Here is a 488,407-nt window from a genome sequence, read left to right on the forward strand (position 1 = left end):
CTTCGAAATTACAGAAACGTGTGTCATGGATTTCAACCTGCCGACCTTCATCTTAGCTTTTACTGGTAGGTATCTCATAAGTGAGAGTCCGCCTGGGTCAGTAAGTACTACCGCAATGTCTATTTCGGCCGTCAAGCAGCAGTGTGTAGTCATTGTTGTTTTCTGGTTTAAAGGACATTGTAGCCAGTGTAACTTCTGGCCATAATGAGACTTAACATCTCATGTCTCAGGATGGCGAGCGCAGTGGAATACAAAACAATACTTTGTAATTTAAGGTGTTGAATTTTGTTTCTACTGTTTATAGGCGCTCGTTTCGCTTACCATCAGGCAAACGGCAAGCTCGTCTCGTCATTCAATCAGAAAAAAAATAGCAACCTGTTTCATAATTAACAGGGCTATCATGCCCTATTTCCACGACATCTTCATTAAGTACAAGAGAATTCCTACCCATTAAATGGACGTCTTTAAAATGCATTAATTGATGAAAATTTCTCCGAAAACAAATGATTTGCCGAAGGCTTAGTCCCTTTCTAATCCAATTATTAGAAATAAACAATGCGGGAATGTTTCTCAGTGGTATTTCCCGTTATAACAAGTATATTCAGAGAGATTCTTCCGCTAAAGGAATTTAATAACCATTATCAAACCTGCTTAACTGACTGGAGTAGGTACAAGACGGAATATTTTAATAGAAAAATATTATTTATACTAGCTTGTGCTGACGACTCCGTGCGCTAGATAAAAGTAGGTTGTCTGTTGTTGTTGTTGTTATATTTTAAGGAATCTAATAAAACTATACAAGTCAAATAAAAATCTCATTTTTTTCTTTTCTATTCAGGCCAAATTATGATAATTCAATAAATATTTTAGCCGTTTATCACTTTGGATTTGATACCTAACTATACGACCCTCCCATAAAAGAGACCTACAAACTGTTAAACTTACTATTGATAATGTTAATGAATACTCGGCGTGTCCAAACTTCGAAACGTAACGTAACATGTTAATGTTCAAGTATTGTAAGCCAAGTTCAAATGACAATCTCTTTCACACGTTCCTGTGGATAACTCCGAAACTCATGTCTGAAAGTGTCAACGGAAAAGTTTGTAGATTTAGAGAGGTTGGCAACTTTAGGAGCACTCGACATGAGTACGTACAGTGTGCGACGAAAAATGTTGCGGCAAAAATTATACATTAAACAGATATTAATTATTACCACGCCTGGTTTGGCAGTAAATTTGTTTAAAACTGAAACTTCGAGAATATTTGGATAGGTATTTTATTAAAAACAAAATGTTACTCTTTTATAATGACTGGCTATTCGTGATTTTGATCACTTAATTATGTCCGTGTTTGTCATTTATGAACTAAGTACCTGTTACAAATTTTAACTGAATGTGGGCTAACATCTTCGCCATCACATCATATACGAAACCAGATCTCCCGTCGCTTTGTTTAATAATAATATAAAAAATCGCGATAAAATCTGTATAATAGTTTTATAATGATTTCTTATGTTTACGCGAATGTTAAAAATAGTTTTATATCAGAAAAAAGAAGCGGCGGTAGCCTAGTTGGTTGTGGAACAGATTGTCGAGACGAATGTCCGCAGGTTCAAAACCCAAGGGCACACACCCCTGACTTTTCTAAAATGATGTGTGTATCTTTGTGATTTATTATTACTTGCTTTAACGGTGAAGGAAAACATCGTGAGGAAACTTGCATACATGAGAGGTTCTCTATAGGAATTTCGAAGGTGTGTGAAGTTTACCAATCCTCACTAAGCGTGGCGGACTAAGATCTAATCCCTCTCAGTAATAGAGGAGGCCTGTGCCCAACAGTGGGACAGTATATAATACGGGGTTGATATCATATTATATTATTATATATGTCAGAAAAGTTTAAGTTATAAAACACAAACAACAGACACACCACAACCGAACACATCGGTCTTCACATTATATTCTCACCACGTTAACTGTACACTTCGGTAACTTTTGACACCTCGCCTTTAACGGTATTTACAAGAAGGCTCAAGCAGCCTATTCAAAGGATATTCTATTACCGAACTCTTGGAACTTTATTTTCCGCAAGAGGGAATGTAATCAACGAAATCTTCAGCAGTTCATTTTATATTTGAGCAAATTTACTTTGGCGGATATCATCGCGTCGTGTTATTTTATTGAATATCGTTTGTTGAGCTATCAATATTTTTATGAAACAACAGCTATACGTATGGCCCTATTGTCACTAGCGTAAGACTCAAAATGGTAACACAATAAGCAACAAAAATAATGTTTACCCATTTAATTATACTCCATCGGATGAAAAAGTATTGTGTTACTAATAGGGTAAAAACAATCGACATTGTCTGAATTTATAAATTGTTGGATTCCATCCAAATTTTATGATTGAAATTGGAAAGGATACGATTGCTTGCGAAAAATATACTTATTTTATATCATTCAAAGAAAAATCTGAAATGTTTGCTATGTATGACAAATAAATGCGAGTATAAACATCATTAACTCTATGTATGGATTTTTTTCTAAAGAATAGGCATGTAAAAAATGTAACGTTAGTTTCTAACAATCGTTTTAAAACAATCCGTATCCGAGCATAATATACTTAATGAAACACCGACCTCGCAAAATACAAAATTAGCATACCGAGGACTTTACTGCTTTGAATTCGCTGTCTTCAATGACCAATCGACTTCAGACCGCTGGAATAATACGATACAGAACCCAAGGGATACGATTGTCGTGACAGTATTCGATTTAGAGCTCTATCTAAGATATTAAATCTGGGAATAATGAACGACAGTATGATTAGGTATAGGGTCGAAATCCGATTGAACTGTAAATGTATAATTTATGAGTGGGTGAGTTCTCAATTGGTAGTAAATAATAAATATATACATTAAATCTATCTATTTCTTTAATAAAATATATCTTTCGTGAATCCGCCATTTTGTATTCAATTAAAGTTATCATTTGTATGATCGACTAGGGCTTTCACAGAGATAAAATTACGGAGTAAAAGCTAGTAAAAATATAAGTGTTGAATTCATATAAGTTTAATTTAAGGAACCATCTCTTGTTTACGAACAAGCGCTTTACTATAGGGTTACAACCGCTGTACATAATAAATAATTACTTAACACAACTTAACAAGCAGCGAAGAGTGTACTTACAGTTTCCTTACAACTCCAACTTGTACTTAGTTCGAAGATAAGTCCTAAACATTACAAACTAAGTTGCCCGCTCCCATTATTTTATATTTACTTAGGAACGGAAAATAGAACCGAACGCGGCCATTGTCTAACTTTACTCGCTTTTTATTTGCCAACATTCGAACAAGTTGTTCCCCAATTTATTGAGTTGTAGGTAGCGAATGTAATCTATCTATAACATATATATCAATGTGTTTATGTTTATTCCCTATGGAGTCCAAAACGGTTGGAATGATAATCAAATTCTTAGCTTATAATCTATAAAATATCCTAGCGGGTGATCCTGTGAAATTTAGTAGCGAACGGTTCAGCAACGTTTTTTTATCACTTTTGTGTCAACATCGACTTCAGCTATCTCTAACAGTGCAAAGTCCAGGCGGATCTCTAGTGCTTTATATTATAGAACTAGCAATTTATTTCTTTGCTTATATCCCACTTTAGAGTCAGTTTAACAAATATTTTTATGATGTAACTCTAATGACATAACTTTCACATGATTTGTAAGTAGCTATGCCCACAATGTCGTTTGCGTGGACTAAGATCTAACTCTGCCTGTTATACCCCTCTAGAAACATCTATCCGTAACATTTTTTTTTAATATTTGATGTGAAGACTCGGTTTTATTTATATATCATTATAAATCAAACATACTTCATATAAGGTCAAGGGGACCTATTCCGTCTATAGGGGCGATTTCGTCTTTTTATAATTATGGTAATTCTATATCTTGAAGGACAGCTTTGATAGTCGTATAGGTAAAAGAGTAAAAATATCACCTTTTTACCTATACGGTCAACAAAGCTGTCCTTCGAATAGAACGCCCGTAATTTCAAAAAGACTTTCATGCCCCCGTAGACGGAATAGGGCCCCCTAATCTTACTCAAAAATAATCACTTAAATATTACCTAATTACTGAAGCATTAAGGTTTTCATGCCTCTGTATCTTACAATGAATTTAAACCTGGTACCTAAGATGTCAAAAGAAGCATAAAAGTAGATAAATGTTGTAGATAAGCGCTAAAAGAGGTTGTTAGGGGTTCGTGTACCTACAAGAAAAACTAACCGCAAGATAAGCAAATAAGATTGGAAGAGTTTACGCATAATGTAATTTTTTCTTACATAAAATTGTACGGAAATAATATACGAATGCAATAAAAATTACGTTTTATAAAACTATTTTTAGAGTACTGACATATTACGTCCTTGTTATTCGAGATGTTTCTGTTTTCGCATTAGATTGAAAAACAGAAAAAATTGGAACGGCTATGCCATGATGTTGTTTATGTTCAGTTCTCATTTGAACCGATTGTTAAAGTGTAAATAAATACCTTTGTGGCTATAGCATATAGCATTGCGTAAATATATAACATTGTATATTTATTTCAATTTATCTTTAGTTACTACATTATTAACTTTAAAACAACTACGAAGAACATTTAAATACCCTAATAATACACTAATCAAGAATCGAATATTCACACTTAAACTCTAACAATAAATATTCGCTGAATAACTAAAAACGTAATTGGCTCTTTATAGGTACTAATAACCAAACCAATAACCTAACCTAAAACATGTCAAAACACATTTGATAGTAATTAACGTGGTGTTCAAGCAACGTGGCCAAACACATAGCTCCAAGCAACGTTTACTAGAACATTATTATCGTTTAGTATTTAGCTGACTCAGCCTCTCTGGCTTACAAACTTAGCTTAAGGCCCCTGTACATTTGAACAAACGGCGAAGATACGAGAAATGTTTTAAAATATGCAAAGCGCGCACAGGTGTTAGTAAAACATATTATATATTATCGTATGAACTCTGTGGCACTTAAATGTTTGGGGTTTGGGAAGCAAAGTTAGAATATCCATATGAAATATTTTAGCATTATAAAAATATCGTTGCTTTAAATATTTGCGATTTGATCAACTATCGGTTTTATAGTAGTATAGTGTTGTTGGCAACTAGTTGGCAAATCTATGCGACACCTAACTCGTTAAAGAAATAAGTAAACTTGGTTACAGTTGAATTGATATACAAAAAATGTGGTTAGTTTATATTACTATTCTTAAGAGAATACTATTTATTTGTAACAATTGACCTTTCAAAGAGTCAAAAAATAACTGCTTTAGTATTAAAATACTTCTCCACATTTCAATGTTAATAAAATGTAAATTGTCCGTCTTGCATATCTGTGTTCAAGCTCGTTCTAGAGACAGTGAAACCCCATAAAGTTTATCTGTGGCTGAAATCTGCAAGGGAGATAACAAAGCTTACTTGCGGAGGCACTCACTTAACTCGTAACAAAGCATTCATTTTTGTATGTGTACCTTTGTAGGACCCAGGATTCTGGACTCTTTAGATGAAATGTACAAGAGTTTTGCTTGACTATATAGCTAAAATATATTCATTATATTTACATTCTTTACTTACTGTGTCTTTACCGTGTTTACCTTTAATATTTTCTGTGGTGTTTAGTAGAAATATTATATTTTATTGTTTAGTAATAAAGCAGGTTTTTGTTTTGTTAGAACTCTGTAGTGCCGGTGGTCGTTGGTTATAATTTGTTCTTATGACGCGGGAGATATGTTTATATCATTTTAAACTAATAGTATATTAATTTTCTAATGTTATTTACAGACTAAATTGCCCTTATATCTTAATCGCTTCAATCAGAATTGCGTTTTGTAATTCACAGACCTGTTTCGACATTGAAAAAAACAGCTTATTTTCCAACTGGAATCAAAAGCAAATTCCTCAGCACAGAAATCCGTTTCTCGTAAACAAACTGAAGGACCCCGGGAGGGTAATCACGGACGGATGTACATAGTCCTTTAGAATGCGTAGTCTGGCTGGCGTATAGCCAGACCCTCCACGTCTAGTACCCTTACTACGGCGGAACTATGTGGCCGCCGTCATACAGTACCGACCTACCTAAATCTGGCCACTGCACAAAAACAACGAAATGTTTCTTTGTATGAAATACGAAAGAAATTGAAATGGATACGAGATTTTTTCGAAAATACCTACCCTTTAGTATGTTCAACACAACACGACTCGTAAGTCGATGTTTAATTTTGATGTTTCTGATTGATCGAGAGACCAATACGTCAGTCACGTGTTAATCTCTCAACCAATCCTAATAGAACGACACGGAGTCATGTCGCTTTTTAACTCTTTCCAAGCACATTGGTCTGATTGCGACATTGATTTCAGAAACAATGTTTAATATAAATGTTGTGATGTCAATTAAACAGGATTAAATAAAGATTTCTATTAATTCTTGCGGTAAACGGTTTCTTGTTTGGTTTATTAATCGAACAATATCATGCCCCTAAAACAAGCTGCAAAGAGTCCGTCTGAGTACACCTGCAACTTGTTTTTTATCACATAGTAAATTAGTCTGTACGAACTAATGTGTTCCGATTTAAAGGCCAAGGTACGCAGATTAGTTACTGGAAATTATCGGACGTTACAAATAAAAGCTTGGAACAACGCGTGCAGTAAAGTGCCAAACCTTTTTTTATCGATGGCTCGGTTCAGTGGCTTCACTGCATCTCATATTAAGTAAAGTTAGGCACAAAACAATCAACTGATAAAAGATAAATACATCCCCAAACAGAATGGGCTTATAATATAATGTTAACAATACAGTACACTATACTACAATGCTTTAATCACTATATTTTATAATTTTTCTTTAATTATGGGTAACTGAGTACATACTGTCAGTCGAACGATGTGTAAAATACCTGTACCAATAAAATTGAGATGATCTTCAAAATAACATTTTGTCATACCTATATTCTAACATAGAAAAGAAATATAGTCTACGGGGACATATCCGTTGTTTTGCAATTACGGACGTTCTAATTGAAGGACAGCTTTGAAAGCCGTATAGGTAAATAAGGATAATGTGACTCTTACCTTAACAGCTATTAAAGGTATCCTTCGATAAGAAAGCCTATAATTGCAAAAGACGGATTGGCCCTCGTAGACGCAATAGGGCCCCCTTGAATATAATCTTATTTAATAGTCAATAAGGCATATACAATGTAGCAGATTTTCAATACCAAAAAATGTTGATACAATGAAATCTCTCTGTATGAGACAATAGAGTACAACCTCGTGAGGATTCAGTAAGATATACTACCAACATATGAAGCCATCTTGGTAGAAATACAAAATCCTTACACTAAACCAAAGCAATTCTAGAAACAAGTGCACACTAATCTCAGTAATCCAGTACTTAATTGTACTCTAAGACCGAAAGCAAACAATAATTTTCGAGCTTAAATGTAAATAGTTCAATATAAGGGTGCATTCATTGCATTATTCATACTCGTTAATGGTGGAATTGCGTGGAATACTCAGGTAATATCCATGACTAATATCACTTGACACGTGTATCCTGCAAATGATTTATTGTACCACGGGTATGAGAGAAAATGTGAGAATGAAATCATCAAGTCAGGGTACATTGGACGTAGTTATTTATGAATGTAAGCATTTATTCCCGAATGTGTAGGCAGAGGTGTATCTGGAACACAGGTCTGTCGAGTTTATGTATGTGGTATGAATTGGGGCGAGCCTAAAGCAGTGACTATATACTCCTATACTGAAACTCTTACATAGATAGATTACCTGTTCTTACTGAATTCCAAACTCAAAAAAATATATACCACATCTGCCATTCAAAGCCAATATTACTTAACGAGTACTGAATAAATGAGATAACGTTTTTATATAGTTTTAATACTTTATATAAACCAGACTGCTGACTGCATCGATGACGCAGTTGTATTACGGTACGATATAGCGCTGAGGTCTCGGGTTCGATCCCCAGGTCGGAAAAAGTTATATTGGGTTTATCTACTCAGTCTCGCCCCCTATCACATCGTGACGAATCGGGACGAATCACGCACAGAAGAAAGTGATCGCACCAGTTGCGCCTATGCCTACCCCTCGGTGATAAAAGGCGTGTGTGTGAAGTTACATAACATCATACATAACATCACGCATTTTATCCCCGAAGGGATATGCAGAGGCGCAACTAGGGCACCCACTTTTCGCCAAGTATGTTCCGTCCCATGATATGATAGGGGGCGAGCCTATCGCCATATCGGGCACAAATTCCAGACTCCGGGCTGATACTGAGCAGAAAAACCCAAATATCACTTTGCCCGACCCGGGATTCGAACCCAGGACCTCAGAGCGCTATTGTACCGAACGTGCAATACAACTACGCCACCGAGGCAGTCCCCACCGAGGCAGTCCTAAGTTACAAACATTTAATAATAGTTTCGTAAATTGCAATAGCATTAACATAACAAAAACAAGATAAACAAAAACATGACCGAAAACAAACAACTGGTGCAGAAAATAAAAAGAAAGATAAAATTAAACTAAAACATCGTTAACTGATACAGATCTACCGAGTTAAAAAAGAATAAACTTTAATTCTTCGCCATATTTCCCTTTAATACCGCTAACAATCTGTTTTTATCGTATTTTCTGCATCGTGGGACGTTTTCATCACGTCGTAAGGAGCTTATCTTTAGCAACAGCATCGTGTAAAGGAAGCCAGGGATTCATACGGGATCACCAATTTCTTACTTGATTGGGTCGCTTGATGGCTTTCGGAACAAAGGACCCGATCAAAATGAAGCAACAAATGTGTTACGCGTATGTATTTATATGAAGGTGTTAAATTAAGAGTTATTGTTCATTGATTTTTTGCTTTTCTTCTTATTGTTCCTTAGATAATCTAAGAGGCTTCGGAATGTATGGCGTATCTATTACCGCATGCGACGTAAACTATACACTTGAACATCTACGTGGAAAATTGATAATACTGTTTAGATGATATTAATTACTTTTTACTAATGTTATCTTTGGGGGAGACCCATATTCAGCAGTTGACATCCTGATGATGATAAATGTTATCTAATGTTTACGCGAATTTTAGACATCGAATCTTCTTAGATATTGTTACTTTGACTTTTCAGACGCTAACAACACCTCAGTCCGCTCCGTGGCCAAGAAGACTGCAGTCTTTGAAACGTCAGGAGAAAATCATAATATATAAAAATCGCAATACAATCCGAAAAAATAGTTTCACTTCGACACTTCTTACTATTTTTATTTCCTTACAGTGGAGAAGGGTCCATACAACCCAATTCCTACCAGATTCTCTTTTAGATTTATTTAAATTTGTTTTGATTTTTGTTTTCTGTTAAATTGGCCACCATATGTTAAGGCATTTTTTTATTTCCGCAGATTACCTTTTGAAAAATTCCAACCTTCGCCACCGCTTCCTTAATTTTAAAGAGCTTGTGTAGTGTGTACACAAAGCGATTAAACCCAATACACACAACGCTACCGTAAATCTTAGTAAACATGGCCGATGGTAATGAAAGATGGCCTTTGTAGATAATTACTGTGATGTAGGGAGAGAGCTATCTCAGCAGACGGCAACTATCTAGAAGAGACATAACAGCAGTACAGTCCCGTAAGTGGAAATGGTTTATCTTAATTACTGATTTGGAACAATGTTTGTCTACGATTGATATATGAATGTATATTTTCACGGTTTTAATATAAAAAATAAAGATAATTATTTACCTACAATTTGGACAAATGAACATTGTTAATATTGTAGTCGGTTTAACAACTGAGTAAATGTTACTCGTTACAAAAATAAGCCGACCAAATACAAAGCCACACTCTATTCTATGCTCCTAAATAAATGGAAATAAAATTAGTCCTATCTACATAAGCTGTTTAATACGATGACTGTAAAATAAAATTTAATTGCAACTTATGAAACTGGGCCTTAAAATAAAAAGTAAATGCTTATCCATTTTGTTAAGTTCCGAAATAATCTAGAGACTATGTTTGAATTTTTATAACTCTCAATTCAAATATTAACGGTAAGTGGATAAAGCTAAAAACATAGCATAAAAATACACGAACGTACTCTAATGTTAGCTTCTCTAAACATTGGAGCAATTAAACTCATTTTGTAAACAAACCGTATCCGAGCTCTATTAACTCAAGTTACGAGATAACTCCAAACCGCGGGGTTAAACATCGACTGTTTAACATTCCGAAATATGTACATGCTGCCAATTTATATATTTCACAAGAGCAACTGAGCATTGGTGCAGCGACGCTCAAGCAAACAACACTAATTGGCCTCTGACTGCAGATCGGTTTGATATGGGAGTTTGCGAACTGGCAGGAGCAACTCGATGTTTGATTTCAATTTAAATCCACTCCGTGTTGACATTTGTATTTCGGCTGCGCTTCCCCTTTAAAAGCCGAGACGGATTGACGAATCGGCGACGTTCGCCCGAACTTTGCGCTCTAATTGCGGGTTTGGTAAAGAAAATAATTGGTACCTGTATTTAGTTGCAAGAGTTCAAAAGCTTTGAAAATAAATATGTTAGATAATCAGTAAGCAGCGTTCATATAGCTGCAATAGATACGTGCCATTATAATAAATGTGTACATGTTTATTCCGCATGCACTCTAAAACGGCTGCCTGGGCGACGTAGTTGCAATGCGTACGCGATACGAATACGACTATAACGATGAAGTCCTAGATTCGAATTTCGGGCCGGGCTAGAAATAATGGTGACTTGGTTTTTCATATTAAAAATTACTCAGTCACAGCTCGGAATCAGCAAATTGGCGGTGTGAGACCGCCTCTGAAAGCGCGAAATCCCTTTGGTCCTTCGCCTAATCTCTTTCCGGTCATGTTGGATTACCACATCACTGGACTAGGACAGTAAAGTAACAGAGGGCACCCGTGTAGCGTGCCCACACTTGTGCACTATAATATCTCCTGCGTACTTGGCTGATCCCCGCTGAGAACGGTCGCCGTGACCAATTGAGGATAGAGGATTGAGGGATTCCAATGAAATTGTTAGATAATCTTCAGATTAGGCCAGTAGGTGAGCTTATGAAGTTTGGTGATAGGATCACTAGAAAGCATCTGGCCATAGATAATGAGTACTATCCGTGCGAAACCGATACGGGTTGCTAATATTAGATAAAAAGACGTTAAAACGCAAACTTCTTTAACACAAACGGTGAAGATAACAACAAAAACAAAATATAAGCAATTTCTTAGCGATAAGAAAAATTGTTACAAAAGGCTTGCTGCAAAAAGAATAGAAAAAGAAAAATTATATTTAACACGCGCCCAACCGTTAGTCCCGCGACCTCCTTGAGCACCAAAAGAGTCAAGAGTCTCTTTGTGAAACCTCCTATGTATTTTTTTATTATTTCCCTTTGTCTCGAACCCTCTGGAGTACGGTGCCGTCTGCTAAAATACAATATTCGACCCGTAAAATAATTGCCGCAGTAATTTTTACCCTCATTAACATCATTTTAATATTGCGAGAGACGGGAAAAGAAGGAAAGTGGTTCTTCGTTAATTTTGTATAATTATGACACACTTGTTGTTTTTTCCTAGCGGGAATGAAGAATTAGATTGCTGGAAATGAGACAACTGCGCGGTTTCATAACGTACAAATTAACGAGTTAATATTGCTGCGTTGTTCCATGAAGTTAATTTGCCGACCGCAGATACACTTTCTGGCTTTGGTGTTTTGTTGAAGTTGTCATATATTATTATATATAAGTAGCTAAGGATATAGAGGTATGATGTCGCAGGCGCAAGAATTTTTGGTCATGATTATATTACCACTCTAAGATCTCGGGATCAAATCCCGGGTCGAGCTAAGTGATATAGGGTTTTCTCAATATTAGGCCGGTGTCTGAAATTTGTGCCTGATATGGTGATAGGCTTATCCCCTATCACTTCCTGGGACGGAACTCACAGGCGAATGTGGGTGATCTCGTTGCACTTTTGCGGGGTTAAAGGCGTTGTATGTATGTGTGTGTGAGTGTAATTTACAATGATCTTAGTCATATTTTATCTCCCTTAGTAAGGCAAACCACATAGCAACTGTCGTAAATTGAGGACTAACAAGATTTAACGATCTCTACAACTTTGTCAGTCTACCTTAATAATATATTGGGCATTCCAAACAACTCATAAAAGTCGCCCGGCAAGGTTCATCTTCAGAATTATATCAGTCTACCATATGTGTACACTGTACAGCAGCCAACGGCACGTGGAGCCTTGATTCGTCATTATGCTCCTCGTGCATGGTCAATCGGTTTGCAATTGACATCGGTCGCTATTTCATCTGATATCTTTACCAACAAATACATCAAAAAAGAGATAATTTGTATTCATACTTCACGATGATATTAAGATTTGGGTAGAAATAAATATTTTTTAAGAATTTTCCGTATTTTTTATCTCCGAAAAGGTTAAATATCTTCGTTGTATGAAACGAGCCTATATAAGTGTATAACGAAAACTTTAAAGATTTATACTGTAAACATTTTTCTAGCCAACCGCTGCTCACAACAGTTTTCTGCTTTGGTGAAACATTATTACGCAACAGCGCCACCGTGTGAATAATTATAGAACTTATTATCAGGAAACATGTGGAACGATGAAAGTCGTTTCATTTCTACCTAATAGATGGCGTTTTACAATACTCATGCTGACTAAGTAGAGAAGCTTACTAAATATTACACAGATGTCGTGCCGTAAATATTTGTTTTAATTTTAAAGCAGCAATAGCTTAAAACCCAAAACGATAAAACGTAAATGTTAATATTAACTAAATAAAGTATCCGTTAAATAGTTATTGAAAAAAAATGGAAGTCAAAATTATTCCAAACGTAACATACATATGTAAAAATAAAACAATGGAAAACTGGGAATAATGATGTCATTATTTCCACTTTTCTAACTTTTTATTTGAAATCGCCTGTTATCTTATTATAATTTCTTTCCATCCACAATACATTTAAAATTATCAAGACACAACCAACCTCAACTAAGTATCTTATTAACTCCACAAACACACAGAGCACGTGACGTCTAAATGCCACATGACAATGCACTAAGCAATTATCGAAGTACCCACAGATAGTGGAGTATCCCAGGTTTAATCGAGTTTTAGACCGCATTATGCTGTTGCGATGGCCCCCGGCATCACAATTGGATACTTGATGGAATTACCCACTGCTCTTTGCTAAATCAAGTGCTTTTGTAGGCTCAAAATGGCCGCTGCTTAGACGCTTAGCGCTAGAATTATTTGTAGATTTTGAGTTAATTGAGGGTATTAAGATTTGTTTTCGAATTATTGAGTTAATGGATCAAGAATGACATGGTAATTTAACGTTTCTATTGTATATTTTAAACCATAAATAGGTATTCTTAAACTAATGATTTTAAGTGAGACAATATGTCTTACAGGTGAACTGATCTGGACATTTAGATTTTCGTTGAAATATTTTTTTTAGATATTAGTAAAAAGATTTTAATTAGTCTATCAACAGAGCATTATAGATTTGGTGTATTGTGTTTTAATACTGAACATTTTAGCGATTATAATTATATATTCGTGATGTCTCATTGAAAATATTATCTAAGCAAAAAACGAATGATGTGTTTAAAATATATTTGAATTATTTTTTATTTATTTTTATTTTTCTCACACACAGTCATAACAGAACTATTCCAATGCGACAATGTGGGGTAACTATCATTAATTTAAAATAAAAAAAAAACAATTAAGTATAAAACAAAACAATCATAAACATATTAAAAACATTGAACAAAATAAAACATAAAATTATTAAATACTAATTATTAGGTGTAACAGAGAATAAATAACAAAATCTTTGCCAACACTTTACTATATTATATTTGCCAATACTTTACTATATTATAATATGAAAGGAAGTGCACATGGCGCGTCACTATATTATGACAAAAGAAACTGTTTTAACTAATGCGGCTGGAAATGCAAAATATAATTTATTAAATTAATTATTAACAATTATAGCACAATCACTATATCTAAATAATACAATATCTTTTTTCACGTCATCTAATTGGGCGTAGCTAGGACATTATGAGATTTTTATATATAAAAATTGTTGAAAAAGAAATATTTAAATAAAGCTTCAAGGGTTTGCTCAACTAAGTACGGTTAGTAGAAAAGTTTATTTGTTGATTCTAAAATTCTCTCCCAGTTTTTCGAATGTTTATTTATCTTAGCGACATGATTATCATGCATCATGGCGTAGCACACAAATAAAAAACAAAATATAGTTGGCGCTGTATGAGGTCGCGGTCAATGCTATTGCTATTACTATTTATTTTATATAAAAGAAGAAAATGACTGGCTGACTGATCAATCAAAGCAAATTGAGAACCGCTACGTCTATTTTATTTTATTAGCCTATAATATCCCAATGTTGGGAATAGGCCTCTCTTAAGATTCTTCCATGGGTAGCATCTTGCGTTATAATGAACGAATTTTAAATGAATCCAGTTATTCCCGCCTTCTTTTCATTGGTTTACTACGACGCGCACAAGCGCGCTACAGACCGCGCTACGAGCTACGGTAATAGAAGCATAGATTTTGCACAAAGCAACCATAAATCACATAAGCAAGAACTAAGAAGATATTATAGAAATTTTATCCTCTAAGGGATTGAAATAGGAGAAAACGCGAGTAGAATTGCGAGCAAAAACTAGATAATTATTAAACATTACATTTGAATTGACCAAAATAAATATATATATATATATATATATATATATATATATATATATATATATATATATATATATATATATATATATATATATATATAAATAAATATTTTCAACATGGATATAAATACAAACATAACTCTTAAACATTCCAATTGCCTTTGTAATTGTACGCAACACAGAGTACCCTCGAATAATAGTAACCTGAACCTAACATTCCACCATACAGTTTACTATTCTATGTAGTAATGAAGCAGTAAAGTAACAAATTCTAATAAAATACTTTTGAGCATTTCGAAATTGTAACAGTTCTAGAGATTAACGCGTTTAAAATAAGAACATAAATATCGTTATAATATCGGTATATATCTATGTAATACGTATATAAATGTGGGTACTCAAAGAGCATTCATAATACAGTGAGTGTATTATTGGATAATGGCAGAAAATTTATACTAATATAATATTGAAGAGTTTGTTTGAACATGCTAATCTCAGGAACTATTAAATAGATATTTTTTTTTTCACTAATAAAAAGCTGCTTAGTGCTTACTTATATGATACTTTTTAGCCCGGGAAAAACTATCTCGTGAGCCGCGTCGTAGGCAATAATTAAATAAAATTAATAAATGATTTCTTTCGCCACAATTGTTCCTGCCTTTATATTACTGGATACAAACTGTGGTACTATATTACATACAGATTAATGAATTGTATAAAGATATTACACAGTACCTAAGCAATACCGAGTAACCTCCAATCAGCGTCCTGTAAAAATATTCTCTACTCAACATTATATTTTCTCCAATAGTACTTTTGTAAGTGACTTCGTGTTGCAATTAATTCCACTGTACCAATCGCCTTTCTCTTTGACGACAAGCTTCAATCTTGATGAGGAGAGTGGCAAAAAGCAAAAAAGTACGAAACGACTCGCAAGGATTTATTCTGAGCGTCACATAATCTGCAAGATTTTATATCTGCGAGCGAATCTAAACCTTCTCTATAAAATACAGCGTAGAGTAGGAACTGGGATTTGCAAATCGTGAAGTATAATTTTTCAATTTGGTTTAATAAAGACTAATTCTTATAATTCCAGTATGAACCTAATTAAAATACATGCAAATGAAAATAGAAATAATTTTCTATTTCTATTTTCATTTGCATGTATTTTTATTTAATTATAACCTTAAAACTGAAGCTATTTTTACTCTCCATAGATTATAAAATACCAGTAAAAATATGCTTTAAATTTAAAATATTTAGATCCATAGACATTCGCAAAACTCCACAGAGTGAGATTAATATGAAACATCCTATCCTAAATCTAAAGAAAAACACTGTCCAAAATAGCGAGCGTCCTAAACAAACATGCCTATAAACAGCACAGCACTATAATAACCATGATTTTCGTCAATCACCATGGACAAAGAGTGGGGTGAATATTAAAGGGGCTGACGACACTTCAGCTTTTCATCAGGAGAGACACCGGTGCGACGTATTCAAACCATCCTTTTGAGATCCCGCGCAAGATTAGGCACTAGTTCTTATGGTGTTGCTAGTGATGTGTGTATGTCGATGATTATTGGGATATTAGGATACTATCAATGTATCGGTTAAAGTCTGAATCTCTGTTGTTGTCTTTAAGGTCTATAATATTATTTGTTTTAGATTTGAAATCTGGATATGGATTTAAGATTCGTCAATGTCATTTTTTTTTTTTTATTTAAAATATTTAACTCTTGTGCAGGGCTAACGGTCAGTATAAGGAATAACACAAAAAAAAATACAGCGGAATAAACACATTCCATAACATAGAAATTAATTTTAGTTCATCATCACAAATATTAGAAAATTCATATCGATTAAAGTTCTCTCCAACTTGGAGAAGTTCAAAAGATCTGGCAGTAGCCCGACGTATATATTTTTAAAACACTTTTAAAGTCCGAAAATAGTTTAATTTTTATTTGTTGGGAATAATCGTTGTATCGACACGATCGCAGCCCTAGCTCGTTATTGCACGTCATCACTAGTGGTGCCCGCACTCGACGCCGCGATGACTCGGCATTCTCAGTCCAAAAGCCTTTTACGATTCCACTTTTTCATTCTGGTGTGAATTCGACGCTTTGGTTTCACGTTCCCACGCATTTCAACCGTGACGTACGCTTTCTCATATTTGGAAGCGATTTTTAAAATTTCTGCAAAGTCGCTCTTTTGCCGTATTTTAAGTGAATCTACGAATGTCGATATTCAAATTCGAATGTGGAATTCGCAACATTTTTTAACTCACAGTAGAATAAAAGAATTTAGGTCTTATTTACCACGATTCCCATTAGATCTATCTCAAAAATGGACCAATCAGAACAAAGTTTTTTAACATACTTTAAATGAGTTATTTTGATTGGTTCATTCTCAGAATCAGAATAAAGACTGAGATTGGAATCCTTTATTGAAGACGGCTGTTAGACGAAACAAATATTGCTAGTAGTAATAGTTCTTTGCATATCTGTCACTCGTACACGACAACTTGGGCAACTATTATTTCGCCAATGCGAAATGCGCATGTTCAGACAGGAAACCTTAGCAATAATTGAGTACAATTATTGCTGGCATTTATTGATGCAACTAAATAAGACTAAATGCATGTCACGAGCTGAGACTTTTACCTCATAACCATCCGCATAGTATTGCGCATACGCTGATAAAATTTCACGTATATAACATTGTTGTTCTGTTATTCAATATTCATCAACCAATAAACATCAAACATTAAATCAGGTCAACTTCAAACAATAAATATTTCTGGGACAACTATTCTTGGAAACAAGTTTCATAAGAAATTCTATACTAGAAACTTTACGTCGTTGTTCAGCAAGGAAATTGGCTAATTTAGTATCATTTTGTAGTTCACTGAACATTGTTGAGTCGCAAAAGTTTTGCACTGACCAGACCAATTTGTTTGGTCTTATTAGAGGAAGAACTTCGTAGTAGCTTAAAAACGAAGTCTGATCTCAAGGCTCATCGATTTGAATACTTCGAAACAAGCCCGTGGTACTATTTTAAATTTCCTCTTATCATTAATTAGGAAAGTAACTTCACTGGTTTCTAAAATGTACAGTTAACATGATTGTGTCAAGTGGAAGACTGTATTACATTGTATACTCGATAAAACCATGCTTAAAACATTCATGTATTTAGAATAATAAAATAAGTTTGTATTTTTTTACATTATAATTTCTATAGTTTATGTATTAATGACTCATCTCATGCTGCCAGCACTAGAAATGATTCCCCTCCACGCTGATTCTCTATCGCAACACGTCTTTAGAAGGTGTGAAACAAAGCACTCCAGAATATGCTCCCGGCGTTGCGGATGGATGAGCGATAACACCTAGCCGTAAGGGTCGTCAGTCCACTTTTATAACCGATGATATATACTGTCATATTCCAATACCAGAATATATTGTAGACCTTCTAATCGAAATATAATGTACACACACACTCACGCACGCTTTTTATTCCCGAAGGGGGGGTAGGCAGAGGCCCATTTAGAGTACCCACTTTCTGCCGTGTGTAGGTATTCCGTCACATGCGGGGCGAGATTTCGCCATATCGGGAACAAATTCCAACCAACGAGCTGAAACTGAGTAGAAGAACCCAATATTACTTTGCTCGACCTGGGCATCGAACCCAATATCTAAGTACTGTAATCTTACCGAAATACAACTACACCACTGACGCAGTCCATAATTTAATGTAATAAAAATTAAAAATGAAACCACCAAAATTGCCGCTTAAATATTTACGAGGCACACGTTTAATTTACGTAATTTAACATCTTAACATCAAGGTTGTAATAAATACCTACATCAATCACGGTTGGGGCAAATGAAAAATGGCGAATCACATTAAACGAAACGCACAGCCGCTAGCCGGCACGCCGCTGTATACATAATTACAACATTTAAACTGCATCAATCATTTGTATCCCGTTATTTTAACTATAACTCATCAGATTAACGATAAAAAGCTTATTGGTTTGCCTTTAGCGCATTGCGCAAATGGCGTATTTAATTGGTTTTCAGAAGAATCGTGAGTCATCATATTTATCATAAAGTTGTGACCAATTTTTCGCGTAATACCGATTCTTGTTGAACCTTGAAGTGTTACGTAACTTATTAATAATTTTATGTTCATCAGAGTCTTTAGATTTAAGTTTGCTTTCATTCAGACGGTACGTCCTCGCGAATCTTTTTAAGTGCTTATAATGGCTTTCATATTTTTTACAATTATTCTAACACCCTTTTACTGACACCATGATAAATGTACATCTAGAGCAAAAATATTTTAGATTCGAAAAATATTTTAATCCCGTATGGCAATTGGCGCCCAACATGGTGTTAGATTCGTCTCTTATACCATGACGAAAACAAACTAGATTAATTACTGTAAAAGCATTATTAACTTCCTAGCACCCCTCACCGATGTTCTAGAAGTATATCACATTATAAACCCATTAAAACATAATCTGGTACCTAAAGACCAATAACCCATTAAGAAACCTGAAATACGAACGTACGTAACTCAAACAAACTCAAGTCTAACCCGTATTGATACACCCAAGTATTACACGCCTTACCTTAGGTCAATATTAGACGTGTTCAAACTATCCAGATTAAACGTACTATATTAAATGCAGTCGCCAATCGCTACTAAAATGTAGGTCGCCGCCATACAACTTGTAGGAGAGGTGCAAGCGTTCTCCCAAGGGGAAACGGCTAAAGGCTTTGAATTATGCGGTGCCACCTCAAAGGCATCCAGTCGCTCTGCTGCTCCACTAATATACCAATCGATTTCCCTTCGAGCATTTAGTAACGGCTAAATTGTTACATATGTAGCACTGACCTGCTACATGAAATTGATGAAATTTTGAATCACTTACAGTGTTATGATATTTATAGTGGTATTAGAATTGTAAAATCCTTATTAGGTTTAGTCCATTGGTGGAATTGTTATCAAAATAGAGTGATTCCCAATATAAGGGTTATTTAAATACGAAAAGTAATTATAATCCTTAATGTAATGTAATGTTATGTTTTAAAGAAGTTCTCACCTCACTCAATTTTGTTATTTATTTAATTTTATTTACTGTTAGTGCTCACCTAGCAAACAAATTATAGAAAACCTAATTGTGTTTTATATTTAAATTGTTTCTGGTATCCCAAGGTACAGGCCTAGCCTAGTTTGGGTACCCCTGGCAAATATGTTAACTTTTGTTTTTATAATAAGTTTGTAATTTGTAACCATTGAAATTGTAAACAAATTCTGTTATTTACAATAAAAAAATATTATTATTATTATTATAATGCGTATGAATTCTTTACAAATAAAGCGCCAAGTGTTCTTCGCAACGCTCTGACACAAGTATACGAGTTGGTTCCAAATACCAAAGTTCAAAGCACTGTATGCTCTAAAAAGGTACTAAAATATTAAAGTTTATAAAAACACATGCTTACAAAATGGCTTGGTTGCATTGTAAACGTTGGGACAAAAGATTGCAATATCTGACGTTAAACTTTAAGCTGATGCTAATAATGCTTTGTGTCTAGAAAAATATGGCGCGTAAAGTTCAAAGAATTCTGCAGAATGCATTAAAGTATCTGGAAAATGACAAGCAAACATACCGTCTAAGTTTTAGACCACTTATCCTTAAGAATTGAGAGAGAGGGGATATATCTTGCCTTACTCATATTATAATGCGAAAGTTTGTGAAACTGGATGTTTCTATGTTTGTTAGAAGTAAAAGCAGAAAGGAGATAACGGATTTTGATGAAATTTGGCACATTAGTAAACCATATCCTGGATAAACACAAGGTCACTTTTATCCCAGTAATTTGCTCCCATGGGATATAATGGAATTGTTTAATCTTATTTTTATAACAGAAAGCGCTGGTGTCTTACAGTGTTTAGGTACTTTTGTGGCCGGAAAGATTTTTACAAGGACAAAGCTGTGAGCAACACCTAGTTATTATACAAGACTAGATTTTGCTGGCGACTCCAGGAGGGTACAAGAGGAAAATGTGTTTCCAATCTTCCAGAGTACAAATCACACCATGTATGTTTTTGCGACAAATAGTCACCTACAAATTCCGAGAAATGGTCTATCTGAATACCAAATATCCAAATATAGTCATTAATTTCTGCACAAACATCTAAATATGTTCACAAACTCTCGTGTTGTGTGCACTAGCTTTAGGAATTTGAAGATCATTTAAGACTAACATATAATATGTAATCCCTTATATTTACGTGAATGTTAGACGTCAATAGAAAATATTGTTTTGATTTTATGGCGGTTTTTTCATATTATGATTTTCCCCCGACGTTTCGAAGACCTTAAAGCCTTCATGGTCATGGAGCGGACTAAAATTTTTCTCGTCCGAAAAGTCAAAGTTACAACATCTATCTAAATTTTACAATTGTATTATACATAAAAAACCGCGATAAAATCCGACAAATAGTTTTATTTCGATGTGTCTATATTTCAAGTTGTGAAGCAAATAAAAAAATATAACCATAGCAGTTATGTATTTGAAAGTACGAAGACACTTTCTTCGTTCGTTCTTCACGCTGCTGGCTTTAACATAAACCTATCTTTATTCATAATTTTTCCACAAAATTCACACCAAAAATGTCTCTCTTATAACGCCTAGTCTCAATCAAAATTGTATGTCATTCACTTTCTATATCACAAGACATCTTACAAATTAAACTTCTTACATACTTCTGAATATATCAAGGAGAAAGTTTTTGGGGATACAGTTTTGATTGGACATGGTAGACGGAATAGGGATTTCTAATAATTGTGGAGAAGGTAGTTTTGGAAGGATAAGATATTTGTATTTTTATACGGCAAGATAATATGTCCCCACTGCACCTGGTGGTAAGTGGAAGTGGGTGCAATAGACTGACGACTGACGAGAGATGATTACCCCGCGACAGTCATACAGAAAATCATATCGACAGAGGACAAGTAAATTGATCAACTTTTTTTTTTCAAAATAAATATATAATTATGTTATATAAGTATACGTACTTTACTAATTTTTCCCTCTTATATATCTCCCTATGAAAATCAGTCACATCGTCAACCAAGCCTCTACCTCCAAGGTAGATTAAAATATAAAATAACAACATAAATTGCACCCCCGGGACATTCCCATCGGCGCTGCGGCCCTCCGACAAACTGAAAGCATTTATATGAACTTTATAAAATCTCGGAAACCAATTAAAAAAGTTACAGGTATTAAAATAAAGCGCATTTTGATTATAAACATATATAAGTTGAATTTTGCTCTCGGTTTTAACTATGTTAAGACTTTTCCGGGGATAAAATATACAATTCTTCTTTCCTTCTAGCCCGAGCTGGCTTGTTTACTATATTTTTCATTTATTTTATTTTCAATACAAATTGTCTTTGTTAATATAAGCTAATTTAATTAAGTAATAATTATATATTCTCATGTACCTTGACTTATCATAAGTGCAACTATGTTCGCCTACGTGATGAATAAAGCATTTTATTTTATTTTATAATATCATGGACATAGATGTCTGTCCGTGTGCTATATTTCATCCGAATTTGTTGAGCATTTTCTGTGTTAACTTATAATAACCATATTCACGAACTTTGGCATTTATAAGCATATGTGACATTTCGTAGATAAAAGTTGTATAGTCAACTACATGAGTAATTTTTTTCTTAAACAAAATATGTTAAGTTCTATGACCAGTCTGTACACTTGTCCGAATTACTGGGCGGACAATAGAAAGACAAAAATAAAAATTACTAAACCATACGTAGAGATGTGGCCAAGCTCTTGGCGGGAGGTGAAACAAAAATAAGTTCAGTGTTAATATGTAACATATGAAAGAAAACATTTTTTTTTCGCCGTAGTAGAATCTTTTAGGAGCTCTTCGTTGAAAATCAATTCCCAATCTGGGAATAGCTATTATAATTAGATAGATACAAAAAGCATAGTACAACCTCAATTATCTTTATTAGAACTGAGCGTTCCAAATGGATAGATCAAAAGAAATCTAATGCAGATCCGAAAGGTAAGACGTTTCAACTTATTACCATATTCAGGCCAGGCGCGGAAATAATGTTAAAATCTTACTGTTCTTCAATTTCCACATTACCGTCGTAGGCAATGTTTCAAACTATGATAATAATAATAATTTTGATAAATTTGATCGTGTTGTACCTATATCTAATTATGTCAAATTCTACGAAAATAAAATCAATTAATTTTGTCACGTTCAATGCATCTATAACTGTGATGACAGCCATTTTTAACACTGCGATATTTCTATTGTATTTATTACATAAAATCTATTTTAAAATTATAATCTGTAATAGGTACAGTGTTCACTCGAGTTGAAACAATTAGTAAAATGATAGTAATAAACACCTATGGATTGAATAAATGTTGAGTCGTTTAGTTTGGCATAATTCTACTTAGTTATACTTCTAAAATGTATCCAAAGTTGTTCTTCAAATATGTTTTACAAGCAAATGCAAGAAATTAAAATAATGTTATCCGTTATAATACAAAGATAATACTTTTTACATTCGTATTCACGATAACCTCTAGACGTACAGAGGGTATGAAGCAACTGGCACTAAGATAATTTTACCTAACACGTTTAAAAGCAACAAACTTTTGCCTTAGTAAATCTTCTATACACAAAATGTTCCGTTGTCACATAAAATATACATTTGTACGTTGTACTTATTCAAGCGCAATGGTTGGATGCATGCTCTCCTGTCAGGCGATTTGTGAACAAAGGAGCCTGCCAGAATCTCGAGGTCTTTTCAAATATTTCTTAGCTGCGTGATACACACAAACTGCTAGTTTGTAGAACAAATTGTGACGGTATGTTGGAGTTGTTTGAAGTTTATTTTTTCAATTATCGTAATTACGTTGAAAATATAATGTACATTTACACTAAAGATAAATTTTCTTTTAAATACAATAAAAAAATTGTTATTGCCAGGGATTAATATTCTATAGCTGTACGTATCTCTTGCAATAGGCATGTCGATTGATGGCATCCATTACGCATATAGATAGCCATGTTATTTTAGATAGTTTTTTAGTTGCAAAAAAGATTTACTTTTATGACCGATTTATTACTAGCCATTAACCTTAAAAACAACGAATGAACACAATTCCTAACAAACAACCATTCAAATTTGGAATCAGAATTAAAAAAATATCACAGTCCAATTCTTTTTAATCTCAATTATTTTTATATATAGTTATTTAAACATCGAACATAAGCTTACAGCGAAGATACACAGAAATGCTTATATATAATGCAAGGCTTATAAACTATAGACATATAAGCGAGAAATACGTACATACTCTTTTGTTCAATATCCGTAAAGTCTGTGTGCATATAGTTTCTCTACCAGAGCACGCGGTGCCGACTTGCCGCCAATTTGTTAGCACCTCACAAAGCAACCTCCTTTAATATTGTTTTGCGGGCCGGCTCCCTCTCAAATTAAATACTACATAAAATTTGTGGCATTATGAAAAGCAAATTTATTAGACAATGTTCTCGGGTTTTCTTTTTCAGATTTTTCATACGAAATAAGAACAAAATCCTTCTATTTGGAGTTTAATTTATATGCAAAAGCAGCTACGTTATGAAGACGGTTATATTTTATCATAAACAATGATTTTGTATGCTGTTTATGATGGCTAGACAATGGCGAGACGAAACTAAATGGAAAATTTAATTTAGATTGAAATTATACGAATGTAATTACTGATAGTAGGATATATTGTATATCCACCCGGATAGCGAACACCGTACATAAGGTATTAAAACCTGCCATAGTGGCCCACGTAAGTGTGTCGCGTTTCGGAATCAACCTGTTTATATCCGGCTGGCCGGCATAATTGTGTCGACTGTCGTGTGGTAATCATCTCTCGTCGGACATTCAATTGGACCCCATTTACTTACCATCAGGTGCCCTAGAGTCACTTTGACGTGTACGAATAAAAAAATAATATTAATTAGAATAATTTTGCAAAGATTATTTTCCTCTATCAGCTAATACTTATCAATTGACTTTAGTCACTTCCTCGTCATTTAGCTAAAGGAAAAATCACGTCCATATTATCAGACTACATAAAAGCAGGGACGAAGCTATCGCCATCTTAGCCGTATCAGTACGGGGCCCTCTAACTTTAGGGGCCCCTCTTGGACCATACCTACATTAAACTAAGCGGGTACCCAAAAGTTCGCACTGCCCTCAAGGGTTCCCAATAAATTTTGATATAGAGCCCTTCTATAGCAAGCTATGCTACTGCGTAAATAGCATCACCGCCATTATTTACATTTATAAAAATATTATAGCCTAGCATGGCACTCGGCGATAAATATTAAGTTTTATAATACCTTGTCATTAATAGAAAACTGATTAAAATGTCGTTTAAGGACCACAAGAGTTTTTTTACAGTGCTTCTTGGCGACAAAGTTTGTTTTTTTTTTTATTCGGGCAAAGTTACCACACTGCATCTAATAGTAAGTGGAGTGGAGTCCAATAGAATGTCGACTGATGAGATATGGTCGCCCCGCGACAGTCGACACAATAATGCCGGCTGTTGGAACCTATGACTTTGCCGTGGTAACCGAACTGACTTCTTCCATACGAAATACCAACTACCCAGAAAAGTATAGCGTACCCAGATCTTGCAATATATTTTTTATTTTGCGTGCCGTTCCGCCCGCGTGATTACTCGAAATAAGAAGTAACTTATAGTATTCAAGTATAATGTAACTTCCTATTAGTGCAAAAAAATCAAACTCGATTTAATAGTTCCTGATATATGCGCATTTAAACAAAGTATCTCTTCAGCTTTATATCAGTATAAATTACCAATATTAATAGAAAATCTTTTAAACCTATGTAAATATTATGTCACTTCTTATTATGTTTTATCCTTTTTGTCTGTTTTAAGTTTCTACTTATATATCTAAATAATATTAGTAACAAATATTATTATTTTTGCCGCTGTACTAATATATAAATTTGCTTGCTGTGGTCTCCTATAATTGAAGAGGCACGTCACATTGTTAATTGTACAAATACTACGACATTGTATTTATTATATGCCGTGTATCCTTCGTTGGACGTCCTTAAATAAATAAATATGAAAGGAGTCGATTAAACACCATTAAATATTTCTTCGTGACTATTATAAACAGTTGTGTCACTCAACGTTCTGTAAGTGTCTTCGCGAGAGGTTATTAAGTCCTCCAAGTGAGGGTTCTACTATCCGAGAGGTCGAGAGACCGCCTTTTGTGCTCGCCCTTCGGTTCACTGAGCTAACGTTCATTTTCACAGCAATTATGCCATTATATAACATGCTTTATGTTAATTGTTTCTTAGTATGTAACAATAAGTGTTTCTGATCTTGCTAGTCTGTGTTTACATCACCAATCTTAGATTTCGTAAAATTATTTACTGATTTTATCGTGGTTTTTTATAGTATTTCTTTCTTCCGACGTTTCGAAGACTTTGCAGCCTTCATGGTCGCGGAGCGGACTCAGGTCATGCAGCTATATGTTTTATTCTAGTACAGCAAAATTACTTTACATATATTACGTGAAATAAATCCCAAGGAAAATTACTTGATAAATTATACTCCTTGGTGATCAACATAATTATGCCGGCCTATTTAAGTGCTTAGTTACATTCATTTAATGATATGTAAATTTATAGGTAAGTACATCTTTTATTTTACGTCGTAGATGAAAAAAACAATTAAATATAATTACTTAATAATTAAAACGAATTTTGCTTCAAAAGGGTCGGAAATCACGCTGTTATATATTACGGTCTGTAGTAGGAGATAAATAGATTAATATAAGAGCATAACGATCAATATTACATCTTATTTTGATTACAACCAACGAAAACATATTTTGAACCAGGCGACATTTGAAATTTTACTCTCGATAAAGTTATATCTATTATAATAATAAAATAGGGTAATAGAAAATTACTAAATAACTTTTATGATGCTTTTATATTTAGCAATTTATGTAATATTTTTATATTTAAATTCAATTTACTTGAAATAGGCATTAAAATAAAATCAACAAGTATTTGAAAAGTGAAGTATAAGATATCTAACAATACCAAATAGACTTGAAGATAACATCCAACGAAATCCAACATGTAAACAAATATATCCGTCTAAAAACAACCGCAGGTAATTGTGTGTGTCAGCAACATTTATTCGTAGGAAGACCCTAACATTTGTGTAGCTACACACGGCCAGACCGCACAACACTACCAAGTTAATTATACACACGACTATTGTCGCTTAGAAATAACCTAACCGCAACATTTGCGTACTATTCTAAATTTCGTTGGGCAATATCTGGCTCAATAACACTTGCGCCATTAACTCGCACGCGTTTGCCGATAGGTACCGTACTGGCTTTCTGGCGCATCCTTGCCTGTCAAGCTGCGCTCGAAAATCGACTTTTTCATGTGTAAATACAGTTCAAATCGAAACGAAATATTTTTTGGATAGTTACTAAACGTATACGAGAACGTAACATCTAATTCATATATTCAAATGTTTATAGACTTTACTACAACGGGGTAAGGTGTGTTTTACAACGTCATGGAATCTGCGGTATGTAACACCGATTTATCGTGTTTCATGTTAGTCTAAATTGTCGACAGTTAGGTTAACTGTTGCTCGCACAAGCCTTTCCATCCTTGCTATTGTGTACGTTGATATATTACCACGTAGATTAAGGCAAAAGCTTTGAGTTAAGTGTGTTATATTTTCACTGTGCCATAACCACATTCCACGATATGGATACGCTTGTCGTGCGCTAAATAACGGAAGAGTAAACATTTGCTTATTCATATATGCATTGTATTGAGCTATCAACACAAAGTTGACAACGTTAATAATTAATTTTTAATTACGTGAACGTAATTATTTAGCGTGTGCAACAAATGTGCACGGAACACGAATCGAAGATGAACAAACGCGCTAGCATAGTAACGGAGTAATTACTTTCTTTGTAACTCATTGCGGTCAAATTTTACCAACGAATTTGGCATTTACTAAGCCAAAAACTGAAAAGGTTTTAAAATTCTGACGATAAATTCTGTTAAGGAATGTTTTATGTAAATATGAAGACAAGTTCGTTATTTTTGTTATACGGATAAGTAATCTCACTGTACCTGATGGTAAGTGGAAAGGGGTAAAATAGAATATCGACTGATGTATGATGATTACCTCTCGACAGTCGACACAATTATACCGGCCTGTTGGAACCGGATACACGCAGGCTGATCTCGGAACGCAACACACTTACGTGGGCCACTATGGCGGGTTTTAACACCTTGTGTACGGCGGTCGCTATCCAGGCGGATGTAAAATATATTCTATCACCAGCAAATTCTTATTATAATTATATTAATATTTTATTATTCTTCTATTAATAAAGTCAGCACTGAGAAACAGACTTGTTATTACAGCTTTATTCCGTCCTTAGATAAAAAACGTCTATGATTAAAGGAGTTAATCTATATGGATCCTTTACCAAACTAAACATCGCACTATAGCCGATTTATAACTAGCTGTTTATCTTCCAAGGAGTAAACACCCAATAAAAACCCGTAAAGAAACCCATTCGATAGACAACATAATTCAAAAGTATCAATTCCGATAAGTTTATGATCCGATATCACATTTATTATCTCGCCCGTTGTGAACCAATAAAACGGCCTTGTTTTATGTTTTCAAGTTTACGATCCATATTTTATAATAACAAAAATAAATAAAATATGTCCAGGAAGAGCGAATTTATATTGGTATTAAAATGTCCGGTTTATGTATCTGTTGTCTGTGGGTATTGCAGCGTTCCTTTCGCGCTGCTTTTATGGTCTAAGTCAAATATTACGAACATTTTATACCGAGAAATAGAATAAGATCGGTCGATCTGTTCGGAGTAAAAATGTTTTATATGGGTTTAATTTGTATTTGTTATGCATATATTTGTATTTTTATAAGGTTGGTACTTGGTTACTCTCTTTGAAGCAGCGTTTTATATTTATAAAGTCCTGGCTGGTTAAAAATGAATGCAAATATTTAAAATGATTGTCAGGGAATGGAAAATTGTTTTTACATTATATTTGTTCAATATCATTGACGTATATTCTACCGTTCAATTTCTGCGATTGTTTCATTGTTACATACGTACGTAGAATATGTATATATGTATTTGTGTTTTTTATATTTAAGATATAGTTTTAGATATAAGAAAATATATTGTAACAATTTAGAAGTTACTTCATGAATGATTCATTAAACAAACAAAGTAAAAACTCTGAGCTTAGACCTTTATGTGTTTACTATTAATCAATATGAATCATTACGTGCGAAACACGAAAACTTTTACAAAAATAAATGAGCTAAACTATTTCAATATTAAGTTATATTGCAAATTTTATTCAATTAAAATTAATGAATCTTTGATGTTATTTATATACCTTGTTCTATTCATTACAATGTGCTTCATGCCTTCAACTGTCACAACTAAAGGTTCATTAGCGAAGTACTTAAAGTTGAGTTGTAAAAAATGGATTTATGGTTTGTTTTCTTTTAATATAATCCTTATCCCAAAGGCATAAAGACGCTGTTTATGTAATTTAACAGATATTAGTTTGTAGTATTGAAACCGGCTGCCTGTTATCATTCTTGATGTGTTCTATATAATCGCGGCGCATTCCCTTATTAACTAGCTTTAAACATTACCTAATAAGACTTCACATATGTAAGGGTTATTTTTTTCACATAATTTATATACAGTATATGTATTTGATAGACCTTATTACATATATTTTATAGTTGATATTTTTACGTAACATACTTAACTGAGAAACCAAGTGTATAATGCACGTGACATGCCATCAAACGGGTTAAGTTTAATTAAAGTACTCGTTGGCAACCCTTTGCCGGCCGAGCGAGCTTGTAACAAGCCTCAGACTATTCACACCCACTAGTGCTTACAACCTTTGCAGTTACTTTCAGGCTAATTTGAAATATTTACAGTATACTGGATTTTTGGTTATTAACAATGAGAATATAGCAAAGATATTACGCAAAGTTATCGTTTTAGATTTAAAAAATACATTACAAATCGTATTATATAAAATAAAAAAAAAAGTTTGTTAATAAGATATTTTATTAAATTTGGCAATTCAACAACATCTTACAGATCGTGAAAAGTTTTCACTCGCTTCAATTTCATAATTAGATAAAATAGTTTTTAGGGGCTTGCAATTTGTATTCAAAATCGTAATACATACACTTGAATATACAAAAAAACTAAAGCTCATATGTCCTCCTACACCAGGCTCCATCAGTATATAGCAATAACACTCATACCATAAATTGATGATAAAACATATCGAATGAAACCCCAACAATAGAAAACACTTACAACAATTTCCCCGAGTAACAATATTCCGCAACAAAATCACAAAGACACTCATTTATATAGTTTCAATAAAGCTTCTTTGTGTCGCGCTACAAAGGAAGGCTAGTATAGGATTCCGCAGGAAGTGATGGAGATTCTATCGAGAGTTAATTTGATCTTAAACTCTAGTGTAGTTGTAAAAATATTGATTAGATACCCATATTCGCTTTTTTCCCCGTAGTGGTAGGTAGTGGTGCCACTGGTGCACTCACTTTCCACGGGAATCGAACCCGAGACTTTAGTACATACATATTATTTTATCTTCTTAAGTCTTCACTTTTCATTCTTCGTAAGTATATACTTTCTTCAATAATTAAAATATTTTTTTATCTTAATTTTTCGTTCTTCCTACGTATTTTCTTCCTTGATTAGTTTAGTGTTTCTAATATTTATTTCTTGATGATATTTATTTTAATTCTTCATTATCTTCTTATTATTATTTTTTTACCTTCTTCCATCTTCATTTAAATATAATTTTTCTTCTTCAACATTTCAAATAATTAACAACACGTCGCGCGCTAGCACGAGGTTGCGCCGACGCGACTGACAGGGTCGCCATGTAATGGAAGGATGGATATATGTTGAGACGTTTTAATGGTTTCAGGTTCTTTATTAGACTGCTGTCATTATACTAATTTATTACAGTACGTTACATAGCTTATATACTAAGTACACACACACTACAAGTCGTACCGTGATCTATGTTGCGTCAGCTTCCCTTTCGGAAAATTTCATCCTTCGCCACTGATACCCATATACACTCTTGCATATAAGTAACAAAATGTTGCTCGTGGCTTCGCCCCCGTGAAAAGCCTTTTCCGCTGCAAAAGTCCCTGATCTCTATATCGATCCATAGCACCATCTGCACGACACCAGCGCCATTTATTTAAATAATCTAATAAAACAATCATAATTTCCCCACGGATGCAAATTACCAGTGCACCGGTTCATGCATTTGGTTGTAACAAACACATAATTTAAAAAAAAATCGAATTTCAAATCAGTAAGTAAAAAGTAAAATAAAATAATAACTGAAATAAGATTTACAATTTAATTTGTGATAATTAATTATCTGCAACATGAGTTACAATCGTAAACAGGATACGCTGTTAAAGGCGGTTAAAGTAAAATGTCTAATGAGATGGTCGCCATGCCTCTCTAAGAATCCAATACAACCGGATCTTTCAAGCTTTTTCAGAAAAAAACTATTAATCAATACGAATATACATACATTGTAGACTTGCACTACTACTTATTTAAGAGGAGGTTAAGAGCTTTGTGGCGATTGTCCATAGCGGGGTGATTGAAAGATTTTTAGGCAAGTTGTTAATAAAAAAATGTAAAAAAATCATTATCATTGCCCCGTTGCAGCCCACCGCTAGTCATAGACCTCTCTCGAGGTACGTCATAAAGCCCGGTCTACTGCTTAATATATCCAGTCGCTACCGGCCCTCTTGTGTCAGTTATCCCGCGAGACATCATCGTTAGACTACATCATTTTTAGGCAGAGGGCGTCCCATGCTTAAAAAATGATGTAATCTAAATTTAACTTTACCTCAATTCAACCATAGTAAAACTCAAGTGTTTACCTATTGTCAAAATCAATAGGTACTAATATTTTGAAAATATAATAATGATTCAGCTTATACTACTTTGATGTTTGATCTCAAAAATAATTTTGAAACAATTTTCTTTCTCTCTACATAGTATTCGTCTGCCTGACTTTATTTAAACAGCTATATTACTTTTCATTGGCATTATATCTGACATTATGCCGATTTATTGCGTTTTTGTCTCCACATTTTGTGATGTTGTACGTTTTCCATAGAAAGTTATCGGCTGATAATATTTATTAGCACTTAGCGCACAAAACCTCCTACTAAACAACTACAATATTAATTTTGCGTCTTGAAAATTTATTAAATAACAATTAAAGAACGTAGTAACTCAATATAGTTTCGCTTCGAAATAATCATACGAATGTATAAAATTATAAATTAGTATGATACCCATAAATAATCCCTATTCACTGGCAATAAAATTCATTTTAATTATGTTATATTAAATAAGGTATCTCTAAAAGTAAATTCATAAAGAGTACGCGTACAAACTAAAGCGCAGACTATTTACATTTCTGTTGAAAAACTCAGTGCAAAAAGCATTAATCTAACGGTTTAATATTGAAACTTTGAGCATTAACTCGAATAAAAAATGCTGCCAAAAACCGAGTTTTGAACGCAAATTAAGCCGTGAATATCACAGGAGCAACCACATTTCGATGGAAGCAGGAACGTAGTGAGGGTTAGTTAATTTAATTACGGAACATATTTTCAAATATTAAATAAATGTAATAAATATTCGTGTTTTTTTAATTTAAATATGTAAGGAATGGAGTTATGATCAATAACAGGCACTATTATTAAATTGTAAGATTGAAATTCCTATGCATAACAAGGGCTGGACTCACCGAGATTACTTTCCGGTCTTTAAAACAACCACTAAAGTTTACGTCGATCTCTTATTATTCCTGTATTTAAGCGCATTTGTATCAACGCCGTACTAAGTGCATATTGTTGCAAATCTTTTATTTAAAAAATAAAGTTATCGCGAAAAAAAAACACATTATACTTTATGATTTTTCAATTATCAAATACGAGTAGAAGGCATTCCTAAGATATACAACAAACAAATTAAAATTTGTGTAAATAAAATATAATGTATTTTAATTGTTAATTTAATATACATTATTATTTATTAAACGGCTTTAGAAAATCGTTCCTAAAACAAGCAGGCCTAAAAGCCATCACCGATAAACATTAACTCGCAAAAGTTGTCCCAAACCGCATTAACAGCACATATTTTCATCGGCTTATCGCTCGGATTGCCTTGGGGAGGCGGCGTTACCCTGTTTCGTACCTGTTCGCAATTTCCAACATCGGGACCGCATAATAAGCTGTTTACGTAAATCTCGTTTCCGATGAATGTATAATGTAATCAACGACTAATGACATAAATGTATGCAACCTTTGTGGGCTATACACAGTACAGTGAATGAATTTCAATCATCAAAGAATGGGAACGTGTTCTGTATTGCACGGCTTCGGAGTTCGGACTAACGTCTGGTGTAATGACCACGTAGCGGAGGTTTAGGCACGTAAAGTAAGGTCAGCAACGGAAATTGCTGAGCAAATTAAAAATTTCACATACGTTATGCACTTTTGGGTTTTTTTTTATCGAAATTAATCAAAAATAATTCTCTTTATTTTAAATAGGAATAAACAATTGAAACTAACATGTACGAGCGTTTTTAAGTTTTAAACATGATCTTTTTTGGTGACTGTACATTTTGAAACATACTAGTCTCGCTATTGTTTGGAGTGCTGAGCTAAACTGGATTTCAAATATGTTCGTGTGCTCAACAGAGCGAAAGAGTATTACGGTTCGTCTTCACGAACCACACATTCTGTCTCATTTGTAATACTGTTTTCATCTTAATTTGTGGTCAGTATTAACTAACGAAAACTTCCTTTTTTATTTTGATTCTATTTTTATTGAAAATAGCCTAATATAATTGAAAGCTTTATCCCAATCAACAAGCAGTGGCTGGACTGTGCCCCTGTTTTAGCGAAATCCATGGACAATGGTCACCACCTACCGGTGGCGAATCGTGAAATTTTCCGAAAGGGATCCCGACACAACATATGGGTAATAATTTGCATAAATGCGTTCTACGAATCGTACTGATAATAATTAAATTCTACAGAAATTATACATATAGGGAAGCCCGCAGGAATCCGGTTACCCTTCGCTCCTGCCAGTCACCATCAGGGAGGCTGTCTGCAGGTCATAATAAAAGACTAATCCCGTTGTCACACAATGCTCTGCAAGTAAGTATATAATTTTCATCATTTTGACGGGCGTCAATCATTCCTCAATGCCGATACGATTAGTCAACATTTACGTGCATGTCATTTAATCACATATCAGTTTTAAAAAAGGTTTTTTTTTAATCCCTCAGCATGATATTTTTATAACAATTATAAGCCATTATTCGACGACACGGTATCCAACGCATATATACAGTAGTGATGTAACGAATATTCGCATTCGCATTCGCATTCACGAATATTCGCATATTTTTGGATATTCGCATTCGCATTCGCATTCGCAAAATTTCTGCGAATGTTTTGCGAATGTCAATATCAGAAAAAAAAATATTTGAAGATAATAGTAGACTGCCTCGGTGGCATAGTTCTACTGCATGTGCGGTACGGCAGCGCTCTAATAATTAATTTCTTACAATCTTGCCTTAATTTTGCAGTATAGTTTAAATAACATAAAAGAGTTGTTGCAGGGCATATACTACAATTTTCTTTGAAAAATGGTAATATTAAATTGGGTTGAGATCTATATAGACTGCCTCGGTGGCGTAGTTGTACTGCATGCGCGGTACGGCAGCGCTCTGAGGTCCTGGGTTCGAATCCCGGATCGGGCAAAGTGATATTTGGATTTTTCTGCTCAGTATCAGCCCGGAGTGTGAAATTTGTGCCCGACATGGCGATAGGCTCGCCCCTGTCACACTATTAGACGGAACACACTTGGCGAAAAGTGTGTGCCCTGGTTGCGCCTCTGCATACCCCTTCCGTGATAATATTCGTAATACTGTGTGTGTAATAGTAGGTTAATAAAATCAAAATCTAAACTAAACAATATACTTCTACAATAAACTATAAATATAGTCTAAACAAACAAACAAAAAATTATAGACTCTCAAAGAAAAATACCTCTCTTTCTTAAAACATACCAATTAATTAACTATTTTTACCATGTTTTTAAGTTAGTAATTAAACTTGAGTAGAGGAATATTAAACTTTAAAAATAAACAAAATTATTTCGTTTACTTTAATAAAGCTTAAAAATGTGATTCCCCATAGAACTTGTAACACAATAGCAACTAAGAAATTAAAAGCAATTGAAAGAAACAAAAACAATATCTTCTATAATTTTTTTATCAGTCTTTACATAACTTTTTAATGTTTAGATAATTATCATCTTAGATAATAATAAAATTTAGATAATCATCATAGAAAATTGGCGCCAAATTTGAACAAAAACTAAACATTCGCATTCGCGAATGTCGGTAGCAGATATTCGCATTCGCATTCGCATTCGCGAATGTTCAAAAAATGACATTCGTTACATCACTAATATACAGTCACTATTATTCAGCAGTTGTCATAATTATGCCGGCCTGCCCAATATCGTATAACTCTGATCAATTTCAGTAATCTTGTTACCGTTCTCAATTTCAGTAACAACGTTTATAGAATTGAGTCAGCATAAAAAACAATTTAGTGCGATTCAATAGCACTGCGAACGTGTAGTCGATCTAAAATAAATGGGCTATTGTAGTGAGAGAATTAGGATATTTTATGATGAAAGGTTTATGGCCGAATATCAATAACTAGAGTTGCTCGCGACTCCGCTCGTGTAAAAATCTTATTGAGGGATGCAAAGTAGCTTATACCAATCAGAAATAACGTAGTTTCCTATTAGTGTAAGAAAATCGAGCTGTAGACAAAAAACTTTAACTTTATATTAGTTAAGATTAGGTATTGTATGTACGTGGTTTAACCGATGTCGGATAATATTGCGTCTGAATATTTATCATATCATGATCGTAATAAAAAAATATTCATGTTATATTGCCACCAATATCCTAACACGAAATACCTCGTAATAACATTTCCCAGTATATTTTCAATAAGTTATAATAAAATACCAAATTAATCGTTAATATTATAATAATACAATTAACATACCATATTTACGTTAGTAATTTAATTATTAATTTAATCGTAATAAGCATAAAGATAAACATTATTAAAACCCCAGTGGCTTCCCAATACTCATTGGGTAACGGTTAATTAAAATAAATCGCCCATTAAAGTCACCGGTAATCTATTGTCTTATCAAATATATAATGATTATTATGCAATTTGGGCTTATAGTAATATAGGCTGACGGTAATTAAGTACTGTAGAGCTAAATGCTGAACCAGGTGGTGGATATTAATGAGAATATACCATGTGGGTAGCAAATATCTTAAGTTAATATCTTATCATATTTCACGTCAGTAATAATTATTATATTAAACTAAGGATGTGGATTTATCAATATTAAAACTTACTAGTTTTGTTAAAGGTTTTATTGGGAAAATTCACTAAACAAAAGTAATCAAGTATAGGCTGTATTGAACTCGGGTAGTGAAGTTTTTAAGTGATTTTTTACTAATTCTCAAGATTACCGTGTATAAACTCATAAAACAAAATGCCTCTCGTTATATTAGTTTTTTTTATTGGTTTGAATGACGTAACGAGCTTGCCGTTCGACTGATGGTAAGCGATACGACCGCCCATAAACAGTAGAAACACCATCCAACACCTCGAATTACACAGTGCGCTCGCCATCCTGAGACATAAGATGTTAAGTCTTATAACGTCCAGTAGTTACTCTAGGTACAATGTCCTTCAAACTGGAACACAACAATGACTACACACTGCTGCATGACGGCAGAAATAGACATTGCCGTGGTGCCTACCCAGGCAGACTCTCACATATGGGTGACTTACCACCAGTAAAGATTTATACGATTAACAACAAATTAATCACAAAAAATATCCTAGATACCTTGCATACCTACCTGTAGCGTGTTAAACACAATTACTATTCCTAGCCTGTGTTAGGATTATTCCATACTTGTCCAAGACCCAATTTTGCAGAATCTAGCCGGCTATACGTCATGTTCATTTAGTTACTAGAGTCCGTCGACCTCTGTCTAAATTCATGTCGGACCCAAAGCCGGATTAATCTAAAGTCAAAATAGGAAGTGATTTTATCATTGAGAATACAGTGAGAAGAAGCTGTTTATAATTAAAATGAAATTGAGTTGAGCTTTAGGCGATTCGATATAATTAGGACACAATGTTCATTTTGCTTAAATTAAATTACTAATTTATATTAATAAACATAAAAAATAATGATATCAAGATTATAAAAGATTACACAAGAACATTTTGACTTTGCGTTACTAAATGATACAACATAATTATCTTCTTGAAAATAACACACTACAACAAGTTACTCAAACCGTAGATGTAAATGAAAAAAGGGAAGGTTTCCAACAAAATAAATATCAATAAAAAATTACTTTAGTTTTACACGCCCTAATACCACTACTACTACTCTAAAAGAATTCGTCACAGCGGCAACGTAATACTTTCAGCCAGATATACCTTAAACAGACGTTATATTCGCACTGAACTACAAAATAATAAAAACACAGAAAGTAGAACCGGGATTTTTTGTGAAAATCATAGTTATCTATGGATGATTTTTGGCACAATGTTATAAAAGATAAAGACGAGTGGTTATATTTATTAAGACAATTTCAAAATAACCCTGTATTTTATCTAAAAAGTTCTAGAACATTAAAAACAAGTAATGCCAGGTTTGATATAAAGCACTGATTACACTGAATACGCATTTATATCTTCTTCGTAGCGAACGAAATTTAATAAAATTATGCAAAAATATATCCCCATAGGTCGTTATCGTGGAGTTCAAAGGAAATTCTCGGTGCTAATAAATTCAAGAAGAGCTCTTACTGTACTAATACTGAAGTTCTGCGTGTTCCTCCAATAGAATAACAATTTTGAATGTTACTTGTATTTCTTCTGAACTGTACTTTGTGACGAGTTCGTAATTCTTAATAAACATTTGTTTCGCTGTAAGCGCGGTTTATCTGAGTTTATTCAGAGATTTTTTGTTATCCAAAAAGTAAGTTTTTTTTGTTAATTTAATACCCAATTTTATGCGGGTATGCCGATTACAGCATACATGAATCAAATGTACGACTGTACAAAGCATATACTTTTTATTAATAAGCATGTTAGAAATTGTATCATAATCATTGAAATAATTCAAAATAATGTTAACGAATTAAATTTTCGTCCGATGTAATATGTATCACACAAATAAAATATATGTACCTACAGTATCAAGATAACAATATATGTCAATGACAATATCAAGTTGGAAGTTCTAATTGTAATACATTACTTTCCGTCGAACACACATAGTACCTTAGAAAAATAAACAAATAAATAATAATACCAACTATTAATAAACAAGAATAATAGTAAAATTAATTACACATAGAAATCCATTTGTCGTGGCATCGTAGCTCACTCCGTAGAGTTTAACGGATCGTAGCAACAGTTGCATCCAGTGCGCGCTACGAAACACTCGCCTACGACGTAGTATCAAAACATTAAGTCACGCGTAATAATTTTGCATAAGATATTTTGAAATGTCAATTATTAATAATAAATCGTTAAATATAAATTTTCAATAACTTGAAAATAAAATAATGAATGTCTTTTAAAATTATGTTTTAAGTGTTTGAAGTGATTATGGGGCATATAATTCCAATTACTTTCTTTATACTGACATGCGTTAAAGGTAATAAATCATACATTATATTTTAATATTAATTATTTTACTTTCATAATTGACTAGATGGAGTAACATTTAAGTTTATTTCAATTCTTATTATTGAAACTTTAGGTACTTTTTAGTTGTATGCCTCAGTTTTTTCTACATTTATTCTATTTTAACTTTGATTATCATCATGTTTTGCTTTGAATTTTAAATTTTACTGCAACTACACCGAATATTTTACTTGTTAAGTACAGCGTGCGTACTTGTTTTTGCTGCATATATCAAGAAATCTAAATTGATATTGTAATCCAAATTGCTTAAGCGAGCGCCCCACGCACAGCTGACTTGGGGGCATTGTAAGCATGTTTTCATTTATATGATTAACAAACGTCTTTTTTACCACAACACCGAAACGTATTTACACTTATTATAGATTAATTTAATAAATTCCTTCCTACGTTCTAACGTTCACGTTCTTCTACGTGTTACTATGTACAGGTTGGTTGTTACTACTTATTGTAAATAATGAACCTAAACTTTACAAAGCTTCAAAAAATATAAGAGAGCGATATATATTTAGTTGTTCCGTAGAATCATTTTTTTTTTTTTACAAAGTGCAAAATTTTCTCATTGCAATTGATATTAGATTTAATATGGTCTAGATAGTGTCGTCTGACGCGAAATCCGTTCATGAGTTAACACAATTATGCCGGCCTATTTAAATATCTGTCCCATGTCATGCCGCCATAGAGGGCGAGTTTATATAGATAACATATTCAAATCCAGAGCAAGTGTAGTGTTTATTCCAATGGAAGAAACCCATACGTTTTTTTAGGATTGTATCTAAAATCTCACGGTTTTAAGCCATAAAAAGGCGTACCAAAATATACCAATAACATTAATACCTACTATTTATCACATCATTTACCATTCAGTTATAACTTTTTTAGCTTTCAGAGTTGAGAAAAATTCTTGCACATTTAAAGGTGTGTAACTACAGTATAATCCGTTTATTATGACTCTGCCTATATTGACCAACCTCTTATTATGACGTAATTACACTACGAAGTTTGGTTTTCATATAAGATTCTTTATAAAAAAGTCGTATATAATGACTTCCCTTACAGTGACATGTCGCTTATTGTGACCCCTTTTTAATAAATTATGTCCGGTTATAATGACCGACATGATTCTTTACGCCTTCAGTAATGTTCCTTGATTCCCGACGACGTTCGGCACGTGGCTCGTTTTTGTTTTCAATCTCAGTGAGTAATTGACATAGCGATGTCTTCTATACACAATAGTATTAGAGACTGTTTTTACAATAAAATAAAAAAACAAAAGCAGACAAAAATTACAGATTACTTACATTAAAAAATACAACTTTTATGTACATACATACATACATAGGTGTGTACTTATTACGTGCAATTTTTATTTTATAAGTTACTATGTTTCTTTATTAAAGTACTTAAATACATGCATACTATTTACATAAAAATGTATTTTTTTCACAAAACGCTTTGTATGACGTCCGCTTATTATGACGTGTTTGTCAATTCCTTTCGATGTCATTATAAACGGATTCGACTGTATAATGATTTGACGATATTAATTATTATTTTATCCTTAAATTATTGTACATTGTACAAGTATAACTACAATGCCCAATCATGAAACCACAATTTTTGATATGAAGTTTAGTATAGAAAAAAATAAGGATTAATTTTACATGTTATTGAATTCAGGCAAAATCCATCTGCGCAGAAAAGAACACAATTATAGAACCCATAGTTCACAGTTGTATTCCACCTTCACAAACCACAAAGTATAGAAATTAAAAGACATATTTTTTTTGTAATCCTATTATTTGCTCAATATCACTTTAATTCCTAATTGTATAAAAATTTTCCCAACCCTCAAACTGATCAATTATACCTATTGACCGGTTGTGAGCTAGATAATTTCTGCATAACACGGTCCAATTACCCCGTTATTCTTCAACCCCGTTTTATAACAATTCTTCACAGTAACAATCTGCTTACGGGTGGTTGGTATCGCCATCCCCGCTATGAAACAACGCGGCGACTCGGCCACCCTTACCTGTGACTATGACCTCGAAGGGGGGAAACTGTACTCAGTCAAATGGTATCGGGATAATGAAGAGTTCTACAGGTACATGCCTAGATTGCGGCCGCCGCAGCATTCGCATAAACTTGATGGGGTTAAAGTTGACGTGAGTTATGATTTTATATCTTATGTTTTTATTATTACAGTTTAAAGTATTTTGTAATGAGGTAAAGACTTGTGTATCTGTAATAAATGGATACGATATTAATTTTGATGAAATTGAAAGATTCGAAATATTTAAAGTAAATTTTAGATCGAATCGATTTTACCCAGTCGTAACATATTGCCTGTGGTCGAATCTTAATACTTAATAGTCGACTTCTATATTACCGAGAAGATGTTTAGAAACTTTAATGAGTTCATTTCCAGGGATAATAAAATAGCTCTTCACTATCTTCAGTATTAAATTTTGCAGTGCATTTACAAAAATACTTAATTTAAAATTTTAAGTAACGTTTAATTTTAGTACTTGATTATAGTTAGAGAAGTCAACGGCCCGTCGAGTGCATCTGAGAGAGCTGACCCTTAAGTCCCGAGGGTTTTACCGGTGCGAGGTTTCCGAAGAGGCTCCCTCTTTCCACTCCGCGCAAGCGGAGGACTTTATGGAAGTTTATTGTAAGTGCATAACGTAGAAATATTAATTTTGTGTAAACATTTTAAAAAAGGAATGTCACTTATCAACGTTTGCGTACAAAGGAACAACAATTAGTAAGGATATTAGAATAAAACACAGTTAAAATTGTTTTTTCATTACCTGCAAATTAATGTGTCCTTAGTTCTCATTCAAATAAAGTAAAATTGTTTTATAAATACAAAAAATATGTAGTAACTTAGTTATGATAAGGTAGTGTAGGTATCATTGCTAAATTTAATGCCAATTTAGTACCTATTCATCGAAATCATGCAGTATTTATTTATTCAGGTTCTCATTTGCAACAAACTTATTTGTATGTAGGTTGTTGGAAATTAATTTACGTCACAGACTTGGTTAACCGTGCGGTTTCTAACAATTATAACCGCTATTACAAAATGTCTATTATAAAAATCAAATGTATATAATAATCTATGTATATAATAGAACTCAAAAATAATTATTTAACGCCCGTGATTGTAAGACGTTAGTGAATCCAAAGCAATATTTCAACTACATACCAGTGGCGAAAGTTCCATATATTCCGATTCCTACCAGCCTTATATAGATTTTATGTAGAATATAATTCTCATTAGAACGATTTACAGACCGCATTCATACATATTAGTACCTATATGTTATGTAGAGTACCCTTTTAGAAAATTTGACCGTTCGGCATATTACACACACTTCAGTTAGAGAAATGTAATAACGGTGAAATGAAAAATTGGATTCCAATAACTTAAACAAACAAGTTCCAACTTCATTCTCTAGAGCTTGGAGCGACTTAGATTTGTTCTTAATCCCGCCGCAACTTTCATCTTAATATAGAATAATATAAGATCTTCGTACGAATAGTAAGAAGGAACGAACTGCGAAGTTAAAGTAAAAATTAAAATTAAAATATTTTTCGGATTTTATCGCGGTTTTAATTATTTTAGTTTTCTCCCGGCGTTTCGAAGACTTTGCAGCCTTCAATGGCATCTTTAATGTCTAACATTCGCGTAAACATAAGAAATCATTATGTAAAAAATTAAATTACTATTTCCTTTTAAATTCATTTTAATGCTATGTTACTTTAATGCAATGTAAATAGTTTTGTAAATCACATTACTCTAACTAAGAGAGGAAAATATATAAAGTACCTTATTACAGTTCCTATTTCATAAATCATCATGGGAAAACAACTATTCATAAACGGCATACGATTAAGACAGTTGTACAAAGTCAGCTAACGACAAACTTTGTTCATATAATAGAATTTAACAGTTACAGCTAATAGAAAACTAAACTAGTCCAGGAAACTAAGTCCCCCTTGATCCAATTATCAAAGCGCTAACTTCTACATGTGACATTCCAGATTTTCCACGTGAGAGCCCCCGGATCACCGGTCACGAGCGTTCTTACCGACTCAAAGAGCCACTCGATGTAAACTGTTCATCGGCTCGATCGTTCCCGGCTCCTGAGCTGCAGTGGCTTATCGACGGACAGAAAGTGAGTCACATTATCAAGTATTAATGCTTTCAAAAAAGGTTTAGTATTAGGTAAGAGAGCGATCCTAAAAAAGTAAGCCAAATTAATTCTAGAATATGCTTGGAGACCGGTAAACGAATATTTTCAATCCCGGTTCGGAGTTCGATCCCCCGACGTGACGACGCTAGGGTCAAAATACTAGGTACTTATAATATAATTAAAGAAAATAAAACCCATTTTATTTTTTGTGTCGAGGGGTTATTTAATTTCTAATTCCATATTTATTTCAAGCTTTTTAAATTACTGTTTTCTCCACTGTGCGCCTCGATCATATCTAACTAATACCTACTCATTGAGACAATTCTTATAAGCCTAAACGCACTATATCTGGTGTAGGTTGCTGAGGAGTTTGGTATCCTGTACACAACTTGCTCCTACAGGATCAGCCCAAGGTTGCACTGCCTTAAAAATACCACTAAAGTACACCTAATTTCAAATCAATCGGATTTGTGAAAGTAGTGAACTGATATAACGCCTAAATAATTCTTTCCAAAATAAGGCTAAAAACCATCACGTCACATCATCACATCTTTCAAACAAAAAAAACTGTATTGAAATCGATTCATTAATTTCGGAGCTACGATGCCACAGACAGAAATACAGAGTAGGTACACTTAAACCTTAGAAAAAGTACCTACTCTAGGTACTTACTCAAAGTCTTTAACATATAACATCACTATTTGGGCGTCAGGTATTAAAAATACAAGCTACAGTAGTGCATTCACATCCGAATGAGATATGGGTGTTCGGAAAGCCGATTTATTCGGAAATTCTATACTAATAAAAACAAACATTTATAATATGAATCTTGTTTATCAGAGTAATAAGTCGGAAATTAAATACAGATTACTTTAGAATAAAAAGCTGTTGTTTAGCCAATATTTTACGTGCAGAAGGCCTTAATTTTGATCTATCGAATAGAACCAGTTCGGTTTATCGGTCGTTCGTATAATCGACGCTCTTCTGTACTCTATAATATTCAGAATACAGGTAAAAAAAAATCATTAAAATTATTCGTAGCATAAATAAAACAAGACTGAAAAATTATTTACAGATGGTGTATATATATGTGCCAATATTTTTTTCAAAATCAACTCTTACTCCATTGAAATGTTACATTTTTTAGGCCTTACCTTGCGTTTTTTAGAGGACGCAATTTTATTTTTTTGAAGTGTAGGGGGGGTCAGTCTAAAGCTAAAACCAAGTTTGTGGGGTCGCCACCCTTGTCCCACGGACGCCAGCTGGAAAATAGGGGTTGAAATGGTTTTAACGATGTAACGAGTAAACTATTTATCTGACAAAAAATGTATAAACATTTTTTGTAGCAAATTAAATTCTCTACAACTTTGGTCTAGTAACTTTTGTCGTAGAACTATAAATAAAAAAGTTATAAGCGAAAATGTTAAGAAATTCAATGTTAAGCAATGTCCATTGCAACGTCATCAGAACGTGTATTTATAAGGTTCATAATACTTTTTTTTGTACTCTCATTAAGTACCCAAACCCTAAGTACCCAAATACCTAAGGGACCATTAGGGAACAAAAGAACATCTGCCTGCTATTATTATTATTATTTCTAACCTCTCTTATTGTAAGAATAGCTGATAATATTGTGTTGAAGTTGTCGTTCAACTTATATCTTTTAGTTGTGCTACATATTTCTGTACGTGCGAATGTATTTTATTCTGTTTTTAATTCTGCAGACGATTTCGAATGATTTTAGACACGATTTTAACTTTAGTGAAAACTACTTTTTTTTTATTAGCATTTTGACTTTTAAAAGACTTTTAAAAGTCAAAATGCTAATGAAAAACTTACTTAGGACAACTTCAACACAATATTATCAGCTATTCTTACAATAAGAGAGGTTAGAAATAATAATAATAATAGCAGGCAGATGTTCTTTGTTCCCTAATGGTCCCTTGGGTATTTGGGTATTAATGAGTACAAAAAAGTATTATGAACCTTATAAACACACGTTCTGATGACGTTGCAATGGACATTGCTTAACATTGAATTTCTTAACATTTTCGCTTATAACTTTTTATTTATAGTTTTACGACAAAAGTTACTAAACCAAAGTTGTAGAGAATTTAATTTGCAACAAAAATGTTTATACATTTTTGTCAGATAAATAGTTTAAGAGATACATCGTAAAACCATTTCAACCCCTATTTTCAAGATGGCGGCCGTGGGACAAGGGTGGCGACCCCACAAACTTGGTTTTAGCTTTAGACTGACCCCCCCTACACTTCAAAAAAATAAAATTGCGTCCTCTAAAAAACGCAACCCCAAATGTAACTTTTCAATGGACTATCTTGATTTAACTTGCTCTTATATCTAAATGTCAACTGACATCGCCGTTGCTGCTTTTTAAGTCAAATCCAAAAATATGAATGGTTCTAAAGTACCATATAATAATTATTAAGTGTATTATTAATCTTCTTTTTCTCAGGTTACAGATAGATCCTGGCTAGTAGCATATGGTTCTAAGCCTGCGCCTCAAGGACTTTTGGTAACAACTCTTGGTCTAAGAGCCCCAACGAAAAAACGGATGAAACTCAAATGTGTGGCAACTATAGACACTCATAGAAGAGAACGAACTGTCATCATAGGTAATAACATTATTAATTAATATCCGTAAGTGATAAGAGTACCTTAAAATTAAATCTATATACAAATTACACGCGTGACTATTTTGAAGGCGCCCTTAAAATAACAAACCGAATGCAAGAATGCGTTCATATTTTTTTGTTGTTTATCCATTTATATACTTACTTACATTCAAAGAAGTGGGGATATCCACGCGGGCAAAATGTTATACCTGCATAATAGATCTTATTAATTTTCTCACGGTAATAAAGTTTGACAGGCTATTCTTGCACTCGCAGCAAATATTACAATCAAGACGATGCTAATTCAACTAATAATTATATAGTTGGGTTATCATATTGTCGTTAGTTAACTTAACCATTCACTTTGGTACCAAGATATGCCATATCTGGGATCCTATGCTAATTTTGATTCCCTTATACGTGGATTTTTATTTCGGGATATCTTCCACGCAAACAGTACCACATAAGGTTAAATAAGTACACGTAGGTATTATCATTCAACTGTATCTGCAAAGCTACGGCAAACAACTCTTCATGCATTAAACGAAACATCATTTCATGTACTATCCATCTTTATCCTATAAATTTATAAACTGCAGTAATTCCACTGTAAACAAACACTAGTGACAAGTTTATTCCATATTCTGAGCAGTGGCGTTGATAGCAAACGAGAGCTCGAACTCGCACAAAGAAAAAATCATTACCCTCCTTCGGCATTTGGTTAAATCGGCCTTGAATAATCTGCCGACCAGAGCCTCGCGTCAGTTAAGACCGCTCCTGATTCCGAGGTGACGAGCTACCAGTGGCAAAGGGTCCATATAGCTATCTAATTATGACTAGAACGATTTGCAGACAGCATTTATACATATTAGTACCTGTATTATGTTGTGTCGGATTCCCTTTCTAAAAAATTTACCTTTCGCTACTGCGAGCTACAGGCCTGACAGGGAAATAGACTCATTATAATTTGTTCATCCAAGCAAATGCAACATGCCTGCCCTGTGAATTCTTATCCCGTTAATATTGTAGTAAAATACCTATTAATTGCAAATATATTTAATAAAGCCTGATTATATTTTGTTTTCAGAAACCAATTCGGGCGTTTTTCGGCACAAAGCTACGAATTTGCTGATTTATATCATAGTAATTACTGTTATACGTAAGGAAGTATTGTGATAGATATAAATATAAATAAATTTATTTCGTATATATATTCGTATTACTTTATTCCATAACAACGAATAAACAAACATTTAATGAAAATATGACATAGTGACAATATCGGAAACGTTGTACCTAATAGCTTAAACAATATTACAAAAGTGACAAAAATATATCATAATTTTCAATTAAAATATTTGAGATAAAATTATAGAACCTTAGAATCGGCTTATTTAGCTAACATTAAATATGATTTGATAAACGGAATAGTTACTGTTAAACTAAGTATAAAATTAAATGTCTAAACAAGTTCAATTTTAATATGTATAACAAAATTTCACAAATCTGCTGACACCGGAGAAAAAGAGAAGGGAATGTAATATGACATATCATTTCATTACTTATATTCATTTCTGGACCAACAATAGAATAATTTATGATGGTGCCAACGAAGAAATAAGTGTTTTAAAACCCTGTTAGATAAGAGCCCACAATCAAAATATTTTTACTATATTTTCTCATATACACCAACTCTAAATGAATCATTCATGTGTAGTGATACTGCTTTTCTAGATAATGACGTAAGCTCAAAAATTATATTGCATTCACAAGCAGAGTATTTGGAAGCGTTATGTTATTGGGCACACGACACACTCGACTAATTTATTTAATGGACAAAGATTGAAGACATCATTGTAACCACTATACTGGATACACATGGTATACCTAGAGATGTTATTATCTAACCTAATATGAAACTCTTATAAAAATAAAAAGTACATCACATTTGAAACATATTAGGCACTGTGCTATTAAAACAACACTTTAATACATTGTTTGCGAATTAAAATCAGATAAAATAGAATATTTCAACTTAATTGTTTCATTTATCCCTCTTGACCGAAATCGTCCATGAACTTCCTGAGTTTTATCATGTCATCGTCATTAACAGTAGGTTTAGATGTTGCGAGAGATCTCAACATATCGGACATTGTGACGGGCGGTTCTCCTAATTTGTCGCTCGGTACGTCCATCCAAGTCATCTCTACAGCTCCCGGATCACCAGGCGAACAAGGAGTTAGCAAGTCATTAACAATAAGGTTAGGATCTGTTGGACTAGGGCCAGTAACTTTCTTGAAATGTGTGGCCGACTGAACTTTACGAACGGGCTGCATCAAAGCATCGCGAACGACAATGCTTATATCAGCGCCGGAATACCCATCGGTTTTAGCAGCTAATACTTTTAGATCTTGTTCTGAAAGCTGGTGTCGCGTATTTCCCATGTGCAGTTTAAACATATCAAGACGCGCGTGCTCTTCTGGTAGTGCTATGTAAATACGCTTCTCAAAACGTCTCCTGATAGCTGCGTCAAGAACCCATGGAATATTTGTAGCACCCAGAACTAAAATGCCATCCATATCGTTACCGACACCTTGCATTTGAACCAGGAATTCAGTTTTGATCCTTCGAGCCGATTCAGATTCATTATCAGAACGTGATGAGCAAAGGGAATCAATTTCATCAATGAAAATAATACTTGGTTTATGTTGTCGTGCAAGATCAAATAAGTTTCTCACCAATTTCTCAGATTCACCAAGCCATTTGGACACAAGATCAGATGAGGACACAGAAAAGAATGTTGAATTATTAGCTTCTGTAGCCACAGCTTTAGCTAAGTATGACTTACCAGTACCAGGAGGCCCAAAAAGCAGGATCCCCTTCCAGGGTATCCTCTTACCAGTGAACAAATGTGGGAATTTTATTGGTAGAATGACAGCCTCCTTCAAAGCTTCTTTAGCAGCCTCCAAACCAGCCACATCACTCCATTTCACATGAGGTTTTTCCACAACAATAGCTCCTTCAAGTTTTCCCTGTAATTTCTTTTTCTCTGGATCGTCAGAATCACTGTCACTGTCACTCTTCTTATCTTCACTTTTGGAATTTGATTCACCATCCTTCACTGGTTTCTTCTTGCGATCTTTCTTAAGATATTCCTTCAGCTTCTCTGCCCTATCTAAGTACTGGAGACATTTAGCCCGAATACTCTCTTTAGCTCGTTCTCCTTGTGCCTCATATTTCACAGCATGAAGAAAGTACTCTACACCATGTTCATAAAGCCTTAATGCTTCTTCATAATTTTTATTCTTGTCCTCTTCAGTAGCTTTTGTGACAAGGTCTATGGCCTTCTGCAGGGTATTTGATGATGCCATTTCTCAACTTTAAATTGTCACCTGAAATTAAGGAACAAAAATTTTTTATGAATTTATGAAATCAAATATGATGATTTCTTATGTTTATCCAAATGTTAGACATATAAACCACAAACAAATCCGAAAAATAGTTCAATCAAATATAATTTTAAAATTTTTTGTATCATACTGCCAACTAAATAATCTGCTTTTAAAATTCAAAAATTATGTAGTTGTTTCAATAATTTTTAACCAAATAATTTAATGGATTCAGATAATGAGATAAGAAAAGTTTTAACAATATTTTGATTACTTCTCCTTGTAAAATTGTCCCATTAATCTAAATGAAGTGATTAATCAGTGTCTCAGTATCACTTATCGATTGTCACAATTTTATTTGCTAAACTGGGCCATATTTGAATAACTAGGAAAGCACTAATATGCAAAAAAGTATATATTATATTTGATGTAATTAATAAATCCTAGAAAACATGATTTTAAAAAAACAGCATTATCTGCTCCTATCAGGTTTAAGTTCCCAAAATATATTATAATATTAACATTAAGTGTTGATAAAATACATAGACAAAACATATTTGATTTTTATTATAAAAATATGCCGATGAATCATACTTTACAATATTATTATTACATAAGTAATTTTAAACACAATTGTGAACAAAATAACTAAAATTATCTCAACTGCAGACACATTTCTTATCTCTAAAGATGTTTTAATGTTATTATGTCACATAGTTGAGTTTTTTTTTTTCATAATTATCATTGAGGCAACAGTAATACTATCTCACATTTATATATATTGTATGTCAAAACAACTTACATAAATGCCTTTCACATATTAAGTAATGTTAATAATAAAAAAAATATTTATTGAAATATTTAATATAATATAATATATATTTAGGCAAATATGTAACTTGTGCAGCAAAGACCTGTCATACCCATCTTATTACACTTCTATGTAAATAAAATGTAGCCTCCATGATATGTTAATACTGCAGTGGCGGCCTTATCTGGCTCGAGTCTTCAAACAGAAGCAAGAAAAAAAAGTCCCTGATTCCAACAATTTCGTACATAAGAATCTTTGTATAATTACTAAGACTCCGCTTGAGCCCTCCAAACTGTTTATGGTTCATCACGCTTAAAGCCTTTGTAATTTATCTGCTAACATAATATATAAAATAACTCCAACAGATTTCTAAGAATATTAACATGTTTGACCTAGATAACAAACCATCCATGGTTTACTTTAACAATGATTGACTCTTAGCTACTAATTTCTATTGTAATATATACTGTTTGTACACAATATACCCTATATTTTAGTATTGATAAGGTATTTGTATGTTTCCTAATGGTAACCAACATACATAAGATATAGAACCATACATAAAGTTAATTGCAAAACAAAGTAAATTGCCTAAAAAGTATATTGCATTCTGGGATCCAATATTTATGTTGTAAACACAATAAACATTGCAATTATGGCAGCTGGAGGTGTCGGTCCCAACATCCCCCATCTGTAATCCATTGGGAGTTATTCAAGTCGGCATCATTTGCACTGGAGTTAATATGCAATGCTCATAAAAAACAATATTGTGTTTCACAATACATAAAGAGTTCTATATGAGATGTGCTATATACAAGACTGAATAAATTCATAATTTACAAAATCATAACAATATGAAATCAATTAAGTACCATTTTGTACAACAACAAAGTATGTACTGCCAAACATAACAAAATTTAGGTCATAAAATAAAAAGAAATATGACCCTACCCTGAGAATATATTTTTTTCTGCAACCGTAAACAATAAAAACAATCCTATATATGTCAATATTCACTGACAAAACTGGATTTGTTTTCAAGATTAACTGCTACTTAGAATGCATTAAGGAAAATGACTCATTTCATGGGAGGCGAAAAAAGGATTTTACAACACAGCAATTACGTTATATTTGTTCTTAATTGGATAGTTAATTGCGTGAAATTAGGTATGGTAGCAAAAGAGACACTAGTCACTATTTTATGTATTCACTTGTACACTATGACAAAATGAGACCCTATGAGATCATGAACGAAAAACCCACCGATAAAAGTCACTGTTTTGCACCAAATTAAACGTCCAAATACGCAAAACTCACCATGGAAATCAGGACTGATGCATAAATATGCAATATCTCCCCTATTCCTTGTGCTAATCACACGTATTTGTATAAAAATACTGAAATACCAATCTATGAACTTGTTTGTCGCGTTAAATGCATATATTTTAGAGCTGAGGGCTGCCAGTATTTTTTATTATAATTATACGGTAACGCCACAAAGATTGATCTCCTGCATGCAATCAACGTTAAATGGAACAAATAAAATTACTAAACGACTTTATTTCAATTTATGTAATTAGTTTACTATTTTAATATCAAATTACCAGATAATATAAAGATATATCCACTCTCTCATCTTTCAGTTTTTGTATCCAATTAAAAGATTTGGTAACCCTGACTTTCAACTGTCAATGTTTTCTTTTACCCGCAGAATAACAACTAAAGCCAAGACCGTAGTTTTTTTTTCATGAAGTACAATAGCTTTTTATAGTCTGTGTCTTGTACCTATGCCAATCGATTAAGAATTGTAAACAATCGACTAACTTAGGCAACCCACAGTGATATTCATATATCTGTGGCATAGACTTATATAGGACAACTGCTACTTGTCATCACTTGTCATTGTTCTGAGGTGCTGAGAAGGTTTTCATATGTTCTGAGTTTCATATTCACCTATTCACATTCATATAACTGCTTGTCATTGTTCTGAGCATATAACACATTTGTCCATTGCTTTTCAAACTTGACATTGGCAGAATTGTCATATAAAACGATACAGCCAAACAAAATAAATTGGATTGAATTTTGATTCTATTGTTTTTTGAAAAATAATGTTTTTCTTCTTCCTGGCCAAATTGGCTTTTAATACGAGTACATAATATTTAAAATTACAAAATTATTTTATGCGATGAAAATATGGTACCTTTAATAGAAAACTTTGTTTTGGGATATTTTTTTAATAATGAGTTGCACGTCGGGGTCGTACCTCAAAATTGTACTTAGCTTTTGCAAAATCCATACAAAAAAAAAGATATAATTTTGATTGTATTTTTTTATAAATATCTTAAAAGAATTCACTCAGTGAATTTTCTTATTTTTTAGGTTTCCAATATTTCAGAAGTAGCCTAAAATATATTTGAACTTTTTATATAAATACCTAACCAGTTTTAATTCCAGTAATTTAGGTAAAAAAGAAAGAAAATACTACCAATTTTTTCAAAACGTTTAATAATTTTCACTTTAAATGTAGGTGACTTTATAAAGTCTCTACCTATATAGATAAATAATTGAATGTACTTATAGTAAATTAGTTGTTATCACATTGTTTGAGTTTCTATTATTTATAGATTTCCAGTGACCCATTATATAAGAACATCCCCGCTCCTCTTCGTAGTTATTCCCTATTCCTTTCCCTTATGTTCGGCAGTGCACGTATGAATCTTAATTATAGATAGTAGTGGCCCAACTTAATTTAACTGGTGACACTACTTGCTACTTTGTCGGCCTTTGCTATAAAAAGTCTGAATTATTGTTCAAAGGATTTCAAATTTCATGCCATTATTATTTAATCTATCAATGATATTAGTTTCTCTAAATGCAGCACCAGGCATTACTACACCGCCTCTGAAAATAAAAATCATAAATGTAATTACTACTTAAGTAGTAGGTACATCCAATTAAGATAAATACAAAATTGCATAAATAGAACTTCATCCAATGACATCATTTATAGAATTCAGCCGTCTCACTAGTTCGTCAGTTATCCCTTGTGTTTTAAACTTTTTCAATGAATGAAATGGATTACCTATACTTTTTCATTTTATTTTAGATTTCGAGTTATATTTTTCTGAATTCTTGAGAATTTTCGATTTGAACAATTAAAGGTGTTTTTTTTTCAGTAGAAGACTTCTTCGATATTTTTTTGTTGCAACAAAATTATCCTTAGTTGTTCTTTTTTACTAATACTTTAAATTAAAAATCTAAACAGATAACTTCGTGGTTCTAAGGTCGGTCGAAAATTTCTCCACATTTTCAACTTACATATATACATTAAAAAACATAGTCCTTCATGGGGGCTACTTTGGCTAAAATCAACCCTTAGAGACACAGGACCGTAGCTAGACTTGAATTTAAGGTAGGGCAGCTGTTATTACAAGCAGGGCGGAAATAAAAATGTTACTACATCTGATCTGCTAAATCGATTTTTGGTTTTCTTGACTGGTGAACGTGAGTAAAAAAAATGTTAATACTTACATAATTGTTAAGGTAATATACAGATTGTACTTAACGAAATTCCCTTAAATCTCGAAAGAGGGTGTTTTCACCCATCAATACAAATAACTCTTAGTATGGGACTAACTTCCAAATCGTAAAATAACAAACCCGCTGCTCCATATATTTTCATTGAGTAGTACTTAATGTACAATTTAGTTTATTATTAAGGTAGGGCATTAGTATTTTAAGGTAGGGGATTGCCCCACAATGCACCCTCCCCCCTAGCTACGGCCCTGTAGAGACAGCCAGGTAGAAAATTCTTAAATTTTTCCATTAGATTTCAATTATTTTTTTAACGTCTCATCATTCCTAATAATATAAGGTTTATTAATTTATTAATTAACTAACCAAAAATGACTGCAAGAAAGATATGAGTTAAACATGTGGCATATTTTTCGTTCGATTCGTTCTCGCGGTTTAAGGGTTGTAGCTTCTCTACAGAATACAATAAACTTCTTAGCTACAAATAATTAATATGTTTTTCAAGGCGACAACATTTTTTACTTCAAATATTAAGTATGTACTTATCAAATTACTTTGGCATTTTCGGATATTCCTTAAGCAGTGTGATAGCAGACACACCAAGCGCTAATGCAGTTGTTTCATATCCCGGATCGATTCCTGAGACCTGTAATTTTTTTTTTATATTATAGATATAGGTACCTACTGTAGGTAATGCAGCAAATAATGACCTAGTTACATTTGATCTAGATTGTAGACTCTAGAGTCTATAGATACAAAAACTGCCTCAATTCTTATAACCAACCAATTTGTTTATCAAAATTATAGATGAATACATTTGATCCAATGCACTCTAAACATATAAGTGTTCTCTATTCTTGAAACGAGAGTACCTAATAGCAACAAATAACTTCCATTAATGTGGATGAAATTAAAGAGTAGGTAACGAAAATATTTCAATGAAAAATGATCTACGAACCTTCACAGATAAGGATTTATTTGGTGTGGCATCACTTTGGGTATTGTGATCCCATCCTTTCCCAGTTAAAGTAAAGCTATAATGTGTTCCTTTCCTATTTTTTTCTGATGGACCTTTATGAGAAAAAAATCCAAGGGAATAAAATTTCGGGTGTTTCCACAGCTGATTCCTAAAGCATTTGAATCTGCTCAGGTAGTAATATAAATACATTCCCATTATTACTAAAAAGTGAAATAACTTTGGTAAGAGGCAATAATTCTTGACATAAACATGCTTTCTCTGTTTTTTTTCGTGTAAATACTTTTGTGACATGTTAGTGACATCAGTATCCGGGCCTGGGTACGGGAACCAGAAATTTCCGTCTTTTCTGTGCAAGAATGACCTGTAAACAATAATTTGAATTTTTTTCTTCATTACGAAGGTCAACCTGGTGCAAAGATATCAGTGATTTGTTGGTTTGTGTTTTATAAAAAAATTGATACTTATAGCGTCTCAGTCATGGATTTCTAGTTTCTGCCATGTAAGTATATAATGTATAGTCCGCCAGAAAAGTAGCTCAAGAAATTCAAAACTTCAAAACGCTTATTAAAATTAACTTCAATCGAATATTATTCTTCTTTATAAAAAATAAAATAAGCCCTTTAAAGTTTATTTTAGTAAAGAAAAACGCTTGTTTATATTATGGACATAAAAATTGAAGATTTGAAAATTTTAATGTGTATAATTACTTTTGTGGCTGATAGTACACACCTACGTTTACTACTTATTTTGTTATTTTTCATGTCGTAAAATATATAAATAAAGATGTTATTTAAATATAAGTAACAGAAGCATTACAACCTGTTCCAAATTTGAATCCTCAGTCACACTCACCTTTTTAGTTCTGGCGGTTCGGATTCAATGATGTCACCCAAAGTTTCTTTCCTCAACTCAAGGGTTATCGGCATTTTGTGCAGAACATGGACAAGGGATTCCCAAGTACCGTAATGTACAAGGCAGTGGTCTCCTAGACCCCATTGACATTTTTTTGGCATGTCTAATCTGATATAACATTCCACTGTTTTTGGCAAACCTGAAATATAGAATCATTATGTTCGCTAGAATTATCTTCGTAAAATGTTATAAGATGAGAGAAAATTAAAAGAAATTGGGTATATCTACATACTTAAAAAAAATATAAGAATTTTGCCCTTGTTATTAGAAGTAGCAGTAGTCGGAAACCAGCATAGAAAATAGAAATTTCTTAATCTATTTAAAATTTTAAATACATAAGTACCTAAAGTACAGACAAATTAACTTGATCTCTTTGATTCCTCAATCTTTGTAACATCTGGGTTTCATACCTTCCTATGTTACACGTATTAAATTATATTTATTACTTATGTAGAAAAATGCACGTATTAAAAATATAATTATTACTTACTTAAATAGAAAATTAAATACCTGCAAAATGTTTTTCCAAATACATTAAGCCAATTTCAGCAGGAATAGACGCAAATCCACAGGACGGGACTATGAGTACATTGGCATCCTCTGCTAATTTGTTGTATTTGTGATATGTACTTAGCATTTGCTGAAATAAATCATTTATTTATGATACAGTCTGTAAATAAATGAAATCGTTTTTATTATATTCATTTAATCTAATAAATAAATGTATGCGGATTTCACGACGTGATATTTTAGAGCCGTGAAGTTTTTAGTTTAAAATAATAACGGTAAGTTGTTTTCGATTTGTATTTAAGTAGATCAAAGTAATCTATATAAATAAAAGTCAGATGCCACGTGTATGTAAGAGCATCACTTGAGTACGGCTCGAACGGCTAGAAAGGACCAAGACCTTTTTTGTTGTGTTTCTAATTATCAGGGCAAGGTCCATACCATAGAGTAATTTTGAAGAATCAACGAGTAAAGTTTGCAATTTGTACTCTCTAATCTCTGAAATCTCCTAACTGATTTTTCTATAAGCAACCGATTTTTTTTCTTGGCGAGAGTTTAGCAAGCTAGAATCATAGACAATTTTGGGCCCGATAGGTTGCACTGTTGTAGGGACGTAAAATATGAAAGGTAGTTTACATAAGATGTGGTTTGTGGCAGGCCAAAATCTGCCGGGTCCATTAGTTTCAGTTTCATTAAAGATTTCGGCAATTTAGTTACCTATATTACTGCGTACAATCTTATGAACAGACCTATCTATTAATTGAGTTTATTCAATAACAATAAGACAAACTTGTAAACAAAAATGAATTAGTATTAAACTGAGATATCAAATATATGGTAAATACATCATATTTGTACCCACATAAATAACTTCGATACCTACAAAACTATTCGGTGCACGCTCACAAAAAACCTGTTTGGATAATTAAGACCGTTCCTCCTTGACCGCTTCGAACTCAACCTCAACGTCGGTATGATATACTAGCTATATTACGTGTTTCCATTGTTCATGTTTTTGAATATCCGATGTTTTGTTAATACACATCAACTTCAATCGTTTTGTTTTTGCAGCGGCTATTTCTAATAAGTTAAATGACACATAAAATGTTGGGAGATAGATGGGTACTTCAGTTTAAAAGTCAGCGCACGTGTGTCCCTGACTCTGTCTCTTGGTCACAAAGGGGACGCTCGTGAAATTGTTTTATTGTATGTAGAACGATGAAGTATGCTTTGAATATCATTAACACAATGTATTAGTAGCAACAAACTTAATAAGTAAGTACTTATCTTATTATGCTAACTGACCAACTTATTTTGACGGCAAACATTTAATAATTGCATCCTTGATAATTATTGATAAGTTAAATAATGTTGGTAAGTACTTTGAGGATTTGCTTTATCGAGTCATGTATTGAAAGAAGGAAAGGAAGTCCTTGTTTATTTCGTTCAAGCTAAATTGAATTCTTTTTAGCCTTGAATCTTAATGAAAATTAGCTAGGTAACCTGGAGATGTTATAGTGCACAAGTATGTTTATTAAATTAAGGTAAAACACACGTGTATCAGGTAGGTACAGTCAACCTCAAATAAGTGTGTGTCATTTTAATTCCTAATCACAAATTTTATATAAAACGTTCTTAAGTTCTCTATGGGATACGCTTAGCTCTTAGCTCTAAATGCATGTACCTAAACCTAATTAGTAATACTTATACGATGACAAGATGTTCCATATTATTTAATTCCTTATTTGTAATTTATACAATAATTGGTGTTTATCCATATTCTTATAGATTTGAAGTTAGCTGTATCTAACTTCCCGCTAACAACTCATTGCCTGCACTAAAAAGTTAAATTATACTTACATGTAACTCAGCGGATATATCGACATAATGAGTTCCGGTTTCGATGCAACTGTTCAGAACAGAATCGCCCAAAATCTCGAATGGGCCTGTACAATTAACAATTATCTTGGTACTTTGTGTAGCATTCTTCAAATCTTGCTTATTTGTAATGTCGCACTCAAGTATAACGATTATAGATTCATCTGTTCCTAGAAATGAATAATATAAAGTCACCTATAAATATACCTGCCCGTGTTTTATTATAACATAGGATATGTTATCAAATACCAACTAACGCTAGGTGAATATCTAGTGCCAGTAAGGTTAACATTATTTATTATCAAAACAACCGCTTAACGGACAAACATCGGGAAAAAAGGAAGGTCATTTTATAACACCTCATTAAAATGTAAATTCTTTCAAACTTCCTTTAGAATTTGCCTGATGTTCCTTGATTTGAGTTACATATTCACTAGTTTTTTGCGTTTTTTATACGTGCATGTCAAAGTGACCACATTGTGATGGTAAGCGGAGATCCATTACAGTGTCCACTGACGAGAGATGATTACCCCTTGGCAGTCTTCACGATTATGCCGGCCTGTTGAAACCTGATATACACAGGCTGATCCCGGAACGCGACACACTTACACGGGCCCCTGTGGCGAGTTTTGACATCTTGTGTACGGTGTTCGCTATCCGGGCGGATATAATATACACTTATTCAACCAACAGCTACAATCACTTGCCTCAATTAACCTATTTTATGCATCGTACAAATTTGGAATTGCATTTGTAACACGGTGTCATTGACATAAATTGAAACCTATGCCGTTTTACTATTTTTGGGGCGTTAAATTATTTAAAGTTAACTTAGCGTGTCCATTAACTTTATTAACACAAATAAAAAACTACTTCAAAATCAACCACAACTTGACTTTATGTACGTATGTATATTAACTTCATATTTGGAGGTTAAATTTAAATTAGACTTAAATTGAACATTCTTGTATACCTAAATCGTCTCGTAAACATATGTACACCTACTTACTTTTTCATTCACATGATAACTCACGTTAATACACACGCAACGCGCAGGTATGCATTTAGCAGGAGTATGTTTGAATTAAGTATGATGTACTGGTTAGTTGACACGTAGGAGGAAACTAATGCAAACTAATATTTCAAACAAGTTGCATTGTTGGCGGCCTTACTTTGTGGCTTTGTGGACACGTACCTTAGTTTCCAATAGACAAACAAGGTCGTCGAACTTATACAGTTTTAAAAACGTGTGCTGAATTTAAACTACAATAACCCAAAATGCGCTTATAATATTTTTATAGTACTAAGTATTTATTTAATTTTTATAAAAATAATACAGTCGAATCGAGAACCTCCTACTTTTGTAAAGTCGGTTAAAAAGATCTTTCTCCTACCCTTATCCTCCAATACGGAATTGCCACAATACGTTTATTTAAGAATATCGCAAGAAATATTTGTTTTAATTTTTACGAACGTATCGTACTAAAACACATGCACATTTTTTTCTGATTTGAGTTTCGAACCTAGGACAATGCGATCGAGTACCCATGTAGGTAAGCTGTCACTAATCACTATGCCAAAGAGCTGGCATTTTTCAAAATAATTACGAACTCGCTGAAACTTTATACCATGTGACTTACCAATATCAATTACCTACCAAGTACCAACATAATATTATTATAATAAGCTGTGTAGTTATTATGCTTGAAATATAAATAAGCCGTATTATCCATTCTAACACACTAACTTTTAATGCTGATTAAATTATTTTGCGGGAATTCCAAATATGTATCTTGTTGAATAGGAATTGCCAGAAAATAGGTAGGTATTAGATAAATAATTAAGTAATAAGGATTAAATAACACAAAGTTATGGACTGTAATTTTTATCGTACTGTTAGATCATATAAAATAATTTCGTTGAATAGGTAAGTACTTAAGTAAGTTGTTTTTTCCGGAATATATACAAAACATAGGCGCACCTGTTCCACATATTTCACTTTTCAATATTTCCAACTTTTCCTTGGATCGTCCACAAATTCCCCATTTTATATCACTGTATTCAGGATCTTTCAGAACTCTTGCAAAAAAACTTGTCACAAACCTCCCAGTATAGCCAGTAGCGCCAAGAACTAAAATATCTATCTTGTCCATTTTGTTACAGTTGAAAAAATATGTTACACAGTAAATACTTTTAGATATATATATAAATATAAAGGAAACCACCTACGCAAGCGGCGGCAGAAAACATACTAAAGGTTACAACGCTAGAATAATATGACTTTGGTTATATAATATGATGTAGGTATAGGTAGTAACTTTGAATGTTGTTGCCTTGTTTAATACAGGTATAAAAGTAGACAATTACTTAGTAGTTTTTATATCTATGATTTAGTAGGTACATATTACGATAAATTAATTGTTAATCAAAGTTTAGTACTTGCTTATTTTCTTTCCGAAAATAAGTTATAATTTCTTAGTATAAAAGTTTTCGGTATTATATCAGCTAGGTTTATATTCTGGTGAAAAATAGATTGCAGCCGGTTCTCACGAGCGGAACTGAGTGTCGTAACATTTTTTTAACAAACTTCATCAGAAGGAGGTTATTCAATTCGATGCAATTATTTTATGTAGGTACTTTGTTCAACGATATTTTTTTGCTGCGTAGTCTAGTTCAAATGATTATTTTGTATGATTTTGTATTGGATTTCGTAAACGTTCAGAATTGTCCCATTTTAATTCCAAATGGTACTTATGCGACCTTGGACTTAGATGCAGAGAAAAAGTCCTGGAAATCAAATACTTACGATTTGTAAATCCCTTTGTGTTAGATTCAAGGTTCAAGATGCTAACATAATATTATGAATATTGTTCTTTGTACTTGAACTTTTAAGACGTGGAAGGGAATTCCTCAAAATAAAATAGATTGGGATGATTCTTTTTATGTCAGGTTTAGTACAAATAGATACAATAAGTACTTGGGTATGCAAAATATTCTCGTTTGACATTCAACTTCGAATATGCACCGGGTCACTCTCAAGATTAAAGGATAATAATTACTTACTTAACTATTTTTTTTATTGAGTTTAATTGGATTCGTTTTTTCAACTACAAAAACCCTACACTTTAAGGTGGTAGCTCAAGGTCCATTTTCATACATTTTGTTTCGGCTTTAATCTGGGTAACTAAACAAGTATTGGCAAGTAAAGAATTTAAATTCACGTCTAGTTAGTGATTAGTTCTCGCAGTTGAAAGAAAAATGTAAAAATAATTAATAATCATGGATATTTCTGCCTTTAAAATTTCGTCATATTAAATTTTAAAGGCCGAAATATCCATGATTATTAATTATTTTACGTTTTCTTCAACTGCGAGAACTAATCACTAACTAGACGTGAATTTAAATTCTTTACTTGCCAATACTTGTTTAGTTACCCAGATTAAAGCCGAAACAAAATGTATGAAAATGGACCTTGAGCTACCACCTTAAGTTACATATGTTTTGTTTGCTTATACTTAGTGCTTTTTGAGATCGGTTGATTTCTTATTAATTAAAAGGTTACGTCAGATTAATTAAAACACAACCAAAGAATATAATGTTGTCTCTAATTCGTGTTTTTATATTCATAAGTATTACTTATGCAGTATGCACATTAAATATTTTTATATTCCTCATGTATGTACGAGCGAGCAAACGGCCCATAGACTGAGACTTGAGAGTAAGTATTACCTGCCAATGATGGGGCTCAGAGTGAAATGTCTTGAGGTGGTCATAAAAGCTAATATTAATTATAGTAACATACAATACAAAAGAACTATAAGTAATATTTCGACCACGTATAGCAGTGACGAGTGAGACGAAGTGACTAACTCATATCTGACGGAAATCAGTCCGACGCCAATGTCTATTATAGTATAAGACGCACGCCCGCTTCCAGGCATTGCCGATCTGTAAAGATTTTCTCACGGATAAAACGGGTGTTTATACTCTCTTTGTTTGTAACAGTGTTGCCAGGGCCCTTGAGTCGTAAGTTACGTTTCGTTTCCTGAAAAGTTACATTTTTGCTGCAAAAGTTACATTATTGTTTTTTTTTTATTTACGCGTTTTTGGGCAAGCATTTTTGTAGCTGCGAAACCGCGGGGACTTGCCTAGTAGAAAATGTGCGCGCGCACACTCAAAGCAAAATCAAGTTTTAATATATGCAAGATACGTTTCATATTGTTATGGCGAGCCATCTCTGAGTGTGATATGGAGTGAAATACTTTTTAGACCCGCCAGTTTTAGGCGTGTTCAATTTGGATGCGTTGAATAGAAATGCGTTCATAAACTGTTTACAATAAAAATGTTGTATTACAAATCTCGTTGTTCTCAAAAGTTACGAAAATTGCCTTAAATATAAAAATTACTTACATGTTACGCGAGGGGGTCAGTAGTCAGTAAAGTAAAGTAACGAAAAATGTAAGAAATGTAACCTTCTGGCAACACTGGTTTGTAATAAATTGCCCGTTTATTCAAAGTACCTATTCACTATAGTGAATGGTAGCGTGAGTGTAAAGGCACGTCGTCGTCGCCCGCGTGCGTTGCTTTTATTTCCGGAGCGCTTTACGCACTGGACACTATATTAAATTATGTCGACAAGTTAGAAGACTACTTTACTATAGAAAATTATTTAGGCGAATCGCTCGAATAATGCTATACTCCCGTAACCTAACCATTCCACTCACCCCCCAAGTGACCGCAGCAAAAACGCGTTTTGGACGCGAAAAAAAAATGATATGCACATGAAATCCATTAGGTCACGTGCCGCCACTTAATCCTAACTGGTACAAGTCTCTAATAAAGGGGTGGCCAACCGGTCGATCGCGACAAGACCAGTCGATCGTGGCAAGGCAAAAATATAAATACGTAGAACAGACCGCGCAACATACCTAATCACTAACTGCTGCACGCATTGTCTTGTACAATTTTTTAATCAAAATAATAATAAATTATGTACTGTGAACTATGTTGTTACATTTAAGATTTCAAGATGTATGTAGCTTGGTAGATCGCACAGAGTATCATCAGTGAAAAGTACATCTTGGGTCTTACCAAGTTGGCCACCCCTGCTCTAACACAATTCTATCTACATAAGGTCTGTCACCTGTAAAATGGCTGCATAAAGTTGGTCTCTACAATGTATAGAGCACACTTGGGGTATTTAATATTATGTTTACTCTACCCAATGTGTACTTAACAGTTGACATTATACATAGAGCCAATAAAATAAAAATGTATTTTTTTGATAGGTAATATTTCATCTTGTATCGGAATTTGAAGTGCACTTACATATTCTATACATATTATAAAACAAAGTCCCCTTTTCTATTTGTATGTTATTGATTTTCTCAAAATCTACTTAAGGGATTTTCAGGAAATTTGGTATGGAGATAGTTTAAGATCCTGGAAAGGTTATAGGCTACTTTCTATCCAAAGAAAATATAGCAGGTCTTTTATCTTGGAAGACTTTAACATGCAGGCGTAACCACAAGGAAAAGCTAGTATTTAATAAAGGATATTAGTTCCTAGTAAACCACTTCAATTTCTGGGTTCTTGTAACATAAATAATTTATAAACCCATTATTATTTTTGATTTTGGATATGGCAATTTTTCAAAAACCTCAAATCTATTCAAAAGTAATTTTATTAATAAGCTATACTTATAATAGATTTATACCAAGCTTAGCTTCAACAGTAACAGTAAAAAAATTGAAAACATTATTACAGCTCACAATATTTCAACTGGATAAAGTCTCTTTGTACAATTTAAATTTCCCTACAAATTTTTTCACCTCCTCTTTAGGATAGGGTTTAATTGCTAAACATGTTGGAATATTCTCCGGTTGCTCAATCCACAGTTTGTGAGCTATTGACTTCTCTGTTAATTTATCAGCTACTTTCTTAAGTGATTCTTCATTTGGTACCTAAAAAAATTATCACATGAATCCATGTCATTCAATCATAATCACAAGTGCTGAATAAAGTTTGCTATATTGTGTTTATATTTTGAAATTTAATAGGCTAATAATTACTTGCAGAAATACTAAAATATGAAGGTACTGGCGTATTTTAACGTATTTGCAAATACATAAATAGAACTTATACTTTATATGCAATACCTATACTGCATAAAGAACCAGTCAATCATCTCAATCAATTAATTAATAATCCCAGTACAGTACAAATGTTCAACAACACCTAGCACTGGGGTCTAGTCAGACAAGAAATCACAAATTGAAGAGTATTACACTTATTTACCTCCAAAACAACTTTGTGCATATTGTCTAAATCATTTAGATATTGTATAGTATATTCATCGTCCTTATTTAAATGCAACACTGCAGATGATGCATGACATGCTTGAGCTACCAGGGCCCCTATAGACCATCCCATTTCTTTTAGAAGGTCACTTCGCAATAAAACATATTGTACCAGGGTATTAGACATTTTTCTTGATTTCTTTCTACTTTTCCCTACGTTGTGTTTGTACTATTATGTACTATATGATTGTACCGATTTTTATTTAAAGTGTAAATAAAGTTTTATTTCTCATTAGTATCAGTCAGACACGTTGAAATTATTAGGGAAAAAGAAATATTTTTTTTTGCAAAATGACATATTGACATTATGAAGTGGTCACAACTGTCATTGTCAAGATTCTAGAGAAGCGACTTGTGAGAACTAGTGAGTGAGAGTAGATTTCCAACAAAGTTATCAATTATAATTACAATTTTACAGTACTCGATAATGCTTACTGCTTTCGACTGACGCTCTTGTTATACGATACGCGAAACGCAACGTGAATAAAAGTTAGTTTAAACGCGATAATTAACGGTTATTGGTGCTTTAGAGTTTTAATTCAATAGGGTTTTGTAGAGAAAATTAGTTGTAAACATGATTTTCATAATTATGGTTATTAAATAATTACACTGCTAACATTATCTAATGATATATAAAACCCGTGTTTCGCGACTGCTAAATATCCACAGTACACCGGCTCACCCTCAGAACAATGACAAGCATAGAAGGATTCTAAATTACCCTCATATACTTATCCTATTTTTTCAAGTAGCCCAAAACCGTTGAAAAGAACGATACAAATATTATGTTGCTAAGGTCGGCTTGCGTACACTTTAAAATAATCAAATGGTTACCTTTGGTCCTCTTTATGATGCCGAATTAAAAAGCATATAAAATGTCAAATGTTCCAACTTGCCAATCTCAAAACAATGTCACAAACGCGTTCACACAATTTAGTTACGTTATACTTCAGCGCGTACTTTTCTAAAGTGGCTACATGTTGTGTAAATTATTGTTGTTAATTTTAATAAATACACAGTGCTGTTTAAGTAAAATATAGCCCTAGGAACAAGCAATGGCCTGCGTTATTGTGGGGTGTAAATCTCATTCTTCTCGTAAAGAAAATGAAACTGAAATCATCAGCTTCCATCGGTGAGTAAACAAAAAACCTAATATATTTGCTTAAACCCTGTACATAAGTGCAAAAGTGTTATTAATTATACTTTATTATGCTCTAGTCATATTATAATCTGCTGTTGGCCATTCGATCCAGTCATTATTAAGTATTTTTCATTTTTACCAATTTACGTAGTCGTTTTCAATAGTGTTGTGCTGCATATTCTTTCGATAACATAAATGTTGGTATATTGTAATTTACTATTTTGCATAAATTGCCTTTTACTTTCAATATATGGTGGTGTAGTGGTAAGAGCCAGTTGGAAACCGTGCGCGAAGGCTGGGGTCGAGGAAACTATCTGATTTTCATAGTGTGTTTAATACAATGTGTTCGTTGCAGATTCCCTACAGATGATGCTATGAGGCAAAAATGGATCGTTGCCATAGCTCGTCCCAATTGGCATTGGGAAAAACAGCACCGTGTTTGCTCTAAGCATATCGACAAAGTTTTATTAACATTGAAATAAGTTATCAAACATATGTGACATGAATGATACCGCTGTGTTTTAATTTTACTGTCCCATTTTAGTAGCTTCTGTCAAATCCCACCTCTTGAGTATCTTTTAATGCCTAAGAAAGTCAGAAAAGAACAGAAGGCGTACTGGCTTTCTCCTAGACGAAATTCCGGCCGATTTCTTGTTTGTTACTTACAGCGGTTTCCATTCCTTCCGAAATTTCTAACAGTTTCTTAATTTAATAATCTAAATGCTTAACCATTTTTGTGTTAGTAAATGACGTTTCGGAAGGCATGGAAACTGCTGTAAATAGCAAATGAAAATTGGACAAAATTTAGCTCGTAGAACGCCGGTAGTTCTATAGTTTATTGTAATTTAACAGCTTTTTACCGAGTGATTTTATATTTATATATTTTTTATACCCAGACTTTTTTTGGTACTTGAATACCAAATCAGGGTTTTGATATCTTTTTTTAGCCTTTAACTAAAATAGCAATTTGCAACGGTTTGTAGTTGACTGACCGAAAAGTGTTTATTTTAGCAGGTCTGTGAATTTACCATAACCGATAGACAAAGCATCTATCGATATCGATAAGATGTCAGAAGGGATCGCAACACAATTAAATTTCTTGCTGTCTAAGACACAGTACACTCAAATGTCATAGTGTTACTTCTATGCTTATCATTGTTCTGAGGGCTCACCACTACATAAAATGTCAAAACGACTAACAAATGACAGTTGACAGCCGACAAATGACAATTCCATAAATACAAACGAAAACAGCACGCTTAGCGCTTCGACTTCGTTATTTTTGCAATAAATTATTTTTACCTCTAGGTCTTTACTGTTACAAACATTTTTAAGTGATTGCACACCAAAGACTATGGCTTCGGGTCTCGAGAACTACGTAAACCAAACAGTGTCAGTGATAACTTCAGATGGAAGGAACTTCATCGGAACGTTGAAAGGTTTTGATCAAACTATAAACATAATCCTAGATGAATCGCACGAGAGAGTGTTCTCGTCTTCCAGTGGCGTGGCGCAAGTGGTCCTGGGGCTGCACATAATAAGAGGAGACAATATCGCGATAGTTGGACAAATAGACGAATCTATTGATAGTAGGTTAGACCTTGGAAACATAAAGGCTGAACCTCTAGGACCAATTGTGCATTAAGTAATTGTAAGGCCATGTAATAAATAAGTATTTTTATACAGTCTTTTATTTACTGGTTGCAGGATTATGTAACTGTGCCCAAAATCCATATAGCCATCCAGCTTGTTACCCAGGTAATTGTATGTATTTAGAAAATTTAAAGTTCTTACGAGTTGGTTAGTCTCTTATAGTCTGTCTAGGTACAAAGAACAATGTTAATTTATGCCAGGAAGCAGCAGTTTGCTTACAGATGTGTTCCAACTAGTCATATTTGTTCTGTATTAAGAGCTGGGAATTTTGAGGCTTAACATATAATATCTCAATGTAATAAGTGCAGTCTAGCATCTTGTATTGTTCTGTAATTTTGTTTTGGTGCTGTTGCTACTGCTTATTGGGGCTGCAAAATGCTTGCTTGCCTAATAAGTTGGTTGTAGTAAAAGAGGACTGATCAGCTATTAATCTAGTGAAATGGCACACTGCAGGGGATTTGAAATTTTCATTAAAGCTAAGAATCAAAGGATGGCCTAACCCACATTTATCATACAAGAATGTGTTAATGTAATTAACTCCCTAATTGTCAGACTTTTATAAAAAAATATTGAATTAAAGACTGACAAAGCATACTCTAAATCTGCTCAAAAAATATGTGGAGGGATTAGATATTTGTCATTTATAATTATAGACATAATATACCAAAATACTATAAATAAAACTAACATTGGGTTTTCGAAATGAACAATTTATGTCATTGTTATTTACAAACTACTTATATCAATATTTACAGATTCTTATTAATATTTACAAAGCCCTTAATGTGACAGTGAAACTTTATTTGAGGATACTTCATGTATCATTTATTTAATAACAATCTATTCAGAAGATTAAATAGATGTATAAATACAAAAATAAAAACATTTTATTTAATTGTACAATATATTGCATTTCCCAAGAAGGATTAACATCAGTTGGAAGACCAACTGCCACATTATACATAAAACAAATTTCACAAAACAGTTACTAAACTATTAATAGAATTAAGCTACAGAAGTGACAAGGTTAATTTTCTTAAATCAGTTCTATTTGTCATCCAGTATTAGAACCTAAACGGTGCCCAAGATATGAATGTCTCGCATCAGGAATACATATTTAGTAGCATTTTTAACTGACACAAATTCATAAATAATTAATTTATATCTTTACTTTACATTGTGATAAGAAAATGACTACAGCTCATTCTAAAGTATTGTATTCATGTTCTGATCTAAACATACATAGTCAATATTAGATGTAAAATCGTAAAAATCATAATGATTACAAATTACAATATTTATACTGACCTATGTTCTAGTGAGAGAAATTACCAGAGTGTTATTTAAAAACTGAATGTCAACATTTCTAAAATGTTTCAATAATGAGACCATAACAGAGAATGTCTTATTTAAAATGATTTATTTTGTCATATTATCACTGCCTTTAACTTCTTGGTAACTAAAACAGCCATGAAAACTATAATCTAAACATACAAATTGTATCACATTTAATAACTGCAACAGTTATTGGAAATATCAATTATAACCCATGTTTATCATTACTTCATGAATATTCATTGTTGTTTGATGTTTGTCCCACTAAAACAATTTCTTGATGTCTGAAAAAATTAAGAAGAAATATATTTAAAAAATCTCACAATCAAACCTGCCTTTGCTGTCTACTATTATGATTTATATGATTACTGAATAGGATTTAAATACAAAATAATATTTCATTATCATATCTGCAATATTCTACATGTCTGCTATAACATAAAAATAATGGAAAAATAAATTAATAAAAAAAAATGGAATAATTCAAAATGTAAACTTTACAAGATGAAATATTAATTAATTAAAAATAAAAAATTAATCACTACTACTACTTAATAAAAATAAAGAAACCAGTTATAATTTCTAATTCAACATTAATCTTCAGATTTAATTATTTTCACATCTATTCCATTTCTGAAACAGGCAAGTTAACATGTTACATGATTATTATTGATGTATGATTGACACGAAAAATAATATTGGTTTACCTTTGCATCTTCTCCTTATATTTCTGGGTATTATATTTTCGGAAAAATTGTTTTCCATATTCGAATGTTGCTATCATGATGGCACAAGCTGGTGCCACTTTAAATATTCGAGGTAGTAATCCAGTGAATAGACCTTTGAATCCATGATTCCTGTATATATTTCTTGCAATATCCTGCATGTTTGAGGCTCTTTGCTGAACTTTGCCATCTGGAAACAAAAAAAAAAAAAATTGAATTACTATTTTACAAAAAAAATATAATTATGATGCACATGAACATCATTATTACATTACATCTATAATAAAAATATAATATCAAATGTGTTCAAAAGGTAACCCTGTATACATAATAAGACCAACCAAAAAAACTATAATATAAGAGACCCTACTTAATTAATCAAACTGAATTATAAACACTGACCTGTATAAATTTCCTTCTCGCCTAATTCAATTTGTTGGTGAGTTTTTACCACATCAAATGGTAGTGTGACTAGTGCAGCAATCTAAAATAAAAAAAGCATTATAAAATGTTGATAAAAACCAATTCAACTTTTTAATTCTGTAGTTATTTTTAAAAATTAATGCTTTGTCAGAAAACAAAAAACAGAAATAATTCTAGTCTAGGATCATTGCACTACTCCCCAAGATATGTCGTGATCTGAAAATATTTTTTCACCTTCGAGAATATTATTCAAGTAAGATTGATAATATCTCAGCAGTTTTCCTACTTACACTTCCAGCAACTGCACCACAAAAGAAGTTAAACAAGAATGTGTTCTTTTCTGAGTCAGGCTTATTAAATACTCTTTTAGTTGTTTCAAATGTAGTCCAGTATATACCTGAAATCAATAAATTTTATTAAATTGGCATAATATATATAAATTCCCGCCATAGTGGACCACGTAAGTGTGTCGAGTTTCGGGAACAGCCTGTGTATGTACATTTTGAACAGAACGCACAATTCTGTTGACTGCCGAAGGGTATTACTTATTGTAAGTCAATATTCAATTTGGATCCCGATCTGCTTACCATCACGTGTGTTGAGACACTTTGCCATACTTATATAAAAATATTATAGAAATATATTAAATCAGATGTGAGGTCAAGTTATATATTATGTTTTACAAGGCTAATATCCGAAATCACCTAATTTATCTCAATTAAATTATTGGAATGTTTTCGGATGGTTCCCGCTTAAAAAATAAATAGATTTGAACCCAAGACATGGATCTGTTAAGAGATCTAAAAAAAGCTAAATAACCTACATAAAAAGTTGTCATGTGGAAGAGTTAGTGACATGACAATGTCTGCTAGGGCCACTAATACAATGTATATTTATTTACCTGAGAATGGCACATCCCTTAACAATGTAGATCCTAGTCCACGGAATAGCCCTCTGTATCCCTCATACTTTATGACTTGTCTCAATGCAAGGCTGATTTCTGCAATTTTTTTTAAAATGAAAAATACATTTTAATGGGTATAAAACAAATGTAATTATTTGTAAAAAAAAAAAGATTCTTATATGATCTTATAAATTTTTGTTCTTACCTGAATATGTCAACTTCTTTGATTGCATTTTGGTTCTAATTAATTCAAGAGGGCTAACTATTGTAACGGCAGTCATTCTAGCTGTTGCACCAGCTGTTAAAGGAATCCAGATTGGTTGTGTCACTGTAAAAATATTTGATTTTATATTTATGTAAATATAATGGTTGCAACTTGCAATCATAATCAAATTGTAAGTATAGTATAAAGTAGCAGATGGGTTAATAAAAGTATATTTTTTTTTATAAATAAATTGAAACTTCACAAAAAATATTAAGCATCCAACATAATTTGCATTTTCTATGCTTCCTATATATATTTCTGTTGATATCACAGAATTTGTTTGCAAAATGTACATTTATATATACAATGTGATAAAGTGAATTATATTAAATCTTATCTAAAAAATTATATATAAACATCCAAATAATGCATTTTTTACACACATCAAAAAAATTATAAACATGAGATGTTTGACAACAACATCTATGCTAGCAGTAAACCTTGAGTCCAAGGTCTTTTCAAACAATCAGTCATTTCTTATGATGTATTAATTCTCATGTGTTATAAACTATTAACTTATGTAACATAACAATATGCCTTCCAGACGACAATATCCAATAGTTTAGGGACATTTTAGTACCATTTAATTTATATATAAGTTCAATAAAATTAGATGAACAAGGATGCTATAGATATCCATATAAATAAAGGTAGACAAATGACAAAAAAAAAACTACTGATTATAAATAGATGTAGTATGGGCACATTTATGGTTTTTAAATAGAATGGTACTTGTGGAATAAATTTCACACATAGAATTTTACAAATCAATGGAGTTACATGCTTATATGTTAGTTTGTGGTGAGACTGCTATTGTATGTGGTTATGGATCAAGTCTATACATTATTATTAAAATATTTTTTACATTTAAACACCAAACAAAGAAAATTTCATATAAATCTTAGCAACAATCATAACAAAAGATAAAGATAAGATAAAGGCACATCTCCTCTACTCTAAGAAAATAACCGTTCATAAATCCAGCTAATACCTATATTCTACAGTTAATAATAATAGCATTATATAGTATAAAGCTAATATTCTTGTATAACTATAATGTTACTTCTGTAAAATCTACATTAAATTTAATGTAATTTGATACCTAAAGATAAGGAACATTTATAGTAGGGTCTGATAAATTCTAAACTTCATAAATAACATATATTGTTATATTTTTACTTGAGACAAATAATATTGTCATAATCCAAACCCTCATAGTAATATCATCTTACAATTGATAAGAGGACAAATGAACTGTAAACAGCGTCATCACAAATTAATAATTAGGAATATGTTAAGAAAAAATGAGCTAACTGCTGTCACCTCTCTGATTGGCGGTATGCTATTATCTCACACATTGTACAAGTTTTGTTTGACAGTAACTAAGTAAACAGGAAATTAATATGTATGCTGCTTGCTTGGTTGCAGTTGTAGCACAACCTCTTACAAGCCAAATCTCCAATTTAAAGATTTCACTTCTTTAAAAGTGACGATATTGTCTGTAGATTTAAAATTCCTAGTCGTGGATTTTTGAAAACAAAATACTTTAAATAGCCTTTTTTAAGTACAAATAGGGAAAATACTAGTAATCTTTGCACCATAGCCTTTAGAAAGTGACATTAAATTATTGAAACTAATTAACTGGCAAATTTACTCATAGTTAAGTAATATGAATTTGTTAACTATTACGACTTTATTATAGAGCATTGACCTCAGACCTGTTATTGTTAATTAACACTTGATTATGTTACAATACTCCTTGAACAAAATACATGAAAATAAAGCCAGTCTGCTTTGCACAATGTTTTGTAATATTATATATATTTGTATTGATTTGTTCAGGCTAGAACATTAGCAAAAAAATGCAGTAATGGTTCTATTTAAATTGTGAACAAATAGAACCCAAAACCCCCAAAATTTGTATGGATTTTGAGAGTAAATATGCAGTGCTATATTAAATGCTTGGATTTCTTAAATATGACATGGTTGACATACCTAATTGGTATTTTTACAAACATTAAATTGTATATAGGACATGATAGAATTGAAAGAATTGCACTTTCTAAACAATTAAACACAATATACAATGCACATGAAAAAAAAAATGCATTAATAACATCAAAAATCAGGTTTTCAGATGCAAAGACAGTTAAATTTAAATGGAATTTGATTGTGTATCAAACAGCCCTTTTTTGTATTACACTTGTTTTTAAGTCAATATGTAACATGATTATTTTAAAAAAGTATAATGCAAACCATACTCACTGTCCCCAGTTATTTTATTGTATGCAGTTTTCATTTTGTATCGCAGTTGTTCATAAGACACAAAATAGATTACTGTACAGGGCAAAGCTAAAACCAGCGTGGGGCTCAAACCAGACCATAATGCGGGAACTCCTTCCAACTTAGCTATTTTGTAGAAGGCATCCTGGAATTAAAACATTAGTGTATATTGTGTCATATTAAAATATGTGTAAGTTTATTGATATTCAGATTGAAATAACATCCACTTTCATAATATTGGTTAAGTTGATAATGTGCCTGCAAAATAAATTGAATTTTGTTGTCAAGTGATTAAAATAAAAGACAAAGTAAAATAATCATAATATACATATAGTAATTTTGCCAGATTGACCCAAATATTTTGCAACTAATTATGCAAATATTATACCATCAAAATGATAATAATGATAGTATGCTTATTGTATGAAAGTTTATCTGTGAATTTTTAAAATGACTTTTATTACTGTTAGCAACAAAGCAAGATAAGATCAAGTTTGTCAAAGATAAAGATTATTTCATCATTCAATAAAAAAAAAAAACATTTTCACATAACAAACGAAATAAGTCATTTGAAATCCATTCCTATCTGCCTCACTTTCTGTTAGCATAATCATTTCCTGTTCTAAGATTTTGTCATAATCATACTATAATAATAATTATTATAAGTGGAACTAGGTAATCATGATTAATGATGACCAACAGTTAATTAAACTTATTGTGGTAATCATTTGAGTTTCACTGTTATTCAACAGCTTTTATTCATTTCAAAACTCCACTTTATTATACCCAATGGTGTATTAAAAATATAGATGAAATTAAACATAATGTGGAAACCGGAAGACTCGAACAAGGTCACATTGTGCATATTAAATTTGTTTGTACAGTTTTTAATTGTTTATGAATGCATGATCACACTATAAAACAAAGATTGGACCGAAAAAAAATTATAATATTGTAACAAGTTTTTCAACTTACAAATGTGCCGTGAAAATGAACTCTCTTAGGTATCCATGCAGTTTCTCCGCACGGGCACAAATGTTCCATCAACCCATTGCAATATAAATAACATTTATTAGAGAGTAGCGCCTTTTGTTGAGCCTGAAGCCTTATTTTTACAACATCTAATGGCGTCACTGTAATAAAACGATAAATTAATAAGTAATTCGTTATACGATAATTATTATTTGCTAGAACTTACTGAATAGGGAGGTTATGAGGGCACCAGTGCATGCTGATGCCATTTGCTGGACCGGAGTAATTCTGAACTGTGGGTCATCTTCGCGTATCATGGCATCGATTTCTTAATCGTCAAATAAGAAATATAGAAAACAAATTCCTCCGAAGCGCACAGCTCTGCTAGATAATCGGCCGCACAATGTTTTTTATTTAATTTGACAGCTGTCAATTGTCATAATTTAGAAAAAAAAAAAAGAAATGCCAGTGTGGCGTGATAAAAAAAGTATTTTATACGATATTCTTGAAAAATAAAGATCATTGATAGATATTGTTTTTTTTAATTATGTACATATTAAAAGCATATAATATTATTATGTACCTAGCTTTGAGACCGAACAGGATTCTTTTTCTGCCAAGTCTAACGAAACAGTATAAAATAGTGTTGTACAAGTTGTAAAACTATTTTCTAAAATCCAAGATCAATAATATTATTCCTATTACAAAGCCCTGACGGGTAAAATACAGGGGAAACATGATATATAACATGATATATAACAGGGGATTCATGGTCAACATTGTTGGAATTTCTTATCGATTTTTACGTCATTCCTACTCACTAGTGAATAGTGATGTTTTGGTTGTCAACATCACATTACCTTTTTAGTTGTCAATATAATTCTGCGAATTACCCGTCCCTAAAACAGTCAGATCACTGCCACATGGAATGGAGGGCGTTACTAAAATTATTTAGAAAAATAGAATAAAAATTACAAATCGGACTCCACAATACCGTTGTGTTGATTAGTGATTTGTTAGCTGTATATGAAAAATATTTTTTGAAATGTTTTCCACCGTTCCCAGATCGTTGTTGTAAGTACATTTTCATTTATTTTCGGAGTTTACATAACGTGACAGCTGTTTTTATATCCCGATCTATAAACAAATTATAAGAGATGTAGTAAGCGACATTCCCAGCTGATTATTAGTGTCTGAGTTGCGATATTTTTTGCCAAAGACAGCCGCGTACACAGTAATTCGAGTAAGTGCCTTGCGAAGTATGAAAGCAAGCGTCGTTCAATACGCTCGTGTCTTCTCAAATTTTGAATGATTTTTCTCGCATCCGGAAGTATTTCGCACATCGTCATACCGGTTTCAAGGTTCCCAACGCATTGTGAGGTACCTGTCTCTCATAGTAATGGGTTTTCCGTCTCGTGAGTGAATTGCAAAAACCCGAGGATATTTTTAATTTATATTACTTTTGCTAATCAATAACACGCTTTCAGCCGTATAGGTTGACCTTACACAACACGACCGTCCTGAAATAGGCCAATGTAATTAATGAACTAGGCATCAAGGCCTAAAATGAAGTTAGTGGTGCAAAATACAAATTTTGCACAATTAACTTAATTTTTTTTCGTTTCAAATAACTTTCATTTAGTGATTTATTATCGAAATAAGCCTAAATGATAGTTGATGTAATAATGAAGAACAAATAAAGACACATCATCTGTGTTTTCTTAACCTCCATAAAACAAGCATATTTGCATAAAATACATTATAATATGATTTTCTCTGCATTGCTGTCATTGCAGATGAAAATTGTTGATAACATATCTTATCTTATCATAAGTGTTCTGTTGATGTGGTATATACATATATGTATGCATAATTTATGGGAAATTAAACAGTTTTTTAAACAATGTGGTTTTCACCAAAATGTTTATGTTATGTAATGACTCCTATTTTCAATTATACTGCTATCTCAAAAGTATCTAAATGTATCTAAAACATTTCCAGGTCATGAACTATTGACCTCATTTATATTTTACATAGAACTAAAGATTATGCAAATCTAGCAATAAGATAAAACACTAAAATATTTAGTTAACTAATTAGTTTTAGAATTTATAGTGTTTAAATTATAACAAACTGGGACTTCTTAAGTACTGAATGGGACACTTCAATAGTTATCAGGAATTAAGTATTGTGAATCATGAATAGTCACAATATTGTTCAAAAAAGGAATGCCTTCAAAATATATATTAGTCTGCCTATCCCTGCGGGATTATGTTATGAATGTGTGTGCCATTAATAAAACTTACTCAAATAACCTTAATTTTTTTTTCTACATAAATACTACTAGATAAGAACATGTCACTATTGAAATGTAGAATAAAATATTTACTATTTTAAAATATACTTACGCTACCTCCTCATTCAAGCTTAACTTCCATTTTATACAACTTCTAGTTAACCATGCCCTTTACAGCCAACCTAGATCTTGAATTGCAACTGGAAATTAACACTTAAAATGCATCACAGTGAAGATTTTGGCATATTTTGGAATTACATTGCCATACTGTTCTGATGTCTATTATTATTCTTAAATATATATTCAGGCAATAGTAGTGGAAACTTACATAAATATATTACACTTTGAAACAAGTAAAATCATTATAATTTATTCCTTGTATATCAGACAAGTAACCTTTTAAGAAATGCATGTAGTAATTGTACAATGATCTTGGTAGGAATGTACAGATTAGCATAGGAAATGAGGCTTGCTTTAACTGTTTGTTGTCTTCTGTAATATAGAGTTATCTATTTGTTTCTATGTTAGTAATCAACAAAATACTTATACCAATATATGAAAAAAATCAAGAATAGGAAATGAAATGATCCTTTAATAAAACTTGAAATATAAGTAGGTACATAAATGTGTCAAATATACTTACATTATAATAAATTTATATCTTTTAATTAACACTTGGCCTTGAAATTGGCAGACAATGAAAACAAAAATGGTAGAAATTCTAAAGTAGAATATTCATGTAATATAATTAAAACATTGCATTGTTAATGAAATTCCATAACACCTCTAGCATTAACATTGACATTCTCATATCTTGAAATGAATTTACGTTTGCCCACTATTTTTAGGCTGTCCTACTATAAAACAGAGTTGGCACAGTTGCACAAAATGTATGTGACTTGGTGAAATCACAAAATATTTTATGGTTTTAATGTTTGTTTGAATTGTATTTTTTTTTTGCTGAATACTTTTGTTTTAGTGGCAAAGTCAATGTGTGATTTCAGCTTTTCGCAAGTGATATCTTAGTCAAGTTGTCCTAGATAAGTCCCAGACTTCACGGTGAATAAATGCTTTTAAAGCATTTTTATTCTCTTGTCAAAGTTTCCCTTACCAAAAATTTTATTTAATATGTTTATATCATGAGTAAATATGTTTTTAGTCTTATCTTAAATGTAAATATTGGCCTGTAGTTAAGATTTTAAATGCTGAGCATACACAGAAATAGAAGTATTTACATAAAATAAGCCCATACAAAGTTATTTCTGTTCTCCCTGCAGTTAAAGATTTTCCTAGACTTGTCTCATTACCGCAAAAGAAGTAAGAACTGTCAACCTTGTGACACCAAAAACGTTCACCCATTATATAATTTTGTTTGTGTACAAGCCAACTCGATCGCTGAAATATTTGCGTGTGTTTGTACAAGATTTTTTGGGCTCGTTATCTACGTAAAACATTGTGATTTTTTTTGTCAAACACGCTAAATGCGTCTTGGTTGTACGTAATTGCTAACGGTTGGGCAACGCCCCTTGCAAGCCCAAATGCGTCAAAACGTTCGCGTTACGGTTAATTACATAATACGGTTGATCATAAAAGCGCACGTTCCGGAAAATGTTAATTCGTGATGCGATGAGTAAAATGTGACGCTGGAGCGACGCAAGGTTGACTCTAAACAGTAAACGCGATCTGCACACGACATTGAATATAGTACTCGAGTATTGATTTCCATTGTTGATATGTTAATATCTGTTATAGTTTTTATCGCTTTTACGCTATTCACCGATACTGATTGTTATGTCTTCATCAATCACATGTTTTTACGTCATTGTTATCAAATAGTAAATATGTTTAGGTGATTTTCTGTCTCTGTGTGCTTTGTTAATCTTAAAGTGTGAATCTTATATTATGATTTGCTAGCGCTGGGCGTGATCCACGTTTTCCGCATTGATGCTTATATGTGGGTGTACAGTGTACAGTTACAAGTAGCACCTTACGAGCTTAGATACCGTTTTGTAATATAATTGTATCGTTATGGATGCAATAGTATTACATTCAAGCTAGGTAATTATTTTTTATCGTAAGGATCTACAAACGAATGATGTTGCTTTTGTTAGAAAAGTGTTTACAATGTATCCAGATTTATATTGCATGCCTAAACTACTTTTACCGCTTAATAAAATATCGATTAAAACACGGAAAGGCACTAAAGATATTTATTTGCAATTTTTCTATTAGTCACTGTTAAGAGAGTTCTTACTTGCGACAACAAGATTTCGTAGATTTACTGTTCTTCAATATTTTTATGTCCTAGATTCTTCCCATGTCGTAGAATTACAGTTGAACAAACTATAAGAACATTTGTCTTTTACGAACGTCGGGCATGCCCTCTCGTCTTTAGTAATTGATTAGTTTAAACCTCTCTGACCTTCTCAACGTTGTTCGGTTTCATCCATTGGTTGAAATGCAATAAGAGACTCAGTGATTAATGGTTTGGAACAATTTGTCTTCTTGCCTAAATGGTATAATTAAACATGAGTTTACCAAATGGAACAATTCAAATAAAATAAAATAAATTAATGCTTTATTCATCATGTAGGCGAACTTAGTTGCACTTATGATAAGTCAAGGTACATGAGAATATTTAATTATTACTTAGATAAAGTCGCTTATAAAAACTAAAGACAATTTATATTGGACATAAACGAAAGTCTAAAAGTAAACAAAGAAGCCAGTTCGGGCTGGTAGGAAAGAAGAAATAAAATTATGTACATAATCGTAATAAAGATAAAGGGAGGAACGCGTCGCGATCCTCACCAGTGAAGATGACAAAAGTCCTAACCTAGCTTAACCTACCAGCCTTTCACTAGCTACCTAAGCGATGACTACCGGAAGAAGAAAGGCAGAAAGAAGCTCCGGACTTTTTTTGTCATCAATTGTCCACACTCCATTGAATCTTTTGTATATTTTTTTTTACAAATCTTTTGTATACAAAGTCTGATTCATTACATAAGTCTGATTAATTTATAAATAGGCTTGCCGTTCATGTTAATAGGACTATCATGTATCGTCAATACGCGATCTACGAATAGTTTTATTCGTATTTCCTCTATATTTTAACAAGTCATAGTCTCTTCGTGATACCTTTAAAAATCATTCAGCTTTTCCTTTTAAACTCTTTAGAGCGTTTGTTTTCCCGGCATTTTCCTCTTGAATTACTAAACCTCAGACACTACGTATCTGACGATTAGAATGAAGCTATTTCGTTTTATCATCATTCAAGTCATTTTTATACATTTTTGAAATTGAATTGCTTATGTGACTATTGTTGCCATAATAACATAATTTACGCAAAAGAGAAAATTTTATGATAAGTATCTAATTTTCTTTGGCTAGTTAGACCGCAAAGGCAATAATAATATGTAGCTTATAGATTGATATTTCCGACTTGGAAATCACCATTTGTAAACACACATCGTTACACTTTCTCAATGACGTGGTTGCGTGTTGTATAAGTTTTTAAAATCCAATATTTTCCTGTGATTCGGTTTTACCACGAAGCTGTAATAACAGCATAAAAATCGATTGCTGACTAACAAAAAAAAAAACGTAATTGAATACCATTGACCACTACAGTTACATTATTCGATTATAAAATTGCATTAACAATTTCGCAATTGAATCATTCCCTTTGTTCATGGTCAACGGAGCACTTTTTTTGTTTTTGGCGATATCGGTACAACACTAGGACGATCTTATCGATATTTAGCTGATCGGTTGTTTACACCGCTCTAGACGCTTTTGATCTTGTTACGAGGCTTGTAAAACAGCGTTTGGAGTGTTTCAAGAGCCACTCGAATCACTTCCCGGTGCAGTCTGCGAGAAATCTCGAGACTAATAGTCGTAACTCCCCAGTTATGTTTATGATAGTAATGATATGCATATTTTATTGGAAGGCGCGTGTGAAGAGATCACCATTCATTCAATTCACGATGAACAAGACGAGTCAATGCTCTAATAATAACCGGTGTAAATCATATCAGACATAATAACGGTTTTCATGCATGGAGAGATTGGGGTTTCTAAAAGTACTATAATAATAAATGTTATTTATATTTACTATATGCGTGTTGTGTACGTTTTATCTACTCTAAGTTACAAACAGTTAGACATCAAATAACTGATGACGATGGGAAATTTTGCGTAGAGGGAAAACTAAAAGAAACAAATTACGCGGTCACGGAACCGCAACATTTCGCTTCTCAACAAGTTACAAAGAGGTGTCCTTGTTACAGATGTTGCACAAACGCAATAGGCCCAAACAGGGCTCTGGCGTATGTACTCTCAAAATGCCCGGCGCTGGAACCCACCTCAGTACTCTGCCGGGAGTACCACGAGGTTACCGGGAATATTATTTGTCCAAACGTTGTCAGAGGTATCGATCATCTCAGGGATCCACGGCTCAACAAGGTAAGCTGCAAATTGAATTGTGTTCGGGGTTTTTACTATCGTCGTTTCCTTATTTTTTGCCTTGAAAAACTGATCTAGGAAAATGTAAGAACTTCCTCGGTTGCTTGAGACGCAATTTCAAAGACGAAGATTGTAAATCGTCGCTAAACTTAAATAAATCGATAGTAAATTAAGTGTGAATTATAGAACCGTCTTGGGCTGAAAACGCAGTTGGGTGATAATAAATAAATGAATGCATATTGACTCTTTCTATTGTATGCATGCTTTATGCAATGTGTAATGTAACCGTTAGCATTATATTCAATGGATACTGCTAAAATATATTATTAACTTTAATTTACAAGTTGTGGAAGGAATGTATGGAATATAACAGAAGACATTTTGTTTAAGGGTCTTGCATTTACTTTAGAAGAGCGCCAAGCTCTCGGTATACATGGTTTGTTGGCGGCCAAGTTCAAAACTCAAGAGGAGCAGTTGGACATCTGTAGGATATCAATCGATAGATATGAGGACAATCTGAACAAATATCTATACCTCGTCGAGTTACAGGTGACTAAACATGATAAAGGTACCGTTTGTTCAGTGAACATGTTTTTTTTAAGTTATGTTGGTTATGGAACCGGCTTCTAACTGTTACGTAACGGGGTGAACCGTGTACCTGTTTTAATAAGGTCGATTCCAGATTTCATAAAGTTGGCTGCTGTTTCGCCTTTAACATATTTCTTGATAGATTCTAAGGAATACATAAAAATAAGTTTAATAATGTTTCCTGTCAACGAGTGACCTTTAGATCTAAAAGATATTTAGCTACATTTTGGGAGTCACGTAATACAGTTCGTTTTGCCTAATTTTATTTGACAGCAGTAGGTTTACATTACATACTTTTTTATTAATTATAATAATCATTAGGAAATTATATTAATACGGTTCTTGTTGAAACGATAGAGTAAACAAAAAGGACAATACGATTTGCACTTCCGATAGCATGTGTAGGTGACGGTATAATAATACGGGCAATTTTACTAATAACTTCGAATGCATTACCATTATCCGTAATTTAAATGGTGCCTTAGCGGATATAAGTGATCATAATAATGAAAATGATGACAATGTTATATGGTGTGTGATTGAATGTTCATTTATATATGATAATAATGGATTAATGATTGCATGTTGGCGAAGTTTGTTTATTGTTTCTTGAAATTATTAAGTTTCAATTGTATAAGATATTAGACTCGTGTTTCACTTGCTGATCAGTTACACGCTATGATTGCTAAATTTATTCAAATTGATGTAAGGATAATAAAGGACCTATAAATGACTAGTTCTGTATTTATATAAGGAATATTCCGGTTTATTTCATAATATTGTGAAATCATTCAAATTATATATTCGTTAGAACGAGTTTATCTCATGAATATTTATTGACCAATTTTTTTGTTATTTGACCAAATGACAGAATTATTTACAGTGATGTTGAATTATTGTAGGACAGAAATGAGAAGCTGTTCTTCAGACTTTTAGCGGAGAATATTGAGAAGTATCTGCCCATTGTGTACACTCCCACCGTGGGATTGGCGTGTCAGAGGTTCGGTCTGATTTACAGACGACCTAGAGGTCTCTTCATCACCATCAACGATAAGGGTCACATATTCAACATTCTTAAAAATTGGTAAGTAATAAGATTAGTTTGAATGGTTTCTTATAACTTTTGTAATGTTAGTTATGTTGTTTTAGTCTATCTAAAAAGGTAATCGAAACATCGATCGACCACCAAACATTATCCCAAGGTTACTGCATTAATGAAGACACGCATTTAGATCGTGTATGCCCGAAAGAAAAACTATCCTCTACAAACGAAACACTAAACATCTTTTAAATCCACACGACGTGGAATAGCATACTGCCCTACAATTTTACGAATAGTAGTGTCACGCGATAGTTTCACGGTCGTGACAAACACATTTCCAACGTGTTCTTTACTAAATAGCATTATGGGATTATTGTGTAACGCCATTACTCAGGGAAGTGTATACTTGACTTATAAGTGATTCACGATTGTAGGCCGGAACCTGATGTTCGTGCTATCGTGTTCACCGATGGTGAGAGAATCCTCGGTCTGGGAGACCTTGGCGCGTACGGGATGGGTATTCCCGTGGGAAAACTGTCTTTGTACACCGCTTTGGCAGGCATCAAGCCCCACCAATGCCTTCCTATAACACTGGACGTCGGCACGGACAACCAGGTAATCTACTTGGCTATAATTTTCTCGAACGCGAATAATCACTACTTCTAAGACTCAAGATGTATCAAGATGAAGGCATTTCAGTACAATTGTAATTTAAAATTGTGGGTGTTACTGTTTGAGGACAGTGGAGGCCTATACCATCCGATTGACGTCAATGAATTATGTTTAAAAAATGCAATAAATAATTACAGTAATGTCACGGTCAATACTGGTCGCCTATACTTCCCACATTTCGCTTAGAAGACATTTTCGTTTTGTTGATTAGGTAATTGGATTGAAATGTATCAGCCGTCATTATCTTTGTGTTACGTGTTGGTAATGTCTGGCGGTATTTGGTTTGTATTGTTATAAACTGCATTCGACCTCCTTATAAATTCGTTTTAATCTTTTATATGTGCTGTTCTTAGTCGGATCATTGGTATTGCGTTTGGCGTTTGCTGTAGGACAAGTCCGGAGGTCTAGCATTTAAAATTAGTCCGTTTTTTGATTTCATGAATATCACTTTAAGGCTTATTTCACTTAATTACATTCACTTAATTAGTGTTCAGTATCGTAAAAGGCTCATTCTTGTTACATTGGGGGATAGAAATAAGGTAGTAGAACAGTGGGTTCTCTGATAGCGCATCTGACTAACCTTAAAAGGATATTTAGTTATATGTTATGAGGCATGGAATACGATATATTATGAGTCTTTGATTGGTAAAAGTAGATATTTGATCTATTTACTACAGTATTTTGATAAGTGACGATCAATTCAACTGTTTGCATTTCACGCTCAACAATAACCAGACCCCTAATCATTGCCAATTTTCTAACTTCTTCTTAAACATTGATTCTTTGTAGGATCTTCTTGAAGACCCGTTGTATATCGGCCTTCGCCAGAGGCGAGTCCGAGGCAAGGAATACGATGAGTTTATCGACGAATTCATGGAGGCGTGTGTGCAGCGATACGGCCAGAATACTTTACTTCAGGTGAGTGGCTTAATGCTGGGTAGATTTTTTTTTTAATATAAGGGAAAAAGAAGTAGCCTACATGTATATTTTATACAGTACTTAATCTAAGTTTACACGTTTATATAATACTATACGTTTATATATGTTACCTACAAAATTTTCCATAGGCTACATTACAAAATTAGAGGTATAGATAATTATTGTGACCAGCAGAGTTATGTGTTAAGTAATCTGTTCTATAGTAGTTAATTAAGACAAACCAACAGCATTCAGAATTTTAAGGAAAAGAGACCTTACCTTAGAGACCTTAGAGAGAGAGGATTTGATACGTATGTATGAAATTTCTAGTTGCTGATGAACGTCCTACTATCGTGGCCAAATCCCAGAGTATGACAAAAGAGGGGTATTGCGATTGATTAGGAGAATCCCTTATGGCTGGGTTGTGTTGAAATGAAATGAAAATATTGAATCCATAAAATGTTTAACGTTATTTAGAATCAGTAAATTGTTACTCTACCACTAGTTCGAAAAGCAGTTTCTACCAGTGAAGAGTGAGTGAGAAACTATAGTGATAAATTCTTTTAGAAAGCTGCGTCTTCGAAACGAGAAAATTATAATATATAAAAAATCGTGATAAATCCGAAGAATAGTTTAATTTCAACAATATAATGATTTAAATTTTTACCTGGTAATTTGCTGAGTAAGGTTACCTCTTCATTGTAATGAATAGGAGGTATTAAGTGCTTTGATAGACTACAAAGATGTATCTTTATACAAATATTATAGACGGATTTGTCAACAATATAATATTCTATAGTTGTATCATGTGGTTCGACAGAAATAAATATTTTACAATGCCTTTAAATCCTTTGATTAGAGGCAGACTGAATATTACTAAGGGTTACCAAGCATGCCTATTCTTATCAGATAAGATAAGAAAATTAACACTCATATTATAAATCAGGTAATTATCTTCAAAGGTGGCAAGCACGTGTGTTGTGTATTTTATAATGATAAGAAATATAAATTAAGACAACGGATTAAAATTAACACGTAATAAAGCATTCCAATCGATGTTTTAATAGTTTCGGATAATATTGATTAATATAGGGATAAATATTAAGGATTAAAAAGACTAATTCTAAGTAGATCAGTGGTTTTTGAGAAAATAGCCGACATACCTACATACGGGTCGATCACAGGACCTCTTTTTTTGCAATCGGTCAGAAAATGGGTTTAAAACATAGCACAGCTTATTTTCAATTATTGTAGTATAATTGAAAATAAGCTGAGTCGTATTCTATTAACGGTGAAGGAAAACATCGTGAGGAAACCTGCACATCTGAGAAGTTCTCTATAGGAATTTCGAAGGTGTGTGAAGTCTACCAATCCGCACTAGGCCAGCGTGGTGGACTAAGGCCTAATCCCTCTCAGTAGTAGAGGAGGCCCGTGCTCAGCAGTGGGCAAGTATATAATACAGGGCTGATATTATTATTATTATATATATTTATATAACAAACTCTCCTTTTCTCTCTGTCTGTATGTTATCGATTTTCTTAAAATCTTTTGAACGGATTTTTAGGAAATTCGGTGGACATAGTTTAAACCATGAGAAGGTTATAGGCTACTTTCTATTTCGGGAAAATATATAGCGGGACTTTTATCCCAGAAAACACGTGCACGCGGACGAAATCGCGAGCAAAAGCTAGTATTATAATCAAAATCGTAATATCGAGATTATTGAATTACGACCGTTTACAATAATCGATTCCAATGGCTTTTTTTATTCGAAAATGGATCGTCATAATTTTTTAGATGACTCATTTTGATTGTTTTTTTTTCTTGAGATATGATCGAAAATTTGAAATCGGTTATAAAAAAGACCGTTAATGATTTTTTCTTTATATATGTCCGAGTTAAGTAGAATATTATGCCTTGATATTTGATTTTTATTTCTTATACATTCTATTTTAGAAACGTATAAAATTCTGATATCAAAGTCACGTAGCAAAATAGTTTAGGATTAGTTTTACAATCGACTAACGCGTGATAACAAGTTTACTAATGCTTTTGATTATTAGATCGGACCATTTTATTTACGTATTCGTACCATATGTATATGTAATAAATAAAAAGATATCGCGTATTATCACATAATTGCTAATCTTGATAACGTTATGTGGGTAAAATAACCCCTAATTTTAGCACTGTTTGTGTTATGATTCTAAAACGTAAACTTGTGATGCATTTAGGCGATTTCTTATCGATATAATTTTTGTGTGATTTATATTTTTATTGTTTGATAACAGATAGGATTATCTGTTTTACCGCAGTCATTACTCTTTATTACATTTGCTTGATTTTATTCTAGGTTATGTTTTTTTTAGTTTTTAGAACGGCAAAGTTAGGTTTGTCAAGTTTGAAGTACTTACATACCTCGCTTACAAGTTTGTACGGAAAATTCGGCGCGCGAGTCCAACTTTTTTATCTGTTTGAAATTTAAAACTATTTTTAATATTTGTTTTTTAATAATTAATGCACGTGACAGTATTGTAGCTTTATTGATGTACTGTAATAGTTATTGCTAGGTAGTTATTTTTGATAAAACCTCATCTTACTGCACTTGTATAAATACACAATAATTATGATTCCTTAGTAACGCCAGTAGTGTTGCTTGAAATTGCCGGCATTTTAAAAGTATGACGTTATGTATTTTGTAAGTAACTAAAGTCTAATAATTATGTTTGTCGTGAAAGGAAAACATCGAGTATTAAATCATACATTGTGAAGTCATGAACGCGGGGAAATTATAATATACGTATTGGGAAAAACTTTGTATTGGGGAAAAATATGTGTATTCATACTGCGCTTATTAATGTTTTGTTTTGGAGTGAGTCTTGGAGTAGGTAGTCAATTAGGGTGCTTATGGACCACCCTTTTCAAAAAGCAGGTGTATACATTTAGTGAGGCCATTGAGGGCTTTTTGGTAATAAATCAAATGGCGAATCTTATATGTTGGTTAAAGTTATTATGCTATGTTAATTTTACTGTATGCTCAGTATATTTCATTGAAAACACATTACACCAAAACAAAGTTAAGCGGTTAAAACTCTGCTTTAAATTAATCTGTTCGGATTTTATTCTGTCGATATGTAAATGATGTAAAGATTTCGCATCATTTGAATATTAATTCTAAATAAAACTTTAAATTAGTAAGCAAGTTCTTATAGTGATATAGATTATTTTTCCAATACTATAACGTTTCCTACTATTGGTGTTTATGGTTTAGAACAGTGATCTAATAATTGACAATGACAATTGAAAATTAAAATGCTCTACTGCGCGTGTAGAAACACATATTTACATCTGTATACTTGTATCTAGTTTTTCATTGGTGTTTACGGGTGTTGATCTTTATATGGTTTATATTTTATATGGTTTTAAAGAGGCCGATATAATTGTGTCGACGGACGAAGGATAAACGTCACTCAATACTCTATCTGGGCCCCCACACCACGTATCGTCACTTGCAGTAGGGCCACTTCCATGTTAGTTTAAAAAAGCACGGGGTTTAAACATTGCCCTCTTCTAACTGCAATGCACTCTAATATCAATGGATTGCCCTCTTAACATTCTAAATACGATAAAAATTGCTCAACATTTCAAACATAACAAGCGTAAACACCAGGAGTGCATAAAGGCTATTCAACGTTTTCACATCGCCGCTGCATTTGACACAAAGGCCGCAAAGCCGCGGGCCACGTGCCGGCTGAAACAAATTGTCACGTTCACTCGCAGCCAACGCGGTATGGCGCACGTAACTTCATTAATTTGACGTGGATTCGTGAGATAATCTTTCAATATAGAGGTCTCATTTCAAACATGAGGATGTTTATCTCTTTGTGAAATAGTTTGTAAATTGAATTATGTCGCAATACGGTTAAGTTTAGGTGTAATGCTTTCGGTTAGATAAAAAAGGTTTAGGGGAGATTTGAGATATATAGGTTTATAGCATTTTTAATATACACTAACCTATTAGTCACAACATAATTTGTAACTAGACTTTTCGTTATACAAGTCGATTTACAAAATGAATTGCGCGTTAAATTCTGTGTCCAAATAAATACCAACGCATTGTTAACATAATTGCTCATTGTACGCATTTGTTTTTATACACATATTAGGGAAATAAACACATAATGTAAAATAACTACACCGGCTTTATTGAGCATCCTGCTTACTAATCATATAAAATTAGCCGATCAGTCAAAACCGTTGGACTGCGGCGTTCAGTACATTTCCACGTTGTTTGGCGGGCAGAAAAATATTTTTATACATGTTTACAAACGTGCGCAGGAGTTGTTGATATTTTGTTATTTAAAATACGGTAGAGCGACATGTTTCAGCATTTTTTGACAAAAGCATCTGTCAATTTTCTTAAATTCTCCATTCTGTATTAAAAATTTAATTGTGACAGAAATGCTCGTATCATGTGGTAGAAGGTCTATCTCTCTGACTTACCCAAAAATAACATCATATGAGTGATTTACAGCCGTTTCCACTAAACAAAGCCAATCTCACCTTGCGTGTCAATAAAAACTTTGTTCTGATTGGTAAATTTTTGAGAAAAACCGAAAACGGAGATTGGGTTCGTTTGTTGAAATAGCGGTTAATCAGAATATCTCTTATTCTTTGTTTAATGGCGACGAGCTATATTACGAAGTTATTCCGCGATTGTCACGTTGCGTTGGCTTTAGTTAGATAACTAATAATACTATTCAGATGAATATTCTCACAGTGTTTAAAACTGACCGACGCGACGTTTCACCCACGCTGCTTTCAATCCAAATTAGACGATCGATAATCAATATTATGAATTCTAAATAACTTTAATTCAAGTCTGATAGCGATACCTGTCAGGCAGCAGACGGAGTTATTTTCATTGGAATTATGACAAACATATCGCGCAATTCGCTTTCATTCATTCAGTAGTTTATCTTTGTGTGGGTTGATAACTGCCACCTGCACGCGAGTTTAAAAACCGTTAATTGTAGGCGACCTTTGTGGACAGTTTATTATAGCGTCTAATTTTGTATGTAATGGAAATAGAAAACAACGGATGATTTTTGTGTATTCCAACAAAAATGTGAATTTTTATATTCGGTTCTCACTGAAGTATTTATTAATAGCTGGTTGACAGTGGTGTAATGTGAAATTTTCCGAAAGGAAACCAGTCACAACATATAGGTATTAATTTGCATTTGAGTCCAAAATTATTGTATGATTCAAGCTAGAACTAAACTAAACGCACAAAAATGTTCATTAAAATCGAGTAGGTGATTTCGGAGATTAGCGAGTACGAAAAAGTATGTCCATACAAAAATATTGCCCAAATTATCAACTTTTCCCGCTTGCTCTAGTTGATTTTTCAAAATTATTCCTTGTCTTGGTAATAAGGAAGACAACAAAAAAGAAATCGGTCAAGTCGGTCGAGCTGTTTTTAAGTGATGCTCTTAAAAACATGCGGCAACATATTTTTATTTATATAGATAATATATTAAAAATAATAAGCCTCTATGATTGAAGTATTCTTAGAATCTACTTTTTCCTACGCATTATTCAATCGTAAACTGTGTTAGTTAAGTAATAGAAGATTCGGTTCTTTGTTGCCATTAATTTTGTGAACTGCACGTACAATTTGGTAATCATTTCTGTACGTAAGTGGATACGGCGAATCGACTAATGGCAAGATAAAGGTACCTATAGGATGGTACTCATCAGATACCAACAATGGAAGTGTTATTCAAGGTCCAGGGGAGAGATACGGTCACGGCCGGTATGCGTGCACAGGTTGAAAGCAATTTGCATTAAATTGCCCAGTGGGATGATTGCATTCGGATACATTTGGAAAACGGGATTTTTCGCTTTACAACTCTGTTTAGCGGCCGAAGGTCCACTAGCACCATTATGTTAAGGCAGTTAAGACGATTCACTCTAATGCTCTATTACAATATGGTGAAGTTTATCAGATTCTGAACTTCGTAAGTAAGTAGGTTGGGCTATGTCCGATCTTTTGTAATGGAACTGAGTTGCTCAAATTACCGTTATGAGCCTTTACGGTATAAGATCTCTCTTATAAGAGAAACCTAGTCTAGACATTTTATGCTTTTTTGTGTGGATGAGCAAAATCTACTTAGGTTAATATAAATGAAATTGTAACCACTGTAAATACTGAGCGTTAGAAGGTCGAATGTTAGGTTCACAATGGCAATTAAGTACCATAATATATTACTTTGTAATTCAATGTTCTGTATTATTCGAGTACTGTCGCAGCTGAATGATTAAGCACTGAATCATTAAACAATACTAATCTATTGTTCCATGTTTAATAATGCCACTACTAATAAACCGACAATTTTATTTACGAGTGAATATTACGTGTACATTATTGTGATTAGGAATGAACGGGAATTCCCGGGAACCGTTTCGACTTCATAACTCCAGCAAGGCTGCTTTTTAAAACGTTGCTATAGTATATTCAAGTTCACTCATTCATACTATGGAAACCTGGCTGCATACACTATAATATTTAAAGTTCTTTGTTTCCCCAAGAAACGCGTACACGCGTTCTTACAAATGCCGGTGATGTAATTTACATTGCGGACGTCATCACTAACGTACCTTCTTTAATCGCTTCCATGAGATTACTATACTGACTCATATACCACGAGTGCTAATCGTGGACAGAAAGCGGTGTAGTTTAAACAGCTGGTTAGGTAGCGAATGGCACTTTTCTTTTGTCTTACCTTACCTAGTGGGGGCCTTGACTAATGCAAGACTCCGGTCGGCAGATCTTTACGAGGCTTTTTTACCCGATTGCGAAGTTGGGGGGTAATGTTTCCGTTGTTTTGGCTTCTGTTGCTGTAATAAGTTAGTACCACATTAGTTTTTTTGTTCAATATGTACAATTTACAGACATCGGCCGGTTACAATTTCATTATATTTGGAGATGCTTTGTGTAAACTTGACAGTCGCCATCCAAACTAGTGTAGACAAAGCAAACAGTACCGTGAGATCGAAATGTCTGGGAAATTATTGATTAGTAGATAGTTTTCCGAAATTAATTAGTCTTGTTTTTATACTAGACACGTGCCTCGCTCTTTTAAAGAGAATGAGATTTAGGTATTTCTCGACCTTAATCATACTACTCTATCAATGCGGATTCATTGGTCATGATTACTTCTTTGTTATTTTATACATCGGAGATACTGTTGCCTTTAGTTATACCATCTTACCGCCAAAATCAATAACCGATCCTCATCGCTACCGCCAGATCAGAGAATGAACCAATCACAATAAGTTATCTGTAAACATAACAAACAAATTTGTCTGATTAGTCCATTTTCTCGATTGATACTATACCAATTCGCTGGCTCACTATAACACGGTCCTGCGTTAATGTATATTGCAAAAATGAGATTAATTTTAAAAGACTATTTTATATCTAATTCGTGGTTCCCCCTATATACATCTTTGGGGATTATTGAATTTTTCACTGTAAAACGCTTACAATCGTGTGATATATATAATTAAATTTGGCCATCAAATATAACGTAGAACCTTGTAATAGTGAGCCAGCAAATTATTGCAACAATTTATTGATATAAGCCGTTAATGATATACATCAAAGAACCACTGCCTCGGTGGCGTAGTTGTACTGCATGCGCGGTACGGCAGCGCTCTGAGATCCTAGGTTCGAATCCCGGGTCGGGCAAAGTGATATTTGGGTTTTTCTGCTCAGTATCAGCCCGGAGTCTGGAGTTTGAGCCCGATATGGCGATAGGCTCGCCCCCTATCACATCATGGGACGGAACACACTTGGCGAAAAGTGGGTGCCCTGGTTGCGCCTCTGCATACCCCTTCGGGGTTAAAATGCGTGATGTTGTGTGTGTGTGTGATCAAAGAACCATGTAAATCCCAGCCGGTTTTTGTATAGTCACTATTTGTTCAACCTAACGTCATGACTCATATCGATAACACGTTTCCTCGAATCATGAATTTCGTCTCAATAGAATTATCACATACATACAAATTGTCCATACAATGTGTTCTTATGTAACTGCTTATACCTTCATTGAATTCTCACGTGTCTCAGATTTGATGACGATAAAAAAATGATATTTTTACGTCAATAGATACTAGTTAATTAGTACATTTTTTTTTATAGCAATATCGTGTTTCATTCATTACATTGAGTTTATTGCATGTTTTTTTATTTAATTGGTAAGCATAAAGAAAGTAATTGACTATAAAATGCGGTTTACTATAAACTTAAAAATTATGGTTATAATTAGGGGTTACATAAATTATATGATTCCTACTTAGCTATCCTATTTGACAAGGTGTTTACCTCGGGGCTTTCGCTCTTCCATTGAGGCAGTGAAGCGGCCTGCGGAGACGGAGATCTCGGGTTTGATTCAAGGAGGCTATGCCTTCTTAGTTCTTTAAAAACTATAACATTCACTGCCGAAGATTTGACACGGAGAGTGGAATCGCTACATATTAAGAAACAACACAATAATTTCCTTATTAATTCCACTACAACTAATCGGTTTGATCATGATTTTTGCGGCAGGTAATGGGCGCCTGAGCGTAGGTGCAAACCAAACCAATTTTATATAGGGCATACTTGTTCCGTCGTATCTTTTCGACCTGATCGATAACCGTTCAACCCTAGGCCGAAGCAATTTGAACTCTATTTCCTGGCAGTAAGTAATAGGGTTGTCGATAAAACCTAGTTGCATTCATCTAATTCATTTCGTTACGACTGGTGGCATGGTTTGCGCAAGGCACTTTAAAATCTGCAAATTTTGCTATTGCAAAGGAAGATAGGTTGTCATAAATAGGGTCTAGACTCTACTTCATCCTGATACAAAATATGTCACTACTATCCATAGATCCTTATCATAATAAGGACATATAGAGAGACTATGGGTTAACTAAATAAATAGAAATACTCCACGATTTTGACAACATAGTTTCACCTCATACAGTTTTATTAACTTTGATATATTCCTATTTGTTTTGATTCGTCTTGGCGTGCCCTATATTTGCATTTCCATGATTTGACATTCGTTCTGGAAGGTCCCTATTGACTTCCATACATAATCGCCTTGTATTACTTGTCTTCTTATTCAACTCTACCATCCATCCTTTCCAAATTTCCAAAACATCTCTGGTCGTATTCAACTTATTTTGTGGCCTCCTTTGTGCATTAAGAGCAATGGAATTTGTTATATCAAAAAGCCATTATAACGTAACAGCTTTGAGAGTCCTTGACCTATAGTTAGATTGGGTTCTTGTTTAGTTATATTTTCCTTAACGACAACGGTGTTAGGTGCTATTCCAATTTATTGATTATTACCTATAACATTAAGATTGGATTTTGCACATTACGTTATGTTTAGATTTCTTTACTTTAAATCTCCGATGGAAAGAACGTAGGGTATTTTTGATCCTATATTAATAAAGTGGCGGTTATTGATTCAAGCGATTACCAGCCTTATTGTTATCGCCAATACCTACGAATTATCTATGATGTTATTTATTGACTATGCTGCACGGCGGTCACTGGCGGACTTCAACTTAAAATTTTATAAGTTTTAAACGTTAAAATATCTACCTAGTTATAGAAATACATTTAACGATTCAAACTGATATTCACAATAAAACCATCATCAAATATTGTCCACAGTAAAATATCAGGAATGCATCTTGCATCGCTAAGAGAATTATTTAAATCAAACGGTTTGCAAACGAAGACTGAGCAATCGTAAAAAAATGAAATCCTCCTCGGAAACCTAGATTTGTTGAAAAATGACCAATCGTAAATAAACGAATTACTCCTCCAAAATCTACATTTGGAGTCTGTTACAATGTACAAAACCTTTCCACAGTTCGAAGACTTCGCCCTGCCCAACGCGGGACGTCTCCTCAAGAAGTACCGTAACAAGTACTGTACGTTCAACGACGACATCCAGGGCACGGCCAGTGTGGCGGTGGCTGGACTGATGGCGGCTGTGAGAGTCACTAAGAGGAAGCTCAGCGAGAATATCTATCTGTTCTTGGGAGCTGGTTCTGTGAGTATAATATTTTAATCTGACATATCTTGTAAGAATCGTGGAAAGAAATATTTTATTTTTTTGTTTTTCTGTGGTACCACCTATTGTTACTGAAACAAATATAAGGTGAGGTTTAGATTAGCAAAAAAACTTGCAGAAGTCACGGCAGCTGACCGACATTTTTTAAGCTTACAGGACTTCCACCTGGTCGCATGTGTATAGAACTATTGAAATATTGCCGCTAGTGTAAAGGCATCTGGAATATGCACAATAAATTGCTTGAAGCATTTTCAAGTCTAAACTTCATTTAACAGTAGACATAGAAAATAGCGCCCATTTGTTGAACAAGAATGCTTTAGGGCTAGGGCACAATATACTTACGTATTAAAATTATGTCGGAAAAATATATCTGTTAAGGAATTCAACGAATTTGTAACGTATAAAAATTAAGATCCGAATTTTTTTTTGGTATATATTAATGTCCCATATAGGTACTCCATCCTACACCCCACAACTAGCATCACGGTCAAAATGATTGGGTATTATTAACTCACCGACCACAGCCAATTATGATCCAAAAATATTTTTTGGACATTTCCTAATGTCCCATATAGGAACTCCATCCTACACCACAGCACTTCAACCTACACCACACAACTAGCACCACGGACAAAATTATTAAATAGGCGTTACTAATGTCCCATGTAGGTACTCCATCCTACACCACAGCACCACAAATGTCAAAAAAATTCAATATTCATTAACTTCCCCCCCACAGGCAGCAAACGGCATCGCCAACCTTACAGTGTCAGCCATGGTGGCGGAGGGCCTGTCGGAGCGCCAGGCTCGCGAGCGAGTGTACATGTTCGACGTGGACGGGCTGCTGTCCACGCGGCGCGAGGGCGGCGTGCCGGAGCACGCCAAGGTGTTCGGCAAGGACATCGAACCGGAGAAGGATTTCGAAGCATGCGTCGCCAAGATCAAGCCGAGTTGTCTTATTGGTGAGTGGGGATAAAGGCAAATTAGAAAAAAAAATACATGTTTAGTATTTCACATATGATTGGACGTAGATATGCAAAAAGGATCCAACCCACAGTATGATCGAAAATGAGCTGAGTATGCAAAATTAGTTCTAGTCTATAAGATCTGTATTTTTCATTAGTAAAATCATCAATCATCTTAGTCAAAATATGTTAATTTGAACTTTTTATTATCGGAATATAAAAAGAATATCAATGAGCAAAAATACGATTTAAACTTTAATCTTCACTATTTCATTAATATACGTGTGTATTCAAATTTGTCATTTTGTGGGCTGGATCCTTTTTTGATCTACGTCCAATTTATAGTCCTACTGTTTGTGAAGCTAAGTCAGACTCCGGATTGTTACTGAGTAGGAACACCCAATATATACCTGACCTGAGGATCCAACCCAAGACTTTAGCACTGTAGTCGTTGATTTTGTATACGACTCTTTTTCCCTATTGAATGAGTAAGCGGCTTGCCTGATGTTAAGCGCCACGGTTTACCGAAACACAGCTATGCTTAAGCATTGTATATTGACTGTAGAAGTAGACAATCTCAAAAAACAAGCAGTAAAGTAAAAACATTGCGTAATTTCTACTATTGAAGTCCAAATGGAGTATTTAAAAACTTATGTCGCCAAATTCAATGTTGACGTAGGTAAGCATATACAAGACATAATTAGCATTCTGGAGTGGTAACGTTATGTATGTTAGCAGATATGTAATATGACTAGATGATATATTTCCATAAACACACTGAGAATCTTCTGGAATATGTGGTAAACCATTAAAATATATGAAATATATTTTGGTGCAGTTGTAATATAAAATAACCTCCTCGTTTTTTTGAAGTCGGTTAAAAATATGATTAACTTTCCTTTAGTCGAGTTTATGTAAACATGAACTTTATGTTTTATTTCTTTGCGGTTTATTTTACTACCATTTTATGAGGTGTATTGGTAAAATAAAACATCGATATTTATGTGCTACAAGAAGTTTATTTTAAACTTTTATTGAAAGTGTTTTCAGGTACTCACTTCAATATTAATGTCAGATAATAATTTAAGTCATATATCAATAAGTTAGTGTTATTTTCCAGAATTTGTAATTGACGTAGATGTGCTAAATCTCAATTGATTATAATTATTGGATTACAAAACGAATGAGTATAAATAGCATCATTCTAATTTGAACATAGTGACATCTTGCGGCATACACTTGTTCTACCATAATTCGCATTCCAGATACCTTTGAGTATAATGAGCTCTGGTACATTCCAGGGTGTTCGACTGTCGGTGGCGCGTTCACAACGAATGTACTGAAGCAAATGGCCAAGAATACAGAGAGGCCCGTCATCTTCGCGCTGTCCAACCCCACCAGCAAAGCTGAGTGTACTGCGCAGGACGCCTACGACCATACTGAGGTAAATTGAGGTTTATAGTATCTCGCTTTTACATTCTATTGCAATTCCTGCAAGACTACTGCACAACCGATAGACTTCCGAATCCATTATATCGAATGGCATTAAGGATATTAGGCAGTAATTAATTCATATAAAATATGCAACAGCGTTAGTCGCTTATTTTAATTATGACGTCCCGACAAAAGCGATGATTCTGCCTGTAGGTCTATTAGATACAATATTTTGTCTTTACTCTGACGTTAATTAGGGCGTCCCGGCAAAAGCGATGATTCTGCCTGTAGGTCTATTAGAGACAATATTTTGTCTTTACTCTGACGTTAATTAGGGCGTCCCGGCAAAAGCGATGATTCTGCCTGTAGGTCTATTAGAGACAATATTTTGTCTTTACTCTGACGTTAATTAGGGCGTCCCGGCAAAAGCGATGATTCTGCCTGTAGGTCTATTAGAGACAATATTTTGTCTTTACTCTGACGTTAATTAGGGCGTCCCGACAAAAGCGATGATTCTGCCTGTAGGTCTATTAGAGACAATATTTTGTTTTTACTCTGACGTTAATTAGGGCGTCCTGACAAAAGCGATGATTCTGCCTGTAGGTCTATTAGAGACAATATTTTGTCTTTACTCTGACGTTAATTATGACGTCCCGACAAAAGCGATGATTCTGCCTGTAGGTCTATTAGATACAATATTTTGTCTTTACTCTGACGTTAATTAGGGCGTCCCGGCAAAAGCGATGATTCTGCCTGTAGGTCTATTAGAGACAATATTTTGTCTTTACTCTGACGTTAATTAGGGCGTCCCGGCAAAAGCGATGATTCTGCCTGTAGGTCTATTAGAGACAATATTTTGTCTTTACTCTGACGTTAATTAGGGCGTCCCGGCAAAAGCGATGATTCTGCCTGTAGGTCTATTAGAGCCAATATTTTGTCTTTACTCTGACGTTAATTAGGGCGTCCCGACAAAAGCGATGATTCTGCCTGTAGGTCTATTAGAGACAATATTTTGTTTTTACTCTGACGTTAATTAGGGCGTCCTGACAAAAGCGATGATTCTGCCTGTAGGTCTATTAGAGACACTATTTTGTCTTTACTCTGACGTTAATTAGGGCGTCCCGGCAAAAGCGATGATTCTGCCTGTAGGTCTATTAGAGACAATATTTTGTCTTTACTCTGACGTTAATTAGGGCGTCCCGGCAAAAGCGATGATTCTGCCTGTAGGTCTATTAGAGACAATATTTTGTCTTTACTCTGACGTTAATTAGGGCGTCCCGGCAAAAGCGATGATTCTGCCTGTAGGTCTATTAGAGACAATATTTTGTCTTTACTCTGACGTTAATTAGGGCGTCCCGGCAAAAGCGATGATTCTGCCTGTAGGTCTATTAGAGACAATATTTTGTCTTTACTCTGACGTTAATTAGGGCGTCCCGGCAAAAGCGATGATTCTGCCTGTAGGTCTATTAGAGACAATATTTTGTCTTTACTCTGACGTTAATTAGGGCGTCCCGACAAAAGCGATGATTCTGCCTGTAGGTCTATTAGAGACAATATTTTGTTTTTACTCTGAGGTTAATTAGGGCGTCCCGACAAAAGCGATGATTCTGCGTGTAGGTCTATTAGAGACAATATTTTGTCTTTACTCCGACGTTAATTAGGGCGTCCCGGCAAAAGCGATGATTCTGCCTGTAGGTCTATTAGAGACAATATTTTGTCTTTACTCTGACGTTAATTAGGGCGTCCCGACAAAAGCGATGATTCTGCCTGTAGGTCTATTAGAGACAATATTTTGTCTTTACTCTGACGTTAATTAGGGCGTCCCGGCAAAAGCGATGATTCTGCCTGTAGGTCTATTAGAGACAATATTTTGTCTTTACTCTGACGTTAATTAGGGCGTCCCGACAAAAGCGATGATTCTGCCTGTAGGTCTATTAGAGACAATATTTTGTCTTTACTCTGACGTTAATTAGGGCGTCCCGGCAAAAGCGATGATTCTGCCTGTAGGTCTATTAGAGACAATATTTTGTCTTTACTCTGACGTTAATTAGGGCGTCCCGGCAAAAGCGATGATTCTGCCTGTAGGTCTATTAGAGACAATATTTTGTCTTTACTCTGACGTTAATTAGGGCGTCCCGGCAAAAGCGATGATTCTGCCTGTAGGTCTATTAGAGACAATATTTTGTCTTTACTCTGACGTTAATTAGGGCGTCCCGGCAAAAGCGATGATTCTGCCTGTAGGTCTATTAGAGACAATATTTTGTCTTTACTCTGACGTTAATTAGGGCGTCCCGGCAAAAGCGATGATTCTGCCTGTAGGTCTATTAGAGACACTATTTTGTCTTTACTCTGACGTTAATTAGGGCGTCCCGGCAAAAGCGATGATTCTGCCTGTAGGTCTATTAGAGACAATATTTTGTCTTTACTCTGACGTTAATTAGGGCGTCCCGGCAAAAGCGATTATTCTGCCTGTAGGTCTATTAGAGACAATATTTTGTCTTTACTCCGACGTTAATTATGGCGTCCCGACAAAAGTGATGACTCTGCCTGTAGGTCTATTAGAGACAATATTTTGTCTTTACTCCGACGTTAATTATGGCGTCCCGACAAAAGTGATGACTCTGCCTGTAGGTCTATTAGAGACACTATTTTGTCCTTACTCTGACGTTAAACGTCATTTAATATAACAAGAGAAAATACTTTATCGGCCGGGCAAGTTGTTTTTTTTATAGACATATAGCACGACGTGTGTCTTTTGCTTTCAAACTTGACATTGGCAGAATTGTAAAAACGATACAGCGAATCACAACAAATTAGAATTACATACAACGTTTTTAGCAGAACGGTTAGATTTAGGGAAGAGTTGGATATGTTTAGTTGTTTACATTTCTGTCGGCCAGTTTCATCGGATCGAACTGTTAATTTAAATTGGTATTGTTAGTTAATGTCGGCGACCATCACTTATTTTGGACCATTCAACTTCACATTAAAGTCATTGTCGTTGGATGATTTCGAGCAACGTTGAATTAAAACTTCCAAATAATATGTTACTGATTTTCTTTTTCGATGTAATTTATGCCCAGAATGTGTCGATAACTTTTTTTTTCTATTAAAAGTCTACGGTGGGAATATTTTCCTAGGCAACAGATCCTAATCTTACCACATAGCGATAAAATGCTGTAAAATTATCTTTATTATGATCATAAATCGCTATTTATGGTAATTACTTGCGATTGTAAGTCGGAATTACCGCTTGGCTAGTCGATATCGTTAAGTTTGTATCCGCTATCGTTATCGTTTGTATGTTTTTATTGTTACCATAATCCCAGATGCGATAAATGTGTATTTTTAATGTCAAAGAAAAAACTCAACACACACTTATAATTACTCGAAATATTATGAAACCGACAATTTACATTCAATGTACTTTTGGAACGTAGACTACGGCATTACTGGTGTGGGAGTACGGATAAAAAATAAGTAGGAAGATGAGGTTTAAAAATCTCAAATCTTGCAAAAGTGTATACATAAATACTAATATTTTTTAAATGCTTGATAATTAATTACCATGTAGCTGGATCGCCAAGTTTTTAACGGATACTGAAGCGTAGAAGGATGTGAAATTTATGAAATTAAGGAGTATAAACATTGGAGTAGCTTCGGACTTTCTCTAGGCGAAGCGGGTAGGAAGGGGTTGTTGTTAAGTGGCGTGATAAGCAAAAAAAATGGCGACGAATTCCACTGTATCAAGCGAGGACACTGTAAGCGTAAGAACTTTTCTAGGGAAGACAAAGACGTTTCTAGGATGGGTACCGACAACATTCACCCTCTAACATCGCTACGCCCATGAATATAAAGTACATAATAAAACTGCAAATCCGAAGCTAAACTATTCCATTTGTTAAACCAAAATTTAAAACTCACTACCAAATACTTATTGAACCAAATGTTTATTTTACAGGGTCGTTGCATCTTCGCTTCGGGTTCGCCGTTCCCCCCAGTGAACTTCAACGGCAAGGAGTTCCGTCCCGGCCAGGGGAACAACTCGTACATCTTCCCTGGCGTGGCGTTGGGCGTCATCGCCACTGCCACACATCATATATCCGAAAACATGTTCCTCACCGCTGCTAGGGTATGTATGCAAATTAATACTTTAGAAACCGGTTATAACGAAGCACCGGTTATTACGATTAATCTCTATTTTTAATAAACGACCCTAAACGCGATTTATATCAAAAAAAGTCTAATCAGAGCAATGATTTTCATGACATACCTACTTAAAAAATCCTTTTTCTTCATTGGTTATTTTTCTTAACCCGATAAAGATTGGCATAATTTATTTAAAACGGTTGCAAATGGCAATGGCAACTCTCTGGCAAACACTTGTATAAAGAAGAGGGTTGTTAATAAGGACTTTGCGATACAATAACTAGATTAGATGTTCCCTTCAATGTCGTTATAACAGGTTTTCATTACATGTGCAGTTTGATTATCAATCATCAAGATTATCATTATCATAATTACATTTATTTTTATTAAGTTTGGTTTGTGATAATTTAAAGCGACTACGATAGACGATTTGGTCCTTATTAAATACACATCGGTACAATAGCGCTCTGAGGTCCTGGGTTCGAATCCCGGGTCGGGCAAAGTGATATTTGGGTTTTTCTGCTCAGTATCAGCCCGGAGTCTGGAATTTGTGCCCGATATAGCGATAGGCTCGCCCCCTATCACATCATGGGACGGAACATACTTGGCGAAAAGTGGGTGCCCTAGTTGCGCCTCTGCATACCCCTTCGGGGATAAAATGCGTGATGTTATGTATGTATGTATGTATGTAAATACACATATTATGCATGACAATCAGTAGATTAAATTTAACTTTTCGTTGCATCATGAGTCTTCAAATTGTTTGTTGCTTTACCCCACTGGGATTAAAAGCCTTGGCTACAAAGATAGAAAGATAAATAAATAGTTACAAAGGATATCATTTTTTATGGTTACGCCAAATCACAAAAATAAAACACACACGCACACGCCTTTATCGACTAAGGAGCGGGCCAAGGTGCAACTGGACACCTACTTTTTACCAAATGTTTTCGTTCCATGATATTATCGGGGCAAGGCTTTCGCCATATCTGGCATATATTCCAAATTTCGGGCTGGTACTCAACAGAAATACCCAATATCAATTTGTCCGACCCAGAATTCAAACCTGCAAGCTCACCTACGAGCTTAGTCGTACCGCGCGCGTCCTACAACTACACCACCAAGGCAGCCATTACACACATCTATGTTTTATGTTAATGCCCAAAACAATACTTGTAAGATTTTTATCTTTTACAGACTCTAGCCAATTACGTGAGTGAGGACGATCTGTCGATCGGTCGTATTTATCCCTCGCTGGCCGAGGTGAAGGAGGTCTCCGTGGCTATCGCCATTGAAGTTGCCAAGACGGCTTACGACGAAGGTATGTCATTAAGGTTCAATATTGCGTTAAATAATCAATTATTGTCAAAGACATTAAACTATATAGTTAGTTATAGACCGGATATCATGCCCAATTTTTTCTCCTAAAGTTATTAATAATAATAATAATAATATCAGCCCTGTATTATACACTTGCCCACTGCTGAGCACGGGCCTCCTCTACTACTGAGAGGGATTAGGCCTTAGTCCACCACGCTGGCCTAGTGCGGATTGGTAGACTTCACACACCCTCGAAATTCCTATAGAGAACTTCTCAGATGTGCAGGTTTCCTCACGATGTTTTCCTTCACCTTAACCTAAAGTTATTACTATTTGGTAATAAGACGCTGTCTTATTTGAAATGTCGTTCATCGCCGTTTGACAAGATGTTACAGCGTCCATATATATTAATACAAAAATAATATATTTACAGAAAATATGTTAATATTCGCTTTAAAAACGTGCAAATCATGATATGGAAAGAATATGAAGTATTTTACATTGATATTTTGCTATTTCGCAGTAGATTGAGTTACCATCACATAAGCGCAAAATTTTTGTATGACTATCTTCCCAATGTCCGCTCTATATAAACTTAGAACTCTTTAATTATTATCCTTTTATGCTTTTATTTAAGCAATGTGAAATTAATGAAATATATTTTTGTGTCGCGTTTCGATATTATACTACGTACATTCGTTTTCAAACAGGCCGGCATAATTATGTCGACTGGCGAGAGTAGTCGTGTCTCGTCAGTCGATATTATATCTGGACCTCTGAACTTTGACGAAACTGAATAAAAAAGAAAATATAATACAATAGTAATACATATTCTGCTATCAGGTTTGGTCTCAATATATCCCACGCCGACGGACCTATCGCAACACATGAGGTCATATTTATACAATTTTTGCTACGAGTGCCAATTGCCAGACATGTTCCCCTGGCCAGAATGTTCGAAAGTCTCTTACAAGAATGCGAAGGGCCGACATTTTCCATGTCATATATAATGTGAAATGTATAGTGGTAACGAATAATCGATTTGTCATTTTGTTGATTTTAGATTGTAATTTAATCGATTCTTTGTAGGGTTATTATAAGTAATATTCTTTGACATCGTTTTTGTAATATTAGATATCAGTAATCAGTACACATTAGGTCTTGTAGTAAAATTATACTCTGCTTTGTACATTCATAGGTTTTGAATTTTGAAAGGTAGAATCGATATTCTATCTGTCGATACTCGATACTTAGTACACAATGCCAATATTAAAAGTGTTGTGTTTGCAATTAGTATCGATACGGTGAAGTTTCACCTGACATTCTCCTTTCGTTCTCGAAACTTCTACACGCCGTAGTATCATATCATCTTGAAAGCAAAACTTATTGTCGATACAGAGGGATAATAACCGATTTTTAAATTCGATATAATTGATATAGAATCGAATTGTACATTACAAGTATGGTATATTATTGAATATACTTAATGAAAAAAAATATGTTACATTTAGTTTTGAGATATTATTTGAGTGTAAGAGAATAATAGTACACTGATAGATATGTAATGTAGAGTAATAACATAGTAGTATAATTGTATTCTTAACGTCAGTATTTTCCTTAGAAGACTACCTAAAATATATATTTTTTAAGTTTCGTAATTAATTTGATCCTACAGCTAGAAACATATTCAGAAAACCGAATTAAAATATGGAATGATTTAATAACACTTTAATGCAGGAACTTTAATTTTATCAAGGTAACATTTTATGCTTATTTTGAAACTGTATTATACCTCTCACAAAAAATACGTGAGGAACTTACTGATTACTCATAATTACGATGTGAATAGTATTGGAATATGGGAAATGATCCAAATATAAAGCTATGTCGAAATGTAGTTGACATAACCCCAGTAGTTATCAAAGGACGCATTCGATAATTTATAGCTACCTATCTCAGATTACTACAAGGGGCTGTTCAAGTATTACTTAACGCAATTTTTGAAGATTTTTGACCCCCACCACCACATGTAACGCGCCGTAACGTTTTCCTGTACGCCCTCGCCCCCCCCCTCAAAAAGTTATGTAACTCTAAAATTACAATTTTTTTTTCGCAAAGTATCGGAAAATCGTTAAAATACCTTTGTTTTTTGTTTTTTATAAAAAATCCAATAACGCGTTGTACGAACCCCGCCTCCCGCGCCTGTAACGCATCGTAACGTTTTACAAGACCACCCCTCCAAATTGCGTTACGTAATACTTGAACGGCCCCTAAGAACTGTACCGAGTACCGAAATGCTTTTTTATGGTGTCGTTGAGAGTATGCGGTTTGAAAGTATTTTCGCATCTATGAGCACAGAGATCTCTGAAGACCCATCATTGAATTATAATTATAAGGCTCTATGTTAATTTGTTTCGAAAAATTTACTCGATAAAAGTCACCTAGGATTGCTATGCCATTTATGAATAACCTTATCGTATACAAGCGATTTTTTTGGTAACAATTAAAAAAGACAATAATTCATAATTCCTCCTTTATTTTTCTCTCGGGATAGTAGGATTTTTCAATTAAAACGACGTAGAATCATGGGATATATATTATTTTATTTGCACATAACATATAACATAGAACATCGTAATTTTGCCAGCGATATACTAAGATAACCGTAATAATAAGATACAAACGTCATCAATGATAATTACATCACCATGTATATCACATAAAGGTGTTGTTTTTTCCAGGTCTGGCCTCAGTGTACCCAGAGCCGAAAGACTTAACGAAACACGTACAAAACCAAATGTACAGCTATTATTACGAGAGTGCCATGCCCATAGTGTGGGACTGGAAACCGGAAGAGAAGTTCAACGTGAGACCCATACAGCCAGTGCCCAAGAACATCTAAACAGTATTAGATTTATTTGTATTAGTCAATGACGCAGGGACACGTTTCGTTTCTGTGTACTGTCAAGCATAAAAGTCATAAATCTACAATAGATATAAGTTAATTCAAAATGGAAGATTATATTGTACGCATTACGCGGAGTTGCGATAGCATTCGTTGTGTTGCAAGTTATTTTTATCAAAACATCAATGTATTATTGAAAGTATCTTTTCAGTTTCGTTTATAATTTAAAATGATTTATACATATTAAGACCATTTCAAGATCTAAAAAAAATGAGATTATATGAACTCTTAGTGTTAAAATAAGTTTTAATTTAGGAGTACTTTTGTGTTTTTAAGTATATTGTCAAATATCGACCATTGAGTGGTTAGTTTTAGTTTATATCGTGCTTCAAGCACACGGAATAAGATAAGGGAATTGAATCGGTGACGGCATGTTATGACTTAAAATAATTGACTTTTATGATTGACTGTACAATCATTTAATAATTTAAAGCGCCCGAACATTTTTTCTTATACCATGGTGCGGTTTTATTTTTCCATGGTCGACGCAATAAGTTCGGCGCAAAAAAAAAAATGTTTTTAATAAATCGGAGTGTTCAGTGGTTTCCATTTATTATTAAAGATAATCACACAAAGTATTTTATAACTTCTATATAACGTGTATGTATGTATGTTGTCTACGGATCTTAGTAATTTAATCGGAACGCTTCATTAATTCACATCAAGTAACTTATTCCAATCGTATAAATCATGTTAATAGTAAGTTACTTGACGTTAAGTCATTGTCATCATTCAAAATCGTAATGTGCGTGTAGCGAGTAGAAGAATATATCGATTTAAAAAAAAATCATATGTGTGAGAATAATAATTATGGTGGCCTTTTGTCATTGTTTTAGCTTGTCACTGATTGTTCGTAGATTTTTAAATGTATTTAAATGTGTCTACACCTCGATTTCAACACAAAATGCACTTAAAATTATGACGTAATGTCGATCGATTAAGAATCGTTGTTAAAAACTTTTTTAATTCATGAAAATATGATTTATTTTATTTCTTGAAGCGTTTGTATGTTGCAACGACTTCGAACGAAGACATTTACACGTATTTCTCAACATTAATTTATTCTTAGCAAATGTTTTAGCAAATTTTGGTATTGTATGTATATATTAAGATCCATGTACGTAGATATAAATTATCAGACTTGTCCCTCCTTAATACATGACCAAAAATTCGTATCAGCTACTAGAGTTTATCGATAAATAGACGTTGAACAATATTATTTTCAGACAGCCAGATGGCATTGGTTTTGCAACCACACAGCCAAGGATAAATATATTTATGTTTATTAATATTATTCTGTTTTGGTTACACAGTCTAGTCACCGCAGTATTGGTATTCTGCGAACACAATGCATTTTCAGTTTATTTATTAAGAGTTAAAACGCCACCTCGTGAATAATAAAGACATTTACAATAATTTTAAGATCATTCATTTGAGTGTAGTGCCACCATCATGTGAAAATATATTTGGGTATTATTTTATTGTACTTGAACTTCCATAGGCAACAATTTGTAACATAGACTAAAAACGTCTGCTCTGGCATAGAGAAAACGTATTTTTATTCGTATTAAAGTCTATTGTCCGGTGTACACACTATTTGTGTTAAATAAAAAATTCTCGCGTTAGATAATTAGATCGAATGTTATTGTATATTTGACTAAGATGTTTTTAGTATTATTTTCGAGTTCAGTATTTGATAGTGAGACAACGTTTTCGCTGAGCGAATAAAAACAGTTATGTACGTATTTCCGATTTATTTATGTGAACATAATGTATCCGATGATACTATGTGATTTATGTTGCTGTGAACATTGTTTGTTTCGACTAACATTAAATGTGTTTAAATTTGTTTTCCGTTTTCGACTAATATGTTGATTGGTAATTTTGTCGTCAATTAATACGTACTTTATTTTTATCAGGGTGTTTGATATAGGACAAATATTTTCTCCACATTACCCAATCATAAACGTAACACTGCGGAATATATGATATTGCATGTTGTATGACTAGTTAATTGAATTGTTGCGACAAAATAAATTATAGGTGTTACTAATTAAACATGTTCGAAAACATATTTTTGTTTTATTTACATTGTAATACTACCTATTTTATTATTTACACTTATTATTATTTATTATTATGTTGTATTTTTCCTGCGGGAAATCACGGCATGAAGGCCGGTCCTTTAGGAAGGCTTGCGTGGGGACATGGACCCAACACGTAGAGGCCCCTTTGAGATACATGACTCTAGTTGGGGTTTACACACCTTGCGAGTACTCTCTCTGTCTGTACTTATGGAAGAATTAATTATTGTTTTATTTATTACTTATTATTATTTACACAGTTTTTTTTTTATTTACACTTCATATACAATTAAATATTAATGTAAAGCTAAAACCAAGTTTGTGGGGTCGCCACCCTTGTCACACGGCCGCCATCTTGGAAATAGGGGTAGAAATGGTTTTTACGACGTATTTCTTAAACTATTTATCTGACAAAAAAAATGTATAAACATTTTTTGTTGCAAATTAAATTCTCTACAACTTTGGTCCAGTAACTTTTCGTTGTAGAACTATAAATAAAAAAGTTATAAGCGAAAATGTTAAGAAATTCAATGTTAAGCAATGTCCGTTGCAACGTCATCAGAATGTGTGTTTATAAGGTTCATAATACTTTTTTTTGTACTCTCATTACGTACAACACAAACCCGCGGTTGTCGGCTTGTACGCGAATTACTTGGATCCTGAATCGCTTTGGCACAGATGAAGCAATTGTTCACTTGCTTACTTAATGTTAGAAATATGTTTCTGTCGTCATTGTTTTGTGGTATGATTTATGCGCGCATATTAAAGAATAGAGAGAGATGCACCTGCGATTTATGTCTCGGAAAATTTGTGAAAATTTATCGATGTTTGAAATTGTTGGGTATAATATGTATGAACTGAAAGCTGGAGCCTTGTTAACGAATTTCGTTATAGTTTGGAACTCCTTAATGGATATAGTCCTCGAGTATGGGCTGTTTCATCCCGGCGAAATGAACTTGGGCCCTCCGAATAAGACTTTATTTCGGAAAGACAACAAAGGGTCTACTTCGAAAAACGAACGTCGAAACGTCGGTCCGAAACGAAGAAAGGACGAACTTATAATTTAACTCTATTACCAAATTACTTCGAATCGTCCTCCGTTCTGTAGCTTACTTTAGTGGTAGGATCAATTCACCGTATTTTTTTTTTTTTGGATTAAACAGTGGATTTTTATCTTTGCAGATAGTTTTAAAAAGTATAACTCTTAAGTTCTTACAAATTCCATGTCTGAAATATTGCGATGAACGGATCGGATCAATAACACTTCGTAGTAACAAAACGTGCCATCTGTCATCCGAAACTACGGATTTCGTTTTTCGAAGTAGGCCCTCAGGGTCGGAGCCGCGAGCAAATGTTAGTTCTAAATATTTTTAGAACATTATCATCATGTTCTTGGCTTGGCGGTTACTTGATTTGCTAGTGGGACCAGGATCAGGATTCAGTTTATAGGCCAGCTAAATATATTGCTGGGGATCGGAATATCTGCCAGAATTTAGAATTATTTCTTATGACTCAGAGTCTCGTGGACGCAGTACTGCCGACCTCTGGGGAAACACGCGTGAACTAACAAATGTAATAAATGAATTGCAATAAAGCAGACAATACGCTGTACTAGACATTTGTATGTAAAATAACGCATGTAGTAGTTGCTACAACAAGTCCTATACACGTTATGACGTCATTTTCATCAGTAAAACATTTATACTGAATTTAATACTTGATTTGATTACATATTTGCACTGAATTCAGTCAGAATTGTGGTTGGTTAACGTAATTTGATTAAATTTTCAATGGTAGTTGGAATTTTTTGTACATCCATTTTAAATTGTGGTTTTAGTTGGGATTTTACACGATAATCAAGTATTTTTTATTTAATACTTGGAGAATCAAATACATCGTCAACGTGCTGTGATTATGTTAAGAAGAACGAATATCACTGAGCATAGAGTTATATTTTTAAGTCAAATATTCTAGACTATTATTAAAATATTGATTGAAGCAAAAGTGTCATTTTGAAATGGTTTTAATTTTTACGGCATGTTATTTTAATATGTTTTCCATTGTACAAAAACGTTTATTGTGAGTATCAATTTCTTTTGTTTTTCAATTTTTTTTGTAAGAGTACCATTCCGGGTAGAGAACTGAAAATGTCTAATTCTGCCGCCAAGCAGCAGCGTGCAGTCACTGTTGTGTTCCGGTTTGAAGGCCATTGTAGCTAGTGTAACTACTGAATATAATAAGACTTAACATCTCATGTCTCACGATGGCGACCGCATTGGAATACCTAACAATACTATTTAATTCAAAGTGTTAGATGGTATTTCTGTTGTTTCTGGTTGGTCGTATCGCTTACCACCAGGCGAAAGGCAAAGCTCGTCTCGTCATTCAAAACAAAAAAAATCAACACATTTACACGAAGTCGTTTGCTTCATCATGCTGAACACCTTCACCAAAGTGAAGCAAAGACATATCTGAGAACGCTTTCATTATTTAATACTTTTAGAGCCAGTGATAGAGATACAATACAATAAATGATAAACAAATGTAAAAAGGACACAGACCTAACATTATTCTTAATAAAATATTTAACTACAAAATGAATTGGCTGCCTTAAGTAGGGTACAACTAGGCAATGGTTTTACCTCGGTACTGATACAGTTGGAAACTACACACACACATCACGCATTTATCCTCGAAGGGGTATGCAGAGACGCTACCAAGGTACCCACTTTTCGCCAAGTGTGTTCCGTCCCGTGATGTCATAGGGGGCGAGCCTATCGCTATATCGGGCACAAATTCCAGATTCCGGGCTGATACTGAGCAGAAAAACCCAAATATCTCGAACCCAGGACTTCAGAGCACTGGCGTACCGCGCATGCAGTACAACTATGTCGCCGAGGCAGTCTTTTTCCGGTATAGAAAGTAGTCTATAACCATCCCAGGGTCTTAAACTATATTTATATACAATTTCATAAAAATCCGTTCAGTAGATTTTGAGAAAAATCAATAGCATACAGACAGACAGAAAGGGGGACTTTGTTTTATAATATGTATAGATGATACTTCAATTTATCATATAAACATTCATAACGCAGTTATTTCTAGGCGTTGTACTAATCATGTTTCTCCACGTGCCATAATACATAAAATAAAGGCAGTTTTACAAAATCCTCTGGTGGTGCAATCCAGAAGTGCACACGAAGTTAGCGGTACAGTCATTATTCCGAATTCCGTCAGAGGCATAGACCATTTGAAGGACCCTAGGCTTAACAAGGTAAGAAGTACATTCTTTTGATATGTATATAATATATCTCCCCTAGTTTTTGTTTGCATCTGAATGACAAAATAGGAAAGCCGATCATCACAGACACTGACAGTAGCATCCTTAGGGGGTGGCGGAATAAACGCCCAGGGCCTTGTGCATCGGGGATCGGGTATAAGGCAAAGTTTTAATGCTAAGACCTTCGCTTTACTTGAGGCCGCTACCGGCAACATAACCCTTTCAATTACAAAATTAGCACGCCGATTTGGTTTACCTCTTGTCAACAAGCCGAGTAATACTACTGGCTACAAAACCCATAGTAATAGAACAATGCTAGGACGCTTGTTTGGATAAAGTCATTACGGTTACCTATTCAGATGGAATCTCAAGACAGACACTCAAGAGCGCTCTACCATCTAATAAAAGTACTATGACAACCAGCTTTACTTTTTGATTTTTTCAAGGGTCTAGCATTTTCGTTAGAGGAGCGACAGGCGCTTGGCATACACGGGCTATTGCCACCAAGATTTAAAACTCAAGTTGAACAATTGGACATTTGTAGAGTATCCTACGAGCGATATGAAAGTGATTTTAATAAATATATTTATCTAATAGAGCTGCAGGTAAAATGTATTTTGTTTAAATATCACAGGAATGGAGGTTTCGGATTTAATTCGTGGGTCGGGTTAATTGATACTGAGGTTATCAGTTCAATATCAGTCCGGGGTCTGGAATAGCTCTGTCAAGGTAGCAGTAGTAACTTAGCAGAATTAAACCAAATACATTTTAGAATTTGTTGCTAATTTGTTGCTAATTAGTTACCACTATTTCGATTTTGTTGCTCCAGCCGTTTAGAAAAAAAACCGGTCACTGCTATCATGATATCAAGCTAGCATGGACCATAACGAAACTTAAACTTATTTGATCAAACGTAATGCAGGAATTTGTTGCTAATTTGTTGCTAATTAGTTACCACTATTTCGATTTTTTGCTGCAGCCGTTTAGAAAAAACCGGTCACTGCTATCATGATATCAAGCTAGCATGGACCCTAACGAAACTTAAACTTATTTGATCAAACGTAATGCAGGAATTTGTTGCTAATTTGTTGCTAATTTGTTGCTAATTAGTTACCACTATTTCGATTTTTTGCTCCAGCCGTTTAGAAAAAAAACCGGTCACTGCTATCATGATATCAAGCTAGCATGGACCCTAACGAAACTTAAACTTATTTGATCAAACGTAATGCAGGAATTTGTTGCTAATTTGTTGCTAATTAGTTACCACTATTTCGATTTTTTTGCTCCAGCCGTTTAGAAAAAAAACCGGTCACTGCTATCATGATATCAAGCTAGCATGGACCATAACGAAACTTAAACTTATTTGATCAAACGTAATGCAGGAATTTGTTGCTAATTTGTTGCTAATTAGTTACCACTATTTCGATTTTTTTTGCTCCAGCCGTTTAGAAAAAAAAACCGGTCACTGCTATCATGATATCAAGCTAGCATGGACCCTAACGAAACTTAAACTTATTTGATCAAACGTAATGCAGGAATTTGTTGCTAATTTGTTGCTAATTAGTTACCACTATTTCGATTTTTTTTGCTCCAGCCGTTTAGAAAAAAAACCGGTCACTGCTATCATGATATCAAGCTAGCATGGACCCTAACGAAACTTAAACTTATTTGATCAAACGTAATGCAGGAATTTGTTGCTAATTTGTTGCTAATTAGTTACCACTATTTCGATTTTTTGCTCCAGCCGTTTAGAGAAAAAAAACCGGTCACTGCTATCATGATATCAAGCTAGCATGGACCATAACGAAACTTAAACTTATTTGATCAAACGTAATGCAGGAATTTGTTGCTAATTTGTTGCTAATTAGTTACCACTATTTCGATTTTTTTGCTCCAGCCGTTTAGAAAAAAATGCTATCACTGCCATCTTGATATCAAGGTAGCATGGATACTGGTGAAACTTTTACTTATGTGATCACGCGTGATGTAGGAATTTGTTGCTAATTAGTTACCACAATAAGGATTTTGTTGCTCGAGCTGTTTAGAAAATAAAAATAATTAAAAAAATTAAACTGCCTTCAAAACCACTCAAAACCAAAAAAAATATTTCACATAACAGGTATATACTGGATACGAATTTTGGAGTCGGCGCCTAATTAAAATTGCTAGTTAAACTAGATAGACCTAGACTATAAAAAAATATACTGTCTCGATGGCATAGTTGTGTTTCGCTTACAATACGACTATCGAGCTGTCCGTTATGAAAGTAGTAGTTTCCCGGGACCCTATGTTCTTCCCGGGGTCTCAAACTGTCTCCATACCAAATTTCATCTTAATACGTTGGGTAGTTTTTGAGTTCAACACATTCAGGCAGACAGATGCAGCGGGGGACTTTTGTTTTATAATATATTTTTTAGAACTTTTTAAGAGGAACAATCCCCACAATAAATCATTGTTGCATAACTTTAACCGTTTACGCAGCGCACGCAACGGAAGCTCTCAAAACTAATAATTTGTCCTCGTTTTTGCAAAATGTTTCATTACTGCTCCGCTCCTATTAGTCATAGCATGATGATATATAACTAAGAGCACTCCACGAACAAAGGGCTATCCAACGCAAAAAGAATTTTTCAGTTTGGACCGGTAGTTTCTGAGATCAGCCATTACTGCTCCGCACCTATTGGGTATAGCGTGATGATATATAGCCTATAGCACTCCACGAACAAAGGACTATCCAACGCAAAAATAATTTTTCAGTTTGGATCGGTAGTTCCTGAGATCAGCCATTACTGCTCCGCTCCTATTGGGTATAGCGTGATGATATATAGCCTATAACACTCCACGAACAAAGGGCTATCCAACGCAAAAAGAATTTTTCAGTTTGGACCGGTAGTTCCTGAGATTAGCGCGTTCAAACAAACAAATAAACAAACTCTTCAGCTTTATATAATAGTATAGATATATATGTATGTAAGAAGTAGATTTAAGCAAACCTAAAGCAAAAACACAACTGATATATTTCGATCACAGTACAGCTATCGCGCTGTGGTGTTACACCTCTGCCTACCCTCTAAAAAGCAGAAAAGGTGTGATGCTATATATAAATGAATGTATGTAAGAAGTAGAGTCAACTAAACCCAACACAAAAACACAACTTATAAGTTTCACACGCAGTACGACTATCGCGCTGAAATGTTACGCATCTGCCTACCACTGAAAAAGGGAATAAGGTGTTATGCTGTATGTATAAGTATGTAAGAAGTACATACTCAATGCAAAAACATAACTAAAAACGTCACAAGAAAGCAAACTTCGCGATTTCGTTTTCTTGGACGACATAATTAGTGTAGTTTTTTTAGTTTTAAAACCAAACTACTGAAGCGATTTTGAAAAAACTTTTATGAAACCAATCTGGAGGTATATTCTTTCGAATAAGAAAAGATTTTTCCAAATCGGTCCATAAATGAGCGAGTTCTGATGTAACAAACATTAAGAAAAAAAAAAACATTGACGTCGAATTGATAACCTCCTCCTTTAAATGAAGTCGGTTAAAAATGATCTCGCCTTAACAATATTTTATATGAAAATATTTTTGGTAGGATTTCACTTTTATATGTATGTAAGTTGCTCGTTATGTTTTTTGAAACCTAAAATAGAAAGAAGAAAGAAAGAAAGAAAAGAAACTTACGTATTTTTTTTATTTTTAATAAACTGTATGTGTACTTGTATAATTTTCAGTTCTATAGCATGAAATTAAGTTTGTGTGGGAAAACCCATACATACTTCCATCCCCTAATTTCGTAAATCGGGGTGTTTTTAGATATCAATGAAATCTAAAGAGCAGCTCTATAAGAGCTTTACCCATATCTTATTGACATCATATCCCGAGAATTTTGTTTATATGGTACCTATATTCCAAACCCAATTTATGAGGGTTCAAAAAAAAGACGTTCAAGAAAATTTTAGTAGGATCCCTGCGGTCCGCATGGCTCGTCTTAGCGAGACACTACCTTGCCCCCAAATAATGTTATAATTGTAATTTTCAATTTAAACCATTGGAATAATAAGGTGCGAGGAGGAGGAAAAAAACTTACTTCTTAAGGTATATAAAATCATAAATAACAATAGGCACATATAAAACAAAAATAAAATACTATATTTATCACGTAAACGAACAATGTTGCACTTATTACACGTTAAAATAATGATTGAGAATATTTATTATTATTCCTAAATAATAATTAAAATGACTTATATAATTATGGACATTTTAAATTAGGGATAAAATTTATAGTAAAAACAAGGTACAAACCGAAGTAACCAGCTCGAGCTGGCAAGTAGGGGGGAATAAAAGGATAACGCGTCGCGATCCTCACCGGTGAGGACATAAGCCCTAACCTAGCTAACCTACCAGCCTTTCACTACCTAAGTGATGATTACCCGAATAAGAAAGGCGGAAAGAAACTCCGGGCATGTTTTTTTGTCATCAGTTGTTGATTACATCTTTTGTATTTTATTTCCAAGTATTTCTAGTACATAGTCACAATAGTTATATAAGCTCATGCACGCACATCACCGTTAAAATGAGATAAGATGAAATCCAATCCATTAAACCTGGACCGGCATAAAATAAATTTCAAGATAGAAAATAAAAGAGAACACGCAAATTCATAATTTAATAACGGCGTACAGAGTGCATTCGCCTACACTTACAAGCATAATTTTCAGTCAAGAGAAATACTTAACTTACTTATTTACAGTATATACTTATTTGTGTATTTCTTTTCTTTTTATACATAAGTTACAGAAGATTATATTAGACGTAAGATAGATATTATATTTTATATTAATTTTGATGTTATAGTGACAAGCTACCAGAATATGATAATAATAATAAACAGATTCAGACACTACGTGCATTCTTCCACTCAAAAGCACAGCATTCAAATCTCCATCAAGCAACAGTCCGAGCAGATAACAAACACACACCACTCATTACCAATCCATCTATACAATTAAATCACACATCTCACATACAGAAACTGGATGCCTGGGCTCAAAAGTCTCTCCACGGACGGCATCTTCTCGACTTAACTAACCCTAACGTTGACAAAGTAGCGTCAACCGAGTGGTTAAAAAGAGGAGAGCTGTTTCCTGAAACGGAGGGGTTTATGATCGCCATCCAGGACCAGACCATAGATACAAAAAATTACCGAAAATATATAATTCGTGACCCTGCTGCACAAAACGATGCATGCCGACACTGTCATAGTAGTTCTGAGACAATACAGCATATTACTGGAGCTTGTAAATCTATTACACAGTCGGAGTATAAACACAGGCATGACCAGGTAGCATCAATTATCCATCAGTATTTAGCTTACAAATACAAATTAATTAAAGAAAAACTGCATATTACAAATACTCCCCTCAAACCATACTAGATTCAGATGATTACAGAATGTACTGGGACAGGACTATTATGACAGACAAAACAGTTCACTTTAACAGACCGGACATCACTTTTCATGATAAAAAGAACAGTTCAGTATACCTTATAGACATTGCCATACCAAACACCCATAATTTGCAAACTACATATACAGAAAAACTAGCCAAGTACACTGACTTGGCTATCGAACTTAAAACGCAGTGGCGAGTGGACACCGTCCGTACAATACCCATTATTATTTCATCTACAGGAGTTGTCCCCAAATCCATACACACTAGTCTCAAGACGTTACAAATTCATCCACTTACATACATCCTCATTCAGAAAGCTGTCATACTTAATACTTGCAGGCTCGTCCGGAAATTTTTATCAATAAACTCATAATAACATTAGTACTCTCATCCACCCGTCATTTCCGTTTTGGTCAAAAGCCCGCGGAATGATGTAATTTCGCCATTAAATGGTAGAAACTAGTTAAAATTTAAAATAATAATAATAATAATATCAGCCCTGTATTATATACTTGTCCACTGCTGAGCACGGGCCTCCTCTACTACTGAGAGGGATTAGGCCTTAGTCCACCACGCTGGCCTAGTGCGGATTGGTAGACTTCACACTCCTTCGAAATTCCTATAGAGAACTTCTCAGATGTGCAGGTTTCCTCACGATGTTTTCCTTCACCGTTAAAGCGAACGATAAATTCACAAAGAATACACACATGATTTTTTAGAAAAGTCAGAGGTGTGTGCCCTTGAATTTGAACCTGCGGACATTCGTCTCGGCAGACCGTTCCAGAATATGATATTAACTTAAAAATAAGGAACAAAATGTCAATATTAAAGTAGCAAAACATATTTTCTCGGCTTAACGTGAGCTTAGGCTTAGCAAATCAGCGCTTAATATAATTAATATATGTATGTACCTAAAATTAAGGGATTCGAGCTATTCTGACATACCCGTGTGAAGTTGGCAAGTGAGTTTTAAATATCATTTTTTTAATATTGCCATAGGATTGTACTACATTAGTAATAGATTGTACCGTATTTTATTTTGTTTGTACCTCATGGGGCCAAGAGATATGGTGTACTAAAACTTTGGTCAATCAACGCCTTGAGTGTACTAACATAAACTCGCGACATTTCCAAAAAAAACATCATTTTAATGATTTTATAGCTGAAATTGATGGGAGAATATGGCCAGAGATACAATCCCTCTCGAACATAGTACAATTCGAAATGAGGGAGTACAAACGACGGAAATGTACGAAATTCCTAGAAAATTATTATTTTTCAATAAAGTACGGCCATTTTCAAATGAATTATCATTGTGATGATTTTATAGCTGAATATGATGGAAGAATACGTCTCTCAGAGGTATAATCCTTTTTAACATAGAACAATCCGAAATGAGGGAGAACAAACGACGGAAAGAAATGCACGAAATTCGTAGAAAATTATTATTTTTTTCCAAGTACGGCCATTTTAGAAAAATCATCATTGTGATAATTTTATAACTGAATATGATGGACGAATACATTCCTCGGAGGTACAATCGTTCTCTAGCATAGAATAATCCGAAACGACGGAATACAAACGATGGAAATCCACGAAATTCTTAGAATATTATTATTTTTCAAAAAGGTACAGCCATTTTCAAATGAATAATCATTGTGATGATTTTATAGCTGAATGTGATGGCGGAATACGTCCCTCAGAGGCACAATCCCTCTCTAACAGAATACAATCCGAAATGAGGCAGTACAAACGACGGAAATCACGAAATTCGTAGAAAATTCACAATGATTATTCATTTGAAAATGGCTGTACCTTATTGAAAAATAATAATTTTCTAAGAATTTCGTGGATTTTCATCATTTGTACTCCCTCGTTTCGGAGTGTATTATGTTAGAGAGGGATTGTACCACTGAGGAACTTATTCCTCCATCATATTCAGCTATAAAATCATTAAAATGATGGTTAGTTTGAAAATGTCGCGAGTTTATGTTACTACACTTAAGGCGTTGATTGACAAAACATTCAGTAACAGCATATCTCTTGTCCCTATAAGGTACAAACCAAATAAAAAATGGAACAATCCGGTACTAACGTAGTAAAATCCTTTGGCAATATAAAAAAATGATATTTTAAAGTCACTTGCCAACTCATTCATTGCTCGGAATTCGGATAGTCACACGTGCTAGAAATTGCTCCGCTAGTATTTTTGAAAATTAATAGTTTCAAAGTGATTTGTGCAGTAAAAGTATTGTTCATCGATATATTTTCAATAAATGCAAGTTTCTATTGTGTTAGATTATCGAAATACGCCATTTTATGAAGATATAACACAATTTTTGCATCAAAAAATCAGAGGTTATCTTTTGTGCCAGTCATTTCGGTGTAGCTTCGTCGCTACCGTGCATAGCAACATCACGGTTACGCGCTTCACTTAACCGTGTGAATTGCGTGCACCTAAGCACGGCAAGCGCGTTGTGCGTCACTGCTAGCATTTGGGCAAACAATAAGACTTCAGACCGGCCATTCGTGTGCTCTAAATAATCTTTGTCTCTGAGAGGCCAGTGAAATAGAAAATAGTGAAGAAATAGATAATTATTGACAACATGAATTGCGCTGGATGCAAGAAGCCTACTAAAAACGGCGTTAGATGTACCTCAACTATTTGTGGAAAACTCTTCTGCCCGACATGTGCAAATATCTCTTCATTGAGTTCTGAGCGGAAAAAGCTATGGAAGTGTCGTGAGTGTTGTGATTCAGAAAAAAAAGATAGTTCTGAAACATCACCCCTTCTTTCTGGATCTGAAAATGTCAACAGCCGAAAGAAAATGGAAGCAAAAGGATTGGAATATGGCCAGCTCACCGAACAATTTCGTTTATTGACACATGAGCTTTCGTCTGTCAAATCAAAATTGGACGATTTGGTGGAGTCTCTCTCCTTTACAAATGAAAGAATGGAAGATGTGATGGCTAAGCTAGTAGTCGCCGATAAACGGATACAGTTTTTAGAGAAACGGGATGAGGAAGTACAGGCTTTACAAAATACAGTTTCGCAGCTTCGCAATGACCTGAGGGTACAAGAGCAATTAAATCTGAAGAATGAAATCGAAGTAATAGGTATCCCCGAAACCGTAAACGAAAGCTTACCTCACATTGTACTTGTAGCGGCTCAGAAACTGGGCGTAGAATTAGAGGACAAAGAAATAGATTGGGTTACGCGAATCGGACCACGCCGGCCACCTGTGCGCACCACTCTCCCAGAGGATAGTGCGAAAATGCCCCGCCCAATCGTGGTAAGACTTCTGCGTCGTTCTAAACGTGACCAATTTCTTACTGCGGCAAAGACCAGGAGAAATATTAATAGCCGTGACTTGGATGTGCCTGGTAATACCAGAAAAGTTTTCTTTAACGAAAGGTTAACCAAAGAAAATAGATTATTATTTCGTGACTCTAGATCTAAAGCCAAACAGCTCGGTTACGCTTTTTGTTGGTGCAGTGGAGGCGCTATTTACATCAGGCAACGGGAAGGGAAACCGGCTCTCCTCATACAATCTCACAGTGACCTCGAGCGTCTGCTACCTACTCCCTCCGCTTCTAGCAACACGTCGATCCCTACGCTCTAAGGCTATGTGTATGCATTTTCTAATACATTTATGTCATAGTATTATTCATAATGATCTCATTAATTTTAGCTTTACATTATTTTTTATTCATAGGTATTGTTATATCTACTATGTTTTGGTAAGAACCTTTATACATCGTGTTAAACCATTTAAATTAGATTCAGTGCCTTGGTGTAAACATCTTTTTATACTTATGAAACAACATTTCATTATTTTAGAAATTTATTCCACGACCTTAAATCTCTATTTGCATGCTTCTGTGCATTACTACAATATCATACCTACTAATCATGCTACTCAAACACTGACATTGTGTAGTTTAGATTATACGAATTGTAATCAGTTAATCTTAATCGTAGTTTATAAAGTTAGTTACATATATTTCAATATTAATCATAGCCATTACATGGCGTGGTCTTATAGGATTGATCATTTGTATGTTTTATAACCATAATTAATGCTTTTTATGAATGATAATATAGGAACTGAATTAGACTCATTAAAAATTAAGTGTCAGGTTATAGAAGACACGAGTAAATGTAAGGGTATGTTTACTCCCGAACATGATTTTAAAGTACTTTCGTTGAACATCAGAAGCATATATAAAAACTTTGACACCCTAATGATAGCTATAAAGCGCTTGGACACGCCAGTTGATATATTAATTTTGACAGAATGCTGGTTGAATGATTCACTTATTACTCCACAAATTCCGGGATACAATTCCTTTAGGACAGAAAAAGGTATCAATCAAAATAGTGGTGTTGTTGTATATTTGCGAGATATCTGGAACGGCACGGCCCTGGAACCAGCCATCAGTGAAGCTAACTGCCTGGCTATTCACATTCCTAAAGTAATTAATATTCTTGGTGTATATCGTCCACCATCTTTCCGGAATATAGACAAGTTTTTGCTCTCACTCGATATCTACATGAATAAGTTAAGCGAATTACCATTTCTGTTTGTTGGAGATATTAATGTGGACATATTAGACATATCGAGCAACCTGCAGAGCATAGAATACCAATGTTTCATGGCCGAGCACGGCCTTCTTCCGGCCATTACACAACCAACAAGGTACTCATCCTGCCTCGATCATATCTATGTCAAGAATATAAATCTTTGTCACCCACCTCTAGCCTCTGTGTGCCATTTCGATATCACGGACCATTACCCAGTCACCTTAGGAATTAGCTTAAACAAACGCAAGCCTCCCAGGCCTAATAGATTCGTGATAAAAAGAGATTTTGATGCCATTAAAAACGATCTTGCAGATACGGATTGGTCAATTGTTGAGGATTGCGAGGAAGTAAATTCGGCTAATAAAGTCTTTACGCAACTCTTTTTAGATATATTAAGCAAGCATACACGCCAAGTCAAAGTTAGCAGAACTAAGTATAATTTGAAGCCGTGGATTACTCCAGGACTGATGCGATGTATGCGCCATCGCGATGCGTTGCACTTACAAACTAGAAATGATCCAAAAAATGAACAGCTCCAAAAAATTTACGCGCGTTATCAAAATTTTTTCGTAGATCTTTTAAGAAAAGTCAAAAACGAATACCAAGATAAAAAACTAAAAGAAAACAATAACAATCCTAAGTTACTATGGAAAACAATCAAAAACATTTGTAATATCACCACAAATAAAAATGAGCCCAGTGAGTTATTGGAGTTAGGGGGCTGCTTAAATTCTCAACAATCAATAGATTACATTAATAAATACTTCTCTACAGTTGGACAAAAACTAGCAGATAATATTCTCACTACCACAAATAAATCTCAGGCGGACCTTGTGAAAGCAGTTACCATTACAAACTCCCCACCCAACTCATTGTTTATGACACCCACATATTACGATGAAGTTGGTAAACTTATAATGGAATTGCAAAATAAGAAAGCACCAGGAATGGACGGCATTAGTAACGCACTCCTAAAACATGTAAAGAACGAAATATTGAAGCCGCTAACTTATATTTTAAACCTAAGTTTGTCTAGTGGAACCTTTCCGAATGACTGGAAACTCGCGTCCGTTTATCCAATTCATAAAGATGGCTCTAAGGCCCTTGTAGAACATTACAGACCCATTTCACTTTTAGGAGCTTTTTCTAAATTGCTCGAAAAACTTGTAAACAAACGTGTCGTTGATTATATAGAAACACACAATCTCATATCCTCCAAGCAGTTTGGGTTCCGAAAGGGAAAGAGTACAGAAGATGCAGTCACCCTGTTAACCACCTCAGTTTCAGCACATCTTGATAATAAGCAGTCTTGCATTGGTATCTTCCTCGACCTGGCAAAAGCCTTTGACACTGTTTCCGTCCCTATACTATTAAAAAAAACTGGAATGTATGGGTATTCGTGGGGTCGCATTAGATTGGTTTAAGAGCTACTTATCAGAACGGAGACAGTGTGTAAAAATTGGTCATATAATTAGTAGCCCACAGTATATAAATTTCGGAGTTCCTCAGGGCAGCATTCTAGGGCCCACATTATTTCTTATTTATATCAACGATATTCATAACCTGAATATTCCAAATGCCGATATCCTGTGCTACGCCGATGACACTGCTGTAGTATTTCATGGTCCTTCCTGGGACTCGGTATGTTCATCGGCTGAGAGTGGTATAGCGGCGATATCTCAATGGTTGCAACGGAATCTTCTTACACTTAACACGATGAAGACGACCTATTTATGCTTTCATAAGAGCTCTGCCTCTGCCCCTAAATATAACCCAATCATTAAAATTCACGATGTAAAATGCAACTTTAATACAACTTGTTTATGTAATCCGTTAAATCGCAATAATTCCTATAAATACCTTGGGGTGCACATTGACGAAAAATTAACATTTAAAAAACATATAGAGGCTCTCTCAGCCCGCATACGCAAGGTAATAAATATTATGCGTAATTTACGTAATGTAGCAGGCATCAGCACTCTAAAGAGTGTATATTACGCGCTTTGCCAATCTCTAATTACTTACTGTATATCGTGTTGGGGAAGTGCTGCTAAAACACATATTATCCAAGTTGAGAGGGCACAACGGTCAGTCTTAAAAACAATGCTATGTAAGCCCTACAGATACCCCACCAGTAAAATCTATGAAGAAGCAGGGGTTTTGAGTGTCAGACAGCTTTTTATTTTAACCACCTCGATTCTGGTTCATAACTCAGTAAGACACTCCAGCCAATATGAGATATTAAGGAATCGTAGAGTTTACAGACTGACGACCCCATGCGTCAAAACTCGATTTGCACAAAGATTTGGCGATTTTGTAAAAAAGCATGTTTACAACCAAGCTGCTAAATATTGTGACCTTAAAAATAAATCGTTAAAAGAAGCGAAAAGTTCACTGCAGAAATGGCTTTCTTCATTAACTTACAGTGAAACTGAAGACCTATTAACTTTTGAATGCTAGGTGGCCTTATGTTAATAAAATAATGTTATATAATATAATACACATATTTAAAAATTAAAAAAAATGATACACGTGCAAAATTGTTATGTAGGGCACTCCGTTATTTTATTCTAAGCATGTTTATTTTTGTTTTTGTTTTAATATTTAATTTCCAATTTATTTTATTCCTTTTAATATATAAGTTATTTCGATTTTGTAGTGCTATCTGAACACAAATTGTATTCTCGTGGGACGATTTCTTCGATACAGGCTTGCCTAGTGAAGAAATCGAAGGAAATAGTTCACAGATACATTGTGATCAGCAAAAACATTATTATACTGTTTTAAGGTTAATCTCTTTTTATATGTTATGTTTTATGTGTTTTGCTGTAATAAACAATTTTTTCATTTTTTTCATTTTTCATTTTCAACTTCACACAGGTCACCCGTCAGCGGCCAAAAGTAGGTACTTGCGAGGGGCACGCGTCGCTCAATGAAATTACCTAGACCTATAACATTTAGATCGTTCATTGTCATTAAATTTGTTTGCGTCGTGAAGTACGTACTAACGAATAATTTGCTGGATTCATGTTTGGACGTTTAGTAAATAAGATTCTGTTTCGTCACAAATGAAAAGTTTTATTGCTTAGTGCACCCAAGTTTTATATACTCTTTGATCACATTTTGTAAATGTTTTGGAAAATTGTAATATTACTTCACACACAGCAACTAGCTAACAAAATATACTTTTTTTAAACTCCTACAACTGATAAGCATAGTAAATACTGTTTTAATGTAAAATAAAAAAAGTAATTAAAAGAAAGTTTACTTTAGTAAAAATAATAAAATACGTTTCCTTTTTCATTCTTCTTTTTTAAAAAACACAACTTCGCGTTCATAATTAATGAATTGACGAGTGGAATTAAATCAATCCAATCCACATTTTCTACAGTCCGAAATTTGCAACGCTCGTCGCTCGTAGTCAAAGGAAGCCGCACGCGGCGACGCGCCTTTGGGCCCATGGCCTGGTGCAGCGAGGCCATTGCACGCAAAAACAGCTGATCGGAGGCGCATGGGTAAATTTTATCTTTTCCACATACATTTCTGTAATTATGAAAATAGTTTACTTTAGAAAATTTTCGGCATAAACGGCCGTATCTTTTGATTGGGTTGGTTCAGAAGTTTGATTTTTCACAGCTCTAAGGGACAGTAGACCCGAGTATTTGATACAATTTTCAGCTTAATACCTCTACGCGTTCCTGAGAGAAAAGGTCTTGACAGACGGACGGACGCAAGAATCGGCGGACAACAAAGTGATCTTATAAGGGTTCCGTTTTTTCTAAAATGATTAATAATTCATATGATTTTAACATAATGTTTTGATGGACATTATTTATCACAATCAATAAAGAATAAAGTCCCAAGATTGTTTTCAAAATTTTGTCAACGTTAAAATTAAAAATTTAATTTTAATTAAAGTATGCTATAACGTTTCGTTTGGTTTAATTCTGCTAAGTTACTACTGCTATCTTGACAGAGCTATCTCTTTTTTTGGTTTCGCGGAGAAAGTGCTTATGACTACCGACCAGTCTTCGTGGGGGGCGACTGGGCGGTTATGTTGGGGTCACCGTGCCTTACGACTCGGCGTTGAGCAGCCCCGATTTGGTGATGACCTTCAGGCCCGCCAGGCCGAGTCGCTAACCTATATACGCATGGAAAACCAACTAAAACTCTGCGGTGGCCCCTTTCGGCGCATTAGGGGCGGCTACGGGCTTCCTCTGACGAAAGTGTCTAAGTCGTTGTTCGCAGCCACCCCTGCGCGATGCCGCCTGGTACGGCCCGTCTCTTATGGGGGGGGGGGGGAGGGGGCAGAAATCCCCGGACAAGCGAAGGGCGCTCTCAGCGTCAACGGCAGCATAAAGCCTACCTCCCAAGCTACCGTCCATCTCGGGGGTCACCGGACGGTCATCTTGCCGCCCGCCGACGACCCCCCGATGGCCCCTATCAGTCACCTTTTAAGACAGGCAGGGGATACCGTGGTAAAATTCTCCAAACGCCCCCAATTCACAGGGCGGATCGACGATCTCTGCACGAGGCTCTACGCCTGTATCGCAGAGACCAGTGAATAATTACTGGAAGGTGTTTCTGTGGCGACAGGTTCAGTTGTCATCACGATCATCGCTGTGATGCGGGTGCATGTCGACTGTCTCGCGTTCCGTAGTAAATTTGCGTGATAGACTGACGAATTATAATAATTCTTCTGATGATAAAAATAATTTTAACAAAAAATTAAACCGCCTTCAAAATCACTCAAATAGGCTATATATCATCACGCTATACCCAATAGGAGCGGAGCAGTAATGGCTGATCTCAGGAACTACCGATCCGAACTGAAAAATTCTTTTTGCGTTGGATAGTCCTTTGTTCGTGGAGTGTTATAGGCTATATATCATCACGCTATACCCAATAGGTGCGGAGCAGTAATGGCTGATCTCAGAAACTACCGGTCCAAACTGAAAAATTCTTTTTGCGTTGGATAGTCCTTATTCGTGGAGTGCTATAGGCTATATATCATCACGCTATACCTAATAGGAGTGGAGCAGTAAGGGCTAATCTCAGGAACTACCGGTCCAAACTGAAAAAATATTTTTGCGTTGGATAGCCCTTTGTCTGTGGAGTGCTATAGGCTATATATCATCACGCTATACCTAATAGGAGCGGAGCAGTAATGGCTAATCTCAGGAACTACCGGTCCAAACTGAAAAATTCTTTTTGCGTTGGATAGCCCTTTGTTCGTGGAGTGCTATTAGTTATATATCATCACGCTATGACCAATAGGAGCGGAGCAGTAATAAAAACATTTTGCAAAAACGAGGACAATTTATTAGTTTTGAGAGCTTCCGTTGCGTGCGCTGCGTAAACGGTTAAAGTTATGCAACAATGATTTATTGTGGGGATTGTTCCTCTTAAAAAGTTCTAAAAAATATATTATAAAACAAAGTCCCCCGCTGCATCTGTCTGCCTGAATGTGTTGAACTCAAAAACTACCCAACGTATTAAGATGAAATTTGGTATGGAGACAGTTTGAGACCGCGGGAAGAACATAGGGTCCCGGGAAACTACTACTTTCATAACGGACAGCTCGATAGTCGTATTGTAAGCGAAACACAACTATGCCATCGAGACAGTATATTTTTTTATAGTCTAGGTCTATCTAGTTTAACTAGCAATTTTAATTAGGCGCCGACTCCAAAATTCGTATCCAGTATATACCTGTTATGTGAAATATTTTTTGGTTTTGAGTGGTTTTTGAAGGCAGTTTAATTTTTTTAATTATTTTTATTTTCTAAACAGCTCGAGCAACAAAATCCTTATTGTGGTAACTAATTAGCAACAAATTCCTACATCACGCGTGATCACATAAGTAAAAGTTTCACCAGTATCCATGATATCTTGATATCAAGATGGCAGTGATAGCATTTTTTTCTAAACGGCTGGAGCAAAAAAATCGAAATAGTGGTAACTAATTAGCAACAAATTAGCAACAAATTCCTGCATTACGTTTGATCAAATAAGTTTAAGTTTCGTTATGGTCCATGCTAGCTTGATATCATGATAGCAGTGACCGGTTTTTTTTCTAAACGGCTGGAGCAAAAAAAATCGAAATAGTGGTAACTAATTAGCAACAAATTAGCAACAAATTCCTGCATTACGTTTGATCAAATAAGTTTAAGTTTCGTTAGGGTCCATGCTAGCTTGATATCATGATAGCAGTGACCGGTTTTTTTTCTAAACGGCTGGAGCAACAAAATCGAAATAGTGGTAACTAATTAGCAACAAATTAGCAACAAATTCCTGCATTACGTTTGATCAAATAAGTTTAAGTTTCGTTATGGTCCATGCTAGCTTGATATCATGATAGCAGTGACCGGTTTTTTTTTCTAAACGGCTGGAGCAAAAAATCGAAATAGTGGTAACTAATTAGCAACAAATTAGCAACAAATTCCTGCATTACGTTTGATCAAATAAGTTTAAGTTTCGTTAGGGTCCATGCTAGCTTGATATCATGATAGCAGTGACCGGTTTTTTTTCTAAACGGCTGGAGCAAAAAAATCGAAATAGTGGTAACTAATTAGCAACAAATTAGCAACAAATTAGCAACAAATTCCTGCATTACGTTTGATCAAATAAGTTTAAGTTTCGTTAGGGTCCATGCTAGCTTGATATCATGATAGCAGTGACCGGTTTTTTTTCTAAACGGCTGCAGCAAAAAAATCGAAATAGTGGTAACTAATTAGCAACAAATTAGCAACAAATTCCTGCATTACGTTTGATCAAATAAGTTTAAGTTTCGTTATGGTCCATGCTAGCTTGATATCATGATAGCAGTGATCGGTTTTTTTTCTAAACGGCTGGAGCAACAAAATCGAAATAGTGGTAACTAATTAGCAACAAATTAGCAACAAATTCCTGCATTACGTTTGATCAAATAAGTTTAAGTTTCGTTATGGTCCATGCTAGCTTGATATCATGATAGCAGTGACCGGTTTTTTTTCTAAACGGCTGGAGCAACAAAATCGAAATAGTGGTAACTAATTAGCAACAAATTAGCAACAAATTCTAAAATGTATTTGGTTTAATTCTGCTAAGTTACTACTGCTACCTTGACAGAGCTGTCTGGAATTGTGTCCAGCAGATAGGCTCGCCCCTTATTATATGAGATCTAACATGTTGCCGTTATAAAGAAAAAGATGTTTATAAAATTGCTTTTTAAATTGAGTTAAATAAATATTAGTAATTATTTAAAAAAAAGAATCTAACACCTTTTTTCTTCGTATAAAAATGTATGTATATCTATAATATGTATTAAAGCGGCATTATAGTAGGTAAAATTAGGTGTTTATGCCTCTGAGTACGCCTGAAAATGGAATAAGGCGTGACGCTACGTTGTTTTGTTTAAAAGGACAGAAACGAAAGACTGTTCTTCAGTCTATTGGATACGGACATTGAGAAATACATGCCCATAGTGTACACGCCGACTGTCGGCCTAGCGTGTCAGAGATTTGGTCTGATATTCAGAAGAGCTCGTGGGTTATTTATAACAATCCACGATTTGGGACATGTATACAGCATTATTAGGAATTGGTAAGTAATGATAAAGTAAGAAATAGTACCTATTAGATTTGAGTAGTTGCTTGGTGGTAATGAAGAACAAACCCTATCTACGCTCGTCAGTGACAATTTTTCAAGACGGAGACTCAGAAATGGGAAAAATTGGCATCTATATAAAACTGTTAACTTTTAAAATTATTTAAGAAGTTTTGTTACTTCTTTAATAAAAAATAAACAGATACTAATTCGCTTAAATAACTCATTTATATATTGACAGTTTTCCTACGATATTACAGTATAAATCACATCGAATCGTTTACCGCGCTAACAATGAAACATTTATGCCTAATTACGTTCCCTATTGTTGGAAGCGCATCGATTTTTTATTCTTAGCAGCAGTTTTGAACCTCCCTGACCCTTGCAGGCCGGTGAACGATGTTCGGGCGATAGTATTCACAGATGGCGAGAGGATATTGGGTCTTGGTGACTTGGGAGCGTATGGTATGGGCATACCAGTGGGAAAGTTGGCACTGTATACAGCACTCGGTGGAATAAGCCCTCATCAATGTCTGCCTATTGTGTTGGATGTGGGGACGGATAATCAAGTGAGTGTTAGATTAAAATATTCACAGAACGGTCCTGTTTGAAATTGAACTAATAATGAAGTATTTAGTTTTTTTAATTACTTTCTCTAAAGCATGTTTTGGATTAGCAAGAATACTTGCAGAATTTGACTAATACAAGCAATTTTTACCATGTAAACAACCACCCACGGCAAGTTGAGTTTTAAATTTTGAAGTTTGCAGTTGTGCGGCAAGACGGTTTCATATAACAATATTGCAATAGACCTATTGAAATATTGCTGCTAGTGTAAATGAATCTGGCAGTACTTACGTTATATATTGCTTGCTAAACATAATAAGCATCTGCATTACGATCAAATAATAAATATTTACGAGTAGTCTGATTGATGTTATAAAGAACCAAATTTAATATCTTGTTGTTATTCTCAGACCCTTTTAGAAGATCCTTTGTACATCGGTCTGCGGCACAAACGAATCCGTGGAAAGCCTTATGACGATCTAATGGACGAGTTTATGCGAGCTTGCGCCACGAGATATGGCCCGAATGTACTGCTGCAGGTAATGTGCTAATAATATATTTTTGAAAGAAAAAAAGAAAGAAGAAGTTTATTGTTGGTACAAAGATAAAAAATTAAAAACACAAAATCCTACATAACATAAACAATTATTGCACGAACAATGAGCCTCCCATTTAGCAATACCACCTATGTAATACTACAGCGCTGGTTTTCAATGAGATGCCCATGTGACGTATAGACATCAAATCGATAGATATACATTAGTAGTGACTTATTTTATGATGTGCTTGATCAAGTTTAGGAGATCGTATTATTTATGGTGCATTTGACAGTGTAGAATGTTTAAGACATATGAAGTTACAGAACTAATATCGTCACCGATCTTTGATATGAAATAAAGTATGCTTTGAACATTTTGAATATTAAGAATATTTTGTTTTATGGCACTGTCGAGAACCCTTATTGTGTACTTAATTTTTTTTTCTTTAAACTGTCTTGCTCATCTGAATCTTTTACCCATAAATAGCCCATTTTGCTTTTCTTAGAATCTACACAAGAGATTTTACATCTTTCTAAAGCACAGTGAAAGCAGGCATTTGAAGTCATTTCACTTTTTTTTCTCAGTTTGAAGATTTCGCATTGCCCAATGCTGGGCGGTTTTTAAAGAAGTATCAAAACAAATACTGCACATTCAATGATGATATCCAAGGCACCGCTGCTGTGGCGGTCGCCGGGCTGATGGCTGCGGGGAGAATCACTAAAAGAAAAATAAGCGATAACATCATCGTGTTTTTGGGAGCTGGCTCTGTGAGTATCTAGAGTTCGTAGGTGATAGAGCCAAAGAGCTCTAATGATAGGATTTGAAATAAAGGTTGAATGGGACAGTAGTTCGTTTTAGACTATTAAATACTAAATCCGTATAAACACAACCTTTATGTTTATATACTTTACTACAGAACATTCTTGTAATCATTTTTATGGTTTGTGGTAGTAGATTATGTGCTTAAAATTCATCAAATTAAAAAACTATTTTGGGCTGACACGACAAAGTCACTGCATCAAATGAAGTGGCGTTCATATAGAGTACCAATCATTTGACAAGAGATGACCACTCCTCGGCAGATGATATAATTATGACGGCCTGTTTGTAACTGGATATACACTTACTAATACAAGAACACTACCTATAAATACTTAAAAGTAGTGTTAAAAATGTCTCTGATATAGTCCACGCTTATGACAATCTTGTTTTGAAGGCCGCGAACGGGATAGCCTCTTTGATAGTTGACGCTATGGTGGTGGAAGGTTTAACGAAAGAACAGGCAAGGGCAAAAGTGTTCATGTTTGATGTAGATGGTTTGATTACAAGTAAAAGGCAGGGAGGCGTGCCACCACAAGCGAAGGATTTCGCCAAGAATATTGAACCAGAAAAGAGTTTTGAGAAATTTATTGGGCAAATCAAGGCCACTGCTATAATTGGTTAGTGAAATTAAATTATCAATTATAATTTAACGTGTACATTTTTGAAGTAAACAGTCGTCATAATTCGTTATTACATCAAATGTGTAGAGTATACTGTCAAATCTAATATTTCGACTCTGTTTATACGTCGCGTCGCAACGATTACAATAATTTATAATAGTTGTTTTTGCAAACTAGTGTCCTAAAATGATACATGTATTACCAAAAGTACAATCTTTCTTGTGAACTAAAATTTGACTAAGTTATAAATAAGAATAATATTTAATTGAAATCATTGAACAAAAACATAAGCTAGGTCTAGGCGTTGCCTGTTACGTAGGTGACCAGATAAGATTCAGGGTTACATAAAATAATATGAACTAAAATTAACTTTATTCCCAAGGTTGTTCTACAGTCGGTGGTGCGTTCAAACCGAATGTTTTAAAACAAATGGCCAAAAACGTGGAGCGGCCAATTATCTTTGCGTTATCTAACCCTACGAAAAATGCAGAATGCACTCCCCAAGAAGCTTACGACCACACAGAGGTAGGTTGTCCTTATCTTATTAATTCCGAAGAGGTTCGATAGAATGACTGCATAGTTAGAAAACGTAATTATGAGATTAGTGTCATCTAGTATTATATTAGAGTGCACTCAAGACTTCTCCTGCTTCATAGTCCTTATTTTCGGAATTAAATAATATAGACTTTTTATCGAAAAAAGTAGCTTCTACATTGGATCCTGGTAATATAAATGGTATGTATAGTAGGGCATAAAATAACAAAAATGTATTTTATTTCAAAAACAAAGAAAATAACAAAAAAACACTTCCAGGGTCGTTGCGTGTTTTGTTCCGGATCACCATTCCCCCCTGTCAAATACCAGGGTAAGGAGTACAAAACGGGACAGGGCAACAACTCTTACATTTTCCCTGGCATAGCTCTGGGCGTGTTGGTGACTGGGGCACATCATATGCCAGATTCTTTGTTTTTAGTAGCGGCCAAGGTATGTATGAAATATTCATTACAATAATAATAGATTGCCTCGGTGTCTTTGTTCGTACGTACGTAGTAGTCACGCAATAGCGTGCGGAGTATGACACCGCATTGAGGCCTCGGGTACGAATCCCGGGTCGGGAAAAGTGGTATTTGCGTTTTACTACCTGGTAGCAGCCCGGAATCTGGATTTTGTGTGCGATATGGCGATTTTTTCGCTCCCTATCACATGAGACGGAACACACTTGGCGAAAAGTGGGTGAACTGATTGCCTCTCATGATAACCCTTTAGGAATAAAGGTGTGATGTGTGATTGTTTTATAAAAATTATCGATGTTTTTATGTTGAAAATATTTCTTTTTTTTCTGTGTGTTCTTACATAGAGTTCATACATAGTGTTATAAAGTAATATTTCAATATCACAAAATATCAAGGTTATTTTAATCCTCAAAGTTTTCAATATTCTTTATCTAGCAGTCTTATAACGTAGTTTACATAAAATCCAGATAATTCATAAAAATAACAAGTCAGTTTGTTTTACGCCGAAAGTGCTATTGAAAACAGTATAATACGCAAGTAAATCACAACTGAAAAAAATCCAGCGGAATTGGAAATCTCGTCGCTGCATAAGTTTGAACTTCGTCCGGTGTTTTCTAAAAGAGGTGCGAGAGTTTCGGATGGTAGAGCAATTTGGCACGTATCAGGTGAACTTAGTTCGTCCCGTGGCTAAATCTTGAGTTACAAATTGTCTTCCTAATGAGTGTTCGTTTATACATTTGATTCGGGTTTATTAAGACTTTGTTTGATACCATAAGCATTGCCTTTGTCGATGATTTATATTTTGTATAGATGCCAGGGATGTGTCTGGAGGCCAGGTTGGACTATATTAATAAATGGTTTATACTTTAAACTTACTTTAATATTTTGAAATAAGATTTTAAGAAAATGTTTCTCTAATTTCTCTCTGTTAAAACCGTTTCCAGCATCGGGTCAGTATATACAGGACTGATGTTAGGTCACAGACGTAGGAAAAAAGGTTGGTCCCACCGGTCTATTGCTTAAAGTTTTTTTTTACAATGGCATGGAAACATGACTTCACTGCACATTATGTTAAGTGAAGATGAAAGAAAATGTCAAGGTGTAAGATCAAAGCAGAGGCTCTTGTATGCCGTGATGATCCGTAACATAATACCTGATGGCAAATTTACCAACTAGTAAAGCCTCGTAAATTTACTAAGGTTGATGAAATTTTTAGGCGCTGGCTGGTGCAGTGAGTGAGGAGGACTTGAAAATCGGTCGCATCTACCCGCCATTGAGTAATGTGAAGAACGTATCCATTACCATTGCTCTCGATATTGCTAAAATGGTGTATGAAAAAGGTATTTTATGGAGATTCAGATTTAGATCTTCGGTATTATGACCCACGAGCGAATGTTAGCTGCACTTGTATTGTGAATATTTTAACCTTTTTCACCGTAAATGTAACGAATTCGGCAGAAGGCACAAACCCCTAACTTGTCGAAGTTACTACATTCTTTAACAATAATGATCACTTGCTGTAATAGGGAAGCAAAACATCGAGAGCAAATAGGTATTAGGAAATAGGAATGTACGCATGATACTTAGGAAAGTAAATGAAATCTACCAAATCGAACCAAGCCAGCTTGATGGACTAAGGTCTTAACCCTTTCAGTATCAGTGGGAGCCTCTTCTCATCAGTAGGTTAGTATATATTATAATCTGACCCACAGATATAGCGACGGTGTATCCAAAGCCTAAAGACATGGAAGCCTACATCAGAAGTCAGCTGTACCAAATGAACTACAAACAATACTTGCCTACATTCTACAAATATCCAGAATTGCCCGCTATAAAAGTTAAATCTATTCAAGAAGCCTACAAAGGAATAATGTTAGTACATTTTCTAATGTTTAATTATGTTTATATATTAAAAAACCCTACATAAACTAATGCCGCCATACTGTTATTGTTAAAATTAAAGGCGGTTATAGAATAAAAATATTCGAAAACACTACATACTAGAATATCATATCACCGCATTCGCAAATTAGCACCGCATCGAGAGAATCTGTTGATGCTCATTATAAAAGGATGAATTCAATTGTGTGTGAATCGTTCATACGAACCAACTGTGAAATGTTCGGTATACGATTTAATTCGTCGTATTGTCACCAGACTGTCGTATTGTGTGTGTCGTATAGATTTTCTAATCACGTTAAGAAAATAGTGTCATCATTGTCCGACAGACGCCCATGCGGTTCCATAAATTTATGTTCTTGTCACGTCAACTTTATTATTTATGCAGCCTTATTGGTTGGTGAGCGTCATCAGGCTGTTGGCAATTTATTCACATTTTCTCGACGCGAATAGTCTATAATATTTTCGTGTGTTGTTAAAACATAATTGTACTTTTCAGGTCATTCCGTCCAGTCAAAAAGCCTGGTTCCGATCGATAAAATTTAAAGCAAAGATATAATTTATACTTGATCCAGAGACAATTAACGTGGCATTTACTGATGTTGTTATTTTCAGATTTGCTTTAAATTAACAATGTCTTGTGATTTGTTTTTAATTAATTTAATTTAAACTTATCGTATATGAGCTGTTTTAGATTAAAGCTAATAAAGTTATTTATTTTGGGGTATCTTTGTTTAAAGTTAATACTTTATTGATGGAATTTGGCAAGGATACTTACATATTATTATATTAGAATGTAAGAGACATAGACAAACAATTTTTGTTTATGTAGATGACAGTTTTCTTGCTTACGAAAGTTCATTAGGGAAACTCACAGGGCATTGTCTATTTATGTTTCCAAGCAGCGATGGGGCGTACTGTTATATTCCATTAATTTTACCCGATACGAGTATTACTACCACGCCGAGGTCTTGGGTTCGAATCCCAGGTGCATCCAAAATAATTGCTTTTGGGTGTTTCTTTCTTAAAAATGACTCTGTCGCAGCTCGGAGTCAGGAAGGTGGCTGTATGATATCCCCGTGCCTCGTAAAGTTGTTAGTCCTGCGCCTGATCTCTTTCCGGTCATATCGGATTGTTGTCTCACCAGACTACGAAAGTGAAGGAACAGAGAGTGCACCTGTGTGTTGCGCCGATTTTTGAAACATCAGATAAAAGTTATTCGTAAAATAATTAAATTTAAGGATAACTTTCATCTGACGATTGAAAATGAGCCCTAAGATGAGTAGTATTTAATCTAGAATAGCACTGACTAAAATTTACGGCATCAACACGTTTCCGCAAGGTTGGCACCATGAACGTCATACCGATAGACGTGTCTCAAAGTCGGTCGTCTAACTGGCACAATATCCGGGTGGTTATCATGTGACACGCCAGCTGGTCGGCGTCGATTACACTGGACCGTTGCCACCGAAAATGTATAGATACTGCACCAAATATACCGTATATTTATAGGGTATGATACTACCAACTGTTTGGAAGTTTTGTAATATTGATATTTGATGTTGGTAAATTATCCGAGCAATGATGTTTTGCGTGTCTAAAATTTGTATTTTTTCAGAACATAGGCGTATAATTTCCTATAACTGCAGCATTAAGTTTCTATCCAAACGCGTGTTGTTATTTAAGTATAATGTTAATAATGTCCATACATTCTTTTAAATTCGAAACTAACTCTGTTTGTTACGCTATTCACGGCTGAACCTCTGAAGCAATTTCGAAGTAATTTGGTATGGAGATAGTTTGAGACCCTGGGACCGACATAGGCTACTATTTATTCCGGGATAGTATATAGCGGAACTTTTATCCCAGAAAAAATTATCACATGGGCGGAGTCGCAAGCAAGTACTTTAAACACGCCATGATAGCGGCGGAATAGCATCTATTTTTTGATTGTTAATGAACTTCTTGCCGAACTTAGTAACGCCGCCGATTCGAGTTCAAAAAATACACCTGTTTACAAAAAAGTTGGTAGTATCTCCTCCACGATATGGTATATGATTTGACTATATCCACGGGTACAATGTTGCTATCTTCCAATTGTGTCATATTGTGCTTGTTACCAAACTGTTGCCGTGAAATTTCATCAGGACAATTTGGTACGTTCCGTTGAAAAGTTTTAGATTGGACTGGATTGAAAAATACAAACAATATTTGAATGGGACGTTTTTACGGACAAGCAAGTTTGAAGCGAATGTTGAGGTAAAATTAAAAGTTTATTTTTATTTTTTTATGTGGATAGTGTTTGGATCTGTTTGACTCTGGAGAATTGTACTTATTTTCGGTTAAACTGCATTTTAGCCTCTTTAAATGTGTTTCATTGTTGTTTATTATTATGTATTTCGAGAATTTGACAAGTATCGTTATTACTCAATGGATATTAGATACATCAATAAGGCCAATAACACAATACATCATCATAATATTTTTTCGGATATCTACTTTCACAATATTGTGTCAAAATGTTTTTTATTCAAACAATTATTTTAATAAAACAGACCTATGCGAGTATATCTTAAGATATAAACAGTTTAATTAATAATAAATGAAGCACAAGCACACTTCGTATTTGATGAGTTTAGCGTATTCCCTAGGCATTCCCTTTATTACACCCATTAGCGGGTTAATAGAAAACTTCACAGCGATAGTTAGACACCGCAAACGGCACTTGTTTTCTTCAAATTGAACGCCACTAAAACAATAAAGCATATGTTTAACGAGCCAAACTTAGTATAAACGTTGTTGTATCACATTCCTATAGCACTGGTGATAGGTCTCTCATATGTGAGAATCCGCCTGGGTAGGTACCACTGCAATGTCTATTTCTGCCGCCAAGCAGCAGTGTGTAGTCACTGTTGAGTTCCGGTTTGAAGGACATTGCAGGCAGTGTAACTACTGGACCTTGTGAGACTTAACATTTCAAGTCTCGGGATGGCGAGCGCAGTGGAATACCAATCATTATTTTGTAATTCAAGGTGTTGGATGGTGTTTATGGGCGTTACCACCAGGCGAACGGCAGGCACGTTTCCTCATTCAAAGCAATAAAATAAAAATACCTAACAATGGTTTGCGAATAAAAATTGAATTTTGAACTTTGTGCAGAAGAACGGTTATCGTACATCATATGCCGCCTGTCTACGTGCCCTAAAATGTTTATTTCAGCTACTGTCTGAATACAAACGTCGTTGGCGAATGTTGGAATAAGTCGGAATATTTCGCTTAGTGACGTGTCTCGCGTCGCATATTCCAGAAGTGACGAAGATTTGTAGACAGCTGGAGGTTTCTGTTGATGGTTTATGGCTGGATTCTAAATGTTTTTGTATCAAAATACGCTTATCTATAAAACCTTGTTTGTATAAACAAAAACTGTAGACGATTAATCGCTTCTCTGGTCTTAGAGTCGAGATCTGATACACTTTGATCTATCGTGTTCGATTCGATTCCTGGGCCAGACAATGAAAAAGATGTATCGGAATTATATCCCGTCATTTGTCTTAACACCTGGCACTTACGCGATACACTATGATGCTAGATTCGAGGTTTGGATCGGGTCGAATTCCCTGAGTTGTGTCCGAGGATCGACCTGTCGCATCATGGACAAATAAAACAAGGTCAGTGGAAGGCCTACACCACGCATTTAAACACTTTAAAATATAAGAGAACAAAATAAGAAAATCGCACGTAGTAGCGACACGACACGCCTACAGACAACTTCACTATCCCAAACAACGACAGTTATCAATACAAACATAAAATACAGGTGAAAAAAAAGAACGTAAGTTATTACTTAATACATAAAAATGATTTTCATTACCGGTTATTACATTATTAATAGAACAAAGAAATACGGATCGCTAGGGATGGACAATATTATTCTATGTACCGTACTGAATCGGAATCAGAACGCGTAGAAACAAGTAAGAGAGGACTAATACGATGTTTGTGCAGGAGTTCCCTCATTAAAGTCCTTACAGTGTCTTTGTCCCGAATGTAATTCATAATGAATACACGTCTGCCACGCGCACATTATTTTAAATTACTGAAACTACACGACGCGAATATAAGCGCTTGTAATACAAATGGGAAAAGCAAGTATTAGGTATGCAAAATATTCCCTAATAACTTAGACGAGGCCCGACACGAAACCGTTGAAATAATGTATAAATTTTACATAGCGGTAACAAATACTGTATTTGTATCAGGAATTTTGTAAACCGAAGTGGTTCGACGATGTTCATACTTATAATTCTGAAGCTAATGTATTGGTATACACTAAAACAGCCTACATTATTTTAAAAGTTTTCTGGAATACGTTTGAAAATTGTAGCACTTACTCCGTTAGAGTGGAACACAGATCACCTTTTCTCTGTAAGGTAATTTTTTTGTGTATTGGACCCCGCAGTCTACTGGGGAAACCTGAGAATAGGATACTTGAATTCTCCGCTTTAGCGACTACAGGAGCCCGAAGGAAAGTTGGGAGGGGATATCTGAAGGAAGGAAAGGTACCCCCTTAGGATGGGCAGAGGGTAGAAGGCCAGGAAATATAAGTCTCAATATCTGTGAAGTCAGGTGCTGGATTTGACCGATGGAAGTAGAAGAAGCTAAATCCCCTTTCATGCCAAAGCGCATACTCATTTTCTTGAAAATAACACTTTACAATAAGATACTTGGATCGTAGATGTAAAATAAAAAAGTGTAAGTTTCGAACAAAAAAAAATATCACTAAAAAGTAATTTTATTTTTACGCGCCGTAATGATACTACTAATATTCTATGATAATTTCTTTTTTAGCGGCAACACACAACAGAAATAAGCTTACGCCATATTCACCCTGAACTAAATGATCAACAGATCATATTTGTGTAATTGGGATTTTTGGTGAAAATCTTCGTTATCCATGGATAATCTTTGAAACAATGTTGTATATATAGCATGTAAAGAGGAGTATGTGATTAAATATAAGAAAAAAATATCAAAATGACTCAGCATAGGAATATTGTTATCCACTGAACCAGAGATTAAGTAAATTCTTGAACGAAATTAATGTAGTAATATAACATCGAAAATATTCTATCAATGTACGTTTCTAAGTAAAGAAACGTACATTCTTAAGATAAATGTTTTTTAGATTACTCTGATTTCTACTTATTCTATTTTCGTCCCGTGAAATTTCTGAAACGGATTTCACGTTTGATATTATTACTGAGCTTATTTATATTGTAAAACGCTCTTTTTACAGTAAACATTATATTAGCAAAATAATTACAGAATACAATTTTAGACATTCTTTTGACAACGTCCAGCCAGAGAGAATAATAATCGAATAGTCGCCGCGTGACATATCTTCTCTTCTGCCAGCCTGCCCGCGCAGCCGAATACTTCCGGAAACGCCCGATGTCATCGGCTAGGATAGCGGCGCGTAACATCGGCCATCCTGCAAAGTGAATACCAAAGGTATAATACCAAAGGTATTCACAAACATAAATTTGAGAAAGCAGAACTGAATCGGATACTTATATTTTAAACATTTTTACCAGTAAATCACTAACTATTTCTGATCGATTAACTCTTTAATAAACCAATCAAGTCTTGCGTATCCACAATATCTAACAACTTATCCATTTTGCAATTAACTTTCACGCTATATGTGTATATAATTTATTTTTCGTTAGTACCTAAACCCCGTTTCCTTACTTCATTCCCAGCAACCAAAGACCTTCATTCTATTTATCCAAGTTTACGTACAGTTAATGCTGAATACTAGTAGTAATCATAGAATGCTGAGAACCAAACTTAAGTTTAAAATAACACCCAGAACAATTAAACCTTTCAAAGCAAAACCTCCAATTAGTAAGACAGCAGCAAATGAAAAGGAATGAGAAGCACAACTAAAGAACTCCATAGAAGTCGCAAAGGAAGTTAACACACAAGATAATAAAACACACAATAAGGACTTATCAGCACACGATTCATACATATAAATAAGCATACGCAACATATACCAACTCAATCAAATCAATTAATCAAATGGTTTACGAGTAACACAGCATAAAGGCAAGAAGCGTTAGAAAAGTCATAACTGAAATTAATAAAATATTTAAAACTAACATGCGGAAGATTGCCATGCTTCCAGATTATAAACACAGAAAAATGCATTCAAACGACCAGAGTCATTAAGAAAAAAAAGACGGGAAAATACAGACAGCGAAAAGAGATTAGATCCCCAGCATAAAGGATAAAAAAGGCATAATAGAAACCACAATACGAGAGTCTCTATCAAAGCTACTTAATGCATCCAAGAATTATACACATGCAGAAATACTACAGAAACAACAGATCCGACCATTAAAGAACCGGTACCGGAGACAATCTCTGAAACATAAAAGTAGTCAAATAAAACTCCAGGTGCAGAGAACATCAACAATGAACTTCTCATCGAGAACAGGGACATTATTAACACCTACACTCACATAGTTATTGACTGAGGTCTTAAGAATAAATTAATTTCAAGTCAGTGGACAACAATTACTATTATACGACTACACAAGAAGATTGAAAAGAACATTTTTTTATTACTAGCTCTTCTAACCTAATCGATAACATAAGATGTACAGACTCCAAATTAAGAACGGATACATTAGCAACAGAACTGGGTGCACGACTTTCGAGAAGTGAACTCTACATGCAATAAAAGTAAATTAGGAAACAAGTTACATTGTGTTTGAATTAGTAATAACAAATTAGTTGAAGTCACAAATTAGGGACAGAATTTATTATTCCAAGTTTCTTAATCTGAGGTACTTTACCGCTAAAATACAAATTTCTTGAAGCATATTATTGTGGACTGATACATTCGCCACAAAGGCAAGTGATGACTATAATTGATTCGCCGTGTTGGCAAGTTGAAAGTCACTCTGTTATGGAGACGGTTGCCAGAACGAGAATCAGCAAAATTAAGTTTCATTAACAAAACAGAGTTATCAATGTCAACGTTAACCCATTTTTGTAAAATGAATAAAAATGATATCTGCCATCTCGCGTCTTTATTCAAGAAAACTGATTTTTAAATTGAGCAAGTCTAGATTCGTAGCTTTGTAAACTGTGGCAGTGGTTATTCACGTGTGAAAAATGATACAGAAACTGCTTCTGGGCTCTCATACCAATCTCTGAATATGTTCGATGAATGACGGACTCCAGAGAGCATAGCAACATTCAAGATCAAATTGGACGAAACAACTAAAAATACGACAGAGATCTCGGGATCTTCAAAACTTTCGTTTGTTATAACAGAAAACCAATTGAAAGCGCAGTCTACCCCGTAACTATGAGTCGAATAGTCAGTTAAGCCACGCGTGTCAAGACACTTCCTAAATGGGATATTATTTAAAATATAAGAAACACTAAGAAGACTATAAATCTTAACAGTTTGAATAAATAACTATAGGTCTACAACTTGATGTCAAATATCTATAAAGTCCTCGCTAAAGTGGTTCTATATCGCAGGCGTAACCAAGACACTGGACCAGATTCAACTAAGAGAACCAGCAGACTTAACCGTTACCCCAGTGTTTATAAAAACTGTCACTGGCGATCGAAGCCGATGTGGAGACATGTGATTTACAATTACACTACTCAAGTACAGCGTTAGCTACACGTGTATGTTCCGCTTATATAAACAACCAGCACAGAGAGAACATGGCCAACATGGAATAAAAACAACTACAGCAATTTTCATATGCATTACATAATGTTGGCAACTCATCGGAACCAGGATTTGTACATAATTTTCGGTAATGACAATTTTACATTCCGTAAATTGGGCTCCGTAAATAGTATCGATACTGAAGCACACATCCGTCGCTACTTCTACCGAATATGTTTCAACTTTTTTTAATTATTATAACACTACCTGTAATTTCTCGCCATATAATTACATATATACAAAATGACAATAACTGAACTCTAAACATACTTTTTTTTTAACTATTTGATTAAAACATCAGCTTCTAATGACCCACTAAAATCAGAAGACATCCATCTCTGAAGTATCATCATGACATGAATTCCTTGTGCATGTCTGCTCGATAAAACCACGGTTAAAATATTTCTACAACTCAACAGGTTAACAGAAAATAACTTATCATAAGCAGTATAATAGATGTCAGTCGTAAGGTTTTATCTGATATTTTACTTTTTTTTTTCATAATGTTATTACCAACAATAAACCACCACCACCACCATGGTACACTTCAAAATTGCAAGAATACTCAAAGACAAATACAAATGTTTTTGCAATCTCAGATTACCATTCCCACTGTTTATCAAAAAATTGAGCGAAGGTTTACCAAGCTGAGTGTTACAGCTAGTACGGCAACACAATCCAGTATACCATTTCAGAGTCACCATATTGCACCCTTATTCATTCGCAGAAATATTGCTCATATATTGATCCTTATTAATATACTTAGAGAGCATCAATTGTTCAGAGCCATTGCGTAAGTGCTATGTAAGAATACCAAACATTTCAATTAATAAGCCAGTGCTTTTCAATTTATCCAGAGTCCAAGTACAGACAGAATAGTTTTTTTTTTTTTTTATCATGCTCCAAACCAGATCAGTGAGGGTATCTGGAACAGAAGATATGTATGTTATATTATATTATTATATTACATTTCTAAACAACAACGTTTGCTCTGTCTTATTTTCTTTACTCTGTTTTCCTAAATTGCATTTATACATCAACACAGTTGACTGGATTTTGGAACCTCGTATACCACAAATCCCTCAATAGCTTAATCTCTTTATGTCAGACTGTAAGCTTTCCATGTAAGATTAATGAATTCACAGATATTATATATAGTTTATAATTAAATATAAACACTAAACCAGAAACAGAACTAGAAAAACAGAAGGAAATTAAATAAGGCAGAATTAATGAAGCAGATCAGTAAAATAAAGCAGTCAAATCAGACAGAGTATGTTCTGACGTAGTGTTACCAGGTGTCTCGATGTGCGCGGAATATCCCGGTTATCAGAGTTCTGGAGACGCGTCCCGATTTGCGACTGATTGGGACATTAAATGTCCCGAAAATCAATAAATTTATCAAAAAACATTATTATCAAAAAAATAAACAACACATCACATCATTAGCCCTGTAGGTATAGTTTTATTTTGTTCTGTTGTTTAGAGACGCGACTGTACCGTGATCTATGATTCGATGTTAAAACAGAAATTGCAATGAAAACCAACATTAGCATGACTTGCAGTATTTTTTTTTTTTTTTTTGTGTTTCGACCTTCAACCTGGATCCCGATTTGTTTTACCTGTTGCCCGATTTCAAACAAATAGGACCTAGTAACACTAATCAGAATGCTCATGGCTACAGACAGAATATGATCAGAAGGCTCATGGCCACAGACAGAATATGATCAGAATGCTCATGACTACAGACAGAATATGATCAGAATGCTCATGGTTACAGACAGAATATGACCAGAATGGTCATTGCTACAGACAGAATATGATCAAAATGGTCACGGCTGCAGATAGAATATTATCAAAAGGCTCACGGCCACAGACAGATCAGATTAAATAAAATAAACAGTTACGCACGTTCGCATTGTCAGCCTGAAGTGTTGCGCCACTAATTTGACTTCACATGACTCCAGTCATTCCTGTCTCCAATGATTTAGTTTCTAAGAAAACACCTTCTCCAGTGAGCCAAGCAGCAGGCATAACGAAGTTTTTGTTATGAATGTCGTTAATCGTACTAATGTGCAGACATCAATTCCATATGCATTCCCAACATATTTACTTCAACAGACGTAGACGTTGCCATGGTAACTAAAAATCTGAGAATCTGGTAATTTTAATTTTGGCATTCAATGATTCATCACAGATTTATTCCGATAGTTCTCTTCACATTCGAATTCAATGTAACTTCAAATTATCATTTGTATAATCCCACTTCTGAATGTAAAACGCTCTTTTTACAGTAAACATTATATTAGCAAAATAATTACAGAATACAATTTTAGACATTCTTTTGACAACGTCCAGCCAGAGAGAATAATAATCGAATAGTCGCCGCGTGACATATCTTCTCTTCTGCCAGCCTGCCCGCGCAGCCGAATACTTCCGGAAACGCCCGATGTCATCGGCTAGGATAGCGGCGCGTAACAATATGTTTACACAAATTGCCTCAAATTATTTTTTCATGACTTTATGTTATACTAATGGTACATTTTTGTCCTTAATTTGGTACTTAATACTGCGTGCCAAATAGTTCTTAATTATTTTAAACGTCTAAAGATATGGATCGATTGACTCGCCATTGTCTTCTAACTGCTTATTGTTTACACCTATGTAATCGAAGGAATATTAAGCAATATTACGAATTAAATTTACCACTAGATGGTAAAAACAGCTCTTCTCTATAAGCACCCGGCTGTGGAAGGGTTTGCCAGCATATGTGTTCCCTCCTCTAGGTCTTCGAGTCGCCCTGGCAAAGTTGCACGGTAGAATAAGCGTGATTACGGAGTGAAAGCAAACCAGGTTTTCAGTAGAGTAACAACTTATATATTTCTATTAGATTGCACGCCAGAACACCACCGTAACCAGACAGCACAGCGCGCAGTAATAACAGTACATTGTTAATCATTCTAAATACAATAATTCAAATAGTATTTTATGCTGCCACTTCACATAATATTATAAAAAGAGTTTGTGTTTGCCTATGCAATCTCAACAACTCCTTTTATTACTTGGGATTCTACAAGCAGAACGTGAAGAAGCTATTCGGGCCGGTATGACTGTACTGGCTGTATGGGGATGATTGTATCTTTTGCTGGTCGATATTTCCTTTAAGCATCACTTCGTTTAACATCAGGTGAAAGAAACCATTTTACGGGGCCCATAAAAAAAACAAAGGGGTACTGAACCCAACACATATCTAATCTGTGAATTTTCCGCTAGAAGAAAAACATCCAGGTCTAACAGGCCGGCATAATTGTGTCGACTGCCGAGGGGTAATCATCTCATCAGTCGACATTCTATTCGACTTCACTCCGCTTACCATCAGGCGCAGAAGGATCACTTTGCAGTGGTTCTATAAAAAAAAAAAAAATTGCCAAACTTATACAATAACTAAAATACTCCAAGTTTTTCGCAATAACAACATTGATTTTCTAAACATCCTTGAACTCGCAAACATCAGCTAAACCGTTTTCATCACGCTTGCGCGTTGAATCAGAAATTACAAGTACCTAGACATTAAAGTTTAAAATTAATGCTTTCTATTCTCCAGAGTGCTTCGTCAACACAATCTACTTACGGCCTTTTCGACCGCTTCACAAAATCACGACTAATGTTTTACATTCTGCGGCATATCAGTATTAAATAATGTGGAAACCTTCTCTTAATGCCTGGGTTTTGATCTGAATGGATATTTAATATTATCTAAAATGATAGCTGCAGAAAATCTTGGATAGATTTTGGTTTCCATTGTTTAAGCAAGAACGTGTTTGTCTTTTGCTTGGGAGGTAAAACTATAAAATCAGAGCCACTCACCCCGATATTCAAGTGTTGATACTTATGTACGACGTAGTAAAATAGATGTATTTATAAAAGGCCACTGGTATGGAGGCTTTTTTAAACCAAAAGGCCTCAGAAAAGCATTGGTTCTAAACATTCGTTATAGAGTTCGATTTTTTGTAATGTCGTCAACCTACAAACATTTTAAGGACTATAAATAGTTCTTTAATAAAATCTATGTGCTTAATTCAATTTCTACATACAACGTGTATAAACATTATTTACTATATGAAAAGTTATAATTTAAACAGACCAATTCTCAGTACGCTTAAGTTTCTCAAGTTTCAACTTAAATAACTTTGTGTAGAACAAATAAACAGTGAATCTAGATCTTCAATTTCTAACAGAAATAATATTGAAGATATTTTAAATCAGAGATATGGAAATAAGACTAATTAAGTCCTCGCAATAAAATCATAAAAAATACAATAAATGTATCCCCATGACGAAAATGTTGCAAATGAACACTATATACTTATTTAATTTATTTATTTCTCAATAAATGTTTTACATAACAGGGTTTTCGTCCTCTGGCAGCCAATCCAGGTTAACCTGTATTTAGGGTGACAGTGTTTCTCCACAAGTATAATATTGGCTTAATATATTAATGATACAATTTATACCAAATGGTGGATGTATTATTGTTTCTATTCTCTTGAAATCTTGTCAGCCATTAAAAATCTTAGAAACAGACCGCGTACTAGAACGTGGTTCAGTTTTTGCGAAGCATAGACCGTAAAGCGGAACGTTCGCTGCTAGAAAGATAGACGGTATGGCGTGCACTAAAACTGAACGCAACCCGGCTATATCTTAGTTTTTTACGGGACGTAAAGTACGTCGTGACTTCAAACGTAATTGTTGTCATCTTTGCAAAGTTAACGATGCAGGCTGCGTTTTTAAAAGGATCTGCTTATTATAGGATGGATTTGCTAGTTTTTTCATAGCATTATAGTGTTTTTTTGCGTTGATGGGTAAGATACATAAGATCTGATGGTCATTGTAGTGTGGGTTTTACGTCAAAGAAAAACCTTTCAATTATTATCGGTCGCCAGAATTATGCCGATCCCCGGAACATGTTTTGTCCCAATAAGTCATTATGGCAATTGGGATGTTTTTACTTTTTAGATATTATATGCATTATGCGCGTCCAGGCAGGTAAAGGTCCGAGACATGAGTCATGAGCACAGGTGTAGATGGTGGAAGCGATAAATGTGAACAGCCAATGTATTTCAGTCGATCGACACGCCAGACTCCAAAAGTAACTGCGCAACGGCTAAGCAACCATTCGCGGGAAACTACAACTTGTTAGACGTCAAACTGACTAATCACGAGTGTGCGCTATTTGTACAAAACACTTTCGACTCTGGTACCATCAGTAGTCACTAAGTACCATAATCCCAAATATTGAATAGCGTGCCTTATAAATATTTTCCTTATCAAAATTAGTGTATACGTTAATTTTCCTAAACCGACGAACGTTGTGCACTATCATTAAAGTTAGCTCTATATCAGATCGTAATAATCATTCTAGTTTTTAATGGAACATTTAAATTCCACCTCATTGTAGTAACTGCGGCGGAACGTGACCACTAAAATAATGATACAAAATAACCAAAACCCAAAGTTCACGACTGTGCACCGTAATTATTTCGCATTAATTTTCGCTCACACGCTATTCCAACGGCTGTAAAATTAACTCGTGTTTTGTAAACCATTCAACTTTGAGTCGTTACTTCTTCGTATTGCGCGGTAATGGGTAATAAGTACACAGATTGTTGATTTTGCGTTTTATGTGTATTTATTAGACTTTCAAATGTATTCTTTTCGTCAATCTAGTGGCCATACTTAAGTTGTTAAACTGGGTCCGGGTTTTGAAATTATAAATCAGAAGCTTTTGCCCACCACGAAAAGATTTTATAAAATCGGTTTAATACTTTTAGATATTAGCCCGTACAAACTTACAAACAAAAAACTTTTCCTCTATATAATATTAGTATAGGTAAACAAATAGCATTTTATTGTACTGTATCCATACACGTTTACAAGAGAGAAAATTAACACAGACAAGATTGAAAAACGATGATATTATTATTTCGGTGTATCCAGTATCAATTTGATGCACTTTTTATTGACTTCCCTCTTTCTCACCACAGCGCAATTTTTATGTCATAACGTTACCTTATTCCACGCGTTGTCACAGTTTATCAGTCGCGGAGAAAATCTCAATACACGTTCAGAATTCCAATATTTAAATGTCAAAAGTAATCGCTTGCATATTTGTACGAAAATTGGATTCCGTTAGCAATTTCGTTCGTGCCAATGCAGTGACGCGCGGAATACATGTTTTGTGTTGTTTTTTTGCGGTTTTTTTGACTCCAAATCGTGCAATAAAAGCAAGCCTGTTACATGCAATTATAGCGTGCAGTGTGAGTTTGTCGTACACTCGGGTTAGTGCGAGAAATGTGCAACTCCTAAATGGTTGTTACGCCGAGAGCTGCCAGAACATTGCAGGTAAGTACACCCGCAGGACACGAACGCAATTCACTGCGCATTACCACTACCATTTGTGTTTGTACCATAAGATCAGTTGATTAACGATTTATATATTTAATTTTTAAGTCTATGGCAATGGAAAGGAATGTGAAAATTTTCATGATATGGCTTTAGAGGAAAAAAATCGAGGATACAATATTTTTTTTTATTGTCGCTATACATGTACACATACATTCATGCTCACATAAACATAAGATACACACATACTCACACACACACGCGCGCCTGTTGTTCTCGAAGGGGTAGGCAGACGCGCAACTGATGCACGTACTTTTCGGCGTACATATGTTGTTTTATACTGTGACGGGGGCGAGTCTAGCGCCATATCTGGCACAAATTCCAGACTGCTACTGATAATAGTAGAAAAACCCAATATCACTTTGGCCCGTCCGGGGATAACCCAAGACCGAGACTGCAGTCGTACCGTAATACAACTACGCAACCAGTCTATAAATGTAATTTTGTTTTAAATTATTCAGGTCCGGAATAAATGTGACCTACATGGTCCAATACATGATAATTATTCTTGCACATATAAAGGTAACTCATAATAATGTAGTTTATTAATTTTCGCTTTGTGTATGTGTATAGCATTGTTTTCGACGTTTTAATTATGGAAACAAATATTTTGTTTAACATAGTGACATCCATATTGTCTAGATACTTAATAAAACTTTAATTAATTCACATTATTACAATATTATTTTATAATACAAAATGCAGGCGAGATTACCTTACAATATAGATTTAAGTCATAAACTGTCAACCGTAATTTAATAGCACGCTTTATAGTGTGTTATAAAGTTTGTATGTTACAGTGAAATACATTTCACTACTCTGCATGATAAAATGTATATTTAAAATACTCAGCTCGATTTTCAACATGTTTATTCCGATCTTAAACAAGCGGTAAGATATGAGGATAATAAAGTAGACTGACTGCCAAGCACTTGTGAGAGTAAATACAACGTGACAAGGTGATTCAGGTATAAACAACAGCCAATTTGGTTTAAAAATAGGTTTGGACGTCGAATATTTGTACAAAAATAGTTATGATGAAGTGGTTAATGAACGGTAAAAATTTCATGCAGTATTTTGGGGATTTTTTATTTTTTGCTCCTACTAGCTAACCACCCCAGGTCCGGTAGCGATAAAGCGTTCTTCTTCTCGAAATAGCAGGTCTCCCAACCCTAGATTAAAACCTACGTCAAAGTATGCAAATGTGCTATGACATGGACTGTCATTACTCTGATTTGAATGCCCGTAACAACTAAAATAAATGTGTTCTTGTCTTTTTTACTTCAATTTCGAACGATCTCAAGTAAATTCTTCACGTATTCATAATTGTTAATGTTAAAGACTCATCAATGGATGAAATTTGAAAAATTTACGGATATTCTCAGAAACAAATAAACTAGATTTTTGACAACTTTTTTTTTAAGTTGGATTCCAATATGGTAACATTTATGTTTCGAAAGCGTTCATTTTAAGTGTAATATTTGTGTAAGTAAAATAAAATTACAATATTGGAGGTTTTTAAAATTAGATGATTTTAATGGGCTAGCTTTTAAGAGTACAAATACATATATTAGAAATAATCTTGGTTAGATTTTTTGTCAAGTATAAAACCATTTTTGGACACGTCCTTTGTTTCTACTTGCGTTACGATTGAGCAAGATCTAGAAAAATATAACTTTCACGGGCCGATTGACATTATATTTTGCCTAATGTTTGCCATAAATCTAAAGCTCTTTTTATGTTACCAAATGAAACCATCCAATTATGGCACACTCGGTCATTTGTCACGAATAGTGAGGCGGGACATAAATTATTTTAATCATAATTATGTTAATACATTCGTGACTGTAACATATAAGAACGGTTTGTATGTTGCGATTAGAGTAAGAATAGGTTAATTTCAAACTTAACTAGAGGTTATCTAAATCTAGCATCGCAATGGTTTCATTTTGGTTTATTACGGTATGGATAAATCCAGCTCTATTGTTATAAATGCGAGACTTGGTGAAAGTATAAGTATACTCGTATTTGGATGTTTGTTAGAAGAAAACTCAGAAATAGATCAACGGATTTGGATGAAATTTGGCACACGAGTAAACCGTGTCCTGGACTAACACATAGGCTTTTATCCCGGTGATTTGCTCTCAATAATGTATATTTTATCTGATTTTTATATAGATGGCGCTGGCGTCAAAATATCGGAGTTATAAATAAATACCTACAGATGTTTAAGGACTTTTGTAGAGGAAAGCCATTTCACGCGGGTGAAGCTGCGGGCAACACTTAGTATGGTAATCAATTAAAGAACATGTAATAAGAGAGTTAAGAGTAAAAGTTAATTGTTCATTTTTTTCCTCCTGTTTATAGTGCAGAATGGGGATCGAAAAACAGGATTTAAATTAGAAGGAAGGCATGTCAACAGCTCGTTTCGTTGCGATGCTTTCCGGAGTCGAATAACCAACGGTATTTAAGGTCCGTTGGTGTGATTGTGACTGAAATTATGGATTTGTCAATGGTTGTGTTTAGACTGTACAAAAATTCTAAGGTGACTCTGATTAATCAAAATATATCGTGGGGGAATAAACAGGAGAAACAAGTACTTTAAAACTTAGCTGAACTTAATAAAATATATACCTTAATTTTAATCCGATCTAATTCATACATTTACGTCATAATAATTCCATTATTTTTCTTTTTTATAACAGTACCTAATCCAGACTGATGAGGGGATATTAAAACCTCTGTTGATATATAAAAGAATCCTTTTTGACAATATTTAGGGACACCCATTAGCCAATGTTAATATTGCCGTATTTATCACTTTGCCAGTGACACACGATTTGCGAAAGGTTTTTATGTTCCTGTTCTATCTGGTTTCGTATTTGTACACGTTTAAATGAACATTGTTGAATAAATTTTCCGCTGTATGAACATTTTATGTGGATTTTTAAGTGACGCAACATTTACTTTAAGAGGCTTAAATGTGAGCTTCATGTCACTTGGAGATGAGTTTGTGACGTTTTTGAATGGCATGATGAAATATATTTTTCCATTCAGTCTTATAAATGTATTTCTATCTTTAAGATAAAATAGGTGGTAAGATATGCAGTAGTAAAGAAATGTTTCACCGTGACCTGTCAGCAGGAACATTATTATAGTCGGTCTTAGAAGGTTGCTTAGGATTGCAAGTAAATATTTTACAGAATTTATTGAATGCATATTTTCATAATGAAAATATGCATTCAATAAATTCTGTAGTATAAATTCTGAAGTACAGTCCCATATTATTTCAAAGGTTCAAAAAATATAACCCATATATTGACGATAGACCAATAGAGTTAAAAAAACTTCATCGCTCGCTTATTCAAAAATGCAAATTATGAGTAAAATTTAAATTTGTTCATACGCAGTGTTTTGGTTGGAACTAGCGCGTTAGGACCCAGCGACCTGTTAATTCAACCTAATATTATATTAATTAGTGGGGTGCGTGACGGCGCAGTGAAATGAGAGTCGGCTGACCCAGTGTTAAATATAAACAGAGTAACATATTTTTATAAAAGAACAATGGTGGTGTATGAAATACAATAAGATTGTGTTTGTTTCGAACGATCACAATTTACAATTACGAACGAAAGTTTGAGGGTACGCATTTACTAAAAAACATCATCATTTTATTTATTTGTAACGTGTAATCTTAAAAACTATTCAACCATAATAAAAAATAAATCATTAATAGTTGTACTATGCTTAAATGCGCAATTGATAGACTTCGTTTTATTTTGAATTTATTTACTTTTCTCTTGAAAAGTACACGAGCAGAGTTGTGAGCAAAATTCACTTGTATAAAGGTATAAAATAGTTTTTTATAAGGCAAATGAAAAGTTTTGAGACAAAAATCGCGCGCAATAGCTGTTATTATGTTTGTTAGTGCGTCGAGTTAGTGCGTGTCGGACGGAGTATAAAATAAAAAATAGCGTTAAGGTACGGTTCCAAAGATGTCTGATGCGGCGCACTATAGCTGCGATTTACAGCGTCCACTGTGAGCGATACCTACTTGTTCCTATTCGTTTGTAATTAATTCTGTATAATTCTATTCATTCATTTTTTATTTTCACATACAACTATTTTACAGTTAATATTCGACACAATAGTGTATGTTTTACTTACTTTTACATAAGTGGCCGATTGAATTCCGTATATTCCGTAGCATGAAAATATATTATCAATCTGGTTGGACAAAGCATTGAGTACACGCAGCGTACATACACACTAAGCATTAACTTGCCTATTGCTCATTGGGGTACTTCACCCACAAAGAACCATACAGAATTAGGTTTGCCTTGTGTAATAATTACAACAACGCGTCCCTGTTGTTGCCATATTATAATAATATTATATCAGCCATGTATTATATACTGTTCCACTGTTGGGCACGGGCCTCCTCTACTACTGAGAGGGATTAGGCCTTAGTCCACCTCGCTGGCCTAGTGCGGATTGGTAGACTTCACACACCCTCGAAAATTCCTATAGAGAATTTCTCAGGTATGCAGGTTTCCTCATAATGTTTTCCTTCATCGTTAAAGCAAGCGATAATTCACAAAAATTACACAGATAATTTTGGAAAAGTTAGAGGTGTATGCCCTTGGGATTCAAACCTGCGGACTTGTTCCTACTCGTTCGTAATTTCTTATAATACGTCGAGCATTGCCATACCTATTGCAGATGTATTGCTCATTGGGGCACTTCGGGCGCTTCACCCGAAAGGAACCATACAGAATTCGGTTTGCCTTGTTTAATAATTATCACAACGCGTCCCTGTTGTTGCCATAATATATTCAAATACGAATATAAACAGTGCACCGAATTTCAGAGTGAATCGTGCGTGCGTTTCTTGCATGAATGCGTTTATACACTGAATGTCGCTGCGGTAATGTTCAATAACACACCTGTACCAGTTGTGTTAAAAATATTAATGTGTATTATGAACACTGACATGCAAATGTTACTTTTGTGGCTTTCGAATTAATAAGTTGATAGCATTCGTCATTGAACTAGAGTAGAAGTTTTCGGAAAAAAAAAATTGCAGTGGCGAAAGGTAAAATTATCCCAAAAATTTACCCGGCACTTTATATATACGTACTAATATGCATGGATGCGGTCAGTAAATCGTTCTAATGCAAAATTAGATTTTACATAAAGCGAAGGCGGCAGGAATCGAGTTATATAGACCCTTCGCCACTGATTATAATTAGTTCATAAAAGCTTATTACTTAGGACTTTGTAGTTTAGTAGTTGAGAAAGGAAGTCCGGGCCATCCTTATCAAAATGCAAACAAAAAATTTCAAGAAATCACCAAAAACGAAATATTTCTGTATGTTTAAATTGTTTGCTGCACAGAACAGTTTTCTAATACCAAAACGATGCCTTACATACCACGCGTGCCGCAAACATGGTAACAGACTTCAATAACATTTCTTGCAACGCTCAGAATCGGGTCAAACGATTGTCGATCTAGGAATATCAGAAAGCGATCTTTATACCAAAGTACTTTTTAACCGTTCCTCCAATAAAAAGTAATGAGTGAACTGCCTTTGAAGTAGCAATTTGTGGGAAATAACTTTATATTTGTTTGGAGTTCTGGATTTTGCACCCGATACGGGGTTAGTTTCGCTACCATATTATTCGACGAATTTACGCTCGAAGTGCACTGCCTAACCCTTCGAGGATAAGGCGTGTTTATGTTCCGCAGTGTTGGAATTTTGTTGATAAGCTCAAGTAAACGCAATTATGTTAATTATGAATAATTACAACAATGCATTTAGCATTGTTGTAATTATTCGTGTTATGTAATTTTATGTTTCAGAAATCTTTTGCGAGGCTGTGTTATGCATTTCTTTTTTAAATTATTTATATACGTATTTGTGTACTATTTCGATATGTCTAAAGAATTAAAAGCTGCTTCTATATTTTAGTTAGTCTGCTAAAATATTATTAAATTCAACGAATCGCAATCTACGAAGAAGAGAGAATACTTAGATTCAAAATTAATCGATGAGGAGAACTAACACACACAAATCGATTGACAGAGTAATCAAAATCGTGATCTCATGTTTCAAAACCAATGCACTTTACTACATACTAGCAAAGACATTTGACTCTTGCATTCCACTCAAAAATACCTGGGAACTCGCTAAATTATTCGCATTCGAAACGCAGGCAGAGGAGATAAGTTACCAGTTGCATACCAAATCGTCTATTTACTTAACATACTAGTTTTTCAAGTATTTGTATTTAACTAAGAAAAATAGTCAAAAAGCGTAGTATAAGTGACCGTGGTACTACATTCAGTCGGCGGCGTTCGCTGCATGAGAACGGTCGTCTACGCCGTAGCCGCTCTACGCCGTAGCACGTACAGCGCGTGCACACAACTTGTTTCGAACAAATTAACTCTACTTTCTAAGTGTATTATGTAGTGATAGAGGATTTAAATAAGTAGATTTGCTAGTATCAGTATGTGTGGCATTATGGAGGGCAGTGACTAAATAGTGCACACGGTAACCTACTTAAATGCCTCGTCATAAAGGAGAGGTAAGTAATGACTTATAAATTTATATTTTACACTGTTAATCTATATTGATATATACAACTGGGGCGTATTTTATTTAATTAATTAACTGCAATTAGTGGGAAAAGGTATTTATGATAATATTTATTAATTAAACTGTAAATCTAATTTATCTTTATTACCTGTATTTAGGGTTCCGCAACATACAAGATTAAGTTAAACGGAAACGCAATATGAATCCATCATTATTTCGCTGCGAAGGACAGACGTTATAAATAGCTTAGCACGAAGTGGTTTCTGTACTGTTGCTAAGAACCTGAGCACGATCGAATTGTAATCCATTTGTATTACGAAGACAGAAGTTTTATTTGATTTTATTGAAAAATATATGTCTCAGAGGAATAGTGCGGTTTCGCTCGCTCTTTCTTAGAGCAAAGTGTGAAGAAGGTTGCGTGGCCCGGCATAGTAATATCGAGTGAGATATCTTAATATTATATAAGTATAGTTCATATTACATAGATATAAATATAAAACTGATAGCTTAAAAAAAACATAGGATTATCAATATTTTAATAACCGAACTCTTCTACATACGTATTTTTTATATTGGGGTTTTCATTAAATACAATTAATACTCTACACCACCCCAAGGTTGACTGGGAGAGAATGCCCATGGTATTAAGTCCGACTGTATACCATGTGTAAAAAGTGTAAAATAAATAAATAAAACACGAAGGAACACACGAATATTTAACACGAGCACACGAATTATTTTCATACGAAGGAGTTTCCTTTTAAAACACATTTCATGTGAATAAATTTAATTCAATATTCGAAATTCTACTATAAATGTGTTCATTTAGATAAATAAAGTAATAATAAATGAAAGTATTTCTATTGATTTATTTTGATTGGAACTTTATTTTTGTCACGAAATATGTGACCTATTTATGCGATGCGATCTCCATGTAGTCAATATAATATAGATAAACAATTTTGACTCTCCTCTGCAATAGGGGACCGGACTCATATTTGTTCTTTATTATTATTAAATATTTACGTTATATAAATTATAACACAGAAAGAATTATTTAAATCCGGTAAAAAATCAACAAGTTATAAGTCTTTTAATTTCGGTAGAAGGGGCAAGTAACAACAAACAGAAAAGAGGCGCAGTACCCACGTGTGACGTCATAGGGCATTACGACGCGTGCGAAAGAAAGAGATGAAGCGATATCCCCACTTCGCGTCCACTTCGGCACATAGTAATATTTGAAATATGAATTACGGACTCATTTTTTAACCAATTTTAATGCAGTTTTCGCAGGAGGGTTTCTTTTTCGTATTATTAACCATTACATATAGAATAATGTACAAAATCAAACACAGGCCGGTCCCCTATTGCTAAAATTACTTACTTACTTTACTAAATAAACGAGCCACTGTGTTAGGGTTCTCATTGTAGGTGTAAAGGTTTCTATCCAGTCCAGTATAAATGCAGGGTACATAACATCATCTTTTCACCGATAAATCTATTTCACGTCTTTAATCTATTGTTAGAGGAAAATAAATCTTAATTCTAACTAATAATGCGAAAGTTTGTAAACATTTGATGTTTGTTAAAAGTAAAAGCAGACACAGCTGAACGGTTTTGGATGAATTTTGGTACACGAATAGACAATGTTTTGGATTAACACAACGGCTAATTTTATCCCGGTAATTTGCTCCCGTGGGAAATAATGGGATTTTTATGTAGAAGGCGCTTGCGTCGTACTGATGGAGTTATAAATACCTTCAATGTGTTTTAGGGTCTTTTGTAGCGGGAAAGCTTTCCACGTGGGCGAAGCCACGAGCAATACCTAGTAAGGAATAAGTAAAAAAAATAGTTTCATGTAAATAAACGTCAAATCAATTTTGCCTTTTTTATTTCCTGAATAAACTTTGTATAAAATCCCAAAAATAATTAAACCCGAAACTGTTTCATCTATTTTTGGTTTCGCCGCATTTCACTGGGTTTAATAAAATAAACTTAGCTCGACAGGAATAGACTTTATGCTTCTGGGAAACTATGAATAAAATATTAATTATAGGATATAAATAATTTGTTATTGGAAGCCTCTATCGCGTGTATACGAACAGCATCGTTTCATATTTATTATTTCTTATTAGCTACTATTTGAATCTTGTATCAGGAATACATGATTATAGCTATCATATTTGATTGTTGGAGTAGTTTACCCTTAATGATGGTATAATAGCACGTAGTTTTGTAAAGAAATATAATTATATTTAGAATGTGTCCATTGACAAAGGCTTATCTCTTGACAATCGATTCTATCCAGACCCTACTCCACTTCATCTAGATGCAGTGAGTCCCGTCCTTCTAAAAAAAATCGATCACAAGTTTTCTTTGCTATGCAATATAAATTGAACGCCAAAGACAAAACACTGGTTAAGTTAAGTACCGATTAAAACGATTATTGGTATATCTGAATACCTTAATACAATATACTATGTACAACTCCGCAACTTTCACTCGAAGGGATTTCATTTTAATTAAGTACATTCATTTATTTAAATTAAAGTTCACTGAGCTAGAATTTCCTGTGAAGTTTTTGAACACGCTTCTGCTCTTTTTAGATATTCATAGCGTTTTTCTACTTTCAAATAAAATATGTACATTTTTGTGTTTACATTTAAATTTCTAGTGTTTTGTTTATTTAATTTGTTTTTAATTAATTCCTTATTGAAATAATAGTAGTTTTCGAATTTTATCGTGGTTTATATTTTAATTTTCTTTGCCAGTCTTCAAGAAACTGAATTCATTCTGCATAGAAAGGACCGTGAACAGCTAAAATAAAATAAAGATTATAATGGTAAAATGGAGGTACATATTGTAACATTGACTTTTCGGACGGCTAACACCTCAATCCGCCCCGTCACCATGAAGGCTACAAAGTCTTCCAAATAAGGGAGAAAAGCAAAGTTTTAAAAATCCGTGCTAAAATTCGAAAACTAGTTCTATTTCTATGTCTAACATTCGCGTTAATATAAAAAAAAAATGTGCACATTAATATTGTTTAGTTACTATCATTTATTTTTGGAGATTCTGAATGCTTTATCAAAAACTATTGCACAATTTCATATTTAATTGCAGGTTTCACAATGTTAATATGGAGCAGCTCAACACAGTGTGAAATTGAAAACAATATTTCTTTTTTAGTTTCACTATCCCTAGTTAGCGCAATAAATTCGACTACACACTATGGTACAACCTATAGTCTGTTGCATATCAAACTGCGAAACGAAATTTTTTAATTACGAAACTCACTTGACTGATGGCTTCGATAATGGATAGTGATAAAGCTTTATGTAATTTGTTTTTATTGCGGCCTAACTGTACTAAACGAGATAATATAGTTTGTTTTTTGCATCGACGAGTTTTATGGAAATGGCGAACCATAAACTCAGATGAACGATTTATTGTTGCATTGGATTTAGGAAGATGGTTTTTTTTACGAGCACGACAATATCTCCACCTTATGGTACGTGGAGTGGGGTCCAATAGAATCTTGACGATGAAAAATGGTTACCTCTCGACAGTCGACATAATTATGCCGGCCTGTTTGAACCGGATATACACAAGCATTGAAGAATATGTAAGGTGTCTCTGTTGGACGTTTGTAGTTAAAAAATCACGCAAAAATTACAGGATGACTAATTATTTCAGGAACGGAACCACTCGAGGCTGAAGCCGCTATTATGATATATTACAAAACCTATACACATCTATTTTTTTTTGAGACGGTAAAGTAACACCACCTGTGTTCACCTCTTTTTATATTCTCTCTATGTTACCGCTCTATCTCTCGACCATAGAATTATACTGGCAGAACTTATTGGATCTGTACTGGCTTACCCCAGTCCAGTATAAGTCGAAACAAGCCACTACTGCGGTTTTATTAACACACGTATGTACGGTCGTTATCTAGTCATATTTGTATCATACTTTTATGATGGCCTGGCAGCAAACAAAGGCTAAACACGTGATGTATTAAAACATGAGCGTGCATCTCACGGCACGGTCTCGGAGAGGTTTTATTGCTAAAAAAAATTGTAGAAGTCGTTTCATTTAACTAATTGGTTTACGATTAAATATACTATTTCTCCGAACATAAGTGAAATGGTTGTAGTCGTTGCGATCAATTTTATCATGTAATTATTTAATACTTGTTTTATAGTTTTAAAATCGGGAAAGTGCTGGTTGGAACCTATGGTTTAAAAAAAATCTAGTAGCTATTCTATAATTTTATTTAATGTGTCCATTATTTTAATATTGTGGGTGGTTAGGTAATTAGGCTATACTATAACGGAATCAAAGAATAAGATATTTCAATAAAAGCTACATTTTAATGTTAGAACAGTGTGAATACTTTGAAGCCATCGACTGAATAATTGTAAAAATCACTGACCCGAAACCGACAGAATTCGGGCAATATTTTTATTCAAAGGGCATCCGAACTTGAAGAGTGAAATTAAAAAGCGAAACAGCTATGTGGGTCAAGTAGGTTTTCGTACGAGAGCCCTTGTTTACGCATTTCAAACTATTATTCTTTTCATTCCGAGGTATATTTCTGTTTCGAAATGGAAAAATAATAAATGGTTTATAATTATGAATTAAGTAACTCATTTTCGCCTTGATAGCGTAGATGTATTACGTGCGTAGTATGACTCCGGTCTGATGTCCCGTGTTCGAATCCCGGGTCAGGCAGTGATATTGGGTTTTCTGCTCCGTATCAATCTGGACTCTGGAACTTTTACCCGATATGGCGATAGATTCGCCTCTTATCACAACATGGCGAAAAGTGTGTGCCCTGGTTGGACCTCAACCAACCCCTTCGGGAATAAACGCGTCATGTGAGATTTGTTTTGAATCATATTTCGCACGCCACATCGTTTATAATTAATATTTTCAAAACAAAATTACTAATGTAGAAAATTTACGAAAATTTGTGAATTAATTCTTGAAACTGCAATTACTTCAATTTTATTTCGGGTATGGTCTCGTAGGCAAAACGGCGAAGAACATTCATACTTAAGATTTTTTTCCCGAATCTACAACAAAGGTCTTTGCCATATTAATGAGAAAAAATAGACTAAACTCAACTTCATAAACTTGAAAACAACAAGCTCTTACTTTCACTAAAAACTGTAACACTATTTACCAAATAAAGAGTACGCGTCATACACCAAACCCGATTAATAAGTTCTTACACAACAGTTTCCAAACCAGTTATCTCGCTACCAATAACGAAACCCATCTGCAGATTCTATCAACATTATAGAAAATATTATTACAACGCAAAACAACCGATAAGTGCAACCGACACGGAGACGTGACGCAACACATTCGCAGTAAGTGGATGTGAGGCACACTTTTATCACAAATCAAGGGACGCGGCGACAATGCAAGCAGAAATGTAACATAACCGGGTTGCGCGGAATACAAAGCGGCCGTGTATTAAGAGCAGGCGAATAAACTGAAATGGAACATCAAATTAATGGTTTTTTCTTTTGCAGTATGCATGGTAAATGCAAAGAATGTCTATCAGCGGAAACGAGATCTTCGGCGAACCAGTGGTAAAGCGTCTGAAGAGATTCCTACCGGCTTCTCTTTTAGGTTTATTTACGATTGTCTTAGTTTTTGTTTTCTGTTAAATTGGTCGTGATATGTTAACTTAAGGCATTTTTTTGCCTCGGGTAACCTTTTAAAAAATTTCGCCTTTCGCTGCAACTTTCTCTGGTTTTAAATGAAAATTAATGTGAGGATTTCGAATCTTTAAAATATATGAGTTCCAAATTTGAAATTGTGCTAATATTATATAACATTTAGAGTCGCCCGCATGGTACGGTATATAAACTTCAAGTAAGTAATAGTAACGCTTCTGACTATCCCTCTAGAAATAAGGTGTGAGCTTATGCTATTTCAAGAGATGTGAGTTCTCTGGAAGTGACAGCTCGCCTCGTTCGTAATGGCTACTTGTCATGTGTACGTCAAGGGCGAGCTACTGATATGTTAGTTGGCAATGGCAGTTTCGTAACTCGTGCAGTGTAATAGGACTTAGAGGTTAGTATTGCGTATTTTCCGTGGAACTATAGCATTGATAAATCGATTGACTCGCATCACGTAGAACAGACAAAAGACTTAAATGACTAAGTGGTATAGGTATCTACATAATTTATATCTATATACGTAAACACATGCATCCATCTAAAACTGATGTGGCGCAATTATTAACTGATATTTCACTGAACTTATCTGATGGCGGAGACTATATCAGGCGCAAAATTGAGGGCCACATATTTTTTAAATTACATAATTTTTCTTAACCTTGTAATCGAGCAGAGAACCTCACGGGGTATAATTCAAGTATACCTCTTATTGTACATTTTAATAGAAAATAAGTTAACCTTTTTTTTAGAGTCGTTTAAAAATATTTTTTCTTCAAACGAATTCTGTAACGCGTAATTATTATAATAGTTGGCAGTAATACCTTTTAAAAAGTTTCCAAGACGACAGTCATCGTTTGTGATTGAGAAGGGCGTTCTAATTCGAGTTTTATGTATACTAAACTTTAATTACCAATTAGTCGATTGTAAGCATAATAAAAGTTTCCAGATTTATCGACACTTTAGTTTCTTTCTTCGCATTTTATGTACGAAATTCGGAATTTACTCCGCAATAGCGTTTTATACAATCTTTATTTCGCGGGTATTGTCTGTAGACCTTAGCAACTCTGGATGGGCAACTAATTTGAATACTGGATGGAGCGCAATAATTTTTATTAGAAAATTTTCAAATTTGTTTTAAGAGCACGTGACAGTTTTTATAAGATCGCTTCGATCGCTACCCATATACAACAGCGCTTAAAATAATTACAATTTTGTTAATTTAATGTGAAGGCAGTAGATATTAAAAACCGAGAAGGGTTTATTGGATCTCCGTAAATCTTACCAAGCCAACCAAATCATCTCGTTTTTCATCATTCATTTGAAAGTTTTAAAACCCAGTCAAGCCGTTTCATACTAAACTAGCACTTATATTGTAGAATAGATATAAACTAAAGCAATAACACTTTGGAACCTCATTTTCATCTCGTATCTATTCAAGAACTTTATCTACGTGTTTCAAATTCTCACATAGTCGTATGAATTTCAAATTGTCTTGATATCGAAGTAACGAACCAGTATCCTCAATACGTGTGAGACGCCTGCACTGTTGATTGTTGTTTATTGATTAAACAGCCTTGTTTAAAATCGATTCGGCAGTCGAGAAACAATAATTTAGCTCGGTACCTTGGATTTGAAGTGTTGTAAATTGATAATAGGTTTCCAATTATGTGTCAGTGTTAGATATAATAATGATGTATTTTTTTATTGTTTTAATATATATATATTTTAAATACTACTACTAACACAATTGACAACATATAACCTGCTGGTTTGATGATAAGCGCCAAGACTGTATTATAAAATATCAAACAGAATTGAAATGAAAAGAACTAGGTGGGATTAATAGTAGCAATTCCGACTACGAATACATGAGTGAAACCGTGTTGCTATCTACTAATTTAATATGTCCCGCATAAGTTTTAATAATATTAAAAATATAGAAAGTATGTCTCCTTTGTATTAATAATTATTGTGTTATATACAATAATTGTTTAAGTACCTAGTTTTGTGTTGAGAACAAAATAAAATTATGTGAACCAATGAGCAACTAAATCATTGAATCTTACGCATATATTTTATTTATATTACCAATGCTGTGTGTAGTGTGTAAAAAACAGCTATGATATAACGAAAACTTTAAAACTGATAATTCAATACAACGCTATTATTACATATTCTGGGTTACACCACTTCGACACCGGGGTGCCGAGTAATCCACTGTATTTACTGTTGTATTGCTACAGAACAATGTTTATGATAATTAAGCTTGACTTGTATTTTGTGTTTCGCATCGGCAGCGTGAAGATTGCTGTTTGTCTGCGTCTACAGTTTCGAGTTAATGTATTTAGAGCTACAATTAGGGCCATTGTCTGTCTGTTTTCTACAATTTTTGGAATTGAATTAACATGAATAATTGAGTCTTACTAAAATTGTTTTTGTTTGTTGAAAGTAGGTAAATAATAAATTAGTTAATACATTAAATTATACTTGAGGTGGTTTAGATTTAAATTTTTAGAGACTATTTTTGTTTTTAAATCTAATAACCACGCAGTATCCAACTTGGTTTTAAGAATTAAAATGTTTTAATCAATGGTATTCCGCATAATTAAATATCCCTTTTTATTTACCTACGGGTTATCAGGCGTCAATAAATCACCATAGTTTACACTCTCGCTCAACTTTTGCAAGTCATAAGCATGGCATAAGAAATGGGATTGGGTATTGTATCTAACATTGGTCACTCACCATACAAAGGGCAAGATGGAGCTGTTTTCTCACGTTGGTTTCCTTTTTTATTGCCTTCAAAGACAGATAAGCTAATTAGCTTACTATCCACCCTTACCATAGGTGCGGAATTCTCCTGATGATAAGGGTTACCGTCACCAATCGCCGTCGCGAATGTCGGGCCTCAGCCAAGCTGCTGCTTACCAGTGGCGAAGGCTCCATATAATCCGATTGCTACCGGCTTCCCTTTATTAGAATCTCATTATCATTAGAACGATTTGTAGACTGCTTTCATATATATAGCTATATGTTGTATAGGGTTCCATTTCGAAAAATTTCATCTTTCGCCACTGCTGCTTACCATAAAAAAAACTTATTTATCTGTGAGATACTGGTAACGTAAATGCATAAGGGTTTATTCACACAAAAAGTATACATTACGGACACAATATTATATCGAAGATATGAATGACACATGCATAGCATATATTAGTGTTGCGTGAGTTGCGACTGGCCACTCGTTGCATGTCGTACATTCAAAATAAATATTTCATACCAATATGCTGAGCACGGGGAAAAAATTATATAATATTCGTCATTTTTTCAGCTTATCTCTATTAGACGTGATAGATAAAATGATCTACGTGACAATTAGCCATAAACAAGACAGTCTGTTGGCACCAGACAATATCTGACTAACTAAGGCTAACGTAACAATGCGTTGCATTTGTAGTGTATATACATGTAGTGGATATATGTATAATGTACTTTTGGTATGTATATACCTACGCTATAGAATATGGTATAATAGTATATAAATTATAATGGACTGCATTAGTAGTCTAGTAATATTGCGCGCGTGGTATGACTACGGCTCTGAGGTCTCGAGTTCGAATGAGGCTTGGGCAGGTATACTGGGTTTAATTGTTGAATGTCAGCTTATGGTATAAAATTTGTGCCCAATATTGCGATAGACTTGCCCCCTACTACATCATAGCTCTGCTTAGCCCTTTGCGGATAAAAGCGTAATTTATAATAAATGGAGGGCAGTTCCCACCACATTCGCACAAACATTTTAATTTTAACCGTAGTGTTATAAACTGTAAGTTTGTTTTGCATAACAAGATTTGGTAGAGTCTAACGCGGCACAACACTTGAAAACTATAATATAGTTTATTTCTCACGGAAACTCGGCAACTCGTTGCTTATGAAGTAAGTTAGTGTTAAAGTTCGTAAAAGGCTATGCAACGTCTGTTAGCTGCCAATTACGAGTACAACTAGGGTTCATGCTTGATACCTTCAAGTAGTAAGTGATCTGTTAAGTCGATAGTGTTACATATCCTTGTGAATATACATCCATGTGAGAATGGAACTTTAGTGTGATGCATAGAATGGAATATAAAGTACTAGCTGCTTGCTGTTTCACCCGCCTGAAGGCGTATTCCGGGATAAAAGTCCCGGTATATTTTCCCGGGATAGAAAGTAACCTATAATCTTTCCAGGGTATTAAACTATCTTCATACCGAATTTCATAAAAATCCGTTCAGGAGATTTTGAGAAAATCGATAACATACAGACAGACAGAAAAGGGTACTTTGTTTTATAATATTTATAGATGTGAGCGAGATGAAAAAGAGAAGAGGAAATGATAAAAGAAGTTTTGGAACAATAGACAAAAGATGTTAGACTGAAAATATAAAGATGAAATTTACTTGAAAACTAAATTATAATTCAAACAAATCCGTGATTATGTCTGATAGAAGATACATATATTTTAATATAAAGCTTGTTGTTGATATGGGAGTCGGAGCTTCTAGCTTGAGTTTTTTTGGTGTTAAATTAAACTCTGAAGATAACAATAACTTTATATTTTAAAGCTTCACGAGTACGTTATATACAGCTGTGTACTTAGATAGTAATAAATAAGTAGTCGTACTGTACTAATAAAGGCTTATAGTACTTTTACATGGGAGGCATGGTGTGACACAGCGACCCACACAAGCACGTACGTGCACCATGTAGCCGTGCAAGCGTGTGTCCTTACAATACTTAAAAAAATGTTTGTTTTTTTTTTATTTTAATTTAGATTTACTCAAATGATTTAAAAAAAAGTTCAGTTGTACATTGTATACTCTATGTGAATAACATAGGGTGTATTTTACGGAAACTGTGTGGTCACGACGCGTGCAAATGCTTGTTCTATTAAAATAGGTCTTACCTATTTTGTTCGAAGATTACTTCCACATACGTTAGTTGTTATACACATTAGAAAATCGGCGTTGCATAGTACATAATATGAACTCTGACGTCACCAGTCACGAAGCGACAGAAACAAATGACCAACGACAAAGAGTTTACAAAAAAAAAATTCAATCAAGTTCAACTCGTTTTAGTACAAAGGTCTATTTGTTTTAATGAATACATTTAGGTTTATTTGTGGCCTGGTTCGCTATTAAATCATGTTTTCAAATAACATTCTGTCCTATTTGTTTCGTGGTTCGTTCTAGGTCAATCATAATTACTTTATGCAAATAAAATACAATGGAGTATTAATATTTTGAAATGCTTTTTACTTTAATATCGAGGACATATAAAAGCAATTAGATGACAATTAAGATAACTGTTGCATTGTTTTGTTTGTACAAACGTTAATTGGTTTTACTTAGCCTTGGAATCATTTTTAATTATACCAAAATATGCATATTAACATTTTGATATGAAACGAGATTTAGAATGTTTGCAAAATGTTTTTAATTTTTTATTTATAAACGAGAGCGAAAGATATTTAAATAAAGTTAATAATATTATTCATGCCATATATATTGTCCTACTGTTAATCGCGGGTCTCTTCTTCGAACTTATACCTAAGTCCACTACATTATCACAAAACTTTATATACTTTTGAAAGAGTGGCAAATTTTATTGAAAAATTAAAAGGCATGTACAATGACGTATGTAGTACATACTCGTATATATCGATGAGTATGTAGGTTTATATATGATATTTTTAAAAAGTCAAAGTTAAAACAACCAGTAACAATTAGCTCACAATTTTTCTCGAAAAATGTTCTATGTATATTACATAACATTTCTTTAATGTGTGATGATGGTCATATTACAGCTCGTCCCGAGTAACTTGCCTTTTTATTAAAGAGGACAACGCGTTGCATGCGGGTGTAAACGCAGTTTGCACAATGTGTTACCATTGCGTTTGTCTATGTTTAACAGTTTAACAAATTGAAAATTTCAAGTGTTTTAATCTTCTCCATAACTTCTACACAAGTATACATTGGATACTATATAGTTTTATTGTAAAGATATATAAAAAATATAGAGGTTAATTAAATATATTTTGTTCAGATATCGGAGTAATAACTTTTAAGGTTTTTTGTGTAGTGTAAAAATATGTATCATAACTAGTAAAATAAATTCATCTTTTTAATTAAGAAGGCTGGTAATAATAAATGATTGTCCATATTGTAATTCGGCTTTGTCAGGTGCACTAGCAAGTTCTCATTGCAGTATAAGTTTTGGTGTAAATCTGTATTATTGTAGGTACTGTTAAGAACAGCTGTTATGACATATTCACTTTGCATATGTTGGTCTTCTATGGAATTGGATTTAAATGGCATGTATTACACCGGCGAGGGGTTAAATTTTCCAGAAGGGAACCCGACACAACATATAAATACATACGTAAATAGTACCACGCATCTATCTCATAGGGGTAGGCAAAGACTATGGATTGCCACTTTGCACGATTCTGGAATACGTCTCGCGCTTCCTCCACCTTCATCAATCTTTTTATGCATTCTCGCTGATTCCGGGTACTTTTGACCTGGCTTTTATTGAGAATGTCAGATATCTGACATTCGAAGGTTCAGAGCGGTCGACCAACCACATTCGCCTTATTAACCCTCATTGTCAGTCTCCCATCATCCATCCTTTCCAAATGTCCAAACGAACTTAGCATAACATAACATATAAGTACTAATAATATACATAAATGCAATCTGTAAATCGTTGTAATGATAATTAAATGTTACATAAATTAGGAAAAGGAAGCTATCAGGAATCGACTTATATGAACTCTTCACCACTGGTAATATCTCACCAGAACTTAAACAAATAGACGTGTTTAAAAATATTGGTTTACATTTAGTACCTTCCTCCGAACAATAAAGGTACATATCATTCCACGTGATGGTTGGTATCGCTTGCTTCACACGTCATCGAAGAATGGGGACAGCGGCGTATCTCTGAAACAGTTTTATTCGTAGCGAGCGAGTTGTGATTGTATTGTTCGTTTCCAGTTTCAGTACGGGACTTAACGAATAACTTCGTATAGTTCAGTTCGTTTAGAATGGAACTTATGACTTAGTTTTCTAGGTGAAGGGTAGTTAGCGGTTTATTTTAGGCCATGATAAAACTTTTACGTCTAGACAAAATCTGTCTTATCTGGCATTTATGTCTTGTCAGTGTTTAAGTTATGCGATTTTTGTCCTTCTAAACCACATCTCTGGCAATTGTAAAAATGTCTAAGTAATGTATTTTTTATTTTATTTTATCAAGGAAAAACAAACATTTATACAGTAAATACGATTAAATAAGCACATACATAAAATTTTATAAAAATACAACCTACTACGTTCTTCACAAATTATTAACTAAGTATAATTTTCAGGTACGAGCGATTAATTTGCAATACAGATAAAAAACCAATAAAGTAAATTTATCAAGGTGTTTAATGAATGTATATTATTTTTAATGTATTGCTATATGTGAGGGTGAAGACTTGAATTTTAGTAGATAAGCGGGTCACTGTTAATACTAGAAGCTTTATCGTTAGTAGAAACACCATCCAACACCTTGAATTACAAAGTATTGTTTAGTTTTCCACTGTGCTCGCCATCCTGAGACATGAGATGTTAAGTAAATATTAGAGGGGATAGTGATGCGTCGCTTGCCTTTTATGTGGAAAAACGTTATAGAGGTCTTACTGTCCCCACCTTTTAAGCTTTAAAGAATCTGGAAGGAACTAACCAACTAAGTGTTCCGTAGAGCATTTTAAAGTATTAACAACACAAGGATCGATACGTTCACTCTTAGCGGTCGCGTGTCGCGGAATATTATTAATGGATTCTAAATTGCCTTTAAAGCATACTTCCGCACACACGTGTCGATGTTACTTTAGCAAATGGATTAAATTAATGAAATATTTTATACCGGGATGCCTCTTGATCCGCTTAATTCTGTGGTTGCTCAGTTATTCATGGTTTGAAAGACAAGAATTATGAACAAAGAGAACTGTTGAAGATATTTGCTAGTAGGTAAACGCATAGACTTTGTGTGTAATTCGGTACATGCATATCCGCTACTTTTACAAAACAAAACACATAACACCTCTATCCGCGGAGGAGTAAGTAGAGATGCAACTAGGACACCCACTATTCGCCATGTGTGTTCCGACCCATGATGTGATAGGGAGAGGACCAATCGACGTATCGGGCACTAATTACAGTCTCCTGGCGGATACTTAGCAAACAAACCCAATATCACGGGATAGTTATATTTTTACGTACAAATATATCCGATTTTAATATATAATAATAATATCAGCCCTGTATTATATACTGTCCCATTACTGGGTATGGGCCGCCTCTACTACTGAGAGGGATTGAGCCTTAGTCCACCACGTTTGTCTATTGCGGACTTCGCACACTTTCAAAATTGTTATAGAGAACTTCTCAGATATGTAGGTTTTCTCACGATGTTTTCCTTCGCTGTTAAAGCAAGCATTCATTCACAAAGCATACACACTCTACAAAAGTCCGAGGAGCGTGCCCTTGGGTTTTAGACCTACAGATATTCGTCTTAGCATTCCTTTCCACTCCCAACTAGTCTATCGCTGGTAAACACGAGATGCACGAGATTAAACGTTCAAATTCCAAAACATACAATTAATTCAGTATAGATTTTCATCTAACCAAATTAATTACTCTGCGCTGGCTGCAATACATTCATCCCCTTGAGCTTGTAAATACGGTTTTAATAACCATTAATCCGTTACTGTTATACCATTAATATTAAGGTTCGCGTAATGTGTGATAATAATTGGTGTGATCAGTTTCATGTTTAGATATTACATATTGATTTGCCCAAACACGGGTGGGGGCTTACGGACGGATTAATTGATGCATGTATATCGGGATAAAACTTCGTGAACTTGTATATGGTTAAGATAATGTATTAATATTGTCTTAATACGTTTGTTCAGTAAGTATGTATATATATACTCACGCCTTTATCTTCGAAGGTGTAGGCAGAGGCGCAACTGGTGCATACATTTTCCAGTGTATTCCGTACCATGATGTAATAGTGCGAGTCTCTCGCCATATTTGGCACAATCTTTTGACTCCGGGCTGATACTGAGTAAAACAAAATTATATCATTTTGCCTGGCCCAAGGATCGAACCTGAGAACTCAGCACTGCACTTGCGAGGAAATCGTATTATGTATTGAGTAGATACATACCTACTTTCATATCAATTCATATCATTTTATTGAGTATTTGTATTACACTTGTAGAGTGAGTTTATCTATTAAATTTCTAAGAGCTATTTTCTTTCCACCTATTTTGGAATACACTCGTTTCTTTCACCGTTTCCTTTCTCATGTATTGTTACTTTATTTTTACATGTACTTATATTCTGTATATATGAAAACAGATAAAGAGTAAATAAATATAATAAATTTGACCCCTTAGATGGTGAGAAAAATAACATTACGTATGCAGTACCCTGCACTAAATTATGACTGCGTTCGATCAACGTCTCGTTTATTCGCTGCGATTCTGGTGTTCGCGTAATGGAAACTGGTAATCTAGTGTGCAATAAGGTTATCCCTTCGGTCCGGGCAAATGGGAGTACTGCTTAATGGCACCTCGGAGTAGTCACTTATGTGTCAATGGGGACTACCCGGGTCTTGGTCGGTTAGTCAGGGTAAGAAGTTATCAGGTAACCCTGATATACATACAAACTCTAAGAACAATTTCCCCATAAAAAACTTGCGCTTATGCCAACCTTTTTATATGACCTCAATTTTGCTAACACTTTTATTACTGGAGGGGCATGTACTAGGAATAGTAGTAAAGAAAATAAAAAAAACCAGTAAATACATTCAACAAATATATCCAAATAATAGTCACACATGACCTTGCTTAGATATTATGAAAGATCTGAATAATAGTTTTGTCACACGTATTAGGAACTACGTGGGACCACTGCAACACCTAGATGCAAATATTTATGGATGACACACGATTATCTTCGTGCGGGAATCGAACCCGTAGTGTCTCAAGTCTCACAACCCGCTAGGCTGGGGCTGTGGAGCAATTGACATAAATATACTATTTAGGGGCCGTGGCCAAGATACCTTTCTACAATCCTGAACGCTAATTGAAAACAAAAATAAATGACGTATCGATAAGTTATTGCTCCAATATCTCACATACATAACTTATAATCTGTGATCAATGTTGGTATCACAGTTTCTTTAAATATTTCTATTTATGCTTATATTCAGCATACTTGTGAGATTAAAAAATACGTTAGTACTAGTAGAAAAGAATCTACGCTACGGGCCTGGGTTATAATACCTCTTTACATTTGCTTTAGCATTTAATTTACCAGCCTATAATTACTAAGTGAAAATACTTGTTCCTCGTTCGCTTCGGGCCGATTTAGATGAAACAAATAGCACAAGCCTTCTCGGAATACAGTTAGTCAGATTGAATTCCCTAGAAACTCGTTTAATGTATTTTCAGTTTAGGCTTACTTTCCATAATGGACAAAGAGCTTGAAATACAATTTATTGTAATGGTCAGTACGGTGTTAGTTTTGAAGGCGAGTTGGAGCTGAATCTGTAGGATGAACTAAAAGATTACAGTCGGCACTGATAGTCCTAAATAACGCGAGGCCCCAGGCGAAAGCAAAAAAACAAAAACAAAAGATGCCCCGGGCGGAGCAAAAAACAAGTTCCTCGATTTTAACAGTTTTAACAGATTGTAAAAAAAAGTCCTCCTAGCATCGCGTGATGTTCTTATAAGTGCGTGGTCATGGGTGGTTGCCCGGTTCGCCTCCTCCTATGGCCGCTTCTGATCTGTCAGAGACGGCCTCAGAGGAAGGCATACCTACGTAGCTACTGAGATATATTAGTTAATATTTATCAGCTAGGAAATTTCTATGATTTTCGTTTCTATACAAACGTATTATGTGAATAATTAATATGGGATTCCATCATAATCGGATTGAAAAAACTTTTTAACATAAAATTAAATTGCCTTCAAAAACCACTATAAACCAAAAAATAAACCAATATACTGGTTACCAATTTTGGACTCGGAACAAAAAACAAAAACTCCGAACAAAAAAAGAATTTTGAAAATCTGTCCATAATTAGCGGAGTAATCGCATAAACACACAAAAAAATAACATATAGCATTGAGAACCTCCTCCTTTTTTTGAAGTCGGTTAAAAAGGGTTACTCATTTGCTTTGATGAAGTAATCTTATTTCATTCCCGTCGTTCTATTTCCATTCCTCTTAAACAATTATAAGTAACTGTACGGAAAACGTGCTAGAATAAAGGGAAGAGTGACAGACAAGTTATTTCATACGACTGGGCCTTTATTCTCTATGACAGTGTAAGCTCTTAATTCTGCCGTGTTACGTTATCATCGTGAAATTAGCGTGGAATGATATTCTGTATGTCAATTTCTATTGTCTAAACGTGAAACGGTGCATTACGTGCTTGTTATGAACTGTCAAATAACGTGTGACATAGATAATAGGCCCCTGGTTGGCGAGATTATATTTTTTTCGGCTGGTGGTAAGCGGTACAACATAGATTAACAATGTACTGCGCTTGTAATCCTGAGAAATTAAATATTAAGATGTAATATTCAGCCATTAGTTTGCCTGCCTACGGAGGCAATAAGAAATACTTAGTAGTTGCGTTTGCTATAATATGCTTCAAATTGAAACACAATTTGCACATTACTAATTCATGACGGCAGATATAGGCAAGCAGTATCTAGATAACAAATGGATTAGAGATATAACTTCCATAGTAACAGATTCTCACACATGGATCACAAGGTACTTGAATATTTCCCAAAATAAATGTACGCAACGAAATAGTTCTTACTATTACGAAATCTTCTGTCTCATCTGTTTTTATTGGTCCTAATACATTCTATCAAATATTATGCAGAATTAATGATGAATCTATGAGGGGAAAAATCGTAATAATATTTCGTAAAAACTATTTCATGACGTACATTTATTTTGCAAAATACTCATCAGATACCGAGTTTAGTAGATAATTAGCATGTAATACTTATATTTTCCTATATGTCATGAAAAGTCTTCAGTCCAATATCCCCTCAAAGGCCTCAGATGGTAATAGCGGCCTTTCATGAAGACTGCATCGCTCCAGCTAAATAAAGTAGGTTCTTTTAGAGTTGTTGAAGTGTTGAAGCGCGTCGCAAGTTTTGCTCACATTGATTCATTGCTTTCGCAGTGCAAGTGTTTAAAAACTATTTAGAAAGATTTTGTTTTAGTTTATTTGTTAGTACATTGAGCGCAGTAGTGTAGTGAAAGAGAAATAATTTCTAATATGCATTCTAAAATGTACAACAAATTTAAATTTATTGTTCGTGCAGTAGATATTGGATAAGTTCAAGTTAGTGTTTTTAATGGGTTAGTTCGAGCTGCAAGAGTTGAATGTATGGACTTTATTTTCATGAAATGATATGATAGAGGACAATCTCTTGCCCACACAGGTTCTAATCCCAATACATTACGTAGATTTGTGTAGCTGAAACGAATACGGTTCCTTTATATAATTATAGGTCCAAATACAATTCCTCAATATATTTTTGTGCGAATTACATTTATGTACAAAGAAAAACTATAACAAATTTATCAATAATTAATAATAAAAATTGTATAAGACGTCTACGATCATATTTGTTAAGACACAACAAAGACTACTAGTATAGTTATAGATAAATATAAATAATAAATTGTCATTTTCAATATTCGACACTATTTTAGGCTCTGAAAGATATTTTTTCGGTTACACAAAGAAACTTCTATTAAACAAAGAGCTCCACAGTCCTCGGCGAAATCATTTCATACAAACTTTCTGGGGACAATTAATAAATATTTATGATTTAAAGGGCGACGCTGTTTTCCGGCTGAGCGAACGTATAAAAATGTCAAGGTAATAAAAATAAAGGAAATAACTTAGAGGCAATAATTAAATACGCCCTTTACCTTAATGGTTAAAATGGTACAACTTGTACCTTTTTTGTTAGCTTATACTTTCACCTAAAAAATTTATATTTACATTGGGACGTCCTATTGCGTGTAATGAATCAATGATTTAGATCACTAGTGTTATAAATGTGAACCATTGTCAAGATGTTACATAACTTATTATTAAAGCCCAAATTCCCACACTCGAGATCGAAAGCTAAATTAACTAAATCATTTGTAAACGATTAATAATTAGGAAGATCATCACAAACAATTCACGCATGTCTGTATTATTAAACGTCACAAATGAAGGTGAGGTGTTAAATTTTAATTAAATCCGACCGCAATTCGTGATTTAGATCGTTTAGATTTCAAGTATTCATCCATTGGTTTTGTTAGAGTAGTTTTTTAATTAAATACATCACGTTGATTTATCATCAATGACTTAAGTATTTGAATGGCTTTGGCTAAATTTGTTTTTTTTTTCATTAGTGTTTCGAAATTTACGAGGTGACTGCTATAAAAATTGGTTTTACCTTAACTTAATATAAGCTACGATATTGTATAATTATCAATTATCGTCCGCTTTTATTGTGAAAGAGAACAGAGAAGTGTTCATAAGAATTTTGGTGGTATGTGATGTTTGCCAACCTCCACTAGGCCAGCGTGGGTAACTAAGGCCTAAATCCTCTGCAGAAGAGGGCCCGTGTGCAGCAGTATATAATACAGGGATGGTGATGATGATGAAATCGTTGTTTTACTTTTATCATTGACTGATGAACAAAAAACGTACAGCTTAAACTGGGAACTATAGATAAATAAAATGTAACACACGAGAGTTAATAAGTAGGTGACCGTTGAGAAACGATTTTTGGAAATTCTCGAATTAATGTTATGTTCTCTGCCTTGGTGAAGTAGTTGTAATGCGTATGCGGTTCGAGTACGACTATCGCGCCGATGTCCTAGCTTTGAATCTTGATCCAAATAATTATGATTGGGTTTTCCATCTAATTTTTTATCCATCAAATTACTCAGTCGCAGCTGGAAGTCAGGAAATTTGCGGGTGATACCCACGTGTCCCGGAAAACACATAAAGACGTTGGGCCTGCGCCTATTTATCTTCGGTCATGTCGAATGGCTGTCTCACCCAACTATGAGAGTATCGAACGGAGAGAGAGAGGGAGAGAAAGAGAGAGAGAGAGCATCTGTGTATTGCCTACACACTTATAGTTGTACACTGTAATATCTCCTTCGTACCTAGCTCGTCTCCGTTGAGATTGGTCACCGTGGCTAAAATTCAGCTAACACGGATTCATTCATATACCATCAAAGTTAGAATGGGAAACCACCATTTGTAATGTTTTTTTTATATTATATCGGCAGAGTGTCTTCACCGTTCCTGATGGTAAGCGAAGTGTAGCGTATATAAAGTGCCAACCGACCAAAAATAAGACCAAAGATATCATCAGTATCAGGGACCTAAATAACTCATCTAAATAGGTAACATTGGTAATGTTTAATGAATGAGGTGTTAAATTGAAACTCAAGTGATAGAATTAAATTATTCGAACTTCAGGATTAATTTTGATTTAGTTTATAAACAAACTTGTTTTCAGTATTATCTGTTTACGTTGACTTTGATGAGTTATTGGAGCTATGAATGTAATGCATTGGAATTAATTGTGGTTTTCAAATAGGTTAGACAATTGTTTTGAGTGACATAAATAACATTGTTATTTTATTTACATAAATATTAAATGATGTCATTGGTGATAATGATTATGAAAGTTTTACGTACTAAAAAAAATAGCTACAGGTTAAATAGAAACGGAAATTCATGTTATAAACTGCTTTTTATACGATAAACGCTTATTTAATTAAACTTCCCGGATCCATTTTAAATTTATAAAAAATTCAAACACGTTTTAATTAGTTTTTTGCGGGAACAGTAATGAAAACAATGCTTTTATCGCACTTTTAATATATTCATGGCGCTTATAATATTAATACCACTCTTTGGAATACAAAACTAATTTGCAGTTATATTCACTGTAAGCGTTAAAATTTCGTTCAAAATTGAACAGTACCCCACCATTATAAGACATTACATTATAATAAGTTTTATCTATATTAATATATAAAGCTGAAGAATTCGTTTGAAGGCGCTAATCTCAGAAACTACTAAACCGATTTTGATATTTCTTTCACTAATAGGAAGCTACATTACTCCTGAGTGCTATAGGCTACTTATCATTCCGGAAAAATATTTATCCCCGAATAACTTTTTCATGCAGACGCAGCCGCAGGCAAAAGTAAGTAAAAGTAGTAAACAATAATTGTACTAGGTTAATTGGCTTCAAACAGGAACACGCCAATACTTGCACGATACAAATATACAATGCAGTGATACCTACCTACTTACAACCTTTTGTATATCATCTGGAATAATATTTTCAAAATGTAAAATATTCCTTTAGAAATTTTCAAAATAAAACCTCTTGTAGAAAGCATAGTGTCTTAAATTAAACATGTAACCTTACACCCCGACGACATCCAGGCAACCTGCCAAATGTACTAACGTGCACGACTCGGTCCTATTCTATCCGAAATTAATGCCCTCCTCTACTGCGTGAAGAGGTCTCTAGAGGTCACGCTTGAAATATGTCCTACGTTTTAAAGTTTTATATTTAATAGGTTTCTCACTATTTATCTATTAAACTGTCTGTGTAAAGACAAGGGTTAGCCCTAGAGACGTTCAAACCGCTGCCACGATTGCATCCAGAAACCTTTTGAGATCTTTTAAAGGTTATTGTAAATATATTAAATAAACAAATTACTTTAGAATCTTTAGCGGTCTTTGATTCAAACGAGTTTATTTCATGTACGGTAGTTAATATTCTGTTATTTTGGAGAAAATTAATTGATCATTTCCAACAACTCCGAATACTTGATAGTACTACGTACTAGATTTGGCGTTCCGAATATTCACTGTGTTCAAGTGAAATGAACTGTAATCTATTCAAGCTGATTTTAGTATGGTCAATATTGACAGCTTGTGGTTGTTTACGGAGTGGCGCTAATGATATAACTCAAGTCTAAGTGTAATCCTGGTTTAAATAAAAAATATTAGTAAAATAAGTAAAATTATTTCTCGTTCAAGTGAATAAATAGGTTATAACAGTGACGATTTGGTTTCCATTTTAGTTCAGATGAACAAATAGTTTATATGGATGTTCGTGTCTATAGAATATACGTCAATGACGCCAATACAATAAATTCCACTTCTGTTTTATCATGCAAATTACATCTTATTCGATAGAACGCACCTTTTAATTCCAAGTTCGTATTAATCAAAGAAATTTCGTCTCGTACCAGCCTGTTTGTTCTGTTTATCTTTTGTGTTCGATTGTGCTCCAATGCGTAATTATTTAATCGACGAGGAATTGTGGAGATAACAATGTTTACATTTTTTGGTACTTCGCTCTGTGTATTCTGTATCAGTGAAATGTTTTTAAAGCGCTCATTGTTTCAATTTTTTTATTCGAATTGTTTAGCAATGATAATGTGTTCGAAAGATCTTGTCTTTTGTGCTTTGCCACATTGCTGTTTTTTGCGAAAGTTCAATCGGGTAGCTTCAGTTTTGAAATTTTGTCGTGTTGTTTGTAAGCCGCAATTTGAAATTAGAATATCTGGGGATGAAATTGCTATTTAGTTTCTTTGTATTATGGGTTTCATTAGAAAACAAAGCTGTTTAACAGCGTATACTGAGCTGGTAACCCTTCTACCACACATAATACAACAAATCCATCGTATGCCTAATATTGTTAACTGTGTGTGTGTTTTTATATACTTTTATTTTTGTTGTTCTCATGTGTGCGTAGAAAAATAAATGGTTAAACTTTTTCGATCAATATTAGTGTCTATCTAAAATTTGTTAACAATCTTCATTTGGTCTTTAAATCCGATAAACCTTTCTTGGTTGAGATGAATTTTGTCCTCACGTTTTTGACACAGTCATTCAATTTAATCTTAACATAAGATAAGTTAATGAAGATTTATAACAACCCGTAAATAACACCAACGATTTGTCATCATTTGGTTTGAACAATAAATTAATTTGTCTTTTAAATGACCCAGTTACGCTAATACAGCTTTTTCCATTTCATCCATTCAGAAATGTTAGTCAATATGTATGTAAATGAAAGCATGCAGGTATATTTTATACTCGAATGGCTATTGCTCTGCTTTCATTCTATTCAAACCACAACAATTGGCGTCCACGCATAGAATATGAAAAAAGGAATAATATTCCTTTTTAATCTTTGGGTTCAATTGGAATTCTATTTTTGTTTGGTGCGAATTCAGTGGCAGAACCCACAAAGCAAATGAATATAGAAGCTCGCGTATCGAAATGAAAAGAAAAAATACAGAACAATATCGAAAACGAGACAACGATATGTGCAATGGTGGAGAATAAACAAGAAATATGTAAATATGAACGTCGTATACATAAATAGTGATGAAATTCAACAGTGCATGCCGTGAGAAGTTGAAAATTTTAAAGAATATTCTCGAAATGTGAAAGTAAAAATTTTTTGCACATAACTTTGAGCATTCAGTTCGTTATACTATAATCCTGTACAAACTATAGATTTGTAATTTTGAACACGGAATATTATATAATTGATTTTAATCCGTGAAGTATTCCTTTTTTAAAATGTCATGAAGAATGAATATTATCAGGTTGATTCTAATCCATGCAGTATTCCTTTTTTAAATTTTAAGTAAATTAGAGCTAATTATGCAATTAAACACGGTTGAAACGTCTTGTATCCTTGCCATCCTGTCCGGATCAAAGTACGGTCTTCCAATCGGGTAATCACTCAACCACAACGCGAGTGCACACGCGTTCGACTCATTGAATTGAATCTTGATTCCACCTTCCGGCATTTTGTCTTATGCTCTTTCGTATATTTAATTATATAGATCTTTGGATTGTTTAAACAATTACCATAAACTACCACGTATGGTACGATTATAAAATAACTAAAGGGATTTATCATGAAATTGTTTTCAATTGTATGTAAATTATAGCTCGATACGCGGTAATTTAATTAAAGTGGGTTAGTGCAATATGCACATGAACATAAAATATTTAAATAAATAAATTATTTTAGTATGTAATATTCGTAGCGGATTAGAGTTTGATTAAGCTATATTTGAAATAGGATACGTATGGTGTACAACATCATTTGGATGCATCGACGCGAAATGAAACAATAAAAATTATTATACCTAAGATGTTCTAGAATAATAACACTTATCTAAACATATATATACGTCATACAAAAAGTATACTTATGGGTTTCCAGTAGGCCTTAATAAAAATAAACCAGTTCCAACTTGCAAAGGTATGTATTTCTGAAGCCCGTCACCGTATCTAAAGGTGTGTTTTATGATCACATTCTATTGAATAATGCACGCGATCTCTTCCCGCCCAGCTTCGATCCCGTTACTTATGCAACAAGTCTTACTCATTAAGCTGTCTGTTATATAGGTAATGTATTGTATCAAATAGGAGGAACGCAAATCTTTCATGTTTATGAAGTAAAATAATTATTTTAGTCATCTTTATAGAGGTATAGTAGGTCGCTAAATTTGCAGCGTCAACTACCTCTAGATGCACTTAATGAAATAGGGATTATGGAAGTAGGGAAAATGTTAGGGGACTTAAGAAATTTTATATATCAAACAAAACGAAAGTGCATGCTGATTTCACGATTTAATATAAGTGGTATTACCGGAGTCTATTCATGATGTAGACAAAATTGTTTCAATGTGCCAATGTCATGGTGAAATTCTTTTATTAATTTCATTTATTATAGGGTATTGGCGATAATACTGTATGAGAATAATTTGCTAATTAACCTACAATAAGGCAGATGCGTACTTAAATACAGATATATCTGCATTTTGATATTGTATTAATACAAGAAACAATATGCCAAAAATCATCTTTAAATATTATATTTTTATTTATAATTTAGTAGTTTAGTACGAATGTGATGTGTGCATGAGTGTATTTATGACTAAAAGTATAATGTTTTTTTTACGACGAACTCTTAGACGTCGAATTCTCTTAGACTTAGTAGTACTAAAACTACTTTTTAATGGTATTTATTTTGTTCGAAACTTATTTTGCATTTACGGTTAGAATAACTCATTTTCAAGTTTTATCTTAAGAAGATAAAAATGTGGTTTCATTTAGTATCACAATATCAAAATGACCTTGTATAATTCAACTCGCAGGAAAATGAAATTTACTATCCATCATCGGATCCTCATTCTCTTTGTTCTAAAATTACTTTTCTTTTACTCCGTAAGTCGTTTTGGATACGTGCCTTATATTCTAATACAGACGGGAATATCTCCATAATAGTTTAAAATAGTCGAAACTTCTGCCAAATGCGATGAACGTTTTCCACTTTGATACTTATTCGAAGACTGAGCACTTCTGTGCCTTAACGTTTTGCATATAGAGAGCAAATAAAGGCAACGCGTTTGACATCGTTGTATGCGGTAAGCAGCCAAAAATTTTACTGCGTCATAAAGTAAAGCCCCATGTGTTTATAGATGGTCTTTTTTGTTTTCTCTTAAAGGCGCTGCGTCTGCGCGGCACCTTTTACTTCCCAGATATTGAATTTAGAATGTAAAAAAATGCACTGTTGAATATTTGTTACAATTAATACTTTCTATTCGTCAATTCTGTTGGTAATAAGTGTATTTGTGAATGCTGGTACATCTTTATTTGGTAAGCACATAAGAACAGTACTATACTAATAAAACTGAACCAATATTAATTGTGTGTGTGTAAACTGTTGATGTTCCTGCGTATAACAAATAAATAAATAAACTTGTATATATAAGACGCCGCGTAGACGGAGAATGAAATTAGTCATTGTGTGAAAAATAAATATTGACAACTCCAATCGTTATTTAGTGTCGTGTCTGCTGCAAGGAAATACCAGTGGTAGTGCACCGCACTATAAGGCGTCGGCCTGATTTATAGATATAGGGCAGGGCTGGTTAATTTAGTGCTATTCGCGAAACAGACTAAAATATTAAAATTCCCTGATAACTTCGAATAATAAATCCTTATTGGCTATTAACAAAAAAAGGCGATGTTTCCAAAACTACCTTTTATCTTAACAAATTAATAGCAATATAATTGCTGTTTTCTAGAAAGTTGTAAGGTTTGTTATTTGAACAGAGTTCAAGGTGTACTTGACCGGCGGAGCTATTTGAGTTAGTTCAGCGTTTTATTTTGAGTAGGGTAACTTTAGGTTTTTATTATTCAGTAACAACGGACCCTTGTTCAAGATCGCAACTCCGCAAGTATTATCTGAATTTAATAACCTCAGTGTGTATAACGGGTGATGTTTTCTCATTTATTCGTTTGAGGCGGTTTATCGAAATATAGATTTATCGAGTACTAAGGAAGTTAAGAATTTATAAATAAGTAAATATAGGTAGGGCGCTTCTAACAGGTAGGTCAGGAAATTTTAGAATTACCCTATGTTCAGCAGTAGACTTCGAAATGTTTAAGAAGAACATAGGCCGCTTCTAATAGGTCGGGCTGGAGATTTTTAAGGGAGGCCTATGTTCAGTAGTGGACTTCCAACCGCTGACGAAGTTATGCTGCTCCTAACATTTTTAAAATACACCCATTGCCTGTAGGGGACGCCTGTAGCTGATAATGATAATGATAATGAAGTACTTATATATACTTATAATATAACGAAGCCTATAAAGTAGTATTTATAGTGCAATTAACGGTTATATCGGTATTAACAAAGGCTTAAGCACTAAGACACTTAGTGAAATTATAATTAGATTTTGATCTCAAGATATACTCTCAACTAACGGTATCATAAACAGCGAAATATAAATTGTTATGTATTATTTGACAAAATATATTCCACCGGATTATGTCACACCCATTACAAACAAAACCCTCCCAAACCCTGATCGTCAAAATACGCCTCTTGTGTATTGAAAGGCATTTTCTGAGGAATTGATATGTAATATTGTTGCTAGAGGCTCCGGCAAACAGGATTAGACGCAAGTACGTGCCTTAGGCCGTCGGCAAATCTAATTGTGACTCGCGCCGCCGCTCTGGCGTCAGCCATTGAATTCATGCGGAATCATACTTCGCGGCAATTTTATCATTTTGCAGTGTAAGTAGTTGTTCAGAATTTTAATTATTTTGCCAATTATGAATGAAACTTTTTTAAATTTAGACAAATTGGAATATATTAAATCGTCAATAATTAAATTCGTGAATTAAGTATTTAATGAGAAAGAAAAATTATGAAGTTATCGAATTACGTAACAGTTTTTTAGAGTAGTCTAAGTGTAGGCTAGCACGATTTTATCATCGTGGTAAGTAATAATGTCTCACTGAAAAAGAAGCAAAATTCGAAGCGCAGCTATACGCCTCATGTGTTTAAAACTGCAGTAACACAGTAACACTCTAATATTTTTCACGTCAGCGATCTATTTATGTTTCCTTTTGTATTAGGTATATCCAGTCGCAACAGCAATGATCATTTACAATTGATATTAATATTTCAAGCTACACATTTTTCATTCTGATAATTCGATATTCAATAAGTTCCCAACGTCTAGTTTGAAATTAAATGAAGAAACCTCAACTTTTGCCACAATAGTTCATTTATCAATGAATATATTTATGCTGGAGTTTGGAAAGCCACAATTCGCAAGACCTAAAAGTTTTCACAATTGAAACTAGACTTCCAGAATCCCTGGAGTACTATAATTTCAATACAAAAACGGGGGTGAAATTAAAAAGTTTTTCTCAGACTATGCATGTTTAGATCAGATCCTTTGGGACCTGCTGATTTTCCCTTTACAAAATACGTGGAGGCTCGCCCATAAACCACGTAATGCTTTTAGGGGAACGAAAGTGAGTGTAATCTCTCTCACGTAATAAGTAATTCACATTCAATGGTAACATTATTGTATTTACCAAACGTGTTTTTGTGCATTTGATTTCGTAAGTATTTTAACTATTGTTGATTGATGTTTTACTCTAATAAACGTTATATAGATATCATTTTTGTAATTATTTGCGTATTAAATAAGCCTCGGTGGCGTAATTGTATTATGGTAGGACTGCAGTGTTCGGTTTCCTGGTCGGGTAAAATATTGGGTTTTACTACTGTCAGCTCGGAGTTTGGAATTTGTACCTTATATGGCGATAGGCTCACCCCCTAGCACTTCATGGGATTGAATATACACAGCGGAAAGTGGGTGCAATAGTTGCGCCTCTGCCTACCCCTTCGGGGATAAAAGGCGTGAGTGCATTTTGTAGTCAATTGTGTAATGATCACTGATTATCGTATATAAATGAAAACCAAATAGGTATGTTTCTAGGATAGAATGAGTCGATTACAGTTAGAAACGTTCATTTCATCTATTAATTTTGACCTTGCCATTTCTTAAGTTGTTTGTTGAGGACATTTGAGACTAAGGATTGGATGATGCTTGACGCTTAAGATCCCTTTTATTGGCGCTAAATAAACAAAATTGTCCTAAACAAACACTAGTAAGAGTTTCGTTTCACAAACAGATTTATCAGAAGGTAGATATAGCCATTTCAAAGTGAGATAGATATTGTTTGACATACAATAGACCTAGGTACAATATATATTTATTTATCCATTTATAAATAAATCAATGGATAAATAAATGACCCTCTATTTCTGCTACTTACATCCATTTTTTTTTATTTTAACTTCTTCACGTAGCAGTCGTCTCCTCGGCATAGGCCCCCCCCCATCGATTTCCACAGCTTCTTATCTCTTGCTTTTGTCATCCAGCCAGGTCCTGTTAACTTCAAGAAAATATTTTCCTATCTCTTTATTGGTCGACTCTTATGATATAATTTTGTGGTATCCATTCAGTTATTACTTTAGCCCATTTATTATTTGCCATTCTACAAATGTGTATATTACTCATATGTAAAATTGTTTTCTTTTCCAAACTATTTTACTTGAAAATATATTCAGAAGAAACTTTAATACTTTGAAACAATATTCATCTTTGTACTCTGGGGAATCTATAAAGGTACAAAGATGAACAATTTAATATTCTAAAGCGATTTTTCAAGATAAAAGTTGAATGTGTATCAAGTGGAAAGAAATAAGACCTGTGAAGATTATTTTTATGGCTTCCAATCGGTTGATTCTTCGTTCATTGTATTTTTTCACGTGTGAGTTAATTTCTGCTCGACATCGAAAGCAATAAAGCAACAAAGGTATTTCAAACGTGGCAATTCTTATTGTGTTTTTAAAAGATTAATAATCATTTATATTTTAGATAGTAGTTACTCGATGGAATGACCTGTTCGGACTAGAGACTTTGTGCTTTGGAAAAAAACAACTAGAGCTCGATTCACAGGAAAATAGTGTGTCATAAAGTATGTAAGGAATCGTGGACAGTTAGGTTTTTTTGCGCAAATATATTAGAGATAGGTAAAGAAATACACAATACATGGAAAAGATTTCAGTTTTTAACCCCAAGATAATTCATACAATAAATAACAAAAAAATTCCCACCATAAAATTGATTTCAAATGTCATATTAAATCTAGTTGCGTTCATTACTTCCAAAAAGTTTGACAATAATACAAATACCGACACACAAAACGAAGCACATGTAAACTAGTTGAGAAATACAAATATTCAATTTAATCTTGACGATACCAGCGCTGCGTAACATGATTGAAGCAAACATTTAACGGGAAGAGGCGACAAATAACGATCTAACATTCTGTCGGTGTATTTTATTAACAAATACGTGTCAGGGCTCGATTTTCTCGCCTGTTAGCACTGCTGTTAATCTTCTTAATGAATTTTCATAGATACATTCATTCGTATAGCCTTCCACTGCCACGGTTTGTATTTCAATTTCAAAATGTTTGATTATGTCGATTTGTATATTTGGTTTGTATATTTGTATATTTACCTTATAATGTTTTATAACGACCACTGCACATATTAAGGGATATGACATAAATAACTGTCTCGGTGGCTTAGTTGTATTACAGCATAACTGCAGTGCTAAGGTTTTAGGTTGGATTTTCGGGTCGCGCAAAGTGATATTGAGGTGAGTAGAAACTCAGCATCAGCTCGGACTTTGGAATTTGTGTCCCAAATGGTGACAGGCGCGCTCTCTAACACATTATGGGACGAAATACGCTTAGCGAAAAGTGGTTGCACGCTCGATTGCTTCTGGCTACCCCTTTGGGGATAAAAGACGTATGTGCATACTGTATGTGTGTATAATATATGTAAGTCAGAATATGAAGTATAACAGGGATAATAACTAAATAAGGGTTATAAAGTATTAAAGTTACAAGTTACAGATTTGAGATCAAATACCGGAAACCAGATTCTGGATGGCATGCGTTATTGTTTGGAACATTTCATATCTGATGCCTAATGTCATAATTAAGAAATAAACAATACCAATGTCAGAGGCAGCAGGTTCGATTTGAATTTGGAATGTCAATGAATCAGCCTGTCGCCGTCCACTGCTGAACGTAGGTTTCACCAAGTCAGTACCAACCATCCCGGTCTTGAGCAGCCTGTATCCGACGGCTACCAGCCACCTTGCACAAGTCGTCGGTTCATCGTGCAGCAGGGCGTCCTACACTACGTCTACTTAATTGCGGTCTCCACTCCATAACTTGTCTGCTCTAATATAAAGTATATCAGCGATATGTAGTGCATAATATTAAGGTTAAAACTGGCCACGCATGTCTTCTAAAGAGTCTCGTTCCAGGGGCAACCAAGTAAGACAGGTGGAGGCTAACATACCTGTGGTAAACCCTATAAACTATTCACCTCTAATAATTGGTGTGACTGTTCAGGTAAAATTAGCAATGATATCTGATATGATGCTAATTATAATTTGAAAATTCATGAGAGTTATTAAATATTTATAGGTAAATGATCAAAGAATAGAAAGAAAACTCACGAATGATATTTTGACATAAAATCCGCACCTAAAAGACTTCGATTAAATGACACTCCTGATACGGATGCTGTATCCAGAATCCTTTAAGAAGAAGCGATTTATCTTATAGCGTTTCGCGCCAATATCTCCTTTTCGTTCCCTAATACTCCCGATGTGAATGTTTACGAATTTGGGTGCAAGTTTGCGTTTGCTTCGAGTTTAAATGTATTGTTATTAGGCATTACAGGCGAGTACAGGTGAACTTGGTTTGTTGAGGGCCGTGTGAGGATGTTTTCAGTTAGTTATCAAAATCGTCAGACTCCTTTCTAATAAACATATTATTCTGTTCTACACATAACCAGTGTATTGTCTTTTTTACTTTACAAGAAAATTATAATCATCATACGCTAAAAATAAAAAATCATAATTCTGATTGCTTGTTACCAAAGTGTACCGGTTTATTACGAGCCAGTAACCATTAATATTATAACACCATATATAAACGTATTAAAATATAGCTTTTTACGAACAATAAGCTATTCAAAAGGCCGTTTAACATCCGCACTACTGATTTCAACTACAAATCCATTCGTATTTGTTTAACATGTGATAATCCGCGGGGAATCTTACTGTTCGGTATCGCGTACAAATTATGTTGACTGTAATAGAATCAGAGTATCGCCGCAGTGTTTGAGAACAAACTTATTACAGGTTGCTATACCGAATTTAGAATTTGAATGGAGTGACTTTGATATCGGTTTCATATTTCGAGTTTTAGTTAGTTCTATTTTAAATTTATCACAATTCCTTTTGTCCCAGCTGTAATACTATTTTACTTAAAATAATTTGCTTAAACAAATCTTGAAACACGAGCTTCGCTACTATAGTAACTATTTTAATTGTAAGTATTCTAGTCTATACCATTGCCGTAATTAGTCGGAGACGGTCTATTGTTTTAATGTTTTAGCCTGTTCAATCCTCGCTCGCCTCTGTTTGCCAAATGGCTTTATCTCTTTTTCGCGATTTTCACTGCCTAATTAGCGAGTTTTTCCTATAAATATCTGTTTGGGATTGTTAATTGATTTTTGTAGTAGCTTTTTTTTCTTAGGTTTATCTGTAATTTATTAAGACCAATAATTTTTAATAACGAACATAGCCATTTATTCATTTATGATATATGATATGTAACGTAGAAGTAGATAAAGTATTCTGTGCCATCAAATTAAAATTCTTTAGTAGTCGCCAAATTTAAAAGAATTCTTAAATTAAAATTGCCATACAATGCTTGTGTAGAGATATTTTCTGCCGTGTGTTCGATTATTAATGAAAAAAAAAACCTATTTGCATTCGGCATTCTCAGCGCGCCTCGGATTTTGCCATATATCATAAATGTTGTTCAGCACTCGCGAGTTCGCTTTGTCCTTTAAAATCTCTATTTATTTCTCCATGTCTGCCGATATTTTTTCCTGTCGTGCTGTATTTTAGTGCAAAACTTTAGTGTTAAATCTACCTTCACCAAACTGAAGGGAACAGAGCTATTGTCTTACGTTGACATGTTAAGTATCTCCTCACAAATTTTCCTTTGCTTTGTTGTTCCTCAACAATATCGTATTATTAGCCTTCTTTAAGGCTACAATTTTTTCAACACTATGTTTGATGTTTACTGCGAGTAGTATTTCTTTGATGTCAAAAGTCTGGAAATAGCCCCGTAGTAATTTCAAGTTAGTTACTTTTTGACTTAAAACATTTCTTTTATTTTTTGGTGTTGTAAAATATCTTTGAATCCTTTATATTCGACGATGAATTTCAAATCATTGAGTACAATAAATTTCAAAATTAAAAACTGAAGTACCATAAAAAACTATTACGATCACTTTGGTGGCAAGTTTTAATACATAAAATAGTAAAATAGAAATAGGTACGTACCTACATCGCAATGTTCGGTAACACTAGAAAGCTGGAGTCGTAGGACGTGTTTTCTTTTAGCTGCGCATCTAGCAAAGGCCCTTGCACTCCTTTAGATTATGCATCTAAGATAGTCCGTGTGTGAAAGATGAGAAAGGAGCTGTAGTCTCAAATGTGCATTAGTGTAAAGCCTAAATTGTTTCTAGGTCACAGGCGCATGTTGACAATAGAAGGGACATGTCCACAGATTAAGAACACAACAATGCACCGCTTGTAAGGTAATATTTATTTAAATAAAAATAATGTTACAATGTTACCTATTTTCTGTAACAAGATTTTTTGTATTTTTGCTAAGTTATTCGGGTTGCGAGTTGACAGTTGCTTCCTGGATTTTGTCACAAATTATGAATTATATTTTGTATACGGTATTATAGCTGCATGGTTTTCTTTGTTGTGAGGTGTAGGTAAGTTACAATAAATGGGCATGGTTTTGGATTCCTTAAAATATTTGTATTTTTTTTCTTTTTATTTAGTTTAGAGTTTGTCCTTTAATAAATCCAAAATATATATTTGATAATAACACTTAGGTTTATTTCAATATAACAATCGAACCTACACCCGATATATGCCAAGTCTAGTCGACGAAAAGTCCACAACGTCTCAGTATAATTAAAAAACTTTATTAAATTACATTGCCATCCAGTAATTAATTTCCTTGTATACGAAATTAATTGAATAAATATGAAAATATTAATTGGTTGTAATAAATTTGCAGTTAAACCCCGGAGATTAATTTTGAACGAACTTTTCAGTTTATTATCCGCCAATATTAATTTGGTCACATTTACTTCGTTAAGAAATTGTATTACATTTCCAAGTAATCATATAAAGAGTCATTTTGATGCCTGGTGGTAAGCGATATGACCGCCCATAAATAGCAGAAACGTCATCCAACACCTTGAATTACAAAGTATTGTTTGGTATTCCACTGCGCTCGTCATCCTGAGACATAAGATGTTAAGTCTCACTATGTCCAGTAGTTACACTGGCTATAATGTCCTTCAAACCGGAATACAACAGTGACTACACATTGCTGCTTGGCGGCAGATAAAAACATTGCGGTGGTACCTACCCGACTCTCACATATGAGAGACTTACCACCAGTATTTCTAATTGAAAATGTGGTGTTGCCGCTGTCTCGAATGCACTTAGAGTATAGAAGGTTAACGATATGTAAAGTAAAAACTACTTTTAATTGACATTTATTGTCGACACTTTTTTATTTTACATCTACTGTTTAAGTATCTTATTGTAAAGTGGTATTACCAAGAAGACAAGTATGTAATTTCATTTGTAACTGAATGTCAAAATGAGCCCTTTTAATATACAATGCATCTTTTACCAAAATACAACAAAACAAAACACTGTGCAAAATGTTTAACTAGCTTTTATGACTGTTTATTGTTCGTACACCAACTTTTAATTTATGTCTCAATGGAGAGTTTAAATAGTTGGGTTACTTCCGGAGAGGAAACCGGGGAACCCCTTTCGTGGTTTCCTCACTTAAATTCTAAAGCTTTAGACATTATATTTGATATTATATTCTTACATAATATTTAATAATAGTTGTGGTCAATCTGATTGCAGTATGAAGAATTATTTTATGTTTTTCTATGTTTTAATTTAATTCTTTTCTATAATGTCTGTTCTTTAGCTGTTACTAAGTTCAGTTTATTGTATTTGTATTTTAATTTAACCGTGTCATCAGTAAATAACAATAATTTTCTTTATTAATGGTGGAATAATTATAATTATTTATTATAAAAAGAGTTATGACTGTAGCCATAAAAAAATACGAGACTTTATTTGAACAATAGATGTTAGTAAGCAAAAATTTAATTGGTTAAAAAGGTGCGATGTACTGTGTATTATAATATAATATAATGCAATAAGATAATGAATAATTCAACCGATTCTAGGTAAATGAAATGGTTTATTTTTCTCCTTTTTTTATTTGTTCCACTTCATTATTTTCAAAATATTTAGGCATACGTTTCGCTGATTTGGATACGTGCAACAGACCTCATTAATCGCATAAATCTCTCAAGAGCATTTACCGATACCCTTTTGGATATTTTCTGGCGTCAATGTGGGAATGGACGGTCGAATGTTAGACTCAGGACCGTTGGAAGATTTGTGTGGCTGTTACGTACTTAATCCCAGATGAGCGTTTGGCCATCGCCGCCAATGACTGTAATATGTCTATGAACTGAATATGGAATCGCCAGATATTTGTGGAGCTCTTCGAGATTTTCGAGTGGGCTTATTGTTAAGAGTATTTAGCTAGGCTCTTTAAGTCATAAGTGGTTGAAATAAAACTATTTGGCGGATTTTATTTAGGTTTTTATTATAATTTTCTCCCGATGTTGACGTTGGGACATTGTGAGTTCATTCTGCCAACATCGGACCGTCAAAAGCTAAGTTTAATTATTAAACAAAATTGTAAAATGTAGGTAGATATTGTAACTATGACTTTCGGATGACCAACACCTCAGTCCGCCCCGTGACCATGAAGGCTGCAAAATCTTCGAAAGGTTGGAAGAAAATTATAATATAAAAATAGCGATTAAATTCGCAAAATAGTTTTATGACAATATCTAACAAACGTGTAATCATAAAAAAAATGTCATAAGTGGTTTTTACATTATCGAAGACTGAGTTTTCTATTTAAGAATAACAATAAAAATTGCTATTTTAATATGAGGCGTGATAGGATTTCCTCTTCACAGAATTGATACGAAATGTTATTTTAGAATATAAAACAGCTTGGTTAGTATATTGTGCAACATCTCCAATCTTCGAAACGTTACTCTTATCTAGATCGTGATGTAACACGGCAATTCGTTTACCGTGACATATAGAGACCGTGTCAACCAACTGCCAACTTCACGAAAACGTGTTAAAAACATCGTATCACCCCAACACGCTCTTTGAGAGTTTCGTCACGTCACGAAGATAGGTAAGGGGCAGATTTCCAACGAGAGCTGCCAAGTCAAAGCGGAACTGAAAACATTTTATTGTAGACATAACCAACTCATGCGTGAAATCGTTTAGAGGTGGTGATAATTCCAATGAAGTATCAGTTTTACCTGTGAGGTTATATATTATCCGTGTAATATCAATATTTTTGTTTGGATATTAGTTGATCGATTTTGAACTTAATGTTCAACATCGATCAACTAATATCGATCATCGATCGATCAACATTTAACATATTGTTCTGTAACACCAAGGTGATACAGAACATATTTCCTTTATCGTGAGAGGATTTGATTTCAGTAACATTTTTGTAACAAATAAGATGCTCGATTTTTAATAATTTTAGGTAATAATTATGTTATTTTATATCTATACACACACACCATCACGCATTTATCCCCGAAGGGGTATGCAGAGGTGCAACCAGGGCACCCACTTTTCCCCGAGTGTGTTCCGTCCCAGGATGTGATAGGGGGCGATATTATCGCCATATCGGGCACAAATTCCAGACTCCGGGCTAATATTGAGCAGAAAAACCCAAAATCACTTCTCCCGACCCGGGATTCGAAGCCAGGACCTCAAAGCACTGCCGTACCGCGTATGCAGTACAGCTACGCTACCGAAGCAGTCCATATTCTTTTAAATCACGAGCAAAGTTAATTCTAAACTAAGTCGTGGTATTTATTTCATTTTATTTATTTTGTTTTTCACACATGTATTGCAAAAAAAAAGTAATATACGTTTAAGAGACGGGTACATTGGCGAACCTACCATATCTTAACGAAGTCTACTTGCTTACTATTTCATGTTTGAACTGTTTAATATAATACACAAAAATATGTAATGAATACTGTTACATTTTTGTTCATAAATCTCTTTTAATATCTAAAAGAGCTGTTATACTTTGAATTTTTATACGATCTTCAAAATTGGATCCTTATATCTTCAATAACGATTTGAATTCATAACAAAAGAAGCCGCCTGTAGCATTTATTCGACTAAAACTCCCAACAATTTCTAAATGTAACCTTTTAGTCCGACCGAATCCTCAATTACTGTTGCTCGAATAAATTTACGAATCAAGAAACCGGGTTATTAATATCAAATTCGAAATTCAAAATTTCCCTTTTAACGCGAATAAAAGAATGTTTCCAAACTTATTTACTTAATACACAAAACAAACGACACAGAATAAATAAACAAAACAAATAAAGTGGTTCGGCAACTCTGGTAAGCTAACGGGGGATGGAGTAATAAAATGTAAATAGCTACAGAAGTGTTAAAAGGAGTCGCGGTAAAAGTTTAGCTCACGCGAACTTAGCACTTGATGGCGTCCCTCGGAGACGGGGTTGGGGGCGAGCGATAAGTGCAAGCGATTGACCCAATTTCGGATTTATTGATGTGGTGATTATTACTGTTGTTGTCTCATTTCATTGTGCCAAATGTTATTATGAATAGTGAGACAGCATCATTTTGGAATTAGATTTATCAGGAGTATGTTTTATTGTTATGGTGTTCTATAATCTTTATTTGCTTAGGATAATAGTGTAGCGTCTGATACTAGCTTAGCTTCGCCAGTAAGAAGAGAGACTTTGTTACAACTAAAATATGTTAAAATACGAAACTGGCAGGAAAATTACAGTGATAATAATTGTTAGTGTAGGAAACTTTACGACAATGGAACGTGATTTTTTACACAACTAGCTATCGCTTGTGGCTTGCACTCGGAAATAAACGTTTTTCCCTTACTGAGGAAATCCGCCGCAAATGGATTCACAGAGAAATATAAGTATTATATTGTGGCAAGAATTATGAGCATTGTGTTAATAAATGTTCATTAGCTATTTCTTGGTCCAAATTATTTTCCATAATACATTGTAATGGTGTATTTTGTAAAGCGCAATTGAAATTAATGTTACGGAAAATGGGAACTGAGTTATGATTATAAGACGTAAATGAATGACGTTCTACAATCGTTAACACCAATAGAAAATAAAACAACGGTAGACAACGGCTTGGCTGTGCTTTAGTCCATGAGCGGCGGATGTTGCTTACCATCAGGCGGACTGCTTGATCGTTTCTCTAATGCAATAAAGAGAAATGTATATGAATGAGTTCCTAACGCATAAGCCTATCGCCAGGATTTGTCATTCATATATATAGCGTTAGCGTTAACGATTGTAGAAAGGTACCTTGGTTACGAGTTCATAGACCCTTAAAAAAATAGCTTTAGCGATTCTAGAAACGTATTTGGGCCACGACACCATTATTAGCCTTTAAAATAATTGTTTGAGCCGAAACCTTCATACACGTTACACGTTAATGTAACTTATTTTCTTACATAATTTGAAGCGGCAATACAATCGTTATAAAGGGCATTAAAAGAGATTTGAAGTCCGACTTCATTTAGATGCAGTAGGTAGTTTATAATTCGATATTATGGCTGGCATTGACAGCTTTGAGTTAATATAAAATTTATCACCCAATGAATATCGTCTCGTCCTTCAAATGCTGAAGAAAGTAATAACTTGCGTGATAAAAGTTCGTTTGGGCACAGTTGTTTAATAAATTACGAATCCTCAAGTTCTTCGTACACATAAGCCAAAATGAGGACTCCACGGAACGATTAGTCATTCCAGGAGAGGTAGAGGGCAAAAGAGCTCGTGGATGTTCCTACCCGTTGGACACACCAAAGCAAATCCAAGACGCAATCCTCTATAAACGAATGCTTCCACTCCGCCAAACATATAGGCATATGGCGACGCATCTCAAAAACGGAAGCATTTCAATCGGCACAAACATGACCATGACTACTCTGTCAAGAGTGTACTTCGAAAAAGAGTTTAATAAATCGTACATCTAAAATATATTGGTATTATCGCCTCAAACGAAACTATTAGATTACAACAAAGCTAATTAAAAGACGAAACTCAAACAAAAACATTATAAATGATTCAAACCGTGAAAAGATTTCGGAAGCGTTGAGTCTCCGCTGAGACAACAGCTTTGTTTTCTTGAACGTGTTCTGTGTATTGCGAATATTCTAAAGATTTGTTTGACTTTGTGTCTTTTCCTTCCTCTGTATCACTGGAATTTAAAAGTCGAACCATAATTTTATTGTAGGTTTCATTCAGTTAGGGATTAATTGTCTCATTGCATTATTTCTTTGCCATATTCTATTAATGTATTTTGTCGATGGACATTTTTCCTAAATATTACAACTGTTAGCAAAATAAAAATAATAAAATACTGATCAAATTCTATACTGAATTTGTTAACCATTTAAATCTTTTGTTTATTCAGTATTTGTCTTATGATAATTGTTAGATCAAGTACATCTTTGTATAAAAGCGGATATTTTTAAAATGCAAAAGCAATTACACAGCAATATCATGTTGATTGCTAAAACATGATAATCTCATAATACCTTTCCTCATTACCGTTTAATTTAGATTGCATTGAACTTACTTAGCCGTTGGAACCATTTTATGAAAAGAAATGAGGTTTTTTATCAGTATATTTTTACTAATATTACAAATACGCTTCTTTGGGAATATGTTTGGATATAAAGATGTATTTTGAGTGTAGGTAGAAACTCATGAAGGAAATTTAATAAAATTTGTCACATAGACCCTTTTTTTATTGCCTTGAAAGACGAGACGAGCTTGCTGTTCGCGTTATGGTAAGCGATACGCCGGCCCATAAACAGTAGAAACACCATCCACCACCTTAAAAGTATTGATCGGTATTCCACTGCGCTTGCCATCCTGAGACATGAGATGTTAAGTCGTATTATGTCCAGTAGTTACACTGTCTACAATGTCCTTCAGACCAGAACACAACAGTGACTACACATTGCTCTTCGCGGTAGAAATAGACCCAGTTCTGGATTGACATATTTTCACTTATTTCGGGATAGAACACAGTGAAACTGTCATCTTGAAAAAGGTCTTTCGTAATGGCGGCGCCATGAGCAACTGAGAGCACCTAGCAAAAATAATATATCCAAAGTATTTTCCAAAAACAATTTATAATTTAACATTAGTGGAATATCAAACAATACTTTGTGATACAAGATGTTGGACGGTGTTTCTTCTGTTTATGGGCGGTCGTATCGCTTACCATCCGGTGAACGGAAAGCTCGTCTCGTCATTCAAAGCAATAAAATAAAAAAAAAAACTCGTATCTGATAAGATATGCTTACAATAAAAACCAGCCACGATAAAACACGTGCTTGGAATTGGCGCGAATACATGACAACTGAAAGATAAATGTTACTGCTTCGTATCACACGGCTAAGGTCTGATATGACAGACGTGAAGTGAAATGAATGAATATTTTTTTATGTAAAGCCAACGGTATTTTTTTAAGATATAACATTCTGACAAAACAATAATATTTAGAGTGAAGTTACGTACACGTTTATGGAAGATAATATTATATTAATGTTAGATTTGTTCGGAAAGAAGAAAATATTTATTTATTTAAAACTCTTTGTACACATCTGTGGCGAAAAGTGAAATTTTCCGAAAAGGAATCCGACACAATATACAAGTACTAATAATATGCATAAATGTGGCCGGCAAATTATTCTAATGATAATTAGATTTTACATAATTTACGAAAGATAAGCCAACAGGAATCGAGTTATATGGACCCTTCTGTACTGATACACATGGTATACATGCGAACTTAATGCCAAAGACATTCTCTCCCAGTCAATCTTAGGGTGGTGCAAAGATACATAAATATCCCATCGATAACAACATACAGAAAGAAGTAGTTTGACAATATTTAAAATCAAATGCCTTATACACGACTGAAGTATGAAAAACATTTGGATAAAAAAAAAGTATAATTATAAAATGTAGGTAGATATTGCAACTTTCATTTGCGGACAACCAACACCTCAGTCCGTACCGTGACCATGAAGGCTGCAAAGTCTTCGAAACGTCGGGAGAAAATAATAATATAAACCGTAATTAAATTCGTAAATAGTTTTATTTCAAAATTCGACTCATTAGAGTGCAACAATTATTGCATGCTTTAACGGTGAAGAAAAACATCGTGGGGATCTGCATACTTGAGAAGTTCTCTATAGGAATTTTAAGGGTGTATGAAGTCTACCAACCCGCACTAGTCCAGCGTGGTGGACTAAGGCCTAATCTCTCTCAGTAGTAGATGAGACCCGTGCCCAGCTGTGGGACAGTATATAATACAGGGCTGATGATGATGATGAGAGTGCAACAGCGGGATTTATATTGGATGCTTATGTAGTGTCAGCAAGTAGAACTTGAGTGATTTCAGGGCTCTCGATTCTCTTGTTACCAAAAGAGCGTTCTATTAAGCACACCACACCACACCACTACAACCACAAATCCACTAATTCGTAGTCAACTCTACACTGTACGTGTACACTTGGATTCTCTCTCATTAACACAGACTAAAGCTAAAATGTACATTACAACCACATAAACGAATCTGTTATCTCGCTAAGCGAGTTGAATAATCAATTGAGATTAGCGAGAGTGAAAAATGTTTGCAAATTGAAATGCTTTCAAAAAATTTGGGCCCGGCCTCGGACATTTGCATATCAATTGAATTTTATTTACCTTTTTTTTAAATCATCGTTTATTCTAGAGTTGACAGGATTTTGCTACGTCTCGCTATATTTTACGGTGACTTGAGAGAAACAATTTAGGCCAACATTTATGTTGAGCACATTTAATTAGGTTAGTGTAGCGGAGTGTTTTTAACTTGTTTATTTACATTCAGGTATAATTATTCGCTATTATGTTGATTTACTTGTAGCGTTAAAAAAATAAAAAAAATATTCTAAGAGGTGCGACATTTATAAATGTACCTTTTTGAATTTGGAACAATCTCAAAAATTAACTTAATTTTCATTTAAAAAACAGAGTTACTTCAAAAGTCTTGCACGAAATATATTCCAACTCAGATGCTTTGATGTTGCACAATAATTGGCTACAACATCTTCTAAACAGTACAAAACACTTAGCGACAACACAAGCTGTGATACTTCACAGGTTCTCTCAAACAACACCTATCCAACTTGAATCATTTTACATAATAACCCAGTCTAGTGGTAATAGAAAACGCGGCACTAACATTAATTTTCTTCACGAGGCGCATATCGACAACGTAATCTCTATTCTTACACGTTTGGCTTCTTCCTGGCTCATCAATCATAAATAAATATGCGCCGAGTTCTCCTTTAAAATCAGATTTAAATATGATCTGCGAAAGATATTTTTCAAAGACCTCTTCTTGGAATTTTGCTCCGCTTTCGTGAAGCCTTTGTGTTTGGTTTCATGTAGTATTTATATTTTGTTACTGTAGTTTGTTACTTTACCTACTTAGAAAGTTATTTAGATTCGCTTATTTCTGTGTTTAATTTCTTACGTTTAATTAAGTAGTATGAAGACTTTTGATATTTTTGTAAAATTAAGTTACATCTTATAGGCTTGCCTTACTATTTGAGCTCGCGACAGTAAATATTCAAATAAAATCAGTAAAATAAAAATCGAAAAACATAAAAATCAAGCTTCATTATTTTACAATCATAAAGATCTCATCGGTGCAGACGGACAAGTGGTGTATTCAGATAACGGCGTATTGTTACCAAACCAATTGTGCTTTGCAAATTGACCGCCATAACATCGAAGCACGAATATGTGCGGTAAATAATACGAACCAGAGAATGCTGGCCGCGGAAATAGAACTAACAAAGAGACGTTATAATAGCGGTCGGAGATAAGAAACATTTCGTTGTGGATATTAGACGGTGAGCGTTCTTCTGTTTGAGGATTGCGTCGAATTAAAATCCGGGACGTAGATTTGTTTGATGTATTGAGGTTTGTAGATAGTTTCGATGTTTCGATGTATGAAAGTTCTTGGTCTAGTTTCACGTGTGGATGAAATTTGGTATAGATTTGGTATAGAGTTGATAAACAGTGTCCTGGAATAATATTTGCTACCCGGAATAATATATACTAACCAATAGGCCACTTATTTCAGTTTTTTCTTGTAAATAACAAAAGTGACATCGAAATTAAAAATCCTCTAAAATATAATACAGTAATTGATTCTAAGAATATTGCTTACATTGTCCCTGTGATGACGATTATTAAAATTTGACTAACTGCGTAGAAGGTAACTTTACAGATAACAAGAGGATTGTACAGTCAGGAATGCCAAATATTTGGCACCAATAAATACCAAAATCCAATCCAAACAACGCTTTGTCATTTAAGCGAAAGTATATGTGTCATATTCAGCGAGGCTAGACGGGCCGCAGCGCCGCGATAGGGTTGCTACTTTTAGACTTTGGAAACTAATTTTCAGCCTAAATGTTCGTTAAATAAAGCACTGCGAGATAAATATACAGTGGAGTTTCTATTACTAATATTAACTTTAGCTTTGTAAATCGTAAGGGGTGATGAGTGATCATTCGCTATCTTCCCATTATATTTATTAAAAATTTGTTCGTAAAGAAATGTAGTAATCTTCCATATTGCATCAATTTTGGACGTCAATTAAAACAAGTTCGTATATCGTATAGGGTTGTCAACCCTGTGTTGAGTAATGAAAATGCTAACTAAGTGAAATGTCACGCGGATGATACATTGACATTCATCCCATGTCCACCCGTGTTACACTATTGTTCCCAATTTACTACATTGCGTGTAAAATTGCGGCGCGTAACGAGCGAAAACTCATTTTTGTTTGCGATTTTTTATTTGCAACACACATTTGGTCAGGAGTTGGAAATAAAATGTATTTACTTTTTGTAAAGCGTGAGTTTTGATTGTAAAAGTGCTGATACGACGTTTATAAATGTCAATTGTTGCCGAAGTTACCGCACGTTCGGGATATTGTGTTTAATATTTACATACAGCGGATTTGATGAGTACCTACTGTTTGATATAAACGAAAATAGAAAAGGTCCGAGAATAATGGTCTATTATACTTTAGTATTTAAATAGGTATAACTATAAAATATAATATGTATCTGACTTCAGAACTCAAGTCTTGTCAATATCTGCATAAAAGCAATTGAGTATAAGATGTCGCAGACCGCAAAATGCATGAACCTCTGACTATCGGGTCATTATATTGAAATTAATTAAATTATTATGCAGCAGTGTCGCTTGCGATTTGCAGCTGTGGTTTGGGTATGGCCGGTTGTTAAATAGCACCTTTAAAATCCCGTACCATTACTAATATGCTGGTGGTAGGATATATTTTTATCCGCCCGCCGGCATAATTGTGTCGACTGCTGAGGGGTAATCATCTCTCGTTAGTCGACATTCTATTGGACCTCACTTCACTTACCATCAGGTGCAGTGGAGTCGCATTGCCGTGCTTTCATAAAGAAAAACCATCTTCCTAAATCCAATGCAACACTAAATCGTTCATGTGAGTTTATGGTTCACCATTTCCATAAAACTCGTCGATGCAAAAAACAAACAATATTATCTCGTTTAGTACAGTTAGGCCGCAATAAAAACAAATTACATAAAGCTTTATCACTATCCATTATCGAAGCCATCAGTCAAGTGAGTTTCGCAATTAAACAATTTGGATTCGCAGTTTGATATGCAACAGACTTTATAGGTTGTACAATAGAATGTGCACGTAAAAAAAAATAATGTACTTATTTTAAAGCCTTTTTCGGCTACAATCTACGGCAGCATCAGACCTAACCATCCCCGCTGTTGTTACCTAATATAGACAAATTATATTTGATAGGTGTACGATAATTCATATAATACTTGGCAACATAAAAACTGGTTATATACCACAACTGAACGTTAAGGAAAATTGACTTTTATCAGCCATTCAGTGGTTATTATTTGCAATAAACATGTCTCATTTCCGTAGGGAGCAACTAATCATACACATCGGAATCACATTGTCATACTGTTTCATGATAATCAGATAAACTTAATTCCCTTGTCTGTTACATTAATTTCGAACGTTTTCATTCGGTTACCCTAATATCAAAGAAAAAATGCTATAATGTATGACATGACGTATAAATGATGAAAACTAATAGCTGTTTATTTTTCGGTTTCGCGAAGAAATTTCCTTATGACTGCCTTCGCGAGGGGTGACTGAGCGGTTATGTTTAAGTCACCATGCCTTACAACCCGACGTTGAGCTGCTCGGAGAGATGACGTCGGACAAACGCTGGGCCAAGTTCATATATACTCTTATAGTCAGAGAAACTATTGGACATAATGAGACATAATGAGACTTAACATCTCACATCTCAGGATGGCGAGCGCAGTGCAATACCAAACAATACTTTGTAATTCAAGGTTTTGGATGGTGTTTCTACTGTTTATGGGCGGTCGTATCAGGCGAACGGTAAGGTCGTCTCGTCATTGAAAGCAATAAAAAAACGCTAGGTACGGCATACCAATTAAAACTCCGCGGTGGTCATCTTCGACGCATTAGGGACGACTGCGGGCTCCAACTTGTATCTAAGTTGGTCTTGGGCATTCGTGTTTTGGAGTGAACATATAGTAAGGAAGGTTTGTGACACTCAAGTAGATTCGTATCTTTTAAAAAATCTTTTTATTCATTTTCTGCCCTAATTCTCACATGAGTGTTTCCTCATTTCTCGAACACAATAGGAAATATAATGGATGAAAATAATCACTAGACAACTAAGAAAGACATCGTAAATAATAACATTAAAAGCTTTTCCGCGTTATGTCCCAAAACAAACATTTAGAACGGAACTTTCCCTTAGGCTCCAATTTATATCGTAGTTACAAGGACTCCTAAAGAACTTTTAACTCGTATTATTTTCTTAATATTTCGGATTTTATAGCAAGGACAAAGTATTAAGTGGCTTAACAATATGCCTAGGCTTTATTTTATGTGCGTTTGAAAAACAAGCTTATCGTTTAATAAATAGAGTTGTAGCTTGGTGTGAAACGAGACTAATATTTACGGGGAGTGTTTGTACAATCCTGAATAGGGTTCACTTACGTTTAGTAGTTAATATGAACGTTAAAAATACTCATGAACGTACGTTCGTATGTTCGTATGCTGAAAAGTGAAAACATGATAATAATTTTGAACTATGTTGATGTTTTTTTAGGCATTTTCGTATTATGAATAAGCGAAACAACGAAGCTACGTGACGCAGTCACGCGGAGTGCGTTTCTACTCTAGAGGAAGTACTGGCGGAATGATCATAGCGTGGAAGTTACTTAACAATAGAATAATAGACTCGTCACGATACATTTTCCCGCATCGCTAGCGCTAATCGTGACGCATGCGGATTGTAAGAATATATAAAGATCATTTATATATAATCAATATTTTTAAATATTTTTTTACAAAATACAATACTTTTTTTATGGTACAAATATTTTAATTATAAAAAAAACCTTTTTTGTGGTCCACATACTCGATGTATAGATCGATTATATTACCTTTGCACGTCATAGACCGAATGAAAAATATAAAAAAAATAACAATAGAAGGGGTAGTGATCAAATCCGTGCGCTTAAAATATTGGGCAAGTGTATTTGACTGGAACGAAGCCTTTATCATGTTAGTTTTCATTTTGTTTGCCGTTGCCACGTTGAGCTAACAATTTAAAGTGGTTTTCAAGCAATTTTAACTATAACTTACACAACAGTTTATTGAACTTTTATCATGTTGCGATAAATAAATCGAGCAGTTTCTATTGTACTCGTTTGTCGTGCGAACGCTTCGATCATTTTTCTCTTTTCTTGTCACTTCCTTGCTCGTGTACCAATACAGTTATGATGTAATAAATATAAAAGTTTTCTGCCTCGTGTAGTAACAACTATTAAGTAATGTGTAGCAATAACTATTAGGTAACTGTATAATTCATTACATAGATCAAATGAATTCAATTTGGTGTAAAAGATGAACTAAATATTGTTACAAAAAAATTGTAAATTCGCGTATCTTTACTAAAAGCTGATTTATATTCGAAACTATATATGCCAATTTTTGTTTCGGTATGTTTTAGTAGTATTACCATCACTTATCTACACTTGCCTAGGAGATGCACAAGTATCCTTAACATTTTATATTAGTAAATAGTTAACTTTATGGGTGTATTTGCGAATACACCGATACAAATAACACTTTACTATTGCTACACACTTCGGACTACCGTATATGGTCAATTGAAAATACAAAATTTCTTTTGTATTTATGACTTTTATTTTTATTGGTTTGAATGACGAGACGAGCTAGCCGTTCGCCTGATGGTAAGCGATACGACCGCCCATAAACAATAGAAACACCATCCAACACCGTGAATTACAAAGTTTTGTTTCATATTTCACTGCACTCGCCACTGCACTCGTCTTATTATGTTCAGTTACTAGCTACAATGTCCTTTAAATCGGAACACAACAGTGACATTATACTGATGCTTGGCGGCAGAAGTAGACATTGCGGTGGTACGTAACCAGGCGGACTCACATATGAGAGACCTACCACCAGTAAAATTGTCTTTTTGCTACATAACTTAATCCGCGAGGTCAAATACTCTCCAGTGGCCAACGATCCGTCTATTTTCCTATCTGACTAATTTCCTCTCAGTTTAGAATGCGCTTTTACCGTTGCCGAGTTAATTAGACTGATTGAAACACATGTTTGGGAAGCACAAATAAAACGACTTTTTGGGTTGCTTTGTGACTTTTATTGACACAGACCTTTCAAATGGAACAATATCCTGTTTCTTGTAAAATTCGTATTTTATGACAAAAATAAGAAATGTTCCTAAATAATCAATCATTTCAATCAATAAATAGGAATCTAAAAACTATTGTTACGACAGTAAAATTACTACAATATAAAAAAATAAAAACCGCGATACGAAAAATTTATTGAATTTTAAGTACAATAAAAATAATAATACTTAATGTCAGTAATTGTACACACTTTGTATCCCCACAGATATTGTGTACTTGGAAATAACTGTTTAAAATAAAGTGAGCATTGTCAAATGGCTGTTCTAACAAGCACTTCAACTGAAAATTACAAAAGTTATATAAAATATTAAGGACACTTGCGAGACTCCTAGACAAGTGTAGGTAAGTGTTTCTGTATTACTAAAGAAACAATGAGACAAAACTTTTACATACCATGCTTTGCGTTAGCTTTTTTACTTTTCTATTTTTTTTTGGAAGTATATGGTTAGAGTATGATGGGGATTTATAATCTTATAAATATCTTTGTTATCAAACTTTACCGGTGTAATGTATACTTATTAACAATCACCCTTACGTCTTTTATCCGCGAAGGGGTGGGCAGTGGAGCAACTAGTATTCCCATTGCTCGCCTTGTTATTAGGTCCCATGATGGAGATCATATCGGACACTAATTCCAGACTATGGGCTGATTGAGAGAAGAAAAACCTAATATCTCTTAATCCGACCCGGGATTCGAACACGAGACCTTAGAGTTGATGTCGTACCGTGTACACAAATTAAATACGCCACCGAGACAATCTAAACTAGCAGACGCTGCTTCAATAAACCAGTAATCTATCGTCATGGGTCATTATATCCCCTCTTCCCTCAAAATGCCTGATTGACAGATATACAGAGTCATTTTGACACTACCTTACTAAATGAAATCATATACCTACTCGTCTTCACCTTTACTGACATTGTGCCAAAAAGCATCGATTAATAACGATCATTTTCATCAAAAATCCAGATTTTAGTTTTCCGATTTTTTAATTATTTTTTAGTTTATTGCGAATGTAGCGTATTGTATAGTATTATTTCCAAGTAGATAAGTATGCGGTTTCATTTAGTAACGCCATGTCAAAATGACCCTGTATATGGGCGACCAATATACAAACACTAATAAAAGGCCAAAATCGACCTATTTTAGTCTATGATACTACATGCACTATTTCAAACATCAGTGTTATAAATAGCCCGGCGGTTAGACACCTGCGCTTCTAGAACGCTATAAATAAAGTGTAGTCGGTGTCCATTTCTGTGAACCGCGGCCTGTGCGATAATGCTTAACTTCGCCGCAATCGGAAGGTTGTAATTATATATACATACTAAATATAGCACCCTCGGAACGTACTATAAGGTTTAAATCCTTAGAAGTTCACTAATTTCGCCAATTGTACTTCCTTTTTGCTTTATTGTTTTTAATTTTAAGCAAAGTGTTTTTGATTTTGGTGTACAACAAAGTATGAAATAAATAAATAATAAACAATTCCAATGATTAACTACGAACTAAATTAAATATTGAATCTTACTAATATTATTATAAATGCGACAATTTATGAAAACGTTTGGATGTTTGCTAAAAATAAACGCAAAACAGCGGAACGTATTTGGATATTAGCAAAATTATAGACCGTGTCCTAGATTAACACATTGGCTAATATTATCGTAATTTGCTCCCATGGAAATTTAAGGATTATTTTAATAGATGTCGCTGGCGTCATACAGATGGCGCTATGAATTACTACGGTGATTTAGGCAGTTTTCATTTTTATAGCGGGTAAGGCTTATAATGCGCGCGGAGCTGCGTGGAACACCTAGGTCATGAAGGCTGTAAAGTCTTCGAAATGTCGGGAAAATAATAATATAAAATCCGCGATAAAATCCGAAAAATAGTTGCATTTCAATGTCTAACATTCGCGTAAACATAAATCATTATAATATTTTGTCTACTATGTTTAGTAAGTTGGCAAAATTCTTAGTTACAGTACTTTCATAGTACTTTAATAGTTTTTAAGATGGAGGAACTTCTTTTGTGTAATTTATAAACTTTGTGTAGCAACGCATTGAAAGGAAGTCTTAAAACTACGAGAAGCTATGGAACAATAAATTGAAAAAAGACAAAAGGAACTTAACTGGAAAACTGCTCGACAAAAGATAACATTTTATATAGTTTAAGCATAACGTTTGTAAGCAAAGAAAATTGTTTTTACAATTTATTTGATTCAGTTAACTTTGGTGCTTAATTTTGACGTTTTTGTTCCTAAAGAAAAGCACATTCGCATTGTAGTAAAAACAAAATAGTTTCTTTAGACAATGCGTTCTGCAGACTGCTAGATTCTCTTCACATGAAAGAGATTTCGATTCGAAACTTTAAATGGAACTCGTGGTAGGGGTATTGTTATGCTTGAACGAACTTTCACACCCTCGCAGAAGACAGATATAGGCATAATATGTGGTGAAATATAGTTGATGTGTACGTATGTGCTCAACCCTATTCTATGCCGGTTATATGAGTATCAAGCGAGTTTACTCGTATGGAAAGGATTTTTTGACCTATTTATATATAAAATAACCTATTTTTAACTAACTTTTGCGTAAATAAAACTTACTTTTTAATTTGATGTATATTTTATTATATTGCATAGGTATATTATAGAATAATGATATGAAGATGTAAGATCGTGGGACGATACGCTTCGTTAGTATTCACTGCCTGCATATTATATCTTTCATTTGGAGAATATATCATAATTATGTGAATTTATGCTATTTATTACTATAGTAGAAACCGGTTATAACGACTCCGGTTATAGCGACGCATCGATTATAACGACTAAATAGTAAGGTCTCTTTATAAATGCATATAAAAAGCGTATCGTTTATAACGACTGTTGGATATAGCGTCCAGATTCGGTGATCCCTTCGATGTCGCTATAACCACTTTTCACTGTATTCTCGAAGTGTCTTTCTACTGTAAAATCCACGTTATTTTCTTATTCTTTGGGATCATTACCTAACCGCATTATATGTCGGTATGAAATAGCGTTCAGCACATCGTTTTTCTTTATTGAATGCGGTAGGATTTTTTGCTTTTAGAGTTTATAAAGACTATTAAATGCCACCAGTGAGCCTTTGATATGTCACGCGCGATAAAAATGAATGTAGGCAATTGAGTTTAATTTTATATGTAGGAATTAATGTTTACTGTCACGTATTGTTATTTTATATGAATCGGCAGTCATTTGAATATTCTTTGATATAGGATATTATAGCTAGTCTAACACGTAAATATTCGATAGTATCAAATGGTATATTTTTAATAGGCTATGTCTACGTTGATAGTTAATTTTTCCATGAATTTTTATAAAATAATCTCACACCTCTATTCGAAAATGTAAGCCAACGCTATTGCGTTGGCTTACATTTTCGAATAGAGATTCCAAACAAGGTAAAGGTATTCCTTTACCTTGTTTGGAACCCCTGGTAATTCTTATATGTATTTAATAACGATTCCAGTGATATTATTTATTTTAGTGTAATTTCTTAAGTCATTAGAAGTCCAATTTTTAATAAACAATTTTGACTTTGAAAACACACCTTGTGCACCCATATTTAGAAGCAAATATCCTTTCCATGATGTGACAGGGTTGACGCATATACGGGGTACAAATTACAATCCACATCAGTTATATAACCAAAGAGCTCTAAATATAGAGCAGACGTAAGGAAGATTGTCATCCAAAAATTTTGCGCTCATGCCATGGTTACGCAATCTACCGTGAAATAGCAAAACACCAATGTACTTAATACTTTTCTATAGCATATTTTGTTTAAATATGTATGTTTTGTATTATTATCTAAGGACGCTGTGACGTGACACACGGATATAATAAGACAACGACGTATCACCAATTGGTAATAACTTTTAGAGCATAAATTTGGTCTTGATATCCGGTCCATAACTAAGTGCACTGTTTAATGTCTTATATAACACAGAGAAGTGACAATACGAAACGTTCGATCAACCAACAATCAACGCCCAACGCTTTGTAAGTGCGTGATTATTACACCATAATGGTTCGAGGAAGAGTGAATTCGAATACTAGTGCCGTTATAATGAAATCCCGCACGCAATCACTACACATTAAGGGGATTGTCGGAGTGTTAGATGCACGCAATGCGTCTTTGTAAGTAACCTTTGTGGATAAAACTTATTGTTGAGAATATATCGTTTTTTCCATCCGTTAGGGTAAGGAAAGTTTAAGAGGTTAGATGGTAACCAATATAAACACAGATGTTTAAATTATTTCCACTATATGTATACGTATTTGTTTGTTTTTCTTTCATATTTATGGTGTGCAATAAAGTTTTAAATAAAAAAACGTGCCAACGAGTAATTCAAAAATAGATCCACATTCCACACATTCTACATTTCTTATTCTAATTTTACAAAGAGGTTCTCGCAAATTCAAGTAATACTAATCACGATATTGATTAAGTAAACGAGGAGATAAAGTTTTCTATAACGCCATTTTCTGTGTAATGAACGAATATAATTCGGAATTTGTACTTTAAGATGTTCGTACATATAAGAATGACAATATATTCATGTCATAACGTTGACCCAGCGACAGCGCTTAACACAAACAGCAAAGGTAAATTTATAAATATTTTGGAAGTATCCAAAATTCAGTCCCTGCTTACGTCTAGCGCGATAATAAATTAGAATATTTAAACCTTAATTTGCAGCTAAAGTAAAAATAAATGAAATTAGCTTTACTGTTGAGTCGGCGCAAAGTCCGCTGTTAAAGTGGGCGTTAGGGTAAAGTTGGTACATGGGACTGTATATAATTTGCAAGCCACGGTCACAATGTGGCGTAATTTTAAATGGCACAGGTACTTTAACCTCTTATCGTAAGGGCTTGCATGTCACGCGCCCTGACGAAATATTTGCGCGTTTGACGCTACACCCCCATTTGCATGTCGATTTTAGGCCCTTTTTTCAAACATAATATATCATCTTTTACGTCATTTGTTTGGTGCGGCCTCTGTTATTTTCGTCCTATTATGCTTTAGAAATGAATTCGGTATACAAGAATTTGGCTTTCACTAATGCAATAATAATAATGGAAGGCTTTTATGAATAGATGCAAGATCGTATCTACGTACACTGTCGCATAGCGATGTAGTTTTTAAATAAATAATGGCAATGTTCAATCTCGATAAAATAACTTTAATTTATTTCTTACGTATTATAAAATAAGAAGCCGTCAACAATAATAAATGTAAAAATTTTATTACCGATAGTAAGCTGTGAAGTCTTAAAAATCTAATATCAAGTTAATATGATATTATCGGTATTCTAATAATAAAAAGCAAACGGCTTTTCCTCAGATATATCAGCCATAATACAGTTAAGCGGAAGATATGAAAGCCAATGGTCGTACCCCCGATAATGCTAAAGTTCGGACGAAGTTTAGAATATTAAGTAGAAGCGGACTAGGAACGCGCGCAACGCTGTAGAAAAAGAAATTTCTTAATTTAACATTCGAATTTTAAATTTTTTATTATCTGTATAAGAGATAATGTTAATTATAAGACCGGTGATGCACTGCAGTGCGATGTTCATTATAAGTTAGCATATTAAAAGTTGATGAAACTTAAACTTGTCCGGAGTGTGCAACAGCCCTAATTTTAAAGGAAAATCTACTAGCGACACACTAATTGGTGCTAAAGTAAATATTTAAAAAGGTGAGCGCGAACCTGAGGTTTTAACTTTTCAATTACGTCAATTAACAGTGCCGCGTGCTGTGAACGGAATTATTAGACGCGGCTTTTTGCATTACTTTCTTTGAAATAATGACATGATCGCGATAGTCGGGGGCTGTAGATGTTATTCTTTTATTCAATATAACGCCATAAATTTGCTTGGCTAAGCAATAATTTTAGTTCTTATAAAATCCATTTGGCACTTACGCATTTGCCTTTTTTCCTAAATCAAGATGTGGTAGTTTTAGGGCTGATCTCGCAATCAGTTGAAAGTTGCTTTTCCGTAACAGTTAAAAATCGACCTTAAGCAATATAACATTATGGTAGATAGTAGTTACTTATTGATGTTTTATATATTTTGTATAATGAAGACTTCAAAGGTAACGTTGCTGCTTTCAAAGAACAATGACGCATAAAGTTTTCACTTTAGCTTTCAAACAAGATGGCGAACTGTTTAATTCGCAATTTTACTATGCGAATCGAGAATTACTTTCATTATTTTCTATCTTTATAAAGTTCTTTATTACCTTAGTATACAGGGACATTTATTATATACATATACATTATAACAAACTATATAGATAAATAAATGTACATGATTTTTGAATGGGAAAATGAATAGTCTGAGTTTATGTTGACAGCGAGCAGAGTACCACAATATAGATTAGAGCTGGTTTTCCGTCGTCTCCTTTTAATACGCGATGGCGTCATGTCATGACGTCATGGGAACACACTTATTATAATACTAGTAAGGCCTTTCCGATAAAAGCGGATAGCCTAGTTGGGTGTAACGGACTACCGGGACGAATGTCCGCAGTTTTAAATCGCAAGGGCACACACCTCGGACTTTTCTAAAATTGTGTATTCTATGTGAATTATCGCTTGCTTTAACGGCAAAGGAAAACATCGTGAGGAAATCTGCATACCTGAGAAGTTTTCTATAAGAATTTAGAGGTTGTGTGAAGTCTACCAATCCGCACTAGGCCAGCATGATGGACTAAGTCCTATCCCTCAGTAGTAGAGAAGGCCCGTGCCCAGCAATGGGACAGTATATAATACGGGTTGATTATTAAGTCACTTCCAAAGACCATCGAATACTCAATATTCGGCTCATCACAGCTAACGAGCGCCATAAAGTTGTTTGTAATGACGTAGCGCTGTGCGTACGTTGTTTTCTCCGCAAAACTGACGCGAATAGATTTCCATTTACATACAAAACGTTTTACCACGATTACTTTACGAGCGTTTATAACTTGCCAATGATCCGTTAAGACGTGATATTTTAGATTTTAATGTCATTTGTTTATTGTATGTAAAATGGAGTTTGGCGCGTTTAAAGAAATGTGATGAGGATTATATTTATTAGTATAACAGTGGTTGAACTATAGGAATTATTATCAGTCACAGTGCACTGTTGAACAGAGACTACCGATTTTTTTACAGCCTACATGTTTATACTACCACTGGGCGAACAAGGCTACAGCCAGTTATAACTAAAATATAAAAACCTATAAATACTCATTTATGTCGATTCTATACAATCCTATTCACGGCATTCAGTGATGTCTCAGTTCGTATCGGTAATTTGTTTTTTGATGGAATTCGATTGTGTACCGTGACCCTTAGTTTAATTAAGGTGAACAAAATACGAAACAAATTGTTTGAAAAGCGCCGTCTACTACGCACCAAACGAAAACGATTGTGGCACAATTTGTGTAGGCATAATGATTACGGAAGTTTAATTTAATATTTGTTAAAAGGAACGTTGCTTTTTGAATGTAAAGGTGTAATTTGTTAAAGTATTAATTATCAATGGATTCCAGATTTAAGTTACGAGGAATCGTTACTCGTCACTCAAATGAGTTCTTTGAATGTATTATGAAGTTTAATTATTTTGTTACAATGTTTAGTTTGTCAGAGTTTAATTATGTTTTTGGTCGTTATTATTTATGCCTGGAATTTCAATGTTGTAAGATTTTAGTCTTTCTACAAAAGAGAGGCATTCATAATTATTTCTTATGTTTATGTGAATGTTAGACATTAAAATTAAATTATTTTTCGGTATTTATCGCGGTTTTTTGTATTATTAAATATATAATTATGCTAACATTGTGCCAAAAATCATCCGTGGATAACGAATATCTTTACTTAAAATCCCGGTTATAATTTTCAGAATTTTTGATCATTAGATGGGTTAGTGTGAATATGGTGTATGTGAGTATATTTTTGACTGGAAGTATGATGTTGCTGCTGTGACAAATTCTCTTAGAGTAGCAGTAGTGGCAAAGGGCGTGCAAAATTAAAATTACTTTTTATTCATATTTATTTTGTTCGAACAGACACTTTTTTATTTTACATCTACGGTTCGAGTAACTTATAGCAAGGTGTTACTTTCAAGATGATGAGTATGTGGTTTCATTTAGTACCGCAATGTCAAAATGACCTTGTATAGGCTGAAGAGAGAGAGAGAAGAGATTCTGCATAATCTTTCCCATTCCGATGGTAGTAGAAATATCACAATCGAACCTTTGATAAAGACGTAGTAATAAACATAATTATAGGTCCTTATTACATGTTGCTGGGGTTTCACAGATCATTAGAGATTTGAGGATAAAAGTCGCGGATCCCACATGAAATGTTTTGTGACTAGTGTATTGTTCGGCTGGATGTAATTCACCGTATTTCCTCAATTATTATAGCTTTGTGGGGATTATGAGTACAATATTATTGTGTTCTGAATGCTCTTGGTAATCCTCCACTGGACTCTCAAAAGGTTGCAATTAAACGTTCAGTAGTGGTTAATTCGTATTTGTATATTGGTCGCTAAATATAAAATCAATTTATACATACGGTAATGTATACGTGGGCTAACATGGCGCATGATGAGGGAACAACTAACAAACGCTGGCGATTGCACTCCCGCGCAGCTATAAAATACATTTTTTTATGAAATATACACTGTGGGTTCCTACAGCTTTTATGTTGATGTTGGATTGTCAAGTGCTATGTAAAATATCATAAGCAATAGAATTTTATGTTTGGTTTATGTACAGGGAATATAAATTAGAATCGTAGGAACGGTCATTTACTCAATTCATGAGACAGTATAAAAAATTGTACAGGAAATAAAAACAGTGATATACATAAGTATTTATAAACTAAAAATCATGTAAACATATAAAATAAAAACTTTATACTAAGATGATATGTTTTCAAAACTAAATCGTTGCCGATATATAAAGCTTAAGGAACTACTAAACCGATTTAGTAATTTTAGTAATTTTAATAGGAAGCTACATTACCCCTGAGTGCTATAGGATACTTTTTAGAGTGCTACAGGCAAGATTTAGTAAGAATATAAATAAATGTATTGTATTTACCGCAATTTGTATGACCACCGTAAAATCCATAAAATAGTTTTATTTCAATATTATACTTACATTGATTAGGCACGTTCTTTTACTTACTTTAAAATAAATACAATATTACAAGAAAATTATTCATGTATCAAAACTACCTTTTAAACCGCTGAAAAAAAATGCCAAGTATGCTCATATCCGCTTACTCGAAGTTACTCTCGTGTTATTCAGTTCAAGTTTCTGATAGCACACAAGCTCCTTAGTTCAGCTGCGGATGGGGCCAATATCCTTTTCTTTTAGACATCCTTTAACTAGTAGCTTCCTTTTCATCCCCGTTAGAGTGCCTTAGACGCTTGATGGCCTATTGAAAGCCTGCAAAAGCTATTATGAACAAAAAGAAAAAATATTCACTGGAGTATTGGTATGTGTAACCTAAAATAAAAACCTAATACGAATGTAGTATTCTTTAGTACTCTTCGAGAATTAAATCACAAGTTTAGGGTTATAATTATGTTCAATAACCTCATTTGTAGCATTAAGTATGTTTTATGATTATAACCTATTTTGCGTGTAAAATAAAATAAAAAAAATCGATCAATGATCTTTAATTTAAGAGCTGTTTATTTAATACAAAATGTAATACTTATATTCAATAAATGTTTACAAAAACGTTATTGCCATTGTATAAGACATCCGAAGGTTAATAAATACCCGAATCGCGAATGGTAAACAAGAAAAATGAGACGCAAAAAGTTACTGATCTAACTTATTGTTCATGATTTATGTTTGTATTACCTTGTTTCAGACCAACTTGGGCTGATCATTATTCATTTGTTTTTGTATAGTAGCCTAAAATTTGACCCAAATTAATATTTACGCGAAAGTTTACATGAATTTGGTAGGGATATGTTTTTTGGAGCGATTGATCGCGTTGGCATAAAACCATCTTGTAGAAGAACACATTTAGATTATTTAACATGAAGCAATCATTAAAGATTTTGAAGTAAACACATGAAAAAATTTGGCCCATAAAACCATATTATATATTATAAAATTCTATTGGACCAATCTGGAGGTATATTCTTTCGAATAAAGAAAGAATTTTCCACTTCACTTAAGAATTTACTGAGTTCTGAGGTAACAAACATAAAAAAAATCACGTCGAATTGATCACCTCCTTCTTTGTTTTGAAGTCGGTTAAAATGACTATAATGACAGCATTAAATACAACCATCTCAAGCATCCAAAATGTTAACACTAATCCAATTTTCCGGCTCAGGTGATATCATAAAATTATAATTCAAGCCGAGTAGATTTATCAATACCATAAAACGATCGTAAATTGAGAGTAATAAATGTTCGCAGTTTATTGCCGAGGCGCTTATTTTAATGGAAAAAAGACAATCCAGGGGTATTCACGATCAACATCGTCCCCGTATTTGTGTTGTTTTAATGATATTTGAATTGTCGATTTGTGTATTAAGTAAGCGTGGAGATGTGAATGTAGAACAAAATTAAATTGTATTGATTTATTGACGGAGTGTGGCGGGTAGATTGCCGGTTAATTGGACTTAACGTCTTTTCTTTTTGTGAGATTATTTGGATTTTATTATTATCATCTTTGTCCATTGCTGGACGTAGGCCTTGTAAAATATTTATTAATTCTCATTGGAAAACATATAGCTTACAATACAACATTCTGTCTAATTAAATGTGCCATTTTACCCAGTCTTCGGCCTGTGGCGTCCATTTCTTGCTAACCACCTTTCGCAGTTCGTCACTCCACCTAGCTGGAGAGCGTCCTATACCACTTTTGCCAAGTTGTGTATTATGAATTTTTATTATTTCCTTTCCTAAATAAATACATTAAAATAATTATTATTATTCAATACATGTAGGTCAAATAGCTCTATAAATACCTATACAGTCTTACTTATAAGAAATTCGCAAAACTATGCTTAGTTAAGACACAAAGGACATTGTCGAAAACGGCCCCAGAACCAACAAAGGTGTGACTAACACCATAATTATTTATGTATTTTTTTAAATTATTTGCAAATATGTGTATAAAACGGACAAGCTGCTACATCCAAAATTAATAATATATAAAAGTATTGTAACGACTTACCCCCTTATTCATAGACGTTTTTTATCGAACGATCGAGTAAGGCTGTGATAACAAGTCTGTTTCTCAGTGCTGACGGCATGGCAGTCTTCGCAGTGCGTAGACGTAGGACCGTTGTGATTGGCTAATATTGAAATACAACAATAATAACCAATCACAACGGCCCTATGTCTATTTCTCAGTGCCGTTGGGCACTGAGAAACAGGCTTGTTATCACAGCTTTACTCCGTCCCTGGATAAAAAACGTTTATGAATAAGGGGGTTAAAGTCAAAGTCGCTGACATGTTTACAACTAATTGTGTATAGAGTTGTACCGGTTCGACAAAACGATAAATCTAATTACCGATAATTAATTATTGAAACATTTTAATATATTCGATTTTTGAGGCGATATGTTCTTTAATTATTATAATAATATTTAATCGAGCAGTGGATGCGTCTCAAATAAATAAGTAGTTAATTTTAGGACTAAATTGTTTATAGATCAAGTCTATGAAAAAAGTTTTTTTTTTAGTTTTTAATTCATATTGATTTACTTTGTTTATTTAGATTCTATATTAGCGACCCGCCCTGGCTTCGTACAGATAGCAGAACATAATATATTATGCGAACATTTATTTTTCTGTCGTACAAAATATTTAAGAATTATACATATAAAAAGTAGCGTTCTTCTCTCTCCCTCCATCCGGGGGCCTAAAACTCTCTCCATATTAAATGACTATCGGATCCGCCCGTGTGAAAGATTTTCCGGGATAAGGGTCCCGCTAAATATTTTTCTGAATAAAAATAACCCTATGATGAATAAAATCGATTTTTGTATAAATGATCGATATAATCGATCCAGAATCTAGTCGAGTAGTATTCCTAATTCTTACTTCATTGTTCAATTCAATTTAATGTCACTCACACTTTACTCATCAGAGACAAATAAACTAGACTCTCACTTTCCATATAATATATTATAATTCTCTGACTCTCACTATATCATTGACGATTCGGCTATTATAAAGACTTTGTGCCATTGATTACGATATCGACATACACTGGCTGTGATTTCTGAATTTTGTGAACTGATGTAACAATTTACCTGGCATTGATAACAGATACGAAATGGAAATTGCTTTTTGCATTAATTTGGCTCTGCTGGTGGGTCCATGGTGTTGGAGAACGAGCAGATTCGTCATTTTATACAACAATAGACAGCGCCTCGTTTGGTAAGCACATTTTTGTTTAATCGTACAAGTTTAACTGCCGCCAAACTTCTAGTTCGCTCCTCAGTTCCTGTTCTTGGTAACTGCGTGGAGACAGCGAATAGACTCTGTATACTACCTACTACACTTTGGCATGTGGCTGTGGCAACTTAAGAGCAAATTAGCAAGGATATTGTTGATTAAAAAATGTGTGTCATATGCTTGAAGGTTTCTTTCATTTAATTCAGCTGGAAGATTTGAATACATAAATCTGATTTCCGTGTGACAATATTAATATATTGCCATTCTAATTTGAGCATAATGTGTTTGTTTGTTTTTTTTTTCAGGTTGTAGCCCTTGATCTTATATGTACAGCATGTTGGACCACGGCCCAAGAGTCTATACATACTTCAGCTTTAACAATGTTAGTAGAAGCTGCGTGCTCTGTAATAGAATGTTGGAACTCCGGATTCGCTTACATCAAATAATACCATTAAGGACAATTACTCCACATCATATTTATAGCAGAAATATCATTTTAGAAAGACTTGCACCATTGGAGGTATGTATAATGAAAGATTATATTCATTCAACTAATATGGTGATTGGCAAAACTGAATTGATAAATAATACCATAACAACAACCCTCCTGCACAATACTCAGATAATATTTTATAAAACAATGTAGGTGATGAGGAAATAAATAATATGAACTGAAAATATTTTTTTATTTGTTTAATTTAATCCTACATGCCCTAAGAGTCTACCAAAAGTGTGTAAAATATGCCATGCTTCTGATGAAGCGTGAATGCTCAACAGTGCGCCTCTGTCTCTCTCTTCAGGGAATACGTACGTATATATAGAAAATACATAAATTCTGAAAGGTACTCTTAGAGGATGTAAATACTATAACTACAGAATTAGGTACTTTTTTACTTATAAAAAATTATATGAATCAAGTCTTAAAATAGCCTGATTTAAGTAAAAAATAATCAGATGCCTACATAGTGATGAATCTTTAGGGCTGATGTATATTAGATAGGTACTTATATCAATAAAAAGCATATTTAAAGCGTAAATGATAGGACTATAAATCTACCTTGAACATTGAAAAGCTTTCAATGTTTACTATCCATTATAACCTCAAAATCTCATTGTTTTTTTGGATTAATGCGATATCCCAGCTTGTCCGTTTTATAAATAATATGTCATGAGAATTTATTAATGATTCTAAATATTACAAACTTTTTCCATTGCTGTTGGTTCCAGGGCGAATTATGTATGGGCACAGAACAATGTCCTTTACTCGATCAGTTGTAAGTCAAAATCCGCCATCTTGCCTCTTAATAAGGTTTAAACTAGGAAACCGGTGACGTTTTTGACAGCTATTTCAGCAATTCATAACCAACTTTTAACGCTAAAAGAAGTTTATAAATAAGACTGATAAAATACTTCAAATAAACAAAAAGAGAAAACACTTGTGACGTCTCTGTCTCTCCTTTGAATAGTCAAATATCAGATGCCAAAACTTGGGATCGTATTAATAGAGGCTATTGAGTATCGCTCTGAAGTACAATATTAGCCAAGACGTTGTCTACAGTCAGCACCTTAATATCGTCGCAATTTAATAAACAGATAATATCTTTGTGTAACTTAATGGGTAATACATAGAATCAATATCTCAAGTGATATCTTAAGTCGTAGCATATGACGGAATTTGACAGCTGTTTTGTTTAATCGCGCCGATTCAGCTGACAGCAGGCGCTTAAATGTTAACGAGTTGTTGTGTGAATATCTTAAATGTTAACCTAAGTTCCTACTCAAAAGTGAGATCGGTTTATTAATATAGTAATGTCAACAAGTCGTGGTTACATCTATGCTTTTTTCTAAACCTTAGTCCACACTAACTATTGTAAAACCAGATCAGGTATATCGAAAATTATATTCTACTACATTAATTCATTTTTGTATGCTGTGTATACCAATTTTTATTATAAATGACTGTTACGTTTTGATTGCAGGTGCTTGATTATGCGATGACGTGTCACCATGGCGCGTAGTGGATGTGCGATGGAGGTTGGTACATTAATCATAATTATGGCACAGTCCAAATATATACAATGAAATACGATTTACCTGGTTTTGAATAATAACTTTTACCATTCCGTAATATTGTAATCAACTCGACTGACTCAGTGGCGTAGTTGTAATACGAGGTATGAATACGACTACCGCGCTGAGGTCGTGGGTTTCAAATTTCAATTCCAGGTCCGACAAAAAATAACTGGAACTTGGTTTTTCTATCTTAAAAACTACTTAGTCGCAGCTCGGAGTCAGGAAGTTGGCGGAGTGTTACCCGTATGCCCCGCAAAGTACGTAAAGCCATTGGCTCCGGGCCTGATATCTCTGCGGTCATGTCGGATTGCCGTCTCACCGAACTCTCATAGAGTGCACCTATGTATTGCGCACACACTTGTACACTATAATATTTCCTGCGTAAATCTGAAGACATTTCAAACATATAAGAATACGATTTCAGGTTACAAACCTTATTATCTCTTAGTTATGACCAGGACGCATCGTCCAAAATGAAACAGATTTTCACGCTATTAAATGTAATGAAACATAAGAACAAGAACTAGGAAGTACTCTGAGTAGTTTCGTTTGGTGCCGTATTTTTTAACGACAAACAGAGCAGAGAGAGTTTGGAACTTGGAGTATCGTTTGTCGAACGTTGAACCGCATTTTCGTGGCTGCGTCGAGTTATAGGCGACAGCGTGATCAGCATAATTTTAAATCTTTTAATATATACATATTATAAAACAAAGCCTCTTTTCTGTCTGTCTGTATGTTATCGATTTTCTTAAAATTAATTGAACGGATTTTTATGAGCTATGGAGATAGTTTAAGACCCTAGGAAGGTTATAGGCTACTTTCTATCCCGGGAAAATATATTCTATGTTGAGGTTCGCCTTTTTCTGCAAATAGCCCGTAGCAAGTCGGGGCGTTGTGTGTGATATACCAGCTATAAGTCTAGCCAGCCCTCCAGCAAAATATATAGCGAAATTTTATCCTGTGAAAACTCTTTCACGCGGGTGAATCTGCGAGCAAAAGCTAGTTTAAATTATTTCGATGTGAAAATGTTATTTTTAAGGCAGCATATTTATGATCAGTCTGTATATTAATTATTTCAAAGGCAGCTGATGCTATGATTCGCATTTTAGACTCCTTTATTTATAAGAACTAAGCTGGGTTCATTAAGTTCGTAAAAAAATGCAAGGCCTGTTTTACAAGTTCCAAATAAACTTTATTTGACAGTTATTGTATTACACAGCCGATGTAGATAGTAAACATTTTATTACTATTTTTTTGGAAGTAATAGATTAGAATGTGTCTTTTGTATTTGGTCAGCTTACTTATTTATGTGACGAGTAGCATTTGCTCAAAAGATACATAACAGGCCCTAAGGATTATTAATTTAAATTTAAGTATTGAATCTTCTGCCAATATACTTGAAATTTGTCAGGAAAGCATAACTTTTAGAGCATAATACGTTATTATGATCTAAAGTTATTATTATGGAAATAAAATAGCATGTAATTTTCAAATAGAAAAAAATAAGCACACAGACGTAATAGGACTGAAAGGTGTTGTATTTACCTTCAGTGGCTTCAACCTCCCTCTGGCAATTAACACTGCAATGGAGCGTTTAATTCTGATATCTGAATAGTCCGCATTTATATCGCGGTTCATTTGCGCGGTGTAAATTAACCTCTTCGTTTTGAGAACGTAATTGACAATTTAATACATGACAGTAATAATGCTAATATTAGATCTTTTCATTCAGACACTCACGATTTTTATCTCTGAACGGGTAGGCAGAGAAGCAACTAGTGCTAGTTGTGTTCATTCTTATTTCATCCCGTGATCTGATAAGGGGCAACCCTATCGCCATATTGGACATTAATGACAGAGTATAGACTGAAACTGAGCAGAAAAATTCAATATCACTTTGCTTTTCCTATCGTAAATGTAAGTCATTTATTAGTGTACTAGACGATTCAAGTGCTGATGAGACGGTGGATGGAGCAGCGTAGCGTAGGTAGACGTATAATTGGAAACCGTTGGTTCACTATGGACCGACGACTTGAAAAATGTGTCGGGTAGCGGATGGATGCGGGCTGCTCAAGAACGCGATGGTTGGCGCTCATTTGGGTAAGCCTAAGTCCAGCAGTGGACGGCAACATTGATTGATTGATTGATTAGTGTACTTTCATCAGTCTGTTGACTCGCTTTACTCGCTGTCATCCTCTCGCTTGTCCTACAGCGTCACTACGTAACATCTGTGTTCCTTGTCTCAGTGCAGTTTCATAACTAAGGCCCGAGGATGTTGTGCTGACAAGTGCCGCTCGACAGAATTATTTTATTCCTGTTTTTTCCACAACTTTCGAACAGTATACTTTTTTTTCTAGTATACTTGTTCTGTCTATCTTTTGTTCCATTCCAATCTCCTGTTTGTGGAGAGCGCTCATTATTCTTTTTATTATGATTTGTGGTTGAAATTGTATGTGATTTGGTTTAAAGTGTTATTGATGATTGAATGTTTGTTTAATTAGGATGCATCTTAAGATGTTTTCTTATTGTTTCTTGTCTGAACAAAGCGACGTGATAAGTTCCTTCTTTAAACTTAAACCATTTATTTTTCTACACACACATAAAAACAATAAAAAATGTATTAAAAGAAAAAAAACACACACAGTTAACAATAAATGACCTCTAGAAACAGAAAAAACGATTAAATAGCATTTGGAGGCCAGAATAAGGTCGTTCCTGTAACATCAAGTAGGAACTATAGAATGAGATAATCTGAACAAAGCTTTAAGGTGTTAATCTTAGAACTTTATTTTCAGTTGAGGCTTGCAATAATCATGATAATTCGATTGATATCATATATTTAGTATAAATATTAACGTTTTAAATTATTATTTATAAAATAATTTAACATTATCTATAATTCTTTTAAAGGTTTCAATTGGTGTTCTTAAAAAAATATTAAGTTTAAGATCTCATAATATTAAATCTAGGTTAAATTATTTCATAGCATAACAGTAGTTTATTTGAGAGTGATATTAAAATAAAATATGGCCGTGAAACGAAACGTGGACGATCAAATATCATATTCGCATAAACTCCGATCATTAGAGTTCATATTAAAAAAGTTCGGTCCAATCGAAAGTTATTCGAGTGTAATTTCAGCCGAGGAAAGTTTCTTACGTTTTTATTTATTCACTCGAATCTCTGTTCATTAAAATTGTGCTGTGATTGAGTTTTAGTTAAAATGTCTTGTTGACATGTTTCGTACATTAACGTCTGAATTTAATAATGATTTCTTATGTTTACGCGAATGTTAGACATTGAAATTAAACTAATTTTCGGATTCTATCGCGGTGCTAGTATTTTATTTTCTCCCGACGTTTCGAAGACTTTGCAGCCTTCATGGTCACGGGGGGGACTGAGGTGTTGTTCATCCGTAAAGTCAAAGTTACAATATCTACCTACATTTTACAATTATACAACTTTTTTATTTTTTTTGTTTTTTTTTTTTTATATTTTAGCTGTTGGTGGTCCGATCTACGCAGAATGAGCTCACAGTGTCTTGAAGTCTGGCAGCCGGTCTTTTGGGTTCCGATTTAATTAAATGTAGAACTGGATCCCAGGCTTGTGCAAGCTTCCAACCATCTTCCCTATTGAAATTTAATTTAATTAAATTCTACATCAATTGATAACTCATTTATTTTGAGTGTCTTATTTTATAATATGTAAAAGAGCTTGTTCATTCCAATGCGGTATACGCTTAGTATTTAAATTAGAGAGTAGCGTAAGGCCTTCCAAGAATAGTGTATCGAGACATAATCATTCAAACTACGAAGCTATCTAGTAATTTTGGATACATAATAAATAGTGTAGTGGCGTAGAAATAATTTATAACTACAGTTAAAATGCGTTACCACAGTCTCATTTGCTTGTTTAGTAATTAAGTTACTGTTTAGTATTTAGTTTAGTCTTATTAAAGCTTTCGAAGGTATAAATTGAAAATTTTAAGGGTTAAGTATTACAATGCAGCTTTGACATTGAGTCGACTAAGTATGACTTAAGAATTTGTGAAACAAATAACCGTGACGCGTGATGATTTAGTTTTCCAAAAAAATAAAAAACACATACATATCATGTCTTTATCCTCGAAAGGTTAGGTAACGTTGCAAACAGGGTTTTCACTTTTCTAGAACTTACTATGTCCCATCACATGATGTGATAGAGCCTATAGACGTATTTGGCAAAAATATTTTTAAATTCGACATTATTAAGTTTTTATGTTAGCGAATGGATCTAGATTATTCTAGATACAATGTTTGTAAAGTCTATGTAGGTAAAGAAAGAAACTGGAAAAACTGGAACATTCATAACTCCCAAAGGTTCAATACATTTTATTTACCGCCGAGGCGGAATAAAAATACAGTACAAAATAATTAATTTATAGAAGAAATAAGATCGCATAATAAAATCAAGTGTACATTTCCACATAAATCAGGAAATATAATATTCCATAGTGTGTAGCCGCAGTAGGGCGCGATTTAAATCCGTAAAGCCGCAGGAGAAATGCACCAAAATAAATCCAACTGTAGTTCAAATGCAGTCTCTTTGTTCAAGCGGATTTTTATTTCAACAAAAGCCGAAATGTCGTATCTATAAAATTATATACTGGACAGGGTATTATGCATTTAATGGGCCAGTTACGAGCACTTTTATGTGTGTCGTATTTGTGATGCTGACGGTACAAACCGCCTGATAACAACAGGCGTGTTGCACTCGTAATGCGTACTTTGAAATACTAATCGCGCTTTAGTTCTTTTATTGTACTGTTGTTTTTTGTTTCGGTATATGCTACTATTGTTCTAAAGTTGACTGTGTAGTTTTTTTTATATGCCTTACTCTCGTTTGAAAATGGAATACTTATGTAAATTCGTTTAAAGAGTTTTAATTCGGTAAATAAATCTAGTTGTTAACGACGCGAGCGCAACCGCAGAAATAGACAGTTTGTATTTTATATCTCCACTAGCTTTTGCTCGCGGCTCCGCCCGCGTTATAAAGTTTTTCAGGCTAAAGTTTTCCGTTATAAAAATAGTAGTTTCCCGGGAGCCTATGTTCTTCCCAGGGTCTCAAACTGTCTCCATACCAAATTTCATCTTAATACGTTAGGTAGTTTTTGAGTTTAACACGTTAAGGCAGACAGATGCAGCGGGGGACTTTGTTTTATAATATATTTTTTAGAACTTTTTAAGAGGAACAATCCCGTCATACATCATTGTTGCATAACTTTAACCGTTTACGCAGCGCAGGCAACGGAAGCTCTCAAAACTAATAATTTTCCCCGTTTTTGCAACATGTTTCATAACTGCTCCGCTCCTATTGGTCATAGCGTGATGATATATAGCCTATAGCACTCCAGGAACAAAGGGCTATCCAACGCAAAAAGATTTTTTCAGTTTGGACCGGTAGTTCCTGAGATTAGCCATTACTGCTCCGCTCCTATTGGGTATAGCGTGATGATATATAGCCTATAGCACTCCACAAACAAAGAGCTATCCAACGCAAAAATAATTTTTCAGTTTGGACCGGTATTTCCTGAGATGAGCCATTACTGCTCCGCTCCTATTGGGTATAGCGTGATGATATATAGCCTGTAGCACTCCACGAACAAAGGGCTATCCAACGCAAAAAGAATTTTTCAGTTTGGACCGGTATTTCCTAAGATGAGCCATTACTGCTCCGCTCCTATTGGGTATAGCGTGATGATATATAGCCTATAGCACTCCACGAACAAAGGGCTATCCAACGCAAAAAGAATTTTTCGATTTGGACCGGTAGTTCCTGAGATTAGCGCGTTCAAACAAACAAACAAACAAACAAACAAACAAACTCTTCAGCTTTATATAATAGTATAGATTAACTTACATACAATTTTTATGACGTGACATTAAAATAAACAAAACGTGTATAGTATAGCGCACCTTTCCAGGTAAAGTTAGTGAAGTTACATACACGTCGTAAAATCGCAGCTCTTGCGTCAACTTCATGGTAACTCAGTAATAAAGTGTGTGTCGTAATTTCAGTTATGAATTGGGATGAATTTTCTCGAATGACAATTTCCGAGGGGTCCGGGTAACTTTTTACTGAGTTTCGGTACATCTGCCGTTGAAGTTATGATTAGGGACCCGCTCATTTTTACGACTCGTGTTTTAATAGATAGGAATGGCGAGGAAGTTTTAACTTTAATTTAAAATATTTTTAGTTTTAATTTCTACCATTGGATTTTGTGGTCTATGTAAGAGTAGCAAATGAGTTCATTTTGAATAATCCCTTTTTGGATTTTTGGTCTCTTAAATTTTATCGACTATACGTAAACAAATCTATTTCTTTGCGGCAGGTTTTATCAAGACTAAGGAATCGCCACTTTAAACTAACCCGTTTATATTTAGTATCAGTCTGACAACACCGTGAGAAATCTAAGGAAAAAATTATCAAGAGCATGGCTTTAAATACTTTAATTAGCGTTGTTCTAAGTCTTAAAATCATCAAAGAACAAGTTCAATAGCGTATAATTTGTATCAATTTTAATGTATTGGTGAACGGTTAGCTATCACGAGAGGCATGTCTCCTATCATAATGATAAGTTTCGTCCCTCTTAACGTTTGTTTTACATTAAAATATTAAATGCAAAAACATTTGAACGACAAATTTGTTGAATATAATATTGCAATTTGATTTTAACAATCATATAGCCTAATTTTTATGGATAATAACAAAACATTCAATAAAAATACTATATTTAAAACCTTTTAAACAACTTTCACTATTCACTGACCTGTTAAATCGATTTTAAAGTCAATGAACAATGAAGAAATACTAATTCCGAACATATTTATTTCGCAACGAACATTCACATACGGGAATCAATTAAAGCCATCGCGGATTTCACTTTGATCGTTCGTTAAACTTAACAAAGGGGTAACGTGAGCCGAAAATAAAAACTATTCGAAACATTCGATGTTTAAATTTACTCTCAGTTACTGAGCGTGGAACTTTCTACATTTTTTCAGTATGCAAACGTTAGTTTCGCTTTTTGGTTTAGTGACTGTGTTGGGGCTGTAGTTGAAGCTAGGTTTAAATTCTCCGATTAGCTAATACTTTGAAACAAAACAATTGTACCGAATTTTATCGCGGATTTTAGTATTATAATTTTCTCTTGATGTTTCGAAGTCTGCACCCTTCATGGTCACGTGGGAATTTCATATGAAATCGTTAAGCTAACACTTTGTACCAGAGACCCGACTCATCATGGATCAGTCTGTTTATATTCGGTCCTAACAGGCCGGCAAAAATATCTCGGCTGACGAGGGGTAATCATCATAAAATAAATCAAAGTATTCTATAAAAATATAATAATTCAAGAAAAATAATGGACTGCGAACTGTAAAATAAAAGTCGTAGGTGCAGAAGCTTGGAGTTTTGTTGACTTCCCGACGTTCATTTGTTTTTGTTACTTGTTGTTCTTCACTCGAAGTTCGGTTTGTGCTCACATTCCGATCTAATTAACTCGAAGCCCTTTTAATTTTGCCTTTTTCTTACAATACAAATACAAACAGCCTGTCAAAGTTTGAACGTGACATTTCAGAGTACAACATTGTGGAGAAGCAATAAGTTATTTGTGGAATAACAATTAACTTTAGGAATGACTTCGGAATTCTTAAACTGTACTACGGTATTCCTTAAATATTAAGTTTTATTGAGTCTGTGTTGTTTATATACCTAAAATTATTTTAATGTGAGTAAAAGAATATCTAGATTGCAAAAATAAATATATATGTTATCGTTTCCCATCGATACTATCAAGTGCATTATTTATATTATTAATAAACTTCATTAACAGATTTTGCGTATTAACGTAAAAAAACAATGAAATTAAATACACAATTGTATTTAGAACAGTGCAATTAACAAAACTATTGCCGAGGCGCCAATTATACGTAATCAACAGTTTCAAACGCAGAACCATTCAATGGTCTCTTCGAAGGCTTTGGATTTAGAGATGTCGAGCGAAAATAGATCTTAAAATCGATTCTGTTCGTATTTAATTCGGTTCTACAATAATATTATAGTATTATAAAATTGATATTTTATTAAAGATTATATAGTTCTCCAAAAAAAGTGTAGCGCAAACATATTTTTTTATAACATCGAAAATTAATAATAAAACATTGAATTAAGTATTGTGGGTATCAAATTATTAAATAAAACTACTATTCTATTTTCAATGGTAGTTGTAGTAGTTGTACTATCGGTTTAGTGAATAATCTATTAGCTCCACGAAAAGTGAGTGTTCTACACAGCCATATGTCATAATGATAAATAAATTAATAATTTCAAAATTTAAATTCAACGTATCTACTGATTCGAAGAAGTATTTTTTAATTTATTTAAAAGCTTTATCGCTTAGCGACTATACCGCCTAATAAAAGGACTATAAATACATACAATGAATTCACTTTAAAACGAACTTATACATTGTTTTAGCTCTATCGGACATTGGATCGGCAAGCTCGATCGATCGATTTGAACAAGTTTTAGATTGGAATCGATTTCATAATCGATTTAAAGTAAACGCCTAGTAACCTTCCTAAATAAACCGTAAAATGAAATGGTATACCTACTTTGATACATAGCACAATCAACCTCTATCTTCGTTAGTGACCGAATTATAATGCAAATATTATTAGAAGGGCCCAAATTGGTAATCATTGTCGAAGTAACGTTGTTGATATTGCTTAAATTCAATCATCTTCTGACTTAATGGTACAGCTATAGCGTGTTTCATGATCTTGGAACAAAGATGGGAGTTATGGAAAAATAGACCTTAATAACAAATAGTATTTATTTAGCCTTTCAACCGTCAATATGATGAGTAGCATTGATTTACAAGTATCGAAAGATAACTTTAAAATATCAACAGAAAACTATTTAAAAATACGAAAGCGGGCGACGTTATTAAAAGCATCCTGAAACTTCCCGTATTTCAATCCGAAGGCACACTTATCTACGCTCGGGAACGGGGCAAAGTTAAATGAGGAAGAAAATCTATGGGTTGTTTAGTTGATTCCCGGTCTGGCGCTAATTCAGAAACTACTTAATCTCATACCAACAAGTTTAAACGAAACCTTAGTCTGTGAGCTAGTGATAAAAATAATACCATTTTAAGTGACGATTTAGGTTTGAATTTTGACAATGTTCAATATTCCATAATATTTGAAAAAAAATTGGTTGACGAGGAAGTCTCGCTCAGCTTGAAAATAGTCGAAAACTAAAACACCCAACACACATCTGATATTATTAGTGTCTTAGTAATTGTACATTATAATAATAATATTAGCCCTGTATCATATACTATCCCACTGCTGGGCACCGTCCTCCTCTACTATTGAGAGGGATTCCGTCCGTTCCACACCCAACTAGGCTATCGCCGCCCATTCATAATATTGCAATTGAATAATTCCAGCCAATGCCAAAATCTTGAATCTAGACTTATAATCATTGTTATTCACACATTCGAAATATTTCGATAAACGCCTTTGCACCACAGAATTAAGTAGTTCTACTCAATCGCTTTAACCATTTTCTAGTTGCCCAAAATATTTTGTTCCTCTCATCCTTACGAACTCTCCCTTGATGCCGTAAGGACCCCTCTAAGCGTCCGAACGGCAATTAATTCCATGAATGTCCTATCGAAAAACGTTAGGCTTCTATTTAGATTTCATTTACATTTTCTTTAAGTAAGTGTGCAGTTAAGATATCGGCTGTTTCATGTTTCACTTCATTTGGAGTTTTCTAATTTGAATATTGATTATATTGTGTTTATACTTTGGAAATCGGTTAATTAAATGTTAAGTCGTTTTTGTTCAGTAATACCGGTTTTGGTAATTGTAAAATGAAAACACCTTAATCTTAAGTGCTATGTAGATTCGATATGTTGCTATGCGAAATATTTTCAAAAAATAAACAAATACAAAACACCAAAACGAATTATAAGATAATCTAATAATTAAAAACTATCATAAGACGTCTATGAGTGGCAGTGGTTGATTGTAATTAGAAGAAACACGATCCCCCATTCTAAAAAAATGCCGACTTAACTCATGATCATCGAAATAGCCTTAGATTATTACAAACTAGCGACCCGCCCGGCTTCGCACGGGTGCACTGCTGATACTAAATACACTACAGAAAAACTGTGAACGTTGTATATAAAAACATAGCGGCCCGCTCTGGCTTCGCAAGGGTATAACATAACAAAATAACAGTATTTCTCCACTATTTAATGGATGTTATTATACATATAAACCTTCCTCTTGAATCACTCTATTTATTAAAAAAAAACGCATCAAAATCCGTTGCGTAGTTTTAAAAATCTAAGCATACAAAGGGATATAGAGGGACAGAGAAAGCGACTTTGTTTTATACTATGTAATGATGCTTTCAAAGCTTAATGTACTTTTCGTATTAAATTCCGGTAGAAACCGATGTACAATAAAACTTCACCGTTTAATTATAATAATAAATGGACAACGAGACGTGACAAATGTTGATTAATTACAAAATAACTTGATACATACATGATCGAAATTCGATCAAAAAGAATGTGCAATACGGTTTCACAATACGTTCGGATGTTTATATAGGTGTAAATGTAGTTTTATAATTAATTTGCTTTTTAGGTCGAAAGTCAAATAACACTGTCGAGGTAAAGTTTCTAACAATTACAAAGGAGATTAAAGTAGGCGGACGATTCTGAAACCTACTCTAAGTGGTTTTCGGCCCAGCGTTTACCTAATGCCTACCATCATAGTGCGTCTCAACGCTGGGTCGTAATGTAAGTGACTACTACATGTTACCCGGAGGCTAGCGATGGGTAGTACTCGCTCCCACCCGTGTCAAATATAAAGATCATAATATAGCTGAATATGACCTACAAACATCTAGAATTGTGTATAGCGTACGAGATAAACTTGTCAGTCAAAGTCGGGCAAGATAATGCCTTTACACGATGTTGGCAGTTAGTTTTACCTTATGCCTTGTATATCTTATTAATTTTATCCGTAATTTAAAATGTCCGTAGTTAGTGACCTTAAATATTTTTAGAAAGAATAATAATTATTATTATAAATTGTTTTGATGTATCACAAGTACAACTTTGTTCGTGTACGTGATATATAAAATATTTTATTTTATTTATTTATACTTAGTCTGGCCATAAATACTGTTACACTTAATTATAAAAAAATATTACATTTGAATTTCGAATCTGTCATTTTTATACGATTGTTCATTGTGTTTTCTCATTTTGGCGCCAATACATTGTAAAATATTTTGCGATATTAAAATGGTGTGGGGTGATAAAGAGAACCGAATCGCTGTGATAGCATTACACAAAGTAGGTATGGAGCCAAATGCAATTTTTAAAACTCTCCATACACTTGGTATTAGTAAAATGTTTGTGTACCGGGCTATTAATAGGTACAATGAGACCTCCTCTGTTTGTGACAGAAAAGATCTGGCCGTCCACGTAGTGTTCGTACGAAAAAGGTGGTCAAAGCAGTAAGGGAAAGAATTCGAAGAAATCCTGTCCGAAAGCAAAAGATTTTATCTCGGGAAATGAAGATAGCACCTAGAACCATGTCGCGTATTTTAAAAGATGACTTAGGACTTGCAGCCTATAAGAGACGCACTGGCCATTTCTTAACTGATAATTTAAAGAAGAATAGGGTGGTAAAATCGAAACAACTACTGAAGCGGTACGCAAAGGGAGGTCACAGAAAAATTTTGTTTACGGATGAGAAAATTTTTACAATTGAGCAACATTTTAACAAACAAAATGACCGTATTTATGCTCAAAGCTCTAAGGAAGCTTCCCAATTAGTCGACAGAGTGCAACGTGGACATTATCCGACTTCAGTGATGGTTTGGTGGGGTGTTAGCTATGAAGGAGTGACTGAGCCATATTTTTGTGAAAAGGTATCAAAACATCGGCACAAGTGTATCAAGATACCATTCTTGAGAAGGTAGTTAAGCCCCTTAACATCACCATGTTCAATAACCAAGTATGGTCCTTCCAGCAAGACTCGGCGCCGGGTCATAAAGCTCGGTCCACGCAGTCTTGGTTGGAATCGAACGTTTCGGACTTCATCAGAGCTGAAGACTGGCCGTCGTCTAGTCCCGATCTTAATCCGCTGGATTATGATTTGTGGTCAGTTTTAGAGAGTACAGCTTGCTCTAAACGCCATGATAATTTGGAGTCCCTAAAACAATCTATACGATTGGCAGTGAAGAATTTTCCCATGGAAAGAGTGCGTGCTTCTATTGATAACTGGCCTCATCGTTTAAAGGACTGTATTGCAGCCAATGGAGACCACTTCGAATAAGCTTTTTATATTTTTAATTGTTTTATATTTATGTATTAAACTGACACACTGTAAAAGTAATAAATGTTATTTGCAGTTAACAATTTTCTTTTTTCTTTATTACAATATTTATGGCAAGACTAGGTACATATTATAAAACAGTCTCGAAAACCTGTCTGTCTGTATGTGATGGATTTTCTCAAAATCTACTGAACGGATTTTTGTACGGTTTTACTAAAAGATAGTGCAATTCTTGAGGAAGGTTTATGTTAATAGTACATTACGGTTTTATATAAATTCACTGAAATATAACCATTACTACTAGTTCGCGTGGTCGTAAAAAATCTCGTGGGTCGGGATTTACGCGCATAACACTTTGTATCACACTGATTTCCACGCAGGCGAAGCCGCGGGCACAACTAGTTTATTATATTTCAAGCTCCGCGGTTTAAGTCTTTCACACATTTCACCTTTATAGTGTAGAGTTGGCATTAATAAGAGCTTCAATACTATTAAACAACGTGAGAACATACTACGCTAAATCCGGAACTGCGGGAGAGGATACGCTCGTATGTTCCGCCAAGCTGAGCATTTTTTAGTTTTTTTTTTAACAGATAAAATCTTTAATTAAGTACTTCAATTAGTCCTAATTGAAGTACTTAATTAGTTGAGTTGAGTGTCCACTCACATTATTGCCCATAAATAATGTTGAAAAAGTAAGAAACGACATCCATTGTCGCTTTAATTTCATATATTTACCATTTTATGAATATAGACCTTAAAAATGTTTTATGGCGAACAACATAGTGAGTTAAAAGATAGTTATTAATATTGATTATATTATGGTATAATTTAAGATCTAACACATGCACATGCACGGATTTTTATTCCCGAAACGGTAGGCAGAGGCACAATTGATATTATAGGGAGAGAGACTATCGCCATATCGGGCACAAATTCCAGTCTATGAGATGATACTTAATAGAAAAACCTTGTCCGACACGCGATCGAACTAAAGACTTTGGCACCGCAACACTATTACGCCATCGAGATAGTCAAAACTGAGGTTAAATAGTCGAGAAAACTACGAATGAGTAAATTTTTTATAATAATTAATTAGCTGAGCATCTTTGTCGTAACAAGCTGTGTCAGTAAACGTTTCGTTAAACTAATCTATCAGCTTAAACATATAAGATGTACCGCGGCTTCAAGACACGTGTTACTCTTGCTTTCTCAAGCTAGATATACAAGCGGCGCCATCTTGGATATCTCAAGTGCCTCAAAACTTAGCTCGACACATTACTCTCCCGTGTGTTTACATAATACCCGACGTGATAGGAGACATTAGCCGCGCAGAAACATTATCGCGTTGTAAACCTGAGATTTAACGACGTGGCGCAGGTAGTCTTAAAATTACGTCACTACTCACGACTAATCTTTGTGTCGCGGCATTTGAAAAGTGTCAAGGAGTATGTTTGAAATGTAGGAAGAGACAACATACTCAGTATCTTATTTTACGTTTATGGCTTTTATATGGTTCGTGATTTTTTCTGAAGTGAAACTTTTTTACATTCGTTGTGATTTGAAACTCGATGAAACGAATGCGGCACGATATTTGAAAAAGGAACAGCGTTCAATCAGCCGGCATGCTACATTTTAAATCTTTTGATTCTTTTGTTAGTATGTGTTGAATACATATTGCGTTTGCGCCTGCGTATTACAACGCATTAGAATAAGCAAACGTGTTTTTTATGTTATTTTTGTATTTTTATTTATGTGAATATTTTAATCTCCCTAATAACTTAATTTTTCAAGTAATATGATTTAATATTATGTTAAAATAATAAACCTTAAATTTACCCTAATACTCCTGATATATTCATCTCAATCTCTCGTAGGCTATTTGTTGGCTACGCAAATACTTTTTTGTGATACATAGTTTAGGTTTTAATTATTTGAATTACGGACCCTCGATCAAATGTTTTTTGTACTTACTTGTCACTTGAAAGTTTTTTAATATCGTATGTGAATAAATATTTTGTTATGCCTTTTTTAATCTTAACTGTTTGAGTATCTGGCGCATCATCAACACTATTTTTCAGTAGTTTCACTTCTGCCGTGTGTGATTTTTTTTGTATTATAATCATTGTCATACCTAACCGCACTCCTTCAAATCCATTACTATTATTTGGAGAATTTAAAATGATACAAATTACCATCAAATACTCGTACAAAATAAACACAAAAGATTGTCACTCAGACGGATCCGTTATAAATCGCCTCGATCGTATTTAATGCCTCGCTGGCAAGAACATTGATACCCTTTTATAAATAGGCCTCTGGCCTCAGTTACGTGAAACATAGTGGTCTGGGCTTGTTTCGGTTGAAGGGGCCGCCCGCAGTCCCCTAATTAACAAAATGACGGCGAACTTGAGTTATTAAATTAAGCCGTCTATGAGAATTTAATTACATGGGTGAGATGATTAGCACCCGCATATTTTATTATTTCCGCGTTTCTGTTTTAACTTATGTGTTAAATACTAAATATTAAGGCTTACCTTAATAATATAACCCGTCATAGCGTTATTTTAAATAACCATAATTGTAAGCGTAGACTAGATAAATTTTAGTAATTATCTGATAATTACTATATTTTAATCTGTTAAATTCCCATTGTGTATTGTAAGCGTAGACTAAATCATCAATTTAAGTAATTACCAGGACCAAAAATTTTCCTCATTTTTAATCTTAGAGGTAAGTAATAAAACCAATAATCTGTAATAGGTATTGGTATTGTTTGATTGTGGAGGTAGTCCCTAATTTGCAGATGATCTTCTTTCACATCAGGTTATTATATTAGATAAATTAAGCATTCCGCAATACTTACAAAGTTATGTACACGATGTAAAACCCGCCCACTATAGCCGCCCAATAGGGGCCCACATAAGTGCGTCGCGTTTGGTGATCAGCCTATGTCTATTCGGTTTCAACAGGCCGGCATAATTATATGGACTGCCGAGGGGTAATCATCTCTCGTCAGTCGACATTCTGTTGGACCCCACTCTACCATCAGGTGCAGTGGGGTCACTAAGCTGTCATCATCATCGTCATCAGCCACATAAATTCAACTGCTGAACATAGACCTCTCCTAAAGATTTCCAGACAGACCTGTCGGAAGCCGCCTGCATCCAGCGTGTTCACTTTGCTGTGCTCGTATAGAAAAAAATGATACTCTACAAAACACAAACCCACACTCATGCCTTTTAACCTTGGAGGAGTAGGCAGAGGCGTAGCTGCTGCACCAGTGGGAAAAGATTTCGCCGTACGTATTCCTTCCCACGATGCGATAGAAGATGAATCTATCGCCATAATAATAATAATAATAATATCAGCCCTGTATTATATACTTGCCCACTGCTGAGCACGGGCCTCCTCTACTACTGAGAGGGTTTAGGCCTTAGTCCACCACGCTGGCCTAGTGCGGATTGGTAGACTTCACACACCTTCGAAATTCCTATAGAGAACTTCTCAGATGTGCAGGTTTCCTCACGATGTTTTCCTTCACCGTTAAAGCGAACGATAAATTCACAAAGAATACACACATGATTTTTTTTAGAAAAGTCAGAGGTGTGTGCCCTTGGGATTTGAACCTGCGGACATTCGTCTCGGCAGTCCGTTCCACACCCAACTAGGCTATCGCCATATCGGGAATAAATTCCAGATTCCAGGCTGATAGTGCGTAGAAAAGCTAAATATCACTGCCCGATCTGGGGATCCGAGGAGACCTCAGAACTGAAGTCGTAGTGTAATACAACTACGCCACTGAGGTAGTAAGTACTTTACAAAAATAGTTTAAAATAGAGCAAACTCTAGAGATTCGAATTATAAACCAAGATATCATCCTCATGGTAGCAACTGATAAGCAATTGAAACAAATTAAGATAATAAGATAAGGTAAAGTTTATTAATCATGAAGAAAAAAAACATACAAAAACACATAACATAAATGAAACAAAACATAAAAGTCTTATAATAAGAGTACTGCTAAATACTTATCACTGTTTTAATTATAAACATATAGTGATAATACTACATTCAACTTCGACGGAATTTAATTACAGAGCTACTTTCCATTTTAAAACACATTGGCCTCAACGGGCATTAACTTCACTATTAAAAATAGTGAATTTTGATAACAATCCTATAGTCTCGCGGAGTCAATAAAATTAAATCTACCCTATGTAACCTTGGAATGGTCCCTCACATTAATGAAAGTAATATTTAATTATGAAACGCAATATGAAAATTTCACGGTATTTTAACCCGAGAGTCCCTTTTAAATTATTATGAGGCGTACATTTGATGAACCAGCTTCTGTTAAAGAATTCATAAAAAGATTGTGACATGAATATTCCGTTGAGGATTATGTGCTAAATAAACTCCAAACTGGACGTAATTGCATCATGTCCTGTTGAATTAGTTTTACCTCCGCGAGTGGCAACAATGTGTTCGGAAAGTAAATCTATTTCGATTCTGAACGAGATACGTGGTTCAAACGAGTTTCCAAATTAAATTTTTACAATAAATATTTATTTGTTGCTTTTCACGATTGGTGGAATAGGTTTTCTGTTAAATTATTTAGTTACATTCTGGAAAAGTATTAATAATTATACCTAGGAACAATTTGAAGACAACACTAGAAACTAATTAATTGGGTCCTCGTAGAATGAATCCCTCTTAATTTCAGTTTCGGTCAATGGAATGTACTAGGTAAGCACAGACACTGCCGCCTTTTATCCTACGGGGTAGACAGAGTCGCAACTGTTGCACCAAGTTTCCGCCACGTATTCCTATGATGTGATAGGGGGCGAGCCTATTGCCGTATCGAGTACAAAGACTCCGGGATGATACTGAGTAAAAAACTCAATATTACTTTTCTCAATTCGGGATCGAACCAGGGACCTCAGCGCTGCTGTCATATGCTTAGTACGCAACCGAGGAAGTCGGTAAAATAGTCGTAAAACCCACTAAACGTTTCAGGGTATGTTCAAATATATTCCGTATAGGGTAATTACCTCGATCAAGTCATATAAAACACTGGTTGCCGTGTGGTAGCCGGAAATTTGTTCAAATTATATTACAGTTAGTTTCGATAAAGCCATCGTACTATTAGGGTCACAATGGAATTGCATTCGACTTAGCAATCTCAGTGATTACACTTAAGTGTTGGTGCGACGCTGTAGACCTATTTGTCTACGGCATGAATAAATTGTTACTAGGATAGTCTATTCTAACTAGGTAGTCACTTTTTAAAAAAAAATATGTAAATACAACTTACTACGTTTCGCATGGTTAGTGAGAGGTCTGGAACCCAAAACCTCAAGTTCCTTATTCCCTTTTTCTTTCCTTTAAAGTCGGTTGTGCATTCACATCATCATCATTGGCAATTAACATCTACGTGAGATGATTAAGCAGCGTTTGTAAAAGATGCGAGGTACGATATATACCTACGCTGGTGACTTATTAGACCGATTCTAGCCCGAAAGATACGACCACAGCTTTGGCAGCGGATTTTTATTTGATTCACAATTCGTTCGGAATTAATATTTATGGGTGATTATATGAAATCAATTAATATCAGTAGACTCTTCTCGTTTACCAGATATAATACAATCGCATCAAACTTCTGCAATAATAACAGCCCTGCATTGCATAATGTCACATTACTGGGCACGGGCCTCCTCTACTACTGAGAGGGATAATTACTGAATCCACCACGCTGGCCCAGTGCGGATTAGCAGATTTCACATGCCCTCAAAATGTCTATAGAGAACTCCTCAGGTATGCAGATTTTCTCATGATGTTTCCTTCGCAGTTAAAGCAAGCGATAACTCACAAAGAATACACACATAACTTTAGAAAATTGAGAGTGTTTGCCCTTGGGTTTTGAACTCGCGGACATTCGTCTAGGCAGTCCGTTCGACTCTCAACTATAGATTCATCATTCGTCTCGGCAGTCCGTTCCATTCCCAACTAGGGTATAGATCCATCTTATTTTGTATTCCACGGTAATAAAACAGTATTCCAAATCAACATTGTGCTAGATCCTGAGACGTTCAAGTTGAACGCCGACACTCCAGTTTTATTGGTTAATTCCACTTCCGAGAACAATTTTCGTACTGATGTAAAACATTCAACAATGGAAACTTAGTTGGTACAATGAATGAAACACTTACAATGTTGAACAATGGGAATAAAGACTTAGGTTATCTGCATTAAACAAAGACGGGTAATGAAGTTAGCTGAGCAGATTTGCTGTTGCATCATCGATTCGCTTTTGTTTACCTTTATAACAACGTTGCGTTATGCTAACACTGAAGTGGGGCGCGGATTAGGCCGCTACTATATTGCCGGCCATTATACAGTAAATTGATAGCTATTTTCTAACTTACCGAAGAATACTAGGGATAGTGTGGGAAATAATATATTTTTTAAATCAACTAAAAAAATATATTTTTTTTGTTAGGTATTGATTAAAATTTGAACTTACATAAGTACATACGTTTAAGAATTTTAAAGAAAAAAAATAAAACAAGGTGTCGCTCGCAGCTTCGCCTGCGTGAAAAGTCCCTTGCGTGAAATTTCCCTCTACAAAAAGCCCTAAATCACTGTAGTAAATAATAGCGTCACCCATTAAATGCCAGCGCAATCTATTTAAAAAATCTGATTAAAAATAAAATAGTTTTCCATGACAGCATATTACAAGGATAAAGACTAGCCTATGTGTTAATCCAGAACATGGTCTACTCGTGTACCAAATTTCGTCCAAATCCGTTCAATTGTTTTTGAGTTTACTTCTAACAAACATCCAAAAAATATATAATTAGAAATTATTCCGATTTGAACTTAAGGATCAAATAAATCGTTATCATCTATAGCAATCATTAAATACTTAGTTTGTCCCCAATAAAAAGTCTTGCTTAGAAAGTTATACTCTTTATTTATATCTCTATTTCTCTTCACTACGTGGAGGGCCTTAAGTGACAGTATGGAACACATTCACTGTAGTTTTTGTAGGGTGGTGACGATCTCATTAAGTCATGCCTAATGATGTGCCAGTGTTTTACAGATCTTTAGAAACCATTGAATTGTATCATATGAATTCTCTAGAAGTGCACTTTGTATGCGCATTGTACAGCATAAGTGGAAATAGGGAGCGAAATCAACTAATATTACTGTGATTTACGAAACTGAATTGTAACTTTACTTCGTAATAGGGTAGCTTATCCGAGTTCAGTTTTGTTTACTTAACAATATACAGCTAAACAAAAATCAGCAATGCGTATATTTTGGTTTTTCGTTAGAAGCTAACAGAATGATTCTATATTTCAATTTCTTTCTCTAAAAATAGAAATTAATATAAAAACTGAACTTAGATATGGTAGCTTATCTAAGTTCAGTTTTTTCTTAACAATATACAGCTATACAAAAATCAGCGATGCGTATATTTTGTTTTTTTGTTAGAAGTTAACAGATTGATTCCATATTTGAATTTCTTTCTCGAAAAGTAGAAATTGCGCCATTATTAATAAAAAACTATAGTTCATTATAGAGTAGGTTGTCCGAGTTTAGTTTCGTTTACATCTAAACTAAAATCAGCGATGCGTACATTTTGGTTGTAAGTGTAAGAAACTAACAGAAACATTCTATATTTAAATTTCTATCTCTAAAAGTAGAAATTACGACATTATTAATAAAATAAACCGGTTACAGACTACCGTACGGTGCAGATACTGCGGCAAAAGCGTGTCAAGAACACTGACATAAAAACGCAAAGCAAATATTTGTAACAAAGGAATACTTTGTATAACTCGTACGTTATTTGATTAAAACTTGGCACCAACATTAAACCCGACGTGGCACACATCCTCGCTTATAATGTATTTATGAAAAACGTATTTTATTTTTTTACATTCGCGCGTACGCGTGTCACGTGTCTGGGGACTTAGATCCATTGAAATATAGATTCTAGACGAGTGGGAACAAAGGGAATTTTTATTCGCGTTTATGTTATTATCGTACGGAATGCTAGTCATTTTGTAGAATTCCAGAAAACATGGAAATAATATTCTGAGTTTGTACTTCGGAATCCATTTATTTACAAACTGACATTTCTTTGAAACAAAACATTATATTAAGAAAAACGTACCAGCCAGTACACTACACATTTCTCAACAATATATATTTTATTTCTCGTTTTTTCTGATTCATCATATCATTAAAATAACCAATTCTCGAGAGTTTTTTTTATTATAATCCTATAAATATTTATTTACGCAACCATACAATCGTATTTCTATAATAATTCCTGTAATATTGTGTTATACCGTAATTGGCTGTATGTTTGATTGTAAATCAATTTTATATATAACACGTGTAAAGTGCGGTTAGATTACCAAATAATTAAACAAAAATAAAAAAAATCGAAGTATCATTTTATTTAAAAAAAAGGTTTAAAAACTTATGTGAGAAAACTGTTAACTATCTAGAATAAATGAAACAAATGAAACATGATGTAAAGCGAATAAGCCCTCTTATCCATTTGCGATTTCATGGTCCTTCCTTTTAATGAACATTTTATAAATTAGGTAACCACGATACTTAAAATCTTTTAAAATGTTACAACTAAAAAATTCAAATTCAAAACGTTTTACATTCATTACAAGAGCATTCTGTCTTACAATGTAGCCGATGTTAGTCCAGTAGATAATGTTCATTCTGGATCACGCTTTATGAGCGCGCACAATTCTGGAATGTTCCATTTATTACTGCCATTAACTGCCTTATCTCGATGTATGGAAATGACATCGGACGAAGCTAGATGTTACTAATTTATTGTCTCATTCACTATGTGCATTAATGGATGTAGCATCATTATTCTTTTATTTCCTTATCGATTGACGATCGAATACCACTCAGAATTTGTATATAATATAACTATAGGAATACTCGCCGGCTGTGGGATAGACAGAAGCCTATCTAGACTTTACTAGGCCGCACACATTACTAAAAGTTCTGTCCAGCCTGGGACGAAGAGCGCAGCGCCCTTAGATCAGTCGTCGGAGGAGATCTTTCGCTGCCAGCCGTGGTCGCTTCCATGGTCGGTAGCCAAAGATCCTGGCGTGCGGTGGCCCACTTTTGTGAGGTAGTCATCTCGCAGAAGGAGAGTGCCGAGAGGGATCGGGAGAGAGAAGATCCCTCCCGCCGCCAGAGGAGACGTAGGAGGCGCCGGGCGGACGACTGACTGGCGTCTCCCGCCCTGTGGAATGGGGGTGTTTGGAGAATTCCAACACGGTATCCCCTGCCTGTCGTAAAAGGCGACTAATAGGAGCCATCGGGGGGTCGTCGGCGGGCGGCTGGGGGCTGTCCGCCCTTAGTGTACGTTGTGCACATCTCGCACATTGTGATGACCCCCGAGATGGACGTCAGCGTGGAAGGTAGGCCTCATGCTGCCGTTGACGCCGAGAGCGTCCTTCGGTTACGCGGGGGCTTCTGAGCCCCCATAGGAGACGGGCCGCAACAGGCGGCACCGCGCAGGGACGACTGCGGACGAAAACTTAAACATTTCAGTCAGAGGAAGCCCACAGTCGTCCCTAATGCGCCGAAGACGGCCACCGCGGAGTTTTAGTTGGTATGCCGTGCGTGTATATAGGTTAGGGACTCGGCCCGGCGGTCACCCGAAGGTCAAGATCAAATCCGGGTGGCTCAACGCCGGGCCGTAAGGCACGGTGACCCCAACATAACCGTTCAGTCGCCCCCCCCCCGAAGGCTGGGCGGTAGTCATAAGGCACTTTCTCCGCGAAAACAAAAAAAAAAAGGTATTTTACAAGTTAGTACCATTGTATAAGTACATTGTATTTTAAAGTAAATGGTATGAAGTAATTTTAATATTTATACGGATCATTTTGGCATTGCGCTCCTAAATGAAACCACGTTTTTATCTTCCTGAAAGTAACACTTTACATAAAGTAACTCAATAATAAAATAAATAATAACAAAATAAATATCAATAAAAATTTTAATGTTGCGTGCCCTTATACCATTATTGTATTCTAATAGAGAAATAAACTCACGCACACATCATATTCGCAACAACAATACGATCAAAAAATCAGAAAAGATAACTAAGTTACAAAATGATCAAAAAATCTGATAAGTAAAATCAGGATTTTAATTAAAAATATTCGTTATTCATGAAATATTTTTTAAACAACATTGACAAAGTAAAGACTAGTATGCGGTTTCATTTAGTAACGCAATATTAAAATGACCCTGTATAAAAACGTAAGAAACGTTCCAGATTCATATTTCACGGAAACTTTTGACATTCAAATTAGGAATATTCTGAATTTGAAATACCGAATATCCACATACCGGAAATGATGCGGTGGGTGTGCAACGTTACGCTGAGGTCGTATTCGTCATGAGTACACCTGCGGATGCCGTCGCGTACGTGATGTGACAAAACTATACGAATTCAGCTGAAGGTGTAGAAAGCACAGGAATATATCAGATATCGTGAGACTTTTAGGGGATAGTTTAATTTAATAGAAAATTACTAGAATTTTATCTTTTCTTATAGTACTTCTTAAAAAGGTCCATAGGTTAGGCCAGGAGGCAATATCTATATATATAAAAATGAATCCCTATTTCCCTTGGTCACGTTAACACGCGTGAACGGCTGGACCGATTTCACTATTATTTTTTTTGTTGTGTTTGTTATTGTCAGGAGAAGGTTCTTATGAAAGAAAAAAAAAATGCGCGGAAAATTAGAAAATTTAAGAAAACTTATCGAAAATATTAATTTATTATAACTGTCAATTGTTTGAAATAACTGTCAGCGATTGACAAAATGCGGGCTGCAAAGTCATAGTTAAGACGGGACAACGTCTGTCGGGTCAACTAGTCTTCAATAAATCCTTTTATTAGCTAATTTGAATTCTGTGTATTTCGTTGTGTTACTTCGCGTTTTACATATCCGTATGCAACATGCGACAGTACAAAAAAATATGCATAATTCAAAAATAATAGATGACACAAAAAAAAAAATTACAATATCAATAATTAATCTATGGTCTTCAAGTTGTTTCTATAGCAGTGGCGATAAGTTAAAATTTCGGTAAGGGAATCATAAACGTACCGACATAACGTATATGCATAAATGCAGTCTTCAAATCGTTTTAATGATAAGTTCATAAATTCTATATGAACGGAAGCCAACAGGAATCAAGTTATATGGACCTTTCGCCACTGTTCTACAGCGCCATCTGTCACTCTATTCCGTAACTTTTATTGTATATTTTCTTACTAATATTATAAATACTAACATTTGTGGAAATGTGTAGATGTTTGTTAGAAGTAAAGAAATAGCTAATCAATTTGGTTGATAATTAAAAAAAAATCTAATTATAATTAAAGCTAAAATTTTACACACAGCTAGGCCTAATCCTGAATTAACATATACTTTTATTTTGCTGTCTTGGGAAATAATAGTATTTTTATAATTTTGTTGTAAAGTAAGAGCTGGCGTCGTGTCAGTGATTTTATGTATAGCTATAGTGTTTTAGCACCGCGAGCAACACCTAGTACAATTATATATTTTATTTTATTTATTAGGTGTTCATTCTCTAGGAAATTTATTTTATTTATTCCGAAGGAATATACTAAAAATTGGGTAAATGTCGGTTTAAAATGGTTCCTCTCCTTATAATAACTCTGTATGACTGCTGTCAAGCAGCAGTGTATTTTTTTTAATCATAGGATTACGAGTGTAATAAAATAAAAAAAAAACCTGCACTTTAGCATCATTTTATACTAAAAACATAGGCCCAACTTAGTCGCATCGCCAAATATTTAAATAGCGTGGTTCTCTCTTGCAACAATTGCGCAAAAACATGCTCAGCGAGTGTTAATATGCACATATCGTGCGAAGGAACGGTTTTATACAACATAAAACAAGGCTCTACGCATGATTATCCAAGTGTAACCTGAATTAATCTTGACGTTTCCGCCGCGTTCACTTCCAGCTTTGTTCTTATTCACAGTACACAGATTATAATTTCAAAATAAACTGTAACACCAAGTTTACGCTTCAAAAGCCCTTCGCTAGGGGATATTAAATTTGTTCAATTTATTTCTCCTTTAATACGTGTATTGATAGTGGCTTTGTTTAAACTTGTTGCTTTTCTAAATAATGGATGTAAAATTTCACAAAATATATTGAATCTGTATTAGGCTAGTTTGAAAGATTCTAAACCTAATTCTTCCTATGATAAAAAACCTAATTTCAGCTATATTAGAGCTTAGTCTTTTTTCGTAAGTAAGTAGGTCAGTAATTTTACTTTTGGATTTAGACGTATTCCGATAGATCGACAAATTCAAACACAATCAAAATTGTTTATGATAATGAAAATCTGTCAAATATTCCGTGTTTAAAGTTTTGAGTTTTCATGTACAGTCGAGAAGAAGTTTTGCAAGAAATGCACGTCAGTCAAAAACAGATATGTCTGGTTCCGTAGTTAGTAAAATACAGTACATAAATACTTCCTACAAACTTGTACTGATCTTGTTTATCTTAAGACATGGGTTTAAAAATCAATATTTAACAATAGCTGCTGTAAATAACTGTTAATCCTAAGGATTAAAGTTTTAAATAATATTATATTGTTCGTATCTTAAAAGTATCTCGCATATAAAATATGTCGCAACAAAGACTTTGTTGCGAAATATTTACTAAACTATTTTGTTTTCTAAAATATATTTTTTTTTATTAGAGAATAGTACTTAGTTACTAAACATAATTAATTAGTTTAAACATGCGACAAACACCATTAGCTGTAAATTCAGAAATTAATAATTACAAATAATGATTATTTATTCTTAAGCTAAATTTAATACATATCCCTAGTTTTCGGACCAGTGTAATAATACAGACAAACTATTTCGCTGCAATTGTCTCATTAACTTGGATTTATTCCAGAAACAATTAACTCTGAAAACAAGAAATGGACTATGTTACAAACGATAATTGCCTTTTGCTTTCGTTTTAAATCGCCTACTCTCTGATCAGTCAGGATTCCCGTCGGCTCAATGAAGATGTTTTCATTTTGTTTGTTGTCTCTATTAGGTTCATTATTAGGGATTGTACGTAAAATGTCTCTTAAATTGACAATAATTACGTTTTTTATTTGGTATTTTGTAACACAAGACTGCTTGAGCAAATGGGTCATTTAAGGGTCAATGGGTCATTTATGGTCAATGATTAGAGGATAGGAAATTGGATGTGGAGCGAAGATACTTTACTACATTATTATTAGCTACATTACTTTTTGGATATTCGTCACATGAGTGGTATCACGAAAATTTGGATTTTACTCTGTTTTTGCATAACAGAACATATTATTCATTTATTATTAAATAAGAACACTAACATTAATTATAAAACTTCTTGGTATCGACAGTTGCACTATTTAAATATACGAGTAAAATGTTTGATTATATAAATATTTTGACTGGATGCGACCAAATACCTAAGTAAGTCTATTGAAGCCATTACAAAAGCAAGATATCTATATCACTTACTACCTGGCCACTACACGAAGAGAGTTGGAATCGCCAGGTTCCATTTCCGCACTCTTGGGTACAACGGCATTAAAGAGCATTAGTTGAGTAACAAAGGGTGGTATGACAAAGTGCCTTCCCTTCGGGGCGGCGACAATGACAGTGTCGCTAGTTGTTACGTCTTCGAGGCACGGACACCACCGGAGCCAGTATTCAACAAGCTTAACGACTTAATGCATTGCCTCGTTATTTCTACGAACGGAAAAATATTTCTACCTGCTTCAATGCTGATGTAAATGCATTTGCCTTTTTTTGCCGGTATTTTTGTGACATCGTAAAAATGCGAAGGTTAATGTTCGTTTATTCAGGAATTTTATTGCGCTGTAAGTTGCGCGGATGTTTCCGTTCCTTTGAGCTGTTTCGACACTTGAAGATCGCCGTGAATTTTTTGTTAAAAATATTTTCTGAGTGGAACGGGTTGTAAAGATTTTGTAAGATGTAAAGGTCAATAAAGGAATCATTCTTGGAGAGTGTTGTGAATAAATTTCAATGAATGTTCATCGTTGTTCTTCAAACATAGAGCTGCCCGCTTTTCTTTTAACAATTAAAAATATTCTTTTAAAACTACAATCTACATATTATCACGGTTTTTGCTAAACAATACCTCTAGGAATGTCTCTGAAACAGAATTTATTCAGACATAAAAAATGACCGACATATTTTCGCCCACGGCACAGCAAATGACGTGGAGGGGACAATTCATGTAAAATTATTCTAATCTCGGTGGATACAAACAAAGAGCCGCACTTACGAGTTGGCACGGTTTTTTTAATGCTGCGATAACATACCAGCGAAGGAGGAGTTAAGTGGTCAGACTTTTATTTGCGAATAAAAGCTTTTAAGCCGCGAATTTCGGCGCGAAATCTTTTTGCGAGTAAGTTATTGTATGGCGAACTATGGGATATTGTAACCGCTCTGGAAACCGGGCAAACTTTGCGATTTATTGGGGTTATGTTTTATTGTTATGGTATAGTAGTCAGGCTTGTACCATTTGTTGCAGAATGATGTTGTATTCAGACTATTTTCTAATTCAAAACCGGATTTGTCCTTTCATAAATATGTTCCGCAACTTACTGTAATAATATTTGGGTCAAATCATTAACTATTAAATAATATTCACGTTTTGCTTACAGGAGAAGGACGTTAGGATGTAAGCGGTGCTATTGTTCAGAAAATTTTGTTATTTCTAATGTCTAAGATGAACAAGAATAAAACTTGACTATTGTACCTATATGTAAAATTATTTAAAAATATAGAATCGCCATACATTGCTTTAAAGGCCACGAATGCGCCCATGATTCTTGTCAGATTATAATAGTCGTTCATAGGTTGATTATTTCGACAATCAGTTGACCCATATTCTTAGTTACCATAAACGGTCATAACTTAAAAATCTTCTTATGAAGGTAAATAGTTTTTTGTCTAGCCTCATGTCTTACTAGAATATTAAAAACAATCACCATTCTTGTCCACAAAACAACTATAATTGTATACGAAACTAGAAAATATGAAATAAATTCAATCACAAACCCAAAGAAAGCCTTACTTCAAACTTATCCGTCGCGTCCCAGCGGCCACTCTAATTGAATAAATCATGAACAAAAAACAAAAGGCGGCGATCTTTTTGTTTTCTACTATTATCAGGATAAACGCAAGACAAAGATATAGGCTTACCTACATTCAACGAAGCCTCACCCAGTTTGGGCCGGTTCTGTGTCAAAAGTTCTTGTCGCTGCTCAAAATACAGTGTTTTATAGTCGGGTGACGCTTCTTTTGTTTTCGTAATTGCTTTTTAGGAAGTTAGACCGGGGCTTAGTTTGGATCTTTCGGGTCGGGGTTTTTTTGAGTTAAATGAGTATTGTGCGTTGATTAAAAATTGGTTTCAGTCTATTTTTAAGTGTAGTTATGTTTTTAATATTAGTTTAATTCAATAGGTGAATATGACAGATATGACATATATGCTAAGAATAAACCATTCCCTTTACAGAGATTTCTTTAAATCATTTTCTCTTATTGACAAAGAAATAACTGTAATTTAGAAATCGGATAACCAGGAATAAGCAAGGAACTATCAGTATAATAAGACATCAATGAAAGAAATGTAATTACAAGTGATGGATGTGGAAGCCCGCCACGATACCCAATAGGTTAGCGTCAGCAAATAGTTATTGGAGTTGCTACGTACCTTGACAGAGTTGGGGTCGCCGTGAATTATTCACCAAGTTCGCTCGTTAAACCTTCTAGAGACGATTAACTTTCTAAAAGCGAAACACATAACCTCGGACCAGATAATGGTAGTAATTTCTTGTAAAAAGCAAAAATTATCGATGGAAAGTTAGAAGTTTGTAGATGATATTTTTTAATTAAAATTTGTGATGAGATACTGCAGTGATGTAACGAAGAATGTTTGCGAAGAAGTTACTAAAAATCGATACATCTCATTATAAAATATGCTTACTAAATACAGGGTCATTTTGACATTGAGTTACTAAATGGAACCATATACTTATCTACTTCGAAATGACACTTTATAATTAGTTACTTGAGCTGCAGATGTAAAATAAAAAAGTGTAGGTTTCAAACAAAATAAATAATAACAAAAAGTAATTTTAATTTTACGCGGCCTAACTACAAACTTATCAAATAAACAGAAAACTAAGATTTTGTTTGTGAAAATATTCGTTATTAATAATTGATTTTTGGCTCAATATCAGCAAAGGTGAAGACGAGTATGTGGTTTTACTTAGTAATGCATTTTCAAAATGACCCTGTATATTCGTTCGTATCATACGACGTATGTATTAATATCTCTTTACTTTCTAACTTACTTTATTTGACTGGCTTAATTGTTATTCTCATTAGACAACAATCAGGGGCCGCTGGTTCCGAGCCTCTGACACAAGGATGGCATTAATCTTTGGCCACTAAACGATATTAAAGTCGTTAAACGTTTACTGATACTAATAATATCCACCCTGGCATTAATACTCTTTTGTTTGTGACATGTGTTTACAATATTTCAAATAAAATTACGTTTGATGAAGCAGCAAGATAAAATTTGGGCGCAAATGATATTATTTTCATTGTAAATTACACGGAACAAATAATAGCAATCACATAAAAGGCTGCTGACTTAATTGCACTCATTAGCCGTGTTTACAACTTCCAAGTGAAATAGTTTGCAGTCACTTACCGTCGCGCAAACTTGATATAACACTAACATAATAGCGCTGGAATTATAAATTTCACGAAAACAATCCTTTTGGTTTTTCTACAAAAAGTTTTAACCACTTTATTCGAAGATAAACGAAAACAGTTACCCTTAAACGAGGCAGTAGCCCGTAATAAAATACGGCAATTAATCTGTACAAAGTTGGCGACACCGGCTCAAAATCATTATAATCTTTAAGGTTCTTTGCTAATGATAAATTTTTCTTTAAGTTTAAAAATCCCATTTCAACTTCTTTAAAATGCAAAGCTCGCCATTAATTGTAAGTATGATAAAGGAAGAATGTTGTAATTTATATCTCTATTGATTGTTTAAAATTATGTTAGGTATAGCATCGTCGCTAGACCATGATGAATAATGTTATTACTAATGTTTTACTGTACTTCAACTTCATTAGTTTCATAATTGTTAATTTGTTTATCACCAAGACTGAACACAAACAGAGTTGCACGTAAAAACTGATTAACCAACCCATTGGTTAACTTTACTGCCTGCTTACCACAGATAGCTATTTTATGATCGGAACCTCGATTTCGACTAATAAGTTCTGCCTGATGTCTATACACTAATCCATATTAGGATTGGATTCTCCATTAGGATGCTGATATTAGCCAGGAAATATTATAAAAATTAGGCCAAAAACAGCAAAATATGTACATTCTAATGCCGATCGCTCATTTGATTAGGATAAGAGAATGACAATAATAGTTAAAATATTTTTCCCTTCAGGTACTCGATCTTTAGTTTAGTAATTTTGTGAAGCCATTAAAGTAGAAACATTCGTAGTATATAGCTTATACAGTGTTGGTGGCACGCGGGCTCGTCGTATGTCGTCCGCTGGTTAACGAAGATTTAGTGGATAACAGTACGGCGCGTCCGTCTATCCACTATATAAAGAAGTTTTTCAATTCGCTTAAAAATGTTGAAATAGAATTTTTTAACTGTTTTAATGTAGTTATTTTAGTTAAGAAGGAGAAATTCGTAAGCAAGTAGTAAAAAACATTTAAGGCTTTTGAAATTTCTGCTTCAAAAAAAATTATTATTTTTGACCGAGATTTATATGGACAATTTATATTTGTGGGTATAGTAATGAATTATATAGACTATGAATCTTTCTAGACGATACTGCGGCCAGCGTAGCAAATTTATCTTCACAATTTTTGGGTATAATTTATATTTTTTACATATATGATTTTTCAAATGCGTTACCGCAGTATATTAATTAGTAATTTTTTAGCTATTTTCTGAATATCTAATAAAAAAAAAACAAAATTTTGTCTTTAAGCCATTCTATTAGATGTAGCCCATTTAACATCATGGAATAGTGCTATAAAACCTAAGATACCAATCCGTCTTAAGATCGACCTATGTATAAGAAATGTTACGGCTTAAGTTGTCCAAGGGTCTCATAAAATTCGTCGTATGTTGTATTACTTCGCCACGTTTATATGTCGTTTACTCTTGGTGTCACGATATGGACTATCGGGGCTGTCGTGATATGAAATCTTATTAAGACAGATGATGTAAGTTGGAAGTTCAGAAACGTGTAGGATTTTTGATAAAATAACTTTTCTTGGATCAAAACTACAATTTGTAGACTTACCTACTTCAGTTTTAGTACTTACTGTATTAGGCAATATTAAGAGTCGGAGGACTTTTTAGTTAGCTATTGATGAGTTGGCTTTCCAAATCTTGATCAAATTGTACTTATAATCATTATGAATGGTAAAGTTGATTTATCACATTTGAATATAATAAAAATATGTATGCATTGTATTAACCATGAATCCATGTCGTTTAGATGGTTTACACCGAAAATCCTGACTATAAAGTAAACCTGTCGGATTCGATTCTTGTTAAATGACGCTCGTCAGCCGAGTACGAATACGGATAGCTTAAAAATTCGGCGTTAGAGTAAAAAATAGAGCGGCCATCGAGCCGCACTTGGTCAGATTGAAAATGGCCATGTTTTATCCTTTGCGCCTAACAGTTTACTAAATAGCTATTTTGTTGCAAACTGTTTGTAATAAATGTATATTATCTACTATAAGGTATTTTTTCTAAGCATCTTGATATCATTATTCAGGGAACTGCATTGTGTATTCTCATTATTTCAGTAGCATAGAATTTATTCTATAATAGAATGTAAGGAAACGGTTAGGTTACCTGTTGGTAGATGATTGCCTTCGTCCAGGAACGTTTAATCCAGTCCGATTGTTAATTCATTAATGAAGACCTTTAAAGAATAGTTGAGAAGTGGAGATGTGTTGTTATCGTAGGAAGTCCAACAGTAAAATTGCCTCACGCTGGTTTTCAACGAGGCGATGGTACTGAAATGGTCGCACCACTACGAACAAAATCAGTTAAAAACATAAGATAGAACATTTGTACTATATAACCAATATATATACTATTATAAAAAGCCGTAAAAGTGTTTTGTTTGAACACGCTAATCTCAGAAAGTTCTAAACCGAATTTGATTTTTTTTCACTCATAGAAAGCTACATTACTTTTCAGTGCTATAGGCTACTTTTAAACAAAGTTTTTCATAGGCGCAGCCGCAGGTGAAAGCTAATAACAGATATACATGATAAAGCAATAACTCTTAATCAGCCTGCACATTTGTCTATATTACAATATAACACGATACTACGTGTCCGAGTGAAACCTCTTTTATCCGCTATCTACTAATAAATGATCTCATTCGTCCGTGCGCGAGGATTGGGCCCATATTTAATCACCATTAGGCTCGGGCGGAACATGTCGACGGGTATTATTCTAGGCATTTCGGGATTTAATATTAGTGATGTAACACGTTGTATCGCGCCTGCATTGCGTAATATCAAGGTTGGCTAGTTTATTTCGGTGTATTTTTAGTATCTAAAAGCAATATACTTAAGCTCTAGACATTGGTAAGATGAAGCGAAAGTCCCTGAAGAATATATGTATCGTTGGCAAAATTTAGCATCATAAATAATAAATTCACTGTCTGTTCATTCATTTCAGTTTGATATATGTATGTACTAAAATATGTCATTAGTATAAAAATATTGGGAGCATACGCTAAATATATATAAATTGTAGATAAAACAAAGTGATTCCTTGTACTTTGTTTTTTAGCTAAATAAAATATGTTTTATCGAACGTAGACAACCCTAGTGCTTATATTACGTGCGTATACATAAACTGTTCGCGACGCGTGATCAGTTTTACGAAACAAGATGATATTAGCTAATTAATGGTGCGGCCGGCGCTTGTCATTTACACAACGCTTACGAACATCAATATTGTGATATAAGTCTTATATAGACTTAGGTTTATCCAGATATAAGTTCAATCTTACGAAATTCTTATAGTTCTCAAAGGATTTTTTAACAAGCTTAAGCATCATTTTACTTGCTGTGCTTTTGAAGTGAAATTCTTCGTGTTAACACAGCTAGTACTTCAGTTTAAATGGTTGTTTACTTCAGGAGTCATTGGAATTCGAAAGATATTTTCAAGATTTTGTGTATAATAATAATAATAAAATCAGCCCTGTATTATATACTGTCGCACTGTTGGGCATGGAACTCCTCTACTACTGAGAGGGATTAGGCCTTAGCCCACCACGCTGGCCTAGTGCGGGTTGGTAGACTTCACACACCCTCGAAAATTCTTAATAGAGAATTTCTCAGGTATGCAGGTTTCCTCACGATGTTTTCCTTCACCGTGGAAGCAAGCGATAATTCACAAAGAATGCACACATATTTTTTTAGAAAAGTCAGAGGTGCTCTTGGGATTTGAACCTTCGGACATTCGTCTCGGCAGTCCGTTCCACAACCAACTAGACTATCGCGCACTTTGTGATTTAAGATTTTATGTACTAAAATCTAAAATGAGAAAGAATTTACATCTTTCTCTTATGTGATCTCATCTTTAATGTGATCTAAATTTAGTTTCGTCACCGTCCGTATCTAGCAATTTTAAGTACACATAATCTGAAGTATCGTGCTCAGCACAATGACCGTAGCATCTCTATGGACGGTGGGGGGCGTCAGCGCTGCGGTTTGTGTAACGAAAATTTACTGGCTCCTGCACCAGCCGTTACTTTATGTGGACTTGATAATAGACTGGAAAGTGAACCTTCAACACTTTTTAGTTTAATTTGCACGTTTCTCTTCGTTAGAAAGGCATGTGTGTTTAGGTTATTATGAATTTTAGGATTTAGTTCTGAGTGGGAAGTGCTTGCATCAATTTAAATATTATTATGATAGGATAATTAAGATTATGTTGTATAGAAGATATTAACCAGTAAAACTTCTCCAATTTATTTTTACTATGTTATTGATTGTGACGTGTTTTTCTTTTCGGCTATTTCAATAAAGGATGGAATTGTTAAAAATAATATGGAAATTATATCGAACAAAACTATAGCCTTACACCCAAAATCTATATTAGTTCTAAGTTTACGTTTACGTTGTTATATAATATAGACTTTAGCTATGCCAAGAGAAGAAATATACGTTAGAGATAGAACGTGATCATGAGATGAAAAATGTTCCCAGTATTTTTAGTTTGGTTGGGAACATCAATAATAGCCCAAGTATATAGAGTGCTTATGATTTATTATCCAGATATCGTTAGATTTAGTTCTAGTCATCTTAAAAATATGAGATAAACATTTTAGTTCAGCTGGTAGCAAGATATATACCTTCATTGCTGAGGTCGAGCGACTACTCTTTTTGGTTAAGTAACCAGCCTTATAAGGGTTTGTACTACCTCTCTTTCGTGAATGTAAAAGTAATCTTTCATTTCAATTATAGCAACAATGCAACAGACCTAGGAGTAAAAAACCATGATAAAATGTATGACTTCTGTACCTACAACCGCATCTATTACTTTATGAATACACTGCTATATACCTCATCGGAGTCTATTCGTTCTTTTTGCATATTTCCAAATAATCATGACAAAAAAAGGCAGGTATTAAAATGAACTATATTTTAAAACTTAATTATGACATAATTCATTGAAATATGTAACTCAAACGTCGTAAGAACATTTAACAAAAAGGTAGACGATGCAAATGCACAGAAGAAGACATCCTGTAGGAACGTTTGCTCGAAGAATTAGTATACTAAACGAGTTTCATTTAAGGTAACTTATAGTACGGAAACGAAAGAACGTTAAGGAAAGATCAAAATTTCTTTGAGACTTGAATAATGTAATTTAATTTTAAAACAACGATTGCAGAATTCGAGATGATTTAACAAATAAATACTTTTAATTAAAATCGAGTGCAAAACTAATCCCGATTAAAAATGGCAACAGCATTAATACTAGCTGTATCTTGCCATTAATCCGGGGACTTATGCTGGGACAAAGTTAAATGGAGGATTTAAATGCGACGGGCTTTATTTAAGTTTCACGACAGTACCCGTTGATAACTTTCAAATATTTCTGTGTAGTATTGTGTGATTAATAATACTATCGACTCGATGGATTTAGAATATAAAAACTAACACGATACTATTTTTTTTAGTAAAGTATACCTTCCACTTAACCTTATTCCATGCCTATGTGATTCTTGTAAGCACTCGTGAACTACGGCGTCAAGCCAATATGTTAGATGTTTATAACATTATAACCTCAGAACCCACATCAGCTTAGCCACCTACATCAATTTCACGCTATAAGTAAGTGACAATAATCAAAATACCCACATCAAGTAGTGTCAATATCATGCCCTCGGGATTAAGATCGGTAACAACCAGATTAATTAATTACATCGAATTCTCACGGGATACATGTCGAGGCGATGAATAACTATCCCGGAGGGGACAAATATGTCAATCTTTGCGATGGTAGGTGGTTGGATTTTAATGATCAATTAAATTTTCATTAATTATTATCGATATTTTGTTTATTTGATAATATTTAGGCAGGTAATCGCTAAGCCCTTGATCCGATGAATTTGATTGTTTATTCGATTTTTAAATGAGTAAAACTGTGTGAACGATTTTATAATATGTAAATAAGCTTATAAAATTAAAATATTACACACGAAATCAAAGGTTTATTGTCGATTTATTTGATTATAATTATTAGTCCCACTATAGTTTCAATAAGTTAATTGTTTCACGAATATTCGTTTGTTACCTTTATTTGCGTTACTAGGTAACAAAGTGCATAAAAATATAGGTACTAGTTGGTAGACCGCTCTGTAATTTTTAAACCATTTAAAATTTTAACATTGCTTGTAAACAAAAATCGACTCAATGTATCGAAGACATAAGGATTTTAACCACTAACGGTTGCAACCACAATTCGAATTGCATCATTATCCGACTCATTAGCTGATTAACTCGATCTGATTAATTCCTATGACTAATTTGATATTAAAATTTCGTTTTCGATTGAAAATTTAAACATTTCTTGGTATTTTGATGTGTTTTGTGACTTATTTGGAACCGTTTGGTAAATGTAAAACATATTATGACGTTTTTACTTTGATGTGTTTTGTGACTTATTTGGAACCGTTTGGTAAATGTAAAACATATTATGACGTTTTTAACTGAACTAAGGAGATACAAGCACGTTGCAATGCGTATGAAACTATGTTTGACAGTACAAATACACAATAGAAACGTTACGAAAACGCGCGTTTACGGCGCGTCTTAGTTGCGAATTGCGATTTAAGCGTTTCCAGTGTCAGATCATTTGAAAGTTGATTATTAAAAGTAGCGTGCATTCTTCCTAAAAATAAATTGGTCCCTAAAAATAAATCATATATAGTAACCATTTGTTGTACTAAATTATGTAAAAATTCTAGATATCTCGAACCAATGCTTCTTATGAACACTTTAAAATAAACGATTTAAAACCCCGGCCTGTAGATGCATTGTTTTTAAGACATTTGCATAAACCCGATTCGGATCTTAATGAATCTTGTTAAAACACCTATAACTTACACGAAATAGGTTGAAGTATAAATTTTAGCACGTCATTTGCGAACCTTTGAGCAAACTTTATAATAAGATTTGTCTGAGAGTGTTTCCCGTTGTTTTTTCTTTGAAAATTGTCTTTGTCTCGTTCACATATTGTTACGAAGTTTTGATATTGGGTGATAAACGACTTCGATACGACGTAGAACGTGGTTTGTGGAAACAACGGGGGTGTAGTAATATGTTTTTAAAGATATGATGAGGATTAGATATCTTATCTTTTACAAAGTGGGATATTTATTTGTGTAAGTGGCCATATGGGACACCTAATGGAAAGTGATGAGTTGTGAACGCTTTTCCGAATTTTAAGGTTTCAGAACATTTATTGGAGTTAGGCAGATGAAGAGAGTTTATTGCGCCTTCTATGATCTTGCTGACACTATTAAACCATTAAAGGCCCTAGGAGGTAGCATAGCTGTATTACGATAAGATTTCAGTGCTGAAGTCTCGTGTTAGATGCACGAGTCGGGCTGTGATATTGTGTTTTTTTACTTAGTATCAGTTCGGAGACTAGAATTTGTGCCCGATATGGCGATAGAATCACCTCCTATAACATGGGATGTATTTCTACGATGGAAAAAGGTGTACCAGTTGCACCTCCGCCTAACCCTTCGAGGACAAAAAGCGTCAGTGTATGGATGCTGACTATTTCTAGTTTCTAACTATTTTCTGTAACATTGTGATTATGGCCCCAAAGTGGTAGATAAAATAGTTTACAACAAGATCCTACAACAGGGATGACGAATCTTCAATGGTTACATAATTTATAAAAAAAAGTGACTTATTTTATCGCGTGCTACCAATGGCACGCGTGCTATTGTTTTGCTATCTCTATCGCATGACTTAGGTACAACTAAAATGTATGTACAATATATTGATTCAATAAAAGAAAAACAACAAGGATTGACGACTTTAAATCAGAATATAAAAGTTGCAAACGTAAAATTAGAAAACAAATTGTAGTTTTATCGCCAAATTACATAATGACTTCCCAACCTTTTACAAAGTACTTATATTTACATTTTAACATGAAAACAATAAAATTGTCGCAGGGAAAATTATAGTTATACGATATGTTGCATGCATTTAATATTTATGTAACTACTTACAATCTCCACGTTATAATGAATTAGCACTATTAGGTATTTGCCAAGAGGTAGACAGAGCTACAAGAGTTGGTTAGTTATCTGGCAATACTTAAGTCTCTGCCAATCACGGCTATGCTGATGGTAGGATATATTTTATATCCGCCCGAATAGCTACCACCGTACACAAGGTGTTAAAACTCGCCATAGTAGCCCATGTAAGTTGTCGCGTTTCGGAATCAGCATGGGTATATACGGTTCCAACAGGCCGGCATAATTGTGTCGACTGTCGAGGGGTAATCATCTTTCGTCAGTCGATTGGATTCCACTCTATTTACCATCAGGTGCATTGAAACCACTTTGACATTTAAAAATAAACCATGGTTTTCTTTCATTGAAAATATGTAAAAAAGTTGTAACCACCTTCTTATTCTAGGAAATTAATTACTGTTCCCAACCCTAATATTGCTGCTATTAGAACATAGATCCTGACATTTATTACACCAAAAAATCTCATAAAAGACAACGCACGCGTCTATTTTATCGCGTGACCATTCTCCACGTAACACCATCGCGTAGCTAACTAAACTATTGTACTCTAAAATTACAAAATAGCGCGATAGTAGCTCGGCTAAACGCGATTAGTAGCCAATGTGCACACGGTCTAACTTAATAGGGCTGTCACAGCTTTGTCCGCAAATTTAATTATTGCGGTTGATTATTACAATTTGCTGACATGACTAACGGAACTACGATTTTGACTTTATTAATCGAAATTGTAGGGTTACCTATTTTCGCGGTATATAATAACATGTATTATATAATGTCCCACTGCTGGGCACGGGCTTTCTTTACTACTGAGAGGGAAATACAAAATTCCTTTAGAGAACGCAGGTATGTAGCTTTCCTCGTGATGTTTTATTTCATCGTTAAAGCAAGCGATAAATTACAAAGAATACACACATAATTTTAGAAAAATCAAAGTTTTGTGCCCTGGGCCACAACCCAGAAAAAACTTAAGGGTTTTGAACCTGCGGACATTCGTCTCGTCAGTCCGTTTCACTAAACTAGGTTATCGTCGCCTCTTTTCGCGATACGATAGCAAATTTATCATAAATGCGTCTTTTTTCTACAAATGTCCTTAAATGTAGCCGCCTCTGGGGCCTTGTGATGTTGAAGTAGTTTTTGAGCTATGTCGGCCAAGGGAGCGGTGTTATCGGCCTTGGCATGGCTTGGAGAATAATGTTGACAAATAACTACGTTAGGGCTGTATTTAGAAGCGAAATTTTGATTAAGATTTTCTATGGAAACTGGGATATCCTTCCGAAAGGCTGTTTAATATTCAATTATAAATAAAAGTCTGCTGATTTATTGATAGATTGCTCAAGGCTTCGTTAACCAGAATGTATTTTCCGGAATAAAATTACTATTGCACACTATTCTTGGATGAGAACTAGTCTATACTATTTCAATACAGATTTTGATCTATCGGTGTGGTAGTTTACTTATACAGCGTTTTGTTCTTACAAATAATCATAGTTTTTAACATTCAAATATTTTATATTTTTAGCAGAATACTATTATATTTTGTAGGATAACTGTTTTAGGTAATTATTTTTCATATATCTTTTTACTGCAAATAATCAAACAATTTGTATAAACATTAATTTGATTTAATGATTGATGAAGATTTATTGACTTTATTGACCTTCGTAAAAATAAAAATACACGGAAACAAATAATAACCATTGATAAATAATAAAGTGATATGTTACTAATATCCATCTGATTTATTGGTCAATATATTAATAGCTTTCTTTGAAGATATTCATTCTATTTTAATATAGGTATCATAAAATCAATATTACAAGTGGATATTTATGGAATTCATACTTAATGGCTTTAAAAATACTTAATTTAAATATGTAAAAGTCGAATCGACTCAACATTTCCAACCCTGCAAACGAGAGGTCATCAACTGAACGGCCCTGTTTATCTAAACAACTGGAAAGGGCACTATCTAAGTAAATTGGTGGAATACTAGAGATATAGCTGTTATTTGTTAAACTGGAGTGATGGAGCCAGGCGGGAAGGGATAAGGTATGCTTGTACGTCCATCTGGCTCGATATGGTAATTGGCAATCGGTCTGAATCAGTCGAAACATCTAGAATGTTCTCGTTTCACACCGGCTTTAGCTTTTTAGTTTAGTAGTGAATTATATACTAGACTTTTATATTATAAGGCTGTTATGTATTTTTAACCAATTTTGTAGATATTTAAAAAGGAAATGAAAATATTTATTTTATTTTGAATTTGTATGCATCGGTAAGTTATTAATTAAAAATAGGAATCAATTACATTGTATTAGGATTTTCTACTCAGTGTCAGCCCGGAGCCGGGAAATTTGCACGGTTAATGGCAAGAGGCTCGTTCCCTATCACATGAGACCTAAAAGCTTGCAAAATGTGTGTGTGGAGTGGACCTCATACTTTGGGTTTCAATGTAGACATTATAAATATTTTTTGTCAGTAGATACGTCGGAAGGAGCTAGAGTGTTAACAAAAAAATAATTTTAAGTCGTAAAATGTGAGTGAATGCCGGTGAAAACGGGCGCACGGAGAAACATGGTCGTCAAATTACGATTTACGACCAAGCTCCTTAAATAAAGATTTAAAAAGTGGGTATTCCATCTTTGCTTACCCCTGAAAAGTGAATACGGCGATACTATGTATGTATTTACGTAACTTTAAATCAGAAAACAAAATCACTATTCTAGTATTTTCCAACAAGCAACACTTAATGTGCAAGCCATGTTTTAACCATTTGATTCCATTACCCCCGATAAGAGATTAAAATCTATGTGTGTGTATCATTGTTGCGTCTCAGCAACAAAGCCGCAGCTTCTCAGTCTGTATTCATTTGAGAATGTATCTCTCACATAACTCCGGACTAAGTTCCTCAGACATTTCAACTACTTACAGTACACAAGTTGTAAACGGAAATCTTAACCTAAGCTCGTAAGTGTACGTCAAGCAACTTTCAGTATATTCCTTTGAGCTCTACACTCTGACAATTATAATTTTGGATTGAGATCTTAATTTTCAATAATTATGTATCCATATTATAATATAGTAAAATAGTAGCTTTGTTTTTTTTTCGAGTAGTTTTATCAAAATCATATGTTTTGATGGCATCAATCCATCTTGTAAATGATTTTTCCCACCTCGCTGAAGTGCTGACAAAGTGGTACATAAAAAAACCTTAAAAATAGAATAAAATACTCATTTTTAGCAATTTTATAATCGTTTTTGGACGGTATTTAATTTAATCTACATATTCAATCACAATATTAAAAATACTTTCGAGATCCACGTACATCTGCTATCGAAGCTGAATAATTAGTTTTAAAAGCAGATAACTCGGCCATGGTCGGTACTAAATGACAGTAATATGCAAAATTTACGTCGCAAATTGCCATGAATCATATCGCCAATGATTGGGCAGAGTTAGGTAATAAATAGGTTCAATATGGTTTTCGTGGTAAATCGACAAATTATAGCGAATAAAGTGTTTCCCGACCGGATCAATGATCGAATGTTATGTATCTTTAACAGTTGACGTAAATTTATGAGTGGTAGTGATTTTTTGAAATTACGATTGGGTGAGATTATAAGGTCACTTGCTTGATGGTATTTAATCGTCTTTAAGAGAGCTATCACTTGGTTTTTTCGAAGCAATTTAGGCAAGACGATAAGTATGAGATGTTAATAAGACTAAACTGCTTGCTAGCTCACTTTGAAGCCAATTATGTGGGGACGTTACAGAATATTTGTAATTTATTTTTATTAAAACGTAGCTGCACTGTTGTTTATACCTTCAGAATTTTATCCCTTTATAATTAAAATATATTGGAGATATAACAAGTAATTCTAAGATTACCATTTTTAATGTATAAACTATGCTCAAATCATTTATAACAATTATATGAAGCGGCGACAGCCTAGCTGAAAGAAGAACGGATCGCCGAGACGAACATCCGCAGGTTCAAAACCCAAGGCCACCTGTGGCTTTTCTAAAGTAATTTAATGTATTCTTTGTGAATTATTTCTTGCTTTGACAGTAAAGGAAAACATAGTGAGGTAACCTCTATATCTGAGAATATACATACATTGTAAAGGTATGTGCAGTCTGCCAAACTGCCCTCGACCAAAGTAGTGGACTTAGGCCGAAACCTTATCAGTAGTAGAGAAAGCCCGTCCCCAGCAATGAGACATTATAATACAGGGCTGATATTATTATAAATAAACTGTACCAACCTCACTTGTATCATAATAAGGCAATGTTATCATAACACCTAATGCTTGTAAGTCAACTTACTCAGATTTCACGGCATAAACGACAAACATTTCTAGCGCACCCAGCTAAAGCAGATTACTGCATCGCCATATGTCACCAAATATATGCGGCCAGTGTAAATTGGACTTACTGATTAACACCAGTGCGTAGCTTCAATTATACCATTGCTGTGTATTAACAGGCCTGTCTAATTTAATAGCATAATAGCGACCGCACCTCGCTGTACACTGCTGGCTTGAGAAATGTGGCTGCAGAAATGATGATTATGTAGCTAAGTTATGACAATCATTACTGGCGTGGTGTCTGGGGGAATTTGTATACGAAGTTCGTGTTTTCAAAGAAGGTTTAGGGTGGGGTTGTTTAGGTTTTATCTTTGTGAATTATGGTATTCAATTAGGTTATAATTTGATTGTAGATGTGGCCGGGAAAAATGTTTCTGATTTAAATGAAACGGAGGGATTATTTAAGGGTTTGTTTTGGTGATAGTCCTGTGATTTAGATTAGAGCGAGACGGGAATGGCATTATAAAACAGCTGAGGTAAAAAAAAACTTATGTATCTATTATATAAAATGATACCAATGAAAACAAATACTCTTTATTATTCCAAATAGAAATTTTATTTGATAAGGATTGAGCCACTTCAGAACAATATTCTTGTTATAGCAGTAATTACTACGCAATGGCAACTGTTTCTACATATTTGCAATCCTCCAAAAGTAGCTTCGATAAAAATTTTACAACTCTATAGAAAAACAATTTGAAATCCAACAATACTTAAACGCAAATGAATGTGTGAGCACCTGAATATTTTCAAACTATGATCACCCTATATGGAATATAAAGAAACACCCACATTTTGTATCCCATAAAACATTCGAAAACCGGAAATATTTTATCCAACATGTTTTTACTACACGCATTTAGTTCTAAACAAACTTTCTGAACGTGTGTTCGAAATTCAGCACAGCTGCCGTCTAAAATTGTAGTTTTATTTTATTTTAAACTAAACGCGCGAAAGTTTATAATTTTTTTTCCAAACTTATTTACTTGTTTTTATCCGTTAACGTGGAATTAGGTGTTTTATTATTCTGGACTTCTCTATTGTGTTTATTGTTGCGTTAGCGAAGAAGCACAGAGATTTATTCGTGTATTATCTATTTGATTATGTTTCGTTTATTTAGATGGGAAGTAGCGAACAATAGCGAAGCAAAATATATCTCGGTATTCAACACCATACGGCGTGTAATATCAAATGTACCGCATCATGTAACTCATTAAAACATGTTGTGGACAGCCAAACGAGGAAATACAGATTAATTATTACATCGAGTTACTACATTAACCACATACACCTCTTAACCTTTTGCTAACTTCGTGCCAAAAATCATCTATGAATAAAAAATATTATCGGCAGAAATTCCGTATATAGTATTCTTTTTTTTTTATATATTTGTAATTTTATATAAATATAGTGTGTGCGTAAGTGTATTTCTGACTGAAGTGTACTGTTATATTGATATTGCTCCACTAATCTTATTCTAGTAGTGGTGTGATTAAGGCTTGTAAAATTTGAATTACTTTTTATTGTTATTTTATTGTTCACAAATTACACTATTTATTTTACATCTACGGTCACTAATTCTAAATTACTTTTAAGACGACATGTATGTGGTTTCATACTAACATAATGTTAAAATAGCCCTCTATAATGAAAGTATACGAAGCTTAATCATTAGTTGCGAAATCAAAATCGATCTTACCTTCATAGATATTTCGGAGAAAGATTTGAATTGCGTGGTGAACATACATATGATTTCATTTAGTAACGTCATGTTAAAATAACCCTGCATAATAAAAGTAAAGGAAGCTTAATCATTGGTTGCAAAATCAAAATCGCTTTTACTTTTATAGATATACCGGAAAGATTTGAATGGGGTAGTGGCTGTTACAATGAAAATTGTAATACGAGTAGTTTTTCCAATATTTTTAAGAGGTGAAATCTTTTATATCCCGCGTGGAGTGCAGAGGCTGTTCAATATTTTATACTACGTTTGCTGAGATATGTAGATGCTTCTTTGCGCTCCAATCCATAAATTTACTGTGAATAAAGCCGAATATGAATGATGCATGTTATTAGTTCGTTCCGATGGTTATGAGGCTAGTATATCAGATTCTAGAATGTACGGTGATTTCAAGATTTATATATTTGTAAGTTAAAATTCTATTTAGTTAAATACCATGAGTATAAAATATAGAATTATCTAGCTAAAGCTATTTGTGTCTTCAACTCATGAGTTAAATTAGTCATGACCTAAATTGTCTTTGTAATTATTTTGTAAGCTTGCTTTATACAAATAAATAATTTCTTTCTTTCTTTCAAATTGTTATTTGAAATAAGTAAGTTTACAAGCCTCCTTTCCTTTCCTTTCATAAATTTAAAGGAGGCCCTCAGTGTGTACGATGATCACCAAGGTACAAGGCTAGTTGTTAAATTATATTTTAAAATACATTCAATAACATGATAATGATCATTGAAGTTAGCTAAGAATTACTTAAAAATACTCCCTGAAAATTAGTAATTTTGCAATGCGACGCACTGTGGCCTGTCGCGAATGAACTGTGCGCAACCCTTTGGGATTAAGTATCGTACCTTGCATATAGATTGTAGGATTATAATATGATACGCCCATGGTTCCTACAATATTTCAACCATTGATATTTAATCCGCTGCTATTGGACTCAGATTCTGTTACGAAACAGGAACTTTTATAGTAGATGTATTAATGTATGAGTTAAATACAGAATATAAACTTATATTGGATGTCATCCTCTGCAAGAAATAGCTGTTAAAATTAAGAGACAACTTTCTTATAGGAATAGGATAACAGAAAATATATGAATCTTATCTTATGTGATAATATGTAGTTTAAAGCATTGGAATTATTTATTATATGGGCTTTTTCACGTTTTTGAGGTATAAATGTGTTATGGGACGGACTTAGATAAATACGGTGTTGTGGCATCTTAGTCTTACTAATATTATAAAGGCGAGAGTTTATGAAATGTTTGTTACATCTAAACGAAGAAATAACTTAAAGGGTTTGGATAAAATTGGGTACAAAAGGAAAACCACGTTCCGAACTAATACATAAGCTACTTTTTATCTTGGTATATTGCTTCTGGAATTAATAGAATTTTTTATTCTATTTTTTTAATTAAATGGCACTGGTGTTGTGTGTTGTTTTAGGGGGAAAGCTTTTTCATACGGATGAAGCCACAAGCAATACCTAGATAATTAGTATAATAACAAAGAATAACGAAACAACCCAGCTCGATGCAGAGCCTTTAAAATTTACTAGACAGAAAGTATTCCTGCATAAAATTGTGTAAAATGTTCCCGGGTAAAATTAGAAGCTAAAGAATTTTACCTCAACTCGAAATGAAATTTAAAAAATAACATCGCCTTGAGATTGGACATTGCAAGGCTATTCGTGTTATGATACCAATATTGTTTTGAAGTCTTCGTATATTGCAGCCAAGAGTCACGTACCGAACGTTTCTAATTTTAGAGTAAATATAAAAATATATTTTGAAATTCGTTTTGTGACAAATAGAAAGTCGAATTGTTCTTATTATCCTTATGGTTATAACTTTATGTTAAGTTGCACTTAACACAGTTAGAAAAGACAAGTATATGCACAAAATTATATTGTTGTACCTACAAGAAATTAGTAAATACGAACTTAATGTCGAAGGCATTTTTATTGACGATGATCAACCCAGAGTTATAGTATTGCGAAGAATTTTTATTTTATGCAAATAGCAAACGATAGAGGAGGTTGGTTTTCTCTGGAGGAGGTCTTTACCTTCTACTGAGAAGGGTTCCTGCAATATTATTTACATAAATTGAATATAACGAAATGCAGTCCAACAATACTATTATAATAATGATAATAATTACATATATATAACATGATTGTAATATAATTATAATGAATTCCTGAGATTTTTATATTTTGGTAAAATTGTAATTAATGTTTCCATTTCTGTAACTTTCGTAGCAAGAAATAAAAGGTTTTTTAATTTTATTTACGAGGAAAATCAGGGCGCCCAATGCAGTAATTATCGGAAACCGTTGTAAAATAAAAATTCACTTATATATATTTTTTTACTATATTTTCTTTAAGTATTTCATCGCGTGATAAAGGCTAAATGTGCTAAAGGTGACAAAACATATGAGAACATTGTTTACTGGCAGAATTCATTGGCGAATATTATAAGCGAACAAATTTCAACGTAACTGTAACAGAGGTCAAAATTATCCAATTAAAGCAATTAATGTTTGTTTGAAAGTTGTTGTTAGCTGATAAACGATGGCAATATTGTAACCGTATGTATTGTTTTAACTTTACACTGATGGTGTTGGATTATTAATTCCGTTTTCATGGCCCCGAATTGGTTTAGTGGAAGCGTTCTTGGATTGTGAACTGAGATGTTCTCGATTCAAAGTTCTTTTTCGTTTCTTAAGATAGTTGGGTTGCTGAATATTGGAATTTGAGTACGCTGTGGTAATTGATTCAGCAAGCTAAACTTTAAGGAGAAGTGTTCTTTATGGTGTGATAGGTCTTGACACTTTACACCTACCACTACACTAAATGTGTTTTCTATTTAATGTCAAATGATATACGAGTTACTATTCTCTGTCCGTAAGTATTAAGAAGTTGAAAATACACCAGTAGCGAAGAGTCCATATAACTCGATTCCTGCCGACTTCCTTTCCGTATTTTATATAAAATCTAACTATCATTACAAGGATCGGCAGACCGCATTTCTGCACATTATTACATTTATATGTTGTGTGGGTTTCCATTCAGAACATTTCTCCCTTCGCCTCTGTGATAGACATCTATGACACACCTTTGTTTTTTCAATCTGTCACTGCAGACTGAAAAATTGTCTATAACCGCAGTTATATTACAATATGACTAGTGTTGGGGTTTCGGATTCGTTTCCGGGTTAGGCAAAGTGATATTGGGTATATCTACTTATCAGTCCAGGGTCTGGAATTTGTGCCCGATGAAAATACAGGGCGAAAATTGGGCGCATCATTTGTGGCTTTGCCGACTCTTTCGGGGATAAAAGGCGTGAGAGTATGTTTGACTGCAGAAACCATAATTTACCATACCATAATACATAATACCATAATTTTACCATAACCATACAAATCTCAGCCGTACCAAAGAAAAGAACATCGCCTTAGTTGTATGTTTAGATGACTAAAGTTCGTTTGTCTGTTAACGCTCAAGACGATAGTTCCTAGTTCTCATAATTATCTTGAGAGTACATGACATCCCGCTAATTAAATAATTATACTTACGCTGATTATTCGTGCGAAGTTAGAGCATATACGCAATAAACACGATTTTGGAATGAGAAATTGGTCGTTAAGGTTCATATTTGCATATTATTTTTGGGAATGTCTTTCTCTATTTTATATCCTGACAATAATATTATGATGGAAAATATAGCTGCGTACTACAGCTGGTATACGTATGGATCTGAGTTCTTTAGTTGTAAGTGTTTTTCATTCAAAAAACATTCTTAAGTAAGTTTAATTTTAGATTTGAATTTGAGTGCCAACTTGGACTGAAACGGTGTTTTAAAAAAGCCTTAATTATAAATTATTCAGATGATGAAATGACGTGAATATAACAATAAAATTTATTTAAAACCTTAACAAGCATATTTAATTAATATCAGCGTAATTAAACAAAATTTATTTAAAGGTAAATTGTGTTTTTAAACAACAGACATTACGGAAACTTCATTATAAACTCCCATATACTTTAAATTATAATGCGTTCGAGCCATCAACCTACTGATAATAATAATTACCCTTCCGTGACAGATTGTAATTATTCAAATGAAAAATGGTCTGGATATCACAGTATCAACGTAAGTACGTGGGCATTATGTCAGGTGTTGTTTAATTGTTCCTTCCGAATCATTTATTAGCACGAAAACAACGTAATAGTCAGAGGCCTTTTGGAGAGGCGAATAGGGCAACCGTACGGGGCCTCGCACGTTGCCGCGGCGGAACCTTTTGTTCCGATTTTACCGAATAAACTGTTAAACCTTTTTTGATTCGCCCAGGCCTCACGTCTTTTTTGTATTCGCCAGGGGCCTGGACTGATTATAGTAACATTATTGATTGGCTTATCTAATTGGGTCATGTCCAATATATTATTGGAGATTTTTATACAATGACATTTTAGAAACCAGGATAGTGACTGGTGGTTATGAGAGAGATAGACACTTTTTATAATTTGGGACGCATATAATTTGAATTAGTTTGTACTCGTAGGATAAATGTTGATCTATTTCCCCGGTATGAAATGTAGTCTTTATCCTTCCCATGGTCTCAAACTATATCCATACTAAATTTCATCGAAATTCTTTAGATACTTATTGCGTTTATGGCAAGCAGACAGACGCGGCAGGGGACTTTGTTTTATATACGTAAGCAAATATGATAATGAAAGGAATGAAAGCATAGATAATGTCATTCTAAGACATCCTACTTCCTTTTTGGCAAGATTTGCCGAGTTTAAAATTATTTGAATGACAAAATGCGCGTAATTTATTATTGAATTTCATATTTAGTTAGACCACGCCTAATTCATTTAATAATGCCTAAATCGGCTATAAGCCATAGTATCTCTAATGTACTAGTAATGCTCCAACAACCGTTCTCCTACAGGGACATACCCGGCGATGTGATCCATCTAAATTGCACACTAACTTCTTGTTCGTTCCCACATTTTAGAACACTTAGTTCCGCAAAGTTGCAAACTATGAATGACATTGATTTAGTGTTTGTAACTCGGATTTTAGTCGTTGAATAAAAACTCAAGATAAATCTCGGCTGACATAACATAATTTTTCATTGCCGCGAACAAAGTGGAATTTTAATGCAATTTTAGTGTTCCCATTTTTGCTGAGCTCGTACCGTACGTGGCTTACGGAAGGTGTCACCAGAGAATGAACCAAAAAAAATAATTACTTACCTGTGTAAGTGATAGTCTAAGCTGGGGATTTTCTGGGCAACATTTTTCTGGCGCAAGGCCTTTGTAGATGAAATAATGTGCCGTCCGCAACATCATTATGAGGGATTTAGCATTACGAGTATTATTGCGCCTCAAAGCTTAGGTTATGATGAAATTATTTTTTATAGAGATGTGCATAATGAAATGGTTTTTGTGATAGTTTTGATACATTCGCTTATACAGACAAATTCTAAAAATCTAAGATATAGTGACTATAATCGTAGAGTCAAATGAGATGAAGGGCCTAATATAGATGATACTTTTGAAATTATAATGTAGGTAATCTTGATCAAAATATTTTTTCGTTAAGTACTGCTACCTAATGAAACTGTGGACTGCAAAAAAAGTAGTTTTTTTAATAAGTCTGTTTGTATCATCATTCGTTTTCACTTATGGTATTGAAATTCAACATTTTAGACTAATCTATAATAATTTAGTAATGTATGTAATGTAATAACTGTCGTAACAGTTATTTTATAATATTCTGTATTGTTTCAGTTGTCAGCTTCGTTGCTAGTGCTACTTCATCTATCGATGAATGTTGTGGATGAGGGGCACGCTGTAAATCCTAGTGAGTATACATTTATTTATAATTGAATTATGTCACGCATTTTTTTTAAGTTGTATGCAAAATTCAAAATTATCAACAAAATTTATCAAAAATGTTATTTAAAAAAAAATGTATTTTATAATATATAATCAAAAGAAATATAATATTTGATATATCCAAACTGAGTAAGACCGCCAAAGACTCGACAGACGATAGAAATGAGAAAGACATTTATGACTACGTAATTATGCTTTCACCGTCTTGTTCTTTTAGAGAAACTAAACTCATAATTACGCAGGACGTAGCTTCTGCAGTAAATTTGCAACAAATCCTTGTACCACCATCTGTTCGTTCGGATACAGTATAACTTCTGTATAATTATACTATCTTAATTACGTCCCAAGCGATACAACGTCCGTGAAGTCATTTGTTATTCGTGTAAAATGCCATATTAGAACCAATATAAACAAGTCTTTACTAATTAGCTACAATAACAATATAGATGGCCCGATAACTATTTTCCGATGTTAGATAAGTGGCTTTTTATGTCGACTGAAACGCATGAATAAATATTATTTTGCTCGACCGTCATTTCGTTTCTTTTATGTGTTTATTTTATGAATAAATACTGCAAGGGTTTAAGATGTTTGCGTTAGCGTTTCTATGGTAAATATGGAGTTTCGAAAATGTTTGGGGATTAAGTGAAGTCTTAGTTTTATAGGGATTATGCAATTTCAGGTATATTTTACTTATATGATATATCTTGTTGCAAATTTTATACTTTTTTTATTGTTTAACTTTGAGTAAAAGTACTGCGTAAAACTGATATATTTAAAAGTAAATGAGAATGTATAATCATATTTTTTATCTTGACTGAATAATTTCTGGTTTGCGTATTCACCGAATATACTCCATGTTTAATACATACATTACCCGACTGTCAAGCCTAACTCTTCAGCAAACATCGTTACTACATAAATTAATATAATAAACAGTATGTATATTTGTCTTTACACGCAAATGATCAGCGTAGTATCGATAAGCCTTTATCGATAAATGGCACGGCTCTGTGTTTGCCCACTCGATGGCTGCGTTGGGCGCGTAAACATTTGACGATCGGTTCTTGTTAGTACTATACTCTCTTCCACCATTCACAAATGAACTTCAATTCTACGCGTGTTAACTTAGAGCGCATTATCGCGCACAATAGAGTCACAATTGAAACTCGAATGGTGATTACGAGGCCACGTACAGAGTAAAGAAACCCTTTGCTGTAACATTTGTGCGTGGTGTGTTGCGAGGTTTGTTTATAGTGTTAGCCTGTACGTGTGGATTATGTTCAGGGAATTGGCCGTACGCAGGGCTTTTATGGCCTTAATGTCCACTATATAAATTATGAGCCTTTAAAACTAAAGGGATACGAAACTAACGCTCAGTTTGGGTATGCTGAGTAATAGATAATCTTGTGCGCGTAGCTTTAAGTGTTTGTTGGACTGGATGGAATGGCACTTTAATGTCGGTTGGGTTGGATTAAGATATGATATTTTGTATTTGGCTTTGTCTTAGTATTTTGTTGTTTGAGGAATCTTACTGAAATTAGCTTGAAGGTGGCTTTAATCCAGTGTCTTCATAAATCTTTTAAAATTTGATAATTACAAGTGAGTTGTAGATTAAGTAAGTCAACAACTTAACTATCTAAATACATTATATATTATTACAATTGTTTGTCAAAGTTTTTGTATAATTGGAATTAAAATATAAAAAAATATATATTGACCAAATCCTAAAAGATCTTTTAAACAAAACACAACTTTTATTCTAACAATAATTTAATAAGAACGGCTAGACATGTGTTTTAGAGATCATCGGTGTAGAAAAAGTGCTGTATAAAAATTTCATTGTTATATTTATTTATGACTATAAAAGTGAGTGACGTATATAAAATAAAAAAAAAATAAAGAAAAAGCAATATATATCTGAACAGCATTAACTTACTCAGCGTTTTATATTATTCTTATTCAATTAAGGCTACACTTAAAAATATACTGATTAATGTTTAAATAGACAATAATATTACCAAAGTGTATGTAAAATTATAGCACAAAAGCCCGAATCACATATCGCTCTTCTTACGTCGTATTCCTCAATATCGAGGATCGTGATCTCCCTTCTGTATCACTTTCTCTCGTACGAATTTTCTCCATATGTTTCTGTCTCCGGCGGTTTGGAGGGCACTGTATTTATTCCCTATCCCAAATACTCTAAAAATAAAACTAGTCATCATCATCATCATCAGCCCTGTATTATATACAGTTCCACTGTTGGGCACGGGCCTCCTCTACTACTGAGAAGGATAAAACTAGTATATAATTAGAATACACACAAAACAATACACAAATATCAGTTTGATATTCACTTTATCATTGACCATTTAGATCCTAATGTATTACAGTACGGCCAAAAGCGTTGAATGGAGTGGCATACGCTACAGTGCCGAAAAACAAAAGTTTTATGCGAGTGGCATGCCTTGCGCCCAGAGTCGTTTTAGCTTTTGAACAGGTTAATGTTCATCACGGGAAACAAGCGGGATGCGGTAAAAAAATGTACGGGGAGCTCTTTGTAAATATTCCAAGGTTTAAGCTCTATTCATATATTTCCGTAGCGATGTTGCTCGCAGACGGCTTTGCTTAAGAATTCATAGCGTGTGAGATATTTTGAGCTGTGATGATGGATTATGATTTCCTTTTTCGAAAGACGAAGTTTAATTATTATACTTGATTGTTTATGTTGACTTCATTTGTGATTTTTAGTTGAATCTGTTTTATATTTGATTCTATACAGATCGATTAAAAAAACGGTTTTGAAAATTGTAAACCGTAGAAGTTTTGTGAACCCAAAATCGACTCTTTGTTCCCTAAATCCGGCACGCGGTGGCATGTGAATCGGACTTTTTACAACTTCCCTTTTATGTTGGTTTTATTTTGCGTACATTTGTAAAACAATGGCAGGATGTGGATGTTAGCTAGGCCCTCCGTCTCGCCGAGATATGAGGAATATTTCATCGACTGCAGTGTTTTTTATTTAAAATCTTTGCGGATTTGTTATTTGTATGTGGGTTTTTAACATAATTTTACCTAAAAGAACAATTAATTTTCAAAAGACAATAGGGATTTTGGACTTAAATGCAACGCGCATAAAATCCAGTACATTTTTTATCAATAAAAATATCGTATACATACAAATTGGTACAACTCATCTGTTGAACATTAATATGAATATAATTGGAAGCTATTATGCGGAATAAGTAATTACTGGATTCCATGAATATTCCCGCAAGGAAATCATTACGAAATACAAGGAAATAATACATAGACTTAACGTTTTACTACTAACAAGTCCATACAGAAGGCTCGCTTTGTGATATTCACTGAAAGCCGATATGAAAGTACAATGGAAACGAACAAGCCAGGTTTCTGTGTGGAAGCCGCATGTTTCTGAAGTCAATATTCGATCGTTCGTTGTCTTTTGTTTAACTTAGAAATCCCGTCTGAATATGAATATAGCTATTCGTTAAAAAAAATCTTATAACTAGATTAAAAATACTGATGAGTATGACATATGGAATTTAATTAGAAATATTTGCAGTCTGATGAATAAATTGCTCAAATAGTATTGCCGAGTTAAAAATTCATACAAGTTCCTCCAAGTTTTATACTATTGAGTTCTTTAAATTTGTTTCAGTTATATTCAGTCGTTTAATAATTTCTATAACATATCGCTGGGTCTCTATTAATAGATTCAGTGTTATATTTATTGCACAAATTGAATTGTATATATCAAATAATTCTATATGTGTTTCGGTAAAAAAAAATCCAGAAACTAAATAAAACGGGAACCATGACTTATTGTTCTTTAAATTTTTTTACATGAAATTTTTAAATCTCATCTTTCTAACATAAATAAACATAGAACATTCAGCATATATAGACCAGATATTCCTTTTAACTGTAAGCCAGCAGTATGTAACTGCTCTGTTATAAAAACCATATTGATAGACAAAAAATTATAGAATCTATAATGAGTGCAATAAGATATTATATTGTCGTCGTAAAGAGAAATAACGTTTTTATATACAATATTACGGAGAATAAAAAATATTATTTGATTCGTCTTTACTGATTACAAACATGTATTTAACAAAATAAAAAAAAAACATCTCTTCTTCGTTATGACGATAGTATATAAGTTCGATGAACTTACCTTTCTATATTGTGTTGTTTTGTGTGATTGTTTCCAACGAATCGGGCGTATGATGGGCGCTGGCCTCTGAATAATGTATGGAGGTTGCTATTTAGGTATGAAATGGCTCATACTCAATAAGCAAAGCCCTAAATTATCATATTTAAAACACATTAGATATTTGTATCTAGTGTACAGTCACCGACATAAGAAGCTGAACAAATTAAAAACTTTAAATAGTTTATATCAGTGGCGAAAGGAAAATTTACGAAATGAAACCCAACACAACATTGATTGATTTTTTGTAGTACATAAGAGTATAAAACATCAATCATTCTTGTGCGTAAATACGGTCTACAAAACGTTCTAATGATAATTCGATTTAATATAAATTACAAAAGAGAAGCCGGCAAGAATCGGGTTATAATATAATCCTTTTACTATCGGTATATACACCAAAAACTTTTTCATAAAAATAAAATAAAGGGGATTTACTTTACTTCACATAAAATAATAAAAAATCAGTTAAACATAACGTGTACAGGCGATTTCAATTATTAAATTTGCTCAACTACTTGTATAGCTGATTGTACCTTTGCTATTTACTTCAAACTTTCTTCATTTAATTTTGTAAACTATATTTAGTTGAGTGTATTTCAAAAGAACCTGCAGATTATTTTATATAAATTTTAGTTGAACACACAACTCTTAGAAAACAAATCCAAAAGGATTAAAATTGTTTATTATCTTCGAAAATTGAAAGCCCTTTGTGCGTTATCAATAAACATATTTATTTACTTATAATATCGGCATTTTTATTGAAACACCTTCGGCTATAATGATATTTTAAGAAAGGTGTGTAAATATAATTATATAGGTTCTATACGCTCATAGACATATATAAGAGATTAGGTTTTAAGCCCTGGGGACGTTGTTACATTATGTATTCGGCCAACTGGATTAGTGTCTTCTAATATATAGGAAAGTCATGATGTGGTCTGTCGTTGCTAATCTATTCAGCGAATGTTGAATTATAGCTGACGGTGGGGCACATTTAAAATCCACCCGGATAGCGACCGTCCATCGTACACAAGGTGTTAAAATCCGCCATAGTGGTTCACTTTTGTCGCGTTCCGGGGTCAGCCTGTGTGTATCCGCCGGATACTATCCGGTTCCAACAGGCCGGCATAATTGTGTCGACTGCCGAGGGGTAGTCATCTCTCGTCAGTCGACATTCTATTGAACTGCACTCCACTTACCATCAGGTTTAGTGGGGTCACATTGTGGTGCACGTATAGAAAAAGCAAATTTCATCCTAACCGTTCGGTGGTTTATTATTACCAAACATCCAAATATTGTAACAAACATTCTCTTTGCCAACCAGTTTCCTATACGACATTTCGAATAAAACTTCATTCAATACACATACTCGAAACTCTTGCAAAAATCATCCAGACCAAGAGAAAGTTTGTTTAGTTGACATATATATTTCAAATTGCAAATACCAAGTTGACAGGAGTTAAAACACATCTAAACGCAGCCGTCTGGGCCATAATTCGCAGCTGGGTGTCGTGACCTGTCCAACGTCGTCTCACAACACCAATTTACCAACTTCTGTTGCCAAACTTACACTGCCAATTCCTAAGACGTTCCAAGTTCATTTTAGTATATTGTTTTTGTATGGAATTTTGTTTGAATTAATTTGGTTAGTTTTAAAAGTAAATAAAATTTATGTGTATGTAGCATTCGATACTCATCATTACATACCGAAAACTTTGAAATCAATTCTAAGACTAGTATTCCTGGCTCCCACAATATAGTAGCAAAATCTAAAACAGTAAATTCTAGCAGATATTGTATCCCGTAGCTCAAAAATCTTTGACCTAAATCTGCATTGTGTTATGCACAGAGCACATACGTAAGTTCAGAACTTCAGAGCAGCATACATTCAGACACACTTGAGACAGATGCTTGTAGCTCCTGTACAACTCTATGAACATCGAATATCCCCTTGTCGCCCTGTAAGCCGCTGCATTATGAATTTCACGATCTCGCCTGTTCAATCGACAATGCTTCAAAGGTATAATTATTCGGACCTCAAGAAAAAATGCGTTAAATTAATACATTTCAACCATCTAAAGATATGCCAATTACCTTTTTTGAATTTAAAAAAAGGGTTGTAAACTTTTTGCTCTTTTTAACTGCGCTTTTTTCCCGTAAATGTAAAAAGGAAGCGGGAAGCTAATTATTGTTTTACAAAGACGACAATTTACGTCGCGGCACGATTGAAATCTCATTAAAATTTTAATTGAGAATGAAATTATCCAAAGGCCGACCAGATATTCATTAGCATATATTTCGTATTCAAGAAGCGAATTTAAATAGACACTTATAGATGCTTGAGAGGGGCTGGATAATTAACGACAAAATAAATAATAGCGAGTAGATTGTCTTAATATTCTATGAGATATACACGTCTAATGAAAAGTATTTTTTATGAATTCCTTTGGTACAGCATGTCTTATGGACCAAAATGTTCATAAAAGTAATAATTTTTCTCTGATCGAAAAAAGTAGCTCAACAAATAGAATAATTCAAAACGTTTCTATACGTTAACTGCAATCTAAATATGCTTATTATCCTTATCTAAAATATGTAAACCATCTGAAGTTTATTTTGGTGAAGAAATAGCGATTGTTGATACCGACACAAACGTTTAAAGGCGATTAAAATTTTGTATTTTTTCAGTTACACATATTTGAGTAACATTGTAATATATTCGAAAAACCAAAAACAAAAGCTATCACCTAAAATATTCTGTAACAAAATTTAAAATAACACCGAAATATTTACACATAATACAATGCAATCATAAAAATAATACTAAAAACCTTCGTAAAGTGTCACATGTGAGTTAAATACGGTAGGTGTTAATAACAGCGGGCGCTCGGTGCCGTCTCGTGATTACTATTAACCTAAAAAGCCAGCACCTTGTTCGGCTAATGTGACTCTAATTTAGACTGACATAATCTGTTACATGGTGTGACAGCATTTGATGTCTAAATGTAAGTAAATAGATATAATACGAGGCTGAGGTGGAGAAGAATCTAACCTAAAACATGTTAAGGTGGAATTATCTAAGTAATATAATAATATCAGCTCTGTATTATATATTTTCGCATTGCTAGGCACGGGCCTCCTCTACTACTGCTCTCAGTAGAGAGGGATTAGGCCTTAGTTCACCACGGTGGCCTAGGGCAGATTGGTAGACTTCACACACCCTTAAACTTCCTATAGAAAACATTTCAGGTATGCAGGTTTACTCACAATGTTTCCTTCACCGTTAAAGCAACCGAAAATTCAAAAATAATACACACACGATTTTAAAAAAGTTAGAGATGTGTACCCTTATAAACTGCGGACATTCGTCTCGGCAGTCCGTTCCGCAACCAACATCAATATTTTTATAAGTGTATATTATAGAAATATTTTAGCTGAAATCATAGAGTAATTTTCCCTAAATTTAGTTAACTGGGCTAATATAGTTTAGAACGATAAAGTAGTATTTTACCTACTACCTAAAGTTTTCGTTCGAAGTTATACTTCGGGAAATACTTATTACTGTATTATATTTGTTTATTTTATTAGAATATTTATTTCCCTCATTATGATGTAAGCCATTCTTTCTATAAGTCAGAGAATGCAGCATCAACCAACCTACTTTATACTCGTTGTGAGAAGTTACTAAAAAGCAGGTCATCTGGGTGCGTGGTACGTGCACTTACCGAAGTGACCTACCCTCATAAGGCTAAGTATTCTGTTTGACTTTTCTTTTGTTCTTACGATTGCATATCCTCGTCTATTCATCATTTTAGAATTTGTAAGCTAGTATTTTTTGTACACGTTGTGGTTTAACTCATTAAGATCTTAGAATTTAGATGTCACAGTTATAAATATGTTTTCGTGTACAATAGGGTCTCCTATGTTTGATTTAGTTTATTATTTTATATGTAACAGAATATATTGTAAAAGAAATTGTTCTGTGAAATTAGTATCAAAATTGGTTGAAAAATAAAGCAGTTATTCATATTTGAAATATTGTTGTGAGCAAAAGTGGGGGCGTGGTGGGGTTATCACGCTGTCCTTTTCTCACTCACGTAGAGTAATGGCCGGTGGCATTGGCTGACGTCACATTTCAATATTACTGTAATTTGTCAGCTTCTCTTTCCACCAAATTTCAAAGCTTTATAACTTATTTATTACTAGCTTCCGCCCGCAGCTTCGCTCGCGTGGATTGCGGACTTCAAAAATGGAGGAGGTGCTCAATTTGTCGGGATATTTTTTAATGTATGGTGGTATGCAGGTGGTCCGATTGTCCGGTCAGGGTCTGATGATGGGATCCTGGTGAAATCAAAGGAACTTTTAACCATTAAGGTTGCACACGCGACGGAAGCTTAAAAAATGGAGTAACTTCTCCCGTTTTCCCAACATTTCCCTGCACTGCTCTGCTCCTATTAATTGTAGTGTGATGAAAAGTATACTATAACCAGCTCAGGAGTACGAAAAATAATTGTACCAAGTTTCGTTAAAATCCGTCGAGTAGTTTTTGTTTCTATAACGGTTATACAGACAGACAGACAGACAGACAAAAATTTTACTAATTGCATTTTTGGCATCAGTATCGATCCCTAATCACCCCCTGATAGTTATTTTGGAAATATATTTCATGTACAGAATTGACCACTCTACAGATTTATTATAAGTATAGATTGCGTGGATTTTAAAATTCTTTTTACGTTGGATTTTGATGAAATACATTTTTGAAAATGTATTTAAAAAAAAGTCTTCAAGTACCCTATTTCATTAGGTAATTTAATCAATAAGTTACAAGTCATAATTTGATGGAAGCAATCATTTCCCACGAGAAATTCAAGTCTATCATAACTTTCATTGAACACCTTCCGAGTTTTAGATTTGTAACAAACGGTAAGGATGTCCAACCCCTAGAGGACAAAGATCCAAACAATGCCTTGAATGGGAAGAGTTGGATAATAGGCTCATGTTTTTATGTTGTAGCGATGCTTTCCACTTTACGATCAATGAAAAAGTAATAAAAGTAACAATAATCCGATCCCGGTAATTAAATTAAATTAGTTTGCTTTTAACTGCTCTGATGTTATCTCCGTTAATAGTGTTTTTTCCGTGTTCGATTGTTGGTAATTTTATAGAGTAATAATCGTTTGAATTGTTTCTTGTTGATTTTGATTTCTATTTATAATTAATTATAGTAGTTTGATAATTTTTATGCATAAATAAAAAAAAAACATTTTCCGTGTAGTTTACAATCTCTGTAATATTATCGATTTTAATTATAAATATACATTGTCTGTATGCAATGTATAATTATAATTACTTACATACGTAAAACTAAAATAATAAACCGGTAAAAAATAAGTATTGAATTAAATAATAATAAGGAGATATGACTGAAAAAAAAACAAATTGTTACTTAATTTATATAAAAAAATTATTATGTAATAATATTAAAATGATGATGCCAAACTTTTAACATATTTCACAAAAAAACATTAAGACCATCCAACCAAAACTCGAAAACGCTATAATTTTTACGAAACAATAAATTCAAAAGTTGAGTGGATGTTAAAAGTCCCGGCATTTCTAGAGCCAATGAACCCAATTAGAAACTTAAGGGTTCCTACAACCCTCGTGTGTAGTGGCGCGTGAAACTTGCCAGGCCAAGGTCGAGTGGGGTTGCTCTCAAAATAAATGTCAATGAATTGCTTTGACAAAGTGATTTTACCGAATCGGCCCTGTGAACGCTTTTAGGCGCATATGTAGGTCGGTGTTATAAGATAGGTAAATAAATAAAAGTGTTTCTTATTGCTTCAACAATAAGAGTGTTTCGAATTTAATTTCCATTTACTTATCTTAAATTAACTTTATCTACCGGGTAGTGACGATGCAATGCAAACGTATTTTTCAAATTAGAGATTATTTTTTTAAATATGCTCCCTTTTGCTTGTATACACCATAATGGCGATCTCTGTGCAAAATCTGTAGATTGGGTTAGGCTTTCATAAGTCTGTAAGTGAAACAGCGAGAAGTTTTTTTTATTTTTATTTAAGACCATAAGTAGACTTTAAAATAAACCACTTTCCCGACGCTAAATACGACACTAAAACTATCGTATCTAGGTTGTAATTATGAATTCTTCGACATACTATTGTGGCACGTCAGAACACACATCTATTTTTGAAGAGCACAGGTGAAATCCTAATATAAAAGTAGAATGACACAGTAATACAACGTAATAAGCCGGAGTGCCTCCATACAGCCAAATTAAATATGTATGTATGTTCCTCTAGTTGATGTATAATCCCTTGTTTTCAGTGCATGTAACATTTATTGAGTTTTTACGACGGTAGGGGATGGTAGTGATATGGGACTTGATGGGTTATTTGCTAAATGTTGAGGCAGGTCACGCACTTGTGTTACTGCCTGGAATCATAGATATACTTAAATATGATTTTGTGACTTGTTTTAATGCAAGTTAGATAGATTTTACATTGGCATTGTATGTGGTCCAAGAAAACAACTAGTTAAACGAAGTATATTGCAGAATTACACGCTATCTTTACACCGTTACATATCTCAGACAGGAGGCGAGAAGGAAGATCATCGCTGGCAAAAATGAACATTAAAGTTAGGTTGTGTTCAATAAACACAACAGTTCTCCTAAAACAGATTTTGATATGTATCACGGTGTACTCGGAATGTAGATTTACTAGACATCGATGAGGGAAACTTCAAATGTTGTATATGATAAAAATAAACTTTAAAGGAGTGCCAAAAATATTTTTTACATTTTAAAACATATTCATTTCTTTTTGTTTATTGAGATTTCTAGGATGATACGACAAAATGACCATAACGACATTTGATATTTTCATCGTTAATATGTTGTGTGTCGGTCAGCCTCATTCGCAGAAATAGTGGTGACCTATCAAGGTTAGATTAGCTGATCCGGAAGGCAATTTGCTAGTCACAGTATAATATTAATGAGAACGGAATAGTTAATCTCTTTAAAATAATTAGACTTTAAGTAACTGTGAGCTCATTCTGCGTAGATAGGACCACCATGACCTAAAATTTAAAAAGGTATACAATTGTAAAACGTAGGTAGATATTGTAACTTCAACTTTTCGGTTGACCAACGCCTCAGTCCGCCCCGTGATCACGAAAACTTCAAAGTCTTCGAAACGTCGGCAGAAAATATAATATAAAAGTCGCGATAAATCTGTAAAATAGTTTTATTTTTATTTCATTAACATTATCACGTCTAGTTCTCGTCTGCAAGGCATATACAATTGATAGATTTTTTTATTTAACTCCTGCTGGAAACATGGTGCAATTATACTTCCAAATCCCTAATAATTTTATTATTTATGTTTACAAAAGTTTTCAAATCATTACCGGTTTTAAAAAATGAAATAAAAATAAATAAACGGACGCAATAAAATTCGTGGGAATACTCATCAAATACCATGACATACGTAAAGAGTTTGTGTTGTCTCTTTGGAAACTATGAGGGTTTGGTCACAAACACACACTTGGACCTTATATTTGCGGGTCAAACATAAAGTCGAAGATAGTTTATTTGTCAGGAAGAGTGTTGGGGTTACCCGCTCGCCCGCATCTGTTAGGACGTATACACATGGGCACTTTACAAGTCATCCAAGCCGCATAATTTTAACAACAAATCCTGCTTATATTTTAAATATATTGAAACTGCGCATGTTATACAATAGCTTTAGATATGCGTTATTATACCCAATAGTTACACTACCTACTTACGATCTTCACTAAATGAACAGACAAGATACACTGTTGGTGATAATGTGGTTGTATCTACCTTGAAGGTCTTTTCCATAAGAGGGATCTATCTCGTAAACACCTCCCTATATTGTGATAATAGTGGTATTATTTACCCGGTAAACACTTCCATATTTTATAGTGATGATAATGCTATTTTTACTATGGCAATTCGAGTCGCGTTTCTCGACAATCTCTATTATATACATACATGACCGTATAAATGTTCTATTATTATAGACGAAGTTAATGTTATAAGTAATTCATCACATTGTTCCTGTAAGGCGCGGGGCATATTGCATATGTTTGCCCGCTTGCACAATGGAGTTTCGGAACAAAAGTCACTGTGTACATAGCCTTATTTAGCGAAATTTATATGCACGTAGCCTTATAATTATGTATACTTTATTTATGTATAATTTGATAATTTAATAGTTTTGAATTATAGATATTCGTAAGTTTGTTAGGTCAATTTTTTTATCAAAGTTAAGTTCAGACTGGATCATAAAAGTTTTTCTTAAAGTATTGTAGCTGCCCAAATAAATAGAATGACTTGTTTTACCTCACATTCGTTTATATGCAGTTGATGTACTTAGGCTATGAAACGTGATGTCCGAATTGGACATAAAAAAATCATACAAGTTTTCAACCAAACTTTCTCTTTTGATTTACATTCCAATGCTTCATATCAAACGATACGTTACTTATCACATTATGAGACGGATACATGCGGGTAGTAGGACATATTTTATATCGGTCTAGATAGCGACCACCGTACACAAGGTTATAACACACATCCTAATGGACCACGTATGTCGTGTTCTGGGCTCCGCCTATGTATAACCGGTTCTAACAAGCCGGCATAATTGTGTCGGTAATCATCCTCTCGTCAGTCAACATTCTATTGGACCCCTCTACTTTCCATCAAGTGTAGTGGGCTCGCTTTGACGTGCTCGGAAAAATATACAGCAGATCAAAGAGTAATAAAAATATACAGCAGATCAACGGGTAATAAATGAGTTTGAGCAGTTTTCAGAGCTTGTTAAATGAACAGTGGGGATACCGCCTTATAACAACAATCTAATCTAGTTGCAGTTGCAGCGTGGCGCGGTGTCACTCACATTAAACTGTACCGAGCCAGTTGAAACAGTCGCAAATGGAATGGCATTATTACGTGTTCAAATTTAATATAGTCATTTCTCACAAATTTTAAAATATTTTTAAACGTCAAATAATTGAAATAAAACTAGTAATTAGGGTTTAGTCGTTTTTTTTTTAATATTATAACTTTCTCCCGAAGTTTCGAAGACTGCAGCCCTCATGGTCATGGGAAACTGAGGTGTTGGTCGTCTTAAAAGTTAGTTTCAATATCTACCAAAAAAAAAATTATTAATTAAAGTCAAGTTATAGTATGTTATAATATTATATTATTTTTTCCACTAACTAATTTCAAATCTACCTCTCGGAATACCGAGCTATTTATATCGACATTAAAGCGCTATTCATTAAGTCTATTTTAAAATCCCTATAATACATATGGGTAGGTATTAATAGTCTAAATTACCAATAAACATTAAATCAACGTAGTCGATTTTGGCCCAAATCAAATCATAAGATGTTGGAAGGTTATTGACATAACAAGCAAGTTCCCAGCTATATTCATAGGCATATAAAAATATCGACATTAAAGCGCTATTCATTAAGTCTATTTTAAAATCCCAATAATACATATAGGTAGGTATTAATAGTCTAAATTACCAATAAACATTAAATCAACGTAGTCGATTTTGGCCCAAATCCTTCAAATCATGATATGTTGGAATTGACATAACAAGCTAAGTTCTTAGCGAATTATATTTATAGGCATATAAAAATCATCATACACCTATTCAACGAAACAAATTGCCTTCATTATTCGCGGCGCAAATGAACCTGCAAAATTTATTAATTTACGCACTATATACCTCCGGCAGCCCATTGAACAAATGAATGCAAAATTTTGTGACCCCGCTCACAAACAATATAAATTATGCAACCGGTTCCCATTACATACTTTATCTCAGAGACATAGCTACTGACAGTGATGTGCGTACTTCGCTGGATGCGCCATGAATTATATTGGTTAATAAAGTTGATACATATTAGCTGGTGTTGCAATTTTCATGTCAATTACGGTTGTATTTCGGGTATTAGGTATTACTAAATATGATTTGCGGTATTATCGTACAAATCTTTTCCTGATGTGAAAGTCACTGAACGTCGCGTATTTCTCAGGGATAAAAAATGTGTGTTAAAAAATATAACGGCTTATTTTCATATCGCGTGAATAAATGAAACATGTTCGTCTTTAAGTCTACTCAATAAAAGAGACTTCAATTTGCGCTAGAATGGAAACAAATGCCTTATGATCCATCATAATTGTATGTTTTATCTATTACTCAATAATTATTAGTCATGACCCATGATACTCATAGAGTATCCTGACTAAGAACTGCTACTACTATGGGAATAGTTAAGATTATAAGACTAACGCTTTAAGCTATTCTGAACGGCAGCTCGACCTACGTTTGTTGACCGATGGACTTTACTAGTTTGCAGCTTAACGTCTATACAGTTTTGCAATAACAAGCCATGGTTTAGTGTTTTTGAGAGTTCAGAGTAACTTTAAAACCTTCTCTAGGTTGCTTTTAAAATATTATTACAGATTTAGTGGACCTGTCTTGTTAAGCTTTAGTGTTTTCGTGTCCTATTTCAACTTGAAAGTGGCAGGATAATTAATTATTTGAGTTGCATTACACATTTGGGTTAGTTGGTATGAGTGACATGAATTAAATATCAAAGAAATCAGTTTATATAAATAGGTCACAACGAAATTTAACTCCACTGAAACAAAAACTAAAGCCACATTCTTCTATTTAAATAACGCCAGGAAACTAACTTCATCAACAGACAACTACTAATGGACAAAAAACACTAATTTCACATAGCCTCATCCAGAAAATTTAAACCTTAAACAACGTCCAGACTGATGAATGGCCAAACGGTCCCTAATTGAATATTAAATGCGGCTGTCTGTAGGAGTACTCGACAGCATGACACGGGTTTAGGAGGTCGTGAAAACTGCGAAACATTTCCAGCAAGCGGGTCAGCTATCAACAACGCTATGGCGTAGATTATTTGATCGATATTATGTACATATTTTATGACTGGCCACACAAAACAGGCAAAAAGAGACATCGATCAGGTCGGCCTCTGGCCTGCTGGGGAAAGGATTGTTTGTCGGTTGGCTTTTGCTGTTTTGTGTTATATTCAGATTATTGTGTTTTATGACAACAATGTGTAGTTATTAGGTAGGTGTATCAGAATACAAGGACTAGTGAATGACTTTTTTAATTAGATTAATTGTTTGAGTAAAGATATCACAAGTTTTAGAAGCGTTAAGTTGAATGTCTATTATCTACGAAATATTTATTATGCATCTGCGTGATGGAGGTTAAATACAAATCTATGTTGCTGTAAATCCAATAATAATTAAAAGTTTTACTTATCACAGGAATGCTATGAGGATTCTAATTCTGTTCTTTTTTTATTTTTTTACGTCCACGACAAAGTGATCTTACTTCACCTGATGGTAAGTGGAGTATACCAATATAATGTGTATGATATATTTCGAGTATGTGACTCGACAGCTATTTTATACGAAATGTTTTATGGGAAACAGGTAACAAAAGTATATGTTAACTAGTATTATATATAAAAATGTTTGTCACAATGTTTGGTTGTTTGATAAAAGGAAAGCACCAACCGGATTTGGATGAAATTGGCTTTTTTGTACGTGCACGGAAGTGTGACTCCACTGCACTTGAAGATAACTGGAGTAGGGTCCAATAGAATGTCGACTGACGAGAGATGATTACCCCTCAGTAGTCAACACAACTATGCCGGCCTCTTGGAATCGGATATACACAGGCTGATCCCGGAACGCGACACACTTACGTGGGCTACTATAGCGGGTTTTAACACCTTGTGTACGGTGGTCGTTATTCGGGCGGATATATCCTTACATGTGTACCTCCTTGCACATATATCGTTAGTCATATATCCTACCACCAGCAAAATGTTCAGATGAAAACTGCCAAATTTCGATGCACAACAATGTTTTTGAACTAGATTACGAACAATATGCATTTCGAATTCTCGTGTAAAACTTTTTATTTGAAATCGACGCCTGTAGATGTGTTCCTTTGCGACAAGCTTCAGAGATCAGTTTGCGCGAGACAGTCTTGTATGGAACTGAACTACTTTTAGTAACAACGACATTTTAAAAACTTTCACGGGTTGTTCTTGTTGGAGGTTTTGATATTTGATGATATAAAACTACTGTTATGATATTATTCGCAAAAATATTTTTATGAGGGTTTTTGTTATAAAATCCGCGACGAAATTCAAAAAAATGTTTATTTCACTAAAAACAATAATGTAGATCAGAACCCTTAAAGCATATGCAGGATAAAAAGGCTAAGTAAGCGGTGCATAAGTTTGTTACAAGTGCTGCCAACACGAAACCGAGGTTATTAACTTGCTAAAATGTTCTCAGCTCCGAACGTTTCAAAGTCAAGCAAGACAGACTCGTCAAAAACTTCGGTGTGCAGGTGTTTGTGGCTTTTATGGAGCTATATCGTTGATATTAAATCACACACCCGGTCTTAGTAGTTTCGTAGTTCGGAGGCAATATTAATTTGTTATATAAAGGAGACCTGACCGGCGATAGCCTAGTTGGTTGTGGAACGGACTGCTAAGACGAATGTCGCAGCTTCAAATCCTAAGAGCACACACTTTTAATTTTTCTTACATCATGTGTGTATTCTTTGCGAATTATCGCTTGTTTTAACGGAGAAGGAAAATATTGTGAGGAACCCTGCATACCTAAAAAGTTCTCTATAGAAATTTTGAGGGTGTTTGAAGTCTACCAATGCACACTAGGCCAGCGTGTGGACTAAAGCCTAATCCCTCTCAGTAGTAGAGGAGGCCTGTGCCCAACAGTGGAATATGATATAGACTTGATATTATTATTATTATATAAAAGTGCAATTTACAGTAATATGTAGAGTTTAGTCATACATTAAAAGACCTATATTATTTTCACATAATAATAACACACTCACGCCTTTTATTCCCGCAGGGGTAGACAAAGACGCAACTGATGTACCCCTTCCTTCGAGTATATCCGTCCCATGATGTGATGGAGGGAGCGCCCTACCCTATATAGGGCACAAATTCTAGACTTCGAGTTGATACTGAGCAGAACCCAATATCACTTTGCCTGACACGGGGATTGAACCCGAGAACACAGCACTACAATCGTACCTTAATACAACTACTACACTAAATATTAAGATCATTCAAAAATTCAGGACTTTTTCCATTATCAATTATTATGATGTTTAAGTCATGTTAAATTTTATTAATGATTTTGTTGACAGGAGTTTTAGAATTAATGGAGTCATGTTGACTTGCGCTTGGTTAGTTTTTTGTTAACACTTCTGTTTTATCTTGAAGAATATTAAAATATATAGAATTAGGGTAGCTGAAAAATTATTGAGCTTTAAACATAAAACGTATTGAACATATTTTAAAAAGCCTTTTGAAAATAAAAATATTAGTAAATGTAACTTACAGTATCTAAAGTAGATCTATAAGATTGTCTGACCTATTTATCGATGTAATTTTTTACTATACTAATACCATCAGCTTTATTAATTTCTGTCCATCCATACATTAAACTATCTCCACATGTAATTTGTAGTCAAAGTTTCCAACACAACAATCCTTTAGTGTGAGACACTAATCTCACCGAATTTGTAATGAGACGTCTGCGTGTAAGCGGGCGCCGTTTATGACCAAACTTTTGCGCACACAATAAGGGTCTAAAGGTCGGAAATTTAACAATAACAAAGCCCAAGACAGTCTTCAACATGGCCGTGTAAAGTAATTATTTACGTGAGTCTAGACGCTTGACGTATAAATTACTAAGCGACGTTTATTGAAACGGCTTGTTAGTCAAATGTCGGATGACCTCTTCCTAATGCACGCTAATGGAATACTGTTTGGATTATGGCGACGTTGTTGACTCTGGAAATTATGTTACTGCTGGACGTATCATAATTTTAATAAATGGAATATTTGATAGGGGTCGACCGCACCGAACCTTCGAATGTTAGATATCTGACATTATTAGTAAAGGCCGTGTCAAAAGTACTCTGAACCGGCGGGAATGCATGAAAAGATTGATGAAGGTGGAGTAAACGATAGAAGTATGCTATCCAACCTAGTATGCTGCCTACCCCTATGGGATAGACGCGCGATACTATGTATGTATTTCATGCTTTTTACTGAGCATAGTATGTCATGCATTCGATTAATGTTGCATTAAAGCAATCCAAACAACACGAGTTGGTCTGACAAAGTTAGAGTTTCTATCACAGGTCGCGTAGTGCTTTGTGTGTGTTCTTTGATTTGAACTGGAATTACTTGGAATTAACTTTGAGTTCAACTGATGTTAGTTTCGCCCACTGTCACCACCATTCATTTCCTTATTATTCGTTCGTTCAAAATTAATTTATTTATATTTATCACAAGCAAAATTCACAATTTATACGTAAAATTTTATTTAAAAAATGCCTCAACCACCAAATGGGATATGACCGGCGAAACGTTTTATTGAAACAAACAGTGTCATTGGGAGTGAAACATTAATTATTTTGGCATGTGCATTTTCTGGAATATGTCACGTGATTAATGGTTCGCTTGTATCCGAGGCACGATTAATAATGAACTAATAGTTAACTTGAGTAGTGTTACCATATCATTGGGTGATTAACGAGACGTTACTAGTTTAATAATTAAGGTATAATAATTTCTATATTTACCCGAATTTTAGTCATTGAAATAAAACTTCAAATATTCATAATATTCCGTGAAATAAGTTTCAAAATATTCTGTGAAGGAATCATAATAGACTAGCTTTTGCCCGCGGCGCCGCACGCTGAAAAAGATTTTTCGGGATAAAAGTCGCACTTTAAATTTTTTCCAGGATAAAATGCCTATAACACTCAGGATGTTACCTATTCCAGAGATTACCCCCTACAAACAATCAAATTAACAAATATTTCCTTTTTTATAATATTAGTCTAGAATAGTAAAAAAATAATACCGAATAACCCCCAAGTTCACAGTTTCATGCTTAGAAGTTAGTGTTGGTAAACGGCACATGCCATTTTTGCGAATCAGGCACATATAGACCTATCGCCATTATTAGACCCAATAGTACAGTTCGACATTACCCGCTCTCAATGCGAGTGCCATTAACACGGTACGGGTATTTCAATTTTCACTGTCAGCTTCCCGTTCTATTTCGTTGAGACAAGAGTATCATACTTCTACAGAGTATTTTTATCAGTTTGTTGTCCTGTCTTAACTATGTATGCACGCGCGCATTCTGTGGATTGCTGACAGTTATTTCAAACAACTGACAGTTATGTAAAATTAATATTCTCGTTAAGTTTTCTTAAATTTTCTAATTTTCCGCGCATCTTTTTGAATTTTTTCTTTCATAAGAACCTTCACCTGGCAATAACAAATACAAAAAAAAATTGTGAAATCGGTCATTCACGCGTGATGGCGTAACCAAGGGAAATAGGGATTCATTTTTATATAGATTATTTTGTTGTACGTTTTATGTGTCATTAATTTAATGTAAATTGAACTTCTAATTAGAAATTGAGGATCGAGCCAATAGTATCATAAATCTACAGAGTATTTTTATCAGTTTATTACTTAGATGTACGTTTTTGTCTATCATTAATTTATTCGTAATTAAATTTCTAACTAGTAATTGAGGAAAATCTGCATATCGATCGAAAGGCGAAAAGCCTAAACAATAGTCAACCTAGTGGAGATGGCAATAATATGTCTGTTTTTATGATTAAAGTTTCGTAGTTATATTATGTGTTCCTTGTCTAAAACAATATCTATGTTAAAGATTACTGGGAATTCATTTATAATTTCCCGTTTTGTACGTAATACGTCATACGATTCGGATAATTTTTGATTTCCAAAAAAACTTTAGAAAGTCAGTACCTTGGTTGCTGAATTCGACCATGCGATCATGACCGACAGTCTTTCCACTTCGCTAGTAATCCTTTTTACTTTAACATTATAATACAAACCTTTTTTGATTAAAAATAAAATACGTTTCAAATGCGAGTGTACCACCATTCCCACAGAGACTATCCTATTTACACGAACTTGTATGCACATAGAAGTGACAACAAAGAGACAAATGTCCTAAACTAACCGACTATTATGGTGACCCTAACTCGAAGTGAATTTGTGTTTGCCAACTAACTAATATATACAGCTGTTTGGCCTGTAATCCCACCCCAAAGTGGCGGCGCACGAAGATTACAGTTGCCAACTTAGTTTTAAGCATTATGTTCGTATTGTTCGTGAAAGGTCCTTTTAATCCGATTGATGGGAGTGCCAAGTTAAAGTAACAGTAAGCCTTTTAATTTATGTAACAGTTACAATACCATACAGTGTGCAACATAAAAGTCCGCCCTATGACCCTGAAGGGAGCAGTGAATTTATGTAGAATCTAATTATCATTAGAACGATTTGCAGACCGCATTTATGAATATTGATACCTATATGTTCTCTTTCATAAAAATTAACCTTTCGCCACTGGCCTGCATTCTTCAAAAGGTCGGAAGTAGAATATAAAAATCCGCGATAAAATCCGAAACCTGGGGCCTTATTCTTTATCCCGCACGTTATTTTGACAGTGCGTAACAAGCATATAACACAACCCATCATGTTTAGTACTATAGAAATTTGGCTTACAGAATACCATTCCACACACATTTCTCGAAGATAACATGACACGGCCGCGTTACGCGATTTCACTATCATACAGAATAAGGGCCCTTGGGCCTTATTCTCTATCCCGCACTTTATTTTGACAGTGCGTAACAAGCACGTAACACAACGCGTCATGTTTAGTACTATAGAAATTTGGCTTACAGAATACCATTCCACACACATTTCTCGAAGATAACATGACACGGCCGCGTTACGCGTTTACACTATCATACAGAATAAGGACCCTTGTTTTATTTCGACATCTTATTCATTTCAACGTTAAATAGCTTATCTTAGATACGATGAAATGAATAAGATCAAACATGTGAATTTCAACCACTCAAGCTCTTCAACGCCTAAATAGAACTTAAAATATGCTATACGCAAATGTCTATCGTAGATCAAAAGTCCAATGTGGATAACAAAGTGAGAGCCAACACATGCCAAAGATGATGAGATAATCAATATGTGTACTTTAATAGTTACAATGTAGGTAATTAAAATAAACACGCACATGTTTTTAATAATACACTGTTATTTACAGTAAAAATACATCGCCAATTTAAATGGATATTGTTATTTTCAACAACAAGTAGTAATATTGTGGAACTTATCTATTAATGACCCATTTAAATATTTGTAACTATAAGCGTAATCGATTACTGAGGGATTTAAGAAACAACAATATGATATTAAGAAATCGTTGTGTCACGATGTAGAACTACGTAGAAAAAAATCACAAAAATCATCAAAACTTGTTATTTTGAGTTGACGCCAATAAAAAAAAATGTAAAATTTCAATAAAGCCGGGAACTTGTTAATCTATATCAATAGCAAAAGTTACAAAAACAATGATTTTAAAAATTGTTTATTACTTCGCACTGATAAACAATAACATTAAGATACATCTGTTTGTTCATAAAAATATAAATGGTTTCATTACATAACAATAAATGTTGATAGGAACAAAATTTAAAAAAAAAAAAACTGTTTACACACAATAATAACAGTTAGTTTGGCTTCGCACAATTATTACGGAAAGCAGCAGTTATTTCGTCCAAAGTGTAATCTTTATTAATCACTGGAGCATTGGCAAATGGATCAGACACGACATCACCACCAGAAAGTCCACCCGACGATGGATAGGAATGAGACGCACTCTTATACTTGTAGTCCTGGCTAAAAACGATATCATCGCCATGATACCACGCGAATTTTTGAAGTTCTCCACGCCATCGCACTACCACTGATGGGTATGATTCTCCTTCCAATGTCCTAAATATACAAGGAAAATTTAAAGGAGGCCTTGTCGTCTCCTCACTACTTGACGAGTCCGACTCTTCGCTTGACGCAACACGACACTCACACGCATGCGCGAGGAACAGCAACACCAACGGAAGATACTTCATGTTGTCGCGCCGAAAGGAAAACAGGGAATGAAGCTAATTTTATGTTGTTCAATGCATTTCTCCTTTCGTAAACATCGTTAGATAAAAAGGTCATGGAGGCTATCTTTGTTTTAGATAATATAAAATACTTCTGTATAATATTAAAATTCGTTGACGATGTTTTTGTTATTGAAGCACTAAAAATCAAAACATTGATATGCGAGAAATAAAATTGACATTATGAAAAATATTTCATGTCTATATTGAAATCATTATGCAATGTATACTGTACGAAATTGAACTATTGTAAACTAACGTACTATGTATTCCTTTAAAACCGAGATTTACTATCGTAATTCGAAAAATATCTAGCCGTTTCTATCTAAAGGATTACTGACAATACGAACTGATATCACTTAAAAAGGTCACAACACTCAACCCCTCATCAACGCCTGAGATTAAAGAAAGCGGAGATATATCGAGCCAAAGTTTAGGCCGTGACTTACGTTCGGCTCATAAGCCATCGAACCAGCCAGCTGTAAGATCAAAAGGAAGCCCCGGAATGTTCGGCAAATAGTTTAAATTAGCCACGGTTTGTGCACTGCGGATACGGAACGCTCTGTTTGAAGTTACTGCTAATATTGTTTCTGAAGACTGTCAGTATGTGAGGCTCTCTGTTGTAATTACAATGCAGTGATGATGTTACAACCCTTTGCAAGATCTTGTTAGTATCATTACGATAGTAACCAAATTTCGTAGTGAAATTAAGACAAGTATGCCGATTATGCTCGCGGCTTCGCTGTTGTGAAAGACCTATATTGGTTCAAGAGTCCAACTATGCGACTTTCGGTATAAAAGTATATTGATCCAAGTCAATCTATGTTTATCATCCTATGGATTTCCTAACCAATATCTCTACATCTTTTCAAAATAATTTATTATTTATAAACGTTTCTATTGGACAATATATCGCACCCTTAGAACTAAGGTGACCTAATTTAAAAAGACGATTTGTGGGATTCAAATAAAAAAGATTTGCAAAAAAAATTTAAGAGGCAGTGAATCGGGCGGTCGCGGCGCAAGTGAGAATCTGTTTCTATTCTATAATTTTACCTTTTTGTCATCATAGGATTATATAGCATGGTCGTTTTCAACAAAATCAGAAAAATATATAAATTTTGAGTTAGATCACTTTAGTTCTAAGAGTACAATATGTAACTTGTACAACATAGTATTGCATTTCTTCTAATGATACCTTTCTTGGTAATTTAAAACGGTCCAGTATTTATAAATACAACGGTCTAAAAATACTTCGATAAAATAAGAAGTCTCAAACCACATGTCCAGAAGTAGACAGCGTGTGGTCATCTGGTCCAGATTCCGCAATTCGAATATGATAGGGCAATTTATCGGAACAGAATCCATAGGGAGTAAGAACTCGGAAAACGAATAATATTTTATCTTATTTTCTCTACATTTGCTCGCTTTATTCGTCATTCATTTATCGGAAAACTTTCCCAGATAACGTTTACCAAAACGCTTCGCATTTGGCCGGGATCAGATTTGTTCTGTTTGTTTGTTCGGAGGCCCTCATATGTAATTGCTTGGGTATGTCTTCGTATACCGAATTCTAACTAAGGCCAATATTGTTTGCAGTTTGCTCCGTATTGTCGACCCTAAGGATTCAAAATATAAGGGAAGAAGATAGTCAAAAAAGTTGGAGTGTCATGAAATTTTCATTCCTTTACACAATATTTATGGAATGTAAATGTTACACTCTTTTAATTAAAATCCAGTTTATCTAGTTTCTGACTGCCTTTGTTACAGATTGTAATTCTCATTCAATCACAGCTGGTTCATAAGTAGCAGAAACAACAAAAACAATTTAAGTCTTCCGGATTGCACACAAATTTCATCTCCTAGGAATTAAGCGACCTTTTATTCCTCACCTATCAACAATTCCTTCTCTAAACTAGCCCTCATAAAGGAACTTGCCGAAAATACTACGTAATTAAGATTTCAGTTGCGATAAAATGTCTTCGCTTCATATGCGGTCCAAACGACCCTAAACAGTCCTAAATAATTGCTTGACAAATTAAGACGTTTAAATCCCAGGTAGGTGGGACCGAGGCAGTAACTTTCATTTACCTAGGCAAACTAACGTGTTAGACCGACTTTGAGTAAAGTAAATGTTGACGTTTGGCCACCGCAGTCAGTCCACGAACGGTTTGGGAAGGGTTATTGTTCCTACCTTAAATGGAGAATGTGTGAATAAATCTTAGACTATCAAGGATTCAATTAAGGGTTAATTAAACTGTGATTTGATATATGTGTTCCTTTAAGAGATTGGGACGGGGATTGTTTATGCGGAGCTCAAGTTTATAAAGGTTGTAGAATAGACTTGTTATTCTTCTGTTTTTTCTTAATAATATTTTATTGGAAGACCGTTTTTGAAAGAAAGTCCAACACATTGTAATTTGATACCGTTATAAAATCTGATAAGGTTGCGAAATGTGGCAAAGTATACAATGGTTCATCATAATTGTAAATAACAAACTATTGGTGCTTCCAATAACGTAAACTAAACACAATATAATCCTAAAACTAAACTCTATTGAATTACTTACACTGAACCAGGAACTTTGTACAACAGCTTACAATGTTTTCTTGAATCCGAGGCGACTTAGGCATTGTGTTGGAACAAACCGCTAAAACCGGATTAACCTAGTGTATCTACCGAGACGAAAGTGAGGCGAGATGGACATCGGCTCAGACTAAACTGTAAGCCTTTGATCAAGAATTACTTGAGAGAGCGTAAACAAAAAGCTTTAAGGTCCAATCAAAGGATAAAAATTTACATCAATATGTCACATTGATCTGCAACTTCTCGTTAGTTTTAAGTATGCTTTATAACTTAGAGCCTTCCCTGAGTAAGCGGCCTTGAGTATTCGTTTTATATATTTCGGCGCACGAGTTCCTGCGGAAATATGCACAGATTTACAATTTCTAACTCAATTGTTGGTCGTCTCCAAAATTTTTAACTACCAAAATATTTCTTATCTAATTGTCAAATTAATGGTGTTTGTTTAATGCAAATGGTGTGTGTTTTAGTAGAAACAGTAAAATTTTAATAATAAGCAAAATTATGTAAAATATAAAAATATCAATACCACAAAATCTATATGATGTGTAGTTTATACTTCACGTATCTGTAATATCAAAACCCCAAACTGTTATAAAGAGTTTTCGATCCCATCCCACGTAGACACGAAAAAACGCAAATACCATACAAATATTTCTATCAGTGCCGGGATTGAATCGGCGATATATCCGTCTACACTCAGCATCACCCATTGCACCGACTGTCTGCTAAAAATAACATAAACGTCCGATATAAGTAATTCCAAAATAATTATATTTCTCTCAACGGCTCTATCACAACTTCCATTGATAAATAATTCATTTTCAATTAAAATAACGATGGATTTTTATTCCAACAAAAAAGAAGTAATGGCAAAATTGCGTACCGTGACAGTAAATAAAACAAAACAAAGGCAAAGGAATTGCTGCAATACGTCCAGAATGTCAAGTCTTAATTAAACCGGCTAACTAATTGTGTTAATTATGATGAGGCATTCGGATATTTTAATGGATAACGCTGCTTCCTGTCTGTCTTTGTTATTAGCTGGAGAGTGTTCGTGTTATACATTTTCTTAAAATTTTATTTAATTTTGGCAGCATGTTTCGTGTCATGGAAATTTTGTATTTCGCATTTATTGTATTATATTTTCGAACATAAAACGTTGTATGTTTAATATCATTAAAAAAACAATATTTTATGGTCAAAAGCGTTTTGTATTTTAAATGTTCAACCGCAATACCAGACTAGAGTCCACTTAATTTAATACATTACAGTATCTCTGCTTAAACCAAATTTAATTCTTACTATCTCGGATTAAAATAGCTAACGTAACTAATCCGATATGTTCGTATAGTTCTAATTAAATTATGATAACTGCATATCTTCGCTGGCCGCCCGTCCGGTGCCGGGCAGCGGTACCAATTTCCGGACTCCAGACCGCTCGGAATCGTTATCCAGTACTCCAATTTATCGGTTAAATTCCAAATTAATTTATATTGAGCATTGTTTTTTAATTGTTTGGTAACAGAAAAAAATGTGTTACATCAATTGAGATGTTAAAAAAGAAAATTTTATTGTTAAAGTTGCTTTTTTCTTTGTTCGCAATAATTTGAAGAGTTATGGAGGATTCCTATATTTACATAGTTGTTAATGCAACGAAGATAATTATAATTAAAGATAAAGATAATTATAGTAAGTCTACTGCCCGTTTGGTGTAGTTGGACGGTAAAATGCCTGCACTGCCTCTGCACTTTCAGGTTCGAATCCCGGGTTGGACAAAATAGTGTAGTGAGTTTTTTGTTGAGTATCAGCCTGGAGTCTGGTATAAGTGCCTGGTATGTTACACACGGCTAAAAGTGGATGCCCTGGTTGCACGTCTACCCACCCCTTAGGGGATAAAGGGGTGATGTGTGTTTGTGTATTAAATCTACAGATTTTGTTGGTTGACCTTTGTCTGTAAATGCTGAACATTCCATTTTAATATTTGAACTTAATGCGAGAATTCCAACAAAGTCAAAGGACGTGATAAATTCAGATTCCTTACATTCTGAAATGAGTAGTTGAATAGAAAAACTCGTGTTAAGCCAACTTTTCTACTGATCCGACATTTTCTGTTCAGCGGTTTTTCTACTGAGCACGATCAAAACTTTTCTGCCAGATAACAAGAATTACTCAATCATTAAGCTAATTACAACTTAGATATTAGATTATTGCGTCGTAAACGTTATTTATTATGATCGACTTTTTTCTTTACCTTGCAATCTTTTTGGTCGGGTAAATTGTTTTTCTTTTATATCATTTTTGTTATTGCTTCAATAATTTGTTATTACGTTTCGTGATTTGGAACATAAACATTGATTACTACAATCATGTTTTTGGAAACATTCATCAGCTATCAGGTTTCCCTTATTGTAGTTGTTTTAAGGTTATAGACATATTTCTTTTTATTTTTCATAATTTAAAAAAAAAGGCAATTTAAATTATTTTATGATTCTGCGTGGCAACGTGACGTAACATAATGTAGTAATGATAATAATAATAAATAATAATATCAGCCCTGTATTATATACTTGCCCACTGCTGAGCACGGGCCTCCTCTACTACTGAGAGGGATTAGGCCTTAGGCCACCACGCTGGCTTAGTGCGGATTGGTAGACTTCACACACCTTCGAAATTCCTATAGAGAACTTCTCAGATGTGCAGGTTCTCTCACGATGTTTTCCTTCACCGTTAAAGGGAACGATAAATTCACAAAGAATACACACATGATTTTTTTTTTTAGAAAATTCAGAGGTGTGTGCCCTTGGGATTTGAACCTGCGGACATTCGTCTTGGCAGTCCGTTCCACACCCAACTAGGCTATCGCCGCTTCGTAGTAATGATACTGTAGCTAAAAGTTGTGTTATCTTAATTAACATTTATGAACAATAAGTAAATTATTGTAATCGGATTTTTATTAGGACTTCAAAACATTGTTATTAAAAGTATTTATTTAATTTTTTTTATATGGGCATGGCACAATGACCCCACTGTACCTCATGGTAATTTGTAAGTGGAGTGGGGTCCAATAGAACGTCGACTGGCGAGAGATGATTACCCCTTGACAGTCGACACAATTATGCCGGCCATTGGAACCGGAATTACGGTGTGAATGCGTCATTATACGTGCTGTTTATATTAGACGTTAATAGATATACGTGCATTCACCTTTGACCAGAACAGATTAGATTTAAGAGCATTATATGCAAATGTATGTTTTATACATAGGGTCATGAAAACAGTATATACTGACTGCCTCGGTAGCGTAGGAGGTCCTGGGTTCGAATCCCGGGTCGGGCCAAAATAATTGTGACTAAGTTTTTCCATCTTAAAAACATTATTCAGTCGCAGCTCGGAGTCAGGAAGTTGGTGTGATACTCCCGTGCCTCGGAATGCACGTAAAGCCGTTGGTTCGGCGCCTGATTCCTCTACGGTCATGTCGGATTGCCGTCTCAACGGACTATGAGAGTGAAGGAACAGAGTGCACCTGTGTATTGCGCACTCACTTGTGTACCTGGCTTATATGTCTCCTGCGAACCTGGCTGATCTCTATTGAGATTGGCCGCGTAGCCGAAAATTCCGCTAGGAGCATTCTTATACTGCAACATGGCGATATGTTTTAAATACAATATTTGATATTGGAATTTCAATTAATCTTTTAGGAAGGTGTTTTGTAAGCTTGATTGTGTGATTAGAATGTGATAAAGAACACGGCTCGCTATTGATTCATGGGGATTAGTTGAGAGACTAACACATGACTCATTGGTCTCTCGATCAATTACAAACATCAAAATTTAACATCGATTTACGAGTCGCGGTGTTTTGGAACATTCTAAGAGGCTGGATTTGGACAGTTGTTATTTAACGTGTCTATGAAGATATGGTATTGAAAGGGCTCCTACAAAACTAATTTTGTTACCTCAACGCTTGACAGCCCTCTAATAAATTAGAAGTCATACTGGTGCAGCGTCTTTTAGTAACTCTTATATTCTGAATCCTAGTACTGATACTGATTTTGAAATACCACATCCGATATGGCGATAGGCTCGCCCACATCATGGGACGGAACATACTTGGCAAACAGGTGGTGCCCTGGTTGCACCTCTGCATACCCCTTCAGGATAAATGCGTGATGAGTGTGTGAAATAGCACATAATATTATCATAGGATATAAATTTCAGGAAATATTCACACGTTCACATATAAAAGATACGAAGACAAATGCATACAATGTCACCGTCATTCTCTGCAATGTAAGTTGAAACAGCGGGCCATAAATCGCCGTACGGCACGTCTTACTAAAAATGTTTACGAACGTCGGATGTCTTCCTAGTTTGAGCCAAAGGAAATCTACGCGAAACTGGAAACAAATTTTAACGAACCCAATCTCGCTCGAGTTCTTGGAAAAAACTTTAAACAGTCATGTTTGGAAGTTCTCAAAGGAAATCATGTTAAAGTGATATTTAACTTGTATACTTAAAAAGACTGCAGAAATAGTCTAGAAAATTGTTAAATTTTTGTTTGCAATGTTATTACCTTTTGACTGAGATACCATGGTATCTCTACATATTATATTATAATAAAGTATTTTTCCGCGTTCCTCCGTCTGAACGCGATAAACTGAAAACTACCAAAATGGTATTCAATTAAATTAAATTTTATTTCTGGTAAAATTAATTCACGCAAGCAAATCCGCGAGCAAAAGCTAGTAGCATATAAATTTATAACAATAAACTAAGTCAGTATTATTAACATGTCATGAAGTTGCTAACAGTGAAATTTTATTACACTTCGGTTGAAAGTCAATAAACGCCTTAACCTTACGAAGGTCGAAGGTCATCCAAGTTATTTGTCAATTTTCAGCAACGAAATTGCCATTACCGATAAATTACAACCCAAACTCCATCTCATCTCAATAATATCTCATCCATTCTAAATGCTCAGTAATCATGGGAAGAAACATTTAGTTTAAATTGGAATAGTTGACTGAAACCGTTCGAGGATTGGTAATTTACTAACAGGAGTTAACCGCGTTAATGAAAATTGGTTTTGATAAGATCTGATGCCTTAGTTTATTGAATATAAGGTTCCAAAGCTCGACTTAATGAAGATTACGCGATCAATTACGCAGATGTATTTAATCAGTGATTAAATTGGACCGCTTTACACGTAACGGAGTCATAAACTTGGAAAAACTAGTTGAGACTTTAAGACGAAACTAACAGAGGTTTAAGAGAGAAAGTAAGATAATCAAAAGAAATGAGGGTCATTAGGAGCCCAGTCACGGCAGCAGGTGATCACAACACTAAGCAAATAAGTGCAAAAAGTAACAGCCCAAGTCGGTACAAAACTAATTTCGGTGTACCTGATTTTCGAGAGGCAGCCAATTATAGCCCCTGTGAAGTAACTTGTAGCTCCTTATATAATTACCTTTACGGTCTTGGGGTAATCGATGTGTGGGCGAATAATTTAGTACCAACCTCCGTGAATTACTAACCCAATCTACGTGGAACAATTTGTGGCTAAGATGTTAGGTAACTGTCTGCTGTTATTATTCCTTAGGATTGCGACTGTCTGGGATTTTATTACATTTAAAATAATGTGGGTTTACTTGATTCCCGAGATGATTATATGTGTGTTCGTGAAGAGTTCTTTTTATGCGATATCGAAGAAGAATATTGGTGAGATCTTATATAGCTTGTTGCCTAAAATCTAAAATGTTAATATACTTTTTAATAGCAGAAGTAATATGATTATGCATTGTATTTCATAAAAGTGCGTCGGATAGTCCTTAATCATTTGATTATATCTTATTATCTAATTACATCATGCTCCCACATTTATTCTTATCCAATATATGTATAACAAGTATTGATTGCAATTATCTTAGAAACAATTGACTTAGGTATACCTCTATCAGGTCTCCTCTTAGTAACTAATTTATTTTAATCAATAACTTCTTTGTCTTTCACTACAAAGTCCTAAATCTCTCAAGTGTCAATTTGCTGGTCAGGTTGCACGTGCGTCCGGTTCACGTCGACGTACGGCAAGGAGCGCGGCACGTTCAGCAGCCCCGACTACCCGCGCGCCTACCCGCCGCGCCTGGACTGTCTGCTCTACACCTTCGTCGCCGCGCCGCACGAGATCGTCGAGATCGTCTTCACGGACTTTGACATTTACAAGGAACATCTTGAGTGAGTCTTTTACTATTATTGAATGATGGATTTAGACGCATTAGCGATAATAACTTTTTAACAGATATAAATTGATATCTCTGAGATTTATAAGACGACACGCGTAATTCTTTTTTATTTAATAAAAGAAGTTCTCGCGGTGGTTGTCTTGGTAAATTTATTAATTTTCAGTTAGTATTTTTTTCGAACAGCATAATTAGATGTGATGAGCGATTCTAGTATTAGATTATGTATTTACAATAGTAATATTTCTTTACGTACTAACTTTCTAGCTGTACTGAAATTACTGCATAAACATAATACAAATAAAAGCTTTATTCGAATTTAAACCAGTTTCAAATTGACATACTGAACATATTCGCATAACAATAACATGAAGTTTATTTCAATACGTTCGAATGAGCTATTGGCTTCGAAGTTTATTGGTTGGTTTTATTCGGTTTTCTGAGGCCGCACAATTGGCTGCAGAATCGTACGTAGTCGATCATAATGTTGCCATCCTTGTGAACAACGGGGGCTTCGTCTAAGGCGTAATCCACTTCTTTCTCGGTGAAGCGGTCGCCCCACGTCATGAGGTCGTGTCTGATGCTGAAATATGAAATCAAATCTATTTATAAAATAGCATTAACATGATAATCGATTATGTACCTGTCAAGTACATTTTATTATTGCTTTGAATGACTAGACGAGCTTGCTGTTCGACTGATGGTAAGTGATAAGACCGCCCATGAATAGTAGATACATCAACGAACACCTTGAGTAGCAAGGTATTGTTTGGTATTCCACTGCGCTCGCTATTCTGAGACATTAGATGTTAAGTCTTATTAATATGTCTAGTAGTTACATTGGCTACAATGTTCTTCAAACCGTAATACAACAATGACTATACACTGCTGTTTGGCGGCAGAAATAGACAGTATGGTGGTACTATCTCCCCAGGCTCTACATATGAGAGACCTACCAGTAATATAATTTAACTTTACATTAATGATATTTGAATTTTTGAGCATTATTCTTTAAGCAAGTCACGATAAATTTTCATGTTTAAGCATTTCAAAAACCACTGAAGCATTTTCTGTTGCGGATTTAAATTGATTATTGTTGATGTCTGATGAATGTTATAGATTTATTTATCAGATTTAATGTTAGTTAAGTAATAACATTAAAATGTTTTATCGTTTTTAAGTGCATTAATTTCCATAATTACATATATAAGCTTAAAAATATTTAATGTAAAGTTGTTGAAAGTACAAGTTACAAATATTTTCAGGATTTTATTATGTTTATATAATAAGTACAAAAAATCGACGAAACTTTGGAAGTCTGTGGAGACAAACAAGGCTGTTAACTTGATATTTAATTAAACATTATTGTACCTCATTAGCAAAATTAAACATAAAAACAGCTTACAGGAAAAAATAACAAAATAAACGTGAAATATGACTTAAAACGTCTTATAATTTACAAATTATTGTACAGCGCTTCTAGTCGCGACTCCGTCTGTTTGAAATGTTTTTTCAGGATAAAAATCTGGCTATATATATTTCCCGCTATAAAGCCCGGGCCCTTCCAAAGGTCACAAACTATTTCTATACCAAATTTCATCGAAAACGGTTCAGTGGTTCAGCCATGGAACCGTAACAGACAGATAGACTTACTTTCACATTAATAATAATGAACTTTATTGAAAAATACCGTAGGTTTGTTTTCAATTTCAACGACAATTTATAATATAAGTTTACAATTTACAAATTTTTAAAATGAATATAACGCTGTTTCTGACAATAATTTTTTTTATAAAAGTCCATGTCCGTCATAAGAAATATGAAGAATAACTAATATTTTATGTTTAGCAGTGAATGTGGTGTTAAAACGATGTTAATTTGTTTTATTATAATCTGATGCCTCTAAATGCTTAATACTAATCTATTTTTGAAGTTTATTAGTATTTACTCCTACAGATGGTTTCCTTTAAATGTTATAAATTAAGATAATTATAAATTAATTTGTACAAATATGACCCTTAAATTCTCAACCTCATCCAAAAATTTAGTCAATTAAGAGCCTTATCACATATTACAATTAGATTTAAATCATAAAGCATTATGAAATGAGCGAAACCGCTCGAATGACTTAATGAGAATTTCGTAATTAGCGTGAAAGTCGTGATTAATGATCCGAAACAGAAGATATGACGCTAGATAGACATTTATTAGCGTGCTTGTATGAAATATTTTACTAAGTCGACTTAATTATTTTTTAAGCGATGCTTAAGTGGCAAACAAAATACTAAATAGAATCTCGTTGTAAATTAAACTCGACTCTATATCTATAATAAATTATATCACAATCAGATAATTGCGAAAATAAAACTTCGCAGAATGAACACATCTTTCAAACTTTCAAGAGTTGGGATAAAATGGGACAAATTTAAACGTAACAGTGTATCATTTGAAGTTACTAACAATTATAGCGACTCGGCACTCCTACTCAATTCTTTGAGAAAGTTTGTAAAATCGCGCCAAGTTTAATCGAATCGATTTTGGTCGAAAATAGCATTACAATCGTATTAGGCAATAAAGCGAGCCTTTAACTTTATTTGACGTATGAAATATCTTTAATAGCGTGCTAATAAAGTTAACTCGCGCAGAAGTTATATTGGCAGGTAATAAAATTGTCGATGGTATCGACCTTTTGAATTTTTTATTTCAGACGTCTTTTATGGTTGCAAATGATCTTCTGCGAGTGCTTCCTTGTGATATTTAAAAGTATGTTTTAAACATTTTGATGCTAATATAAATTATTATTTTTAACATGGCAATACTTCATTACAGCTACGGCACAATATATAAAAATCTGTTGTGAAAAAGCAATCATGATGACAGTCATATAAAATTCAAATCTTAAAAGTAAAACAAAAATAGTTATGTACAGCCGAACTTGGGTTTCTATAGCGTATGTGAGGTGAGGTCCTTCCTTCTCATAGCATGATTAGGCCGTGCACAAACTAAAACTCCAAACCTTAATATTTAGAATGTCGTAATTTATTTTCAGCCAAACCTAAAGTTCATATGCAAAGGTATAATTTTATTTTACAACCTCGTGCACGACCCGCGAATGTTTTCCTATTCGTGTTATAGGCGAAATTTGCCTGCGTATTATAAAGCCTATTCCGTCTGCTCGTAAAACACAGATTGCAACGAGAATTTTAATAAACCTCTGCGGAGGTTTGAGGAGTATTTACTTGAATACGTTCAAAATAATGTTTCGTGATTATTTAAATGTGGATCTTAGGTATTACATGGCGATGTAAGAATTTAGTCAAACATCAAAATGTGTGGTCGCTCGTAAATTATTTAATTAAATTGATTATCTTTGGAATTCAAATTATGTGTGAAATGATTCTACGGTTGTTGTAATAAAGCTTGTTTCAAATCTGAAATTGAGTATTATTTCATTCTGTGGCTATTTGTATCCCCCTTATTCATAGACGTTTTTTATCTAAGGACGGAGTAAAGCTGTAATAACAAGTCTGTTTCTCAGTTTGGACGGCGTGGCTGCCTTCGCAGTACGTAGACATAGGGCGGCCGGCCATTAGCACTAAGGAACAGACTTGTTGTCACAGCTTTACTCCGTCCTTAGATAAAAAACGTCTATGAATAAGGGGGTAAGTACATGTTCTGAATGAGTTTGAGAACTGGTTGTAATGTTGTTCCTTTAATTTTCGCATAATTACACGCACACGCACACGCAATCTGAGCAGAAAAAAACCCAAATATTATTATATCCGCGTAATTGATCACGAAAAAGCTGAATGAAGACCAAAACGTAACATTGTAAATCTCAAAATATCCATTGTCATTTTAAAACACTCGTAACTCGTGGAATTGCATAATTGCCGCATTTGTAAATGACCGGCATAATGATACAACGCAGTTACTAATTAGGGAACTTTTTGTTTCGTCAGGATGGGAATTACTATGAAGCTGGGTTAACCGGCACACTTACCGTATGAAAAGGAGAATAAACTTCGATTACGATCGCGCTAAGCCTTTTAGAGTATACTCATAATTATGGAACATTAAAAATAATGCCAGCTAAGTATTGCCATAAATGAAGTTGGGCAGGCCAAGTAGATAGACGAAGCGTTGACAGATGGAGTAAGGCGCTGATTGAGGCCAAGACAAGGCAAGCGCAGTGTAGGACTTTCAGCGACAAGAGGGTGGACATTATAAAGATCGCGGGACGCATCTGGAAGCGATTGGCTTAAGACCGAAAATGTGACATGATATGAGAGAGGCCTATACCCAGTAGTGAGACTCTACAGGTTGTGGATGATGATGATGATTATGCCATAAATCATATTATAGATAGGGTTTAGGATTTTCTTCACCACGCTGGTTTTTGAGCGTTGGCAGACTTCACATACCTTATGGAAAGTTCTAGAATGTGTTGGTTACCTCACAATGTCTTATCACCGTTAAAAGGAGCAATAATTGGACCGAGGAATGCCAAAATGTACCAATTACTTGTAAACAACATATTCGTCGCATTTTTTGATGTCATTTGTTATGTCTGGCTTTTTTTATGTTTAAAAAATAATGTGTGGATTGGTTCTTAGATACTTTTTTGTGTCAGATATAAGCAGATCTTGGCGGGTATTGCTGAACAGTGAAGGATCACAATTGAATTAATCGCAAGTTAAACATTTTCTCATATCTGAGCCCAATTGACTAAACATTTACACACGTATTAATAAATTTTCTGACTAATAGACCACTAAACTTTGCGGTACATATATCCAATTAGTCTATTAAGAATTTAAATGGTTGCTTAAATAAACATTGGACTACGCCCAAAGGCCGCTTTTAAATCATTCTAGATATGTGATCTCATAAATACGTCATGCGAACGCCACAAAATATAAATTTAATCTGAAATTGTTTATGATTCCCTGGTGTAGGTATTCAAAGGTGAAAATTCACTGTTATTTAATTTTACCACATTATACTGTTAGGCTTCTTAGCTTGACTGCTTCGGTGGCGTAATTGTATTACGTTATGACTGCAGTGCTGAAGTCTCGGGTTCGATCCCCGCGTCGGGCAAAGAATCCAAGTTTTTCTACTCAAAATCGGCCCGGAGTCTGGAATTTATGCCCGATATGTCGATAGGCACGCCCCTGTCACATCATGGGATGGAATAAATACGGCGAGAAGTGGGTGTACCGGTTACGTCTCTGTCTACTCCTTCAAGGATAAAAGGCGTGTGTGTGTGCTTCTTAGTTTATATAAGAAAGTACAGAGTGTTACATGTTACGATAATACAATTTATTTGTTCACTACTACTATTACTATTGCTACCACTTTTTCTCATAAGAGTTTGCTCTACCAAGATGCTCTACATAGCTCTTATACGGCTCTAAGTTCCCAATAAAAATGTTTTCCTATCTTGCATACATTTATTAATTCGAAAGTTTGGATATTTGTTACTGAATCACACTAACGGCTGAACAGATCTTGATGAAATTTGGCTTAAAGATAGATTATATATTGGAATACCACGTAGGCTGCCTTTTCTCGCGGGAAATATATACAGGGACTTTTATCTCGGAAAAACTTATAAACGCGGGCGAATTCACCAGCAACAACTACTAATATATATTAAACTACCTTTGGTAAATCATTACAATAAAACTAACCTATCGATACACTCATGTCAGTTTTTAGAACAAAGTACGCAAACACTTTCCCCTCATCCAAATATATTTCTTTGTCAAGAGGCGGCAACGTCCTCGAATTCGCTAGAAGTGTGTTCACGTATCCGACTTTCTCCCTCTAACTATTCATATAAATATTATCCGCTAGATAATTCACTATGCGTGCCAGTTGTACGAAGTTTCCAGTTAAAGTTCGCAGCACCAATACTCCGCGGAGATTAAATTGCCCTATATTAGTTGGTCTGCTATTAACTTACACTTCCTTTGTATCTAAGTACGTTAATTGTTCTTTGCTTTACTACATTATTTACTCTATAATTTCCTGTTATTTGAGCTGTTTTGCATTCAACTTTTAACTGGTGGGTAGACCAGATCGACTGGTATACTTGTAGTACAGAAAACAAATGTACGAACAGTTACCGTTCATGCTGATAGGTATATTTTAGAGATCCAAAAATATACACAAATTCTCATTCCTTTCGACAAGCGTCTTAAAAGCACGTACGATTTCTTTGATATAATGATAGGTCGGCAGTGACGTATGTCATGACATTTCGGTTGTACAACGAATATTCGGTTATGAAATATCAGTTTGTGACGTCACCGGCAAGGTTTCAGATTCGGGATTCACAAATTAATAACTCGCATCATAATAGGGAACGAGTTAACAAGAAGTGTCAATGTCAATATTATTACAGCCCTTACTGTAGAAGATCAGTTTTTGAAGATTAATTGAATTAGAAGGGATAAGATAACTTAAGATGTTTAGTTAGGAATTACGGCGCGAGAATTTATTGTAAAGGAAATTATTAACCAAAATTATTGCTGTTATATGTAACCTTTTATGTCTAAACAAAATTAAAATTTTCATTTGAACAGAATTTGTCTTAAAATAAATGAAAACGTGATATAATTTTATGATTTAAGATATGGGATCGAGTTTTATTAAAAATAATTAAGTTAAAATGGATTAGAGCTTGTTCTAAAACAACCTGGATGTGATAGGTTGAGCAAAACACATGTACAGTTGTAAAGAACTTTCTTTGTGTTTCTGCCAAATCTTTTATCTACCAAACCCTGAAACCATTTCTCTTCCTCACACATTAGTTCATGGATAGAAAAAATTGTCACCTTTCTTCAGGTATTAGTCCAATATTATCCTTATCCCAACGAGATAGGGCAGCTACTAGCGTCTCTTCAGAATCCAATTCAAGTGTCCTGTAGCCAAGGAGGTTCACGAACCCATCGAAGTCAAGTGGATTTGGTGCCTGTAACACAACTTCATATTAGTGGATTCGTGATCTCTTTGTTTTGTATTTAACTGTTAATCAGTGGTAAGATTTAGATATTTAGGAAATAAAATATGATAAAGAAGAATGTTATATGGTAGCTATTATTAACCACTAAAAGTGATTGATCAATTATTAAACTTATTGGCGTCCACTACTGAACGCATGTCGGTAGTTGATAATGTTATCTAAAATATAAAAGATTTTTTACATACTTTGACATAAATAGCAAATATTAACCGTAGTAGTTTCGAATACATTGTACTAAAATACATGTCATGTCTATGCCTACAATCCGTGTAATTTCAATTAACACAAGATAAATAACATTTAACGCTTGAAGATGCTTTGCGAAATCAATTAAATTACACGCAATACAAAAACAATTGGATTTAATTAGCCCTGCGAAGCGTAAGACAGCAGCCATTCTAGATACACCCGATAATGACACACGCTGTATAAGGAAATGTTAATACCACCCGCTTTCCCACAAAATAATCGTAAAAACAAATTGGAAACGTTTATCTGATGTGTTATGGTTAATTATAACTGCGGGTTAAAATGTTCTGTGACAATTATTTATTTTATGAACGTAGAATCTTTGTAGTCTTTGATTAAAAAGATAATTGTTATACTAAGTTCGCGGCAGAATGTGATTTTTTTGGAGATTTTAACTTGTTGACAACTCGAATGTTAAATAAATGTTCACTTATAAATTATAGCGACATGCCAATTTGTAGATAAGCTCATTTAGAAGTAATGGAATGCTTAACAAAATGTCACTATACCAAAAACAAACTCATTCAATGAGTTTTAAATATAACTGGCTGTATTTTTTTCGAAGTAAAATAAATAAAGAAAATACGAAGAAGTCATCAAATTTAATAAAAACACAAGATAAAATAACGAAAATGTTACAGAAACGTCGAAAAAGTAATAAGAAAAAAATAATTGGAACACAATTCTAATGGCAGCGTCTTTGATGTTCATGTTATTGGAACGTAATATTAAATATTTGGAAATTTCATACAGAAAACAATTTAAGGAGATGATTAAAGGACGTATCTAAGAGGGCACAGGAAAACAAATTTGTACGCGATGAAGTCTTCTTGATTACGTAAGCTGGTAAACATGCAATGAATGAATCACCTGATGTTAGAGGATCCAAATCATAAGTACCCACAATTCTTAAAAATATTTTATGGCCTTAAAAAAATACCCTTTGGGTTTATTCGTTAAGGATCAACCAGAACCTGATATTGGTGCCTGTCCGATAGGCTGACCCCCTATCACATGGGATGGAACAGACATGGCGAAAAGTGCATGCCTTACACCTCTGTTTATCCCTTCGGCGATGAAGGGGTATTATTTGTGTGTAAAAAAAATATTTAGGTAATAGTAAAGTATTGTTTGGATTTCAGGACAACGTCTTGATAAATATAAAATAAAATAATAGTCTTAATAAAATATACCGTACTAAACACAACAGGAAACAGTCACTAAAAAGAAATCCTGACGGTAGCTAAAGTAATTAGTTTCACACAATAAGATTCACGTAAGATTTAAGTTCACGAGGCTTTAATAGTTCAAAAGTTAAGGCGATCAGAAGCAGGCCCTCGAACCTCGCCAGCCAATAGATTGACACAGGTTTAGACCTCCCTTCTGGCAGATTCCGCAAACTTTTCAAACATTACTAAGACGGAATTAAAAGAAAAGAAAAGTTTGTATCCCCGTTGTGGCTGTCGACAGCTAATACACTGTCTTATTTAATGCGAATGTATTGTTTTCATTCGAACAAAGTTTTGGCAACGTTTTTATTTGAGGCTGTTTGTTAAGAAATTGGTCGCGGAGCCTTAATTCGTTCGCTAAGTTTGACTGAAATATTTTTTTTTGCTTTTCCTTTAAAGAATTCTTTTTGGCTTACTTTGCTATACGGATGATTAAGAGTGGCATATTTATTTTAGTCTGCCTTGTTGGGAATACATTAATCGTTATTAATGTTACAAAATATTATTCTACTCATAGCTTAACGCGATCGGGGGAAAGTTGAAATACGAGATTGGATATGAAATATAAAATAGGAATAATATTTAATTATTTTAATTGACTGCCTCGGTGGCGTAGTTGTATTGCATGTCCGGTACAATAGCGCTCTGAGGTCCTGGGTTCGAATCCCGGGTCGGGCAAAGTGATATTTGGGTTTTTCTGCTCAGTATCAGCCCGGAGTCTGGAATTTGTGCCCGATATGGCGATAGGCTCGCCCCCTATCACATCATGGGACGGAACATACTTGGCGAAAAGTGGGTGCCCTAGTTGCGCCTCTGCATACCCCTTCGGGGATAAATGCGTGATGTTATGTATGTATGTATTTTAATTGAACTAAAGATAACCAGAAAATGGGTATAAGAGAACGTGGAGGTAAATAACTTGAGGGGAAAAATATTGAAGATATTTTTTTTTAGATTACCATCATTCTGATATCAAACTTATACTACAAAATTTGATACCAGAATATAATGTTATGTTAACAAACGTAAATCTTAACCAACTTAAAAAGACCATTTTCAATCAAATTAACCAAGAACTGCATAAATCAGTTTCAATACAACTCATATTCGAAGTGGACGTTTGAACCTTGCTAGGCACTTCACACCAGCACAGTGCGCAAGTTCCAGCCAACTCTTGCACACAATTGTCAATACACATCGATGCCAGCTGGCTAATTGGGTATGCATTGAGAATTTATGTATAACTTGTGCATACTGGGCGGCTGTTATGCAGTCTACGAGGTTGATTCAAACGTGTTTGGTAGTGTTTTCGTATAAAAGTTTATGATCGTTTAGAGCTTGGTTATTGTTATTGTTAACTAGCACGATGGAAATAAAAATATAGTCGTGCAGTATAAAAAGTAGGTATGCCTTTTAATTTCCGTTTAACAATTTTCTCGTCATAGTTGCCCTGGTTTAAGGTAAATAAAAGACATTTGTTATAGAAACCAAGATTTTGGGTCTCAAATCACATTCTTATATTATCTCTATGACTGGTAAAGTCTATTTATCACAAAGGAAATCAAAATAATGTCCCTTAAGTTTTAAAACCACACATTTCGACGCCCTAGGCCAACAGTGTTCCATCTTTTTAAGATTGTCAATTACAACCCTCTTGGCCCTTGGCAACAATATGTGCTTGACATTTACCTCAGCGAGCATGTTGCGAACGGCTTGATCATCCACTTTGCCCCCCAGACTGACAAGGGTTCCGCGCAAGTCATTGTAGTCGATGCAACCGTCGCCGTCAAGGTCGAATAACAAGAATGCCTGAAATTGTTACCTAGTTTAATATTATGTTAGGTATTTTACATATAAGGCCATAAGTGATTTATAGAGGTAGGTAGTGATATATCTAGCAGTCGCGAAGGGTGAAATTCAATTGGGAACCCGACACAACATACATAATAATATGCATAAGTGAAGTCATAAATTGTTTTAATGATAATTAGATTTTACCTAAATTACGAAAGGGAAGCCGGCAGGAATCGGATCATATGGACCCTTCGACACTGATATCTAGTGCATTGGGCATATGACCGTCTCTTGGTGTACTTAAATGGGTGGAAACAAGAATCTCGACCATAGATTGCACAAATTATAGTCTCACGGCATTTAGATGTGTTTTCACGAAACGAAAACGGGGTATCTCAGAGTTCATTATCTAAATGTGTTGCACCTGGATCAATGACGCGATTTCATTCATTTTTACTACGTGGTGCCCGCGGCTGCGCCTGTGTGAATAACCTGTCCCGGTATAAAAGTTCCACTGTATTTCTTTCATTTTATTCAATGTCCACTTTAGAATTCACATCATATTTGAAATGCGACGCGGGTTGAAGGCGCGAGTGAGTGGAATCAAGCGTGCGGTTGTTTACATTTCAAAGAAATGTAACCTCTTTGTTGGATTTCATTTTAAAAATAAACAATGTATACTTCAAGGATAAAGCGTTTATTATAAAATAAGCTGTAAATAAAACCGTTTAGGTAATAAGGAATTTGCCGACTTCTTAGTTACAATTTTCTTCGCATCTGTTATGCAAGTACATGATGAAAGTATTACCTACTTTCTTATGAGAATATTTATCACAATTTTTAAATCTCTTTTTTTATTTTTATAGTCAAAACTAACTACAGCAAGCTCTTCCATATCATTGAAGATGCCAAACTAATTTCAAACTTCAACATTCTCTAAATAAGAACACGCTATAAAAATATATGCATCTCTTAAACATAATATGTAGTAAAATGAATTTTTATACCTCCTTTAGCTCGAACACCTTATTTTCATCCAGTTCAGCTAAAACGTTGGCGGGTAGCGAGAGAGCCTCGCGAGCTCGGGACGCCGAGCGGGATCGCGGTCGCTCTGGCATCGGTAGAGTCTCCATTTCATTATCAGCTATATTGCTCCTGGGAAAATTAAATTCTTATATGTAGTATATTCTAGGCGGCACTGGTTTTCGTAAATTTTAGTAGTGTTCTAGTTTGCGTAATTTTTTTTTTTTAATTATTTTCGCGAATTATGATTATTCTAATCTCCGTATATTTTTGTGTTATGAACATAAGTAATAATAATAAATCTTTATTTGGCATAATAACACAGTATTTTTAAATACAATGTTCGATAATATCTGCATTAGTTAAGTAACGGAGTCACAGATATTATCGCTCACGTCCTTAGAAGGCGACATAATATAAAAACTTATAACACAAAGAAAACATTCTGTAGATGTTCAAATCAAAAACAAAAAATACGTGTGTGTGTGTGGTACAAAGTATTTGATAATAATGAAAGTTGTGTCTTTTTGTTAATTAATAAGCTAAATCGTAGATATAATTTGCGTTTATCTTTGTTACACTATAAACGCAATATTTTATTTTATAGAATTATATTAAGTATGCATTATTCGATATGTACAAAAATTGTTAATAAGTAGGTAGAATTGTGTATTTTTGTAAATTGATTTATTAAAATGTTTAGGATTTTATTTTCTGTTACTCGTCATTGATATTTTGCAAACGCAGTAAGGTTACATAAAAATGTTGAGATAAATAGATTAAATAGTATTTTATACCACAGAACAACACTAAAATGTATACTTAATGGCATATTTAATACAAAAGATGCGAAAAATCCGCTACATTAGTCTGGAATGAGAATATTTTAATAAAAACCTGTCTAGTTTCTAATTGAACCTTGTCACAGGCCGAGATAGAAAGTCCTAACAAATTTTTGAAGTTTTAAAATGTTCAGGCTTTCTTAAATTTTAATAGAAATTTTTGATAGGTCTCTAGTAAATTAATTTAACCATACATAATAAATTGGAGGCCATTATTTAAAAAATCTAAAAAGGTTTACTCTTTGAAGCTAGACAATTTTTCGCTTATAGTCTTTGTTACTGTCTACATTCAATAAATTCTAAGAAGATATTATTTTTAAGGTCAAAATAGCTTTTGTTATACCTTGACAGGACGGAAATTAAAAATTACAAAAGGGTTTGGTACTACTTTGATGGAGAGGACAAAGGGACAAGGGAAACCTTTAAATAACTAAAAAGCTTACTATGCCTAATAATAATTTCCTGGAAAAGCGATTCAATTATATTAAACCTTGAAAAATTTTATACCTATTCATTGATTTTGTTTGAGTAGATTTTCATGAATAATTATTATATGAATATAAATATTCGCGCAAAATACTCAGGGTATATTAATTTTATTCTGGAAATTAAGGTGTAGGTTATTATTTTTCGTTAGATATTAAATATAATAGTTACGCTCCTCCTGCAACAACGTAGTCTTTTTACATTTAATTCGAAAATATCTTTTCTTAGTATAATTAATATAAATTTATCCCAGGCCTACTTGATTATTGTTTAAGAATCGATTCAATAATTCTTAAGATGAGCTCCTCAAACTCGTAAACTTACTAACAAGCTCTATGATATAAGTATAGAGAATTTTTATTATGATTTATTGTATTCCATGTTCAAATAGAACTACAGTTATATGCGACGATGGCATACTTCCTGCATACATACTGCTCAAGTATTTTTGACTTATGAAGTGTTTCTAGGAAGCTTGTAACACGTGCAGATTTGTAGAATTCTATTTACCTTATATACTGGAAAATCATTTTTTGATTAACGTACAAGCAGTTTTCAATATAATGTTCTTTAAAGCAATATTTTTAAAACTATTTTTTTTATTAAAGATTTAATTTAATCCTTGATTACAAGTAATACTACTCTTCAAAATATTATAAAATAAAATGCGTGTTGATTTGATGCCGACCTGCTTACCAACAAGTTTTTTTTTATTTTTACAAAATGAAACTGAATACTCGCACAATAAAATCCATTTTCAAATGCAGGGAATATTAAAATTTAACATATTTACAACTTACTCCCCGGTGGCCACTGATTGCAGAAGATTCTCTTTGAATTTCTTTATTTCGTCTTTCGCGGAATCTGCATCGGGTCGGCTTCGTCGACGCTCCCCTTTAGATTTCGTCTGTAACGTATTCCACGAATTTGTATTCGAGCAAATGATGAAGTAAAGGTTTAAACTGAGGAAAAATTGCTTTATGATATAACAACCATAATATTATGGTTCTTAGTCATTTATTAAAATCCACTAATTTCTTTATACAGATGTTTATTAAATACCAATTTGATAATGATTTGGTAATTGCACAGTCATTTTGTTTCTAGTTTTTCCATTTTTTTTTATATCCGCATGATTTATCACAATTTCTTTTAAAGGTACTTAACATTTAAATGTTATAAAGAATTAGTTCAAAAAATATATACTTTTGTTTCACTTTTAAAATTTAATGTATAATTTACTTTTATACTTAAATCGAGAAACTTAGAAGTACTCTAATCTACTTACTTTTTTCGCTGTGACATTACCGTTCTGTTCTTCCATATTAAAAAAAAAAAAACAATTTCTGTCCAACAGCTCTCACATATGCCACGTGTTAACGACTGAGCACTAATGTCGGAAATGTACAAACATTAGTGGGATTAAATTTAAATTGCATTTTCCTAGAGATAATTATTTATTTCGGTCGGATGCAGATTTCGAGATTAGCCGAGACGTTTGGCCAAACTAATTAATCTTGGGCCGAAACTGTTCTAATTTTCAGGTCAGCGAGTGTCTGCTTCGTTTACATGTTTCTCGCTTTGAAAAGGGTGCTCGAATTAGTGTTAGGTTGGTTTTAGTGTTTATTTTCGTGTGGGACTTAACTGTTTGAATCATAGGTTGAAATATTTTGTGGAAGCCTTGGCGGCTTATATTTATGGAATTATATGTGTATTATGTTGTGTGTACTACTGTCCAAAGATTGTATTCACTTTGGAACGTTCAGATTTTTATTAATATTGCACTAAATATGTTTTAGGCGGTGCCTTGAACCATAGCATTATGTTTGCTATTTATTTGAATTGAGTAGACTGGAAATGTATTTAATAATAATAATAATAATATATATATATATATATATATATATATATATATATATATATATATATATATATATATATATATATATATATACTAGCTTTTGCTCGCGGCTTCGCCCGCGTGAAGGTGTTTTCCAGGATAAAATTCCACTGTTTGATAAAAGTCTTGCTACATATTTTCCCGGTACTTATGGGTTCAAACTAATTTTATCCCCAATCTATAATTTCAGTTCAATCAGTCGAAAATCTAAGAACATTTATACAAACTTTCATCCCCTATTTTATCCCCTTAAGGGTAGAATTTATCAAAATCCTTTCTTAGGGGATGCCTACGTCATAGTAGCTTTATGCATGTAAAGTCTTAGCCCGATCCGTCCAATGGTTTGGGCTGTTCCTTGATATATCACTGTCAGTCACCTTTGAGTTATATATTATATTAACAACTGAAGTTAGCTAAAATTGAGTTTCTCGAAGCCGACCACTATTTATGTACTATGTATTTTGAGACTATGCAATTTTGTCGCGTTTGCGATTCACTTTCACTTTTGTTGAGTTTCAGAACGCGATATTAGATCCTCCAACGCGCACGCGAATTTGAACTTTATGCAGCGGTAATAAATTGCAAATTGACTCTCCATTTTATTTAGAAAACTTTTGTATGGGAAATAGAAAAATGCTGTTTTGAGGATTTTCCCGGTAATTATTCGAATTTTTTCTCACCTTTTAAAACTTCCCTAGACCTCCACGAATAATTCAAGACCAAGATAAGATAAATCCGTTCAGCCGTTCTCGAGTTTTAGCGAGACTAACGAACAGCAATTCATTTTTATATATATAGATAATATCAGGCTTGTATTGATACAGTTCAAATACATAACTTGACAAGCTATGTCCTCGGATATTATTTCTATTATTTTAATTGATCACGAAAAAAAAATATTATTAGCAATATTTAGGGCTTATTTCACAAGTCTCAGTAAGCGGTAATAGTTAACAATAATATTTTGTGCGAACAAATACAAAAGTCAAACTCCCAAATAAATAGTAAACGAAATAGCATTGACTGTCTTATACTATAACAATAGGATCGATCGATCATTTACTCGAATATTGTGAATTCCTTAAAAAAAGTTTCTATATCCAGCGGACCGAAGATTCTAAATTTGATAGCTTTCGCTCATCTCGCCTACGTGAAAATCTTTTCCAGAGAAAGTAATTAAAATAAAATATTAAACACTCAAAGAGGGTAATTCCTATCGTAAACGATTTTAAATCGGTCCAGAATTTTCAGAGGTAATCTTTCAGGAAGAAACTTATAAATTTTTACGTTATTACTGCTACGGATTATTTAAAAAGCGTATATTTCCGAGTTTACATTTTTAAGCGGTAGCTAGACTGGATGAAATATAATAAAAAAAAGCTTAATGAAATTTTCCCGATAAAATGTTTCAGTTATTGGAATTTTACAGACAAATAATTAAATTTATTACACTGGCAGTCCTTTTTGTATAACTGTTGTAATTATTTAACAACATGAGCATATTTGGCTTATTATGCGAATTTTAAATCTTTCCAGAATATAAATGACGTTGCAAAAAATTAATGGAATATGCCGCGCCGTCGTGTGCTGCCGTCCGCTTCAGGTTTATGAAAAATAATACTTACATGAGATTGGTTGCCAGTTATATCATTTAAGAAATTATTGTAAATTAATCCTTTTTATAGCAGCAGCGATAGTCTAGTAGGTTGTGGAACGGACTGCCGAGACGAATGTCCGCAGGTTCAAATCCCAAGGGCACACACCTCTGATTTTTTAAAAAAAATATGTGTGTATTCTTTGTGAATTATCGTTTGCTTTAACGGTGAAGGAAAACATCGTGAGGAAACCTGCATACCTGAGAAGTTCTCTATAGGAATTTCGCGGGTGTGTGTACTCTACCAATCCGCACTAGGCCAGCGTGGTGGACTAAGGCCTAATCCCTCTCAGTAGTAGAGGAGGCCCGTGCTCAGCAGTGGGCAAGTATATAATACAGGGCTGATATTATTTATTATTATTAATCCTTTTTAATATTGTGTTGTTTTTGATATTGTGGATTTTTTTTATTACTTTGAATGACGAGACGAGCTTGCCGTTCGCCTGATGGTAAGCAATACGACAGCCCATAAACAGTAAAACACCATCTAACACCATGAATTACAAATTATTGTTGATTATTCCACTGCGCTCGCCATCTTGAGAAATGAGATGTTAAGTCTTATTATGCCTTAGTTTGAACGATAAATCGGCAATCATAGACAATAACTAATAGCTAAAAACACAATAATGTAGTTGCTATACATCGGCTTTTTAAAACAATAACAATCTAGTTAATCTGGCCCATAACACTACAGACAAAGCTGACCAGAGCGTGCCTAGAACTTAGAATATATTTTAGTTTATTGCACTTGGAAGTCTAGTAGCAAAAACTATTAAAAACGTTTATAAAAGTCGACGTCGACGGAATACGAGATAAATATTTAAATTATATTCACGATGTTAATCTTCAAGATAAAATATGAAATAGGATGTCGTCATTAACTTCTGACGCAATTCCAGTGACGTAAACTCGTTATGGGAATGTATTTTTAGAAAAAGAATCAACGCTTATAATTATCACCCTACGTTTAGAGATACTTCACTAAGCAAACAACCAACATCACGCCTTTATCACTGAAGGGGTGGGCAGGGGTGTAACTAAGACATCAACTTTTTGGCGGTATGTAACGCCCCATTATATGATATGAGGTGACCTATCGGCATATTAGGCGAGAATTCATAATTCTTGACTGATATTGATATTTTGATTTGTTAGAATGTAAATTATGTGTATAACAGAGGTTGATTGTTTTTATTTGCCTCATTGTTTCCTTTGCATTTAAAAAAGAAAAGCGTTTTTGACTTTGTCTGTATAATCGTTTTTTATTAGTTCTCTTCGTATAATAATACCCATGTAACGGATGTATTGACTGTACTCCAATAATAAATGCATAGAAATCTTGCTTGAGCAAGATAAAGATAAGATTGATCTTAATTTATTTGAAATCATAATCCAATACGATTTGAGAAGTGATTTATAGAAATAATTTCACACTCAATATATTTTTAAATCTAAGTACAACGTTCCCCACACATTATCAATATAAATGGATATTTCGGTGATACCAAGGGGTTTGAGAAGTCTGCCATCTGCTGCACCTTCGAATTTTGTGCATAAATATGTATTTAAAAATTTAAAGCTCGATACGAAAATTACATTTTCCACGGCATTCTTACTTAAATAATATGGAACTCTAATTAAATTGGAGCTTGCTACAGGGCTTTTCATAATGTTATTAATAAAACACTTAGTTCGGGATTTTAAATGCATTTTCCACTGAGTTGTGATATAACTATATCTTATATAAGTAACTACAAGGAAAGGAGGTCTTCGTTTGTTTGAAAATCCTTTACCAAAATAAAATCCAAGTATTTTTAAGTAGTTTATTTACCCAATTTCATGTCAAACTCCGAAGACATCATGGATAAAGCGATGCGAAGAATAAATAGAAGAAAAGAACCCTAACTCCATTTGGGATCCATAGCTTGGAAAAGAGAAAAGGTGAGAAGGTTTGCCTGTCAAATTTCAAAGTATAATGTATAATGACCCTACAAAAATCTAACATGTTCACAAACTGTCTACAGGATATATCTATAATTAAAGTACTGACATTTTGATATACACTTATTATCGTAATCCCGAGGGAACTCATTTAATAAGACAAGGATTATGGGGCCACTGAGCGGCCGTGGCCTATTTCTATCAGTTACTTATAATTATATACGTCACAAATACATTGTAGCCAGTGTAACTGGACATAAGACTTAACATCTCATGTCTCAAGATGGCAAGCGTAGTTGAATACCAAACAACACTTTGTACTTCAAGGTGTTGGATGGTGTTTCTACTGTTTATGAGCGGTAGTATTGCTTACCATCACGCAAACGGCGAGCACATCTCGTCATTCAAAGCAATAAAAAAAATCCTAATGGTATCCTAAATACGAATTTAATTCAAAAGAATGAGTAACAAGCAACACTCTATAACAATCAATTAATAGCTGAAATAATTTACTCGGAACTTCAATACTAAATATATTTACTGTTTGATAATCTTTTTTCACTGTACCGCACGAGCGAGATTCTACATAGATGTAGAGTGATGGAAGGATCTTGGGGAGACCTTTGCCCACCATTGAGATATTTATAGGCTGATACAATATAATGCAATACAATAATCTTTTAGGACTAAGCTGTAAAAATATTCCAAAATTCCCACAACAATAGAAACACTAACAAATTTTATGAATCATCTTACAGAAAGAACAAAGCCGAAAAGTAACCTCCCACGTTTTGCTATGACACAGATTCACACAAAAGATAAACAAACGTACATTCAGTTTTATAGCGATGTAGATTGCGACGGTAAACCTACTCGCATATATGTGGCCGGCCAGAATACATCTTTCCTCGCCATCGGGCATACAATTTCGCATCAAATATTCATCACATCCGCAGGACAGAAATGTACCGTATCTGATGTGAAGGGAGAAGCGGTTTTGTAAATAAATAAAATGATGTTTTGACTGAGTGTATTTTATGTTTTGTGACAAGGATTTGTTAATTTTGCTTTATGTTAGATATGGAATATTTTAATACATTTCATACAGGAACAGAAAGTTATAACACAAATATTTTGTTACGAAAGTTAATGTTATCTCTTATAGCAATCATCCAACTCAATTCTATATTACCATTATAAGATTTACCTAATATAGTACTATAAGTTCTAAGATAATTGTAGTTGAAGATGCAACTAATTAATCTGGTTTGCAAGTATCACATTATCACGCTTAAAATTTATCAAAAGAGTGAACTTGTGTAATACACTACATTTAATGACTAAAAATACGACCAAGTCACTAAAGTATTTAAATACTGGTGAAATCATCATTCAAGAACGCACGTAGCGCTTGAAATATATCAAATCTGTCACGCTAATAAATCATGCAGAATATTGCTTTAATAATGTAATAGTCTTTGAAGTGACCGACTCCAGTAAATTTTAGAAAATTTCGTGTTGAAATCTGCCTACATGCGATGTAGACAAGGAAAAGAGGGACATTTGATGAATATCGCGAACTAAAATATACTTTTTTTTATAGTGCCTGCTCTTTAAGTATATATCTGGTTCCAACATGCCGCCATACTTGTTTCGACTGTCGAGAGGTAATCGCCTCTTGTCAATCGACATTCTATTGGACACCACTGCACTTGCATCTGATGGCAGAGAGGTTACTTTGTCCTGGCCGTATACAAAGAAAAAAAAGTACCACTGACATTTATCGGAAATAATAAACGTTTTTAGATATAAACAAACAACAGTAAGATCGAACCAGGGAAAGGAAAGATTGCGGAGAACGCGCTTAACATATAAAAAACAAATCCTCAATTTCTGAATTTACAAAACTTCATGCCAACTAAACGAGCACGCAATGGTTTTAATACCAGATTTTTTTCCTAACGTTTTCCAGAACATTCGGAAAGTCGTGTCATTTGCCGTAATTGTAACGGTAACAATCGCTCGGAGGCCTACCATTTCGTCTACTTCTACCATTCTAACCGGCCACTCATGTTAGAACTGGTACATCGTAAGGACAATCTGTTTTCTACACCAATTTACTGCATCACATAAGACGCTATGAGGACCTTGTTATACTGGCGGCATTACATTCAGTTTCGGAACGAAGCCGTCTACTCATTATCGTTCACAAAAGGATTCTACGCGATTTACATTTCAACGTAGCACTCGACTATTGTACAATAGTCTTCGTATATTAATTAATCAGCGGTATTCATTATATTTCAACGTTTGACGTCTCGATTAAAAGGGCGTAGTTCAAAGGCCTCGCTACCTTTAATCGTTCATGAATTGGTAATTTTAATGTTGTGTAGATTAGCCTTTTACTTATTGGGTTCGTTTTTCACTTGAAGAACGTATCTCCAATCTTATCACAAATTGAAAGCAATAGATTTATAATACTGGTTAAGATAAATTTGTTTTGAATGTAGTGGTTTTTCTCTGAAGCTACTTATCTGATTTCGCAAATTCTTTCACTCGTAGAAAGCTCAAATTGTTAAGAGCTATAGCTAACTTTATTCCCAAGAACTAAGACAGAGTCACGAGGTAAAACTAGTTTCTAATATTTGATCAAAATTACACAGCAGACTAGACGAGTAAACTAAATCCCAAAGCATTATTTGGTAAGCCACACTAGACCGATACATGTATTACTATTGAAACACGTTTTAATCAAATTGGATGGTCGACGTTGGCCTACACATATATATACTAGTGTAAAATAGCATTCGACAATTGCATGCATAGCTGTAATTCGAACAACATTCCTGAGTATTATTGATGCTAGGCACGTAAGTACGAGATCTCAGCTACTAAGCTATGTGTCACTTTCATGCATAATGTACTGAAATCATTATATGAGGGTTATTAATGCTGTAAATCTATTTTGAATCTTACAATTTTAAAGATGTTTGAAACGAAATTGTCATCAAAAACATACCGTCGGTTATGGAAATTTTTATACCTGAGTAGCTAAAAGCAAAACGTTAATAATAATAAATTATAACAGTATCTAATAAATTTTTGAAGAATTATATCTTAAGTGTAAGAATTTAAAAAAATCTCACAATTGCATAACAATACATATACATATATAAACTTATCGCTATATATTATCAACTGTATTTCTCCACCAGGATATGCTCAACTTTTACATTCGTGCAATCAGAATAAGACAACAGAGGTTTTTTGCATCAAATATATTGCTTGTTCTTGCCAAAATATATTCTTGGCAAGTTTAATGGAAATCCATTGAGCTGTTCCATGCTTGAGTAACAAACAAACAACCACACAATATCAGAGTAACGATAGCAGATTTGTACCAACGCTTCCGCGTTGACGAGTCTTCGTATTTTGAAGACCGTATGTCAATGCTGCGTTTGGAAGGATAGATTACTAATTTATGAGTATTCTAATATATAAAGCTGAAGAGTTTGTATGTTCGCACGCGCTAATCTCAGGAACTACTGAACTGACTTTGTTTTTTTTTAAATAGAAAAGCTTTATTACTCCTTAGTGCTATAGGCTGCTTTTGATCCCAGAAAAACATTTTCACACAGACGAAGCCGCGGATTAAAGCTAGTTCTTTATACTTATCATTCTTGAAATTAATTGATCATATTTATTGTCTTTAGCTAGATTTTTATTAGAGCCAACTGTTTCATGTTTATGTTTCTGTAACTACTTATTTGTTTAATCTTTTAATTGTTAAATCAATCACTTTTTGAGACTTTTTATAGTAAAATCAATTTTAATATCATTTTCGCGTTTATTGTGACCTCCTCCGGCTCCGTGTTCATAAAGAAATTTTATGAAACACGTTTAAAGGTTCATTCGGCTTATACATTACTTTTATTATTCATCATCATCATCCACAACCTGTAGAGTCCCACTTCTGGGTATAGGCCCCTCTCACATCAAGCCACCTTTTTCAGTCCCGAGCCAATCGCTTTTATTATTAATTCATGGAATTTCGTATCGACAAAATCAAAATACATTGAAATAGACTTATTGTAGTCATCATTTTCATATGAATCATCCAGTATACTTCTTTAAAAAATGTCGCTACGAGAAATGAATTCAACATTATCGCTAGCGAACCAATTCTAGTCATTATTCAAAATGTTCCATTTACAAATTCCGTGTATGAACAAAAATTAAGTTGAAAGTTTAAACTCCGAACTTTGGTACCTGAAATATGTTTTTGCTACTTCAGATGATTGTGGTACTTGAAGAAGTTCCATGTTAAGGTTTTCCAAAATACTTGCATGAACCTATTGCCAAGGTAAATGAACTAATACTTTAATATATACATGAAACAGAATATTAAATGATGCAACTATTACTCACTGCATTATTTCTAGAGTCATCTTACAATCTCGGATAATGTAAATAACAGAGAGCACTGCATTAATCATAACTTAACACCTTTAAGTTGCGAGGGGAGCTGCTACATCACGATTACATTTTAGATTTATAGACGTTGTTCACTTTAAACCTGGTTTTATCATATATTTTAAAGTGTATTTTGTATGGCAAATATCATATCCACTGGTACTCAAAATACAATGAAAATAGTATCTATAACACAGATCTTCGTTATGCATGGATGGAAATTCAAACTTACTTTCAGTGTGTTAATTTATAATATATCGTTTTTAACATCCTCAGCCACGCTTGAGAACAAAACTAAAGAACCATTTTAATTATACCTAACCATTGGAATTAAACAAATTCAACACAAACAAGATATAAATACAACAGACAAAAAAACGTCATTTAACCCGAATGTACGAATACGAGCTGTTTTGTTTTGTTAGTGTAAAATTTAGAACAAAACAAACGTTTTAATGTAGAATTGTTCGCAGTCGGGTCTCGAGAGCGTAATTTTTCCCGGCGCGCCAACAGGAGACTACGATTACTCGCCTTTAGTAATCCCCACGCGCGAATTTAATCTTTGTTCTTTCTACTATTCACAGTTCATTAATTTAATAGACGGTTTAAATTGTGTGTATCTTTTCCTTATGTGCTAGTTTTGCGTCTACTTCTTCAGCACTTAAATTGAAAATTAAATTTTGGTTTGTGAACATAGGTCTTTTCTAAAGATTTCCATACTAATTTGTTTGAAGCGCAATACCGCGGGTTTAGTTTTAGTTCTGCGTAAGGGTCAATTGTAAAATTAATTTCATTAAAACTCTGAAACTGAAACTTTAACATTTAAAACTTTGATCTTCATTTTTTATGAATAAAAAATATGCTATAACTAAAATACTTATTTATTCTTTCATAATTATAATATTGTTTATAGAAAATACATTACAATTTTCAACCAAATGCCTCAATTAGTCTATCTTTTTTTTAAACAAGTTTGTGGCTTATTTAGCTAAAGATCAGTTTTCCAACTATTTCGAGCATTTTATGGTGTTGTATACAAGATCCCTATCGGCAGCTCTAGAAAGTTTTAATGTGCTATTCTTCTTACTTATCGACATTCTAATTTGTATCAGTTGTCATTACAAAAGTTTTGTCTTACTTAAGGAGTCTCAATTATTCTATTTTATTAGATAAGTTTCAAGGTACTTAAGAGTTAGAAATTTGTAAATTATCGACCACAATAAAGTTTTAGTCCTGGCAATGTACTAAGTGAAGAGAGTCTTTACCACTTTACCTTGAAGAGATTTTGCAAAACTTTTTACTAGGACTTCTACACACAAAAAAATATAAAATCTTCGAGCACCAACAAATATATATTATTATCATGAGATGAAGAAAGTTCACAAACCCTCGATTATATTTCGTGCCAATAAACATTTTTGCAATCGTTTTTTTCTAATATCTAGCCTTACATATTTTACATTGGTTACTAGAAGCAAGCTAGAAGTTAAATCAACGAACTGTTGTTCTTTAAAAATGCTTTCTTTAGTTCGCTTTCTGTAACTGTTACGTTCCGTTCGTTTTAACGTTTATAAATTTTCTTTTTTTCTTGTATCAACAGCGTGTGTAACGGATTCTTCCTCTTCGTATTGAAGTTCAGCATCGCATTTTTAGGAACAATTACTGAAATAGACATGTTTCTTCTAGTTTTTCAAAATGTTATAACGTATTTGTTTCAAAATTGAGCTTTGTGGTTTAGTTTACATTATATGTCAAATAGAAAAGCCTAGTAAATATATTATCACAAATAATTGTCTTACATTTCAGATAAATTTATCTCGGAATCTCCCATTTTAAGATATTCTTTTTTAGTCTATAAACTTAATAAATCCGATATAGATCACATTTTATCAACTGGAATCGATCTACATACAAAATGAAAACAAAAACAATAAACGATAGACAATACTTATAAAAGAAATCGTAAACAAAACTTGATTAAACACAACAAATCAAAACAGAACGGCTTTCCAGTCCCCGAAAGCTGAACAATAACCAAACATAATTGCAGATGGCGGGCACAAAAGTAAAAGCTATTATATTTCCAGTCGATCCACAATAAAGCTTTTAGGTTATGTCGGTATGTCAACAGCAATAAATTGCTAGTAATGCGAGAAGTTGAGATGATGGGCTCATTTTATAGGGGAGTCGTAGGGAGATGTTAAATTGCTACAGGAGTCGGCTTTATGTTAACGTTTGGAGGATGAAAAAATTTGGAAAGTCGTGTTTAATCATAATGAGATAATGTTGGCATGTTATTTATGGTATCTTCTTTTGTTTCTTTGTTCTGCGCTTCGCATTTTACGTTATTTCATACTTCTATTTGTTATGAAGCATCATTTGTGGAAGATTTTGTCAATATTTTTTTGATAACGAAGTCCAGCATAAAGCAAAGTCAATAGAACAGGAATCAATACCTGCTGAAATATTACTAGCTATAAACTTCGACTTCATTGTGCAGATTTCAACATGTGGAAATATCAAGGTTCCATACGAGTTTTATACAGCAGATGGATTGTAAAGTTACCATGTCGCGGATGTTAGTGCGGTGTACTTTTTAGTTTTACCATTTTATGACGTATTAAAATTGATAATATTTTGATATAACTTTATGAAAGATAATGAGGTGAAAGAACACCGAGATTTTAATGTGAAAATATATTTTAAAGTTTATATTTCACACTAAGTTTTATCATTAAACGATAGATATGTTAGTTGTAAGGTAAGATAGTGTCAAGTGTGTTGATACACTTTGTTGATCCACTTCCATGTATCCGCTAACACACCTTGGAAAAAATCTTAAGCTATCGAAAACCATTATATTAATATTATATGTATTTGATTTAAAATGAATAACATACAAAGATTGGACTTCATTTGCTTATAACAGGCCCATCCAAGTCTTGAAAATACGCTTTAAAAAGACGTGTTAAGAGTTAAGTCTTCAATAGATCTACGAAATTGTGCACACAATACACACTACACATTAAACTGTTCGTTCACATAAATCTTTTCATACATTACCAATTTCAATAGCCAGTTTGATGCATTACCGTCATTTCTCTCACTGTATGTGCTTTTTTAAAGAACGTTTCATATTTTACGGTTTCAGCAGTTTAAAACATCTAATTGCTTAGCTCTTTGACATTTGTAGCTTAAAATGTGTATTTGTTTTGTAAGTTTGCTGGGACTCTTCTGCTTGCCAGATGACGATGTAAAAGTCATATTTCGTTTCAATGAAGACACAATGAAGTATGAAATGGGAATATAAATTATATTAAAATCTTAAAGCATCAGCAGACATTTTAGAAGTAAATAATTTAATTTTAATTAAATGAACGTAATCAAATTTTAATTTTTGAAAACACCAATGTTAATTCTATATAACTTTATCCATACACAAGTCATTTTGATTTTAAGTGCCTCTTATAAATATAACATATATATTCCCAATACAAGAACATCCTAATTGACTCGACAAAGCGTATTCTTCGCGAATCCTAAATAAAATAATACGTACGCCATAAAATCTGGAAACAACAGTTAGAGTTTATGATCCAGTAACGGCAAAAAGGCTGTGAGATTTAAATATTCACCGTATAGTCTTTGTTGTGAGGTACATAAATATAATTTCGCCGAAATATCCTCGTATAAGAAATAAATGGAGTGATGAACCTTAAAAACCTTTTAGGTGAGATTTTTTCGTTTCGGCAGCTTACAAAATGGAATACCTGTGTACAGAGATAGGCTGCGAAGTCGAGGCACGTGAAAATAAACGAATAAAGCCTAAATTCTAACAAAGTGCTGGAGGTATTGTGGCACTATTGTATTGTATTGAATCACTTTCTAGTTCATAACATTAGTGTTATTGAACCATCAAAGCGTATGTGTTATCGACATTGGTTCGTATTGAATAGTGATAGCTATGTTTGTATCAAATAGTGAAATATTAATTGAACTAGTAGATACGTTTGAATCTTACTTTACTTAATTAATTGACGTGTTAAAATGAAACGTGTGATAGCGCGAAATATTTTATCTCAAATATGACAAATAATTAGCAAAATCATATGATATTTTTTAAGCGAAATATTATTTTCGATTCGTACAGAATAGCCAATATTTACACCCTTAGTTATCTTTATTCTACTACTACCAATTCTTCTTATACTTATAAATAGTCATAAAAGAATAGAAATTAATATTTTATACCCTCTTTTCTCCTTGTAAGCTACTTAAGTTGTATATACCGAATGAAGACTGGCTTTATTTTGCCGTCAGTATTTACACCGCCCTTGGGGGCACTGGATACGTGAAACGTTACTCATTTTAACGCGTACACCCCTACAAACATATGCTTGTGTAACTAAGAGGAAAAAGCTACATAAACATTTTTATATGGAGAAGTTTTGCATGAAAAGAATTTGATAAGACTATGAAGTAGAAATTGTTTAGTAGTTGCGTAGTTATATTTCTTTTATGAGTGCATAAATTTGACTTGGATATATTTCAATTACATTAACTAGAAAACTCATTGCAAGAAGTTAGAATCATAACCATCGCGTGAAATGGTAGCTTAAAACTGTAAAAAACGCACACTGATCGAAATAAAAATTTGAAACAACTAGATTTAATATCAAACTGAAGCCGAAAAATGATTTTTGCTGACGAATGAAGAATAAAATACCTATAGATATTTGTACGACCTTGTACGTAACTGAATATTGATATAATAAAAAATATTTTTGTTTTTATATATAATTTTTCTCTTTGTTTTTAATTTCATGCGGAAATTGCAAATTTTGATCACGATCGATAGTAACATGTAATAAGGTTATGACCGAGCAACTTGGATCAAACTGCCACTAAGACAACTGCTGTTTCTGCAGTCTGCAAGCAAATAATAAAAAACGGATTTTCAGATGTAGTAGTAATCCATTTTACATATACATGGTGACTAATTATTCCAATAAAAGAATGATATTATTTCCAAAACTATAATTAAAAAATTCACATTGATATAAATAAAGATCGTGAATCCCGTGAATAAATAGTGAAGCTAATGTCACAACAATTTCACGAACCGAAAAAAACCAAAGGAATATAATGTTACAGGTCAGCACACGAATTTTTAGATCCCATAGTATCTCATTACGGGCCAACGCGCTAACAGATGTGGGCATAAGATTTATGAGCTTGTTAAAAATTCTCCAACGCCAAACGCGAAAGGTCCGTGACTAATACCGTATCACATGCGGGACGTTTTGGAGGGTTGACTGATTCTTGTTGCGAACTTATTGTGTTGGACGTCGTGTGTGACAAATATGCCAAATGTTTGCCATCCGCGTCCACTCCGACAGTTAGTAATTGTTTCACCGTAGGGTCGGATACGTTATAGCATTATAGGACCTTAAAAGATATTTGGGCATTTCCAATGACACTTACTTTTATTAATACGCCTTTTTTCACTTTCCCACAGTTCAATACGGTTCAGACGGGTTTCGCTAAAATATTTCAACCTGATTTACATATTTAATAAGAGCCTTTACCTCAATAGCGTGGGAATCTAGTTCTTGAAGAATTCTCGGATTTTTTGTAGGAAAAATATGCCGCAGGAACATTTCAAAGTTTTTATGTTTGCATTATATTTTCAATATGTTATTCTTCTATATTCTTATCATAATAATGTTACTCGGGTGATGTCCTTAATTTTAAAGCATCTATACATAATATTATAAAACAAAGTCCCCTTTTCTGTCTGTCTATAAGTTATCGATTTTATGAAATTTGGTATGGAGATAATTTAAGACCCTGGAAAGGTTATCAGCTACTTTCTATCCTGAGAAAATATTTAGCGGGACTTTTATCCTCTAGCTAGTTAAATATAAATATAGTATAATGACTCGGAAAGAAAAATGTATTGAAATTAATTACCATTGATTGAAAAACAAAAATTACCAAAACTTTTTAAACTTGAATCAACGTTGTCTCACATCTGACAAACAACAAGTGTTTATATTATTATTGAGAGAATCCTTAATCTACAGACAAACAATATAACGCAGCATTATACAATAAGAAAGCTATTTATGTAAATCACAGAGCGACTGACTGCTAATATCCGGGAGAATAAATAATGTTCCGGAGCGGTTACCACAAATCCTTTTCTGTGCGGGATATAGCTAAACTGGAAGATTGTCGACCGCAGATGGAGTCGTTAAAATATTGATTTACCATTCTCTCTCATTGTTTATCCTTTATTCTCATTTCTTTAATATTTTCGCGCTGTGATTATCGGCTTTGTTTACGTGCATATTTGTTTTTCTATGCTATTTCTGCTACTGTTGGTTTATGGAATATAATCGTATTATCATATAATTTTGTTTTGAATAGTATACACGGTGCCTCTAAGAAATATAAATATATCACTATGACTCAGGAAATTTATGAATTTTATAATTTTCTGTGATTGAATAAAATTATGTATTATATATGATAGTAAGAAAAAGCGTCGATAGCCTAGTTGCGAGTGAATCGCGCTGCCGGGACGAATTTACGCAGGTTCGATTCCTAAAAGCACGCACCTCTGATTCTTCTAAAGTTATGTATGTATTCTTAGCAAATTATCGCTTGCTTTAAAAGTGAAAAAAACAAAGTGAGGAAACCTGCATGCCTGAGAAGTTCTCCCTAATAATTTCGAAGATAGCGGAGTTTGCCAAACCGCACTAAGCAAGCGTGAAGGACTAAGACCTAACCCTCTCATTAGTGGAGGAGGCCCGTGTCCAGCACTGGGACAGTAGATAATACAGGCTGATATTACTATTTATTACATTGTCTATATTATATAATTATTGGCATCTTGATTCCTATACTCCTAATTACCAATTACACGTCACTTGTAGTTTATTGGTATTGTAATATATTATCTTACATTGTAACCTAATAAGTTATTAACTTACGTCAGTGATATTAAGCAAATGAACGTTTTGATTATCTGAATGAATATTTAAGGTATTACTACTGCTCTAGGACATATAAATAGTTGAATATGTTTTGATTAATGTTTCTGAGAATAAACCGTAATTCATTTGATGATTTATTATTATAATACAGGTATGAGAAATTGAAATAATTTGCCAGCAATACAATTTATCTACGAAACTAATGATTTCTTGTGCGAAATGATTTCAGTCAACAAGAAATAGGCATTCACATCTTATTATATGTATTACACTTATTTATTTGTTAATATTTTTTTATAGAACTTAATAATAACAATATAATAATATCAGCCCTGTATAATATACTGCCCCACTGCTGAGTATGGGTCTTCTTTACGACTGAGAGGGATTAGGCCTTAGTCAACAACGCTGGTCTAATGCGGATTGTTAGAATTCACATACCGTCAAATTCTTATAGAGAACTTCTTAGGTATACAGGTTTTGCGCACGAGATTTTCCTTCACCATTAAAGAAACTGATAATTTACAAGAAATACACTCATAAGTTTAGAAAAGTCAGAGATTATTAGAAAATTAGAACCTGCAATTGGAACTGCCTGCCGATCCACACCCAACTAAGCTATCGTCGCCTCTGTTATTACTTGCACTAATTCAACTTATTTTTCATATAAATGAGATCGGCTCTCCTAAAATCGGGTGACTAATAAGCCAATTTATATTTTAAAGTATAAAGGCCTCACAGAAAGAATATTTACGTGTTTTTGTTCGAAATTAAGTTTTACAATTAACAAATGAAAGCTTTCGAAATCATTTTCTGAACGTCAACCGCAGAACGTTACAACCAATCCACTCGTAATTTTATTTTTTATTTTAATTATTAAAAGTGTTTCTCAAATTAATTACAGACTAACAAGCTTGGTAACGGTATACTCATTATTTTTATGGACTAACTTTTTAACCTAATTATTATGATTTGTTTTGAAGTTGAATGTCAGCAAATTGAAGAGCGCGATTTTAGATTCATATGTTACGTGTGTCATAAATTACATACAGATTAAAAACCGATCAAGTGTAAGTAGAACTAACATATCATCGGTTTTAAACCATGATTGCCTTTTGTCAAGATTATCATTAAGAATATCCTATTTCCTTTTTGTCACATACAAAAATCTAAATCAGTTTTAATACAATTACAGGACGGATTAAGCAGATCTTGATTAGTACACTAATATTCCTAAAACTAATGAAAAATAGTAAAAAGCTATTCCCGCATTAGGGTAAATATTGACACAAGATCTGACTTTAGGATAGTCCCAATGTTTAAGTGTAGAAAACCCATCAGTCCTTGGCTGACGGTATTAAGGCTATTTACCATCAACTCGTTGATTATTGCAGACGTACGTACGTACGTTTAGACGTACGTTTACGGCTTACATACAGTTATTCACTCCAAAGCAAACCAGAAGCTAGAACAATTTCCCAAGCATACTCGCAAACAAAACCTAGTGTTATAACATTAAATGATTATGCAATAATCTGCCATCACACGTCTTGAGTTATGCATTAACATCCGCCAACTACACGTTACCCACCGCCTCTGAAATATGCATGAGTGTAATTTCACTTACAATCCCCGACACTTGCATGTGATTAATGTTTCATTAGCTGTTTGTGTTAATAACTCTAGGTCAATAACCGCATTTGTGTTTCCAAAACACTCAATAGTCTCCGATAGTCACTGATATTGTTTTTGGAAGTTTACGAAGCCGCTATTCATGTATGCAGTTTGTTTTTATCTAACGCACGTTCCGAAGTATTTTAAATAGCTGCGGAAAATTTACGATGTCAAATGGAATCTATTCGAAATAATGTTTGGAAATGTTTAATTTGCCAGGATACAATGCGTCTTAGGTAGATTTAGGGGCTTGCAACGTGGACGTTTGCCAGAAAATGTTCAGATCAATATGTCGATTAACTACGCAAACAGGCGAAATAGCAAAGTCTGGAGTTTAAAGTGTTCAAACAAAATAACATCGAATGTATGTTATGATTACACATTAAAATGTTTGATGAATGTTTACAAAATATCTTGCATCAAGCATTGAAGATATTTTTATAATTTTTTTTACTTATATATTTCAGTTAGTACGCTATTGTAGTTCGAGCAAGACACTAAGTAATGTTGTATAAATAGTTCCTGTAGTATTAGAAACTAGATGTTACTTGCGGCTTTGTTTGCATGAAAAGTCTTTCTCGCTACAAAAGTTCCTAATACTGTAGCAATTTTTAGCGATATCTGTTTGTACAGGTATCGCTAAAAATTGCTATAGATGCCAGTGGCATCTGTTTAAAAAATCATTCTCACGATAATCCAACCCTAGGTCTATCAGTGTGTGAAATTTCATCTAAATTCGTTCAACTGTTTCTGCTTTTACGTCTAACAAATATCCAAACTACCAACCATTTCTAGTAAGATTACTTTAACAAATCCCCATTAATCCATTATTCAAACTCTCGTAACGCCATTTTCTGTATAATCCTCAAAATACATCTTACCAAATCTATTCAATTCCATTAATATATTAAAATCATTTACCACCAAAACTACATCAGCAACCAGCCATTCTGTTCTAGTAAATCTGGTCAATATTAATAATACAATAAGTCCGCATTGAATTCACCAGTGCGCCAGAGCTCAATAACTTGTGCCTTAAGAATTTATTATGCAGCGTGGCTGACTGGTAACATAAAATAACAAGTATGAGTATTTTCTTGATGGAACTTATGGACTGTCTGGTAGATATAAGAACCTATTAAGATTTTGTTCTGTGTTTTGTGACGTTAAGATATTATTATTTATCGAGAGTTTTTAAATAAATAAAGATAGTAGAACATGTTTTTTACAAATATAAAAATCTATTTGTACAGTTTTTACTTTTTCTGCCGACATGGCTAATTGATTTCACCGGGTTTCATGTCAAGACTTCAGCTCAAAAATAATGTCGACCACAAAGTGTTTGTAACTCAATGACCAACCTAATTGTTTCTTCAATACCATTACCGTCGGTATTTCGAGCACAACAATACAATGCACCAAATGACGCTAACAAAGTAAATTACATAATTTGTTTATCCAATTTTATCACTATTCAGAACTCCAACGCTGCACATTTGTTAGAAATTTCGAATGCTAATTCAAATACTATCGCCGGGCACTTGCAAATTCAAATTCAGCAAAAAACATCTATCGTATTCAAACATTATTGCGTTCCGTTGCAAGTATTCATTTAATCGTTTGGCCACAACACCGCATCCAAACACTAATGCATAGCGCTATCTTTTACTATTCTATTTTGCATTTGCCCACTTTTGTTTCCAGTTCGGCCACAGTTCGGTTTCGTATCGCTCCTGCGCTATTTTGCCGATTGGCTTTATATCGCTTCAATAGATTTTTGCATTTTCATACTTTTGTTTTTATCAGCGGATCCGTTCGAATAGTTGATTGTCTCCTCGTCATGCTTATTAAAAGTGTTTCCTCAATTGGTTTCTCGTTTAGTTTACTTTGATTTATCATTTGCTGCATTCGATGATATCTCTACTTTAGCAATGATACTGTAAATTATTTTTACTTTTAAAAATGAATAAATAGTACTGTTATAACCAAATTTGTATCAAATGTATTTGTGCGTGCTATTGCGTTCCATTTCTAATAACTGAATATAAATATTAATTTATTACTATACTATCTCATATTTGGTCCAAAATTTTTCTTTAATCAATCCATAAATAAACAATATTATTCTACCCGTGGCACGTGGCCGTGATTTTTTTGTTCCGTTTAGACCCCAGAATTAATTCTCCAAGATTTTCTGAATATAGCATTATTTATTGCTTGTTCGTTTCAAATGCCGCCGTATTCCGCAGCGTAATATTTTTTTGGCTACTTACAAAAATCTACCGGCATTCCTTAGTGAATTGCTGGATATATTAGTTTTCATGTCTCATGTGTAATTTATCTGTTATACTTCTATTCGCGATATTTATAGAGAATAAACCGTAATATGTAACAACAACACGTTCTTCTAGCTCAAAGCTGGACTCGACTAACTATTATTTATGTTATGTGTCAGTGATAAATAAATGTCTCACATTTATTTTATCTTCTACTTTATCGTCATAGATTTATTTACTTATTTTATACAGATGAATTTATTGTGAACATTTTTTGGTAAAGAAAGTGTCGATAACAATTTTATAGACCGGTCACTATGGGGTAACTACACACAAAAAAGGGATCTCAATTTAGTGAACTTACAATAAAGATCTCATTGATTTCAATGGGCCGTAATACCCATCCATAATATCCATGACTTTATCGGAGGCCTCTCTCATATTTTCCCCAATTTATACGGGTTTGCCTCTTGCGGTTCTCTGACAGTTCTTTCGCATATTCCGATTGGATTGAATTTATTTGGCTCAACCTACAGCGATATTGGATCGTTCAACCTCTAATATTTCACAGCGTCCGAAAATTCTGAACTTAATTTGTAATACAAGTGGTATTAAAAAGAGGGAAGCACTTAACTTTTAGCTCAGGTCTGTTTTGTTCACTCTTAACCCAAATTTAAGCCGAATATTTTTAGTTAAATCTAATTTAACGGCAGAATGAAGTTTTTAATTCGTACGTTAATATTTATAATAATATAATAATATCAGCCCTGTATTATATACTTGCCTACTGCTGAGCACGGGCCTCCTCTACTACTGAGAGGGATTAGGCCTTAGTCCACCACGCTGGCCTAGTGCGGATTGGTAGACTTCACACACCTTCGAAATTCCTATAGAGAACTTCTCAGATGTGCAGGTTTCCTCACGATGTTTTCCTTCACCGTTAAAGCGAACGATAAATTCACAAAGAATACACACATGATTTTTTAGAAAAGTCAGAGGTGTGTGCCCTTGGGCTTTGAACCTGCGGACATTCGTCTTGGCAGTCCGTTCCACACCCAACTAGGCTATCGCCGCTTTTTACGTTAATATTTACTGGCGAGAATTTCTGACTCGATATTTCTTTACGTTTGGCAAAGGTAAGGATATAAGGTTTTTCGAAAGATATCTATCAAAACGTTTGCCAGTGCTAGACGGAAATTAACTTGACGCACCTGTTACCCAGATCGGTGATGGAATTTGTCAACGAAAAAGTTGGGCATTTACAGGGTAGGGGAAAAATATTTTTCTATTACAAGCTATCCTCTTAAGTGTAGTAAAGTATTTTTTATTAATATTAGTTATTGCAGGTGAATGACGAGACGAGGCTGATAATAAACGTTACAATCGGCCATGAACAGTAGCAGCAACGTACAGAGCTTTTAATTGCAAAATACTGCGCGGCACCCCTTTCAGTTCGAAACCCTGAGATATAAGACGCTAAGTCTCATCATGCCCAGTAACTATGCTTGCTACTATGTCCTTCAAATCGGAACACAATAATGTATCCATTCTGCTGATTGACGATAGAAATATAGTATAGACATTGCGCTGGTACCTGCATAAATGGCCCCTTGCATACGAGACACCTAGCACCTATACTGGAGTGTAGGTGTACATTTAATTAATAGTTATAATAATAATAATAAACTTTATTTGACACAACATTAAACGATAGCATAATATTATTCACATGAGGCTGAAATATGCATAAAATTGTTTGTGCTCACACAGAGTTTTTAAAACTATATTTAACAGGGGGCCTCAAACTAGGCAAAGCCTGTATCTTGGAGACCAGAACGGTTTTACATCTTACTTAGTTTAGTCTTAATAATATGTGTTTGTATTACAGTAGTTCGTAATTATATTTATTAATATAAATAATAATTTTATCAAGTTTAGTAACTTATTCATAACTTATATTCTAATTTATGTACGTAGTAATATTATGTGCTTAACTTTGTACTGGAAGTAATATAATAATAATCCAATTTTGTATGTATGTTTATATAAAGCAATAATTACAAGTATATAATATGTTTTCGGCGTCTATGTAATCTAAAGTTATATTCTATTTTTAACATTCTGCTAGGGAGTGTTCATCATTTCAGCCCGGAATCGTCCACTGCTAGACATAGGCCACCGCCATCGAGCGCCACAGGGACCGGTCCTGGGCCGCCCTCATCCATCGGACTCCGGCGACCCTCACCAGGTCGTCAATCCATCTCGTGGGGGGAGTTACTGAATACAAATTATTAACTCATAACTCAACCGACTGTCTCTGTGTATTTCATGCCGGTGCGACACAGCTTTGAAGTCCCGGGTTCAAATCCCAGATCGGGAAAATTTCTATTGTTTTTTTTTTTTTTGCTTAGTGCTCGCAATCTGGAATGTAACCTCATGTCCGTTTATAAAACAGAACACATTTGGAAAAGTAGGTGCCATAGTTGTACCTCTACTTACGCCGTCAAGGAAAAAAGGCAAAATGTGTGTGTTTCTTTTCTTAACTTTTGCATTCATTGTTATGAATCTTAATTCATTTTACATAAAGTGAACAAACTACGATTATTTGTAATGCTTATAATTCACGTTAATCAGGCAATAACCTCTTTATAAACGAATTCCACATCTAATCACCCGTTACACAATTCTGACCTCTATTTGCACAAAAAACAGCTCAAACTTTTTTTCAAATGCAACGGTATTATCCCAGTGTAGTAGGAGCTCGGTTTCCTGGAATTCTCCGGTGAGGGAATGCGTCCCGCGTCAATGGGCGCCGGCAATCGGAATGTTTGTACCGCTTAAAGCAGAATCCCGTACTGAATTCTCGGCGAATTTTTCTCTTTTCGAAATTCGCTAACTGCGAATGTGGATTTGTAATTAGTTGATGAAAGACTTGTATTGTTGACGTGTTTGTCTTTGTTTTTAATTGATTGATTTTTTTACGTTTATGATTTTTGCGATACTTGTTTTGTATACAATGGATATTCTTCATGAGCGTAATATTAAAAATGTTTTGGGTTTCGACTTTTGAGACATTTTTTTTTTAATGACATTTTGTTTAATGTGTGTTTTACTAAATAGGTACTATTTAATAATAAAAATATTAAGCCTTTTAAAATATCATAATTTTAATATAAAACTTTCTCCCAATTGTAAAATATCTCGATGTAGCTAAACAAATTTTCCTGAAACTAGATTTAACGTGTTGAATATTAAACGTTCTATGTTCGTACAAACATAAATTGAATTACGGACATTACGACTCTTGAGTAAGGTGACAATTTTTGGATATAACATAGGATTTGTTCGTGAATGACACAACCTTTTTAAGAACTTATTTAGGACGATGTAATTGAAATTATGCCTTTTTTCATTCCAATTTCAAAAATAAGACAGCTAGTTAAAAACGGAAAAAAGATCTTTAGATAAAACGGACAAATATTATAAAAACGGGGAAAATCCTTATATTGTAGCTAGTGTAACTACTGAACATAATAAGACTTAAAATCTCATGTCTCAGGATGGCGAGCGCAGTGGAATACCAAACAATACTTTATAATTCAAGGTGTTGGATGGTATTTCTACAGTTTATGTATCGTATCGCTTAATACCAGGCAAACGGCAAGCTCGTCTCGTCATTCAAAGCAATAAAAAAATACTATTAAAAACAAGATGTTTGGTCACCTCACTAATGTAACACTTGTTTGAGAATCCTTTAGACGCGCCGAAGCTTAGAATCAGTACAGTCTCGGAATACGTTTACCAACTTTTAAATTAATCTGCGTCCTATTTGCAGTTGGCAACTGGAATTGATATATCTTGAAACTCCGGGATAATTAATGTGAAAATAATTGGTGAGGGCAAACACTGTTTGTTTGTTTAAGAAGATGGATTGTTTATAGATTCTAATATTGTGAAGAGATGAAGTAAATGACTAAATTGCGAATGCAATATACGATACAACAGACTCGTTATTTAAATATTTAATTAGTACTATGTTATTTTGGAGTCGTAATAGGGAATTTTGGAACGAACTTTTAGGTGTGAGGATATGTAAGGAACCTTAATGATTAATAAAAAAAGAAATATATACTTACGATAGTAAACAAATAAATATATAAATAAATATTGTTGTTAATATTAGGAATTATAAACTTAACAGGTATTATATTATTATTTATTTTACAGGTATCTACCGTAACTTTATAATAAAAAATATATATTTGATTTCAAAACAACGATCTCTATTTTAAATGATGTCCAACATCAAAATGTATTACAAAACAGTGTTTCATTTCAATGATAGATATATTGCAACGAAACAGTAATTTGACGAACGTAACCAAATGGATAAGGCATGATGAATGCGAGCCATCCACACGTATCTGGGCTCTCGATAGGAATCCAATCGCGCATAGTTCCGGAGTATTCCACAGCTCAAGTTGAATTGATGGCTGTAAACTAAAACTGTCATGCGAATTAACAGTTCTCAACAGCTCCCGCTGTGTGCATGTCCTTTAATTCAGTTGTCAGTGAATTTTGATGATTGGTTTAAATTGTTTATTGGGATAATGATCAAAGAAGTGTTTGTTTTATTACATTTATAGCACTTTTATTTTTAGCTTATTTAAAATATTTTTGATCACAAATGATGTTTTCAATCTATTACAATAAACGATTAAAGCACTATAATTTATACTTTTCAAAAAGCCTTTTTTAATGCATTTCTTCCACTTATGTTTTTATTGCTTATTCTTGAAAATTATTTTTTATTAAATCTATTATATATATAAAGGATTATTTATATTCTCATTTAATTATTTCTATCTTAACCTAAGAAGTGAACACGGAATACTATCATTAAGTTTCATACGTTCCTAATCAATTCTAGACTCGCGATGTCATAAGTCACGTCAGCCCTATATTAAGTGCATCTCTTTGTCTGTCACAGTTATGGAAACTGAGTTTGGATTAATTTGGATTCGGTACGCTATTCTCCGTCGGGCTTCCGCTCGTAATTGGAAATTGCATTATATAATTTTATACTTCTCCGGAATATCAATTTGTGTTATTATAATAAAATGTGTTTTTGCTCTATTTTTTACGTTTCTACGTATTGGTAGAAAACACTGAATTTTTGTTTGACCTATATTATGTAGGAATCAGACAATAAGGACGTTTCGCTAATGTAACGTTTTCACGAAATCCATAAAAAATATTCTTATTTTAAATATGCCTATTGTTTTTTTTGCTTTGAATGACGAGTCGAGTCTGCCTTTCGCCTGATGGTAAGCGATACGACCGCCCATAAACAGCAAAAACATCAGCCAACACCTTGAATTACAAAGCACTGCGTGGCACTCCACAGGGCTCGCCGTCCTGAGACACGACATGTTAAGTCTTGTTATGTCCAGTCGTTACACTGGCTACAATGTCCTTCAAACCGGAACACAACAGTGACCACACACTGCTACTTGGCGGCAGAAATAGACATTACGGTGGTTCAATACAAAGGTACTCTTCAATCGCTTAAGACCAAGAAAAACCGTCTTAGCATCTATTCTTCATTCGTTCGTAATAAACTCCGTTAGCAGCATATCCCAAAATCTACATAGAAGTTAACAATCACAGGAACTTAATGACATACATAATCTGCATATAATAATAATCTGTCACCACATAAATTAGGAAGATTCGGAACATCGGGGAAACTGTGATAATAAAGTGGCAACTCACAACCGCACGCAGTCATATCTCTTAGCTATTACTACCTCCGCTTTTCCAATTTACACCGCGAGGTTCTGTAATTAGGTTCCTCGCTGCGAGGTACAAATGGCATAAAAGATTATCTGAGATGCAATATTTAGTTAGTCTGATTTTCTTAAGTAAGATTTCATTACAACAGACGCGCTTTCTACTCAAATTCCAGTTTTACGACACATGAATGATCAAGATTGGGTCCAAACCCAATCTTAATCATGAATGTCTATCATATCATATCATATCATATCATATATATCATATCATGAATGTCTATCACCCCGGTCCAAGACCGGGGTGATAGACATTGCGATCTCACATAAAATCGCTGTTCAGTGACAGATTTACTGTCTTTTCTCTAATTACCGAAAAATGATTTTATATACTAATTTCACTGCGATATTGTAGCTATCAGTGACTTTTGGTGACAAATTAAGAGTAAAGTCAATAGAGTACACAATTTAAAGCTTTTTTTTCTTTTTTGGTATTTATTTAGCTTGCTTACAAATTTGTAGATTTTAATAGCATCTTCACTAAGGTGTCGCCAAGATTGTTTGGACCTCACCCAATTCTAAAATATTTCCTCCGAACTTCTCCTAGAAAAATATCAGACATTAGTTTTAACCACGAGGCCCTTTGTTTTAACATCACCTACCTTAAAAGTTTACAGTAATGCCTTGGTAATATAAAGCGGTGGTGTTAAGTAATTAGTTTGCTCAGTCCACAGGAGATAAGTAGCGTAATGGATTACCTACGTGTCAGCACATAACTCTGGCCAACGGTATCCCGGTACCACGGAAGCCGGTAGATGAGGCATGGCTTTGGCGTCGGATTTCCACATTTAGTTTACATATTCGTATGCCAGCAGATTCAGAATTCAGATTTACTTCTAAGTATTTTAAGAATTTGTATCTTGGAATTGATTATGCTTTGCTCTGATTTTTTTTAGTGAAGTTTAATTCATAGTACTTGATTTAGACTATTACATCGGAGAGCCCTTAATTTACGCGGGTAAAGTAAAATCAGTGCTTGTAAAATGAATATTGAACATGAAAAATTAATTTACTCTAAAACAGTTTTGAGATTCTAATTTGATAACCTAAACGTTTAAAAACTTTTAAGTGTGCATATTTTGATCGTTTATGAGTATTTTACTTCGAAAAGATAAAATAACGTAAAAAATTTAATGTAATAAAAAGTCTATAAATCTTTAAAGAATATCTTGTAAATATATTTTAAAATACGTAGGATCCATTTATTTGTTTACTTGAAACAAAGAGTGTTCTCCCTAGAGGCAGTAAGCATATTGTTTTGAACATAGAATAATGTAAAATTATTAAGATTTATGAGTTATATAAACGCATTAAAATATTTTTTTTAATTTGATAACGCAAGAGTGCGCTGAACTTGACGATAAATATAGTAAGTAAATCTTAATATTACGTCCGCCAATGCGTCCCTCGACGATTGCAAAATTTCATAAATTTAATTTTTGTTAGACATCGTATATTAGGTACAAAATTCTCCCAAAATGTGCATTTAAATATGGAATTCATCATATTAAATTAACAACAATACCAGTATTTATGGGGCGAAAAAGTTCTGGAGTGACGACCACGAAACGGAAGACGCAGCACAGGCAGGCCCCCCACGAGATGGACCGACGACCTGGTGAAGGTCGCCGGAGTCCGATGGATGAGGGCGGCCCAGAGCCAGTTCCTATGGCGCTCAATAGGGGAGGCCTATGTCCGCTATGTGGATTAGAGACGTTTGGAGAATTCCAAAGGACAAAAGACAGAATCGGCAAAATCAGTTATCTAATTCTCCATAATATGACGAATACGAATATTAAATGAATGAATAAAATAATTAGGCCACAATAACATAGCGTGCTACTGACAACGTTTTGCATGTTATATATCGAGAACAGAAAAGCTCTTGTATAACATTAATATGTTAAGCATCAGGAAATACGTGTTTTTTATGACGCTCTCAAATTTATTCTGAAATTATATTTATTTTTCTGTCCTGTGACTGTACATCGAAAGAAAGCAATTTAAAAGAAAAGGCATGACTCAAAAAAAGTAATACTCCTCAACTAGATGATTTTATTTTGTTAACTCTTTTATGTCTGTTTTTCTGTTTCTTTGTTAGCCTTTTGGGCACATCTGAACGGATTTTCCCGTAGGTTTTACAGGTTGATAGGGTATGAATGGGCAAAATATTAGCTTTGTTAAAGTAAAATCATGTATCCGAAAATGTGTCATTTTAAGATATTAAAAACTAGCTTTTGCTTGCAGCTTCGCCTGCGTGAAAAAGTTTTCCCGTATAAATATTATCCCAGGATAGAAAGTAGCCTACATCCTTCTCAGGGTCTCAAATTGTCTCCATACCACATATCATCGTAATCTGTTGAGTCGTTTTTTAGTTTATGGCGTTCAGACAGTCGGACAGATGCAGCGAGGGATTTTGTTTTATAATAATATATTTCTAGAACTTTTTAAGAGGAACAATTTCGTCATATAAGATTGTAGCTTTGCTTTAACCATTCACGCAGCACCCGCAACGGAAACTCTTAACAATAAATTTTCCCCGTTTTTGTAACATTTTTCATTGATGCTCCAATCTTATTGGTCACAGCGTGATGTTATATAGCCCTCCTCGATAAATGGACTATTCAAGACTAAAAGATTTTTTAATTCGAGCCAGTGGTTCCCGAGATTAGCGCGTTCAAACAAACAAACTCATCAGCTTTATATAATAGTATGGATAAATAATAAAAAACAATACAGGTAATGACTAATGTTTCACCGATATGATTCTAAATTGATTAAATTATAATTACAAAACAAATTGCATAACAAAATAGCCGATAGTCTACAGCTAATTGCCAACATAAACGTGAATATAATTCGGGGCTCCATTATTAATACTTACCTGCGCGGTCTCCCAGATTTACGGAATTCCTCACTTCTGATTTACGAGGTAAAATCCATTTGGAGCGTAATACACGCCCGGTTCATTTAAAGAATTCGCCGACTTGCTTTTCTAATGGAATTGCAACTGTTGGACGATCGAAAGGAGTAATTAACAGTGAAAAACACGCTTTGAAATTTAAAATGGACGAGTAAATGTTTTGCTAGTCATTATTTTTGAACTGGAAACGATTTGGAATTTATGTTATGGTATTTGAAATATGTAGATTTTTATAAAATAATTATATGAATGTATGCAGTTGTGCTATATTTTTTTTAATTAGTGGCTGTCGATAAATTTTTGGGACTTATGAATGAATAGAGAGTAATAATTAACTTCATATTAAACAATTGTGATTTAGAAAAAAAATAATGTACTTAAATCGCCAAAAACGTGTGATATTAATTTAATGGATATTGCATTTCCTTATGTCCCTCAGAAATCTCCTGTACAATACAGCATACAATAATATACAAACTACATATTCAAAGGCACTTCACGAATCAATAACTTCCATTGACAATTAAACGTCACAGTTACTAAGCATTGAATTAGGGTAAGGATATAACACTCCGAGCAAAAAATCTTAGAGGAAGCAGTAAACGAAACATTAATTACTTCCTTAAAATCAATGCCAATAAAACCCAACCATAAAATCCATTACAAGTTTGTGTACCGCTTCCTTATGTCATTTCCTCCAAGACAGTAACAAAAAAAAAACACTCGCTTTTAAGGTTCACAATAGAGCAGCGTTACACGTAATATTCTAATAGACACACATTCATGCCATTTAACCCCGAGAGTGTAGGCAGAGGCGATCCCTGTGTACATACTTGATGTGTATGTGATAAAGGTGAAATATCATGTAGGAAGAAATTCCCGTGATACAGATTTGTTAGTGATAGGATAAGTATATTTTCTAATCCACCCGGATAGCTACCACCATACACAAAGTGATGGTACACAAACCCGCCATAGTAGGTCAGGTAAATGTGTCGCGTTCCGGGATTAGTGTATATCTGTTGCCAATAGGCCAGCGTAATTGTGTCGACTGCCGAGGGTAATCAACTCTCGTCAGTCGACATTCAATCGGACCTCACTCGACTTACCACCATCGAAAGCAGGATCACTTTGGCATGCCAGTATAAAAAAAGGTACTTAGAAAATGCCAATATAAATTTATCCGACACGGGACCAAACCTGAGACCTCAGCAGCGCAATCGTAGCGTAATACAACTACGCCACCGTGATAGTCATATAATTCACAATAGCTCAGCAAAACACGCGATATCTTAATATATTCGTATATCTATAGATATGATTAATAGATAAACCTTGCCTACTTTTCACATTCTAATTACTCCGTCGGCGGGGATCCGTACAAATTACTTTTTCATCAGATACAAAAGATCCATTATCCACTCAAATTAGTTCCCCAAGGAAATCATTAATATTAATCAATGTTTGAAAGGTTTCGTTCAATGGGTGAAATATCAAATGTAAAGGAGTGACTGGTAAAGTTTTAGACAGTTCAAAAAATCTAGTACCATCAACATAGAGCATGCTATTTTATAGGCGTAATTAATTTATTGTACTATATCATATACAATATACTATATACCATATAATATACATACTATATTGGTACTATACCATTATAAATATTGCATTGATATTTTTAAAAATATACGAAATAAGCTGACAATCATTTTAGAGATTATTAATTGTGTTATCATATTTAAATACGACTTTAATTAAGCACTATGATTGATAAAGACTGTCTTTATTACAATTCACATATAAAGTAACTAAAAAAAAAATATCATTACCCAGAATTTTAAAATATCTGTTTTTAAAATATTATTCTAATGTAATATTTTTTTTTTGGTTTTAAACCGTCCAATAGCCTCGGTCATGCTGTTTGCATCTGTCAATTTATCAACAGAATTTAAAAGTATGAAAAAATATAATACCCATTAACAGTTCACTAACTTTAATTAAATAACCATGGATAAAATACATATGACCTGGATTTTATTATAACCTGAAAAATTCTGTATTGAAAATACATTTAGGTGAGGCAACCCACGAGTAATCTCCAATTCTAAATAAATTAAAACCAGTGAACAACAAAAACAAATGGACGTGCGTTACTAAATCAAAGCGAATCCACCGCCTGTGGCAGAATAAAACGCAATCACATAATAAAAACTAGCGCAGAAGGCTTACGAACGCCTCGAGACGCCACAATAATCCAACTCAGCCTGATAAATAAGGAGCTGCTCCACTATGTGATTGTATTGTCTAGATTTTGAGCGCACCGCCGGTCTAGAAATATTGATCATGGCATCTTTACGGAATTGAGAAATTAGTCGGTGAAGCTTTGTTTTTGGTTCATTGGGATAGGGTTTCTATTATAAATCTTACCTCTACCTTTTATTATGCTAATTTGATCTTATTAATATTATAAATATAATAAATAAGTCGTTGAAATTTTGTTTTTAGTTCATTAGCTTTCTATTACAAATCTTACCTCTTCCTTTTATTATGCTCGTATATAATATTACTAATATTAAAAACGCCAAAATTTTATGTTTGAATTTTTGTAGGAAGTAAACGCAAACACCAATGAACGGATATGGATGAATTTTACTCATGGGCAAACCTTGTCCCGGTTTAACATAAAAGCTACTTCTTATCCCGGAAAAATACACAGTGGGACTTCTATCTTTTCACAGTTGGAGCCGCAAGCTATGACTAGTTTAATACAAATATAGATTAACAAGTTCTAATGTTATAATTAAGACTTAAAGTACTGTGCAGCTAAGATTATAACGCGACCAATTTTTGTACACTTATAAAAATATAGAATGTACAGGCAGCCACAAAGTAGCTGAACAAATTCAAAATTTCAAATTATACACATTCGTATTCCTACCAACATATTTTTTTCTTAGAAAAATGAAAGTGATTTACTTTACTTCACCTAAAAAAATCTTTTTAATCAATCTTAACGTGTAGAAACGATTAGAATTTTTGAATTAGTTTCGCTACCTTTGTGGCTGACTGTACTATCATGTGCGAAACTTTATAAGTATAAATGAATAGACGGCACGCGTCCTTCAGTATGAAACAGTTTAAACTCCAAACTTTCTAAAATTCTTGTTTTGGGGCACATCTTCGGGCTATTCTATTAAACTTCAAAGCGTTTTGCTCTGAGAATTATTTTGTTGAAATCTAGTTTTACTTCTTTTTTTATTTTCTATGACACTTATGAACTTCTCAATGAAGGCTTTTTTATTTGTATTTATGAAATAGCCAACAAATGATTTGAAAGGTTTTGGTCTTTTTGTGTTCATAATCTTTTGTTCAATAAAGCTTAGCGGTCCGGTTCATCGGTTTCTTTGAAACGAAAGGTCATATTACAAATTGTTCTTACAATTTCTAAAACTTTAATGTCAATAATCTTGTTCTGCCCTTGTATTTGGATAGTTTATATGATGATTGTTATGTTAGACATTTAAAAACTATTTTGCCGGACTTGTATCGGATCACCAACAGCAAAAATAAAAAAAAGTCTATAGTTGTTAAATATAGGTTGATATTGTAACTTTGACTTTTGGACCTCAGGTCCTCAGTCCGCCCCGTGACTATGAAGGCTGAAAAGCCTTCGAAACGTCGGGAGAAAATTATAATATAAAATTCACAAAATAGTTTTTAGTTTATATGATTGTTATATAAATATAGCACGAAGAAACAGTTCAGAAGGTCGGATCATTGTCTTGGGCATGAGATAGACGTCTATTGCCATTTCATACTCTATCTAGACGGCATCACGCTTACCAATAGGTGCCGTGCAGTCACTTTAGCAGGCTTGATTGATAAAACATCGGTACGCAATATTTTCGATAGCGAGCTATACAAGCCAAGATATCCAATTATATGATAAATCGACAAAGCAATTGTGAAAAAGACTAAAAAAGTCTCTAAAAAGGTCTCATTAATCTAGTCCTACGTGATAACATCAAAGTAGCCATCGCTAAATAACAGCATCCAACCTACCGGCAACAAATGTTTACGAAATAATTTGTGCAAAATTACCGGCGTGGTAAAGGTAAGATAAATGATTTACCAAGTTAGCCAGATCACGGAAAACGAAATCAATCAACTCGCGGAAACAGGGCGAAGCGTGGTCTAATTAATTTAATTAAAGTCTATGCTTCGTATCTTCAAAAAGATTCTTTTTATTGCTTTTAATGACGAGATGAGCTTGCCGATCGCCTGATGATAAGCGATACGACTCATAAACAGTAGAAACAGCATTCTACACCTTAAATTACAAAGTATTGTTTGGTATTCCCCTGCGCCCGCCTTCCTGAGACATGAGATGGTGAGTCTTATTATGTCCAGTAGCTACACTGGCTACAAATGTTCTTCGAATTGAAACACGATAGTAACTACACACTTCTGCTTGGTGGCAGAAATAGACATTACGGTGGTAGCTACCCAGGCGAACTCTCACATATAGGAGACCAACTAAGGTATTATAGAAAAAGAATCCTAATTTAAACCAATTTTATATACGGCATTTCTAAATAATTTGAAGAGGAATCTCTTTGTCTTTCTCTTAATCATAGAACGCTTATCTTACAACTAAAGAAACTTACATTTTATCTACGAACTTCAGTTGTTTTCACCTGGATTCAAGCCTTTTTCAACACAGACTGCATGTACCAAGTTACGAGCCTTCAACAATCATAACAAAGAAGTCACGACGACAATTAAACTTATTGTGCTTCTTTCAAAGTCATTTAAGTTAGAAGCCTTAAGATCTCCATGTCCCGCGTCTTCGCAGATCTTAGAATTGTCGTAACGTTAATGAAGGGATTCCGTTTTTATTATACGCAGAGCTATCATATTCGTCATGCCTTTGAAAAGTTTGTAACCAAAACATCTTTGAATTATTGTATTAAACTTGTAATGTGAGTCCCAAGATTCAAATCTCTTCAACGTATGCAAGGCAAAACACAATTTTTTAAAACGTAAACATATTATTATAAATTAATCTATTTTTCGGATTTAAAAAACTATTTCGATAAATAGTTTAATTTTAATGTCTAACATTCGCGTAAACATAAGAAATTACGTATATTAATTTAGCCTCGCTCAACTGCTGAATGGGTATACTACCTCCTACCCTCCACAATTTCCTCCCGTGAAGTCGAAGACCATAAACAAATCCATCTTTGTTCTGGTTCCTGATGTGGGTATTCATGGACATTGTGATTACTTACCATGATTGCATTGCTGCTATCAAATGCTTTGATAAAAATTGCTTGAACATCTTTTGTTAATACGTGTTAATCAACGAAAAGTAAAAGGAATGTGCACAGACATGATGATCCTGTTTTTGTAATTCATACTGACGTTAGTAAGTAATGGTGACACCACAAATATAATTGCTCCTTTAAGATAAATGCTGCTAGTTAAAGTAAAAAACTGCTTTGGTGACGTTGTATTGCGTGCACACTATAAAACTGCTCTGAAGGTACAGGTTCGAAGGGGTCGGGCATAGTGGTATTGGATTTTTCCTACTCAATATCAACTCGGAGTCTCGAATTTGTGCCCGAGATGGCGATAGGCTCGTCTCTTATCACATCACGGGACGAAACACACTTAGCGATAACTTGAGAAGGAACGAACATGGTGAAAAGTGTGTGCCTTAGAAGGAAGGAATAGAAAAATACCTTTACTCTACTACTTACTTACTTCTATTTTTTTTTAGTACAAAGTCATGATGTGTGTTTGTTTCTATTTTTTAAGCTAGTTAAAGGTTAAGTTTCTAAATTACTTACTAGAATATCACAAGCTTTATATAATTTACAGCCACAAAGTATTTTGGATGTCATCAGTCCAGCCATACGAATAAGATTGTATCTAATAATTCACGAAAAAGAGATACGATTATAGATTAAAGTTAAATATTTTTTTCATATCTGTCATCGTTTAAATTGAACATACAATTAACTTCAACGGAGAGTCAGCTTTCAAGAATCCGCTTTCATAACAACGATGACACTCGGAAATACATCCAAGCCTAAAGCCGTTCCTTCAGAAGGGCATTTGTTTGTGATCTCGACGACGCTTGTCTCTTTAATCTATTCGAGATGGTAGTGTTTTCATTATTTTAATGCTTTCGTTATGGCGTCCACAATTTATTTTATGGCACTTTTAAAATTAAGTTTTCATACTAGTGCATTTATATAAATGTGATTATTAAAATTTTTGTAGCAAGTCTACATATAATTAAATTGATCACAGGTAAGTAACGACTATAAGACGTAATTTACGACTGTTTTTGGCAAACATTTACATGAAAAATACTTGTTTCACTTCACGTAAGTTTTCTATGAAACTGCATTATCATCCTGGTATAAACGATCTACAGTGCCTCTACAACTTTCAAGATTTAATTCGTACAATAAAACATAATCTCGATGACAATTAATAACAAAGGTAGCATACGTATTATTGTACCGAATACTTAGGTGTTTTCTTAGAATTTTCATCTTGAGTTAGCTCGTATTTTGAAATATTCGACTTTTATTGAACGCGACAAAATGCTATTTTCTCCGCTATAACCAACCACCAATATAGAGGGTGTAGTCTAAACTAAAGTCATAACAAAGTTTGAGAACTGTGGCAAAATACGGACGAGCCAAGTAGGAGATATTCCAGACACGACTTCAACTTATACAAATTATGAAACACCTGGAAAGGCCGAAATTATATTTAATTATAACATCTTGGCATCCTCCGGAGTAAATAAGTTGCGCGTAATATCTATATATATATATATATATATAAACATGAATCCCTATTTCCCTTGGTTACGCCATCACGTGTGCACGGCTGGACTGATTTCACTATATTTTTTGTTGTGTTTGTTATTGTGTGTGTATTGAAAAAAAAATAAAAAAATTGCGCGGAAAATTAGAAAATTTAAGAAAACTTAACGAAAGTATTAATTTTATATAATTGTTAATTGTTTGAAATAACTGTCAGCGATTGACAGAATGCGCGCTGCAAATTCATAGTTAAGACGGGACAACGTCTGTCGGGTCAACTAGTCAATGATATAAATGGATATTATGTACTTGTCTATTGTCTATTTATATCTTAAGTAATACTGTGTGTTAATTGTAGCCTACATAAACTTTTTAACCTATCTATCTATATAATCCAATGAACTGCATTTTTATATAATTAAATTCTTATCAATTTACAAGCGATGTATCTTATCAAGATAATAATATTCTTGGATTACGTAATAATTAATAGTTCTTAAAGCATTAATATAAAAATCCAGGATTTTATTAATGAAACAATGTAAAACTATACTTTATTTACCTCAAAGTACTCTTATCGAATAGCAAAATGTCGAATAATAAACTTAATACAATCTTCAAGCCAAGCTTCTCGTATAAATTGGATGTTAAAACGAAATATGGAAATGTATTTGAGCAGACTAACATATTGAATTAAAAATCAAGAAATGGGATTATTATTTAGATATTTGACTCTTTAAAACACATTACATAAATATAACTGATAATATGTTTATTAAAAATGCAATTCTATAAAGTATTGTCCATACTGTAACGCGAAAAATATTCGTAATGTCACGTTTAACATCGCGCAACCGGGAAACGATAAAATCAAATATACGCAATACATTGTTAAAGAGAAACCAAAAATGGACGGGATTCGCAACATTTCCTTATAATTTTGCAATAAATCTCTGAACCCATGGTCCAGATTTTATCAATGATGATTTAGGAGAATACCTTTATCGAGTTCGTTTAATATTTAAGTAAGTTACTTGACAGAAAACTTTATAAGAAAGTACAATTATCGTTACTCTTTCGTGAATGTTACACTAATTTATAAAAGTTTTGTCTTTTTGATTTAGCGGGAGCTGTTACAAATGTAAAAATACTTTCAAATACTTTTGTGTCACTGATAAATTCTCAAAAATGTTTGTTATCTCATCTAACAAAAAGGAGAAAGTAATTTATTCAAATAAATAAGAGACGGAATACCAGTTATAAATAGAAAACAATCTATCTTATACATGCATGAATAAGAACACTATCATTAATCTTCTTCTTGCCATTATCGAATTCCAATCTAGAGAAGACACAACATTTTTTTTTATTTTACAGAAAAGTTTTGCCTTAGTTTTAACGACCAGCCACCTGAATAATGACAACCCCTTTCATGACCTTTTTCCGGATAAATGGTGTGTTTAAAACCCACACAAAATATTAGCCAACCTGGCATTAAAACTTAGAATACTCTACTATACAGCCCATAAAATAAACACGAAATAAACCTTTGTCCCCAAAGTAGAAGACAGGGGTGCAACGAGAGCACCTTTTTACTACTTTACTTACTTACTTTTACTTTTGGCCATATGTATTTTATCCAATAAAGTGACAATGGCGAACCTACCGCCATATCAGGTACATATTCCAGACACCAGAATATTATGATACTGAACAAAAATCCTAATGTTACTTTTCCCGAGGCGGGATTTGAACACGGGAGCTTATAGCTGTGGTCGTAGTTCGTAGCGCGCACGTATTACAACTACGCCACGGAGACAGTACATATACATACTATGTTATATGTACATAAAACTATATACATAATAAACAAACACAGCTAATAGTTGACACTACGTGGCTTAGTTCTCTATTAACATTCGACATACGTTCTATGCACCGAGCACAAACAACTAAGTTTGATTTACTGTTTACTATCGCCTCCATGTAAACGTGGGTTTATAAAACCGCGTTCACACAACACCGCTTTAGTTAGATCGTTTGCTGAAACGATTTGGGATGCGAATATCGACATGGTATCGATAACTGGGAATCGAATGTGAGTGTTTGCGTTTAGCTTTAGATTATTCCTCTTTAAACGTATATTTTGTGCAGGATCTAAGAATTCTCTTAACTAGATAGAGTTAGATATAACCCGTATATAGTGTGATAAGATCCAGCATAAGGGGTCTTTACAACGAGTCGCGCTTCGAGTTCATTGATAAGACATGCCCACATAATTTTGTCGGTCGTCACGATTTAGTTTAGCAGTGGCGTAAGGTGGAATTTTCCGAAAATGAACTCTGTATAACATATAGGTACTAATATGCATGAATGCGGACAGTAAATTGTTTTAATGATAATTAGATTCTACAAAGGGAAGCCAGCAGGAATCGAATTATATGAACCCTTCACCACTGTAGTTCAGTAAAGTCGTAATATTGTTGCAATCAAGAATTATAGCATAAGTAATTAATTTCTTACCTACGTTTTCCAGAATTTTTTGTCAGTTTGAGAACGAAATACTATTTCGTTCTTGAATAAATATGCCCTTATCTTCGCGGCTCATCGAGAATTAGTAAATAATTTAGTAGGATTCTTTATAAATATTTTGAATGCGGACAGTAAATTGTTTTAATGATAATTAGATTCTACAAAGGGAAGCCAGCAGGAATCGAATTATATGAACCCTTCACCACTGTAGTTCAGTAAAGTCGTAATATTGTTGCAATCAAGAATTATAGCATAAGTAATTAATTTCTTACCTACGTTTTCCAGAATTTTTTGTCAGTTTGAGAACGAAATACTATTTCGTTCTTGAATAAATATGCCCTTATCTTCGCGGCTCATCGAGAATTAGTAAATAATTTAGTAGGATTCTTTATAAATATTTTATGATCTACCATGTATAAATTTTACCAAGCAACTGATATCGCGCAAATGTGTTACTATATTATGTGCTAGAAAAGGGTATACGAAACGAGGAGAGAAGGGCAAATATCATATGAAACCCTAATCCCTCTGTTTCAGACCGGCACCCACGAAAGGGCACTAAATATGTTATTAGGCTTACGTCCGTTACCAGTTGTTCATTTAGTCGAAGCCTATATGTCAAAATTAGGATGAAACGCGTTGTATATAAAAGCCAGTATTATCGGGAGGTCAGGTGAAATTTGTCGAGATGTTGCCTGAAAGCAACTAGTATTTGAGCGTCAATCGACCGGCCTCATTAGAGGCGACATACGCTCCCGCATTAATATTCACGTATACGGAACGATGTCAGTGCTTCACGGAACTCCATTTTGATTTATCGTTCACTGCCGGTACCTAAGCCTGATTTATGCGTTTATGTAAATTATCCATAGATGTTATAAGTAGCTTGTGTTAAGGATAACTTCTAAGTAAAATTTCTTTGATGAATTATAATAAACAAAACAATTAGGGTCTTGTGTTTTCCGCCCTGTGGAATGGGGGCGTTTGGAGAATTCCACCACGGTATCCCCTGCCTGTCGTAAAAGGCGACTAATAGGGGCCATCGGGGGGTCGTCGGCGGGCGGCTGGGGGCCGTTCGCCCTTAGTGTACGCTGTGCACATCTCGCACATTGTGATGACCCCCGGGATGGACGGCAGTGTGGAAGGTAGGCCTCATGCTGCCGTTGACGCCGAGAGCGTCCTTCGGTTACGCGGGGGCTTCTGAGCCCCCCCCATAGGAGACGGGCCGCAACAGGCGGCACCGCGCAGGGACGACTGCGGACGAAAACTTAGACATTTCAGTCAGAGGAAGCCCACAGTCGTCCCTAATGCGCCGAAGAGGGCCACCGCGGAGTTTTAGTTGGTATGCCGTGCGTTATATAGGTTAGGGACTCGGCCCGGCGGTCACCCGAAGGTAAAGATCAAATCCGGGTGGCTCAACGCCGGGCCGTAAGGCACGGTGACCCCAACATAACCGCTCAGTCGCCCCCCCCCGAAGGCTGGGCGGTAGTCATAAGGCACTTTCTCCGCGAAAAAAAAAAAAAAAAAAAAAAAAAAAAAAAAAAGGGTCTTGTGTTTTGCATTAGATAAAAAAATTGCAACATGTTCATTATTAGAAAATACAAATCGTATTTTTGTTTTATGTAATAATAAAAAAAAAATATACATTATTTTTTATGAAGAATCTTAATTTTCAATTTGAGTGTTATTTCAAAACGGTTAAGTACATTCTTAATTAATCCAGGAATTCTAATAGCAAGTAATCTTATAAATACGTTCGCAAATACCCAGTAAAATGAAAAAGAAATATTAACCCTTAACTGGTAATAATTCTAAGTTGAAACAATTTATTTGTCGCAAATTTTTAACACTAAAATACTTCGAAAGTAATCAAGCCTATTATTTCTCAGGAATTCCAAGCCTAAAAGCGTTTAGGCACGAACGATAAAGCCGGCAATCGTAAAGCAAAGTCGCCGTTGCAAGTCCGACCATTACAATAACTTAGTCCAATACGGTTCTATGTGTAAGTGCTTCGGGCCTTTCCTAACACTACGGGCAATTGTGTTCTATAGAAAACAGTTATTCCGCGAGGAGTTCCGTTGAATTAGGTTTAATGTTTAATTAAAATTGTAGTTAACTATCAATTTTACATCTTTTTCCTTCTGAAGATACTAAAAAAAACTAAAAATCCTTTGATTTTTTTATTTATAGAACGTTCAATTAATTAAATAGTGGTATTAAACTTGACGGATTTTGCTAGTTTTTCTAACCGATTAGACGTAATTTATAAAAATTAATATTGATTGTAGAGTATTTGTATCCACTCGGGTAGTAACCACAGTATACACGGTATATTAAAATCTACTCATAGAGACCCACGTAAGTGTTTCATTTTCGGAGTCAGCCTATGCATACCCAGTTTCAAACAAGACAGAATAATTGTGGATAATTTAATAAGGAATATTTTGGTGTTAACAATTTTCAAAAAGAAATAAAATTGACTTTTAACTATTGGCAATTCTATACACATTAAATAAAACGAACGTTAATAGCGCGTCACCAATGCATCGTTGCTCAAGGCCGTTTGCTCGCAGAAAGGCCTTAACATTTTTTTAAATGACTAGCTGACCCGACAGACTTTGTCCCGTCTTAACTATGAATTTGCAGCGCGCATTCTGTCAATCGCTGACAGTTATTTCGAACAAGTTATATATAATTAATATTTTCGTTAAATTTTCTTATATTTTCTAATTTTCCGCGCATTTTTTAAAATTTTTTCTTTCATAAGAACAAACAACCTTCTCCTGACAATAACAAACACAACAACAAAAAAATTTGTGAAATCGGTCCAGCCGTTCACGCGTGATGACATGACCAAGGGAAATAGGGATTCATTTTTATATATAATATGTATCCGTTTTATCTACATCAAACAATCTCATCTCAACCCACACAAACAGAAGGGATTTCGTAGTAATTTCTCATAGTGGAAAAACATAACCAACTGTCAATCGTAGACACGTGACAATAGATGAGAGAGCATGTGATTGATGGAAGGACGGTCCGAGGTCGGGCTTGATTGCAAATCAATCACAATACCAATCGTGGATATTTTTTGCTTTGACGTCGCAATTTTTTCTTTAACGTTTCTTGCCTGTTTATCTGGATTTAGACTTCACTCGCGGTTTCTTTACACAAATCTTATTAAGTCCTGGCCACTTATTTATACTATTATATAAAGCTGAAGGGTTTTTTTGAACGCGCTTATCATGTGTACTACTAAACATATTTTGTTTTTTTTTGTTACTAATAGAAAGCTATTTTACTCCTGCATGCTATAGGCTAGTTTATCTCGGGAAAATAATAATCGGGACTCTAAACCCGAAAACCTTATCCACGCGTGCGGAGCTGCGAGCAAAAGCTGGTCTCAGATAAAAGCCTCTACGTTGAAACGTTTTAGATCTTTATGCCCATTCATACAAGTAGTATTTCTGGAAAAATCGAAACATTCCCCTTTATATCAGTAGAAAGAATATAATGAAAAAAAAAATAGTTTCACAAACACCTTTATTTTTTCGCGTTTCGCATTCCCTATGGCACAATTATGAATGTCACTTAAAGTGTGCCGCGATAAGTGCCTTTTACTTATCTGCGATGGCGAAAATCGTAAGTTTATAAATCTTGGGGACTACGACGCTAATGTCTAGGTTCTCTTTCGTTTAGCACCGAACAGATTTCCCAGTTGCACCGTTTGTCTGTGCTGAAGATACTCGCTTCATTTTTGCTGGAAATGTACTAAGTTTTTAGATAGTTATGGGTACGGTTTAAGTTACTTAGTTTTGTCTTGAAAAATATCGTTAAATTCACCAGTCTGGTGCCGTAAGACGGCTTTGTTACCTTCGTAAAGTCACGGCTTTGCGGTTGAGTGAACACGCAGAAACAGGGTGCATATTATATGATTCGCCTAACTTATTTCCGTCACATTCCAATTTTGAAATCACATTCGTATTATGAACAGTTCAAATGTGGTTGTAGTAAGAAATAAAAGTATCAACAAAAGCAATACATAATATATGCGTAGGTATGCATTATAAACGAATAGATTACTTCTCAAAGACTGTTTTGTTTTTTACTTAAAATATTATTTCTATGGGCATACTATACAGTGAACTGTTCGTATAATATAAACTTAGTACTCTGAGACATTGCCCACTTAGATCTCTTTATCTGTTATATTTAAAGAAATAAAAATCAGTTCAACTAAAAAGCAGTTCAATGATTATAATATTTTACTGTCCTACGACCGTGTTTAATAAATGATCCCAATTACAATTTACGTTTATGAGAATGAACCAATCAAAATAACTCATTTGTAAGCATGTCAAAAAATCTTTGTTCTGATTGGTATCGAAAAAGCTTGGGATCGTTTATTTAAAAGTGACGGTTAATGATAATGCAATACTGTCCTTTATATTATAAATTCGGTTCATTTTTATCTCAAGATAATTGACCAAGTTACGTCTTTAACGCCCGCACAATTTCTATGTCTACAAAGAAATGTCCGTGTTTTATGGCCGTAGAATAATTTTCCTTTATTAACTCACAATAGGTACTTAGCTTTCTCGTAGCGTTATTAAAATATTTATGGGTCACGCTTTCCGGCTCTTTCATTTGCCCTTGGCTTTAGGAAATCTCTTTGGTAACCTTACCGTGAAGATAAAACGCATCATTTGAGTCCTTCCGTTGATTACGTTTCATTTTTTAGAATAAGAATTTAGGTAGATATTCCTTTCAGATGTAGATTTGGACTAAAATTTTAATTGTGTGCGCGAGATATTTAGATTTGATTTCTACATTTATAGTATTAAATTCTTCCGTTTGGGCAAGCATAATTCATACCGAAATTTCTATTTATATATTTACAAAGTGTAAACGACACACCTCCACAAACTTGGAATTGCTTCTCCCCATACATTTCCTCTTAGAAATCAACATATATGCATTAACTTCAAATTATTCCTCTTCATACATAGCCTATTAGAAAGCATTATATTTTTATAGATGCATTACAGTTTACCCCTTTTTTTCATGCTTTTAATGACGCCACGAACTTGCCGTTCGCCTGATAGTAAGCGATACGACCGCCCATAAACAGTAAAAGTACCATCCAACACCTTGAATTACAAAATATTGTTTGGTATTCCACTGCGCTCGCCGTCCTGAGACATGAGATGTTAAGTCTCATTATGTCCAGTAGTTACACTAGCTCCAATATCCTTCAAACCGGAACACAAAAGGGACTACACTCTGCTGCTTGGCGGCAGAAATAGACATTGCGGTGGTACCTACCCAAACAAACTTTCACATATGAGACACCTACCATTAGTTATCTGACTATAATCGATAGAATAGAAGCAATTCGCAGTATGGAATGTAGTTTGGTTACTAGTAAGCGCGTAGCAGTCCGAAATATTAATATGCATCAAGTGCAAACTATCGCCGGTCATGATCGCAATCGAATACTGCGCTTGCAAGCATAACTTGTTAAGGCTGCCACCAAAATAGAAATGAAGACTTAAATTTTAAGCTCATTGATAATTAAAATAAAAACTATTTTACGGATTATATCGCTGTTTTTATATTATAATTTCTCCCAAAGATTAAGGGAAATATACGTAAGATAGTTTTTATTTAAATGTCTAACATTCGCGTAAACATAAGAAATCATTACGCATTGCTAATATTGCGCTTATAGAGTTTTTATGTGATATGAGTTTAAGGACTTGTGGTTGGTTGTTTCATGTTTGTTCGCGTAATTCGACGCTTGGTGGCCCTGTAAATTTCATACCACACTTTTTTAATTTATTATTATTATGAAAACAAATGAACAATTTATTTAACAAGAGATGTATATAAACGTAGATTTTGTGTATATCAGCCGTAATCCACAATGAATGCTAAATATAACAATTTTACAATTGAGTAATGACTAATTCAAGATGTTGAGAAATGCGATATAACAATAAGATAATAATTTATTTATCTTATTGGTATATTAATAATCGTTGTATGCTTAATATTGTTAACTGTGTGTGAGTTAGTGTGTTTTTTTTTTATATTTTTTTTTGTTGTTTTGCTGTGTGGATAGAAATATAGTTTTTTTTTTATTTTTTATATCAATACTAATATTATAAAGAGGTAAAGTTTGTAACTTTGTTTGTTTGTACGTAACTAATTGATGTTATCAGTTAATTTGTAACATATTTAATTTAATTGTTTAATATTTATAATTAGTCTGTAAGCTTACCTAAAATAAATAAAATTACCATCTATGCACTACTCTTAAAACGTTTTAGCCATTTTTATTTAAAAGTATAACTGCACGACAACCCTAACCAACTAGATGTATCTAGTTGTTTTTCAACTATACACACAGAAACCAGAGTCGGAACTGTGTTATGACGTGCCGGCAAAGTTGTTCTCAGTTTATGAAGTGGACGCTCTGTACTAACGCGGTTGGACGATTTATTTCGTCTTTTGAGCTTCGTAATACGAAGTTTTAATGCAGTAGAGGTGAATGAAAGAATAACAATAAAGACGAGTTATTAAACTTTATATTGAGTCCGAAAATAAAAAAAATAAAAATATCATAAATGATATTTTGTTATCAGTGATTAGATTAAAATTTAAAATTTTCAAGTATAATTAAACTATAAGTAGTTGTTTATTAAAAATGTCACTCTAATAATATACTATTGGGATAAAAATATTTATGTGATTTGTAAAACTTTTTGCTATAAAACACAGGGTTTGACAGGCCGAGGCAGTAAGTGGTTGACAGTCGTACCGATCGATTGGTTTGCAGAAATATTTGTAAAAGTATTTCTGTAGTCAATGATAGTTCTTTTTATTTTAATTAAAATCGCTTCATTATCCTAACAATACTTTCGTTTTTTACATTAGAGTTTAGACCAATACTAAAACACTAAACATACGTTATAGTACCGTCTACAGCAAACACTACATTGTTTACTATCCAAGTAAACAATGATTTATGATCCTTCGAAATCATTTCCGGGAACGGTATTCGGTCAAAACTGATACTCGTATGAATAGTTGAAGCGATAAAAACTAGTTTCGTTCGGCAAGAGTTTTTAACGCATTCACGGCCCGGAAGCAAAAGTTGCATATTTTATCATCGGTAACAATGATTGAATAGCCTATGGACGCGTTAGTTTTATTATTGCGGCCAATATTGAAAATAAAATATTATGTTCAGTGTTAAGGCCAGGTCAAAAGTACCCGTAACCGGCGGAAATGCATGAAAAGATTAATAAAGGTGGAGGAAGCGCGTGAAGTATGCCAGAATAGTGCAAAATGGCAATCCATAGTCTCTGCCTACCCCTATGGGATAGAGGTATGATGCAATGTATGTATGTTCAGATTTTGCTGTTATTCATACTCTCTCTAAATTTTCTTGATACAAATAGTCTTCCACAAACACTTTTGAATCGACATCTACCGCCATTTTGGAATGTTTGTTGTGCTGGTAGTAGGCATATTTATATCCGCCCGGATAGCAATCGCCATACACCAGGTGTTAAAATCTGTCATAGTAGCCCAAGTAAGTGTGTCGCGTTCTGAGATCAGTTTGTGCTGATGCGGCGGGGTCAAATTGCCATGCACGTATTAAAAAAGAAGCAACCCAAAAACAACCTTAAGAATGCAGTTAGGAATATGTATGTATAAGATTTTTATTTTACAGGCAATTTGTTTATTACAACTACTCAATGTTATAGTTGTAAAACGAGGTATAAAAAATCTTGAGTATGTTATATTATGTAACCAAAATATAACTCTTTCCTTATATTGTAATAATTTCTAAATAAAACCCAGTGACGAGACAATGTCAACTTTATCATTAAACATTTCAAGTGTGACCTTTAACCTTCAAGAAATAATTATATAAATACGCAAAAAATGTACCAATCAATAATTTAATAAGTACTTAATCAGATTTTTTGAAAACAATATTTAGTTAGGCATATTATTTTGTATGCCTTATAATAACTTTATTCATATAAAGAGCATACAAAATTCAATTATTTTTTCAAAATTCTTGGTAAATATGCTACGGACCTCACCGCCACACACGTTAAAAATTTAAACACGCTTTCAAAATAACGAGTCACAAAATATTGTAAATAATAAAATAATGTAAATCCAATTTGTTTTTAGTTATTTACGACACTGTTGGTTGCGGTAGTAAATCAATTAACCACAACGATAATCCATAATTTAAAGCGCTTTTACATTAATACATTATGTACAATATTCTATTTATCGGACGATTTCAATACGATCGCTATCTATCAGTGGAGAAGAATTCATATAACCAGACTCCTGCCGGCTTCTTTTTTGTTATATATGTGAGAAAACTATTAAAAATAGATATTATTAATAAAAAATATAAATATTTATAGCATAGTGGGCTGAAATCTAACTATAATTCGTATAGGTACCTAATTTTGTTTCAGTTTCCCTTGCGGAAAATTTCATTCTTCGCTTCTGTAATTATGTTTGCATCGATCGCAAAAAGGGACCGATCAGAATAAAGCTTATGTTATAATTACAGATGATTTGTTTTGATGCTCAGGGCTGTCTGTCGTCTATATTATAGTTAGTGCTTTGAAAAATTGTTTAAATTTTTGATACCGAAGAGCGAGTTCAGTATTTGCGACTCTGTCTGCCCCTTTTAAGACTATAATACGAGATTATTGTAGTAAGTACATTTCGAAAACATAATGCATTTGGTAGAGATAAGTTTATTTATTATTATTTCGCAGACTTGGCGGTGTAAAGTGTATTCAAACTTAATTTATAATTTAATTTACATTTCAAACGTTATTTCGTGTAATGTTCCCAGAAGGTAATTCTGACTCAAGTATTATATAGATAATGTTATGTTATAATTATTCCAACTGACAACATAATATTATTATTATGTGAAAATGAATAATATTCTCGCAAATTAAATTTAATACTAACGAACATTGTGTTAATGTTTTTAGATAATTTGTAGATGTCATATACAGGGTAGGTTTTGACCTGTCTGGGGCGAATACGTAATTATACGTTATTTTGAACAGTCTTTTCAAGTTCATATTATTTTTTTTTCATAAAGATAAGGGTTACTTTATTTTGTACATATATTGCGCTACTTCATTTTGGCCACAGTGTCTTAGAATGCTTCTAGTAAGCCCGAAATTTATAGTTTTATTAAGTCAACAGGTTATCTTTAAATTATGTGGCGGGATGCCTTAAGTTGAAGCGGCGATAGCCTAGTTGGGTGTGGAACGGACTGCCGAAACGAATGTCCGCAGGTTTAAATCCTAAAGGCACACATTTCTGGCTTTTCTAAAATTGTGTGTGTATTCTTTGTGAATTATTGCTTGCTATATCGATGAAGGAAAACATTATGAAAAAACCTACATACCTGAGAAGTTCTTTATAGGAATTTTGAGGGTGTGTGAAGTCTACCAATCCGCACTAGGCCAGCGTGGTAGACTAAGGCGTAATCCCCTTCGATAGTAGGAGAAGCCCGTGCCCAGCAGCGGGACGGTACATAATATAGGGTTGATATTATTATTTATTATATTATTATTACACCTTAGGTTACATTATTTGCTAAAAGTTTTACTAACGGGCCTGAATCTCACTTGATGGTAAACCCGAAGATTATTCGTAAACAGTGGCAAATCCCTCAGAATTTTGAAACTATTGCTAACCATTGCATATCGGTCATGATACAGGCATTAGAATATATTTACCATATACTTGCTGGTTATGTAACAGTACTTTAATATTAAACAACGAATATAACAATTCTTCGTTTACTTAATAATTTTCTAAAAACCATTCAACAACATCGCATCAAAAATAGTTCAAACTTTATCTTAAAAGATTTCGATAAACCGTCGATAAAATGCACCGACGTTAACACAATTTATACGGAGCGCAGTAAATATTGCATTATAACCTTAAAACCGCTCGGGCTAAAATCCAATGCTTTGTGAGGCAACTTTGTACGTCGAAGCTTAAACTGATAACTATGAAGGAACCGGGCTCTACCCATTAATATGCGACGACCGACGTCAACTATCGCCGCTTTGATTCAATAACAAACTGTACGTGAAGTAACTTTGTTTTTGAGTTAATGACAAAATAATCTCTTGATTTGTTGTTTTAAGTGTATTTGTCGTCGGTGATTATGGAAATGTTGGTAAGAGAAGTAAGAGGTGAGGGAATGATATCCTTAATGTGGATTGGCAAGTCACCTGATGGCAAGTTTATATAAAACTATAATACGAGATGGATGCTGAATGCGTTGCCAATGTTTGTAAGATATTGAGGTTGTATATGGTATACGTCAGTGATTCTAAAAGTTGAATGAATCGCGATTCTCGACCCGCCTAACATACATCACGTCTGTATCCCGTAGGAGTAGGCAGAGACTATGAATTGTCTTTGCACGATTGTGGCATACGTCTCTCTCTTTCTTTAATTTTATCAATCTTTTTAGTCATTTATGCTGATTCAGGTTATTTTTAACCTAGCCTTTACTAAGAATGTCAGATATCTGACTTTTGAAGATTCGGTGCGGTCGACTCCTAGCGGCTCTCCCATCCACGTTCGCGTTATATATTCTCTTCGTGAGTCTCCTTTCATCCATCCTTACCAAATTCCTAAACTACCTAACAAAATCTTTAAAATTCTGAACTCTCATCTTTGATATCATTAAGAATGTTTTTATAATTAATAAACAATCACAATTTACAATTCTGATTACTTCCCTTGACTATCAGTAACCATTCAGAAATTGACCCAGTCTTACGAAGTATTGTTCTACTTTCAAGGCCCTTAGAAAATTCTTTTACGAACCACCAATAGGTCATGACCCATACTCAGTTCTTTACATAAATAATATTTTAATAAGTATGTATTAAGCTTAAAGGATTTTGTTTTGTTAAAAAAATAAATTCACAAACATTGCTTCTTTGTGATACTAATTCTCATATCCATTAAAGTACCCTAATGATAATATTAGTGATTATAAATATATTTATATTTATTTATTCGTATGAAAACACACGCCGTCTAACGAATTAAGACACTGACTACCCAGTCAACCATATTCTATAATTTCCATACATATTACCTTACCTTTGAATATAAAAGGCCAACTAATTAGCAACGTGACTAATTATTAATCACAAAGATAATTACGAACCACGTCTTTGGATCAATACATTAATTAGGTACTTAATAAAGAAATAGATCGGTACAGAAAGTATTGTCAAGCGGAAGTCCGGAGATGGAGCACCCCTTGGGGTATCCGAATCACCCTCATGTATGTTCCGCGATTTTTCATAGTTTTCGAGTTATGAATATTTTTCTAAATGTTTGAGAATTTTCTAGTTGAACGATTAAATATTTTCTTTTTAAAAAAGTAGAAGACTTATTCGAGATTTTTTTGTTATAACTAAATTTTCATTAGTTGTACTTTTTTGCTAAAAACAATCAGCTTCGTATGCTTTTCTTCCTTTCATTACTTGATTGTATGCTAAGAACAATCAAGTAATGAAAATTATGAAAATGTTGGTGTAAAGTGAAAAACTTACGTTTTACGAATTATGACTTAAATTTTCTACTTTAAATTAAAAATCTAATTAGGTGACTTCGTGGTTTTAAGGTAGGTCAAAAACTTCTCCAAACTTTCAACTTATATTTTCATAAAAAAGTATAGTCCTTCATAGGGGTTATTTTGGCTAAAATCAGCCTTAAAACACAGCGAGGTGGAAAATTCTTAAAATTTGCCATCAAATGATTACAAATATTTTTTGTGACGTCTCATCATTCCTGAGGTTAATTAGTTCGTTCACTAACCAAAAAATGACTGCCAGAAAGCTATGAGTTAAGCATTTGGCATATTCTTATGTTTAAGTCCAATTAATTTTGCATGATTCGTTCCCGTGGTTTAAGGGTTGTAAAAGTGGGTGCAACTCTTTTACCTGCAATTAAAATGGGCCGAGAGGATAATAGACCGAATAATCACTAAACTGATTTATAGAAAGCTACATTACTTCTGAGTGCTCTAGACTCCTTTTATTCCGGAAAACCATTTTTATGCAGGCGGAGTCGCGGGCAATAACTAGTCCTATTTTATGAGCAATCAAATTGACAAAACGAACTATAAAAACAGAAATCAAATACCATTTCGCACCGCAGTCATCATTCACTTTTTGTTTCAGTTTACAAAGTCGATGCAATAAATCATCCACATATCGACATTTGAATGCAAAGAAAGGGTGAACTTAACGGAATACTAACTATTGCGAGTTTATTTTATTTGTTTTGATCTAAGTGTTGACTGATATAAATGAGCGGAAAAACGGAGGTGTTTTTCTCATGTGACTGTGCGGTTCTTCATCGCATCTTTTTGGCGATGTTCGTAATTCGTAATATAGTTTAAAGTATATATATATAAAAATGAATCCCTATTTCCCTTGGTCACGCCATCACGCGTGTACGGCTGGACCAATTTCATAATTATTTTTTTTTTGTGTTTGTTATTGTCAGGAGACGGATCTTATGAAAGAAAAAATTGCGCGGAAAATTGGAAAATTTAAGAAAACTTAACGAAAATATTAATTTTATATAACTGTTAATGTTTGAAATAATTGTCAGCGATTGACAGAATGCGTGCTGCAAATTAATAGTTAAGACGGGACAACGTCTGTCGGGTCAGCTAGTTTTGAATATTTACTATTGTGAAGGCGAATTTTAGATATTTTATGCATTATGTTCACACCAAGGTAATTATTCCCTTTTGTTAATAAACATAATGTAAGTAATTTACTATTTATTGTACAAAACCAGTTTAGTGAAATCAAAATCGGAGAGGTGTTGCTAATGCATAAGGGCTTAAAGTAAGCGAATTGTTTCTCAATAAAATAATTTATGTTATCAATTTCAGCACGATTACGATGCAGACAAAGATCTAAGTTAGTTTACGTTTGTTCGAATAGCTGAGAAAATTACACATAGAATATAGGTAGTTTATATATTTTGCGGTGCACACAAGTATGAAAAAATATCTTAGCTATGCCAGCTTAGCTAAACTAACAGCTTAGTTTTCGGTGACTGCCTCGGTGGCGTAGTTGTACTGCATGCGCGGTACGGCAGCGCTCTGAGGTCCTAGGTTCGAATCCCGGGTCGGGCAAAGTGATATTTGGGTTTTTCTGCTCAGTATCAGCCCGGAGTCTGGAATTTGTGCCCGATATGGCGATAGGCTCGCCCCCCTATCACATCATGGGACGGAACACACTTGGCGAAAAGTGGGTGCCATGGTTGCGCCTCTGCATACCCCTTCGGGGATAAAATGCGTGATGTTGTGTTGTGTGTGTAGTTTTCAGTCTGCAAGTTCAAATCGTATAAGTATATATTATATTGTGTCAATAAATATCATTTATTAGAAAATAATGCAGCCTTTATGTCGCACAACAGACTTAAAAAAAAGATATTTGCCGATAAAAATATATATTTCTCACACATATATCTCTGCGCGGGATAGAGTGTGCGGTCACTCGTTTCAACACCCGCTGTGCCAAATAAATGACCTAACTATCTGTTAACGAACAGTACAAAAAGAATTTGCGAATAGGTACTTTATTCATTGTATTATTCGCGAAGGTAATGTAATTGAAAGTCAAGATATCCGCAGTATTCGAATATCAGTTGATGAATTTTGCGCATTAACATAGTATTCTATTTTTATGTTATATTTATTTATTGCAATTATTAATTATAATACTCCAACAGGACTGCATATTACAACATGCAATATAATTAAACAATAAGGTCCAGATTATAATACCTATTGGCAGAGAAGTTAAAAAACAAAAAATCTGATTCCTTTATGAATTTGCATAACGCGCCACAGCAGAAGTTTCTCAAACTCTTGTAATTTCTTCCGACATTACGCAGTATATTCCCAGGAATCATTTACACGAGCTCTCGTTTATAATTTAATCTTAAACCATGTTATACGCCTCCACACTTACTTGTAGTCAACAATACGTAATTCATACGCTTCGAGACGATCGCAAACCGTCCCGTCGCATTATAACACGACAAACTCGATCGTGTATAGATTACTCTGCACGTACGCTCCGCTTCGAGGAATACCCATTGATGCTTAAGGTCAATACAAACGGTGTATTTTATGCATCCTCCTAGCCGAATTTTCGTCCACGGCAGCCAATCCCAACAGAGATCAGCCAGATACGCAAAAATACATGTATTAAAAAAACTCAACATAGCAACACGCAATGCAATCGAACCATTAAATTAAGTTCGGTTACCGCACTTACTATCGGAACGCGTATGTCTGCGCGCCACGTATCGGAAGCCACAGTAAACACAGATAGCAGGACAACGTGTTGAGCCTTCGATTACAAATACCAGTCATCAAACGTTCGGCTATTTGCCAGCACGACGCATTGTGAATTGCAAATCTGGCTTCCTATCCAGTTGTGCCTTGTACGGTGGCTTCTATTATGAAAACACTATTAACACTATCTGTGGTGTGTGGAATGAACTTCTAGTACACCTTCTGGATATTAAGTTAAAAAAATAGGTAACTTTTTGATAAAGTATTTTGTGTTAGTTGTTCAATTATCTATTACATACATTAAGCAAGTCTACATAGTATTGTTGTCGTAATCATTTGGGCTATAGACTGGGTCCTATTTCGCGTCCAATATTGAGTGGTATTTTGTTTTTTTTTACATTTAATCGGTACTGAATCCTCCAAGGATTTGACTTTAGTCAGAGAGCTATTTATAAATACTGAGACGTCATTCTGCATCATACGGTGAAAAAAAAAATATGATCCCATATTTAAGAGAATTAGGGATCGAGAAAAGATATAACTTAATTTAGCTGGGTGAAAATTCCTCTTAAAGAAATGTTAGTTTAAAGAATTACCTTCATTTTCAGAATGTATAATTCGAGCGATCGATTTTAATTTGAGTTGTTCAATATTCTAAAATGAAGAGTCCTGCATATTGAAATCGGATGTGGTCTATCCGAGTGGATTTTTAAAATAAAAAAACGATATTGGTTTATGCATAATGTATGAGTAATTTGTGTTCGGATTCGAGAATAATATGATTTTTCGTGATGTTGTTATTCCTATTATTCGCCGTATTATTTATTCTTAATAAGATTTTTATGAATCCGATAAGTATGAAACGTCTATTTGATTTCCTCGGGGAAATAATTTAGAAAAACCGTCGCACAATTCTCTTTTACTAAGAAATTGTCAGGATTTTGTATACAGATGATTCTAATGTTTCTTCTAGTTCTATATGTTACTTGAACACGTCTTTCTTATATATTACCATTGATAAATCTGTCACTTGTAAAAACAAACAACCGACACAAAAAAAGCGAATAAATAAAAGAAAAGGCAGACGTGTGTGATAGATGCGAAAACAAAGAAAGACAATCGAAGAAAGTTGAAAGCCCACAAAGAGATTTGCCTTGGTATTGTTTTCCCAAGAGTGGAATCCGGCTTGTAATCGATAGGAGTGCCGGCTTGACATTATAAGCCTGGAGAAAAGCGTGCTATATGGAACGTACTACCGATAGCCGCGAAGATTTGTAACGACATTTCTTAAAGACGTCAATAAAAGTTTATTGCTAAATATGGATTGATTTTTCTTTTGTTTGCATTAAATTTTAATAGATTTCTCATGTTCTATTTTAGGAAACAAGATTAAAAATATATTTAAAGTTATAAAAAAGATAATCATCATAAATCGCTCTAGTGTTAACAGGGAAAATATCTAAATTGTCGATTTTGCATCTCAAATCTCATTGGTAAACGTCATTTATATATTTAAAAACTACCTTGTTGGTAGTTTTAAATGTAAGTATATTTTCAAACACCCAAAAATTACTCCGATAAATCATTGGATTTTCCATCAAAGTACTTTGTAAGTAACTTTCTCACATTCGGCATCCCATCATAAGTCAAAGTAAGTGAAAGCATTACCGCTATTTGGCAGATGGAATAACGCGTAAAGGAAAATAAAATTTCCCACCTGAAAGCTGTAACAAACTTGTCATCGCTGTCCAATTGAGTAGGGTTTGAGGCTTCGTGAGTAACCGGCTTTGCGATAAAACGCTCACATTCCTATTTACAGACGTTACGGTGATTTTCTATATTCAATTATTATATCCAGTTGTTCGCTTATAGCTGCCATGTATGTCACTGTATAAAGCGGATATTAGTATCTCTTATTATATAGGTACTTTACGTTCTTACAAAAAATATATGCATTTTATGTATAAAATAAAATAAAATACTTTATTAATCACTAAGGCGAACAAAGTTTCACTTATGATACATCAAAACAATGTATAGGAATAATAATGATTATTTCTAAATTACAATTAAAATTACTTACATAACTATGGACATTTTAATTTACGGATAAATTTTATAATGAATACAGTCTACAAACCGAAGTAACCAGCTCAGACTGGCAGGTAGGGGGAAATAAAAGGATAACGCGTCGCGATCCTCACCGGCGAGGACATTAGCCCTAACCTAGCTAACCTACCAGCCTTAAACTAGCTTAGTTTGTGACTCAAATGATAGGACCCTTTCAACTTTATTCATGATGCTTCACATCTAGACATTTCAGTTGTAAATGTCTATGATTAAGGTTAACAAAATACCTTTTGTAGTTCATAATTTTGTCTCCTACTATAGCGGGAAGTAGAAAAAATATATTTCCAACTCCTCCCTATTTGATTTATTTTTTTACGGGTTACGAGTAATTAGTGTTCCCTGAGAACCGCCGAGTTTCAGTGGTGGGTGTAAGGGCGGAATAGCCTCTAGTTCTACTGCTAAATAGCAGTTCAATCACTATAGCCAACACTAGTAAACAAAGAATTGTCAATATAAATACTGGGCAATATCAAACGTAACTTCTATGTATGACAACAGTTCAGTACCATTTTTAATTCGAGATGGTTCGTGTAATTATTTATGTGCATAGGATTATATTTGTAGCCTTCATAAGCGGACTATCGACTCAAGAACACCATCACAACAACACCAATAATGAAATATTTAATGCAGAAATAATTGTGATGCTATGCAATGTGATGCAATGTTCAATTTAAATTAGGTCCTGACTTTGAAGGTATCTATGTGCATATAAAGTATAAATATAACATAATAATAAATTAAATCCAAATGGAACCATTGTTAATTATACTTATTTATATTTATTTAATTATATTTATATTATACTTTTAAAAGCGGCGATAGCCTAATTGGGTGTGGTTATGACTGCCGAGACGAATGTCCGTAGGTTCAAATCCTAGGGCACACACCTCTGATTTTTCTAAAAAATATGTTTGTATTCTTTGTAAGTTATCGCTTGCTTCAACGGTGAAGGAAAACATAGTGAGGAAACCAGCATACCTGAGAAGTTCTCCATAGGAATTTTGAGGGTATGTGACGTCTACCATTCCGCACTAGGCTAACGTGGTCGACTAAGGCCTAATCTCTCTCAGTAGTAGACGAGGCTCGTACCCAGCAGTGGGACAGTATATGCTACAGGGTAAATATTTTTCGTATGTAGGTTGTCTACAATATACCCGTATATGTTATTATCTTCATAAATTGTAGCTTCATAAAATATCTTTAATAACTTAAATAAAATACATAAATAATTTTAAAACTGTTAGAGACTACAAAGGCGTGTCTTTAGAAAATAATAGCGCGTTATAAAACAAGTTTATGAACATTATATCGTAATATAAGGCGGTAAGGCGCAGCAGTAGACCTTCAATAAAGCCAACATACAGACATTAATGCGCTTTCCTTCTAAAATGCACTGCATCTTTTGCACTTTAAAATCTACAAGAGATTACCTTTAATGGGATATTCCATGCCATTCCGCAATTTTATCGCTTTCAAGCAAATTTTTTCTAGTTTTATTGAAACGTTTGTTACAATTATGTTTTGTTATTTTCTAGCTCTGTATTGTGTTGTTTCTAACGTGTGTAAGGAGTTTTGGGTTATATAATATACCTAGATATATTATAATGTCACTATAATGACTCCGTGACATTACAAAGACACTAAAACCGTTAAATTTGTAAGAAATGACGTCCAATGACATATACCATTTAATTATTATATGACTAGTGAAAATGTAATAACATGGCTTTGACAATATACCTGTGATATATACATTATATTGTCATTTAATATTTTTTTTCGTACTTTCCTATCCCTTTTAATATTGGATTGTATCTAAGAAATTTTATAGTTTATTATTATGTAATTTATAACAGACTATAATTAAAACATAAGTAAAATATATTAAAAAAGATAGTCTAATAATATGAGTTAAAGTAACGCACTCAATGAGCTTACAATAGTGTCAGGCAAACACAATCGCTTCTTAATATCAATTGAGAACCATTCTTTCCACTCCGATGCGAGGTAATGTCAGAGTATTTCATGAAGTATCCACTTCATTCGTGTTCAAAACCATTCCACCTTAACTACGTAAGTTAGTAGATGTTTTCCATTGAACTACTTCATTATTTTTTCCGTTACTGTTTTATTTATCTCAAAAACACATATTGTCTTGTAATTAGTGTTATAAGATTTCTAGAAAATAAATTGTGAGTTTATCGGCCATTTTAAATAAATAATCCTCCTCTTAACTTCAATCTGATCTCGCCAATAAACCAATCTAAAAGTGATTTGTAAACACGTCAAAAAAAATCTTTCTCGTTGGTTCATTTTTGCGATGGATTGAGAAAAGCGATTAGAATCGTTTATTGAAAACGGTGGTAAGATTATATTTTATATTCATATTATTGTTTCGATTTTCTCAGAAATTATTTTAAAATATACTGTTCTAGACATAACTACGTGTTTTTAGCAGCTTAGATTGAAAATATACTCCTTTTATTTTTAGAAACCAAAAGACCTACCGTTTGCTTCTACAGCATATAAAATAGCATGTTTTATATTAATCCAAGACAATAGAATCTACCTCTGTGCCAATTCCATTCAAACCACATCCCAAATTACGCATTTATTATACTAATATTAATTTATATTTGTTACAGCTGCGCCCGGGGTGACTACCTCAAGGTGTATTGGGAAGTTCAAGGCCCTGGGCCTCCTGGAGCCATCAACGAGCGGTCAGCCTGGGCGAGAGAGCTCTGTGGTGGAAGAACAGATGCTCCTCAAGCGTTATACTCTCCAGGACCTTCGCTAGTGCTAGAGTTCCACACTGGACCGCAACAGCACAATGCTACTGGCTTCGTGGGCACTTACAGCTTTATAAACAAACGTATGTATTAAATAACTTTAAAAGCTAGCGTCGACTGAGGCTGAATCGATGCGCGCCGAATTACATTTATTCTATGTACGCGGATGATTCGCCTAGGCGCATCGTGGCGAGTTAGTTAGGCTGAATCTATTAAAACGTTCATAGTTAATGTATAGCAGGTGAAAATGGAACTCTTTTTTTCGACTCAGTGAGTCTAGTCGACACTAACCATTGAAATGTATTTTTATCTAGAATCTATTAAAACGTTCATAGTTAGTGTATAAGAGGCAAAAATACGATTAGATTAATTTACACTCGGTAAGTTTAGTCGACGCTAACCATTATAATGTATTTTTATCATGACTATCAAAATGTTCATAGTTAATGTATAAAAGGCAAAAATACGACTCGATTAGTTTAGATTCGGTAAATCTAGTCGACGCTAACCATTAGAATGTATTTTTATCCTGACTCTATCAAAACGTTCATAGTTAATGTATAGAAGGCAAAAATACGGTTGGATTAATTTAGACTCGGAAAGTTTAATCGACGCTAACCATTATAATTTATTTTTATCCTATCAAAATATTCATAGTTAATGAATAAAAGGTAAAAATTCGACCCGATTTGTTAAGGCTCGGTAAGTCTAGTCGACGCTACCCATTAGAATGTATTTTTATCCTTACTTCTATCAAAACGGAAAATATAGAAGGAAAAATTTTGCTAGCTCGAGTAATTGAAGGTTTTTATACTAACCGATACTCATCCGATCTGATACCGACTTTTACTTTGAGGAATTATATTAGAGTCGGTCACGACAATGTATACAATAATTATAATATCAAACCAGAAATAAATAAGATTATAAAAATAATTTAACGTTCATAATTCGCGGACGTCGATATCGACTACTATAAAAAGCCTTTTGTTAACGTCAGATGGCTTTTGTAGTTTGATCGGAAAAGACCGACGGACGCTTAAAGCTGTCTAGCCAGAATAAAGCCGGAAGCAACTAGTTCAGATTTATTTCAAAGAAAAGTTTGAGAAACAACAATAATTCTTCGCGAGGCGCTTTTATAAATATTAAGTCTCAAACAATTGAATTTAAAATTTTGTTTTAATATTTGTAATTCTATAATTTGTCATAATCGAAAAAATGGATCGAGAAACGGACTTTGCGGATGAATAACACCTAATTCCCCTCCGTGACCATGAAGACTGCAAAGTCTTCGAAACGTCGGGAGAAAATAAAAATATTAAAACCGCGATAATATCCGAAAAATAGTTTAATTTTAATGTCTAGCATTCGCGTAAAAATAATAAAGCATTAATCGAAAAAAAATTAAACTTAGAAGACTTTATGTATGCAAATGAATATCCTTGAGCATCTCCTACAATTGACAATAATAGTTGCTTCGTTACCAATCATTAAACAAAACATAAGAGTATTGTTTGGCTTATGATATTAGGATATCAACCCCAATGAACGAAATTTCTATTTCGATCTCCACCTTTGTTTTAACTTATCATTTAAATTCAAATTATTATACAATTGTTTAGACTATCAATTCATAATAGCCCAGCGACCAAGATTTTAACAACACGTTTACAACTGAATGTATTTTATTTATGATTATCCACAATTTATTCCGACCTCGCAAATAAACTTAATAAACCGTATTTATAACATTTTCAGAGAATGGGAGTAATGGCCTTTTAACTAAGCTTTCTTTTAAGACTACTTAAACTTTGTGAGTTCATTACGTCGACTTAATATTAAATGCATTATCTGAGTCTGTCTCGGTACCTCGGTGACTCCTAAGCGTGATATTAAACTATAAAAGAAAATAAAATGAGAATTGTTTTATTAATAGTATGGATGTGTTTGTGTTGTTTTTGTGATGAAGTTCATTGATTTCGCAGGGTAACTTTTTTTTTGGTCAAAGGAACCTGTACTCACACGTAATTATTTTAATGTTCATAAATAAAATTAAGTAGCTTTGTTCATTGTTTTTTCAATTATCCGGCACGGAACCAAGATGTAACGAAACAATTGAAATAGTTTTACAGCCAAGATAAACATGACAATATGATAAATTAAAAACAGGAAACTATTCAACCGGATTCATAATCGCGAAGAATTAGATAGTGATAGTGGAAAAATAAAAATCCATCCCTGCACAGATTACACTCTACCACAACTCTATTACATGTCAAATAATACACTGACTTTATAGTCCATTGAAATGTTACATTTTTTAGGCCTTACCTTGTGTTTTTTAGAGGACGCAATTTTATTTTTTGGTGAGTTAGTCTAAAGCTAAAACCAAGTTTGTGGGGTTGAAACGTATCCGACATTTTGGGGTTTCTCTGTCTCTCGCAAACTATTTAAATAAAAATGTTATAATGTTCAAATGAAAGTAAAAATAATATTTACTAATTAGTCATAGAACGTTGCTAAATTATTAACCTTAAAATATTAATAAGAATGTGTTTTATTACTTTTGAACTTTCTTTTAAAGTCAAAATGCTAATAAAAAACTTTACGACAACTTCAACACAATATTATCAGCTATTCTTACAATAAGAGAGGTTAGAAATAATAATAATAATAGCAGGCAGATGTTCTTTGGTTCCCTAATGATCCCTTGGGTATTTGGGTATTAATGAGAGTACAAAAAAAAGTATTATGAACCTTATAAACACACGTTCCGTGGGACAAGGGTGGCGACCCCACAAACTTGGTTTTAGCTTTAGACTGACCCCCCCTACACTTCAAAAAAAATAAAATTGCGTCCTCTAAAAAACGCAACCCCAAATGTAACTTTTCAATGGACTATTATGTCTACATTCCGTTTCGCTTTTTGACGGACAAATCCTTTTATCTACCGAGCGATGCGAAATTATTTAAAATTGGAATCAATAAAATCGGTAACAAAAGGCCGCCGTAAAAGGTGCGCGCCGTTTTGTACAAAAACATGAACTGAATATGTCTACGAGTTTCAAATCGAATGTTCATTTTGGATGAAACGGTTGATAGCATAAACCAGTATTCGGTAAAGGTTACAGCGAAAAAAAGTGGATTTTCTTATTTATAATTTCTTAAGTGGATATTAATGATGGCACTCTTACAAAGTTATCACGACTGAGACTTTTTAATTAGGCATTAGCATTCTATATTCTGAAGGGCAATTTCATTTCGTTTCGAAAGTAAAATCTAAAATTATATCAGTGAACTTTAACGAGTATAATAATTAAAATATCTGTCATAAACAAAGATATTATTTAATAAAAACACATTTCGGGGAATGAAATAATTACACAGCATTTACTCATGTATCAATGTTTTATATTTTATGGGGTGCTAGTAATAGACTGACATTTATTCGATAAAAAAGTACATTTAATTTTCATTATTTGTTTCTTCCCTGAATACGCTAAATTAAAGATGTATTTTGTGCCTGATACGACTGTATATCCTCTCCCCACAAACACATTGAAAGATGGAAATAAGGTCACTGAAGCGTGTATGCACAGGCTGCCTCACTGCTTACCCCAAGGGAAACGTGTGAGAGAATTATGCGTGCTCACAAAGCATTTTTTTTTAAATAGGCTCAGCAGTGACCCTACCGCTGATAGTGAGTGCAGTGGGGTCCAGGAAGTGTGTCGACTGCCGACAGGTCATTATCTCGCTAGTCGACACAATTATGCCGGCCGGTTTGAAAGATAACCGGTAACGAGTATGATGCGCTTATACACAAGTCGTATTTAATTATGGCATACTAGGTGTTTCTGCATCTCCGTTCTCGTGAAAGATCTGGAATAAAAATCTTTATCTACTTTTCTGTGATAAAAGTAACCTATTCAAGTTATAGTCCAACTTCGCGCCAAATTATATACAAATTGACTTAGCAGTATCTACGTTTATTTCTAAAATTCATACATCTTCACAAACTATTATAATTATAATAGCACGGGCCTGTTTTGCAACTTCTGAGTAAATGCTACTCCTCTCATAAGCCGACCAAATTCAATAGTCATACTCTATTCTATGATTCCATATAAATGATAATAAAATAAGTACTATCTACTTATGTAGAAGGTATACCTGTTTAATACGGTAACTGTGAATTAAATTTGAAACCTGTGAAAAATGCCTTAAAATTAAAAGAAACGAAATAAACTCAAAAGCAACATATACTAAACATATTATAATGTGCCGCGATATGCAGGCTTTAACTCAATCAACCGAAGTCATCTCAAAGATTAACTCAATATCTATTGATTCTATCTCCATATATATCTCCTATACTGTGTGTTACAAAAAGTATGGAGATTTGTGTAAAATTTTAATAAAAGTCGACTTTCATACTAAAATTGCTAACTGGAGATCAATCGATATCATCATTATTAGCCACGAGAAGTCCACTATTGAACATAGGCCTCTCTTAAAAATTTCCGAAGTGTAAATTTAAATACCCAATCAATGTAAATATTACTAAATTAAGACGAAATCGTGAGTTTAAAAGATATTTTTTCGCAATTTTAAAATTTAAAATACTGTCATGAAACTGATAGTTACTGAAATTAGTGAAGGTATTTAATAAGTGTATAGTTTTTCTCGGAAACAAGTTAAATGCGTTTACGTGACGCATTACTAGATGTAGGTGTATTTTTTTTAAAGCCAGCTATCTAACTTCGCCTGGGTGGTCTCAGATCTATCTTAACCTGTCCTCCAGGTTCATCTTTCCGTAACACAGAAAAGGCCAGTCCTGTCTTCCCCATATCTATCTGCCCCCTACTCACCATACCGAAAGTACAGAACAACATAGAGATGTTGCACAAAATAGCTTAATATATTTCTTAAAAAAAGCTTAATCCGTTCAGTTGTTTTTAAGTTTATGGCATTCATACTCGGCCGGCGACTTCTTTTATATATGTAAGGATGGGAAGTCGTTGTGCATCAAAACTATAAAATATCATTTAATAAAGATTGTATGTGGTTTTATTCCTATTGGATACAAACACAAAGAACTAACCGCCTCGTTATGAGAAAGGTTAGCTTTGTTCGGGTTAACCCGAAATGAGTAAGACTATTTTAGGATCTAACAACTAAATTTGATGAACAGCTCTTTTGTAGATGAATAATACAATAGCCGTCAAGGAGGATTCATTTAAACAAAACATTACAATATAAGATTTTACAGACATTAAGTAAGTAGGCTTGCAAATACGCGCAAAAATCAACCTTATAACACGAAATACATATGACTTCCTCGATTTAACAGTCACATACATCTTAAAGATTATAAATAGAATAAAAGCTCCAGAAATAAACAACCCAGACGGACCCTCGAACACCTGTCTACATTATCTTACAGCAAACTGTGTTATAATAGTGTGCCCTCCTTCCAACAAATCGGGGTTCGTCCAGCGGAGCGTGAAGAAGCAATTAGGCAGGCCGACATGACTGTGCCGATCGTCCGGGGATGTATTTATCTCTTGCCGGTCAACATTTTTATTGAGGCTTCACTTGACTTAACATAAGGTGCAGTGAAGCTGTTTGAATAGATTTCTACAGGAAAACGTGTGAATACTTTTAATAAATTATAATACATTTTATTTATCTGTATATATAAAAATGAATCCCTATTTCCCTTGGTCACGCCATCACGCGTGAACGGCTGGACCGATTTCACTATTTTTTTTTTGTTGTGTTTGTTAATGTCAGGAGAAGGTTCTTATGAGAGAAAATATTCAAAAAATTACGCGCAAAATTAGAAAAATTAAGAAAACTTAACGATAATATTAATTTTATATAACTGTCAATTGTTTGAGATAACTGTGAGCGATTGACAGAATGCGCGCTGCAAATTTATAGTTAAGACGGGACAACGTCTGTCGGGTCAGCTAGTTATTTATAAATTAACGACATTTTTACGATACGACATATTTGACAACTCAGAAAACATGGAGGAGAATGAAGAGAATTTTCTTAAGTGCAACATACTAGATGACGACACAAGTATGATTTAGTTAAAAAGATTATAATATTTACATAATACAACAGAATCCACTTTGCCGTGCCTTGGATAAAAACTCTATAACTTCAGAATTAAAAATAAGTAGACACTAACATCAAATGTAAACATTCGAACATTTCTACAAAGATCATCATAATTAATAATTAGCATTTGCATCGAATCATTATTCTGAATTGACACAAGATGCTTTGTCAATCACGTTTGCATTCGAAATGCTGTCGCTTGATTTTATTCTCTATCCCTATTCGAACTGCGCCGATAAAACAATGAATGGATTGACTACAGCTCGTTGTCGGAAAATATTGAAGGTTGTTGCAAGTGTTTCTGTAGTTTAATTGAATTTTGTAGTTTTATGATTGTAAATAAGCCAATAAATTCGGTAATTTCTTTGCCAATTTTACGACACGCCAAATTATAATTTGTTAGTCAGACACAAAACATATTTTACTGTAATCTAGACTAGACCCATTTTTGACTGATCATGTATAATATTATAATATGTATTAGTCTGAATTCAATAACAATAATATTATGCTATTCTTCGATTTAAAAAAAATACTAATGACTTTAAAAGATGGTGATTACAAAAGTATTTTGTATTTTACTTCACAGCTCTATTTTCTTGTTCTCAGCTTCCATATAGTATCCCGTAGACTTGATAACGTAATAGTTCGCTAAGTTAAATAATATTAGTTCGATGTCAAGGTTATAACCAAATTTCGAGCAGCGGAAATTACTTTGCAAATGAAACTGAATATTGTAAACAATAATAACACAATTTTATATAATAGTGGACCGTCTTATGTTTCATTTTGTAGATTATTCTATATGTAACCTGCGAAATCTGCATAAAAATTGGTTAAAAAATTACTTATAACTTGTTGATTTTGTACCGGATTTTAATAATTCCGTCTGTGTTGTAATTTATATAACATAAATATTTAATAATAGTAAATAACAAAAATGAGTCCGATACCCTATGGCAGTGGTTCTCAAACTTTTTAAATGACGGAACCCTTTTGGGAAGCAAAATACTTGATGGAAACCTACAATAAAACAATTGTTTTTATAAGTGTATTTTTTATTAATCAGCATAATAAAAGTACAATGTCACAGTTACTAATTATTATTGAGAGAGATGTTTTGATTTTTTTTTTCTAAATTCTTGCGGAACCCCGACAGAGGTATCACGGAACCCTAGGGTTCCGCGGAACACACTTAGAGTATAGCTGCCCTATGGGATAGCTAAATATTATTATGTATGATTACTTACATCTCCTATTAATCTAAGCTCAACTCAATGTTATTATACTATACAATAAGGTGTGCACCTTACTGCCATAATTAATATAATAATTGGAGATATATGTATGTTACATTTTCATGTTATAAATTAGGCGCAAACAGATTTACTTCATATTTTTCACAGAGATAATTTATGGCACAGAACAACTTTTATTTCTGTTAAAGACTCCCGCGGCCAGAGTTAAGAACAAATTAAAAAGGCACAATATACCGGCGAAGTCACCTTTTCTTGATATAAAACCTAATTTCGTAGCGATTCTAAAAAAGAACCAAAATATTCTTCATCCAAGGCAATGGAAATGCAAAACACTACGCGCCATTAAGCAAAGTAATTGCCCAAACTATCTCAATTCATGAGAGAATAATCAGAATTTTCTAGAAGCGTAGATTTAAAACCCTGGAACAACAAATCTGGATCATTCACCGAACAATAGCCTAAGCTAAAATTTTTTCACTATTTTACGATTCAATGCAGGAAACAAAGGGAAAATGAAAGCCCTAAAATCCTTGCATTGTTGAGGTCTCTAAGAATCCTTCGTTATGAATAAAATAAGGCTTTTATGAATAAATCTTGCCGTGTTGAAGAAGCCTTTAAGTTCTTATAAATATTTCACCTTTAGTAATTTGTGTAAAAGGTAGTTTTTCTAGAAGTCTTCGGGACTTATTGTTCGGCGAGTTTTCAATGTAGGTACTAAATATGAACGGTAATGTTATTGTATAGTTTTAAATTGTATTGCTAGCGGTCAATGTTGAGATACGTATTTTCGTTTATTTAAAATGATATTAACTTATTTAGTATAGAAGGAAATATATACGACACAGATTTTCAACCACATTTATGTTTTTTTGCGAATTCCCTTTAATTCTACAAATTATAGTAGGCTATAAGAGATTTCATGTCAAGATTTAACTTCAAAGAAAATACGTTCAATGCGCCCGTATCTTACAATGGCAGTTTCCTACATACCTCGACAATTTCTCCCGAATACTGTAATGAATTAATAAATTGTCTGCATCCTCGCAAACATTAAAAACGATATACATGATTGGCAATACTAATTTTGTAGTACCATTTGGTTAGTTAATTAGAATAAATAACTCTGTATTTGAATAATTACGAATATACAGCAAATAACGTTGTATTATTTAATTAGCATTAATCCTGTGGAAGTATTTAATGTTACCAATACCCACACTGCAGCAATGGTTAATTAACCAATAAATACGTGCATATGGCTTAATTTACTATAGAATACGTTTAGACTAGAAACAAAAAAGCAAATGAGTTCTTTGTTCAGTACCAAAACTTGGAATGTACAAAAGATTCGGTTGAATAGTTTAAAACCATTAGTCAAGCGCTAACGAAGGCGTGAGTCGAAGATATCGGTGCAGTAAATTAATTTCTATCTTCCATTCAAATTTTATTAGCTTTCATTAACTGGAACATATTCTTATATGATAATTAATCACTGATAGAATTTTATTGTATTTAAGGCGATGTACAAAATTTATTATTTTCGAAACACGGCACAAAAAATATTTCATCAGGATTCAAAGTTGTTTATTGGCAACTATACTGTCTTGTTGTATTTTATTGCCTACGAAATTGAATAAGGCGTCCCACAAACGTTTTAACTCCATTGTACTGTACTGTTTCTCGGCAACAAGTTAACAGCGTCTACGCGGTGCCTTCTCTATAAAAACTACATATTGACTACTTCTTGTCAACAACTATGTATTATTACGAGTAAAGAAATACCAACACTGTACCATCCCAAACCCATCTTAACATACTTCACATTTAAATACAAACAGCATTTTGCTATGCATTACAATAATCTAAAAATTGCCATATTTTCCCCCACATGAAAGTCATACCGGATATCTTGTATCTAGCCCGGTCACATTATAAAATATAATTTAACCATTCGATTTGGCTCGAGGTAAACACGATATACAAGGTGTCGGAGGGATATCTTACAATCTATCTATATGATAATACAACAATCACTGGAAACTATTTGTATGAAAATTTTCTACAGGTCTCTGGTCTATACACTTGAATCATTCAAGAGTTACGTAGATTTTGTATTGTTTATTTTACGCCTATTTACTGTTATTTCACAATCAATTATTTTAATATTTCCTGTATTGTTATATACGTTGTCTACATTAATAAGACTACTATCAAATACCACTTAATTATTCATAAATTAACGCTATAGCCGATTATAAACCTACTAAGTACTAAAATCAAGGAAGTCAAGAGAGATTCCATTTTTACAAACAAGACGCATATACTTTGTCGAAATTCGTAACATAATTCAGCATTCGATAGTGTTGCCAGTGTTTGCTTGTTTGCCAAAGCTCTCAAGTCAACTTGAACAAATGTTTGTTTTGGAGTTTCCACACCTGTGCACCATATGTCTCAGTCGGATGATTTCTCTAAGCCGCGCTGACAATGATTGAAAGTGTCACAAAAACCGACGCCAGGAGCTAAATGTGAGTTATGCTTTTCACTTATCTGAAGCTAGAAAGTTCGTTCATGGATTCATAGTAATGTTCTCGAACGAAAAAGGTACATTGGTAGGGAGTAATCGTTGCATTTAAGGTAATGTTCTCCTACACGGACTACGTACATAGATAGGAAGTAATAGGTACACACATCTTTAGAAAAAGGAAACATGAAGTATTTAAATTGAAGTGATGTATATTCATAACTATTTATGTGTAATGTGGAACACAGTGAACGTATCAATATTTAGTATTCGCCTGCAAATGATAATATTAATTTTCAGTTTCTGCTTTATTTGTAAATTAACTCTGTTGGCATGAATATCAATAATCACACTCATTTACAATGTTTTGATTGCTGAACGATCTGGCCAGAGTAAACACATTCTGTTTCCGTTCGTTTTTCCTCTCAGTAAAGTCGAGCGTTAAGTCTATTGAAATCCGTATGGGACACACGGTCAGAAATACTTATTTGGGCTTTACCAGGATTTGGCTGACCAACACCATCTACTTTATGTACATATTAAGCAACTTAAAGACGTGACTTTTGCTGCTATAAAATGTGATCTTACCATTCAGATTTAAAGTTGAAATCGTCTTGCAAGATATTTGATGGGGGCGCCTACATTCGTTCGCTGTTTTTCCTTTATTGGATACTGTAAGGCGCGTTGGGGTAAAATCGTAGGAGGTATAACATCGTATAAATCAAATAACTCGTAATTTTGTTATAATTTTTGTTTTCGAACAACACTACCTGCGACCCCATCTTGTACCCTACGTTCCACTAGTTCACATGAGTGAATCCGTCAAGTAAATAATGTTTACGGTGCTAACAAACAGAATATCGGTGTTTTGTCGTTCCCTGGCAGATCCGGATTAACCCCATGCAAGAATTTGCCTAATTTTAATTGAGTATTTACTGTTTTCAATTAATCTTGTAGGTATATACTATCATAAAGGAAATAAATCTTGTGACTTGTTTATTAAAATTTGTCGAAACGCGTATATTCCCTGAGATCCGATCTTTACACATACAATTATTTGTCGTTAATGAACGGATAAAAATCGTTCGATCTAGCACTTGTAAAATATTGCAAGTTTTTATCAAAATTTATACACGAAAACGTCTGAACTCACTAATTGTGTATTTTTTTTTAGCTCAGATGAATGGTCAATTTTGTTTATATATTGTTTATTTACACGTGTATGTACTATTTCTTCGAATATTTTTAAAAATATCTACAGTGTCACTCATGTGGGGTATGATCGTATGCCTAGAACTATTAAAAAAACAAAGTTCGCTTCTAAAAATATCTTACGAAATTTATAAATTTTTTTGAATATTTATAAATGAATATCTAGATCAGATATGCTCTTTTTATGGATTTTAGAATCCCTGTATCATAGACGATTTTAGATAGTAGTCCGAACTATACCTGTGAAGTGTGACACACTTCACAGGTATAGTTCGGACAGGTATAGTTCCTGTGTATCTTTCTCACACATTTTTAAAAGTATGGTACTTTTTTAAGGCCCTATAAAACGTTAACTGTTATATATAAGGGATTGAAAAAATATATACCATTTAGTATATTTAATAACATATAGCTAAGTTAATGATTCATTATGATAGCTCCTATAGAATTATTGTAAAAAAATAAATCGAGAAGACTGTTTAACACGTCGAAAAAGCGTCCGATTTAACCCCAACGCACCTTACATATTCCGGAATCAAAATAGTGTAACCGTGTTCAAAATACAAGTAATTTTAACTTACTTACTTTATAAATACGACAGTTTATGAATATTAAATAGTATAGGAACTGCGTAGACAACTTCAACCCCCAGACTAAAGTGGAAGTCCTATGTAAACTCTTCAAGGGAATGATAAAGATTATGAAGGAGCCCTTTGTTCTTCTAAATTCCCCTGTCTCACTCTAATTTGAGATCGCGCAAGAAGCCTTACATTATGCATTTTGCAGAATTATGCATAATTGAATTAGTTTTCGCAATTGTCCTGTCAAGTTTAGAGATTATACTCACATAAGTGTGAGTATAATCTCTAAACTCCCTTTTAGTGTAGGCAGACGTGTTTATGTTATCAAACCGACATTTATTTAGCTCTGTTGGACCCCAAGGAATAAAAGGCGAGCTTATTAATATTTTTTGGGGAAAATCATGATAGAAAACGCAAGACACAGAATACATTGTATATATTAGACAATAGACTGAATGACCTGGGAATCGAACCAAGGTTCACCTGTTGTACCTACAGCCAATGTACTAACCCCACTGAGACCAAGAACCATATAAGGACGAATTTTAATTAATAAAAAAACCGCCGCAACATAGATGTTCAAGAAATACCTTTCTGTTGTACAATAAACACTGTCTTGATGGCATAGTTGTATTGCAAACGCGGTACGACAACGTTCTGTGGTGTCAGGTTCAAAACCTAGGTCGGGCATACTGATATTGGGCTTTTTTGCTCAGTATCAGTCCAGAATTAAGTATATGGCGATAGGCTTTTTCCATATTACGTCATGGAATGGAACACACAGGCGAAAAGTGAGTGAACTGATCGCACCTCTGCCTACCCTTTCGGAGATAAAGGCGTGGTGCGAGTGTAGTGTGAGGCGTGAAGAAGCGAAAATCTGATGTAAATCTAAGAGACGGTCCAAGACGCTCAAACAGGATCAGGTCAGGCTTTGTAAGGGCTTATCGGCAGCTGGTCCCATGCATATTAAAACCACCTGCGAACCACAACTTCCAACCAGAGAGAATATTCTATTAGCTTCGGAGAAAATCGAGTTTCTTTGAGAGTGCGAGCTGTGTCTGAAAGCTGAATTTAGGATATTTTTCTACTTAAACTAAATTGAATTACCGGCAATGGTTTAAATATATATGTATATGTTTAAATATATATGTTTAAATTCGGTACACAATATAGTAGGGTCGTAATTAACTTTTAAAAATACTGGCATAGAACTGGTTAAAATTGGTTCAATGAAAGGAAGTGAATAATACAACAAAAAATTTGGTATGGAATAAAATTAAATCCTTAACGTTGTTAAACCTACCTTGTTTATCACTGCGCCACCCTATGTTTAATTGGGAGGTAAATCAAACTACCTATATATACATTTATATGAAATGCATAATTAACAACAAAGCCTATTTCACGTTATAATAAATATATATATTTCTTTACTGAATTACTTAGAAAGGTATTTTATAGAGAATTAAGTTCACATATTCACATTTAAAATTTTAACTGCCAGCACGATATATTTAAATGAAACTGCTAAATTAGAAGGAAATAAACATTCACTTCATTCCATTTAGAGGTAGATTAAAAGTGTAGATAAAAGCATTATAACAAGGTGAATAATAAAATTTAAAAAACTCAACGTTATTTTAAAATATTCACCACGTTCTTTTTATAAAGCCGTTTTCTGGAAGTAGCTCTTTATATTCTAAACGAAAGTATGTTACGGATGTGTTTATGCTGGTCTAGGCGTGGTTTACTGAAATGATATCAACTGGCTTCCTGAGTTGCAAAAAATCTATGGAATTGATTTTTATACTCTAAAGGTTAATTGAATCATTAGATAAGAGGTATTTATAAATGAGAGGCTCATTTTTAAATTGCGTTATTAAATGCAAAGACAAACTCGTCTTTATCTTTGCTAACAGTGCGCCAAAAATCATCCATGAATATATATATATAAAAATGAATCCCTATTTCCCTTGGTCAATCACGCGTGACCGGCTAGACCGATTTCACATTTTTTTTTGTTGTGTTTGTTAATGTCAGGAGAAGGTTCTTAGGAATGAAAAGATTAAGCAAGTTGAACGGAACACTAGATAATTTAAGAAAACTTAATGACAATATGAATTTTCCATAAATGTCAGTTATTTGAAATGACTAAAAACGATTGACAGAATGCGCGCTGCAAACTTATAGTTAAGGCAGGACAAAGTTAGTTGGGTCAGCTAGTAAAGAATATTTTCGCCATAAATCCTAGTTTTAGTTTTCAGGTTTTTTATTACTTTGTAGTTTAGTGCGAATATGTGGTGTCCGGTGTGCGTGAATGTATTTCTGAAAGTGTGGTGTCATTGCGACGAATTTCCTAAAGAAGAAATGGCATTATGATGTGTAAAATTTAAATCAGTTTGTTGTTATTAATTTTGTTCGAAAATCACACTTTTTTTATTATAAATCTGTCATTAAGGTAACTGATTGTAGTCTTATTTTCAAGTATATGGTTTAATTTATTAACAGTGTACATGTTTATTTTGTTTGTATGTGGTTGGATATATTTTATAACCGCTCGGACACCGGCCACCGTACACAAGGTGTTGAAACTCACCATAGTGGCCCATGTAAGTGTGTCGCATTCCGGGATCAGCCTGTGTATATCCGGTTCCAACAGGCCGGCATAATTGTTTCGATCGCCGAGGGGTAATCATCTCTCGTCAGTCGACATTCTATTGGACCACACTCCACTTACTATCAGACACAGTGGGGTCACTTTGCCAAACAACATATGGATAATAATAAATGCAACTTAGAAAAGTATATATTTTATTGTTGCGTTATTTAGAGCCTTAGTTACAATGATGTAAACAGATACAGCTACTCGATGTTAAACTACTGCATTCATACTAGTCTTGTTCATTTCGGCGCCTCCTTTTTGTCACCGAAGGAGTTAACCTGCGAATAAATAAATTGATTAATTGACATACATACATATCACACATTTATCCCCGAAGGAGTGTGGCGAGGCGCAACCAGGGCAACCACTTTTCGCCAATAATGTTTTGTCCCATGATGTGATAGATGTGATATTAAATCTTCGGCACATTTTTCAATCAACAGATAAAATTTATTCGTGGGATAAAGTAACACAACCGAAAAATTACAGTTAAGTATATAAAATTGTCAATATATCTTACTTTTATATTCAATTAATTATAAATAAATAATATAATTGACAAGTTGCGTCGAGGTTATGCTGTCCATGTGGACTTTGCTATGAAAATGAACTACCAGAAAAATATGTCAAATTATTCTCTGAACAAAGGACAGAACAAAGAAAAAAAAAGAGAGAAAATAATTACGTAACCCTGGAACGATCATGATAGGATTACGAATTCTTGTAACTATTCGACATAAATGGCACTCCACACTACGCATGCGCATATAATCTGCCCCATCTAGTATATAGCAAAGAAGTAATAGTCGTTAACAAAAAATGCTACTTACTGCCTTAGATACGTTGTTGACGAATTCTTCAAAGTTCTTCTTAATCGCCTCAGGGTCGAAGGCTTTTTCGGCTTGGGACTTCAAGTCATTTAGCTGTTTCTGGAGTGCGTCAAAGTTGATGACACTGTCGCTGGCGGCGGGAGCATCACGCTTGACAAACGCGTGGACCTGCGAATAAATAGTCACTATGAATTCCACTAATCATTTTAGTTCCTGATAACGAATTCAGTAGATACTCCATTTGCTAATGCCTATTCTATTTATATTTCCACAATTTTAGTTGCCTGGCCGAGTTATTGAACGTAGCCTAAATTGTATTAAATTTTTGACAATATTATTTTGTTTACAAGGTAATACAATTCGTTATTTGTCTAAGGCAACTAGGACTTCGGCCACCGTGTCAACTTCTAGTTCTTATTTGCGAAGAAAAAAGATATGATTAATAAGATACACTCTTCCCAGTTAATCTATGGAGTACGATTTTTTGTTTGCAACTGTTATTTTCCGTAAATTGCTTCCGCGAGCCTTTTTTGTAGTACAAAACTGAACTGTTGTCTTGTTTGTCACTTCCGTATTTTTTTAACATAAGAGTGCGGAATGAAAGATGTTTATAATAAACAATATATTAGTCGTAAGTAAGTACGTGTGTAAATGTAAACGTAAATTATTTAAGTCTAATTTGTCTACGATTCTAATAAATCTCTAACAACGAATATGCAAAAATTATTTGAGTTCAATTTATAGGAACTAAATGCCATCCATTGTCTGAAATTGAAAGATCTAGACTTATTGAATGCTCGTATCTTCATGATTCAAGCGGGATATGACGTGTAATCCAATTTCCTCATCACAGTACTTCGACTTGTTAGTGTAATTCCTTTTGTACGAACAGTCAATGCCCTGTAATCTGCATCGTATTTACTGATAAAATGTTATAGTTAAGAGCAAAATCATTTTTTGGAATACTTTTTGTTGGAACTAGGAATTGATATAATTTATGTCGGTCGACATGATGACATGTTCCTTCCTGACTGATATCTACTACAGTTACTATTATTTCGATTTGGGAATTAACCAATGGGCCATGATCAATAAATGAAGGCAATAGTTTAGTAAAATTCAGTTATGAATACTCTGCAATAACAGAAATTTAAATATCTAGAAAACTGCACACACATAAGGCTAACCTCGCACGTTACCAAATCAAGATTTTTACCATATATTGCATCCTGGTACCTACCAGTTATTTTTACCTAAAAATAACTCATTGTATTATGCTCCCAATGAAGTACATTGTCGTATAAATTGATAATCATCGTTGTTTTTACAGTTCCCTAAACTCTTGATAGGCGTCAATTTGTCCCGACTTGTTACTTAACGAAACCCCTGTTTATTCAGGAATCAGCCGTTGTTTTATCACACAGTTAAAATGTGGAGAACTAACCGCATGCATGGGGTTTATAAATAAATCTAAATTACACACAATCATGCCTTTTATCCTTGAAGGCGTCGGCAGAGACGCAACTGGAGCACCTACTTTCCACCGTGTCTATTCCGTCTCATGATGTGATAGAGAGCTAGCCTATCGCCATATCAGAAACTTATTCCAAATTCCAGGCTGATACTGAGTAGAAAAACTCAACTCTGCCCGACCCGGGAATCGAACCCAAGACCTAGTATTGCAGTAGTACTGTAATACAACTAGGCAACTGAGGCAGTAAATATAAATAAGTAATACTAATAAAATATTGAAGAATTTACTCACGCTGAGGATGGCAATAGCCAGGAACACAAACAGAGTCTTGTTCATCTTGTACGTCTTGTCGTTTCAACAGCTTGACACGAACTAAACTCTCTGGCGATGCTCTCTTTATCTTAATTCTGAACTGTCCGGCTATTTGCTCATGTTATCTAAGTGGCCCCGGACCTAGCTAATTAATTAATGAATTTGCAATGACCAATAATGAAGTTAAGGGGCATTTCCTCCAAGCGTAGTTGGTTCTTTGTGTATTGGAAGTTTGCTGTCGGATTTGGATTAAAGTCAGATATTTTATTTTCTAAAAATGTAAGTATATCGTTTTTGCCCGGAGCTTCGTCCGCGTGGAAAATTGTTTCTGACAAATAAAAAATTATCTGTAATTTTAAATTATGTCTCTTAATTTTTTAGTGAAAAGATTATTTTGTTCGGATTAATTTAAATCGGTTTAGCCTTGATATTTGTTATTACATGCGAAAATATAACAGACAGACAGTTACTTTCGATTTACATTAATAATTTCTTATCTGTAATCTTTGGCCTCGGCTATCGCATTTATTCGCATCACGCGCGAAATCTGATTCCCATAAAGGGACTTTAACTCTATATAGAATGAATACGAAGCGATAATATTTTTATTGATATTATATTTATTACTTCGAAGAGCTTCCTTTTAATGTTTGTAAAGAATGTATTCCCTTATTATTTATCATAACAGCTAATCGTTTTGTTAAATAATAATAAACAAGATAATTAGTTTAGGCTCTGTAAATATGTTGTTAGTTTGTGATTCAATGAGTCCACAAAGACATCAAAAATAAATAAGGTTAGTTACAGTACTTGTAAGTATAAAAAAAAAACAACATTCACGTCGAATTGATAACCTCCTCCTTTTTTTGAAGTCGAATAAAAAAAACATGTTATTGTCGAAAAAGGAGCATTTTTTTCAATCACTAATATAATATACATCAAATAAATTATCACGTGACTGAATATAAAAATGCGAAAAATAAATAACTTTATACATAGAACTGTCGTTTTTAATACCTTTGTGTTTTAGTTTTCCCTTCGAAAAAAATAAATAATTAATAATTATTATTAATATTATAGCATTTTGTTGCTACATAGTAGAAGCTATCCAGCCCAGCTAATACTGCCTAGTTATTAAAATGTTATAACTTATCGAAGCAACTTCTCTTAAACATAAAAATCATACTATGAGTTAAATCATAGATGTAGAGCAAAGATCGAACTTTTGTTTACCGATTTCAATTATTATCAAAAAGAATTTAGTAAATATGGAAAATTATAACTCAGAACAAAATTTGTATATACTGTTGCGTGACATACTCCATGCTTGAAATATATGTAACATGAGATAGTCGAATTATGCCATTATTATGTAAATTATATTAATACGTAAAATAATATCTATGGGAATAGTAATTACTGAAAATCTAACTCACATAATGTTCGTCACATAAACATGTAAACACTGTTTGTGACAACATAAATAACAACGAAGATATGAATTGTCCTATTCCATATTTTTTATTTACAGCTCAAGCCGAACTTCTATTTATTTAGGACAAAACATTTATTACAACGTAAATATAGATTGGGAGATGAAATTGTTTTCAATAAGGGCGCATTTCGACCGTTTCCTCATTCTTCGCCGTTCTGGCATGTTTGTAAAAGTTCAGGCAGAGGGAGCCCCTTTTTAATAAATGCCATGGAATTTTAAGATATTTACGTTACAATGTTAGGATTAATCCATAATTTAAACATTTGATTTCTTATGTTTACGCGAAATTAAAATGTTATATAATTGAACTATGTAGGTAGATATTGTAACTTTGACTTTGCGGATGAACAAACATCAGTCCTTCGTGACCATGAAGGCTGCTAAGTCTTCGAAACGTCGGGAGAAAAGTAAAACATCGAAACCGCGATAAAATCCGAAAAATAGTTTAATTTTAATATATAACCATTTGTACATAACATTTTTTAATTTGTAAACAAATTATTTAAGTTTTTATTTTTTTATTGGTTCTATTTTTAAAATTTGTCGTGAGTTCCATTAACATGAGCTTAATGTTAGAAGCCTTATTCCGTTTACAAGGGCTTATCGGTCTTTTTACAATTTCGGGCATTCTAATCGAAGGACAACTTAGTAGTGGCAAAGGGTCCATACAACCCGATTCCTGCCGGCTTCCCTTTCATAATTAATGTAAAATAACATTAGAGCGATTTGCTGACCGCATACATGCTTATTTATTTTAAGGACAAACAGTGGTAATTACATTCAATCAATTGAACCTTACAAATTACTACCAATATTTTAAATGCATTACCTTTAGTTGCTACGGCATACATATGTTGGAAAAAACAATTATAAAATATAAAATAAGTAACGTTAACTATCATAAAATTAAGGAACAAAAATTTTACTGTACTTTATGTTAGTGTTAGTACGTATATGTTGTGTCGAGTTCCCTTTTGGAGAATTTCACCATTCACCACTGCAACTTTGATACAGATACATGAACATATATGGAAATACGGATTTTTTTTACTCGTACCTATACGGCTAACATGGCTATCCTTTGCTTAGACCGTAATTGCAAAAAGAGGGTTCCAACCTCGTAGACGGAAAAAGACCCGCTAACTTTATATAACTTTTTAATAAGCCCGCTGACCTTACAAACTTAATTGTTTTAATAAAATATTTACAAAAATTAATCACTTAAACTATCGCCACGCCTCCGTTGTCGTTGACTTCGCTGTTAAATCTTCAAACTGAAAATAAAAGAAATAATCCGTTAGTCTGGGAATAAAAATACAGTTTTAGACGCGAAGAAAGTAAATGTATCATCAATTTGAAGATGGGAATCCAATAGAATGTCGACTGACGAGAGATTACCCCTCAACAGTCGACACAATTATGCCGGCCTGTTGGAATCGGATTTATACAGGCTGATCCCGGAATGGGACACACTTATGGGCTACTATGGTGGGTTTTAACACATTGTATACGGTGGTCGCTATCCGGGCGGATATAAAATCTTTTTCTTTTATTTATGTCTTGTTATAAAGACTTCGTCACGAACTACCTACTTCTAAAAATTAAGATTTGCTTTGCGCTACATTTTCTTTTCAACAAACACCTTATAAGCGCCATCTGTTTTTCGTGTACTAAATTAAATTTTGATTATGTTTTGTTTCCTTTACACAACGTTTTTACTAAGTCATTTTAAAATTGTAAGACGAGATGGTTCGTAGTTTTAAATAATACAAAACTAGTTTGCCTCGAGACGCTGTTATCCAACCCAAATAACCATAGCGCAGTTCCCAATTTTAATATTTTTTCAAATGTTCCTGCTGCCAAGTTTAAAACAGGATCTAGTTCAACTTCAAAGCGTCGATTCTAGTCGGTGAGGTAACTCATAGACTGTCAGGTTCAATACTCACAGCTTTAGAGAATCTGTTAACAGAATCTCCGATCACCGACAAGACAGGCTGCAGTTGGTTCACGTTGATATCATTCACAGAACTGGCCAGGGTGTGGTCCAGGCATTTTCTAAACATGTCCATGTTCTTCTGGAATGATGCCAGTATTTGGCTCTGGGTTGTTGACTCCACATCTCGCTTCACATACGCGGCATCGATCTGTAATATTTATTCAGTGGTTCTTTATGGGTCTAATATCCAAAATTAAGGTAAAGTTGCGAGCTTCTTTTTCTGTACTTGTACTTTAGGAAAAAAGGTTGTCATATTTGGTAATATGGTTTATTATGTAACAAAAAATTTTTACCCTATAGAATTTCTGACATTGGAACTGTTCATAGGACGTTCTTATTCCTAGCCCATTTAGTCAATGCCAATTCTATTTTAGATGTATTCTTCAGTTTGCTATCGGGACATACTTAGTTAATGTTCATTTGAGTGAATTTATAATAATATCAATATTACTTGTAAAAATATTTAATAGTCCTATGACACAGGCAGAAGGGATGTAGCCTGCTAAATCCCTTCTGCCTGTAGCAGAAGAAGCCTACAGGTTTTCATCCGATCTAAAATTTATTCGTAACTTGTATAATCTATAAGATACATTATGGTTTTGATGCATCAACCGTCAATTAATACTATTTGTCTCTTTACGAACCTCACCACAGTAATTATGACTACCATTAACATCTTGAAGGCGATGAGGAACAACAAGATGATTGCAATGTACAAAATATGAGGCATTATAGAAATTTGTTCAAGCATTTTTTACACTAGCGAGTGTTCGAAACGAATTCTGAAAATCCTAACAATGCAACATAGGATTTATATTATAGCCTATCAGTATATGTACTATGGTGGTAAATACAAAAACTTTTATAATTAAAAATTCTATAATTTTTTTTACACTATTGGCACGTTTGCAAAACAACATTTAAATCGCATTTGCTCAATTTTTTTACCATTAGTAATCCCAAAGGCTATGCAAAACTTCAATTAACTACATTAAACAGTTGATTATGCTCTTTATATCTCTGTGTATTCCATTTACTTGTTCGTATTCTGTCAGTAATACTAAACCTATTCTGCCCTAGGGATGTTCTGAAGTCTCTAATTATACCATAGTTTTCTAATTATAGTCTGCAGATAGTTTTAGCACCACATTTTTATTACTACTGTCGACAATCCTTACCCTAGCTTCCACTTAATCTTTTAATTTCGTAGGAATTGTGCTAAAATATTGTCCAACCTTAGCAACCCGAGGGAAACACATTTCTCTCGAATCTTGCAAGTCAGCATAAGTATGGTCTTGTTTTACTTTGGTCTAATAATTGGTTTTGGAGAGATCGGCGTACCATTTTTATCTGCTAGCCTGGATTTTTGCACTAAAGGCTACTTTAAAGACCGTAACTACAAAGAAAATTTTCAGAGACGTGATTTTTTAAATATTAAGATCCGTTTTTATTAATTTACACAAAAACTTTTTAATGTCCACAATGCTTTTACTTGTACACTGTAGGGTTAAAAGACTTCAAACTCACGTGTTCATTTTGTAATTTATTTTTCTTTGGCTTGATTTACTTGCTTATTAATTTATACTTTATCAACAGCTATGACTTTAACTACTGACTCATCATTATCCTATACAAATGTATCTATTGCAATAGGTCCCAATTTGCTGAAATTCCTTTGGTTCAGCTCGATAAGGCAAATTCGCGAACACTTCAGAGATTACCATTTTAGTAAGTCCCGTCTCGTGATCCGGATGTTTTCCTAATATCCATTGCGCCATCCTATCTTCTAAATTGCCACTTATTCTTGAAAAGTGACGCCGTCTTATACCTTCCCAGCCGTGGTTATTAATAGTCTTTTGTTTTAGACTGTTTACTTTATTTAAATAAGGTTCTCCAACGGTACACACATTTCTTATTTTCAATATAAAGTTCTAAAATGACATTCTGATATTTATAACAATAAAACTCAACAAATTACACACGCAATATTTATATTTTGCAATACGGAAAAAGAAAAAAAACAAGTCAAAACTAATTCTAAAACCTTCCTATTACAAATTAAGGGCAATCTGCCTTTTAAATGTATGTATAATATACTATGTTTTTCACAATACCTATATATTTGGAGTACCTACGTGAGAAATATTTTTGAAACTAATAGATTGGCTTGCATATTTATACCTAGCCTATCTCCTAGTTCCGCCATATAATTACCGAGATAAAAGCAACCTATGTCCTTCCCAGGGACCCAAACTGTCACCATAACGAATTACATAGAATTCCGTTCGGTAGTTTTTGAGTTTATCGCGTTCAGAGAGTTCAGACAGACACAACGGGGGATTTAATTTTATAATAGGTAAGGATATTCACTTGCTTTAACGGTGAAGGAAAGCATCGTAACGAAACCGGTATACCTTAGAAGTTCTCTATAAGAATTTTGAGGGTATGTGGAGTCTACCAATGCGCACTAGGCCAGCATGGTGGACTAAGGCCTAATCCTTCTCAGTAGTAGCTCAGCAGTGGGCAGTTTATAATACAGAGCTGATATTATTACATTATAATATTTAAGGTTAGCATGAATATTTTTATAATTATTGCCAAAGGTTTCTCTATGGCAGATTAAGCACGTAACACTGCCGTCTTTTGTTATCCTCGTGAAATTAATATGGAATTATATCGTGTACGTCAATTTCTATTGTATTAAACGCGACGCGGTGCGTTACGTGGTTTCTACACACTGTCAAAATAATGTATAGCGTGATACCCTGGTTATAATATTTTAAGTTTTATACAATGTCTCTCGTAGGCCAACTTTGTTTTTGGAGTGCACTATAATATATAGATAGATCTTTTCCATAACCTATCATGTTATATTTTGTGGATAGCTATATAAAATATACATAAACTGCCTTTTAAACTATAAGCATTCTCAAATTGCTTATAGTTTAGTTTATAGTCTGAAGTCTTGAGAAAATAAACAATAAAAAAATATATTCTGTTCTCCAACACGAAATTTAAACGCAGCCGTGGACAGCTATGCTCTTTGTTATTTACTACTAAATCAGTAAAGTAATACTCACTTTTACCAACAGAACTAAAACACAAAATAAAACGCTTAGTTTGAACATATTTGCGACAAAAATACTACAATAGTTCTCGCAAACTGGCTCAGAATCAATACGGCAACAGTTTATGTACGACGCTATTTACGCTATACAAAGTGAGTTCAATTAGCACGCAGCTATTTTATACATGGTGTTCCAATATTATTCAAACTGATGGTGATAGGATATATTTAACACCCGCATGGATCGCGACCACCATATACAAGGTGTTAAAACCCGCCATCATGGCCCACGTAAGCGTGTTGCGTTCCGGGATCAGCCTGTGTATTCCGGTTCCAACAGGCTGGCATAATTGACTGCCGAGGGGTAATCATTCATTCAATTGCATATGGGCAATATAAGTAATAGAATCACTTTTACACTACAAAAGATGACGTATGTGAACAAGCACGAATAAAAAGCTAGTATTTGTTCACGCACAGCGTATTCAAATGTCCCAATTGGGACAATTTCGAGTCTTCAATTGTGCGTGCTAATGATATATCTACCTCTTTGTTATATCAAAATTAATTGGGTAAAACATATTTTTGTTACTCTGTGTTTAGAGAGCATACTGTATAAATAGTGATGTGAAAAAGAGGATTTCGGATGTTTATACTCAAAGGTCGTATTTGTGTAAATAAAACTTTTTCATTACCACACATTACGTAAAAATATGAAATGTTTGTATGAATGTAAATGAAGAGTCATGTTTGTAATTTTAGTATTTTAGTACCCAAATTCAGGATTATATTAATATAGCCTTATTTTTCTAGCGGCCGCGTGCCTCAGTCATAAAATGGGCACTGCGGATGTAAGTCTTAGTTTGATATTCAAATAGGACAATTTATTTGTCTCAGATCTTCGTTTCGAATAACTCTATAATCATTAATTATAACCTATTAATAGTAATAATATTGTAAATGCGAAAGTTTGTAAAAGTGTGTGGAGGTTTAAATATTTAAAAGAAGTAAATGCTGTAACCACTGAGCGAAATCCTGATAAAATTTAACATGCAAGTAGACCATGTCATACGATATATAATAAAAACACAACCGCAAATGTCAAAACTTTATTTGGACAATAGTAATTTTCCTCTCTCATAATCATCATCGTAAAGGTAGTCGTCGTCATCTTCCGCCTCTGTCGCTGATTCCTGAGCAATCTTGGCATCTTCGTTGGCCGTGATGATGTGAATCTGTAAGTAAATAAAACATGAAAAGTTTTATGACTGTCTTAGGTCGTTGGCTAACCTACAACTAAATTGGAAAGTCATTATAAGAAGAATTTCGTAGTTGGCAAGAACATCGCTGCGTGTCTAATATAGCAAAAGTCTATATTTATATTATAGATGATAAACCAAGGGCTATGGAGTTACCCTCCTGATCGCCTACCATCAGTTGTGCTGGTCTCCCTAAGTTAGACAATAAAAAAGCAAGATTCCATCTCCCCATCTTCATGTTAAGTAAATATCTAATTTTTGCCAATCAAATTGATTATATTATCCTCTAGCTAACTCCGTCTTTATGGCTGTCTGTGGCATCGTAGGTCCCAAACGAATGCACTGATTTTTTGTTTCTAAAGCTGATGCGACGGAGTGACCGAGGGACCAGCGGTCCCCCAACGCGACGATGTGTGGGTAACATTACTAGGTACTTATAATATAGTCAAAAAATAAACCAAAAACGCCTTGCGTACGGTGGTCACTATACGAGGGGATATAAAATATATCCTACCACCATCAATTGGTATATCTATATCCTTCCTCACGCTTTAAATAACTATATGTTATAATGACAAATACTGCATAATTCCTAGTGACAGTAAATATCACATTACTGTTCGAAAAGAACAAACGCAAGCCACTTCACGTGTTAGTGTTTGTTGGTAACACAAACAGACCTCGCTCATTGTAGTAGACCAAACAGGAAAGAATACATCTTGTTTTGCGTCATATGCTATGCAAACAAAATTGTTACTGTCAAAATGCTGTATTTACATCACTGGATTTCAAACTATACCAATTATTTTTTCATTGCTTTGAATGACGAAACGAGCTTGCCATTCAGTAAGCGATATGACTGCCAATAAACAGCAGAATTACCATCCAACACCTTGAATTACAAAATATTGTTTGGTATTCCACTACGCTCGCTATAGATTACTATTATTGTAACCATTAGCGTAGAACTCAATTCTCGACCTTTAGATAAGTAAAATGACATCGGAATATTTGTAGTTAAATAATATGCATCAGCTGCAATATTAACCACAAGTTTACAAATAAACGTGATCAAGCAAATGTACTTATCCGTCATTCCAAATAGAACTAAAGTCCAACCTGAGCTGCGTGACACAGACGCTACTTATATAATATAATGTTCTAACAAAGTGTTATAGTACAAGTAAAGAATTCGAAAACAATTGAATTAAAAAAGGTAATAAATACGTAAGATTTAATAGTATACATTTTGTGAATGGCATATCTATAAATATAATAAAATATCTGAACCAGGTATGTCTGTACATGGGAAGAAAGGTATAAAAAAGGGAATGGATTACTAAATAACAATAATAGAACACAAATCAGCGAATTTTGGAATTCGTTTCCATCCGTCAGCTATCTGTCTATTTATTTGTTAATGCACGTCTCCGAAATTACTGAACTTATTTTACATAGTTTTCACAAGTGGATAAGTTATTGGGAGCAAAATATCATTTTTCATTAAAATCGGATATCGAAGAAGTTATCCACGCGTACCAAGTCGCGGATACAGCAAGTCCCTCAATACAACAAAACCAATTGAAATATATTTATGTGATTAGTTCATAAAAAATATAACCGTAAAGACTAAATTCTTCAACGCAAACAGATTTTGACAAATGCATTAATCAGAGCACTCACCTTTTGCTGTATTAGTAGTGTTACACCAAAACTCGTCAAAACAAGAAATTCTTACTAACCATATAGTCGATATAGTTAATGAAAGAGTTTATTCCATATTCCACCACTTGCTGTTGATCGCTGGGATCCAGTTGTGCCATTAGAGGCTGCAGGTGATTCTCCGCTGCTACAGTCATGTCCTTCATGAACCCTTCCATCTGCTCTTGGTAGTTAGGCATGGTCACCTCTGGGATTGGAGGTATCATGTCCGTAGGCATGCATTGTGACTGAAAAGTAAACAGCTATTAGGGAATTGCTAGGATAAAATTACGTAGAGGTTATTGTTGTGATCGAAACGTAGATTTTAAAAATGCTGAAAGAGATATAATTGGAATAAGGGTAGCTTAAAACATAAGGGTAGAAAGTACTGACAGTTAAATGTAAACAATGTTAAGATGAACAGATTTTTACGAAAATGGTTAAACCCATTGAAATATTTTAATCATAAAAGGAAATATATAGATAAATTTTAATGTCTTTCATTACTGGTAAAATTGTATATAAATCATCAAATGAAAAATACATTAAAATTTACTCACGAGGTAAAAAAGTGAACCAAAAATGACTACGCTCAAAAACGTCATTCTAGAAGTAAAATACAAACAAAACTGTGCTACGAAGAAAAAATCTCTAATTTATAAACAAGTCCAATATCGTTTAGGTTTCTATTAAGTACTCCGAAAAGACAGCTTGAAGCACGTACGCGAATTAACTCGTGATAAAAATAATTAGAAAAACGTGAAAAAATCGCCAGTTGAAAATTTAAATGCAGTAGATAATTTGTTATCAGTACTACCTTCATTGTTATTGTGCTCAGCTGATCGCAATGTAAACAGAACTTGTGTGTGGAAGTATGATAATACAAATTATATTTAAGAGCATATCAATTTTATATAGACCTTAATGATTAGGCAGGTAAATCAACGCGATAAAAAGCCAATTTATACAGGAACAGTCTCGAAAGATAGGTAAAGTCCGTAGGGCTTTAGAAATATGTTTGATACTACTATTTTTGAAATAAAACTATTTTACGGATTTTGTCACGTTTTTTAACATAATTATACATAATAATAACGTATAATTGTAAAATGTAGATACATAAAATTGTAACTGACTTTTCATATAACCAAAACCTCAGTCCGCCCGGTTACCACAAAGGTTGTAAAGTCTTCGGAACGTCGGGAGAAAATTCTAAAAACGCCATAAAATCCGTAGAATAGTTTCATGTCAATGTCTAATATTCGCGTAAACATAATAAATCATTACCACTAATTTTGCTTAAGTAAAGTTTTTTCATATCGTAAATAAAATGTAGTGGACTACAGTACAGTCACTTACATAAAGCATCACGAATCACGTAATATTCAATAGACTTTTTCAACGTAGACATTAATACAAAGCTCAGTTGAGGACAAGAACAAATCCGAATCTATATGTCACGTCTGATATTGCCAAACTTGTGTATCGTGTTCGAAATCTTCGATATCTGTTTGAGTGAAACACGCTCGGAATACTAATCTGTGGTGCTATTATAGGAATCACTAGCCTCAATACTTTCCGGAGGCTTTATTTGTCGCTCCATTTGGCTCAACCTTGAGACTTTAACGAAGTCTAGAGACGGCTGTAGCGTCGAAGAAAACAAAATGTCAACGTACTTCGAACTGCCGGTTCGGTCAATAGAATAATTAGAAATAGTACATTGAAGGAATTATAATAAAATGATATCTAAAAAGCTGAGAAATACATAATTGGTTTAATTTTGTATTCAATGTGTACAAACGGATCTTAAAGTCACGAAATGTCATTTGATATAAATGCTGATGGTTGGATATATTTTATATCCGTCCAGATAGCGACCACCGAACGCAGTGTTAAATCCCACCATAGTAGTCCTCGTAAGTGCGTCGCGTTCCGGGATCAGTCTATGTATATGAGAGGTAATCATGTCTCGTCGGTCGACATTCTATTACCCCACTCCACTTACCATCAGGTGTAGTGGAGTCACATTGTCTTGTCCGTACAAAAAAAAATAATGTTACTTAAATTTTCTGCGACATATCTTGCACTTTCATCGAACCAAACAACCTTAATAACGAAGTCTCTAAGTCGAAAATCTTTTAACCGCACAATCTTTTGTCCACCTGTTTGCAGGCCTAACTAGAATAAATTACGCACCGGTTGACCCACATGCGTTGGCCGGAAAGCGGCAGCGAGTTTGCGACCTACAGCTAGTTACCGTTTGATTATAAGTACCCGCTTTCAGAGCTCCAAGTGAGCCCACAGTGTTGTAAACTTGACCCAAATGGCCGGTCAGCCTACTTATTTATCATTCATAAACTCCGGTTTTAAGCTGGGAATGAAAGCTTACTTTTGATGTAATCTTGAGGAGTACAAAGTAATGTCAATGTAATTGGTTTGATATTTGATAATTGTTTTGGATGCACTGTAATTTGACCTCGATGCTAAAATATCTTCGAAATAAAGAAGAAATAAATAAATATAACTATTAATATTTGTGTTGTGACCAGTTCTAATATAATCAATTTACGACCGTATTTTAAAGATGTGGTTAAGGTTATAAATATTCTAACCTGTCCAGTTTCAAGTTTTTTTTATTCCACATTTGAATTTAGAAGGTGTATGAAATCTGCCAACTAGGACGAAACTAGTGGACTAAAACCTAAACCTTCTTAGAAGAAAAGGACTCCTTTGCCCAGCAATTGCACGGTATATAATACAGGGCTAGTATTATTATTATTTATGTATTATTATTGCATAAGCACAGGCATTTTGTACCTACATCTACATATGCATCAATAACAAACGTGACTGAGTCATGCGATGTGTTGACTCCAAACAGTGACACTGATTATGTAGGCAATGTGTAATCTGCTAACTTATTTCCAATAATTGTATTTAACATTAATTTTCCTGTTTTATTATATTATTGAATACGTTATCACCTTATAAAAAACTATCTACATTAATGTAAAGCGAATAAGTTTGTAATTTGGCGAGTTTACACGAACTACTGTCTACTTTAAAATGACTACTTCTGTCTACACAGAAGTAGTCATTTTAAAATACATATGGATATATAATATTAAAGTTTTTTTCCGCAGTTCCGCCCGCGTGATGTTTTTCCGGGATAAAAATCCCGCTTAATATTTTATCGGGATAAAAAATACCCTATAACACTCAGGAGTAATTTATCTTCCTATTAATAAAATAATTTTCAAAACCATTAATTTATTTTACTTGATATCGGTTTAAATCTTCCAAGAAAATTAAAAAAGCAGAAGTTCGCCATTCTATTTTTCTTTATAATAAAATATTTCTGTCCCGGAACTAGGGATTTATCGTACAAATAACATAAATACAGCTGTGTACAACTCATAAACCTGACTAGATAGTGTATTTTATATAATAAATAAAAATAAAGTTGACCGTTGCATAACACAAATTATATTTAAAATGTTCTCTGGTAATGTTACCCAACGCGATAGAACACGTTTTGTTTATTAAATTAAACCCTCTTAACATTTCAACCGTGGTGTATTTATTTAGGATGCAAAATGTTATGCCGTTCTATCTCCGGCCGCCATGCTAGCACGAGGTAACGACGCTAAGAAAAATAATCAAATTTATAATCAACATTACTCTGGAAAGTAAATTTTAGAACTACCTCGCTTTGGGATTGTGGTTCTTGATTCTTGAGACTTACTCTCGCTTAAGTTTTGTATATGTATAAATATACAAAAAAAAATCACGTCGAATTGATAACCTCCTCCTTTTTTTTAAGTCGGTTAAAAATGAAGACGCGTTTTTTGTTATACATAATATTAAAGTTATTGTACAGCGTTGATTCCAAAGTGGTCCAGGTGATCAGGGGTCCACGGGAGACTACACGGGTGTCTATGTTGGCGTGACCAAAATAAGGTCTGTCGGAACCAGCAAAAATTTTAAAGGTGTCTATGAGAAAAATAAATTTAGGATCCTCTGTTAGGTTTAATGCAGTTTATGACACAAATGACTATGATTTACAAATATCTGTTCAGGTTTGGTAGAGTGGGCCTCTAGCCTGCCGCGTTCACAGACCACGATAAGGTATATGGCTTAATTCTTACTAAATACTATATAACTGTAAAATAAAAGTGTGCCTAAAATATAAAACAATCCGAAATATATTAACCTCTCTTCGAAGAGTGATCGGAAACCCTATGTTAATCTAAAATAAACTGTATTCGATGAGAATATTAAACACAAATTTCTGACACGAACAAGAATATTTAACTTGGCCTGAATAACCTTGCTACGAACAAAATGTATAAAACCTACTGATCACAAACCCCATTGAAATTCAGTCTGACGTAATCATAAAACACCATGTCCCAAAACAAAAGCAACTGATGCTACGGACGGGGCTGAAACGCAAATTCCCGTGGAGTTTTCTTTCAACCAAATTGAATATTCATGTCATAAAATGGGGATCTATCGTTCGCACGGCGTTGAAGAAAATTTTCGTAGACAACCAAACTACACTCGGGGCGCTTAGATAAGAGATGTTGAACGTAAATCATACGTGAAAACACTTTCGTAGGAAATTTTTGATTAAACGTGTCGTTGAACTTTATTTGTGGAGTTTACTTTTTACAGAAGTATCACGCCTTCTTCAAGGGTAGACAGAGGTGTAACGCACTCAAATTGCGCTTGTCCAATCCAATGTAATAGAGTGCAAACTGCAAACGTCTTGCCATTAACCGGGTACAATTTTAGACTCCGGCGCGGTATTGAGTGGAAAAATCAAATATCACTGCTCGACCTGGGATTTGAAAACGAGACCTCAACATGATAGTCCTACCGCGCGCACTATACAACCACGTCCGACATCGACAGCGATCTAGGAATTTTAGTATTGAGTTATTAAAAAAAATTACCAGTACATTTTTTTTTATTTGCAAAATTCTAAACAGTCGTACCATGGATACAAAATTATGACACACATTTTCCTGTTTTCAACCGAAATACTTTAGTAATAAAGAATAAATTCACTCTTGCTGATAAAGACGAGACAATTGGCACATGCCAGTTCCCAGAATCTGCATACAAAGTAACCCCAGGGTATCATGAAGTGTACATTTCGTTAACTGTTTTAATGAATCATAAAATCGCGATTGATATTCGCTGACAATTTTCCAATACTGTGTAATTACCGCACCGGATCCGAAGTACTCGAACGAATTGCATCGATACAGAGTCTCAATAAACTACCAGTCACACACACGTGTCTGATTTTCAAATATAGAAAATATTTTCTTTGAAGATGTTAAAAGTTAGCGCCTCGAGGCTTATGGACGAGCGAAATCTCTGAGAATTAATTATAAGTAATTTATATTATGATATAAATAAAATTAAAAACTGTCTCTGGTCTTGATCACAGACCTTGATAATTTAAATTTTAACGATGTGTTCAGATTTATGTGTAAGATGAGATGCCTTAATGTAAATTGCATTTTAGCAAATTTTGTATTCATAAAATACTAAGATATTATTTTTTTTAACTGAATACAAGATATAAATAAAAAAAATTTTTTTTTTACCTATTTTATATTCGTACTGCAAATACTTGTATCCAAGTCATATCTATATTACTATCTTTACTATCTTTGTCACTTGGAAATAGTAATTTATAAAATGTAAAATATATTTTCAATTAAAAAAATATTTTTCACAAATCAGATATCAAGGCTTTGCCTCATTTGCTCTAAAACGTAATTCTCACAAAACGGCGCCATCTATTATTTAATACAATTCACTCTTCAAATTGTATACACAACGGTTCTATCACAGGTGCATTAAAAAGATTTCATAGCAATACAGTTGCAATCTCGTGGTAAGCCGGCGCGCGACGCAGCGAACACCGAAGTGTCTGGGCAGGTGTGTTTGCGTTTCATTACCTGCCACAACTTGTATATCGACTGGGATGTATATTGTTAGCCAGTATTAAACTTCGCACCGATATTTTCTGTTGTTATTGGCCGTGTTTTGTTTTCATCGTGATAAGCAAATAAAAATAATAGATACACGAGTTTTTAATAATCAATTTATATACCTTAAATATAACAATTTTTATAAGACACATGTTTTTTTTTGTGTTTTTACCCTGTGATATCTCGAAGAAGAACAAGAAACTGGTAGGATATATTTTACGACTACCGTAACAAGATGTTTAAACCCGCCATAGTGTCCCATGTAAGTGTGTCGCGATCCGGAACCAGCCTGTGTATATACGGTTCCAACAGGCCAGCATAATTATGTCGACTGTCGAAGGGTAATCATCTCTCGTCAATCGACATTCTATTGAACCCCACTTCACTTACCATCAGGTGCAGTGGGGTCACTGCGCCATACACGTATAAAAAATAAAAGATTACTTGCTCCTATGATTTAGTATAAAACAAAAAAAAAGCAATTCGTGGAACAATTAACGGTACAAAGTTCTTTGAATTTCTAAACCATACAAACTAAGCGATCTAATCTATAAAGTACCGCTTACTTATATTGATACATTATCGCACGCAAACATTTCGTTTCTTATAAAGCGAAACGATCAATAAACGTTGAGCAGACGTTGAAAATACAATAAAAACTAAATACTAAAGTGTTAGCTAAGTGCTTAAAACTTTAATACATAAATTCGATCTGGTAAATGTATGGTAAAATAATCATTAATACTTTGAATGGGAATAATAAATTAACTCTTTTTTTGATAACTATGAATAAACTAAATTAATACATTGTTTAGTCGCTCAGCGATTGATAGAACAAAAAATTGCGTATGCACTGTTCTTAAAAATATTTCATTTTGAAAATAATTTAGTTTGTACATAAACTTATGTTTTATTGTCAATTATGGTTATATATAATCCATACTATAAGCAGAAAACAACTTTATAATAATCATTATATTAGCATTATACAAATTGTACTAAAACAAGAAATCATAACTTTACTATATATTCTCATTTCTATAAACAAACAAAATGTGAATATATTACCGAAGTTCGTGGTAAAATTCAATGTTTCACTACATTTTCGTTTACTCAGCTAATATCACCGGCGGCCATATTGAAAAACTGATGAAAACTCCGAGCACTCGACATAAAACTACTGGCGTTATTGAAAAACTATTTTACATAAAACGAGAATATTTAGAAACTACTAGCGTCTTTTAAGTGCTAGAACTGTTTACATAAACAATTTCGTAACAATTCAGAGACGACGAACGGTTATACTCAAAAATTAATATTTTGCTACAGTTGTGTATTCATCCCTTTATAATGTACTTCGCGTGAACAATTCACATGAAACAGTTACGCTGTATCAGTATTGGCATCTTACTCCTAACTAGCTTTTGCTCGCGGCTTCGCCCGCTTGAATGAGTTTTCCGGCATGAAGGTCCCGCTATCTATTTTAATGGGATAGAAAGTAACCTATGTCCTTCCCAGGGTCTCATTCTATCTTCATACTAAATTTGATCGAAATCCGTTGAGTGGTTTTTCGAGTGTATCGCATTCAAACAAACAAACTTCTGCTTTATATAAAAGCATAAATTTAAAAGTTAATGAAGGTCTAATTGTTTTACTTATTTTTTGTTCAAATTGAAACTCATCAAATTATTCAGTTTTAATATCGAAATGCAATGAAAGAATACTGAAACAAGTCATAAACCAAAGATATTTCTAATAACAAATAAATCGCAATTTTAACATAAAACAGAACAGTGTTTCCTCCTTAACAATACAAGCGAATTTTATTAAATTATACACTTTCACAATCTATGTTATCCGAAAAACAACTAAGGAACTTGTTTCGCTGAGTTTTGGATTACCGGTCGATGCGAGGCGCCGCGGGCAATTCGGGTGTCGCTTGCGCGTTTCCTTGGAAATTTTGATTTACTCAACACCAAAATTGCAAACTCAAAAAGTGGAGAACACCTAGTAGGGAGTAAAAGGGAGTAATCGCTCTGCAATCTCGAAAATACGTATAGAAATCTATGTATGGTTTGACGTCATGTAGTGCGAAGATCGAGTACACTTTACTTAAGTGTAACTTAGCGAATGCACACGAATGTCCCGCTTTATGCCATTTTAAAAATACAGTAAAATAGAAACGCACAAGTCACATAATCGCGTGTCGTGCCACGTGATCTCGATTTTTAAGGAGAATTACTTACCGTAATTTTCAATAAACAATCCTAATCCCTTTTTTCGATATATCTCAAAAATGGACCAATCAAAACAAAGATTTATTGACATACTTACAAATTACTTATTTTGATTGGTTCATTTTCGGAATCGGATTGAAGATTGAGATTGGGATCATTTATTGAAAGCGGCTATAAGGGTCTATCTCATAAAGTTTAAGTAACGCTAATCGTTGAATATAGAGCGACCAAATACAAAAGTTAAGCTCCCAAATAAATGGTAAACTAAAGAGGAACAACATGCATCTACTGCCTTATACGTTATTCGAATAACATTAACATTGTGAGAGTTACTTTGTGCTTTTAATTTCTACACTTCTACGCAATTCTTTGCTATTAGTAAGATATTCGTAATCGCCGGTAGCTATATATAACACAAGGTATAAGGCCTGATAGTGGCCCACGAAGTGGCGCGTCTTGATGAGTCTGTGTAGGCATACATATCTGGTTTCTACAAGCCGGCATAATTGCGTCGACTAGCGACTTATTGCAGTACTTAACTGGACCCATTTTACTTACTATAAGGTGCTCGTCAATCTCTTTCCCACGCCCGTATATACAAACTTCAGATAAAATATAAATGTATCACCACAAACCCTTGAATTTCAAAGACCAGACAGATTACTGGTTGTTTTTTCGGTTACTAAGAGCCATTCGTCTACTTAGATCATTTGTCAAACTGGATTACATCTGAGACGTAATCTGATAAAAGTCTAGGCCTATCGGTTGGATTTATGTAACCCTTCGATAAGAAAGCCGTAAATTGCTATAATGCTTACTGTGAGCAATTAAAACTTGATCACCGTTGATTTATTCGTTTATGTTTTATTTGTGAAATACAAGGACTTTGAATAGTAAAGTTATAGACCGCACATCAGGGCCAAATTTGTGCTCCAAAAGTTGTTACCAATTGATAATAAGTCGCTGTATTATTTGAAAGTACGTGTGACATGATGTCACAGCGTCCTTAGATATTAATATTAAAATACAAAATTACAGAAAATATACTAATATGCGCATTAAAAATGTACAGATCACGATATGGAAACAATATGGAGTATTTTACATTGGTGTTTTGCTATTCCGCAGTACATTGAGTGAGCGCAAAATTTTCGTAGAACAATCTTCTCTATGTCCGCTCTATATAATCTTAGAACTTTTTTTAAAAATAACAATCCTTTGTCTCACTATCGGCATGGCAACAGATAGCCAGAATCCGAACACCAAAAAATAATAATAAAGTTCACTGATAAACTTTGGAGCATTTTAACTAGTATCATATCAAAAACCAATCTTTATAAACATACTTATAATTTATTATATCACTATCGCTTATGTATATAGAAAAATCTAGAATTACTAAGAAAAACATAATTAACCCAGATAAAATTCCTCGCGAGAGACAAACGATTTGTACATAATATTAGTCCTAAGTAGATTTATCTCAGAATGACTAAAGGATGTCAAAGAAAACTAATAAAGACGAAGGTTCACGCACTAAAACTTATTCTGCGGCTAGGCGTGGCTTCTACCTGAATAAGCCACTGTGACAACTCTAATCCGTTCTACCTACACCTTATTGGAACATTTCTTCAAGGAAAAGAGAATTTCGAGATAAATATATTCGGTTTGTTCACTACCTAAAATGTTTATTTTAAGATTCTTGGATCTAACAAATTTCTTTATTTTTTTTTAACTAAGAAACGTAGTAACGTCAGCGGAAATTGCAATAATACGAATATGCCCTAGACGGAATAGGGCCCCCTGATCTTTTGGTACCGATACCATTTACAATTAATATGCTCGGTTATAAAATATATATATAACAAAAACATTTAGCAGATATTAATATATTGAGAACTGTTATATAAAATAAGATTTAACTTGCATTATTGGTTCGTTACGTACGTTTTGCATAGTAGCTTATATTGTATGCAGATAGAACGTAACATGTCATTTATGGTTTGCTACCCACATACGTTTTGGGAACACATTATATTTTAATTAATAAATATATACCTTTTATCGGTGGTAAATATGCGAGGTGCCGTCCGGGTGGGTATAGCAGCAATGTCTATTTCCAAGCCAAGCAGCCGTGTGAATGCACTTTTTTAACCAACTTCAAAAAAAGGAGGAGGTTATCAATTCGACGTGAATTTTTTTTTTGTATTATTTTTTTAATCTGACTTACGTTTATTATTCTGACAAGGGTCGTCTTATACAAACACACCAGACTATTGGATGAGCGCTTTAGGCGCTCGCAACACTTAAAATTAGCGACTATGAGAGCAACCCACTAACAGGTGCGAACCTCTGCTCGGGACGAGCACTGGAAGAGGATGAGGCATCAACGATTAGGATGGGTGCACTGTTAGGTTCCGGTTTGAACATTGTAGCCAGCATAATCACTGGGCATTATGAGACTTAATATCTTATGTCTCAAAGCGAATCACTGGGCATTATGAGATTTAACTAGGGTGACGGGTGCAGTGGAGTGCCACGTACTGCTTTTGTTATTCTTAGTTCTGCATGATGTTGGTGCTATGTATCGCTTACTATGAGTCGAGAGGCAAACTGGTCTCGTCATTCAACTATAATTAAAAATATTTATAAGCGGTGGTGATAGGTGGTACTGACACGTCGAAATACATTTTCTATGGTTTTAATAAGCGAACATAATCAAGCCTTTATCTTCAAAAAGTTAGGCAGAGGGCCAATTACCGCCTCATAGCTCGCCGAGCAAAGATTTGATAGGGACAAAGCTCTACCCTTGTCGAACACAAATTAAAATATATGAAATATCAGAAGAGTTTTATTCCAATATTTAATTATAACAATCCACGCACCAACAGTCCCGGACAAAGTCTATAGTTTAATATTACTAAAAGAACTTTTATAAGCTGAGTGAGACGTAACAATGAAATGAATAAACATTACCGACCAAGTTACGTTGGACGTGTTCTGAAAGAGAAATAGTTGTGCTAATACTGTTTTCATAATGTAGTATAATACCGTGTAAAGGTGATGAGGAAGTTCCGCCCTTTACTGTTATTAGTTTATGAAAATAATAAGGAAACTAGTTGGCATTGGTTTGTTTTTATTCTGCGTCTATTCTATTAATCACTTAAAATTAGGTCACACATTTTCACGTTAAAATACGGCGGTAAATTAGAATCTAATTTCAAACATTATGTAATATGTTGATCGCTGAAATGTATTCTAATTTTAAAAAAAGAAAAATTCTGTATTTTTTTTTTTGTAGATTTGCAAGGGTTATTTTTGGAATTATAGAACCGATTTTGAAAAATATTTTATTTAAGAGAAGCTACTTTAGGCTAGTTTTATCCCGGAAAAAATTATAAAGTTTGACTTTTATTCCAGAAAAGTTTTTCACCGCGAGCCGCGGGCAAAAGCTTGTCGTAAATTAGATTAAGGTTTATTGACATATACTTCAAACTAATAATAAAGTCTTGCGATACAGCACTCTCTTTCCTCTGGCATGATTTGCACCTATAATTATATTATCAGCCCTATGTAATATCTGTCCCACGTGTGGGCACGGGCTTCCTCTACTACTAAGAGTCCTTAATCCAGAACGCTAACCTAATGCAGAGAGTAGACTTCACATACCTTTAAATATTTTGATCGACTTGCACTTTACCTGGTATTTTCAATCATTCTTCACCAATTAACGTTCTTTGTTTTATTTTCCCCAGGTCTGTTCGACACGGACGGCGTGCGCGTCCCGGGCACGGAGTGCGACTTCCAGTTCAGCCGGTCCGGGAACAGGCCCACCCACGGCCGCCTCTACAGTCCTCGATACCCGTCCATCTATCCGAACAACGTCCGTTGTTCTTACCATTTTCATGCCCGGTAAGTAGATAATAGAAAAAATATAAAAACAAGGAAATAAAAAAAGTACAAGTGAAAAAATCCCTGTTGACAAGATATGCTCGCTGATGTAAATTGGTTGCCAACCAACATATTTTTTATGAAACTAACAGCGCCTGCGCGTATCTAAGGCAAAAGTGATAACCAATATAATAAATTAATTGTTTGAGTTATTGGAATCATAATAGTCTTGCACCACATTGATCTTAGTCATTATTTAATTTACACACTTATAAATGCGAAATTAACTCTGTTGATCATGGCTGAATGACTGATATCGATAAAATTTGGTATGGAAAAAGTCTGGAAAATATGTAAGTTAATTTTTATCCAGGGATAATATATAGCGGGACTTTTATCTCAGAAAAACTGTCATGCGGGCAGAGCGACGAGCGAAAGCTAGTAAAATATAAATATATAACTTATTACTACCATTGACTAGTAATTAAAATATATAAAATTTTCTAGATATAAAAAAAAAATCCAGATAAAATAACTGGCAGCTATATTGATAACCTATCGCACCGCACACTTAGATAATCAAGTGCTGACTTAATGTCGACTCAAAATTAAATCATTATACTTATTATTATATTTTCTAATCTGACTCCGTACCTACCTAACATTATGAGGGATTTTATTATGAGGAAATATAGGAATTCATGACTGATAAAATAAAACAAATTAAATATGATTACGTAGAATCCAATTTCAAGAGATAAAAGTTTATTACATTTCTATCTTATATTTTCAGACCAAAGGAACGCGTGAAAGTGGTGTTCGAAGAAATTTCTCTTCAAAAGGGCGATATAAGGTAACACGCAATTATGTACCTATATGTTGACGAACTAAGGTTTCTGATGCAGTGGCGAAAGGTGAAAATTTCCGAAAGGGAACCCAACACAATATATAGGTACTAATATGCATAAATGCGGTCTACAAATCGTTCTTATGATAATTAGATTCTACATAAAGGTGAGCCGGTAGGAATCGGGTTATATGAATCTTTCACCACTATTCTGTTGTATCATTAGTGCTAAGAGTAATACAAATTCATCATAACATAAATTACCAGCACTATGTCTGTACTACCCCACTGCTGGGCAAGGAATTACTACGAAGATGATTTAAGCCTTAATCCACCACGCAATCATAGTAAAAGTTGGCACTATCCACATACTTTCAAAATTCTTATGGAGAATTCTTACGTTTCTATTTACCATTCAAGCGAGTGATGAAGAATAAATGAAACATTAAAAATATTCAAATGTTCTTTACATACTTTGCTTGTGAACATTATTTTGTCTTGAGAATATTGTATACAAAATGTCCGAAGCACCTTTACGGATGATAAACCTATAGTCCATTCGAAAACCATGAAAGATGTACAATAAAATGGCGATAAATTTTCATAATAACCATAATCGAGGATCGCATTGAATGTGAATGTAGACAGTTCACGTAAAATCCATCGTAAAAATACTGAAGCTCGATACAATGTACGTAATACACAAAGGGAAATTATGCAGTGGTTTTCACTCAACGATTTCGGTTGGTACGATGTATGCAATATTAGCGCTTCTGAATTCAATTTCGAATTACTGGCGATCATTAGCGGTTGCATTTTTTATTTGGAATAATAAGTTTATTAGCTGTTGCTGGTTATGTTTATTTTGGACTAGTTGACCCGACAGACGATGTCCTGTCAACTATGAATTTGCAGCGCGCATTCTGTCAATCGCAGAAATCAACTTTTCTTAAATTTTCTATCGTTCCACTCAACTTCTTTCATTTTTTCTTTCATAAGATCCTTCTTCTGACAATAACAAATACAACAAAAAACAAACAGTGAAATCGGTCCAGCCGTTCACGCATGATGGCGTGACCAAGGGAAATAGGCATTCATTTTTATATATTATGAATAGATTTGAATTATGTATTAATATATTTATAAATATGCCTTATATAGTTTTGAAGTATTGCAGGCAGTCGATTTATATCTCGGTTGAAATATTTTTTCTATACGTCATTTTTTAAATATAAATGCAAACTTCAATGGTATAAAACCGAACAAGTGCGACTTGGACTCGCGCACCGAGGGTTCCGTACAAACTTATACTTAAAGATTATGTAAATATATAAGTTCGAACTTGACAAACTTATCTTTGCTGTTTGGTCCCAAGACACAGTTATTACATCAACCGAAAATAAAAAGTTTGTAATAGTCATTTCGCTTATATTAATTTAAGTACATATGTACAGTTTTTAGATTTTTTTCCTTTACGTGTGCTACAGACACCGATGCAGACATTGTTTCTTGCCAAATTTTAGGATTTTAGGTCAACTGGAAGTACTCTATAGGGTTTTGATTCCCTTGTGAAAAAGTAAAATATACGACATAGACCATCATATCTTTTAGTCGCGTTAACTTACAAGTTTGATTTTTTCACAGCTGTATTAGATCATAATCCTGAATATTTTGTATAAAATTTATCATGATACCTTAACGCGTTTCTCAGAAAAATTGCCTTGAGACAGAGGAAAAAAAAATGATTCCATAATGGTTCCTATAACTCAAAAAATGAAGCCACTTCTTCAAAACGACACAATCAATTATGGATATAATCGCACCACTAGCGTTTGCATTAACAACCCGCCCATAAACTATAGAGGTAGGTATGCGTTTAATTAAACGGATTATGCTTGAATAGTTCGCATTAGGGTACACTTCAACATGACCAATAACTCCACATTGTTCCATCTGTATTAGACATAGGACATTTAAACTCTGGCTCTGTTTATATTATGCAGAAAAATTTTCACTGAGATGAGAATCAATTCTCTTTCTATCACCTGCATTCATGCCATGCATTGTACGGACACACGATAAACATTTAATGTTTTATCACATGTTCCCAACAAGTAACTGTGCTTCCTAGCGCGAATATATTGAGGGCGCAAAACACAGAAGGAAAGCAATCCTTAAATTACGCAGTATCGATATATCGGAAAATAACAGCTGAAAATCTAAACGCATAGACTTTGTGCACGCCATTATGTGCGGTATATGAATGATGGACAACTTACAATGAATTAATATGAATAAACAGACAAGTCCTTAAGTATATGAAATAATAATCTATCTATTTATCTAATCAGCCTGTATCCGCCCACTGCTAAGTAGAGGCCTTTTTTCCTCTTCCTCTTGGCCGCTTTCTGTATCCTTGCCGTCATACCGCGCGAGGTTATTTGCCCTTCAGGCTGGTGGTCTGCCTCAACGCCTTTGCCTGTGTCTCGGAAATCATTCGGTGGTTGTCTTGGTCCACCTGCCGTCGTCCCGTCTAGCCAAGTGTCCTACTCATTTCCACTTCAGTTTGGCGATGCGTGTGCCGACGTCTTCGACTTTGGTGCGAGGCCGAATTTCCACATTTGGCGAAATATCTATCAAGTTACTGGTGGTTTCTCATATGTGAGAGTCCGCCTGGGTAGGTACACCTGCAATGTCTCTTTCTGCCGCCAAGCATTTTGTAGCAGTGTGTAGTCATTGTTGTGTTCCGGTTTGAAGAACATTGTGGCCGGTGTAACTACTGGACATAATGAGACTTAACATCTCATGTCTCTGGATGGCGAGCGCAGTGGAATACCGAAAAATACTTTGTAATTCACGATGTTGGATGGTGTTTCTACTTTTTTTTGGGCGGTCGTATCGCTTACCATCAGGCGAACAGCAGCTCGTCTCATCATTCAAAGCTATAAAAAAATTATAACAGCAAACAGACAAGTCACTACATGAAATAATAAACAAGATAATATATCTTTAACGATAATCCGTTTAATCTTAAAATTTTAATTATGATGTATAAATTTACTTCCCATTTAAATGTCTGGCCGGATTTCTGATCCAAGCTAATAACAAATCTGTCGACTGTAGAAATGGCAATAATTTTGCGAGTTTAGAAGTTCATTTGCACTCAGACAGGTTAATATGCAATGGTCAAATGTTTATGACAGGTGTTTATTCGCAGAATTGATTGTCCACAATGGAATTGTTATTAATGTGTTCACAGAATAAAATATATTTGTGACCAGATTTATGACTTAGAAATATGCAATACTAGTATCACTAGATACTTACATAGTGCTAGTATGTTGATTATATTTTAATAACAATATCAGTCCTCTATTATATACTGCCCCACTGCTGGGCACGGGCCTCCTCTGCTACTGAGAGGGTTCAAGCCTTAGTCCACCACGCTGGCCTAGTGCAAATTGGTAGACTTCACAGACCCTCAAAATTCCTATAGAGAACTTCTCAGGTATGCAGATTTCCTCACGATGTTTTCCTACACCGTTAAAGTAAGCGATAATTCACAAAGACATGCATAATTTAAAAAAAACTTAGAGGTTTGTACACTTAGGATTTGAAACTGCGGCTATTCGTCTCGGCAGTCCGTTCCATACCTATGACCTAACTAGGCTACCGCCGCAACTCCAGGACAGATTTATTAGACAGACTCCATTTATTAATAGGATCATAATTAACGTAATTAATAAGGTGTTTTTTATACAACATTAAACAATTTAACATTAAAATAATGGTAATATTAGAGCAAAAAAAGGCTTGTGACAGACAAATTCTAACAAAGATGACCTAGCTTTATTTTTAGGTCTACTAACCAATATAAAAGACAAAGGAAAAAGCCTTTGGAATGTCTAAATAATAGTTGAATAAGCATTGCGTATATCCAAAAGTTACTTAGTTAATTAGACTATAAAATTGCTAGAAAGAGCTCGTTCTGAACCAGTTTAAAAAAGGAATAAAGTTGTATACATTGTTAAACACTGGCACTTATTCTAGGAGCGTCATATTATAAAGATAAAAACTAGAAGGAAAACGTTTTAAGTTGAAAGAAGACATCCTGTCTAGGGTAATGATGCTTCACATTCAGAAAGCCAGTTTAACTTACAGCGCCATACTTAAAACATTTTATGACTAACTAAATTTCAAAGTTAATTATCTCTGTCTTCTTCAGATATTTTTAATTCAATTTCGCGTTCAATATAACATTACACTAAGGCTGTAGACGACTGATAGTTAATAATTCATAATTGAAAAAGCACTTATTTTTAAAGAAAACATAAATATAATTTATTTACAGCCTGACGTAGAAAATAAAAAACCTCGTCAAACTAATATATTGTCTTAACAAAGATAACTTTAAAACAAAAAAGTTAAAATGGCGTCACCAAAGCAGGTTTTTTATTTTGCTGGTCATGCTATTTACAGCAATTTTATATTCGATTATTTCATTTGCCTTTAGGCAATAATTAAAATATAGAATATATGAACGGATGGTTGAACTCATTTCATTATGAGAGACTCGTGCCCATTAATGGATCAATTTAATTCGGGATTGATATAACTAAGCCCTTTATGTTTCATTAGAGTCGGCACATAATTGATTTAAACGCTAATGTAAAATTTTGTTATTTGTTTTAAACGGTAATTCGTATGTAGTACATATAATCGATGGTTATCCCTATAAACTTACATTAAGTATTTTAGTCTGCATTTCTATTTCATGATTTAAGCTAATTAAATTACTTGTCATATTGACATAATATTATTATTATTCTATCACCTCGTACTAGAAAGGCCTAAGTATATTCCTCACGGAAATAATATAGACTATTTCAGTGTTAGACCAGATTTATATTTGAACTAGCTGACCCGACAGACGTTGTCCCGTCTTAACCATGAATTTGTAGCGCGCATTCTGTCAATCGCTGACAGGTATTTCAAACAATTGACAGTTATATAAAATTAATATTTTCGTTAAGTTTTCTTATTTTCCGCGCAATTTTTTGATTTTTTTTTTCATAAGAACCTTCTCCTGACAATAACAAACACAACAAAAAAATAGTGAAATCGGTCCAGCCGTTCACGCGTGATGGCGTGACCAAGGGAAATAGGGATTCATTATATCTATAGATAAAGACAATAACCCTAATTCTATGTTTGTACATAATCACTTAGACGTACAAAAACGATTTTTCTCTACCAACGTCAAACCTAATTAAAGACGAAAATTGTTTAAATCGTATTAATCTGTCAAGATTTAGACGAAGTTCGTGCAATTTAATTCGAAGCCACCGCGATGTAATAGGCCTGGAGGTTCCAAAGGTATTACAAAATCGAGTTAAAGGAAACCCAGTAACTAAATACTGGCTAGCTCGGATTAAATTGCTGTTAGTTATTCGGATGCAATTTCTCGATTTTGTTGGTTATGTTAGAGTCTCTAGGATCCATCATGTATCTATGTATAAGGTAAGATAAGGTACTTGTAAGCTTCTTTTAAATTTACTGTAAATGTGTCTAATCCTATAATTAACATTATTTCAAACGTTCAGTAATTAACAAAGTTGTAGTGTTTTCTCACTCAAATTGTTTAATGATGGAAGAAAGTGTTCAGACTAAAATGGTATTTTTTGCTGTGAATGACGAGACGAGCTTGCCGTTCGCCTGATGGTAAGCGATACGACCATCCATAGATAGTAGAAACACCATCCAACACCTTGAATTACAAAGTATTGTTTGATATTCTACTGTGCTCGCCATCCTGAGAGATGAGATGTTAAGTCTTATTATGTCCAGTAGTTACAGTAGCTATAATGTCCTTCAAACCGAAACACACCAGTGATTACACGCTGGCGCGTCGCAGCAGAAATAAACATTGCAGTGATACCTACCCAGGCGGACTCTCACATATAAGAGACATACCACCAGTAATTATCATTCTTACGAAATGATATCTATAAGTTAATAATGATAAGGTATAAAATGCTTTAATTTATAATAACGCTACATCTACATCTACATTAACGATTACATTATACAACATTAACTGACCAGCCGACCTCTACCACTCGTTGACAATTCGAAATTCGAATTTTAGCTCTATATTTAAATTAAACTATTTTACGAATTTCATCCACCCTGTGACCATGAAGGCTGCAAAGTCTTCGAAACGTCGGGAGAAAAGTAAAATATTAAAACCGCGATAAAATCCGTTAAATAGTTTAATTTAAATGTCTAACATTCTCGTAAACATAAGAATTCATTTAGTTCTATAATTGACGACTTACACGATATTGTTTTGTCGTATACAATGCGATGAGCCGATCTTGTCCGACGATTTGTCAATTAGGACGTGGCTGTTACTGTCGTATCTTTGATTTGAATTGAGTATGCACTTAAAGGAATAGCGGTTACTTGTTGGGTTAAGTAAACTATAATTCTACTAGCCTATTAGCTTAGTTTTGTTGGTGGTAGAATATATTTTGTATCCGCTAATGTAAGGCGATTTTTTTCACCCCATTCAGATAATAATTGTAAACACGTATCCGCCAAACTTTCAAGCCCCGATCTACTATTGGACTCAATTAATAAGAGGTCGTCATCCGCATATCCGGTTAAAGGCATCCTACAGGTAAGGGAATTGAAAGAAAATCATTGAAGCTCAAATTCCATAAATAAGGACCTACAACTGAGCCTTGTGGACATCCCGTAGTCATATCCGCTCGGATAGCGACCACAGTACGTACACAAGGTGTTAAAACCCGCCATAGTGACCCACGTAAGTGTGTTCGGATCAGCCTGTGTATATCCGGTTCCAACAGGCCGGCATAATTGTGTCGACTGCCGAGGGGTAATCATCTCTCGTCAGTCGACATTCTATTGGACCCCACTACACTTACCATCAGGTGCAGTGAGGCCACTTTGCCATGCACGTGTTAAAAAACTAACGCAATATAAAAGTTTGTGGAGATTTTTGAATTTTTGATAGGGACATAAACATCTATTGACTTGTATGAAATTTGACGTACAAATAAAGCCTGAACATGTCCTCGTTAATAAAGGCTACCTTTTATAAGAGTAAAGCGATGTCGCGAAATATAATAATATACAAATTACGTAGCTTACATCTTTAGTTTACTGTCAATGTAAGTGAATCTATAAAATAAATAAATAGATGACTATTATACAGTTTTCAAATAAATCTAATTATCATTAGAACGATTTTCAGGCCGAATTTATGCATATTATTAGTAACTTTAAGTGGTGTCCGATTTCCTTGTAGACTCAGACTGCACTTAAAGTAATGGCTATCACAAATAGGCAACTGCTCAAAGCTACGATTAGACACTAGCAGCTATTAAAAAACATATAATTTGTAGGGTTGGCTGCGCACATACGTAATATATTATATGGATGCTGAATAGTCACCGTACTAAATCTATCTAATCTAATCTAGAAAATGTATTGCTATTTGATAATATCACGGTCGTAACGAATGCAACCACAGATACTACGATGTCAATAAAGGCCGTTTTCAATAAATGATCCCAATCCCAATGTTCAATCCAATTTCTAGAACGGACCAATCAAAATAAGTAATATGTAAGTAATAATTTGTAAGTGTCAAAAAGAACTTTGTTCTGATTGGTCCATTCTAGAGATAGATCGAAAAATCGATTGCGGTCGTTTATTAAAAATGGCGGTTAAAAATCTAAAGCTATCTGAAACTGTGGATAGAAGCTAATAATTTCTAATTGACTGCCTTGGTGGCGTAGCTGTATTGCACGTCCGGTACAATAGCGCTCTGAGGTCCTGGGTTCGAATCCCGGGTCGGGCAAAGTGATATTTGGGTTTTTCTGCTCAGTATCAGCCCGGAGTCTGGAATTTGTGCCCGATATGGCGATAGGCTCGCCCCCTATCACATCATGGGACGGAACATACTTGGCGAAAAGTGGGTGCCCTAGTTGCGCCTCTGCATACCCCTTCGGGGATAAAATGCGTGATGTTATGTTAATTTCTAATACTGTATATAATTTGCAGCTGCCTCCGGCGTGCAGACATCATCAAAGTGTTCGACGGACGAGACACTAACGCGCCAGCCATAGCAATGCTCTGCAACGAGCTTACAGGTAATGTTATATCAATAAACTACACTTCAATGTACACGTAAACTCTTAAGCCTTCAAAGCGATAAACAGTGATTTTAAGCCTCGGTTAGACGTAGCAATTATTGCTAGCAATCATCTTTTTTTTAATATCTGTCAAAAAACTCGTATACTTCAACGAGGGCGAGAATTGTTTTGCGATCGCGCATGCTCAGACGGGGCAGCGTTTTTAAGCAATAATTCGTTTATCTAAATAAGGCTTTATAATAGTAATACACCTATCGTATCTTATATATATTAGATATTCATCCCCGGAGACCATACATTTTGGGGACAACTGTTTTTTTAATCTCCGGCTACTTATTATGAAATTTATTCTTTGGAGATGGTTGAAAACTGCACTAAAATCTCCGGACGCTGAAATCGTGTCGCATGCAAAACCCTTACAACAGTATAATGTTTAATTAGAAGCATACCCACTGTCTTATTATATAGTTCATGATAATCAACGACGGTCAAACTCTTGTTTAATTTATAATAAAAAGAAATCACACCCTAATTATTCTCTCTGAATTAATTATGTCTGGCAAGACGAAAATTATAGGAAAGAATACGCTCCTTATTCTACTGAGTTTATGAGTCATTTTATAAGTCTTAAAGTTCCTCAGTGCGGCAGTAGAAACTTGAAAATGCAGTCATTCTCTTTGTGCATAGAGATATTTCTCTTTTACTTCGCGATCAAACACACAAATTATCGTATTTCAACGTCTACTACTAGTATAAGTACCTAATAAAAGATTGGGGCAAGTTCTACGCGGTACTTATATCTTAGAAAAAATATTTAGTAAGAACTCAAAATATCCCTTATAGCTGTTCATTATATCGGAGCGAAATTGTTGAGATGCTAAGTTTGCCTTTCCGGACTTGCACAGGATTTAATTTTCCACATCGAATTTATGTTCAAATCAATTTCACCAAATAACATAGACAATTGAAAACTGTGGAAAATTAGCATACCACACCACTCAAGGCAAACCGTTACTAAACGATTTATTTAAAAAAAGATGACATTAGTAATGTCATCTTTCTTGAAATCAATTACAAAAAAAATAACAAAACTTGAGAAATTTGTCCTGTATTGGTTTATTTCTAAGGGTACTATATTATTCTTCCAATCCTATAGTATAGAAGTAACAAGAACTATTATAATGAAAGATTTTCTTTAAGCGTTTCTCTATCATAGTGATCTTGAACAATGAATTTTCCCATTGTTGCGGTGTCGATCAATTCACTTTGTATTCTTTTCGCATATGTACTACAGTGTCCGACACCTACCGATCGACAGCTACCTTTTTGAATGAATAATGCCAACCCAAGTAGCACAGACTTAGGTTAGAGTTGCCTCTGTAGCACTGATATCTATACATATTATAAAACAAAGTCCCCTTTTCTGTCTGTTTACATGCTATCGATTTTCTCAAAATTTACTTAATAGATTTTTATAAAATTGGGTATAGAGATATATTAAGAACCTGGGAAGGTTATAGGCTTTCTATCCCGGGGAAATGTATAATGGATTTTTTCCCGGATAAATCCTTCACGCGGGTGAACCCGGGAGTAAAACCTAAATTATAAAACAGTATATATACCCTTGCATATCTAAATACGTCATTATAATCTACTACATGTAATGGGTCTATATCTGTGTTACTACGTTAGGTTTTTAAGCAGATATGGTCGTTATATACAAATGTACAATCGGAAATAAACTAAATGAAGTAGCAAATTTCCTGGAATTAGTTTATGTACTATCAAAATATGATAATGCTGTCGGTATTATTTAACTTATCAGTGAGTTTAATAATTGGTAATTTTTTAAATATATATTTTGAGAGGAGGTCCCTACCTCATTCCGTATTATATCTTATTTACACAGCATTACGAGCATTATATTATTACATTAAACCTCGCTCAATTCAATTATTTATTCAACAACTCGATTATTAATTTTCTTACTATGAGAGTACTTGATATATTTTTCCCACGTAGCAATTACTTTACGCATCGTGAACAACTCGCTATATTGGTTTGGATGCGTTCAGAAATCAAGTTATTAACCGATAAAACAAGCAAGCATGGCAATCGTTATGGGACGCTAGAACTTTCCTCAATACTTTATTTGGAATAAATTGTACTCAATGACGTAACTAAGGCGGAGCCCAGGTATAAAGCTCAGATCCTGGAGTTGCGCAGAAATGACCTGGATCAATTTGGATTATGCATAGACCGGTTATAGAAGCTTGCGCCGCAAAAGGCTATTTATGGTGTTGACTGTACTATACCTACCAGGTTTTCAACATTTCGTCATCAGTCAATTTCAGTAATAAAATATTATAAATACCAAAATACCACCAGGCGCATAAAAGGCTATTTACGGTGTCGACGATACTGTATACCAGGTTCTATATTTCACCGTCAGTCATTTCCCATAACTACATAAAAAATACCAAAAATACACTTCAATACGTAATAACCCTAAAGGATCGTTCCTACCCCAGTTCCGGAACTATGATTACTAGACCCACTTTTCGATACCTAATTATTTAGATATTCCTGAACATTCTGACGAGCAATTTTTCAAAAGAATTAGAAATAGCTTGGTCACAGACCAATTTCCTCCGGCTTTTTAACGTAAATGGTTCGAATCCTTTAGTGTTTTACAACTAGTATTACAATAAAGGGAATTGCGTTTTAAATTTTGTTGCATATTTGATATTTTTTATACATCTTGTTGCACAGAACAAGTCTACTATATAATTAATTTATTGCTATTTATATTTTCATATTAATAAAGTTTGTCTTTACTATTGTTACTTCTAATAATAGATGTTACTAAACAATTAATTATGATCTCAAATGAATTAAAATCTGGATCTTAAAGCGTTTAAAACAGCTTCCTTCTCACCTTATCTAGATAGCCTTAACGGATAACATAAAAGAAAAGCAAACGCCAGCAAAACTTTTCCATTTCACATTGTTTATAATTCTAACGGATCATTTATGTAGTAATTACTCAGTAACCAGGATGACAGCTTATCTCATAACAAGATAAGTCATTGTCAAAGGTCACAGCATTGATCCTTGAACTGTAAATTCAAACATTGATAACAAGCATTAAGTATAACTATTGTCTTAATTTGCAATATATTGCAGATACAATAATGTGTTGCGTAAATGATAAATCGAAGTGTATCGTCCGTATGTCAACTGTTGATTGGAATAAGATAGTAACACTACCGTATTTGAGAAAAGGAAAGTATGGTAATCATAGCTGGGTATTAATTCTTAATCAAGAAATTATTTAAGGATAAAAGGATAAGTAGAGGTAAATGATTCCAACTGCTACTACGTACATGTTGTTGATAGATAAACAAAAGGAAAGTATTTATTCTATCAGTTTGGTAGAACGGGAACACAAAGAAATTTACTTGCATATCCACACTGTCAATCAGCCTGTCGCTGTCCGCACTGAACGAAGGCCTCCCCAAACGACCGCCAACCATCCCGGTCTTTAGCAGCCCGCATCCGTCCGCTACCCACCACCTTTCTCAAGTCGTCGGTCCATCGTTCAGTAGGGCGTATTACACTTCTTCTACCTTATCGCGGTCTCCACTCCAGCACCTGTCTGCTCCATCGACCGTCTCATCCAACACTGTTATTACTAAAGATTTTTTGTGAGTCTACATTCTTAAATTCGTAGCTCTCCTCTCTTCAAACTACATCCCAGAAACGATAGTTTAAAATTTCAAAACATAAACCGTAAACGAAGTTTACAGCCTTTTCATACTCGCTCTTTTAGTATTTATAAAACATAGAAATCTTAGATGTCTATCCAGGTTCCTTTACAAGTAAATATCCTTCGATATAGTCAAGCTCGTAGTAAATAAATTGTATTTACATTCAGTTGTTCCCCTTCTATTTTCCTAAAAACATTACTGATATTACATATCTCCATACCCACTATAGCGATCCCTTCCACTTACGTGTACGCCAAAGGAAATTCACTTTGTTTTGTAGTGTGTGATACACGACGGATTTTGCATAAAAGTATAAAAGGTAGATCTATGCTACTATAATCGATCCAATAATCGATTAGTTCTGGAATCGATTTTAGTAGCCTCACTATTTTTAATCGATCTAAAATAAATTAACGCCCTTATTATAATAGTTTAGGTGCGGTGCTGATCTTATTTAAACTGAAGTGGGGGACATTCGTATCTAAAAAATCAAAGTAGCGTTAGAACTTACAACAAAATCTACCACTTTTTTATATACATACCTAAGTCTTTTTAAAAGCTTAAATCGATTCTGCGACTGTAATCAGAATCGATTCCCAGCTATACGTTTTGCCACATCCCTAAGACAAAGCACGTGACGCCCGTATTTCACGGAAGCAACGTATTTCCGGCGTTCCGCATCACATTTCAACTATGCACGGTGTTTCTTTCACGAACATAATCTGTGAACGTTGATATTCCCGCATTCCGGGGTCGGAACGCGTAGCTTATGATACGTCCGATCTGATTTCTGCACGTTTCTGTTCAAAACCGCAAACTTGCAAAATGTAGTTTTGTTTGGCAATTTATAGCCTGAATTTCAAAGACTGTATAGCCTAGGTCTAGGTTAAAGGGCTCCTTTTTCTACACTTAGCCCAAAGCAATTCGGTTCGTTGTGCGTGATATGCCAGTTATACGTCTAGCCAGCCCAACTCCTTCCAGAAGCGCAGGATAAGATGATATAGTGTTAGTAAGTCAAATTAATAAATTTCAAACAACTGTTTATTAATGGTGTAATTCTATATTATAATCCTCGCGTAAACATAGTATACTAAACCGTAAAAAAATACTTGAATAAAATATCTATAATAGGTAGTTAATATCTTATCCTCTTCCAGAGACAATCCTGAGTCGAGGTTCGTAGCTCGTTAGTGCCCTCTGCATGGTCGCTTTAACTTTCAAGGGTTGCGAGCGCCTAATGTACTCACCTAAAAGTCCGGTGTGTTTGTATAAGTCGGCCCTTGCTAGGCCAACAAACATATAGTCAGGGTATAAAAAAAATATGCTATAAACAAAGTCCCTATTATTGCGTTTATAAATTGCATTTTTCATTTAGATGAACAAAAACCACTACATCACCTAGCATTATAACTCTAGTTTACAGTTACATCACATTAACTTCACATACTTCCTTATACGACTTGAGAAGTCGGAGCGAAGTGGCGGAGTGGAGTATATTCTCGTTTCCTTACTGTTAACTTATACAGAATGTGAACCCATTTATATTAGCCTTTTTGTATGCGTTTGCGCGGTGTCGTTATTTTTCACCGCATTAGCCGCCATTTTTGTCTCCTTTTGCAACGAAATAGCTTTAATATAGTAAGTACACCTACTGTTTTTCTGATATCTTGAGTCAGAGATTTTGAAAAGGGATAATAGCAATCTTATTGAGGTTAAAATAAGGATCAATTCGTAGACTAATATAAATAGTCTCCACATGCCAGTAAAAATTATTTTATTATTTATGCAGATTGTATGACAATACATGTATATGTACTATTTTTCCGCTATCTTGAATTAGAGGTTTTAATGAGGATAATAGGAATTCATAATGGTTAAGATAAGAATGAGTTCGTAGACTAATATCTATAAATAGGTTCCACATTCCAGAAAAAATCTTTTGTATATTTATGCAGATTGTATGACAAAACCTTATGTATCTTCAACAATTTGCAGGTTTCGAAGTGCTGTCAACAGGCCCCGCGCTGCTTCTGCAGTTTACTGCGAACTCCGCCACTCCTGGCCAGGGGTTTGCAGCCACCTTCCATTTCCAACCACCACCAGATTCCACAGCTGCTGGTTAGTTTGTTTTTTATAAAGAAAGAAAATATGCGACGGTGAACACTTCCATATGGTGGGCTGTCGGGTCATCTGTCTTCAGATGCAAGTAAAACAACCGTGTTATTTGTTAGAAAATGTTTCCTCGTGAATAAATAATTGGGAGGGTGTTACGAAATTTAAAAGAAGAAAATAGAATTGAAAATCTTGTGTAAATTACATCGAATCCAGGAATATTTTACATAACTACAGAAGAACGAAATACAATTAAAATAAAAAAATAGGTATAGCAATAACATACAAAGATTCAATACGTGAAATGTTTGAACGATTTAACAGTAATTATTTTAATATCCTATTCCATTTAGGAGTCCAAAGGTGTAAAGGATGTACAAAATATCTCTAATTTTCTGTGTTGAACTTTAAGAAGTAGGTGTACTTTATTTAACGCTCAAAGCGCAATGCAGACAAGAAAATGAAAAGAGAAACTTTAAGCAGCGATAATATTTTTTTAATACGTTCACGACATAGTGGTCCCACTGCACCTGATGGTAAGCAAAATGGGGTCCAATAGAATGTCGACTGACGAGAGATGATTACCCCTCGGCAGTCGACACAATTATGCCGGCCTGTTGGAACTTAATATACACAGGTTAATCTCGGACTCGACACACTTACGTGAGCCACTAAGGCGGATTTGAATACCTTTTGTACCGTAGTCGCTATCCATCGTATCTCCATATATGTAGGTACCTATATATTAAAATATCGTTAATATATTTTTATTAGAAATTATTTCGTATGTATTTGCTAATATAACGTTGCATTCTGAATGATAAATTGCTCACTTAATTATCACAGAATTAGATAAGTACTCATATTAAAAGGTTCTTGACCGCTCGTATAAAAACTTTGATAATAAGTAAGTAGGTACGTATATAAACTTTCATACATTTTTCGTTTATCTACGTATAAAATAACATGACGAAATCGCATAGTAGAATCTCTCATACAATATTATGATACGTAAATAATCCTACTATGATGGATATAGATACCTATAGCATATTAAATATTCTTATTCCAAATGAATTTTGGGCGTAAATCTATCTGAATACAAATAATATAGACTAGGAGTTTGATACAAAATTCATAATACAAATATAGAATACTGTATTGCTTTTTATTCGATACTTCTACAAAATGCTTGTTACACTCAACTGAACAATTTTTATTACAAAAAATGTATCCATTTCTCACGTGAAATTTCGTTCCAATTTGTCGCGAGCGTCTTGTAATAAATGCGACCGAACCAGTTAAATTTGCGATTGCCGCCAACAAAGTATGAATAGGAATTTTGGCTGAGGTCCAGCGACCCCTTGCTGGTGCCACTAGAAATAGCAAGCGGCAGGATCGTTACAATGTAACAGTTTAGGAACATGAATGTAGGACTAAACAAGATATAATAAAAAATACAAGGTTTTTTGTGTAAATACCTCGTTCATTTATTACCATACAAGCGGAAGTTCACTATAATCTACAAAAATAAAAATCAATGTATGTAAAAGCTTCACCTCAACCAATTTGGGGTCATTCGTTTATTGTTTTATTCGTAATTGCCAGGATAAAGTCTGTGTGGAGTAATAATGTTGGAAAATCAACGGAAAAATACAGGAAGTTGATTTTTTTTATATTTTTGTATGAATATCTTTTTCCGAAGTACCTTCAAGTGAATCTCCCAAACCACCCTACTTACTTAGTTGATTTAAATGAGATTTTGCTTAGAGAAAGTATCTTAGATTTTGTGAATGCGTTGGTTGAGTTTTGGACCCGATAAGTGACATTGTAGTCGACTTTAAAATATGAAAGTAAAAGTATGAGGTGATGTGTGGAAGGACAACATTTGTCGATCTTACTAGTGCTATAATATAAAATTATTGTTGTTGGAAAATTATATTGCACAAGCTAATATTGGCCAACGCCATCTATGACAAATATTTTGAACTACATGCGCAGTTACATAAATACCGCATCATACCTATTGCGGTACAACGCCATCTATGATAATAAGTTAGCATTTCTGTTTCATCTTTCTGAGTATATAACTCCAATCTGCCCACTAGAGGGTGTTAATATGAAGAATATTTATTTGCTATGAAAACGTTTTTTTTCTTTTTCAGATTCAGATCGACTATTGAAGTTAAGTTTTGGAAAAGCATTCGAGTCTCTTGGACCAGAAGTTAGCGCCACAAGTAAGTACAAATAAATTCAATTTTGATTTTAGCAGGACAACTGTTCGGTATGGCCGGAAGATGCAACTTCGATTATTGCTCGCCTCTACATGTTTATACTATTTTGCCGCACTTTCCCTATATGTATATTATGTATGTAATCTACTAGATTATTAACCTCACCTAAATATTGTTTTTATTTTAGGTAGCAAATAGACAGATATTACTTAACGAATGTAAATAAACCCTATTAATTTACCGAAAAATTATAATTAATATCTGGCACTTAAATATATCGTCATTGCAAACCACAGTATTATTTCAAACCTAACTCTTTAAGCGCATACGCTTAAAGACGCTTAATACCATAGTATTTACTGGAAATTTACGATATTCTATTTTTAAAATTTGATCAAAAATTTTATTACTCTAACCTTTTTTGTGTTTTATGATGATTCTTACCCTTGAAATTAACTTTTTACGGTCAACATTTTCCATAATATTATAATACATTTTTAGTATATTTATATTTTTTACGCTATAATGCTATCATCTCTAGATCATAATATTATTTATTCAACATAATTGTCTTTATTATTTACTATAATACTTATCTATGAATTGATTATTATGAATCTACTTTGATCGAATATAAAACACGGCGGCCAATCCTCAACGGACCATATACGCAGGAGATATTACAGTGGACAAGTGTGAGTGCAAAACACAGACGCACTTTCTGTTCCTTCACACTTTTAATCCGGGGAGACGGCTATTCGACATAACTGAAAAGAGATCAGATGCAGGACCAACGACTTTACGTGTTTTCCGAGACACGAGGGTATCACACCGCAAACTTCCCGAATCAGAGCAGCGACTGAGTAATTTTTAAGATGGAAAAACCCAGTCTTCCCTTCGTCAGAAACTATGACACAATATTTAAGCACTTTCACAACAATCCACAATTACGTATTTTACGACAATCTTTCATACAAACGTTTTCAATCGTTGCGATCAAAACATAGTAAATATGAAATTCCATCTTCAAATAAAACTTTCAGCTAGGTTGCCTCCAGTACTTGTGATTTTTCTATTTCAACCTCGAATAAAATATGCAAATTCTGAATGCGATCATCCGCTACGAAGGATAGAATTTAAGCGAGGTTTAGATTAACAGTAAAACTTGAAGAAGTCGATTTCCGCAAGCATTTTTTTACAGTGTAAGCAATCATGGCAAGCTAACTTCTGCAAGTTTTGAAGCTTGCCAAAATTGCGGCAAGTCGCATGAGAAATAATGCCGCATGTAAACGCATGTGGCTTTTCTAAAATGATGTGTATATTCTTTGTGAATTATCACTTGCTTTAACGGTGCAGGAAAACGTCTTGAAAAAATCTGCATACCTGAGTAGTTCTCTGTAGGAATTTTTAGGGTCTGTGAAGTCTACCTATCCGTACTAGGCCAGCGTGGTAGACTAAGGCCTTATCCCTCTCAGAAGTAAAGGAGGCCTATGCCCAACAATAGAACAGTATATAATACAGGGTTAATATTATTATTATGTAAACGCATTTCGAAGTTTTTGCATGAAATATTGCTGCGCGAACTCGATGGTATAAACCTAGCTATTTGATCAAAGATTTTTATCGTAGTGTTGGACCTTAGTAAACCGATATTTTCGACGAAGTTAAACTCTGCATGTACTTTAAAAATTCAGGAGGTTCAGTGACTTTTACAAGGGTATAAGAAAAGTGACAAGACAGTTTCTAAGGCCTTGGGTTGCAAGTCAAGGTCGGACAAACTTGAGTTAACTTTTTTAAACTCGATGTACTTAGGATGTGGCACGACAAAATAATTGTGGTATAGATGAAGTGACGCAGACAATCGTAGGTTATGTTTAGCTTTCTTTATAGTAAGGGTCAACGAGCAAGTGGCTCGTTTAAAATTGAATTTTATGGTATTGTGGAAGATTGTGCGCGGCAGGGACCCCTACCACTAGGTGGCAAAATGCTTCGTTTCGCCCCAATGACGTAAAGAAAAGATATTGCTACCAGCTCCGCTTTTTTAAATGTTTTGTTTTGACTGAAAGAGAGACTAGATTTTCCATGAATAGATATGCTTTCAGTCCTTATAGGTCGAGTCTAAAGAGTTCATACACTCGAAATTAAACTAATTTTTGGATTCTATGGCGGTGAGTATTTTATTTTTCTCCCGACGTTTCGAAGACCTTGCAGCCTTCATGGTCATGGGGGGCCTATGGCCCCGCTAACTATAATATAATACTAACCGCGATACAATCCGAAAATTTGTTTAATTTCGATGTCTAACATTCGCGTAAACATAAAAAATCATTAGTTCATACACTGTTATATTCTATGCTATAACATACCTACGTCTACTACTTACTGAACAAAACATAATCAGTCTAATAACAAAACTCAAACTATTATTAAAAGACAAAAATCCCGAAACAAAAAATGCCGAACATTAACATGTCACAGCTCACATGCATTCAGGCCGCGTGGCCAGCTCAAAGGGAATAAAACATCTCTTAGTAAATAAATGAGCGGCATGCACCAAGCCACAAACACTCGGGGACTGTAAAATGCCGAGAATTTTAGACCTAGGCAACAAAACACAAATGTAAATATTTAAACATAATACGTTCGTATTTCGACATAGCAAATCCGTCATATAAAATGCTGCTTGATGCTAAAATACGATTGAAAAGGCAAAGTATGTCTTAGCGTACATATTTTATGATGCCGCTACGTATAGTGCAGTTATGTTACTTATGAATAGCTTATAGCATTGCAGGGTTGTTGAATAAAAAACGAACTAAAATATTGTAAGTTATTTTTTTTAACTTATAAAGCTGCAGGACACAAGTCCTAAATGCGCAACTCACATAATGTTTTGTTAATTTGTCATTTAAAAATTAGAATTGAAAATAAAATCTATACATATAATATGTATAACAAAGTCACAGAAAAAGTTCTGTCTGTATGTTATCAATTTTCTCAAATTCTACTAAGCGGATTTTTATGAAATTTCGTATGGAGATAGTTTAAGAGACGGGACGGTTATTATATTATGCTACTTTATACATTACAGGCTACTTATCTATCCCGGGAAAATATATAGCGGGACTTTTATCCCGAAATACTCCTTCACGCGGCCGAAGGCGTGAGCAAAAGCTAGTACAATAAAAAAAACGAAAATGCTTACGATTGTAGAATTCTTACTTTCTCAAATGTTGTATTAAACTGATGTACAAAACAGCCTTCGATGTGAATTATTGATTGGCTAATATCCATGGTCATCTACTGATTGTAATATAAGAAAAAAAAAATAATTAGGGAATTGTTAATTTTGTTGTTTGAGCAAAACATGCATCTTGATTCATCCATCGAATTAATCTGTTCGTTGTGTGTTAAAATTTTATTAACTAGAGTAGATGGAGACTATGAAAACACAAATAAAAAAGAAATCTCCACAATTTTCTCTTTTAACGCTAAAACGAACAATTGCCTCTACCCAATTAAACTTTAATGCTGAAGTGCTTTGTCATAAAACCGGCAGAAGTCAACTTTAAAATCAGACGGTATTCAGTTTGCGTCGGGGACTTTGTGCCGTAGTTTTCTTTTCAAATTTCTATTAATAACTGTATTATTTAACGTATTTTGAGTATAGAATAATTTTGTAATTACAATTGCCTGCCTGACTAGACTGCCTCGGTGGCGTAGTTGTATTGCATGTCCGGTACAATAGCGCTCTGAGGTCCTGGGTTCGAATCCCGGTTCGGGCAAAGTGATATTTGGGTTTTTCTGCTCAGTATCAGCCCGGACTCTGGAATAGGCGATAGGCTCGCCCCCTGTCACATCATGGGACGGAACATACTTGGCGAAAAGTGGGTGCCCTAGTTGCGCCTCTGCATACCCTTCGAGGATAAATGCGTGATGTTATGTATGTATGTATGTATGTAATTACAATTGATTGGTATTTGATTAGACGTGCCCAAAATATACAAAGACAAGAATATCGGTCACTATAAATCATCTTGTGGCGTATCTACCTACCTTTTCAGCTACAAAAGCGTAAGATTACGCTTTATTATGAAATTTTAATATGTTTGCATCAAAATGTTAACCCGGAATCAAAGTCCTTTGTGAATCATGCATTAACCGAGACAGTAGTATAAGTGACTATGCAAAAAATATATATATTCCCTAGCATTACTATTTGGAAAAGATAAACCAACACATCTCAAATATCAACACAATATACTATTCATGATCTTAATACATCAATGATTATTCGCTTGAGACCTATTCATCCTGATATCTGTTGCTAAGTCTAGGTATTGTTTGAATACTGCGATGTATTGAAACCAAGAACGGTCAGATCCCCGAGGCACGGAGTTCAATCTATATTCAGCTATTAGGGAAGACTCTCCGTTTGTAATTCAAATACGTAAATAAATCAATCACTAAGTTTATATTGCTTTATATATATCCATGCAATGGTAATTTGTAGAAGATTGCCTCCAACAATAAAATCACCAATAGCATATTTTCCTATACTGCCGTGCTAAGTGCAAAAGCGGTATGTCAGGGAAACCTTATTTCGAGATAATCGAGAGTTTTGTAAATATAGTTTTATAGTTTTGTATGTAAAACTGAGATAGAGAAACTCTTTTAAGGTTTTTTTTAACAAGTTCTACACAAGATACCATTATTTAGATAAGTTCATTCGATGGGTATTTCTTTAACCTATCGGACGACATAAAAATCAAGATTTCGATTTTTATTATGATACCGCTTTTGAGCTTAGCACGGTAGTATATGTGGTTTACTTTCACGTAACGGAACATAATTTTAACAATATTTTTATTCGTAATAACAGCATTAAATCGGTTGAGAGTTGAACTATTTCGTATTTGAAATATTACAGTAAGCAAGAATGAGCAGGAATGAAGTTTGCTATATTGATTTCTTATGTTTACGTGAATGTATGACATTTTATATTATAATTTTGCCGACGCTTCGGAGACTTTGTAGCCTTCATGGTCATAAGGCGGATTATGGTCGTCCGAGAAGACAACATTTTAAAAATAAAAAAAACACGTCTCGTCACATTTCGCCGAACTCATATCCATCATCGCGTCTATCGCGCCTCGCATTAGAAAAATCTTAATTTATTTTGATCAAAGACGAGGAATGGGCAATAATGTCACTTATGCTGGGTCATCTCGACCTTGCGCTAGTAAATGAAATCACATACCAACCTTAACTCCACTAACACTGTGTCAAAAATTATTCACGAGTAACGCATATTTTCACCAAAAATACAGGTATTGTTTTTCTTTTTGGTTCTCTTTTAACATCTTGTAGTTTAGTGCGAATATGGCGTGTGCGTGAGTTTATTTTTGACTGAAAGTGTGATGTTTCCACTACGAATTCTTTTAAAGCATTAGTATTGGCATTAGGGCTTGTAAAATTAAAAGTACATTTTATTGATATTTATTTTGTTCGAACCAGCATTATTTAATTTTACATCGACGGTTCAAGAAATTCCTTATGGAGTGATATTTTCAAGAAGATTACTATGTGATTTCATTTAGTAACGCATTGTTTAAATAACCCTGTATATAAGTATGTAGTAAGTAAACTCTAGCAGCAATAATCACCCTCAATACCCCAGTTTATTCGCCCGTGTCCGCCTTTGAAGAATGTTTGTTGCGCCCGCGGCAATCTCACCGACTGGAAAACGCAATGGCAAAGTTATCACACTTGTACAAGTTTGCCCACAGTAATATCGCGTCAAAGAATTTTATGTGACTGCCGATAAATGTAGAAAATAAAAAACAACTAAAAAGTCGCTCTTCCATTTTTAAATAGTATTTAAAACAAAATAAAAGCCACACTTTAGGGTAAAATATTGAAAACAGTCAAATCTAAAAACTATTTTTTGATTACATGAAACATAGCAATTACACATTATGATACATTTTTTATTATGTATTAAATTTAAAGTTGTAAAAATGTCATTGGGTACAGATATAATATTTAAAATAGTTTAGTTTTCAACTAAAGATGTCATTATGCCATTATTATATACCAAAATTAAAAGTAGAAACGAATATTCATATTAACTAACATGAGTTTTTGATGCCGCGCTATGGCCGAATTGGTTGAGTCATATTAAAAGAACGAGTTTAACAAATATTATCTTAATACTTTGTGTATTACATTATGAATCTCCCACAGAAAGGTTATGAATTGTACAGCGGGCGGCTGATTGCGTCTCGTCCAGTTTTTGCTAGTTAGCAACCGCAAACAATCCCAGTTTACACTAATTGTCATGTTTACACACTTTCCAACACTATTGGTCAGTTGTTTTAAAAATAGTTTTGTTGTTTGTTGTTCCGTTTTGGAAAACATAATTTATATTTGGTTTATGTGGAATTTTCGCCGCTAAATTATTTTAGATAGGTGGTAAATTTACTTATAAAATATTTGTTTACAATATACATTGTTAATTTTTTAAATCTTAAATCATAAATACGTTTATATTCGGTAATAATATTGAATACCTATATAAAATTAGTGGTCGTCCAGTGTTTTAAATTCGACCGTCGAATTTGACATATTTGTATCACAGACTATACAAAAATGTTATATTTCTGTAATCTTCTATATGAACTTTATTTATGCCAAATCACAGTCCTCCGTGCGCGCAATGTACTTCAAAAAGGGTACAAATTGTTTACTTCACGTATTAATATATAAATGTGTAAAATGCAGAATGTTATATAACTTTTTCACCGTCCATTGAACCGTTGTGTTTTAGCACTTGCTATAGATTTTTTGGCTAAATGACATTTTAATTGCTAGCCTTTTTTCATCCTGGTAAATATACAAATAATGAAGAGTATATTAGTTATAAAACGCGCACTAAACGACTGAGCCAATAGCGATAGAACAAAATTTCTAGTATTTGTTAAAATGAAAACTATGTTAAAAGAATGTTAGTTAGGTTAATATATATTTTTTTCTTATATATACCTATATATGTATACATTACTACTATTTATATACTATACTATATAGTATTTATATAGTTTAAAATCGTATTTCGAAAGTATAAAGTAACAATACAAGAATGAAAAACATAATCTTTTAAAACAGTTTAATAAAAATAATACATTTCCTTTTCCAGCTCCTATTAACTGTAAACACAGATCCCCTAAATCTATTAACAGACCGATCGGTACCAAACAACAGATGCAGTCGGTATGTCAGATATTCCAGTCCTGTACTGAGTTTGCATTCTATAGTCGAGGCGAATAGACATCGACTTCAAAGCCTAGCTGAGTTTGCACCACGTCGATCCGTCCGAAACGTTTTTCCTGCTACAATGGAAAGTCGCCAAGAATTGAAGCACCCGCAAAGCTTCGAATAGGCCGTTTCTTGAATTGCACGATACATTTTTTTATGTGTAAAATTCAATTTGGTCGATTTTTACATGTCCTGTTCAGACTCCATTTTAAAACTTATGTACATATCCCGTATAGGTTAATGACTATTGTTTTTTATTGACATTTCGGCATCATACGTATACGTACATAGCATGCCAAAGTGAAAAATCAATAACAATATTAATTCCCTATTTTCCTTTCTATCTATCTTTGCGCATCAATTGCAGGACGAGTAATTCGCTCATATAGTAAGCAAGCCCAAAAACAACATTTTGCGTTGTACTATACTACCTTACAGTGCAGAAGAATACAATTTTCGGAACGGGAATCAGACACAACTTATTGGTACGAATAATATGAGTAAATACACTCGGGAAATCGTTCTCATGATAATAAGATTTTACTTAAATTACGAAAGAGAAGCCGGCAGAAATCATGTTGTATGGATCCTACGCTACTACTACCTTATCATGCCACTAAATATTAATGGTCTTATTCATAATAAAACCCTTATCGAAGGTATAAATCGCAAATAGTTAAAACGTCCTCTAAGCTTATCGAGCCTTCGATAAAATTTCTTATTCATAATGGTTTCGTAAACCTCCGATAACAAAAAGGCCTTTAAATGTGCACAATGTTGCCATTTCGTAGAAAAAAAAAATTAAATAAGTTCTACCAATTACTACCAAGTCTTGTCTCTGGAAACAGACAATAAAAAAATTGTCTAGTCATTGTCACAATGGCGTTTGTCAAAAAAGTAAATAAAATAAATACAGGAGGAAGATTTATTTGATGTTCTCTAAATTCTTTGTAAAACTTGGAAGAACGCAGGCAGCAAATTGCGATAAAATGAAGAGAGATAAAATAGAGAAGTGAAATGTAGTTGGAGGAAGACAAGGTTGGTGCAGCTCTTTTCTGTATTTGAACGTTTGCGCTATGCATTCCTGCATTACTAACTATTGCTTTTTTACAAGATTTTGTTGAAGTAATTGATTAGGGAGCGGGTTCATACCCGGTCCCTCTCGGTAAACCAAAACCCTCCCTAAAAGAATATGAATTCTTGAACGTGAATGTCGACACGAACTACAATTTCATATAGATGTCGTAGATTCATTTGGGGAGCTGTGCTAACTGAAATGAAATATTGCTACTCTTGCAATACGCACTATGATAGCCACTCTTAAAATATTCATATAAATAAAATATTTGAATAATATACAATAGTGATTATGTACCCTGGTGGCATTTAGTACAAATAATAAAGTTAAAACAGCACAATTAAATATAAAAGGAATAAATCAATTTTATTTTTTTAGATCATGCTCATTGTGCCTCCTCAGAACCCACTTCCAATAGAAAATATAAAGGAGATATGTATGTATCCATTTTATGCTATAATCATGTAGGACATTGTTGTTTTAGGTAGGTCATAAGTAAAACATTTTTGAGGTCTTTATTAGTTAAAATAACAAATAAAATAAATAAAAACCTTTATTTATCATGTAGGCATATATATAAAAGGCTCTTATGACAAGTCATCATATAATCAAATATGATTTACAATTTGTAAAGTACACAGATTAAGGCATGCATATGATGCATTAGTATACTATACTCGTAATCCACCTCCACCTGGAAATATAAGGGAGGTATTAACAAATCATCATTAAGTAATTTATAATTTATACTATAATCCTGTGGGATACTACTGTTGTATATTTGAATAAACATTTTTTATTTCAAATTATGTTGAATTCTTATACATTGCATAATTTCAGGTTTGTCCCACATCTGCAGAATAAATTGTAACAGTAGAAGTGCAACATGCTATTCAGATGGACAATGAGCACCAGTGAAATAAAAAATCAAAATTGATATATATTAATAAAAGAAAAATATACATTTTATTAAAATAAATGACAATGACTAACTTTAATTATGTTGTATAATTAGTTACCTTTCAGTGTGAACAACTTTAATCTAGATTTTGGTTCAATGATGATAATAATTGATTCTGACACCTCTTCAATATTGGAAACATTGTTCTGTGGCATATATTTCTCTTTGAGCAATTGCAATGTTGTGCAACACTGTAAGAGCCACAACAGTAGTCTTCACATTGCCAAATTTAAGATATGCCATGTTACAGACATTGAAAATGCTGTTTCCACACACCAAAGTTCTTGTTGCAATATCCGGGAGTTATGAGTGCTGCTTTGCCATCTAACAATCTCTCTGATCTGAAGATTAGCATCACAAGTCACCTACAACAAACCTTTAAATCTTATGAACAACAACATTGAGGAAATAATATCCTTTTCTATATAATATTAGGCTGCATCACAAACCATATTTTTTATTGTATATGGGTGTAATAAATACAACCAATTATAGATGGGAAGTCTTTTACGTGGTGAAATTCCAGCCTTAACAAGGGTTCCTCTGAAAAGAAGTGGGGCATAGTTATAATCTGCAACATGTTATAAGTACAAGCGCACGCTCCACTTTGCTACATATACCACTGGAAGTGGCTTAAGATAATCCATAGAGGTCTCCAACATCTTACATCTATTAAAAAAACTAATCTAAAAGTAGCTCATCATTAGGTATACGTATTTACCGAAGTCTGTATAATATGGAATAGAATTAACTTACTTCATGACGATCGCAACATGTCAATGCAGTTAATTAATACTTGCAATTCTGGTGATCTGCCACAACCTATACGGTGAAGCTGCAACTCTTCGCGGACTATCAGTCACTTATAAATGCAGCCGTATGTTTGGAAAAATAATACCGTTTACGGAATTCATCATTATCCAGAGAAAACCGATCGAATTTCTGACGACACATTTTTTTACCTAAAGCAGCCTGGCTTGCATTTTTAATACGTAACTAAATAAAATTACTTCTTGAAACGAAAATGATCGAAATGTTGTATGCTTCTAAGTACACACTGACTTTGGCAACAAGCGTCAAACACGGGGGTTAGGCTCGATAAATTAAAGCATCTTTATCGGAGACTTTTAGCGCAATTGAACCATTATGAATACCAATTTTTTACATGCCTCCGATAACGCCCAGATAAACTTCCGATAATTCTAATAGTTTTATTATGAATAAGACCATAAGTCTTATGATATCGATTAATAACATTCTCTGAGATGTCTTTCGAACCTACACTCTTCAACATGCACACCGTTTACCAATATAAATGGACAAAGCAGACGTACTGGCACTTCTTGCACACCTAACAAATAACATAAAATCTATTTTCATACGAATATTATATCCAAAATAAAAATGTACAGAAAACAAACTCAACGTAGTGGAAACACATGAAACTCCACTCTTACTCGGCACTTTGTTTATGATGTACCGAGCCGCTGTTGGTTAGTTTAAAAGTGTATATGAAGTTGTACACTCCGCGTTGGTAAATAAGTAATTACGATTTGCAAGTACAAGTTCTGCTTCAAGACTACGCAATTAGGGTAAATAGATATTTGCGCAGGTATTTCATGTTCTTGGTTTATCTTGTTTTGGGTAATTTGTCTTTGTGCAATAAACGGATCAGAGCGACTACATAAACTGTTTTTAGTCATGGGAAATGTATGTTTATAGTTCAATTGACTTTCATGTTTTCAAACCTTTACAAAACGAGGCATTAGTTCTAGTTTGCGATCTAACACTTCAGCATAATAACATTAGTATTCATACAAGCATTATATTTTTGTTAATAAATTAACAGTATTATAATCCTTTGTACGTGTATATCCCTTGATCCCAAGCCTCTGGCATTATGAGTGAATTTCGGTTGTAGTCCACAATTTTGCACTAATGCGGGTTGGTAAACATCATTAATTAGGTAAAGTTTTGTTCGTTAATCGGATGAGTTGTATGCATCCTACCGATTACAAATATAGTTTTTCATTGCTCATCGTTTTTAAACTACATTTAACGTTCGGTTCAGTTTAAAATTCGAAAAACAGTTTTGAATTTTTTAAATAAACGTAGTTTGTCGTTCGTATACAGCGATGATATATTTATAGATATGCTTTTATTTGTAGTATTAACAGTAGTCTATTTAAGTGCCTACAGCATCCTATAAAAAGATCTGTAAAAGCGGCTTCTATATAATTTAAAATACATTTAGGAATTATTTGTTTCATGCTGTTTATTTTACAAAGATTATCTTTGCAATATTTAAAGAAATATGAAGTTGTTGCCGCTTGCAATGAAATTAAATTGCATAAAATCAATCACTGTTTTGAATTGAAACCATCTTTAAAACACTCAGGCCAAAGAAAATATAATCAGTATATTTACTTAGACTCTTTTGAAGCCAATCTAGCTTAGATTTATATATAGATTTCGCCTTTATCCAGGTCTTAAACTGATGTACATACAACAAAATACTTTACTACGTAAAACCAAATAGGCAATCAATACGCTCTCTAGCAGTCTAATAACCCGTTCGTAAATCCAGAAAACCAAAGCAACTTCAAGCATAAAACAAGCAGCTAAAATATTTACGTTATTTTCCACAATGCTCAGATTGTCCACTGTCCGCGCTTTTCCCGCTGAATAATGGATATGCCAATGTGTGGTCGAGTGAGGCCACTACATCTGACAGATCTTCCAATTACCTGCCTACGATGCCACTTGCAGATGTTGGACAGCGTCAATATTGAAGTTAATGTTTGGCCTGCAATCTGCATCGTCAATGTTATAGATGACTGCATTTATTAAGATATAAATGTAATAATTCTGAAAAAGAACATTGGCATTATTTGTTCATGGAATCCTCAAGCGTTATAACATATATAACCTTCTTTTAACCTTATAGATGAATGAGATCTTCTACATAATATGTGTCCATACAAATGCTTCCATTGGTTTATGCATAAAAACAACCATCCAAAAACATTAATTATAATAACAATTATATAATTTTTTCCTGCAAAAATCACGGCACGAACTTCGGTATTTTTAGAAGGCTTGCGTAGATCTATAGATCGGCAGTCGGCACGAAGGCCGTTCCTTTTGGAAGACTAGCGTAGGTCTATGGATCGGCAGTCGGCACGAAGGCCGGTCCTTTCAGAAGTCTTTCATGGGTCTACGGATCGGCAGTCCACACGAAGGCCGGTCCTTTCAGAAGTCTTTCATGGGTCTATGGATCGGCAGTCCGCACGAAGGCCGGTCCTTTTAGAAGTCTCATGGGTCTATGGATTGACAGTCGGCACGAAGGCCGGTCCTTTTGGAAGGTCTGTGTAGGTCTATGAATCGGCCGTCGTGTCGACGAAGCCTGGTCCTTCTGGAAGACTAGTTTGGAAGTAAGTATATACTTAGTATAAACAACATAATATAAGATATTTTTCAAAGTAAAATACGAATTAAATCCAATATATTACTCAGATTAGCATTCTACAAAAGCTTAAATCCGCACTGGCCAGCACGTGTTGTTAAAACTCATGCGTGTATCAACAACATTTTTTTCTTTTGTAGTGCACTGTTATAACTCTGCATTCCCCCGGCCAGTCGTAAAAACTAAGCTAAATACATTTTGCAGCTCGTGTAGCCACTTTACAGTGCTGGAATAACAAGTATATTACTTTGACTTTACATTGGATTAAAGTTATGTGGGTGATGATTTTCGCTCAAATTTATAATCAATTTCAATGATGATTAATATTGGAAATAAACTAATCTAAATAAGTATCCTGATTGTACTCTGTTTATCGCTTCAGTGAAAAAGCGTGGTTAATGTAGTTTATTACCTGCAATAAGTACAAACCTTGTTGATGGCTTAAATCCAACAAATGCTACCAATGTAAGTTTTTTGAAGATGTTTTTAAATTTAGAATGTTAGAATGTCAGAAACGCATTCTATATTTGAGTGGTTATATAATTTCTTAAAATGATACTTCAATGACGAATCGATATTATATTCTACATTATTTAATATTTATTTTTATATGATTTAAGACAAATTGAACACATAATAATTTTTATAAATTCCGGAGAAAAACAAGTAATAATGTATTATGTAATTATATTTATTAGTTAACGCAATTCGAAAATAGAGTAATTTAAATTATCACTTAATAGTAATTTCGTGTAATTCCCAAGGAAGGAATTAGGGCCTTAATCCCCGTTTCCTTGACATTTACAGAAAGGCTTAAATAAATCAACGTCGCTGAGCTATAACAATGTTCAAACTTTAGAAAAAGTAAGAATGAAACTGGCTTACACAGCAAAAGTTTTCCCAAACGTTCCTCTGTGTTACAAAAAGTTTAAGGTAAACATAAAAAACTGTAACGTAATAAGTTACAGTTAACTCCAAATTGCCACCTATTTAATTATTAAGTATGAGCTTGATATAAAAATAAATATTACCTGCGGGCTACGTAATCTATATATTAATACGTGAAGAAAAATTTGTATTCTATTTAAGCAAATTGCGCACATGGACGAGTATGAAATTTGGTTATATATTTTACAAATGCAGAAAAAAAATTTATTTCCTCGGCCGAATTTCTAGTACAAATAAAATCAGCAAATACTCTCAAATACTATGCAATAAAATCAAAATCACATACAGTAAAAAAATCTCGAAACAGTGTTGATTGAAACAATCTCTACAATATCAAATACAACCCCACACACGAACCGATAACAATAGAATGCAAAACAATAACTTTATCAAAACAAAAGAAATCCAAATAAAACTATAACCGCCATCGAATGAAATCGTTTAAAACGTTGAGTAATCGACGTACGAACACAGGTTCACCAACTATCACCCCAACATCAGGTATTTAGGTCAACTGCCGCCGACAAGTTAAATAATTGGAACCACCACGACTAGACTTCGTTTTAACAAACACACACACACACACACACCATCACGCATTTATCCCCGAAGGGGTATGCAGAGGTGCAACCAGGGCACCCACCGTTCGCCGAGTGTGTTCCATCCCAGGATGTGATAGGGGCGAGCCTATCGCTATATCGGGCACAAATTCCAGACTCCGGGCTGATATTGAGCATAAAAACCCAACTATCACTTTGCCCGACCCGGGATTCGAACCCAGGACCTCAGAGCGCTGCCGTACCGCACATGCAGTACAACTACGCCACCGAGGCAGTTTTAACAAACACTGATACCATTTAGCTTTACCTTGTTAATCAGAATCAATATTGACATATCGGCTAATTGCAGAATTGCGTAATAGCTTTTATAATAACTAGTTATAGCTAGATTCAATAATATTGTGTAGATAGTAATATGTATTGTAGAACCGATTCCAAATGTAAAGGCATTGAAGCCATCGTATTGGTTTAGCGGTTGATCGAGTATTCTATTAATTGGATTTGGGTCAAGGATGACATGATATTCATAAGGTAGACTCAATTATTGATATTGGAAATATGGATACTTTAATAGCTGTTACTTTAGCTTTGGCCTCGTGAAAAATCTTTCCCTTCTTTCTATAAAAGTCCACAAAACTCGGTAGCGATTTACACGACGCGAGCGCCATCTTTTTAAGTTAAGATAAAAAATGCCTTTGTTTCCTATAGAAACAAATTTTCTGGTTAAAAGTGGCCTATTTGTTAATCCAGGATATGATCTATCGTAGTGCCAAATTTTATCCAAATCCGTTCAGCTCTTTCTGAGTTTATTTGTAACAAACATCCAATTGTCACTAATTTTCATATTTATAATATTAGTAAGAAGTAAGTTTAGATATTTGGTTCAATTTTCATTAATGTAATATCTACGAAATGCGAACATCGTTGCGATTATATGAAAGGCATTACAGTAAAATCCGGCATCTGTTAAAGTAAAATGTAAATTAATTAAAATATTTTGCTCTATTATAATTATGAACAATAAAAACTCATTAACAACTGTGTATCACGTTTTATGGCAGTTTAATCTGTATGAAAATGTTATAAAAATGCTTATCGAAAACAAACACACCACACACCCATTTAAAGTCGCATTTGTATTAACTTCGGTTAGATTGAACATAATTAATTTAACGTTTCGTACCTTGGCTGTCCTTCGCCAAAATAGAGAGATTATACGAATAGTATGAACCTTTTTATTATAATCATGAATTATAAACCCGTAGAGAGGAACTGACATGTAATACGGACTCTTACATATTGGTCCAGTACCTTTCCAGACGTTTTGCTTTGCCGTAAAAATCACATTACGTTTGAAATAAGGCCGTTTTTCCAAACCAAAGTGTGGAAAAACAATATAGACGTAGCATTGCATTTACATTTTGAGACTTTTATATCTATGTATATGTTCGTATTTTATGAGGATTTTTTTTTATATTATTTATTCCTTTTTTCGTAGTATTAAAAAATTAAGTAGTTTATAGGCAGAAGGTTTCTGTAAAATTTTAGAATATATAACTCACTTAAGTAAAAGCAGATGTAAATTTCAATTGTTTCTTATAGAGTCGTTTCCGTGGTTTAATTTCAATTAGGGCATATGTTTAAAGAAAACAATCTACTCTTGATGTAATTTAGTGCTCAAGTATTGTTAATAATTATAATGTTCTGTATTATGCCTTCTGTTAAACAATAAAAAAATATTTTTAGTTTAGGTCAATATTTTTAAAATATTTTAATGTCTCTTACATTTTATTGGCGCATAGTAAGAGTTAGCAATGCTCCAATTTGTCCCTTCCAGTTGCTATCTACTTGTATTTGATTAATCTAGCTCACCGGCCTTTTTCCGGGGCTGTTCGACCCACACGAAAATGATAAATGAAAATCGAGATGGCCGTGGTCTGAATGAAGATTACTTAGCATCAGCTTTTAGCAATTAACACCTTAGCTTAACAAAACCTTTAAAACTTACGTTGTCTATAAGTTATGTTATCAAAAACCAATTAATGTAACTTCTTTTTTTGTAATCAACAATCTTTTTAATTAACTAAAATCCAATGTTTCGTTATTGTGTGTCACTCGGTTAAAACCCCGTATCATGTTTGGCAAAAAAAGACCGCAGGAAATTGATGCTTCATCGAAACTCGTATTGGATATAAATTACACGAAACAAACCGATACAATAAAAATATAAAATTCTATCTACATTTATTACAAAAGTACATTCCGCTGTTGCACGAGATCGAGATATCACTGTATGACGGTGTACCACGCGAAAAACAGCTTACTGGATTTAACTTAATATCTGTAATGCTTCCGCCATCGGTTTACGTTTACCCTTGTTGATCATGATGATGATGGTGGTGGTGATGATGATGATGAATGATGTGATTATGTAACTGGCACCGAATCTTAATTAGTGTTGAAAAAGTTAGAGAAATCGTGTGTCCAATAAGAAAAATAAATTATAGGATATTTTGGAAATAATTTCAACACACACGCCCTTAATCCCCGACGGGGTAGGCAGAGATGCCACAACTGCACCCACTTTTCGCCATATGATGAAATAGGAACGAACCTATCGCCACATCGAGCATAAATTGCATATTCTTGATATTGAGCAGAAAATCCAATGACACTGCCCGATCCGGGATTCGAATGTTCAAAAGAGGTAGTCGTACCGTACAGAATACAACCACACCACAAAGCCAGTCGACAATAGAGACTATAATTAAAATACATTTCGCTTTCAAATTGCTCCCAAATCAGCTAAACGGTAGGTATTCTAAACGCGTCAATATCGGATTGAGCTTATCTTTAGTCCGTAATTATTCGAAACCTTGTTCGAGATATTGTAAAACATTGAAGTCCCATAAATTTACAAGTTTGTTAACCCACCTGACTCAGTCGGGCATGAACCTTAATGTGGATCGGACCGCAAGTTCGAATCCCACATCACCATCGCTCATATAAATGAGGTGTAAGTACCTATTCATAAATTCTGAGACGCAAATATTTCTTCAGGTCTAAGTTTAGTTCATGAACTAAAATTCTTTTGTAGTTTTAGGTACCGATCTGTAATACTTGTAATTATGTAAGTAAAATTACATGGTGCGTAATTTAATTTCGAGTTATAATTATAATTCTTACATATTATAAAACAAAGCCCGTTCCCCCCGCGCCCCGCGTCATTCTGAACGCGATAAACTCAAAAATTACTGAATTAATCTATGAAATTTGGTATGAAGCTATTTCGACAACCTGAGAATGGCATAGACTACTTTTATCCCTGTAAAACTCTTTTACGCAGGTAAAAACTGGTTCATTAAAAAAACAAAAACGTATCCATAAATAACGTGATGTAAATATTTATAAGTCCATAAGCATTTAATGCCACTTATATTAATAGTTAAAACTAATGCAGTAATTTTTTATCATACATGAAGACGATTTGTTACAAAATGCGAAGGTCTTTATAAAAATGGCTTAAAACACTTATTAACATCTATTATCTTCGGATATTTGGTTCATTTTAATATGTGAATCGTCTGATGAGCTCATTAGGTAACAGTTTCTCTGGATGTCCCGTGGATCTCTGGATGTCATCGTCTTCATTACCACTTAAATAATAAATGAGCATCTATTACCGAGATTACCGAGAAAAAGATATTGCGTTAAAAAAAAATATACAAAGACTGAACAACTTTTTTTTTGTTCTAAAATTAATTATGTTAGTCAGAGAAAGTTAAAAAGTTTTGATATTCCATTTTTAAACATACCTCTTTCATAAACCGTCCTCTATTTCACTGCGTACTACGTTTTAAAATAAGAATTAAATTTTCACAAAAATAAATTAAAAGAATGTATAAATCTCTGCAGTATTTAGATAGTTTATATAACCTAACAATGTTTCGATGTGAAATAGAAATGTTATTCTTACAAGAGAAAGCAGCTTAAATGTACTAAGTTGCTACTACTTCGCAAATTAGACTCCTCTCGGTCTGATGGTAGTATAAAAGCCGCATACGTCGTATTACAATTAGTTTATTGCTACTCTAAAACTTGAACAATGTAGTTGAGAGCTAATGACCGGTCTATACTATGATAAACTCTTCTATCAATGGATATTCTCATTTCGTTAATTGACGTTCGACTCGCCAACGCCATAATTCATCGAACTTCCATCTAACTTAACGGGATCAACTTTGTTTTAATTCCATTTAGATAAATTTGCTATATATATAACTTCGTCAAATATAACGAATACAGAATTATATACTTCATTTATTAACTTTATTTACACATCAGATTACAGAACTAAAATGTACGGAAAATTTATTCAACTAGATTTTAACGTGGTACACTTAAATCTTCCACTCAAAGCTTTTATGCGCAAAAAACTCGCGTGAAACTAACAAAATTCTTGCATCGACCTTGTTTAAAATAAATAAAAAATATAAAGTCAACGTTGCTAAGCCTGTACTGCGCAGCGGTCCATTTCTCTCCCGTTCCAGTTAGAGGTAGGGAACCCTGCTTCAGTCAGTGCTCGTGGCTCGAGAGCTCTCGACCTTTGTCGAGCCAGTAATCGACACGATTCCGCTAAAAGGGACTTCCTTTGCAATATAATTAAAACTTTGTGTTCGAAATTTGAAAAACAAACAATTTTATTTAAATTCAAAATGTGACGGGATTTTCTTTATAATAAAAAATATAATAATTTAAAGTTAAATCAGCCAGTAACAAAGTGCAGCGATGATTCAAAAAAGTTATCAGGGAATATTTTTGAGTTTTGTTTCGATCTCCTTCAGCTGTCAGATTAATGAAACCATAGCGAAAAGTGCAAGTAGATTTATTGGTAAGTTTTAAAAAGTTTAATTAGTTTATAAAGGTTTTTAAAATATCATGAATCTCGTTTGCATACATACATCGTTTTAGAAACAGTAATTAGTGGTGAAAGTTAGCTGAAGGTCTGAAATAAGGCCTTGATGACACGTGGGGGTGCCAGAGCATTATTATTTCAGAATCAACCCGACGAGGCAATTTTCATGAGGCTTTAATGATCCCGACTTTGATAAACAGCGGCCTCTGAAACACATATTTATGTATTTATGCAAATCTGTGTTCCCATCCCAACTATTTTAAAGTTAAATGGTTGTGTTAATTTTAAAACGTTTTGTTAATTATTGTACAATAAATTGAGTTAATTTTTTATTTTGCAAGCGTTCTAACAGTATAATAACTTATTTTTTAAAAGTCAAAATGATTTAAAAGAATAATAATGCAAAAATCATCGTAACAATTAAAATACTTTATTATTCTATTTTTATTTCGACATTTTTATCCATAGGTCAGTTCCCTCGTATCCTAATCCACATAATGCTAACAAAGTAATCTTATTAAAGAAAATTGTGATTGATTAAAATACTTAGTAAAGTAGATTTACATCATTGGAGTAATGATAGCGTACTAAATAGGTTGTAAACAAGAGTTTATCTTGATTCAAGCTTCGGCTCAGGCAATGATAATTTATTTTAATGAGCTATAAGTGCACTAGCTCCACTGCAATCTACCTATCTCTACGTAGGCGTTTGATATCTTACTAATATAAATGCGCTAGTTCTTAAAAATGTTTGGTTTTTAGATTATAAAGTACTAACCGCCATTTGCGATAGACGACCCCAAGTGCTTTTTTCGATCTATCTCAAAAATGGACCAATCAGAACAAAATTTTTTTTGACATACTCACAAATGACTTATTTTGATTGGTTCATTTTCGGAATCGGATTGAAGATTGAGATCGGCATGGCTATTGAAAATGGCTGTAGATTAATTTGGCTGAAAATTTACAAGTCAATAGATCATGTCTTGATTAATGTAAATTAATGTTATAACGGAATTTATAGTGCGACTTTCATTTCAATATACGACATTTGCGCGGACAAAGCGATGTTCAAAAGCTAGTGTATAATATTTTCTTCATGCTAAATTAATATTCAGTAATGTAGGACTATATATCTTTAGTGGTGTTAATATATTCATTAAAGCGATTAGCTCTTAGCTAATTAACTCAATAAATAAACCTAATGCCATCGTAAATAAAAATCCTTCATAATATTTACAGCAAATTGATTTAGTTCCGACAGACGCACACTAGAGTCGTACTTGCCAAATAGAAATACTGGAGGCAATTTAATACAGGTCCAGACAATAAATCATTTTTATCTAAATCTTGCGCCCGAAACTAAAGCTTGCCCACGATTTCGCTTATCTTTAAAACAACAGCGTATAAAATAAAAACAGATGGCTTGTATGGCACATTAGCCTTCCAGAGTGAGCTACCGTTAGGTGCAAGCTCGTAGCTAATTTTAGGTATTTATATTTAGCATACCCCTGCAGATTATGGTTACATTGTAAATATGTGTAAGAATTTAAAATCCAGAATAGATTTTATCGTAGTGTTGTAAGTAATTAAAAAAATAATATCACAATTTGCATTTGAAGTGGTCACTTTTAAGTTTGTCAATCAAGTAATCTTTGACGAGAAAACTTCTTTACTCGTTTACAAATTTTCCAGCCAGTTACTTATATATTTATAAAATTTAAAAACAGTTTCATTAAATTTTTCCTAATTATAGTGGTCTCCAATTCGCATCTAAAGTTTGCTAATTCTTACCTTTATAACGCGATGAAGCCGTGGAGCAATTTCTGCCACACGTGCTACCTCTCGTGTGTAATATTGGAATTTTTAAGGAAGGTAAGATAAACCCCCGCTCACTTGCCCTCTGCCATCCGTACTAGGTCAGTATGGTGGATTAAGTCCTAAACCCTCTCAGTAGTATAGAAGGCCCGGGCCAAGGAGTAGATAATGTATAATACAGGACTGATATAAATGAAGAAACTATCAAACATACTAACATGATTATGCTGATCGTCGTATTTACAACCCTTGCTGGTCAACATTGATTTATTTGAGCTGCACTGCCCATACAGGTGCAATGTTTGCACTACCTAGCCAAGAAAATACATGATGGCGTCATTAGTAATGATAAACAACCAAAGACTTTCTCAACAAAATAACGATGCAAAATACCTGAGAAATCTTATACCGATAACAGTTATAACTATAGTAAAACAACAACAAGACTAGCAGACGGAAAAGCACGAAAAATGGAATCGTGAAATATTTTATTAAATTATAAAAGTGATTTGATTACGGCAAAGTATACTTCAATCGGTGCGAATTTTATTTCTTGAACCGCGCTTTAAATGTTTTATTTAACACATGAGGCCAGACATAAAAACGCTTTCCTGATAAAAAATCTTGAAGAATTAATAGATAGGTATGCATGTGACCTACTCCTCGTCTCAGTCTATGCCTTCACATTCTATTTTTGCTGCCGTTTCGATACTGCTTTATTTAGTTCTTAGCTCAATGTCTAGGCACATTCTACGTCAGCAGTCAGCACATATTGTACCTAGTTCGGTGAGTGTTTTTCCTTTAAAAATGTAGGAAAGAGTTAATGGACTCATTATTTACTAAACCTTTAACAGTTCCATAAATCTTACAATTCTTTTGTAGATAAATTGTTTTTCGAACGTTGTGGTGGCGCTAAAAAAACTAGACTAATTGGTGAATTTTTTTTTACATATCCTATAATGTTAGGGCTCTTGGTCTTATTGCTTTGCTGGCGGTAGGATATATTTTATATCCCCTGAATAGTGACCAACGTACACAAGGTGTTAAAACCTGCCATAGTGGCCCACGTTAGTGTGTCGCATTCCGGGATCAGCCTGTGTATACCCAGTTTCAACAGGCCGGCATAATTATGTCGACTGCCGAGGGGTAATCATCTCTTAGTCTCCATTCTATTGCACTACACTCCACTTACCATTAGATGCGTTGGAGTCACTTTGCCGTGCATATATGAAAAAAGACACTCCGTTCTAATTTTACTGTGACATAATTCAGTGTTAAGTTCAGGCATTAACAATTGTTGCTTGTTTTCTGTTCTACAGAATGCACTTGACTTAATCGGTTTTAGAATTGTATGCGATTTAGCGTTAGGATTGCCTAATTGTGTGATAATAATCTGCGATTCGTGGGAGCATCAGTTACACTTGTACGGGTGCTATAGTTTTTGCATTATACGTTACTGTCAGTTGCAGTACTGTTTTAGGTACTGGATTGCGGTTATACTATTATGCTACACTTTGTGTTATAAATACTTTTATTAAAACATGTTTTAATTAAAAATACTGGACTCATTTCATGATCTTTTAAAAACCTTTTACGTCGTACAATGATATTTAAAATCGTGCAAATGTTCACAAAGACTTTTCATAATACATGCGGTTGAAATTCGGTCGCGCTGCATATTTGACTTGTCACTAATGAGTACACGGAGGCACAGATAATGATAATATTAAGAGTACAAAACACGAACAAGAATAATTCATTTTTCATTTTAAAGGTAAATAAAGTTTTTAATACCGAACTTATTTAATCTTCTGGATTAAAAATAATGACTTTAAGTTTGCTTATTTGTTTGTAGAAGATAACAGGCTTTTAAAACCTTTTGCTTGAAGATTACTTTACTTTTCTGTATCAATATTTTTTAAATGTATTTCGTATTAATTATTTACACCGCGTCGCAAACAAAAAATATTTTGAAAAACGTCTTTAAAATTCTAGATATTTTGCTCCTCTTACGATACTAAGTAACTGTCCATTAAAATTATGTACGACCATGAACTCAACAAAGTACATAAGTATCAATCTTAAAAACGGTTCCTAATTGTTTGCTTCTAATATTAAAAATGTTTATGTTCACCATTTAACAAAAGACAAAAGATAGATACGCTATCGATCACCTTATAATTTCTGGACGTAAATATTTCTATAGCTACCCAAAATCCGTTATTTTAATGAATATCGGGAAAAATAACTACACCTTAGAAGGACATGGTCATGAACCTTCCCAAACCCTAGTGATTTCTTCAGTGTATTAGAATAAAGTTGGTGATATGGATAATTATATATTTATTTCTTTTTAACTCTCCATGTTAATTTAACTATCGAAATACGATTATCTTAAAGGCTCTCTGGTGTATTAGGTATATTAATTCTATCTCATTTCATATTATTAGAAGTAATTAAAGAGCTATAAGTATACCTATAAGTATTTAACGCAGTCCACTATATGACATACCAATACTCGAAACACATAAGCAATACACAATACAGTCAACCCGCAAACCTCGCACGATTCCTTACCGATTACAAGGGGAAACTATTTGTAACTTTTCCAAACGGGCATCGGTAAGAGCCACAAATCTCGCCCTTGTCTGTTATCTATAACACAAATGTGCAGGGACTGGATGTGACAGAAATATCGCTTTAACATGGTTTCTTTATGTGCTTTGTAAGGAATTTTGTTAGTTTAGACCCAACTGGATGCAAGGTCTAGAAATTTATGGGAGACCTATGTTTAGTAGTACACTTAGTATGACTTATGATGATAAAAATTATGATAAATTACCGTTTCACCTGATCAGTGATCTTCACCAATAAATACCTAATACTAAATAAATCATGATCTAATACTAAAAGAATCATGGATGCGTTGCCGGCGCTTTTGTTTTGTCTTCTCGCGTAAATGTGGCAATAAGTATAAATATTTGTTTCTTATTCTGCTAACATACTTAGGTGACGCTCAAGAGTCCCTAAATGTGTTTATAAGTATCGTGGGTTCACAACAAAACAATACAAAATATTTCAAAACATAAATAAAAATCCCATTGCAATAATGTATTCAAAGATATTGAATAATTAAACCACACCTATCATAAAAAGTAGTGCCCAGAAACTTAAAAACACTTTTCGCCCAAGGTCTCGCGTCTCCGGGGTAACTACGAGCTGACTAATAATATATTTATCCCTCGCGATATGCACGCTTGCACACTGCAGCTTTTTCGCCCTTGACAAGGAACAAGTGACGATTTTAAAATTTTCTACCTACTTTAATTCACTGTCGCAATGAAGTAACACTCACCTCAGTTTCAAAGTGAAAGTAGAGCACAACTTTGATTAATACAATTTACGTAATTAATTTATAACTTTATTGATATTAGGGGTTATGCAGACGGCAAATACATATGGCATACTTGTGTAAAAAGTTAGGGGGCCCTATTCCGACTACTGGAGCATATCCGTCTTGCATTTACGGACGTCCTAATCGAAGAACACATTTGATAGCCGTGTAGGTAAAAGAGTAAAAATAATCTATTTACCTATAAGGAATCAAAGCTGTGCTTTAATTAGAACGCCCGTAATAGCAAAAAGGCGGATTCGCCCCGTAGACGAAATAGGGCGCTTTTACTATAAATATATAGTATGTATCGTATTTACCGTGTTAAGCGCTTCATCAGCGCGTACAAATAACGTCGTCTTTGAAGGGTCTAAAGTGTACAAGTGTTTTAGGTATATTTTTGCATCCATATTCATTGTAGCCAGTGTAACTACTGAACATAATAATACGTAACATCTCATGTCTCAGGATGGCGAGCGCAGTGGAATATCAAACAATACTGTGTAATTCAAGGTTTTGGATGGTGTTTCTACTGTTTATGGGCGATCGTATTGCTTATCATCAGGCGATCGGCAAGCTCGTATTATTAACCAAAGCAATAAAAAAAATGGCTATACCTAAGGCTTCTCGATATTTATATTCATACGTGCTGTTGATAAATTATTGACCTATCGCTGCTAATGCAATACGCGTCTTATTAATTGAGATGAAAGCTAATATACACTTAGGTTTCTACTATCATTGCGCATGTGTGAATCTGTTATTCTCTTACCAATGAATATTGAGTATAAAGGTCTAGAAAAAAAATTAATAAAAAATCAATCTCAAACAGGTTTATTACTGTACTAGCTTTTGCTCGCGAAAATTGATGTAAAATAAATTGAATGGATAAAATAGAGCCTATATTTTAAGTTAGACTTCTAGCAACACCTCCGTGAGAACTGTATTCAGCTACATTGTTTGATCCGTGCACAAACATGCAGAAATACAGACAAAAATTATTATTATATACTGTTGTTTTGGCGTCTGTTGCTCTAATAAAACCCCATATTAATCTATAAATAAATAATAAGAAAAAAACAATATCTAGAATTTACAGACAGAGCCCTATTATAAAATATATAAGTGCCCATTTATACATATTTTGAACTTGTAATCTATAAAAGTCTCTTCCCACTGGTCTAAAACAATTAAATAATTCATTTTACGAAGTCTAGACATATACATATTGAAACAAAAAGTAACGCGATTACAATTTAAATGTCCCGTAGACCTTCAACTAAATAAATTATTCCAACATGAGTCAGTTCCAGTAAAGACTCATTGTTCGACTTCGGTTAAGGTCCCGTTTGTTGGTGCTTTTAGTTATGCATGGGCCGCAGTCCCAGACCTTCGTTAATTATGACGTCGCTCTCTCCACTCCAAAATTGGATATTTACGTTTTGAATAGAATATTTCGTATTACTTTACGTTGTATTGGGCGGGAATTTTGTTTGGGTGCAATTAGTGGAAAATAATTTCGGTTAGTGAGGGTTTTTAGTTCGTGGTGTATTTGTTTCGTTATTTAAATTTTAATGGTTATGTAAAAAATTCAGTTGGTTTATTTCATTGTATATAGTTGGAATACAATTTTCGTGCTCAACTTTTTTCATACAGTCTTATGAAGATCGTTAGAAATAGTACCTAACAACCTTAAATTAGTAAAAAGTGTAGATCTGTATGTTTATCTATTATAACTTACCCTGCGTCACGGAAATAAAACAGAGTAGACTTGTACAGCCGATTTTTCTTTTAATAATAGAACTTAACTCTTGTTTTAGGTTCGTGTCATAACCACATAACAAAGTTAAACTGCCTATTATTTGGTGCTTCAGCAGAACGCTGCGTTAACTGTTTTTTTAAGGTGGTTATTCAAAATTATGATATATAGAAAACATAAATATATCACATTACTATAATATGAAATCTTTAATGTGGTCGTTTAATTTTTTTTTGTAATGCGAATATTGTTTAATTTCATAATAAAAATGCTACTAAAATTATTGATTTCATGCGTGTCCTCCTAAAATACATTTTATTTTCATTTGCAACCAATACTATTAGAAAGACTAATTAATAAACAACTTTGATCGTTTAAAATTTCCAAATAACATCTTAAGATGTATTTTTACAGGAAATATTAGTAAATCTTTACATATTCTCTCTGGTGACTCGTGTGTCGTAAATGTATAGAAGGAATGCTCAAGGCCGTTTGCTGGGATGATGGCCTTAAGACATTGTTTGTTAACAAGGCACTAGGGAACACCTGAGGACACCTCGCCCCTCCCCTCGGTCTCCACACCGAATGCACGCCCATGAATGGGAGGACATTTGTCAATGAAAAATGAAAAAAAATGTGTATATGTACCTCAAGGTTGTAAGTTTACATTGCGGCCTATAAGGGACTGGCAACATTTCCCTTCCTTGTCCGCACCGACCATCCTTAGATGGTCCCTTCTTCCTCGACACTTTACTTCCTGATTTTCTTCTTCCTACATTCCTCCAGGACCCTGCAGCCGCTAAGCCGGGGGAAACTGATATCCTGTTCGCAAGTTTCTCTCGATGTTGTCTGCGGGGTCTGTATCTAAAAAAGAAAAAAAAACACCTGGGGATATCATCTCAAATCTCAAGCTACCTTTGCTATTACTATATAAACCATTGCCGAATTCGTTTGCGAATTTCTAAGTTGAAATATATTGCGGTGTAAAATATATAAGGCAAAGATTCTTTACCCTTTTGGCCTGGTGCCTAAAGTGTGAAGTAAGTTTTAAAAGTGCTTACTGCTTTTCCCCAAGAGATCTTGTTGGTTAGTAGTCTTACTTCTAATTTTATACGGACAATGTTAATTAAATTAACAAATATTTGATAACGTAAATTTACGTGGAAAACAATAACATAGTTACTATCATAAACTAGTTGACACGACAGACGTTGTCCCGTCTTAACTATGAATTTGCAGCGCGCATTCTGTCAATTGTTGCTAAATATAACTTTTCTTAAATTTTCTAACGTTCCGCTCAACTTCCTTATTTTTTTCTTTCATAACATCCTTCTCCTAACAATAACAAACACAGCAAAAAAAAATAGTGAAATCGGTCCAGCCGTTCATGCGTGATGACGTGACCAAGGGAAATAGGGATTCATTTTTATATATATAGATTTAACTATAACAAACCCTAGATATATCATTAACATGATTTATTCATGACATTATTCATGAAATAAAAAATTAAATGTAAATAAAATTCTACATACTTGTCAATTTATCAATATTGTACACATACATGCCTTATATCTCTGAAGGTGTAGGCAGAGGCGCAACTGGTGTACCAATTTTCCGCCGTGTGTATTCCGTCCCGTGATGTGATAAGGGTCGAGCCTATCGCCATATTGGGCACAAATTCTGGTCTCTAGGCTGGTACTGAGTAGAAAAAACCAACATCACTGCCCAACCCATGAATCGAACCCGAAATCTCAGCACTGTAGTCGTACCGTAATACACCCACGTCACCGTGGCATTCTACATTGTATAAATAATTGACATATCTGAACAAAAGATTCATTTCAAAAGACGGTAAGCTTGTTTTCCATCTTATGTTTTCCTTTAATGAATATTATAAGAATCGTTTCTTTGACCTAATTAGCCGTTTTCCTGGTTTACGAATACAAATAAAATTTTAAAATAAATGTAAAGCTCAATTGAATTATTGTTTAGGTTTGATTTAAAGTTCGGACAATGACACGCTTGCATATTTATTGGATAAATCATGTAATAAGTTCGATATCATATTATGAGATGCAGCAGCTCGGCGAGCAGTGGGTTATTTAGCCACACATGAGTCCCCTTACCCAAAGCAAGAGTTTATTTATTTAAATTTACATAATTATTATTTCTTATATAATATTATCTATAATATCTATTGATCGCAATGCATAAAAAGTCCTTACTTTCTTTACTTGATTTTCTGCTCACAATAATTATAACTTCGAAATGTACTCTGGATAACGTTGTGGGGCATATATTATTTATTGTGTAAATTTAAATTATGTATTCTGTACCCATGTTTGTGTTTCTTTAAATAAAAATAAAAAGACTTGGTTTTAATTTTTTTTTATTTCACCCTAAAGCGGTTAAAAGACATGAAGTATACAACTATCTTGAATATATTTAATTCTAACATATCTGCCCCTACCGCGGAATGAGGGATGTGAATTACCAGTCAGAATTCAAGTTGAATTAAAACCCGTATGTGGATTCACAGAGGGCGCCGCAAACATTCCGCAGCACTCGTGCCGCACTCTCTTGCCCAATGCCGGTTACTGGCACCCTAAAGATTTCCTAGATCAAAAATGTAAGAGAAATTTTAGTTCGTGTTTTGTGGCGTGGATACATATTTTGGTTAATGGTTTAATTTTTTATTTATGTGTGTACTTTACTGTAGGCAAACAATTTGATTTAGATGAAAATGTTCGTGGTATAAGTCTAGTTAAACATATACAATGGAAATAAATGAATTAAATACTGAATATATTTTTGGTCTTTAAAACAAATACGTACGACAGAAAGACCATTACAAAGAACGGACAGCCAAAACAATTCAATCCTTAATATATCTAGTAACATTTCGTACAAATCTTTATATCCGTTATTTCACAGATAGTACGAGAAAACGTCGATTTACGTAAACTTTACTGCACGTTCAAGATTTAACTGCACATTCAAGGAAATTTATAGTAATCTACAGTATAATAAAACTTGAATCAATACATTACTATATGTAGAGATACCAGAGTTCCCCCTTGCGGATCCGCCACCGCGAAAGTTTTTCCGGATTAAAAGTCCCAGCGTACATTAGTCGAGATAAAAAGAAGCCTGGATATTAATCCAAGATTTAATCGATTTGAGTGCTAGATTCCATTCGAATTTAATAGCGGTTTATTTATTAATCGATAACAAATATACAAACATATTCACGAACATTGAACATTAATGCAAGTATATTAGAAAGGAAATTTGTTAATATAAATAAGCAACAATGTTTGTTGTATGTTCCATCTGCTGAAGTGCAGTATTGTGATACGAAAAGTGATTTTAAAATTCAATGTTGTTTGCGAAGTTACATCGCTTACAACTTGAATTTTTAGTACGTTGCAATGCGTGGTCTATTGAAATTAGCTTTTTATATGAACACCGCATTAAACCTATGCTACAATGTTTAGTGTGCTGTCTAAGTAAGATATCGATCAATATATTCATGATACAGTCCCCTTAGTGTGTTAAAAAAAATACGATTCTCAAGTCTTGATTTTGTTGTTTGTGATTGATTGTAAAACCGTCACGTGTTAGTCTCTCAACCAAACCCAATAAAACGGCACGAAGTCGTGTCGTTTTTTTTTATCACATTCAAAGTACACAGATCTGTTTAATTGCTCCTTTCAGTCCCAAAGGAACTTAATAAGACTAGAACGAATTCGTATTAAGTACATGATTACCCAACGTGTATCCAAATCCTAATCCCCAAACACGAGTCATTCAGATATAATGACATGTTTTTCATCACGAGTACCAGAAGTAGGGGTCTAGCATCTTTAGGCCGTCAGCAAAACTTAAGCAAAAACCAACACACAAGACAACGTTATAAAATTGTTTATTTTCGTTGAACGCCGTCCAGAAAATTAAACTATTATGTAAAGCCGTGAAAACAGCCGAAAGCCCGCAAAGAAGTTTGATACCTACGTGACTTTGCAACTTTAGAGCGGGCATTTTATATCGTGCTAGTTGGCCCTCTCATGAGAGTGTGTTGTTTCTTGGTTACATCTAGTTTTCCATTGTCTATTCGTAGACTATTGTTACTGAGTACAACATTTAATAAACGTAAATGAGAAAACTTAGACGCGTTCCGCGAGATCCGTTGCAATAGTTATAATGAATTTTAAATGTTGTACGTGGAGTTAATTTAAAAATCAATAGTTTGTGCCAGGTGTGAAGTATGAAGTGGACTGTATAATCTGCTGTTTACTTTTTAATGTCATCTGCGTAGATATTAAGGCAACTAATTGTGTTTGATTTGATTTGAAACGTTCTGACGTCGACGTTGACTTCAATGGATTTAAAACGTTACGATTGAAGGGTTAAAATGTTAATTTATACTTTAGTTTCCAATTCCTTTTTCCGTTCTTATATTTATTTGAATTGACTGTTCATTTATTCATTAGTGTTCAGTTTTTTCTACAATCCACTCATCATTTATGTTACTTCAAATTCAATAGGGTACCGGACTCATTTTTGTTCTTTACTATTATCAAATATTTACATTATATAAATTATAACACAGGAGGAATTATTGAAATCCGGTAAAAAATCAACAAGTTATAAGAGTTTCAATTTCGGTAGAAGGGGTAATTAACAAAAAACAGAAAAGAGACGAAATACCCACATGTGACGTCATCGGGAATTACGACTCGTGCAAAGAAAGAGATGAAGCGATATCGCCACATCGCGCCCACTTCGGCACCTTACAATACTTTAAATATGAATTACTCGCTCATTTTTTAACCAATTTTTATGCAGTTTTCGCAGTAGTGCTTCTTTTTCGTATTATTAACCATTACATATAGAATAATGTACAAAATCAAGCATAGGCCGGTGCCCTATAAAAATCCTATTGTATACACATTTGCACTCCGAGATTTTCAGTGTACACCTCTATTTAAAAAGGCAAGGTATCGCACAACAGGTACCAAAGAATATGTACATGACACCCGTCTCCAGGGAAATGTTGCACAATTTCATAAACCTGAACAATGCAAACAGGAAATGTCTACAGCGATTTTATATAGCTAAGGCCAAAATATTCACATGTGTACAGGCAGACAGTGATCGATTGGAAGTACAGGTTCTGTGATTAAAATGTATGTCTGATAATGGAGTACACATTGTAGTATATTTCAGCTTTCCTCATCTATCTTTACTGTGCAAATTTGAATAAGACCTCGTGATGGTCCAAATTTTATGTTAGCATGATGTTTTAAGAACAAAAATCGTGTAACAACATATTGTCACGCCACTGTGAATTAAATTCATTATTTATTTATAAGCGTTTTAAGTGTTAGGTAAACGTAAAAAAATATATATATTAATTAAATATAATTTATAATGATCAGTCATTCAGTGAATAGTTTGCAAATATTGTTTCGTAACAATATTTGCAAATTGATTACCTTGGGAGTAATGAAGTTATCAAAATTGAGATTACAAACGCCGTTGTAGATGCAACTGATTTATTTGGCACTGAACGCTTCCTTATAATAGATGGGGACAAGACTAAGTAAGATACTTTGTGGTAAGCTTTATCACCTTCGCCCACAATGACTCAAGAAAACGTTTCTCAGATCACCCTTGTCATTGAACCATTTACCTTCAAAGTTCGACCAGTTACTTTATATAGACCATTATAAAAAAAATCTGTAGTATGACGCTACGTTTTTTAAAAAGTTGCCCTTAAATAAAGCACATTATCCCGCCTTTGTGTCGCGTTTACATCTCTTTGGCACGGCGTTTGCTTTCACTAAAAACTACGAAGTAAAAAATATATAAAAGCGAGGTATTCAAGTGAAAATGTATTTTAGAGGAATATTTGCAGTCTATTTTATTTATGACAAACAAAAGACCTCGGTGCGATATCACCGCGGGACAAATGTTTGTCCTCAACAAATACTCGGTCAAGTGAAACAGAATTTCATGTGGCCGGGATTTTAAAAACAAATCTTTAAGTCTTTGTGATTATCGTCGTGATGTTTAGGTTGCCTTTGCCTGCTTCAGATACCTCAGATGATAGTCAAGTAATATAATTGGATCGGTTTGTAGGGTTTTAAAATATACTTTCGTGGTTATTAATTTAATATTCCTTCTTTGTTATATGTTATATCTTGAGTTCTGTAACAACGCCATCTACAAGCCGATTATTAAAATGCATCGCCTCACATCTGTACAATTAAATGACAGGCATACAGGTATATGTCACGACAATACGAAAAATGGATTCTGACATTTCTTGACTGATATTAAGAAAATATTTCATAATGTGTTTCTACGTACCACAGTATTTATATTATATCCGTCACATATTGTTTACTGGCGGTTGTGTCTTTATATTGTTAGGTACTGACGAATTCCAGTCACTGTCTACGAAATTTTGATACACCACAAAATTGTATTGAACATTTTACGATACCTACATCTATCGTCTGGTTTTGTTTGCTTTCGTGAGCTTGTAATCTTTGTTAATAATATTTTGTTTTACTTTAACCGATAAATAAAATAGCAGAAAGTTGGTAATAATTCTTGTCTCACCGTGATAGGAGAGGGGTGTAATAAAAAAATACGTGAAAAGTGAGTGAACATCTATGAAAGCGGACGTACGGAGCAATATGGTCGTGAAATTACGAACAGGTTCCTTAAATAAAGATTAAAAAACAAACTAGCATCGATATCAGAATGTAGATAAATATTTGTATTAAATCATCCTTGTTTCAAAGCCGATAGTTCCTTATATGCATAAAAATCTCAGGATACCCTTTGAAGATGTATTATTTCGTACATATGATTAATTAAGTTAATATAATGTAGTAGACCGATTCCTCGATTTGTATAGATTTTTTTCATCCTATGAAAATATAATTTTGTCTCTTTGTTCTAAAAAGTTATATCGCGCAAGCAAAGTCGGGGACAAAAGCTACTAGCTAGCTACTATATTTTACCACTTACTATTTCAATAATTAGCTAAATCAAAACTATCATTGGGAAAGCGAGCATCAGCCAAGAGAACATCGATATTGTTCGATTTCAATATCACAACAATGCTCTTCACAAAGCATTTGACTTTCCCAACCAACGGGTACCGGGAACTAACTTATCGAGTCTTGTTCATTAATTTTTAGAGTGCAAGTATTTACGCTCACTTTGATGTATTGAATTGCTCATTGCTTTTCTGTCTGCTCCTTTTAAGGCCTTTATATTGAAAGGCATTTAAGTTCTTCAAATGCATTAATAATGAAAGACCGCCAAAATTTTGGTGTTTGTCGAAGAATTCCTTTTGAGTCAATTTCTATTATATTTTTGTCTAATACATTGCACTTTCCATCAGATTCCGTATAAAGTCCAAATATAATTAAGTTAACATTAAGTTATAAGGGGAATGATGAATTTACTTTTACACTGTTAAAACTGACATGATCATTTGATTGATTTATTTGTACGTATTTCCAAAAACCCAGCGTATTTCGAAAAGTTACTACGTATTACTATATTAACAATGCAGAATGTGTGAAAACCCCAAGTGGTCGCTGCCTTCTACGTAACATTAGGACTGATAAGTCCTCACATATGCTCCAAGTGTTCCTTCTGCTATTGATAACTCATGCATTCATTAAGGCAAGCGAAAATTATAGTTGTATTCACTTTAAGGGTCCAACTACGCATTACGAGGTATGCGAATACACTAACAGACACATAGCTGGTATATGTACAAGTGTAAATAGTAACAAACAAGTTCAAATAAAGTTTTCATCCAGACTATCTTTAATCACTTTAGCTAGCCACTGTTACGTTCATCCTAAACGGTATATTATTAACATAAAGTATTATCTTACCTCAGCTTTATTTAGAACGTGGCATTTTTTACCTATTTTGTAATATCACAGCGTCTGTTAAACATAATCCAATGTTTTTTAACGCAATAACCGTGGGCGTTGCTCACTACAGCAATGGAGATTAAACTTATTTTGCTTCTGTTCTGTTTTGTACTTTTATGGATATTTGCTCCGACAGTTGTTTATGTTCCCAATACCCATTAGTATCGGTACCCTGTTATTGTTCTCTTGTATATTTTTCCAATAAACCTTTGTTTGGATTCCGATGGCTTTCATGGCTTCATTAGTATACTCAATCAAAGCCTTAATATTATTTGAAATTGATTCTAATTTACTCTAAGGTGCATAGTTCTAGATACCTCAAATCAAACTGAGCATTGTGAGAATATGTAGAATATAAAAATAATATTATTCAGAGATGAAAAATATCTGTGCACAAATGAAATTTCTTCAGAATAACCTGTGACGTTGTCGTCAGCTTTTATCTGTATTGGAGCGAGTAATTTTAGACAGACAAAAGTAGTACCATTCATGAATTCACCTGAGGGTTCAATTTTATATTCGTGCGATAAGTTCAAACGAAAATATTATTTCGTTGTGCATTATTGTATTCATTAAAAGTTTTACTATCGGGAATGATGTTTGTTTTAATGTATTATTCATAACTAGTCAGTTCATTCGTGCGTCAACTATACATATTTAATGGAATTTAATCAATGATCAAAATATGGTTTTGATTGAATTTTTTATGAACAACTCTTATTTGTTTTGTTATCTCATGTTGTGTTTTACTATTGTAAAACCATACCATTTTATATGGATGTTATTTAAGTTTCAGCATTATCCATGAGTTTACTAAAGTCCAAAAAACCCGCTTTAATTTTCTTGACTAAAGGCATCATCTCACTGAAGATGTTCAGTGATCAACTAACTTACTTAGGCTCGCGCCTTATGACATCACGCTTAAGACGGAACACACATGGCGGATAATGAGTGTCTTGGTTGCACCTCTGCCTACCGCTTCGGAGCTAAAGGCGTCATGTATGTTGTATCAACTTCAATTAGCCTAAACCATTGCGATTATGAATAATGAAGCTAAAACACTTCCATCGACTTCGAAACTGTAGCTCATATAATCAAATGAACTATTGCAGTTTATAACGTCCGAATTTAATTAAATTTATTAACACATCAAGTTGAATTATGATTCCCGCTCGGCGACCTTGGTCATAAACGAAAGCCTTGAAAGCTACCACGTGAATAACTTTGATCTGTTTCTCCTTTGTTAAAACTACTAGGAATATAGTTGCGGAAATCAATTGACATGGATTAACCGATTCGTAGATATAAAAAATGTGTTCGCCCCAAACAAAAAAGGTCTTTTAATGCTATCAGGAAAATATTCTTGAAGACAAGGTAGTGGAAAAAGAGCTTCAGCTTACGACGGACACGACTAATGTCAAAATAAGGATATTGTGGAACCACAAAAAACTTCGTCAATAAGCCTGAGGCATCCCAAGATAATATATGTCGGAGTGAAACTGTTTACTTGGTTATTTTTTTACATGACCGGTAAAGTATCACCGGTCTATATTTATTTTCCAGACAGTTATTCAATTATTGAAACACTTTTTTACTTCAATAACAATTTACTGCATAGCAACACTAGCGGAATACACAATGTGCTCGGTTCGAGCGTGAAACAAGACTACTGAAGACTACTACAATACCGCTACAAGGCTGGTACAAGACTCCAACCACAGTCAACCAACACTCGTACAAGACTGAGCTCTCGTCGTTCGGCCGGTCCTTATATTGGCAACAGTCGACCTCCCTCCTTTTCTAATACTTCCTCGATGTAATAATAGATGGCGCCACTATCGCTCCGGAAATTCACCAGTGCTGCGGCGACATATATGTATATTTAGCGGATTAGACGAAGGTATTTCCTATTGGCACTTATTTTATATAATGCCTGACTGCCTCAGTACCATACTTGTAATGCGTACGCGATACGAGTACGAGTTCGAATCCCGGGTCAGGCCAAAAATAATTGTGACTGTATTTCCCACCTAAAACTTTAGTTAATCGCAGCACACTTTAAGAGGCACGGAGTACCCCCATACAAAAAGCCGTCGATCTTGCCCCTGATCTCTCCGGTCATGTCAGATTGCGGTCTCACCACACTATAGGAGTAAAGGAACAGAGTGCCCTTGCGTATTGCGCACACACTTGTACAGTATAATATCTCCTGCGTACCTAGCTGATCTTTGTTGAGATTGGCCGCCGTTTCCAAAATTTGGCTATGAGGGATTCAGAAAAGAACGAGCTCTTTCGTATTTATTTCGAATGCCTAAGGAAATCAGACGCTATTTGCGTACCACTCAGTAGAACAGTTGTGGGATCACAATCTCCTTTACCTGACAGCCTAAAAACATTAAACCGACTCCAGGACTCGAAACCAGAGTAAACAAATAATATGTCACCATGTGATAGGAAAGTATTTTTTTAGAATGCTTGAAGTTTTACGCATATGGTTGATAAGTAGTTAGATTTATTATTAGCGTAGTATCTTGTTAGTTCTAGTATAAACCTCAGTGGATTGATAGATTATTATGTAACTCTTGTATTTCTATGTAATAAAAAATATATATATTTATAATTAACAGTGTAAGTTGTTTTTAAACCGTACTATTCACAATAAATAAATGAATAATTACGACCTAACTATCTAAAGGTACACATACATAAGATTGTGTCCACTTCCCCTTTGGCATCGTTCAAATTGAGCCCATAACGCAGTCTAGTACATTGCATCGTTTCACTTTGACTTACCCGCATCCCATTACGAGTTCAACTTGCTTCTGTGCGACTCGATCCTTCCTCGAGAAAATTAATACCATAATCTAACATGACATCAGATATCGCTTCCATTAAGTAAAATAGGTATTTTGCAGCATATTTAGTAACGTAAAATATAAAGGACCCAACTCTAATGAGGCAAGGCCGATGTTTAGCCCAGAATGTCAGTAAGCTCCTGTAGAAAATTTACATACATACACACAAACAAATCACGCTCTTGTCTCTGAAGGGGTAGGCAGAGCTACAACCAAGGAACTCACGTTTCGCTTGTTTTCCGTCTTATGGCCCGACAGCTGGCCAGCCTGCCATATCAGGCATAAATTCTAAACTCCAGGCTAATACTAAACGGAAAATTCAATATCCCATTTCCGGACTTGGGATTCGAACCTAGGGCCTCACAGCGATGTCACACTGCGCAAGAAATACATTACTGAGCCAAAAATACTGATCTTATAAAATTTAGAGCATCAAATGCATAGAAAAGTTAAGGACTACGTACCCTATTTCTTTATCACACTTTGTAGATAAATTACTTAGCATGTTTATCTTTAGGCAAAATAAATGGCTTCAGTTCTGGAGAACTCGCGAACGGATTAATAAAAGTGAAGTATTTGCAAAACGTACCTGTACAAGATTGCACAGTTTTTGCCGCCCGTGACTCAGGCAAATTTATGGCAAAAGTCAAGGTAGTAATCCGTATTCATGACTAGTTTTTTAAACTATCTTAATTAAAACTTTTACTCATCAATTACCTTCATGAAACGATGAATATATTTAAAATAGTTTTATTGACAAAATATATACAGGTATGGTATACATATATAACGTAATAAACTAGACATAATGGAGTATTTTAAAAATAAACTAATTAAACGCAACCTAAGGTATAATAAAACTACGCCAGCCCTTTTATAACTAAAAATCTTCAACATTGCTATTGATTCATATAAAATTCAAGTAAACGAGTATCACCGTAGGATCCAAATCTTCGAAATAAATCTTCCTTACATATTCACGAACATTTCAAATACAATCTTCTGGTTATTTATTTTCCGACAGCAGTAAAAACATCTTTGTAATAATTATTATATCGCCCCCACAGGAACTGACACTAAGCTGATTCTGACAAAGATATACTCCCACTTGTGCGGCACTCGGGAAATATAACATAGTCAGAATAATTACATTCGGTATAAATAAGCAAAAAGGTGAGAAATGGCTAGCTTTCATCATGTTCGGAGTTTTACGAAGTTATATGAAGACTAATTAACTCGGAGTGCTCGTAATTTATTTAAATATCAGCGGAAAGGAAAGGACAAAATGTTGAAAGGAAATATCATTGTGCTGCTTTATAACATCGACATAACAGTTCTGTTTTCTTTATTCTTTTCAAATTTAAGAGAATGTTTCATGTTTTTCCCGTTTATAATTAAATGTAGATTGAAACTAAATCTCCGCCCTGTTGTGCAAGAATATTTATGAACGAATTACTAATACAGAGAATTTTACGTGATACACATAAAATATTACTGAAACATTTTATATTTTCTTGTGTACGGAGTTTCGTGTTATTAAAATCATGTAAACCATGAACACTAAATTAATAGTAAGAGAGACCATTATAATATGCAATAAAAAGTCTGATTCATAACCCAGCATTGCCATTGAATACATCGCAATGGCCGCCTACTAAAAGTCACCACATTTGTCCCGCGCCGCATTGAATAAGTTCTTTACATGAAGTGGTAAAAAAATATTTCTATAGCAAAACGTTTAATATTTCCACGCACATTTTAAAGTTAGTAAGTTTATGAGAAGCACATTTCCTGCCATTAAGTCTGAGAGGCCACATTTTCCAACTAAAGTAACTCATTAGCTAAGTTCCTCGTGAGTTTCACAAGATGAAACCTTAATTACATTATATCTTCTAACAGATAGTTAGCCTATTAGGTGTCGTGATACATTAGAGTTATTACGAGTGTTATTTGAGTTCGGATGTGGATTAAGCCAGTGGGGTAACTTTAGCAGCAAATTGTGATTGTGCGACGGGTGTCGCGACCACTGAGTCTTGAAAACTTATGCCGCAGTTGAGTTTTCGTGCTCGTTTGCGGCAATTGTACAATTGGATTGGATGTGGGCTCTGTAAATTAGATTTTGTTGAATTACGGCCAAGACGTGAGGCTATTAGGAATGTGTTTGAATTTTGTGCAAACAATTGTTCATGACATTGAAAAATATAATTTGTTGTTTTCAATAAACTTGCATGCTAGTGCGTCATGGGTTTCGCTCTAGTGAACAATTTAGTTAAAGAGGCTAGTAGAAGCGTAGCGTAGTTGGTGCGGCAGGGGCTGTCCCAGGCGGCGCTTTTATGGAGAAGGGAAAATGCCTAAAATAAAACCTTTATAAAACTGCAAGTTTTATGGCATGTACCAGTAGTTGGGGGGAAGGGGGTTAGTGGCTTAATGCTTATTTTTTTTTTGTAGAAATGGGTTTTATTTGCGTTGTCCCGGTGTCTAGGGTAGTCAAATCTTGGGTCCTGGTAAGAATCTACACTACATCACCGGACGCTAGTTTAGTAAGCGATTGCATACTCGATATATGTAGTATCTCAGTTACATTAAGATGAATTCCAGAAGATTTCGCTTAAAAATCTATATCGTAAAGACTTCTAGTGGGCTGTAACATAAAACTTTCCTCAGCGAACACATTACTGCGTAATCTTAGATCTCGTAACTTGAGACATGACCTACCAATCGCAACATCCCCGGTCGGCCTAGATCAAGCTTTTAGGTCACATCATGGATGCGGAAAATTTTGAATTTCGAAAAAGGGAATTGCCGCTTCCACGCCGTTTCCGGGAAAGAGTCGGCAGTTGGAATAAAGCGTCAAGTTTTGCGTTTTATTATTGTGTACCGATTTCAAATATTTTTTTTATTTATAAAAAGTATTCATTTTTATGGAGAAATATTGCACATTTTATGTTTGTTTTTTTCGTGTGCATGTCACATAATATGTGATTTTCCAATATATAAATAGCTCACAGCTCCGTCGGCGTAGAAGAATTTTAACCAAATTTTTTAAGTAAATTGCAAATAACTTAAAGTAACATTTTGTTCATATCCGATGTTAATGAAACAAAGCCTATTTTGCTCCCAATTATGCTCTGTCCACCTGTCAAAATTAGTTGCAAATACGTTTAGTAGTTTCAGAGATATGCGCTAATAAACGAATAGAAAAGCAGACAGAAAAATAAAAAATTCGGTTTTTTGTTCTATTATTCTTATTTAGTCACCTTCTTACTTTTTTATTATCAATATACAGACATGCCGGTTTCGGTTGTATTATTATAATACGTATATGTTCAGAACTATAAATATCATAAATCTATAATAATTTTGCGAGACCGATGAACTCGGTAGTTTACAAATACTTCACATATTTCTTCTTTCTTTTCCTCTCTAAAATTTTAATAATTTTATTATACTTTACCAACTTTAAAATGAACGCTTCACTTTTTCCAATAAAAATTATAGCCCATTTAAGTTCATTATTGGAAAATACGACAAAAAAAGGTGCACAACTCCGACGGGCTACCGGGATGCTGGTCTATGAGTTGTCAACTAGAATGCAAGAGCGATGGTGCGAGTAATCCAATTTGAAAGTTGTACTCGACGAGGCAGGTCCCGTCATAATTAACCGCCGACCGGGGAACGACCATGAATAACTAAAATCCCTCTGACAGCCCTACTGTGAAAATGTTGACGGCCGCTGTACAAAGCAAATCATTTGAATACAACTGTATTTGTTCCCGAATCGTACATTAACCGTGCGTTGGACGTGCGTCGATAACGAGCTATTGCATGTAACGCGCTGCGCTGTTTAGAATGGGATAGTTTTCATTGGCTGTAAATCGGTGCGTGTGATGATGGATATTTGCCTTTATTGGCATGTTTGTGCTATTTCCAAATTAGGTGGTAATAAACGGGCATGAATTTGCCACAATTTGATTGACTTGTGGGAATTGTTATTCAGATTTAGTATTTTCAATGGAGCATTTCTTAAGAAACACCTCACATGACATTCCTGTATCTCATTAAATATGTTGTAATCTTGAAAGTCGTTAAAATATACATACATCTAATCTTATATAAGTTCAAATATTATAAGTTATGTGTCTACGGAAGTATCTCAGGAGTGAGGTAGCGCGTAGTAAAGCAAACTTGCGGTTTCACATAACCTTGACTCAGAATCAGAACGTGTTCGTGAGTCACAAACATTTATCTCCATGTCGAAGTGTAACATCTCGCCTTCTTTCACTACTACATACAAATACGTGTGCAAATTATTTATACAAACAGCATTTTTCTACGTTCTCTGTACCGTCTTCTGTCTTACTACTATTATGTTGTCTGACGTTTCACCCCTACTGATTTCTAACCTCTGATCATTTATCTTCTGCTTTCTAGTAAATATTTTATACCTCTGAAATATAACAACATATGATGCTTGAATCTGCCACCTGACATCAGAGACTGTCAATAATAATGACGGTTAAACGCCATTTTCAATTAACGATCCTAATTGCTTTAATCGATCTATCTAAAAATATACCAATCAGACAAAAGTTTTCTTTGACTCGCTTACAAATAACTTATTTTGATTGGTTCATTCTCGGAGTCGGATTGAAGATTGAGATTGGGATCGTTTATTGAAAATGGCTGTTAGTCTGCTGCTTATTAATCACATCCTGGCAGTATTCCCTGCGCAATCTGCAAATTGTTTAAAAATATCTGCCGTGCCAGCAGATCACATCGCCCCAGCCGATCTAGAGTAAGGTTTATCGTCGTCATTAGGGATATTAACTGTATTTACTAATCGGGCTATTGTTATCTAAAGAAATATGAAATAATTCCTTATGCAGTTATAGAAAGTTAGTTGAGAGTAAGTACCTGCCATACATAATACAGGTTGGACTAATAATAAAATGTGCAAATGTAATAACCAAACAGCGCCGTATGTGCACTTTTGAGATATCCAACAATTTTCCTTCACCGGTTCGTTATGTAAGTTCAGAATCGGATTTGAGTTGCGGCGATTTTATTTACATTCTCGCTTTTGTCCGCTCGCATGTGCGCGACAGATGAAATGAATGGGCAAACTGTGAAAGCAAAATCGACAATATCATCATCATCAGATTTTTTTTCTAACTTCATCGGTTTATGCGCTTAATGATACAAGTGGAATCTCTATTAGAATAACTATTATTAATGACGAAACGATTGTATTTATAAATATGAAATATTTAGTTCGAACCAAGGTCGTGATTTTTCCAAACTTGAACTCTTGTCCGACGAAGCGAAATGTGAATTCACTCGTATCACCTTTTCATACGTATTTAATTTAGTATAAACACATACTAGTTACTCATACATACCACGTGTTTACACGCAATATCGGCTTATTGAAAATACGAGACGCTTACAGAAACTGTGTTTATAGGTACTCCGCAGGCAATTTAAAAAATGTTACCATACTGTACCGTGTTCGTAAACGGTACATGCTTATAAATATTTGATACAAGCAAGCACGGATATTTGCCTTTTCACTGGATAGAGTAAGCATCCCGGGGCAATATCGTCGAAATTTTCAGACCTACCTGAGACTAACAGAATTTTGAATTTCATTTCAACGGCAAATCGTTGAATGGGAGCGTAAAAGTAAAGGGGCTTTGGTTATTGTTGTAAAATGTTATAACGGGCATAAGCGCGCCATTCCGCTGGAACTATTGGGTAAATATACATGAGTGAGGAACTCGGTTCAATTAACTTTGAATAAATTCAAAAGGCTGTGAATGTAGGGTTTTGTTACTTTTTCCTGGTGCGGCAAAGTGATTACTTGCACTATTTTTAAAAAAGCTGATGTAGTACAGTGTAGTGAAAATTAATGTCGAATGACGAAACACATCCCGAACGTCGCTGTCGCTAAAAGTATGTCGGCTTATTTTTCTGTACAGAGGATAATCAGGAAGTTATTACAGCGAGTTTTGTTTATAGAGTCATGTGGGTCAAGAGTGCGCATTTAAACTTTAACGCTTCATAACATCGAAAACTATTTATTATAATAAATATATTAAATAGGTATTTATTCATCAGGATGAATCCCACACCGTTAACATAAATAAAATAAATCTGCAAATCGGCAGACAGTAATTGACTCATTATTATCCGCGACCTAATTAAATCAACGTAACTTTTTTCCATGTATATTAATTGGCCTCATTTCGCATCGAAATCAAATTTAGCTTATCAGAATTATATGACCGACTGGCAGTGGAATAATATCAATACGGATATAGTTTGAACACGTCTGGGATTGAAATAGTACGATCTAAGCTCATACCGTAGATGGTGTTTATAACTACCCGTGTTTCGAAATACAACTCTCTGGAGGGGAATGATTGGCTGATCCAACTTAGTTACGAAATTTCTGTTGACGTCTTCTTGCTAGGAACGTAATGAAAATACCTGTTTTTTTGTGTGATAATACGTTTCTTAAGACCTGCAAAATAGATTTGTTTAGTAACCAAATGATTTATATTCAGACCCTGACGATTTGTAATATCAATAGTTTTTATAAAACATAGGCCTTACTCAAACATCTCTAAATCGATCTATTGTCTAGAAAATGACAACTTATAGGCAGTGGCGGCCCTAAACGACGCAAGGCCCCAGGCGAAAGCAAAAAGAACAGACGCGAGGCCCCGGGCAGAGTAAAAAAACGTTCCCCTGTTTTAACAGTTTCGTCGGTAAGAACGTAAAAAAAGGTCCTGCGAGGCACCGCGCGAGGCCCCTGTAAGCGCGAGGCCCCAGGCGGTTGCTGGATTCGCCTCCCCCAAAGGCCGCCTCTGCTTATAGGTATGAAATGGATTGCAGTGAAGATCTAGAAATAATATTTTAGCACGTTCAACGAAAGGATTTAAAGAAATTCCCCGAGAGTGAAATGGGGCGTGGATTTTTATACTTTCCAACCGGAACTACCACGATTTGAGCGACCCGAGATCCTCACATAAACGATTTTCCAATGTGAATCAATTACCGCTTGAAAAGACCGAGTTATGATTATGTCGGGTCGTGTTCTCCGGTTTTCGGGTTCTGTTGTTTATTGCATAATAAAAATAGCGGAACTTTAAGTGTTTAATTTTTTCAAATTATTTCGGAACCGTTGTTTGTCTTTATAAATGTATATTTGGAAGTGGATCTTGTGAGTAATTTTGACTGCCTCGTTGATGTAGTTTCATTACGGCACGACTGCAGTGTTAGGTATACTTACTAAGGGTTACTTATTACTAAAAGTGTTGGGTTCGATTCTCGGGTAGGGCAAAGTAATATTATGTTTTTCTACTCAGTGTCAGCCCGGAGTCGGAAATTTGTGCCGGATATAACGATTGGTTCGCCCCATATCACATAATGGGACGGAATACACACGGCAAAGTGGGTGTATTAGTTGCTCCTCTGCCTCCCCCTTCAGGGATAAAAGGTGTGAGTGTGTGATTTTTATAAGTTGGGATATTTTAAACTTATTTTATATGCTAGTTTAAGACATTTAAGGTGACATTGATACAAACCTGATCTAAATAGACACGATTTTGAATGATAAGGGAGTTATATAAAAGTTTTAAACATTTCTAGTGTCTATCCACCAAACCTATAAGTAAACACAAACCGCTTACAATTCATTAGGAACACATGAAAGAGCATGAACTAATGAAACCTTAGAACCTTACACCTTTTAGCGCAACTGATGGAAACGCCTTGGTTCGCGCAGTTTTAAATTTTCAACGACTCTCACAACTGTAGTACTCAGTCTTGTGTGTGCAAAAACAAATTAATTATTTATACCCACGTGGAGCTTTTCGCGCTCAAATGAACTGAGCCGGCGGCGTTTGCATATTCAGAAAATTATCATTCGAGTACGCGAAATGATTCGCATCTCGTGATGTTTATGAATTTGCTAATCTTACGTGTGTATGAATTAGTTATTTGAGATGTAAGGATGTTATGTCCCTCGAGCAGGGGCGTAGCTACCGCCGTATCAGTATACAGGGTCCCTGAGCTTTGGGGCCCCTCTTGGCCTATATCTACATTTAACGAAGCGGGCGCCCAAAAGTTCGCACTGCCCTGAAGAACCCCCAACAAATATAGATATAGGGCTAGCTACGCTACTGTCCTTGAGTATCCTTTTTCCACTCATTGTTTCCTATTGTTAGGTTCTATAGGAAGAAAAACGAAGCAAGACTTGTTTTTAAATAAATATATAGTTAGGAGACGTACTTAGTACAAAAGTAACGTGACAAACGAGTAATTCAATATTAGTGTGTCCCACATCCCACACATTCTATATTTCTTTTTCTAAGTTAAGAGGTTCTGACCTGTATGTTGCCTTTGGGTAAAAAGTTGAATTTATTATATTTCAAAATCTGTTCAGTGCCTTTTTAGATCCAAATTTAAACAGATCCACACAGATTTTTGTGTAGCCTATGCCTACACAATTTTGTAAATTCAAGTTAGTTTATATTTCCCATAGCTTTATTAATGTTTTTGGTATTTTAAATCAGGCCAATAGTTTGTGTAACAGTGCGTTCATTAATTTATTGTAACTGAAGCGCGTGAAGAAGCAATTAAGCAGACATAATTATGGGCAACCCTCCACGGGCACGGACAAACCTCGGCTGTAAACAAATTATTAATAATTCTACGTTACAACAAATTATTATAATAAATACATTTACAGTATAAATCAACAGGTTTTGGTATTTTAATACGCTGTAAGATGCTTTACAGAAGCTAAGATATGCACAAGTTAATAAATATTTACATTCTGAAAGCAAATAGTACGGTTCGAGCTCTAAAGTCAATAAAAATGTTACGCCCTGCCGCATTGAGAAAATATCGCGAGGAAATTCTAAAATCTTTCTCGATTTCAACTACAGAGTTTCATACGACGTTTGTGTAATACCTGAAATAAATCCATTAGACAGTAACTTGAACGGACAGTTTTTATAAGAAAATTTTATAATTTATATCTGTCTTGTAAAATGGACGCCAAGGTAGATAGCGAAGTTTCGAACAGAAGTTCCCCAGCTTATTTCTTCAAACTAATTAAACTCGGCCGCTACCGGCGCGGTATTGCTTTCCACTATATTTAGTTGGATGCATGCAAAGGATTGCGGTTTCAGTACCGCTATATGAATACTAGTGGTGTAACATATTAGTGAGCTCGTAGTCCGACAATGTCCTACACTCGGTTAACCGACTGCGTACACTATTTTGTATTCTGTTTAAAGCACTTTACACGAAATTGCAGCCATCGGGCAACATTTTACAAGTATTTATGCTCTTTGTCGCGAGACGCGGGTGCGTGTGATTTGACGTTATTTTGATATTGTATTCAATGAATGAATGGATTAACAATCGCTGAGCACTAATTATGCGATACGGTCATTTGCACAATTAAAACATGATTTAACGACTTTCTACCCTTTTTAATTATGTATAAATATTAATTTATATAAAATGTTTGAAATGGCTTAAGACAGTGTTACCGGCAACTTAAAAAATAATTTTCCTTCCTTATTTTTATGGATGATTTTTACAAACGTAAATAATTTATTGAGCGAAGCATTTTATAACAGTATTTAAGGAATAGATTTCAGTTCTTTAACCTCACTTCTATGGTCCAATGGTAGTGATAAGATGTGAACTGGTAGAACTTAGGTTAAATTTTCCGTTCCGAAAGAACTGGAGATTTTCAACAATAACTTTTCCCTTGTGAACACTTCGGTGATAATTGGTGTTAGTAAACCTACCAAAGGCAAAAATTCTATCAATGTTTTCTGTATAAAATCACGTAAAAGCATAGATAGGTATTCACTTTACAAAGTATGCCTCAAACTCACAGTGAATGAAATCTCTTTGATCAATTTTGTTATTTTTACCTCAGAACAATGACAAGCATAGAAGTAACACTATGACATTTGAGTGTACTCTGTCTTAGACAGCAAGAAATTTAATTGTGTTGCGATCCCTTGACATCTTATCGATATCGATAGATGCTTTGTCTATCGGCTATGGTAAATTCACAGACCTGCTAAAATAAACACTTTTCGATCAACTACAAACCGTTGCAAATTTCTATTTTAGATAAAGGCTAAAAAAAAGGATATCAAAACCCTGATTTGGTATTCAAGTACCAAAAGAAGTCTGGGTATATAAAAGCACTCGTTGAGAAGCTGTTAAATTACAATAAACTATAGAACTACCGGCTTTCTTCGAGCTAGATTTTGTCCAATTTTCATTTGCTAATTACAGCAGTTTCCATGCCTTCCGAAACGTCATTCACACAAAAATGGTTTAGCATTTAGATTATTAAATTAAGAAAATGTTAGAAATTTCGGAAGGAATGGAAACCGCTGTAAGTAACAAACAAGAAATCGGCCGGAATTTCGTCTAGGAGAAAGCCAGTACGCATTCTGTTCTTTTCTGACTTTCTTAGGCATTAAAAGATACCCAAGAGGTGGGATTTGACAGTAGCTACTAAAATGGGACAGTAAAATTAAAACACAGCAGTATCATTCATGTCACATAAGTATGTTTGATAGCTTATTTCCATGTTAATAAAACTTTGTCGAAATGCTTAGAGCAAACACGGTGCTGCTTTTTCCAATGCCAATTAGGACGAGCTATGGCAACGATCCATTTTTGCCTCATAGCATCATCTGTGGGGAATCTGCAAAGAACACATTGTATGAAACACACTATGAAAATCAGATAGTTTCTTCGACCCCAGCCTTCGCGCACGGTTTCCAAGTGGCTTTTACCACTACACCACCGTATATTGAAAGTAAAAGTCAATTTATGCAAAATAGTAAACTACAATATACTAACATCTATGTTATCGACAGAATATGCAGCACAACACTATTGAACACGACTACGTAAATTGGTAAAAATGAAAAATACTTAATAATGACTGGATCGAATGGCCAATAGCAGATTATAATATGACTACAGCATAATAAAGTATAATTAATAACACTTTTGCACTTATGTACAGGGTTTAACCAAATATATTAGGTTTTTTGTTTACTCACCGATGGAAGCTGATAATTTCAGTTTCATTTTCTTTACGAGAAGAATGAGTTTTACACCCCACAATAACGCAGGCCATTGCTTGTTCCTAGGGCTATATTTTACTTAAACAGCACTGTGTATTTATTAAAATTAACAACAAAAATATTACAAAACATGTAGCCACTTTTGAAAAGCACGCGCTGAAGTATAACGTAACTGAATTGTTTGGGCGCGTTTGTGACATTGTTTTGAGATTGGCAAGTTGGAACATTTGACATTTTATTTGCTTTTTAATTCGGCATCATAAAGATGACCAAAGGTAACCATTTGGTTATTTTAAAGGGTACGCAAGCCGACCTTAGTAACATAATATTTGTCTCGTTCTTTTCAACGGTTTTGGCCTATTTGAAAAAATAGGATAAGTATATGAGGGTAATTTAGATTCCTTCTATGCTTGTTCTTGTTCTGAGATTTTTACTACACGGTACATCTCAGAGGTACATAACAAGAATGAATAAAAAAATATCATTTTTTTTAACAGAGAAAAAATATATATAGATCAGATACCTATTAAGGTGGTAGCTCAAGGTCCATTTTCATACATTTTGTTTCGGCTTTAATCTGGGTAACTAAACAAGTATTGGCAATTTAAATTCACGTCTAGTTAGTGATTAGTTCTCGCAGTTGAAAGAAAAATGTAAAATAATTAATAATCATGGATATTTCTGCCTTTAAAATTTCGTCATATTAAATTTTAAAGGCCGAAATATCCATGATTATTAATTATTTTACGTTTTTCTTCAACTGCGAAACTAACTAACTAAATGCCAATACTTGTAGACTTACCACCTTAAGTAAATAATTTTATGTTTGTCTTCATAGATTCACTTTACATATGGGAAAATTATTTCCTCACATTACCTACTTACTATTGCATTTTCGAAATGATCAAATAACTCTGCATATTCCTTACTTTATGTCCTAAGCCCATGTTATTAACTCCTTCGTCTAAACACACACAGGGTAGCAGCTGCAAGCTGTAACCGCTGTTACGATGACGTCATAATGCTCAACGTTCAAGTGACATTAATAAACACTGCGTTTTGAGATACTCGTTACTTCCACACACAGTGGTAGGATACACGAATTCCACGTAATATGGTAAATTTACCTTCATTTTATGTTACATGTGTTAAAGTAGAGATTTCATAGGATTATGTACACTGTGGATTATTTGAAATGTGTCTTAAATTCATGGAGGGACAGTAATATAAAATAACAATTGTCTTCTTGAACCATTGAATATATCGATGGCAAAGATTACATAATTTTTTAATATGAACTATGACAATTATAATTGACTAGCCTTTGGCTGCAGCGGCTAAATATTTTCGTGGAATAAATACTAGCCTATATCACTCAGGAGTAATACCTATAGCTATTAAAAAAAATAGGTAAAATCGGTTTAATAGTTCCTATTAGCTCCTTTAAACAAACAAATACACAAACACTACAGTTTGATATATTAGTATAGATTATAACTAACTATATTAAAATTATGCAAAATAGTATGTTACCATAACTTCGCGATTTAAAACTCTTATAACAGTATAATAAAGTATATTTTTACTTTTAAATTTTTAACCCAATTGAAATAAGTGAACTGGCCAGCTTTGGAATAAATTGTCTGCGGGAAAAACTCGCATTTTAGTCGAAAGTCGTTTGTTTCACCGCCGTGGACCTCGATGCAGCTGCAATTACGAGATTCGCAATGTGCTTACGGTCGAGCGGAGGTACTATCTACGGCAAATCGATATTTGATCACATATTTTTTGTTCAGTTCATATTCGAAGCGTGTTGATGACGTAAATTGAATTTCATTTAGTATGGCAATGTTTCCTGTTAATTGAAATTCATTATGGGTTTGGACATTTTAATTTATTGGTTTTTACGGAGCAGTTTTAGCGTGGAGTTTTACGAGTGTCGCAGAGATTTGCGATTCTTGGTCATACTCGTCAGCTCTCACAGCTCACTCATATAAGAAGTCTAATAAGATAACGCAATACAATAACAATATAACAAACATGTTTACATCAATAGACTATGTCAATAGACCGTTTTAAATAAACATCAGATTCGGTCGGCCCCGAAACAATACTTCTGGGATTCATGAAACATGCCACGTGCAATATGCACGGTGTTTACACAAAGCCAATGTCAACACGTACGGATTTAATTTCTTTTTAATTCGTAAATGCACTAACATTAACTGAATACATCACATGCAACAATTATCAACATTAGATAGGTACCTACGAGTTTAATATCTTTAATTCGTAAATCGACACAGAAATTCTTTGAATACAGGCCGCTTTTAGGTTAGTCTGTAATTCTGTAGGTTTAAGTTCAGCAGTTAACTTCCCAAGCCTGGTGACGATTCCTAAATGCTCCAACATAAACTATAACATCAAGATGTATTAAAATCTTTTTAATTTATAAATGCACCAACATAACTATATCCAACACAAGTGTATCTTCGTCCATTTTCACGTTTCGATGTCATTCGCACAATATCCAGATAGCGGAGCACAATGGAGCCCCCCTTCAGGCTGACATATTCTTAGATATTTGTGAAACTCGAGACTTGTCTATTCATAAAAGCATTTAATAAACGTATCGTAAAGGATGTGTCTAAATGTTTGTATACGCTATCTAAGAGACCTCGGCACAAAATTGTTTATCTTCGCGGTTGTGGCATTTAAAGGCAGAAATATATTTTCTCCTTTTAAAATATTGACATATAGTTAAATTTATTAATATTAAATAATAAGCATTAAATTATATCTAATGAAACGAAATTTTGAAACACATTTAGAATAATATACCTACTTATTTATATAATTAAATATTTGGTCTACAAACTACAGTCAAATATTTGTTCTACAAACTACAGAAACCACAACAATTTGCAACAGATACTTAATCAATGGAACCATTTAACGGAAGGAATGCTTTCACAAAAGATGCTCCGAGAACATTGCTGAGATTTCCTCGCAATTTATTTCAAATGATAGTTTCATATAATACCGTTCGGTACAACACTTTTATAAAACTACCTAAGCACAATGGACAGGAAAACACTTCTGTGAAATGGTCTGACTAGCACGCTCTTCCAATCGATATAGGTAATATTTAAGCGAACACCTCTTGATAAATATCTACGTACAATGTACCTACACAATCATATTTCAAACCAGATATTTTATTTTACGATAGGTATTAATCACGAAGGCGAAAGGAGTACCAATTAATATCTACGAAAAAAAAAAGATGTGTACGTGTTTTTTTTTTTTTGGAGAGCTGCCGTGCTGCGTTTTTCAATGGGGGTACCCTGCTAATGAGGTACAAACGATCCCCCGGCTTAGCAACCACGGTAGTCCCTAGGAAGATTTAGTGGGCCCTACCGTTATCACCGAGGGTGCCAGCGGACGGTACGCTGGCGACCGACAGCTGTCCGGTCACAGGGCCAGGGTGGAAGGAGGGAGGGGATAGAGGGAAGGAAGAGAAGAGGAAAGAGAAGGAGCCCTCTCAGGATAGTTGGAAGGGAGAGGGAGGGTAAATGTTCGCGAACCCTTATAGGCCTCAATGTGTATTTAGCAACCATGAGGTATACACACTGAACTGTGTGCCTAGAGTCGCGGCAAATATGTTCTCATGCATGGGCGTGCATTTGGTGTGGAGACTAAGCGCCCAAGAATTGCTTCGGGGGTAAGATGTGTACGTGGTAGTTCTCTCATTTGTTGGGCTAGTTCTCCGCATTGCCTATATCTACTGCTAAGCAACATTACAACCGTTAGCGTGCTTCAGTTTAAAGGACATTAGAGCTAGCTTAATTAGAAAATACTAGGCATACTTAGGTAACGGGGATAGTCTAGTTGGTTGTGGAACAGACTGCCGCGACGAATGTCCTAAGGTTCAAAACCTAAGTTTTTAAATATAATGGATGTGGGTACCAACGCCATCTATGATGACCCATTAGAACTAGTATTTTTAGACCGCTGGTTTGGACTCACCTACTCCTCTTGTACAAAATCGAACTATTAATTGCCAACAAAAATACTATAATATTAATTTATAATTTAATTCGAATAATAGTAATATTATACGTATGTTGAAATAATCGCGTATCACTACATAGTATAAAACAAAGTGGCTTTCTCTGTCCCTATGTGTGCTTAAATCTTTAAAACTACGCAACGGATTTTGATGCGGTTTTTTTAATAGATAGTGATTCAAGAGGAAGGTTTATATGTATAATAATAATATCCATTAAATAGTCAGCATTGCACCCGTGCGAAGCCGGGGCGGGTCGCTAGTTTGTCTATAAAGGTTAAAACTATACTTATTCATGGGGATTGAATTATAACACACTACAAGTATATAAAAGCTGCTTTATTAAATCGTGTTTATCACAGTGTTTATAACATATGTATTAATAGTAAATACTTTCCTCTTGTGACTCAGGCATGCTCATAAAATGCAATTAATGTTTGTTGTCTTACCTGCTAACTGAGTCAGCGTCATGTACCTATCGTTCATTCGCGTTAACAAAATAGTAAGTAATCGTCATTCGTCAACCGACACTCAGTCCAACTAATAGTTTTAATCCTCCGGAGGCAATTCTTGTGCGCTCAGGCTCCACACCAAGTGCAGGCCCATTCACAGGGGGATATTTGTCGCGGCCCTAAGCCCATAGTTAGGTGTGTATACCTCACAGTTGCTAAATACACATTGAGGCCTATGAGGGCTCGCAAACATTTCGTGGCTTTCTCCCTTCCTCCAATCTAAGGTTCCCTCTCCTCCCTCCACTTCCTTTCCCAGATATCCCCTCCTAACTTTCTTCCAGGACACTGCAGTCGTTAACTCTCAACTTGATTCCAGCGCCCTGCAGTTCCTAAGCCGGGGAATATCAGTATTCCAGAATAAAAAGTTTGCTTAAAATTATATTCAACCTAACGGTCACAAGTTGAGGACACTTGTATGTAGTCTTATTGTTGGGGGCCTGTTCGCTGATAGACAATGATGATGACTTTCTAACATGAATGTACTATAATATTTCTACAGTAATTTTTACTTAAGTATATACCTATTCCTGTTACAGTTTATTATAAGTAAAATTCAAATAATAATGAACTTATTATTAATTTATCCGTACCACGAAACCAGTAGGCAATAGTGCAATAACGAACATCATTTTTTTTTAATAATAGCATTTTATCAAAACATTAGCGCATTACATACAAAAGTACATTGCAATAATACATTATTTTCATAAAACAAAACAAAAACGTATAACGCGTTGAATGTTCACCCTTCTTTTTAAGTTGGTTAATGAAACAACTTTTATCATTCAGGGCTCAACACAAACAGCATATTTTTCAGTATCACATAATTCTACTTCATTTATACATCTTATTAACCAATATTTATTAACATGTCTCACATCTGGAGGCAATTTCTTTTTTAGCTGCTGCATGTTTTCATAACTAATAGTTTTATTTTTATGAACAACATAATCAACGTCCATGAAACATATTGACTTTACAATGTTCCCGCCATAAGCAATCCAATGTCTCTCGAAATGTTTCCTTAAGTCTTCTTGAAAAGATATAAAATCAGGATAGAACCCCAGTCTTTTGCCTTTGAAGACATCAGGCAAAGGATTTTCTGGCAACATATCTTTCGCATCTAATTCCATATCCACACTTGCTTCAGATGTATCTGATTTGTCCAGGTTTTTCCTTTTCCTGTGCTTCTTACCAACACTTTCAGTTGAAGTATCCATTTCATCATCATCCAAGTTGCTTGCATTTGAGGAATTTGTACTATTTAAATCTCTTTTCTTAACTAGAAAACCATCTAATGTTTTATTTTTTACAGGACTTTTCTTAACTTTCGTATCTACTTTATCTGTCGTTTTTGCTTTTTTTGTTGGCGGTTCGTCGTTTTCGGCTGCCACTGCAAATTTATTGAGAAGTGACACATCAGTTTTCTCTTTGGATGTCTTATAAAGATGTTTGAGCTCTTCCAAATTTGTTGCCGATTCCCAATTTTTGTCTGTCCTGATGCGAGTTACTCTTGGAAACCTTACCGATATCCCATCCGCGGTGTGGAGATTAGCCTTTGTCAACTCCGTACCTGTAACAGTATTTTATAAAATTAGTTTCTTTATAAAAACCTACAGAGTATTTATTGACTCATAGTGTTAAAGCATATCTAATATTTCAAAAGTATATTTAAAAAAATTGAGTATTAATTCTTTTACCGATTTTAATTAAATTTAAATAATATACTACAAACAAAGGCCTTTTGATTATATGTAAAAACCATGTGCATCTACAATGAAAATAGCTTAGTTGAACAGTAATAGACTGTCGAGACGAATATCCACTGGTTAAAAACCCGAGGCACAAGCCTCTGATATTTTAAAGTTGTGTGTGTATTCTTTGTCAATTGTCGCTTGCTTAAGGGTGAAGGAAAACACTGTGAGGAAACTTGCATACCTAAGATCTCCATAAAAATTGGGAAGGTATGTGAAGTCTGCCAACACACACTGGGTCAGAGTAGTGAACTAAAGCCTAACATTCTTTCAGTAGTAGAGGAGGCCCGTGCCCAGCAGCAGGACAGAATATAAAACTGGGTTATTATTATTACATATGATTATGTGCATCTACAAATATGTTAAAAATAAAAAATACCTGTAATCTCCCAAACTGGTTGTTTCTTTGGATCAATAGCTACAAAGTCCGGTACCATTCCCTTATTACAGTCCAACCAAGAGGGTATTTTGTAGCTATCTTGTGATATTTTCATCATCAGAGGTGAAAGTTCCTTTTGAAGCCTCTCTAGTGTACTATCATCATGGCCTGTATGAACTTTGGTTACTGTGACCCACTTATTACGTTGTTTGTCCAGACATCCCATCAGGAATACCGACATCATACCGCCCTTTTTGCCTGTGCCTGTTGAAAAAAAAATAAGATTTTTAATATAGAACAAAATGTATTGTTCCATGTTCAAATAAGGAAAACTAGTGCATTTACACAACACAATAAGTGCATCACATGAATGCGCTGATGTATAATATTTAAATTATATAAAACCTAAAAAGTGTCATAGCTAAATATATAACAGGTGAGCTATATCTTAGTTCATGTAAGACATCATGCCTAGTACCAAGGAATCTTAACTATACAGGGTCGTTAGGACTATTTTAACATTGTTATTAAATGATATCACATGTTTATCTTCTCGAAAATAATACTTAACAATAAGTTTTTATATTTACCAAACCAAGCTCCAAGAACAACTAGATCAGCTGTATCAGCCATTGCTCCATCAAACAGATAATCTTTCTTTACCTTCAGCCAATGCCTTTTGCCTGGCTCATAGGTTGAATCTAAGTCCTTAAGTACTAGCCCCTCCAGGCCTTGTTCAAGTACCTGTAATGATAATGAAAAAAAATTGCAAAATTACAAATGATTTTACTATTTATATAATATATTTATATATTTAACTTATTTAATTGATGATATAAATAAAAATGCCTAAATAGATTTGAGTTCCGTGAAATGTGATAAGATATTAATATAAATCAGAAAAACCTTAAGTATTTATTTAAAAGTACAAATAGTACGACAATAATTACTATGATGCTTACACCATTATATTCAGAACGCACTAGTCAACCATCAAGACAATTTTAATTACCTCTGAGTCAAACTACAAATACAACAGTCAATCTTTAAAAACAAATATATATTTACCGTAGCAATCATTTTGGCCAAATCCGATGGTTTCCTGATCAATTGCTGTTCAGAGAACATGACATGGTTTTTAACTTCAACCATATTCTCTTGCAGTATTTGCCTTCGCTTTTTTATTGGTATGTCAAGCAATACCTCACCATTATAGTATAAGCAGTCAAACACAAACAGACAGACAGACGCATCTTTAAATTCTGATTGCTTGTGAATACCCAATGTGCCAAACGGTAATGGTTTCCCAGTATTAACATCAACCATTAATACCTCTGCATCCAAAATCAGATCATTTCCTTGTGGAAATGCTTTGGGTAAATATTCCTTAAAATGATTCACTTTATGAGCCATCACTGGTTTTAAAGCCCTTGAGTAATATTTAAATTCATTTCCTTTTTTATGTACTTGTACTCTTTCTCCGTCATACTTGATTTCAGAGAACATGCCGTTTGGACATTTCTTCATTGCCATTTCTACAGACTTGCATGCTTCAGCCAACATGGGTAATACGGGAGTCATAAGGGCTATTCTTGCCTCTACGCTCTTCTGAACTACATCTTTATGTTTAACTCCTTTTCCATGTGGCAATACTCGGTCTAAGACCATGTTTAAATCCCTTGAGGCTTGAAAAGCTGCGTATGCATCAGGATGTACTCCTTCCAATATATGTTTTGGGCCGGCGTTGATTCTCAAATCACCTTTAATAAGTCTTATGAGCATTTTCAAGTCATCTAATGTGCATCTCTTTACAATTTTTTTAAAATGATAAATCTGTTCATCTTCTTTTGTGAACTTTGAAAGTTCTTGTAGGAATTCATCGACGTCTTGTAATGTCAAAGTAGATTTGTCTGCGGGGCTAACATTTTTGGATTTCTTGAAAAAATGTTGTATAGTGTCAGCAACATCCCCTTGTTCCAAATGTGTTGACATATCATCATGGTCAGTTTTAAAGATTTTAGAGAATAATTTAACAAGCTGTTTATTTTTTAAATTGTACACCCTTTTGAGACTTGAGGTAACAGTAGCTTACACCATAACGACAAGGTGCCTTTGAAAGTCTTACTGTCTGTTCCCTCACGGAAGAATCTATTAACAGTTGCCGTTTTTTCAGTATATGCATCAACTTTCGCAATCTTTCTGCATAAATCACAAAATGTTAAAAACCTATCATCTTCCGTCTCCACCTGTTTTTCAAAATCTGATTTCTCAGCTTTAATCGAAATGATACCAACAGATTCATTTTTTATTACCTTTGCTGTGTACTTACCATTGTTTTTCTCGGCATACAATATTTCCATATCATTTAGTTTCTTCAATATCAACTCTTGGTCCTCCTTGCTTAAAGCACCCCAGTTGCCGATGTCATCTATAGAATCCACTCGCTTTGTGGCGGGTCTTTGCTTCAATAACACATTTATGAAGCAATCGACATGGTGCCAGGACTTCATTTGCTGGCCCTCGCCATATGGACTGGCTACTAGCTTTGCTATGCGCAACTCACCACTAGCACAGCTAGTTTTGCATCCTTTACAGTTAGCGCGACCTCCTTTAGCCCGATCGACGAAAAACGGCACAGTTTCCGACATGATTTTGAATGCATAATTTTCTTATTCATAAACAAACAGCGATTGCTCAAGTGTCAACCATGTTATATTAATTTCGTGAATGTGTACAGAGCATTAATTACTGCGATAAATTAAAATATTTACTATTTCATAGTGTAAAAATGGAACAAAACTTATCAATTAGCTTCTTAGATTATGCTTTGTGGTTCCATCGAGGATTGAAAAACTTATTTTCATAACTTTTAATTCTTGACAAATGTGAGTTCATAGTATGTGTCAATTCACAATATAAATTTTAGTGGTGTACCACTCAGTGTTGCCAGGGCCCTTGAGTCGTAAGTTACGTTTCGTTTCCTGAAATGTTACATTTTTGCTGCAAAAGTTACATTATTGTTTTTTTTTATTTACGCGTTTTTGGGCAAGCATTTCTGTAGCTACGAAAACGCGGGGACTCGCGAAGTAGGAAATGTGCGGGCGCACACTCAAGCAAAATCAAGTTTTAATATATGCAAGATACGTTTCATGGCGAGCCATCTCTAAGTGTGATAACGAGTGAAATACTTTTTAAGACCCGTCAGTTTTACGTGCGTTCAATTTGGATTTGTTGAGTAGAAATGCGTTCGTAAACTGTTTACAATAAAAAATTTGTATTACAAATATCGTTGTCCTCAAAAGTTACGAAAATTGCCTTAAATATAAAAATTACTTACATGTTACGCGAGGGGGTCAAAAGTAACGAAAAATGTAAGAAATGTAACGTTCTGGCAACACTGGTACCACTAACTATTCATACTTCTTCCGTTCTTCAATTCTTCTCCACGATTGATTTATACCATATTTAGGTACATTTCTTTCACTGTATTTGAATATAGTTCGATTTAACTGGACGTGTGTATATACATAGTATTCGATAATGATTTGATATTTATGTTTAATAAAACGAAATCAGAAATATCGTTAAATTTATCGTAACACTTTGCAGTATATAATTACTCCACGATGAAGTAACCAAATGCCTTTTCCGAAATTTGAGTTCCCCATCCCTAATCACTATTGACATTTTCCTCGCGCATGCGTCGTCCAAAGTCTGCGTTCGGATACGCAACCAAATCAATAATTCGACATAGCTGCAATAATAATTATTAAAATTATTTTATCATTTTATACAAAATTGTTAAATAATAAATATTGCTAATTCAAAATTAAACATGCAAATATTTTTTTGTTCCAGCTTCATCTTGTCACCAAGAATTTAGCAGCGATAGCACAAAGCATGGCACGCTCACATCGCCTCATTACCCTTCGCCTTACCCGCCGAACACTCATTGCCACTATGAGTTTTTTGGAAGAGGCAAAGAAAGAGTTAGATTAATATTTCAAGATTTCTATTTATATAAATCTGCTGATGGTTCTATGGAGTGAGTATTATCGAGATAATCTAATATTATATACTTATTCTTCAAAATATAGTCGAAAAATATTAATTACAACTACTACTACAATATCAGTCTACTGGTATATCAAATTACCAGTTGAGTAGGCGAAAACTTAAAACGTTGTATTTTATAAATAGGAAACTAGAGAATATTATAGCTAATAGTATTGACTAAATTATATTTTATTATTTCAGCTGTACCAATGTGGATTCGCTACAAGCATTTGTCAATGTTGATGGCCGATTAGAAAAAGTAGAAACCTTCTGTGGAATTGATCTTCCAAAACCTATTATGTCTAACGGACCGAAACTTATGATGGAATTTCGGGGAACGCAGTCTTCGAGATACTCCAGAGGATTCAAAATCTCATATTCTTTCGTAGAAAGTTAGTATTGCCCTAAGAATAAAAAAAAATGTACTTACATAAATCCTAAAACATGAAAATCTAATCCTACTATGTAATGAAATTTTACATAGATTAAATAATTTAATAATTGTTTTACAGATTTCGGCATTACCTCGGGGAGACAGCTTAGAGAGTTTCCTTGCGCTTTTGTATACAATAGTAGTGAGTTCCGTAATGGTACTTTCGCTTCGCCTAACTCGCCTGGTCCGTATCCTCGAGACACAGAATGTACATACTTCTTTCATGGTGGCGAGAGCGAGAAAGTTCATCTTCATTTCACGAATTTTGATGTAGAGGGAGTGTTACCGTGAGTATTGTTTAAATTTATTACAATCAAACTAATATATCAATAACTGATGACCGTAATATAGAATATCTTTTATGTAATAAGGAAGAATTTATGCTTTTAGTTTTAGTAAAATAAAAAGTAAAAAGACAATCGAAAAATAATAAATACTAATAAATTTGAGAACAAAGTACATGGTAGGTACTTAGTGGAACTTTCTAAGCGGTTTAACATAAAATACACTTAGAGTCGTATGTAGGTACACTTAGACTTACTTAATAATAATAATAATATCAGCCCTGTATTATATACTTGCCCAATACTGAGCACGGGCCTCCTCTACTACTGAGAGGGATTAGGCCTTAGTCCACCACGCTGACCTAGTGCGGATTGGTAGACTTCACACACCGTCGAAATTCCTATAGAGAACTTCTCAGATGTGCAGGTTTCCTCACGATGTTTTCCTTCACATTCATTCATACATGATTTTAGAAAAGTCAGAGGTGTGTGCCCTTGGGATTTGAACCTGCCGACATTCGTCTTGGCAGTCCGTTCCACACCCAACTAGGCTGTCGTCGCTTACTTAAACGTATAGTTTAAAAATATAGGTAAAATTATGCTTATATTATATTAAATACGTATCTATAATCCAATTCATACAGACATTGTCAAAAATTTCGTATCTCCAAAGTAGCAAAGTGCCTGTATGCAGGAGAAATTTTAAAATTTGAGTTCAATGGTTTGAGTTGGAATATTGCCAAGGCCTTGGAGCGGGGCGCCTCCGGGTTATAACCTTAAAACTTGTTTAAAAATCGTAGCTTTAAACAACCAAGTGAACTTATTCAATTACTAGCTTTTGCCCGCGGCTCCGCCCGCGTTATAAAGTTTTTGGGGCTAAAGTTTTCCGTTACAAAAGTCACACTATACATTTTCCCGGGAGGCTATGTTCATCCCAGGGTCACAAACTGTCTCCATACCAAATTTCATTTTAATACGTTGGCTAGTTTTTTTAGTTTAACACGTTCAGGCAGACAGATGCAGCGGGGGATTTTGTTTTATAATATATTTTTGTAGAACTTTTTAAGAGGAACAATCCCGTCATACTTCATCAGTGCATAACTTTAACCGTTTACGCAGCGCACGCAACGGAAGCTCTCAAAACATTTTCCTCGTTTTTGCAACATGTTTCATTACTGCTTCGCTCCTATTGGATATAGCGTGATGATATATAGCCTATAGCACTCCAAGAATAAAGGGCTATCCAACACAAAAAGAATTTTTCAGTTCAAACCGGTAGTTCCTGAGTTTAGCCATTACTGCTCCGCTCCTATTGGTCATAGCGTGATGATATATAGCCTATAGCACTCCATAAACAAAGGACTATTCAACACAAAAAGATTTTTTCAGTTCGAACCGGTAGTTCCTGAGATTAGCCATTACTGCTCCGCTCCTATTGGGCATACCGTGATGATATATAACCTATAGCACTCCACGAACAAACGGCTATATAACACAAAAATATTTTTTCAGTTCGAATAGGTAGTTTCTGAGATTAGCCATTGCTGCTCCGCTCCTATTGGGTATAGCGTGATGATATATAGCCTATAGCACTCCACGAACAAAGAGCTATCCAACACAAAAAGAATTTTTCAGTTTGACCTGGTAGTTCCGGAGATTAGCGCGTTCAAACAAACAAACAAACAAGCTCTTCAGCTTTATATAATAGTATAGATTAAAACTATTGCCAATATTGTTAGGTAGTACCTACGAGTAAATTTTCATAACGCCCAGAAATTACATTGAAATATGTTCTTTAAATTAAAAAAAAAAAACCCTGTACATTTCTACTTTGCGGCTAAAATAAATAAAGCAGCCATAGTTTCTTTTTATACAATTTAAAGAAAGTAACTCAGAAAAATTTATGTTGTATGTAAACTTTTTGCAGATGTGAAGCTGTCTCAGCCAGTGATTACGTGGAATTTTCAAATTATATGACTGAGGATAATAGGTATGGTAGATATTGCGGCCAGATGAAGGAATTCCACGTTGAATCCGAGAGGAACTTCTTCAAAGTAACGTTCCGTTCAAACGATAGACTTGACGGAACAGGGTTCAAAGCTATTTATCAGTTTCTAGAAATAACTGACGAGTATCGAGCCCCACCGGTGCGGGACAAAGCTTCGAATTCTATGTGTAAGTAGTTTAATTATTTATTCCTTTATATTATAATACCTAATGTTTGTTAATTTTATTTATAACAATCACTTGTTCATATAGTTGCCTTAGATAATTCAAATAATTGAATGTGTAATAAATTGTTTTATTTCTATGAAATTATAAAAATGACTGCAGATATTTCCTAACTAAATAATATTTAAGAAAAAACGATGGCTATTATCAATCAAAGCTTATCACACTAAAACCTGTCACCCGACCTTTAAATATTACTGGAGGAAAAATTATATCTTATTTTCTGCGGTTTTACTTGCGTTAGTCAGCAGATTATTAATTGTGTCCTTTTCAATTTTCAGATATAATGAAAAACGTTCTTATGCTGCTCATCCTCGCTGTATCATCATCTATATCATTAAAATAAAGTGATATTAGTTTTAAAACCTAGTCTCTAATCCTGTACATTTTGTAATATAATATGTGCCATACACCTGTAATTACGTAGTTTATTGTGCAAAATTTTCTATAAACGCGTTTTCAGTTATATTCTATTAAAAACTAAAGCAATACGAAGCGAGACACAATAAAGATTTATTAATAAAGGCACGTACTATTGAAATAAATTATAAAAATATTGGAGTTGTTTCATTTAGTATTCGAAAGAAGATAAATGCGTTCCTTTAACGATTTTATATATGGTTTAGGTAAATTAAAATTAATAACCACGTTTGCATCATTTAATAAAGGAAGAAACTGCTAAAAGACACTCAGGGAAATACAATAAATAAAATAAGATTGAAGGCACTACACTCTCTTTAGTAACAAATACCCAATAAAAATAAATAAAAATAAAATATAATTAATCTCCTAGGTATGACAGATAGCAAACACTATTTCCTAGCAATTCTCATGCTACAAGTATATTCTTACGGGACGTTACATTTTCTCTCTAATCACACCTACCGCAAGGCGCGTTAAGGAAGTTCGTTTAAAAAAAATGATTTTGTCCTGCACACAAAATTGTGATTGTAACAATCTGATATAAATGGGGAAAAGGGCTTCATTGCTCAAAAGTGACAACTAATCTTCCTATTTAAAATATTCTCCTTACCGTTCTTTACCATCCAGTATAAGAGATATACAAAAAAAGGATGAGTGTCAGATCCGACGCACGACTGGAGGTTACTTCTTAATACGTCCCTTATATTAATAAAAGCATTCACAGTCAAAACCGGTTATAATGACATCGAAAGAACCGCCGAATCTGGACGCTATATCTGATAGCCGTTAAAACGATACGTCGCTATAACCGAACTTGTTATAACCGGTTTCTACTGTATGCATTTCTAATAATGTTTAGTGAATAAAATCTATTATATCAGCATCATTCTAATTGACAGAAATATAAACTTAACGTGAAAGGTTTGCAGAAAAACTTACGGCTTTTCAGTTAACGCTTGTATTTTATAATTAAATTCACTCCACATTATATTTTCATACCTGGTGCCTCATATAAAAATTGATTATTTTGGAGTAAACTCTAAAAATAATTTGTATCTTGCACTAAAGTCTAAACATATTGCTTTAATAATTACCAGCTGTGATCAGTTGCAAAAAAAGTAATGTCCCTTCACATTCTATATGTAAGAATATCCGAACGCACATGAAGTGAAGGGTACGGAGGAGCCAAATGCCGATGAGCTTATTATTATTATAAAGTATGTGAGTTGGTAAAATAAATTGATTACGTAATTTAATTATAATTAAAGATGATAGTTAAAAAAATTATAATTAACAAAACATTTAGATTTACTAATAAAAAACAGCCATGAAAAACTCGTGTCGCTTGTAAGGCGGCGCCCCCGATAAAACTGCGCTAGCCGTACCTATTTTTTGAAGCAATCCACTGAAAATTTATAATACACATTTAAAAAAATACATCGTATTTCGCAAATATATTGTCTGTGATTGCATTTTTTTTAATGTCGACATTTTTTCTTTAATTTTATAATGAAAATACTTAAGTAACGCTAACATTTTTGATTCCTCCATTACAGTACACATTATATTTATTTGCAACGAACCCTATTAGATAGACATCATTTTGGTTGTTCAATAAATAAAAATCATTTTTTTTTTAAAACAGTTATTCGTCTGCCGTCCGAAATTGTGTGCCGTAAATATATGGAATGAATGCTCAAGGCTATTTGCTCTAGGGAGCGTCTTAATCATTAAAAGAAATCAGTAAAACAGTTGAAGTTTCGTTAAATTGCGCACTGCACAGTGCACGTATGGTAATTTATAATTTATCTATAACAGGGTTATTTATTTAGGTACTTACGTCATTACCAACTTTCAGTAATTGTATAATTAGACATAAAATCCTGTGTAGACTGCGGTCTTATTGGCATAGAGTATAGAATGGGCCATATGTGTAACAATACACTCGGATTAAAAAACTCATAAAGTATTGGATTCGATGCTCAGGTTGGTTATCAAAATTTTTTGTTTGTTTATTGATTTTAAAGGAAGACTACGTTCGAATATAGAAATAACGCTAGGAACGATAGTTTTACTACTGTCACCCTTTAGTAGATACAGATTTCAGGTAGAAAGTATGCTTCACTTAAAATAATTCTCAAAATTAACGACTGAAAACAGAAAAATAATTGATGTGTTCTTATTGGTACCGTCGCGTCGCCTTCGTTCGAGAGGTGCTAGATTCAATGCTCTATGACAATGACTCAGTTAAGGTCCC

General features: G+C 34.1%; 13 protein-coding genes and 1 long non-coding RNA gene across 15 annotated transcripts; 5 read left to right on the plus strand and 9 right to left on the minus strand.

Moving 5' to 3' along the window:
• Positions 1-40,547: 40,547 nt before the first annotated feature.
• Positions 40,548-47,096, plus strand: LOC115444290. The gene is made up of 6 exons (XM_030170016.2): positions 40,548-40,806; positions 41,009-41,214; positions 41,588-41,723; positions 43,100-43,233; positions 45,728-45,887; positions 46,975-47,096. The coding sequence occupies exons 2-6, from the start codon at positions 41,050-41,052 to the stop codon at positions 47,061-47,063; spliced, it is 684 nt and encodes a 227-aa protein (XP_030025876.1). The 5' UTR covers positions 40,548-40,806; positions 41,009-41,049; the 3' UTR covers positions 47,064-47,096.
• LOC115444289 (vacuolar protein sorting-associated protein 4B) lies at positions 47,084-51,733 on the minus strand. The gene is made up of 2 exons (XM_030170014.2): positions 51,405-51,733; positions 47,084-49,279 (listed from the first exon to the last, which is right to left on the minus strand). Exon 2 carries the CDS (start codon positions 49,256-49,258, stop codon positions 47,936-47,938), a length of 1,323 nt encoding a protein of 440 aa, XP_030025874.1. The 5' UTR covers positions 49,259-49,279; positions 51,405-51,733; the 3' UTR covers positions 47,084-47,935.
• Positions 51,734-52,578: 845 nt separating this feature from the next.
• LOC115444298 (saccharopine dehydrogenase-like oxidoreductase) lies at positions 52,579-60,162 on the minus strand. 2 transcript variants are annotated; one of them, XM_030170026.2, is made up of 7 exons: positions 59,882-60,162; positions 57,883-58,064; positions 56,026-56,155; positions 55,456-55,654; positions 54,583-54,964; positions 54,179-54,270; positions 52,579-52,991 (listed from the first exon to the last, which is right to left on the minus strand). In XM_030170026.2, exons 1-7 carry the CDS (start codon positions 60,051-60,053, stop codon positions 52,901-52,903), a joined length of 1,248 nt encoding a protein of 415 aa, XP_030025886.2. In that variant the 5' UTR covers positions 60,054-60,162; the 3' UTR covers positions 52,579-52,900. The 2 variants fall into 2 exon arrangements, with proteins under 2 accessions (XP_030025886.2, XP_030025885.2); XM_030170025.2 differs by having other exon boundaries at positions 57,883-58,070; positions 59,882-60,161.
• Positions 60,163-63,565: 3,403 nt separating this feature from the next.
• Positions 63,566-64,592, minus strand: LOC115444291 (putative peptidyl-tRNA hydrolase PTRHD1). The gene is made up of 2 exons (XM_030170018.2): positions 64,198-64,592; positions 63,566-63,863 (listed from the first exon to the last, which is right to left on the minus strand). The coding sequence occupies exons 1-2, from the start codon at positions 64,384-64,386 to the stop codon at positions 63,678-63,680; spliced, it is 375 nt and encodes a 124-aa protein (XP_030025878.2). The 5' UTR covers positions 64,387-64,592; the 3' UTR covers positions 63,566-63,677.
• A 2,018-nt stretch (positions 64,593-66,610) lies between these two features.
• Positions 66,611-67,081, plus strand: LOC115444287 (U6 snRNA-associated Sm-like protein LSm8). Its single transcript, XM_030170013.2, has one exon. The coding sequence runs from the start codon at positions 66,755-66,757 to the stop codon at positions 67,043-67,045; it is 291 nt and encodes a 96-aa protein (XP_030025873.1). The 5' UTR covers positions 66,611-66,754; the 3' UTR covers positions 67,046-67,081.
• A 661-nt stretch (positions 67,082-67,742) lies between these two features.
• LOC115444286 (solute carrier family 25 member 40) lies at positions 67,743-74,412 on the minus strand. Its single transcript, XM_030170012.2, has 9 exons — positions 74,187-74,412; positions 73,964-74,121; positions 72,971-73,133; positions 70,646-70,768; positions 70,438-70,536; positions 69,827-69,933; positions 69,516-69,597; positions 69,096-69,303; positions 67,743-68,672 (listed from the first exon to the last, which is right to left on the minus strand). The coding sequence occupies exons 1-9, from the start codon at positions 74,275-74,277 to the stop codon at positions 68,618-68,620; spliced, it is 1,086 nt and encodes a 361-aa protein (XP_030025872.2). The 5' UTR covers positions 74,278-74,412; the 3' UTR covers positions 67,743-68,617.
• Positions 74,413-74,837: 425 nt separating this feature from the next.
• LOC115444285 (NADP-dependent malic enzyme) lies at positions 74,838-106,987 on the plus strand. Its single transcript, XM_030170011.2, has 12 exons — positions 74,838-75,034; positions 80,546-80,720; positions 81,111-81,269; positions 82,211-82,392; positions 82,785-82,965; positions 83,812-83,940; positions 93,879-94,061; positions 94,822-95,044; positions 96,349-96,491; positions 100,443-100,613; positions 101,828-101,951; positions 104,692-106,987. Exons 1-12 carry the CDS (start codon positions 75,006-75,008, stop codon positions 104,850-104,852), a joined length of 1,860 nt encoding a protein of 619 aa, XP_030025871.1. The 5' UTR covers positions 74,838-75,005; the 3' UTR covers positions 104,853-106,987.
• LOC119189989 lies at positions 75,028-78,004 on the minus strand. Its single transcript, XR_005112705.1, has 3 exons — positions 76,900-78,004; positions 76,369-76,748; positions 75,028-75,480 (listed from the first exon to the last, which is right to left on the minus strand). It is a non-coding gene; the product is annotated as an uncharacterized LOC119189989 (long non-coding RNA).
• Positions 106,988-108,986: 1,999 nt separating the features above from the next.
• On the plus strand, positions 108,987-134,099 carry LOC115444293 (NADP-dependent malic enzyme). Its single transcript, XM_030170019.2, has 13 exons — positions 108,987-109,078; positions 110,105-110,273; positions 110,726-110,884; positions 127,730-127,911; positions 128,303-128,483; positions 128,892-129,020; positions 129,605-129,787; positions 130,237-130,459; positions 130,845-130,987; positions 131,276-131,446; positions 132,692-132,815; positions 133,188-133,347; positions 133,874-134,099. The coding sequence occupies exons 1-13, from the start codon at positions 109,017-109,019 to the stop codon at positions 133,911-133,913; spliced, it is 1,926 nt and encodes a 641-aa protein (XP_030025879.2). The 5' UTR covers positions 108,987-109,016; the 3' UTR covers positions 133,914-134,099.
• A 19,858-nt stretch (positions 134,100-153,957) lies between these two features.
• LOC115453761 (suppressor of lurcher protein 1-like) lies at positions 153,958-486,284 on the plus strand. The gene is made up of 15 exons (XM_037440969.1): positions 153,958-154,183; positions 216,166-216,220; positions 265,594-265,666; positions 296,778-296,958; positions 367,903-368,129; positions 406,548-406,704; positions 407,477-407,536; positions 415,622-415,710; positions 421,479-421,601; positions 423,761-423,832; positions 482,581-482,767; positions 482,980-483,170; positions 483,291-483,498; positions 485,423-485,670; positions 486,009-486,284. Exons 2-15 carry the CDS (start codon positions 216,194-216,196, stop codon positions 486,071-486,073), a joined length of 1,908 nt encoding a protein of 635 aa, XP_037296866.1. The 5' UTR covers positions 153,958-154,183; positions 216,166-216,193; the 3' UTR covers positions 486,074-486,284.
• On the minus strand, positions 297,250-311,055 carry LOC115444299 (myosin regulatory light chain, smooth muscle). Its single transcript, XM_030170027.2, has 6 exons — positions 310,905-311,055; positions 310,417-310,523; positions 308,273-308,420; positions 307,161-307,280; positions 303,806-303,942; positions 297,250-297,546 (listed from the first exon to the last, which is right to left on the minus strand). The coding sequence occupies exons 1-6, from the start codon at positions 310,938-310,940 to the stop codon at positions 297,378-297,380; spliced, it is 717 nt and encodes a 238-aa protein (XP_030025887.1). The 5' UTR covers positions 310,941-311,055; the 3' UTR covers positions 297,250-297,377.
• Positions 387,214-391,704, minus strand: LOC115454444. Its single transcript, XM_037440971.1, has 3 exons — positions 391,598-391,704; positions 388,468-388,665; positions 387,214-387,795 (listed from the first exon to the last, which is right to left on the minus strand). Exons 1-3 carry the CDS (start codon positions 391,643-391,645, stop codon positions 387,748-387,750), a joined length of 294 nt encoding a protein of 97 aa, XP_037296868.1. The 5' UTR covers positions 391,646-391,704; the 3' UTR covers positions 387,214-387,747.
• Positions 392,679-395,215, minus strand: LOC119190008. Its single transcript, XM_037440970.1, has 3 exons — positions 395,105-395,215; positions 394,586-394,792; positions 392,679-392,819 (listed from the first exon to the last, which is right to left on the minus strand). The coding sequence occupies exons 1-3, from the start codon at positions 395,147-395,149 to the stop codon at positions 392,694-392,696; spliced, it is 378 nt and encodes a 125-aa protein (XP_037296867.1). The 5' UTR covers positions 395,150-395,215; the 3' UTR covers positions 392,679-392,693.
• Positions 476,402-481,703, minus strand: LOC115453760 (DNA ligase 3). Its single transcript, XM_037440968.1, is given in 5 exon segments — positions 476,402-478,162; positions 478,723-478,986; positions 479,313-479,466; positions 479,791-480,791; positions 480,794-481,703. Coding segments are annotated over 5 exon segments (2,784 nt in total). The 5' UTR covers positions 481,371-481,703; the 3' UTR covers positions 476,402-477,374.
• Positions 486,285-488,407: the final 2,123 nt, after the last annotated feature.

This window comes from Manduca sexta, chromosome 21 (genome assembly GCF_014839805.1).
Source record: "Manduca sexta isolate Smith_Timp_Sample1 chromosome 21, JHU_Msex_v1.0, whole genome shotgun sequence".
In the NCBI taxonomy this organism is placed as follows: Eukaryota; Metazoa; Arthropoda; class Insecta; order Lepidoptera; family Sphingidae; genus Manduca; species Manduca sexta.

Excerpts from the sequence above, each read along its gene's own strand:
- LOC115444289 (XM_030170014.2), bottom strand. The coding sequence starts at position 49,258 with ATGGCATCATCAAATACCCTGCAGAAGGCCATAGACCTTGTCACAAAA.
- LOC115444298 (XM_030170025.2), bottom strand. The coding sequence starts at position 60,053 with ATGGACAAGATAGATATTTTAGTTCTTGGCGCTACTGGCTATACTGGG. Across the intron at positions 54,271-54,582 it reads ATAAATCCTTATCTGTGAAG|GTCTCAGGAATCGATCCGGG; the intron begins GTTCGTAGATCA and ends AAAAAATTACAG. Across the intron at positions 52,992-54,178 it reads GAATATCCGAAAATGCCAAA|AGGCGGTGTAGTAATGCCTG; the intron begins GTAATTTGATAA and ends TTTTATTTTCAG.
- LOC115444290 (XM_030170016.2), top strand. The coding sequence starts at position 41,050 with ATGAAACAACGCGGCGACTCGGCCACCCTTACCTGTGACTATGACCTC. Across the intron at positions 41,215-41,587 it reads TTGATGGGGTTAAAGTTGAC|TTAGAGAAGTCAACGGCCCG; the intron begins GTGAGTTATGAT and ends ACTTGATTATAG. Across the intron at positions 45,888-46,974 it reads AGAACGAACTGTCATCATAG|AAACCAATTCGGGCGTTTTT; the intron begins GTAATAACATTA and ends TTTTGTTTTCAG.
- LOC115444293 (XM_030170019.2), top strand. The coding sequence starts at position 109,017 with ATGGTTTTAATTTTTACGGCATGTTATTTTAATATGTTTTCCATTGTA. Across the intron at positions 127,912-128,302 it reads TACAGCATTATTAGGAATTG|GCCGGTGAACGATGTTCGGG; the intron begins GTAAGTAATGAT and ends TGACCCTTGCAG. Across the intron at positions 132,816-133,187 it reads TAAAATGGTGTATGAAAAAG|ATATAGCGACGGTGTATCCA; the intron begins GTATTTTATGGA and ends TCTGACCCACAG.
- LOC115444291 (XM_030170018.2), bottom strand. The coding sequence starts at position 64,386 with ATGTCTAATACCCTGGTACAATATGTTTTATTGCGAAGTGACCTTCTA. Across the intron at positions 63,864-64,197 it reads TGCACAAAGTTGTTTTGGAG|GTACCAAATGAAGAATCACT; the intron begins GTAAATAAGTGT and ends TAATTTTTTTAG.
- LOC115454444 (XM_037440971.1), bottom strand. The coding sequence starts at position 391,645 with ATGTTCAAACTAAGCGTTTTATTTTGTGTTTTAGTTCTGTTGGTAAAA. Across the intron at positions 388,666-391,597 it reads TTTTAGTTCTGTTGGTAAAA|ATCGATGCCGCGTATGTGAA; the intron begins GTGAGTATTACT and ends TAAATATTACAG. Across the intron at positions 387,796-388,467 it reads TTAACAGATTCTCTAAAGCT|TTTGAAGATTTAACAGCGAA; the intron begins GTGAGTATTGAA and ends TTTTATTTTCAG.
- LOC115444287 (XM_030170013.2), top strand. The coding sequence starts at position 66,755 with ATGGCTTCGGGTCTCGAGAACTACGTAAACCAAACAGTGTCAGTGATA.
- LOC115453761 (XM_037440969.1), top strand. The coding sequence starts at position 216,194 with ATGGCGCGTAGTGGATGTGCGATGGAG. Across the intron at positions 407,537-415,621 it reads CTTCAAAAGGGCGATATAAG|CTGCCTCCGGCGTGCAGACA; the intron begins GTAACACGCAAT and ends TATAATTTGCAG. Across the intron at positions 482,768-482,979 it reads TCTGCTGATGGTTCTATGGA|CTGTACCAATGTGGATTCGC; the intron begins GTGAGTATTATC and ends TTATTATTTCAG.
- LOC115444285 (XM_030170011.2), top strand. The coding sequence starts at position 75,006 with ATGTTTTCCACCGTTCCCAGATCGTTGTT. Across the intron at positions 94,062-94,821 it reads TGTTCTTGGGAGCTGGTTCT|GCAGCAAACGGCATCGCCAA; the intron begins GTGAGTATAATA and ends TCCCCCCCACAG. Across the intron at positions 95,045-96,348 it reads CAAGCCGAGTTGTCTTATTG|GGTGTTCGACTGTCGGTGGC; the intron begins GTGAGTGGGGAT and ends GGTACATTCCAG.
- LOC119190008 (XM_037440970.1), bottom strand. The coding sequence starts at position 395,149 with ATGACGTTTTTGAGCGTAGTCATTTTTGGTTCACTTTTTTACCTC. Across the intron at positions 394,793-395,104 it reads TTGGTTCACTTTTTTACCTC|TCACAATGCATGCCTACGGA; the intron begins GTGAGTAAATTT and ends TTTACTTTTCAG. Across the intron at positions 392,820-394,585 it reads TTAACTATATCGACTATATG|ATTCACATCATCACGGCCAA; the intron begins GTTAGTAAGAAT and ends ATTTACTTACAG.
- LOC115444286 (XM_030170012.2), bottom strand. The coding sequence starts at position 74,277 with ATGATACGCGAAGATGACCCACAGTTCAGAATTACTCCGGTCCAGCAA. Across the intron at positions 74,122-74,186 it reads CCTCATAACCTCCCTATTCA|TGACGCCATTAGATGTTGTA; the intron begins GTAAGTTCTAGC and ends GTTTTATTACAG. Across the intron at positions 69,304-69,515 it reads CGAGAAGGAAATTTATACAG|ATGGCAAAGTTCAGCAAAGA; the intron begins GTCAGTGTTTAT and ends TTTTGTTTCCAG.
- LOC115444299 (XM_030170027.2), bottom strand. The coding sequence starts at position 310,940 with ATGGAAGAACAGAACGGTAATGTCACAGCGAAAAAA. Across the intron at positions 308,421-310,416 it reads CAATCAGTGGCCACCGGGGA|GAGCAATATAGCTGATAATG; the intron begins GTAAGTTGTAAA and ends TAATTTTCCCAG. Across the intron at positions 307,281-308,272 it reads AGGTGTTCGAGCTAAAGGAG|GCATTCTTGTTATTCGACCT; the intron begins GTATAAAAATTC and ends TAACAATTTCAG.